Source organism: Phyllopteryx taeniolatus, chromosome 9 (assembly GCF_024500385.1).
Source record: "Phyllopteryx taeniolatus isolate TA_2022b chromosome 9, UOR_Ptae_1.2, whole genome shotgun sequence".
NCBI classification, from domain to species: domain Eukaryota; kingdom Metazoa; phylum Chordata; class Actinopteri; order Syngnathiformes; family Syngnathidae; genus Phyllopteryx; species Phyllopteryx taeniolatus.
The window spans coordinates 28,919,606-29,345,074 of NC_084510.1; the positions used below are offsets into that span (position 1 = coordinate 28,919,606).

Below are 425,469 nucleotides of genomic sequence, written 5' to 3' on the forward strand. Positions count from 1 at the left end.
GTCAGACTCATTTGGATGGGCTCTTTCTTTTAGCTGTAGACACAGTCATCAACACAGAATTAAAAACAATAGCTGTAAAAAAGCTATAATATTATATATAATATTGAATTGCCTGTTTTAATAATGAAACCAAGAACGTATTTAGTCATTTGGGGGCCCAAGGCAAACCCAGTAACTAAATCCATGTAGGTTTAAAAGGTCTTCATTGATAAAGTCCTTGAAATCCGTCTTGAGGCTTGTGATCTAACGAGTGAATCGTTTCAACACATTGAATGTAGTTTACCATTTTGATCTTCCGAAACTCAAGAATGAAAGAAACAAAACAATCACCACTGCAGAATTCATGACAATCCAAGACACGTGACGGGAACATCAATGAATAGACAGACTGAAAGAAACCAGGGAACGAAATACAAGCTAACTGTGATGCGACAACGAGGCACACCTGGACAAGACATGGATGGCTGGAGGGAGCTGATTGGATGACACAAGTAACAGGGCTAATGAGAACAGGTGCAAATGAAAAACTGGTGCAAATGAGCAAGACTGAATGAAACCAACATACAAATAATTCTAATTGGAAGCTGGAGAAGACCTAAAGTTATTCAAGTATTAGCACATTTTGATACAAATATGGTCTTTTGAAGAAAAATAATAAGAAAAGTATAAAAAAATATTTGCACTCCCAAACAGCAATTTTCTTTTCTTTCCATCCATTCTATTTCCGTACCACTTATCCTGACTAGGGTTGCGGGCCCATTTTTTAAAATATACGTAAATAAAACTAAAAACTAAAATAATAATTATTACAAATGTTCAGTGTTTTTTTTTAACAAAAGAATCATCATTCTACAATTAATATTTTGTAATAATAGTAATAATAATAATACAAATAAAAGTAAACAAAGAACAACTAAAATATACTTTGCAAATATTCTAAATACCCAATTAATTGTTTCTTAAAATTAATATTTTGTAATATAATCATCATCATCACCATCAAACTAAACATAAATTTAAAAAAAATGCATTGCAAATATTGTCATTGCCCAATTAAATGTTTATTAAACTATTACTTAAAAACAATATAAATTATGAAAAAATACATTAAAATACTTTATAAATCATCACAAATTTTTAAATATTTTCACTATACAATGATTATTTAATAAAAGACCTGTAAAAATCATGAGTCATTATTGAACGCTCGCATTGCTAATCGAACGATAGTGTTGCTAAAACTAACGAAAAATGAAGATGGAGTATACAGCTTGCATTGGGCAGCAATAATATGTTATAGTAGGGATATTTTTGATTATGTTCTGAGCTGTTATTAAAACGAGCACACCTACAAAAGTGACTGCTTTCACTGTCGACTCAACAGACTGCAGCCTTGTCGAGGCACAAATAGAATTGAGCGTACATGAATATAGCATCGCATTCTTCCCACAGAACGTGCTTTGCCTCGTAGCTGTTCACGCATGCACACGCTCACACGCTTTGGTGGCATTTCACGAGTCTTTATAAGTGTGCTGCTGATACCGAAAAGGCCCTCAGTAGCATATGAGCACCAACTGGTGGGCACTGGCAGCTTCCACGCCCTGCACGCCATGTCCTGTTGTGCTGAACGGGGCCATACGGACGACCGTTTAACAAGTTCCCCTCCCGCTTTTTAAAGGCGCGTTTAAACAAATACGACTCTCCCCCACTTCGCATCCGCCGCCAGGCTCCCTTCGAGCCCAGCCACAGTGTGAAAAGGTGGGCCGAGGCTTTGGTGGTGGAGAGAAAGAGACCGAGAGGGAGAGAGAGAGAGATTACAGTTCAGGGAGGAGTGACGTAGTGATGTATGTGTACGTGTGAGTGTTGACACACTACAGGCTTGGCCTCTAGTAAGTACATGGGATTTCACACAAGGGGGCCGGTGGATGAATGGAGCTGCCTCCCTGGAGAGTAGACGCACCGGGCCTGCGCTCATTTGCCTCCCCGAGTCGAGGCGGGAGAATAAAAGGAGGCCGGGCTTTCCCCTGTGTCGCGGTCACGGGCGTGTGTATCCCTGCTGGGGTCCCAGTGAAATGGAAATGCACTATTTGCCACAATCTGATAAATAGTCACCCCCCCCCGCCCCTCACAGCCAGTATTAGTTTGAAAAAAACTCTTGGCCCCAAAAGCTTCACTTTGGAACAGGATTGGAACAGGGAGGACAAATTCTTCACTTTTATCTATAGACTTAAAACATTTGAGTTGGGCATCAAAATAAGAGATCCCCATTTCAGCCCTGCCCCCCATACATACAGTATACACAGCAAGATGCATTTTTCGTAACCAAAAAACACATTGTTACTGGAGGTGGACAAAAGTCTTGGGACAGATTCCCTTCAAACAGACTCACACAAGACTGAATATTTAATATCAAATCCTTTGCTTGCAATAACTGCATCAGGTCAGTGACCTGACAGCACTAAACTTTTGCGTCCTGGTCATTTTACTTAAACCCTATAGAGCATGCAGTTTGGCTGCTAAAGAGGAGATTGAAGGGAGAAACCCGCTAAAACAAACAACTGAAAGAGGCTTTTTGTACTTGACTCTAAGTCGAATAATAGACTTATATTATATTTTTTCAGCACAGTACAGCGGCTCGTGACCATTTTTTTTGCGCCACACTCTCACTTAAAGGCATATTTAGACGGACATGCATAGAAACAAATAAAAACAAATAATAAAAAATACAGCTCACTATTATGATGAATGTTGTTGTTTTATATAGTGGAACCCAGTGTGTTTTTTTTTTCCTCTTCCGAGAGCCGACTGCTCTCATCTTATGTCATACTATATCATGTCATAAGATGGAACATCGCAGCCAGGCTACTTTTTTTTTTCACATTTCTCAGTTTCTATTTCAAATGTACTTTGATTGTATTTGAGGATAAAATTTGCATGTTTTGCAAGTAACTATTCTACCGTTCTCATTTTTCGTAAAATATTTCCACACGTATGCCATACTGCGAAGTGTCATGACAGTGTCGCAAAGTGTTGTGACGTTGGCGCGTGTTGTGATATGAATAAAGTTCGCATCTCATGAATTATTGGAAATAACATTTTGGCGATGAAGATGTAGCTTCACTTCTCGTCCTCGTTCCCCGCCGCCAGTCTTGCGGTCCCGTCTGTAAATGTTTTAAGACTAGCGGCAATCGGAATAGCCAAAGCTAGCGAGGCTAACCGCTATTCCTATCCACCGCCATCTTATTTTCGTACTCTTGGACCGGCGCATATAATTGAAGCATTTTAAATGCACTGTATCAAACTGTCAACCCATTAGTTACTCTAAACATGAACTATTAACATTTTTAGCTGTAAATACTGCCCCTTTCAAGCAGAAGAAACATAAATCAGATTCAGGCATCTGTTCTTTACTCGAGTAGTTATTTTTTTGATGACTTGATTTTTATGAAAACAGATATCTGTTCTTGCTACTCCTTACTTGTTAAAATAGGCTCTTCTTCAACCTCTGCGGATGACGACGACGTATAAAAGACATAACTAGAGAGCAGTCAGATTGAGCTCTTTGGAGGCTTATGAGGTGGGAATAGGGACAGCAGTGACTTGGAGGAACGTGAGCCCGGGAGCATTCAAAACAACAATGCAACAATTTCGGACAAACTAGAAATTCTCTATGCACGCCTCATTTAAGGGTCGAAGAATGATTTGCGAATGTGTTGTATAGTTTAAGCTTTTGGCGTTCAAAAGTTGTCCATCTAATTTGAAAAAAAAAAAACCAACACATTTGTTTCTTTGTGCCAATGAATCAAAATGTGTTGATTAAAACAATTCTTCTGCTGTACATTTAATGAACTTATTGTATTAAGGCTCCTACACAGTTTTAAAGAGTGTGAACAACCTGTGTGCAACCGAATGAGGCCTTTTTATTTTTTTTGGTCTCTTTTCCTTTCTACATCACGTTAACCAAGACGGACGTGCCTGTGAGTTTCTTCCAGCTCATCTAATTGCGAGCCACTGCATTTGGGAGCTACGGGCCTCCTTTCGCTCGCAGACAGAGCGGCTCTCCTGGACTCCCCTAAACTGGCTTGGCAGCCGGCGTGTGTGCGATGCCAGGCTGGAGGGCGCGTGTTGTTTCTGCACGCTTGAGACTTTTCTTACGAGGATCCCAGACTCTGATGAATCATGCGTTATCTCCTGTTCTTTTTTTTTTTTTAAATATATATATATATATATATATATATATTTTGTTTTGGCACTCATCAGTGTGTGACTTGTGAAAAGCGCCCGAGTGAGGATTGTAAGTGAGCAGGACACCCGTCACAGGTCCGCCCGTGAGACTCAGTGACACCTGTCATCACGGCTTAATCTGAAGACCTGCTACGTACCACCTCCAGCCTCGCCTCCACCATCATTGCACCAGGGAGGCGGACGAGTAGGGGTGGGGGGTGAAGGCGGGAGATTAATAGATCCGCTCTCCTCTCTCTTCCCTACTGCTAGCGAGGTTAGCGGGCACGTTGTGTTCGGAAAAGAGGGAGCGAGGGATGAGGGAAGGCGGCCTGGTTTGTCCTTCAGATGATGCGTTTGAGGCCCTGTGGCTGTGGCTTCCCACATAACTGCGCGCTCGGGACAAACAGACTGTCTGTGTGTGTGTGCTTACGTGTGTGTATACGCGCTGCCAGGATGCTCCACAACCACTTCACTGTTCCGCCGTCACGTCCAGATCCCTTCTTAAGGTTCGTACTACACAACCAAATTCTTGTTCTTCTCTCTTTGCGGGTCAATATTACATAATAATGTTGTTGTTTGATGGCATTAATGCTGGTCACATTATTTTTCTGGCACAGAAAAAAAACAAAAACAAACAAAAGAAAAACATTTTCATACAAGCACATCATCGAATACGTTGAAAATATTGATAACATCCAATAACTTCGAACATACTACAGCAATATTGCAACTGAGTTGCAAAAGTGCTGAGTCAGATCAATACAAATTTTACATCTAGCTCTGCATTCAAGTACTTATTCTAATCGATAAAATGCTAACATGCTAGCAGGTGGTTTGCTCGAAAATAGTCAGATCACAACCTCAGTAGCAAAAGTGCTACGGCAAATAGAACTTTCGGCCAGTATTCATGTAGTAATTCTTTGTAAAATTGATACAATGCTAACATGCTAGCAGTTGTTTTTGTTCAAAAGTAATCCAATCACACCCTCAGTAGGAAAAGTGCTACGACAAATAGAACTTCGCACCTTGCCCAGTATTCAAGTAGTAATTTGTAGTCAAATTTATAAAAACGCTAACATGCTAGCAGTTGGAACGCTAGCATATAGCAGCTTGAGTAGCGAAAGTGCTAAAGCAGATCAAGGATAATTTTACATTGTGATCTATATTCAACTAGTAATGAAGGAATAGACAAAATGCTAATTTGCTAGCAGTTGGTATACTAACAAATAGAAGCCTTGATATTTTAGATTGAAATAAGCACAACTCTTATCTTATTGGCTAATTAAGCAGCTCTGTCTTTGAGGGAAGTAAAAGTATTTATGTAGAGTATATGTAGTTAATGATATTCTCATGATCTGTGTTTTTATTGGCAATGTTTTGATTAGATTTAGTTTGGTTTCATTTTATGACTTTTCTGTTCATTAGGTTTTTACTTCCACCTGTCCTCATCAGCCCTGCTCTTTGTGTCAACCAATCAGCTCCCTCCAGCCACTCTTGTCTTGTCCAGGTGTGCCTCATTGCCTCGTCACTTTGTTGGAGTCACAGCTGGAGGGAGCTGATTGGTTGACACAAGGAACAGGGCTGACGAGAACAAGTGGAAATGACAACCTAACGAGCAGACAAGACATGAACATGGGGAACAAGAAAACAAGACACAACAAGAAACAAAATTACATCTAATAAAAACAAATTCAACCAAAACAGATCATGACAGATACATCCATACACATACATACATACATATTTAGATACGGTATATGTATGCATTTACATGTATTATTATTATTATTATTATTATTATTATTATTATATAGATATTCCATTGAATTTAGCAACATTATAAAGCAGTTTAGGTGCCTAAAAGCACTACATAAGTGAAGGCCATTCACCATTTCATTACCAAAGGTTGTTGGAACTTAGTTTATTAAAACAAAATAACAGTGATCAGCTTTTGTGTTCATTGCGTTTTTAGTCTAGTCGAGGGTTTTTTATTTTTTAATTGTACCGCGGTGATACTTCATATCCAAACAAGGCAGAGCTGATTATTGGCCTGTCGTGAGTCGCCATGCATAAAGTAGCCGAGACAGAAAGAAGGGAGGACGGAATGAGGCCTGTTTGCTTCAGAAAGCATTTAACAACTTCCCCTGGAAATTGAAAGAGGAAATAGTTTTGGGCTGGATTTCAGTAGGGGGCGAATGAAGCCCATATGAGGACCAGATGAAGAGGGAGCGTAGCCAAACTGGGCTGACAGTGGGAGAAAGAGAGGAGGGAACCATAGCGGGTGGGGGGGGACACATGCTTTGATGTCTTTCATTTACATGTACCAACAAGAACAACAAAACATGAAAACACAAAGTGGGATCATTGTGTATTCGTGTACAAGAGTGTGTTTATGAGGGCATTTAGCAAACTTTTCAAACATCCCCCACACTCCTCCACCACCACCTCCCCACTTTAATTCTCAGCTCTGTTCCACACTAATGACTTCCATCCAGTGTGTGTTTTCATTAAACTGTGTGTGTAGGTGTGCGTGTGTGTGCGCGTGAGGCTTGTACGTACTGTAACAAAAGATGCCGACTCCCCCCTCACAATGGGGACAGACACAGTTTTCCTGGCAGATGTCGACCCGCGTCGGAAATTTGGGATTTTGTCGGAATTTGCGTTATTGAATCGTGTTAATGAAATATTACTTTAAGTTCATGTAAGACAAATAGAAAAAGCTGCATGCAGTGTTAATGTAGCAAGATAAAATGGGAACATTATTGAACGAAGATTTATGTCCCAAAAGAACTGTCGTTCATTGATTTTGTTTTAAAAATCACCCAACTACAGAAATGTATTTATTTAAAAATATAGTAGATACTGCACAAAAAGTAACACATTTTATATACAAGTTTCAATAATTCAATTAATACTTTACGAATGTGTCAGAATCATACCTTTTTCCCAGTTATCCCAATAGGTGGCTTTTATAATTATAATTAAAAACATTTTCACTTGTTGAGGCAGCACCTCATACACCCCCCCCCCCCCCCCCCCCCCCCCCCCCCCCACACTACCGTCACCACATTGTCAACTCCAACAAGAAATCTTGTCGGGTTATACAAGAAAAGAAAAATCGCTTTTTTAAATCTGTGCATCCAAGAAAAGGATTTATTTTTTCAAGAATTCAGTTGAAAAATTTAAGACTTTTGCATGTTGCACTTTGAAAGAGTTGCACACAGTGCTTTTGGCTGTCAAATGTATTTAAAAAAGAAATGAAAAATTCAAGAGAATGTTCTTTATCTGTTAAACCTTGTCATGTTTTTTTTTTTAAATGGAGATTTATGGTCTTGGTCTTATCTTAGTCTCGGTCTTGTTCTTGACTCTGTCCCGACCCCCAAATATCTTGGTCTGGTCTTGGTCTCTGTGAGTTTTGGTCTCGGGCAAGTCTTGGTCTCGGTTAGTGTGGTCTTGCGCACAACACCATCCCTAATATCTTCCCCTTTAAAAGTGAAAATGTAATGTCTCTTGGATTTTGTGTTGTGGTGGCAGCAAACAGCTCATCTGACGTCCTGACACATTTTCAACGACGCTCCATCAGGGTGACAGTGATGGACCTCTCCAACCGTCAGGAACTTCAAACTGACGCACTGCAGGTGTGTTCCTCAATGTTAGTACCTGTAATGGCTTTGCAATCAGTTAGGCTGTCATGCGCCCCCCCCCCCCACCGCCGTTCTGCTGTAGTACGCGGCAGTAAATCAGGAAGGCCGCTGGGAAACAGGCCAGAAGGCTTCACGATGAGCAGGAGACTCCTGATGTTTGCATTCCACTGAATGTTTCGGCTAGTTTGGGATGTGTTTGCTTTTGGCTGGCAGACTGGCATCTCGCGCTAGCTCGCGGTAGCGCTCGCACTCTTCGGCCGTCGTCGTGGTACTCTCGGATCAGAGCGTGACTAACGCCTGTGTTGTGACATTTGGTGGAATTTGCATATTCATTTTTGACATTAGGAATTCCTCTCCGACGCCTCGGGTGTAAGAATCCAGTTCCTCTCGTCCCCGCTAAGTGAACTTGACCCGACAGCGGACCCGATAGCGGATCTGAACCGCCCAGTTGGTTATTTCTGTGAGAAAAAAAAGAGAACAGGAGCATTCAGGCAGTCTAGCTCTGACTCAGTCTGTCTTTAATCAGATCAGGTCGGAAAAGCTGTGTTGTCATGCGATGCAGAGTCAAACACTCGCCCTCGGGTTGGCACGCGGGTCAACCGCGGTGCACCCCAGGAGAGAGTAAAGCCTGGTACACGCACAGCGGTTTTTAACATCTTAACTGTTTTTTGTTTTTTAATGTGAGAGACCACTCACATGACAAGGAAATAAAATCTGTGGGTGTGTTCTTATTAACTTCCTTCTCTGTTTACCTGGGAACTACGCATATTCTGGTGGCAAACTCTTCCCTTGGTCATTATTATTTCCATGACTGATTTATACAATCAAAACAACCACTTGCTCCTTTATTTCTGTCCGTGGATCGTCCAAACTCCGTGTTGACGGAACACATAAGGATTTACAATCGTAAATACTGAACAAGTTTAACATTTACGATAATTGGCTACAGGATAGTCGCTCAGACTAATCTTTCGTGACATTCGATAATGGGGCCTTTGCTGACTTTGATCGGAAAAGGGGGAATTTGGTTTAAAATTGGCCCGATTATGTGTGTACGAGGCTTCAGATCCATTTGACCCCTGTTGGACTCCATTCTCATGGAATCCATGTATCCTAGGGCATTCTGATTGGCTTCTAAAAAAAACCACTAAAAAACCCACACAAAAAAACACTAAAGATCCACTTTGAAAAATATTTAATGTTCAATCATCACATACACCATCGCTGAATAAGCAAAAGCATTAAGTATGCTGTACGTAACGTTTCACTCCAGTCCTGCAGGTGGCAGTAATGCTTACTAAAGGAGGAAAAATGAAACGTTTTCCAGTGATATCATTGCTAGTTTTGGAAGTTTGAACGGTGGATATACCAGTGAATTGAATTTGAACAATGAGTGAACTCCTGTTGTTTGCGGGAAATCTGTTCAAAAACCACCTACAATTGGTGAAAATCCAATGATTAGAAAGAGAAAACTTGAATTAAACTTTACATTTAGTTTTAGCACTGCCACACGCTAAAACACACTTTTTAAACACATTGTAAAAGTATTTGAACACATGAAAATTGTAAAACAAATATAGGGAAAATATTGTTGGTGATGTAGTATCTGTGTATAATAATGCATGTGCCTTTAAGAGGCGGGGCATCATGGGTCAGTGTGTGACATTGGCGAAACTGCGTGTGAGTGTCTGGGGGAACCTATCCTCCTGTTATTCACTGAAAAACTCACCGATTCTCTTTTTGCGCTCAGGCCAAAGTCGTGGGTCATTTTGTGGCGTCTGTCGGCAATTACGAAGCTTTTCGGGTGGCTTTTCTTTATCCGAGGCAGGGCGCCACTGTACTCCCACAAGCATCGCGAGAGCTACAGAATCAAACCAAAGCAGCAGGAAGCCGTCCGCCCAATGGCAGGCAAAAGCGTATGAGACAGTCGAGTTAGCGGGTGCCTCGGTTTTCGTGAGGCCTGTTTGTGAAGGCGCCGTTAGTGGTTACGGGTCTGGCCCCGAGCACCGGCGCTGTCACTGGGAATTACAGCGCGGATAAGAGTGTAACCTGCCCTAACGCGGCTCCACGCGGCCCGGAGGGGTCGGAGGGGGCGCGGAATTCGTGTCGGCCGCTCGGCTGCGTGAAGCAAGAAGGAATGCCGGCCTCCGGTCAGCGCACCGCTCCTTAACATTTACCGTCAAACACCTTCCCTCGATGTTGACCACACCCCACACACACACACACACACACACACACACACGCACGAGGATTTGTGATCGTAAATATTATACCTTATACCTGAACTCTTCTGTTACATTGGTTTCTCAAGAACAGTAATAATGCCCCGAGGTCAGGTTCGACACGGGGTGTGTTTAATTATCCACGTGTCAAAAAATAAATAAATAAATAATAATTCCCAATAATTCTTATATCTCATGATGAACAACATTACTAACCATTTCAATGAATATACAGTGTATAGTGCATTACCTTTCACTAATCATGCTTTACTGCATTACATTACAAGACTGACTATGAATGCTACAATTGTTAGCATTATCACTCAGAATCAAACTTACAAAATGCAGTAAAGGTATTTTATTTGTAAACCTGCGAAAGCAACTTAAAAAAAAAAAAAAAACTGCTAAAACACGAACGACGCGCAAAGCGACGGCAGCACTGCCCGCAGGGCCTTGACGTTTGCGTCTGGTAACGCCAACTCAGACATGGCATTTATCAAAGAGGACTTCGCTTGTCAACAGCCTCACTTTGATGACCACAACCGCCAATCCGAGCGCTTCGGCTTCGGCTTGTGGCTGCGCTAATTGTTATCACGCAGAGCCCGCGCGGCCGAGAGCGGCCGGCCCACGATGCCGAGTTGCCTCGGGCTTGTTTGCGGGGGGGGGGGGAAAAATGTCTCAAGCGTCGCCAAAGGCTGGAGTGACATATTCATGTTCACCCTCTTTCACTGAGTTGAACACTACACACGTCTTCACTCAAGAAAAAGCCGTTTTAGGCGTCTAATGAAGACAACACTCCAAACACACATACAGTAATGTACATGAGTGGGAGGAACAAACAAAAGTCAACTGAATACAGCCCATTGTTCAACATTCTCTTAACACAGAATGAAGAAGAATTTCTGAGAGAAAGAGAGCCCCCAAGTGTTGATGGGTGGCACCGCATACACTACTTCCAAGTTTCAACGCTATTTATAGTTCTAAATCTAATAACACAAATGCACTTGTTCAATTCAGCTGTCAAATTCATCAAAGTTCAAAATATAGAGCATAACTTATGCAGCAGACGTAAATACATATTATATTCATTCTTTGGATAAGTATTAGGAAATAACAATGTATTAAATGTATAGTACTGTTCAAAGGTTTTGGGTCACTCACACAATTTCCCGTGAAAACACACTGTTGTGTACATACAGTGTGACTAGAAAACAAAGCATGTATACATTAAAAAACAATACATTTGTATTTGTCAAATACATAATTAAGTAGACACATGCACAGATAACTCAATAACTCAAATGAAACCAAGCGGCATGGAAAATGGACAGGAGGATATACAGATAAAATACAGTATATTGTAGCAAAAACAGGTTTATTCGTGATAAAATAATGACAAAAAATAGATATATGTTGATCTATATCTTGATCTATGTTGACCTTGAAATACTCCTGGAACGATCGCTTACATATTATACATAATAGCTTGTTTAACCAATAAAAACTATACACAAAGACAAAAACATATACAAAATGTTTACTTTTTGAAATATTTGATCAAATTCTGTAATAAGAATGCTATAGCGCACACATGAGAAAGCAACCACAACCTAAAGCAGGCGTGGAATTCCAGGCCTTCTCGGGGTTAAAAGGGGGTCAGGGGAGGAGGTCAAAAGGTTTCTGCAGGTACCCCGACAACACGCAGTTTTTGTGAACCTCTCTTTTGTCATGCACGCCCGGCTCCAATATGCAGACGACAAGCCGGCTTAAGTGACGGGCGTGGCGAGGTCACAAAGATCAGCATCTCTTTTAATGACCCAGGACGTGCACACTGATATTGCAGCTTACCTGTGTGTGTGTGTGTGTGTGTGTGTGCGTGCGCGCCCGTGCGTGCGTGTTAAAAGAGAAACAGGCGTTGGGATTCCATGCTGGTTTAAAAACAATAGCATTCCAAAAACAACCTGGCACGTCTAAAATTCCAACAAATGACGAATTCACCTTGCAAAGCCCAATTTGTGCACTGAAGTCTACCTATTGGGAGACATTTTACCTTTGGCCCAGTGGGCTCTGTGACAACTATTAAAATGGGCAACCCATGCACGCCTAAAGGAACGAGCTTTCAGCAACTACAAGTGGTAACTTAATGACTCTTCTTCTCACCGACTTTCTCTGTCATGGTGCTCGGAGGCAATCGCACATGCTGCTTCGGAGCCGGACCGCATCAGCCTCCAGCTCTACACGTTTTGTCGTGCGCTTCAGTTGCGAGAAAACAAAGCCCCGCTGCAATCTTTCTAGCTCGTATATTACAAATTGGAACAACGGAGCGCATACTGTATGTAACTATATGGAGCATGATTCATGGCTTCAAAGGACAGCCGAGGGTGTTGTGGATCCCCGCATATTTGCGTTTCGGGATTCACAGAGTCACCTTTTCGAACCTATCCCTCGTTATTCGCGGAGATTTACGATATTTTTTCCCGACCCCTATTTTATTCACACTTTTTCAAGGGAGAAAAGATTTTTTGTTTTTTCATGGCAATTATAACGAGCGTCATTTATTCATGGATTTTTTTTTTGCTATTAGGAATAGGAATTATGGAATCATTTGAATTCAATTTCAGAATTCAACTTAAAATTGAATTACAATAAAATGAGGTGTATTTGTCCAGAAATGCAATTAATAAAATCAAATAACAATTGGGCATTTCATGCATTCTGTAAGAGTGATAAAAAAAAATGAATCCAATTGAATTAAATTGAAAAATAAAAATGAATTAAAAAAATAATTCCAAAATAAGGAAAATATTAGTTGGATATGCACAGTAGTGCAGCTGCCTGCAGTCGCTTTATCTTCATCTTCATCGTCATCTTCATGGCAAGTCCTCGTCATTTGGCAAGCATTGCAGTCAAACTTCAAGATACAATCAGAAGTTTTAAAGTACAACATAGACTAAACTATGCACTCACACGTCATATTATTATTATTTTATGAAGTCATCATTTTAAATTAAAAGCCAGTTTTGGGGCGGGGGGGGGGCTTTTGTGCTTGGTCTCCCCCCACCCCTCTTCCAATCAGCTAAGAAATGCACCGTAGCCAGATAAAGCCCCTTTTCAGCTGTTGTTTACCATCAACACTGTGATAGGCATCACACACGAGAGGGCCCCCAGGCAGGAGAGTCAAGGATTAACAAAGAAAGAGTGAGAAACAAAAGTACTTCAAATATAAATTAAGATGAAATGATGTGTTGCATGCAGAGTATATATGTAATGTTAGGCCTTATATGTGTAAATGTAGAGTTAGCATTATTAACGAACGCAAAATGTAATATATGAAGAGGTTTAAAAAAAAAAAAAAAAGAGTTTTTTTTGTTACTGGTTAAAGCTAATGATCTTCATTTGGGGTATTTTAAGTTCATAAAAATTTAAGAGGCCAATTTGGAAAAAAAAAAACTTTTGTTGAAAAAGTCTTTCAAAAAGGTCCTTGATGTCATTCCAAGAAAATAATTTATTTCAAAAACAGTCAACTTGAGAATTTTCACATCACTAAATGGTAATTAACATGCTTTGTGAATAAAAAGAATCCCACGTGAGTGTACTAGAACTACAATCTCGGACCCGATCACTAGCACATCGTTGACTTCAAAAAAGTGAAGTGAACGACGAGAGCGTTCGCAGCGGGAGCATTTGCGACCGACACGTCACTGCACCGATGAGTTTGGTGAAATCTTATAATAATCAAAGTTATGTCGAACAATGCCGTGATTGGCAGTCGGCGAGTCGACGTGGCTCTCTTTCCGTCAAAATGGCGCTTGTCGGCTTTTTGCCTCTGAACTCTTCATATTTCCACTGAGGCCATTGCGTGACTGCTACATGGAAACATTTTGACAAGTTGACTGTTCACTACAGGACAGTTACTATAAGGCAGACTTGTGTGTGGGTCCCATCAGTTGGAGTCGTCTTATCTTTCCGAGTGAGTGGCAGCGCGCCTGAGGCCAAGCAGGCGCAGCAGCAGCAGCAGGTGGAGGAACGCCGGAGATCAAATACATGCGGCTCCACCACATGATGACCATGATTTGTCAGTAGATGAACTCTAAATTGGTGAATGTGCTGCAAGACTCATATTTGTATACTTTATATATTTAGGTCACGGGTTCATGTGGCGTCTGGGTTGGTTGGAAGCTTCGGGACAGGCATCAGTAATGTTTGCAGTTTGTTTAAAAAAAAAAAAAAAAAACTAAATTGTCAGTTTGTTATGTCATCAATAAAACATTCTTGCCAGAATTTAGCAGAAATGTGTACAACACGTACTAAGTCAAATTAGGTGAAAAAATAGTCTGCAGTTGAATACTGGTTGATTTCCAAGTAGAGATGAAACATTATGAAAATTTGATATCACAACTATTGATATTGTAAAATCACATGCAAAAACAAACACATGCCCCAAAAATTGGAACACATTTTATTGTCAATATAAAAATGATAAAATCAGCAATCCTGTGTACCTGTTGAAGAATGTTTGGAGTAGCTCTTGTTCTCAGTAGACGTGCGCAGGTGTACCTAATGAAGTGTCCGGTGAGTGATCTATAGGATATATTCACTAACTTTCTTTTCCACACACATTTACACCCACATTGACATCTAAGGATAAATTCAGAGCAGGGATGTAAAACTATTTTTTTTTTTTTTAGATTTAGATATGACATTTGTATTGAACATTTACATTTATTTTTAAATATATTTAGCATTTGAGACTAAAATGTAACATTTAGGTGTAACATTTCATATTTAGATAGATTTTAGATAGTTGAATTATTGTTGCAATTTTGCAAAAAAGGTGACTCACAAAATTTCATACCCGTTCTTTAAACATTATATAAACAACATAAACAAACACGCTAAATGTGACAATTGTTGCTGTTATTTTCAGTGTGAGCCCCTTTACAAATAACACCTCATACAATAACATAACACAGGTTGAGACATAGTGAAGTAAATTAAAACAAACAAAAAAAAAAGTTCATTGATGTGTGTCAGAGCAGTAGTGCCATCAATCAAAAGCATCTGTGCCGAGACGTTCAGGTGAAGTGAGTTTTTTACCTTCCCTTCGTGAACCCGAGGTGATCACGTGTGTTGTGTGGTTATGATTGCGCTGCATCCAGTTGAATTACGACGGCGGCAGGTCGGAGAGAGCTGAGAGTCGCAGCTGCTGGCAGGACAGTCGAAGGCTCGGCCGGACAATTCCCAGTGAAAACCAGCCGCCGGTGGGGCTGCTGAAAACGCCGGAGAAAACAGAGCAGGGCGGTTAGGATGATGAAAATGATCCAGGCCCTCAGGGGGGGCCTGCTGCCGCCACCGCCGCTGCCGTCTACAGTGACGGATTCCCTCGCAGCCATTGAGCAGGCTGGCGTTGAGCAGCGCGGGGTCGCATTCTTCGTTTCTTAAGTACAGAGACTCCGAGAGCAACACATTGCAACAAGTCCCGACTAGATTGCTTTCCAAAGCAAAAGGAAGCTTTTTTTCCAATCAGGGGCCGTTGAGAGTCTTCCCAAGGCCATAATGACGAGATTATTCAATTAAATAATATATATATATATAATATATATTTTTGCACCAGAAATGCAAGGATGATTGCATGTATGTTGTCACCCATTCTCAACGCATAAAAATACCAATTACTACTTTCCTTTTTTCCTTTTATTACATATCTTTTTGTTAATTTGTGATACATATACTGTATAATCAAATGTTTTAAGTGCATGTAGTACTGTCAAAAAGTTAAACATACTGTATTTGGCTGTCAGGTGACCTCAATTTGAACTTCTCTGCGAGGATATGTCCAACATTCGCCATTTGTTTTAGTGATAAATGTTCACAATACAACATATTTTTGCAAGAATTTAGTAGGAAATTGTACAAAAAGAAAAAAAAAAAAGCCCGATTACGTGAAAAATGGAGCACAATGGGTCATCCAAACGTTATGTATAATGGTTGACTTCCTAGACTGTCACCGTCATAAAAACTGCAGCAATTGTGCAGGCAATGTTTTAAGTAATATTTAATCACCCTTAATTACATTACACAATTACAGTAGTTAGCCGCTGTAATATAGGGTTTGTAAAAAAACACACTCAGTAAAACTACTCAGTACCTGCTTTAAACGTATAGTACATCATCAACAACATGCCTATAATGCAAGGTTTACAATGTTTTTGGGGGTATAACGGATCGTTTTTCCATAACATTCAATTATACTTTTCTACAGTTTGTTACAGTGCACAACATTTGCAAAAATCCCACGAAAAGCTTTCTTTCAATCGTATTTTTTCCCCCCACACCTTCTGCGGGCAACCTGCCATCTCTGGTGGAGTCGAGTTGTGAAACAATCCCTGTGAACAAAGGGCCCCCCGCCACAAATCACGCACGTAGCACCTTTCTTTTGCCTTGACAAGGTCATTGCTTTGCCTCCGAGGCAGTAACGAGTAACCAGCCGCTGAGCTGCTGTCATCGGGCAGCTCGGCGGCACAGGTGAGAATGCGGCGATTATTTCGTTGTTCGTTTGTTTACGAGCGAACTGTTGTAAATCTCGCAGAGCCTTGACAGAAAGCCTGCGAATAACAGTCGTCAACGTCCAGGCCGCGCATGCAAATCACGCATCTGCTTGGAACAGGTGAAAAGTGCTCACCGCTTATTTTGCTTGTGATTGTCTTATTTAGTTTTATGAACAATTTTCTGTTTTGTCAGAGCTATTATGATTAATATAAGTATGAAATGAAACAACCGTGTGAATGTTTCATCCTTCAATTTCTAAAATACGTCTGTGAGCGAGCCGTTCAGAATTTTGCCAATTGCGATGTCATAATTAGCCTGCGGTGGCTTTGAGCAGGCACCATTCATTTGCAGTCCGGACGTAAAGGAATCAACTTCTGCTCGTCAACTGGCAGTCTGAGTCTCCAGACGTTTCTTATAACACCACAAAAAAGTCACTAGATTTGTAGCTTGTTGCTTTTTTGAAAACTAGTCAATATCCAATGGAACTAGTTGAGTGGTTCATTGGTAAATACAAATGTTTTTCCAGTACTGTATTGTTCACTATGTTTGTTCATAGATGATGTTTGGGTCTCTATATAAAAATAAATACCAAGGTCTGAGGACGATGTTTTGTCTCAAAGCTCTTTTAAAAAAATGTTTTTTTTTAAATGACATATCAGCGCAGTGACACGATTAGCGACGGACTCGCTTGTTGAGTGATTTTCTCAGTGTTGACGCTGATTATTCTGCCGGCAGATCACTACGGGCCATCTTTGAAATGTCACTCCGAGTTGAATCTGCTGTGATTCATTTCTCCTTCTCGCTCAGCGCTGCATGATATGGAGCGGGGAAAAATGTCAAAGACGACGGCTTTTTCATAGGACATGCCAGAGTTTTGTCATCACTCTTGAAGATATGATGAACATCAACAGACTTCCGGTAGAGGACAAATTAAATGAAAATGTGAATGAGCAAAGAGCTACTGAATGAGCACTAGTGTTGCTGTGAGTCACAAGGCCTTTTCACCATCTAGGTCATCTAAGCAGACTGTTTCCTGGCTTGCTGTTCCGTGTGTAAGGTACCAATCCATGATCTGGAATTTGAACTCGACCCACAAATTTGCCAATTTAGGACGTAGTATTAGAGGCAGAACAGAGTCAGAACAAAAAGTCACAACGTGGTCAGAGTGGGAAATTTATACTCAGCTCACTGCCCATGCCCCTCTCAATGGGAGTCTTCTCGCCACGCATCTAAACATGCGAGGCCGCAACAGCTGTGTGAAAGCACACTTCACATATTCAATGAGTTTTATCTGAAAGGAACTGGTGAATAAATGGTGTCACTACCCTTACACTTTTGATGTGATTTTTGGAGAACAACATTTGGTTAGGTGTGCCTCAGGACTCTATCTTTGGTCCTCTCTCATTTAATACGGACATACTGTAATTCTTTCAAATCATATGTATGAAATTGCTCTAGCTATGTTAATGTTTTTACGCACCCAAGTCAAGTTGATCAACGTACTTTGCTGTGGAACACTGATGAAGAAACTTTGTTGACAACTGTTAAGGTACAATTGGAGTCCTAAATATGTTAAACTGCAATGACAACCATAGGGATAAGCGAGCATTCTCTCAATTTATTTCATTCATACAACTTTGGTAATGTATTTTACTCACTACGTCACTTAGTCCTCTTCGAATTTTCAAGTTCTCTAGCCAACTAGTCTTCTCAAGTGTAACTTGATGGCTTTTGGTCTCAAGGGCATAACACGCATCTAATTCAAATTAGCATCCCACAGGATAATTAGAGGGCAACGTTTCCAGACAGGCCTGTCGTTGCCTATCATTATTACATGTCACGTTGCTATGTACATTGTCCAAAGGCCTTTGGACGCTGTGTGTATGACTGCACATAGAGTATCAGTCTCATTCTTCCAAAGTAAATTCAAATGACACAATCACTATTTACTCTCATTAACACGCAGTGTTAATGTGACACTTTTAAAGTCGTACGACACCTTCCTGTCATAATATCAGAATGACCAAATTATATACATTCTTTTATATATATATATACACACATCTTTACATTACCAACTATACAGGCAAAACAGGTGACTTTTAAAGGTTAAACATGATCTGTTCTAGGACACAGATTATGTTCAAAGGGGACTCTGCTATTATTGATTATTAATGGATAAATGGTCAATATATTTGGACATATTACACTGAGCAGCCTGGATATAGTTGCATTTGCGTTTCTATCGTCAATTATTTCGCACTTGTATGTGGGTTTGCTCCTTTAGTTGCAAATAACCTAATATCTCATGATATTTCAGCGAGTGTTAGATGACAGGCCGAATAAATATTTCCAACTCCTGTTCTCTTTTAAGTTACCATGACAACACAGGATGCTTCACAGTGGTTTCATACCAATCCATATATCGGCTCTACAGTTATGCTTGGAGTGTAAAAAGCATAGTAGTTGCCAAAGCTCAATGTTACTGGACCTAATAAACTGGCCAACGCATGTATTCAGAGCCACCATTCTGAAAGAACATACTAGTGAAAATCAACCAACTGGATGTTATACGTGGCACTTATTTAGTTTTGGCATATACACGATATGCAAATAAGTATGTGTGTGTGTGTGTGTGTGCGTGTGTGTGTGTTTATTGCTCGACCCAGAGCAGTTGTTGGTGCTAATTAATATTAACAGGTTGGATTTTCCAAACAAGAAGTTAATTAGAGTTGTGAGACTGCAGCAGCAGAACGTTTGACTGCAGCTGTCAGGTGGCTGACGGGAACCTGCAACACACACTCAGTTGGACATTTGAGTGGTAAGAAGTGAATGTCGGAGAAGCTGCTTGTGCGGATGAGTTGTAAGTTTACAATCTTGAGTCTGCGTGCAATCGCCTCAGTCATGTATGCTGCCAAAATCAACACAATTGCTTGCTTTTTCACTTCATCCTGTGATTTTATCTCACTTTTTATTGAAAAGTGCCAGTACCATAGCAACAATATTAAGCCAGAGTGACTGTAGTTGAAAGGTTGGAAGACTACATTTATTATTCTGAGGCAGACATCACTGTACTCTTTTGATAAAAAAGGAAAATCAATGCTCTACACTTGGTGAGAAAAATGGTCCCCTCGCCAAAGTAATGAGGAAAGGGAAATGCACTTTCCATCTCCTGGGGTTAGCATTAGTGGTTAGGATTAGGATCACTGTTAAGGATTTGGGTTATTGGTTAGAGTTGGGGGGTTAGATTGCAATTAGGTGTAGGGTTACAGATTACCGGTTACTGGGTACAGGTTTGAGGTTAGGGTGGGTGATACTACAACTAAGACCGCCCCCGCTAATAATAGTAAAAATTATAGAGCGCTAATTTTGTAAATTGTCAGCAAAACACAGTACCTGATTTGGAGTCACAACACTTGACTCGAGTCAGACTTGAGTCACCAATCTTAGGACTTGCGGCTTGCTTGGTTTAAATTTAGGAAAGACTGTCTTTTGACTTGAACTTGCCGTGCGTGCCACAAACCTGGCAACCGGTATGCTATAAGACAAGTTCTGAGGCCACCTCATTAAGTGAGTATCACCGAGGGAGTTCCAAAGATGATTACATTTCTTTCAAAGTTTTTGGTCTGTAATTCGTAACTAATGAAGTCATTTCTATATGCCAAAGCAAGATCACTATTGCCTTTGAGAGGCATCCAACAACAGATGCTTTGGCTGCTGCGGGCAAAAGACAGAACATATGTGACAGATCCATCGTTACCATTTGTCCAAGACGGTGAGAGTTAGTTATTGTAGTATCTGTAACAAAAAACTAGAGTTTGATTGAGGGTTAGGGACAAGATCGGTTCCTCAGAAAACTTCAACATCAGCATTGTTTAAATTGCCACATTATTGCTTGGGTTGGATAGATACTGTTAAGGTATCCTGACATTAAGCCAATCACCCCCACCCCACCTCCGCCCCCCTTTCCTTCACCACCACTCCGAACTATAACTTCTCTCACATATTCCGCGTCTATCTGTTCAGGCCTCGGGGCTCTCCTCCACTTGCTGCTTTAGTAAGAAAATGTGGCTTATGTGTCTCCAATAAATCTTCCTGAGTAATGACGCCCTAGCCAGGTGATTCACGAGCCGGCTGACAGCTCAAATTGCCGGTGTGAATCTCTGGCACGGCATGAGTCGTTCCCCCCGCCACGCTCGATCTCTCTGTCTGTCTCTCTCCGGCCTCGGGCGTGAAGGGCGGGGCTGGCAGCGGAGGTGAGGGTTGGAGCCAATGCCGGAGTCATAGGTTTAACCCCGTCACCTGCTGTCTGAGCTGCGTAATGACGAAACAAATTGTGTTTGGAGAGACCATCGTGGATTAACGCTTGTCTTGCGAGTACAGTGAATAATACATTATATCAGAGGACTGGTGTGGAGTCAATCCTGAGCAATGGCCCCAGTTGAAACCTTTGTTGGATGATTCACTCAATCCAACACTGTCATGAAATGTTATTTCTCTTGAGCATCCTTTTGGTTTCTATGTGAAGGGCCTGATCTTTCAGAAGAAATTCCAAACTGCAACTGACCTTAACAACCCTCAGAAGAAAAGTTGTAAAAAGATTTGTGCAACGTGAAGTTAATTATAAAGTAATCTGACAGCTATGACTTCTGGCGTTTGATCCCAAACACATTTATGGTCTCTGCAGGATGGTGCGAAAACAACAGAGAAGGCAGGAACAATAGTAGTCGATAGTATTTCACACTTTGTCACGAAGGTACTGGTGTTAAAATATCCATCCAGCCATCCATCCATTTTCTACCGCTTATCCGAGGTCGGGTCGTGGGGGCAGTGGCTTTAGCAGGGACGCCCAGACTTCTCTCTCCCCAGCCACTTCATCCAGCTCTTCTGAGGGGATCCCGAAGCATTCCCAGGTCAGCTGAGAGACTTAGTCTCTCCAGCGTGTCCTGGGTCGTCCCCGGGGTCTTCTCCCAGAGGGACATGCCCGGAACACCTCACCAGGGAGGCGTCCGGGAGGCATCCTAATCAGATGGCCCAGCCACCTCATCTGGCTCCTCTCGATGTGGAGGAGCAGCGGCTCTACTCTGAGCTCCTCCCGGTTGCCCGAGCTTCTCACCCTAACTTTAAGGGAGAGCCCGGACACCCTGCTGAGGAAACTCATTTTGGTCGCTTGTATCCGGGATCTTGTTCTTTCGGTCACGACCCACAGCTCATGACCATAGGTGAGGGTAGGAATGTAGATCGACCGGTAAATTGAGAGCTTCGCTTTTCGGCTGAGCTCCTTCTTTACCACAACGGATTGATATGTAGTCCGCATCACTGCAGACACTGGACCGATCCCCCTGTCGATCTCCCGTTCCATTCTTCCCTCACTCGTGAACAAGACCCCAATATACTTTAACCATTTGGGGCAGGATATTATCCCCGACCCGGAGGGGGCACGCCACCCTTTTCCGACTGAGGACCATAGTCTCAGATTTGGAGGTGCTGATTCTCATCCGAGCCGCTTCACACTCGGCTGCTCCAGTGAGAGTTGGAGATCACGGCTTGATGAAGCCAACAGAACGACATCATTTACAAAATGCAGTGATGCAATACAGAGGCCACCAAACCAGACCCTCTCTATGCCTCGGCTGCGCTTTGAAATTCTGTCCATAAAAGTTATGAACAGAATCGGTGACAAAGGGCTCAAACTCTGACACCGATCGTACAAGGACCAAACAGCCTGTATCAGGGGGTTCGGTACCCCATACTCCCGAAGCACCCCCCACAGGACTCCCCAAGGCACACGGTCGAATCCCTTCTCCAAGTCCACAAAACTCATGTAGACTGTTTGGGCGAACTCCCATGCACCCTCGAGGACCCTGCCGAGGGTGTAGAGCTGGTCCACTGTTCCACAGCCAGGACGAAAACCACACTGCTCCTTCTAAATCTGAGTTTCAACTTCCCGACGGACCCTCCTCTCCAGCACCCCTGAATAGACCTTACCAGGGAGGCTGAGGAGTGTGATCCCCCTGTAGTTGGAACACACACTCCGGTCCCCTTGTTAAAAAGAGGGACCACCACACTAGTCTGCCAATCCAGAGGCACTGTCCCCGATGTCCACGTGATGTTGCTGAGGCGTGTCAACAAGGACAGCTCCACAACATCCAGAGCCTTGAGGAACTCCGGGCGAATCTCATCCACCCCCGGGGCCTTGCCACTGAGGAGCTTTTTAACCACCTCGGTGACCTCAACCCGAGCCCGCCTCAGAGACCCCAGACTCTGCTTCCTCATGTGAAGGCGTGTCGGTGGAATTGAGGAGGTCTTCGAAGTATTCTCCCCACCGACTCACAACGTCCCGAGTCGAGGTCAGCAGTCCCCCAGCCCCACTATACACAGTGTTTGTTGATGGTGCACTGCTTCCCCCTCCTGAGACGCCGTATGGTGGTCCAGAATTTCCTCGAAGCCGTCCGGAAGTCTTTCTCCACGGCCTCACCGAACTCCTCCCATGCCCGGGTTTATGCTTCAGCGACCACCAAAGCTGCATTGCGCTTGGTCAGCCGGTACCCGGTGTTAAAATATTTGTTGTAATTATGTGTGTAAGCCTGTGTGCTCAAAACATGACTGAACCCGCTTTGTAAATAAAAAAAAGCAGAAAAATGTATTGAACAATTAAATCATTATTATTATTGATTGTTTATATAGCCTTTTGCACATTTAATCAAATACAACAATCACTTCCATTTTTTCCTGAAAATATAAAAAAAAAATTTGTGTATAATATTTGAAAGACATGGATTTTTTTTGGGGGGGGAAAATTTCATATTTTGCCTCCTTTTAGCCTCTGTGTCATTGACAGGTCAATATATTTAATATACCATGTAAATCATTAAAAAAACTACAAATTGGATGCAAACGCCAAAAGAAGTTCCATCCATCCATTTTTAAAATATGTTTCAAGAAGCATTGTGTTGTCCTTCTTGGCCTTGTTTTGATCCGATTTAGCTTTGTGTCACGTTTTGTTTTCCACTGCGCCATGTCCATGTCTTGTCTGCTCATTAGGTTTTCATTTCCACCTGTTCTCGTCAGCCCTGTTCCTTGTGTCAGCCAATCATCTCCCATCGCATCTTGTCCAGGTGTGCCTCGTTGTCTCGGCACTTTGTCCGTATTTCGTTCCCTGCTTTTTTTCAGTCTGTATTGCTTCATTGTTGTGGTTGCTTTCATGTAAAATGTCTCTGTAGTTTGTAGTTGTGATTCTTTGTTACTTTAAATCTTTAAATCTATTTTGGACTTTGTTAATTTAGTGTTGAGATTTTTCCACGGGCCTTGTTTTCCTTTTTGTCTTTTGAAATTAAATTTAAATTTTTTTTTTTTTTTTTTTTTTTTAGTATATTCTGCACTCCTGTCTGCTTCTCTGCGTTTGGGTTTACCTTTTGCCACTAAAATCATCTGTAAAAACACCCTCAACCCTGACATTTGGAAACTTATAAGGGTCGATTTTACCCGCTGCAGAACAAAATTATGCATAAAACAAACCAAAGTGATATGATCCATTTCATCATCTTTTCCCCTTGGGAAGCATCAGAGCAATGGTGAGAAACAATTATTTAATTTTAGATGTCATGTAAAAGCTTCATTATGTGGTCGTTATGAACAACAATAATTAAAAAAAAAAAATGCTGATTTGCTTCCTGAAAAGTGGCTTGGGGAAATGAATGAAAGCTTTAATGAAAAAAAATAAAGGCTCTTATTGTTAAAGCCACCATTTCCCCATCATGTTGTTCTAATTTGTGTTTGTCCGGAAGGATTTTGGGCGCGTACTAAAAACACATTTCCACTGTAGTACCACTCCTACCATTCAGCTTTTCTCGACAGTTTGTGCTTGTGTGCTCCCCTTTGACTCTGTGTCTGCATCAAATGTACTCATAACAGCGTTCGGGACGTCAAACACTTCCCCCCCCTGCGGGGTTCTTGTGGTCGGCGTTCCCAGAGACTTGCTGGAACAAATGACAGACTGCAGCAGATGGGCACAGATCAAGCAATTAAGACATTTTGTGGGGCTCAGCATTACCGCCGCAGTGGTGCAGCAACGTGAACCACAACAGCTTCTTACGAGAACTCTCGCTGAAATTCAAACACTGCACGATATTACATACAAACCAGGACTATTTTTCCTGTCAAATGATGGTTGGTGTGCATTTGCGAGATTATCCCTGTGTGCAAACATCCACAAAACAACATCAAAATACCCTAAACAATTACAAATATCCTAGATGTGGTGTAAATAAATTCAATTAAGTAAAATACAACTTTTTGACTAATTATAATGCAGTACAATGGGTCTTCGGTTTACGACTGTGGCTAAATAACAGACGCAATACAAATTATGCTTCATTTCATTGCTCTTTCTTTATCCTATTTTTCTTCCTCTTTTCTTTTCTTTTTTTCTTCATTTTGACGTTTGCAGACTTCTGGGGTCACATCAATACATTTCTACTTACTGGAACGGAAGCAAATCATATTCGTCACAGACCTTTTTTGTATAGTCTAAAGCATAACATTTTTAATCAATACAGTGAATACCCACCTATTCATGGTTTGCTATTACCAAAGTAACTTTTTTTTCCCCCCCTGTGGACTCTATCCTCCTGTATTCCCTAAAAAAACAAAACTTATCTATTGACATATTTCTGTTCCCTTTCTGTCATGCCCTAAGAAGCCACAAAGTAATACCAGGTGAATAGGAAAGTAGTAATTGGTGTCAAGGAAATATTGTTGAAATTTTGGATGTCGGAGAGGACCTTAGCTTAGCCTGAAATCATAGTGGAAATTACGTACAGTCTTCACTACATGTAGATGTAAATTTTTTAAATTTAAATTTTTTATTTTTTAAATGAAATCATCTGTAACTCATTTGTTTTAAGATGAGTTTAAAATGGTATTAAACTGTTTATGAGAGCACAGTTTGTGGTACAGTATATTTAGCAAAGCAAAGCAAATTTATTTATATAGCGCATTTCATACACAAGGTAACGCAATGTGCTTTAGATGATTAAAAACATTTAAAAACAAAGAAAAAAAACAGCTTATAAACATTTAAAACAAAGAGAAAAAGAATAAAAAATACAATTAAAACAGCGTACAGTGCAATAAATATCATTTAAAAGTAGAAATGCTCTAAAAAGCATGGGAAAAAAAGAAGAGTTTTTAACCTGGACTTAAAAACATGCACACTTGACACATGCAAGCCTTCACTCTGGATATGTTCTTCAGATGGTAGAAAGCGGTTTTAGTAATTGATTTGATATGACTGTTGAAAGTGAGGTCGGAATCAATGAGAACACCGAGGTTTTGGACTTGGTCTTTGGTTTTTAAAGAGAGCGATTCCAGGTATTTACTAACAGCAATCCTCTTTTCTTTATTGCCAAAAACAGTCATCTCAGTTTTGTTGTGGTTTAATTGAAGAAAGGTTTGGCTCAGCCAGTTATTTATCTGTTTTAGACAATGTCACAACACCTCAATTGAACTGTCGTCATCTGGAGACACTGCTAGATATGACTGTGTGTCATCTGCATAGCTATGATAGTCAAAATTAAAGTTCTGAAGAATTTGACCCAAGGGTAGCATATACAGGCTGAACAGGAGGGGTCCAAGAACTGACCCTTGAGGGACCCCATAGGTCATTGCCATTCGATGAGATTTAACACAAAATAACTCCTTTCCTCCAGGTAACCGTTTAAGGACTGTTGCATTTAGTCTTACCCACTTTTCCAACCTGTTCAGCAGTATATTACAATCTACCGTATCAAAAGCCGCACTGAGGTCCAACAAGACCAGAATTAACACCTTTCCAGAGTCAGTATTCAACCTTATATCATTTAGCACGTTGATAAGAGCAGATTCTGTACTGCAACGAGTTCGGAAACCTGAGTGAAAAAGTCCATTTAAGTAGAACAAATTGCTGAGTTGATTAAAAATAACTTTCTCAACAATCTTGGCCTACAAAAGGGAGCTTTGAGATGGGTCTATAGCTTGCTCACATGGAAGCGTCCAGCGTTCTATTTTTTTTTAGGGTTTAAATTACTAATCTAGTCGATTTTAAACATTTCTGGCAGTTGCTTGCATTTTATTCCCCCACAAGTCATGGCAGGGCTCGGTCTTCAACCCATGCATCATGTCACAATAGATGTGGTTTTGTACGTCATATTGTATTTTCTCCATACTGTATGTATAAAAAAACATTTGCATAGAGAAAAAGCTGAAGCGAGAGAGGACTGAGACAAAGTACATACAGTTGTCATTTCATTTCAGTCCGCTAATGAAACACAGTCGCTCTGCCCGACTTGACATCTGCTGCTCTCTGATGAGCCAGCGGAGGCTCGGAGACGACACGGGCATCATGGCGTGACGTAAACAGGCTTGCCATCAAAGCATCACGACATCACGCACCCTCATGGTTCCGTTTCGCTCTCGAAACCGGGGTTGGGGGGGGGGGGGGGTGCTGTGACTGCGTTGTCCTGCTTAACAAGTCCATGCTTTGAGATCAGTGTCAGACTAATAAACACCTACGCACATTCCTTTTCACTGCTCTGTATTAATTATAACTGCTGCACTTTAGTGGAGATGTTATCTGGGGCGTTAGACTTTACAGTGACTGTTTGACATAAAAGTGATGCATTTCATAGCTTCACCAGTGATTTTGGGGATATATATATATATATATATATTAGAACTTATTGTTTCTGAATGGTAACCTGACATATAATTCCTTTCATTTACATTTTTGCTGTACATATTCTTTACATCCATGAAAAAGAGTCAGATGAGAACTGTACGAACACATCCCAAAAGTTTTGACTCATTTTTTAAGAAATGACATTTTCACAAATATTGAACAGCTGTACATATGCTTTACATTCATATTGTGCCAGAAAAGAAAACAGTATGAATGCATACATTTCATAATTTATATATGAGACTGTAGAACAGTCATGAATAGAAAATATGACACAAATAGTAAGACAAAAGGAAATAAGACAGAATTGATTTGTCAATTTAAAGGAAATCTCCAGGGGGCCTCCAAAGTCACATGAGCAAAAAGGCACATTTTGAAGAAATGACATTTTGAACATTTTATTCAGTTAAATGACTAAAAACACACCTTCCATTTACAACAATTATGATGCAAAGGTTGGAGATGCACGTAAACGCGATGCAGTAATTCTCCATTACAATTACAATTTAAAACCGTTTCCAGATGCCTAATTAAAGGAAGAAAGCAGGAAAGCCTACTAGAACATCTGACCTTTAAATGGGGTTAATCAGAGGCAGGTGTGTGCCGACTCCCATTTAACATGAGTTTAAATGTAATTGATTAATTCAGAACACAACTGCATCCCCAATTTTAGCAGGGTATGCACATTTGTTTTATTATTTATGTTGTTCTCTTGACTTGGCTGTGTAATTTCACACTTGGTGGGTGGGGAGGCAATTCCAAAAAAAACCCCAGCAATTTATATACAAGTTATTAAAAAATTCAATTTTCCGTAATATCCCTGAGAAAAGCCGCGCAAGCAGAAGAAAATGCAAACTCCACACGGGAAGGCCGGGGCCGAGATTCGAAGCTCAAAACACAGAACTGTGAGGCCGCTTATCCAACTTCTCACAATATTTCCCCCTTTAATACTACTCAATGCTTGGATTCGTTGTGCCCAATTTGTGCCATTGCACAACAGGAACACAAAGAGAACCTGAGAAGCCAATTAGAATGTTACGACTCATGCTATCGGACCACTTCTTGAAGTTTTTTCTTTCTCTTAAGCACTTTTTTTTGGTTGAAAAAATATATGCCATGAGCTGCCAAGATTTATTTTATTATTATTATTATTTTTTTTTTTTTTAAACAAGTGATGCATAGTCAAGAGGTTCTGTGGAGTGCCAAAAATGCAGAAAGACAGGAAGCTGGAGTTACTATACCATTAAGGCAGCTATGCAGGTGGAAGGACAGTCGATGCGGAAAAACGTTTTGAGTTGAGTATGTAAAAAAAAAAAAAAAAAAAGAAAAAATCACGCACATGCGAGGTGAGAGGGTCATGGCAGGATCAACGTGACTTTTAGAGCACACGAATCTCACCATTGAGGTTGTCCTCCGCTTGTGCTCCACTCCCGCCTTCCTTCTGCCCAAAGGCCTTCTGGGTCGGATGGCCCGAGGCACTTCCTGCGGCACACATCTCGTGAAGCAAATGTGCAATGTTGATGTCGTTTATACTAGGGCCTGAACCGACTCATCTTTTATCCCTTTTCAAAATGGATCATAATTGGCCGATAAAAGGCTGATTGATATATTCTTACTTTCTCATGAAGCAGTAGATGCTGTTAAGTGTCGGAGTCGCGCAGAATGATGTCCCCCACGAGCCGTCCCCTGCGCTCTTAGGTCTTTGTCGCTTGTCGGCCTCCTGCTGCCACTTTTTCTGGAGGTTCGCACTTCTTCGAAAAAAAAAACAAACACATCAGCGCATCATTGGTGCACGTGGACACGAACACTCAGTCGGGGTCATGGCTCAGTGAGCATCAATTCGAGTCCCGGTCAAGTGTATACTCACAGCTGTCTTTTTTTTTTTTGCTCACGGGCATCATTTTCCACGTGTCTGGGGACTCCATGCTGACATTTTTTGCGGGATTCCCACCGGATCCCGTAGGTCCCGGGAGTGGGAGTGAATTTTGCTATTGATCACGGAATTGGGAAGGAACGGGAGCGAAAGTCACTGGCAGCGGGCGGGAGCGGGAACTATCACAATAAAGTCACCGGGAGTGCGCGGGAGCAGAAACCATGATGGGAGTCCGCTCCCGGTCACTTTGTTGTGATAGTTCTCGCTCCCGCATGCTCCCAGTGACTTTCGCTCCCTCTCCTGCCCAAAAATATTCATAAAAATGGAGCAGGGATGAGCGGGTGTAAAAAGGGACGTGGGAGGGTTATGACAGGGATCTGTAAAACTTTGCCTCAGGTTTGGGAAGGGGTGGGATCAATCTCTCTGGGAGTGGGAGAAAGAGGGAGTCAAAATCCACTCCCGTGTAAACCTTCAGACTGAAGTCCCTGGACCATCTGGGGGGACTCAGTTACCGCTGAGGGAGTGCAAGATTTGCTAAACTAATACAATAAACACATTTTCAATATATATATTAGTATTATACAATAGCTGTAAAAAATGTGATCATGTGTAGATTTTTGAAAAAACTAATATTATTAGAAGTTCCAATCAAATAGTAGTTTATGAAATAAAATTCAATTTATTATAGTACATGGTGACATGTGGGCAGCACATAAACGAATGAATTTTAAAACAAAATGCTTAGCGTTACGCAAGACAGGTGCATTTTGCGACCGCTTTGATTGTCTGAACTCATGGTAAATGTTGACATCTAGTGGCCACTTTTTGCTGTTACCAAAGAATAGAAAAAACATCACAAAGAAAATCCACTCATCCATCCATCCATTCCTCCACTGATTCACTTATCCACCTATTTTTTCCATACTGGTGAATCCCGTATGAAACACAAACATAACACTTGACTCTCATTCTCATATTTGAATGACCATGGCACTGAGCGACAATAATAATAATGATTAAAAAAAAAAAAAAAAAAAAAAAGGACCATGACCAAGTTGCCCACTTGATGGCAGCATTGTTACAGTCTGTCTCATTTGTTCCCACAAATGAAGCAAATGTCTTGAGAAGCTGTAGAATGAAGTTCGCATCGAAAGATCTGTCTCCACCTTGTGGTGATGAGATAAAATGAACCAATGATATTGTCTTGAGCTGTTTTTTTCTCTCCCATGGCTGTGTTAGAATGTATCACCTTTTAGCAGTCATGGGTGAGTATGTTGTATCTAGTTTCTTTTTTTTTTTTTTTTAAATGTTTGTGTCATGTTAATCACATACATACTGTTTCTGAACTTCTCCAGATGCATAAGAAGATTAAAAAGTCTCCATTGACAAATGCCTAAATGGATGTGCCACCTAATGTGGCTGGTGCACGGCGTCAGAATGTGATGATCTTTTTTCTGGATTCATCATTTATTCATCGTTTGAGGACAAAGATGATTTTGTCCCCCAAACGCACACCTTGGTTTGACTCTCTGCATAAGAGCAGCAACGCAAAGAGAAAACACAAGGCCGCAGTCGGCTGGTTTCACATATTCTTCGTATTTACCGAAACGGTGTCGTAGTTCATCTCTCCGGGGGGGTAAACTGTCAACTCCGCGTTGCGACACCAGCGAGATGGACCGGCGAGAGAACAGGTGGCGCTGTCACGCAAGTGGCGTCTTTTTTGCGAGGGATTCCGCTAAATGTTCCCTTCAGTTAACAAAACGACTCAAACGTTCTCCTCTCAGGTTGATGTCGAGTGATGGTCAGAGCGCATTAAGAGGAAAGTTCTGGATGACGAATGGCAGCCCAAATGGGGAAAATTGTTTTCGTTTGGACATCTAACTTCTTAATTCTCTAGTTTGCAGAGCTAAACAAGGTTGTGGTTGAATCAAATTGCATCTGTAGCCTCCCTTGGTAATGATTTCTTTGATTTAGGGGCTAAAATGTTTTATTATTTTTCACACTTCTTTGTGTAACCACTGTCTCTGCCTTGCGGTTTTTCAGTTTAATTTGCACTATTACAATTTAAATTAATTACCGAGAACTCCTTAAATATTTGTGATTTTTATGTGGCATTAACTTTAAAAAAACAGCTATTTATTTCTACTCATTCATTTCTTATGTAAAGATTGCTGTGGCACATCCGATGGCATCTCGGTGCCAAGTAACTATGTTGGACTGAAGTGAAGACCTTTTTGTTCGCCCATAGCCCTGTCTAATAGAAAAGTGGTGCTTTGCTGCCATCTTGTGGCATCCTGAGGCAATTATAAAACTTTTTTTTGGGCTAGCCTGGGTTAGTTTCCCTTTGCTGGTCGCCAGTTTCAAATTTGCATCCATTCTTATTCAGTGCTGTTTCGCAAAGCTTTGCAGGGACGACGTTTGTTGTCAACCTCACTTTTAAGATTTAGACACACTCGCAAGTTTCCATTTTGACATATTTGCCGTGTCATAAGCTAAGTTTAACCGAGTGCGTCTCGCCAGGACGTTCTCTTGGAACAGGAATGACCCAAATACAAGTTTATCGTCACACTCATTTTCCTTCTTCCCTTCCTGTTGTCCTCACACAGACTTCTATCATAAACAATGTTGGTGGCAATGCTGCGAGCCTAAAAATCCTTAATAAACGGAAAAGAGTCATCCGTCATTCCATCTATCCTTGCTGGCATTTCTCATTCGTTCATTCGGTGGGGAATGAACTCCATTTAGTGGGAGATTTAGCAATCTCTGCAGTGATAGCGCAGTTTCAAAACCCTGCTGAGTGGAGAATCTATTGGGAGCTTTTTACAACGCCTCCAACCACGTTTATTTCGTAGACATTTACTTCCTATACAACGCTGCTAAATAGGTTCTTTCCCCCCGTTGTAACAGAAAGCTCTGCAGCCCTGCGACTGATGCGTCCGGCGAGAGCGATGTTCCCAGATCTCGGAAACAAATCATCCGAGTGAAAAATAGCACACGTCAATTCTCCTGTCGTGTGGCAACCGGAGAACTCTTGTAGGCCATCGCTTGTTCATGCACTCGAACACCTAAGAGAGCTGCACACGAATAGCATGTAAGCTTCTCCTTGAGTCAGGCTGTAAAAGTATAGACTAAATGTCTTTGGAAGACCGCTTGGAAGAATTGGAACATATTACATGCCTTAGCCCCCATATGCCGTACGGCGACGTAACTCGCAGGGGATCATGTTAAAGAAAAGCTGCTGATCCCGTGGTTGAGTCCCCTGACGGGGGAAGACGATGCGCAACGTTTAAGAAGGCTCAGTTGTCACACAAAATGATACAAAACAATCAAAAACGGACGTTGTTTGTGTTAAAATGGTAGAGTTGGAATATGAACCCATTGCACTATATATACTTTAAGTGCAGTTTTGTCTATTTTAATCTCTAGTCATTGTTTTTTTTTTTTTTAAATCACCCCAAATCGCTGATTTGTAATTCGTTTAGCCTAAGAACACTGAACACCACCAGTGAAGGCTGTGCTACTTTACACTAGTCGCAACAAGTGTTTCCTCCCTTGATGTACATAGTTTGGGATCTTGTTCGGTTTATTTTATGCGCGTATACAGTTAGTGTTTTCTTGGTTTGTCCGGGCCTTAAAAGGAAAAGGAGCAAAAACAACAAATGTCTGATAAAACGCGTTTCGATGTCCTGCCAGTTTTGCGTTTTATCACGCTGCCGACGTCGCGTTTCTGTTTAATGTCGTACAGGGGCGGCCTTTCCTGCATCATTCTTCCGTACGTGTGGCCATGAGGTCAATACGCATGCCAATCGGAGCGATTAAGTGACGCCGATTAAAAAACTGCCCGACGACGACCGACGATGCAGGACACGCCGGGCCGACGATTGTTTGACGAGGCGTTTCCTGTGCGATACATTACTGCATTCGTATTACTGCATATCTCCAAAATGCTCATGCTGAAATACAATAAACGAAGCTTAGTGTTTGCGTCTCTGTTTGATCGTGATCGCGGAAACACAAGTGGAACACATCACTGTCATGGCTGCTCAGCACAATATGGCTCAATCAAAATCAAAATCAAAAAGATTGATTTGGCAGATATCAATTCCTATGTTTTTTATCCTCCATCCATCCATTTGTTTGTCCTTATTAGGTCACATGTGAGCTGGAGCCCATCCCGGCTGACTTTGACCTGAGACTTGTTGCCAGCCAATAGCAGAGCACATAAAGACAAACAAGCGTTCATATTCACGCCAATGGTCAATTTAGCTGAGATTCAAACCCAGAAACTGATGACTGCACAGCAGACCAAATAGACACTAGATCACTGTGCTGCCTGTATGTTGTTTTCGATTGGATTTCGTTGTTGTCGGCGGAGTACTTTTCCAGTGAAATCACTCAGAAGTTTCACAGTTCACCGTCCAAGTTCAGTGCCCATTAAACAACCTTTAAAGACTAAAACCATTTCTGCACAGTCGGAAGAACAAACTATAATTCGATCCACTTTAAAACCTCTAAGCTGGTCAGCAGAGCATTGAGGACATGAGGACAGTTGAGGAAGTAAACAAGTCAGCTATTGCTGTGCATTCTATGTGTTTATACAGTGTAGGTCTATAGGAGCAGGTAACGGATGTGAGTACTGTTTACACCAGGGACCCCCATAGGGAGATGCACGTGTCTTGACTTGAATTTGCACATGCAGAGGGCGGACGCAATAGCGGCAAACGCAACGCGCACATCCACGAGTGATTTCCGTTTCCTCGAGAAATAAATGCCGCAGCTTCAGTCGAGAGTGTGAAAAGATGTGCCAGGCTGTCAACTTTATGCAGTGAAACGTTGTGTCTTTTGTCCAGGATAGAACGGCCTGTGGCTGGATGGAGATGGAGGAGGTGGACAAGCGCCTCACTCTGGAGATTCGGGAGGTAAGGGGCTACCCGCTTTCTGACAACACACCAGCGTGTAGGGCTGTTCCATCAACACGAGGAAAATAATGAGCAGGAAGGAACCACCGGAACAACGGCTCATAAGGGAAGGGGCCAACTTGTGAGGTCGGCGAGACAATTTCAATGGCCCGGAAGTTTTTTTTCCCCTCCTGCTGATAAACTCCCACTTAACTATGGCTGCCTCTCGGACCCTTTAATAGTGGCAATAAATGGAGAGCTTCAGTAATAAGTACTTTAAATGTGAAAGTTGGCACACAAACACCAAAGAAATGAAAGTCATGTCACAGTTCTAACACGTCGGCTGGGGCAAACAGTCCAAAGAAACTGGCAGAGGAGAAGCGTTTTGAACTTTTACTTTTAATTAATTTGACAAGCAGCAGTCCAGTTGTATTGGGCATCCAAGACAGTTAAGAGGCTACAGAAACTAAGCAAGTTCGTGCACCTGCTTTGCAGATATATGAAATATTCCATCCATTTTCCGTACCGCTTCTCCTCACTAGGGTCGCGGGCGTGCTCGCACCTAACTCAGCTAACTTTGGGCGAGAGGCGGGGTACACCCTGAACTGGTCGCCAGCCAATCGCAAGGGCACATGGAGAACATGCAAACTCCTCCCGTCCGAAGATAGCTGGGATAGGCTCCTGCACGCCCGCGACCCTCGTGAGGATAAGTGGTAAAGAAAATGGATGGATGGATGGAAAGAGTCGTCGTTAAAGAAGAAATAGAAGAAGCCAAACTTACTGTTGGCTTGCCTGCAGGTAACTACATTGTGGTGGCAAACTCCTTGACATTTTTTTTGTGGTGGATAACTTGGCAACAGTGTCAGCTTCAGGTTATATTTTACGTCACAATCACGGAGTCTGTCGCAGACGTCTTTCGATCGTAAATATTGGACATGTTTAACATATACGATTGTCAGCCCCTTTTCATTGCAGATCGGGTAGGGGGGAAAAAAACAAAAACAGCCTTAACTCATTTCCTGAGCAGGGAACCCCTAGACTGACTGCCAGGCATTTTCGAGCAATTTCATAGATTTTTCAAGCCCCACAGAATCTTATGTACTATGACGATGTAAACAACAAAACCACAAAATGAAAGATCAGATTGTTTCTATCTTATACCGTTCGAACGTCTGCTGGATGCCTCCCCTGTAAGTTTAAAAAAAAATACATACGATTACTAGAGAATACTTTTTATTGAGGGTGTGTTTTTAAAAAAAAAACACACATTACTTTTCTTCGTCGCGGTCGTAAAAGACGTTCGACTCGCGGGTGTTGAATTCGTGCAAGATGGACGAATTGGAAAAATTCACATCAGTACTGGCAACAGACTAGTGGGACTAAATTGTGTTTTTATGTAACAAGGATAGAAGGAGCGTGTTTGCTCACTAAATGTAGCTAACGCGAGCTGCAAACGAGTTACCTTCGTCTTCGCCTTCGTCGGACTTTGTCGATCTTCATCAGGATGACAGCTTGGCTGGCTATCCAAAAGGGACGATTTCGGATCTCATATATACAAATCCTGGTCGGCAGACGATCAGCCGGCAAGCGGCTGAGAGCATCTCGCCATATGTACGGCCCGGCATTTTGCGCGATCGCTTTGCAACAAAAGTCATCGACTCGGTGCGTCATCCTTTATTCCCCCGCATGATCTAAGGCGTCATTCCTGTCGGTCGCAGGAATATTTTTCTTGCCTTGGCGCAATACATTTCTAGTACCGAAAGCTTTCTTCTTTTTTAGATTTTTTTTTTCATTTTGCCTTCTCTGTTTCCCGCCATTATGTTTGTCTCTTCTCATTGTCTGTTGCACCCCCCCCCCCCCTCCTTCTTCTTCTTCCTCTTCTTCAATCGTTCACCTCAAGGCATTTTGCCCTCTACAGGGTGCCATTCCTCATTGCAGTTATCCAGAGGCTGGACGATCACACATAAACTGCACAAGACCCTCCCCCACCCATCCCCGTTAAAAAACGCAATTGACGTCTTTAGATGGCATTGGCAGGGAATAGATGGATTCTTAATGACGTCTTTGGACGGCATTGGCAGGGAATGAGTTAACATGCCCCACATCAAAGGATAATCAGTCAGGATGATCTTTTGGAGACATCCGATGATTGAAACTTTGCTGACTTTGAATGTGGCATCTCGGATCCAGCTCAAAATTGGCCCGATTATCGGCATGTGTGTACCCATCTTAAGAAGACACCAAAACAGCAATAGGGAACTATATAGTGTCCGGTATGTACGTGAGTGAATAATGAATTTGTTACTCTGGCATATCATACTCATCCACCACAATCAATAATATACTGTAGACCTCTCAAGTAGGCGATCATCTTATTACAAGGCAGTGTTCCATACAAGTGTTGCAATGAGTACATATTATTACTTAACATGCTTAAACAGCAAAGATCTTTTCAGGGGCTGAGTGATTTTGCACATGACTGCACTGTGGTGTGCTGCATTATCCTGAACTTTGCAGGTGGACCTAGTGAAGTGGCGTTTAAGTCCAAAGTCATCTAATGAGAGTTTGACAAGGTCGCAGGGGAGACCACTGCAGTGTAAAAAAATTTTAATCATTGACCCTAAGAGAGAGAACCATTGGACCAGAGTAAATCACGTGTTCATGAACCTTGAAATATTATCGTGGCGCTTTTATCTTTCCATAATTGACAAGAGGCGCTTCCTCGAACAGTAACAAACAATTCTCATTCCGTAGCTGCATGTTGGTACTGTAGTGTGTACAGTAATGAAAGCAACAAAACATGATTATGAAGAAAATAAGCATAATCAAATGATGTAAATACACACGCACACAAAGTGGCAGCCTTAATTACTGACAAAGAAGCAAGATGTCATACTCGGACCAGGAAGCTTTAAAGGGGATGTAATATGGAAAAATGATTTTTAATTGCTTGTATGCAAATGATTTGGTCTCTGGAGTGTCTGCCTACACATCACGTGTGAAATTGCAGAACAAAGTCAATTTTTGTTAGCTGCCTATTTCTGAAAATGTGTCTGTAAGTGTCCTGCCATCGGCAGTTTTTACTTCAATACAAGCAGTGTTGGGGAATAACTAATAACACAAGATTACCTAATTTTATTTATATAATATACTTTTAATCCATTACATTACTGGGAGAAAATGTATTTAAATTACAGTTGCTTTTGGAAATTTCCATGATTACAATTTTAGTTAAATTTGGAAAAAATCTCAGATTGTTTTTTTGTATCACTTTTTCCTTCTCAAGCCGACGCTTGTGATTGGCTCACTCTGATCATGTGCCGTTCTGCTATAGTCTCAAACATCACATATTCGTTCAACTTTGCGGTGTAATCTAGTTTGTCTGAGATTTAAAAAAAAAATAAAAAATAATAATAAAGTTTGTTTGGTGACGTGTCCGCTGCATGCACTACATATATGCATCTGCACACTACATTGACAAAAGTTTACTTTGGCGGCTTGGTAGTCAAGTGCCGCCCCCCACGAGTGAAAATAAAATCTGTGCTCAAACCGCTTTTCACACTCGAGGCTGAACTCGTCATGGTAACGAAAAGAGGCTCGTGTTGGCAGGGGCGAGCAATGGCTCATTTGCACGAGACAGGACCGCCTACCCAAAACAGATTGAGTTTAAATCAGCTAAAACAGCGAGTATCATTCTTGATAGTTGGTGTATTTTGACAAAACCACCTGGAAACAACAAAAAGTAGCCCAGCAAATCCTGGTGACTTTGACTTTGTGTTGCTGCATGCAGGACACCACCGTGCCTATCCTTCTCGCTGTGCGCTAATTGATAACCTTGGCGTGTCCCGTTCTCCCAGCCGCTGACTGATCGGCGTAATCGTCGGGCTCATTATTAGCAAGATCCCCAGTTCGTCCACACCCCGCCCCCCCCAACACAACGCTATTCATCACATCAAGACTTAATTGGATTGCTAATTGATGTGTAGAAACCCATGTAATTGCACTAAAAGGCACGTTCTTGTGAGCGGTTAAAAGGGGGCGGCGGGGAACACTCAAGCTGCCAGACGCCGTGTGTCCGGCGTTGTCCTGTATGACCGTGTGAAAAAGGACCAGTAATAGACAGATGATTAAGGAAAATAACTCCTAACTGTATAATATTTGACTTTGTAAATACATGTACAGTAGTATTAACATCATTAAATAGAATGTAAAGAATTAAACAGTTGTACGTCATTGCAGCTCCTTCTGGTATGTGCACCTTGACTGTCAGGGGGGGGAACAAAGAATCATTTCCAAGCTGTGACTCAGTAAGTTGCAGTAATATTAGTCGTTTTTTTTTTTGCAGATTGTAAAGAACAAATGTGAGTATTGTCACATTGTCTGTCTACATGTATTGCTCCTCCGTTTATGTCCACAATATTAACGCGTTATAACGCCGCCACATAGATGCTGCTCGATAGCCCATCTGTCATGTTTCCCAAAGTTATGTTGTTGTTTTAAATACACAACATGTAATTGTCTCTGTTTTATGTTTAAACCAAATGTTCACCAAAAAAAAATGAAACTTCGGGCAGATAACATTTAGGACACACCCCAGTGTGTTTAAAAGAGGGATGCATATGCGCTGGAAAAAAAAAAAAAAAGAAAAACAAAGAAAAGTTCGGCCAGTGTGACATTATGCTCATTTTAAACATTTAAATTTAGTGATTCTTTTGCGTACCAATAGAGGGAGCTTGCATTCCCTGCACTATATTATTTTTACACCTGTATGATCGCTTACAATGTTCAAAAGTTGAAATGAAAATATAAAGACAACACAGGACCAAGTAAAGTCTTGCAATAACACACCACACGCGCACGCACACGCACACACACACACACGCACACACTCACACACTCAGTGAGTCAGTATGTCGTCAACAAACAGCTCATCTGTCTTCATTCACTCTGATTACTAAGCAGATTGTGCACGGTGGTCGGTGAGGGTTAAAAGCAGTAGCATGCAGCTCAAATAAACACGGTCGATGAGCCACGTAATGGACCACAACGAGGAGCCATTCAGGCTAATTCTGAAAGAACGGCAACCCAACAGGAAGACACATAGAAAGCTCTTCTCATTGAGACGAAGAGAAGCTCTTTACTGCATGTCGGTTTTGCCATTCATTTGCATTCACGCACTCATGATCCTCTTCAAGGATCCGTGTGATTCATACGCACTTGTGGAGGAAGTTTCTTTCATTAAGATGGCTCAAGTCATACTCGGGTTCGTGGAAGTAAAATGGTCGTATGTTCCTTGAAGGCTTTTTAATATTTACGTGTTCTGTGTGAGTCTTTAAGACATATTTGTTTTGCGCAACAATACTACACGCAATGCTGTAGGCCTGTGTGTCACCAGTCACACATTTTGTGTTTTTTTTTTTGAATGTCATATTTTTTAGGAAGTTGGAAAAGCACATTTATTGGCTTACGGATGTATAAAGATCTATTAAACAGCAAAGTCATACCAACACATAACATAATACTTGACGAGAAGCGTACACTGATTGGCTTAGGTCAGATATGATTAAAAAGTTATAGGATTATTATTATGAGAAGGCTTTGTGTTTAGCTGACCATTTTTGAAAAATAGTCAGACGCATAAAGTGTACAGAGCACTTTTCCACATTTGATGTTACAGCTGCTGCGTCGACACGACAGGTAAAACATGACATAACTTGAAACAAAAACGAAATCTAATCAAAAGTCAAAGTCAACCGTAGCCATATACAGTACAAGATCAAATAAGATTGAAAATCAATAAGAATATTTTCTTTCAAATGCATGAAAGTAACGGCAAACCCTGAAGGTTTGAAGTTCAGTTGACACATGGAGAGGTCACAATATACAGTAATATAGCGATGTGATTCCCAATCAGTACAGTTCTCGCTATGACAATGATCCCTGAGGCTGTGACGACGAGTGAAAATCACGACCAAGAGAATGATTCCTGTTATCTAATTTCCTGAGAAGCTTCAGGGAAATCCACCGGACGGACACAGCGGAAGAAATCATTTCCCTAGGCCAGTAAAACGCGTCTTTCCCGTTCTTTAGGGAGAAGACGATGGCCAGTCCTGCTGCACAAATGTCAACATCAGCTTCCATCTCCTATCCGGACAAAATCTCATCATCAAATATTTGCTGGGACTGAGGATTTGTGTGTGTGCGCTTGTATGTGCGTGGCGCCTGTCACCCCGTCACACGTCGTCAGCGTCACACTCAAACGGGTGGCCCGAGCGCGCACAGCTAGCGACCTGTCACGTGTGGGACATCAACACCTCATGGGGCAAAAACCTCAACCTGGGCCGACAAGTGCTCATCACCGCGCTGGGGATTGTGACCGCCGTCCCCCGGCGGGCATCTGAGGTGTGTGTGTGTGCGTGTGTGTGTGTGTGTGTGTGTGTGTGTGTGTGTGTGGTCAGCCACCCAAGGACAATGCAGATTCAAATGCAAATTTTGTGAGCCAGTTTTTTTGTTTTTTTTTTATTCTTAACTAAGCAGAGGTGACACATAGACGCACTGATCTTATGAACTTCAGTCACAGCGCCATCTGTCCGCCTATATTCGCGGGGGAAGGACACCCTCCTCTGAATAGCAGGGGGAAAAAAACAAACAAACGCAAACTGACACAAACCCCCCAAAAACATTTATTATTGTCTATACTAAAGGTTTACAGGTCTTTCCATCACTATTTTTCTATCCAATTCTAATAATCTTTGCTGTCCTTTCATCAGGCTTGCATGATACATTTGGTTGAAAATGCCCAAAATGTCCTTTTTCAAGCTATTCTAGTTGTTTTTTTCGGCCTGGCATTTGAGGCGGTTGGATTTCTCATTGTTATGCATCATGTCAATGAGCTCTGCTCTGATTGGATGGCTCATTTCCCCTAATTTAAATTTGAATAAAGTTGTTGCAGATGTCTGTAATATAACATTGCCAGCTCAAAAAGAACATTTCAGATATCCGTAACTACATTATTCTGATCGGCGATTGGTGTTTAAGATATCTGCGACCTCATTTTCCCCAGGACAAATGACGTCACTTTTGCCATTCATGTGTACGGGGTTCGTCATTCCAGATATCTACAATGCCGCTGCAGATATTCGCTGTGCGAATTACAGATATCTGCGATGGAATTGTAGATATCTCTTAACTCCAGTTTGAGATAGCAACAATTTGTTTCTGACTTGTCATCATTCCGCTTCAAGTTATCTTTAAGTCACCTCAATTCAAGGTCCCTGTTCAGATATCTTTAAATATTGTTTTAACTATGTCGATATCTGTCACTGGAATTATGACTCGTCAAAATCCGATTGTAGATAAGTCAAACTAGAGTTACATATATCTGTATATCCGTTGCAGATATCTGTCATTCACTAGCAGATATGGGCTGCTGAATTGTAGATATTTGTAATGACGAAAAATATCCGTCATTCCGTTTTGACTTGGCAAATCTGTCGTTTCAACTAGTCCCAATTCCGTTACAGATACGGTATCTGGAATGAAAAGTTCAACTATTTAATGTAACGTAATCACGGCTAGTCCTAACGGCGTTGTTGAGATCCCGGATAGTCAAATTTAGCTTTTCAAATGTTAAGAAGGCCATAACAGTGACCCACCCGATCCAACAGGTGGCGCTGGTGCAGTCGTTCAAAACGCGATTTGTGGGTGGCCGTCGGCCGCCACTTTGTAATGCGCACTTCCGCCACGTGCACGTTGACGTTATGTCATTCCCGGCCAGCTCACACACAAAGAGCATGATTCACTTTCGCACACAATGGGTGAGCCTGTCCCCTCGCGAGTCCTTTTCCCCCCCTGTCACACACACACACACACACACACACACACACACACTCACTTCTTTTTTTCCGCCCCCCTCCCTCCACCTTTTTCTATTGCAAATGTGACAGCATAGACAATAGGTTGTGGTGCCTTTTACAAGGTTCCACCTAATAATTAGCGAGAGCTCCCTTGAGCTTTTGATCCCGTGTTCCCGTGTTCTGGATGACTTCCTGGTCTTTGAAGGTGGTTCTGACAGAAAAGCTGCTCTCAACTACCCAGAATCCTTTGCCCGCGTGGCTCGGCTTTGCTCGCCGTGGGCCTCTTAGGGAAAAGAGCTGCCCCGGCAATCGTGTGAAGCGCCTGGCAGGAGCGACTTAGAAGCAAGGAATCCTGCAGCGCATTAGCAGAATTTAACGAGCGAATGACGAAACTATATCCTCCCACGCTGGGAACGTGTTTCAAGTCAAGTCTCCAAATTTTGTTGGGAGCGTGTGGCCTGTATGTCCTCAGTGGAGATTTTGGATTAGGGCAAGTGGTAACGGAGTGCTTAAAGCTTGTTAAATTTCACATTTAAAATTAGTTATTGATTTGCACAATCAATCTTAATGCAAAATCAATCTTAATGCACAACAATGTCTACTATGCACTTTTCAAAGTAGTTTCCTGGGTGTCCTACTTTGACTGTGTTCCTGCCGCTTCTCCCTGACCTTTCTCTGCAAAGTTGTGTAGGAAACAGCAGTGTGGGCGTGAGAGTTGTACATTTGCACTCATTTTGTATTTATTTTTTGCTGTTTTTAAAAATGCCATTTGTTCTGTTAATGAACCATGAGTACTTAAACCTCCGACGCGGTGGTTGCACATCTGCCTCACAGTTCTGGGGACCGGGGTTCAAATCCCAGCGCCACCTGTGTGGAGTTTGCATGTTCTCCCCGTGCCTGCGTGGGTTTTCTCCGGGTACTCCGGTTTCCTCCCACATCCCAAAAACATGCGTATTAGGTTGATTGAAGACTCTAAATTGCCCGTAGGTGTGAATGTGAGTGGGAATGGTTGTTTGTTTCTATGTGCCCTGCGATTGGCTGGCGACCGGTTCAGGGTGTACCCCGCCTCCCGCCCGAAGGTAGCTGGGATGGGCTCCAGCATGCCTGCGACCCTAGTGAGGTTTAGCGGTAAAGAAAATGGATGGCTGGATGTACTTAAAACGGAAAATGTTTACTTTGACAGTCAAGAAAATTTTACTTATTTTAAAAATTTAATTAAAAAGAGTATTGTCACTGTTAGGCAGATCAAACTAATTTGGTCTTTACCTACTTGATCTGTTGCTTTTTTAGTAAATTATTAACCAATCTAAAGTGTTGAAAATTGCTTGCTCTTTTTAAAAATACAATGTTAAATAACTCAGAAAATATGGCGTTTTTTTTTTTTTTTTTCTAATTTCCTGAAAAAGAATGATTGTAGAGATGATGATTCCGCCTGACAGCAACAATATATAGTATAAAATAAGAATTCAATTAGATTTAAAAAAAAAAAAGAAATAAGATTACTTTTGTTTTGTTGAATGTTGCTATTGGAATACAAATTTTAAAATAAACATTATCAGCACATCTTTCAGATAACTGGTCTTGGCCCCGTTATTATTATTTTTTTTCCATGTTTGTGACTAGTTTTACAATGAATACATGAATGAATGAAATATTATACGTCCAGCCCACACGGGCTTATAAAACACAAAATAATCAAATAATCCAGTACCAGGATAAAAGTGCAACAAAAAGTCATGTCAAAAACAGTTCCAAAAATGTGCAGTTAGCTAGCTAGCTAACTGCACGCTGTGATGGTAGCGCCGGATAACTGCTTATGCGAACGAAGGCGCTCACGTTCTCATATAGTGACGACTCATGCCCGACGTAGACGTGCGTCGGTGGTCGCCCTTTAAGCCACGCCCAAAACAATCATGACACTGAATAGGTGAAAAGCAGTTTAACGCTAGATCTACTCAAATTCGTACTACACAGGGCTCAGTCTTTACACGTTTTCAGCATTTATTTTCAAACATGTTAAATTTTTTTCAAAACAAATCTCTAAATTGACTTCATCTCCTCAAAGAATGCCGATCGGTTGCCTAATTTTTTGATCACAAGACTTTTGTGATCACGTGGTTTTATTGAGAACAGGCCATCTGGCAAGTTTAACAACGGCCAACTTCCTGACCCCTCAGTTTGCAAGACAGGAAATAGATTGCTGTGAGTTACACTTGTGTATAATATGTTAATGGTTTCTTGAAAATGGGTTTGTGCCAGTTTAATCACTTCATTAGCACAATACACAATTGGATGAATAATTAATGAATGCATTCAGTCCTGTGATATGCCTTGCCGCTAACAAGCGACTGTTGTCCATGACGCATAACGACGTCTCCTAGCGTGAAGGTGGTTGGGGATGGCAGGCAAAACACGCTTGGTTGTGAAGATAGAGAATATTCCATTTTTCAATCCATCCGGCTTGGCTTTCTATATTCCTCTTATCACGCAAGTGCTACACTTCCCCAGGTGCACAGAACGGCACAATGCAGGATAAAAGGCAATGGGTCTTATTCGTTTTTTTTTTTTTTTTTTTCAAAGGCACATTGCGAGCAGAACAAAAGTGTGCCATTTACAAATCATTATACCCAAAGGGAAATCGACTAGCGGATGACATTGAAGCTAAAAGTGCCCAGCAAGTTGAACGCCGGCACCGTCCCAAAAAGCATACATTACATCTAAAAGCGTGACGTCTTCGCGCATGGACTAAGTGGCCAAACACAAAGTAGAAGAAGCATCGGTGGGGATGCAGTGCACATTAGCCCAGCTGGAGAGAATACAGTAGCAGCGCTTCGAATCTGTCCTAAGGACTGTCTCATCCCTCTTGTCAGACAACAGTCTCTCCACACTAAGCTACCGCGAGATAGTGCCGCTCGCAGTCGGCCTCGCATGTTCGGTTCAGTCTGGTGCAGAATCAAAGCAGATTAAGTTCAACAGTCGAGCTCATGTGGATTTGTTAATGTGGAATTTAGTGCGTGTAGTACAGTGTCCCCGACGCGCACTCGGGTTTGTTTTGCGTTTCCAGGCGTGAACCGAGTTAAATCGCCACGACAGTGGAACATGGTGTTTTTGTGCTGAGATGAAATGTTCGAGCCACTACGGCGCCAGATGAGTTCTGTCATTTTACTTGTTTCAGCCTTTTTTGTGACACGGTGTCACCTTGGGTGTCACTTTCCTTTATTGACAACAGTGTTAGACCATTTTTTTGGTGTGTGTAGTCTGTGCTTGCTAATAGTGGTGGTAAACATGCTAAACAGTAAATCATCTAGTCAGTAAAAACACAATATTTTGTGTCTCTTTTGGCTGTTTATCCACTTTAATAATTCATCGTATGACATGCAAGCCCTGACTTGCATAATGCATACTTCTCTTTCCATACCGAGTCATTTGTAGCGGTCGCCATGGCAATAATAGCACATAATTAGGGTTTCATATCCTTCAGCTTCTTCCATAATTGCACTCTCCCGAGTAGAAATCTTCATTTGCATGTTTCTCAATACAAGGAGAAACTCATTAATCCTAGAGAATAAGGATTAGGAATATACTAAATCCAACTGCAATGTGGGAGGTGAAACTCAATAGGGGCTTCTCTGTCTGCTGTGGTTGAGATATGTAGCGCCTTCTCTTTGCAGCTAATTGTAACGAAGAATGGATGAACGTGTAGCTTTACTGCCTCTGTCAATGGAGTGGAACAAATATGTTGCGTGCAGCCATTTCCTAATGTAGGATGTCTCTTTTAAACTTTGACTTTGAACCATTTGGACCGTATCATGCGGCTTGAATCAGGGCTGATGGTGGCTCTGCCATGGTAACCTACGCTAGCGGTCGGCAGTCGCGACCGTTCCGCTATGATGTACAGCACTGCACAGGTGGCAGAAACCGACCCCACCGCCACTAAACAAACCCTTCGATGTCATTTGACAAAGCCAAAGTGACTGAGAAAACATTGATGATGATTGAATTCAAGGATGATTTTAGCCTTCGCTAACACCGTAGTTTAAATGTGTGGAAGTCAGTCATAAAGATGATACGTGAGGTCAATTGCGTGAAAGGGAGACGGAATGCTGGCCGCCACAGTTCCCATTTCAACAGGTGAGGTGATTCAAAAATAGACATTCTGGAAATTCATATTTACATATTTACATTATCATTGATGCATTGGCTAATTAATTGACTTTTTGCTCGGATTAATAGCAAAGGCGAGCTTTTTGAAATGGATAGAGCGCTGTAGTCTGCTACTATGCCAACCGGCAGTCTTGGGAACTTCGCTCTACAACTAAGATTTGTGCACACTGAAGCTGTCCTGGGTCAAATTGAACCTGTGTCTACTAAAATGGATTTGAGATTCGCCAGTGTGTGTTAAGTCAAGGAAAATGGGGGGAATCTTAAAAGTATGAACTGACTTGAAACCTGTTTTCGCACCGCAGGTTCCCGCAGAAAAATGCGCCTTCTCTTTTTGTGAAGTGCGAAATCTGGAAGAGAAAGAGTCCATGTATGCATGTGTATGTGTGCTTTTTTTGTGGGACAGTGAGGATGGTGTTCATGGGGGAGCAACAAACAAATTGCAACAATTTATTTGTACTTTGGTATGCAGATGCGCAAATGTGACGCCAGCGCAAGAGGACGACATGCGTGAAGAACACGCACGTTAGGCTAAAGGGATCGAAAAACAAAACAGACAGACATCGCCAAACAAAGTCCCAGAGGGGAATTCATTCATTATCTTGAGTTATTCTTTGAGAACATTTTTCAAATTAAGTAAGCAGGGCTCTGTTGCTGTGGTGTAAAGTGGGTGAAGGATTAATCAGGCAAAAGTCTATTACCGAGGCTGGAATTAATGTGAGAGGAAGTAGCGGTATGATGAATGGATATTTTAAACATGGGGAGGGGGGGGAAGTAGCACGAGGAGTAAAAAATGCAGACGAGGCCTACGTGCAGTGACAAAGCTAGTCAGCAAATCCCTGTGTGAGCGTCCTCGCGCTCCCTCGGGAGTTCGTCCATCTTCATTTATCTGTCGGCGTGCAGCAAACAACTGCAAGTGAAACGCTGCCTGGGCCTCACCGAATGATAATAAAAGCCGTGATTACATTGGTCAATTCCTTTCTATCACATGGAAGTCCATCACAACCTGCTTACCTTCCATCTTGCTTAGAAGGTTTGTTTGATAGCCAGAGGTCCATGTCACTAAGTCAAGTTTGTGCAATAGAAAGTTGTATATCATTTTATTCTTTTTTTTTTTTACGGGGACTTGAACAAGTTGTAACTTTTTTTTTTTTTGCCACAAGAACGACACTAAAGCACGGTGTGGATGCCATGGTGTTCACCTTGAAACTATTTTGAATCTGGTATGAAATGGACATTTTTAGACATTTTTATTTTCATAACATGCGCAGTATTGAATAGCAGGAAAGCAGTCCTGCTTCTGCATTCATTGAGCGATAGACTGCAGATTGTTCAAACAGATGAAATGGATGAAGGCAATGCGAGTCTGTTCAATTCTTCAAAATCTGAAAAAAACTCAAACTAATAGAAATGATGTTAACATTTGCTCTTTGTGAGTCTCCGAATGAAATATGTGCAGGAGCATCTCTTGTGTGCAAAACAACCTCAAAACTCTGCGACCCATGTGATTTATGTAGCGTTTTGGCCTATTCGTTGACGAAAAAGCACACAAGTTGAATTGAAAATATATCTGTCCTTGGGACGTGTTTATAAACACATTTCTTCTCCAGGGATTTGTTAAAATGGCTGTAGAACATCAACAACAACAAATACGATACACGATGGAGGGTAACGGTGGCACACAATTGAACAGAAGTCTCTGTTTTGTGTTTTTATTCAATCATTCTGATACTTGAAGCTATTTACAGCTTTAAAAAGGACGGATCGTGATGTCCTTGATCGGCCACTCGGGCCATTTTAATCATGTAAGAAGCAACCTTAAGAGAAGCACAAAATGACTGAACCTGTGTTTTTTCTCCCCCCCATGTTTTTATTGGGTGTAAACCCTTCTCACCCTTCTACTCCAGTGCAGGATAGTCCAAAGTAGTTTAGTGAGCTCACACTGCAAAATATTTTAAGATACCTGCCAACAAAAATTGAGAAAAACGCCAAACATTCAATGAAAATAGTTAAAGAGAAAATAATAAGGCAAGAATCCTATTCACTGGAATGGTTTTCGACATTAGATTGATCACGAAGCGACACTATATTGCCAAATGTACTCGCCCACCTGTGTGGACTCGCATATGCGTGTAAGTGGCATCACATGAATCCAAATATATGATATCATATGACGTCAGTCCAAGGTACCGCGTCTTCGGTCTGCCCAAACTTCAATTCAGGCGAGTTCAACACGCGTTGACATTGAACTGAATTGCACTGCACAAGTTTAACCTCAGCAAGTTTTCTCGTTGTTTTTGTGTGTGTGTCACAAAAAAAAAAAAAAAAAAAAGCACATCGTGCGTGCCGCGTACTGTTCTAAAGGGTAACCATATTGCTCTGTCAAAACCGATCAAAGCCTCAGTTTGGAAGCCCAGCAAGACAATACCACCCAAGTTCCTCCCTTTGCAGATACAAATGGCATTTGGTCACAGAGGAATTTTCTGAAGGAATAAAGAGATAGACGTTATTATAACAAATGGTGAGAGAACTGATACAAATAGTATAAATAAAAAGCTGAAAAACATGCTTGTATTCCTGCGAGACCAAATGCAATGGTTTTCAAATAGAAGAAGTGGAGGACTAGGAGTGCATAGAGTCTTAAGTGTAAAAAAAAATCCTCCCGTTAAACCCACCTTTGCTAATCCAAGTTTTTTTACCTCACCGTTTGAGCACGTCAAACTCTTCCACAACCGCCGCTGTGACAGACAGTTGTGAAGCGAAGCGGCAAAACAGGACCTTATTGATCATTCCTGTCGACGCCAGGTGACTGCTGAACTGGAGAAATCCAATGTGCAGTGGATGAGCGAGTCTTGACTGAGCGCCGCAGGTCAAGGAGCGACAACAGTTCAATTTTGGGGGAGAGAAGATACTTCCTCGTGTGGCCTCGCATGAAAGCGAAAACCTGGCAGCTGCTTGTCGTGATTGTCGTGTTTACGTGATCTTTCCTATAGATTATTTTAACTTAATTTGTATTAATTCAATGTTAATGACTAAACCCTAAAGGCTTTTCCGTAGTTTCCGCAGACCGCTTGCACGCGGACCGCAGATGCGCACACGGTTCCACTGATATTACGTTTGATCTGGGTTCCCGTCGGTGCGTGTTGCACGCGTGCGCGTTGGTCGGGCGGAGAAGATACAATGTGCGACCACTGAACACGAAGAAAAAGATGACGGACGAAGAATTCCTCACACTGGTGCGAGAACTGAGAGTTTTGAGCCATATGGCGAGCTTAACATTCCTTTAAATTTGAATTGAATAATACAAATGGAGATACCGGCGGATGTCCTCACACGAGCGCGAGGCGATGCAGCCATTTTGTTGTTGTTGTTGTTGTTGTTGTTGCTCTGGCGCATGCGAGGTCGGCATGATTACATGCGTTCAGTCCGTGTTGGTCACCAAACTTAGGGGCGCATGACGATATTTACCCACGTTAACGATAGCGCCACAAGTAATAGTATCGATCTCATTTTACTGGTAGCAACATTGGTTATGGATATTTGGATTGAGCCGTCTACCACAATTCCTCAAGCATATGCGCTCTCCTCGCCGTCTTGTCAGAGCTGACACACACGCTTTCCTCTGTATGTGTCCTAAAAAAAAAACCCCAAAAATCACACTTGTGGGGAAAAAAAAACCCAACATTTTTTAAATATGCTGTATAATTATTATATCAGACCCCGGTTATCACATTGCACTTTTAATCTCTCAAACTCCCAGGTGTGCACGACACACCGTTTGGGAAATACCGCAAAAGCCGTTGTCTGATTGTCTGACTAAATAAAATTGTGCGAAGAAGAGATGGTTTGAACTTTTCTAATCAAATTTGATGATTCTCTCCGCTGCTGCCAACTGTTGAGAGCAATGAAAAAAAAAAAAATGGATGTCTGTATGCGACAAGCATAGACCATAACACAGCAGCAAAGATTCACGTCATGCAGAATCAGTCCTATTTTCTGCTGACTCAGCTGCAAATGATCACCGCGTTCCAGCACATTCAACGGCATTAAAAAGACAATCACACTTTTGGCGAGTTGTTATCACATCTCGGAGACTGGCTTTTAATCAGGATGTCAAATCCACTTTTTGATAGTACTGGAATATACTCACAATACTACAATACTTGAATATTGAAGATGTAGCGCTTTTGTATTCTACATAGAAACTTGTCTGTTAATAAAAAAATAATAATTAGAGTTTGAAGAATCAGTAATTGAAAAGGATGTTCACCAAAATGATAATAGGCGCTCCCGTGACTAAGCTAACTAACAAACCAAACAACCAACCAAGTGGAAAAAAATACATAATATTTGGCACAGTGGGATTCCTCGAGGGGGCCTGGGGGTGCCAGTGCCCCGTATCACTGGTCTCCCCCCACCCCCTATTGACAAAATAGATATGATGTGACCGGACGAGTCTACAAATACTTTATTTCGAACTCATCTTAAAACACTACCCTTAAAAATAAATAGCTTACAGATGATTTGATGAGCAAAAATGCATCAGAATTTGTGAATCGCAAACTGCAAATAGGTGTTATAGTTTACAAAACTAAATTGGATGGCTAATTTTTGAGCTTCATTTTACTAAGTCTTTATGGTTAAATTTCTGAATGCCAGCATGTACATTTGTGTGTGCGTGTGTGAGTGAGTGACTCGGACAGTTTCATTGGAAGTGAAGCCGCAGTTTATTTTGGGACGCATGAATCTGTCATCAGAGGTTTGTCGAAGTTGGAAAATATTGTTGCCAAGAGCAACACCCCCCCCCCCCCCCCCCCCCAACCACTGCGCTTGTCGGAAATTTGACCGAGTAAATACTGACGGACAGGCTGCCGTTTATCTGATTGCCCTTGTTGGACCACTGGGACTCAGTGTACTGGTTGTTTGTTTGTTTCTTTATTTATTTGCTTTTCCCATATATTGCACTTTCAGTCACTTTTGACATGTTTAATTCCAACTGGACTAAGCAGCACGTTGAACTCCTCCTCAAGGGCATTAGGTCAGCTTTACAGATGGCATGTCTGCAGTTTAGCAGTATTGACGGCCACAATAGTGGTACCACATGTCGGAGTAAATGTATTCACGTCACCTTGTGCGGGGGTTTTCGAACTTTTACAGGGAAGACATTTTTCTCATAATCCTAATGCAATAACCCAACCTCTAAATGCTGTAGGATGCCTATTTTTGAGAAAAGTCAGAGCCTTTACAAGAACAAAAATGTATTTTGACAGGCTAAATAGTCAAAATACTGCTTAAAAGGTAAGACAAAGTGGTACCATTTATGATATATATATATATTTCTGCAATCCCTCTTGAAAAATAGGACTGTATTCCTGTGTCATAACACTAAAATGTCTTTTTTCATGGAATGGCAGATTTATGTGATGATATGCATGATCCTATCAGAACTTTTAATTTGCCTAAAGCTAAGGTAGGGTGGAGTGATTAGTTGATTCTGTTTATGTTGTTGCCGCGCCGATCCCCCGATGTGTGTAAATTATTTTAAAGACCTCCAAGCTACGGCTCGGCGACCCCTGTGGGTCCAGGGACCCCAGTTTGAGAACTTCAGGGCTGAACAAAACATTCTCATACACTTCATTAGGAACAATGGGCAAATCTAATGAATTTCAGTTCAAGTTTTAATTGGCAATGTCACGTTGTAAATGAATAAACAATATGTAGAGATTGTGGGATGTCGCTCCTGTAATGGATCTTATTATCTTTCAGACGTGTGACTAATTTCTGGCCTGGGTTTATTACTCTGATTTATTTCGGAAGATGAATTCCCTTATCATGGCGTAGTTATGCATTTTATTCTTGTAATTGAATAGAAAAAAAGCAATTGGCCAACAACTACACACACACACAAAATCACACACGTACGAATACAACTCCAGCTGGTGTGAAGCTAAAGGAATTTGCTATTGTACAAGATCTTAGCGGTGCATCTTCTAAATATATTTTTGTTCACCTTAACTGGTACCTTAATCATATTTTGCCAAACCTGATTTATTTTTTAGAGTCAGATACAAATTTGAAAATTGACCATGACACATGATCCAAATCAACCCTCCGAGGCACGTGTCCACGTTATTATTGTTTTTTTTTTTTCCTTCGCTGATAAGGAAACTTATAAGTGGGTTTCTTTGCATAAAACAAAGAGAATTACACCTTGTGTATTTAAAACAACCACATAGCTTTGCTTTAGCAAAGTCCTAACCCTCACCCTGCTATACTCACATGCGTATTTTCGTAATCCTACGAGAACGACTAATATTACTGCAGTTTACGGAGGAGTTCTGATAATAATTATAATAATGTCAGTATATCTGTATGAGACTGCCCCCAGGTTGCCAAGGCACCAACACCAGAAGGAGCAGCACAATGTCAAGAAAAATGAACAAAATCAGTGTAATTCTTTACATTCTGTTTAATTACGCCATTACTGTATATTTTTATGAAGTACAATATTATAGTTATTTCTCCTGTTTATAAAACACATTACAATGAACATACGTTTTTTTTCAACAATTTATGATTTTTTTAGTCCGATGAACTTAGGGCACTGATGTCAAACTCAAGGCCCGGGGGCCAGATCTGGCCCGCCACATCTTTTTATGTGGCCCGCCAAAGCAAATCATGTGCGTGAACTTCATGTTTCTTGTTAGAATACCAAAACTGCAAATTTTCTTCAATGTTATTAATGTTGGGATATATATTTTTAACTAAGCCCCCTTTTAAAATGAATAGAATAACAGTTGAACATTTTTTTTTACTGGCCTCTTATTTCAAAAGTTGTTATCAATTTGGTGTGTATATCGTATGTAATAATACAAGACGATCTTACATTTATATGGGTTTTTACAACAATGCGGCCCACGACAAAAACCAGTTTGACACCCCTGGAGGAGGACCTAGTGTTAACAAAAGCTGTAATTTTCTTTTGGAAGAGTGTGAAATCATCACAATCCAATGTCAGGTCGCCTCTGTCGACTAAATCGAGAATCACTTTCCATGAGGACAAAGTAAAAAAAAATTGCTCCATTACAGTGGGTTAATATCGTGGCGGGTGTACGGCTTCAAAAGGGAAGTTTTCAATTCAAAATGGCTTTTGTGTCCTCATTGGCGCAGAAATGTGTCTGATCGTGAGGAGGAGAGTGCGATATCACACTCGGGTTATCGTTTCCTCTCAAGTGTCGGTGCCGGTGAGAACATAATAGCCCTCGTCTCCGCCTCTCCGCCTGATTATGTCAATTTGCTCTTCGCCGCTTGAATCTACAGAGTGCCCTCCTCAGATTTAAGGACCCAATACCCACCGTGCCGCCATCTTGAGATAAATGTCACTCGCCGATTGAATGTCGGGCTCTCTGCCGATCGGGAGGGGGCTTCTTTTTTTAGTGCGAACGCTGTTGCTGCTGATCTTAACTGCTGAAGCCAAGTTTTAATGGCCCATAAAATGTAGTCACTAATTGATGCAGTGTAAAGGGCACGGAGCACTGGCTGCGAAGGGGAACTTCTCATTTATGCAATCATCTCTGGCGAAGAGGCTATTTTACAATATTAAATGTTGTGTCAGAGTAATGAATTACTGGTGCGATAAAGGGCACCCGCTAACTGTATTTACGAAGTGATTATAATGTGCCAATTTACTGGCAATTATCACGCAAATGTTTCAAAAAGCACCACGACTTTTTTTTTTTTTCAGTCCTGAACTAACGAGATTCTAACATGCTTCAAATGAATAAACGGTGCGCAATAATCATTCTGTCATTTGTTTTGGGTTTGTCTTCTCAAGACAGCCTTGCGTGGGTAAAAGGTAACGTCTACGTATTCATTTTCACAGTCATTTTGAGTCGCAATCTTTTTCAAAATGTAGAGCACAGTCATTTTCTCTCAGTGCAAGAATCTTATTCATTTTGGCTATTGTGTTACACAAGATGACTGTAGCAGCTTGTGTATAAAGTCATTTTCAACCGTCCTATTTACAAGTAGTTCCACATTTTCTATAGTAGCCCATTCTAGTCTATTTATATTAGAATTTCTATTTTTATTTCTACCGTCTATGTTTTATGTTGCACCATCAGACTGAGAAAAATTCCCATTTGTGAATCTATCTTTCACCGACAATGGCAATAAAATTCAGATTCTGAAGATAATTGGGTCAGATTAGTAAGAAGAGCGAGTCCACTGAACCTCACCTTAAATGCCAAACGTCCTCATGAATAATCGCCTGGCGTCAAGGTGCTACTCTGACATCCACACTAGACTTCAGACTGCATCAAACTACACTTTTGCCAAATCCTTCTCCAACGGCGCTACATTATGACTTATTAGTTCAAATATAATAACAATTTAAACTGTCAAGTCAAAGTATTTTGTGTGTTTTGTGTGTCCTTGTAATAACTTTCCCCTTTATAACTCTGAAAATCCAATCACGGAAACTTTCAAGGCATCTGACCCACCTTTTTGGAGGAAAACTATTCAATCAGACATCTTTGTTACTGGGGAGAAAGGGTGTAATGACAGTGACATATAGACAGAGATACATCATTTGAAATGATTAATCAAATGAGTCACTCCTTATTTTATTATAATTTTATCTGATGACTGCTCTTCATACATCATCAATTTTCAGGAGCTCTTCAGATGTATAGAGGTTAATTTAAAAAAGATAATAACGGGAACATTTTGTTCTGGAGCGACATTGGGAATTGGGTAAACGGGTGCCACAGACGAGCCAGTATACATGAATTATTAGGGTTTCCAAAACAGTCTCGCGGGCCTTGCCAAACAGTAGATCACGACAGGCTGACATTGAGCCACGACGCTGCCTTGGGGCTATGGCAGGTTAGCCCAATGACAAACGAGGTCTTGTGTAAATTTGTGTGTCAGCCAAAGAGCGATTTGACATTGGTGCTCGTTGTAGCGCCTAATAAATATTCTTATGTGAACAACAGCGCAAGATTTAATGCCCATTAATGAATAGTTTTGTTGTTTGCCCACAAGCCAGACGAGCCTTAACGTCCCTTAGTAGACTACCAAAGGTGGGTTTGGTGTTCAAATAATGAGCTATTCCGTCGACAAAGCATTGTGAATTCAGCCAACTTCTGTTTGAATGTATGGAAAGAGGCCTTGTTTGTCTCGAGCATGCAGCTCCAATCTTTCAAATCCTAGCCTTGTCCATTAACCACCAGCGTTCCCCAAGGTTCTGTCTCGGGCCCCTTCTTTTCATTATCTACTTTATCTTGAGAATTATGTTTTATTGTTAGACGTATATGACACCCAGCTCTACTTCTACCTCATGCTTCTTTACAGCGATATTTGAGGTAGCAGGGGTAGAAGGTAATGATTTTTGTTTCTGGTTGCTTTCTCCATATACCTCCCTACTACAATTTTCCTGACTTCACATTTCCTCAAATTCATCTGCCGTCTGGGATTTGTAGTTCTGCTCAGTCTTGGGATGATGTTATTGAATCAAATAGAGACTAATCTTTAGCAACAGGTGAAGATACTGTTTATTAATGTATAAATATTTGCATGCTAAACAATGCATTCATTATGAGCAGAACGTACTCAGTGCAAAGACAGCATTGTTGTTAGATTTCCCTAACTGTTAATATAGTCTTTCTGCGCAAAGACAAAGTTTGATTGATTGCATCGAAATTTATCTAGTCTCTGCAGTGTGAGTATTTTCTACAATAGCTCAGCGAACCTTCTCTAAGCTTGGCGCAACAATAAAAGCATTTCACGCAAGACACAAAAAATGAAGTGGCCTCTGAATCAGAAAGCTCACTCGATGTAATTTGCGATTTTTTTTTTTTTTTTTTTTGCGGAGGGCTCACAATGTCTGGATCGTTTCTGCTGTCATGGCATTTTCTTTCAACGTGCTGGCATCTTAAGTCTTCCCTTCTAAACTTGTAATGTTCTACATAATCCTGTCTGTGTGTGTCATTATGAAGGCAGCAGTCTTTTGCTAAAGTCCAAACTAGGGCGACGATGTAATTCATAATGTAACATTCTGTCCCAGTGATCCGAGTATAAACATAGCTTCTATATTGTCTGAAATACTTACACCTTAGCTATACAAAATTATGCTGTACATCATCTCTTTGCCTGCGGTGCTGTGGGATTTGTGAGTGCTGGATAACTGTGATGATGCATAGTGCGGCGGTACATAATGGAAACATAAGCTGATTTTATATTGGTTTTCTCCTGATACACCACAGCAAATATTTTGTCTTCTCTCGTCTGTACTGGGCCAGTGGGAAGTGAAATATTGAAACGAGAGAGGCCGCCAGCAACCGGAGGTTTTCGCAATGCGGCTCATGTGATTTTCTGTTGGGTGACATCGCTAGTTAGTTCAGACAACCTTGTATCAACCTAACAACACATTTATAAAAATCGGCTTGGACAATTTTCGTCAGATGATGGCCTTGCTGGGAATCTGATTCTAATCAAAAATGTTTTCTGATTGTGTCCGGAAGAATTTTGACTTGGGGTTATTACTTCTTGTTTTCCGAGACTGTAAAGCATGATTTTTGAAAGCCATATTCAACCATCAACTGCATACTTTCTGCTTACATGGCAATGTTGGGCTTTCATTTTTCCAAAGAATACACTCTCACAACCTGCTTTTCAGTTTCATGCCCCCATGATGATGACTTGTCTTTAGGGCCAGAAAGGCAGTTCACAACCAGGATAACAAGTAAAAGTCTCATCATTGACATAGAGCAATAAAACCATCCCTCTCGGTATTTAGCCTGAACAGGAAATGCAGTGTCCACAGGCCCTTTTCGCAGATTTGGGATGTGTTTGTGCCATAGATCAAATGTTTGTTGATGATGACATAGTCTGTCACCAGTGGCCCATAATGGATCTCTCCATCCCGAAGCAGACTGACTAAAACTGCACCGTCAGCAGAAGCGGGAAGACGCCTGCCAATGTTCTTTCAAAGTGCAGCTCGCAGACACGGTAAAACATGAAACTACCAGCATGAGCTGAGGATTTGAGAGACCAAATTTGCTTCATTGAAATCTCCGGTGTGGATTAAATTTGGTTTCACCATTGATTACAACAATGAGGAAGGGAAAACTTTTGATAGACATTTTACAGTCCCCAAGCGTTGTGTTATTTTATACGACTGTATTGCTGCGTGTATACAATTAGTCAAGGGATGAGTGTGGGTTTGCCATTTGAAAGAGTTCTGTTTAAATAACAGTTAACTTGAAATAAGTAATTTTATTTAGAACACTGCAAAGTGCAGCTGAGTTTTTGTTGACCAGCACAATAAGAATCTCATTTTTAGAGAGATTTTGTTTGTTTTGTTTGTGTCTTTATGCACAAAGCAATACTAAAAACCAATAACTCAGGTACGGACCGTACCGTGGGTTACCTGTACTCATCCTTAGTGCATAGGATCTGTCCAAGGATCTTAAACTGATCATTGTTCAAGGGTGTCACAAATTGACTTTACACCGATCTGATCGGCTGGATCGGTATCGGCCGATAATTAGCATTCCATACTGTTCGCCTTTAATGTCATCATTCGCCTATCCGATCGATGACGTCATTGATCGGATCAGCGAAAGAAATTTACTCCGGGTAGCCATCGTATGCAATATATCTGAATCCAAAAGCTAGTTTATTTATAGCCTTGTCGCGTGTCTTTTGACGTCATTCACTGGGCTTTGTCAAACCAAGCGCGACCGGATGCACTTGTTACCACGGCCACGACAACAACAATGGGGAAAAACGTGCGGTGCTCGGGAGAAGAGCTTTGTCCAAGGATACACTCCTTGAAGTCTCGGCGCCCTTTGCACAATGGCCATTGCACCGGACTATTCCTATATTAGTCATTCAAACTGCTCTAAGTGCTAGAGGACTCGGGCATCTTTTTGCACAATTGTCCAAAAAAAATGTACCGGCATTACCAGATAACTAGTAACCCTTTATTGCTCATTTTTCTCAATGTCTTTATGTCTCTGTCAATTGACTGTCTGTTGTCGAACTAGAGCAGCTCCAACTACCGGAGACAAATTCCTTGTGTGTTTTTTGGACATACTTGGCAAAATAAAGATGATTCTGATTCTGATTGCTTGAGGTATGTGCACATACTTTTAATACGATACGGCTCACATGCAGCCAACAAAACGTTATGTAGCCTAGCAAGCTAGTGCTGGCACTAATGGTTGTACGTAAACATGCCACCGTTATGTTGAATCATGCTCTAAAGTTTTGGAGTGTGTGAAGTAATTTCAGAACAATAAAGTAATTTAATTACAGTAGGTTGGCACCCATTACTTCTGTCATGTTGTAATGTTGGTGTGACCTGACTGGTTAGAATACATGACCTGACAAGAGAATATTTTTGAAGATACACAGTATATAGTACACAAGTATATACAGTAAATGAACAAATCATTTAAATAGACACATTGCTCCATCTTGCGATCGGATCGGTGATCTGTTATCGTTTTTGTTTTTGTTTTTTTTAACTCGCCGATCGGTGATCGATGATCGACCCAAAAAGTCCTGATCGTGTAAAGCCGAGTCACATAACGGTTTGATGAAAATGACATTCTGCTCCAAATACTGCCGGCCCAGGAAGTCAAGCCCATGCGAAAGCACATACAGTATGAGGCTAGTGCTCGAGTGTTCCGTTGTGTTTACCGTTGTGTTTACAACTACTTATCCGTCCTGTGATGAAAGTGCAAATAAATTAAGTACGCATCAGTAATGAGAGAGCTCACTGGTCAGTCACAATGCTAAGGCCAGTGACAGGTTTACTACCGAAACAGAAGCGCAATAACTCTTTTCCTCATGAGACTTTAATGCTTGATTTTTATTGCATCTTTAAAGGAGGGGTGTTAAATTATTTTAATAGTCAATGCAGTGCCTGTAATTTGCGACACTGTTGAAGTGTAGAGGTTTGGGCTCTATTTTGCTGCCATAATTCATGTAAATGGGGTGCAAAAAAATGTCATTAACATTATGTTGGGCCAACTTTAGAAACTTTCTAGTCTAAAAAACAAGACAGAAATCGAGAACAGAGGAAAAGCCAGATGTTTTGCACCCTCTTTTTGCGATGTAATGTTTTTCTTGGGTGCTCGAAATGGTGAGGCAGCAAAGAAAACTAAACGTTAAATGGTGCATTACCTTTTTATTGGCTACCTGCTGCATCAAATTGCAACCTGTTGTGTACATTTTCTCATGGAGGATAATCACAGTCTTGGAGAGCCAAGTCAACTAGGATTTTTTTTTTCCTAGTTGAGGAGAGAAAGATGTAAAAACTTCATTTGTGGACAGGTTATCTTTCCAAGTGGGTCAATCAACTGAACGGTCATCTATGAACGAGGTTTAAATGGATTTCTGCTTGTGCAACAAACAAACAAAATTTTATCCTCAGTTTTTTTTTTGGGTGAATCGGAAACAAACATTCACGGTAATGTCAGCTTTTTCCATGACGCACACTGTATATACATGTATGCACTGCCATTCGGATATCTAAAGGGCACTTATTTTTGAAAGAAAAGCACTCTCTTTTACCACATTCACAATATCTACGCTGTATTTATGATTAATTGAATGTTATCTTCATAGAAAGAAAAAGGAGTTTCTTTCAAAAATAAGTAAGGGACTCCAAACGTGTGACCGGTAGCACAGTATACAGTGGTGCTCCCGTTCAAAAGTGACCCTAAACTTTTCAATGTTAGCATATGTCTACGTTATAGATATAGCGTACATAGAATCCGTATAAAGCCATGTAAGAAAGTATGCAATGCAATAAATAGTTTTTGGCCAATCAAATGTAAACTAGAAACAACTACAGTGCACAATTTGGCACATTAACACTATATAGTCAGCTCATTTTCTAAGCGGGGGGACTAAGGGATTTGGAAAAAACTCCTTCATATATCTGCTAAAATGGTATACTGCATTGTGAGTCAGAGGCCTTGGATAGCTATCCCACATCGAGTGGAAAATGAACTTTAAGTTTTATTCTGGTGTGTATAAAGAGAAGTTGTCTGAGGTCTTTGATAAGTGCTGGATATTGTTCTCCCTTAGTAAAAGCCTGTTCTACCACGAGGGACCCAAAGTACCTCGGCGGGTGCCAAAAACTGTTTCCTTTCAAATGGAAGATGGCTGAAGGTCAACACGTCTCCAGTAGAGGGGTTTGGTGGTGAAGATGTGCAACAAAACGGAGCGAAGACTGAGAGTGGGAGAGTGTAGATCTCCTGCCAGATGCACAAAAGAAAGAATACTTTCTTGTTTGTTCTTGAGGTTACGTTGCCCCCACCCGCACCCCCTTTTTTTTTGGTCAATCCACCAAAGACAACCAGCATGCGGTTGACCCTGGTCTCATTTCTTATCATCTTAATTGCAAGCTGGCTAGCTGTGAGCAACACTGAAGGTGAGCGTTGGGTCACACAAGTAGGAGGACCAGTTATAATTTCTAACTGTAAACTTTGTTACAGTGCTCTCATACATGTTTCTATTTCTACTCTGTATCTCTACCAAGTCAACATTGCGTTTGTGTTGGATTTTATGGATGATTCCGTTGTAACTTCCCCTTTACTACTGTTTCCGTTTGCATGGATTAGCATATATAGTTTATCTTGCATTGTAATGGTACAGCTGGCAACAGATCAATACCTGAAGTAGCAGAATTTACACCCAAAAAATGGCTGCTAATTATCATAATAAATGAAGCGTGTGCTGGTGTTTATTTACTTCATTGCAGATGGCAGCAGATTAAACAACATCTGTAAAACCTCGCCATTCCCGCGGCGGGATAGGTACTGTCCACTACCGCAAATAGCGAAAAAACTGCAAGTCATTGACGCCCTCTCGAAACTATATTCATAGTTTCAACCATAAAGACCAAGAATAATTACCCCAGAACACGTTGATATTGTTTAAATGTCATCTTTCCGCCTCACATGCTGTAAAAAAAGCAATTTTTAAGCACTGATGAGGCCTCCATTATGTGTTATCGTTAGCTCTTTTCAGTCACTAAGAAGGGAAAAGTGCTTCTCTTCACTTCACAAATACACATGTGGCAAAGACTCTCCGTAACTTTTGCTAACAACCCAGGCTAAACTCCTCCGCGATATACAAAGATCATCACTTCAACACACTTCCATTACACCGATTACTGCTTTCCCATTAGTCAGGGCTTTGGCGGCACAAGAGGTTGTATGAAGACATCTGTGTTTGTCCTTGCGATAATTGAATGACCTTTTGTTGAGCCTCAATATTCCCAACCTTTGCACGTGCATGTATCCTCGGCAAAACTCCGACCCTACCCAAAACTCACTCGGCAGCGCCGTAGATATAAGGACAAAAATAAAATTAGCCCCCTACTCCAATTTCATCAATCAACGTGGAATTTGTTCGACATATCGATCATAATGGGACCCACGGACAGGAATTCAGCCATTTTGGTTTGAAGAAGTCATTTTTGGGGGATTTTGCCCAAATGAGCCCCAATCAAAAGCAGGTATCCTGGACCGATGGGTGACACCGAATTGCAAAGCGTTTTAGTCTCCGACATCCGAGGATGGCGTCGAAGTTTGATCATCCATTCCAGGATTCGCCATGAAAACCGATGCGGAGGTCCTGTCCATCGTTACTCACAGCTTTAATGATAATCATTATCTTTAATCCGAGCTTTTATCTAACTTTGTTGGTTCATAAAAGTTTATTGAGCAATATGTGTTTGTTAAATAGTTTTGTTCCGTATAATGGCACAGTTTGCTCAGCAAGTCTATTGATTGGACTCCAGGTGTTTCCTTTCTCGCGCTTTGTCGACTCTGTATTAGCGGTATTTCTTCTCGCTTCTCTCAGGTTAAGCTTTTCATATGAAAGAGTACTGATTTTGTATCGGTCTATGAAAATGTGACCAGCTGGTTTACCGTTGCCGAGAAGGCACAAGGAACGCATATTGTGCTTTGGCAATGTCTCGACTACAACAAGGCACCTTGATTTCGGGGATTTTCAAACTTGGGCTGCGTTCTTGCTCGAGCAATTAAGCCGCATGAAAAGTCAGCCCTCCTCCCAAGTTAATTACTCACCTCTTGAATATGGGAGGGGGAGGATAGTGAGAATGAATGGCCATTGTGAGACAGACAAAACTTGGGTTTTACAGGAAGAAATGTAATTTCTTACATTTTTGCACTGGAATAGGTCAGGAAACAGCCACCCGCACTACTTATTCCTCAGGGAGTTCTTTGTGTTTAATAGTTCTTAGTGTGAACTTCAAGCTCCAACGAAGGTTTTGCAATCCCCCACCTTAAAAAAAACAACAACCACATTTTGCCATATTTGTTAAAACTGTCAATGTAACCTGACAGTAGTGCATGACTGACATGATTTGTTAAATAAACCCAAATGATTACACGAGGCACTTGAGTACCTCAAATGTAACTTGTCCAATATGCTGACGGAAGAAATGAAACAATCTACACGCGTAAATGACGCGTAAATAACAATAACGCCACAAGACTCAATGCTGTGCACTGACAACTTGGAAGTAAACAATAATACATAGGAGTATTAAATGTTTTCCCCCTTTTATAATCCTGGATCATTGCTGATGGAATAATTTTGTAGCATCTATAATAGTAGCGTAATCTCCTTCGTCCACCAACGGCGGTGCATTTGCTGTTCTGGCTTCGTGGCGCAGGTGTGTGTGAGCGACTGTGAGCATTTTTTCACACGTCTCAGACGGAGTGACTAGCAGGCGAGTGCCATTTGCGGGCGGGCGGACGGCGACAGATTTCCTGTCAAGCCTGGCAAGTGTAATTAGCAGAGTCGAGAAGGCAGGCTGAGAGAGAGCAACTAGCACTCGTCGGGGGCTCGCGAGGGTCAATGGTTCAATGACACATTCACCAAGTCGACAGTGCGCCAGTTACTGCGTCACACTGTCGCAGGCCATGCCAGACTTAATTGGCACGTTCAGTTGACTATAAATACATACATATACAATACAATACATACAGCAGCTAGGCGCTCACCAGCGTACGCTGTTTTTGTTTCGCTCACCAGCAAGACCAGCAGTGAAAACAAAACACAAAAACAGCATATGCCGGTGAGCACCTAGCCGCTCGATGCCGTTTTTCTTATGCAGACTCTTTTGCCGTTTTTCCATTTTACAGCGCTTAGCTTTATTTCTGCGCAAATCTCAAGTCCTGTTTTGGAGGAAAATATTTGTTGTTGTGCCCGCCACGGCATCGTGTGTTTGTATGTTGTGTGTTTGTAACATTATTTGCGAGCACAGCGTGGCCGTAAAGATGGAATTTCTCGCCTCCATGTTAATGAAGTTATGACATATTTACACACCTCAACGATTCGACACCTTTCAAAAGACGATTATCGCTTAAGTTCCAGCTGACCTGGAATATTTTTGAGCTTTATTCCTGAAAGGTATATATAATATTATTATCTATAGCACTTCAGTCGAGGTGTGCCCTGCACTGCTCAGCCAATTGCACACACTTCAATATATATTCTGTAAAGAATAGAGTTGTATGATTCACCTAAATAAATGCTAAAAATACACAGGTCGTAAAGGTGAACAATAAATAAAAATCAAAAATCAAACTGAACTGCACTTAGGCAGAGATTCTTTTGCGTACCACTTGAGGAAGCTTGCACACCACCAGTGGTCCGCATACCACACTTTGCGACACACTGAACAAGAAAAAACATTTTTGTTGTTCAATTTTCTTTCAATGCACGGTGTGCGTGCACGCGCACACACACGCACACACAAACACACACCAAACACAACTGGAAGCCGGTCCCTATGAGTCAACAGTCCAGAGTCATGCAGGAGTTTGACCCCGAGGGACTGTGCTCAGTCTGGGGGATGTATTGTGCTCCCCCCACCCCCGTCGCGTCCCCAACCGCAGTCGTCTTGCTCCCAGCCAAGTGTTGCTCAGCTGCGCCAGCGCCTGCTCGCAAACCTCTGCAGCAAAGCGATATTCTTTAAAGGCTGCCGCCGGCAAGGCCACTTAGCATCTATTCGAGTCGACAGGAGAGCCGCCGGCCAAGAGGGCCGATGACCCGCGTGGGGATCCGTTCGCGTGCGAAGACGCATGACAATGAGACACTGCGAGTCTTGTTTAGTGAATGTTTTATTATCACACACGCACACACGGGAGAAAATGGCATTATATGAACAGGAACAACACACATGCGTGATTCTTTGTTGTTGTTGTTGTTGGTGTGTGTTATGTGTGTACACACACAAAAAAAGAGATGTTGAATATCAATATGTCTGTACACCACTTAAGGAAAAGACTCCAGAAATAGCAAGGATTGTGTTTGTTTACACTCATTAATTTAAGACTCGAGTCACAAATCAATAAGCTGACCCTCTAATGCGTTTGTGCCAATTAAAACGCTTCGTATTTGGCTTCCTCTTGAAAAAAGAGACACAAAGCAGCGCACGTTTGTTCAAGCCAATAAGGTGGACACTTTTCATCACTTTTGGTTTGAAAAGAGCCGCTTGCACTTCTTTCCAAATACCTTCATTAGCCACTAAATATGTGTCCCGCGGCCAACTCCATTTCACTTTAATAAGAGGCGTATTCAAGGGGAGGTTTATTACAGGCACCTTCTTGCAAATGTTTTTGTAATTCATTTAAAAAAAACAAAAAAACAAACAAAAAAAAAGTCACTAATTGGATTTCACCTTTCGGTAGTAGTTTTTATTTGGGTTAGCGGCTACAGACGCTCTCCGGCAAACTCCCTTTAACGAGCAACGGCGCTAATTGACAACACTGCCGGCTCGCAAAAATCCAATTATGAGCGCCGTCGTTGGGTTTGGAAGGCATTTCCCAGAGAAACCCAAATTGTAATCCTCTACTTCTTTAAACATGATGAAAAAGTATTTTAATTTCATATATAATACACAGTTGCCTCCGAATGACATTTATGCTCATCAAGATGAGCCATGGGATTCATTAGAATGCATTAGCAGTCTTAATTGTCTGTAATTGAGCTGTGCCTGCGGGCGCCACTACAGAATTTGGGCCTAAGCTCCATCTTACCGTTTAATTATTATCTCGTGCTCGATTTCAACATAAATGAAAGCTGATGTATTTTTGGGGGGTTATTAATTATAATGTCCCGCTTCTGTTAAGTTGGTGCTTGTTAGGCCACCACTGAAATGAAAAGAAATTAATAAGAACATTTGAAAAAAAAAAGAAAAATAAGAAGAAATGAGACAAAACATGTTATGGGAATGACGTTAACGTAGAGTACGATGCAAATAATATTACTAGAAAATACAAAAGTTCAACAATGTATGAGAACAAATTTTCAATTTGACGAGAATTCATGTTGGATTTTTGACATTCGCAGCCAATTTTATTCTCACAATACTGCATATATATATATACATTATATAGTATGTACTCTATATGAATCCTGACTTTGAAATGAGCATAATTATTCCCCTTATTTACAGTATATATATTTTTCTGCTAACAACAGAGGTTTTTTTTTTTTCTCATATTACGACTTTTCGTCCAATCGTGATGTCTCTCACAACATTATGACTTTTTGTCTCGTAATTTTACTTTCATCTTTTCAATTTGATTTTTTCTTTTCTTTTTCAGTATGAGCCTTTTTTTGCTCGGAGCTACTAATTTCACTCAGACAAAAGGTTGCGCGTTCATATTCCATTTTTCCGAAATTGGTGCTTTCTTCTTTCGTAATTTCGCGCGTGACTGTCCACAAATTAAGCCTGATCGTGACAAACTCAAGGAAGTTAAAGAGATGAAATTGACCATTACGAACTGTTACGACTCCTGCGGGATAATCCACTTTTCGTGACCTGCGTGCTGAGTCGGAAGTACTATATTATTTTCAGCCTGTTGCTTCAATTCCCTAGGACGTGTTAAGTAGGAGTGTTTTCATTACGCTTAAGTGTTCGCGGTTCACGCGCTGCCTCAGGTTTCAATTATAACTGGCTTATGTGCTCAATATCAGGGCTTAGCACTGAAACATCACACATTTGAAATAAAAGGAAAGCATTGCTTAAACTATAGAACTGTTATTGTTTTTTTAATCTCTTCAGCGGTAGTTTTTTTTATTTTTTTTTATTTAACAATATACTCTACCGTCAATTCAATTTGGGCTCAAACGTGGGTTAAGATTTACTTTCAATTGTCATGCTTTGCATTTTTCCTCTGCAGCAACTGTTTTTGCTCAACTTAACTAAGTTTTTGTTTTTCTAAACAATGGTGTGGTATTAATATATTTGATATATAAATACAGTGCTTTTAGCCCAACATGCTCCGATACATTTTGTTGAAAAAGATGGAAAGACATCAAGGTCTATTCACAGCAAGGTTTTAGCACTGGCCAATTCGATGCACACTTGTCCTCTCCTGGAAACCTTTTGACAAGTTGTACACTGCAAATAGTTGAAGATGGATAGGCACTGGGTGGCAACCAAAGTGGAGTTTTCTTCTATTAGCTGTCTTTGGAATAAAAGCTGCTCATGCATTCCATGTATTTTATACATCAGATGGCCCAATGTTGGTGCAACAAAAAAAAATATTATTGTTATTGAAGCCACTCGATGGTCCCGTGTGGACTTTTTGGTCAAGTTTGAATTTGGTATTCCAGTGCAACACTTAATATAATAAGCAGTTATAATACGTTCGTACAGCAGGTGCGGCATGGGTTTAGTCGCGCCTTTCCAAAGTTAACTACTGCTGAAAAATGACCTAAAATGTAATTGTTCATCAAGTTGCGCATCTTTTCTTACTTGACATATTTTTGTCTGTTTCACATTAATGTTCCGATTTTTTATTTTTTTTTAAAGTTGCCAGGGAAGCAGTACGCCTTCAAGCAGACGTACGCTTACTTGAGTGCAATTTTTGGCTACTCTACCAAGCTCCGATTGTTTTAATAATGCAAAGGTGTAGAAGGGTCTCACTAAAAAGACAAAACAGTAAAATTACAAGGAAAAAAGTGAATATTTTACAAGAATCATGTGTATTTTGAGAATTAAAAGAAAGATTATTCTTGATTTATTGTTAAGAGTTGAAAACAACAAAATGCAAATGACAAGCAGTTGCTGATCTGCTATATAATAATCGGCTAACAAAATACCTGTGCAAATACAAAATACAAACAATTTGGCGATCGGAAATATGAAACAGATTTACGCCGTTTTCTGAGCAGGTCAAGGACAAAAACAACAGCAACACACCGAAGTGTAATCAGTAAGGGATAATCTTATAGTGACATCTGGAAATCGGACATTTGTAGACTTTGGTTGTCAATCGTGCTTGAGGACGGTACGGCTCATGCGACAACCACGTGAATTTGGATTTCCCCGTACGAAGTTATGACGAACACATTCATTTGTTTTGTAACTACTATCTCATAAAAGCATTGTGGGACTTCAATGTTAAGCTTTTAAAACCACTTTGGATCGCGCAGTGACACATATCAGCCCTACTTCAGCTTTAGAGAAACTCTTTGTATTAACAAAAAAAAAGATAAAAAAAAGGCTTGCTTTTGTCTAAAATATGAAGGTAAACGTTCCTAGAAACGGCTAGAGGAGAAGCGGTGATTGGTTGTGTCTAGGAGCCTCTCAGGCAACAGCGTTTCCAGGAAACCTTGTGCATATAAAAAGGTGCTTTCACAGCTGAAAGCGCTGAAACATCTGAAATGGAGGTAAAACTGATGACCCCCGCTTTAATGATCCTGCCCGGGTCATTCAAATTAGAGAACCCTCAGGATGGTAAATGAGAATGAATTGAGATATAATCCCAAAACACGGCAGACTTCATCAGCAGGACACCAGTGATATATCTCTCTTAAAAGGCGCTTCATGTAGACGGGTGGACGCTTTCTGATGACAAAGCCTGTTATATGTCACTCCTCAAGGTTAAAGCCACGAAAGCCGGCGGAATCAGAATTGTTAAAAAGGCCATTTCTGCATCTGCTTGTTTTTTTTTTTATCATATCCCAAAGGTTATGGATGATCAGCGCCAATATGAATGATGAGGGCTCTTCTTTCGTGATTCAAAGCGGAGGCCCGAGGTGACTTTCAATTCCTCGGCCAGATAGGATCTTCGCGTGGCTTGCACATGCACTGTCGGTGAGACGGACAATGAAAATATGTGAACTGCAGTCAAGGTCTGCTTGAATTGCTTGTTCAGCTAATAAAGGTAGAAAGACCTTTCGCCCTAAAATATCCTGCCAATATCGGGGCGGGGGGAGGTAGCAATGTCATTGTATAACCACCTCGAAAACAAGTAGTCTACTACACAAAAGTCAATTATTTAAAGATCTAATTTTAATACTTTAGATTACAGTACAGGTTTAGGCTTCTTTTATTTTTTTTTCGTGGAATGCACATCTGCGGCAAAGCACAAAAAAAGTCTCCAAGTGCCCACTTCACGACGCAGATCTGTGATCTCCTCCCAAGCCAACTTTAGATCGTCCACCCGAGGAGGTCTCCTTGCAGTTCCGTATAAACGTACTTTGCGCACTTCGAGCTTCCGATTTTCAGGCTAATCAGTTTCTTCTTCCGACACGTCAAAGACTGTCAGTGCGATACTCGCGTGCCACATTTAAAAGGAATGACAAAAGACGCTTTGATTGGACAGGAAAGGATTGAAGTCGGCTGCAATCACGTCCAAAGCAGCGCTGGTCTGCGCTGGTTCACGAAATTACCAACACCAGGTGGCACCTGCCTACGCGCAGAGTTCACTATGCCACATTTACACCAGTCAGGAAAATAGAGCCTCTAATGGTCTTCAAATGATTGACTCCTACTGATTTTGATTAATACGCAACATAGGGTGGCAGCTGTCTGGCAAAGTCAAATCTCTAATCTTTAATCTCTCTAATGTCAGATCTAGACCTGTTGATTTTGAACAAAAGCACAAACCACTATTAGTACCAAGGTCAAAACGTCCTATACTTTATGGCAAAAGATATTTGATAACTTGACATAAAGTAGTTGATGGAGCTGCGGTCGATGCTCATATGTTCCTTTTTAGCGCTCTACTGGATATCGATTACAATTCATTTTCCTCACTCAAATCAGTGATGAATGATTTGACACTAGCATGTGCCACACTGTTGTGGAGTTGTAATCAGAGGTGGGAGAAAGTCATAAGTAAGCCTCAAATCTTAAATCTCAAATTTCAAGCAAGTTCTCGCGGCACGGTGGTAAAAATCAATCAAGTCAAGTGGAGTCCCTGCAAAATTTCAAGTCGAGAGAAGTCATAACAAGTGATACAATCTTGGATATTTCAATTCTGTTGTAAACTAGTGTTAAAGGTAGTTGAATGGAAAATGTGTCACAAAACAATGTCCCGTACTACTGTATATGCGTAGTTGCTATGCACCATTGAACATAACCTCGCCTAAAGCAAAACCCTCAGGAACTGCACAGCGCTGAAACTGATTTGCTTGACGACAGAGTTCGTTATCAATTAGCTTTTGTTTTTCAGTCCACCTGCTTCCTGATCACACAAGTCGACTCCGATGCTTTGAAGCGAGAGGGAATAGCCAACACCTAATTGGATTCCCTTTGCAAGTAGCCACAGGAGAAAATTAAATCAAGACTAATGAGTGCTGAACAACACAAAAAAAGGAAGATAAATGGTTCAATGGCGGACAGACAAGAGAGGATGGCGAACTTTCTGTCTTCCTAATTTTCTCTGCTCAACCGAGCGAGCGCGCCGGAGAAGACGCGCTAATCAAACACATTGCTCTTCCACGTTAAAGGTGCCTTCATTACACTATAAAACAAACACGATTCAGGGCACAGTCATACGTTGTCATGACCAGTCGCGTCTCGGCAAAGCTATAAGTAACGTTTGTGGTTACGAGCGTTCCAATTTGGAGACGTGAAGATCTTTTCTGCTCGTATGACTATATCTACTATCTTGTATTTTACCTGCTCTGTATTATATGTGCCTCTTTAAAAGTCTCCTGTGGACCAGTGTTGACAATTAGCACTCATGCTAAAACGCAGCAATCCATATTTGGTGGTATATTTACAGTTGAAACAATTAACATAGGCAATGGGGGTCAATTACCTGAATTTTTTTCACAAAAGTATGCACGGCGGTGAAGAATCTCCTTAAGGTACAATTCTTTTTTATTATATAAAACAACTATACTCCCCTCTAAAAGCTACCACAAACTAAATTGCAATAAGATCCAACTACAGGGCGGTCCTCGGTTTACGACGGTATTGACGTTTTCGACATTTTGTGGTTACGGATGACGCAGCTGTGGTCGGTTTGCATAAATTTGAGAAAATGTAAAGAATACGTCTTGGTTTATCATTTTGATTATACTCATGGCTAGGATTTTTTTCATGGAAATATTTAGTGTCACTTCTGACTTCTACTGCGTTAGCGTGAACTTGGGGTACAGATGACATGTTTTCCGATTTACGGTATGTACAAAATCGGTTTACGAAAACCATCATAAACCAAAGACAACCAGTCCCCATTTGATATTTGATGTCTCTAATGCTTGACATGAGTGATACTGACAACAAATTCACAAAACTGTCTTTATACGATCATTAGAAAAACAAAAAAAACAATCGCCATTCGGTGCATTAGTTCAGTGAGGACCATCTGAAATTTGTCATGGTAATGTTACATTGGGTCTTGTTTGTTTCGAGTGGCATACAGTCAACATCCGTGGTCCATGCCACTGAATAGCAAACACCAATTACTCCCGATCAAAATCCAATTGTCCGCGCCCAAATCTTGCAGCATTTAATGAATCTCAAATGTTCCCACTTGGGATTTCAGGCCTTTTATCTGATTACTTTGTCCTCACTCAGTGTTCTCCCTCAGTGGGTGGCACAAATGTACAACTACAAAGTTTAGATATTTGAGTGAAGGAGATTAAAGAGTAGCGAGGAAAAGCACATTTTAGATCCTTCGCTTTGTAGCCGACGTTCAATTGGCTCTTTGACATTGTCAGATGCATGGATGGAATATTGCGCAAACAATTTGATTATAAACACATGGGTAGGCAGGCTGTGGCCTCGTAAGTCAGTCTTCTCTAAATCTTTATAAATACAAAAATAAAGCTTCAGCTAAGGGATCATTTATTTGCTTATCGCCATGATTTGCTACATCCAGAAAACAAAACACACCTTGCGTGAATGAATATCTTGTTGTCTGTGTTTTTATGACCATATTTTTTTGATCATAATGACAATAAATAATATTTTAGTCTATGGTCATCCAGTTGTTTCGCAATGTCCAGCTATGTCCTTGGGCGTTTTACTGCACCATAAATTATCCTTTTGGTCCTGTATGTATACATACATATATACATACTATTAATACGACGACAGTTGATAAAAACCATAACAATCGTGGCAAGCACATAACATATATTATATATACTGTTATATGAGCTGTGTCAATTGTTTTTCTGATACCAATTTGTGCTAGGTACGTGCCCAACAAGAAATTGAATGTATGTTTTCTTTGTTTACATGTACTGTTGCTAATTAAAGTATTATTTGCTCACGCTTGTTGGAGAGCAAAATAAGCACACACCAAAAAATTGCTCACAGTTTGTATCTTAAGGAATTTGTGTCACAGGGGAAGCAGAATAGAAACGTAACTACAGCGAATATCTGGTGCACCTGATTTATTACCGGCGGCTGACTGGGTTGCAGGTGCGACTGAAACATGTGCTACTATTTTTGGATGCCCTCAGGCGTATACATACAATCTGAGAGGGTTAAAAATGATATTTTGACTAAGTGTCCTGCATAAGAACGCTTTTAAATCAATTAAAACACATTAAAATTAATTAATTAATTAATTAATTAAAATGCGTCCTTTTTTTTTCAGTGTGTGTGGAATCCATAATCAATCGTACGACCCCGAAGATGCAGCCCTAATAAAATTACAGCTAAAGTTAAAAGTCTGTGCCCGCGTCCATCATTCGCAACAGTTTAAACAAAGACTCCTGTATGTGTTTATTATTATTATTATTATTTACGTTTATTAAATCCAAACAACCACATTCCCCACCTTTGAAGAAGTCATTTCTTTTTAGCCCCGCTGCTTCCCACCGCTGTAACAGCTTGTCGCGCCACTGTTGACGATCCATTTTAGCTTTTTTTTTCCTCATCAGGGACTGACGCCTTGTTTGAACCTTTGCAGACTCTCGCATCCAATCATTCACATTCAAAGCTGCAGTACACTTAACTTTGCACAGGTAACTACTCTGGTCTTTTATCCCACCTGTTTAATAGCTACTACATTATCACTAATGTAGTGTGATTTTACTTGTATTTGCAAATCCTTTCCCGTTTGCGGACTTTCATCTTCCTCCGTCTTCATATTTTCAAATTGAAGAGCTCATTTCGAGTACAGGTAGGTTTATGCCCCTTCTCGATACAACTGAAGCATATTGTTAAAGTGTCACTTGAGAACCGGAGCCTTTATTTCAGTTTTCATCCTTGTACTGGTGTGACCTCTTCTCAGAGGAAAATCGAATGCAATAAAATGACTTTTAAATTAAGCCAATTCATTATGAGTCGATAATTCAGGGCTACCACAATCTATGAGAGATTGTGAATCTCAGTGAAGGGACTGCCGATGAAAACCAGCTAACTCGGCTAACCAGCAATTACATTTACTGAAATCTTAATTAATGTACACTTTCCCTTTTCAAAAATAAAACAAATTTGAATTAGTAGTAGTAGTAGTAGTAGTAGTAATGGTAGTTTGAGGAATAGAAGCTAGGCTAACTGTTCGATTTTGTGGGAACTACATTGTGTTGGAAAACTTCTTTTTACTCATTTTTATTGGGATGGATGACTTGGGAATCATACACAACTAGTTGCTCCTGAAGTTGTGAAGTGTTTAGGTCCCTTCCTAATTAGTTAGCTTTCTGTCTCACGTTACGATCATTGCGTCGGTGCCTCTCGTTGTTGACATCACCCATAAAGATTGATTTCATTGCAAATACTGAAGAGGTTTAACATTTCCGATTGTCGGGCTCGACACATTTCCCAGCAGATCAGGCAGAAAGAAATCACCACAAGATAATCCCTCAGGATAATCTTTTAAAAGACATCACGTGATCGGACTTTGCTGACTGTGATCGGAAAGCAGTCGTCTGGCTGAAAATCAGCACAATTATCTGTATGCGAAGATCGTTTTTGTCAGCTCTCTGGTTGTGCTGTAACGTTCGCACGAGCTATCATTTGCAACAATATTCTTGAATATGAAAACATTGTGCCTGAATGTCAGTCATCCCTTCCTTCTTCTAATGCTTGAACAGATTTCAGAGAGAGGCCTGTTGGTTCTTGTAAATCCTCTTCGTTGGTTAAGGTGAACAGGTCATACACTGGTGGCTGTAATTCCATCCTGGGTTAGTGTACTTGGCCCTGATGTGCACTTTGATACTTTCCCAGATGGGTGGCTTCCATTTTTTTTTCTCCCCCCGCCCCCACCCTTCCCTCCAAGCAGCCGCCGGGCATATTGGAACATCACTGGCTATCTATTTCTCGTGTGTTTGCAAATGTGCTCTGCCCTTTCCAAGCAACTGCATTTTCTTGACTGCACAAAATCTTGACTATATTAGTAAAAGGATGATACCTTTCACCTCTTTCGGCATTAAAGCTCTTTTCTGTCTTGTTCTATTTGTTTATTCTGTTCCACTCAAAACTACATTTTCTTGCTGGAGAAAGTGTCTGGCTCAGTGCATTCATCTGAGCTGTAGTCTACAAGCTTAAACTATTTTACTCTTGAAACTCGTGCACTGGCAGGCCTCCCAGTTAACATGGATATTTGACTTTTACATCCGTCAATGGCAGTGAATGTGACAATTAACAACCAGACAGGAAATGAACTTCAGGGATTCCAGGTTTATTACTGTACAGGGGAGTCCACAAATTGAGGGTACATGGTACCTGACCTGTTTGGTAGATTAGCAGTATTGCTAGACAAGCAGATCGACGGAACATCCAGTATTTAAAATTTGGCTTCACTTTTAATGATGACAAACTGAGTGGCAATTGACCACAGAAGAGATTGAATACTAACAAAGGTGGAAGGTTGCAGTTGCTTCCAAAAGAAGCAAAGGGCCACTCTTTAACCTTCCTGTTAAGTAGACTTCAGACACCAACTTCAATCCCCATCTGAATAGGAGGACATTTTATATTTTGCCATTCACATGTAGTGGGGTGAAGAAGAAAAGTCCTGATTGCTTTGGGACATTACCCTGAAAGCAGATCGCCAGGCTGATTGGGACCAAAGGTGTAATGACAGGTACTGGTGACTGAGCAAGTCCGCCTTCCCGCTCACATTATCAAGGCCATCAAGAGAGGACCGCAATTTCCCAGCCTTTCATTTCATGAGCTATGCATATCAATGTACCATTTATCAAATGATAAAGAGACCTCAAAGCTTCCCTGAAACCCATCCTTCTCCTCACTTTTAGAAACTGTATACGATACCAGGGATTAGCCTGGAAGTGAATTGATAATATATGTATTCTGTACCGCCAAACTTTAATTGATAGAACGCAATCAAAGGTTCCCCCCCCCTATTTCTAGGGTGTCACTTATGAATGCGATTTAGTTCCCGTATTTTAATACCTTTCCTTTCACTCTGAATGATCAATTACACAAGAATGAATGAATAAATAGCCCAAGCAATCTCACCAGATGGAGATTGACAGATTCTAGTAGCCACCGTATTCGCCCATCTTTGTTAACAGTTAAGACTGTCTGCTCTGCAGTCGACGTATTAAAAAAAAAATAAAATAAAAAAATAAAATAAAAAAATAATATATATATATATATATATATATATATATGCTTTGGTTGGGGAAAAGATGGAATGGTGTCCTTCATCTATTTCACGACTGGATAGCCTGACAGGTAGCTAACGTATGATATGATTTATTGCTACTTTGTTAAACAAAGCAATTAAGTCAGAGGGGGGGACCATTAAGCCCTGAAACCCGAATTAAAATGGATGATCGGATAATGTGTCCATGCAGGTTCACGGTAGAGCATGATAAATGTATCAAGGAGTATGTTTATTAACTTTTATGGAGAGATTCTGAAAACCGTCTGTGAGCAAAGTGATTCCCAAGCATTGTGAGTTTCTTTTTACCTAATCAGGCCCGTATTTCCCACTGAGTAAAAAAATGAGACAAGAACATCTTTATTTCAGTAAATGTACTTTTATAACATTTTTGTTTGGTGGCGTGCCATGAGATTTTTGGAAAATATTTGGTCCAACTGGGAGATGATTTCAGAACCAATTCATTTTATCCCACGCAGGCAAATACATTTTCAACTGATCTTAACATTTCTAAAAATACGAATGTGAAGAACAACAATTCCATCCATTTGAAAAGATATTTGGGTGTTAAGCTGCAACTTTCTACCAATTTATTTTCACTGTAAGTCATGAGGATGGCATGTGGGCCATGTGGTTAGCCTGTCTGCCTCACAGTCAGAAGATAGGTTCTGTGTTCAAATCTAGTGTGAAATGTGTTTTTTTTTTTCTTTTTCTCGGCTCCTCGCAGAGTGCTTTGCTGTGAAGTGCCATATTGAACTCCTCCTGGTGACCAGTATGAGAGAACGTGAGAGCGATAACACCACATTCAACACACTTACATCTCATTCACATCTGATAAATTGTAACACTAAATGAGTCTCGTGACAGCGAAAATGGCTCATTAGGCCCAATTTGGTTATTTTCACTTAGGGGTGGACTCACCATTGTTGCCAGTGGTCTGGATATTAAGGGCTGTGTGTTGTTATTTTGCAAAGCAGTAGGAAACTGGATCCGTGGATGACTCCTTGATAGTTTTCTCATTTATATGAACGTAAAAATACATCAATACTGACAGTAGGAACAGAAATAGGCATTCCCAAACGTTCACGATCCAAGCAAAGTGCAAAGGACTGAAGAGAAGCTAAGCAGTTGTGTCAGGACACAAAACAGTGAGTTTAAGAATGAAGAGGTGAGTAGCGCCCCTCCGAAGTGCACAAACAACACCAATTTGTGTTCTTGTCAACGACTACTGAACAATTGCGGTGACAATTAAATCGCTTGAGCCAAACCTTTCAATCAGGAGAAGCTAACCGGAAAACAGGAGTTCAATTTGCCGCGAAAACGGCTCGCACATCTGTAGAATCGCTCAAGTCACACTGTGAATCAACGCTGTTGATGCGTTTCCATTAAGCTGGCGAAAGTGTAGTTTGACCCACTGCAGACGCATCTTCCTTAACAATGACGCGGAGAAAGCCTCCAATGTCAACAGTAAAATACAACAAGTTCCCGCGAAGTTTTCTCACTGACTTCTTGAACCCTCGTAAGGATACAATAGAACTCAAGTGCAATGCTTTCCATATGCTGTTTGACCTGTAGTTTGCTTGTATTTATAAGAAATAGAACGGAAACCTTGTGAGAAATGTTACAATACACGTGATTTTGTCTGGTCGAGTATAGCAATACACTGAGCATAAAACATGGAATTTCCACCCATTCATTTTCTATAGTATCCCTATAGTGGGGTACACCCTGGACTGGTTGCCGGACAACATCCATTCTTACATGAACACCGATGGAAAAATTCAACCCAATGTGGAAGGAAACTGTGCCAAGCAGTACGCCAACGTGTTGCCAACAAGGTTCCGTAACGGACAATTGGGTAAACAAATCAAGCGCGCCTTTTCTATAAATGTTGAGGTGGAGGCGAGGGCAAAAGACAATGGGCAGGGATAGAAGGATATATTTTGATTTTAGGCAGGGGATAAGCCTTCTATTTCAGGCTATTGATGAGAACGGGAAAAGAAAAGGCACTTTCAATAACAACATTGCGTTTTCCAGTTTCTAGCGAAGGTGTGCTCCATCTACCCAGATGTCCAAGTTCACACCCAGTAATTTAGCAATAATTTAGCATTTTGCGTGCAAATTTGATTGATATTCTAGCCACAATGTTGTTCGCCCTTATGTCATGTCTGAAACATCAGCAATCATAAAATGTATCAGTGACTTTAACAGCAGCGAGGATTAGTGTCACCTCACCTCTGCTCTATGCTACGCAATGATTGGCCGATGCACGTCTCGGGGTGTGGCTTCGTTCATGATCAATGAGGGAAATGGCAAACATGTTGGCTGTTTAATATATCATTTTTCTGTCGGTCTGTTATTGTTTGCAAGTGGATTAAGTTATGCCTTGTTCTCTAATTACAACACACACACACACACACACACACAAGACCCCCGTTGGACGTTCGTTTGATAGGCTAACAGTGAGAACCTGCACGTTTGTCCCCGGACACTACTGCAGAGCGTAACACCAGACAGACCTTGTTAGCTTCCCTTGCCAGAGGGTATTGATTCAATATTACGTATGACCAACCTCTCTCTCCTTTCATTCCTCCCTTCCTCCCTCCCTCCCTCCCTCCCTCCATCTTTCTCTGCTCTCTCAGAGAGCGCAAAGCAACTTTGACTACTTGAAACACTCTTCAAAGTGATGAAGAAATTGCGTAATGGAAAGAGTTTAATGAAGGCTCCCAGGCTGCGAATGCCTAGTTAAACAGACGAGGTCATCTCATCTACGCAGACAAAAAGAAATGCCGGCAGACCAAAATGACGGACTGACATGATCACATTTGATTTAGTGTGGTGGAGGAGAATGTCATTTTTTTTTCATAATCATTGGACTTATTATTGGCTTATACGATTATTCTCCCCTTAACGCACTCGGGCTACTTTATTTCATTTATCCTAAAGAGTAAACATGAAGTTGCCCGTTTATACGAGTAATTGCGCTTTCATATTGACTTTGGTGCAGTTGTGGGAGGCAGAGATTACAGGCTTAGCAAGGGTTCGAAACCTTCTGATTTTGAAGCAAAGATGCGTTAAAAAAAATAAACTATCGACACACTTCCCAAAACCACAGGGGGAAAATTTCAACGCAGCTTGCCAGGTTTAATGAATGATACGCACCGCAGAGTGGACGAAATGTGAACATTCTTCTCGCAAACTTTAATCAAGCTGGGATGGTTCAATGGAGGTCAATGCTAATTGCCTCTGGAGCATGAGAACACAAAAACAAAGAATTGAAAAACTGATTAACAGGTTAAAAATCCCAGCTGTTCCTGTGTTTTTTTATTTTTTTATTCCGCTTCACCAACATTGCTGTGTGACTATGCTAATTATTAATCAATAGAAAATAAACAGTAACCGCCATTCACGCATTGAGGAATGGTTTATTTAGAGCAAGGGTAGGGAAACTAAGGCAATTGTAAAACGACCTCGGAGGAACTGTTATGATAAGTGCAAAAACATTCAACTCACAAACGCCCATTACAATATAATAATAAACATTTGGTCATGAATTCAGTATGCCGACTAAGAGGAGGAAAAAAGCTTTCCAACTGCTGATTTAAATGGACAAGCCTGTGGAAAAAAAGACATCTTAAGGATCTTGGACCAAACATCATTAAATATAAGATCGATCCTTGGATTGACTGCCAATGATTCCGAAAGATCTGGTAAAAAAAACAACAACAAGGTTCTTGCTTTTAAGTCAAGACAACTGTACTTCATTGGCCGGACAAATTTCAGGAATCAAATTCAAATTCAGAATCGGTTTATCACCATTGTCAGTGCAACGTGCATTCACAACAAGGCCGTTTTTTGGGGGGGCCTGATGGTGCAAGATGAAAAAGATGGTAATAATAAAAATAAATAGTCAAATATCAATAGACTTAGAAGAAGGAAAATAAACAATGTGCAATGTACAATAAACAAAATCATATCCTGTCTAACTCATTTTACAACATTGCCCTTAAAAATAAACGGTTTACAAATCTCATTTGTGCAAAAAATGCGCAGGGAAGTTCACAAATGTTGTGTGTAGCCTATGTCACTTTTACAAAAAATAAAAAAAATAAACCATAAAAAACAAAAGCAATTACTAAGCAATAGCAAGATCTCCGTTGTTTGTAAGCTTGAAATTTTTAATAGCTGCGGAGCTGAGCAAAAACATTCTCATGCGGCAAAGACACTCCGTAACACTCCGCTGACGAACTGAACTTAGCTAAGATGTGTATTTCAACATACTTCCTTGACACCAAACATTGCTTTCCTATTAGTCAAGGTTTGGCAGCATCATGCGTAGCATCTTACAGCGTCACAGAAAGAGCACACAAGAGGCAAAACGTTTTTCATCTGATAGCTAAGGATACGAACCATGGGAATCTTTGGCGGGTGAAGAGCAAATGGTAAACGTGGACGGTTCACTGTACAAGTAAAAGCCCTTTTGTTTTTATCCTTCCGTTTAACGTTGTTAGAATGCTTTTATTACGATGGACATCATATCCGACTTGCCGCAAATTAACGGGATAGTTGCACGACCGCTTGGGAGTTTCCAATTCGACCGACGATGCCTGACGAGACTTGAACTCAGTTGCCGTTCGTAGGTCGGCGCCGTTTGGCTTGACTGAGACGGAGGATTGTAATGTACAAATGCGCAAAGTGACAACAACAACCCGAGCGCGTCCTTCTTTGGGTTTGAATGCCTCTGACTTGGTAACCTTTTGCTGCTCTCCGCCCACACAGCCTGCGACCAAGGGCCACTGATTCAGACTTTGCCGTTTCATCTCTCACCATGTCCAAAAGCAACATTGTAGGCGGGGGAGACCCCGCACTGTCACAGGGAATATTATGTGAAATAAGAGCAAGGGGAGAGGGCAGACATTGTGCCCTGAGTGCGTGTCTGACGGGAGATGCTTAAAACAGAGGCTTGGCGGAGAAGAAAAAGCATGATAGAAGACAGAGGTTTGTAGTCAAAGACATTAATTGCCTTGGTGGACGACTGCAGCCTCGGTGCGCAAACCTCCTGTTCTTCACCGCCCCCTGCTCTCCCCCCGGAGCGTCGTCCCCCGAGGGTTTGGCCCGGTTCTGGACCTATTACAGCTGAGCAAGGGCTGCGAGCGGCCGCGCTAAAGAGAAGTGACATCGCTCTCTGAGGGCAAGCTTGCGAGCTCAGAGGACAAAGTGGGCGAGAGAACTAGAGCGAGAGTGAGAGCCCGGTGTGAAAGCGGATGGCGTGGACCAAAAAAGAAAAGAAAAATTGGGGTGTTCTAAAACATTTGACCGGTAGTGGATCGGATCAGTTTCTGCCATAAACTAATTCTAGGGAACAGGTAGTTCTGCCTCCAGTTGCACTACATTGTTGATAGCAACGAAGAATAAAAGGAAACTACGACATGTTGCGCTTCACCCACAGGCATGTGTACGAGTAATAATCGCCACCGGACACAATCACACACGAACACACACACGCATACATGTGAGTGTGAGGACTGGTCTCGATCCCCTGTGGAAAATTGCAACCTTTTAGACGTCAGTGAAAAGTGAATTTCATGGTTAGCTGTCTGCCAATCTCACACCTCTTCCCCCTTCACGCTGCGTTCAGGAGTGATTGATGGAAGTCATCTGTCGCGACGCGGCGAGAAAGTCTTAGTCGCTTTCGCCATTAAGCGCGTGCGGGCCAAGGTCGTGCGCGTTTAACGGCGCACGCCTGAAAAAGTCAATTCTGTCAAAATTGCGGAAAGGGTCGCAAAGAATTGTTGTTGAGTCGTTAAGTTGAGGACAAAAACGGCAAAACCATAAAAAGCATGATTTTTTTTTTAATCTGTTTTTTGTACCTAGAAGGTCAAAGTTCAGAAATGTAAAAGTAACAACATTCTGGAAAAAATGCTCCATTAAAATGTCAACTAGTCACAGCAATCGAAGAGTACCTATGACAGAGCCATTCAACATCATCCTTTGACTTGATGATGACTGCTACTGGCATGTATGAAAAATTCTACAAAAACTTGAGCATTTTATCACAATTCAAATGGTTGTGGTTTTGAAAAAAAATTATATTTTGTCATTATTTATTTATTGGGGTAATAATTTTTTTTTCATGAACGAGAGAAAAAACCTTCGAAAGCATGGCAATTTTCAGTTGAATGCATTCTGTAAGCCTTTTACTTTTTAGAATGTTGTAAAACGCGTTTGATATGATATGCAACTTTTTTGGGGATCATTGTTTGTGGCATATTTTCATTTTGAACTATTAATATGTGCAATTTTTATCATTTTCGGGCACCGTCAACTTGTTCTTTCGGCATTCGGTGCGGGGCTCGGTCTCTATTCCCTGTGACTAGCGAGGCTTACGAAACTGCTTCTTTCAAATGATCTTTACAATAATGTCATTAATATGTTTATTAATTAGCGTGCCCTCACACCTCCTTTTTAAAGACTAATCCTCGAAATGATCGTCAAACTTTGACCATCCTCATTAGATGGAATCGGCAAATAAGCTTTGTAATTTAGTGGCGCCCACGCCTCTTGTAAATTTGCTTCCAATTGGTCGTTCGTCAAAGTACGAAATGGTTGCCTCGTGTTTCAGAGCTTCTGGGTTTGAGTCTCTTCGCTGGTCTTCCGGTGCGGAGTTTGCACGTTTTTCCCAAGCTTGCGATTCTTTTCTCCAGGTTCTCCATTTTCCTCCAACATTTCACAAGTTCAGCGAAGACTCTAAATTGCTCATCGGGGTGAATGTCAGCGTGAAGGGTTGCTTGTTTAAATATATGCCCTGCGATTGGCTGACAACCAGTCCACGGTTTACCCAAATTCAGTTGGGCTAGACCCCAAACTTATTTGAAGACTGGAAGTGGTCCATTAGTGTGAATGTGACTGAATGCCTGCCTCTCGCGCCAAAAAGCCAGCTGGGATAGACTCCACACCAGCATGTTAGGCTAATTGAAGACTCAAATGCCCACAGGTGTGAGTGTGAATAGTTGCATGTTTAAATGTAAGCGAGGATGGAGACAAAGTAGACAAGAATGCAGACACGACACCGAGGGAAAATCAAACAGGAGAAAAAAGATCAAAATGATGAGGACAGGGCGTGGTAACCAAATCGGCGCCAGCTCACCTGCGACCGAATGAAAATGGATGCAAGGATAATGGCACCAGCCGCATTTATTGGAGGGGCGGCGTTTAATCGTGATTTATTGAGACACGGCGTCTATTGGAGCGGACAGGACTGCGGCCGTGATTGAAACTTGCAGTGCTGAAGTAGATGAATCGTGCACATTGTTCATAGATATAAAGTGTCCCTTTGCGTCATTTAAAGCTGAAGGCAGCGTACACAAACTGCTGCGGTGGAAACACGCCATCAAAGGTTTTGGGAATGTAATTCTAATTAGCATCTATCGCTCAGGGCGCGCTAATCGCTTTTGACAAGCGTTGCCCGAGTCTGTTGGCCTCGCTCCGCCGCCAACATACCGTGGCAGTAGGTTTCGGGTTTGCGCCTTCATTTGTATCTTGAGCGCGAGGTGCCGAACGGGCTTCAGGTCCATCATCCCGGTCCGTCGATCAGCTCACGAGGAGCCGGGAAACATACCGACACAAATTACCGTCACGCAATCCGCTAAAGATGGACAGCAAGCGCCGTTACTGCTCTCTCACCCAAATCTGGACCGCCCCACCACGCCTGATTGCCTCCAAGCGTGAATTAACATTTTCCATTCGGAGCAGAAAGTGACTGGAGCTGGCTCTGCTGAGGGCTCGCTGAACTCTCATCAACTTGGCAAGCTCTGCAGGCTTCGACGCTGCCGTTTATATTTAGACATCCATACACAGCCCGTGGGAGACAGACAATGTGTTGCCCTTATTATCATCCGGACTGGCGAATTTTAGCACCTTGCCGGCTAACGCGCGTCACTCTTCTAGAAAAGGAATGCCGAAATGTCATTGACTACATCGCTTTAAATCAGTGTTGCCAAACCTTTATGGAGCCCTGGCACATGCTGTGTTTTGCATTACAAAAAAACAAATCAAAATTTGGCAAAAAAAAGTACTCTATACATATTGAACTAATGACGATTTCCTTTTAGTTTACTCACAAATTTACTTTGTGTGAAATCCTTAAATTATCTTCAATTAATAACATCAATCCCACGGATACTCGCGGGTTCATGTGTTAACAAATTCACCTCAGTTGAAGAAGTCAAGGATATTCAATAATTATGAGATCATTGACTGAAATATTAATTCGCAAAGGAGGTCAAAAATCACTTAGAAGACGATGAATTATTTCAAGAGGCCAAAGGGAAATTAAATGTTTTTCTTTCTTCCCCCCCCCCCCCCCCCTCTGTTCCTCTTCACAACAATTTTGTATTTTATTTAAAAATATCTTTGGTCATTTTCAAGAGTTCTGGACAGTCTTTGCAACATGTTTGTGTACACGTTTGTAAGTCATTTTTATTTAAGGGTAATGTAAAATGAGTTTGAAATCATGTGTAACCGATTTACCTATTTGCTGGTAAATTTACAGTTCAAACTAATAATATAGGCAATTACCAGGGTTTTTTTCTCCCCCACTATTTGCTGTGCATTACTGTACAAAAAAAGTAGATTTATTATCATAAAAGGATGAATAAGAATGTACCTACTGCCTTCGAAAGATAGCCAATGTGAGATGCTTGCGGTGGCTGGGGTTGAAAGGTCATTTGGGACGTGTTTGTTTCATTTCTTTGCCAATGCTTCATCGGGAGTCACTTAGCAGGAACAACACACGGTTTATCGCCTCAGTCTACTTTTCTTTCAAGGGAGAATTAATAACACAATATGTGCATATATTGTGCTGTTAATGAGGCAGAGGTCAAGTTGGCGGTGACCTTTTCTGCTGAGCGCTTTGCGTCGTTGCAGAGGCGGCGTTCAACCCCTTACGGCCTCCTCGCGTCGAACTATTTAAATGACACGCTCAATATCGTAAACAATGTCATCAGGAACAAAACAATGGCTGCCTCCCCTGTCAATGATGCGGGAGATAATTGTTGCCCAATTTGCATGAGAAATGTCCAGCAAAAGCTTTTGTTTTGTTTTTTAAACGTCGCTGACAGACAATTAAACGAAATGAGTTATATGACCTTCAAAAATATCAATCGCGATGTTATCGGGCGATCGGAGGCCAAAAGGGAACGCGAGAAAGGACAACATCTTGCGCTGTCGCCATTTTCAAAGATTAATATCGGAGTCTTTTCGGGGTTCACCGACTTTGAATGATGACTCCAACATTCATAGTAAGTTGCAAAATTAACCTTTGCGATGTGTGTTTTTCTTCAACGCCATGCAACTGCAATCCACGATCGCTCATTAGGTCTCGGCGTTCTCGGGTGCAGCGCAGGGTTCGATCAAATTACCCGTGAAAAAGACAACCCGGCACCTTGCTCCCGCCCCGCCTTGAACGCTTTTCAATTTCATGAACTCGCTGTAATTGATTCAGGACTGCTGCCCACCGGCTGGCGTCAATCCATCAGCGCCGCCGCCGCCGCCGCCGCCCGTGCTGCATGTAATCCGCCCCCAACCCTCGCCGAGGCGGAACCTCGTGTCCGTCCCCCTTTCAAAGACGGATTATATTGGCCTCCTCGGAACACACGAAGCCAACAGACCGATATCAACTCGGAGGCTTGTTGCACTTGTAACTTGTAACAGATGGACGCATCCTTCGCTTTTCTCGCCAGCACTTTTTTTGGCTGGATCCATTATTTTTCTTCCTCTACCTTATACTAACTTGACTAAAATTGACAGTGAGCTATACGGTAGTTTTTAATAATAATACAGGCTCTTTTAATAATAATACAAGCTCTAAAATCTACAAAAGTAAAAACTGTCAATATTATACAATACCTGCTTTTATTAATTTGCCTCGTGCACGTACGTAGAAGAAAAAAACTAAAGACTGGAAAAGCTATCGAAATGTGTTTCCTTAGCTTTGCGAATGTGTGTTAATGTTCCCCTGATATCCCAGTTTTTGATGAGCCAAATGAGCCTATTTCGACAAAGTAAGTAGAAGTAAAGCTGTGTTTTCAAATATAAGGAGTAAAAATAGCAAAACAAAATCGACTTAAAAACAGTGGTGAAGCGTGGCGCAATACATTTCCAAGCACGTCAACTTCGGTGCCTTTCTGTGACTCTTCCAGTCTCTCTCTTTTACATTCTTCCGAAGACGCTGCGTTTGAAAATGTGCAGAACGACAACGACACGGCGCATATGCAGCGTGCGCCATATCGTCAATGACAGCGGTCCAATCGGGCAGCCGAAGGATCACTTTTGCTCACCCAATGAACACGCCTCAACGTTCTTGGCTTCCTCTTTGCAGCTTTTTCGTGCGTGTGTGTGCGTGTGCTCCTAACGCCACGCCAGACGTGTCAATCAGAGCTCTGAAGAAAGAGCTCTCATCTCGCAGGAAGATTACATGTCATCGGAGGATGGAGGAACTCGCAAATCTCCTCTTCAGCCCTCCTCTTCTGCGGCTGAGGGCCGGCGGTGTAACCCAATGTCCTCCTCGGTGATTAAAGGCGGAGATTGAGTGTGTTTGCGTCGCGAGCTGAGAGGCTCATTACAATGCGCTCGCATGTCGTTGGAAATAGCCTCGGCCAGGAGCCGTAATCCCGGATGTGCTTAATGAGCGGCCGGCCGGCCTCTTCTCGGGTGCGAGAGGGTCACGTCGGCCCGGAGGGGCCGAGGATTTACAGAAATACATTTCTCCAAACGCCACATCACTCTTCACGATGACAGAAGAATTATGAAGCCTCAGACGACGCTGTGGCCTTTTGCTCTGATGTCAGGGACAAAAGAAAGTCATTTTCTTGTTTTTTTTTGCGATAATGCAGCAATTACAATTATGGCACGCACGCTCTTGAGCTGTTATTATATTGCCGCTAGCGCTATTTAGCAAAAAAAACCGCATGTGATCGAACTTCAGAACCTTGAGAAAAAAAAATACAGAACAATATTGACAAACATGCAATTGGCTGGCGACCAGTTCAGGGTGCACCATATAAATATATGTTAGCTTGCTGGCTATTGTTAGCGTTTAAGGAGGACATGGTCGACTGTCTACTGTTTAACAAATGCATTTCAAATTTCTGAACGATTTTTTATCATCGCTTGATATTTCACGCTAAACAGAGTGGACACGTTCAGCGTGCCAACATCCCACCACAGATATGATATGATGAAAATGATTTCATGACCGGTTGGCCAGCAATGTCAGGGAGCGATGCAAAATGTTCAATAAGATCGCGACTATAGAATACAGATGATCAAAATGACTGATTTTTTTTTTTAATCAAATAACTCTTTGAGGACAATGAAACCATGTTTTTGTTTTTACTTAGTGTCATTTAACCACTCATTACACACCATATTTGCCAGAGCAATTATCATTTTTACAGGCGTGCGCACGACTGGTCACTTTTAATACGTCTGCGGCATTTCATTATTCTGCAACATTTTCCTGATGATTTTCCAGATTCTAATGAGGACACCAAAGGAACTTTATAGCGTCATATCATCCCTTAAGCTAGCTCGAGCAATTTGGATTGATTGTTACTTCGTGAAAATGTGACGTTAACCATTTAACCACCGATTGAATTTTTTCATGTCTTGTTGTTTTTCAATGCGAGAAAATATCAACTGTTTCTGACTACTACTTGTATTGTCATCTCATCCGTGTAGGTTGCAACAGCTGACCTTTATTTGAGTTATACAATAACACGCGTCATAAATGTAAAATCATTCCTTTCAAATAACGATCCACCAAACGGTTTGGCCTCGGTGGAGTTGGATGCTCTGCCGGTGTGCCCTTGTAAAGTTCTCATTTCAACGCCTGTGCTGTCTTGTGACAAAATTCAATTCCCTCCCCCCCTCCCGAGTAAAAATATATTAATAACGACAATATTTGAGGGGCTGCCAGAAAACAAAGCCCAAGTCATTGGAATGCATTCCACATATCTTCCAATGTATGCGTCTAACTATCCGTGGAACAATAACCCGATACCTAATTGAGAGAAAATTCATTTTTCATGGATACATCTTCCCTCAGGAGGACGCACGCTGTTCCCTGAAATCCGCTGGGCTGCCCCCTCCCCCTTTCTTTTAGTGGCTTTTGCAATTAATTTGCTGAATACATTTTCACCCTCCAGCTTCTCGCCGCTCCAAAGGAACTTCATCCTTGTTGCCGGGAGACCACGGGCATTATCACGGTCATTCATCGTCCATCCTGGGCTCTCTGCGGACGCCGCTTGTTGCGCGCTGACATACTGCTTGTCCTTTTGCAGTCCTGCATTAGCCAAACAATTATTCACGTTGAAAACTGGGCAGGGTCTTGGAACTAACCCAGAGAGAAAACAATTAGGACTTGCGAGACAAATCTCTGTTTAAATCTCAAATGAGCAAAGTAAGGGGACGTTTAGGAAAAGATGTTGTTGTTTTGGGCTGCTTTGGTACTTGAGAGTGACAATGAATGAAATGTTTGTTGCGTATGGAATACGTCTGACATCCACCACACGTCAGTGTGCCCCGATCAAGTTCACCAAAATCGCGCTAGAAGTTAGACGTGGTTACAGCAGGCGTAAGTTTAGACTGACTTTCTGCCACAAAATTGTCAAATATGTCAAATATGCTTCCTGTCCCACTAGGGACCGCCCTCCAAGTCGTGTTACGCCCAATTATTTACTGTCGGGTTCTCATTTTACTACGACCGGCGAGGTTTTCATCCACGCTTTGACTGCCATGCCAAATGTTTTGCCAATTTAAACATCTCAATCAAGGCCTGTTACATTTTCCCATCCCGTCTCTGACCATTTTTAAAAATGTTATTTCATTTGTATTTTTTTTTGGGTCTCTATGTACCCTGTGATTTACTTGCGAACAGTTCAGGTAGTACGATGCCTCTTGGCCGAAGTCAGCCGGGATAGGCTTCAGCTCACTCTTAGCAAAACTATGACTGAAAATCATCGAAATTAACCTTTATTTACTGTACAGATGATGATGAAAGTAACTTTTATACAATTATAGGTCATTGTACCATACAAGGAGATGAAAACCAGCCTTGGGTTAAAAAGGATAAAACACTCTAAATAATAATAAATGTAGCATCACTGATCATACATCTCATTTTGAATTTTAATTATTATGCAATAATTTAAGGGCATATTTTTCACCCATATTTTTGTCATACTTATTCAATATTACATCAATATTTGCTTGCCACTTTGTTGGTAAAGGTTAATAATAATGAAATTCTATTTAGTTGTTTTTTTTGCAGGTCCTTCTGGATAATTTCCAAAATTTTGTCTGTAAAACTAATGAACTGCAAAAAAAAAAAAAAAAAAAAAAAAAAAAAAAGGAAAAACAACGTTTCTGTTTTTCTCAAGTTGTTACCATGTAATGTTACCTTTTTATGTTTTTAAAACTTTTGGGAAGGCGTCGGTGTGTTCTCCTCCAAGTTGTCAAGTTTTGTGAGTGGTGAGTGAAAAGTCTTTTGAGAAAACCAATGTGAACATCGTGTCTCCTGCCCCGTTAACCATCGGCTGCCAAACACGGCACCTTGACCGAAGAGCGAAAGTGTGAGTGAAAGTGTCTTTTTGCCGACCAGATTCTCCCGCACAGCCGCAGCAATTTCATTTCCATCATCTTTACACAACTCTGACTTGATGGCCTCAATATTCTCACACTGACTGATTTTTTAATTTTCATTTTTTTAAACAAATTGACATGTTTTTCATTCAGCGGCTCTCCATATTGCACAACATGAAAAGTGCCTTGAGATAAGTGTTGTAGTGATTTAGCGCTATATAAATCAATGAAATGAAAAATTAACTGAATTGAAATTGATTTATATTCCAGAGATAAATTAAAGTGGGTGATACTTAGCCAATGATGCATCGTCCCATTAGAGTCTTTTATTTCCCTCCCAGCTGTGCATCGGTTGCATTTGTCAGCCCCGAATGGCGACTTGAAGCAGGATTGTGTTCCACGACAAAGACAACATGCATCATAATAAGCTGACACCAGTAACAAACAGGCACTTTGCAAGCCTCGGGTCACATGCGCTCTTACAAATGGACAAACTGTCTGATGAAATCAATTATGCAGAGTGACGTGACACTAATATTGTGTTAGACATGTTTTTGGGACGTAATTTTCGACGCTCAATTTGCAAATTTGAACTTGACGTGTTCATTGTGATTTTGTGTGTATTATTATTTTTTTTTTATAAACATTTTACATAATTAGATTTGGATAAAAATAGAATAAAAATCACATTTCCTTGCATTTGACGTAATCAATTTTGCTACATCTGGGCGGAGGTCATTTTTTGCCCATATAATATTACTACTACAACAACAACAGCATGCATAAATAAATAAATACATACATAATTTTCACGTATCTTTTTATGATTGTATTTACATGATTATTTTTAGGTATTATTTTTATAGAAATTTTAAATATATATTGAATACAAATAAAATTGAAATATAATTTCCCAGATTTATAAAAAATAGTCTATTAAGATATAAGTGGGTGGAAGTTCTTTTTTGCCCATATGGTGATACAGCCAATTAAATAAATGAATAGATTAAGTATGTAAGTACTTACATACATAAAAAAGGACATAAATAAATAAATACTTCTACAGAACTTTCCTTTACACAATTATGAACTTAAAAAAAAATCAGGAATATAACATAGTGCAATAATGGTAAAATTGTATGTAAAAATATTTATAAAATGGCTTTTACAAGACAATTGAAAAAACACTTTTATAATAGTTAATTATTTGTAGCTCCTTTGTCAGAGCGCCATTATATTGTGTTTCCGAGCAAATGTGTTTTTCATTTAATAAGCAGTTTATTATTTTTGCTTACATTTTATTTGAATTGTATTTAGATTATATTCCCACGGGTACATTTTGGAATGTTCTTTTCTGTTCATGGACACATTTGATAATAGTTTGCGATAGAGCCTTTACAGCCGAGAAACCCCATTAGCCATCAGCCACTGGGCACGAGTGTAATGCAGCCAACGAGAGAGCGGTCCGCATCACATTGGCAGGAAGAGATAAGAGGTTAGCTCGAGCTAGCGTCTTCTTTACCTGTCGGGATGCTAATTAGCATTGCTACGCTAATGTCAGTGCACCTCGCATCTCCCAGGCGACGTGCGGCGAGGGACGAAGTGGCTCGGGTCGAATTTTCTCGCGCGGTGCGCAGGTGGCTCGCAAGTTCACTCGTCGCGTTTGCGCAACACATCAAATCCCCAACATGCTGAAACACAGCAATAACATCCCGTCAAGCAGAAACTTCCCTCTCGCTGACCCCTTCCGAGACCCATTTCACAGTCTAACAGATTGCTTTTCAGAAATTGACTGGAATTAGCTTTGACCCAGCGAACACGCTGCCGGGGATGAGGTGGACTCGTAGGTGGCCTCGCGCCAGGTGAAGCCCGCCGCGGCCGCCGAGAGAGGCGGAGAGGCCGAGCCAAAGAGCCGTGTTGCAATAAATCACACGCCCAAGACGAATTTTATTCATCTATAAATCTCTTTAGGGACCGAGAAAAATGGTGCGGGATCACCGGAGGCTTCTTGTAGACAAGGAAAAGAGCAAAGTACTACAGTGTGCCGCAATGTTTTTCAACACGCCCTAAGCGTCATTATTTACGATGCGCTTGTGAGTCCAAATTGTAATGTGGAGCTGGTCCTTCTACGAAAACGAGCGAATCACCGGAAAATGGATGGAGATGAGGAAAGTGAGACGAGAGTCAATTAGCATAATTGATAAATTGTTGAAGCTCTAGATTGCTGTTTAAGCCACAGCCTTTAGAAGAAATGCCCTCTTCTTATATATCTCTATATATCTCTTTCTTTTGTCTCTTGTTTTTTTTTCCCGCTGCTGTCTGCAGCCAAGTCGGCATTGCAAAGGAGAATCTGTTCTCACTTGCTTTACCTCAACAAATAAAGTTTAGGTAAAAAAAGACTTAGAAGGAGAACCAGAACTTTAATCTTAGCCAGATGCCATTTTTATTGAGGTTGCCCGCCATGCATACCAACCGGTCGCTCACACGACAGCTTGTTCGGGCCACTCTTCCCTTGGAATGAGACAATCTTTAGGGGGAGGGATGTCAAAAGAAAGATGGCTTCACACCGCTTTCAAACGACGAGTCCTGCCTATCCAGAACGGCTGACTCTGGACCCGAAGAAGCTGCTTGCCGATGTTGTGCCATGCGCTTGTGTAAAGGCTGCTTGGTCTCTCCCATGCAGAGGTCATTGCACTCCTCCCTACACTGCACTCGGAATTTTGTCCTTGGGGGAAAGACTTTTTTTTTTTTTTTTTTTTGCTTTAGCATCATGTTCTGCTAGGACCTTGCGTGACTCAGACCCTTTCAAATTTGGTGGAATTTCAATTTCAGTGCACAAACTTAGCCACTTTGTACTCACTTTGCATTATTTAGCTGTAATCCCACATTCAAAAAAAATGTTTTTTTTTTTAACATTTCAAACCAATCTCCATATTTTCTTGTATTTTTAAAGTTTTCTCAATTTAACGCATAATCAACATTAAGCTTACCGGTTGTTAATGTTTGACCATGGATTGGTTAGCAAAACTGTTAAATTAACGTAGCTCACCTGTCTTTGTCGGTTTTATCGCGACAGCCGAAGTTAGATGTTGTTTTTGTGTTTCTCATTGTTGAGTGGCAAACTTTGCATGTTGCCATTCTTTCCCCCCTGACTTTATCACAAACAACACTTGAATAAACATTCAACAATCATCTTCCGACCTCCTGTCATTCGTAAGGTGACCTCTGCGCTTTTCATCATAGCATACTGCTGGGTTGCCACGTTTGCTTGCACTACACAAAACAATTATTCCAAAACAGCACCAAATGTCACTCTATCTTGTAAACAAAGTCAAATATAAATCGGCAAGACTTGTCATGTCGTTCTAGTTGAGCCTTTCATAGATTTTAGCCAAGAAAAGTCCTAAAACTGGCAACTTAAGTCTAACAGTGAATCCCCCGCCTCTGGCATTTATTTTCTGATATTTTCATCTTGGCTTCACCTTGGATTCCATCCTGATGCCAATTCCAACACGGACCACCTATACATTGGCACTCTGCATTGTAACGCAACAGCTCGTGCGCACTTTACGAGTGTAGTAAACGCGCTGATGTATGCCCGCCGCGGAAGTGGTCACTCGCCAGGCACGCACCAAATACATCATAAAGCAGTCGTGGCATTTGAAAGAAGTGAAATCATGTGGAGGATATCCTCGAATAAAAGACACATCCAGTTTATGGTAATTAGTGGAACACTTCCCAAAAGCCTCTTAGACTCGGAGTAATTCCCCGTGTCAGTTAAAGTCTGTTTAAAGTTTTCTATTTAAATATGGCTTCTTTTTTTTTTTTTCTTCTTTTAAACACTTCTCTCTTCACACGGGAAAGACTAATGACCTGTTTGTCTTTGCCTCATAAGTGCACAGAGAGAATTATTTCACCCGCACTCGTGGGCCGACTCTAATAAAAATTAATGATGTACAAACACACTGGTAATTAATTGCTCGCCATATCGGCTCCCGCGCCGCCGTCCTACTGTATTCAGCGGCGAACAAATTCACCGTGTTCGGACTTCTTTTGGATGATGGGACCGCGATGACGTACTCGTTGTCTGCCGGTGTTAAAGGGTAAAAAAGCTGGAACGTAACAACACGTTGAAGATGGCACGTGACAACCTTGCCAATGGAATGGGCATACATTAGGGGAAAATACACAAATATTTGCAAAAAAATTTACATTTTTAGTAGGAAAATATACGTCACGTAAATAAAACAATATTACCTAAAACCTTTGGTGAATAGAATATAAAACTACATATTATATAATATTAGCCGAAGAATTTAGAAATATTAACAAAATTACACAAACATTTCCAAAAATATTAAAAGATACTGGAAAGAAACCTGCAAGTTTGGGGAAAATATACAGAAAATAAGCAAAAAAAAAAGAATATATGTGACTTGAAAAATGTAGAAATAGTAGAAAATAATGTCAAATATTGGGAGAAAATACTAATTAAAAAATGCAAAAATGCTGGACAGAATACAAGCATATTCAAAAAAATAATAATTTGTCTTAAACTATTGTATTATTATGAAAATTTAAAATCAGGTATATAGAAAACAAAATGTAAAAACATATTAAAAATATATATAGAAATATTACCAAATATATTACCATATTAGACAAAAATATATATTTGACAAAAATGCAAACTTGTGATAAATAAAATAAATAAATACATATTTAAAAAATACCCAAATATTAGAAAACATGCATGATTATTAGATACAAACATTCAATACAAACAGTGAAAAAATAACTAAATATAGATATATTTATAAATCTGTATATATATATATATATATATATATATATATTATGTTATGCTATTTTTGTCATGCTTGGAGAAATCTATTAGAAAATAAAAATAACACAAAAAATAAGCGGAATTAGAAAAAAAAAAAGGAATTATTAGTCAAAATATAAAATAAATACAGAATTGAAAGCACAAAAGTATGATGCACGCAAATGTTTGGCAGCACCATATCGTGCAGCTTCTTCCCTGTCTGAATCACTTTCTCTTTTTGTGTCATTGTTATTTTCTTCTATGTTGACATGTTTCTCCGTTTGTTTGCTGTTGCACCAGATAGAAGAAGCTAAAAGACAACTACTACTATGAGACGCTAAATATGGTATTCACGATAATTACAATTTGAAACGGCAATACTATCCAAACCACCTACGTATATTTTCCAATTTATCTGTAAACCACAATCCTTTTCATCCTCATGTGTACAGTTTGTGTGTGTTTGGCTTGCTTCGACGGCTTGTGCCAGGCTGCCGTGGCGGCGCACACTTAAACACGCAGTAAAACAGCAAAGCCTGCACAGATGAGAACGAGCGCAACCTCGCCACAGGATCTCTGGCCTTCACGTCACCGAGCGAACCACTCGATTGTGAACGCGGCAGCATAGTGGACACAAACCCGGGCAAAGTTGAGGAAACACCTTTTTTTGCTCATTTTATTACATCTGCATGGAGATTTCGCGCAATGGCGCGTGGCTGCAAATATCACAGGAGCCGTCGTCATTGAGCAAGTAATTGGCGTTTTGGGCGTCTTCGCTGTTTCCGCTGAGATTTACAGTGTTGACTCAGGGCATAAGATGGAGAGGGACGATGACTCGGAGGCAGTTTCTACCTTCAGCGCCATCTGTCTGGAAACCCGCTGCGCCACGCCGGAGGGTGCGCTAGTTTTAGTGTGAAACAGGTGGCGATAAAAATCAACATCACGGCAAAAAAGGCGCAGATGGGATCGAAGGAGGATCTTCATCGCAAGATTCATATTTTTGTGACTTTTCCATACAGCTCTTAAAGATTCAAAGCAAATGTGTAAGGAACATTGAAAGTTATTTGGGCAGTGATATTATATATATATATATATATACATATATATATATATACATATATATATATATATATATATATATATATATATATATATAGAGTGATTCTTCACGCACCAGTAGAGGGTGCCCGCGTACCACGAGTTGAGAATAATTGCTCTAATTGATCTCAACTCGTCAAGTTGTTTGTCCTGTCCAGGTTTGCGTAACGTACAGCATTCAAATGGGCTGTAAAGTACAATTAAAGGTGTTTAAAAAAAGAATACACTTTTCTCTGAAGACTTGACAATTGCCGGCGCAAGCAAGAAACACTTAAATGCAATTATTTCAACTGAGCTATAATTCCAATAATTCCTCATTATTTCCTTTCATGAAGTCAATCAGACTCATTGAAAGATTTTCAAAGCGCACGCTGTTGAATCTCATTTTGGCCTCACCTCTCTCATTCTTATTACTGATGGCATTTCTATTCAAATGGTAATGCCAGACAAAGGTCAGCAAAGACTCACATCTGATTGTTCTTGTATTTGTTCCAACTTTGTTCAGGCATCTCAAAATTTGGTTACGTAATTCTCAATCTTGACCCGAAATGTACTTTTAATTAGTCTCGAATAACCTAAAAGAGCGATCCCACGCAAACAGTTCCCAGGTGTTTTGATAACTGGTTTCGATATCGATTATCTCGATGTATTCATTATTCATGCATTATTTATTATTTATTCATAGTTCACTTTACAGCATCACTTTTAAGAACTCAGCCTGTTTTGAGGGATCGGACGTGTCTGACGCAAATGAGCTACGGCTCACACCACCGCCTTCTTGTTCTGCGGTGCGAATGTCGAGTACAATGGTGCCTCGAGAAACGAGTGACCCAACTCAGGCGTCATTCAAGAAACAAGCTGTCATTTGGCAGATTGTTTTTGCTTGGACTTGCAAGTAAAAATATGCGATACGATCGCTGCATGACGGCAGTGAATTCAACTCACTTCACAAACAGCGGCGGTTTGGCAGAGAGTAAACAATTCTTCAAAACAGAGACTTCAAGCTGTTTATTGCCACGCCCAGCTAATGATTACTGTCAAACAAAACATTGAACAAAGAGAATCACATGTCGTGTATTCAAAATAACCACATGACTTTGCCATAATAAAGTCTGCTAGCTTAATGCTAACATTTAATGGGAAACGCAATAGAGTGGCTAACAGGTAGCATCAGTGTCACTTTGTTATAATCCTTTAAGCAATGCAACAAAAACATTGGAGAAAACACGTAGACAGATAGTATAACAATACTCACCGGCATACATTCTTTATCCTCTGCAAAAAACCGACTACCAGCTTATTGCTGAGACCGACCGGCTCCATGTACGGTAAATCAGCATGTTTTGGAATGTTGGAGGTTTCTTCTAACAAGGAAAGAATCAACTATTATTATTATTATTATTATAGATTCTACATTTTTTTTAAATACTTTAGAGCAGTGTCAAGATTGCTTTTATGTATTAAATATCCTAAAACGGCATTTTATTGATTTAAACTTGATTTACTATGAAGAAATATGATTCAGATTTTTAGCAAAATATGGAAAAAATACTGTTTTCTTCTTGATAATAACCACGCGCAATAATATTGACCTCAGTTCAGTTTAAAATCCGTACAAAACGTTCCCATTGGTCAATTAGAGTTGACGGAACCAGTCTGACATTTACATGATGTCCGACAGTATCATGACATGCTTAAATGCTTGAAGGCCAAACAAAAAGTAAGACAATATAAGATGTCATAGTTTTGGCTCATTGCTTTTAATTTGAAAAGGTCGGTCCTGAAACGAAGATCTCTCCGGGGCTTTTCAAAAAAAAAAAAGAAGGGTAGAAGTTATGACAGCAGACGTCAGCTCAGGTGGGAGCTCGTTGCCTCAAGAGAGTACGAGGCTGTTGAATTTTTTTTTTATATATATATTTTTAGACACCTTTAATGTCAGTTTGAAGTGTTTAATCAATTTATTGAGGCTTCTTGTCAATGGAATTGCCAAATACTTACTAACTGCTGTGTTTGACGTGTTCCATGAGGCACCCTCTTTGAGTTATTTTGTTTTTTTACGCTCCTCTTTTGTGTGAAAATACATGCTCTATACTTTTTAAGTCTGGAGATTTACTTAACCAATCGAAAGCTTTCCACTTGTCGCTTTTGTTTGTTTCGACTGTGTATTTTGGGTCATTTATATGTTTATATCTTAAAAAAAACCAAAAAAAAAACCAGTACCAACACTACACAAAATGGGGAGATTGTCTGCTTGCATTTGTGTTATTGTAATACAACAGGATTTATAATTTCAGCCCGAGTTTGGACCGAACGTATGTGTGACCTTTTCACTGTGCAGAAAATGGCATATGACATTATTTTATACGTAGAACACAAATTGATCCCGAAGGTATTTTGAGGTACGTATTTTACCTTCCACTACAGACCGTCACTGCACACTGTCCACTCAAATAGTGCTAAGCCATAGTAAGTGCATGTGCTTTATGGCTTTGTAACAAAAAGCATTTTTTAATGTTACTGTAGTGAAAAAAACAGCATAGATAGTTGTAATAAAAGAATAAAGTTAACTAAAGGTAATCATTAAAAGAAAGTTAACTTACAGTAGTTATTATGATATCATTATTATAATCATTAAGTATACTTCCATATTGTTCCTGGCGGGCGGAAACTTTGTATGACCAAATATGGTCAATATCATATTTCTTCACAAATTGATACTATTGGTCTGTCCTGTCTGTTTTTTGTTTGTTTATTATTTTTTACACATTGTTAACCAACTTAAAATGTTGAAAATAGCTTGAGAACAAATCTTGAACGCTCAGTCGAGAAACTCAACCTCTTCCCTCACTCTGCGGGAGCTGCGCGGCGTTACGTTGCCTCAAGATTCCAAGTCTACATGTTTTTTTTAGACAATTATGAATGAAAATTGTTGGGTTCGATATATTTTATGTAATTTTATGTAAAAATGGGACAGCTGTGTTGCTTCGGTGCAGAAGGAAGCGGTCAGCCGCGAAGGTTTGTGTGCAGATTCATTCCTGGTAATGACACAGTAATATACGTTCAAATTGTTGTGTTTTAATAAGAAATCGGAATGCAGAAAATATGAGCTAAACACACGATGGAAGAGCAGTCATCCTCCTCCTCCTCATTATCATCCTCATCCTCATCGTAAGGCTGAGTGACACGCTCCCTAATTAGAGATGCAGTGGCGTTAGCGGGCGGGGGGGCAAAACTGTCTCATTTTGACAATGATGGGAGACGAATGATAAGCTAGTTTGCGGACAAAATGTGACTAAAAGCGGCCGAATAAGCGCACGAGCGAGGGAGCGCTCGGCTCTTCCTTCCCTCCAGCACGCGCTGACTCATCATCAGTTCTCTGCCCGCTGTTAGTTGCGTCACCTGACCGGAGGTCATGTGATGATGACATTGTCTTTTGCGAGATGCACGCACGCTCCTTGATAGACCGCAAACGTGGGCGCGCGGGCGTGAATCCATGCCAGTGGTGACATTTCCTTGGCTGTTGTGTTGCGCTGAGCTAAAGGTTAATGTTAATTGTCGCTGTTTGGCAGAGACGCAGCAAAGAACACGTGCAACCAAGCGGCAGACATCCGGAAAAGTCGTATAGACAGCAGTGGAAATAACATTGAACTTCATTTGTTCGTCTTTAAAGAAAATATATGCCTTTTGGAGAATTTATCCTTGAAAAATTAAGATCTTGTTTAAAAAAAATAAAAGTGCATTTTTTTAAGCATAGGATTTCAACTGCTCTTGAAAAAGTTTTCTTGTAAAATAACTTTTTTTTTTTTTTACAAAAAAAAACAAAACTTTGACTTTATTCTAACAACAATATGATCTACGTCTCTCAAGTTATTTTTTTTCTTGCAAAAATAATTTTAAACATTCTTATCAGATACAACTTTTGGGAAGTAAACATTTTTATAAAAGAACAAATCCAACTCTGTTCTTTTAAGATTCTTTTTTTCTCAACTTTTTTTTTCTTGAAGAAAGTCTGAAAAAATGTTCTCAACAAAATAGATTTTAAAAAATGTTTTCTCCTGAAAAAAAAGCTTTTTTTTTCTCCCCCCAAAAATAATCATAAAATTACAAAAATAAAATGATGACTTGATTTCTTTGCAATTACTTGTTTTGTTTTTGTGGGAAAACGATGAGCTTTTATTTCGCAAAAACCCCAAAGTTAAAGTTAAAATTTGTTTTTCTCTCTTTTTTTAAATCTTACAATAATCACATTTTTCTTTCTTCATGTAAAATATCATAAGTTTACATTTTGTATTCAAAATATGAATTTGCACTCTTAAGATTACAATTATTTTTGTTGAAAAATATTGCTTTTCTTTTAAAGAAATTACAAATATATTCTTGAAATGTTATTATTATAAGATCGCAACATGCTTTTTCTAAAATATGTATTTTTTTTTGTCAGAGAAGCACAACTTTTTTTTTTTTTTTAATGGGAAAACAGCAGAGGTCAAAAAATGTCAAGAAGGCCCGTTGTTCCTGACAAATGACTTCCAGCCTAACACACATTTAGATGTAATTGCCCGGGCTGCCACTTCTTTTGTTGTTTTGCTCTGAATATGAACACAGGCTAAGCGGCAGATGAGGAAGATGAAAGCGACCTCACGCGTCTCGCCGTCCACCCGTGGCTGCCACAATGGCAGCAGCTTGGCAGGATAATGGCCTAATGGGGGGCTGGGGCGGGGGGGGGATGACAGAAGGGTCTTTGTTTGACTGTGCATGTCAAATGCTCCATTTGTTTCCACCCAGGATTAATCGGCGAGTCCCTCCCCGCTGACAACGCACAAACTGCAGCGGCACAATTGACTCGTAACGCGGGAGACTTCATCGGCGAACGATCGGAAGAAGATCATGCTCAAGAAGCATTGACTTTATCATCCATCCATTTTCTGCAGCGCTTATCGCGGGTGTGCTGGGGCCAATCCCAGCTGACGTCCGGCGAGAGGCGGGGTACACACTTGACTGGTCGTCAGCCAATCACAAGGCACGGACTGTATAGACAAACGTGGACTAACAACCATTCAACAACAACAGTGCAATTGTCGTTTTATGAGAATAAAGGTATTTTCGGGAAGAAAAAGGAAAAGGAAATATATTTTTTAAATATTTTCTCGCAAAATAGACATTTTTAAAAAAGAAACATCATTTATTCAATCGTAATTTTATGAGAAAAGTATTTTATTTATTTTTTTTTTTTTACAGAAAGAAATGTCAACGTGTGTATTTTTTTTTAAATATTACGAGAATAAGATCACGGACTTGAAGTAAAAAAAACAAATAAAAATAAATAAATAAATGCATTATTTTAACAAAAAGAAAGTAATATATTTGTATGAAAATGTATAGTATTTTTTTAAAGCCCTGAATCGTAATTTAATGCAAGAAATTTTATATTTTTTGGGAAAAATAATTGACATGTAATTTTGTAATATTATGAGATTAAAGTCAAGTTATGAGAATACATACTTAATTTTGCAATAATTTTGTACAAAAAAATACTAGTCACTTCTACAAAATTGCCACAGTTGCATTTTTATGAGGTTGAAGTTGTAATTTTTGTAAAGCCAGTCAAAATAGTGATTAAAAAAATATAAAGTTTGAAATAAAGTTGTTATAGTAGAAAAATAATCATATGCACATAAATCCACATAGTAAGATGAGAATAAAAATGTAATTTTACAAGAACAAAGTAATATTTGTCTTGCCAAAGAAAAGTTAGAATCAAGTTCTGACTGCAAAGTTGTAGTATTGCAAAAATAAAGTCAAAGAATTACAGGAATGATTGTGTCAATTTGAAGAAAGAAAAGTCATAGCATTGCGAGAATTGTCACAGCTCAACAAAATCAAAAAGTAGTCATTTTACAAAAGTAAAAATACAAATTTTAATTTTATTACATTAAAGTTGTAATTTTACAAACAACCCATAAATAAAAATGAGAGCCGAAATGTGTGTTGCTAACTTTTGATCAGTTTCTTTTTAAAATGACCTCTATATTATTGAAACATTATACTTTTTTATCATATAATATCATAACGTTATCCTCATAAAATTACGCCTTAGTCCAGTCTGCCCCTACAAAATTTCCATCATAAACATGAGATAAATATATTTATAATACAAATATAATTATAATACAATTTAATGTGTATTTAACAGAGTAAACACAAACAGATGGCATTTATCCCAAAAATTAAATATTTATTTCTTTTTCTCTCTTTATTTCCAAACATTAAGGTCAACATTAATTATAGGTTGTAGGTATAAGGAGGATGTGGCCAGTTCATTCATTATACCTTTTCAACCTCCTTCCCTTCATACAAAGTTAAAACAAGAGCCAAGCAAAGATTTCAGAATACAAAATGAATTTTTTTTTTTTTTTTTTTTTTTTTTTTTACACACACACAAGAGCAAAATTTAGGAAAGAAAATTGGCAATTCCGTGAAGCATTTTGTTTCATTTTGTGCCTTCAGATCAGTTTTGTAGACAAGATGAACAAAAACGAATGAAATCCTTCACGCACAAAAAACACAGCTTCACCAAATGCAAAAAAGCTCAGAACCTTTCCTTTCCATGTCTTTTTTTTTTAACACATAATATGACTCACATCATGTATTTAGTAAAAGAGCACATAGGGGAAAAAAAAAATAAAAATCTACTCCAGCGGCAAACTCACACGTGAGCTGTCATTTTTTTACCTCCAAGTCTCACATTCCGGTGAAAATCGGTGTAAATAAATACATAGAAAATCAAATAAATACATAAATATCATCGCCTGTTTTTGAAAAAAAAATATTGAAGGGTTTCCTTGGCCATCTGCGGCATCCGGTGTGAAAAACAAGAGACTGAGGAACTGTCACCCATCTGGCGGGTGGGCACTGAGAAGAAATAAGTATTGGGACAGCTGAAGTTTTTTTTGTTGTTGTTGTCTGAATGCATACAACATCAGTTACAAAATTAACTCACATTCACAAATTGATGCATGAGCTGGGGCTCAAACCCACGAGCAGCAAAAGTCAGACCGCACGTCCCTATTACAGTAGCTGTGACCGCTTCAGAATAGAATCAAACTTTATTGTCACAGTCATAGGAACAATTATAATGGGTGTCAATTATCCACAGATTTTCAGACCCTATTCCCTGCGAATAGCGGGGCTCCACTGTAGTACTCAGTTGGGGAGCTATAGCATCAAACTCTTTTTCACCATTTCAGTTTTCCTGTTTTGTTTTTTGGGGTGTGGCTAAAACGGCACCACGTGACGCACTTTGGAGTCCTGGCATGAGTCGCCCCTTGCCCGCGATGTAAAAACTTTAGCGCCTTTGTTCTCATCAGAGGTTATCCGGCACAGTTGTGACGTACTGTTAGCTAGTTAGCTATGCCAACACCCCGAATATGCATTTTCCATTAGGATAGTCCCCTGCCGTGGCTGCTTCAGAGCGCCTCGTTGTCAGCCGTGAGTGCGCACGTCATAGTGAGAAGGGGGCTGGATGGGAGTCCGACTTGACGGCCAGCGTGAGGACCCGGGCTTCGCGCTGGCTTGGCCGCTTTAGAGTGCCTCGTTGATATGACATGGAAAAGCCCCGTGACGACCCGGTGGGATCTATTAGAGCCACCGGAGGCTTGAAGCGGAAATATTTTCGCAGCTCGCAGATACTAGCTGTAGTAGCATCACTTTTTAGTCCAGGTTGTAGAAGTGGTATTTGATTGACAGTTGATCAGGGAAGGGTTTCAACACATTCAGCGGACACTGTATTTGTGACCTGAGAGAATAGCTTGACTTTTCACAATTTCGAAGCCTTATTTTATGTAAGCTCCCAGACTTTAGATGGATATGGTTTCCAAAAAATTGTAAGTAGAATGGGAGGTCGAGCCTTTAGCTATCAGGCTCGTCTCCTGTGGAACCAGTCCGAACGACTGAAATTTTCTCTCTCTTCTAGAGTTTCAGTATTAGTCAGGGATGACTGAAGCTTTTCCTGGCTCACCTCTTGTTTATGCTGCCATAGGCCTAGACTGCCACAGGATCCCCCTTGAAGCGCTGAGCTCAGTTTCTGCTTTTCTTTCCTCTCGATCCTTATCACCTTATCACCATCCATGCAGTTACGATACTAAGCTGCTTCTCTTTGTCTCTCCCCTATTATTTGTGCGCTCCGTTTCTGGAGGTGCGCCTTCACATTTATCTGCTTGTTATCGGCGGTGGTGAGGCCAGGGACAGGGGTTTTGGTTGCGTCTTCTTGCTGTCATCGTGGGATATTACTGTTGTTGATACGGCTGTTGTTGTGCCCATTGTTCTTTCGTCCCTCCCCCGGCTGCTCAAATCGCTCGATCCTGTTTTCTCTCTCTAACGACCCTCTTCTTCCTCTACTCTTTCTCGCCATCTCAAGGCAGACGGTTTCCCTACAGAGCCTGGGTTCTGGTCGAAGTTTTTCCATGCCTCTGTCGCCAAGTGCTTGCTCATGTGGGCTTCTGTTGGTTTTATTCTAAGGGTATACATGTACGAGGACTGTGGTTCTTGACATGATCAATGGGTAAAGTGCCTTCAGGTAATTGACGCTATATAAATAAAACTGACTTGAATCTCCTCTAAATGTAAGCGCAAATGGTTGTTTGTCTATATGCGATTGTTTGGCATCAAACCCGAGGTGTACCGTACTTCTCTCGCCAAAAGTCCACTGGGATAAGCTCCAGCTACCCCGCGACACTAGTGAGGATAAACACTATTGAAAATGGATGGATACCACGAGTCCAAACCATGATGGATGAGTCCATTGATGAAAAGGTTTGTCCCAATGCTTCTGTCCATATAGAGAGACACACAGAGATGTTCCCGAACTATGATTTTCCGGAACAGTTGCTCCTGCTTTCTCCTTCAGTTTGACAAATGGCAATTCCGCAAAGCCGAATCCTCCTTTCTCTCACTGCTGTAACACTCAATTTCCTGAATAAAGTCCTTCAGAAAAGCAAAAACCGGGTTGGAGAAACCAAGTGCGATAACGGAGGATTTTCTGCTGTGTGTTTTAGGAGAATACAGGACAAACAAAGAGGACAATATCGAAGAAGTCTCTCCAAGGACGTGACACTCTGCTAGGACCCGTCCTCATCGCGCTTTCCTGGCACGTAATAGCCGGCCAGCTGCCGGAATCGCGGCCCCCAGTCACTGAGGTATGAGAAATCCTGCTCGGAGGTGGTGGACAGTGTGTGGATGGAGCTAAGCGACAGAGCAGGCGAGCTCGTACCCTCAAAGGCGTACGTCTGGAACGAGTCATACGGCGGCACCGACAGATCGGCGTCGGCCTGCTCCACCTTCTTGCGGATGTAGCCTTTGAAGAGGGAGAAGTCGGCGGCCGAACACGACTCCGCCGCCGCCGCCCTGCCCCCTAACCGGTTCGCCTGCAACCACTGCGGCAGCGAGCGGATGTCCGGGCCCGACTCGGCGGCGGCGCTCTTGGCCTCGGGGAAGTCATAGAGGTTCCTGAGGGCGCTCATGTCGTACGCCTGAGTGTCCTGCTCACCGCCGCCCTCGTCGTTGTACTTGATGACGTTGTCCCGCATGTCCTCCTCGTCCTCGGCCATCCGCTGGCCTTTGCGGTGGCGTTTGAGGGTCAGGATGAGCAAGACGAGGACTGAGGGGAAGGGGGGAGAGACACCAGAGTTAGTGGAAGGACGGTCAAAAAAACATTTAGCCACAAGTATGGAGGTTTTAATCATCAACCAATCAGCATCAAACCTTAAACGAAACAAATTATGGACAATTGATGGTTAGTATCACGGTCACATTTGATTGACAGATGGTCCGGAACATTCTTAGATGATGTGTATGTTAGGAATTCCTGCTGGTTGCAACCAATCATCTTTAAATTTTGAATTGCATTGGTAAGGTGAGACGTTTTTTGGATTTGGCTGAAATTCTCAACCCGTCATCTCCAGATTTTCAGGGATTGTTTCTTTCCATCCGAGTAAGAGCCCTACTAAATTTGAACAAAACAAGGCCGGGACCTGTTCCTGGCCACAACATTAAACCAATAATCTTCAAATGATGGGCAATTGTCAATAATCCTACTTCTGCTTAAGCAAAATGTGCCGAAAAGTGCACTTGATGTTTTTCTTGTGACTTTGCTACACTAAAACACATGAACTGTCCGTGCATGATGGATTTTCCAACGAGCGCCTCCGATGTAACTTTGATTTGACTTCTCTGGGCGCAAACACACAGCAGGGAACGAGGGCCTGCGTAAGGGCATTTCATTGTATTGTCAAGTTTTTCATTTGAAATGCATGAGTATTGATTTTGCAGCCTTGTCCCAAAATATGATTTAAGTGACTTCAAACGGGGGAGGGACGAGCTTTATATCAATACTCCTCCAAGCCTGAAGAGAGTAAAACTGTGACGATGAATTAGCACTTTAAATGAGAGGCAAATAACTACAAAGAGCAAAGGGATCACTTGTGATTAAAATGAAAACACATCACAAAGATAAAAACAAGCATTGGAATTTGATTTTGTTTACGCATATTTTGTTTTTTCAAACTATTATTGTTAATGCTGGTCAACGCTGACTTTTATCTTAACTTGCGATTTCTAAACTAGAAAGGTCTTAAAATAAAAAGAAATTAAGAAGCAACATATCAGAAAAAGGAATGTGATTTTAGTTCAGGTTTATTATGGTAAATATTAGAACTATAAATTGTATCATAATTATTCATATTATTATTGCTGGTACCCTATTTTATATTTAATTGTAATTTACAATATAAATCTCAAGCCTAGCAGAACATCTGAACTTTACTTGGGGTTCACCGGAGGCATTTTAAATGGTAGCAAGCGTATGAGTTGGAATGTGTTTAGTTATTAGTTAATAATTCTGAATGCAACCACATACCCAGTTATAAGAGGGTGTGCATAATTGTGCAACCACATTTACTGAGTTGTTTATTTTTACTTCCCCTCTGTGAAATATGTCATTTTTTTCCTTTAGTGGTGTACAGGCTAAAGGTCACATTAAAGGTGGATTTTTTTCAATAATTTATTTTGGTCTCATTTTTATACAAAAACAGGGGTGTGTAGACCTTTTATTTCCATTGTAAATAACTGGAAACAAATACGTATTTGTATTTTATACTTGAAATGTTGGAGTACAGTTGAGGCTTGTTTCACTCTAATATTATTCCAGTGTCCACAATGTGACATGTAAATGCACATTCCTACATAACTTTGTATTTTGTGTCTATGTTGTTTCTTCTTATTGACAGCAGCCACAATGAACCCCTCTGAGTTGACCGGCATCTAGCTGCGTCCTGTATATAGAATAGAGCAATTAAAGGCTGCCAGCAGAAAGAGATCATTACCCGGCGGGCGCCTCTATGCATCTTCAAGAATCAATGCCTGAAATGCTGGCGGAGATAAAACGACAATAAATAACACGGTCGGTTTAGGCCCAGACGGATGCGCAGTGTTTGAGGCTGTGAACCCACCAACGCCAACCATTAACGCAAAGACAAATGCCACACATGCACACGACGCGGCCGTCACGTCGGCCGTCTCCAGCGAATTTCCATACTGGCGTCGTTGGACGGAAATGTGGAAGGTGGGCTTCGTAAGTTCAAATCTTTGCATCGTTTGCCTTCTGTCCCCCGGAGGTGGCCGCCAATCATCCTTGTGCGTTTACGAGTAAAAATACCACAATGTAGCCTAAAGAGAAGGACTAAAAGAAAACAAAATAACACACATAAAATGTCGGGCCATGTGTCGTTAAAATATGAGGAAATAAAGTTGTCATTTCATGATAAAAAGCTGTGAAATGAAACTTACAATAAAAATATTAAAGCAGTGTTTTCACAATTAATCGGTAAAATGACGACTTTATTTTCACAATATTCAAGGCTCACCAATATTTGCATAGTCATTCTGACTATGGAAACATGATGCAATACAATCACAAGAACTGTGATGAGAACTACACTGGATTTTACCATTTAATTTAAGAAAAAATATACAACTTTATTCTCGTAACATTAGAACTTTTCTTCTGGTAACGTACTTTTTTTTTTTTTTTTTTTTTTTAAATTAAGGGACTGGAGCCCATGATATTTGATTGGCATGTCTATTATGAGTAGGCCCACACAAAAAGTCTCAAATAGCAATGGCCATAAATATGCTGTCATGTCTGTAAATATTCTTTTTTTTCCAAGCAGGCAGTTTAGGATCATTTATTCGAACCCATTTCCAGGGGTCCTTTACTAAAGATGAACTTGTCCTAGAGGGATTTCTTTGAAAATTCAGCCTCTGAAGCTACTTTCGCTGAACCACATGACATTTGTTAGGCATGAATATTACGAGTAGACCCACCTAAAATCGTCTCCAGAACCCATGCCCAAAAAGACACACACAGCGTGTTTCAGTTTTTTTAAGTGGCCATTTAAGGATCATTTTGATCATTTCCAGGGCTCCTCCAAAGAACAACTTGTCCCAGAGATTTTGTTTCTGTTCATCTAAAAAAAACCACCACTGCCCTTTGTAATATAATTATCTCAGCTGTTCCCGACGATGACCACTATTTGTGTAAATGGTCTAAAAGGTCGCTTTCCTGCTCACCGAAAGAGCCTCGTGAGACTAGCGGAAGCCCGGCCGATCTCGGAATGTGGACGCCACACACCAGTTCGATAGCGGATAGCATCCAATCACTCTCCTCTCACATTGTTTGCTGGGCTCCACTGGGAGGCCTTGCCTATAACCATTGTGTTTATTGTTCTCTGTCGTGAATGGACCAAAATAATTGCCACGGGGTTTGGGGGAGAACCGGTCGCGTGGTAATTCACGGCGCGCACCTCCTTGCATACGAAAGCGGCCGCGCAAGATTCAGCCCTAATGAGGCGGGCGTCAACGGGGAAAAACTCTCAACTCCATCGTATGTGTGGATGCTCCTGGTGCCAAAAGAGCGGACGCGGCGGATTTAACCTTGTGACGAACGCTCGCTGATAGCACGCCGGCGTCGCTGCCTATTAGCCACACACACACTTGAGCCGACGGCTATCGAAAAGGCATTTAACTCGGAGATTAGCGTGCCTCTCTCAACATTAATGCAACACTTTTCACATGTGTAGCAAGTAGGGGTGCAACATTCTGGGAATTTAGAAACTTTCAATAAAAACCAAGGGGAATTTAACGGAATTAATGGGAATAAACAAGGAATTAATTAAATTGGCTTGGCTCTGAATAGGGAAGTTAAATACTGCGGTGCCTTGAGATATGAGTATAGTTGTTTCCGTGATCATACTTGTAACTCAAAACACTAACATCTCAAATCATATTTCCCCATTCACATGACTGGAAATGTCATCAATCTGTTCCAGCCTCCCCCAAAAATAAATAAATAAATGTATATATATATATATATATATATATATATATATAATGTTCTTTAATATGGAAAATAGATGGCTATAATATTTTAATTTATAAAAACATAATTATTCCCCATTTAAAGAATTAAACAGTTTGTGCGTCATGATTTATTCATTGTGGCTGTTTCTGGTATGTGTGAAACCTGGCCACCAGGGGGCAGTAATAATAGTCATACAGACCCAAACAAAGAAGAGTTTCACAGCTACTGTAAGTGACTCACTAAAGTGTAGCAATATTATTCTTTCTTCGCAAAGAATAAATAATATATGCCTGTGTGTATTGTTATATTTTCTGTCTGCATGTGATGATGCATTGTTTGTGTTCAAATATCCGTTCCTTCAAGCGTTATACAACTGCCACGTAAATGCTATTCCTTGGCCCGTCTATGGCATTTCCTATTATGTGTTGGCATTAAGTTAGCAGACTTTAAAACAAAGTTATGTGGTTGTTATGAATACACAATGTGTAATTTTCTTTGTTTATGTTTACGTTGGCAGTAAACGTCACTTCGGCGTGGCATTAAAATGCTTGAAGCCTCTTTTTGAAGCATTGTTCACTATGAGTCGTGTCACTCGTATCTCAAGGTACCACTATATATATTTGGGGAAAATATATTTTTGCATAATCCTGAATAAAACAACCAGATTTGATGCAAGTGCAGTTGAATATAAAGAATCCATTGCCTGATAAAGTTCAGAAAAAAGTTTGAGGCCAGCCTTGAGAAGCTTGAGGGAAGATTTCTTTTAATTTGCATTTTGAATATAACTTTTTTTGCGGGTTGGGGGGGGGCTTTCCATTTCACATTGTTAATGGCACTGTTGTCATACATGGGTGTGGGGTGGGGTGAACAGGCTAATTGGGAACAGGTGGGTGCCATGATTGGGTATAAAAGGAGCTTCCCTGAATTGCTCAGTCATTCACAAGTAAAGATGGGGCGAGGTTCTCCTCTTTGTGAACAAGTGCGTGATAAAATAGTCGAACAGTTTAAGGACAATGTTCCTCAACGTACAATTGCAAGGAATTTAAGGATTTCACTGAATCAAAAATCGACATCAATGTGTAAAGAATATCACCACATGGGCTCAGGAACACTTCAGAAAACCAATGTCAGTAAATACAGTTCGGCGCTACATCCGTAAGTGCAACTTGAAACTCTACTATGCAAAGCAAAAGCCATTTATCAACAACACCCAGAAACGCCGCCAGCTTCTCTGGGCCAGAGCTCATCTAAGATGGACTGACACGAATTGGAAAAGTGTTCTGCGGTCCGACGAGTCCACATTTCAAATTGTTTTTGGAAATTGTGGACGTCGTGTCCTCCGGCCCAAAGAGGCAAAGAAACATCCGGCCTGTTATAGACGCAAAGTTCAAAAGCCAGCATCTATGATGGCATGGGGCTCTGTTAGTACCAATGGCATGGGTAACTTACACATCTGTGAAGGCACCATTAATGCTGAAAGGTACATACAGGTTTTGGAGAAACATATGCTGCCATCCAAGCAACGTCTTTTTCATGGACGCCCCTGCATATTTCAGCAAGACAATGCCAAACCACATTCTGCACGTGTTACAACAGCGTGGCTTCGTAGTAAAAGAGTGCGGGTACTAGACTGGCCTGTCTGCAGTCCAGACCTGTTTCCCATTGAAAATGTGTAGCGCATTATGAAGCGTAAAATACGACAACGGAGACCCTGGACTGTTGAACAGCTGACGCTGTACATCAAGCAAGAATCGGAAGGAATTCCACCTTCAAAGCTTCAACAATTAGTGTTCAAAACGTTTATTGAATGTTGTTAAAAGAAAAGGTGATGTCACACAGTGGTAAACATGAACCTGTCCCAGCTTTTTTGGAACGTGTTGCAGCCATAAAATTCTAAGTTAATGATTATTTGCTAAAAACAATAAAGTTTATCAGTTTCAACATTAACTGTCTTGTCTTTGTAGTGTATTAAATTAAATATAGGTTGAACATGATTTGCAAATCATTGGATTCTGTTTTTATTTATGTTTAACACAACGTCCCAACTCCATTGGAATTGGGGTTGTACATCTGTTGAAATGTCATGCTTGAATTATTTGGAATGGCTGTCCTCCAACGAAAGAAAATTCATGTTTATGCTTATTATTTCCAACATTTCCCAGCTAACTTCCCAAGGAAATTTACCAGCCATTTCCCACCCCTTTGCAACGGCAGTTGGAACCACGTGGACCTTCCGCACCCCTCCACGCAAAGCTGTTCATTTCACCCTTCCCTCCAAAGCGTGTGTACAGATGTTGCGATAAGCACTCCTGACAAGACGGTTAATTTGCCCCCGGGTTACGCTGCGTGGCCCTATCTGGAAGTTCATCGCCAGCAGATGGGGAGTTAATTGGACTGGAGGCACGCAGATGCTGCAGTGCGGCGGCGTGGATTCATCACACCGGGCCTTTAAATGAACGGACGGAGGGAAGGTTTGTTTGTAAAGTAATTAGAGAGAAATTTGTTTTAATTTTCAGCCGACAATTGATGTAACAGAGGTGGTCCCATCTCGGGAGAGTGAAGATGCTTGCTTTAAGTAGCTGCTGCTGCTGTTGTGTGGATAGACAAGTTACAAACTGCAATCGAGCATATGGACTCAATAATTGATCCATCAATTTTATATTGAGGTTGTCCTCATTAGGAATCCCGGTAACTGGAGCCTGTCCCATGTGACTTTGAGCGAGAGGCCGGTACACACTGCACTGGTCGGCAATCAGCCACCGGGTGGTATCTCAATTTACTTGTATATCCAATCAATTTCCCCCATTGAAGTGAATTGAAATCCCATTAAACCGTTCCATGGACTGAGGCTTCAGGCTGGCGTGGCTGCTTTAGAGTGCCTCATTGTCAGCTGCGAGTGCATGCACGTCACGGAGAGAAGGCGGAAGAGCGAGGAGAAAAAGAAAAAATGTGCTACGTGACAGCCGGCGTGTGGACATGGGCTTTATGCTAGTGTGGCCCCTCGTTGTTGCGGCGTGGAAAAGACCCGCGGCGACCCGGTGGGATATATTCCAGCGACCAGAAGGTTTAAGCAGACATATTTTCATGACTGAAACATATAGTTATGTGTTGAAAGAAGAAAAATGCATGACGAAATACATCCATTTTTTTCATGTCGTAGTACTAGGGGGCGTGGTTTCAGCGCATTCAGTGGACAAGCCCACAGTATGAAAACAGAAACAACGGCTTTTTTTTTTTTTAAACCACATATTTTTAGATATATACACACACACATATATATATATGTGAGCTATGAGGCCCCAGCAATATCCAATACTGATAGCATATGATACCTCAACAAAACCCTACGTGAAGCACAAATACTGCTTCTGTCCTCATGTTGACTCGCCTGTGACTTAGCCCGCTCTAAATTGCTTTGCTAAGACACTCCATTCTATTTACTACCAATCAGTCAACCCAAGTGGCATTGATGTAATGCCAACAAAAGCACCACACTCAGTTAAATGGATCAGTTTATGGAAGGGCATAAAAATCTGCAAATGATAACATTTACATCGGGTACGGTAATGTAATTATCATGGGAAACCATTCTTGAACAGAGTTGAAGTCAGATTGAAGAGCTTTTTGGATATGAGAAATGCTAGAATGGGAGGTGTTTATATAGAAATGTCATCAGCATAAAGGTGGGCAACACGCCTGGAAGGTCATTGATAAAAAGAGAAAAAAAGGAGGGCCTTGAGTAGAGCCTTGTGGGACACCTTTTTCTACAATTAAATCATCTGACACACAGCCTTGAAAAAAAACACACACTGACGTCTATTATTGAGATAAACATGCAACCAAAGCAGAGCCAATGGTAAATAATTTGTCGAGGAGAAGTAGTGATCATATAAAAAGCTTTGGAGAGTTCAATACAGTAAAGATAGCAATGGTGTGTTGGACTTTATCAAATGAAGAAAAAAGATTGTTGGTAAATTTTAAAAGAGCTGTGGTAGAGGAGAAGTTAGGTTTAGAAACCAGACTGAAATGGAGACAGAATACTGTATTGATAAAGTCAGAATAAATAAAAATGTTCTTTATTCATTTGAATCATTTATTTCCTAATAACATGACAAACTTTCTCAAAAAGAAAATATTAAAGTTTTTATAAATGATTAAACATTGTTATATTATTGTAAACATGTTTATTTGTCAATCGTTATTATGGAGAATTTAATGCAAGATCAATTTTAGTCATGTAATAATTTTCTGTTTGCACAAAATATAAGCAGTTTTATGTTTTGCACAGTTAGATTAGATTAGCTCAGGAGTATTTAATAAAGCATCCGGTGAATGTATATTCCCCATTTACTGTATATACTGTTTTGAACAATTGTTTAAGTTGCAGAAACTACTTGTGCGAGCTATTCTAATGTAATGTATTTCTGCTCGTCTTGTGTTGTGCATCTAAAAGGCCTTGAAATGCTTTTCACTTGGTGTCTTTGAGCTTTTGTGGGCCACAATACACAGCGCAAACAAAGTTGTCTTCAATAGCCAGCAGAGGCTGCATCCGACGTACGCTACACGCAACGCGTTTGCGGATGCTTTTAAAAAGATGATGAATAAGTGATGCTCTGCTCCCGATAAGATGTTCTGCTTAATGGAGGCATATTCACAACAAGTCTCATTAGGACGAGCTATTTACAAGACACGGATAGCGGCGTGAGTCACAGTTGCGAGCAGCGGGGTGTCGCGTTATCCATCATTCAGGTGGCGCTGTGCGGTCGCCTCTGCTGTAGAGACTATTCATGAAAATTTCACACAGAACAACGCCAAACCGCTGCAGTCTCTGAGTGAACGCATGTTTGCACTTGTACGAGCGTGTGTAAAGTCTTGTCAATGTCAAGCGGGCTGCTACTTTCACTCAATCTCAATAAGATGGAGAGTGACAAGCCAGCTCTCAATGCAGCAAAGACCTACGCCAAGGCCTCAAAGGACAAAATATTTCATACTGTGCAGTGTGGTGCCTTAACTGGGGAGTCTTGAAATGAATGGAAAGGCCATTACTCTGTTCTAGCACCCCCCCCAATTAAAAAAGAGAACTCTACAGTAGGCTACTTCATGAAAATATATAGCAATACCATAATTAAATACATATAATTTACAAAATTAAACAGTTTATGCATCATGATTTCGTGCATCAATGCCCATTCTCTCTCATGCTCATTCTGGTGCATGAAGCTTGGCCACCAGGGGGCAGTATAAAGCTTACATAAGTACATGAAGAAGACGGTCTCTTCTTAGCTTCGTAAGCAGCAGCAATATTAGTGGTTTTTCTGCACAGGATAAATAATATATGCCTGTGAGTAGTTATATTGTCTGTATACATGGATTGCTGCACTGTTTGTTTTCAAATATTTATTGCTTAAAGTACTATTGTCAAACTAACGGCCTGGGGGCCAGATCAGGCCCGCCACATCACTTTATGTGGCCCGCGAAAGCAATTATGCGTCGACTTCACGTCTCCTGCTAAAATAGCAAACTGCAGATTGAGATATTGCAAGCATTTCTTCGTTACCAATCCCCCTTTTAAAATACATAAAAAAATGTATTACTTCATGATTCACTCTTGAGCACTCACCGATACCGCTAGTACTTTTGATACATACATTTTCAATTATCACAATATCAGACAATTGTGAACAAAGCTCTTTCTTTCTGACTCGCATGATGATTTGCCGATGTAGCGCCAACTACTGATGAGGAGGACTTAGTCAATGTCAGATTTTTTTTGCTTTAAGTATTGATGACTGGTATCGGCAGCCTTCCAGAGTACCCTATACCTTGAAATAAGGCCGGTATACCGATACCTGGTAACGATACTCGCCCATCCCTAAAAATGAGTAAGAACTCCCTTAACCGATTTCCCCCCCCCTCATGTTTTTGGGTGTCAAATATCGGTGTGTGTGTGTGTGTGTGTAGCTCAACCCTCTTACTGGTACAGCCTCCTGATCAAATCCACTGCTCCTGGTGGTCCTCCCTGAGTTGTTGACCTGACCGCCCCTCCCAGGCTCATATTAATAAAGTGTGCTTAGCCATCCATCATCACCCGCCCATGTATCCCCTAATACAGCCATACATTCATGAGTACCTCTGTCCGATCTTCCATTCATCCACGTACCTATAAGGATGAGCATGCACACCAGCAGTGCAATAAGCGCCCCCGGGCTGAGAGCTGCGCTCATTACATACGCTGTAGCGTCGCAGGACTGGATGGCTCCCTCTATAAAAGAAAGGAAAATAAATAATAATCACATTACATAGAAGCAACAGCATTAGTCAGTCCAGTGGACACTGATTAAAGCCATCCAGGGTGGAATAGTCAAGTTTGTATTAGAGCTTCACCTTCCTTTGTGGCCTTGGGGGTTTATAAGCTGCTAACAAATTGGGTGCAAAAAGCAAAAGCAAAACAACACGGATGACCTTTCAGTGCTGCTGATGCTGATTGCTGCTAATGGCGCTCACCTGTGTCGCAGCCGCAGATGTGAATGGTCAGGGTGCCCGTGGAGCTGTGGGACGGGAGGGCGCTGTCAACCACTTGAATGGGCAGGAAGTAGACGTTCTGCTCGTGGCGTTTGAAGCCCGAGCGCTCCGTTCGGATGCCGGCGGTGGTGTCTGGGTTGGGTTGAGTGGTAAAAGGAGACATATATTGCATTTTCTAATCACATGCTTTCGTCAAATTCGTCACAGTGTTTGTGTGGCGAAATGCCAATGTCAACTAAATGTAAAAAAAATAGATAATTATAACAACAACATTTATCTGCACCAAAATTGAAAAGGGGATACACTCAGATTGCTAACACTATTAAAACTGATTGAATCTACTGAAGCTAACGGCTTCAACTAACTTTTGTGCAACATTTGTTGCCGTAAGCGGCGCGTGAGGAAACGGCCGAGTTGGTCGTGCTGATGTTTGCTTTCCCTGACGTCCTCTGACAACATTAAAAGTGTTCATCAGCAAGATGACGGCGGTGGGTGTTGGTGATGGGTAGGCGGGGGGCGGGCGGGTTTCGTTTCTTCTCTTCACCATGTTGTGTGCGGAGGCCGGCAGACGGCATGAGGAGAAGACGAACAAGATGCGACAGATTGAAAGTGACAGGTTGACAAATGTGTCCACCAGCGGAGACACGGGAGAGCCCAGTAACGAGAACGGGTGGGAGGATTACAAAGTCTGCGTGTGGGTTTGTTTTTTGTTTTTTCTTCCCCCCACTTAGGTATACAAAGCTCGCTACTGTGGTGTGGATATTTTTGATTACCTGCCGCAGCCAACCTTATATAGAAAGTAAACAAAAACACATGCGCTCTGTCAACGCTATGTGACCTTTACATATACTTAATCACATACACAGCGTGTCACGCTAGCAGCGAGGAAATTACACGTGCTGAGGGATGCGTGTGTGTGCGTGTGCGTGCGTGTGTGTGCATATACACAGCTGGAGGAAGCATCTTCCTGCGCATTTGTGCGTGCCTGCAAGTTTACGCTCAGGCCGCGGCGGGCCTCGCTCGCTGACATTTCACCATTGCTCAGGCTGCTCCCGTGACATTTACCCGGTGTCACATCAATCTTGATTTTGTTGCGTGTCACGGTGGCTTAAGTCCGCACCTCTAATCGAGGATCTGCCCGCGTTTTTTTTTTTTTTTTTTTTTGGACAACACGAACCAGGCAAAGAGATTTGCGGCGATAAACGGCATCTCCTCTGAAGTTGCTGAAAAGTCAGTCACGGGATATCACGCTCGGGGTGTTTATTTAGTGGCGGTGCCAATCATATTTATTAGAGGGAATCATTGTTGTCATTTTGGATGTGCTTTACATACTTTTACACGCAGGAACCTGGGGAACTAGGTCATTATGGCTCCAATGAGAACAACAAACCTGACGGGGACATATTATGTAAAATTGACTCTCTGATGTCTTGGAGAAAAATAGTTGGACCTCAAGTGTAAAATCGAAGCGTTCAAACGCAAAAGTCGCCAAGCGCCATTTAGACCAAAATAGAGCCACGCATACTAGCAGACTGCCAATAACGGGTTCGGCGGTGCATTTCCTAACCCTGCAAAACCAAACAACTGATGTAAAATATGTCGAAAAGCAAGGGTTTTATTGCCAAAACCATCTCCATCAAAGGCAATTACGAGCCCATATGTTACAAAATCCAGATCACCGGCCGCCATTTTGTTTCCATTGCACTCTGCCGGATTTCCCGAACTTGAACTTAGCGGAGGGCCACCAAAATCACATTTTCTCATTGTTAGATTACGTTGTTGGGAAATCTCTTTACCACCTCGTTTTTTTCCATTTTCAATTCAAAGAACATTTTCTGTGGTTCTGCCAAAGATAAAAATCTTCCTCAATTTCGACTGCTTTGAAAAACCTTTTGAATATAAGTTAGATTTGATTGCTTTAGTAATCCATCCATCCACTTTCTGTACCACTTATCCTCACTAGGGTCGCGGGCGTGCTTCGGGCGAGAGGCGGGGTACACCCTGAACTGTACCCCAGCCAATCGCAGGGCGCATATATACAAACAACCATTCGCACTCACACCTACGAGCAATTTAGAGTCTTCAATCAACCTACCGCGCATGTTCTTGGGATGTGGGAGGAAACCGGAGTGCCCGGAGAAAACCCACGCAGGCACGGGGAGAACATGCAAACTCCACCCAGGCGAGGCTGGGATTTCAACCCATCTTGGTGCCAAGGAACTATGTTAAAGTGCGTTGAGGCACTTCATATAGACAGGCTATTGCCCGGTCTAATATAAAAGCTGTGCTTTGCCGCCATCTTGTGGCATCTATAGGCAATTAAAACCATTTGAGGGGCCGTCAATTACTCGCATATTTTTGCGACAAGTGGGGGAATTCTGCATTTCTTAGAAAGTGTCTGTTGGCGAGCTAGTGCTTGAAAAACTTTCTTTTCTAGCCACTCTTGGTGCAAGGATCAGGCTCCGCTTTGGAGTGACTCATTTCAGCGAGAGAAGAAATACGATGAGCCAAGTGCAAGCATTTTTAATTGCGAAAAAAAAAAAAATATATCCAGTATATCCCCTCAAGCCTGATGTGTGTCCTTGACTGCAATTGATTTGTGTCTGGTTTGACCATAAATTATGCAAATATTATTATTGCCTTCCCTCAAAATGTATAATGCAAATTTCATTATGACCCTCGTGCAGAACAATCTAAGTTGGCGCTCAGAGGGGAGAGACCAAGAAAATGCAATGCATTAATTATACAATGAAGGCACATTATTCAAACAAAGAAAATGACATTTGTGTTATAGTTTTTATATATCGGACGATTTAGCTAATTTTTGGTTGTTTTTCTACACAACGATGTTTTTTTTTTTGTGTGTGTTTTGGATTAAACAAAAAAAAACAAATCACAAAATGGTTTTCACTGGCAATGACAGGACAATACATGCATCCCCCCTAAAAAAAATATTAATAAATAAAATTAAGTGGTCAGTGTGATCTCCAAAAAACTTTCCTAAAAAGAAAATATTTAAGATGTTATGCGTTATTTAATATTTTTTTTTTTAGCTTGCATTATTCATTTTCCTAAAAAAGATGACAAAGTATTGATGTTGCACTTTCGTAAAAACATCTGTCAATAGGATTAAATATTTGAATGATTTTTTTTTTTTTTTTTTAATATTATTTTGCTTAATTGAGAAGCTTTCATTTATCGGAGAATTTATATGAAAAAAAGTTGTGATTTGTGAGGGTTTTGGGAGAGTTGGTGTTTATCCAAAAGTGACGAAAGCTCATTATAACAGTAATACAAAATATATACAATATAATATACAATACAGCGTGTTTTGGATCAACTTTTTCCAAAGCATTTGGTAGAGTGCTTCCAACATCTGTTACTTGTTCTTGTAGGTAAAGTAGTGCCTTGAGATACGAGTGGGCAAGTTTACGAGTCATCATATGAGCCGGCACGGTGAGTGACTGGTTAGCACGTCTGCCTCACAGTTCTGAGGACCGGGGTTCAAATCCCGGCCCCGCCTGTGTGGAGTTTGCATGTTCTCCCCGTGCCTGCGTGGATTTTCTCCGGGCACTCCGGTTTCCTCCCACATCCCAAAAAACATGCGTGGTAGGTTGATTGGAGACTCTAAATTGCATGTAGGTGTGAATGTGAGTGCGAATGGTTGTTTGTTTCTATGTGCCCTGCGATTAGCTGGCGACCGGTTCAGGGTGTGTTATTGTTACTAACTAGCTGAAGTTTACTGTGAAACTAAACATACAACAAAGAGAATTAAATGTTGTGTTTAAAACAACCACACAGCTGTGCCTTAGAAAAGTCAGTTCAGCAAAATGCCAACAAACAATGCAAAACGCCATTGACGGGCGAACAAATGGCACTGGTCTTGCAACAGATATTTGAAGACAAACAGTAGGGCAAGACATTTAGACTAGTGGCTGACATTTTTGCGGGATCCCAAAATCTTGGCACTCTCACCTTTGACGTCCCACAGGTTAAAGTGTCGATTGCCGGAGGCTCCAGGGGCCAGCGTGAAGTAGAAGTGATGGCCGGTCTGCGGCTCGTCTTTGTCCACCACACTGATGGTGTGAATTATCTAAGAAGAGGGACAAGTGGAAGAGCAAATTATGTTTGAGAAAGGTTACAGCCACACAACGGTTGGATCCACAAAGAGAAAACAAAGCCACCGCATTTTCGAGACGACCCCGAAGAGCGAGAACGGATGCCCAACGGCTCTTAGTGAAAATGCAGCCGAGCGGGTCTCAAGTCAGAAACGGATTTCTGAAGAAATCTGCATTATAAAAAAAAGATACTTAAAAGGCTTCCCCGGAACATAAAGCGACAGAAATCTTCACTCGGGCTGCCGTATTCACTTTAGGAAAATGCAAGTGGAATGTAAAAGGAAGGCACAAAACTCAGTCAGGGTGTCATCCAGCAATCTTCCATATGCAGAGTGATCCACATTCAAAGAAAAAAGTCAACTGTGATCCAATTTGGAGAACTCTGCGTGGACACAATGAGGTGAGCTACAATTGGCGGTGAGCTGAGCAGACATCAAAACATCCCCCGGGGAGGCTCGCTGACAATTCATCCCGCTTCTCTGCAGAAGACATCCAATCCTCTGCAGGCTTACAGCACAATCGGACACAAGCTGCTCGTTGCAATGTCCTCCATGTGCCAAAATGAAGAAACAATGGTCGGGTGCATTGCTTTCACTTGAAAAGTATGCACACACGCGCACACAAATAACTGTACATCAATTATTTTTTATTTGCATTTGCAACCAATTTTCCAACTGCAGGTGGTGGACCGCTGGATGTATTGAAGTTGAGAGTCTTTTAAGTTGTTTACAGACAGCCCAAACATTTTTTTTGTGTGTGTGTGTGTTTTAGAAAATATTTGTTTTGTGCCAGAATGGAAAACATTAATTGAGTTATTAATTTAATAAGTAGTCCCTTAATTGATTCAATTGTGAACAATAGTTTTGAATAACTGCATTGGGTGTGCAATTGATACAGTATATTTACTTATAGTGCAAAAGCCTACCATTTTCCGCCATCTTTAATAATAACATGGCTGAAATGGAACAGTTAGTTGGTTAGAATAAAAGCATTTTAAAATGTCCCTTAATACAACCACTTCACTGTTAATAAAGGAATAATTCAATTTGCCTTTTTTTTTTGCACATGGGAAAACAGTGTTGGAATGCAAGCAAACTGAAGGGTGACCGCTGTCTCGCTATCCCAAGATGCAGTGCATTGTACCGTTGGCATCATTTTTTATTTTTTTTTTCCTATCTGAACTTGCCAAGTTGGGTGATTCCCGCACCAAGCCTCAGTGAAATATACTGTCTGACGTTCCATGAAGCTGCATCCTGTCCCAGTAGACTGGACTGATTGGCATTTAACCACAGGGCAAGTGCGATTGATGATTTCATGGCAATTGATCCCACGCCAGCTGTGTTAAAAACCAGTTTCGCGAACCACTACGCAGTCAACGACCATTCTCTCAGGAAGACATTTGAAAAATAACAGCGCGCTCCTTTAATGAACGCACAAGTCCCTCAATGCAAGGCAATATTTTTTGTGTAATCTCTCGCAGACAAACAACAAACTCCTCTGTGATCCATACAAGCAAAGACGTCCCTGCCAAAACAGACCTGAGCTCATCTTCTCTTCATTCTCCAAAGCCCTTTCAGGTTCCTGCAATTTTAAAGAAGTCAGAAAGTGGGGGAAGAGGGTGAGCAGCATAAGCAGGACTGTTGTCTCCAACCGAGGGATGACTGCTCGAATATCTTTGAAGAAATGTAACAAATGAGCCTCGATCTGTGTTCGGCGGCAGAGCCCTCAGCAGGGGCGCGCCTCTTAAGGCGGCGTCCGCGGGTCGAGCAAAACATCCTCTGAGCAAAACCAGCACCGTTCTGAGCGAGGTTGCAAACAAATCTGAATGAGCTTCGTTAAAAACTGAAGGATTTAAACAAAATATGAGGTGACAACTCAACCTGTCAGTTTGTTGTTGATCAATTGACATGTACTGTACGGTTAGGCCCACAAGTATTTGGACAATGACACATTTGGTTCGATCAGTCTTCTTCTGCAAGCTACAGAAGGAGAATGAAGGAAGAGGAGGACAGTGTGGGAGTTTATCGAGCGGCTCGCGTAGCTCCCTCAAGCACAATCACCGAATTAGATTTCTATCCGCCGCTCCCCTTTCTTGACCCCCTTAAATCTCCTCGTTCGGCTGGAAAGCTAGAGGGGGAGACTTTCCCAAATGTGCAGCCTGTCTGCTCGAGACCTTTCTGACCGCTCAAGGTTGCGAGGAAGAGGAAGGTAAGGAGTTTCCATTTCAGGGGAGCCACAGGAGGTAGTCAATAAATATATACAAAGACATCACATGATATAGGGGACGTTCACCTCTCGGGGTTTTTGTCAATGCAATCTCTTGTGGCAGGGTTAAATAAAAACATTCCAAAGGCTAAAAAGTAAGCTACAGAAGTTTTTTTTAAATGGCATCCTAACAGCAGAAAAGAGCCAGTCAGTGGTGGGAAGTAACTAAGTACGAATACTTTGTGACTGCACTTAAGTAGATTTTTCAGGTATCTGTGCTTGACTTGACTGTTACATTTTTTTTTTTACTTGCACTACTTCATCATCCATCCATCCATCCATCCATCTTCTGCTTAACCAGGATCAGGTCGCAGGGGCAGCTGCTTAGGCAGGGAAGCCCAGACGTCGTCCAGCTTTTCCGGGCAGGATCCCGAACCGTTCCCAGGCAAGCCGGAAGACGTCGTCTCTGGTTTGTGTATACAGTGTATATGTTTTTGTAAAATCATTAGAATGCACTTTGCACTTTGGATTCATATTGGTTTCACTAAGAGGAGCTTAGCTAATTAGACCAGTATTGATCTGAAAGTGTTTCTGATAGCCAGAGAGCCAAGGTAGCTGCGGTGGAAGCTAACATCAGTAAGAACCTGAATGTTCCATGTCAGCACATTTTTAATGGATTGATTGGAATTATTCTATTCAAATTGAAATATGGCAACTGAAACACTCCATCAATTTGTCTTGAGCTTATTGTCACCTCTCTTTTATGACAAAATTCCCATTCATCTTTAAAGGAGACATACATTAGTTGTCACAATTTGAAACAATAGTTTACAAACCTCTTCCATGCCTACCTGTTGAAAAACATACGTGACGAATATATTGACGAATACTAATGTCCACGCCAGTGATTTGAGTTAATATGCCCCCTTTATATAGTTATCAGGTTAAAAAAAATGAGAATCAAAGTGTCTCCTTTTGCCAGGTTCTGGCACTGTCGGTCGAACGTTTTTAAGCGTTTCTTGGCTTCGCTCCATTCACGGCCAATTCGCTCATTTTGCCGATTAAGCTTCTCACATATGCACCGATGTGATGAGCGCGTTTCAGACATGCGTAACATTTATGTTGTTTTTTTTCCACACTGAGCCCTCCGTTGGATGCTGCCGACACTGCGGTCAAACCGAGGCGATGTGTCGCCGCGATCCCCTCGGCTCGGCTGTGAGACGGCAGCGCCGAGCTGACAGGTTGCCGTTGCCTCGGGTCACACTTACTGTTTGGCTTGCCACCCGGGCCTCTTTTCTGCACACGGGCACGCTGTATGATATCTGTCCCTCCACATCCCAGTCAAGCAAATACCAAGAAGTGGGCGAGGAGTGCTACATTTCTGGATATGTAGGATGCCGATGTAAAAGAGACGGGGAACATGCTAACTCCACGTTGGATGGATGGATGGAAGATAATGTCTGATTGCATTGGGCAGTGTCCTGCCACATGTGGCCAATGGAGTCAAGGTGATGAAAAAGCTTGTTGTGTGTGCCAGTTGTAATGAACATTAAAACTTAAATTACTTTTAGGCATAAAGCTCAAAATTCCACTGGGAAGGAAAAGCTGACTGAGAAAAGATGACTTTTTCAGTAGTTAAGGACTTGGCCTGCATTGCCTTCAGCTTGAAAAATATTATTGCTCAACTGAGAAAAATGTCATAGTATCGAGAGAAAAATGTTTTCCTTGCATTCATCAAAAACATGCCAGGGATGGACACAATGAACATCTATCTGTGAGGCTGAAATTTTGCACTTGAAAAGCTTTTCAGGTAAAGCTAACTCACTTGACTAATCTGTAAAAGTTGAACCGAGAACTCAACTTTTCTTTTTTTTTTTTAATAGAAGCCTTTTCATTTTTAATCCAAAAGGCTTCTTCAGTTCTAAATTTTGAGGTGTGGAGTCTCCTTATTTATGCCTTTGGTGGGTGTGTCCAACACGGTACCGTCCTGCATATCAAGTGGTTGTTCTCTCCCTCTTCCTGTAGAATGAGACAATCTTGACGGGAGAGATATGTGGAACTTATAGCAACCTCCTGATATCTCTCCCCCGAAACATTGTCTCTCACACGTAACAATTTAGACCTGAAGAAGCCTTTTTGGATTGAAGTTAAAACGTCTTCAACAACAAGGAAATTCCTTCGCTGATTACCATGACCCGGAGGACCGAGAGTCTACACAGACATTCTCGCTCGACTCCCAAAGCCTTGCATGAACACTGACGAGGAGCCCATAGAATAATCAGCCTACAAGACTGCAGATACCGTCTATGAAGACGTGCAATAAATCTGCGCCACGCATAACGGCGAAGCCATGTGCTGCACTCCAGGAGGGAGTCTCGGGCCATTTGCAGTGACATCATGGACGGCAGAAGCAGCCTTCTGTAAAAAAGTTTGCAAACCCAATGTAGGCAATTTGACAGTTGATTTGGTTTGAGTTGATGTGAAATATAGCAGGTGTTGTGTGGGCTCTAATACATTCTGCCAGCGTCTCAGGCCTCAGACATTCGGCACTCAACAAAAGCAGTGTAAACGCTTTTTTCTTTTTTTTGCTTTTCACAGTAGCCAGATGGAATGGAGGGAAGTGAACATTTTCAGGGCGCGTGAGACAAGCAGGAGAAGCTCATCAGAATTATTTGACTTCTACTTGAAGAAAATATTTTCTTCATTTATGCCAGTTTCAATAAGATGTTGACCTTTGCCATTCAAAGAATGCTGGCAGATTGCTATACTTCTTGTTTTGGTAGCTTATTTCAAATGAAAAATTAAATACAGTAGAACCACTAAGGTTGAACACAACGATTCAGAAACAACTTTTCCCTAAGAAATAATGGAAAGTAATAATGTGCCATCATAAACGAGTAATTGTAATAGGAATGTTTGATATTCATTTTATAGGTTTATATAGGTTTTAGTAGTCCATCCATTTTTCTATACGTTTATCCTCCTTAGGGTTGCACGTGACCTGGAGCCAATCACAGAAGACTTTGAGGGAGAGGCGGGGTACACCCTTGACTGTGCGTCAGCCAATCACACAGCTTATATAAACAAACAAAAATGAAAACATTCACACTCCCTTTCCCCCCTATTGCCAATTTAAAGTCTTCAATGAAGCTAACAGACAAGTTTATGCAATGCCGGAGTACCCAGAGAAAACACACGCAAGCGCAAAGATTCTTAAACGTCATAAAAGTGAAGAACAGAAGTGGACCGCTATGACATAACGGAATCAAATGACATCAAACGACATATCCTTTGCTGACATATGACAGAGACACATCTTATAAGGAAATGAAAAAGGAGGCTTTTTGACATGCTTATCTATCATAACGTAAAAATACGTTTACGACGGATTTCCGTGACGACGGCGGTGTCATAATCTGGATTTGTACGTACATTGGAACGAGCTGTGGTTTATCATTCGCTAATCTATGCTAACACCGTAGTAAAGTCATAATTACAAGAAATATTTGTATGAAAAACAATCCTCAGCCAAAAATATAAAACAACCACATGAAACAGGGTAACTATGGCGGTAACTAAGCGTGCCACATAACGACGTATTCTCACGCCGCTGCGCAAGTAGAGCATTGTGTAACATCGAAACGTCATATGTTGTTTCCGTTGTATACCTACGACCCCCTGAATTATATATACTAGATTACTCCTTAGGAGTCCATTTTTACATGCAATACATTGTTTCTTGTAAAAAAAATGTGCAGTTATTGCTGTAATGTATTGTTATTGTCAACGTATTGTTGACCTATTGTACTGAGCAACCAGGGACACAGACAAGCATTCCGCTTTCTATTGTCGCAATGCTACATGTTAAATTTCCAGTTGTATTTTCAGCATCAATCAAAACTTCTCTCATCACCATCAGTTGCACGGTAGGGTAAATATTGGGTTCACTCAAAAGCACAATATTCGGATTAAATTACATTTACTGTAGAGTATTCATTTAATAGAGAACCCACGAACACATGCGCCTTCAAAGTAGCCTGTTAGACGAGGCGTGCTCACGTCTCACTGGATCCGCTAAGGGGGTTAATTTCCCATTTAAAGCATATTTTCCTAATGGATTTCTATGGCAATCACGTGTCTCGGGGAAACTCCGCTTGCCAGGTATTCAAGCCTCCCCGAGACTTCAGTGAGTCACGCCTCAGAGCGGTTGCGCACATATTCGCACAGGGTTTGCAAGAAGTCCCATACGAGAGGATCGGGCAAACTTGATAGCACGCAAGCCAGGCGCCTAAAAAGATTTACGCACGAACAGTAGAATATGGCACTTAATGTGGGGGGGGGGTTTGAAATAAATAATTGAATTTAATTGAATAGCAGCATTTTTTTTCTTCCCAGCTTTGAACCATTTTTTTCGCAGGAATCCCTGCAAGCTGTGGCGACGCAACTGGCGCCTCGCCCTATATCATGCAACGTTCCTGTTGGACCCCCATTACCTATGAAAATAATAGGGATGGGGAAAATGTATTGTTTTCCCTCAGGCCCCAGCTTGTAAATTCCCCAGAGTCTGAAAATGAGCGCCGGAAAGCCTTTCGCCAAAGGCAAACACATTTCCATTCAATCCCAGCAGCAGCCATCTCCACAACACGATAAAAAGCCAGAACAGACAAGTAAAAATTGATGCGAATAACCTTTCATATGCACTCCATCTCTCCATCTCCCCTCACATGTGCCTACAGTTGCTAGGTAGGCATTTCCATGTATTTATATGAATAGCTTGCACAATGCTTGTGGGCTAGAAGTGATCTTATGGTGCAGGATGTCTCATCAACGCTGTGATTAGGAGCTGAAGGTTAATGCAGGCTTCCTTTCGTGGGGGAGAGAAGGATGTGGAAGAAAAAAAAACAGTGGAGGGTGACGGTGCGAGTTAGGAAATGGAAGCATTTAAAGCCCTGTGGATCAAGAAGAGGTCAGACCTGAGCCTCATTACACATGTAAATACAGCATCCAGCATGGAGGCCGCACCATTTTTTAAGCCTTGTTTTATTTAATTACCCCTTTGTTTTGAACATGTAATTGGGTCCAACGTAGCCCAGGGCATTTTGAGTGTGTGTGTGTGTGTAGCATAAAACACCCGAATAACCCTTTGAATTTTTTATATTTCTCAGCGAAAACAGCAAGCACCCATCAAAGGGGAAATGGTCTCACCTGTGGCCGTGACTTTTCACGCGGTTTAATGCCCCAAAACAAAACATTATCATCAATTATTATTTCTATCGGTTACACCACCTGCTCTGCTTTGGTGTCTCTGTTTAATACATTTATAGCCACACTTTCACATACAACACCAAGCCAGACTAAAATAGTAATTGAAAGCAGGGTACACATATACTGTTTGTTTGTTTATCATCTTAAACAATTTTGGAAATATTGATAATGAGGGGAAAAAACAAATGTTTTATTATTCTTACGACCTGATTTAAAACAGGTGGTCGATCCATGATTGAACAAACAAACTTCCTGGTTCAATTAGACTAAAAATGCTCTTCATCGTGTTGTTCACATTTTGACATCATGAAACCAAGACAACACCTAACAACTGAACAACACTACCTCACCACTGCAAGCCTTTCAAACAGTGACCACCAAGGAGCTTAGAGGGTCACGGTGTCTTCAGCAGGTTGCAACAGAGACAGAGAGAGACTGGAAGAGTCACAGAAAGGCAGAGAAGAAGAAGTACTCAAACATTGAACAGGTGGACGTGCACCTGTAAATGTTACAGTACATTTTAGGTTCATACGGAAATTTCACCTGCGAGCCAAATATCCCTAACCTTTTTGGGAGTAGTGTGGATGTATGCCTGTAAACATCCTCATTAATCCAGGTCATTTCATTCTCAGGGCATTGCATCGACCACAACTGGACTGGTTTGGTTGTTCTTGAAGACGTTTGTCCTCTGTGGGACAAGATGAACTTTTTACAAACAATTAGCTGTGGGTAACCACGACTTTTAAAGGCCTCCTTCAGTTGCCTGTCCTCTTTCTCTTTGGCCTGGTGGCAACATAATCAGCTCTGTGTTTTTGGGTTCTGATGCCACCCAGTTTATAGAGTAGATATCCTGTAGTAGAATAATTTGTAGTGCACATATAGTAGAAAATCGCAAAATATATAAATAAATAAATTACCTTGCCGGCCTCGGCGTTTTCACATATGAAGGCTTCGTAGGGTGTGGCGAGCTCAGGAGGATTGTCGTTCACATCCAGTATCCGAATGCTCAGAGCTGAGTGCGACGCCATGGTGTGGTTATCTGCACAGGAAGCAGAAAGAGCAGCAATCCGTTGAGAGTCCCCTTCTGGTTTGCGAGCCTTGCATACGTGACATCTCTGTTGGCCTTGCACTTGAATCAATGCGGCTCTCTGCAAAGGGTTATTTGATTTCACAAGTTAGTCAGCGACGGTGTGGAGCTGCAGCACTTTGGCGGTTACACACTGTCAAGACGCTGACGTTGACAAAGGAGTGCAGAGGTGCCAGCGTGCTGACTTTACAACACGGCGCCCGGCGTAGACAATAATGCCGTAATATCAAACGCTGACTGTACGGAAGCCGTTTGTGCGCTTCAGGCGGCGACAACCGCTGGCGCTTGTAAGAAAATAAGTCAAAGCGTGAGCAAAACAAGCTCACAGATTTATTTTATTAAAGCAGCTGTTTTGCTCTGTCAAGAAAGCAGAAGTAAAACACGCACACGGAATCAAACGAGTCTTTGCAGATGGAAGAAAACAGTTGGCTTGGCCTTGTGGTTCACTTCTGAAGGGTTTACTGGCAAGGCCTCCTCCATCTTCACACAAAAACACCTTCTGGCATCTGTGAGCGGTGTGGGGAGGAACGCAGTGATAGTCATTCAGGCGTTTTCAAGTTAATCATTCTAAATTTGAGAATCATGGGTGTCCCGAAAACTGTACTCACCGACTGCCAATTGCTTGCCTTTCATTTTGATCTGGGTGTTTATTGACATACTGTACATACAAGTCAAATGAGTTAAAAGCAATAGCATTCAATTTTGGATAATCTAATGGCAGAATAGAAAACATAAGTCTAAACTTATGGTGTAAACTTTATCTTTGGCTAATAAGAAACAAATTGTTTGATTGAGTAATTACTGTTTATTTATAGCCAGATGTTGAATGGACAGAAAGAGAAAGCTGCTGTTTTGGTGTTGTTTTCTTGTTAGATAGCCTAAAAATTATTTAACACCAATAATTAAAATTTTTGCATCCAGTACTTCGCTAATTTGCCGATCTTATGAGGAACACGTAGGGACAAAGGCGTTTGTTTTATTCATTAGGACATTTAAGATAGATTAGTGCAGGAGCAAGAACGCCTGCACTCGGGCAAACGCTTTTAATAGGCTAAAATGTCAACGTGGGAGGGGTGAGGATGATACAATTAGCACAATCAAAAGCTACTTCAAATTACTGTGACATATCCTTCTCTTCATTTGTCCAATTTCCTCACAAAACATTATGTACAGTACAGGTCTGAGGATGCCAAGTCTATAATACAGAATATACATTTGTGAGTGTGTGCGTGTGTGTGAGACAATTCCTGGATGGAGATGGAAAGATAATGAGAGGACATCAAGCTAAATGAGAGCTGTGTTTGCATCAGGTGTTGGCCTGATATCCTGTTCGAATAGAGAACATTTTTAAATGACTAAATCGGCAGTCAGCACTCGGCGCACGAATCTGAGTGTCATCCATTAAAAAAAAAAAAAAAAAAAAAAAAAAAACTTCTGCCAACAAGCCAGTGACAAGAAAAAAACCCAACAACTATTGCAGTAGAAAATCACTCGGTGCATCGATGTCAAATGATTTAATTGCACAAATATGGTAACAATTAGGTGCCCTCACTCTAAACAAAAGCCTCTTTCATATGGCGGAGGACGAGTGCATTTATACACTTATCATTCAAATCGAACAAAAAATTACGTACTAACAGACTAACAAGCTAACTAACAACCACCCACTCACCTAGCAACCTTTCACAATTGTTACTGCCCTACATCACTAGCATGCTCCCTACCTAGCTACCTCACTAGCTATCTAATTGGTTATCTTGCAAACTACATAACGATAAGGTGCTACCTACCTGATTTATAAGCTCATTTAGATATTGCACACCTACATACCTGCCTTGCTCACTAACTAGGTACCTAATCAACTACCCGCACATCTACCAGCCAGTTTCTAAGTCTATCCCAAACTAGCACACTACCTACCTAACTACCTAGCTAAACAGTGCACTACTTATCTAACTGGCTTTGATGATACCTAACTAGCTAACTTCCATATGAACTGACTTACAAATTAACTTGTTACCTACTAACCCACCGACTAACCTTGCTCACTAAGTACTGGCTAATGTGTTATGTACAGTGTATCTACCTACCTACCTAGCTGAGCAATAAACTAACTAATTAACTGCCCACTCACCCACCAACCTTGTTTACTAACTACATACAGTATCTACCTAACTAGCAAGCTACCTACCCACATAGCTAACTGGCAGAGGTGCTACCTGCCTGCCTGCCTACCTGACTAATAAGCTAATTAACTACCCACCCACATACCAGCTTTGCTCACTTACTACAGACCTATCAAACTAGCTGTGAATCTACGTATCCCTGGATAACTTGCTAATTACATACCTAACTGTCTAAGGTGCTACCTACCTATCTACCTGACTTACGTGATAACAAATTGATTACCCACCCTGCCTACCAATCTGCATGCCTAGCTATCTAAATTTATAACCACACCCACCCACCTAACAACCTTCCTCACACATCAACTGGCTAAAGTGCTACCTACTTTTCTACCTACTTAACAGACTAACAAACACACGGACGGACAAACTAACAATCTAACTCACTAACTAGCCAATACGCTAACTGTGAAGCTAATTGAATGGCTTAATATCTAACTAATTCTCTACCCACCCACCTATTACCTTGCTAACTACCTACCGCTCTACCTAACTAACAAAACATAACCACTCATCTCAACTTTCAGTAAGATGCAGTGTCCTTCTGCAACACTGCAAACCGCAATAATCATCATCATCATAAAAATAGCACAGTAACAGAGCCATAATATATATTTTGTTGTAAATGTAGAATTATGGCTACAGCTCTTGCATGGGACGCAGTGGCTGTGCGAAAAATATAATGGACATCGTAGCGACATTGTGCAGCTCTCTGGTGCAATCTCTGCACAAACAGCATCGGGCCCAGTAGTGTCCGGGCAGCTGATGAGAACACTGGCCGCTGCTAATAGTATAATCCTCACATCAATGCAGCCTTTTAAAAAAAAAAATAATTTTTAAATGGCTCCGCATTGTGATGGAGCGGGAACGAGAACACAACGACGGGAAGAGCTGCGCCGTCACGAGATATCATTTCTGTTCTGCTAATTTCGTCTCCTCATTATGTCGCTGTCCCTGTTGAGCCCCAGTGAAAAGCAGCAATCATCCCATGTTACACATTATACATTTCAATTTCCAGAATTGAAAACAGATGAAACAATGGAAGAAATTTCCCATCCTTTTCCAGCTCAAGCCGCCTCTCTGTGGCGGAAGAGGAGGGGGACGCTATCAAGTGAGACAGATTCATTCATGTGGACCAAGTGGTGCTGTTCTAAATGTGTCTGCTGATGGACAAGAAGAAGAAAGAGACTGTGTTGTGAAGATTGGTGGCATCTTTTGTGGCACTCACCAGCTGTTGTGCATGTTCCTGGGACTCACTGTGCTGCACAGTGGCGCTAAATTATTCTGACACAACTTTGGAGAAAGAACAAAAACATTTTTCATACATTACTCGGACGGGTGGACGCGCGTCTGGTCTGCAGAGCAGTGTTTCCCGACTTTTATTAATTATCAATGGCCGAAACGCAAAACCTCCTGAAAAAAAGAACTTTTTTTTAAAAGAAAAGAAAAGAATTCTTGCACAATGCTATTTGTCAAGGTGAACTCAACCAATTAGGAAATTGAAGGTTTAACATTTCGACCATCGCTATTTTACATTAGGCAACTCTCAAAAATGTCACAAAAAGTATATATCTTGAAATAATGATGATCAATTTACTCACAGACTTACTTAAATCTGTGCGTATTTAGTTGAATACGCAAATATTCTGTCGCATGAAAGGCAACCGGTGGATACACTACACGTTAATTGTACCTGAATGAGCCAGAACTGAGAGGGTCAACCACACCCCTCTCTCGGTCGTATAAGACCACAGGTTCGGCACTGGCAAATTCCTGCTCAGGTCCAACCCATGTCGATTATAAAAAATTGTTTTAGCTCCATCTGGTGGCATCTTTGTGGCAAGCAATTTTGTCAAGCCATAGCCTTGTCTAATAGAAAAACAATTGATTTGCTGCCATCTTGTGATAGCTTTTGGCAATCACATCCCTTTTTGGGTGGACATCCATTTCTGATGGATTTTCGCTTCGGGGTCTACTGTAATAACCATGTGTCCCAATACTTTTGTTCATACAGGGTCCTTGGTTTTGTTCCGTACCTATGGCGTCAAAGTTGGAACATGCCATATTCTTTTACTAAGCTACTCTAATGCTTTAGTAAAGCCATAATTATAGCGACTACTTATTTGAAAAACACTTGACGTCATAAATATTTTACCAAAGACCCCCTGTACACAGTGAAGCGCCAAGTGGGGCCCTTAATTTTAATGCTTTGACATAGGTGTAATAACTGGGAAAAAACAAAAACATCCATGACAAATAAAAAAAACACCACAGCAAAGTTCCTTTCTCATACCAAGAAGGACCAAAATTATAATACAAACTTTGCCATTTCGCACAACGGCAGAACATTTGCACAAACACTATGCTACCCAGTTCTATGAATGCCTGAACAGAAGCGAGACTAAAGAAAAAAAAAAAAAAAAACTCTCTTTCCATGACATTTTTCAGACAAGAACTAGGTGTAAAATCCTTTTCTCCCTATCAAGATTGAACAACAGGGAACAAGAATGTATCTCCTGACATCCTCTTACTGCTCTTCTTCTTAACATGTTTGGCCGTGAGGAGTTTTAAAGGTGTGTTTCGCCAAACTAAATCAGAAATATATGTGATGAAGAATCTTGGTGTCTACTGCTCGGCAAGACCTCAGGGGATTCAATTCCAGTGTCAGCAACACTGCGACTGTTTCTGTGCCTGAGAATTTTTTTTTTTTTATCATGGGCTTAATTTTGTCTAAATTGGAAAAAATGCCAGTGAATGAATTCAGCAAATCCTCAACTGCAACTGTACCAAAGTGGAGGATTGCGAACCTTCCAATTGGTCACTTGGACACCAACAGTTTCTTTTTTTTTTTACCTCGTGAAAGGAAATCTTACAACAAAACACTGCTGATTTCCACAAAAGGGGTACTATGTTCATACAACACAGAATTTGGGCATGACATTTTCCCCATTGCATCACAGCAATCTACCACTGTGCACAGTATGAACACACAAATGTCACATAACTGATGCATACAAGTCTCAACTGGACTGGTCACGTATCATTTTTGGAGTGTGTCAAGAGTACTTTTCTTTTCCCACCTTCCAGACATCTCTATTAGAGACTAACTTGTTGTCAGAGTGGAAGAGTACAACATGATTGAGTCCTTGCTGGCCTTTCCAGGAGCATCACAGCGGAGAATTGTCTATTTCATCCCGCAGCCAAGACCTCTTGATTGAATTTGTCACGGGGACAAGTTGTGAAGCATTAAGGCACGCGGGTAACCTTTGCGGCACAAGCACTCGCTGATTTTTCTCCTTGTTCTTCCGTGACATCCAGTATTTGAAAAAAAAAAAAAAAAAAAGGGGGTTTGTGGGAATACAAATTACAATGGGAACAATGACCGTCACCTAGAGAGTGACATTATTATTCCTCTCCTTGAAAAGTAATGTGTGACTAAAAAAAAATCATCAAATGCCATTTAAAGGTGTGCAATTTGAAATTTGACCAACATTTCCAGGAAAAACAAACATGCCTGTAAAGTTGTTCAACTCTGTGTTGAAACAGCAAGGTCTCAATTCTAATTAAATTGAACTGAATTGAACACTGAATTATTCACCTATGTAAATATCAATTTTATGTCAACACTCATATGATGATAAATGCAAACGATGTACATGCACAAAGTAAATTATATTTATCAATGTGGAAAATGCATACACTGTGTATAGGAAATGTTTTTTTTTTTTATTCAAAAGTTGGTGCAAGAAAAGTTTTATAAGTATGTTTTTTGATTTTCCATTTCAGGGCTATGTGCTTGGGACACATGCTGTTTTGTTATTCACTCTCATATAGTATTTTGATGACACACATACACTAACACACAGTGCTTATGCGTATCAGATATTTAAAGATGATTCACTTTTTGATGCTATAAAAATCAAACTGTGCACATTTATTTGCCAGACAGACAATTTAGGCTGCACTGAATCTACTTTTCCCTTCAACACTGCAAGAGATAAAGACTTTCCAACTACACCTGTATCTATCTATCTATCCTCAGGGTGAACCAACCTGTCTGGGTGAGAAGAAAAAAAAAAAAACATTTCACCGACGTGATATCATACTTGCTATCAGAAAATTATATGTCAGTCTAACTTAGCCTGATGTGTTAGGGAAAGTGTTAAAAATAAGGGTTAGGCTAGGAGAACTTTTAATTGGATGAATGTGAAGATGGAGTACATTTGTGTTAGTCCGAGTATAACGAGCTCACGGTAATGCACTTGTGTGCCCGCTGACATTTAGTGTGCATCTTGCACTTTCGTAGTCCGGGTTAATCCCGGGGCTCAGACAGCCGACCGCGGTCGCAAAGCTCTTGTCACTTGTCCAATAACGGCGATACAATAGTTCAAAGGTGGCTAAAGGACGTACGGCGTAATTAAAGGTCGTGTCGCGTGGCTCCGGTTTTAACGAAGTCCTCGGACAAGTTGACCCCCGTGGGATCTGCAGCCTTAATGGAGACATTTTATGGAAAACAGACTTTTTAGCGACTTGTATGCAGTAGTTTGGTGTCGCGAGTGGCTGTCAACCCACTGAGTGTTGAATTAAACAAACAAGTAAATCTTTGAATAAATGTCTGATTCCAAAAATGCGTGAGACAAGGTCAACCTCTCAAAACCGGTTCATTTCAGCAAGACAAACGCTACGGTTTCAAGTAGGGATGCACGATTATGGCCAAAATAGTAATCCCGATTATTTTGATCAATACTGTAATGACGAGCATTAATCACGATTATTCCTCATCTTTATTTTTATTGCACTACTTTTCAACAAACAATATGTAACACTGTTTAATTCAAAATGATTCTTTAACTAAGAATCAATGACAGACAATAATAATTTAAAAAAACGTACCCTCTGTTTTTTTTTTTTTTTTTAAATTTGTTTTTTTGTTTGTTTTTAATGCATATGTTTCATTTAATGAGCAGAGAGGCTTAAATAGGGAGAAAAAAATCAAGAACAAAGAAGAATTTGTAAGCTCGGAAGCAACGACCAAGAAAAAATGTCAAATTTGACACCGTCTGTCCTGATGCTTTCATGAACGAACGTTTCCATGTACAGATGTTTTATCAAACGAATGCAGGCATGTGTTTATATGGCTGAAAAATGAATTCAATTAGCATTAAAATGGGATGAAATTTTAAATACAGAGAAGGAAAAGCAAAGAAGACACCAAATTGCTTTGTGAGTTACAACGCAAAGTGTCTTATTGTGTCGTAGTGTGCTGCCATTGATTATTGGAATAATCATTATTTGACAAAAACCTTCAAGAAAAATACACATTTAAAGTTGAAAAAAAAACAGAGCAATTGAAGCGCTTCACATAAAAAAAAAATTATATACAGCATATGTTGTGAGCATCTAAAGGGTCCATTTATGCCCAGCCAAGTCAATAATAATAAGAAGAAAAAAATAAATAATCGAAGAATGCAAAATGAGCTTACGTTTAGTCTTTTATGTGACGAGACACCTGATTATTCTTCAAAGTTATGGACCATTACTGAACTTCTTCTATGACAGGAATGCTAAGCGGCAACACTCCCCTCTCCGGCATTTTCATCAAGGTTAAGCTTGAGAAGACATTTTGTCTTTATGTTCTACTTTAAAGTTATTCATGTCTTTTTACACTTGTACAAATGTTTTACTATGGGAAAATGTGATTGTGGTCAGCCTTCAAAGTTCCAATGGAAGGATTACTTTCCAAATCAGAATTTTCTCTTTAGTACAACCACACCAAAGCTATTAGCGAATAAAGGTCATCTTTCTATTGGTTTGTTAAAGAGCTTTAGTATATCCTGGAATGATGGAGAGATTTCGAGACTGCCTGTTACTCGCCGTCGGTTCGAGTGGGAGTCTGCAAGTGTCAATGACTTTTTTTTTTTCTGTTCGTCGAGCGGACGAGACGTGCCAATCATCGCAGCAATTCTAACTTTCAGACAGCATTATTTGCTTCAATTTGCAGTTTTGATGAGACCGGCAGAGTGCATTTATTTAAAGATGCAGTTGAATGATTTGCTCTTGACTCTGTTACACTGCTTTTGCGTCGACTTAATTAAAAACACAAAATAGAATGGAATTGGGGTGTAGAGACAAGACGTCAAGTTTTATTTACAATGACCTGCCCTTTTCAAAATCGTGTCTTTCGTCATATGTCTGTGTAGATCCAGGTCATGGTAATCCTCAAATGTTAAATTGAGGCAACTGGACTCTTGTTTGTTGAATTTGTTGCTTTCCAAAAATATTCCAAAAGGTCTTAGGCAATACTGACGGAATGTAGATGGTAATAGCCTCTTTGATGCTCAAGTCATTGTTTTTACTTACTGTCACAATATCAATAATAAAAGAAAAAAAACACCAATCTTCTTTCACCAAATAGTTGTTTCTTCATGTCTGTGTACATTTTTAAGTTACCCAGGTAAGGTAATCCACAAAGGTTGAATTAAGGCAACTGGACGATTGACTAATTCAAATGTCGGTGGACACGCCCACTGATTCATGCCAAATTCTGCAAGAGTCAACATTGTTTACAACCATCTTTCTCCACTTCTAAGCCATATACATACAGTACTGCACTGTAAGGCTCATCGCAGCAGGGCAGTGACATTTGTTTTTAACAGTCTCAGGTGTTGTCAAATTTCACACTTTGGTTGTGCTTCCCTGGCTTCCCCTTGCGCACCGCTGGTGTTCCTCCTCCGTTGCGCATATGATTCTACTTTCAAAGCTGACTTCAACACCCCCATCCCACATCGATATGAATATAAATGTAATGTCCCAGCCATATGTCATGGGATGCAAATATTGTGAAAGGAGCCCGAGGAAGCGTACCTGCTTCCACTGCCATCACGGTGATATTGTGCCAGCCTGCTGTCTCACGGTCCAAAATCTTGTCCAGCGTGATGGCGCCCGAGTCAGGTTGTATGTGGAAAATCATGTCCTGGTCTGTGCTGCGATCGATGGAAAACCTGTCGCAAACAAACACAATTTGTTTCTTTTTTTTCTATATACGTACATGTTTGAAGATAATAGCTGAAAACCTGTTCAAAGACTGAGAACTTTGAAGTCATCAATTGTGTAGCTATAGTGTGAAATTGTTTTTCACCCTTTCAGTGGCTAAAACGGGTCCCAGCGATGCACCTCGGCCCCGTCGCGAGTCCCCCCCTTCTTCCACCAACAAAGAACTTGAGCGCCTTCATTTGCATCAGCGGTTATCCGGTGCAATTGCGATGTGCAGTTAGCTAGCTTGCAATGTTGTTAACAAAACCCTTGTTTGTGGTGTGTCAAATTTAGAAGACAACATTATTTTCGCTGTCCAGGGACGTTACGTCTTTTTTTTATTTTTTTTATGTGTGTATTATTTCACTGAGTCAATTTGACAGGGCTGAAGTCATGACAGGTGCTGAAGCTGCCAAGCCGAAAGTCAGCTATGTGAAGCGCTACACTACCAATAACTTTTCTTGCAACCAACCCAACAAAACTTTTTCTCGTTTTTGCCTAAAACTGAATATCTATTTTGTGGATTCGCAGTGCAGAAACAACAATCCTTTCCTTATATAAATCTCTTGTTCCTTTGGATGAAAGCGTATTTCTTTTAATCCGCTGAGCTGAAACACAAAACTGTGAACTTGACCGACGTGCGCCTACCCCCCATCCATAAATAAGGATTTATGTTCCTAAAATGTGACAGGACTCTCTTTTTCCATACTTGTTGTCTATCCGGGATCATCTTTTGACAGGTGCAGGTGTCTGCCAGCTGTTTGATTTACCTGCTGGAATATGTGCGATGCTTTTAGCTGCAGTCATTTGAAGCTTGTGGCAAAGCATCCGGGAAGCATTGCAATAAATTCTGACACTGTGTGTTTCTTTTCCCGTTAACTAAAACTCGTTGCTCAGGCTGCATTAATATGCAGGTCTTAAAGAGTGTGTGTGTTACTGAAGCACCAGAGGCCACGAGCTTGCCAACTTAGCCCAGTTGGTGGCTTTTGGCCAGCGTCCCCCCTCCTCCCATCCACTTTATCACCCATTCATTTGCTCATGCGCACACATAAACACACAGGCGCACATGTAGCACACAGACTCACACACACACACACACAGCCTCGTAGCTCCCGGCTGCCTGTGAACGACAACGCTGCCAGTGTGTTGTACTTTATTACACCTGGAACCTGGGAGCCTCATGCATTTTTAATGGAGGTAATTTGCACAGGCCCCGCAAGTGTCAGCGTTACACCCCGTCAGCGACACTGTCTTAGCCCTTATCTACTTCCCCCCGCCCGTCGCGCCAGCAATTGCTCTTCCGAGGATGCGTAAACCCAAGACCTTGCTACAGGAGATTACTCGGCGATATTGTCTCTTATCATGCACCGCGATCGTAGAGGAGAAAAAAAAAAAAAGAGACAGACGACGAAGCGCTATCCATTGTACGGTTTGAGATGAAATCAGCTGCCTGTGTATGCTACCCTGCTGGTGAATTATGGGTCTTTTTAAGCCCATTTTTCATGACATCAATTTGCTTCCAATAAAAATTGTATTTGCAGCGGTTAAGCCCGAAGAAAGACAGAACAATTGAGTTGCTTTTACCGTATTGTCGTTATATTCAGCGGCGGGGATCCCCTTTGTGATGCATACTGACGTCAGTGCTGACCTTTTCTCTTTTCTTTTCTTGCATACACTTAATACACCAAAAGTACATCAAATGAAGCTTATTTAGTCCAATTACACCAAACACAATTATAGGCCTGAGTATTCTCAGGCATATTTGGTACTGTAAAGAGGCATTCCTACACAGAACATGTTAGGTAGCCACATCTAAATGCTAAAACCGTGTTAAGTGACATTTACAATTGCATACTGTATGTCTAAACGCAATTATTGTCTTAAGCCATCGACAATATTTTATGTTTCGATCGACATATTTCGCAGTTCAATGGCCACCTGATTTTAACCTACATGACTCGGCAGTTCACAAAAATATACATGTTGGAAGAATGGCAAAGAATGACTTGCCAGTCAATTGCAGGGCACACGAACCACTGTTCACCAAGCAGCCCACTTTTCATACCTGACCGGTTTATTTTTCACATCGGGGTCTCGAGCAGTGACGACGCCGACCAGCGCTCCCACTTTGGCGTCCTCCTGCACCTCCATGACGGCGCCATCCGCAGGCTGAAAGAGCGGCGGCTCGTCCACGTCCGACACGCTGACGCGGACTATGGTCTGGTCCCGGAAGGAGCCCAGGTCCACAAAGCGAGGGTCCACATGCTTGTTTACAGCCTCAACCACTACGTTGTGGGTGCGCTTGCTCTCAAAGTCCAGTGGCTGGGGTCAAAAAAGGAAAAATAAAAACAAAAAAGGTATGTTTTGCCTCAGTTCTGGCTGTCAGACACCCTCTGTAAGAAGTTTGTTGCCCAAACTAATTCAGGCTGCTGTCACTTTATTATTAAGGAACAGCAACAAATAAGTCACATAATTGTGCATATTTCCAACCAAGAATATTGTATCACCCTAAATAGAGCGAGGACGATATCATCCACATTTTCTGGGCAAGTTTGTAGAAAAAAGGTAGTGGTGTGGCGCATTAGAATGGAATGTTCTAAAAGTCAAACACTCGAAAGATGTCATTTACATGTGGCTCAAACTCCACATATATACACATACACAATTTCTTTTCAATTTAACTTCATTTTAATTCAATTTAACTTGGTTTTACTTTACTTTGGTTTTATTCCGTTGGTCACTTAAAACATTCAAACCAATAACACTACTGCTTTATCACCATCTTGTGGCATCTTAATGCTAAGGAACTATGTTGAACTGAAGTGAAGCGTTTCATTTAAACATAAATAGTGCTTTCTGCCATCTTGTAGCATCTATAGGCAATTCTAACCCATTTTGAGGGGCATCAGTTACTCGCGATTTGGGGTGGGGGGAATTGGGAGGGGTCGTTGTACTGTTTTTTTTTGTTTTTTTTTTCACATACCTTCTTGATAGAGACGACAGCTTCTTGGCTCATGGCGTCGGTGGTCACCTTGAAGAGCTCCCCCCCTTCCTGGATCAGGTAGCTCATGTCCGTGTTCTCCCCCATGTCTGCGTCCGTGGCGATGACGCGTCCCACCGGCGTCCCCACCGCCGCGCCTTCCGACACCGTGAACTGGTACATCTCTAGCGGACGTAACAAAAAGGAGGAACAAATTACAACGATAAGGAATAAAGGGATTCAATTGCAAAGGACATTGTTTGTAGCAGTTCATTCAGGACATACACTGCACGGACTACCTGTAGTAATGTTTCATTGGATGTATTGAAACAGGTTTAAAATGTCAAGACACTCATAAAATCTGTCAAGACAAAACAGTTTAGAAGAGAGGAATTATGAGAAAACACTGAATTTCTTTACCCACACTCACGTTTTCCCCTTTTTATCATGAAGGACTAAATTCCGCGTCTATCGGAGCGGTGAAATCATTACCCTTGCGAGGTTTAGCCCTTCGACTGCACAAACACGATATGGCGAGATGTAAAAGTTATGAATACAGAAATAAGAAAAGACATATGAGGCATATCAAGTTCAATCCACGTCAGAAAAGAAAGAAGAAGAAAAAAAAAAAGAATGATTAGTCTGTTAGCAGTAGCATTTGTCTGTTAGCGGTCACAGTTGTCTTCGAGCTGAAAAAAGGAGGTACTGTTTCTCTTTGTTAGGTGATATATTTTGTCTTATATTGGAGCTGCGCTGTACAAAAACAGGTGGATTCACTACTTATAAATAAAGCAGCCTAGAGCGGCTGCCGTATTGACAAAGCTCATCAATAGAACTGTCTGCTTTTTCAGTGTTTCAGTCACTACACATTGTTTGCTATCACAGATAAACTGAACCCCCGCTGCCCGCACCAAAGTCAGGCGGGTGTACCACTACACCATCAGCGACGACAGGTGGAATCGTTATCTTTATTTATATTCTTTGGACGTATTAATTGCCTATGGGACTCAACGTGCCCGTTATCCTGGGGAAAATGAGTGTATTTGAGGGGTACCAAACACGACGCCCCATAATTGATAAAAAAAAAAACAATATCTAATGGAGGCGAGCATTGTTTCAGTGTTTGATGCTCACTATGAAAAAGGGGGTGCAAACCTTGACCTATTTGTGAAAGCCAAATTAATGATTGTGAAGTTGATTATATGACATGAATCACTCGAAGATCACAGGAAACTAATCAACCATGAATTTTCTTTTAACATTCTCTGCAACAATGTGGAATAATGAACAATTGACTGTACTTCATGCTTTTTAGCATGACTGCACCAGCATTGCTACAAAAAACAAAAAAACATACACATTGCTTGATCAGTGTCTTGTTCATCACTAGTCGCAGCTTTAATTGCGATTATTATTGTTTGGTTTAATGAAAAGATTATCATGAAAAGAAGAAAATTGGGACATATTCTACCTTTTTGAAAACCAAAAATATCGTCACACTAGGTAAGAGTACCATAACGTTTTCGAGTCACATTGCTCAGGAATATGTCACATTTTCACAGTGAGATCATTTTGGACTTTGAATGTCTTTCTTTATCTCAGTCAGTCGGAGAACGTGTCGGAAGCTCACTCTGCGGGAAGCGTGGCGGGTTGTCATTAACGTCCGTGATCACGATGGTCACTGTGGTGGAGCCGGAGAGACCGCCCATTTGTCCTGCCATGTCGGTTGCCTTGACGACCAGCTCGTAACGATCCTGCGTCTCGCGGTCCAGATCTGCCACGGCTGTCATTATGATCCCTAATGTTTGCCGGATGGGCAGCGAGAAGAAAAAAAAAAGGAAAAAGAGAGAGAGAGGAAGTTGGAGTCGAATGGAAACGCTACTACTTAGCACCTGTAGCTAATATGACTCCCCCCACTGCCACAAATGTCAACACTGTTTCTTAAGTTAAATGACATCTACGAAAGCTCAACTTTGTCCAGATGAACGTTATGCTCTATTTCACGAAGCACAACATACGGCACTGTCTGTACGTTATTGGAGAGGGATGTGACCTCAATAGTTGGAGTCACATGCTAATGATTACATGGACAAACAGAGAAAAATCTGACGTTTTACAAAGTGTAATGGATGTTATGTTCTGGCCTTGGCCGAGGTGAGCTGAATTCTATTCAGAAACATTCTCGCAACGTGCTCTTTATATATTTAATCTCGGATATGTTTTTTTTGTTGTTGTTGTTCATGAGGTAGCGCCCGGAGGATATTGGGTACACCAGGTGTCGCCGAGTGTGCATGACTTTAAAACCCTGGGAAAGACTTTCTCAAGCCGGCTACACACGTACTGACAACACTGACAATTTGAAAAAAAATGTTGTGTTGAGTTATATTCTTATGCTGATTAAAACTAAAATTGGCATGCTGATTCCAAAATTTCAGTCAGTTTTTTTCGAGCACGTCAAGTTTTTTCTCCACAGCTTCCCGTCCAGATAGGCAAAATTACACTGATTAGCTGTAGTAAGACTTGCCAGCTTATTACAATTAGACTCATCTACAGCTACGTGGCAACTTGTTTGTGCAGTCACAATTGAGACAGTGTGGTGAGAGCTGTGCGCAGCTCCCAATATGTCAGTACCATCAATATCTGCGAGCACAAAGCTAGCATAGTAGGAATTAAGAGGATTTGTGCTGGCTTTTCTCTTAACCTTGTAACCATGGGCATAGCGTTGTAAGTTCTATTTTGTTTTAGGCTTTTTTTTTTTTTAGTTTTCAAAGCTTTTAACTGTTCAATCTTAGTGTTTTATTTACATAGGTATATATTTCCTTTGTTCCGCTTTGTTCTCACTTTCTTCAAAAACTTGACGTGAAATAGAAAAACTGAGATCAATTTTGGATTCCGCACCCAAAAATGATTTAAAAACAGCTGTCAGACCTAACTCAACAAAAATTGTGTTCCCCAGTGTTTAGTCCAATTTTGAGCCTCATTAACTCCTTCTGACCCTAAACCAAGATAGGTCAGATTATCACATTTGACGTGATTTTCCTGTGGTTTGGGGTGTGTTAAGAGTGACTTTTCCTCGCCAAACTGCTCAGTAAACGGTCGGGGCAGACATTCGTAAAAGTTAAACCTGTTCAATATTTACGCAAATCCTTTCTGAGTTTGGCCCATCCATGAACACTGTAATTGTATGAAATCTAAAAGTAAAGCGTGTGTACCAGGCTTTAAGGATTGTTCTTGTCCTTCATACTTTTCTCATTTCCATCCAATTTTAAACTTCTGTAAAAAAAAAAAAAAAAAAAAAAAGTCAAATTTGAACTTTCAGAGCTGTAGAAGCAAGCGCGTTCTCCTTCTTGGTAGAAAAGGGACCTTCTCCTCTCTGGCCCTACAGCATGAGTGTCTAGCTGCTTTACTTTGCACTCGTAATCTAATTCCTCTCCTCGCCTGGGGATTATCCACATCAGAATCTATTGATGCATTTCCCTGGTTTAGTGCCGTCTCGCTCCCCAAGGGCCGCCGCGCTATGTTGGGAATGCAACTCAATGATTCAAGTCACAGTTAGCCCTTGACCGTGTCCTATGAGCAGCCAAAAATGCAACACATGCAGCGATGCAGTTAAGGAGATGACATGTGCCCCCCCACTCCCCCAAATTCATCAAATGCCAGAGGGGATGCCTCGAAATCTGGACGGGATCGAAGTTGAAGCCCTTATCAACATAATGGCGAGGCTTCATGTAGATGAGGCTTTTATTCATGGAAGCAGTCAGTTTAGCAATGTGTGAGCTACATCTCAATGCGTGCTGCGCCGCTGCAATATTCCCCCAATTTTACCGGCTGTGACCGCGCACACCAACTGTGAAATAAAGCACCAGTATGCATAATATTAATTTAATTTAAAAGACACGGAAGACATTCTAATCATTTTTTTTTGTTCTTCTCCCTTTCCGCTCACTAGACAAAGGAAATGGGAGTCTGACTTGGGTTTGGAAAATCACCTACTCAATATTTAAGATTGCATACTGTTTAAAATACTGCAGGTGAAAGCAAGGGGTGTCCAACATACGGCTCATGAGACATCTGAGGCTCTTTGGCTGCCCTGACGTGTCTTGTGTATCAAGTCAATCGATTACAGTCGGTCCTTGCTTTACGATGGCACCAACATATGACATTTCGAGGTTATGAACAGCACGCAATGAACATCTCTGCAGCGGCATAATAATATGTTGTCATGTGGCACAAGAAGGCACAGACTCAGTTACTACCGTAATGGATTGCTATAAGAAGCGTTTTTCATACAAATATTGACTGTAATTAAGACTTTACTACTGTGCTAGCCTAGCATACCGATAGACTTCTAGTATTCTGAGTTCTGGTTACGCCACCCCTGTAGGAATGGAACTCAGTCTTAAACCAAGGACCGCTTGAGCGATATTAATGAAGTGGCTTGCGCAATCTTCGTTTTGCCCTCCTTCACTCGCGCCTATTAGGCCCGCCGTAGCGACAATGAAATGCAAAGAGGGTCGGGCGGAGAGAACTGAGGTCGCGAGACAGGCGAATGGAATGAACCATCCAGTTGAGGGAACGGTCCCACCGAGGCAGAACCATTTATCATCCAGGCGCTCAGGTTGGCCAAATCAAACCGGTGGAGGTCGAAAAGGGAATCATTAAAACTTTAGTGCTTTCCCCTGAGGAGGGACGGGGCGCACTCCAAGGCACCGCCGCCAATGCTAAGCTTCTCCAGGCGGTCAGCTTGTTATGTTCCTACAACACCTAAACCTTGAGGGAAATAAGGGAAACTGCGAGGACCTGGGGATATTCTTGATATTGAAAATCTAGATCTGGTGGATTTTGACAAAACTGGTGAGGTCATATTTTCTATTGTTAGACACATTTGCACAAGTCGAGCAAAAATGTTATTCAATAACTTTGGGTTAGCTGCAAGGATTGAAATAACCTACTATTTCGTATCAATTGCCTGAACGGGTAATTAATAGACAAGCAATTCCACGGAATCGGCCTGATTTTAAACGAACAATCAATATTTACTAAGCTTAATCTTTGCAGAAGAAAATTGGCCTTTTTAGGAGTAGACTATATTGCGATTGCAAGACTACAGTACTTGCACAAATCATTTTAATCGTTTTGTCTAAAATTGACTGATAACATTACAGTTATCAGTCAAGTGTAGCTAATGAAATACCACAACATGAGACATTTTCAGGATGAAAATGATCATTGTAGTAGGAGTAGTATATTATCAATATTGCTATTGAGACTGTCTTGTTACACCCACATCTGATATTGATAACCATCACTGCTTGATTTCATTTTTATAAATGTGTTTAATATACCTCACAAGAAGGGCAGATACCTATTTTTCATAAACCTAGTGTTGGACAACCTTGGAAAATTGACACAATGCTACCAATCATGCTGACTTTAATGTCAAATAAGTCAATGCATGGATCATAAACTAACGGTTTAAACATATATATATATATATATATATATATATATATATATATAAAACAATCTTAAAGGGTAACTGTACATTTAATTGTTGAGTTATCTTTTTTTTTTTTTTTTTGACTGTCAGTTCCACAACTATAGTTCAATGCTGTGGCCAATATTTTCTATTATGGTAATAAACAGTGGGAAACAGCAGAAGTATTACTTTTCTTGTGTTGCATGCACGGAAGAGGAGAATTTTGACAGAGCCGCCGGCAGGGGTGAGCGGCACTTAAAGGAGACAAAGTGATCGTGACATATAATTTGTTAACAGTTACAGCGAGCGTTGCATGTAGGAATAGCCTCGGTTGATGGCCCGCATGCTATTTCACCAAGTCTAAAGACAAACACACTTTTATCTCCTCACATGCAGCAGTCTCTTCTGGAAAATGTCCATACAATCAGTATACTACAGTTATTCTTGATCTATGCTTCTTATTTTTTTCCTCAACGGTAATACCCACGTGGAATAAGAGCCTTAGATGGTATTGTCGCCACCGAGAAACCGTTGCTACTTCACAGAGTGGCTGTAACTTGTGAGCTACCCAGCTCCCATGATGCTTTGCACTGGCTTGTTAATGGCTCCGGGGCAAGAAATCAATGATATTCAACTTGTTTACTCGAATGAAGGAAAGTCATTGGGTGAAACTTTAAAGGGTGACTTGTTTTGATCAATTGCTTTTATGTTTTTAGCCACAAAAAGTGATTGGTTGAGGGAATTGCAGCCGCTGATCTTAAGGTGGTTTCAGGTATACACGGCATCATTACTGACCTGTGTGTCTGCCCACGGTGAAGAACTTTTCTCCATCCAGGACGCTGTAGACAACTCTGGCACTGCTGCCGTAAGACGGGTCGTCGGCGTCCGACGCTGTGATGTTGAGAACAGACGTTCCTGTCAAATGAACCATTTCAGTCAGTTTCACCTTGGACAGAAAGTTTCTTCAAAGGTTACGATTAGACTCTCCGCGTTAATGTGATTTTTAAGGGCTACAAGGCACAGAAGTAGCGTGTTTCATCACTATGCAGAAACATTTGCTGATGATTAAAATGATTGTTGGCCGCTCGGCTGCCTTGCTCCAAATTGTTTTCTCATCAGCACAAGCGCAGCTCCTCACGATGAACGAGAACATAAAAGTCAATATCAACCTATAGTCAAAACGTACCAAATCCGTAGAAATCCAAACGGCCTGGTGGTAAGACATTTATACCAACCCATGTGCCCCAGTGGCCTAATGGATAAGGCACTGGCCTCCTAAGCCAGGGATTGTGGGTTCAAGTCCCATCTGGGGTGATTATCTTTCTTCAATTTGTTGTAGCTTTTACAATGACGAAGAAATACATCCTTTTTTTTGGCAACGTTTTTACACCGGATACCCTTCCCAACACAAGCCATACATTTTTTGTTCCAGGCTTGGGACGGGCATTGGCCAGGAATCGAACCCACGCTAAGGCAGCACTGCATGTGCTGTTACACTACCAGTGCTTTTTGCAGCGACATTATTACGAATCATTATTTACATGCAGTGTTACATCAAATCGTTTAGTCACGGTTTAGCGAAAGCTCAGCCCGAGGCCGTCGTAATTTCAAGGTTCTTTAACACAGGCTGAGAAACAATACCGCTTAATAATGCATATGTTTTTGTTTTGGGACTAAATCCACACAAAAAAAAAATTAAAAGGGGGAGGATAAGACTCCTCAAGGACAAAGAGTCGGCCACTGTCTCTGTCAATGTGGGTAATTACTGACAGCTGGTGGTGTCCACCAAAGGTCACCGCAGTAGCCTTTTTCAGAGCCCTGTCGCGCTACAGCTCAGCCGCCGAATGGCTGTATGCTAATGGTGCTAATTAGCGGCGAGTGTCAGAGTGCTGTTCACTCTTCAGCCTCTGAAGCTCAGAAGGCGAACTTGATTGCGGTGGTGGTGGGTGGAAGGAGCCAGATCAGCTGCTGGCTATTGCATCTTTTTTTTATTCCTATACATTGGTACCTTGATTTGCGAGTTTAATTCATTCTGGCCAATTAATCTGATGCAGCCCCCCCCGACCCCCCAAAAAAAAAAATATTTTTTTTTTGGTTACATTTTTAAAGAATGAAAAACTGCACTGTTAAATATAAAAACATAGCAAAAGAAACAGAGAATGTGAAGAAATAAACTGGTTTCATAAAGTGCAATTGAGCCAAATGTCACACAAGTTATTGTGAGGTAACGAAAAGTCGTTTTTTTTGCCCTTTCATGTCACCTCAGTGTCTCCTTGGAGGCTCCCACTTTCACCAGCACATAAAAAGCTATGATAGCTAGATGCAAGTAGGAAAAGCTACGCGAGGCTTTCGCTCAGATGTCCTCGCGTCAGTTGAGCAAATCGACTGCAAATCTTTCCCGATGCAGCTCGGTGACAAATTGACTAGAAGGTAAATTGTCCGTTGTTTCCGTTATCGCCTAACATATTCTCAATTCTCTCAAAGTCCTGCGACGGAAGGAGATAAAGATAAGAGTTAATACCAGTTAGGGGCAGGTGAGTGAGATAGTCTTACCGTCTTGAAAACATTTTCGGGAGAGACATTTTTGTTATTATTATTAATGGCAACAGACAGAAGGAGAGACTTAGTCGGTGCCTTCGTTGTTAAACTACTTGGCCCAACTGCAGTTGAGTCCAATAAAGGAATTTCTATCCACTGGATTACTCTCTTATCTTAATTTTCCCCAGGTAACAACGCTGGTTCGGGCTACTGGCTGCTTGCACTGTCAGATGGCTTGGAAGAACTATATAAATGCAAATGATTCTTTATTGTGTTTGTATTAAAAGGCAGAAGTCAGGCAGCAGGTTTGGCACTTGGGTTATTATTGAAGCCAGATATTTTACATACTTAGCGTTTGCTGGCGTAATATCGATGCAGATTCTACTGCTGACAGGGAGGCCATTACATTAAAAATTACACATACAAACTTTATTTACTGATAGCATCTAATGGTACAGTATTAAGAATGAGTGTTGTGCTCTGAGCCGCTCATATGACCATTTTCTCTGCCAAATTAATTTTAATTATTAACAATGTATTTTTTTTGTCATATTAGTGTTCTATATTCAGGCCAAAATATTCTGTATAATTTGTATTTTATTCTATTTTGTGCATATTGTAAATATGGCTCAATGCCAACTTTTAATCATAATATATATATATATATTCCCTCGCTATATAGCACTGCAGGGCAGGTTTTTGTCCCCCAGATTCAAATCTTGGATTATTATTAATATTATTTTGAGTGTATGCTGAATTTTTATGGTGGTAAAATAAACGCTGCCTAGCCTAAAACATTAAAATTGTAGAAAAAAAAGGGGAAAAATTCATCAAAATATATTACAATGAATAAAATAGTGTTTATATATACAGTACTACTATTGTACAGTACTACTGTGCATTGCTGTATGTTTAAGAGTTTAAAAGGTGTTTAAGAATACAGAAAGTGTTCCTAGGAGTATGGCAGAGCTTAATAGGAGTGTCCGGAAGATTAGTAAGAGTCTAGGGAGGTTCATACAGCTTTAAAATATGAATAAATAATTTTAAAAAATGTGGTCACTACTTCGCGGCTTTCACCTCTTGCAGGGGTGGTCCGGAACGTAACCCCTGCGATAAACGAGGGATTACTGTACTTAAATAAAGTACAAACATCTGAAAAAGTACAGAAAGGAATTATTTGTGCTTCCCAGCAAGCGTGTGTCTTTTTGACATGTGACTTGGCTCTAATGTTAGCTTGGCCACACCTTTTCAGATCTATGAGAGCGATGGTTTAATCCGCTGCAAAAGCGCGCGAGACGCAGGACTGACAGCTATTTAAGAGGCGGTCTCGTAAAAGAGATTTGTGCCCACCTCAGCCGAGCGCAATGCAGGCGAGGGGGTCTAACGGCCGCGTGTCGTGCGCTGGACTACTGACTGCTCCCCGCCTTGCATTATGGATCATTTAGTAAAGTCGTAAAAGCTGAGGTGTTTTCACATGAAAAGTTATTTCATCACCACTTCCGCCGTGATTCATTCGACCCCCCACCCCCGTCCACACAAACGCCTCGGGAGCGAGACAGGATGAGGAATAAAGGAGGGGGGGAAAGTTGGCGTGTCATAAAAGCCAATGAGCTGCGTACATTGATCCTTTTTGAGATCTCGACGAGGATTTAGGGAGATGTTTCATCCCTCCTGACAGAAGTTGTAAATCCAATTTTGTTTAGCCTTTGAACTCACGACATAATAGATAATAGCAGTATATTACAGTCTATTTGTTTGCCTGACAATATTTTGCAGCGCTGAGATAAATCCAATGTCTGGTGTAAAAGGAGAAGCTTTGTCCAAGTGTAGAGTTATATAAAAAAGTATCAGCTCTTACTCATAATAAATATTGTTAAAGAATTACTTCAAAGGTTTGGACATTTTAAATAGGTGTGTAGCTACAGTAAATGGCACTGTGGTCTGTCTGTCTGTGTGGAGCTTTAATGTTTGCTGGAGTACCCGGCGAAAACCCACGCAAACACGGGGACCCGATAAAAAACATCCATCCATCCATTTTCTGAGCCGCTTATCCTCACAAGGGTCCCGGAGCCTATCCCAGCCATCATCGGGCAGGAGGCGGGGGTACACCCTGAAGTGGTTGCCAGCCAATCGCAGGGCACATACAAACAAACAACCGTTTGCACTCACATTCACACCAACGGGCAATTTAGAGTTGTCAATTAACCTACCATGCATGTGTTTGGGATGTGGGAGGAAACCGGAGTGCCCGGAGAAAACCCACACAGGCACGGGGAGAACATGCAAACTCCACACAGGCGGGGCCGGGATTTGAAACCTAGTCGTCAGAACTGTGAGGTTAGGGTTAGGCTCTAACTAGTGAGACACCGTGCCGCGATAAAAAAACAGATTAAACAAATATTGGTGGTTTTGAGGGGCTAGAACGGATTCATTGCATTTCCAATCATTTCAAAGGGGAACATTTCTTTTAGTTACAAGCATGGTTATGGAATTAATTCAACTTGTATCTCAAGGCACTACTGTATTATAAGGGTTCCCAACAGTGCCCCCTTGAAAGAAACCAGTTTCATTAATTGCATCCAAAATTTGGTGCACGTGTCTAGCACGAAAAAGTCTGTTGGACCCACGCACCCAAATTAACAAGACGTTGGCTATTTTGCTTTGAAGTCGGCATTTTGGCCGCAATCCTAGGCTTTTACTTCGACAGACTCAAACAAGCTAACTCACCCAAATGAGGCCCAAGAGGAAGCAGGTCTACTGGACAGATGGCTGACGCTAAATTGCAAAGCTTTTTTTTGGCTACGTCAAAGAATGTGGGCGAAGCACGGTGTCAAACTTTGACAATTACTTGGCGTATTCACCATGAAAAGATTTCATTTATAATCATAACAATGATTTAATTATTTCAATTTGGCTCAAGACCACTTTAATTCCATCCTAATTCAATGACCTTCTTCAGACTTCTTTGTCAAAAGATGAAAAAAAGTTCACCCCAAAAAAATCATTCAATTTGGCACAGTACCAAATTTCTGCACATCTCTTTTATATTCTGTGCCACAAGGCAGAACAATGCACAACAAACTATAGTCCACACTTTCTTGCATGATTGCACCAGCATTGCTGAAAAATAATCACATGACTTCGTCGGTGCCTCCGTTGCCCCCGTTGCACTAAATCACACATTCTGTCAGATCGGTGCTCTTCCCTCGCTAACGTAAGCACTGATTCATACACGAGGCCACGATCACTTACGGCAAAGCATCGCGGTTGAACGCATCGCGTGGACGTCACCGGTCGTCCGTGGACGTCACCGGTCGTCCGCATAAGGACGCCTGGCAGAGACTATCGATTGTAAGTCATCCGTCGTTAGCATGACAGACCCGAGCCATGCTAATGTGGACGGCGGCAGTTTGCAGGGGGTTATCTCACTGTAGCAGAGCGACAGAGGTGCGATCAGCCCTTTCATTCATTCACGTGACATAGCAAAAGCGTGAATGCAGCTTTCATGTTGACAAAGTGAAGGAGGAGCTCGGATTCCATCAGCGGCTTTGACGACACTGTGAAGTTATTTACTCAGGAGATTTTCAGGATCAGCACTGAGGAGAAGTCGATGAAAATTGCAACAGCTAAAAGTTCTGGAAAAATTCCACCGATTATTCAACTTCACCAACTTCTTGCATAAAACACTAATGCCTGAAATGTTTAAGAATGACATTTAGAGAGCTATAATTTTAACAAATTGTGAACATCAAATGTAGATATTTTGCGACTCGTAGAAAGCTTAGAAAGAATATATATATATATATATTTTATTAAACAGGGCTTCCTCATCTGCCTTGCTCTGGAAATACACCCCAAAATCAATCTTGTATTTCTGAAGTATTAGGAGACTTGAAGTATGCGTTATGGTATGTAATAAAGATTTATGAACGCTTGCTACATATGATCAGTTACTGATGTCTCTGTCTTTAGACTTGGTGAAGCAGCATGTGGTTTACTAGCCAAAGTTATTTAGCCTTCCCCATTCCAAGTGACTAATCCGGTTAACAATCCGGTATATGCTCAACCTACTCCCGCATTAACACAAGATGTCACAAAAGAGCCGCCAAAGACGACAATATCCGATGTTTCGGCTTCGTTCGTGTTTACATATATCACATCATATTTGTGTACATAACTTCTCTCTCTTAACTCTTCTCTTCCTTAGATATCCATTACAGCGTTGGTGGATTAAATTTGAACTCAAATTTAGGTTTAGGATTAGAAATTAGGGTTTAGGATCTGGGGTTATGGTTAGACGACCGCCAATGTCATGCCCTGACACTTTCCATTGAAACCATATCAAACAAGTAAAAAATATATATATTTTTTTTTTAAATCTTTGCATGTTTTAATACATCATTAAGATGTGCACTGCAAGTACATCATCTCCCGCCAGGATCTGGACTAGACATTGAGGGGAAAAGCTCAAACATTCTAATGCGTAAAAAGTACATGATTCGCGGCAATATACCAGTTTGGCATTACTTAAAGCTCCGGGTTTTTTAAACCCCCAAGAGGCCTCGCTCAAGCTGCATAAATATTTGACCATTTACTATTGATAGGGAAGAGCAGAGGGAGAAAGAGCTGGCTCCTGTTCAAATATTAATGATGCTTTCCAAAACATAAACATTAAGATGGAATTCCAATGTAAGCCACCTGCTACTAAGCACTGTGTAAAAAGCTGCTGTTGATACAGATCTTTGGAGAGCACGGCTCATAAAAAAACATACTGTTTGAGGCAACAAAAAGCACTTTATGCCGCCGCGGCTGTCTCGTTTCCCCGTATAAATACGATATTTAGCAAATCTCAACTGAAGGAATGCAAAAACAAATTGGACAACAAAACAATCTGCAGGAAACCACAGAAAAGTAGAGGATGTCGATTGAGGACCAGGATGGGTTCTTCCATCCATCCATTTTCTGAGCCTCTTCTCCTCACTAGGGTCACGGGCGTGCTGGAGCCTATCCCAGCCATCATCGGGCAGGAGGTGGGGTACACCCTGAACTGGTTGCCAGCCAATCGCAGGGCACATACAAACAAACAACCATTCGCACTCACATTCACACCTACGGGCAATTTAGAGTTGTCTATTAACCTACCATGCATGTTTTTGGGATGTGGGAGGAAACCGGAGTGCCCGGAGAAAACCCACGCAGACACGGGAAGAACATGCAAACTCCACACAGGCGGGGCTGGGGATTGAAAGTCGTCACCGTGCCGGCAGAATGGGTTCATGGTACCTTTAACTCAATATTGAACTCTAACTTTTTTTTTTCTATTGTGACGTTGGATTTACACTATAGAGTCTTGCAAATCTGTAAAAAGTATTTATTGGACAGATTCGACAGAACCTGTCAATGAGTGTCTGTCTGAACCACATGGCAAATAAACAAACAACCGTGGGAAAACAAAACTACAGGCAGGATATCAAACATTAAATGGGATCTATGATGGTACATTGGCTACAGTCAGTCCTTTTCAATACTGCTTACCTCATTTGGGTCGCGGGTGAGCTAGAGCCTATCCCAGTTGACAGTAGGTAGTGTACACCCTGGGACTGGTCCACTAGCCAATTGCCCAAGCACATATAGCCCAAGAAACATTCACACCTATAGTAGGGACAATTTAGAATCTTCAATTAACCCAACATGCATTCTTTGGGGAACGTGCGATGAAACCCAAACGAGCATGGGGAGAACTTGCAAACTTCACGTAGGAAGGCTATAACCGAATGAAGCCATTCAGAACCGTGAGCCTGGCTGCTAACCACTTACACTTATTTATTTTTACCAAAACTCAGCTGGGATAAGCTTCAGCTCACTTGGGACCGTAATGACAACAGAAAATGGATGGATGGACAGGTGGCTGGATGAATTTATTCGTGTTTAATTCTGTTGGTATCCAATATTGACACACGTGTAATCGTTTATCCTGATCCATGTGTTCAGTAGATCTAAATGTAGTGATATCGGATATGGGTCACTGGAAAATATAACGGACATGGATCGTCACAAAAAATTTATTGGAGTTGGACACTTAGACCTGCTTTGCCAATCCACACCGAAGTGCTGATAAGTACCAGTTGGAGGCCGATCTAAGTTACATTTCTTTGATTTTTCCCTGAAACTGTTTAATAGCAGATTGGTAGTGACTCATTGTGGCTTTTTCCAAAGATTAGTTCCTACCAATGAGGCAAGGGTGTGCGATAATTACATATCATGCATCCATTTTCGAAAGCGTTTGTCCTCAGACAGACAGACAAATATCACCGAACCCAAGCGATTTTCCACGAATGAGCTCAAAGACTGCGCCTGGCTGTTGTAACCATATTTGGGAATGCCTCCCTATTCTACCTTTTCGAGTGTTTATCTGAGGACACAGCCGCCGGTGCCCACCCATGCAGACTGACTTCATGCGCACCCCTGCCCACTCCTTTTTGTCCTATCATAAAGACATGCACACTTCTCAGCAAAATTCAATCAAGCATGAACGGCAAATTTGATTTAGGGCTGCAATTTCATTAGCCGCATATTTTTCAACAAAACAACACCCGGCTGAGTCCCTCACACTTCATCAAAATCATCGCCACTCCTGTTTTATTTGCCCTCTCCTTTTTTTTCGGGGGACTCAACCAACCTTGAAAAACAAACACACTATGTACACAAGTGTTAGTTTGGTTTGAAGGCGTAGAGAAGTAAATGAAGCTGTAGGATGCAAATCTCTGGCAAAGCACAAATCGTAAGTATAACTGAATATGCCGCAGGTAGCTACTGATTACATCCTAAATATTACTGGCTGCTGTTCTCCAAAGTTATTTGCTCCAAAGTTATTACTTGCTCGCGTCACCAAAATAAAAGCTCACATAAGTCATACAAGCAACCCACAAAAGCTATCAGAATTTAACATTTTATTAATCAAATGTTACAAACTTTGCTTATCGTAAATCGAAGAGTAGACATTGATAAAAGTTAATACAGTGGAACCTCAATAAAACGGACTCCGATATAACAACGATGGGATAGAACAGACCGTCAAGACTGAACAATGTGTCCACAATTAAGTTTCCATTTGTCACTTAAACTTCCAAAAGACGCGCCTCCCGTGCCTATGTTGGCGGCCATGTTGAATGTGGAGCACTGATGTGGCGTCCATCTCATGATGGATCCTGTAGATCTATTGTCTATTGTACATAGACTCGCAGCACACACAGAGAGAGAGAGCGGCATAGTGGCAGTGTTTACTCTGAGGAATACAAAATACAAGTCTTTGGAGTCTGGAACATGCTATTATTGGTATAGTAACAGTTTATTTTCAAGCCGTTTGCCTTTGGCAACAGATTTGGAACTAGGAAGCACACTAATTCCTCCCGGCTCATGAAAGCGACTCGCCTATGATGAGTACTGTACATCAACAGTGTCAACATGACCAAGCACACCGGCGTGGTAAGTTTGGATAAAATGTGAAACTTTCAAACATTTTCAAGCTTGATTTATATTTATTTACAATAACTTTGTACTGTACTGGATGTCTTAGGCCACAAAAAAGCCTACAAAACAATAAATTGTACTGTACAGTAATATGGGTGCATAAGACCTGAAAAAAAAGTGCTTCAATGTAACGGACAATCAGCTTTTTAATTAATTTGTTGTTGACCAGTGTGATTGGTGTGCTGTATGCGTTGTATGTTGTATATAATGTAATAAATGGTACGTGTCACTCTGTGTTATATTATTTATTTAAGTTACTCCTATACCTCTTTCTGGAACTTAAATGCAAATTAACTATGCTAAAATGCTGTCATACAACAGTATAATCTCCTATAAAAAAATCATGGAAAGTGCCATTTTTGATCCCACATTTATCTTCAACAAGAGCAATGCATTGTGGGATATTTTCCCACCAGAGAGCACAGCTATTTCCCCATTCAAAGCATGCAGCAAATATTTCACAGCTTTTACTGTTTGCTGCAGGATGCCTCGCTACTGAAGTGATAACCTTGCGCCGCTACTGATGTTGAATAATGGTGTTTATGCGTGTATGTGTGTGTGTGCGTGTGTGCGTGTGCGTGTGTGTGCATGTGCCTCTGTGTGTCATCCACGTCTCCCGAGAAAGATTGTGTTCAACATCTGAGGTTCCACAACTGTCTTATTCATGTGAATGGGACTTTATTGCTGATATTCTAGAGGGGGGAAAAAAAGCTAGCAACAGATCACGGGGGAACAGAAGAAAAACCTCCATTTGGTTTCAAACAGCAGTGTATGCACAAAAGGACGGTTGGCATCACGCTGAGGAAGCTGGAAGAAATTCCAAAAGGACGGAGATGTTCCTTTAGTGCAGTGGTGTGGAATAACAAAGTACAAATACTTTGTATTCTGTACTGAAGTACATTTTTCAGGTATTTGTCCTTAACTTGACTATTTAGTTTTCTGGTGACCTTTTACTCCCTGCATTTGAAAACACGTACACTGTACTTTCTACTCTTTACCTTTGTCAAAATGGGCTTGCTGTTTTCTTCTTCTTCAAATTTGATACTTTGAATATACAGCATATGATTAGTTTTGCACTTTATTATGTCATTAATACTTTACATGGACCTACCAGTTTAAGAGTCGTAGAATATAATATACTATATAATCAGCTTCCTAAATCATTACTATTATGCTAGTCAGGTATGTTTGCAGAATTAGGGGTAGGTCCTGAGAAGTTTTTTTTTACTTCTTCCTACTCCTGTTGAACAAACACATTGTACATTCCTTAGTTTATTATTGCTTTTGTTTGTTTGTTTTGTTTTTCCATTTGTCACAAGTTTATCTTCTGTTGATTGTTTTGTTTTCTGCATATTTTCAGTAAATACAATAAAAAGAATACTTCCACAGATGATGACACAGCTGGGGTTGCAATCTTGATCGTTTGATTGATTGGGTATTGTATATAATTGACAGTAAAACATGATTTCAATATTTTACTTCTGCCCTTAAGTCCATTTCCGACTGTAATTTTTTCTTTTTACTTAAAGATTTGAGCCCTTACTTATACCTTTACCAGTCTTTTTCTACACAAGTGTTTGTACTGCTTCTGAAGTGCATTTTGTGGTAAACTATGTCCATCCTCTCACTGATACTTCCAATAAATAATTGTCTCATATCGGTGTCTGAGTAATTCTTCATTGGAACACTTGCGTAGTCCCACATGCGCTGCTCCTATTTCCACCTGTAATCATTTCCCTCCTTAAGATTGTGCCGGAACACGGTCAAACCGACGGCTCATCGGGGAGTAATGCAATCATAAACGTCTCCCTCCTCCCCCGTTTGACTCGTAGCGGCGGGCGATAACTGATGTTGTTGTCATCCGTTAGCTCACCTCCACCCGATTTTCGTGAAACATCTGCTACACGTTTGTTCCTATGTCCCTCCCATCAACAGGAGAGAGTTTTAGCATATTGCCTTTCTTGGCACTTTTCAGAGTACAAACCATTATTGTAGAACCTACTTTAGGACTTTGAGGCTGTAAGACTTATGCCTTGCTTGCCTAAGGAAATCACTTGACGACTTGACGACAAGTCAAGTGGCGACTCCACTTGACTTGCTTGATTTTTGCCGCGGTAACTCGATTGAAACTTGAAACTTAAGACTTGAGACTTACGTATGACTTACTACCACTTCCGTGTTGTTGTTTTCCCCCGTAGAAAATAATGTAAGGTGAATCAATTTCAGACTCATACTGTGGCCCTCATAAAAACCTTACGATGTTTTTAAGAAGTTAGATGGTAGGCTGCCTGACAGTAACTTAATGTAACGTTTTTTTTTTTTTTTTTTTTAGGTACTGCTGGAATCAATACCTGCTATTTGTCAGCAGGTAGCATAAGCAGACAGTTTCTTCTTATTTTGATGACATTTTGGTACTTTCATGTTACGGAATAGCAAAAACACCTATTTTCAGTGCGGTACAAATGTTGCTCTGTTCGTTTCCACAGTCGCCGTTATCCATTATGCTAGCGGCATCTGCTTGTTAAAATAAAACTGTGTGTGTTTTTTTTATTTTTTTTAAGAAATGTAGCGCTCATTGTTGTACTGAGCAGCCAGACCCTTTCCTAGGTTGCAGTGACTTCTATTCGCCAAATCAAACCACATTTGCGGAGTTATTCCTTAAGAGTTACCAAACTTGGTAGTTATTGTTGGGCAATTTTAATGGTGAAACTACGCACAGTAAATGTTTAATCGCTAAGGCTGTAACAGTATGCCACAAATGATGGGCCAGTATTTACATACCTTGGTTATATGTTCACAGTTGGTTGTTCATTGCGGTCTTACCTATAGGAGACAGTTCGGCCACGCTGCCGATGTAAGGCCCCTCCAAGAACTTGGGCTCGCTGTCGTTGATGTCCTGGACCTTGATGACGAACTCCGACTCCGGTTCCAGCGGGTCGTCGCTGAGCCGATCGCGGGCCTGCGCTCGCAGCGTGTAGAAGGCCTTCTCCTCGCGGTCCAGCCTCTCCGTGGCGTGGATATCGCCTGTTAGCTCGTCGATGATGAAGATGGTGCCCGCCCCTTCTCCGGAGATGGTGTACTTGATGCTACCCTCGCCTTCGTCGGAGTCCGTGTGGATCTGGAAGTGAATGACGGAATACACGCGGGTTGTCACGCATCTGGAAGTAAGTTACCTAAGAAAATTGGTTGGTTTGCCAGCTCAAAATACACATGAGGGAAAAAAAAGTCCTGCACTGTCAAAACAAGACACAATCAACAGCAAATTAGGAAAACCTGGTCTCCTGTACTGGGTTTTCGGTTTATGATGGCCAAGAAGGTATTGCGCAGTTGCTGCCATACTGACTGTTTTCATTTGCTTGATTTCTATTCACGGACAAAAGCATTTAGTCAACTGTATTATGTAGGTTAGTGATAGTCTACACTGCATTACAAATTGGGGTTACGTTGCCATCATAGAAAGCTCTCCCGCGACCTGAATGCGCTATAGAAATTGGATGGATGGACTTTTCTAAATAGCTTTCTTTCGGTTGAACTACCACAAACTGACCAAAGAGCAGTAACGGTAATACATACGACGATTAAAGTGCCAAACCAGGAAGCCAAAAGAAAAAAAAAAAGAAAAGAATAAAAAATGAGCAAAATGAAACCCTTGAAAGACCTTCAAAAGTACTTGTATCAAGTATCAAACTCTATCTAGGTTACAATTCAATGGCTGAAAGTTAGACCAAGTTGACCGATTCTCCCGCCCAATTCTCGTCATCCTAATTGCAATCACAATCTAATTTCATCCGCCAGATTGGAACACCAGTCATCATTTAGGATTTGACAAAAGACTTTGCGCTTGTGGTGGTAATTTACACCTTTACTGCAATGGACGGCTCTCCCAAATGAGGTGTTCAAAGTCATGCCGGTAGTTGTTAAAGGTAGATGAAATGAGAACTTAAAAGAATCATTATAAATCAGACCGATAGTTCCCCCCTTAATGTGATTGGATGTTCAGAAGCTCCCCAGGCGACAATACTGGGACACTGTGCGGCTCCTAAACTCAACTTAACAAGAACCTTCCCCAATTGCTCTGCATATATGGGCATCAATTTTGTAACCTGAACTGCATGACGGTCATATTGGGAATAAGAGACTTTCTTTTAAACAGCATCTGAAGATAGACTGGAGCAGTATGGAAAGTAACAAATGGGTAAAGATGTTGAGCATCTGGATCTTTATGTCATTATTGTAGGCATGTAGTGATAGCATTGCTAAATTAATCTAAAGAAATACAGTGTGTTTGAAGACAATAAAACATTTTGAAGCTAAAAAAAAACAGTACCGCATCATGACCAACATTTAACATACAGTAGCATAGTAGGTCTTAGTGTTCATTAAAAACAAGGAAAAGGTTTTAATCCCAAATAAGTACATTTAATATCACTGTAAGCCACTGGAACATTAGGGACAGTTTGAACATTAACACTGCATTTAAATATAGGAAAATTAAAAAAAAATGTAACTGTATTGTAATAAAATGTTAAATACAACCGCACTATATTTCGGCTTTGATTATTTTGCGTAGCACGAGCGAGAACCCACATCCCACTAGTGGTACTGTTACTGCAGTTTGACATTGGCTGGTCTAGAAAACCAAAATATATACATTTTTAATTCTGAAATAGGTGAAGCTCTCTTGAGTCTTTCATCCAAACTCGATTTAAAATCTCTGGAAAGAGATCAAACATGCAGCCGATAATACACCATCTTCCCAAAATAGAACTTCCATTATGGATTATTGCGCTTTTCCTTTCAGTTTTTGCCTCGAGTCAGGCAAAAATATTCAAGCAGGTGTTTGACCCTCGACGTAAAACCTTAACTCCTTTTGTCGATAAAAGTATTCGTCCATGTGGGGCACTCAATACGCCTCCCCAGCTTCTCTCGACAACGTTGCATTTCCAAATGAGATCGCACCGAGCACAATGTACGTGAAATGTTGTCACCGTGCGTTAATTCAATTGCACGAAGGCTGGCACCAACTTTCTACCGACTGCACATGCGCACACCACAAAAGAGTTCACTATTCTGCAGGCATGATGCAATTCCCCCCCACCCCTCGGGCTGGATATATCCATCCGTCTGTCAGCCTATCATTGCTGGAGTGATTCGAGTTGGCGGCTTGAACAGAAACACACACACTCACACACACACACACACACACACACACACTTAACTAAATGTTACTCCGCAATCTGAAGGTCAAAGTCAAGACATGATTTAGCAGAAACAAAGGAGGCGGCCAGCCGGTTTTCATCAAGCTCTTTTCATTTTCATACCGAAGGAAAAAGTAGGAAAAAAAAAAAAAACGATAGCAAGCAAGCAATTTTCTGCAATGTGAAGGCAAAAAATAAATAAATAAATAAAAATGGTGTCATAACCGAAACAGACACCCTACATTTGCCCATCAAACTCTTGCAGCTTAAGAAGTGGCTTCCTCTTTCCACAAAAGCAAACAATAGTTTTCTTCCAACGGTGTCCCACTTTTACAAAGCCATCAAAATGCCAACTGACATCATTGCAGCCTTGTGCCCTCACAGTTGCGAAAAATAATACACAAAAAATATTGGAAAGACAACTTTCCGTATGATGTGGGGGCAGTTCCACACCACTGCAATCGCCGCAAACAATATTAACCCTTAAGAGGTCCTTCAAAAAGACTGCTGTAAAAATAATCGTTTTTTTGTTTGTTTGGTTTTTTTCACTTTTAAATGAGTCAGTCTTTTACAAGTATTCAGCCTGAAATATACATGTCAAATATTAATTGGATTTCTGGTTATTTTAAAGGCCATTATATTTACATAACTCCACAGTTTTTTATTGGAAAAATACCACCAAGAATTTCCATAAAATATATTTGGAGTAGGTCATTTTATTATCCCAATTTTTTTTTTAAATCACTATTACTATTCTTTTTCTTTGCAGTGTAAAAGTGTGTCGTGTGCTCATCTCAAAAAAGCCCATTAATGCAATCCAATCATTTTAAATTAGGGCTTCAACTTGGGCTACTGGTTTTCCATTTGTATTTGGTAACACATTTATCCAACAGATGGCAACACCTTTTTCCGATTCAAAGCATGCAGCAAAATTTTACACTTTTTACAATTTCAGGCAAGGGTGCGTTGCTCCTAAATTGATAACCATGTGTCAGTACTGATGTTGAATAAGGGTGACTATGTCAACAGAATGTGGGATTGTATGTGTGAGGGTATGTTTTGTCTGAGAAGTCCACATTCTGCGCTATGGTCTAATACAGTAATGAAGCTGACTTTGGGTGGGGGGGGGGGGGCGGGGTACACCCTGAACAGGTCACCAGCCAATCGCAGGGCACATGTTTACTCACACTTACGGGCAATTTACAGTTTTCAATTAACCTACCATGCCAGTTTATGGAATGTGGGAGGAAACCGGAGTACCCGGAGAAAACTCACTCAGGCACGGGAAGAACATTGCAGACCCAACACAGGAAGGCCCGGATTTGAAACCAGAACCTCTGAACTGTGAGGCGGATGTGCTAACCAGTCGCGCTAAAGACTAGAGTCTCCTTAATTGCGCTAACATTTGTCACGCATGACGACGCAACCAAACGTGATAATTGTGACTACAGCAAAGCATGCTGGGTAATGCTCCTTCCTCCAACTCCCTAACATGCCACAATAGCTTGTAAATGGTGCGATGTGAAGCGCTGAAGACACAGAAACTACAAATCCCATAATGCAGTGCCGGAGCTGACATTTACAGTTGATTTACTCTTGACAAATATTCCAGCCTAGCCGTTCTGATTCAGATTAATATTCAAAAACATTTAGTTTGAGTCTGTTCACTAAATCCTGTTCAGCCCATGACTTCATGTGTGCTTTGAATTTTGCGTTTGACACCCCTGCTTTAAACCCATAATGAAACACACACACATATATATACATATCCGAGTGCGGCTTTAGGAGTTGATGCGATTTGTCTCGGTTTAAATTCAACTTCATGCACAGAATATAAGGGACAGACGCCCGAGGCTTTATAGTGGCACACTACAGGGTGACTCGGGGGAGAGGGAAGCTATCACTTTCCCCTTTGGGTGATGGCAATGAGCCGTGCAGCCACACAGCAATCATCGGGAAAAAGAAGAAGGTTGCCTTTTCATTGTTTGCTGGTGAGCGAGATGACGCAACAACGACCTGACCAATTTACACTTTGTGGAGGTGCAGTGCATGGGCCAAACTCAAGAAGCCTTTTAAATTAAAGGTGAAACGTCTTCACCATACAACAACAGTCCAGGTGCCTCGAATCAACCTTCGCGAACGGAATGACAATATTGTTGCGTCTGCCTGCACATCTTTTCCTTCTTGTCCACCTTGCTCTTGCCCCTTCTAGAATTAGATCCAGTTTAAACTTTGATTATTAAGCCTTGGCCTGTGCTTCCAACGTTGGGAAAACAGTTTGAGTAAAAACACTTTCCTATAGAGGCGTGCTTGGACGTGCTTGGTGTGGAAGATCTTCACCTCGACACACATCAGACACCTTTAGGATGCACTCGAGCTCTACTCCGGTGCCAACGTCACCTCGCAAATTTCACAGACATATACTAGAAAGCCTTCCCAAGGCTGTGATAGCTGTTATACCTGCTTACATGTTTCATTCCACGTTCACTCCCTGTTGTTGAAAATTGAAACTATATTTGGAGGAATTCTGAGCGGAGGTGGCCGGGGCTCGATCCCCTCCGCCTGTTTGGTTTATGGAGGGCGTCAAAGCGGCAACAAGTTGGCTGTCTCATATTTAAGTCTGTGTAATCATGAGGAGGCCCTGCCACATTTGGCTGCAGCTTGTCAGTCCCTCAGATCTCTGCTTCAAAGTGTTAACAAGGTGACTATACGATGCAGCAGCAGAGGTGGAAGCCGCTGCAGGGAGGCAACCAGACAGGAAAAAGAGAGAGACGGAGAGAGTGAGAGTCATTGGTGGCAAAGTGAGCGGAAGGCTTAAAAAATGTCAACGTAATAGTGTGAAGAGAATCTGTTGATCAGACGTAGACCTGGGATGAAGTCAAGAACAAAAGATGACACAAACGACTCGTCGGATATAATCATTAGCCTTGGAGCGAGCGGAATGTTTAATGTCACAATGTACACCATCTGATTTGTCAGTGATGCCCCAGGCATAGTCACGATTCTGTATTTGCAAATGTTCCAATGTAGTCTACTCTGCCATTAATCATTATTATGAGCAAATACCAAAAAGTGAGTTGAATTATTTATACCTGTTTAATGAGCTAGTGTGCATATTTGTTTGCCCATGTGTGATATCATGTGCCAGTGTATTAATTAGGCTAGTAAGCTAGCTAAATACTATTGATGAACCTCATGTGACAGTGGTTTGTTTGCGTCGAATAATTGACAACCGTGTCGTCTATGTAACATGGGTTCATGATTGTGTACATGCTAGATGCATCTTGTTGATGCCTCGCTGATTATTTTGTTGGGCTGGGTTGGTACAGACCACAGTAAATATAACAGTTTAAATAGAAAACCAGTTTTTGTTGCTTAGCTGCCATCTTGTAGTATCTATAGGCAATTACAAATCCCTCGGATATTTGCTGTTAGCGGCAGGCATCGTTTCCTATGCATACAAGCGTAGAAAAGTAAGCTAGCTATTGGTAAAACAATAACATAATCAACTTTACCGCCACTATTAACTGTGTAAGTTAGTTAACCGCTCTACTCTTCTCTGTTGAGGCTAGTCCTTCTTTTGGAATACATGTCAGCTACAAAATGCCAGAGAAAAAGTTGATTAAATAACTGAACTGAGGGAGCACGTAACTTCAACAGCGGCGATTATCAGGATTATCCTGAGTGAAAGATTTTTACAACATTTGTCAATGTTCAATATTTAGGATCACAATTCATGTATCCCGCGTAACACGATCAAACTTGCATTCCCTTTCTGCTTGAGAAAGACGACAAAAATGTGTCACTTTTCTTCTTCCCTGAAACGGCCGGCCGTTTAGAAGCAGCCATATTTCACTCATTCGAATGCTCGTGTCATCTGCTAGCACTAAAAAAAAAAAAAAGCACATTTTGAAAAGGAAATATAATGGCTTTCGGATCGCTCAACTCCGCGAGGATTCATTATCTAAATGTACTGATCCAAGCTGCCAGTTTAATGTGACGTGAGTGGCCTTTTTATGGGTAAATCAGATTTCATTAGCGGAGTAGCCATGGTGTTAGACAGCGTGAGCTTGGCAAGTCTGCTGACTTGGCTGAAGTAATATTAATAGAGAAAAAAAACAAACTAAAAACATGTCACAATTATGCAGGCGAGAGGCACTCGGCTCAGGCTTAATCCTCCGTGACACTAAAAGTGTCGATTGCCGACATCCAGCTGAGTCCGTACATTTTCATGAGAAGCGGTGACATGCATCAAACATACGCACTGTCACGTTCTGTATGTGTTCATAGAAAAGACAGATGATGCAATAATTGGCTTGCAAGCGAGCATGTGTCTATCATGCGTCAAACTTCCCAAAGCGCCAGCACTTTTTGTCTCTATAGTATAACTAGATAAGTATTCACTCTATAATTGTGGGATTGTAATTGCTATACTGAAAGGATGTACCTTTAAGCAACAAAAGGAACTAATTTTTACCTTAAATAACATGTTTGAATAGTACACTGCCTTTTAAATAATGAGATCAAACACAGTTACAGTATCAGTAATGTCGGTGGACCTCCAATTCTATTCAGCATGTCGGACTCTTGGCATCCACTATCAGAAAAACAGTATATGGACATACAGTACATAAATATATAGCATAATTTCTGGGAACTAAACGGACATTTTTTTACTCGAGCTAATCTATAACAGGTCCCTAAATGTGGGTTAAAAAATAAAATAAAAAATTAAAAAAATTCTGCAGAATCGACCACATTTCATAAAAATCGAGAACATCTTGTAGAATTTGTGTGCAAACAAATCTGAATTTGAGAAAACAAAATATTTGCTCGTAGGTATTGCTAGCAGTTCATTTCCAATCATTTCCAACTTTGTTTAATGTTTCCAAAATGATCCTGCTAAATTTCCAATAGAAAGCTTTTGTATGTTTTGTCGTAATTTACATACATCCCTTTGAACCCTGCTAACCAGCACCTGTGCTAACATTGCTAGTTCTAGTAAGCATTCAGCACAGTTACCCGACTGTATTTCCTGTCTTAAGAAATGCATGCTGTATATTTGTTACTTTTACAAGGGCTTTCAAAATGTATATTACACTACACAACTACAAGGGTATCTATCCCTGGTACTAAAGTTCCATGAACAAACAGTGCAGCTCAGCTAGCTCATTGAAAGCTTCATGCAAACTTGAACACCACAGCAACATACAGTAGGACCAACTATTGATGTTGCACTTACCCAAACAAGAAAAGATTTAAGATATTATGAATCATTACATATTTACTGTATTGGATTGTGTACTGCCGCAAACAGGGACAATTCAAGAGTAATTGACGCCTCTCAAAAGGCTTATAATTGCTATAGGTGCCACAAGTTTGCGGCAAAGCACCACTTTTCTATTGGACACGGCTATGGCAAAAGATTAGAGAAGTATTTTTACATTTTGTGATTTATTTCTTGACCTTAAAACCAGGCTACACACCATTTCTTTGGGGGGGTGGGGGTGGCATTGCACCCCCTAATGGACAGCTTTCTGGGCACTCAAGGGAAATATTGAAATAAGCAAGACAATCATCACATGAAAGCACCTCAAGAGAAACACATTTTGTAAATGTGTTTGACAAAACAGACGTCTTACCTTTCCAACGTAGAGCGGTTCCGTGCCCGTGTACTCCTCCACCACAAAGAACTGGTTCCACACCCATCCTCTCTTCACCCGTTCCACGGACGAGGCCCCTTGCTCCCCCCTGCTGGAACCAATAGTCCTCGACGCTTCACACCAGCAGCTAAGAAAACTCGATGCGGCCAGCAACGTCCACGCGCTGACTTTCCCCAGAGGAGCCATGTCCAATTATAGGAAATAGAAACAACTAAGAGAAAAGTCCAGCTGGGGTAGACATGTAATAAAAACTAAAAAAAAAAAATAATAAATAAAAAAAAAAAAGGAAAAAAAAAAAGACGGGAATAATGTCCACGTTGCAAAGAGGTGAATGTTAATCCATGGGATCAAAAATGTTCAGTTATATACTAGATGCAGGTTTATAGGTCAGTTTCGATTCCTTTGTCCTGCCAAGAGTTGTATTGTAACATGGTCACTCACTCGGATTCCATCTCTGACCCACTTGCCCGATAGTTTCACATGACATAACAGCACTTTTCAACGAGAACGTTCCAAACAAGAGATGAGCTCTCTTCTTCTTCTTCGAAAAAAAAAAAAAAAAAAAAAGCTTTTGAGATTATTTCCCCCCTTTTTCACAGCCAGCTCATCCAGCAATGTTCAATGCCTTTGATATTTCCTCCTCCTGTGTTCTTGGTGCTTTCGTGGTGAGCTGTCCAAAAAGTATACTTCCTTGTAGGCCAACTGGGAAGGTTTTCAGATATTGTAGTTTTTGCTTGATCATCAACAACAGTAGTCAGTCTTGCACTGAAAAGGACAAACCTGTGGGGCAGTAAAGATCACTGGTTAGTAGGGCTGCAACGTTTATTCGAATAATTCGATTACAAAAAAAAAAAAAAAAAAAAGTTTGCAGGGATTATTTTGATTCATTTGCTTATTTCTATATTCCATGTAGAATTGTAAGAAAACAAATATAAATAATAAAAAAAACAATACAAACAACAATAAAAACAAATATATATATAATAAACACATTTATTCACGAGCTGTTGATGGCCACAAGTCACGGCAAGTCAACATAACATGCAGATTGGCTAACAGGTTAGCCAGTTATCAGCCAGCCAACACTACACTCTTATTCGCTGGCAACAACTTAACTCACCAGGCTAAACCCCGCCTTTTAAAGCCATACACTCAAATCACAGAAACGCCAGTAGAATATAAGGATTGTGACCTCGAGTGGAAAAAAAACCCAATAACAATGCAAAATCAATTTTTATCCGATTACTCAAATAATCATTAGAATACACGAGTCTGAAAATATTCTTTTCGTGCTTCCCTGAGAACCTACAATGTGTGTTTCGTTGGGATTATCTGTCATTTATTGTTTTCTGAAGTGTTCCTGAGCCCATGTGGTGATATCCTTTACACATCGATGTCGGTTTTTGATGCAGTGCCGCCTGAGGGATCGAAGGTCACGGGCGTTCAATGTTGGTTTTCGGCCTCGCCGCTTACATGCGGTGATTTCTCCAGATTTTCTGAACCTTTTGATGATATTATGGACCGTAGATGATGAAATCCCCTCAATTCCTTGCAATTGTACATTGAGGAACATTGTCCTTAAACTGTTCGACTATTTTCTCACTCACTTGTTCACAAAGAGGAGAACCTCGCCCCATCTTTGCTTGTGAATGACTGAGCAATTCAGGGAAGCTCCTTTTCTACCCAATCATGGCACCCACCTGTTCCCAATTAGCCTGTTCACCTGTGGGATGTTCCAAACAGGTGTTTGATGAGCATTCCTCAACTTTCTCAGTCTTTTTTGCCACCTGTCCCAGTGTTGCAGCCATAAAATTCTAAATTAATGACATTAAACATTAAAGTTTATCAGTTTGAACATTAAATAACTTTTCTTTGTAGTGTATTCAATTAAATATAGGTGGAACATGATCTGCAAATCATTGTATTCTGTTTTTATTTATGTTTAACACAACGTCTCAACTTCATTGGAATTGGTGTATTTTTAACAATGGGCTTCGAGCTCGAGATCACAGTTCGACTCTTTGCGTATGTCTGCCTTTTCGTCAGACTGACAGAGCGACCCGCTGACCTCAGGCAGCTGATTAATTGCATGAGGAAGCACTAATTGGATAAAAGTATTCATCAATTAATTAAATCCAATGAGGCAACAAGCGCCTAATACCTCAGACAAACACTGGAGAGCAGCGGGGGCTCGTGGGGGTGGGGTCTACGTCCTTTGTGGTTCAGCAGACCCGAGGCGAGAAGGAACGGAAATAGTCAGAAATGAAAGTTCCGAAGGAACGGAAATAGTCCGAAATGAAAGTCCCGAAGCGGAAATGAGAGGTTGACGTGTTACGTGTGGCCTGAGAGTGATTAATGGCTTTAAAAACAAATATTTGAAACATCACAAACTAAACTAAAAGTTTTCTTTGGCCTTACAATCCCAAGAGAAGGCGATGCCAAGAAGAACTCTGCAGGGCCGAGAGATGGTTTAACCTATTGTATGTGTCCTGTGGAGAGAACTTCTATAATCACACTCTCTTCCTGCCTGGACTTGCAGCTTCCGGAAATAATTCCTTCTCAGGCTGTTGGTGGAGGCAATGTCCGTGTTATTGGAAAGCAACTTTGCGGCGGTGTCAAATCCCCTGCGGCAAACAACCTCGAGAGCAAGTCAAACAGCTCGCTTCTCTTTGCTCACCTGCTCGGACGATGCTTTTTAACGTGTGTCCAAGACGTTAATGCACTTTTGGTAGGATTTGTGTGCAGCAGACATTGTTGTGATACATTGGCATCAAAATGGCTTGACACTGGTAGCTTGGATATTTGACTTTTACAGCTCGACTTCCCTACCTGGCAACTGGGAGGGGGTATGAGAACTTAGATTTTTCCAAGTATCCGATAATAACCTTTGTGATTTGACTCCTAGAAGTCTCAAAGATTGCTGTTTGTCCAACCCTATCCTATCACCAGTGAAGAAAAACAGACCAAAGCTAGCTCTTCAATTTTTAAAGACCTTGGAAAGTGAATTTAGAAATGTGTTTCTTAATATACATTTAAGATAATCGCACAAAGTATGTGCAAAAGACTAAGAACTATTTAGCACTAAATTGTGGATTTACAGCTGTTTCTCACCATTTCAATTTTCCTGATTTTTTTGGGTGTGGCGCCACGTGACGCACTTTGTAGTCTGGCATGAGTCGCTCATCCCCCACTAATATAAGAGCTTGAGCAACTTCTTTTGCATCAGTGGTTATCTGGCGCCCTTGCGACATGCAGTTAGCTAGCTAGAGCGCTAAATTCCATTTTTCATTCGAATAGACCGCTGGCGTGACGATTTAGAGCGCCTCGTTGTCATGCCATGGAAAAGCGCCACGACGACCCGGTGAGAGATACCCCAGTATGTGTAGGCACAAGAAAGATGCTAGACAAAGTAGCATCTGATTTTCCAGGTCCTAATACAGGTATTTGTTTGACAGTTGACAGTCGAGCAGGGTGCGGTTTTGGGGAACACCGCTTGGATTTTGGCTCTGACTGCAGTGAAAGCGGGGGAATGTGACCCGCGTTGCTCCCTGTGCTACAACACCGCCGAGAGCCACGCCGCGCTGCAGAGATGACAGACAGTCATCATCATCATCGTCATCGTCCTCTACCGTGGCGGAACAGCATCCCCTCTGCAACGTCGAGGCTCCCCCCCCAATTGTGATGTTAACGAGTAAAGTCCAATACGAGCGACTCCTTTCACTCGCTTGCTTTGCTTAAATTGATCCCAAATACTTCCTTTCAAGTTTCCAATTAGGAATGCTCCAGCCATGAAGTGGAAACTTCAAAGCCATAAAACATACGCTGTCGTGTTTATTCCTCGGTGCCTCTGAGGCAAACGGCGTCAGGATGAAATTAATTCATTTTGCCTATCTGCTGCTCTTTATACTTTTTTTTTTTTTTTTTTTTTTTTTTTACAGTAGATGACTTAACAGGGGCGGCAGGCACTTTCAATGTGTTTAATTAGACAGCATTTGTATCAAACATATTTTCACATGCACCAGTGGCCCATAAGTTGATTTGCAAAGCGAAACATTTGTTGAACAGCCGAGTGCTCGCTATCTAAAAACAAAAATCCTCCAATGGCTCTCTCCCTTGTTCTGTTCTGCCTCCCCAATTAGGGAATTTCATTAAGTGTGTACACATTTACTCATAATTAGGCCTGGAAGTAGGAAACGCTAATGAGGAAGCTGGAGACGTACGTGTTCTGGTTTTCCCTCAAATTTGGCCACCGCCACGCCGGTTTGTCGCCAGCCCACGCAGGCTAATTAGCAGCATGTCAATTAGCGCCCGTTTCTTTTCTCGCCATGGACAGCAAAACGTAGGTTTGATGATGCAAAATGGCTGCCATACTGCTCTCTCTCTCTCTCTCTGTCTTTCCTCTATCGTTTACTCGGATCCAAGGCATTTTGGGAAGCATTGCGCAGCCATTCGTGACCTATTAAGAGTGCTGGATTGATTGGCGAGCGTGCGCGGGACGTCTCATCGGCGGGCATGACCAGAACGGGCCCTTTGACAGCCGGCAGCAGACACATGACAGCCAGGCAAGACTGATCACTGCAGGCTGAGAGGCAGGGGGCCAATACCCCCCTTCATCCCGTAACGGTTACGAAGCGTGACCCGCCATCCGTTTTTTTGTGGCCTGTGGCGCATACTAAAATTAACAATTGACACGGCCAGTGTGGTTAGCCTGATTTGTACAACTTGCTTTCTACGTTGGGTGGCAAGCCAGGAGAAGTGAAAAAGAAGAAATGTGTTCTTGTCTCTCATTTTCTTGTCTTCCACCAATCGCACATCATTTGGTAAGAAACGCCTCGGAATCAAGATTGTTTGATCTTCTTTCTGCTCTGTGTCGAGGTCATCTTAGTGCAGATTGCCCTTGCTACTGTTCTAAATATTAAAGAGATGTGATTTGTCTGCTATTTCAGAACAGGGGCGAATATTTTTTCACTAGGATACAGGGCTACAAGTGGCCATTGCATCTTCAAATTTTTTTTATGTGGCCTTTGGAGAAAAAGTTTGGACCCCCCCCCCCCCAGTTGTAACACATACCTCTGACAACATATCCTCGCGGATTTTCTGCTACCCAATTGGAAATTGTGAAAACTATGCCGCATTGAACGCACCGGTGGGAACCACTAGTAGTTATATTCATTGTTTGCTAACCTTAATTGAGCCAAGGCCCATATTTTACATTACAAAAATATACTGTGGATAGATATAGATAGATGAAGAAAGATACTTTTGTCGTAAAAAAAAAAAAAAGAAAAAAAAAGTTGTGCAAACCTAACCTTATACACAACATAGACTTTGCTCAAATACAATCACACACACACACACACACACACACCCACGTCTCAGCCAAGCAAGTAACACTTCTTTAATATTCCAAACATTTCTTTGGCCCTCTGCCTTTGTCTGGCTCTGCGCTTCTCACCCACTTCTAAAAACATATTGCTTTCCAGCCTTCCACCTTCTTCTTTTCTCTGCGTTTATTCATTTGCTTTTTCAACTTTATATTCTCTCGTCTTTTTCTTTTTCTGTCACCTTGTCTCCTCACCTTTTCATGCCCGGTGGTATTTTCCCACAACCGGCAGCTCAATAACAAAACTGTTGCTGAGTCTAGGCGGCACGGTGAGCGAATGGTTAGAGCGTCTGCCTCGCAGTTCTGAGGACCGAGGTTCAATCCCCGGCCCAGCCTGTGTGGAGTTTGCATGTTCTCCCCGTGCCTGCGTGGGTTTTCTCCGGGCGCTCCGGTTTCATCCCACATCCCCAAAACATGCATGGTAGGTTAATTGACAACTCTAAATTGCCCATAGGTGTGAATGTGAGTGCGAATGGTTGTTTGTTTGTATGTTTGGATGATAGCTGGGATAGGCTCCGGCACGCCCACTATCGGTGTGAGGAGAAGCGGCTCAGAAAATGGATGGATGGATGGATGGATGGCTGAGTCTAAAGAACCTGCAATTCAAGTCATTTCAATCAATTTCTTTTTACATTCTGATTTTTTTTCAGTTTTCAGCTTTCTTAGTAACATGTATGTTAAAAATACCGTCCAATGCACACCAATCAGTCGTTCACTCGTCTTGTGGCAAAACAGCTTGTTAGGTCCACGCTTCCTGTTGAATGAGGAGATCTTAAGCATATTGTTCTGATGCCTAAAACCCCCTCCTCTATTTAAAGACGTTTTTTCTAGTTTGACACTGTACATGGCTTTTTCCACCTCTTTCCTTCCTATCCGGAATTTTGATGATGTTGTCATCGAAGGAATGTCCCTTCTCCAGATGCAAACGAACCGCTGATTCTGGACAAGATGAAGCCACTCGCCAATGCTGCGCCATGCGTCTGTGCAGCGGCTGCTTAGTCTCTCCAATGTAGAGGTCATTGCACTCCTCATTGTACTGCACTGCATAACCGACATTGCCGAGTTTGCTTCCCGGGATTTTGTCCTTGGATTAAAGGTGAAACGACTTCAGAAAACAAGAACAGTCCAGTTGCCTTGATTCAAACTTTGCGGATTACCACGACCTGGATGAATGAGAATTTACACAGACATGTACACCATAGTTTTTTAGTTAACTTCTTGTATGGTTTCCTACTAAATTGTGTTGAGGGCGTGTCGTCTCAGTACACATTGGAGCTAAAGCTGTGTGCCGTGTAAACCTCCCTTTTACCGTGTACATATTTACCCCCGACTTTGGAATTTGGAATCAGCCTGTCACGAGGCGCTGATCCGGCGCATTGACACGCAACGATAAAGGGGAAGGTGAACTAAAACCTCCTCCGAAGTGCTCTTGAACTGTTTATTCCTCAGAATATATTAAACGGATTAGCGCGTGTACGTAACGTGATTACGAACAACGCGTCGGGAGTGTGAACAGGTGGAAAGTCAACACTTACGTAGCTACACCAGGCGAGGGAAAAGGTGAGGGATAAACTGAAATTATCAGACGGATTAAGAGATTATGTTCAAACTGATATTTTTTTATATATATAACTAAAGGAAAATATTACTGAGAGAAACTGGACGGAACTTCATTGTAAGAAATTTTGAATGTATCTAATGACAGTGGAACTAGCAATTTGAGCAATACATTTGGGCGCACAGAACTTCAGAATTGGAGGCGCTGTTCAGGAGGAGATGAGAGCTCAGTTGAGGAAGCATCAAGGAATTAAGGGGAAAATATTATGGAACATTGATTTTTGAATTGAGTCTTTGTTTTTGCCTGCCCACCCATCAAGTGTGAAATGAAAGAACCAAATAAATCTTTGTTATCTGTCTATTTCTAAAAAAATGTGTCTCAGCGAGCCATCCTGCACTTTCACCCAACTGTTGCATAACGTTGGGGCTAATTTATATTACGGTACCTAAAGTACATATGGGGACCGGAGCGCCAATAAAACATAGCAATTACTCCTGCCTATTTTATCTTTGGACCATTTAAAAGGATATCATATACTGTAAATCTGGCTTCGCTGCATGTGTGCAGCACTTCTAGCATTCTCACACACTTCTCTTGAGTTGTACAGGTGAGGCAAGGCAACCCCAGCAAAATATTTGCGGCTTTTAAGTACATACCTCGAGTTATAGGTTTCCAACGTGGTAATAAATGACAGGTTTTGTAATGTGTAATATTTGTGTTTGTCTTTTTGCCATAATCATCACAATTGAAACAAATAGAGGCTTGAAATATTTCACTTTGTGTGTGGTGAACTAATATAACATACAAGTTACACTTTCTGTATATGCTCAGACTTTGTACTGAAAGCTTTCTGATGTATTTCCAGTCCTCGCAGCTCTCGACAGCAGTTTTCACGCAAAACGTTGTTAATGCCAAAGCATCCTGAGGCTAGTGCCTAACTGTATGGAGGTCCCAGTGTGTTAAAACGCAAATATCCATTTCGCTTCCCCCGATGGTAAAAAAAAAAAACACAAAAAACCCAACCCTGCCAGATATGCTCGGACTTTGTTGTGCTCATCCGTGTAGGTGGGCCCGGCAGGGTCCCCGCAGGGTCCTGATGTTGAGGATCCGGCCGGTGCTGAGTGTTGACAGACACCAGCGCTCCTCTTGTCCGTCATCTAGCTACCCGAGTGTATGGACAGCTGTCAGCAATGTTGGACATCATCCATCACATTCAAGCAGACACGTACGCAGAGATGCACAGAGTAGGAAGAGGCGTTTGGCTGTTTTTTGTTTTGTTTTGTTTTGTTTTGTTGGCCATTTCTTCATGCTTAACATGACCTCTCACCTTGTCTCTCTCTGCAGGCTGAAGCTGTGAATTTAGAGCGCCAGTGACGCGTGAGCCGAGGGATTTGGTAATAGTGCAGACTGGTGGCGCGTTTCTGGGCAGCACCAGTGGACGCTCGCCTCTGCATATACAGAAAAAGTCCGATGCGAGGGAGAGAGAATGAGAATGAGACGAGTTTATCTCAAATCATCTTTCCCCATTCAAATGAATGGAAATGCCATTAATCAGTTCCAGTTTTTTTTTTGTTAATGAAAATAACGCTCTATAATAATGTGCTTTGTAAAACCATAGTATTAATATAATTACAAATAATGTAAAGAAAAAAACACTTTGTGCATCATGATTCATTTATTGGCGCTTCTTCTGGTGTGTGTGAATTGGCCACCGGGTGGCAATATAATACATTCATGTGGACAAATGTAGAAGAGTTGCACTCAACTACTGTGACTCAGTAATCTGCAGTAATATTTTTCACAGATAAAGCCGATAGAGAATATACGCATGTACAGTTATTATGTGTCGCTGCACCATTTGTGTTCAAATATCTGTTTCTTCAAAACGTTATAACGACACCACATGGATGCTATTCCATGGCCTTAAAAGAATAGTGGAGGACTTTTAACATGTAAATCACTGTAATTTTGTGATTCACACTGTTATCATACACGGTATTATAGCTATAAAATCAGTAAGACAAAATAAAAGAATAAGAATTTTGTAGTATTTTGTACTAACAGGAAAGTATTTGTCTATAAATCGGAAAATGGTACTTTCATATGGCATTTTTTTTTATGGCTCTAACCTTCATTTACCTTGAATTTTTTTTAAAAGAAAAAAAATTGCAAACACCGAAAATGATGCTCTACAATTGTAAACAAATGAGAAAAGGTCAATTTTTGAATTATGATTGTTGTTGTTGTCGAAATTCATAAATGATTAGATCCTAACCTCCAACTGCCTTGAAGTGTCAATAGCGCATATTCAACCAAACTTTAGTGGTCATTAGTGAAAAATGTCGATTTTTTTTAAGAGGGCTGGAGGCATTGCTACAAGCGGTAGTTGCGGGCGTAATGTTTGTAGATTCCGCATGAGCGACCGTATACCTGGTGGGTGTCGGTGGGGTAAGGAAATGAAATTGTGATGCAGTGCAGAGCTGGCTATGCTGCAATTAGTGTAATCACAAGGGCGACTTTAGCACGGCACTGACAATATGTCACCTCCCATTAGGGGCCGTAAGCAAACCCAGGAGCCTAATGCGACGCAGCGCCCGTTCCCCTGCACAGTTCCCGGTGTCGATGCGCATCTTGCTCTCCTCGGTCACGCTCGGACTGGCTCGGATTGACTCGCCAATACCACACAGGGCGCGGGGCGCAGAATACAAAGTCCGGTGGAGAGAGTGCAAGAGAGAGAGAGAGAGAGAGAGAGAGGCAAACAATGGCAAGGTCCAATTGCTGCTGCTGGGCTGGATGGGATTCTTGGCAGGCAAACCGTAAAGCTTGTGGCTCCCTGTCAAACTGCGGGGATAGGGAGTGATTCAGATGGATGAAATGGGTCAGATGTTTCTGCAGCGGTGCCTTGGGTCGAACACTGTATACTGTGGCCAAGCGGAATTCAAATTTGGACCAGCGTGGTGCTGGAACATGATCAGCAAACTCGACTTTACGAGGGACTGTGTAGTAGTTTGCATTCATTACAGAGCAGTGAGTGATTCAATGCTGAGTTTCTGTCATTCAAACGTTGTAGCGAGTGTGACTGGCATATGTCAATTTTTGGCATCTTCCATACGGCAGTTATGGTGGAGCCCGACATACTCTGCCTAGCAACAACTGCAGTTTTTTAACGCAATCGGGCCAAAGAAGTCCAGAAGAATTAATAGCATTGTTGGGAACAAAAATACATTTTTTCAGTAATATTTTTAAACTTGCCTAATTTTCTCTTAAAATATCCATGGACCATGGAAGATTAGCAAACTGCTAGGGCACAAGCTAATGGGGATCCTTTTAAATAAACAAACAAAGAAACAAATAACAAACCACAGTTATGTTTTGTCCGGTGCCCTTAAGTATAGACAAAGGCGCTTATTACTGAATTATTGTTTGTTATATGTGCCAAATCATGCTTGTAAAAAAAACATTTTTGCATTACAAAACATTTTAATGAAGTGAAAAATAATACATTCATACTCCAAGGTACCTTAAAATTGATAAAACACAATTTGTAGAATTTTCTAGGATTTTGACAAAGACATTCACCCCAAAATCAGTATGACCATGTCTTATTGTGCCTCTAAATAATTGTAAAGACATTTTAAAAATAATTATTTATTCATTGGAAAAGAAATATATATATATTTCTAATTTTCTTCAATTTTTTTAAAATGTGAAAATAATAAACATTTCCCATAAAATTGCTTGAATTGTGAATTTTTAGATTTTATAAGGATATAGGAGATTTTTTTTTCAACCAAATATGAATTACCTTGGAAAAATATATCTACAAATTGTTTTTGTAATGTTTTCAAATGAATGTTGTGAAAATAATAACATACACCAGGAAATCCCTTGAAATTGCTAAAACAAAAGTGATCGTACTGCAACTGAAATAAAAAAAATATATATATATACTCAGAGATACCTTTCCTCCAAAGTACAGCTTTGGTCTAGAAACCGTATTAAAAAAAAAAAAAAAAAAAAGTCATTTGACTATATATTCAAAGTCTGACTTTTGCTGCTGTGTCAACACTTGACAGGGGCTGACTGTTTTATATACAGTATGTTTATGTCTGAGTCACTCCTCGGTGAGTTGGCGTGGGTGGGGCTCGCGGAGCCAAATGACTGGAACAAATTGGGATTGGAAATGACAAAATAGGCGGTTTAATAAGCACGGCGGAAGGGATTGGACTCTGGCATCGGGTTCACTTCGCTGAACAGACTGCGTGAACTCCTCCTGGGCCCGGCTTTGATGGCAACTTTCATCCGTCTGATGGGGAGATTCTGCCAAGGCGAGACGGAGCCGGGTCTCTCTGTTTGTACGCGCGTGTGTGTGCGTGTGGATTTAAGAAATGCATAATCAGTGCTCACATCAATCAGACATAGTGCGCTTGTGTCAATGTGGCCATGGTTCAAAACCTCAGGCTATGAAGTTACGCATACATTTTCCCCTTGTGATGGTAATCTAGTGACGGCTCTGCTGATTTCTATTTTATTTTCTTTCATTCCCGAATGAAAGCAGCCCCAACTTTGTGTGCGGCTTGCGCAACCTTTAATGCATGTGTGCAGAAAACATGGGAGGAGATCAAATGTGCAATGTTAGTGTTTTTCCACGGTGGGAATCCTTTTGTGAATGCAATGGTGACGAAAATGCGCGTTTCTAAAGAGCACAACATAGGAAAGGCTATGATGTTGTTTAATATTATTATAAAATGCCCACAACCCTAACTGACGTTGAACGCAGTGCTTGACAAATTTATTAGATTGCCTGTCATAAAAAGGAGAAGAGACCAACCAGTATCACGACGTGCTATAATAATGACTCTGTCGTTTTACCATTTGGAACGGGAAGCAGGGCTTTCAAAGTGAATTCACCTCTTTATACCCAAATTGAAGTCTAATTAGAAATGAGTAAATTTAGACTTAAGCGTCGAAAGGAATATTATGTCTATTGTGAAACAAGAAGCAGCCTCTATTATGTTTTAAAATGGTGATGATTTTCAAAATCTAAAATCTGCGCAGGGTACGATGAAATTTCAAAACTATCAAGGCATTCTTATTGTACTTCAGAAAATGTAGAGCAATGAAGTAATCAGAATGTAAATGGAGAAAGCAATTTTTGCCACATTTATTTACATCAATTCAATAGACATGGTGGTTCTCCCTCTGGTGTGCATAACTTGGCCACTTGGGGGCAGTATAATACAGAAATACGGATATAAAGGAGATGGTCTCAGCTCAGTAAACCACAATAATATTGGTCGGTCTTCGCAGAGGATAAAGAATACTTGCCTGTGAATATTATTATATTGTCAGTCCATTTGTGTTGTCCCATCATTTCTTTTCAAACATACGTTGCTTAAAGGGTTCTAACACCGCGGCACCAATGCTATTCATCAGCCCGTCTCTGGCATTTCCCATCATGTGCTAGCATTTAGCTAGCGGTGGTCTTAAAATTATGCGGTTGTTTTAAATACACAATGTGTAATTTTCTTTGTTTTATGTTTAGTTTGACAGTAAACTTCAACTGGGATTGTCATTGAACAGCTTGAAGCCTTTTTTTTTCTTCTTCAATTGTTCACTCCACTCCCTGCCAAACTGCTACTTGTGAAGTGAGGAGTTCACTGCCACCATAAAGGGCTTGGATCTTAAACTACTACATTTTTGCTTGCAAGTCAAAGCATCCATCCATCCATTCTCTTTCCCGCTTCTCCTCACTGGGGTCGAGGGCTGCTGGAGCCCATCCCAGCTATCATCGGGCGGGAGGCTGAACCGGTCGCCAGCCAATCGCAGGGCACTTAGAAACAAACAACCATTTGCACTCACATTCACGCTTAAGGTCCCCAGATCTGCGAGGCAGATGTGCTAACCAGTCGTACACCGTGCCGGCAAGTCAAAGCAAACAATTTCAATATATATATATATATATATCTATGAAAAAAAATCTAAAAAAAATAAATAAAAATCTAAAAGTAAATCGTAACTCAGGTCACTCGTATCTAAGGGCACCTCTGTAATACTGCTAAGCAACAAAATATAAAATATCTAATTTCCATTTATTATTTTCCAGTGTGCTTTCATTTCTCATTACTTTTGTCAGTTTAAAGTTATTTCTGGACATGGACATTTTTCCACCTCCAGCACCTCAATCAATCCCTCGCTTTTCATTTTCTTTGTCTGCTTTTTGCTTTTGTCGCTTGACTGTCTTGACTCTGTGCCAGTTGGCGCGTTCAGCCGTGAGATTCCCATTAAACCTGAGAGAGGAGCAGCCCTGACTCCATGTTTCTCCTCAGCTTCATCAACATCGTGACGGTTAGATTGTGTGCTTGCCAAATTGCGCGTGAAGACCTCCCCTTCCGTACAAATGTCTCTCGTCTGTGTTTCATCTGTTGACCGCACGTCCTTCGTCTTCGCATCACATCACCGGAGTTCACGCAACGTTCAGGCCAGGCGGGATGCCACGAGTGCCACCATGTTGGAAGCGCACAACAGGAAATGACATGCACGTTTGCACGTTGAGGGAAGCGCGCATGTTATTTGCAGAAAGGTCAAGCTTACAAGCCCGAGGACAGGTTGTATAAGTGTGGTAATTAGTATGTAGCTACACGGGAATAAGAAGGAGCTACATGTCAAATGTCAAAACCCTGCACTCTGAGGCTACAAGAGTCCTTTTGGAAATGTCAGCGTTGGGGGGTGTCTGCAACTATTGGAAAGTAATTCTTGTTCTCAATTGTCATTACTGCCCTTAAAAGAGTGAAGGGATTCCTTATAGCCAGCTTAATAACAAAGTGTGCTCCTCTTCTTTACACTCACACTAAAAAGGTCAATCCTAATGATGTTCTTCGTTAACCTCCTGAATGAGGCCTGGATTAGATGCGAGCGCATCTTTTAAGCATCAATGCTGACGTCGCAGACATGTTTGTTTGTTGTTTGACATAGCCATAGGGGAAAGGATCATATCCATTCGTTTTCTATACTGCTTGTCCTCATTAGGGTTGCAAGGGAGCTGGATCCTATCCCACCCTGGACTGGTTATAAATCAATCATCCGGCACATTCCTGTATCCACAAGCAACCATTCACATGCTCATTAACACCTTTGGACAATTTAGAGTCATCAAAGTGTCTGTGCAAGGATTTATAATGGCCACAATTTGGCTTCCAATATTTCTTTTAGGGACCTAAATCTCAACAGGATCCAGCTTCCTGGAATGAAAAGTTCAACTGTGTTCGCTAAACATCAATTCCCGGTAACAGGTCGTGTTTTTAGAGACGTCTATAGGTGGCTGAATTGATATCTTTTTTTTTTCTACTTGGTGAGCTTTAGATAGATATTTTACAGGTGGATATTTGGTAGTTAGAAGTTGTTTTTTGTTATTTTTTTCACGTGTTGACGAACCCGTTTGTTTTCTGTGAGAAGACGGGCGCGATTAACACTGAGCGTCTCTCGCCGCAGCTTGTAATTAACATTACAGCTACTACTTTCCAAAGAAAGTTTCTTCTTCACACAACCTTTCTTTAAAGAAAGTCAATGAAAATGGGGCAACAAAAAAAAAGAAAAGAAACAAAATTAACCTAGAGCATTTGCTACTGGGAGGAATTGCTATGGATTTTGCTGCAAACCCTGTTTAGGTTCTGCTAAGTGATGGGGATGCTGTTGTCAAGTGAATGGGAAAGAAAATACAACATAGCCCCTTCAAATAGCAAGAGGCTCTTAAGCAGGGTACACCTTCTCCTTATCATCATTTCACCAAACGCTTTTTATTTTTTTAGCCAAAATCAATAGTTGGCTGAATATGTGCATCTTCTTCGATTGTGCACACGTAAAGAACTTTTTAAAAAAACGGTCCAGGAAACGATTGGATGCATTAAAAGGTGTGGCGATACAGGCGGGGTGAGGCTCACCGTTTGTAGTAAACAAACATAACACAACATGCGTGGCCTGCTTGGGTTAGCAAAGAGACCATTCTGTTGGCTTAACAACCAAATAAAAGTAAAATATTTGAAAAATAAAATGTATTTTTAAGATGCAATACAGATCACTGTACATCAGTTTTGTGATACAAACACTTACAAAATACTTCAAATGAATCTCCGTCACGAGGTGACCCCTTTACCTTTGGGATAATTCAAATGAGTCACGTAATAGAACGAACATCCAGTGCAAATCAACTGATTATACCCACTTGTGGGTCTATTAGAGGATACGCCGCGCATCGTGGGCCTCTCTAGTTGGGAAGGAGAGCTCCTTCTTTTCAGTATAATTAAACACGCTTCAGGTAGCTGCGGTCATAGGAAGCCCTCGCCGGGCATACAGATTTGGGTGTTAGAATGGAAACGTCAATATTGCTATGCACGTAAACCGAGTTAGAGTTTGCACTGTGGTAAGTGAAGCAATGACTGATGATGAGACAAAAATGCCCCAGCGTGACCCGAGGTATCCCAAGCATCCTTCATCAAAAAGGAGCTTCAAAAATTCAAAAGAATAAAAAGTGTGAGGCCTGTCAGAAAGGTTCCAGGACTGGTGGCACAAAAGATACCGTATTTCAAATCCAAACCTCAAACAGCAGGTTTTTGCCCTCGGAAGTAATCCCCCTGGAGTCCCACTGGAAGGTCTCTTCTGGGACTCTCTATATCTCTGTCGTCACAGCCATCTTGCTCGTGTCCAAGTCTTCGAAATGGGTCCCTTTTGCTAACTTTTGAGCTTGGAAAGAGGAAAAAAGATCACATGGAGCCAGGTCTGGTCAGCAGGGAGGTTGCTCCAACACAGCAATCTTCTTCTTGGCCTGGAACTGTCAGATGCTCATGGGATTCAACGGGACATTGACTTTGGATTTCGATTGTCTTGGCAACATCACACTCTTCCACCGAAGGCTCTGGCGTTTGGTCTCCCGTTTGTACTCGAAGATCCATGAGTCATCACCGGTGATGATTCAACCAAGCAAGTGTGGTGTAAAACATTAAAGGGGAGAACTTTTTACTTTTTAAGTTTGGGTTTGAAACACCAGTCCTGGAACCTTTCTCACACACCTCGTATTCCTGGTTTTGATGAACTAATGAACCTGAACCTCTGAAGAAAACAGGTTAAAACGTGACGGGAAGAAACTTACTTAGTTTACTTAGAACTTAGTTCAAGAAAAAGAATCCACCCAACCATCAATCATTTTATATATATATATATATATATATATATATACAGTTCTCGTCCTCATCAGGGTCATGAGAGCTGAAGCCTATCCCAGCTGACTTTGGGCACAAAGGGGATTAACCCGCTGGTCTGGTTGGTGGTCAATCACAGGGCACATAGAAACAGATAACCATTCGCACTCATGTTAACATTGCCACTGAGAATAACAATCCAGACAGTAAAACTGTGGAAAATGAAGCATGGTGCAACGCTTCGGAGGCACGCATTTAACAGTTTGGACAAACCTTCTCTTTCTAAACTAACTGTTTTTTTGTTTGGGTTTTTTTAACCTCCCCCTCCACTTTAATTTCCTCACGGGTAATCCTGCTCCCTGGGCTTTTTTCTGTGTCAGACTCTGCATGACTGGCAGGCTCATTAGCCTATCCCCATTATGATATTGCTGGATCAATCTATTCCTCCCGCAATAGGTCGTCTTTATGATATATTCTAGACTTGCCCCAAACTAAAAAAAACGGTCCAGTGACACGACTTGGCTATACGCCGGATTTCCACTTCAAAGCCATGGGAATCTGCAAAACTCAAGGAAATTATCCAAGTTTGCTGAATTGAAATTGTCTGAAAATTATTTATTCATCAATCTACGCCAGTGTCTTCTAGAAACAGGTAGACATTTTTATTTGCTGCTGTGCCCTGAGATTTTTATAATGTAATATTTGTGCCTTGGCTCCATAAAGTTTGGGAAAGACTGTTGTCGTCCAACCAGAAAAGACATATATGTATGTATGCAAAGTTTAAGGGGAATTAGAGGGAGTTTAAAGTTTACATTTATTTTAGTGTCATCAGGGGTGCTGCCATTGTTGTGCGACACCAGACTGCATCTGCGTGAAGTCGGGCCATGTCAATTTGAAGTAGGACCTTTCAGTCTGAGTGGTGTTGAAATACATTTTTCCAGGTAGTAAAATTTCAGATTTCTTTTCTCTCTGGCAACACAGCATCATCTGCATGGACATGACCAGGAAATTATAACTGAGATTATGTTTCCAGAGCTTTCATTTGCAGGTCTAAACTGATCCAGGTTAAAGCCTTGCTTTTATCCTGCGGCAGTATGAAAGAAAGCAGAAGTTGGCCTATAGGAGGAATGTTCAGGATCTCACTGGGAGGTAAATCATACCTTTGCAATCAACTTTCTCGTTCCCCTGCTGTGGTCTCACGCAAACTATCAACACGGCGTTGGGAGAGCGTGTTCCAAGCGTTACCAGCCCCGCCATTAAGTGAGCGTCGAATTATGAAGCACATCAGAACTCCATCAGAAACCCATAGGAATCTCAGCATGTGCAGTTTTGGATGCCTCTAGCTTGACTGTGATAGTAAAAATACCTCATACTGTCAGGTTTCATACTGTATGGAAAAGTACTCTTTGGATCACGGGCTTGCTCGTTCCTTCCTTTTAACAGCCAGTGTTGCCCTTTGCTCAGCAGCGAAAATTAACCAAACACAAAAGGGATGAGATCACATTAAGAAGAGGGAACGCGCCAAAGTAAAAGAACATAATTGCCAAAGCTGAACAGAACGGCAACTGACACACGGTCGCCCATTTTGAGGACAAACATCATTTACTGTATGAGTGCACAGAATAAGTGGAGAAGTGTTTGAATTACACAAAAGGTGCACTTGCCAGACTTAATGGGCTTGCAACTTGACACCATTTGAACATTAATAAGCACAAAGTGTTTCCAATCAATGGTTAAAAAAAAAAAAAGAAAAAAAGGTTCAATTCCATATTCAAGCTTTTCAAAACAGTCACTTTATTATACTGCATCATATGGTGAGAAATTCTGGTATTCTGCTTTAATTAGTCAAGCGCAAATGTACTTATTTTGTACTTCTTTGCATTCTAAATTATTGGACAACACGACAGCTCAATAAAGATAAATAAAGCCCATGAGACAATACGAGATAGTGTATCAGTAAAATGTTTACAATAATCACAAACTCCATTTAGCATCGTTTGCTGCTGTAATACGCCGGACTCAATTTAAATCTCAACAACTAATTAAAGGCTCCATGCAGATGGCAGCAGAGAGGTTCTACTCAAATGCTTGTTAACTCAAACTCGACACTCATTTTCAAATGGACAATTCAAGTTTGTTTTTTGTCGATTTTAATTATTATTACCACAGCCAAACTCTTATAAATGACATAAAGAGGGTCAATTTGCTCACTCGTGTCATGAGCGGCAGCCCGAGAGACGTCAATTTCTTTCTTGTAAACGTCTGGCGACATTGCTGAATCATTTTGTATTCTACCAAATGTGCTCATATTCATATGTTCTCTGGGATTCATAGATTCAAGGCCTGTGTTGTTTGAGGTGATGAACATCATTTAGATTGTTGCAGTCACATTTTTTTTTGCCAGCCACACTTTTAAACCACATCTTTTTTTAAACGAGGTAAGAATCCTACTGATCATCGGATACGAGATTGCTCCATCACAGATCAAACGTGTCAACCAAGGACTTGGTTTTAACAGAGCCTCTTTCAACTTCCTCGTACTCTCATTGAGTTGTATCGAGTTAAGTGTGTTTTTCAACAAAACAGGCCCGAACCCATGCTCCTCTCCTCACGCATTCAAGAAAAACGCCACAGGCGCAAGCACGGAACCTCGAAACCTGAACAGACAAGACAACAAGACTCCTCCGTACAAGACACTGTACTACATCAAAAGGAACGAATGAAGTAAGTTCAATGTCACAGTAAAGTTATGTTGAAAGTAACTTCTTAAAATCGTCAGCTGCAGTCAGTGGACTATATGTGACCTACGATCCTAAGCGTGGAGGGCTAATGAGACTTGAATTAAGGGCAGGCTCTTGCCCTTCGCCGTAGTCTCACGTCAAGGGGACGACAATTACGATGTACGTCCGTATCACCTTTCAGTCTCCTTGGATTGTTCTTAATTACGGGCTGAGCGTCCTCCTCTCATCATTAGAGAATTCGCTGGGCGCTGATTGATGCGAACGAGATGGCAGAAGGACAGCGCCAATGAAGCGACTGGGATACTGCGGTATTACCGACAGAGATTGTCTTTACGCTTAGTGAGTCCAGACCAACACGTCTGACAGCCAAATGACTTGATATTCTGGCTTTTGACGGGCAAACCACTCTTCGCTTGCGAATTTAAAGGGATGCTTGGGAATTATGAATGTTAGTGGGTTATCTCCCCTTGCCAGATGCTCCACTCATTGTGGGAGAATGTCTTTATATTGGTGCTCAGCCATTGTTTTCGATGAGTAATGTAAACAGTATGGAGCGGCATTGAGAGATGAATGGCAATGCGCCCCCACGCTGTGAACATTCGTGCAAAAACATCGCCTTTGAAATAATTAATATGCGCACTGTCTGCTGTGTCCCATTAGCAGACAAAAGATATTGGAGGCAATCAAGCCAGCTCATATGAAGACAATGAATCAGGAGGCGAAAATGACTATTTTAGTTGATCACTGTTTCCCGTCCCCAAAATAAAAAGCTTTATCATCTCAAAAACCCACAGAGACGCTCACTGTTTTCACCAATTTGGAGACAGCGTGTTAAGTCCAAAGCCCCTGGAAATTGTTCACCATGTCTGCATTTCTCATCTCCTCTCTTGTCTTTAAGACTTCCTTTGTTTCTCCCCTCTCTCACTCCCTCTTTCTACTTCCAACCGCTTCCCCAAACTATTCAGCGTGATGGTTATTCCCAAGTCATTATCTTATTTGTGCGTATCTGCTCAGCTGTGAGTCCTCAAGGTATTCCTCTCTGTTCTCCATTAGCTCGGCTGCAGTCAGGCCTCTACTGCCAATCACACTGCATTGGCAAAGGAGAGAAGGGGTGAAGAGACAAGATAAGGAGAGATTGAAGTGGAAGCTGGGGAGACGGCGACAGAGAAATACGAAATAGCTGTGAAACAGACAGCGATAGAAGACGGAAGAAATGATACAGGGGAACTTGGAGATAAAGAGAGAGCTTTAGGGGCTAATAGGGGCTATGTGAGAGTCCAAAACGGGGGTCAGGGACTTCACTTGCCAGCTGCCATGGAAACGACTCGCAAGGCAAAGAACTATTCCATCCTCTTTATTGTCTGCATTTCTGTGGCAAAACATTCCGATTTAAAGAGTCAGCAAAACTCAAAAGCGAAGAATGTTTAAATGCTGATTGCATTTTGGGTAAAAACAAGCAGAATGCCTGAGAGGATGCAGACTAACCTCGAGACTGTGTGTGGGTTCGCTGTTTGCACTGGAGATACACAAAGGAGCAGTCTGCCTTGCTGCTTTGGAGGGAATCTGCAGTAGGATCTTTTTCATTCATGACAGCTGATACTGATATTTGCATACGTGTCAACATGTTGTCATACCCATTTTTCCACTACTCTTATACTGTTGTGAGACAAACTCAATTGCAGAATTGAACACGGCACGTGTGCAGAATAATATAGCTTTGATGCAGCCATCCAAGCCTGAATTTTTCAGGTTAGCATGCTTGCACAGCTTCCTTTTTCAGATTCTACACAGTTGCCTCTGTTTCTAAAAAAAAAAAAAAACACATCTATGTTAGGTTAAATGATGACACTCAAGTTGTCCGGATATATGCATGTGACTATTAAGTCTCATGTGACACTTTAGCACGTTTCAAACTGCCTCTCAAAGTCCTTTTCCCCACTGCTTTTACCGTTTTGCTAATTTGTGTAAGAGGTATTGACACGGAAATGGTTAGTATGCCACACCTCGCTGGGTTCAGTGGGAATGGCACAGGCTGATAAAAGCTGGGTCTGATGTGACAGTTATGCAGAAAATGAGTGTGAAACAGGCCTTTGTGTCAGTCCTTTGATTTGCAGCTGATCTGTTCCGGATAGAACCGCTTAGTCAGCTAAAATAGGCTCAATGTGGCCTTGCTGACACCCTGTAAGGTTGTATAGAAAATGGATGGAAGGATCCATACTAACACAAAGGCACAATTGTTAATGAACACAGGCATTAAACAATCTCAAAACGTGCCTTTTCACTTCTTATACCATTCTATTCAAATTTCAAGAAACAAAACAAGACTTGTGAGACTTGGTTGCTGTTTCCTAGTTTCCTAGAAATGTTGCAGAAGCCCAATTCGGGGAACCTCTGCTCTCACTGCCAACAGCATTACTAAATTTAGCCAACAGATTAGTACCGTTGAGTGACAACCTACATAAATGCAGAGTGTGGTCCACTTTTGGGGAAGGCATCACCTTTTCAATGGGAAATGCTCCCAGCATGTTGTTCAGGTCAATTATATATTACTCATGCGCTCACTGTAGAAGTCTCGCCACGCTGCACTATTTGCATATCTGTTGTTGACCAATACTGGCCACTCATGCCAGAGTAGCATCTGCACCACTTGCACACTGACTGAGGAGTAACTGCAACATTTGGACAATCAACATTGTCCCAGATTATCGCGCTACTAGTCACTTTAAATTTGCATACATTCCTTGCACTGTTGCACAAGTGCTAGGACTCTGCATCTTTTTGCACAATTGTTTAAAAAAAATAAAACCTTTGTACCGGCATTACCAGATAACTAGCAACCCTTTATTGCTCAGTGACTGTTTTTCTCAATGTCTTTATGTCTCCAAAGTATTCTCTGTCAATTGACTGTCTGTTGTCGTACTAGAGCGGCTCCAACTACCGGAGACAAATTCCTTGTGTGTTTTTTGGACATACTTGGCAAATAAAGATGATTCTGATTCTGAAAAGCAAAGGCGGATCCGAGGAATCCGTCAAGACTCCCGCGTGAAAAATCTGGTCAACTTCAGAACATTAAACGTGGAAAGTTTTCATCATAGTTTTCTTCCCGAATCAATGCCATTTTGGTTTTTCCTTCACTTTCCAGCTGCAGATTTATGGTTCTGGTTGGGCTATATATTGGTGCTCAGCCAGCCATTGTGTGTACTACTAACAGTCTTTAATTCACCCATTATCATTCAACTGTAAGCACCCTATTGATCCTCAACGATAGCTGTAAGTGACAAGACGATTTACAAGGTAGCCGATAGTCAAAGGAGAAATCAATACATTTTCCTTGATACACTTTGACTGGTGCTCACTTTTAATCTTCAAACTTTCCTGGATTATTTACCTATATCGATAGATATCCCATCCAACATGATTGAGAGGGCACATGGCAAAGATCATGTTGGTATGGTTACAGTGTCCTGATAGGCGCACTAATGGCTTGGTGTATGAGTGTCAGCAGAGAAAAATGTGCGTGATTTGCTGTTGGTCATCTGAAGTACGCCACACACTATAAAAGCAGGAAAAACAGACCTGCTGATCTTTTCCCTCGTGTGGGGTGTGTTAGATTTTAAAAATCAGTACATACGTACCCCACTTAGGCGCTAGAAAAATTGGATGGAGAGAGATACAGTAGAGGCAGAGGGCTAACAAATACAGGCAACATTTGAAGCCCAACAATTCCTTCGAGAACAATAATAATATATACTGGACAACTTATATAAAGCTTTTCAAGACAATTGCACACATTATTCATTCAGACCACAAACACACACTAGTGGTGGTAAGCTACTTGTGGGGCCACAGCTGCTCTAGGGCAGTCTGACAGAAGTGTGGCTGCCATTCTGCGCCTACGGCCCGCCGACCACCACCGAACATCCAACCACATTTTCATTCATTGGCAAGGACACACAACTGTATAGTGACCAGCTCTTTTCTCAGACAAAAGATTCTCCAAATGTTTTTTTTTTCTTTTCATTTCAATCTTTCTCATCTAGCTGAAGGTATGCACTCCAGGAAATGAAAAGTGTGAAAAAGTGTGGTTGATGGTTGAAAGGGATGTTTGGAAAGTGACAGTGAACCCCTCGCAAATTTGGCATTGACAAACTCACCCATGCGTGATTTTGTTTTTGTTTTTACTGTAAACAAACAACCAACATTTGATTAGGTTCTTCTTCAGCACATTTTGTAACATTTTGTTTTGATTAATTTTGTGTCACCCTGCAAACAAACAGCAACAAATATTACCACTTTTGCTGGCTCTAGAATTTGTAGGAATATCTGTTTCCATTTGAGCAGCGTTAGAAATAATCAAATTTAATATATTCATCGGCATGTCTCCCGATGCGACACGGGGTGAAGTCCAAACTGCTCTGCTCTGCCTGCATCTTCTTGTTTGTTCTGTTCCTCTACTTCAAGATTGGTAAACACCAGCCATGTCTGTGTATATTTTCTGTGGCACAGCGGTAAACGTCTTAAAGGTGGAGCTGGACAGTGTCCCGAGAACTATCTAAGTTTCAACCACATTTGCACAAGTTTCGGCAGGAACATGGTCTCTGAAGGGTCGGAGTCCAAGTCGTGTACATGTGTGTTTTTGGCACAATCTGGACGATGTACATGGGGGTGGGGTTAAAATAGTTTCCAGAACTGTATGTGTTACCACCACAATTGCACAGGGTCCCTCAGAACATGCCTCTGGTGGTTTTATGTGGGAATCATGAAACTGAAAGAGAAAAATGGCATAGTGATCATACATACTAAATACTAAACCTATTTTATTCATTGTAAAACATCCAATACACTTTCGCTTTGCTTGATTAATCATCCATTTAATAATGTAAGAGAGGTTATTAATACATTTTTGAAAAGAAAATCTGTAGTAGACATTTAAATAATGAGGATATTATTGGCCCGGGTCAAAATTGATCCGGAACGTTCTATGTTTGCATGGAAAAGTCACAGTATGCACAGTCCCGTTAACCGCGGGACGTTATCGCTGCACCGCAAACACTTTTGCTCTGTCACCTTCTCTGTCACACATGTGAATTCGCCAATCAACCTCGTCGAAGCCTTAACGAGAGCATTAGCGTGGAGGACACAAGCAATCAGTGTCCTCCAAGTTTGCCATGCCCTATTGCCAAAACAGAGCGTTAGGCCTCATCTGCTCCCATTTTGCAGAAATGCCCGGCAGCGATGCTAACAGTGTGCGTAAAGCCTCAAGAATGAATATTTTAAACATGATTGGATAAAGGCCTCGCTGTTTATCTGGTGGGACCTCTGTTGCGTTCCTACGAATGCTAACAGTGTTGATATCCTGCTAGGGCAAAGTTGTTAGCCGCTCCTGGAAATTGAAAATCTCCTCTCAGGTTTCAAGGGGGCTTTTGTTTTCTTTTTGCAATAAGCAGTAAAGCGAAGGCATATCACCCAGGGATAAGGCCTGCGTTGTTATTCAAATGAGACTGGTATTTGTTTAATGGTTTATTGTTAGATGGGTAAGAAAAAAAGTAGAATACAAAAATAAAAAGGATCAATTGGTCGCAAAAACTCATATTGAGCCGGTTGGACCCTTGAGGTGTTTTGTGCAAATGTCAAGAGAGTGGACCGCACTTGAGGGCGCAGCTCTCATTACCATTTGCGTACTTGCAAACATTGGATTTCTTCTAATAATAACATCAGCAAAGCGATTATCTGCTGTAACTGAATCACCTCTTATTAGAGACTTCATATTTATACATTAGCCACTTCTAGGCATATGCTAGACACATTTCGACACACATACTGCAGACGTGGCAAAACGGCGGCGGTATTTATTGACCGGTGCCTTTCAGACAGAACTCACTGAAGCCGCTGCGGCTTCGAGCATTGAGATAACAACACAGTGGAGCGATTGGACGTGACTGTCAAAGATCATCTTTCATATTGTGCGGCGGACTCGTTAACAGAAACATTTAAATTGTGTTTATTATGTGCTTTGATGCTGCTGTTTTGATTTACAACAGAGTTCAAATGGGCCCAGCAATTTAAGGGGGACAATTTGCAACAGATATGATTGAGGACCCTATTTTCGTAAACGGCATTAAACGGTGCAACAGGGGCAGGTTAAGGTTAGGTCTTGGTAATTTCGTAGATCAGTGTAGCCTGGCGTACCCGAGAGTGGGCGGGCTGTACCGCTGTGAGTGTGTTTACAGCCGACTTCATACACCGCCAATCAAAGCGGTTTGTTTTTCTTTAATTGCCAACTCCACCTTCAACTTTTTAAAGTTTCTAGTGTCTATGAACTTAGATGATTTACTGACTTTTGTTTTCCTGTTGGAAAAAAACAAGGTGTTAATTTTTTAAGTATGTCATGTACTCCAGGTGTATATACATATAAATTGGACATTATTAGCGGGACTATGGTATGTTATTGTTTTATTTTTCCGATTGTGCTGAGAGTCACGCCACCAGTTGCTTGGCATGAGCTTTACAGCTTATGAATGTTATTCTTACTATCATTACAATATATTCTTGTTTTGTTTTGTTATACCATGTGTATGTTTGGATATAGCCACTGAGAGAGCGAATGGGAGTGTACTCGACTTGTGAGTCCACATTGTGTGTGCACGCACATGACGGGGTAATATTGTTTCATCTCTGCTGTCTGCTTTGCTGATGTTTTATTCTACTGTTAGTGTGACTTATTGCATTTCTTTGGCCTAATACTGCTTTCTGATGGTCTAGAAAGCGACACAAATATTGCATGACAAGGTCTTCTGCTTTTTTTATTTTGCTATGTTAAAAAAAAATCTATTTGTTGGTACAGGCTGCAGCGTCCATCACGTTCAACCATGCCAACAAGAAGACAGAAGTATGAAAAACCACACAGAAAAACGCTGAATAAAACATGGACTTGGTACAGATAATGATCGTTGACGATTCCTCACCCGCTTTTTATAATTAAATTCAGGCAAATAAAACAAATGGCTTCAGGGAAGGGGATTCAAAATATTTACTTTTACAGTCACATAAAGTATGTTTATGGTAACACACATTGTCTGTTCACTGAAGAGAGATTGTTGGGCAAGTTACTTCCAAAATGTAATCCATTACACATTAGTAGTGACAGGTATTAGAAAATAAGAGACCTGGCTTTGCGACGCTGTACCCGATGGCGCCGTTATGCTTCCCGGTTTCCACATTCATCGAGCGGACCGCGACATGGAATCATCGGGGAAAACAAAGGGGCGGCGGGATATGCCTCTATATCAACGAAAAATGGTGTACGGACGTCACGGTGCTCAGCACACACTGCAGCCCGCATTTGGAGTCGCTATTTTTAAACTGTAAACCATTCTACTCGCCACGGGAGTTCGCATCATTCATCCTGGCTGCAGCCTACATCCCGCCTCAAGCTAACACGAACGCCGCACTGCTAACGCTCGCCGAACAAGTCAACGAAATTGAAAAAAACACTCTGACTCACCCCTCATTATTCTCGGGGACTTTAACAAAGCTAAACTCAACTACGAACTCCCGAAATACAAGCAGCACATCGACTGTCCTACCAGGTAAAATAATACTTTAGACCACTGCTACACTACGGTAAAAAACGCATACCGTGCTATTCCTCGTGCAGCCCCGGGCTCGTCTGATCACTGCTTAATTCACTTCATACCGACGTACAGGCAAGAACTTAAATGCGCGAAGCCTACAGTGAAAACAGTGAAAAAGTGGACAAATGAAGCCAAGATGGAACTTCAAAGCTGTTTAGACTGCACAGACTGGAGTGTCTTTGAAAATTCAGCTGGCAACCTGGATGAATATACGGACACTGTCACATCCTGTGTACCAACAAAATCTTTTCGCACATTCAACAACAACCAGCCGTGGTTCACTGCTAAACTTAAGCAGCTTCGCCAAGCTAAGGAGGACGCATGTCAGAGCGGGGACAGGGCCCTGTATAATCGAGCTAGAAACCAGCTGACTAAAGAAATTAACATTGCAAAAAGAAACTATGCAGCAAAGTTGGAAAAACAGTTTAGCGCAAACGACTCTAAATCAGTCTGGCATGCATTCCAATCGCTGACTAATTACAAGCGACGATCCCCCCAAGCTGAGAACAATAGCACACTAGCCAACGACTTGAATACCTTCTACTGCAGATTTGAAAAGGACACTTTCACACCACACACCCACCCGGCCGCACCCGTGACCACAATCACACCTCTGACTTCTGCGTTAACCATTCATGAACAGGATGTGGGACGCATCTTCAAACAACAAAAGATTAACAAAGCGGCAGGGCCGGACCATGTGTCCCCATCCTGCCTCAAAGTCTGCGCTTACCAGCTCGCTCCATTCTTCACTCAGATTCAGATTCTTCAATAGATCTCTGGAACTGTGCGAAGATCCATCCTGTTTCAAACGCTCCACCATCATTCCAGTCCCCAAGAAACGTGCAATCTCGGGTCTGAATGACTACAGGCCTGTCGCTTTGACATCTGTGGTCATGAAGTCCTTTGTCACAGGTCCCCTGCTGGACCCCCTGCAGTTTGCCTACCAAGCGAACAGGTCTGCGGATGATGCAGTCAACATGGGACTGCACTTCATCCTAGAACACCTCGACAGTGCAGGGACCCACGCGAGGATCCTGTTCGTGGACTTCAGCTCAGCGTTCAACACCATCATCCCTGAACTCCTTTCATCCAAGCTTCTCCAGCTCAGCGTCTCACCTGCCATCTGCCAGTGGATTTACAGCTTTCTGACGGGCAGGACACAGCAGGTCAGGCTGGGGGAGGCCACCTCATCCACACGCAGCATCAGCACTGGGGCGCCCCAAGGTTGTGTCCTCTCTCCGCTGCTCTTCTCTCTCTACACGAACGACTGCACCTCAGCGAACCCGACTGTCAAACTCCTGAACTTTGCAGATGACACCACTGTCATCGGCCTCATCAAAGACGGTGACGAGTCTGCATATCGACAGGAAGCGGAGCGGCTGGAGCTGTGGTGCGGCCGACACAATCTGGAGCTGAACACGCTCAAGACTGTAGAGATGATCGTGGACTTCAGGAGGCATCCTTCGCCACAGCTGCCCCTCACGTTGTCCAGCTGCCTCGTGTCAACCGTCGAGACCTTCAAGTTCCTGGGAATTACAATCTCTCAGGACCTGAAGTGGGCGACTAACATCAACTCCATCCTCAAAAAGGCCCAGTAGAGGATGTACTTCTTGCGGCTTCTGAGAAAGCACGGCCTGCCACCGGAGCTGCTGAAACAGTTCTACACAGCGGTAATCGAATCAGTCCTGTGTTCTTCCATCACAGTCTGGTTTGGTGCTGCTACAAAAAAGGACAAACTCCAACTGCAACGGACAATCAAAACTGCTGAAAGGATTGTCGGTACCCCCCTACCCACCATTGAGGACTTGCACGCTGCCAGAACTAAGACAAGGGCGTGCAAAATCCTCTCGGACCCTCCGCACCCCGGTCACCAGCTCCTCCAGCTCCTTCCCTCAGGTAGGCGCTACCGATCAATGCAAACTAGAACTAGTAGACATTCCAACAACTTCTTCCCTCTTGCGATCAACTTCTTAAACACCTAACCTATAATTCCATTACAACAAGCTGGCAATTTTTTTGACTTGAGTTCGTTGTCACATTTCTGTGGGGCCAATTATGTATTACTCGTGCACTCACTGTAGTTGTCTCGCCATGCTGCACTATTTGCATATACTGGCCACTCATGCCAGAGTAGCATCTGCTCCATTTGCACACTGATTGAGGAGTATCTGTAACATTTGCACAACCAACATTGTCCCAGATTATCGCACTACTCGTCACTTTAAACCGCATACACTACTTGAAGTCTCAGCGCCCCTTGCACAATGGTCATTGCACCGGTCTATTGCAATATTAGTCATTCGAACTGCTCTAAGTGCTAGAGGACTTTGCATCTTTTTGCACAATTGTTTTTTGTCAATGTCTTTGTCTCCAAAGTGTTCTGTAAATTGACTGTCTGTTGTACTAGAGCGGCTCCAACTACCGGAGACAAATTTCTTGTGTGTTTTGGACATACTTGGCAAATAAAGATGATTCTGATTCTGATAATGGACTGTATTACGTTATTTTCCGAATTGTACTACATTATAGTCCTTTCTCCAATACTTTTGAAAATTCTGAAGCGTAACGTTTCATTTTAACACATTGATGATCTCTAACAAGACGACAGACACATTTGGGTTCGGATCTTCGACAGTAATTGACAAGTGTAAAGGCCAATTCATGCTTTCCGCATTGCATGTCCGCAGACCGTTCCGCCGCATTGAGAGGAGCCACATGAGGTGGCTCGGGCATCTGTTTCAGACGCTTCCTGAACGCCTCCCTGGCGAGTTGTTCCGGGCACGACCCGGGACACGCTGGACAGAGCCCCGAAGAACTGCACAAAGTGGCTGGGGAGAGGGAAGACGGACGGGGCTGCTGTCCCCACGACTGACCCCGGATAAGCGGATGATGATGGATGGATGGATGGATGGATGGATGGATGGATGGATACTGGCTTTATGCGCCTCGCTCCGTCGCAACACCCTCGCTCCCCAGTCCCCATCGTCACGGTAACAAAAGCAGTTCTCTGAGTTGGCCCTGCAGTAAATGGGGGCAGGGTGAGCAGTGGTTCAATTGCATGAGACAGGACTGCCCCCTCAAATCAGACTAAACTGAGTGAGCCTCATAAAAGGTCATTAGAAGGTGTGTTATATATGTTGATGGTTGGGGTACATTGAGGAAAGCATGTTAGCACACCTGGAAACTGCCTTAATGTATAAAAAAAAAAAAAAGTGTCTTTTTGCAGCCAGATTAAAATAAAATTCAAAGTAAGACTTATTGATTGCACCGATATGCTTTCTGAAGATCAGTAGTGCTGCTATAATGGGTATTATATCCAATGTATCAGTAATTATGTTATATTACTATTTTAAAGCAAAAATGTAGAACTTCTTTCATGTTGTTGTTGTCGTGACACTACACATGCCTTCCATCTAAACTCCTGCCTTGTCAGTTGTTTCATGCGAGTTTCTGCTGCTTTATTCCGACCACTAAAACAACTAAAACATTTGATCACGTCAGAGTGCTTAAATGACATGATAACATTTAGTCTGTACTTCAATATAAATGTGTTATTTGTGTCTAAAAACATATGTAGTTTAAAAAAAAAAAAAGTCATCTGACACCATCAATACATCAGTTCCAGCAATGAAGTGTCTAAACACAACGTTGGTCCTTCTGGGTCCAGCACGCCATTTCATTTCAAGGTTGCACATTTATCAGCATGCCACGGGAGGCTCCGGTGGTATAACAACAAAATTGTTCACATCAATGCTGGATGTCACACGAGGAAAAGATTAATAATCACGTTTTTGCAAATGCACAGGCAAGACTATCCACATTCAATACGCCCGCACACACATAAACGTACGTAAACACACGCAGGCAAAGCTGTAGGCCGAGGTAACAGGAGAAAAACAAACATCCCCAGCCGTTAGCCATATAATGACATCCCATTGGGTTACACTGACAGTAATAGCCCTCCAAGCAGCAGTGGGATATTATGGCGCGACATCCAATGCAATCACCGGAGGAATGTTGCACAATCACATGGCGCGTTGAAATATTTGAATTTAAATCTTGTTCTAAAATGTATTTGGAATTGGGTATATAGACCTGCAGTTGAAATTTTTTTTGGACATTTCAATCAAATCTAATGGAAAAATTAATGGAAGAGTACATATCGAGTCAATAATGTAGACACAAACAGGAAAATAAATCCTTCTCGCTGATAAAACTCGGATTAAAATATAACCTTGGAAGAGAAAATTATTACCAGTGATTGGACACTCTTGTATAAGAGACTTTTAATCTTGATGTTGTTTATTTGTTTTTGTTTTTTTGGGCTAAATAAATGTTAAATACAAATATGATGAAATAAACGGTAGTCTTAATTATCTGTGCATCAAGTGGAGCTTCTATCGTGACGTGCATAATGTACAATAAATACGTTGGCAAGTATTGTATTCACAAAAGCTAATAAAAAAAACTGCAAAATGAAACTTTTTTTGGGGGGCATAAGGACAAAGAAAATAACATTAAATACACCATACAACAAAATCATTCTATTTAGTTTCCCCAGACACACTTTATTTTTAGCTTCCCAAGTTGTCATTTTATTCCTTTGTCGAGGGAAAAAAAATAAAAATCAACTAACCACAAAAAAATCCATCTTGGAGAGGGCCATTCAGCACTTCCACTTTTGTGTGCAGCCTCTGGAGAAATAACAGAGGCGCTCTTCTTTCTCCTGACACAAAACGGTCGCTCCAAAAGCCACTTGATGAGTATGGTAAAATGATGGCGGCTCCAAAAAAAACAAAAAAAAATGCCAAACCTCATTTGATGACGGGAGGTGTAGACAGAAATAAATAAGGCTTGTTTAATGAGAATCGAAGCCAGGTTGAGTTTACACACACACACATACCTGATGGAGCAATACACGTCGCCCCCTGCTGGGATTACACATTGTGCAGTGCGCCAAACACCACCATTCACTTTTGATGGTTACAAATCTCGCTCCGTCTTTAAGCCGCACACTCCGCGTCGGACGGTTTCTCGCCGACACGGCTGGACGTCAACCGGTGGAGAGCACAACTACATCACAGCAGCATTCTGAAGCTCAAGACGGCGGATGATGCGAGTCAGTGATGCTGCAGTCAAACACAAGCACTCACGTCGCTTAGTAAGACTTCGGCTGTAATGTCTGCAGGGGAACACACGACACAACTAAAACATGGCAGGACTTTCCTGCGCAACAAGGTCCTGAAAAGAAAAGGAAATGATTGACCTCCGATGAGCAATCACTGACGGCGACATCTCCTTTAAAACGAATAGGTTTCTTAACGACAATTGGCATTGAGAGATGTGATGACGGTGTTGAATATGCCTTCATTTCTACGCTGCCATTTTGGGTCAGCTCATGAAATCCGTGGGATTCTTAATTGAACAAAGAACAATTTTCACTGCACGGCAGTAAAAAGAACACTTGGTGTTGACACCAGTGGAGAGAGAGACAACGGTGAAGATTACTTATGACCTTAGTTACCCGACAGAGATGGTTCAGGTTCGCTTAAAAAATAAATACGGGGGTTGCTTTGGTCTAGAGCAGTTATGTATAAGTCTGTGTCTTAGGCAAAGAACCAGTAAAAGACACTAAAATGATGTTGGACATTGGTACCAGTGTAGAGAACCAATAGGAAGGAAGACAGTATCAGATATCATTGAAAATAAATGGGTTCTTGACTTGACGGATTTGTACTCTTAACTGAATCGCTGCCAGCCATTTGTTTCTAGCTTTTTCTGTTCTTTAGTAATCAGCAGTAGAACATGGCTTGGTTTAACCAAAAACACCAGTTTCCGAACACAAAAGGGGGGCGGGGGGTGGGGCGGGGAAACCAAGGTTTTTGTGAAACGCGTAAAGCAGAAAAGTGACTTTGACATACTGTGTTTGCACCATACATATACGTAGTCTGGTCAAGAGTCAGGCGCCTAAGCTCGCCCGACTTCCATTGTTTTTGCATTTTTCTCCTTCATAATGGACGCGACAAGCCGAGATTCACCGCATGATCTTTATTTTCAAAGACAAAGACATGAGGCAATGGGCAAGGAAAATTAATTCATTTGTGTTGGCGAGCCAGATACTACGGTAATAAATAATGGGGAATAATGGGGAATGCCAACAGTTTTGGAGAAATTACGTGGAGCAGACATCGAATGCAGTATACGACGTCTTCTGGCTAGCGAGCCGGGTGCAGTCACACACGAGCCACCTCAAGATCACGCTTTCGTAATGGTTCGGCTACTTGGTATCGTGCATCCACAGATAACTTTGGGCAAGGAGCCACATTCTGCTTCACCAGCTTGGAAGTCAAACAGATTACAGGGGGTCCTCGGTTCACGAATGGTGCCGACATACGACTTTCCAAGGTTACGAATGGCGCGTGATGAACTAATGTACGCAGCAGTGTAAGTAACGGGGACAGTTACCATCTTACATTTTTTTCATGTGATTTGTTTTATATTAATGGCCTACAAGTGTTTTCTGTTCAAATATTTATCACTGCTATTATCACTTTACTACTGTGCTAGCATAGATTAGTGGTAGACTACATTACATTTGGATTTATACACACACAAAAAAAAAAACACTGTCCTTGACTAAGGTGCCAATCCACCATGCACCAGCAGTCAGACTAGGTGGAAAATATGACAAAAGTTCACACACTGAGGGAAAATTATGATATGAAGGGCATTTTTCATTAGTCTGGAGACAAAAAGTGGGGGAATGAGGCAGTGAGAGACACAAAGAAAGCAAAAACAGACGAGGGCATGGAAAAGAAGCTGCCGAGCCTTGGGTTTAACGATTGTTGCCGACTCATCCTTCAGCGGCGGTGGCACAGGACTCAATCAAACTCTCCTCTTTCCTGACCACGCATTAGCAAGCAGGGTCTCTTGTTTGGCTTGCTCAATTAAATGCCCACCCGCACATAATTAACAACTGTTTCGTCCACAGATCAATAAAAGCCCTGTTCATTAAGTCCCTTTGCTCCCTCGCTTTTGCTGCATCTGAGGAGGTGGCAAAGCCTGGCAGTTTGCATTCCGTATTCACGTCTGTGGGTTGTGTTTTTTTTTTTCTTCTCTCTCTCAGCTAGTGTAAGATAGAGAGACGGAAGTCAAAGGAAATGGAAGCTCAGAGGATTTGGGAAAGCTTTTGAGAAGGAGTGAATAGACTCGTGGCAACGTGGAAGCCCCGACGTGAGAGTAACACGCGCTTGGCTGTTCATCTTCACCGATACGCCGCGTGAATAATGCTTAAATGACTCGACTTTGTCGCAGCGCATCCATCGGCTCGGATCCGGGGCAGCACGTTAAACTTCTGCGCGTCTGCCTCACACGTCCGAGGTTGAGGGTTTGAATTCCATCTCCGGCCTTCCTCTGTGGAGTTTCAATGGTGCTTGCAATGTTTGAATGGAACAAACAGTCAAACCACACAAATACAAAATGAAAACACTCACAAGGAGCATGGCAGAAAAGCCTTTTTTTATTGTGTTATTATCGTTTTGTATTAACATTTTACAATACAGTTTTCTTTATTAAAAACGTAACAAAAAAAAAAATCATGTTTTTCTTGGGGGCTGGAATTGATTAACACATTTTAATTGAGTTAATTAAGTTATGAACCAAGGTATCACTATAAATAAGAATTTCAGACAAATGAAGTGAAATTGGAATATTGACTGTGGCAAACCTGATCTCGCACATCACATGAGCAATGGTTGGGAATCACTGCTTTAAAAAAACAAAACAGAGAAATAAGGAAAAAAAAGAACATTGCACAGGCTGCTCCATTAAACCCTGTAACTACTATCCATGTTCTGAAGTGAAAAGACAACACAAAAGCACTTGTTACCACTTTCCAACCATTAGATCGATATAGACAACAGTTGCTGGCTTCAACGGGGAGCGCGCCTGGCTGCCAACCACCTGCCACGGCTCACACGCCAAACGATTAGAGGGCCGCTTGCTTCAATCTCGCTGCGGCGCACAGACGCACTTGAGCAGCGGGGAGTAACACGCGTTCCCATCTGCTGTGCGAGCGCGGCATCTTCGCGAGATACACTTTAAAGCTCGAAGCCAGGCGTCTTTCTTTTTATTATGTTTATTGTGTTTGTAGGAGCCTCCATCGCGATGTTCGATGCGCTTTACAGCAATTGTCACAAGTTGGCGGCTTCGTATCTACAGAGGTAACAGTGTTATGGTTGCAGTCCCTAATACTGTTAAAGGGCAGCCAGAGAATATCCTTGGAAGACAAACATACATTTAAATAGCTATCTTCTACTTCATCTCCGGCGTTGGTCTTCCTTTATGAATTTGATCCCTTTTCAATTGGTAGTCCAGTTTTGAGGATTTTTTTATGGTTAGAGGGTAACCCAAAACGATCACAATAGATTCAACATTTGACGTGTTTTTAAGCACGTACATTAAGACTCAAGCAATAATAATTGCTTTCAATCGAAAAAAAAAAACTTGCCTGTGGTTGCCTCAAGGTAAGTCCTCCTTTGTGAGACAGAATACTGTCTGCCTTATGTTTCGCTCTAGCTGTTATTTCATGCTTTCAACAAAACTCAATAAGTAACAGACATCTATTAAATATATTGGCCAGACTAAGAATCAAAAGAGTGCAGTGTCTGAAAACATATTGAAGATGTGAAGAGAGACAAACAGGCACTGGCCAATTACAAGCCAATTCAACCCAGTTCGTGAGGTATTGCGCAATCTGAATTCAGGTGAGGCTGCTCACTGCCGCGCTTCTCGTCTGGCCCTTGTATTTGAACAGGAAACACACAAATTCAGCAATTCGGACTAGGAAATCATGGACATTATTGGATTCAAAAATCAAATCAAAATGCAGCACAGACCAGAGAACTAAAATTGGAAAGAATTGTATTTAATCATTAGTTGTTTGTTTTGTGGCGGCACGGTGGGCGACTGGTTAGAGCGTCTGCCTCACAGTTCTGAGGACCCGGTCCCGCCTGTGTGGAGTTTGCATGTTCTCCCCCGTGCCTGCGTGGGTTTTCTCCGGGCACTCCGGTTTCCTCCCACATTCCAAAAACATGCATGGTAGGTTAATTGAAGACTCTAAATTGCCATTAGGGGTGAATGTGAGTGCGAATGGTTGTTTGTTTATATGTGCCCTGCGATTGGCTGGCAACCAGTTCAGGGTGTACCCCGCCTCCTGCCCGATGATAGCTGGGATAGGCTCCAGCACTCCCGCGATCCTTGTGAGGATAAGCGGCTCAGAAAAAGGATGGATGGATGTTTGTTTTGTATTCTCGATGACGCAGGTGAGGCTCAGTGTCCACTGCCTCCCCTGACCACACGTTCTTGTTTAAAGGGGTTAAGGTTAGGGTTTGAATATGTGAATTATTATTTGTCTATCCCAGATTAGAACTAACTAATCCTAAAGGGGATAAGCGTTACAGAAAATGAATGGTTGGGTAATTTTCAGTTTGGGGGTAAGGGTTACACACATTTGGTCAATATTATGTATTAAATTGAAAATGTGTCTCATCTCATTGTGAATGGACAAAACTATTGGAATTCTAAGCTCCAGTTCTGCGTCATTTCAACGTAAACGTCTTCCTCTGCATATACCAAGGATTTATGACAGCGGATTAGAGACATACTTGATCGAGATGGACAACGATCAAAAAAAGCCATACGTTCTTCAAAGATTAAATCCAGGACCAAAACTAATTGCGATTTCTCTGGCCGGTGGCTGAACTTTCCAGCACACGTGATTGAAATCTGCCTCTCACGAAGCGTCCAATAGAAAAAAGCTGACTACATGGTCAGGAAAGAGGAACCGACATGCATTTTCCCCCCCCCCCATTTTATTCATCCACATTTGAATGGGAGCACCAAATTTTCTTTTTTCTTAGCGAGCCAATTTAGAATCATTGCATCCTTGGTCAGCCTTGCTGAAGACGGATTCCCTTGTGTAGCATCTGGCGGTCTCTAGGCAGCGCTCATCCCTCCTTTCACTCCCTTGCTGGTAAGCTGGTGTAAAATTGGCCCCTTTGAATCTCCGCCATAGCGGCTTTCTCATCCAGAACGAACACGCGCATATTCAACCCCCCTCAATTGCTCACCTTTTAGCCTGTGTAATATGCTAAACCACTAAGTCTCAAAGTGTGGTACGCATACCTCCAGCAGTACGAAAAATGACTACCCAAGTACTTCTGCGTTTAATCTTTAAGAATGGTTTGTTTTAAATATTTATGGAGGTGCAATTTTTATTCGACTTTTATTTGCAATACATTTTAATTGAAACATTAGTTAGGTACATTTTCCTATATTTAAGCGCAGTATTAATGGCCAAACTGTGCATGATATTCAAAATACCATAAAATTCAACCTCCATCTGATCTTTTTTCTCTCCCCCTGCTTTTCTGGTTAGAAACCAGTGTTTTTGGTAAAACCAACCCATGCTCTACTGATGATTGCTGAAGAATGGGAAAAGTTTAAAACAAACTTGTTTTTTCTTTTGTTAGGCTCCGTGTGTATATTGTCACAGAACAAAGTCTTGAAAGATCAATCATACTGCTTTGAAAATGGCCGTCAGTGAATGACTTAATGTTGGTCATGATGGTGGTACTTGGAGATATAAGTATTTTTTATTTAGGCGACGCTTCGTGTAAAACAATTGAGAACCACTGTGCTGCACACAGTAACCTCTCTCAGTCTATTTATTTGGATGGATGAATGAGGCAGGATGCTTCCCAATCCCCCCAAGATCTCCGCGCTGCGGTCGGTGCCAAGCCTGATGGATTAAGGGACAAATGGAGAGCACAAACATGAGGAAAATGGAGACAAACTCTGTGGACGCTCATAAACAGTGTGGCAAATGGCGTCTTTGTGAAGGCTACTTAGATAGGCTAGCACTAATTGCCAGAACAGCATTAATGCACTCCTCCGGATTGACGGAATGCTGTTTTACTAACGTTTGATCATTAGCTACACTTCATTAGGTACACCTGCACAATCTCGTCTGTCTGGCAGTGTTATTATTATTTTCAATGCACTGTTGCACATGTGTTAGCGACGTAGTCCAGCGTTGTGTAGGAAAAGTATTACAACAGTCGAGATTTTGGTGTATATTTTCTGATTTTCTTGTATTGGAGTTTTTTTTTGTCTGGTGGAATCTATGGTGGGTTGTTGGTGCCAAAATTGGTGCCTGTGTGCAGTTTGCATGTTCTCCCCGTGCCTGGGTGGCTTTTCTCCAGGCACTCCGGTTTCCTCCCACATCCCAAAAACATGCATGGTAGGTTGATTGAAGAAATTCTAAATTGCCCTTAGGTGTGATTGTGAGTGCGAACTTCTCAAACACAAGAGTGGCCAGTATTGGTCAACAACAGATATCCAAATCATGCAGAGTGGCGAGACAACTACAGTGTGTGCACAAATAATGTATAATTGGCCCGACAGAGATGCGACAACCATCTCAAGATAAAAATTGGCAGCATGCTACAATGGAGTTGTAAATTAACTGTTTAAGAAGTTAATGGCAAGAGGGAAGAAGCTGTTGGAATGTCTGCTAGTTTTAGTTTGTATTGTTCGATAGCGCCTACCTGAGGGAAGGAGCTGACTTTATATAAAATATGTGTCGACTGATGCAATAATGATGAAAAACATGAATGGGGTGTCGATGAGTTTTCTTGGAATATTATAACAGAACGGCTGTTTTGTCATGCCATTGTAGCACTGGGTTGGAATTTGTATTATTCCACTCTGCAGACTTCATTAAAATATTAGTTTTTATGAGCCACCATAAAAACAAATTGGGACATATGTGCAAACCTGTAATGATTCGAATTATTAAAACAGTGTGCTTAATGGCTTGGCGATAAACATTGTTCAATGCATTCATTCCCTTTGCTGGTAATCATAATATTGACGTCTCTGCACGCCATATGCATTCAGGCGATTCCTTTAATTCTCCACCCAAGCTCTCATAGAAACACACTCTAAATTTTAACACGGTTTGGTTTAAGCCTGTGCATTAAAAAAAAAAACTGGACTGAACTGTGAGTATTGGAGATTTGTAAAAGCCTCTCAAAAGCCTCTAAACAAGACATGACGGGGGTCATTTTTTTATTTTTTTTTTTATTTGAACTTAACCCAAATCAACTCCTTGCATCACAGTCATCCAAAGAGTGTTGACTCAAGCAATATTTGAATATGAGCATACTGAGAATAAAAGGGCCATTAAAAATGTACTTATTCGTCAAATAAAAGTGTTACGATTTATTGGATGGTGTGGCATTTATATGGGATGATTTAATTAGCGCATATTGACCACATTTATAGGACCAACAAAGCTGGAACTTTTCTTTTTTCTTTTTTTCTAAATAAAAAGATGAGAGAAGGCCGTAGTTAAAATGGAGCGCTGGAAAAATGAGACGAGCACGCAGGACGCCGACTACCATCTGCACGGTGAGGAGCAACACAAAGGTCACAGCAACTCTGGTTGTTGCTCAAGTTTTTGGTCAAACAAGGCTTGGATGTGTATTTTGCGTGCGTGTGCTTTTATGTGTGTGTTGCAACGGTTGCTTTTGATCAGTGCTGGAGGATTTAAGAGAAGTAATGCCTCATCCTGGCTGCGCACCAGTGACATGCCTGTGACCATAGTCTCCCTCTGCCAACCACAGAAGCCGTTTGCTAGATTTAGCAAGTTCTTGTTTAATATTTATGATTTTTGTTTTTGTGGTAACTACCAAAACCCAAACCATTTCCATACTGAATCAAATCTACCCTATAATGTCATGTCCTATAATCATCGTATTGTATTCAGACATAACATGCAATATTGTACACTAGCGTAATCTATAGTTTTCTTTTCACTTTTTTTAGTAAAGTCTGTGACTAAACCATAATTATATCTGAAAAAATGTACATGACACAACATGCTAGCTGATTTCATTCCAATTCAAACATTTAACACTGGTGCCGTCTGATCAGCTGAAACGTTTCCGAGCGGAAAAAAAAAGTGAGCTACAATTTAATACATTAAAAATGAGGACCGATAATGAAAGTAGTATGCCGGTATTAAGAGGTAGAAGTTAAGAACTGTTCCACGTATCCCACGAGTGTATATCTCTATGCAGGCTGAGCACTCAGAGCCCAGTCGGGAAGAGGCGGGAGGGATTAGGTGGAACAAACCATTTTTGAGGCAAGAGCGGTGCTGTATTTTTGTGACGTTAAAAACAAGTACCATTTGCTTAGGCCATTCTCTAGCTTATATTAAAAGGACATACAGTTAAAAAAAAAAAGAAAAATCTGTAACATTCTATGAGTGCTGGGATTCAATTACCCCACAAAATGGGCTACAAACGCTCCGCCTATATCCTAAAGTATTGTAATGCAATGCAAATATGTATAACACATACCATACCATATCCTATCATGCCTTATCATACAGTAATGTAACCCACCATATTTTGTGATCCTATAGTATTTTACTGCAACGTACCATATCATATTGTGCCATAGCGATTAGCATATCTTATTGTTTATTGTGTCCTAAAAGTATATATTGCATCATACCGTATCATATTGTGCTGTATTGTATACCAGCATGTCTTACTGTAGGGTATTGCACACTAGCATATTTGATCTTATTATTGTATTGTATTCTACTGTGTCAGAATGTGCTGCATCTTACAGCATTGTATCTTATCCCGTCGTATCACACTGGATTGCATCATAATGAGACCCAATTCATTCAGTCAACTACGATGACCTGAATAAATATATTATATATATTATAATATAATCCTCTTTGTAAAGCCACATTTTTTTTATATATAGAAGCACATCTGCAATTGTGTGATTTTCCCTGGCAAATGGTATACAATAAAGTATACGTTAATTGATTCTAGGGATGCTATTGTGGTCGGGCAGTATCACGATGTGCTGTGTCAGTAATTGACCAAAAAAAAAAAAAAAAAAAAAAAGTCACAAGAAAGGACTACCATCACATATAGATATGCATACTGCATATACTGTACAGTAGGTTAAACAAACATAATGTACACCATAAGGAGAAAAACAAAAAGAAAACATCATAAATATTAAATAAGGTTGTTTTAACATATGGTTTCTGGTACAGAATCTTCAGTAAGTACAGCCCTGCCCATTTTGTATTTATTTTTCTATGCGTATTATTATTGTTGCTTTTCCATGCAGTATAATACTCTTATTAGGATGAGAGGCATTGTATCACCTTCATCAAGTGCAGAGGTTATTGGCATAACAATTTCAGTGGGTACGATTAATCCCTGCAAGACTTTTCTTTTTTGATTTGAGCTGAATGGGCGACACACACACACACACTCACACAATACGTACACAGACATATCAAATTATAGCATGCAGCACATTCAATTATATCACATGGCAGATGGCGTAAACAAAATCAAACACACATAATCTCAATGATTGGATCCCCCCAAGTTTGATATTAACCCTGATATCCGAGGACGCGACAAAGGACGAGACTTATTAAGACTCGGGGAGACCCGAGCTGATGACTCTGCACTTTTTGGATGCGCGGTAATCCGCAGATTTGGAGGTAAACAAACACACATACAGACACCCGCGCACGCACTCAGGGAAAAGTAGAGCAATTGCAAAAAGTCTGTCGCTGTTCAAATGATATTTTTGTGAATGGTTATTGTTGTAATCAAGCGTGAACTAAAACATTTCTCCAAATGTATTTCGGTTATCGCATGGTGTGCTACAGTGTCGTATCATATTGTTTTGTAATGTACTAACGAATTGCATCGTATTGTCTTACATCACAACATATAACAAATTATAATGCATCGTAAGGTAAAATACTGTATTGTAATATATTGTAACACATCCTAGAGTATCATCATACCATATTATATTGGGCTGGACCGTACACGATTGTATTCTATCGTATCATATTATAGCGTGCAACTTTGCATTACACTGTCTCTCACATTGTATCTCATCATGATTTTGTACACGAGTGCATGATGCTCAAGAGTTATGTATCGCATCATTCCCATTGTACAATATTTCGTCCTGTACCGTGTACCTAGTGCAGTAATTTCCAACCTTTATGGAGCGAAGGCACATATTCTACAATTGGAAAATCTCAAATAAGCAGAGGGAGTATTTCAAACTCCCCCTGTTGCACAGCAAAACTCTTCCAGCACAAAGGCATACAGATGCACAATTCTGCAAGGCCATGCAGCTGAACAGGACAGCTTTAAAAGAAAAAAAGAAAATACAATTTGAAAAGATACCACAAACATTTGAAAGTCAAATAAAGTCAAGACTGTGAACTTTGTCCCCAGCTGTCTGCAAGCATCTTGTAATGGATGTAATTTAAAATCCTTAATGCCCTTGCTTGGGATATCGAAGAAAAAAAAGAATCTGTAAAGTTCAAAGGTGTTTGGTCAAGATACGTGAGCAGCAGAGCGTTAACAAGAAACACGGCGGTCCAAGGTCAAAGCTGGTGACCTGTAAAGCATCTTGTTCTTTTTTTTCCCTATACAACTCTCCAGAAGATGGATGGGATTATTTTATCTCGGCGCGTACACACATGACATCAGAACACCGTCGGACAAAATCAGCGGTGTGCTGGTCAAGCAGAACTTCGCAGCCGGCGGGATTACACAAATAAAAAGACTCACCATCCCTCAGCCCAATGACCTCACTGCCACGCTTGAGAGACGACTCTCCGGTTCACAGTCGACGCTCTGGCTTCTGCAATGTCAAAAAGAGACCCCGGAGGGGAGGTGATTGTTTTTCCCGGTTTTTAAATGAATACAGTCCCCTGTTAGCTTTCTAATGGAGGAGTTAGTGGGCACTCAGGGAGGGGAGATGCACACTTTGGCAATTTGCTAATGGAACATGGAAGGGGAAAATGGCCCGTATGAAAGAGGTGGTGGTGGTGGTTGCTCTGTGCGGAGAGAGCCAGACTGAGCTATGGAATATAAAAGCTGAAGTGCTTTAAAATAATAAAATCATTAACTGTCATCTTCATCTCGGGCGTGAGGATGAGGAGGTGCTGTATTAGCCCTGGAGATCCTTCAACAGCCTGCAATCTTCGTTTAATTACTCGCTGTGCATCTCCAAGCCTCTTCTACCTCTCTTAACTCTCGCAATGTCAGGGATTGCAGTGTGAGCTATTTAACGCAGGTAATTGCCGGCCCACTCGAGTCTCATCGAGTAAACCTTAATCCAACGATGACGTCAACATCGAAAAAAACTCCTAAAAACCTTGTCGCTGTGAACCCAGATTACAAACCAAAGACTCTGTCAGCAAGACGAAGCTTTAGGATTTAGTCCGCTTAATTCAGTGGAACATTATTTACAATCTCGCTCCACGGGAATGGAGGTCACGTAAGCGGGGCAGATGTGTAGTTGGCACACGCTAACGTAAAGAACGCGCAGTTTATTTCGTAGCAGTGACATTTACGAAGCAGATGTTTCCCATCTCGTCAGAGATGTCTCACTGGTCATTAAAGTAGCCGTATATTATGGGATTTACAACCCCAATTCCAATGAATTTGGGACGTTGTGTTAAACATAAATAAAAACAGAATACAATGATTTGCAAATCATGTTCGACCTATATTTAACTGAATACACTACAAAGACACGATATTTAATGTTCAAACTGATCAACGTGATTGTTTTTAGCCAATAATCATTAACTTGGAATTTTATGGCTGCAACACGTTCCACAAATGATGGGACAGGTGGCAAAAGAGAGTGAGAAAGTTGAGGAATGCTCATCAAACACCTGTTTGGAACATCCCACAGGTGAACAGCTTAATTGAGAACAGGTGGGTACCATGATTGGCTGTAAAAGGAGCTTCCCTGAATTGCTCAGTCATTCACAAGCAAAGATGGGGCGAGGTTCACCTCTTTGTGAACAAGTACGTGAGAAAATAGTCCAACAGTTTAAGGACAATGTTCCTCAACTTCATTGGAATTGGGGTTGTATGTAGGTAATCATTTGCACCACCTTTATCTGATCAGCCTAATTGTTTTCATGGGAATTCAATTTAAGAACCCAACTCGATCCCGATCGCAAACATATATGTACATATTCTTTCGGGCAGTTCCTTGGAACAGAGTGTGTGACAGTAACAACCTTATACAATAAGCCACATCCCACTTTTCCAAATCCAAAGACAAAAATAGACATTACCTGCTCACATATAGCATGCGCTTCTGGTAAAATTCCATCACGACAAGCTTAGCTAAAACAAAATAGCCGTAAAACAAATGATGATGTTCTCCTTGGAGGAGGTAGTAAGTATCCAATAGAGGACTGCTGCACTTCACCTCCAAGTACAGTAAATATCTTTTATCCCGACCACAATGTAACAAGCTCTTCCATAACTTGTGTCTTGGGGTGGCAGGAGTGGTCATCTCCCAATCCGAAGGTCTCAATAGTTTTCTGATAAAGTATAATCCATTTCTAATTGTACAAAGTTCTGCTCAATTCCCTTAATGTCGGGCTGTTTGCAAAGGCCTCACAGTTTTCTTCGCTGAGGTCTTTATCTACTGTATATACACTATTTCCGTGCGGTCTATTCTCCAGCCGCCCGTTTTAGCTCTTAATGAGACAACATTTGATCGCGCACGAGTAAACGCCCGCACAACAAAGGATTAAGTGCGTGTACCGAGTCGACCGCCAACGGCGCCATGAAGAGCACATAAGATGGCATCACACGGGTGGTTAGCCTTCTAATAGCGTACCGTGTGGTCTTGCTCGGGTTTGGATGTTGCAACGAGTGGCAGGGATCGATAAAAATCAACCGCAGGCACTTGTTGGTTAACAGTGATGACCCAAAAACTTGTTACAGTTATAGTGGTGCGAAAAAAAAAAAAGATAATTGTTTCCTGTTCATTTTCCGCCAAGGATTCTTGAGACATTTTCTCCAAGCCAGCTCCGTGTTGAAACTGGTTTCAAGGGCCAAATTTTTGTCACTTTCCGGGGTTTGCTAGTGAGTCAATTCTGGGGAGATTATAAACTCAATTTTCTAACAATTTTTCATCGCACATCTGTCTGTGTCAAATTTAGTGGCAGTTGCAGAAAATCTCTAAACCAGTTTGTCCTAAGGAAACCCTGAAAATGGTCAAAATGACCCAAATATGTCCGCGTCCAACCAAAATGGCCGACTTCCTGTGTTTTTTTTTTGGGTATGGCTTTTTGAAAATTTTTCATTGGTCTACTCGTGATGCACATGCCTATCAAATGTCATATTGCTCCGTGAAACTGGCTGCAGGGGCTGATGTTTTTTGTTTAGTTTACTTTTTTTAGAAAATCAGGAAAGGGAACCACAACCCAAACCCAAACCCTACTGTTGAAGGGGATGTACTGTTTACCAAATCTCAGGTTCATATGGCAAAATCATTCTCAGGGTGGTATCGAGCCAATTTCTGGGGTATCATGTCCACAACCACGAACAAACATTTTCAGCAGGATGAACAGTTTCGGTGTTTGAGTTTGGCAGAGCACTGTCTGAAAAACAAATGGGATGATCTCGGCCACTTTTCTTGCAGTATTTTCATTGCATATTTATGAGGAGACCACTTTACAACTCTGAAACATAGTCCCAAATTGCATAAGAGAGCTGATGTTGAAGATTAAAGGAGTCAGCAGGCCAAATATTCAACAGATTTTCAGGATTGTAGGAAAGGTTGCTGTAGATGAAGTCAAGAAACATTTGGATTTTCTTTGCCGCAAATCAGCACTGCTTGTTAACTGCTTAACATTATTGCATCCTAACTTAAGTCATAAACTGATACTAATTAACCCGTTCCACTGTCAGCGGGACACGTCGAAAAAGAGGAAATATCTTTCACATCTTTCATCTTTAGCACCCTTTAGATATTTCCTTTGTTGAAATAATCATCCGGGAGCCTCTGAGAGAACATCACACGCGGTCTCTCCACGTTCCACGGTGGAGATTGTTTTTGTAGAAGCGCGAGCTCAGACGGACTCTGAGCGCAATTCCCAGTGGGCAGAGTTTCTTTATTTAAATACTGTGTGGCTGTAACCAGAGGGGGCAATAGTACTCATACTCTGTTCTTTAGTGGAAGTGGAGATGAAAAAAGTAACGAACCAAAGTGAGGTGAGGAGTACAAAGTAGAGATGGGCCCTTCCACACAATCAGTGCCATTTGTGTCCCCGGAATATGAAATGAACTGTAAAATAAAAAAAATTCTTGAATAAGCAAAGTGTCCTGCACATTGATCTGATTGCATATTTAATACATACAATTTGAAAAATGTATTTAAACTACCCTGAACTCTGGAAAAATTGCATTTGTTGCCCGTCCCCACTTTCTAAAAGTAGATTTTACCATGAAATATAATTTCAATCCTTCAGAATGTTGCATTTTCTACATATTTGTGTTATTCTTCACCCTTGCTTACTTTAAACATACTATTTTTATTTTGAATCACTGTCAACATGCTATTGACATAAATTCACCGTGGCTACATTTCAAGCATTTGTGAATGTTTTGCTAAAAAACGTCAATCCTGTTACTTTTAGTCTTGTTACTCAAACGAGGAGTTTTAGTACAATAAAACGATGACAGGAAAAATAAATAATAATAAGTATATATAAATAATAATAATAACGTTTATTGAATGTTGCTAAAAGAAAAGGTGATGTCACACAGTGGTAAACATGACCCTGTCCCAACTTTTTGGGAACGTGTTGCAGCCATAAAATTTGAAGTTCATGATTATATGCTAAAAACAATCAAGTTGATCAGTTTGAACATGAAATATCTTGTCTTTGTAGTAGATTCAATTCAATAAAGTTTGAACATGATTTGCAAATCATTATATTCTGTTTTTATTTGTTTAACACAACGTCCCAACGTTGTGTACAAAGAATCGTAAAAATGTACGAATTTAATGTTCAAAATGCATTTCCAAAGAATGTTTTATTTTGTGAGGTTTCAATAAAAACACATTTACCAGATTTTGTGTTGCGTGAAATAAATTGGGGTGGGGGGTTGGCGGGGGGTGAGCGCAAAAAGAATGTATTTTAGACCAATTACAGAAATTTGCGTTGGACTGATGTGAATCAATTTAGGCCACTTAGTGCACTTATTTTACTTTGGCTGTATTTGCTGAAACTGGGTTTTGCTGACTCAATCATATCAAATTACACGGAACTACTAAATTCGAGTTGGAGTTCCACAAATAAAATGGATGGAAAACCTGCCCAAAATGTATTTGTGTTCATCCAATGACAAACTTTTCTGGATGTAACCCTTCCCCCCAGACACATGACGGTCCAAAGGTTTTATTTCCTCTACGTTAACTTCATGTCTGCGGCCGACTCGGGGCAGTGGATAAGGCCTGTAGAGATATGATATGAAGCGTACGAGCCCTCGCACGGGAATCCCCCCCTCACCTCCCCTCCAATCCCCCCCGTGTATGTTGTGTGTATTAACAGCTCAGCGGCGGCCACCCTGCTTTAGAAGTCTTTTCCTGAGGTAGCGCTTCACAAGGCGGCTGCAGAGGAGGATAAACGCGCAGAAATCCCGCAGGCCAAGCGCCTCCTCAGCTCCACTCGGCTCGCTCTCCGCACCGCACCACCTCCACTCTTCTCGCTTATCCCCCACTTTCCTTTCCATCACTCATTATCCGACCCCCTCTTCCCTCGGCATCACATGCTTTCTCTCCGATCCGGCCCCTCCTTCCCTCTCGCCCTCTGTATAATTCTGCTTTTCTGTGCCTTCTTATCCCGTTCCCCTCCCACTTCATGTCTCTTCGTCCTCCCGTCTTAGTAGTTCTTTTTTCTTCTTCTTCGGCAATGCACAAGGCTCGCGGCCTGCCTTCTCAATGCTCGAGTGGAAGGAAATGACGGCTATATGCGCTGTCGCCCCACTTTGGCGGAGTGAGCCACATATTGGGAAAGGGAAAGTCAGAGGTCCGTTACGTAACTGGTGATTTGACTACTCAGAAAATGAAGAACGAAAGAAAAAAAACACACACGCACAATTGGAGAGAGGGGGGGAATAACTGCCTGTGAAGCTTTACAAGCACTCATACTATTGCGCTGTGCTTTTAGTTTGTGTTTCTCCCATCTTGAACGCCTCGCGCCCGTGTGTGCAACCATCCATTTATCATACATAATACATAAATATACATACAATACATAAAGTACTGAATAAATATTATTCCCATTAGTGTGCCTCCAATCCATTTTCACTCGACTGGTCCGAACATTATCATTTATGTACTACAAATGATGAAAAATATTCTCTATACCACTGACATATAGTGACAGGCAGAACAGTTAAATGATCTTCCACGAGAGAATATATGTCAAACTCCAGCCCGGGGGCCAAATTTGGCCCACGATGAAATTGTATTTGGCCCGCAAGACCATATCAAATGTGTATTAGAGCTGGCCCGCCAGTACATAGCACATGCGCCGTTAATATTACAAATCCCAGAATGCTTTGCTAGTGTGTCGGCCCATCAGTCTCGACCGGCGAGCGCCCCTTCCCTTTCTGTTGCAGTCGTTAGCAACTATGCTACCAGTCTCCTCGAGCAAACTTACACTTCCCCTTCCCAAAAATGGCCAAATGAAAGATGGAAAACAGTTAGCTGCCAAGACAGGTGGGAGGCAGATTATCTGTTCACTAAAGTAAAAGACAGACTCCATCCAGTCAGTTTCTGAGCCGCTTCTCCTCACAAGGGTCGCGGGAGTGCCGGAGCCTATGCCTGCTATCATTGGGCAGGAGGCGGGGTACACCCCTGAACCGGTTGCCAGCCAATCGCAGGGCACATACAAACAAACAACCATTCGCACTCACACTCACGTAATTTAGAGACTTCAATTAACCTAGCACGCATGTTTTTGGGATGTGCGAGGAAACCGGAGTGAAAACCCACGCAGGCACGGGGAGAACGTGCAAACTCCACACAGGCGGGGCCGGGGATTGAACCCCGGTCCTCAGAAGTGTGAGGCAGACGCTCTAACCAGTCGTCCACCGTGCCGCCCTGTAACAAAGAATATAACATAATTAAATTCATGTTTTTTTTCTAGTTTGAGGTTAGGATTTTTATTGTAGGACATTCTTATTTTTTGGGGGGTTGCTTTGTTGTTGGCCTTTGAAAAAAATTTACATCAAAAAGAAAGGTAGCTGGAGGTAGATAAATAGAAGATCGAGAGAATTCATGTTATCTATTTAAATACAAAACAACCAACAAACACCACTGATGTCTTTTATCGCAAATTTGATTTCTCGCGTTTATAATATTAAAGTTTGTTTGTTTATTCCAAATTCAGTGTTCAAGCAAAATTTAAGTTTGTTGTCAAAACTTTGACAAACTTTAACGCTACATTTCTGCAGAAAAGGGAAACATGCACGTCGCAGTGATTTTTCATTAAATATTTGAGTTTGGCCCACGTTGTTGTCCCAATTTTTAATTTTGGCCCACTGTGAATTTGAGTTTGACACCCCTGCACTAGAGGCTGAACATACAATTTACCCGTTGCCTTTCAAACAACAAAATCATAGCTTTGTGTTCAACAAAACAGGGCCAGATTTCACACTGCGTCAGTAAATTTGTGTGTAATTTGGTTCAAAATGCTGCTTTTCACCTCCTAACTGGAACGTGGAAGAGGCAGCACATAATTGCTACTCCGGCCTCCCTCCACTGGCTGCCGGTACACCATCCAGTTCCTTTTAAGATTGTGCTATTTGTCTTCAAATTTCTAAATGGCCTCTCCCCTGCTTACCTCTCGGAGCTGCTCAATCCCTACGGTCAGCTGATCAGCTGGTCTTGGACGTACCGAAGTCGAAGCACAAGCTTAGAGGGGATAGAGCGATTCCTATTGCTGCTGCTGAACTATGGAACAACCTCCTGGTGCACATTAGACAAGCGCCCTCTTATCTATTTTTTAAATCCACCTTAAAACACATTCTTAACCCTTTGCTTTCAACACAGCTTGACACGCTGCAGCTTCAGCTAATTTACATAATATTGCGCCCCCCCCCCCCCACCAAGTTTCTCTGCCCGTGATTGGGCAGCTAGGCTCACAGATCAGCCAATGCACAGTGGCAGCAGGAGTTCAGCCGCTAGCAAAGCCCAAGCCAAAGAAAAAGTAGAGCTGCAGTGTTAGCACAAAATAGCATTAGCATTGAATTCTGATAACAAGATACGTGAATGTTCAGCTAAGTTGTCAACGTGGGTGTGGGTGGTATTTGTGTTTTGCAATACACTAATTGACAAAGTGTGATTGGTGATGAAGTGCTGCCTCAGCGAGGGAAAACACTATCAAATCTTTATAGCGGGAAAATATTGTTTTTGCAAAGTGATCTGTAGAGACGTAAGAAACGAAAGTTGTGAAGCTGGTGACACCGAGTCCTCGCTCAATTCATCACGTCCGTGGTTCACCCCTTGTTGTCATAGTTACAAAAACCTTGCTTGGCATTTGCAAGAGAAAAAACAGCCTCCACACAACTGAGTATTTCCAAGCAGAGTATGACAGTTGGATCTTAAGTGTGTTAAATTTCTTGACAATAAATAATGTAACATGTTTTAAGATGAACACATTCACTTATTTTCACACGAGCTAAATAATTCGGAATGTTCAAATGTCTGTTCAGTCAGCAGAGGCTTTATGATGGTGACAGTCTGACAGTAGAAGGTATAATATCCCGTGGCAAAATTTGTTCTCTATTCCAAGCAATTTTTTTTCAGAAGTCATTGAGATGCCAAAATATACAAAGTGCTTGATTGTGATTTGTCAGTAAATGGAGCAAAAATATTTCCTCTAACAGATGAGATGCTAATTCTGGGAATAGGCACATTATTTCCTATCAATCGCTGGAGGAGTGCATGTAATTCCAAACTGCACAAGTCAATATATTGCATTGACACGTGGGCTATAAATAAAGAGAGCGACTTCATTAACGGTGTTTACAAAAGGGAAAAACACGCTTCTGGTTGCAAAACAGCTTCAAATATACAAATCTGCTCATTAGTGGAGTAAAGATGCTTTATGTCATTCGCCAAGCAAAACAATTGAGCTGGGGAAAGAAAAAGCTAAAAATGGATAGAAGCAGAACGTTTCAGCCTGTAGCGTTTTTGTTTGTTTGTTTCCTTCCTAAGACAGGCAACGTGTTAAAATGAGGTGATTCCAATAAAACGGGCAAAACATCGTGCCATTTAGGCAGACAGAGTGACAGACACACATGCAGACATATTGAAAGGCAGATCAGGGGAGGGGCAAAAGCGGGCTGAATCCAAATTAAGCTGATCAGAGCTCACAGTGACTTAATCTAGTTATGTGGATAAAGGATTTCCCTGTGGCTAAAAACACTGCAAGTTATGACTCAGTGCACGTGCGTGCGTGTGTTTAGCTACTGCAATTGTTTCCCAGTGTGCACTGTCGCGAGCTGCTCATCTAAATATGAGCCTCAAAAGTCAAAACAGAATGGGTTTTTTTTCATCTTCTCGCCTTGTACCAACGTTTGTGTTCGCAACATTGAGCACAAACTACTTGTCGGACTCTGTGGATACAGTATCGGCTCCAGCAGAATTGTACCACAGATACGCAAATTAGTAATACCGCACAGTGGTGCCTGACCAGGCGAGTCAATTTAACCTATTTGACGACCGACATGGAAGCGAATCAAAACAAATGATTCCATATCTACAGCACAGGTGTTAAACTCAAGGCCCAGGGGCCATAACTGGCCCGCCTCATGATTGTATGTGATCCCCAAAAGCGTTTGTTTATGTCCGAAATTCTTGCTCAAATCTGTTCCAAAATTTCTGTTATAATAATGTAATAATAATAATGTTAATAATAATGTACTAAATATAAACCTTGAGATACTGAAAGCATTTTTTGTTACCAAACACCTTTTTAATCAACTATTGTTACTTGAACAATAGTTGCACAAACTATTATCCTTGACTTCTGATTTCAAAACGAGTTATCCATCAGTTTTTTGTATACATGTACTAATATGATGAGGCGATCAAACATTAATGTGGTTTCACAGTCATAACAGTCCTCTGAGGGAAACCTTAACTGCAATGTGGCCCATGACAAAAAAATTATTTGACTCCCTTGATCTACAGTAACTTTTATTTATTTATTTATTTTGTCCTGTTCGGCTGTTAGGTCGAGCAGAATGGAAAATCTGTATCCCTTTTATGCCGGAAATTTTTTACAGTGTCACAGTGGATATTGAGGTTTATTGAGAATCAGACTTGATCAGTCGAACAGAACAAAGTTTCTAGAAGGGGGAGAGAAACAAAGTACAAAAGACAAAGCACTAATTGTAAACAGGATGAGAGAAGTAAACCATTACATTATCTCCAACAATGAAACATTAATATGAGTGTTGCATGGCGCTGTAGTGCTACACCCTGTGAGGGAAGGACAGGACAAGATAGAACAGGACAAGGACAGGAGAAGAAGCATGCAGGACAAGGGTCGTGAACCCGGCTGTGCAACTGAAGTGTGGTGGGATTAATTATGTAAATGATAAAAGTCTACAGGACGAGAGTATAAGTGAGGGGATACACAAGCGATTTGCATATTCATGAGTTATTTGTCGCAGTAAAAGCCTCTACGTACTCCCGCGGTCGCGCGGCCGACAACGCCCGCATTGCATCACATGACCGCCGAATTGCGCCGCACACAGGAGAACTGCAGCACACTTTCAAAAGCGCGCGCGTGGGTTGCGCTCGAGTAAAAAGGCAAACTCGGCGAGGGACACCCGCAGTGACGTCAGCGCGGTCGCCGTCCACGCGAGTATAATGAAGCCTTAATTGCGTGACGCCACACCCAGTGAGAGAGTCCTAGCGGTGTGTGCGTGCGGACACATGCAAGTGAATTGACACCGTTTTACATGCACAAAGACTGTTTGGGTTTAGTTTTTTTTTTTCAGATTGGCAGAGGGTTGCTGAAGCGTCTGAACAACACTACACACGGCGATTACACGGCAAAAACAAATAAGTGCGTCAACGAGCTACCTTTTGCTTCATCTTACAGTCCTCTGAGACAAAAAGACATCAAAGGTAAATGATTCCAGAGATAATTGTCAGCCACCAGTTATTCATTCCCTACCGACACATTTTATGAAATTAATTTCAAAGAAAAGAAAGAGTGTGGGTACAGTGCTCACAGCTTCATCAAACAGAATGAAGACACGGGTGGCGATGAAGCCCAGAGATTTACGTTTGAAACGCTTCAGCTTCAAAAGTACTAGCGCTGAGCTCCAAAATCCACGCAATGAAAAAGCATTATTCAATTTATCGAATAAATAATGGCAAAGTGCTGTGGTAGAGGGGTCTTTCTACATTGGCACAAAAGCAAATAAATGAAACATGGAAGTGAGAGAAGATAATACGGGCAATGGTCTGGCACTGGTAGGAATGCAAACCCACGTTCGCTTCATAAAAGGATCAGGAGACAAAAGGTGGAAAAGGGTGGCACGACCAAGACCAGAGGCTAGATGTGAACAAAGTGTTAAGAAACTAGTTAAGAATTTTTTTTTTTTTTTTCTGTTTTTAACATTTTTTTTTTTCATGATCTTTTGTCGTTTTTATTCAACTTATTTGATTACAGTGAACCCCCACCTATTTGTGGCTCGCTGTTCACAAACTTTTTGTTTCTGTGGTATCTAGTCGCTGGAAAAAATCACCGGTTCGTGGTTGTTATGCATTTGCAAAGCTAGCCGAGGATTGAAAACAAAGTCTGGGCAGTGACGTGCACTGGCGGCGCCATGTTGTCAGCTTGAAATTAACGGGCCCTATTTTCGTGAACAGCATGGCGGGTGGTGCAACTATGCGCCAGAGACGCGTTAGACCGGTTTTGGTAATTTCATAGACAAGCGCAAGCTGGCGGATCTGAGAGTGGGCGGGCTGCACCACTGTGGGAGTGTTTACAGCCAACGTGAGTCACCGCCAATCAAAGCGGCTCCTGTCATTCCCTCGAAATGTGGCGCAACCGACGAGTTCGACGGAGGCATGGCACCATTCTCTTGCACGAAAATTAGGATCTGCCGACATTTGCGCCCCACCGCAGATGCTCTTTACTCGAAAATAGAACCCAAGGTCACTGTGCAATGCGATGCAATTGAACTATTGCCAAAGCTCACCATATGTAAGGGATATTTTCCACAGAAAGCTCACTATCTAAATGTCATCAAACGTTCAACAATTGTTCAATAAATGATTTTTTCGGCATGGAAAATCTAGCTGAAGCAGAAGCTCTTTCATGAAGACCTGAAGCAAACAGTATTGTACTTTGACTCCAGCTTGGGAAGCAAGACATTGTATAGATCTTGCGTCATACATTTGTACATTTTGGTGATTTGAAAGTCATTCTTCAGTTTCTTTATTCATCTCACCAGTGCCTTTGCTGCTGTCCATATTTCTACAAATTCTGACAGGTGGCACTTCCATTGTTGATAAATTCAGAAATATGGCTCTCCACGGAAAACAATTCTGCCATGACTTATAAGAAAAAAAAAAATTAACAAAAAGAACAGTAGGTGTTCAAATGAAGGCATTGACTAATTGTCCACTAAGAGTTGCTCATTAGCTTTGCAGCTGAGAGAAAGTGTGTCCCCTGTTGAGAAATATCTGCATAGATTTGATTGAAAATGTTGACTTTATTTTCTCTTTGTGAAGGGAAAATATACCTTTTTAAAGAAACATCATTTTTCTTTCATTCTTTTCAAATTGCTTCTCTTAGGACAATGTGGCTCGAAGCTCAGTGGGATAAATGAAAGAAAATAAAAAAAATCAGTCGTTTGCCCTCTGTCATGTCTATTGCAGTATCGCGTAACTCCCCAATATGAATAGTTCATTATGCGTATCGGCGTCCCCTCTTTACATAAAATGTCCTACATTCTAGGAAAGTAATACACATGAAAGGCGAGGAATAGACGTATCGAGCCGTCGGCAATAAAACGGCCTTTTAATTAAGCAACCAGCGTTTACTGACAGAAATGAATTAGAGGAAGCAAAAATAATTTTCCATGGAAATGGTTGCTTTCACTTCTCATAGTAATTCACGCTCTTCATAGCGAGGCATCTAGAATTTGTGCTATATTGTCAACAAACGCCAGAATCCAGAATTTGAAAGGATGATTCAATCCAGGGCGGCACGGTGGACGACTGGTTAGAGCGTCTGCCTCAACGCTCTGAGGACCGGGTGGTTTACATGGATTCAAAATAAACACACACACACACACACGTACAGGTTTGAAAATAATCGGAATGATCTAAGAGCCTGAGTATGTAATCATGACTGTACTACTGCATTCGGACAGGTTAGTGGTAGGCTGCAACACGCTCTGACTTCAGCACAAATTCGTGCCCCTGTATTAAGTTACCAATGTAAACTGTACTAGTTTGGTTTGGCAGCTGTAATGCTAGACAGCACGTGAAAACTAACAAAGTTGAAGTGCTGTCGTACGTGGTTGAATGTTTTGGTACTAAAAAGTCCAATTCAAGTCTTAAAATAATCATGAAGCCAGTGTCCTTTTTTTGAAGGGCAAATTGTTGGTTTTACATTCAGTGCTGCTGAGGAAACAAGAATGGTTCAAGTCATCGGCCAATGATGCGCAAGGAAAAAGTGTCCTCTTGAAAGCTTGTCGGGTCAGACAAAAAAAGGGAAGCTGCGCACGAAAAGTGTTTTCCCTTTGATGGTCAGAACGTCTAAAGCTGTCCATCTTCCCGCCGAAAACTGAAGATGGCCGAGCAAAGGCGGCCGCAAACCACTTTGTGAAAACGTCGGACTGACAATGGGCGGGCAAGTGTAGGGCCGGCGAAAACCACTTGGCCATTCCAAATGCCTCACCCATCGACGTTATTGATTTCCCATTCTGCCAGCAACCTTCCAAGCAGGAGAAGCGTCCTCGTCGGTGTTGGTCAGCAACGTCACTTTGAAATAGTTACAGAGCACAGCGGGGCACACCCCGCAGCATACAAACACATGCACACAAACCACGGCTAAAATAGTAGCCTCACACAGCAGTGACCAGAAGTCAGGCGGCATAAAAAGCGCTGCACTTCACCCTTGCGGCTTCCACAGGCTCCGACCCCGTTTGCTCCTCCAAAGAACAAATCTCCCTCACTTTGATGGGTAACGCTTGCTCATTAGTTACCGAGCATCACCAGCATCATTCCGGCGCCATTCCGTGGCACTTTTAAGTCGAAATGGACCCAGAAGGCCAGTAAAAAAACATCATTTCTCCCAGCCAATCAGCAAAGATTGATTGTGATCACCACCGTTCCGTGCCACTTTTGGAATTGGGCTGCACAGTGGGACTGAGCAAAAATCCAAATAATCTAAAAGCCATTTATTTACAAGGGCAGAGAGCACATGAAAGTGAATAGCAAAAAAAAATAAAAATAAAATAACAGCTGAATGAAACAGCGCTGTTTAGAGTTGGGCTGTCACGGTCGAATCTTTTTAGAATCGATTATCCAATAGATAATTCGTCTAGTACTTGCGTAATCGCCGCCGCCCCTGCCAAAAAAAAATATATATATATATTTTTTTTTTTCCATTTTTTTACCAACATGCATTTTACTCTCATTTCTGAAGGGTGGACTTCTATCCTTAAACTGCATATGTTCATACTGAGTGTATGGTATAAACTCCGAACAGAATTTCAGACAACAAAGTCAGCCTTTGCTAAACGGTTAGCATTTGCGATTAGCATTATCCCGCCAGCGATTACCATTATAGGTAAAAAAAAAAAAAAAAAAAAAAAAAACGATAACTACCATTCAGCTCACACATACATCATGTTATATGTCCATTACTGAATTGTCCGTGTGAAACATTGGTTCTGGCGGCGCAAATATGGTTCCTGGTGGAACTTTTTTTTCTTCTTTTGTTTTCGGTCCCGGCAGAAATTCTGCATCAACCTATTTTTGGAGTCGACTTAGCCAAGTTATTCGATTTTTTCTTTTTTTCTTTGCCCCACGGCCCGAGTTTAGAGCGGCTGATAGTGTGGTATAATGAGAATCAGAATCAGAAACAGATCAGGTTTCCTTAAAGAAAAAAAAACAAAGGATCCAACACAATGAGGTGATTTAATCATCTGGAAATGGCATTAGTAACACAACTTAAGGACAAGCACACAAAAAATGCATTGTTCTCCATTCAAGGTCTCCTGCATCTGTCAGAGTACATTCAGTGCAAACGACTTGATTACTGGCATGATGGCACCTGGCAGTGCATCAAAACAGCAGCTGCGTGAACACGGCATTCGGGTCCCAAAATGCAGAGAGTTGGCAGCTGCCCGCGACTTCATATTCTTCCCTGAAAAAAAAAGGTTCCCTCTCGTTTTGACACGAGTTCGGAGTCCTTGCATATGGTGCTTGATGCTTACGAAGGACACACTTTCCAAAAAGCCTTCTAAGTGTTACGTGAGCGCTGGGAGTGCCCAAATGTTAAATATTTGAAAAAGAACACCTCTTTGCTTTGATTGCGCGAGGACAAGCGTTTGCTTTACAAGCGCTTTAACAGGATTAGTTTGTGACTCGGGATGAACTGCAAACAAATACAGTATATTTTACCAAGTAATCGGAAAACAAATACAAGACGCGTTTTGTATTGACCCAGTTATGGTTGCTGGTGGTTGACTACGGTTGAGTTATGGTATTAGCTACCTATCAGTAGATCGATCGATCAACAAACGTAGGTAGATAGATTCCAAATTCGGCTTCCAAATTGTTTCTGCACTGATTCTTTCCTGAAATTTCGATGTGAAACTCCAAGTGGACCAACTTGCGTTTGCAAGAACAGCACGCCGAGGAAGACAGAATGAGCGTCAGGCTGGCAACAGGTCTGACTCATCTCAAAAAGACTTCCAGCCTGACTCACAACAGACGTGAGCCAGTCTCACCTCCGTCATGCAGTAACTCTATTAATTCTGATGAAAGGAGTCTTGTGGGTCTTTTTACTTTTCCTCTACCTGAACATAAATGCTCTGAAAGCCTTTGATATGAATGAAACCATTGCTCAGCAGCACTCCTGAAAAAATAAATAATAGTAATAATAAAAAGCATAAGTCGCTGTGCCTGCTGTCGCTTCCACAGATCACAGAAATTGATTTTCGAATTTCTAATTTTCAAAGTCAGGTCAGTGAGCTATTACACTGTCAGCGACTGTGAAATCTAAATTTTAAAAAAATTATTTGAATGGCATGAAGATTAGATGCACACAACATTTGGGAGTGATCAGAATCTAGCGGAATGCCAACCAGTCGGCCACCGTGCCGCCTAGCGGAATGCCAATTGTTGTTAAATGTAAAATTGTCTTTAAATCACCCAGGGGACTCGTTTCGGGTAAGACTCCACACTTCACTTATTGGGAAAGACGTTATGGTTAGCAAAATAGTTCGAAATTGACATGGTAGTGTACAATTTTAATGTTTGTGTGTAGGCGATAGCCTCTATAAACAGAAACCCTTACAGTTACTAGTTTTTTGTTTGTTTGTTTCTTTTTGAGCAGCGAATTCATCCAATTCCATCTTATTGGTCTGAAAATGATTTATTTACGACAAATAATTTATCTTTCTTCATCTGTCCATGCATGCAATGTTTTATGACAGGAAGAACAAATGAATGGTAGAAGGAACAATTAAATCCACCACATTCATACAACAGAATTGTTGATTTGTGTGCAACTGAACAGGCAGTCAGTCAACTGAGAAGAGATCGTCATTATTTTAGCACCTCGTCTATACTTTTTGTGAATTTTTTGGTGTGGTGTGCAGTGAGGGTTTTGTCATGTAAAATAGTGTAACTTTTTCTTTTTCATTTTATTTTTGATGGACACTTTTTGCAATGAAATGACATGAAAGAAAACATTTTTGAATAATAATTGGAATGTTCTCCCAATTAGTCTCTTAATTGCTTAATTTATATTAACAAAGAAAATCTAAATAAAAAGTATTACCTGGAAACAAATGTATTTATTTTTTTAAATCCTTCAAAAAAAAAAATCAAAAAAAAAAAACCTTGGCAAAGAGACTGTCATCCTTAGAAATATGATTGTATGTTGTACAATCCCCGTTTGTAGTGTAACAGTGAAATATGGCCTGGCGCGACCCCGGAGAGGTGACCTGCTAATGTAATGTACTCCCCTCCCCTTAACCTCGCTGTAAGCCTTTCTCACCTGTCAAATTACTCCTGGGATGTTGATTCGAAGTGTGCATGCGTTGTTGTGTGCATTCGCCTTTGTGTTTTTCTGAGGTTTTGAGATACAACCCGGTCTTAACATTTTTGGGAAGGTCCCCCAAAACCCCAAGAGGGAGAATGTGAATCATACAATATGTACAAGTGAGGCTTTAGTTGAGCCTTTTTCAAACAAGCATTTCATCCTGTCCATCCTAAAAAGTAATGGACTCGAGTCTGGGCTTCATTTTGTCACAATTATTTACGTTTACAGAATGTCTTAAGAGTAAGTACACCTTTTCTAGATAGACGAGTGTACAGTACTTAACAAATGTACTAGATGAGCAACCAATTTAAGGTTTATGCAAGGGTTAGCCTGAATGAACAGTGTTTGCGTGCTTCCTTCTATTCATCTGTGAAAATGAAAATAAACATATAACCCTTGTCAATGTCGCAAAGTCACTTAAATGAGGCATTACATGATTATTCGTGCTATCTTACGCACCTTTGCAGCCATTGCGAAGCTTTTGAGAGCACAATTATAGCAAATGATGTCGCCTCCTCCATGAATGAACAGCGATCTGAAAAGCGTAATCCTCGGACTGATATATAGAGTACTCGCACACGACATACCCGGTGTCATTCAACGTGTCTGAAACATTTAATCAGACACAGAAAATGCAATGTCCTCGACGTCGTCCGCTGTCTGGCTAAGCTGCCACTAACCCTCCGCAAATTCAATCAATCGGCCTGCTCAACTAAATCAGAAGAATCAAATTGATATTTACAATGTAGCGGGACGTTATTTGAACAGAGGGGCCAGGAAGACGAAATTGATGGCCGTCGCTTTGGGACAAAGTTCAGTTCAGCGCGAAGGTCAACACAGGAGCTTGTTTAAATTGTCAGTCATCTGCCGGTAATGCTAAACTTTATATAAACTCATTGGACGCACTTCTGAATGAATAGAAAACAAGAAAAAATCTCCCACAGATACATTCCATAATGTTGGAGAAAGTATGATGGCAATGTGTCCCACGTTTATCAGGAGCCTTTATTTTTTGGATTAACATTACAATATAGAATAATAATCTAGATGTATATTAAGTACTTCTTCAGCCTGAAATATACATCAAATCTGAAATATTTAACCTTTGTGTTGTATGGTTTGAATGGGGTAAAACGTAGTCGCATCATCTGCTGGACAAATAGAAAGATTAAATAATAAAAGCCTGTCGTCCAAAGGTGTTTGAACATGAAGGGCTGCATTAGTTTTAAATGAGTGTGCATTAGTGGCCTGTTTTACTTATTGCTGCATACTTTCAATGGTGGACAGAAAATAGTTGTATTATCTGCTTGAGAAATATAAAAAGGATAAATGGTAAGCCAGGCATCCAAATATGTTTGAACATAAAGGATTTCATTACATTTAGACAAATGTTGGCTCAATAGTGGCATTTTTTTAGTTGTTGCATGCTTTGAATGGAGGGTGATATGATTCTGTGAGCTTTGGATGGGGGGGGGGGGGGGGAGTGGGATCATCATTTGCTGGATAAATATAAAAATAATGAAAGCCATTTGTCTAAATATGTTTAAATATAAAGGATTTCATTTGTTTTCCACAAATTTAGCATCAACCTTTTTTTTTTTTTTTTTTTTAACTTGTTGCTGCATGCTTTAAATGAGTTAAAAGTACTTAAAACAGCTGGTGGACAAATATACAATGAAACTTTAGTCCAGTAGTACAAATTGGAAAAGGATTGCATTCATTTAGGTTGAGATAAGCATGGATCAAAAAAAAAAACGGCATTTTTTTATATCCTGCTGCATGCTTTGAATGGGTATAAAGTAGTAAAGCATTCTGGTGGATGTAATATGAAACTGAAACAATGACTCCCAGTAGTCCAAATGAGTTTATGTTTGACCTAAGGTAAAAGTTGCATTTTGTGACTCTAAAGTGGAAGAAATATTCATGGGAAGGTGACAATGTTTTAAAGGACCTCTTTTAACAATCACAAATTAGTGCATTTGTAAGTTGTATCATATGAGATCATCACTCTTCATAGCAATCTCTAATGGAACAAACAGCATCTGGGAAATGTTGGGCCCATAAAACATGAATAACTGCGAGCATGCGTTGCTCGAACGCAAAGCCGAGCTGGCTGAACCTGCAAAAGTCTGCGCATGACTTAATAAAGGGAGCGGCCTATGAGAAGAAAGGCCACTTCTTAATCAAGTGGTAATGCTAAGCGTTTCAAGTAAGACGCTTACAAAGCTGCTTGGAGCTCTGAGGTGTTTTTCAGGAAGGCCGCCAGCACCGCCGAGATTTGGGTTTCGCTATTTTGAAAGCTAATTAGCTAAATGTATTTGCGCCGTTCCCTCGACTGTGTCACGCGTCGGGAAAATATTTGATCATTTCGGTCATTATTTCTGTTCAAAGGCTCGGAACTAAACGTCGTTTGTCGTTTGGTGTCGGCGCGTCGCAGAAAACACCAGAAGACACAACGGTGGAAGGTTGTACCGTTGTCAACGAGACATAAAGAAACCCACTCAGTGTGTTCAGAAACCAGTAAACACTGTGGCACTTTTGTGGCCACTCGTCAAGAGCAATTAAGGAGAATAGCATTAAACTGCAAAAACACTTTTGATACAAATTAACCACAGGAGAGTCCAGCTTTCCATTTGGACTCATACACACACGTTGTGCCAAAGCCTGACATTAGATCCGTTGTTTTTAGCAATTCCACTGCACAATGAGCATATAGAACTGGAATAGAACGATTTTCATTGATACCTTGTGCTAAATTAAAAAAATAAATAGGGTAGATGGGTAGATGACTAGTAGTCATACGTCATTGTGGAGCACAAATACAGTAACCCCACCCCTCCCTCTCGCGCTCGTCATTTCCAGCTCGGTTGCCGAACTGTTGCGTTCGCCCGCCACGCCGCGTGCCGCTGCGTAATTTACTCACAAGCCTCGCCTCTCGTGACAGCGCTCTGGCTTTGAGTAGCTATTAATGTCCTTTCCCGCTCGCTGCTTTGTCACATCCGTTAATCTGGGACTTGGGAATAATGGATGGGAAGCGGCAGAGAGGGAAGACAAGACAAAAAGAGGCCGATCAAAACTCGACTATATGTGTCAATATGATTATTTCATGGCCGTCATACATAATGGACTTTTATTAGTAGAACTAAAAAACTGCAATTACTACTCCGAATTTAATTTCTTTCAGCCCAAGTGAGATATTATGAATGGAAATTGTTTTGTAAGCAGCCGTGAGTTTATATTGGAAATGCCATCATTCCGTTTCAGGCCTTGTGCTCCTTCTGGTGTGCTGACCATAACCACCAGGGGGCAGTATAACACAGATAATGACATCGAGACACACTAAAATTAGTCATTTTTCTCAGATGATAAAGAATATATCCCTATGAGTGCTTCACTGTTTGTGTTCAAATATCCTTTTCTTAAATGGTTATAACACAACAACTATTTGCTCGCCAGTCTATGGCGTTTTTCATTGTGTGTCAGCATTAAGCTAGCGGAGATGACTTTTGTGGATGGGAACGGCAATAAAAAGCTTGGAGCCACTGTTATTTTTAAAGAATTGTTTACCTCCAAACGGCTTCTTGTTGTGAGGTGAGTTGAGTTTGCCGCCACCATCCAGCGCTCGTGCCTCGACTTTTAACCTTAATCATCTTCATGACAACCTATTTGCTCACTAATTTGAAATTGAAGCAAAATATTGCATGAGTCCGAATTTTTCAAAAATGTATTCATTGATTTTATTTTGGTCTTGCAGAACAGATGATATTGTGCTTCACTTTTGCTGTCCTTATAAAATAAATTCACATTTAAATACATATTTCTAAAAAAATGTAGAAATATTTCACAACAAAATAATCATAAATTAACAGCATGACATTATTTCTGTAAAATAAGCATGTGTAGAACAAGAAAAATAATAAAGAAATAACTTTTCTTGGGCTTTAACCTATAAAGCCGCTAAATGTCATGAAAAATGAACCATCAACTTATTTTTGTCAAAAAAGCATGTGTAAAAAAAGAAAAATAATAATAAAGAAATAATAGCTTTTCTCAGGCTTTAACCAATAATGCCATTAAAAATAAAGAAAACTGACTAAATGCATCAGTTATTTAAGACATAACATAAATGACGCTGGTGTTTTTACAACGGACAAGGGGGCTCTTTGACTTTCGGGGACGTGGACGTGTGTCACGTGGGTCACTCAGTGTTTAGTTCCAATAAATTCCCCAAACTCCTCAGTTGTGGCATTTCCCGAGATTTATATAATTACCCCCTAATAAATATCCACAAACTAGCCAGTTAATGACTTGACCAGACGTTATCAAAGCGTATTTTATTCCGAGGTTAATTACTTACTGAAGGTTGTTACAAAATCCCTAAAGACGACGACAAGAATGTTTGCGCGACAAAGATCCTCTCTGTTCTTACTGTGGTTTATTTTGCGTGATTCGAAGTCATCCCGGCGAATGCGATTCGTCCCCTCGTTGTGGCCGTTTGGCGCTCGGCTCCGGTACAATGTCACCTTCTGAGTGACAAAGCGAGCAGCAAAGCAATGACACAGACCAAAGGTTGCCAGGAGCGGGATGATTTTTCTCCCCATCGCCTCTCACGGACGGCTTGCTGCTGTCACAAATACACTAAGTTCCTTTTAATGATGTCATTACCAGAGATGGGGGTCAGCCACATATGTGAAAGTCAAGAGTAAATCTCAAGTCTTTAATCTTCAAGTTTCAAGCAAGTCCCAAGTTACTGTGGCAAAAATCAACAAGGTCGAGTCGGAAATTTGGTGACTTAAGTCTGACTCCAGTCAAATATAACAAAGATGCAATATAACAAAGATGAAAAATTTAAGGGGGTCTGAATACTTTCAGTTCCCACTCTAAACTAGAAATCAAATGACAATATGTACTAGGGAGTATGGACAGAAAAGTACCAGCGTTCTAATTGTTCGTTGGGCATTTTCAGTTCAATCAGCACATCTGCACATGCCATTAAAGAGAGAGGTGCGATTTCTAAAGTTGGTCTGAAGTTTATTTCAGGTTAATTGAGTATATAATTGCATATATATATATATATATATATATATATATATATATATATATATATATATATATACTGGGGTAGATAGGAGAAAAGGGTTGAAAATAGTGAAAGAAGCAAGGAGCACCGTGTAGACTTTCAAACAGGTTCCAGTGGCCTGAAGAAGGGGGGGGGGGGGGGGGGGGGGGGTGTCATTCCCTGTCTTTTTCAAGCCCATCGTCCCCTCTGCGCTTTTCCTTTCTGATCTGCGCCTTTACCAGAGGCTCTCACATACCTGGCCGGGGGCATTCAACTTACTGATCCTATTTGATTCTGGCAGGTCGTGTGTCGGCGTTGGCTACAAGACCACAGGGAACCATGAATAATGGATCCATGGCAGGGCTTGGTCCCACTCCTTGGACTGCCGGCTGCCCCACCGACCCGCTCCCCGCCTCCGCCTCCGCTCACTGCAGCTGTGAGTGGAATAGTCAACCAATAGTCATAAAAGTCCACTCCGCCATGAGACAATTAACGGGGTATGTGAAAGAAAGCCGGAGGATGAGGAGAGTGAAACATGAGGTTCAGTTTGGATTCATGAATACAACAAGGCAAAGATGGATTGCACTGATGAGCTTTGAAGCTACAGGTGGTGTGTTGAATCCGAATCAGAATCATCTTTATTTTGCCACGTAAGTGTGAATGTGAGTGCGAACGGTTGTTTGTTTGTATGTGCCCTGCGATTGGCTGGCGACGAGTTCAGTGTGTACCCCGCCGGGGAACGTTATCGCAGCGACGGACAGCAACCCAAACAAAGCTTCGCCGCCACCATTGGCTTCTTGCCTTGCCCGGGGGGGGGGGGGGGGGGGTGAGTAAATTCAAAGGACGGTGAGAGGCGCACGCACAGACATCATAAAGACGCAGGTGGACGTAAGCGGTGTACGCACACAATGGCAGAATGTTGCACAGAGACTGAAGAGGCCATTAGTGACACGTTGCATAATGTCTAACGACTCAAAAGCGAGAATATGTAGCTTCCAAAACTGAACACAAATGGGTGACATGAGATGTTTCGAAGTCTGAATAAAAGCGTGATTTATTATGGGTTGGCGGATCCATCCAAATAACAATCAATACCAACGTTCTTATCATTGACAATGATCGATTCCCTTGGCATAAGATGGATACTTTAGTTTCAGTTTCTATGAAATATGCAATATTCAATATAGGCCAATATTTTATTAACTAAATGCTCTGGCGGCTGTTGACCTATTTACACTTTATTGTATGTTAACTCATGGTTGTTCATTTTAAATGTTTTTTTTCAATGCTATCAAACGTGCACTGTTTGTGTTTTTGTATTGTATTGCCTCCACACTAACTGTAGTTGTTGAATTTTATGCTTTGTTAAGTGTTAATTTTGTATAATTCATTTATTTAAAAACTGAAAAAAAAACAAAGGAATTACATTTCACACGATTTTTCTATTGGTTCGTTTGAGTAATATTTTTGTATTTTTATTTTTAGCACAAATCCAGACAGAAAATGGATGACAATTTTTTTTTTCCCCTGAAGAAAAAGGTTCTTTTTATAAACATTGGCAAAAAAAATTCCTGAGTTGTAATGCAGTGACGTGCGGTGAGGTTCACGGCTGCTGACAAAGTTAGCTTTACAAATTCATGAGTGAAAAAAAAACCAAAAAAAAAGTAATTGTATCTATTGCTACTGGCTCGATAACAAATATATATTTTTAAATGCGTTTGCTGAAGGTTACACTGGTGAAGTTTACTAATAATAAGCAGCCATTGAGGCTACTGGTACTGTGGTGGAAAAAAATATATATATATATATATATATATAAGAAAAAAGAAAAAAATACATGTTTAAAAAGTTCTTTCTTAGATGTTGAAACACTAAGAAAATGCCGCAGGGAGACGCAAAGACTTTGGTCCTGTCAAAATCAACTTTTGACAGACGGGGTGAAAATGTCAGCTGCCAAATCCAATGTGTGTTGTTGTCTAATTCCCCAAATGGGCTGTGACACGACGGCGTGCCAGTAAAGGAGAAAAGCGAAGAATCTCTGCAGCTGTTTGAATGAATAGCAAATGGAGTGATCTTGCGATGTGTTTTGGGGGGAATTTTGACTCAAAATAAGAGAGGTGGCAATAACAGTAGAAAAGTTGAGCAATAAATATGAATAAAGACATGCGGAATACATACAAATCAATGCATACTCATCGGGTTCATTTTTTATTTTACCTAAATTATTATTTATTTTTATGGTACCTAAATAACTGCTTGTAGAGTGAAAAATGTAGCACGTTTATGACAGTAATGTTAAAGTTTTACTTAAAAATGTGCTTGTATCATTAATAAAAGGTTTAATGATGGTGACGGTTGAACTTAAAACGGATTATTTCCATTATTTAATTTTATTTTGTACACTTGTATGACACTTAAGAATCTTAAAACATTTTACCTAAAATTGCTTATACAGTCAAAGGTTTTATGTTAGTGATATTTTGACCTGAGAATGGATTGTCATTCAAATTAGCGGGTTTTATTTCGCTTCCATGAAAGCTAAAATTGTGAAATTGGCACATATTATTAACAGTTTGTTTATGCAGTTGTATGACATTTAAAAATGTGAAAATGTTCTTTTGAATAAGTTTCCCTTATTAAAGGTTTTATGATGGCTGAAGTTTTACCCAAAAAGTAATTATTTATTTCCATTATTTTATGTTTTTTTTTATTTTAAATTTTTATTTACACTTGTGTAGTTGTTAAAATGTTAAAAGTGTAACTTACAAATGCTTATGTACTGTATTTAAAGCTTTTATGATGGTGATGTTTGACCTTGACATTTCTAGCATTTTGTCTTTAAAAAAAAAAAAAAAAAAAACACTTAAAAATGCGTATATAGTTGATCAATGTTTAAAATATGACAGACCCGTCAATGGGTTATTTCCATAACTTTTTTTGTTTCCACTTTTATAACATTTAATAATGTGAACCTATTACCTTAAAATTGCTTGTATCGTTAATAAAGGTCATAAAGAACACAGTGTGACCCTGGGATGATTATATCCATTATTTTAGACAATTTATATAATAATATATATATATATATATTTTTTTTTTTTGGGGGGGGGACTTGGTTATCTCACCATTTCTTCTTAAACGCTGACAAAATTGCAAAAGGGACATGGGCAATTATTTCCAACGGCGTGTCGCTGCGGGTTCATCGCCGTATGAGCAAACAACGAGACAGACGCTTTGACTTGCAGCGCGGCAAGAAAAGCAGCTAATTATGGGTATCGCTGCAGGCCCAAAGAAACAAAGTTGAAGTGAACTCTGAAAAATGGTGATTGCAAAAAAAAAAAACGCATTCTATATTATGGAACGCAAACAAAATGCCGACAGCTAACTATGTACAACACATACAGAACATGAGGCTGCCTGTTGCTCACAGCTTCCTCGCTCTAAAAATAGAAAGAACTCTGTCACTCGAATAAGAAGCAAATAAGGAATAATTACTCATTTGACGAGCTTTTCTTAGAACCCTACTTGCAAAGCTCTGGTTAAGATCACAAAAAGACAATTTCCAAACGAGAGTTAGCGCATGATTTGACTTCCAAATTGTTCCCATAAGAAATAATGGAAATAAAGATAAGCTGGGTACAAATGTGGACAACTAACTGACATTCATGGTTTTTGTCCAGCTTCCTCGCACCTTGCAAAAACATTCATGCTGGGTTAATTGAACCCTCGGAATTGTCCATAGGTGTAAATGTGAATGCGTTCGGTTGGTTGTCTGTATTTGCCCTCAATTGGCCGGTGAGCAGTCCAGGTGTGCGCCACCTCTTTTGCCAAAAGTCAGCCGGGATGGGCTCCAGGGACCGTAATGACGACATTCGCTATAGAAAATGGACGGATGGATTCTTTTTGTCAACATGAATAGATCAGATTGTTATTATCATCAGGCTGGTTAGTCCCATATGGAAATGTAATTTTCTCCTCTGGGTTTTATCAGCAAGAATCTGCTTGTTGTGATTTGGCCCGATGTACAAATTAAATAAATATAAAAAAAAGAAACTGTGCCAAACTGCATGATGATAAGCAATATCCTGCGTCTTCAACTCCTCCGCATTGCAGAGAGTCTTTCGATGGAGAACTTCAAATACAGTAAGGCTACGCGCACACACACGCACACACACACACACACACACACACAACCCCCGCAGACCTTTTTTATGCAATCTTTATGATAATGACTTTTCCGTATTTACTATCCCGAGTTCTGACACTCCCTTTCACAGCCACAGTAAAATTGATGAAGTGTTTCTTCTGTTTTTTTTTTTTTGGGAGGGGGGGAGTCACTAAGTCAACCGCCACAAATCCTTGTGTGCTCAGCATGAATACCTCCGCCAAGCACAAAGAGGTATTGCTTTGATTGGCATTAGTTTATTAGTTATCAGAATTAAACACACCTCAGTACTTTTCACTTTCCGAAGCATTGCCCTCTCCCTGTCCCAAAATCCACACAGTCTTGTCATTGAATACAAAGGCTAGTATTGAACGACAGACTCACGATGGAAATGCGCCCCCCCCCCCCCCACCGCAGAATCAGAAAACGGCACGGTCGCAGTCATCCTATATGCCGTTGATAAACTAGGAAGTTTCGTGCCAGTATGTGGGCAAACAAACAACTGCCCACCTCCAAAAGGATCAAACATGGTACGGCCGCATCATTGTGTGTGAACCAGGAAGTAGCTGGCTAACACAAATGGAAATCACGATGGAACCGCTAACATTTGCCCCAGAATAAAATAATGGTACAGCCCAAATACCATGACAAAAAAACAAAAAAACAAATTGCCTTCCCTGGAATTAAAAGTGGTACAGTCCAATCCTCTTGCGCCATTACGATCGGGAACCAGAAAGTTCACTGCTAACACATAGACATACAAACCCCTACCCAAGAATTAGAAATGGTACAGTCCCATCATCGAACCAGGAAATAACCACAAAAGACAACACCCACCCCAGAATCAAAAATGGGGCTCAATAGGGCTTTTAGGAGTTTGTCAACATGAAATTCAGCCAAAATGGCTGCTTCAAGCCATATTGTCTAACGTCCTATTGAAACTGGGACATGGGTCCTTGAGACTTATTTATAAGTCCCGTCACGATAGACATGACTACCCATATCCGTGTCGATTACTTAAATTGGCCTTGGCACTGTCTGGTGCTCTGGTCCCCAAAAAAATGAAAGCGATGAGACGATAAATCGAAGAGGCCCCACCCGCCTGTGATTAATATCACATGCAGACAAATCTGCCGGTTTCACTGCTTTTGCAACCAGCGCCAACCGGGACGGCCTCGCAATCCCCCCCCCCCCGGCTCACGCGTACTGTTACGTCTCCCGGGTATTATCTTACAAAGCCCCTTAAACTACAGAAACAACGAGGAAATAGAGAGGGAGCGATCCAGGCCTGTAATTGTACTAACACACACATGCATAGAAAGAAGTTTAATCTTAGTAAAGATATGTATTATCAGTATAAATCCTAGCATGTCCCGGATTACTCAAATGTGCATGCGCAGCCGTGGCCCGTTAAAAACTGGTGTGGCAAGCTCATATCATACATTTTTACAGGAAGATAATGCAACAAAATGAGCCATGTGTAAACAAATAAAAACACCAGTGATGATGCTGTTTGCTTTTTCTTTTTTTATTATTATTTCCCCCCCCCGTGCACGCTCGCCAAGAGCCAGCTGGGTTAGGGTCCGGCTCACTCACGACCTGAATGAGGACAACCACTCGAGAAGATGAATGGATGGAAAAAAATACTTGATTTGATCATTTACATCGGTTGCACATAATTAAAATGTAGTGAAATGACGTCGCTCTTATCCTCAAAAGTAATAGAATAGAATAATAATGTTAGTTTACCACATTTTAATCATATGCAACAGATGTACATGTTCAAAATAAGTCAATTCAAATTTTTCTTGCGTGGGTGGTTGTTGGTCTATGCTGTATGTCAGGGGCCTTTTTTCAAGGCATCTGGTAATCGTAAAGGCTGCCGATACCAGCCACGGATACTTAAAGGCAAACAAATCGGACATTGAGTAAGTCCTCCAGTAGTTGGCGTCACCCGGCGATCAACGTGCAGTTTGACGATCAACGTGCATCAGAAAGAAACGCGTTTCTTTGTACTCAAAAATACCTGCGAGTGAATCCGCCAACTGCTATCGGTCTGGAAAAAAAAGTGGTATCGGACATCTCTACCGACGACCCTACAGTAATGTGCACAAGCGCGACAGAAAATAGTTACAGTATATGGATTGATTTTGATCAACAATTAGATAAATGTCAAATTTAGAACCAATTTTAGAAAAACAAAATGATGCTTTTTCTTTGGTTTTTACTTGTACACTCATGGAAATAAGGTCATGCTGGGCAATTCCATGTCCTGGGGTGAGCTGCGAGATAATGAGCTGTATCGCTTCAAGCTATTTTGCTATCTGGTGTCAAGATGCGATCAGCACAGAGATTCGTTTTTTTCCTCGCCTCTTATATTGAGCTGTTCCTATGTTTCGAAAAACATTTTTACACACTTCCCCGCAGTGGTGCGTTCATGGTGCCTATCAAGTGGCTGTCTTTGTGAGATTGAAAAGAGGAAGGAACACACTTGTTGGGTGCGTCGTCCCGTAGATGAGCCAATCGGACTCCCGATATTGTCCTCTCCTTCCCCCAAAAGCGTTTTAGGTGAGAACTGATGCACACTTGCCACTTGTAGGTTCAGGTAGTATCTCAAACTGCATGCACTTGGTACTGTTAAAAAATAATAATAATATTTTTTTTTTTTTTTTAAATGTACAACCTTTTCCAAGACTATCTTCTCAACTTAAAAGAATATTCCAGATGTTTTTCTCGTAACTTTTTTTCTCCTGATACGACACTTTTTTTTGGAACATTACGATTTTATTCTTGATTTTATTAACTCATTCTGGTGAGATTATGACAAATTTGTTTGAAAAATACTATTTTCGATGAAAACCTCTTATAGTACAACTATTTACAATTCATTCTAAAAGTTTTCCTCAATATTTGTTTTGTAACATTATTTTATTATATGACCGTTGTGAGGATAAGCGGCTCAGAAAATGGATGGCTGGATGGATTTATTTGTGTACTTAATTCTCATAAGGTTACAATATTTTTTAATAAAAAGGAAAAAAAAAATAAAAAGCCTTCTCATAACTGTGACTTTTTCTCCTAACGCTACAACAGTTTTCTTTACTATTGCAACTATTTTCAAATAATATTACGACCGTAAATTGATTTCAAACTACGTTATTCATGGAAGATTACGACATTTTCCCCTTGTATCTTTTTTATTTTTGTCTTTCTACAAAGTTCCATCCATCCATCCATTTTCTACCGCTGATCCGAGGTCAGTAGCTCGGTGGGACGTGCCCGGAACACCTCACCAGGGAGGCGTCCGAGAGGCATCCGATGGTAATGGTAAAAAGGGGGACCACCAGCCCAGTCTGCCAATCCAGAGGCACTGTCCCCGATGTCCACGCAATGTTGCAGAGGCGTGTCAACCAGGACAGCCCCACAACATCCAGAGCCTTTAGGAACTCAGGGCGAATATCATCCATCTCAAGAGGGGTTGGACTCCCTCTTGAGAGGACTGGTACCGGAGCCCAAGCCGTGTGTGGAGGCGAGCCCGACTATATCTAGTCGGAACTTCTCGACCTCACACACCAGCTTGGGCTCCTTCAATGCCAGAGAGGTGACATTCCACGTCCCTAGAGCCAGCTTCTGTAGTGGCCGAAGTCGGGTACCTTGGCAATCCGATCCCCGACTGCGGCCACTGCCCAGTTCGCACTGCACCCGACCCCTGTGGCCCCTCCCACAGGTGGTGAGTCCATGGGAGGAGGGACCCACTTTACCCTTTCGTGCTGTGCCCGGCCGGGCCCCATGGGTGCAGGCCCGGCCACCAGGCGCTCGTCTTCGAGCCCCACCTCCAGGCCTGGCTCCAGGCCTGGCTGAATGTATAATTCACCACACACAACAAACAAGCAACTGTCGACTTTTTGGTGTCTGTACAGCCCAGCACACTTTTATACAAGTTCATATCACAAACCCATACCTGGATTAAAAGTCACAAAATCATAAGGAGCTCATTTTTTACGATGACAATTTTCCTGTCCGTCTTTTGTTTGACGAAACTCCCGCCGAGTCTGTTAAGAGTCAGAGGAAGCGTCCATATCCTAGTGCAGACACACTTGTGGAAGCTCTCATTTTAAGTCACAACCGCCACTGCCGCTCTGTTCTCCTGCTCTTGGGCAAAAGAAACTACCAACGTTATCCTTCACATTTGAGATTTGGAGAAAGCGAGGAGGCTATATTGAGATACCAAGTGCTCTATTATACAAGGCCATTTTACCCCAGTGGTTCATCAACTTCAAGTGTAAAAACACTGCCAGAGAGAGCGAGAATAATAAAGAGAACCAAGCACTTGTCGTCAGTTGCTAGGCTGCATTGTGGCGCACCTAAACAAAAGCTTAATTTTTGACAAACATGCAATGTGCCTTGTCTCATGCTGGAGAGACTGTACACACAACAACAATACAAAAGCCTTTTGATACGTTGCCAGGAAGCAAAACTGCTTACTTCAACTCACGCACATTTTGTATCTGTAAATATGCAATACATGTATTTTAATTGATGCATTTTGTCCCAGCAGGAACTGTAAGGCTAGATTTAGACATTGTGGGTTCAAGTGACTCATTCATTAATTCATTCACTGCGGTGGACCTTTATACTGGTCAACTAGAATCCAACCGTTTACTGCCGTCGACGGATATATTCGCCAATTCCATTTTTTTTAACAGGCAGGCATGGAGGAGGGTCTTGCCCAGCTTGTCTGTGAAATTCCTGTTTGTAAACCACTGTAATTACTAACAACGCCCTGCAAATGGTAGCATTGTATCACTTTGGATTTGAGATTAGCACAGCTTCTGAGTAGAAGATAAATATTAGAGGATGAATTTCAGCTCATCATATCATTTATGAGGGGATGAGGGGGAGAAATACCAAGATGTTTGAAGGTGAAGTTTACACACCTCACACTCAAACAGAATATGTATATGTATGGTATAAACATAGTATGTGTTGCAATAACGAGAAAAGGTGACGCATTTCATGGAATGAATGAGGAACACCAAGTAAAAAGGCCACTGAGCCATGCGGCGAGTCAGCCTCGCACATGGCCCATTTCATAGTTGTATGTCTTTTAATAAATTATTTTCCCATCAAAAGCCCTTTCTCTGTCTTGTTTTTGTTGTTTTATAGTTTGAGGTGTCACAAACACAAACAAAATATTAGCGTCAAAGTCACTGTTCTGGGTGAGATGATTCTTTTCACAAAAAGCTGTTTTTCTTCACTTTTAGTCATAAACTAGTGTTTCTGGCAAAACCAATTCTTGTCCTACTGCTGATTACTAAACAATGAAAATTGTTCGAAACAAACTTTATTTTGGTCGGTTCTGTGCTTACATTTTTACAGAGCACAATATTCTGCATGTCTTGAAAGATCAGTCAAAACGCTGTAAAATGTCTGGCGATATGGGCAACTCTGCTGTGAACACAGTTGGAATGAAATGAATTAAATCAGCAAAATAATTGTCGAGGGCAGCCAGTGGAGTAATGTGGGGCTTATCCTCATCTAAATCAATAGGGAAAAGGGTCATCCCAGGCCAAATAAATGCTACTTCATGTTTTGTACAAGGTATTATTTTTAGAGCCATTTGTTGATGCTTACTATTTTACTTAAAATATACACACAAATCCGATAAATCCATGAGACCGGAATTGGGCCCTTGAAACTACACGTCTTCATTCAATCCCCCAAAAACTAAATAAGCAAATATTAAAGGGGACATATTATGGGAAATTGACTTTGTAATTGCTTGAACAAATAGTTGTTGTCCACAGTGTGAAATTAAACAACCAGGTAAACCTCTTCGGTACCGTACCCCTGCTTGGACAGAGGTACACTGGCCGGCTATTGTTGCACTTCAAATTGTAACACATCCATTGTTAACTAATTGCAGCAAATCTTGACATAGCTGTCCCGCTTTTGTTCCTTATACTCTCCTACCAAACGGCAAGCTTTGGAAAGTCAAGAGCTAGAATGAACGACAGACCTAATCGCTTCACTCCGCGGGAAGCACGGACCGAACCACTTTTCCCTTTGCGCTAACAGCGGCTGCGCACCCGAGAGAGATGTGGTCAACTCGGAGAGCGTTTTTACAGCCTCATTTGAGCGCACTCGTATACTAGACGGCGAGATATTTTCCATTAAGGCCGTACAAGAGCGCATCTCGAAGTGTGTGACAGTGACAGGCCTCATCATAAATCTCATTTCAGGGACACTCTTTATGAACGAGCCTCTTCACTCGGCAAAATGTCACCTCGCGCCGCCAGTAGATAATCACAGATGAGACGAGGCAGCAAGGAAGAGGCAGCAAAATCTCGAGCTTCTCTGTCAAATTGAGTGAAACTCATATTCATGGGTGTTAAAGCGCCCATTGGCAAGCAGTGATCACATTTACTAGCATGGCGCACAGAGTGTTTGCTTATTAAAGTAAAGCCTGCTCGCTGCCTGAGACGCATGCAGAACATCTGATAAGAGCCAAGCCACTAATATCATAATCACCTTCTTCTCACCTTCCTTTAATCGCTTTATTTCAATTCCTTGCACACCAAAAATCCCTTTACAGTGACTGTGTAGTCACGCTGACGCTAAATTTGTGTTACCTTCGATCTTAGAGCAACAGAATGAAAAATTGGACTGTCAAATATTCATCGATTAATCCATTTTCTATGCAGTACTCCCCCACCTGATGTGATTTTTGAGTGATCGTTTTATTCATGTTTTTTTACAGGATTCACACAAGTCTGAATTTAGAGTTGTGTGCCACGTTGTGCCGCAACATGCCAGGCAGCACTGAGGTCTACTGCGAGAGATGAAGTGGAATTAGAGGCAGAGAAGGCCCCCAACTAAGCTACAGAGTGTTGTTCCCACAGTGCAGAGAGAAAAAAAAATGCCTGTGAGTGCTGTATTGCTGCTTTGTGTGTGTTAACGTATCAGTTGTAGATGGTTTCTAATTACTGTAACATCAATGCTAACTTATGTTAGCCCATCTATGTCGTTTTCCATTATATGTTAGCATTAAGCTAGCGGTATTTCATGGTTTGGTTGAATACTTGGATGTTTAAATATCCATCCATCCATCCATTTTCTGAGCCGCTTCTCCTCACTAGGGTCGCGGGCGTGCTGGAGCCTATCCCAGCTGTCATCGGGCAGGGGGCGGGGTACACCCTGAACTGGTTGCCAGCCAATCGCAGGACACATAGAAACAAACAACCATTCGCACTCACAGTCATGCCTACGGGAAATTTAGAGTCTCCAATTAATGCATGTTTTTGGGATGTGGGAGGAAACCGGAGTGCCCGGAGAAAACCCACGCAGGCACGGGGAGAACATGCAAACTCCACACAGGCGGGGATGGGGATTGAACCCCGCACCTCAGAACTGTGAGGCTGACGCTCTAACCAGTCGGCCACCGTGCCGCCATGTTTAAATATGCAATGTTCAATTCTCTTTGGTTTTATGTGTCAGTTTTATAATCAATTTCAACTTTGAATACTTGAATACTTTAAAGTGTGTTTCAATAGGTTTAAGTGTGTTGTAATACGTTTTGATGTGTTTGCTGCATGTGGGAGGTGGTACAACAATAAAATCTTTTAATGTGGTGTCTTTAAAATTGCAAATTTCCACCTATTGCTGGCGGCCATCTATCCATTTTCCATGACACTTCACGGGGGTCGCGGGTATGCTGGAGCCTTTGCCAGCTGTCTTTTGGGCAAGAGGCAGGGTACACCCTAAACTTGTCGCCATCTAATCACAGGGCACATACCAACAAGCATTTCATTTGATTAACCTACCATACAAGTATTTGGGAAGAAGCCGAAGTACCCAGACAACATGCGAACTCCACAGAGGAAACCCAGAGCCGAGATTCAAACCCCGAAATGTGAGGCAGACATTCTAAACACTCAAACACCGTGCTGCCAAATAATGGCTTCAAACTCATGATCATAGTGAAGTCACAGATGTTGTCGTCGCCACGGTAACCACAAGTGACATAGCGTACTATGATATGAGCAGAGCAGCCAGGACACTTCTTGTGTGGTGTTTCATTATTCTTGCCAATTGTGTGTTGCAGCCTGTAAACACATCGCAGCACATTAAAATAATTTGCCTCGCGTTGGCATGTTAGCATGTACATGAATTACGCGTTTCTCGCGTCTGACCGTGCATGTGCCACCTCCACTTCCCTCAACTCACCACCAGTTCGATGTTAGATATGCAACTGACATCAGCTACAGAGTTAGTTATTCATGAATGAAATACTAATGTGCAGTTCTTTGCACGTTGTCCGAAAATGATTAAACACACAGGTCAGTGGATTTTTTTGGTACACAAAACGTACAATTTAAGATGGCGCTATTTTTTGTATTTTTAATTTTTTTTTTCTCATAATTGTAAACACTTTCCAAAAGTTTTGATAACATTCCTGGAGGACTGTCACTCACTAATATTTTTAAAATCAATTATTCCATCAAATCAGATAAACATTTAGTTTGCTTTTTTTTTTCTCCAATTATCTGTCAATTGACTGTCTGCTGTTGTACTAGAGCGGCTCCAACTACCGGAGACAAATTCCTTGTGTTTTTTGGACATACTTGGCAAATAAAGATGATTCTGATTCTGATTCTGATTCTGATTCTGATGGATGCGTCACCAAAAACAACGCCGCGTCGACAACTTCACCAAGCAAACCAATATGTCACTTATCAGAAGCTAATGTTGTATGTAAAATAACGCTAATCTGCGCATCAAAGAAAACAAATTGCAGCTCCGCTTACCTGTTGGCTTTGACATCACGAGGGTGGCTGTTTTTGCATAATAGTGATTCAGACAGTGTAGTCCGGCTGTCACTCGAAAGGGGCGATGGATATTTGCTCATCCTCGCTGAAAACTCAGTGCGGATTATGTTTATTTTGTAAATTATGTTTAATTTTACACTTGACAGGTTGGCATGCAGTCCAGAGCGCCTACTATTTGTATAAAAGCCATGAAAAAGTCAATTTCCCATAATATGAAATTACACTGAATATCTGCAGGGGAGCACAGGAAGAGGAAAAAATGTTTAACTGTTGCTTTAAAAAATGGTTATGACCTGCCCCACCTTGGCAGCCATCACACCTTCCGAGACGGCAACTATGCAGAGATTCAGTGTGCTGTAACATGAAGTTATGGTGGAGTTACGGTAGACCTCCCCATGGGAGGATGACGAGACTCTGCGAACCGTGACGTCCGGGTGAACAAGTGCCTGTTTACAAAGCAGTTGGTCTTCCGTGTCCAGTGCAGGAAGGTCTAAAACCGAGCCGCGTGCAGCCGACCAGGCAGCACAGGCCGAATATGGGAGCTCATCCCGAGAGACGTGCATTTCCTGCAGTGGTTCCCGCCTCCAGGAAATGTACATTCGCGCAAAGGCAGACAAAGGAAATAAGTGAGAATGGAGCGTAAAATGAGTTAGAGTAGCAATCAATAAGCTCAAAGTTATGCTCGGCTGAGTATTTCTTCAAAAGCCGCTAGTATACATTATTAAAATCATTAAAATATCATCCAGACCGTCTCCCTATAAGGATGCACTGGACCCACTGAACTCCGACAGCTCGTCTTGTCACAAAACTGTTGCTAATTTCATCACAACCGTCTTCTTGAGTTTTTCCGCCCATGATGTGATGAGCTAGGCTCGGTGAAGATCCAGATCCACTTTCAAGTGACAGCTAGAGTCTGCCAGCCGGACTACTGTCTAAAAAAAGAATTTGCATCCAGAGCAGGCACGTGCACAGACATTTTAGAAGGCAGGTGCTCAAGCCAAAAAACGTTTTAAAAATTGTTCATACAATAAAAAAAAAAAAATCATTTATTTAATGCAATTAATACAGTCAATAATACAACTAATACCGAAGGAGGTGCAGTGGATATAAAACATATTTTTTCTTTGTTTTTAAATGCTTTTAATCATGTAAAGCACATTGAGTTACCTTGGGTATGAAATGTGCTATATAAATAAATTTGCTTTGTTTTTCTACACACCCGTGTTCAAATGGCAGTTTTTTGTGATATACAAAAATGAGACCAAGGTAAATTATTTTAAAACTTTTCCCACTATTAGTTAACCTATAACCTGTAAAAAAAACAAAAAAATAGCGAGGGGGTAAGTAAAAATAAACAACTGAGACTGTGTTCAGTATTAAGCAATCACATTTCAACTCATGTTAAATGGGAGTCAGCACACAGCTGCCAGCATTTAAAGTACCTCTGATTAACCCCAAATAAATGAAGGTGGAGGCATACCTACAATTCTCCCAAGGACTCGAAAAAAATCTCCCTCAAATTTTAAGACACTTCGGGCAGAATTGATGACATAAAAAAAAAAATATTGACAAATTAAGAAAAAAAAGGGCACTTTTTTTCATCCAGGGCAAAAAATTTGGTGCTTGAGCACCAATTGGGGTCAACGTGTACATGTGCCAGATGCAGGGCCACTATCGTCCAGAAACACCCACCTCTCTCAACAGGTTCTGATTTATGCCCAACAACTACATTTGTGTTTCAATTCATTTTACCAGGATATATTACAGTAAGGCACGGTGGCCGACTGGTTAGAGCGTCAGCCTCACAGTTCTGAGGACCCGGGTTCAATCCCCGGCCCCGCCTGTGTGGAGTTTGCATGTTCTCCCCGTGCCTGCGTGGGTTTTCTCCGGGTACTCCGGTTTCCTCCCACATCCCAAAAACATGCATGAATTGGAGACTCTAAATTGCCCGTAGGCATGAATGTGAGTGCGAATGGTTGTTTGTTCCTATGTGCCCTGCGATTGGCTGGCAACCAGTTCAGGGTGTACCCCGCCTCCTGCCCGATGACAGCTGGGATAGGCTCCAGCACGCCCGCGACCCTAGTGAGGAGAAGCGGCTCAGAAAATGGATGGATGGATATTACAGTAATTTATGAGATTTTCCTCATGTAAAATATGCACGTTGGCTCGATAAAAGTTGGCAAACACAGCAGCAAGGGAACAAAATGCAAAACATACAACTGCTTTTCCTGTATGATTGAACATTTAAAATGAAGCCAGCACCTACCGAGGAATGAATGCGAAACATTGTAAAAAGGGATATAATAAGAAATCAGAGAGCCGCTCACGAAGTACTCTCTTGAATGAAATGGCCCTTGGATGATTTAATTGATGGCTCAAAGCGCTCGCTCCGATTGCGTGTACTGCGACCTCTGCGGCGAGGGCGGAAGCCTGACACGAGCGAGCGCTTAGCAAGAGAATCCGCGGCATCAGACACGGGACAGATGGACTCGGCATCTGTCTCATTCTTGTCGCTAGCGCGTCTTGTTGTTCTTTTCGTCGTTGTCGGCATCGTCGGAATTACACGACAGTGTCACTCACGCGCTTTACGATTGTCCACCGGGGCGGAACTTCAAATGCATCACACTCAAGTGGAAAGCTTTAAAGCTGCTTTGAAAATGCTAATGTATTATTATGTCATTATGGTTATATCAAAGCCAGATTGCAACGTCAGCGATGACTACGAGGCATATGGTGGGAAATTGTTATTCTTTACATGCACATCTCCCTGAGCATTGTGCAAACACGAGGGCCTCGAAATTAACCCGTTTGAAGCTTCTGAATCACCTCTACTTTTGCCACGCTACTTGCTATTTTCACTATTTAACTCAGACGTACGGCCCGTGGGCCAAAAGCGGCCAGTTAGAGGGTACAATCTGGCCCGCAGGATGAATTTGAAAAGTGTGTATGGGGGGGCACAAGACCTTATGCTGGTGGAGAATAAGGTTCATTTTGAGAATTATTATGCTGATGTAGAAAATGGAATGGTAATAATTCCTCACTGTGACTTCAAATTTTGTGCCTTAAAATACAATCTCTGTGATCAGTTATTATGCACACGTGTACATGACAAACTGTAGCAACATTTTCCCAAGTGTTGTTTTGTACAATAATAATAACATCTCCATTCGTGTCAACCTTTTGTCTTCGTCACTTTCCATTAGCTGTCATAATTTTTGTTCCTCACGTTTTCATGCTATTTTGGTTAAATAAACCGTTCAATTAAAAAGCATCCCATACCATACAGGTGTGAATGTCCTTTGATTGACTATAGCGACCGGTCCGGCACGTAGCCCCCCTCTCACCCCCCCAAAGTCAGCTGGCAAAGTCTCCAGCTCACCTAAGCGCTTTAGAAAAATGGATGGATGGACTTCATTCTTCCATTCGGCTCCGTTCATACCAAATGGCGAATACGGCAGCTGTTACAGGGAGCGTCAAAGAGGCTCCTGCTGCTTGACTCTTGTAATCAATGGAGGAGGACCGACCATGGCGCCCGCCGGCAGCCCCGGGCTGTCCATCTCTCCCCTTGCGAGTGATTCCATCCCAGGGCTGGAGAGTTAATAGGGCTGACGCAGTAGGTGTCCTGAGGGGGGCATTGGGGGGTGGGGGGATAATGAAGTGACTGAGGGCTGACCGTCCCTGACCGCCAACAAGCCCTCTGAAGAGCACACGCCAGTACTCGAAGCTCCCTCCAGCGTGAACTGGCCACCCGCCAGTCCGCCAGATCAATTAGCGGGCTTAATCAGGTGGGTGGGACGGATGGGTGGGGGGCTTGCAAGAGTCCCACCTGGTTTACCTCTGTATCAGTCATCTTTACTGCCACGCCACCGTCGTCTCTCAGTGGCCTCCTCGCTGCCTCTCCTTCTACTACCCCCGCCCCTCGGCCCCCACCTCTCCTTTAACACAGCATTGATGTTGCAGCTCGGTAAACGGTAATCAATGTCTTCACAACTGTGGTCCGCTTTAAATGATTTTCCGCCCCCCTCCCTCCCTTCCTCTCGTTCTCTCTGAGGAGAGTCGCGTCTGCTTGTATTACCGGCGAGGACATAAAACTGTCGCCTTGTTGTGTGCAGGCTCGCAAAGTACATTGAGTTAAACCTGTGGACTCGTAGCTTAACGCTATCATAAGAGCTATAGGAAAGTGAGATTCCTCCTGCCTGCGTGTGTCTGTGATTTGTGGGCAAGTGTGAAAACTGCCTGGCTTTCAGAAGTGCTTTTTTTAAAAAAAATAATAATAATAAATTTTTGCAACATAAATCACAATGACCATTTCTGCCATCTGAGTTACTGCCACATGGCCCTCTTATAATGTACACATTCCTTAAACCATCAGTCCAGTAAAGCAAGACTTGATTGTATTCATCTGTGTGCTGGATGACATTTACTGTATATGCTGCACTCATTCCAATCTGCTTCACATTGACGGTTATGACTTGTGACCTTGGCAGGGTTAGTAAGTGCATTTCTCTCTGTGAGCGGAAACGTCGCACTATCTATCCTTTCATGCAGACAGACGAGAATGTCAGAAAAAAGCCACATCAATAAGACCGCAAAGTCAGTATTGGATCATAAACATTGTGGCAACAATGCGTTCAAGCTAAAGGAATCTTTACAACTTTACATGCATGTACACCCGTGTCCCTGGTGACGTGACCTTCTGTATATAGTAGGAAATAGTAAATCGAAAATATAAGCACTGTAGGCTCTTAACTGGACTTTTTCTATTCATATGAGCATAATTGCACAAGGGACAGCAGCCACTAACATGGATATACTGTGTTAAAAATGACATAATATTTTTAAAAAAACAACATCATTTTATGGTGGTTGGGGTTAATGTTACAAATGCTTTTTTTTTTTTTTTTTTTACTTTTTTTGGAGGCAATTGAGCAATCAATTTGTCCCCCAAAACAAAGGTTCAACAAAAGGCCACCGAGATCCAGCCCCCTTTGACGGATTCCCACACATAATTGGAGACTTACAGCCATCGATCGACTTCATGTGGGGACATTTCTCTCACTTTTTTTCCCCCTGAATTGCACTTAGCTCCGTTTAAGTAGAGAGCACACACACAAAGTGCACATGACCCGGTCAAGAGTGCGTACACCCCAGAGGAGTAGTTGAACATTTGTAACCTCTGCCAAGGTCACAAGTCATAACCATCAATATGAAGCAGATTGGGAAGGAGTGCACCGTATACAGTAAATGTCATCCAGCACACAGATGAATACAATCAACGGAAGCAACTCCATGTAGGATGAGTAAAATCCAAAGAGAGCCAGTCACGATTGCTGCCAAAATACTCCCCCCCGCCCTTTCCTAATCAAACATGACATTAAATGCACATTAAATGGCAACACGTGACTAATTACGGCTGCAAATGTGTGCGCAGCATGCAGCGCAGCAACGTGACAGCTTTGCTTTCCTGTTCATTTTCCGCAAGGGCGATGTTTAATGAAAGAGCAGCCAGTTGCACGCTAATGCGCGCACTTTTCCAGCTTGTCGCCATTTGTTGCGCGGCTTTTGGCCGCTGGAGTAGGATGGAGGAAGCGCTGGGTGGCACGCGTCCAAGTTGCCCGAGCAAAACGCATCCTGTTTGGCGCATCAAGTGGCAGCAACACACACTCAAAGCACACGCTGTGTCTGTGTGCGAGGGAAATAGAAGAGAAGCTCTGTGCGGCATGTCAGTGCATGTGCAAGAGTTGTGTAGCCGTGCATAGATTTCACATCCTTTGCACTGTAGTCTCACTTCATCTAAACGCACACAAGCTGCAGTTAAGCCCAAGTGGCAACAAGTTACAAACATGTTCCGCCCGCGCACCAAATCGTCCTTACGCACACACGCACGCCAAAGTGCTTGCTTACCTTTGCGCCCGACTCGAAAGAGAGACGATGCGGTGTGCCTCTCTTCTGCGAGGAGGTTTTAAATGTGTAGGAAATCCCGTGTGGTGCTGCTGCTGCTGCTGCTGCTACTGGTCGGACTTGAGAGACCCCCGCGTGCGTCCCTCCCTCCTGGCTTTGCATCCACGCCGCGCGTCTGGCGCAGGACGAGGCAAGCCACTCTCGGCGCAGCGAGATTATACAGAAAAGCCCCTGGTGGTGATGGAGGGAAGGTACAAAAGACGGGGGGAGAGAGAGAGAGAGAGAGTAGAGAGAGAGAGAGAGAGAGAGAGAGAGAGTAGAGCGAGAGGGAGAGAGAGAGAGAGAGTAGAGAGATTATTATCCATCCATCCATCCATTATCTGAGCCGCTTCTCCTCACTAGGGTCGCGGGCGTGCTGGAGCCTATCCCAGCTGTCATCGGGCAGGAGGCGGGGTACACCCTGAACTGGTTGCCAGCCAATCGCAGGGCACATAGAAACAAACAACCATTCGCACTCACAGTCATGCCTACGGGCAATTTAGAGTCTCCAATTAATGCATGTTTTTGGGATGTGGGAGGAAACCGGAGTGCCCGGAGAAAACCCACGCAGGCACGGGGAGAACATGCAAACTTCACACAGGCGGGGACGGGGATTGAACCCCGCACCTCAGAACTGTGAGGCTGACGCTCTAACCAGTCGGCCACCGTGCCGCCGAGATTATTATTATTATTACTTATTATTATTACCATCGCACGTGTGAAGTGTCAATCACTAAGGTGGCATTTGCAGTTTAAATCAATAAATAAATACATACATAAATAAATAACTATGTGAAACCTGTCTGTATGACCTGACAGAAGAATATAATTAAAATGTACTTTTGGAAAATCATTACGTTATTCCTTTAATTTAATTTGAATTGGTTCGTTAAAACTTGTCCCGCCGTGACAGGAACAGCCTATCAGAGGCTGTAGAGACAGAAGGCGTGGCCGGAGAGTGAGTCACAAACCACAGCATCGCTGTCGGTACAACTAGCAGCCTCGCGTAAACTTTCTTTCTTTCTTTTTTTTTTATTCGGACCTCTAGTTAGCAAAAAAAAAATAAAAAATTATTAAAATGACGAAAATCGACAGCTCTCCAAAAGAAAAAAAAAAAAAAAAAAACAAGGGTAAACGTTCGTGTAAATTATAACTAATATTCTGTCGTATCCATGTGTTGGGTTTGTGCCTTTAAGGGGTGTGGCCTCGTGAGTGAAATCAGTAGATTTAGTTCCGGTGTGGTGGTTATATTATCATTAGAGGTCTAGTGTATTCATTTATTTATTCGTATTGTGCGTTACTACAATTTCTCGGCTGGACGAGATCGTCGGACGCAATTTACAATGCATCATTTTGTGTGTCATCACTTGAGTTTGATTCGATTTTTTTTAAAAAGGGAACGTGACAATTGTTGTCATTTTTATTTTTCATTAAAGAAACTCGAACGAGTGCGCGGCAACACAACGGTGGCGGTTCGCTAACACGTCCATGAGCACACCGGACTGTGTGGACCACATGGTTGCTTTTTTTTTTTTTTTTTTTTTTCAAGTGTGGGAGAAGGTGAAGTGTGTCGAGAGCTCCTGTTGCTATGAAGTGGATCCAGTGTTAATCAACGTGTGTGTGTGTGTGCGTGTGTGTGGGTGTGTGCGCGCGCACAGGTGAAAACGTGTCAGAAGTTGAGAGCGACACAAAAGGCAGCGTAGTTTGTGCCGCGCCATCACAAGCAGCGCCAATCTCTCCGAAGATTCAGTCAGAGGGTTGAAGGCTGCAAAAAAAAAAAAAAAAAAAAAAAAAAAAAAAAAAAGTGATGCCGTAGTAGAAATTTTAAAGTGGAGGACTGTTACGACGAATTGACTTTTTATTGGCTTCTAATGTATTCACATACCGTATGTGGGTCTTTGGGTGCACCTGTTCACCTAGCAAGTACACAACCAAGTACAGTGTTACCTTGACTTATGAGGTGACTGCTACATGACCATGCTCTCAACTCAAATCCCTCGCATTTGCAAATCAACATTCCTTATTGAAATGAATGGAAATACCATCCATCCATCCATCCATCCATTTTCTGTACCGCTCTATCCTCGCACGGACCGCGAGCGTGCCGGAGCCTATCTCAGCTATTTTCAGGCGAGAGGCGGGGTACACCCTGAATTGGTCGCCAGCCAATCGCAGGGCACACATAAACAAACAACCATTCGTGCACATATTCACACCTAAGTGCAATTGAGAGTCTTCAGTCAACCGACCATGCATGTTTTTGGGATGTGGGAGGAAACCGGAGTACCCGGAGAAAACCCAAGTAGAACATGCAAATTCCACACAGACGGGGCCGGGACTTGAACCCCGGTCCTCAGAACTGTGTGGCAGATGTGCTAACCAGTCGTGAACCGTGCCGCCAATGGAAATACCATTTTAAAAATCTTTTTGGAAATGTAACGTAATCTTTAATGAAACCAGCAATGTACATTTTTGTACTGTACAAAAACATTAATGAGATCATAAAATACAAAAGAAATAAACTGTTTCCCCTAATTGCTTAATAACTTTTCACTGAAAAGAATTTATTATCTGTTGAGCAGCTTCTCCATCTTTTCATGGACAGCTTAGAAATTATTTTAACACCCCCGGCTGGTGTTAAAGCCTTTATCGCATGATGTCAAACTCAAGGCCCAGGGGCCAGAGCCAGCCCGTCACATGATTTTACGTGGCCCGCGAATGCAAATGAATTGTGTCAACTTCCTTGATTCTAGCTAAAATCTGTACTAAACTTTCAAATTGTCATATGTAATAAATGTGGAAATATTGCCAAAGTATTTGAATTAATTTACCAAACTCCTTTTTACTTTAAGTTGAACACACGGGCACATGTTATCCTTGACATCTGATTTCAAAGATGAGATGTATCACTTCAACATATTTCCTTGCACCATTTACGTTCCTATTTTAAACAGGCCTTTGGCGCCAACTTGTGGCATTGTAGAGCATTTTAGAAAAAAAGAGCACAAACAGAAGAGAATATTCTAGCCTAAATCAACATGACATGAGTGCATATCACACAGAGTGGCGAGGACATTTTGTAATTGCGACATAACGACGGCGGCAATTTTTGTGGCCGCTTGCCCGAAAACACTTAGCACAACCAGTCCCAGCGAGTATAGACCATAAAAAAAACAAAAAAAAACAAACAAAAATGATCTTAAATCAGCAACAAGGACATCTCATTTGCAAACAGCCGTGCTTTAACCTCAAACCTTAAATCAGCGACACCGCTTAACTGCCGGCAACACCGAGCTGATTCGGAAGCGGTGCCACGGACAGCTGCTCGTTTACAGCCTGACAACATGGAAAATGGTTCCCAAAGATAATCTCGCAATCAATAACATGAACAATATAAGTTACTGATGAGACTTCAAAATGCCAATTTCTTTCCCTCGCATAGCAAGGTTCAGTTTGCTGCGATAACAGTGAATTGCTTGAACATCATCAAGTCAATACATGACATTCAAGCCACATTCACAAAATGTATTGAAAGCCCTTTCCACAGAAAAGTACTCACTTAGATAGAAAGAGATTTCAAAGAAACGTCAGGCTGTAATTCTGAAAAATCTGTTTCAGAAGTGTTATCCTTTCACCGTGATACTACGCAATCTCGAACTCCTCTTAATATGCCGCTGTTCATAAGTGATGGTCTTTATTAACATATCTGTATTTTATTAAATGTTCATACTTGGTGAAGTCTCTGTAAGCATATGTTGTACTTCTACAGCACTAGCAGGTACAATATAAACGCAAAATGGTTGCGTTACAAGATTCAACATCAAACACTTGATAATACAATAAAGGACGTGAATTGTTGGGTTTTTATTTGCTCCCTCGACTGGCGACAACTTAAATTTACCTTTAAACTGCTGTGGCCAGCTGTTCAAGTGGTCCACGGTCCAAAGCTAGACACGTCAGGTCAATGTACGGCACATATGGAAAGTAATCAGAGCGCTTTACTTTTTCCGCGATCATTTTTAATTCGAAGATTTCTGATTCGAAGAACCTATGATAATGAATTGGCTCAAATGAGCTCCAATCGGAAGCAGCTATCCTTGACAGATGTGCAACGCTTAATTTACCATTTGATGTTGGCGGAGCCTTACGTCAAAGTGTTAAGAACATTTTGACCATTCGCCATGAAAAATGGGATGCGAGGCACAATGGAAAGATGGCGGAAGAAAACTGGCATGGTTGCCTTTTCCAATTATTTTGTCACGTTTTGATCGTGTTAGTAGCATGACTGCAGTAGAGGAGGGGAGATCTTTTCAGCACTTTTGGGATGTTGAGTAGCTTGAAAAGTTAGGAAAAACCTGCTTTCAGGTGAGGTCAGCAGTCATTCATCAACAAAACCAATCAGCCAAGAAAAACGGTCCCTGTGTCTTTTTGTAGTCTTTTTTGCTTTTGAAGTATTTTCAGTCTCGCCGTATCAGCGTGTTCATCATGGTTCTGCACACGGCAAAAAAAAAAAAAAAGTTTCTGATAATCAGCGTGAGTCCCGTAGCCTGGAGCAGGATCACAGTCCCCCAGCAGGGAAGGCAAAGCGCCGCGACTTGATAATCTCCGCTGATGTGATGGAGTCTTCTTTCAAGGCGCTTGCGATCTCCTTCAAAGACGAGCTGTCAGTTGAAACTACGCGCAGACTCCCTGCCACCGCACATCTATTCATTCATTACAACATCCTGGATCGAAAACTATGTCTGGTCCCCTAGTAAGAGGAGATCAGAGGAGATTGTGAAGCCGTTGGGGGGAAAAAAATGGAATAACACAAATGTGAGATATGAAGCAAAAGTTCCCTCATTGGATTTGGTCAAAGTTTGCAAATGTAATGTAACACTAGACTACATGAATGCATTTCAGCACCACTAGGAGATCTCATTCGAAGGCTGTTGGTATAATATAATGAAGGGACAGTATTACATTGCGGGATTATGGTACGCAAGTACAAATACTCCTGGAATCAACACCAATCCATTTGCCCTTTCATACCACCATTTTGTCCACCAGTGTATCCATCACCTGTCGATTCATCAATCCTTGCACCGATCTTTTCTTGTCTCTCAGTCCATCTTTTCCACAAACATCTCTATTACTAACTAATCAAATCAATCACTGATCCATCCATCCACCCAACTTCTTGTCCGCCAATCTATCCATCCAACTTGTCGACCAACATGTCCTTCTCTAATGCGTCCATCGCCAATGCAACCAGTCCAGTCAGTCCTTCAATGTATCCACCAAGCTGCCCTTCTTGTCCATAAGCCATCCATCTCATCCGCCAATATGTCCATCATCAACCCACATATCCAGCATTATTTCCAGCACCAATCCATCCATTTCATCCATCGATCCATTGATGAAGATGATTTCTCCAAACCATCAGTTCATCTTTAACCTCCACCAACCATCAACCATCCATCCATACACACGAGCTCTTCACCAGTATTTCCAATATGTCAGCTCATCATGGCATCAGTTTGTCGACCAAGCCGATCAATCCATCGTGTCCAACTAATATCTTTAACAGCCATTCATCCATTCACTCATTAGAGGCCTTCATCCATCCTCTTTCATCTATCGTGTACACAAATACATCTACGAACCCATTCATCTGTCAGTCATCCATCAATCGATCTGATTCACCCATAAAACCATCAACATTCATTTTTTTTTCTCTTGAGAAGAGAGAAAGAGGAGCTAATGCACGCGTTTGTCTCCAGTCGCACTGAGTACTGCAACACTCCTTTTTTTGATCTTCCTAAGAAGGTTTTCGGGGCCCTGCATTGGCTCGCTGTGTGTTTCAGGATCGATTTGAAGGTTCTTTTATTCATTTATAAAACCCTTAATGGTCTTGGCCCCTCTTATCTAACGACCAGATATTCTTTTACCTCATCAACCCTTACAGACCATCAGTTCCGTCGGTACCGGCCATTTGGTAAGACTTAAGTTTTATATATATACAGGGCGATTGAAAAGTAACTCCCTATTTTAAAACACTTATAATTCATTCATATGTTGTAATATTTTTCTCAAATTGTTTTTCTGTATGTTCCACGATTAAAGGACCAAGTCTATTCTACCAAACCAAGGACTTCGGAAGAACTTGAAGGGCGAATACCAAAAGTTATGTCTTCCATCTCACAAGAGTTCCTCGTGAAATCAGTTAATGCGGTTTCCAGGCGGCTCGAGAAACTGGTGGCTCATGCTGGCGCCCATATCCAATTTTAAAGAAAACTCCATGCAATACACTTTCTTCTCGTGTACTTAAAAATAGGGAATTATTTGTCAGTCTCTTATGTTGTCTGTTTTGTGAAGCACTTTTCATTGCTTCTTAAGAATGAAAGGTGCTATAAAAACAAAGGTTTAATGGATTAATTGATTGAATTGATTGGGGTTGATGTGGCTACTCAGGTGGTATCATTCACTTGCAGCTAGAAAACCCCACAGCAAGTTAATGTAATGCCCAACGCATCCAAAATGTAATTTTTGAAAACGGAACAAAGCCAAGATTTTCTGTTTAAAAAGCGTTTTGAGTCCAGGTCAAAGGCATTCCGTTATGATTTTAAATGTGATGGTTGGGACAGAGATGCTAGAGTTGACAAATTGTGCGTGACTGAGTAATTGTGATGATGTGCAGCCGTGAAAAATGGAAGGATTTGTAAACTCACCATTCAATAGCACAAGGTCAGGGCTTTTTAGCGTCAATCTGCAAAATGTTGCTGAATCTCTACTGTGTCAAACATAGCAGAAGAAGAGCTCACATAGCACATCAGCTTGACCCAGAATGGTGGTCTTCTATTCAGGCAGTTATGTCGGTAATTTTAATAGGATCAGCCGACACGCTAAAATAGCAGTGACGTGCCATTATGTGTGCATGAAATGTGAACAATGGCCAAACAGATGATTGAGTGAGATGTACGTTAAGTGTGGAGCCATTTTTTTTTTTTGTCTTGAAATAGTGGTGCAGCAGCTGAGAAATATCCCACCTGACCTCACACAGTCGATGTCACGCGGCCCCTTAGACCGGACGCAAGGTCACAACGAGCGGTGGATTGACAAGCACGCTGGCGCTCTCCACCTTGACGCAACTCAGACGGCAATCAGTCATTCCCAAGTTGGCTGCCGCGCTCTGACAGATGCCGGCAAACCGTGACGGATTGACCGAAGGGGAGATGGAGAGCTTTTTATTAAAAATAATGTACCGCACTGACTCAACCGATATACTGCAGAGATGTCAGCAATGACACGTTGGCAATACTTAGGACTTGCCCCCTGATGGGTGGCCGTAATTACTTTAATTTGTATTCTAATTCCAACAAGTATGCTTACATAGCGTTGATGCAGTTTTATCAGAACTGGACAACTTGCCTTCACGGGTTTCCAACTTTTTTTTGCAAACACAACACAGTTGGAACATATTGGAGGTGGCAAAAGTACTCATAATGGAGCCCACTTAAGTACCAGTACAAATTCTTCAACTCCTCTACTTAGTAAAGGTAAAAAAGTATCAACTGAAAAGCACTTTTGTAGGTCAGGGGTCATCAACCTTTATGAAACTGAGAGTAATGGGTAATGTTTAGCACACTTGTGAAATAAGAAATGTGCTCAAATTACCTTTAGTTATTTTTTTTTTAAAAAACATACATTTATGTGAAGACAATAGTCATGTTAATGACTCACAATAAATATCAACAGTGATTTAAAAAGGTAGGAAACGAATAGGCAACACTTTATCTTTCAATTCTTCAAGTGTTTACATTTTCAAATGATCACTTCTACAACATTCCGAGGAAATCGCATTTTCCCTTAGGTGAGCTATTTTTATAACAGGCACACGAAGGGAGTGATTCTTGGATCAGAGCTATCGGGGTGCTGGGATTTATTTTAGGTGTGCTTCAGCACCCACAAAAATGGGCTAGAAACACCTATGCCAGTCATTAACTATTCAGTAGCACCTTGACTTTAATATCATATGTATGACACAGCAACTAACTTCACGCAACAAATAACATTTCGCAATCCAATTCGAATGGAGAACAATGTGTCGGTAAAGAGCTCAGAGCTCAGTTGGGGAGATTGGGTGGAGCAAACCATGGTTAGGGTATGGGGGGGCACTTTATTTGTGTTGTTAAAATATTACGTTACAACCAAAGTACTATAGTTTTACACTTTACTAGGTTGTTTAATAATAACATACAGTTATTATAGACATTACATTTGTTGTAATGTTTTTTTTGGACACATTTTAGGGATGCTGCAATTAATTTTAGAGTAAAATAGTTGGATTTGAAATTAATAATCAATTTGAATTCCGGTTCATCCCCATTGGCCCATGACCTGGGGGACGGGAACATCTGATGTAGAGAAAATTATATTTCTGTGGTGTGTACGGGAGCCATCACTACAAGCTACGAGGTGTGTATAATACGGTCAAATACTTGCATACGATGTAAGATTTCTTACCTTTCTCAATGTATGTGATGCTTAATGCTCCTCAGGCAGTGGCCACCTCGTATCTTGAATTAAAAAAAGTAGCATAAAAAGTCATTACACAAACTGAGCCCTTACTCTCCCCCCCCCCCCCCCCCCCCAGAAAATTTGCATGAAATCACATACGAGGGGGGTTTGGGGTAAAAGTGATGGCGAGGCACTTTTCACATCTCACCAGCGACGCGTCATGCATCAGTATTATACAACAATTACAGCCACGGCTCACCTCTATTGGCTTCGCTGTTAACTGTAATTCTCTCGGCGTTGTGATTAATTTGATTTCCGGAGACTTTAAACCGAGTCTCGGCTCCATAACACATTTAAGAAAAGAAAATGGACTTCAAAGGCGGCGAAGGGATGCCAGTGGCCTGATTTTCTTTTTCTTTTTTTTTTTTTTTTTTTGTTAATAATCAGTGTGACACTCATGTCCAACAAAACAATAAGCACTTGATAAGTAAACATTTTAGTACAAATACAAGGACATATGCGCAAGTATTCATATATGCAAAAGTGGCTGCTAGCGTATGCAGATTACGTATGGAAAGTAGTTGTAAGTGTTTTATTAAAGTTGTTCGTGGCGCCATTAAGGGCCCCTCTCTAAAACTGGCATGTTATGGCATTAATGTTGATGGAGGTGATTCGCAATCTGCTGACTGGGCGGGATGAGGGGCAGATCAATAGGGAGCGCACGTTGTGTAAGTAAATGCACTCATTCCAGTTAGATGTCTGGAACAATGTCTTAGCAACAATAGCATCCCTCGTTTTCAGTGCTGGCAAGTAATGCAGGTACAAATGCTTTGTTAGTGTACTTAGTAGGTTTTTTTCCCACGTACCTGTACTTTGAGTATTTATTTTTCTGAAGGATTTTTACGACTGTACAGTACTTTTTACTTCTACTTTGTCACGCCGCAACAACGAGGCGTTAGCGCTAAAGCAGCAAAAATATAGCGTCATGTCGGATGTTAAAAAAAATATATAATTTAATGTAATAAGGAGTCCTAGGGGTGTGTGTCTGCGGATACATGCAAGTGAATTGATACTGTTTTACATGCACAAAGACTGGCAGAAGTGTCCTGTAATTGCTGTGGCCGCACCGCGGCGGCTGAGGACCCCACCCAATCAATCGAGGGGCGGGATCAGGCCCAGGGGTCCAAAAAGTCCCGCCCCCACAGACTCTGGAACAGCAAACACAGGGACAAGAGGAGAAGATCCCCACAGTATGCATGTGTCTTTTCACCATGCAAACCAATCTAAAATGCGTGAAAATCAAAATAAATAAATAGAATAAAACAACAACCTCGACAACAAAGGAATATACGTGCGATGAGATTTAGCCATTGATAGCTTGTTTGTTTTTCCAGTTTAATAGAATTGTTTTCTAACGCGACAAGTAATGATTGTGAATATTTATTAGGGAAGTCAATTATGCTTAAGTCGCCAAGTATGCACAATCTTGGGGAAAGTGGAATCCTGCAGTTCTAAAATATACCAGAGTTTTTGTATAACCGGAGACCAAAAGCATTGAATTGGTGTACATTCCCATATCGCATGAAAATAGCTGTCTGGGATATTTGTGGTGCATTGCACGCATATATTAGACGGAGAGAAGCCCATTTTATGCGTAGTGTACTGAGTAAAGTGTGTTCTACGGAGCACATTATATTGTATAAGCTGTAGATTTGTGTTTTTTGTCATTCTAAACGTATTGTTACAAATCTGTATCCAGTAGCTACGGTCAGCAGACATGGAGAGGTCTTCTTCCCATTTGGAGACTGGTAAGTGTATTGATTTAGTACATGAAATTAATTTTTGCTTGACAAACTCCGGCAGTTCGAGGGTGCTTTGGAGTGTTGGTATTCTTTTTTTTTTTATTATTGCTGCATTTAATTTATTGTATTGAAGAAAGTTTCCATTTATTCCTTCCTGAAGCAGGATTTCAAGAAGCCACTACGACTTTGCAATTAGTGGATGCAGCTTCTTTGAAATGCTTTCAAAAGCAGATACTACAGTATATACAACTTAATGGTCACTTGCAGTACACACTGCATGTGCCAGAAAGAGATCACAGGTTTTTTTTCATGTTCTTTCATTAGTACTTTCTGAAGTCTTGAGGGGTGCGGCGGCCACATAAAGACAATCTTGATCAAGCGCATAAATGGTCTCCTGTACACACGCACGCTCGATACTGTAATAACGACTGCACGCAAAGATTAATGTCCTGCTGTAAAAAAAAAAAAAAAAAAAAAAAAACTTTTAGCCAACGCACAATGTATGTTGATTCTTTTTCACGGACTCTATGGTCGTAAATCAACCCTCAGTGAACAAACGCCGGCATGTAAAAACAACGAGTCGTCATTAAAGCAGGACCGATTTCAGCCGAGGCGTAGAAAAAAGGGTGATGAAAATTCAGTAGCTAATCAGCCTACAAGCCTTATTAATTCCCCTTCAGCCAGACTCATATCCTTAAAGAAAATGAATTCTGCTAACTGATTTTCTTTTGTAATAGCCCGATAGTATGCCATAGCCATGCTCGCTCAGCTTGAACTGGAAGAGACGAAATTATCGATTGCGGGCTCGTCATCATGTGGCTAAAGATGGATTTGAATGCCATAACATAGTTTATCATAGTCTCACAAACTTCTCGCTGATTACAACCCAAACCTTATACCTAACCATCAACATAGTAATATTTCAAAGACGATATAGCCATGAATAAAGTACAATGTAGATGTATGAAACGTTAACGTTCATCAAGATGTCATTATGTGGATTTGAATAATATTTTCACATTTCTTACCGCTAATTCAAGAATATTATGAATACAGAACTCTGTCTACTTCACAGAAACTCTTTAGTTTTTCACCAAATTAAATAAAGAAAATAAGGAGCATATGAGTAAAGAAAAACCAACAAATGTTCAAGATTTTCTGTGTTTCTGTGTGGTGAAGCGGAAAAAACACCTGGTTGAATCCAAAGTTAACTGAAAGTGGGTGTGAAATTTTTTGAAAGATTGACTTTTCATTTTTTTGTGGTCTTTCTACGTAACATGAAACAAAAGGTTTTTCATCGCAACACAGCTTTTAAACTTGACTGTTTGGTTGGTGTCCCAGAAGGCTCTACTCTCAGTCCTCTTTTATTTATACAGAATACACTCCATCCATCCATCCATTTTCTGTCCCGCTTTTACTCACCAGGGTGCCTTCAAAATTATTGAAACAAGCACAAATATGATTGCATCACATTTTCATAATGGGCACTGTCTGTGTCAGATAAATATTTTATTTTTCTGGAATAAAGCAGCTCTGATGAATAATGGAGGGAAAAGGGCAACCAAACCATGTTGTCCTTTTGTGATGAACTATGAGTGTGACATTTCACCGCACTGCTCTTTGTAGCCGCAACATGATGCCTGTATGTTTTCAGCAGGACTGGCATTGCGCTTATTTCAATGCAAGATGGAGGGGACAATTTAATAGCGAGCGCTAGCAATTTGTCAAACGCCCACACACACGGCCAGAGTCCTAAAACAGGCCCCGCAATCACACATCCAGTGAACAAATGCGACGCATTAAAGGAACCTATGACTATTATTGTGCTCTTAAGTTTAAACTGACAAACAATTATTTTCTAGGTGAACTGAAAAGGGCATGAGGGGTTAGAAGAGGAGGGGGAAAGGAAGGTTGGAAGAATTGTTTATAAAGTAATTCAATGCTTACTTACTCACTGTTTGCTGTATAACCGCAAACGGTCTCGTCACAGCAGGAAGCAACATGCTTGGTATGAAGTCATCAATGGCTTTCTTCTAAATGGCGGATCAATGAGTACTAATCAATGTGCATGTGGTGGCAGCGAGTAATGAAACTGCACACGACGAGATAATCACTTCACTCACTTGTCGCACAAAAATGTGCAGAAGTGGCAAGAGTACTCACACTCTGTACTGAAAGGGGACGTTAAGCAATCTTAAAAAAAAGTGGAAAAAAAAAAGTTATCTATGTTTTTCCCCACATTCGACGACCACCAAGATCTCAATGAATTAGTCCATCAAGATAGAAAGTACAGATAATGGTTTTAAAATGTAGGAAGTAAAAAGTTGTCAGAAAAGGAAATACTCAAGTTAAGTACAGATAGATAAAAAAAAAAAAAAAAAAAACAACGATTTTTACTTCCCGCCAGTGCAAATGTGTCTTGATTTTCCTAACGCAACACTATAAGTACACATTGTTTTATCTGTAACTAAAGGTTCATTTGGGCTTTTACTCTGATCTTGAAGGAAGACAGCTGGACCCGAGCAGAGGAGGATAACAATGAAGTTTATTAAAGCCCACAAAAACACAAAAATCAATAACCGGATGCAAATAAAGCACTGGCAGAAAGCTGGAGAGGGTGAAAATAAAAAGCTGACAAAGCAGCTAGGCGGGTTCACAAGACGTGAGTGAGAATTTAATACCAAAACAAGAGCCAGGTGGCAGGCAGGGAGCCAATTTGCTGGTGATGTAGCAGGAAGAAGAAGGGGGCAGCGACCATGAGACACAGGTGATAAAAGATAAACAGGCTAGGAGAAGAGAGGATGCTGCGTTAAAGATCACAAATGAAAACATTAATCAAATAATATACACATCACCGCGGTCTTACAGCCGTGTGAAGTCCAAACTTGAGTAGATGTAACTACTGTGACTACTGTGACATCCTGTTTGACAGAGTGAGTTTACTCTCCGATTGAAAATCCTGGCCTTCTCTCCTTAAAATAAATGCATTCCCCTAAAATGAAAAAAAATAATAATAATTAACTAGTAATTTTACACAATGCCATATTAGTCTTTTAACAAACCAACCCATGAGAACTTGATTAAAAATCACTTGACCCTAAAAGTGAATTCAGAAATGTGTTTCCAAATACATTAGACATGATCTTGTGTGTTTTTTGGACATACTTGGCAAATAAAGATGATTCTGATTCTGATCAAAGATAATTACTAAAAACGTGCAAAGGCTGAAAACTACTGTATGTAATAAATAATTGTAGCGATATAGTGTTGACATCAGTTCAGTTTTCCAGATTTTTGAGGCATGGCTTAAACAATGATGCACTTTGGCGTTCCGCATGAGTCACCCTTCCCCCCACTATATAACGTAAGAACTTGAACACCTTTCACATCGGCAGTTATCCTACACAATCACGATGGGCAGTTAGGAAGCTAGCTATGCCTTAACCCGAAAAACTCATCTTGACTCACTCACAGCGCTTGAGTGAAGCGAACGGCTTTATTGTTCATGATTATGAAGCCTCCTTTTTTTCTTTTTTATTTCATCATTCAAAATTTGGGAGGGTTGTTATCAACACTCTTCTTTTTGATGCGTCAAATTTAGAAGATATTTCCACTTTACCGTGCCTTCAAGTATTAAAACATATGTCAACAAAATATACTAGGACATGGTTTTACAGTTGTGCAGCAAGTGATAATGTGAATAGAAAACTCAAACTCCCAACAAAAGAACGTCAAACAGCCTTCAGCTCACCGTGACCTTCTTGTTACGTTCATTATGTCTAAGACATCACTGTACCCAACTTGACTTCAATTCATCCAGCATGAAAGGATGAAAGGCTTCTTTATACTCACGCGGGCGCTGACGTCACTGCGGCTATCCCGCACGCAGTTTGCCTGTATACTCGACCACAACCCACGCACGCAGTTTCGAACATGTACTGCAGTTCACCTCCAAGTCGCTACGGCTGGTATTGGCTAGGACACCACAGGATGACGTTTCCTCTGCATAGTTGGCCATTTCCGGTAGCCGTTTTTCCTTTCCTTTCCGTAAGAAGGAACAAATCAACAACAATGGCGACCATGGGACAGTGTATGCTAGAACAAAAGGACCGAGATGATGAAATGATACGTTTAATTATGCTGCAAAATCGATCAAGAAGGCGGTGGCGTAGACGGTATGTAGAACCAAGGGGCACGGCGTGTACGTCATCACAGCATGTGACTAAAATGGACCAATCAGGAGAGATGTTCTCTGTGGCATTCTACGCGCAGCAACAATTTTTGCCGTGCGCGCATCAAGGGGCCGCGCAGGCCAATTCGGCGGTCACATGATGCAATGCGGGCGTTGTCGGCCGCACGAGCGCGGGAGTATAAAGAGGGCTTAACTTGCATGTTTTGCCCAACTGAGTTTTTTTTTTTACGCAATGAAGCAGCCAATAAAATAATGAGGGGAAAAAAACGAAATAAATGGGATGAAGAAAGAGATCAACAAGATTTATATTTTGTTCAGGTTTGCTGAGGATCCCGTGTGGCCATGCTGGTGCTTCCCAAAGTTCAGCAGTCAGCGCGTATCTAGAGGGGAGAAGTATTCAAGAAATCCCTTTGATTCACTGTTTTGAGCTGTTTGTAAATCCTGCGCATGTATGACACATTTACGACATTCTCAAGTGTACTAAGAGTTTGTTTACTCCCCAAACTCTCCTCCGCGCTCCCTGAGCTCAAATATTTAGACTGCGAGCCTCAGATGTGTTGCTTCTGAATTGGACTAATTGCTTTTCGTTTGAATTTCCTTTGCCTGTACATGTCTTGCTTGTCTCTGAGTACGTGTCGCGCTTTATCACTATCCCCACTCTATAGAGCCATATGAAAGTGTCACTCCACTCCCTCTTTTTCTTCTTTTCTCATTTAATGCACCGATCCTGAGTGTCACTTGTAGGCAGCTATTAATGAGAAACTCTTATTAAACCGTAATGGCTGGATGGATGCCAATAAGAGTCTGGCTCAGCCAATCGTCAGTACAGAGAATGTCTAATCCACACTGTGTGTGTGGGGGGGGGGGAGTAGAATCCCCACTGCCAGAATAGATTCCTCTGTGATCTTCCATCTGAAGTCTGACGTGGGAAAAAAAGGGCAATTTTGAGTCAAATGAAGTGTTTGGCTGCGGTCGAGAGACAACCTTGTGAAGTTTACCTTCTCGTATTTGCATTTTAGCATTTGGATGACATACGAGGACAGACTTTAAAGGTCACACAGATGCTTTCACCCCGTCCGAGTTGGCAAAACCATGTTTTGGTCTGCTCGAGGGCGGAGAAAAGAGGTAGTGATGTGCAGGTTTGTGAATAAAAAGTCCAAGGCCGCGGGTCAAAATGAAGCTCGATTCCTCTATGCCTTAAAAGGACACAACCTTTGGAATCTTACTCAAAAGTTGTGAAAATCAATCTAATTACACTGCATGTGAGAACGTGCACTGAGTGAAGACTGCTATGCTCGCTACTTGCCCGAGCCGCTTGCTAGAGCGGCTAGCTGCTACATGCTATGTGAGTGTTTTATTGTTTTACATTACATTAGTAGTCAGTTCCATTTCACACAAAGTTCAGAAATGACCAAATTCAACGCCTCAGAGCTCTGACTGGTCTTGGAGCAAAATATATTCAAGACCTTTTCGTTCCCAACCCCTCCGGTTGTCCGGTGCAGGCTTTTTTAGTGTTTCCAGAACCACAACTCTTCGGTTTCTTTGCTCCTCAACTGTGCAACAAACTTCTTGAAAACCTCAGATCTGCTCAAGCTGTCAGAACATTTAGATCTTGCCTGAAAACGTTCTTCACTGCTTTGTACAAAATGTCTTATTTTCACCATCTTGCTTTTATTTTGTGACTATGACTTGATAATTGAAAATGTTTTGTAATCTTACTGCTTTGATTTATATTTTCATTTATCCTGCTTGATTTTAATTTTCAGCTTTTCATTTAATTTTTTTTTTTAATCATAGATTTGCCTTGTGTATGAATGGTGCAATACAAATAAACTCGCCTTGCCTCAGAATGCGTCCCTGACTATTATGAATATTATGAGGGGTTTATGAAACTTGTGTGTAAATGTTACTAAATGTTGCTTGCAAACAAAGGTTCCATGATGACCCTGAAAAGGATGAATTCACTTTACACAAAGTATAGTAGGTTTTCCAAAACCACCTACACAGGCCAAAATAATCTACCCCTGATGTCACAGGCAATAGGCAATAGCATGAAAAGACTATCGTGAATGTAGATGTTTAACCAACTATATAAACCATATGTGTCTGTATTTAACCAACACAAACAGACGCAGCTTTCATGTACCCCATGTCTAGCAATAATGTATATGCATCATCAGGTTGTAAAGTGTGACATATTAGTGGTGATGAATGTTCCCCAGGAGCACTGTTCTCTCATTCTCTCATTCAATATTCAAACTCCACACAGGAAGCCGGGATTCGAATTTTACTTATCTTAATTTGCATAATTTGTCTTGTATAACTTACCCCCCCCCCCCCCCCGCCCCCTCTCCAAAATAAAAATGCAACAAGACAAGCGAGTATTTTACTGTACATAGAAATAAGGAAAATGGAGACGAAGAAAACAAATTATAACATTGTATGAGCGTATACCAGTACCAAGGGTTTGTGAAAAAGGTGTACTTTCATTCCAATGTAATGTCTAATGTTACAAATTCATATTTAATAGGGTAGATTTTCACTTCACACCGAGGGTGCGTTCGGAAATTCTATGACGCCCTCTACTCTAAGACTGTGCGTTCCGCACATTCCAACAACGTTTTGAGTTTCCGAACGGTCCGTAGAATAAGCAGGAAAGCACCGGAGGACATTTCCGAACGCAACCCCGAGAATCATGATGGCGTCGCGGCCGGACGCAATCTTGCTATCTGTTATCATATCTGTTGCTTTTAGTGTCCTCGGCAGATATATTTCTTGTACGGCCACTTCACAGAGCAGATCTCTGAACTTTAAAAATGTCGAGTAAAGGACGGGCAAGTTACCTCTGCTGCTTTTAAGAAGAAATTTGCATATCTGTTTGCATACTGGCCACTACCTGCACCATTTGCACAATTATCACTGTTCCAGATTATCACTCTCTCTATTAGTTATTTCAAATTGCTCTACATTGCTAGAGGACTCTGCAGGAAACCGGAGTGCCCGGAGAAAACCCACGCAGGCACGGGGAGAACATGCAAACTCCTATTATACATAGGTACAAGGGTTTTCCTGATTTTTTTGGGATGGATTTTGCGTGTGCGTATTGTGCTTGAGACCGAATAATACAGAAATTACAGCAAATACATTTTTCTCAAGTAAAGAGTAGTTTAGAATGGAAGCAAGAGCTGAGCGAGCATCTGCTATATGTCAACATAGCGGGGAGGTGTGTGTGTTGAAGGCAAGTTGGGGTTTACCTAATGACAGAAGCACAGAGTATGATTCATCTGTGACCTTTCTGTGTGTCTCAGATTAAAACGAATGAACACTGAGGCAGAGGCAAAAAAAAAAAAAAAAAAAAAGCATGTCACCTTTATTTGGTTATGTCGTAGTCTGTTTAAAACAATAACATGTAGCATGTCAAATCTATGTCCACAGGATTAGCACTAGCTGCTTTCCATCATCGCCATGCTGATATTGTGCAGTGTTGTTCTCGAACTGCAACCACACACACACACACACAAATAACCTTGCTGTAGTAATACCTCTCTGACAGCTTCAATCAAAACTGAACCAAATTATTTTAGCCCATCTCTTTTGAATGAAACTCATCAGAATAAGGAAAAATTCAACTGTTCATCAGATCATTGTAAAGGGAATATTTTAAAAGTTGTTGTTTTTTCATGTATTAGGAATGAAATCCATCTCATTAATTAATATTCCACGAGATTTATACCATACTGAATTCTTGAACTCCCATGTCAGGATGATGCCGCTTGTCTGGCCTTTTTTGGGCAAGGGATGATGGGTAACCATGGTATTAAGCGGGTGTGCTTCTGACTTGGAGAAAAACAACCAAGTTTCATTAATGGAACGATCTGCACAAAGTTAGTAGTGATGCTGCACATTATTTAAGAATGTTTCATTTTCAACTGAAAATGGTTCCCGATTGGCACAAAAAAAACTACGTGTAAGAACATTTCTCAGACTGGCAAATACCAGGTGTTCTACCACTCAAACTGTGCGGTTTGGACAACAGAGGCATTCGGAGGTTCATTCTGAAAGCCTGGAAGAAATCTTTCTTTAAAAAATTGTTTTATTGTCACAAGGGCAGACTGGTTCAGTCATGTAATATTAGCCTTGTGTGCTTTTTGACAAGCACACAAAAGAATATGTCCATGGTCCAACTGCATCTCCTCTATGGGGCAGGAAGAAGGTTAAAATCAATTTGAGTTTCAACTGTTTCCTTCCATTTCTGCCATAACAATCGTTGTTTGTGGGAAAAAAATATTTTTCCGCCAATCAGTGGACCAACCACCTCATTGTAATTACGAGCTGAAGGTTAATGTGAGTTCTTGCAGATGGGGGAAGGAGCAATGGAGATGCCAATGTTCCCAGGGTTTATCGGCAGAGGAGCTAAAGTAGTAGTTAGAGTAGTTCAGATGGATAGAACATGATGGATGGAACTACCTGAAGTAATTCTGCGTCCCACCAGCTTTAACTTTGGCCGCAACCATCATAATTGAACCCTTGTTTAATTATTCATCGGTCCTGAGAGAGCTAGGGGGTACATCATTCAGTCCATCACCATATATTGGATTTGTCTTTGAGGATTCACATAAACCAGGCTGTGTGAGCGCTTCCTTCAGTATGACTTCATACATTGGCCAGGTTGGATTTCCACAGTGGCAAATAACTATAGCAAAAATCCCTTTGACTGTGTAGCTGTTGATTACTTTGCATTGTCGTATTGTGGTCTCGGCTGAGGGCAGGTTGTGCGGAGTAGGGGTTTCAGCAAACCCCCCCTAAAAAAGGCATGTTTCAGGGAGAGTAAGATAATGGGTTACATTGAGAAACAAAAGGATGAGTAGGGAGTGTACTGTGTGAATGTCTCCAGCCTCCAGGCTCTCTGGGTGTAATGGTTGCCTACTGAGACAGACGTGGGTTTGTAGCTGGACACTCAAGATTCGCTTTCCCTGCCCTGTTGTGTTGTGTTGTGAAAGCAATTACTGTAGGATGCTGTGTTGTTGTGTGAAATAGCGTCAGCACCCTACTTTGCTGTGTTTCGTGAAAAAAAAAAAAAAACGCAAAGGAGGATACCGTCGAGTAATCGTGAGAGAAGCTTCTTTTTTGTTGAACTCAAAATGTGACTATTGAGTGATGCACAATCAACAGACTGAAGTTTGTCTCGCTGAACTACTGGAGATGGTACCCATGCTCTGTTAGCTACGCTTACGGAAACACGCAGAGCCTTTTATCTGCAATCTGCTTTCATTTCGTCCAGATGTCTGTCTGTCGTCGGGAAGCTTGGACAACATGTTGCAGGACCAACTGGAGACCGCGGGAGCAGTGTAGCAACTGAAAGCTAATCATTTCTGGAAATGGCAGATACTAATTTTTAATAAAATGTCAAGGTGTCAAGCCGCCTCACAGACCATTGCTGCCTCCAATTTTCCTTCTTTTTGGTAAGAACATTATTAAAACCACCACCACCATCAACATGTTTTCTTTTTCATTGTTGGGGATTCAGAGCAGCACCGTGTGACAGATTAATTGCCTTAAGTGGTTTAGTAGGGTCAAAACCTTTGCAGGTGGAAAACCAAATTGGATGCAAAAGCAAGGTTTTCAAAGTCTATAAATGAAACAGCAAGTAGAAGTAACACCCGTTGCAAGTACCAAATAGCACTCAAGCTCCAGCAGGATCCACGAGGCTGCAACCCTTGTGGATACAACTTTGCACCTGTGTAGCATTCCGCTGTCCTTCTTGGCTCTAGTGCAACCACAGCAGTGTGAACCCAAGTGGAGCAAAGCGTCTCGCAGTGCTCACCGCTGACATCAACCCCTGAAGCGAAACAATAGTCTCTGCCAGCCACAACATGACGATCGTTCTCACGCGGTGAGTCAGCTGAAAGAAAGCGTCCATATGCTCCTCTGACAGGCGTGCGCTTAGAGTGGGAGTACGAAATCAGACTGTAGCCAACCGAGAGACTGTCAAAGCGCGACGGCTTTTATGACGCACAATAGACACTATGGTTGGTTACATCTTTTCCTGAGACTGATTAAAATCTATTACCCGAGAGAGCTGTATAACAAACTCTGTCTTTACAAGGGATGATGCGCAGTTTTGATTGACACTGTCAGAGATTTTGTCCATTCATTTTTATACCGCTTGTGCTTGCCGGTGAGCTGGAGCTTCTCAGCCGAGAGCTGAAGTATACACCCGGTTCAGATCACCAGTCAATTGCAAGGTAGATACAGACAATTACCAATCACGCTCACAGCTATAGGTTATTTGGAGTTTTCCATTAAACTGACATTCATGTTTTTGGAATGCGGTAGGAAGCCGGGGTAGCCAGAGAGAACCCACGTAAGCACAGGGAGAAACAAACAACACAGGAAGCCAAGATTTCAACCCAGAACACTGAACCTTGAGGCAGACGTGTTTACCACTTGATCACCATGCTCAAGTTTATTCAATTAGGCTAACCCTTAATCGCAAAACAGTCTTAAAGGGTTTCACAAGCCGAATCTTCGCAGGGATCCACGACATTCTCTGAACTAAATGCCCCATCCAGGCAAGGAGAAACTCATTTCGGAAAAAAGGAAGAAACCTTGAGAAGGGATCACAGATGGAAGGATCCCAGTTCCGGGATGACCAGAGTGCAATGGATGCTGAGTGGGCAACATTAATCAAATGATATGATGAACAGATGCTGTGCAATGTTAATTTGAACAGCATTAAAGTTCATTTGATGAAATTAAGCACCGCAGGTAGACGCCTCCGAGGAAGTGGCCCTCCTTTGGTCCTGTCGCGGTCGGTCGATGCAGAATCCTCCACAGTCAGGTCGGGTGAGAGACTAGTTGCACAGTAAGTGTACTTTAACCAAATGCAAGAGTGTGGATTTAAGTCTTAGGTGGCGGTTCAAACATTTCTACATAGGTAGCTGCTCTATTCGCTGCTGGTTGGACATTCCAGAGTACTGGAACACCAATAGAGAATGCTCTAGAACCTGCTGACTTCTTTTGAGCTCTTGGAGACACCAAAAGACCAACATGTTGTGGGCGTAGGGCTCGAGATGGAATATAAGGTACCGCTAAGTAAGCAACATAGGAAGGTGCTAAGCTAATATTTTGTGAGTAAGGAGCAAATCCTTCGACCAGGAGCCAGTGCAAAGTGGCCAGTATAATAATCAAACTTTCTAGGCCTAGTCAAGAGTCTTCCTGCAACATTTTGTACTAATTGCAGGCTTTTAATACTAGATCAGAAAGCAACACATTACAATAGTCAAGGCGAGATGTAACAAATGCATAATAGAATGGCCAATATTGCGAATATAAAACACAGTTCCAGTAATGTTCATTAGTGTAACAATAGGTTTATTACTGTGGTTGAAGCTGCTTGGGGTGATGTAGAACTGCACTGCATCAATCATACTGAGAGCCTTTTGCAACAAATAAATACTTTTTTTTGACACATCCCATTATTTGGTCAGAACACAGTTTGGCACCCCAATGATTTTCCTGAGCCTGCAATCATGCCAGTGCCGCAGTACAATACCCTTACCTGTACCAACACCAGAATATGTAATCACTACAAAAATAGGGAGGGGAAAAAAAGCCAGAAAAAAGGCCCATTGTGAGTTCGCTGAAGCGTCTGGTATGAGTCAGGTTTGGCGTTTAAGTACCGGGCGCTGCGGCCAGCCTTTCATGTGGCATTCAAGGTCTCATTGAATTCATGACCCTAGACGAAATGAGCAGTGGAAAGAGCCAGAAAACAAACACTTCTCTAGACTTTCACAGTGTGATGCCCTCCTTCTAATGGGACTTCTGTCTGGACTCTAACGAGGTTATCAGCGCTTCAGAACAATTGAAAGAATGAGCTCCAGTCCATTCCGTGCATACTGTACATTTTCTGCTACACTCAACCAGCCTTAACATTACTTACGTCTGCACAATCTACTGAGATTTCTTTTAACAATACAGTGTTCCCTCGCCACTTTGCGCTTCCCGTTTTGCGGCTTCAGTGCTTTTTCCAAAATAACATAAAAACAAAACCAAAAAAATACAGCCATATCGGCAGCCATATTGCGGAAAGACGCGTTGTTTCATGTTGATGGTTTCCCTGCATGCCAAACAAAGACTCAGAGGCTTTGTACATGCCTGTATTGTACTGTACTGTACTGTACATGCCACCGGCACTCATACAAGGCACGTGATTGGTTCCCGGCGCGACATCAACCAATGAGAGCACGAGTGGATTTATCCCGTGAGCTGGTTTTATTCTATGCTGTTCTCCGGTTCTCTTACTGCTCGTCAAGCGTTTTGTCGCTCTTGACATTGTGCTCATAATGTAAATATTATATAATGATGTTAATATTGATTTTCATACGTGAGCAGCATGACTGTGCACATTTTGAGCATTTTCATTATCACGGAGATTATTTGTTGTGAATATTTTTCCAGTGATCAGGAGGCTCAAAGCACATTAAAGGGATCGCCTAAGGCTGAGATGGTGAGAAATTGTGCAGGATGTCAGGGCATTGACCCCCTTGCTGTTAGGGGAAGGAAAGGCGAGAGACTATTAAGCCACAACATCACGGGCCAAATGTTAGCTGAATGATAAGATCTGCTGGCCCCGGGAATTGGAAATTTTAATGTGATACCAGCAGATTTTCCCCGCCTTGCTTCAACCTGGACATCACCTTTGTCCTTCGCACCGAATCGCTAACATTACATCCCACATTGACAAATATCAAGGACGCTTTTATCAGGAGGGGAAAGTGCAAATTATCCACGGAGGTGTTAGAAGACAGGAGGTCGGATAGAAAGGAGGAGGAAACGTTGGAAAAGGCAGCTTTCGGGAACCAATGAGGCCGTGCTGTTGTCTCATGCAAAAGCACCGGTCTTTTATCTAGGTCTCAATTATTCAAGAAGAAAGCAGCCCCCCCTATGAGAAGAAAGCAGATATTGGACTCTACATTACCTTTCGACAAGGGAATATCGGAACTGCAGTACATTCCACCTGAGAGCCCGTTGCGGGACCCGGCGCCGGCTGCACCCCTAACGACATCATCCATTTCTCGGGGCCTGCTGGAACACGATCATGGTGATTTACAATTTATTCACATCTGTTGTTGTGCTGAATTTCTTCGCAGCCCCTTCAGAGCAGCGTGATCTACTTTGTCTGGGCAAGCATCGACGCGGTACACGGCATATTGGAACAGCATCTAAGGCTACGTCCATATGTGCACAGCTATTTTGAAATATTTATATTTACATTCCACCCGTCCTGCGGTAAAAAGCAATCTCTCATGACACCAATTGTGATTTAAAGATAAATCTCTCACTACATTAAATGTGTGTGGAAGCTGAGGTGTGTGCGTCGACGCAACAGGTGGTCACCAAAGTGCCAGTTTAGCCAATCAGAAGACGGAAGAAAGCAATTCACGGAAAAGACAACATAAGTTAAATAAGTCATGGAACAATAGTCAAAGTACGATCTCTCTAATATGGCTAACTTTTGCTGTAAAATGTTTGCTTTTTTTATATAATAAAATGGGAAACAATTTCCAGAAAACATGTCAGGAAAAAAAAGAAAACGAAAAAAAATAGGACAATGGTTTCACGTCACTTCAGTTCATAATTTTTTTTTTGTTGATTAGCGAGAAGATAAATACCACAGGTTGCAGTACTACGGTTAATAATTGAGATAATGTGTATTCAAACAATTTCGAATATGGACAAATCAACCTACTTGAGATTCATTCATAAAAACACACTGAACTACTGTCTCCCTGATGATACAATGAAGGAAAGGTAACACACAAAAAAAAGTCACACAAATTATTATGGAATGTAAAACTATAATATACTGTAAACCGGTATTTATGGCCCCTCGCTACGAAAACAGATACATAGCACATCAGGAAGTGTAACAAACCGCCGACGTAAATTCAAATAGCAGCAGATGGCCAATTTCCTGAGACTCTTCTCCTGTAGGCAATTTCAATATACTGGACAGTAAATCATATTATATGAGCTCTGGCTTCTGTAGAGATTATATAGATCATGTTGTTGCTGCCAGCTGTTTGAGTCACCTTGATTGACCTTTCCTGCACGCTTGACAAAACTCAAGAACATGCGCAATAAATCCCCACATCCCTCATACGTGCTATACGCACGACGCGCACATCACACCGAGTTGCCGGGCCTGCCGACGTCGTCTGCTTCATCTCGCGCTGCCGAGAAGGATGGGCGAGGGGTGACTAAGACTGTTGCAGAATCAATTTCAATGTTCACATTTTCAGGACCGTCAGCATGAACGCTGCCTGGAGTGCACGTACAGGATGAGTGTAAGGAGGATTGCCTCGAGCTATGATCCCCTGTAACACTGTCATGGAATTTACAGTATGGCGAGAGGCCAATAAGATAGCCTTGTTCATATCACGCTGAAAAATGTAGAATTTCTTTACTCTCTTTCAATACTATAGAGATTGCACTCTATAATAGCATTTTTGGATGATGGTGAGGCAACTGGACTATGGCTCGACGCCTCATTTTTGAAGAATCGTTCACTATCCGCTAAACTGCCGCTTGTTTTGAAGGGAGTTGTGCTGCGTGGACTGCCACCGTACAGCGCCGTTATCTCAAATTTTAACTCAATAGTCAAAGCAAAAAAATTGGCCGAACGACGGCTCGCCAATCTTGGAAAATTCTGAAAGCTGGAGTTTGCAGTTAAAAAAAACCAAAACATTTTGTCTTATATGTTAAAACTCACTATGTCCTGACAACATAATATTGAAATGATCTTTTTAAAAACCATCCTTCTCTGGCCCCATCTAACGTCTCTAATTTAATTTTATTTATTATTTTAAAACTAATTCGGTGCGACGAGAACTAGTCAATCAGCGAGTGCAGAGACAGGAAGCGTGACAGAAAAGAGGTCAATCATTTGCACATGCGCACCTCATACTCAAAGGAGACTATTGTAGTTTCTTGGCCAGATTATTTATCACGGGTTAGCAACTAAAGTTAAAAAGAAGGAATTGTACCGCTTTCTACTTCAAATCAAAGGTGAAAATCTACAACGCCGGATGATGTCCGACACGCAGACAGCTGCATGGCTTAGCTTGGAAAACCACCATGTACGGTATGTCAAGTCACTGTTCTCACCAAGTCGTCGGGAAAGTTGATCACCTCTCTTATACTTCAATTGATTTTCCCATTCCAAAATATACAACATCAAACCGGGAACATTTCGTCTAACGCGTGCTCTTGAAGTACTCTGAGGCGGCCGCAGGGAAGCACGACGAGCCACTGTCTTCCAGCTTCTTTTTCGTTGACTTAGCGAGATTCAAATCTTGCTTGCATTTTGAAACCTTCAAATTGAGGGGGGGGGGGTGTCGTTGTGTCAGCTCACAAAATGGCACAAAATCAAAGAAGACGCCGTGTTTTTTTTTTCTTATTTTTTGGCCAACCACTTTGGCAGAGGTTGCGATTCCTATCCTTCCTCTCCCTCTCTCGCCATCCGCCATCCCTCTTCAAAGCACCGCCATCAGCGTTCAAATCAAAGAACATAGATTATCTCCGACGCTTGTCCCATGGTCTTTTCCTAGGGCCCTCAGAGCGTCTAGAAACACCCCTGGGTTACAGATAGCGGTGGTGGTGAACACAGCACCCGGCCGCCACTGATTTCTAACTGTTTGAGGATTCGTTTCCTTCACTACTGCGTTTGCTGCCGTTGGATTTCTTTAATGTGATACAGCTGCCTTGAAATAACCCTTTTTTTTATATATATACAAACAACATTGATTTGAATTGAAATTAGTCCAAAGGCCACAAAATTAGTCAGCCAGCACATTTTTAAAGGTCATTAATCAAGTTTTGGCACACAAGTCGCTGTTTTGTTCGTCATCAGCAGCAGTCGCTACAGGTGGCTGCAGTAACTGACACACACACACACTCATGCACCCACACACACACACACACACAAGTCAGCCAATGCAAATTTCATGAAATTCCCAAGTGTGTGTTTTTTTTTTTGTAATCTAGTTTTGTAATTTCCAATTTCAGTTCTTTAAAAATATCAATATTTTACTGTTTACATGAAATCATACCTTTTTCGCGGCCACTTTGATCAATTGAAAACTACATTTTGGTATTGCATTGTGATTTACAGGACCGAATTATACAATTTGGGTAGAATGGCTTTCATCCATCCATCCATCCATCCATCCATCCATTTTCTGAGCCGCTTCTCCTCAGTAGGGTCGCGGGCGTGCTGGAGCCTATCCCAGCTGTCATCGGGCAGGAGGCGGTGTACACCCTGAACTGGTTGCACACACGCACAATGTACGGATATAAAGTAGATGCATTTCTTTCTTTAAGGAAAACTTTCCTTCATTAATGTCCCCATTATGTGCTGCTCGGCAAGAAGTGCTAAAAGCCGCTGAAAATAGGTTTGGGGGGAAAATACAACTTATAATTGATGTCTTTTCAGTTTTGATTATGCCTCAGGCTATATGGCCGTTAGACTGAAACGTCGTTGACATAAAAGGACGTTCATGTAATATGTTAGGAAACAAAATTAAATCTGAATGAAATGTTTGTTCAAATCTCTGCCATAATATGGTTATTAATGTTGACCATCTCGCTGTCTCTCTTTTTTATGTTATCCCACCATCCATCCATTTTCTGAGCCGCTTCTCCTCACAAGGGTCGCGGGAGTGCTGGAGCCTATCCCAGCTATCATCGGGCAGGAGGCGGGGCACACCCTGAACCGGTTGCCAGCCAATCGCAGGGCACATAGAAACAAACAACCATTTGCATTCACATTCACACCTACGGGCAATTTAGAGTCTTCAATTAACCTACCACGCATGTTTTGGGGATGTGGGAGGAAAACCGGAGTGCCCGGAGAAAACCCACGCAGGCACGGGGAGAACACGCAAACTCCACACAGGCGGGGCCGGGGATTGAACCCGGTCCTCAGAACTGTGAGGCAAACGTTCTAACCAGTCGACCACCGTGCACACTTTTTTGTGTTAATGCAAATTTCATGAAATTCCCAAGTGTGTGTTTTTTTTTTTGTAATCTAGTTTTGTAATTTCCAATTTCAGTTCTTTAAAAATATCAATATTTTACTGTTTACATGAAATCATACCTTTTTCGCGGCCACTTTGATCAATTGAAAACTACATTTTGGTATTGCATTGTGATTTACAGGACCGAATTATACAATTTGGGTAGAATGGCTTTCATCCATCCATCCATCCATCCATCCATCCATTTTCTGAGCCGCTTCTCCTCAGTAGGGTCGCGGGCGTGCTGGAGCCTATCCCAGCTGTCATCGGGCAGGAGGCGGTGTACACCCTGAACTGGTTGCACACACGCACAATGTACGGATATAAAGTAGATGCATTTCTTTCTTTAAGGAAAACTTTCCTTCATTAATGTCCCCATTATGTGCTGCTCGGCAAGAAGTGCTAAAAGCCGCTGAAAATAGGTTTGGGGGGAAAATACAACTTATAATTGATGTCTTTTCAGTTTTGATTATGCCTCAGGCTACATGGCCGTTAGACTGAAACGTCGTTAACATAAAAGGACGTTCATGTAATATGTTAGGAAACAAAATTAAATCTGAATGAAATGTTTGTTCAAATCTCTGCCATAATATGGTTATTAATGTTGACCATCTCGCTGTCTCTCTTTTTTATGTTATCCCACCATCCATCCATTTTCTGAGCCGCTTCTCCTCACAAGGGTCGCGGGAGTGCTGGAGCCTATCCCAGCTATCATCGGGCAGGAGGCGGGGCACACCCTGAACCGGTTGCCAGCCAATCGCAGGGCACATAGAAACAAACAACCATTTGCATTCACATTCACACCTACGGGCAATTTAGAGTCTTCAATTAACCTACCACGCATGTTTTGGGGATGTGGGAGGCAAAACCGGAGTGCCCGGAGAAAACCCACGCAGGCACGGGGAGAACACGCAAACTCCACACAGGCGGGGCCGGGGATTGAACCCGGTCCTCAGAACTGTGAGGCAAACGTTCTAACCAGTCGACCACCGTGCACACTTTTTTGTGTTAATGCAAATTTCATGAAATTCCCAAGTGTGTGTTTTTTTTTTTGTAATCTAGTTTTGTAATTTCCAATTTCAGTTCTTTAAAAATATCAATATTTTACTGTTTACATGAAATCATACCTTTTTCGCGGCCACTTTGATCAATTGAAAACTACATTTTGTTAATGCATTGTGATTTACAGGACCGAATTATACAATTTGGGTAGAATGGCTTTCATCCATCCATCCATCCATCCATCCATCCATTTTCTGAGCCGCTTCTCCTCACTAGGGTCGCGGGCGTGCTGGAGCCTATCCCAGCTGTCATCGGGCAGGAGGCGGGGTACACCCTGAACTGGTTGCCAGCCAATCGCAGGGCACATACAAACAAACAACCATTCGCACTCACAGTCATGCCTACGGGCAATTTAGAGTCTCCAATTCATGCATGTTTTTGGGATGTGGGAGGAAACCGGAGTGCCCGGAGAAAAACCCCGCATGCACGGGGAGAACATGTAAACTCCACACAGGCGGGGCCGGGGATTGAACCCGTAATCCCCAGAACTGTGAGGCTGACGCTCTAACCAGTCGTCCACCGTGCCGCTAGAATGGCTTTCATTCAAGTTTTTTTTTAAAATATTTTCCACTAGACGTTTGGAAAAGGGAGCAATTTCATGTAATATTTGTAGTTTCCAAAAAAATGGCTTACTTCACTCAAGAGCAAATGAATGAGGACATTTTGAGAAGTGGAGATGGAGTAATAGAATTCATTTTTTTGATATGGGGATATATAATTCATTTTTGAGATTGTTTCCCAACTGGTGTATTGTGCGAAAACAAAACAAAAGCAAAAACAAAAATGAAATTTGAAGGGTTTAAACATAAAAATGAATGTATATATTTTTTTACTAATGGTAAGACCTGAAGTTAGTTGAAAAACTCTTTGGAGTTGAAGAAGCAAAAATAATAAAAAAAACAAATCCTAAATATGAAAGACTTTGTACATGGCAAAGAATTACCCCTCCCAGTAACAACAAGTTTAAATGACCTCTAACGTGACTTCATATCAATTCAGACTCAAAGACAACGTCAACAAGGTCAGAGTGCGCAAGCGAGGTGGAAGCGCTGATGAGGTTCCTAACGAAAGGGAAACGAGTACATTACAAATTTTATCCCTGGGAGGACTTAGCGATGAAATTGCATGGCGCAGACTACTGCGCTCCGAGGGACTTAAAAGGGCCGGCTAATGACCACTTGAGAAACATTTACTTCAGGTCATGAGGTTCATTCCTATTCGATAACGATTTGTACACGTTCCTATGCAGCGGTGACTCACGTGTTGACATTTCTCTCCCTCAAAATCGACATGACGAGCGGAGATGCCCCCGCCCCGTAATATGTATCTTCTACACAAAAGCTGCGCTGATCTCAAATCCAAAGCAATGCAACGCCGCCAACTACAGGGACCTGTAAGTCATTACAGTGGTTTACAAACCAGAATAAGTTCAAGACCCTCTTCTGCTCCTACCCGCTCACAAACGTACTTTACGAAAATATTTGTCGTTGACAGTAAAAGGTTGGATTCCAGTTGACGAACAGAAACGTCCACGAGAGTGAATGAACTCATAATGCATCACGTCAAACTGATTATTAGTGTTCCTGAGAAATTCCTGGTCTTAAGCCTCTGTGGTGTTTTGTGGCACCAGTAGTGTTAGTACTGCAAATGAAGACCATACGGCAGTGTAAAAGTGAGTAGACCACGCGCTATTGATTAAAGACCACCGTTATAACGATAAAAAACAGAATGAAATTCTCTTGACAAAAGGTCTGGAGGAAGAGAAGATGAAGACGATCAATAAACAACGATGGCGCACATGAGAAGCCTGCGCGCCGTCTTCCTTTCTGAAGAAACAAGACGGAAATTCATACTGTACATATGTTTACTCCGGGGTACAATGCCAATTCATGAATATATTCAAGAATGTCGTCTCACCGCAGAGAATGTCACGGTGGCATAATGGAGGATGATCGCGCAGCTATGAGGACAAAGCTCCATCTTTGGAATGTTTCAATGACTTTTGTGTGCTGCAGGAGTGCTGTGTTTGCCAGAGGCGAGTGATAAACATGCGCGGCGTCGTGGGAAAGGAAAGGTCAGACAGCCAGCCTGAATCACATCTCATTTCCATTTTCTACAATTCCAACTTGTGGCTGACTTCCTCGGTAAGTGGATTCTGTTCTGTCCTGTCTGGCCTGTTCAAGAACACACGTTTGTTTGGTTTTTTTTAATAGACAGAACGACAGTAATTGTCATCTTTCAGTCCCATGTCACTGGCTGGTAGCCTTGAATGTCACACATTTCCGTTTCTCAGTTAAAGTGTTTTGAAATGTTTTCACAGCAAGCAAAGCATGACAATACCTCAGATGAGCAGAGCACAGAAGAAAAAAAAAAGGGATTTGTGCTCTCACAGCAATTCATTTCAGCATAAGAGTTATGAGGACATGTGATTCGGTTTCTTTGGCGTGCGCCAGAAAGTTTGGTCTCAAGTGTGCAAGGAACAAAAACCCACCGGCTTATTTTTGTTCAACCATCCTCTTATATTCTGGGTCACGCTGACCAGTTTTAAAGTTGAAAATAAAATAAAAAATAAATGCCTAAAAATGATTTTTTTTTTAAGTCTAAATTTGTCAAACAGGCACTTTTGCACTTATTATTTTTTTTTTTATCAAATATTATTCGTTTATTAGCAAATATTTTACACCTATTTCCAAAGCCTCTGACCTTTAACTTGGGCTAAAATATCACTGCACACCACCAAACAAAAATGTCACAAAACGTATGCGTACTAAAATAATGATGGTCACAGTTTACTCAAAAATGTATTTATTTGGGCTTGTTCAATCACTGTAATTATAAGTGCATTTACAGTGGGTACGGAAAGTTTTCAGAAACCCCTTATATTTTTCCCTCTTTGTTATATTGCTGCCATTTGTTAAAATCATTTAAGTGAATTTGTTTCCTCATTAATGTACGCACGGCACCCCATATTGCCAGAACAAAAACGGAATTGTTAAATTTAAAGTTTTGCATGCCAAACCGGAAAATATGAGAGGGTTCACTATAGTGCAGTCACACTTTCCATTTTTGTTGTCTAAAATGAACTTATTCACTGAAACAACACGGCAAAATATGAACTAAAGCCATTTGGCGTCTGTATTTCTCCATAGGCGCTTGGTGGTTGGAGTCATCAGCAAAGTCATTGGCATGCGCCAGCGTGCTTGTCAGGGAGCAGTTTCATTTGCGGAGGTAATTCACTTCTTTCCCTGAGTGGTTGTGGGAGTGAATGACTGTGATCGCAGCGCTGCAAATGAGCTGACATATATTTGTAAAGCGGCACTGAGCTACTACTCGCAGGCCCGCGTCAAGGTTCAACGTTAAGGAAAGGAACACTGCTTCAGACTTTTTCATAATGTTTTTCAACAATAGGCCGCAGGGTACTACCACTGACTTGAACTAAAAATGTTGAGAGGAAAATTGCGTTTGGGGTTGCGCCACCAGATACACACCAAAACAATTTGCTTTAAAAAAAAAAAAAAGAAAAAGATGTGCAGAGAAGATCACACAACTGCTTGGTGGTGGTGAAGCCACTTCGAGAGGGACAGGCTGGGAATCAAACCTCCATAATCAGGTTGGTGGAAGAGAATATTTTCTCCCAGGTATAAAAATTTTGGTCGGGTTGTGTGAGTAACTTAGCGAAGCATAATGGCTAGCCTGCCAGCTAACGTCAGCTCTCCAAGGTGCCATTCTTTTCACTAGCTGTCAAAAGAGCACATCTGTGCCATTCATCGGAGCAACACAAAAGTCAACTAATAAGCCAGTCCCTCAATTATCATGTTTACGATGTCTGTTTCCACCACGTTTCTTTTCCAATCAACGTGTTGAAATGTAAATTATAGCCGGCATGACATCTCTCTTCCAAGCAATCTATCTCACGTGACATCTTTTCAAATATTCAAACTGTGACAGAAGAGAAGGCGGCTAAAATTGTTTCTTTTTTTTCCTTTTTTTTGCAACCTGCCTTGGTCAAAAGGCAAGTAAAGTGTTTGTTTATTATTTCTGCCAATGGAGATATTGCCTCCCAGATGCACGTGTGACGTCATGGTAAAAAGGTCTAAAAACTTATTTTTTTAAATTACTGATATTTTTAAACCCATACACATTGTAGTCATGTAATGGGTCTAGCAGAACGGATCTAAGCATTCAGAAATATATTGCTCTCAGATCTTTCAGAAACCCTGAGCAATCATGGCCACCAATATTAACAGCTTTCATGGATTTCTGCATGCTGCCATTCTGTGAGAGGGTGATTGCATACAGTCACATAAGATCCTGACTCATCCTTTGACAGATTGCAGATGAAAGGGTGAAGAGGGGGAAAAAATACAATAAAAAAAGTCTCCTGTTTCTTGTTGCTATGCATTGTATCACCTTAGGTCTGTAGTACATGTGTCATGCGCAACGTGCGTCAGAGTCATTCGGAATTGTACTGTTGTTTGAACTTGACACACCACATAGGCTCCCGTATTGATATACCACATTATTGTGGGCACGAGGGGTTTTAGAGACTAGTCCACTATACTAGTCTGCACAGTGACTTTTAGAGCGTGACGTCGACGTTTTTGGCTTAGGAGGAGGCAGAGCTGCTCGCAGCCACAGCCAGCATGCTTTTATTTTTAAGACCTTTCTTGACAGGATTTTTACATATATGATGCCCAAGTGTTGCCGAGCGGACCGGGAGGATTGTTGTTGCCTGTGGTTGTGAATAAAAGCTTGCAAAATGGATCACGCGTTGCCATCTGTTCGAAGCCCTTGGTACACAGTATTACACACACTGTCAATTTGGAAAGAGAGCGGGGAATTATTCCACTGCACATGAAGAGGTCTGTCAGTATTCTCTGCTGTGGTTTGGCTCAGAATAAGGACAAGTTTCTCCGTTTGGCCAAGTTGTGCAAATGTTAGCTGGCTGTCCCAGGGGCAAGCACACCGAGCAAGAGTGAATATACATTACTGAAAAACATTGTTTTATTTTAATTATAGTACTGTACTGTAAAAATATAAATGACATCGTCAACGACTAGTCAATGTCCACTTGACTTTCATTACATAAGTGTCGACTTTAAAAAAAAGTCGACACTTTACTCATGTGAAAAAGATGCAGGGCTTTTGAGAGTTCCTGATTTATTTTTAGAATTGCCCACTCTTTCATCATTGACGCAGTTATGTGGGAAAGGTACCATGACAGAATGGGGAGGGCAAAGGTGACCCACCATTTTTTTGTAGTATGAGTGGCGCAACAGAGGCCAACAGTGGCTGTGTGAACGGGAGTAGCGGAAAGATAGAACCGAGGTGTTAAGTTTAACACCCGAGGCTCGCTTCTACTGTCCTTTTGTGGGGAAAGCATTGTAGCTTTGTGACACCGGACAAACACTGCGGAAACTCTGCGTGAAAGGGGCTAGAGGACTTAACAGAGGGAATAGTGTGAAAGGGAAAAGCCACAAGTTGGAACAGGAATGTTAAGTTGTTCCAAGTTGTTGAGTACCAGTCGACTCTCCATTAAAAATGTTATAGTTAGTTCTCTATTTTGGTGTACAGTATCCCGTCAGCTTCTAATCTCTTTCTCGCGACCTTCAATCATCTCTGAGGAACATAACTGTCATATCTCAGCATTGCTCCAAAAAGGGGTGAACCCGAGTCTGTATTGCCAATTGATTTCACAGTGAGTGTAATCCTCTTGGTTCCGGGTGACATTCCACAGCAGCGTTCCCAAGAGTGGGACAGCGACAGACGTAATCCAACACCGCCTCATGGAAGGCCTCCAATCATCAGACGCTGCATAGTCACAAGCGGATCTTGTTATAGTCGCCCCATTAGCGCCCTGGGCCTGGCGGAGTCCCCCTGCCGATCGGGACCCCAATGAGGGGTGCTGGATCTGCTGGGAGGTTTCAAAGGTTGGACGATTCCATGAGTTTCTCTTATCAAGCTAAAGACGAAAAAAAATGGCATGTCATGGTTTCGTCCAGTGGGGTTTGTCATAGTTGGTTTTGAGTCACCTTATAACAGTAAGTCTTCTGCAAATGCGGCAGCTGTGACTCACTTGGTAGAGCGGGTCGTCCACTGTCCGAACGGCTGGCCAACTGTCCGCTGTTGAAGTGTCCGTCCACGAAACTGAACCCTAAATTGCCTCCAGGTCTGCATCGTAAATGAGAAACTGTTCTTAATTGGCTTACCTTATAAAACAAACCATTTTTTTTTTTTTAAGCCTACAAAGTCGATTTTATCTTTTCGCTTGTATTCGGTGTCTGTAGCATAACCCTAGCGATTTCAAAAATGGTCCTAATTTTCACACTTTCTGCTGAAACTCAATTGGAGGAGGGTTTAACAACATGAACAAGCTGCTCCTGCTCGCTCTTCTCCCTGCAGATTCCTGTGTACACTCACAAACACAAACAAACACACACGCAGGGCTCCGGGGGGCGATGCATGGCCCCTACAGTGATTTTTACACTGTGACCGTGCCATATGGCGCGTGCATGCGAGTCGGCCGATGGCCCTCGCCGTGTGTAGCCATGCCAGTCGACACACAGCAGGCAGGGCTGCTTCCTGCCTGATAGTCTGACGGCTTCACTGGGCTCGACCTTCCTCTTGTTCACTCCAATTTAAGAAGCAGAACGCGGCACGCGCCCGTAGCCGTGGGCTTGGCGGAAGGAAAAAAATAATATTTAAAAAAAAAAAAAAAAAAAAATGGAGTTTGAGTGAAAACAAACATCGTACTACTTCACTTTTGTTTTTTTTAAGCAAGGGGAAAGTGTAAAAATAACTGCATCCTTTTATTTGTGAGTTCAATTGCCTTTTATTCCAACTCGACAACAAAATTACAGACAATCACAAAGACAGACGGGTTGCATTCGAACAAAATATAGTAAGCTGACACCTTCCTAATTCGGCAGGGGACCTTGTTGCTTTTTGTGTACCGGTAATTTTTTTAAAAGCCATCATTCTAGTCCACACAGCCAGGCGAGGTACAACAGCGGGAGGAATAAATATAATGGCTTCTTTTTGTGCAGCCTGCCTTCTGTCGTTTCTTACCGCCATCATACCCAGTGATGTTTTTAACATGATCAAAATGTACAATTGCCTAAAGTGTTTGATATGGAATGTAAAGAATAAAACCACTTTTGCCACAGTTTTTGCTTCTGTAGTGTCTTTAATAATAAAAATAGCACTCTATAATATTGTACTTTTTAATGACATACAGTAATGATATGATAAAATAGAAAGTAAAGAATACAACTTTTTGCCACATTTTTTGCTTCAATTTAATGAACATTGTACTCCTCCTTCTGGTGCGTGCGCATTGGCCAGGCTGAATGTAATACACTCCGAGACACATATGAAGAAGAGTTTCACAACTGAAACAACTGACTCAATAACTCAGCTCATTATAATAATAATCAGAAAAGGATCCAGAATATATTACTGTGAGTATTGTTATAATGTTGGGCTATGGTTGTTCCGCTGTTTTTGCAGCTAAAGTGTTTGAACAACAAAGGATGCTATTCATTAGTCTCTCTATCGCGGTTTGCTATGTTAGTCACCATTAAATCGACAGTATGGAAAAATCTTTTGTTTAAAAAAATTTAAAAAATCCTTTTCACCCAAGCCACTATGAGAGATAACACAATGCTTATTAAGCCCTCATCCTCCTAACATCTTGCTGTATTTTTCAGTATTTTATTTGTTTTAGGCGGCACGGTGGGCGACTGGTTAGCACATCTGCCTCAGAGTTCTGACGACTGGGGTTCAAATCCCGGCCCTGCCTGCGAGGAGTTTGCATGTTGTCCCCGTGTCTGTGTGGGTTTTCTCCAGAAAACTGTAAATTGCCCGTAGGTGTGGACGTGAGTGCGAATGGTTGGTTGTTTCTATGTGCCCTGCGATTGGCTGGCCCGCGATTTGCAGCCCGCGACCCTAGTGAGGATAAGCGGTCCAGAAAATGGATGGATGACTTGTTTTATATATAACATTATTTTACATTTCTGTAACAGAAACTCATACGGTAGTTACTGTGCAAATGAAAACAATAATAATAATTGCAGAGAACGAATAAAACCTCTTTCTGAAGCTTAGATGCCCGACAAGGTGTCTTATGTAAAATACACACAATGAACAATGCATGCACAAACGCAGCAATAATAATGACTCACTCTGTCTGTACTGTTCCGCCTGGGACATTTCTGTCTGATGGCTTCATCACAAACGCAGACAGGCTTCGATGTGTAAAGAAAACAATCTTTTTGCTGCCCACCCGAACCCATCTGGGCCCGGGAATCCAACCACCCCACCCTTTGCAAGCCACTGCTAATTATTAGCGTTTTTAGCACTAGCAATTCACGCAGTCGTCTTCTCGATTCGTTTTGAGAATCGCAGGAAATTACCTAGTACCCTTTGTACACTTCTAAAATGGTGCAGGTTATGCCCAGCTTAACTTGGCACATTTGAACCTACAGGCGAACACGGTGGAGGGCTTCATTAGCACGCCTGGAGTGGATCAAGGAGACGGCGAATCAGTCACACAAGGACTGAGGCGAATATTAGGAAAGATTAAGTTCAGGAACCGGTGCATTCTACAGAGCGCAAAATTCTTAGACACCAAGAACCCAATTGAATGACAAGTGGAATATGACGGCAGGATGTTTTTAGGGTTTCTTTTTTTAAATCCCCCCCCTCATTGAGATTCAGAGCGCACAAGTGGAGCTGTAAGCAGGTGCGTCTGTTGCCTGAGGCGGCTGCCTACGTACAGTCATTTTCTGGTGTGATCACAGAGGTCTCAGTGGGGCATCATTTTGCGCCCTTTGACCTGGTAAACACCACACATACATAATGCAGACGGTGGATTTATGGTGCGGGAGAAAGAAGCAGAGCAGGTGCTTCACAACTGCTTCTCCTTGTCTCGGAAGTTCATGTTTTCGTTCTTGTCTTTGCTTTCAATTGACTTGTATCTGTGTTTCATGGTGCTGTGCTAAAATGTCTTTGGAGATCCAATTCACTCTACGATTTACTTTCTGCTGGCCATATATTTGTTGACGATACAGTGGATATAAAAAGTCCACACACCCCTGTTCATTTGACAGGTTTTTGTGATATAGAAAAAAAAATTACACCAAGATAAATAATCTCCGAACTTTCTACACCAATAATGTGAACTTTACCTTGCAAAAGTGTGGGGGGGGGGGGGGGGGGGGGGGGAATCTTTGAGAGGGGAATTAAAATACAACAGCGATAACATTGCACAAGTGCGGACACCCTCATATAACTGGGGATATAGCTGTGTTCAGAAGTAAGCAATCACAGTCAAACTTGCATTAAAGGGAAGACTGCAGTGCCTCTTATTAACCCCAAGTAAAGTTCTGATCTTCTAGTATGCTTTTCCTGACATTTTTGTAATCACATCAATCAATCGCAAGCCATGATTGCTCATAGGTCAAAAGTCATGAGAAGGGTACAGAAAACATTTCTAAGTCATTAAGTATACCACTGAACAAAGTGAAGAACTTCATCATCAAGTGGAGAAAATATGACACAACACTGATATTGTCAAGAACTGGACATCACTCCAAAATCTAAGAAGAGACGAGAATAAAACTGGTCTAATAAAAATGCACCAAAAAAAATCAAACACGACGGAAGGTGACCTTCTGGAAACAGTTCCTGAATTCTACACGCAGATCGTAGAAGCTTAAATATCGTTTGTTCACAGAACGGGCGGTGGAATTTAAGATTACGGCAGGGGCACGACGTGAACTTTAGACCCCCTTCAGGCTGTCTGTGAATGTGAGATGATAAAGAATATTTTGTCACGTTTGTCAAACGTGCTTTGTCTGCACCACAGGCCGCAAATACTCTATTTGTGAGAGTGTGTGTGCATTTTGAGTGAGTTGTGCGCTTGTCAGTTTTCCTTTTCACTAAGAATGCTCTGCTTGTCTTTATGAATTTTTGCGTCGGATCTTGGCACCTTCACAGATCATTTGATGCTATAAAACAAAGAAAGAGAGCGCTTAAATCATTAATGGCGCAGACACGCTTGCCTGCGATTGCTTCAACGCTTCATATATCGACGTGTGAGAGCGACAAGAGCGTGTCCTACTTGGAGTGATGCGAGATGTAAGATAAAAACAAATAAAAATAGTTAACAAAAACAACAATCGGTTGAGGAACTGATTGTTGTTTTTGTTATCCCCCTGATCACTTTTCATTGTTAACAAAAGGACCATTGTCTGTTCCTGGAGGGGAGCAACAGGGACAAATGTCACAGTTTAGTCTGCTCACTGGCAGATCTGGAACATTTTTATTTTATTTTCTATTTCTTTGCCTTCTGTGCTGCTGCTTCACCCCACTCACGCTTTCCCTCTCTGGCTGCTGCTTCGCCTGTTTGCTGCTGCATTATTTAGGCACTGGGGACTAGAGATTTATATGTAGTAGACAGCAGATATTAGCCTTAGTCTCCAGCAGACCAGATGGCCAATCAATATATCTCAAGCCATTAATGGCGAGCGAAGGAGGGAGATCTGTTATTTAAAAATGAGGCAGCAATACGATTGTATATAAAAATGGCAGACAGGAGAGTGGACCAGTAATGGTCATATTTTTCCCACTTTTATCTCCCCCCCCCCTATCCACACACCCCTACTGACTGCTTCTATCTGCCTTCTTCTTCTTCGTGTTTTTCATCCTTTTGCTGCCTCTCGGATATAATCGGCCTCATCTGCAGCAGATAAATTTCTCTCCCTCAGCAGGAATAGCCCGAGAACCCCAACAAGCTAAAATTTAACCCTTAAAAACATTACATTCACCTGGCAACCAATCGCCTGAGGTATGACTGGTGTATGGTTGGTTGGAGTGCTAAGAAGGGGCCATTTTGGGATTTTTCTGCCTCCGTCAGAGTGCTAGAAACCAATCCATCAAGTCTATTTTTTATGGGACTAAAGAGTTCCAACAGTAAAGGGGGGGGGCAATTTGAAGGGCTTTTTTTTAAGAGGTTTTTCACCTCGTGACTAGATTTGGATGGCCTGCAGCTACGTGTAAATGTCGGCAAATCCCATTTCCTCACCAAAATGTGACGACGTACAAGTAGATCAGCCTCCAACTGCAACGTTGTCGCACCATCTGCTATGATAGGTGCTGTATTTCAGGTATCCAGACACTAAAGACATGAAGGCAACAATATGTACATTATTTTAGTTATAACTAGGCATGTTCCATACCACTTTTTTTTTTCAGACCAAAACCAGTATGAGGATTCACTCTTGAGTAGTCACCGATACCAATACACAGTACCGATACCCTTGATATGTTCAATTTCAATGAATACAATGACAGATCATTGTGAACAAAGACCTTTCTTTCTGACACACATTATGATTAGGTAATGGATCAAACCGCCACAGTGTAGCGCCAACTACTGGCGAGGCGGAGTTACTCGATGTCAGATTATTTTTGCCTATTTGTATCGGTGGCTGGTATCGGCAGCCTTCACTAGTACCCGATACTTTGAAATAAGACCGTTATCAGCCCGATACAGACACCTGGTATACGTACTCACCAATCCCTAGTTTCATTTAAACGCCTGGTTTATAACATGGGCCACATACAGCTCATTCCGTTATTTAATTCCCCAGTCTTGTCATGTTTGTTGTCATGTTATTGCAGCCAACACACAGTGCCACCAGAAAGTATTCACACCCCCTTCACATTTTCCACATTTTCCTGTTACAGACTTATTCTAAAGCTGATTTGAGTAGTGTTTTTTAATATCCATAAACTATCCCATAGGGAGAAAGTAAGAAAATATTTTTACTTTTTCATATATATATATTTTTTTTTTAATGCAAACTCAAAGGCTGTTTAGGACTTTACTGATTCCTCAGTAGCCAATTAGTGTTAATGTGCGCTCTGTAACGACCCACTTGAAAGCACGTTTCTAGGCCCTGCGAGTAAGGCCTTGAAGCTGTGCAGCTAAATAAACACCACACAGATATTGAAATCTTAAAAAGGCATTTTGCGTTCTTCTCCTGGTTTTGTACCGACGCTCCACGGCAACTCCGCTTTTGTCACGTTTGTCGGCACGCACGGCGTGGCAACACCGCGAATGCAACAACGAGCACAAAGTGCACTATGAGATGGGGCAGTTATTTGAATATGTAAAGTGTGGCGCGTGCAGCTGTTAAACTATAGATTTTCATGCAATAATTACCATAAAAGCAGTCAGCAGTATGCAGGTATAAGATGAACAATAAAATCATTTCGATCATCATCATACACATATAAACAACAAATTTATAATCAGCTTTACAGATGCCGTCTCTGTTATGCAGGTTGTGTGTGTGTTGTGGTAAATGTGTTTGGGTGTCTATGGGGGGTGAAAAAAAGTACGTAGGTGTCCATTTGAGGGAGAGAGCTTATTAACTGGATGAGTCACCTGACGATAATGTGTGGCCGGGGGTCTGTTGGAGAAGAGGCAACTATACGAGTATATACAATATGATATATCCATGTTAAAGGTCGGCCATCCAACTTTTTTTCTACCATGATGCGGTTTAAAAGAATGGTCGTGTTAAAAGTCGAAAGACAGGATGACTATAATCTAGTGCTTAAATGAGCATTATCCAAGAAGACTGAATGATGGGGAAAAAATATAAGGATACAAAAAAAACAGTAAAACAGTGTCGGAACACGGTTGCCAAGCTACACATCCACATCAGTCCCTGCCTTAAGCCATTCCCCTGGCTGTCATTGACAAGTGCAGAATAATTTACATTTTAACTGTTCCTGAAAGACACGGGGCCCATTTAGAGGCCTGCAGGACGAGCTGCCTGCAGTTTTTAGACTCTTCCAGAAGGGTTTTTATTCGGCGTGCATGGCTGCATGCGCCAGATAGCGCCCGTGAGGACAGTTCAGCACGTAAATAAAAAAAACCCAGAATGGTAATTAATGCAACCAAACAACATTATATCATGGCATGCAGTCATAAAATTAAGCATTCTCTCACAGGAAACAAACTATTTGCTCATGTAGTGTCGTCAAGCAGCAGTCCGGAACATATGGAGTCCTAAATCTGTGACATCAGTTGCATTTGGTCATGTTGTTGTCAGATATTGGACAATTAACATATTAAAGTCAGTTCTGAATCCCCCCAGGAGGAAGGACGTGCAGCCAAAAAGAAGTCCCTTGTACCTTCAAGCTGTCAGCTTTTGATTAAGTTGTCTCTTTCGGACCTGCTTTTCTCTACGCTCTCTCTTTATTCCATTGTCAAAGAATGAAGCCAAAGTCAATCCTTTCTACTTTGTACAGCTCTCATGGGGCTTGAAAGACGATTGAGTGCATGTCTCGAGATGTTACTCCAGAAAAAAGCCAGTGGCGGAGATGAAACGAACCAAAAAAAAAATAATTAAGTCCTACAATTGTTTTTTTTTTGTCTTCCATTCTGAAAAGCAGGGCAACTGGTGACATATTAAATAGCTGAGAAATGTATCAAGAATCTACCCAAAGAACTAAACCCTCTGAATACCGTTTTAATGACTTATTATTTTATTCTAATCAATCCATTTTACATACACGTTGGAAGTATTTATTTCTACCTCATCCACAATGACCTGGTCCATCTGTCTCTTTTAAAAATCAAATGACTACAAAGGTTTGCCCACTCCCGCTTTGGGCGGTCATCTGTCACAATAAGTGCAGAACTGGAGTCAGTAGTGTGCAGACCTCCACCAAGGCCAAACTAAACGATCAGTGATTCTGGAATTTTACTAGCCAGAATCAAAAGGGTTCTTCCTTGGCCTATTCCCCACTGTTACGCAAAACGACAAACTATTGTCTCAATTAGTTTAGCACAAAACTGATGATTACGACTCATTATGTGAATTAACCACCATGTGGAGAAATGGCCGCTTGTTACATAAAACACACCCTTTGACCCCAGCTACCTAAAGTATTTTCAATTAAATGTTGTATTGTTTGAAATACAAGCACCTGTAATAGATCATATCCCTACTTATCTGACTATTAACCACTTCTATTTTGGCTGTTATGATTGTAATTGAAACTCAGGTTTTTTTTTGTTTTTTTTTTTTGGGGACAAATAACATTCTCTGAAAACATGTTACTGGTATACAGATGAAAGTAACGTATACTCATTTCTCTTTTGACCTTGTATGTCTTGTGTTGGATATGCTTCAAAATGAATGTGGGGCAATCACCTTTGAAAGTTTGAAGAATGTCTCTTTGAGACCGGTAGAAGCTTGAATGCAATTCCTTTGGAGTGCTTGTATAATCCTTAATATTCAATGAAAAGCCAATATCTCAAATGTAAATTGTCATGGAAATGCATCGTTTTATCTGCAACACACTGAGAGGAACATAAACGACTTATCGGAATATGACAAATTCATCATTTCAGAGCATTAAACATACATAGATCTCTGTTTGTAGTGAAAATAAAAATCTTTCTAACAACAGTTGATTGTGGTGCTGTAATGAAATATATCAGTGTATTGTGTACAGGCATTGAAAGCATTAGCATTCGAAAGGTTCTCTTTTATGGTTTCTATGGTTAGTTTTGTGGTTTGGATCATTGGGTTTTGCCGTCTCTCACAGGTCCTGTACAAGGAAATTCGAGGACCATTTTAACAGCGCTTTAACTTACCTTTGACATTTGGGTGTTATAGTTACAGTTAGTATATAGGTTAAATATGAGACTATCAGCTTGGTGAGCACCTTTGCAAAGTTGCGCTGCGTAAATCATCCGGCATCATCCAAGGACGCGTCACCCTATCAGCGGCAAATTAAAAGTTGTTGCCTCTGTTTTGGACGGACCTCTATACTTTATATTTTCTGTTGCGCTTCGTGATAGCTGCGGGCAGGATGCCAATACTTACCAGTTTACAAAGGCATGGAAGGCTGAATAGATATGAGCAAGGGGAAAATATATATCATATCACACTATGATTATATACTATCATATCTAACCTGATACACATTGATGGACGAGGCAATTGGGGACATGCTGTCAGTACGACACCCTTTGTCCTCATGTCCTCATCTTTGAAGGATGTAATCGGTCACATTCAATTTTGAAGCCCAAATTTCCTTCCGTGTTACTTTGATACGAACTCCAAATGTCCTCTGAGGTGCAGTGCAAAAAAACATGCGCAGTGGAGATCCACAACAAGGAAAGGTGGTTATTTTCAGGAAGAGTCAGCCGGCACATTAACACCGTATGAATGTAAAAAGGTAGAAAAACAGTCCCTCTGTCTAGTCAGCAGAGAGTTAGCAGAGTGCTATGGAGGGCAATACAAGTGACTCTTTGTTTTATAGCCACAACAGCTCGCCATCCATATAGCGCACAGGTTAGCGACTTTAACATTATGCACATTCTGTTTGTGCCCTTGACCACGATTCAGGCTAAAAGCATAATTATCCATAACTCTGACTACTAACTTGATACAAACAACAAACCCAGACAAGTAACAAATCTTTGATACCATTTGCCATAGTAATTCAAGCCAAAAACCTACTACATCGAGATGTTCAACCCCATTATAAGGCAACAACCATAAACCAAGCCACCACAATTTACAGTAAAAAAACAACAACTTTATCTTACCCACAAAGTTCTAAAGCAGAACAGAGCTACCCATTCTGGGTAAATGGGATTTTGCTTATATCGCGCTTTTCCAACTTCATGGTACTCTGACACTCTCTCGTCATTCACCTACTGATGACACAGCATCAGGTGCAACTGGGGGTTCAGTATCTTGCTGTAGAACACTTTGGCATGGTCACAGGGACTGAGGATTGGAACCCACAACCTTCTGGTTGTGAGACAACCACTCTGCACCTGAGCCATGCAACCCCGATTGTTCATGCCAAAAGTCAGCTCTATAGACTAATAATTTCATCCTAAAACCAGGCCAACAAACAAACTTTTTCCTGGTGACGGAAGAGAGTCAACCTTTTCCTGTGGTCGGTTTCACCCTTCTATTGTCAAAAGAACAGAATAATATGAAAGACCAACTCCCCATCGTACAAAGTTGTCCCTCAGTCAAGATGTATCGCTTCAACATGCTTCCTAAACACCAATCTATACTACTTTACCATTTACTATACTACCTTTCATACTACTATACTACTTTACCATTTAGGTAAAGTAGTATAGTAGCATCTCAGGGCATTTAAAAAAAAAAAAAAAAGCACCAATAGGTGACCTTTTTTTGAGCGAATAGCTGAGGGTAGGTTACAACTCAGCAAATTGCAAATATATGACTTTCGTATCGTGAACAACAAATAAGCGGGCGACTACTGTAGATGAATTATTGCAGAGAAGGGCCCAATGCAGCCAAACACCACGGAAATTACTCAGAGGACAACATCAGGGATTTCAAATGGATTTTTACACATGCACGCGACCTCTCCTGAGGTACACACACACACACACACACACACGAGAGATGTCTACTACTTTAAGAAGTTGTGAATAAATTCAGCTAAGCGGAAAAAAGCGTTTGATGTCAAGTCCAAAGAGAGGGTGGCGGTTTGTCATTATGTCAAGGCTTGTAAAAATGTGCGGGAGGAATTCCACGGAATTAAAAATGTTATTTGGCACCGGACCCTCACACGAACGTAGGGAATGAGTCATTCGACTGCATCCATCCTCCCAAATGTGCCTTTTATGATCTCATATAGCCGCAACACACACTCGATAAGCTCAGTCCATTCGGTACAGAGATGAGACAGGGAGCCGCTGGATAGGATAAATGATGGGAGGAAAGAGATGGAGATGTTGAAAGAAAGATAGATAGAAAGAAAGAAAGAAAGAGGCATGCGGAGGGAATGACAATACATCGGTCGTCACTGGCTTCTGGTTAAACTTTTTTTGTGAGGTGTTTAAAAGTGTGCAGATTAGGCCTTACTCCTTTGCAAATGTAAATCAGCAAGTGGGGGGATCAAACGCTTTTGTTCATTTAGCCCTTCGGTCCACTTCCAATCAGAATAGAAATTGCCACAGTTCTCGCTGGGTAAACCCTCGGAGGATAAAAAGTAGACTTTTGCCGAGCCCGGGAGCTCGGAAGGGCCCGTGCTAAACTTTCTTCTTCTCATCCCCAGATAAACCGTGTCCTCAGCTTCAGAGCAATATGCTGAGAGTTTACAGAGTCAAAGATATCAAACCTGTTTTGACTGAATATCTTATTTTCCCTTTCAGACACTTTCCACGGTGCTTCCTCGCTCACAAATTTCAGAATTGAATACTGCTACGGAAGTAGTGTCTGTGTTGAAATAGGCTTGAATTGAAAAATGTACCTAACTGTTATTTCGAAACTGACAAATATCCTTTTCCACAAAGCAGCATAGCAAAAAAATTAATAAATGAATAAAATGCAACGCGCATGTGACAGAGAACCAGACATTGCGAGTATGATGTCATCGTTACTCAGTGAATGACATATACACACGTAGAAATGGGCAATAAATTGGAAACGGGAACCGTGAATCGAGCCATAGTCTGTGGTGCCCCAAAAAGGGGAAGTCTCCCTTTGACTGCCCATTATCACATGTACCGGTAAATAGATCTAAAAGACGTCCAATTAACTTTTGAAGAAAGAAAAGTTGTCATGAACTGTTATGGGAAGCACAAATGTGCAAAGACAATTTATAAGCCAGTTTCACAGGACCAACTCGAGGTAAACGTCAATAGCTTTGTGCCGCAAAAGAAATTGGAAGTCTCGCACTTCCCAATGAAATATTCCACAATGTTGTCGAATACATTGACACGCCTTAGCAGCAGAGTTTGGAAAATGGTGGAAACCACTTTGAACATTTGCAAAATTGCAGGAATGAGTAAACTAGGTGGAGACGACTAATATGTTTTTTTTTTTATCCCATTAAATTATATTTAATATAAGGTTAATGTATTTCATCTAACACATAAGACTTGCACGAATGTCAATAAACACCCGAATCAAAACAAAATATACGAGCAATGGCCAGTCAAAGAGTGAGTTAATATTTTGGGGACACTGGAGGCAGCTCTACTTTTTATGTCTGTTTCTCTATTCTCACCAAATAGAATATATTAATTCCAGGTATCAAAGCTTTCATCAGTCTAAAATATTTAACATTTCGTCATTGTTAATTAACTTTACCTTTGAGCAAGTCAGTCCCATCTTCAGCTGCCGCATTGATCACCAACGCTGTTTTTTTTGTGCTTATCATTGATAAGACCCTTGTGAATGGTTAAATAAAATACATTTTTGATTAAATGTTGAAAGACGACTGGAATCCTCCCCCCACCCACCACACACACACACAAATTGTCTGTTCCAGGATGGATAAACAATCATGGATGCATTTGGGGTTTTATAGTCAGTGGTCAGGCACCTGATGTCTACTGCATGTTAGTGTATAAATCACGATGGCACCTCTGCCAACGTAAGCTGAAGTGGGGCTCTAATGGGTGCGACTCTTGCTGAAAAATGGATGTTTGTGGGCCCTCTTCAATTATAGAATCCACTTTGGGGCAAATGTTGTGCTACATCCACTCCGCGTCACGTCTTCACGCTCTGTGGCTTTTCTAACAAAGACCCGGAGCTGTTCATATCGACACGGGCTATTTTGTTGAATCCGAAAATGTCTTTTGTCAATAATTGAATGTACTGCGTCTGCACATTGTGAAGACTCCGGATTGCTCTAAATTGTCTGTTATAAAGTGTGAAAACACCTGCAAGTGCTAAAAGGACTAATGGTACAAGCTTTGTGGGGAGGTGAAGTACATCTAAAAGTTCTGAGGATGGTGCAAGTATTGTGATTCTTGACCACCTAACGAAATGATAACTTATGAGAACTCTGCTTGCATTTTATGCAGACACAAAAAGGCACATTGTTTACAATTAGTTTTTGTCCTCAACATGGATGTGGACTGTGGTTGAAGAGCTGATCTGACTGCTAAGAATGAATTACTTTCTTGCTCACCCCTACACTCAGGAAAGACGCCGGTTTCATAACATCACATCTTAAAATAAACAACATCATTAAATATAGCCATTTTGAACTCATTTTACAGGAGCTGCACACAAGTGAACAGAAGCGTCAGCGCTGACACAAAAACGAAACAAATGAAATCCCAATTGGAATAAGCTAGCGGCACACCATACTTCACATTGCAAAGTGGATTTCGTCAACTATTTCAGTGAAACTGAAAGTGAAGCTCTTCATTTAAAGTCGCTTACATTCATGTGCACAAAAAGCGGTACAAGAAGTGTTAAAAAGAAAATTAAGATTGAAGGGGAGGCAGCACTGTGCTGTAGTGATTAGCAGGTCTGCCTCACAGTCAAGAGGTTGCGGGTTTGAATCCGCAGCTTACCTTCATTTCCAAATTTGGCGAGTTGGCATTTGCAATTCACCTATTCATAGATGATTTTTTTTTCCCCTTTTTTGTGGGGGACCTTTTCTCCATTATTCACTGAAAAACAAAAAAAATGTAAAATGAATGCTTTGTTGCCAAAGGACCATGTGGAAATGAGATGAAGAGATTCACTTAGGGCATTATTAATTATTATTATTGATATATAATGGGGGGGGTGTCTGCTAGTTTGGATTAAACCATAAATTTTGGGCAAAAATCCAGGCTTCCAACTACAGTACTGATTCAAATGAGCCCCAATCGGAAGCAGATATACTAGACATATGCATGGGCAAAGCTAAATTGCAAAGCCTTTGTCTATGCCATCTAATGTGAGCAAAGCATGGTGTCAAAATTTGATAATTATTTGGAGGATTCATCAAAAGCTAATTGATTAATTTAGTTGTATATTTTTTTAGGAAACTTTACAATGTATCATCATAACATTGGTATATAAATATAAGTTCATGATAATGGCTGCAACCGATTCAGTTGAATGAATTTAACAAACAAACAAATCAAAAAGTAATTTTCCAAGAAAACGTGCTCGAGCTCAATACACAATAAAAGAAATGAGTTTTTTTTTTTTTCTAATTATTCAAGCCGTATTTGGGTAACATATGCTTGATATGCATGTATAATCAACTGGTGGAAATTATTTTTTTTCTGCCCAAATAAATGCCATTTGAAAAAAAGTCTCGACAAGGACGGAATGGGTGCATGAAAGACTTATTAGGTCAGATTTACCCAGCAATGGCCCAGGGTGCGGAATGTTGAATTTTGACACGGTGGGGAAAGTCAACACAATCTCCTCGGCAGTTTTTGTTTTCAATTACAATCCTCTTAACACTTGCTCATGACAGCTTTGTCCTTGCAGAAATGTTTTTTTGCACGTATGTATGATACATGTTGGAATTGTGCGTGGCAACGAAGTGAAAAGACTAGCGGGACCTCAGCCAATCTCGTGAGATTCTCAGTGAGCATTTAAAAAAAATTAACCCCCACAAAGTCTCTTTTGCATTGACTTGTGGTCGCGGTTGGCGGCGCTGAGACCTCATTTGGTCTTTTGCGAGGCAAAAAAAAAAAACATATCTTCCCTCTCCGCTTTGGACAGGTTCATGTATGTACTATGGGTGGCCTACAGTACTGGCTTCCTTGCTTGCAATTTATTTTTTAAAGGGAACATTTCACTCTAAATTTGAAGAAATCTGAGGAAGGAATGGATGCTATTCAGTCTTCCAGGTTGCACTGTACTGGATTAGTATTCTAAGGACTATTTAGTACAGTGGTACCTTGACTTAAGTCTGGTACAGACAAGGATTCTTCAAATCATGAAATATTGTTTATCTATTACAGACCCCACACATGATGATAAAAAAATCTGGCATTTAACAGCGTTGGTCCTAAAGTGTCGTGTGTGCTCCGATAATCTCAACACAGTACACGCACGAGATTCTGTGCCGCCACCGATCTAGAATCCAGTCCTCCAAGACAGAAATCACGTGATCAAACGTGATCTAACAAAAAGGTAGAACAAGAAACACTACCGGATATGCTGAGCCGATGTTTTTTCCCCGAGTGTTGCCGAAGGGACCGGAGGTAGGAATGTCGTAGGATTGTGATGTGCTCAACAAAGACATTCGTTCATTCATCTTCCGTTCCGTTGCTGGAGCCCATCCCAGCTATCTTTGGGCAAAAGGCGGGGTACACCCTGAACTGGTCGCCAGCCATTCACAGGGCACATAGAAACAAACAACCATTCGCACTCACAGTTAGAGGATAATATTATAAAACAAGATAGTCTGGCATTTGTCATCCTTCGTCGGGAAGGGAATGTCCTCAGTCACGAATAAATTACACTTGTATGTCAAGCCACCACTGCAATGTATTTTCCTTAGCAACAACCATGTACCAGTAGCTCAACAGTGGTTTCCATGGAATCCTTGTTGGTCTCATAACCAGCTGCTCGAAGCATGGAAGTGCAGTAAATAATATTAAAGCATCCCTTGATTTCTGCACTCCAGGATTATTCTGCATTGAAGGCCCGTGCAGTGGATTTATCTAGATAATAATAATGTCCCACTTTACCTTGAAAAGTGGCCAGCGTACATATATTGGCGTCGTAAAATGTAAATAGGCTGCCACTGCAAGACACAGCTATCGTTTATTTACATTTCCTAAATCTCAGCGGTAAAATACTGAGTTTCCTTGTGGCGTTGCAACGAGCAAATTAGCCACACACACACAAGAAAAAAGAAATCAGCCTTATGAAAATTCATTGCAGCCCACCCCCTTAGAGGCGTCAATAATGAATGATACTTCCTTTCCGAACCTCACTCATGGGTCAAGGGTTGATGTATGGGAGCCCGGAGGGGACGTCGTGGACACATTAGCGAGGCTTGGGTCTGTGCAAATGGGAAGTGAGTGATAGCGGAGAATGTTGAAATTCTTTGACATGTCAGACTACATCGGCACGTCATTGTTGACTGCAGACAGAGTAAGTTCATGCTGAAAAACCAGGAACACCCAAGACTGTTTAACACTTTTTTTGCGCGCAATCGCTCATCAACCTCTTTAGGATCGATTTCCTGTTAAACAAAACCTGCTTTGCATAACAATGGCCAATTAATCCAACTTGACTCCTTTCCCTTAAAGTGTCTATGCAATTAATTGGATTGTAGCTAAAGCTAGTTGGACGCTGTTAGTGGAGTGGGTGAAATACATTTGTGTACAGCGGTGGCCCAGACAGGTTCAAACAATTGCAAACGCCACAACAAATGCAAACAACACGACATTAAAAACACCACACGAGGACATTAACGCATAACGGAAATGCTAACGCCACAGCATAGCGACATTAATTTACAACACGGTGACATTAGGCACTTCTGTTCCCTCTGACTGTGTAATTCATCCGGGTTACCGGGGAACTCATATTGCAGACGGACCAAGTGACTAAATCGGAACGGGTTACAAGTTTTAATGAAAAAAGTTGGAATATTAATGATTTAGTACAATCGGAAAGTGCTTACTTTCCAAAATAGCTCAGAAATAGCTTACTTTCACGTACTTTTCCGACTTGGTTCATTAAAACCTGAGCAACTGCCTGCCTCAGTCACTTTTTTTCCTCTCAACTTTATTAATCAAAGTCATTACAAAGATAGCTTAATATTTTGAAATGTGTTTCCTTTACTTTTGGTGATATGGATAGAATTTGATATTTAGCTCTCATCCCGACTTTAATTTTATTAGTCATCATCTTTTAACAGATAGAAAGGGAAGCCCATTGGTCCATCTGTAATATGAGTCCCCGGTAACCTGGACGAATTATACAGTTCCGGTGTGCTTAATGTCACTACGTTGTAAATGTCGTTATGTTGTGGCGTTTGCATTTCTGTTGCGTGGTAATGTGGCGATTTGGATTTGTTTGACCTGCCTCAGCCGCCATAGTTTACACCTTAAATCCCAAAGAACCAGAGGGATGTTAAAACCATTTTGAGGTGAAGAAAATGGGAAAACATTAAACATCGTCCTGGTATTCTTGCGGATAGCAACGATTGGTAGCTACATGACCGCATGGAGGTTAAATGTAAAAGGGGAAATTTGCTAATTTTCAAAAAAAAATGGCTTTTTGTCTTAAAGTAGTAGATTGGTTAAAAGATCTCCTCCCCTGTCTTTCACCTCTATTTGGATTTTTAAGAAGCCACCATGCCTGAGGAAAAAACACAATCACACACGTCGGCGGCTTTGCGCTGTTACGATGTTACTGTACGTTGGGCTTGAGAAGCTTTGCTGAAACTATGGAAGCAGCTTTAAAAAAAAATTCGCAGACTTCCTGTGTCTTTTCGGTCATAGGTTTTTGACTTTTCTTGCGGGTCTACTCATGAAAATTCATGTAGTTAAGTGAACCTGGGTTCAAGGGCTAAATTTGAAACATTTATTAGGAATTGCAACGGGGCAAAAGCTGATTTATTTGGCCTAAGAAAACTAAAGCAATTTTCAAAATAGTATTAAAAAGCCTTGTAGTGTACCATCATAATTTTCTGGGGTCAAAATGTTGAATTCCAAAGTGCTTCAGTGGTTGTCCTGAAAAAGGATTAACTAAGTAAAACATGGACTTTTATACACCACATGCTTCTTTATCCTTTAACTGGATCATGTCCTAATTCCACATCAACAAAACACCATCTCCTGTAAACTCCATCCCACGAAAGGCCACTGCCCTCAGAATTGCAAAGCAGCTCCAAAGTGCTTCATAAATCCAGAGACAAAAGGCAAAACTGAGTGGACAATTTAGCGCGAGTTGCTTTTAAAAGGTCTCGCGGCCCACACGCCATTATTCAGGGCAGCGACACACAAGCCAGAATTGCGCTCATCGAGCATCAGCCACTCCACATGTACTTCAACGTGAGGATAATAATAACAAAGACCGGGCTTTACATGAAAACAAAATAAATCTAAAGTATGGTGGCTAAAAATTTAGCAATGAAATTCCAATCTGTCAAGAAAGCTGGTGGTCCAGGTGGTTGGGGACAGATCCATAAAATAACTTTCACAACCTTGGGGAAACAGGTGTGACCTCACCAGCATGGGAGAAATGTTAAATGCAAATTGCTCACATCTTTGTCCTCCGGTTGGTTAACGTGTCTAAGGTGAGCATTTTAGGCGGCTTGAATATCTGCATCACCCCTTTATTACAATTTTTACTTTTGAGCGTAATGTCAGTCTCCGTCATCACTGTAATAAACAAAAGGAAATGCCGAGAATTGAACGTACCCGGTCTTCTGATTATCAGTACAGCATGAGGAGAAAATTTGTTTACAGTTCAAGAGAGCGTAAGAATAGCCTAGGATAATGAGTCATATGCTCATGTTTACAGACAATCATTTCATCTGAACAAGACAAAGGCACTAATTTCCATCTTCTGCTCATATGGTCACTTATAGATCATGCGGTAGCATGTACACTAGCCCACTATGGTTCATTTCTACTACGCTGTTAATAGCTTGTAAGCAAACAACCAATGAGATATGCTGCACTTGTCTTCACTATTGATGTTGCACCTTAATACAATTTAGTCTGAAGCTAATTTGCATGTTTTTGGATTGTGGGAGGAAGCCGGAGTACTCTCCGTGGGGACAAAGCCTCAGCAGAGATTCGAACCCAGAACCTCAGAAATGTGAGGCAGACGCGCTAACCACTCGGCTGCCATGTTATTAGAACTATTTGTCTTAATTAGAATTTACTGGTTGCAGTTTTTAATTAAACAAAACAAACAGTTTAAAGTTTTGCATTTGTCACACCGACGAAGCCAAATGTGACTGTAGTGAACCATCGTGAAAAAAAATTACAGTTTACAACTCTTCGCCGCGAACCAAGCGGTTGAGCTCTGCACAGCTACCGGAGGTCGCTGCAAAGGAAAATATATATATCGGGTTTTCAGGCTCTCCATACAATATATTGGGCTGCATTTTTATTTTATTTTTTTATTGAACCACAGAAACATGGCAGGATCACCAAAAAGAAATTTATTGCCACAACAACTGTAAACAGGTGAGCATAAAGGAGAGAATATATACTATAGAGTTTAAAATATCTTCTCAAAGCAAAATGTTGTATTATGTGTGGTATATTGGGGACAGGTGACTAATCGAGATTCATAAAAATTCCAAAGTATAAAAAGTGAATTTTTAAAAAAAAAACACTTGTTTGACAGCCCTAAGATATATATACACACAAAAATTTCAAATCGCAGCAGAACCACTTTAGTGGTCCACCCATTAAAACTAGTGGACGAAACTAAAATAAAACTAAAATAGATACCGATGTGTGAATTTAAAACCAAGGTACGTTCCAATACCTGATTTTTGCCGCAGCACAAGACCCCTAGATGTGTATTGACTCTTTGATGTTTCCCCATAGTCGCTTGTTTCCTTCCTAAGTCTCTGCTCTTCCTCACTTGCCAGCTCCTTCAGCCGACCAACATCAAGTCAACAGCACATTAACAACAATCAGCGATGCGCCATTTCATGCTTTATTACTCACATCCCTCCTTCACTCTTTAATATCTCATTAAACAAGGCGACGATGTGACTCGGGTACGTCAGGCTCCTCAATTATGCGATGCAAAGCGCGGAGAATAATTAAACCTACAATCAGCGGTAACGCGTCATCTCACAGGCAGTCGTAAATTAGAGGCTGATTGCCGAGTTCAAGCCTGTCATGGTGGCGCGTAATTATTGTCGAGGAGGTGTGCTGAAGTTGGGCTGGCACCATATCTACAAATTAGACCAAAGAAACTTAAGGAGCTGATCGGTGTCGGGACATTGATGTGCACGGTTTGCTTCTCATTTGGAACTACATTGCCTGTTTGCACTCATTTTAACACTTTATCAGGCAAGGAAACATGTTAGTAACTTAAGTGTGAAAAAAAATTAACCCAACAAGTATCTATTTAAAAAAATATTTTTTTTTTTAAAGTGTGTTAACCATTTTGGATGGAATTTGCAGACAAAATGGTAGTAGCCCCGCCCACCCCCACAAAAAAAAGAAAAAAGAAAAACCTTTTAGGTAGAAATACCATAAGACGTCAACAAACATCTATTTAATTATTTTTAACACACTGTCACTTCCACATGTCGGCGGCTCACTGCGTGTCACCTTCATCACCTTCCCCACTTCCTGTTGCCATTTGGAGAAACAACTGTTTTCGCCTTAGCGTTTAGCTTCAGAAGGAAGGATTTTATTGAAAATCAAATGCAAAAAAATGAATGTAACAAGATGGCACACTTTTTATTTGAAATTTTATTTTTTATGAAAAAAGTATATCACATGATTTTATCTAAAATTGTTTAGAAAATACACAGTTTTATATATAGTAAGTATATACAATTTTTATATATATATATCTTTTTTTTTTTTTTTCTGATTATTTCATTTACCATCAAATCATCTGTCGACCATTTATTTTTAGGGATAAGTTTGCAATTGTATTAAACGGTTTAACAATCATAGTTTGTATTATATACTGAATTTATGGTTACTGGTTATGTTAAACTATTAATATAGGCGATTGTATACATTTTATATACTTTTACATTGAATATCCCGCAAAAACGTGGGGTTTATTCTATTAGGTTTGTTAACTGGCTTAAGACAATGTACATTTTCGTTCTTTCTTCACATCTTTCTTCACATCCACTCCGCGACCCTTGTGAGGAGAAGTGGCTCAGTAAATGGATGGATGGATGGATGGATGGGTTCAACAACATAGTGCAAGACGGTGGGGGAAGTTTCAACGAGCCATTCTTCATTTGCGTCACTCGGCTGACACGACAGCGGTGGCTGCCGAACACTAAAATCAAAGCGAGGTTGGCGGCCTCCTCCCCGGAGACGCCGCTCGCCTCTGCAAGTGCAGCGAGAAGCCGAGCCGTGGACTTTATTCATTGATAACGCCCACCGTGGTAAAGAGCTTCAAATGGGCGGAATTACAGGATCAATAGTGTGATTAGCGGAGGCCTTGTAGCTGTAGCCTGTTGTTGGCAATCCTTTGTAGTTTGTGCTATCCAACTAGGCCCAGGAGACAGAAGAGGTGGTGCTGCTCCCTTTGTGCATGAGATACTGTAGATAGATGATTCGATACGAGATTGTCCTTTTGCAGTGGACCACATTCGTATACATATATTTGAAGCAATTATGTGCATTCTCACATAAACGATGCAGGTAATAATAATAATAAAACTAGGATAAAGTAAAACCACTCGTCTGATAGCCGCACCCGTGTACATGTGGGCGTAGCATTAGGGATGTGATTAAGGGCTTTTCCAATCGACTACACACCTGCATTCAGAAGTGCGGTCCACTAGTTGAATGCCATTACAGGAGCAAACTGGCGAGCGGCCCCCGGGACGAGAGGGACAATCAATGTCGCCGGTATCTTCGCCCTTCTAATCTGTCGCCTGGGCCAGCTCTGCTATCTGTAATAGATCTGAGGGGATTAAGGGATCCCTTCTGGAGACACTTCCCTCTCGTCGCTGAAGACCGCTGGGGTGCCAGTCGCGCGGAACCGGGGCCGAGCTGGCGGGACAGGGAGAGCGGGACATTAGAAGCCTGGCAATGTGGCTCTGGGGGGAGAAAAGATGTGGGGAGGAAAGGGCAAAGAAGGGGGGACACGGCGTGATGGGGAAGTCAACGGGGATGCAGGTAGGGGACGCGAGGAGGGGGAGGACGGAGGAGAGATGAACCGAGACGAGGATAAGCACCCGACCAGCCGGGGGAAAGCCGAGAGCCCATGTAATTTCTGATTTCTCTAATCCTTCTGGCATTTATACTTTCAGCTGACGGATAATGAAAATGAAAAATGAAATGAAAAAGTTCCACTCACCGAACGCCGGCCATGGGATTTTCATCTTCTTCTTTTTTCTCGCTCTCTTTTGTAATGCCTCGTTGAGCCCAAGCTCTGAGCCAGCAAAACTAGAAATAGAAAATAACATTAGATAGATAGATAGATAGATAGATAGATAGATAGATAGATAGATAGATAGATAGATAGATAGATAGATAGATAGATAGATAGATAGATAGATAGAACCAAAATTTCCAAGTCTCACAAAACTTTGGCATTGTTTTTCTTTGTTCTTTTGTTGCAATTCTTATTCCAAAGGAAGGAGTAGCAAAAACAAAGGGGGGGGGGGGGGGGGTTAAGAGGACAAAAACGTGAGTAGTGAGAAAAAGGGAAAATCTCTATTTTAGACAGCTGAAGATACAATGCTCTTCAGTCTGTTGCGAGCATATCGCAATTAAGCTCAACTCGTAGCGAGGTCATCAGGTCTTCCGCCGCTCTCGGCAACGCACCCGCCCGGGCAGGAACGCACATCAACATCAAAGGGCGGCTTGAGCCCCTGCCCTTTTTCTTCCTGAAGAAAAAGTGCCCTCTTTCTCTGTTTTTATTTATTTTATTATTATTTTTTTTTTCAATAAATGAATTTCTCTCTCTCGTATATAAACATCTAAATTCCTTCCCTTGTTTTTCCTTAACCTATGCTGCCCCGGGCCGGACAAATGTGTGAACTTAGCCTCGGGCGAGCAAACGGTAGAAGCAGGAGAGACGCGCACACAGAAGCAGAATTAGCATGCAGCTCTGGTATGAGGCTCCCTTCAGTGATGGGCATCTTCATAAGGAAGGAAGGAGGCATTTTAATCATTGCCTTCCTAACCTGATCTGCAGCTCTACTAGCTCCACAATCACATTGTTGTCAAAGACAGTAGTTATAGTCAATGACAAGACTGACCTGTGAGAGGCAGCATTGCCATAAAATACAAAGCCGAAGAAAGAGTAGGACTGATGGAAGAAGGGAAGCTAACTGTAAGCTTGTCTTGGAACTACATTGGGATTGCAAACTGTTCTTGTCATCGCGGTGAATGACTAATGAGACAGTTTATACAAACACGCAACACAACGAGTTGCTTCTCTATTTGTGTCCGGCAACAGATCGCTTCACATTTGGCTATCATATGTCACAATCGGGCGGCACGGTGGCCGACTGGTTAGAGCGTCAGCCTCACGGTTCTGAGGACCCGGGTTCAATCCCCGGCCCCGCCTGTGTGGAGTTTGCATGTTCTCCCCGTGCCTGCGTGGGTTTTCTCCGGGCACTCCGGTTTCCTCCCACATCCCAAAAACATGCATGAATTGGAGACTCTAAATTGCCCGTAGGTATGACTGTGAGTGCGAATGGTTGTTTGTTCCTATGTGCCCTGCAATTGGCTGGCAACCAGTTCAGGGTGTACCCCGCCTCCTGCCCGATGACAGCTGGGATAGGCTCCAGCACGCCCGCGACCCTAGTGAGGAGAAGCGGCTCAGAAAATGGATGGATGGATGGATGTCACAATCGCGGAGTCCATGGCTCGGCCCATCTCAGTACTGACCGCAGTTTGCGATCGTTAATATTGAACAGGGTACAATTGGGTACAGGTCCAGACAAAGGTATTGATCGAAGAATGATTTGGGGCTTTTTGTAATCCAATTGCATTAGTTCCAATTGAGACGGGGATAAAAAAATATATAATCATAATAATCTTGTTATGCGTGGCATCTGTCACCACTTTGTAATATGCCGTACCGCCACTTACAGGATCGGAGGGTAAAAGCATAACATTTTTTCAAAGATTATAGGAATTATCAAATGAAGGGCAATTATCTGGCCATCAACTATCATCCATCCTGATAGTATGACAGTAATTTTAATTAAGGCCGCTGAAACACAGAGGCTCGACCCTCAGCTAGAACTGGTACCGCCTCCTTGTTCTGCAGCACCCAATCAAAACAACGTGACAAAACAAATGGCCGACACGGGCTTGGACACATTCGGCTGTTGGCGCGGCTGAACATTGTTTGTTTTTACCGACTGCCACAGTCCATTCGATTTTTCTTTGATGGAGGGATCCCGTAATACATATTTATGATAATCATACACGGATGCTAATGGGAATAAAACACCTTTGTCACAGCATCCAGGCAGGGGGAGAGCAAAATGGATTAGCCTGCAGTGTTGTTTCCCCCTTTGCTGGCCATATTTCACCGTGAGCCAAAGCTGGTTCCCTATTATGCATAAAAAACGCATATGGCGTCGTATTAAAAAAAAAAAAAAAAATTTGAGGAGGGGGGTAAATCCAGAGTTATGAAGCAGGAGCAAAGCCTGGCGGCCCGCTGCAGCAAAACAACTTAATGTCAGCAGCTAATCTAGTTGCAGGTGTTCGTGGGAGCGAAAGAACATTTCACACGCATTTATTCAAATGAGCTGAGAATCAAGCACTCAAAACCTAATTACACGGGCGGGGATCTACAAGGGACAGAAGCTGAAAAACATCCATGTAAACCTGTGAAAAAGTTTTTCTTATTGTGAATATACCTCGGCCACCGTGCCACCATACATCACAATATTCTCTGATTCTGATTCTGAATATTGATATTTTACCCCACACACCCCTTGAAAATACACACATACTTGTATGTGTGTATTTTATATTTTTTTTGTATTATCATTGTGGGGATCTTAAAATAAAGAAGCACGATTAGTCATTTTTAGCACCTCTGGATATTCACCCAGTCTAGCTTCCAGGTCATGGGAGGAGAAACTTGGTGTGGTGGTTGTTGCGTCAACAGTCCGGCAAAATTCCAATCGCTAGCTTGCTAACAGACACATTTTCGGCACGAGGCAGCTCACACTTATTTTTACATTTGATGGAAGCATCCTGACCTTGGATATCAAATAAAGTGGGAATTGCTAAGAAAGCCAACTTGCAGAAGAAAGTTTTTTTTTTTTTTAAATATTCAATATGAACAAAGGCCTTGGCAAAATTTCAATAAAATGATCTTTCTTTACTGGTGGGGATTCTTGCTTCATTTCCTGTCTTGATCCAGCCATCGCTTTAGATTTCCCACGCTGTCAACGGCCTTTCACTCACTCGTGGCGCCGTGTTTGGGTCATCCTTCAACCCTCATGCTGAGCCTGTCTTTGTCTGGCCGCCTGCTGTCTTTTAAATATCAAGGCTGTGATAACAAGCTGCCTCCTTGACCTATTCTTGGCCACAATATCGGGTACAATCTGATGAAATACAACCTGGGGAATCTGTCGACGATTGCAGTGAATCCCTCTGGTAATAATTCAGGGTGAAATGTGTGCTGGTCTTGTTCTTTTACCTTCATAAGTTTTGTATATATATATATATATATATATATATATATATATATATATTAGTTTTTTTTAACTCATTCACTGCTGTGAACGTTTATATGCGTCAAGTGGAATCCAAAGGTGTACTGCAACTGATTAAATTGGAATATATTTATAAGGCTTTACACTATCAGGATTTTTGGGGCTGATCATCGATCACCGATCAGAGAGTTTGAAAAAACGCTAACCGATCACCGATCCGATCACAAGATGGAGGAATGTCTATTTAAATGACCTGTTCATTTACTGTATTTACTTTTTTCAATCAATAATGTATCTTTGTTCCTCTATTTATGCCAGCGATGCATAGTAACAGACAGAACAAATGAATGGTCTTCAATTAGATGGCAGGAAGTAAATACAGTAATTAATGTATCCACTTTTGGTGACATTTTTGTTTGTTGGTGTGCCGTGAGATTTTTCAATTGTAAAATATCTTCCTTGCCTCCATAAAGGTTGGAAATCACTGCTCTAGTCAGATCATGTATTCTAATCATCTCAATAAATTGTGAAGGAGTTAAATGTCAACCAGTTCAGGGTGTACCCCGCCTCCTGCCCGATGATAGCTGGGATAGGCTCCAGCAGGCCCGCGACCCTCGTGAGGAGAAGCGGCTCAGAAAATGGATGGCTGGATGAGTTAAATGTATTGAAGCAGCAATGACACAGAGTGGGTGCAGAAATGCCTCATTAATAAATGTTTTTTGTTGTAAATATCATACTCATTTCCATTATATTACAACGCTATTAAACATCCAAACATGGACGCGTGTTTCAGCTCCAATTTTCATTTCATCATGGTAAAAAGCTGCTAATGTCAAAATCAAAAATGTCAAATCAATGTTTTTATCACTGTGTTCCTCCAATATTTACAAATAAATATATGTTCATGAAAAATTACTCTCATCACAATAATATTGACACATGAACATTTTTGGTGTACTACAGAAACCAACCTAACAGGAGGCTTAAGGCAGAGTTACGACCTTGCAATTGATAACATAATTTACATGAATGTGTGCAAATTGAAGTAAACATACAATGTTTAGGCCCATGTTACGAATCAACATACCAAATGTTAAACTGTCCATGCCATCTAATGAAAGAGCATTTAACTGTTGTATATTTCACTAGATGTCGATGGCATAGCTCGGTAAACAAAGACACAATATTTTGCAGTAAATTAATAAAAAAAAATTGTGAAAATTAAAAAGAGGTCAAACTGATTAATCTCCTAGCCCACATCCAATGATCTCTCACGGGCACACTGGTTGGGAATCACTGGCTTAGGGGATCTGTGTATAGGGCGCATGCAGTGGACACAGTAAATGCAAATACCCTCCAGCATTTACCAGACACTAACACTACAAAGCTGGCGCTAATCAGTGCGTCCAACAAACTCAATGCAACTCTCCTGCTTAGCTTGAAAGTAGGATCTTCACCCAGCCTAGCTACCTAGCGTGGGTGAACAAACTGGGTGTGGGGGCTGTTATTATGTCAGTTAGCCAAATTGTGACATCACAGTTTAGCCGAGGGCTGTCACAGTCGAATCATTTTCGAATCGATTCTCCTATTGATTATTGGTCATCGAATAATCGAATAATAATAACCCCCTCCCAAACACACACACACACACAGTTTATTTTAACAACTAACATGCATTTTATTCTTATTTATGAGGGATGGACTTCAATCCTTAAACTGCATATGTTTGTACTGTCTATGGTATATAAATGGTATAAATTTGGTGTACGGAATTTGAGAGAGTAAAACGCTAAATGGTTAGCAACCACGATTAGCATTAGCACACTAGCATATTACCATTTTAGGTTAAAAAAAACAACACTACCATTCAACTCACTCATAAATCATGTCATATGTACATTACACATCTAGCAGTGTCTTAAAAATAACTTACAGACCCTCCTCTGTCGTTTTTGACAAAGTGGCCCAAAACTGCGTCCGTCTGCAACACATGTGCGTGTGAAACATTACCTTTTTTTTTTTTTTTTTTTTTTTTTAGCCGAGTTATATGACAAAAGATTTACTTTGATGTTTAATTTTGCACTTGATGGGTGGGCAGTCTCTCCAGACAAAATTTCCACAACATATATATATACTAAATTGACTAAATGTATACATTGTTGATTGTACATATTAATCTGGCACACTGTTTCCACTTTTCCGAAGCGAACAGTGTGTGTGTGTGTGTCGCACCGTACAACTAGTTGCAACTCCAGCAATAATATGTGTCGAGACCATCCGACATGATCGACGAGACCGTCCGCCTCGTAGGATATTGCCATTTTTCCAAAAGACTCCCACCATCTCTCGGGCATCTCTCAGGCCACCGCTTAAAGTCTATAAATACTGAAGAGACTGACATCCCCTTTAACGTTTGCTCAATTTGAACACTTGTCCTGTGACAGCAAATTGTGTTGCTCCTGCAAATACTACCATTTTTGTATTCAAGTTTTTTTTTTGTTTTTTTATGACAGAGGCACATCTATCATGGGGTAAAGTGGCACAAAAAAAAAAGAGGAAAAATGCAAGTCTGTGAGGAGACGCAGTTTTTTCAGCATATAGCAGCTTTGCTATAGCGTACGCCATTTATTATTGGCAACATACTGTAGATGATCATTTTAAAGGACTACTCTAACTTTAAAGGACTGTGTGTGAAATAACCTGGAAAATTGAACCACGCGTAAGTTTAAAAAGCTCGAGCAATATCGGATATTTATTATATATATTAATATAATTAATATATAGATAATTGGGGGCACGGTGGATGGTGAAGCACATCTACTTCAAAGTTCTGAGGACCAGGGTTCAAATCCCGGCCCCGCCTGTGTGGAGTTTGCATGTTCTCCCCGTGCTTGCGTGGGTTTTCTCCGGGCGCTCCGGTTTCCTCCCACATCCCAAAAACGTGCATTAATTGAAGACTCTAAATTGCCCGTATGTGTGAATGTGAGCGCGAATGGTTATTTGTTTCTATGTGCCCTGCGATTGGCTGGCGACTAGTTCAGGGTGTACCCCACCTCTCGCCCGAAGGTAGCTGGGGTGGGCTCCGGCACGCCCGCGACCCTAGTGAGGATAAGTGGAATGGAAGATGAATGAATGAATATGATAATTATAAATATCACTTTTTTAATTTGTAAAAAGCGCTCATATGTACTCATAAAGTAAAAAAATGTTTTGTAAAATTCTCATTGGTTTTTCCAATATTCACAAAATAATTACACACTAATTGACATTTTTGGCTTCTTTTTATTTACTACTTTGATGACCATACATGGACCCATGTGCATTTTTGGTGTCGCAAAGACATAGCAAACACAGCAGAGGAGTTGAAACGGTTACAACAATACCATAAAAGCAACACAATTTACAACAACAGAGTGCCACTTTTGTTTTATGCATGCCACTTTATTGTACTACGTAACGTGGTTAGAGCGTCTCAGTCAAAAGCTTTCGTGTTCGAATCTCAGCTCGAGCCGTCTTCTGTGGAGAGTACCTCGCTTTCTCACAATAAGTCAGCTTGAATCGACTCCACAAATCCATGTTAGGTTAATTGAAGACTTCTATCGTCCCAAAATTACTTAAATTAATAAATTCCGCAGGTCTGTGTACAAATCGTGAATCGCCATTCAGCTCACCTACTTATTTTTCTATTGAATGCATAATACATAACAGAAACCTTTTTCTGAAAAGGGCACCTATCAATGCCAATTTGCTTATTATTGTGTTTTTTTTCCCCTGCTCCTTGTAAGGTGCCATGTTAGCAGTGGAATCGCTAGCGTTTACCACCAGCTAGCCAGCCGGCTCGAAAACATTCAGCATGAAAGTTCCAATAGAGATCAGACCGGCAGGCGAGGCTCTGCTTGAGAAAGCAGTCCGGTAAACCTCTCAAAATGATGCAGAAAAAGGTCTCACTGTGTTGCCGGTTAATAGCTGATCAGCTTGTAACAACGCACTACACAGCAACAGGTACGAGCAATAAAGAGTTGTTTGTGGTATATTTAAAGCATGAGAGTACGAATCACGTCAAAGGTTGATCCCGCCCCTAACCCATGCAAATGGCGAAGGTTCACTGTAGTTTAGGAATTGGAAGAAAAAAATACTTGATGGTAAAGTAAAAAATTAAAATATAAAATAGCATGTAAGCCTAGTCTAGGTAAAGATCTCCGAAGTTAATGAGGTTGTTGGCTTCGGACCAAGCACCGTACTGTGCCCCGTCCATCACCGACGCAACTGTGTTGCCGCTGGCCAGCATGTGGTTGCCCCCGCCAATGATGGCATCGCAATCGGTGCAGCGTCGAGCCTCCATAGCCCCACCGCACTCAGTAATAACATAGACGTGGCCATTGGGGCATTGATACCAGTGTCCAGACCGCATCTTCATGGCCGAAACGATCATCTTTCTCTCTTCGTCGCTGATCCCCAAACCTGTGACGGGGACCTTTTGCTTCATCACGTTCAAGGCCTCGTTCACTCCTTGTTCGTCCTGCTCGGTGAATTGGCCGTGCTTTCCCAATGCCTCATCCACTATCTGTTTCTCAGTTTCAATATTGTTACTTTTCCTTAGTTTCACTGCCGTGCTGCAAAGGGCGATGAATTCCGCCCAGAGCATGAGCTTCTGCACCTCTCTTTGCAAATCAAATATCTGCTGCTCAGTGAATTTCTGGTGGAAGTTATTGACCCACAACAGGAAGATGTCTATCGTGTTCCTGAACTTGTTAACTTCAGCGTTTGTCTCATCCCGTACAACCTTCAGTAATTTCTGAATCTTCAACAGGAAGTTCATCTTGTTCTCCAGGACCCATATGTCATTTACCGTGACGTGGTTGCTTGTCAGAATGCGTTCCATATGCAAGTATTGGTCTTCCCCAAGGATACCTTGGCCAGATAGACCCAGCAAAGAAATCTTAAGCTCCCCACTGCGCTTCTTCGTGTCAACCTGATCCCCATTTATCTTTTTCTTCACCATCTCAATCGCTGTCAGACTTCTGTTGATCTGAGATCCGTAACGTAGGTTCTTGCGGATCGGAGTTCGACACTTTGGACAGTCCTTCAGCTTTATGGCCACCTGCCCTTCTTTATTCGTGTGGTTCTTGTCATCCATGTATGAGTCCATGGACGTGTGTTCGATGATGTGGCCGCAGTCTTCCAGCTGGATGAAGCGAGCCTCAGGGTCATCCTCCATTCCAAAGAAAATATCTGTGACTTCATCTTCGTGACAGATACGACATTTGTTCGGACATTTGTCCCCACACAGTCCGATGCACGGGTGGCCGCAACCCAAGGTCTGGGCACAGGGCTGGGTGCATGGCGGCCGATCGCACGGCTCATGGCAAAGCTTGCTGCAGCTTTGGTGAGGGCACTGACAAGCGCAAGGCTCATTGCACGGAGTGCAGGGCTCCCCACACATCTTCATGCACTTGCTGTGGACGCAACAGTTCTCACATGGCTTCTGACAGGGGGGGCAGTCACGGGTACAGGGCCCTGTGCACTTGTGGGAACATATCAGAAGACGGTCGCATTGATGAAAACAGGGGAAGTGGAAGCGACCATTGTAACACTGGCCACACGTTCCGCGACAGGCATGGCCACATATTAGCTGCTGCTCACACGGGGTCTTACACGGAGGCTCATCTTCTTGAGTTTGGTAGAAACAAGCGCCCTCCTGGCTGTGGCCGCACCTCAGTTGTAGCATGACGTTGACCATGCACCTGCTGGTGCACGGCAGTCCACACCACAAGCCACAGCGATGTCCACACTGGAGCGTACTCTGGCAAGGAATTTTGCACACGAAGGTGTCTGGGTCCTGATGACAGGGAACCATCTGTTTGTGCTGACACTTAGGTATGATCTTTTCAACCCTGACTGGACATTCTTTTGGACACTGTGCATGGCAAACAAGTGTACACGTGTGTCCCAAAAGGCATATAATTTTTGTACAGTCCTTGACGCATTTGTAGTTTTTGTGGTCCTGGTCATAGGGGTGGCAGACAATTGTGCACACATGACCGCAGTTCAAACGGAACTCACAGGGTTGGGTGCAGCCTCCTTCGGGAGCCTGATTGAAATCATCAGCACAAGAGGCTTGGACTTGCCGCTCCGGATGATTCTGACAGCACAGGGTCAGGGAACCCCCGACCTGATCCTTCTCCCTCAAGGTGCTGAAGATGTCGCTCCACAGCTTGACCTGTCCCAGCATCTCACTGTTGCCGATGCAGTAGAGAGCTTTCTTGGCCCGAGACAAGGCGACGCAAACGCGATTGGAGATGTTCAAGAAGCCGACTTTACCCTGCATGTTGCTGCGCACCAAAGACAACAAAACAATGTCATTCTCTTCTCCTTGATATTTATCCACAACATGGACTCTGACGCCTGAGAATTGGCTGGCTGGCATAAGTCGGCGCAGACATTGGAGCTGGGCTGTGTAGGTTGTTAGGATGGTAATTTGCTCTGGTTTATACTCTTGAAGGAGAAGATAACGGCAAAGAGCAACTACAAACGTGGCCTCGTGTAGGTTCTGATGGCTTTTCGCCTCCTTGAACTGTTTTTCAAGTTGGTTGTGCTCCACAAAGAACAAATTGGTTTTCAGGCCCTGTAAGAGAGAATTTAAATACAAATAATTATTGTGTTCTCACAAGAAAACCTACAATTTTGAAAATATGCTCCAAACGCCAAACTAAAATGCTTCCTCACAAGTGTTTTTGTTTTCATTTGCTTTTTTTGTGTGTATACCCATTCCAAAGTGCATCATAAGGACCATATGTACAGCATTTAAAATTGTATTGGTTTTATTTTTAAAAACTTCAAGGAGCTTCCTGGAATACATTTTGATTGAGTTCCAAAGGGGGCAGCACGGTAACCTAGTGATTAACACGTCTGCCCCACAGCTCTGAGGTCCAGAGTTTGAATTTGAAAATCTGCCCTTCTTATGTGGAGTTTCCATGCTTGTATGGATTTTCCTTGGGTTTTCTTTGCGTATTCTGACGTTCTCCCACATCCCAAAAACATCTACGTTAGGTCGATTGAGGACTTTAAATTCCGAATGTGAGAGGCTATTTTTTGTTTATTTGTTTTGATGTGCCCTGCAATTAGCTGGCAACCAGTCAAGGGTTTGCCCAAAGTCAGCTGGGAAGCACTATAGAAAATGATGAATGGGTTTGTTGTTAAAACTCCCAAAATATCCCGGTAATTTTTGTATCCACGAAACAGGCATCACTGGTACGAAAAGGACTACTAATGCGGCAAAGGAAACAATACAGACCTTAATGTTTTCAAAGTTCAACACAGAGGGATGGTTTTCCAGATCTTTATAAATGTGTGGAGTCAGCAGGCGGGCGATTTCTGGGCGCATGCGATGCTGAAATGTAAACGGTGTAATGAATCTGCTCTCCTTCTAAATATAGCAAAGTTACTCCATACAGCACACAATTAAAAACATATTGCAACCTGTTGGTTGAGTCTGACAAAAGGAAGTCCCATATTGACCAGCCTCTCAAACATGGACACCCCCATTTTGTAGTTCCTTTCCAGGTCATACTCTGTGGAACTGGGGCGCAACTGTGGAAAGAATAATACATGTTTAGTAATAATTTAGGACATTTTAAGAGCAACACTGTGACCTTGGCCTTAGCATGCCTGCCTCACAGTTTTGAGGTTCTCTGTTCAAATCTCAGGTTGGGCTTTCCTCCAACATTCCCAAAACATGCACGGTAGATTGAAGACTAGATTGAATGATTGTTTGTCTGTATGTGCCGTGTGAGTTTGGCAACCAGTCCTGGGTGTACCTCGCTTATCTCACTAAAATCAGCTGGGAAAGGCTACCGCTAACCCATGACTCATATGGGGACAAGCGTTATGGAAAATGGATGGCTGGATGTACAGTGTGCTGATTGCTTACGCCACAGATGGGCATTTGATGGGCAAAATTTCAGTCAGTTCATTGACTTATTTTTCTTTTGTCTTTTTAAATCATGCATGGCCATTTCTATGATCTATTAACAGTCAATAGTTTTTTTTTCCGGCTGCGTTGGACAGCAAACAAGTGAAAACTGAATCAACAGTGCCATCTTCTGGTTTCTGTACTCCATTCGTTTTAAGTCATGGCTGCCTGCACAAGATGGTTTTAACAATTCCAGAAATGCAAGATTACTATTACGAGCGTGTGTGAAACGGTGAGTATAAGTGTGGATGTAAAGAAAAGTGTGTTAAACTCCATTTAACAGGACCTAACCCAAATATCATCTTTTTTTTTAAAAAACCACAAGGAATTGACCCCCCCACCCAAAAAAAACTATTGATGAGTGCATATATTAATAGTTTACACTGTAAGTGAGCCATTCTACTGAATCAGTGTCATTTGTGTGATGAGGAAATTAAATGTATTAATACATGATACTCTTTATCCCATCTATATTTTAATTTTATTTTCTTTAGAAACCTAACAAGCAAGACAAAAATGTGAACATGGGTCACAAGAACACAACCCATAACATGAAACAAAACTACACACAAGATAACAAGTGCTTTATGTAATGAGCACAAAAAATAGATAAATTAGCGACGAGGCAGAGGTTCACTGTATTGATTTGCTGTGCGGCTTCTTACCTGTTGGTGGTCTCCGATGAGAATGAGGTGCTCACACGCGTCACTCAGTGCGGTGATGATGTGGGCCTCGAGAACCTCTGCCGCCTCTTCTACAATCACCACAGGCGGGCGCAGCTCCTGTAGGACCTTCCGGAACTTGGCCGCCCCTGTCGTAGTCATGCCGATGACCTTATGACAGCAGAAAGAACAATTAAGATTATTTGGCTCAAAGACGTCGCCTTAAAGTTGTGAATTTTACTTTGCTATTCATGCTTGGATCAGACAACGAGGCAAATTTGATCTCTCACGATGGCACTATGTCCGACTACTGCCATAAAATCCTGCCGTGTCTCGGTCAGGACACTGGCAACACTACACGACACATATTACGATATCACCGTATACCGTCTTTTACGATCATTGGGCTAATCTTCAAATCAAGATGCCGGGGGAGGCGGGACCGGAAAACGTGTCAACGCTACTGGATATAACTATTAACATAGCGGCAACAACAACAATCATAGAGGAAGAGGCGCTAGTTCTGATGTTTTGAGTTGGAAAAAAAAAAAGGACAAAAAGAAGAAAATTGTGTGTGCTGTCATCCCTGGGTGCTCTGGAGAGTACGGTTTGGGCTGGGCATTCTTCACGGAGAGCTTGAGGTCATGTTCATGTGCTTTTGATACCGCTAGCAAGCCGGCAACATAATGTTTTTTAGCCACCTAGCTAAATGTTGACAACGACTACTGCGGTAGCCATTGCAAGACGCAGTCCTATTGGCCGACGTCAAGATGCTATGTAGGAGTGTTCTTGGAAGATATAAAAAAAATAATAATAAATAAATTTTAAAAAATCAAACACTCGACTTTTCATTTTTCCAAATCGTTGATCGTAGATTATGTCACACTGCAAGGAGTTTTGTCATTCTACACAAAATACACGTCAGGCCTGATCTACAACATTGTGATAGCAAATCAAGCCAATTACGGGGCTAAAATCTTGACTTCTGAGCCATACACACTGGAAACAGCCATTTTAGGTGAATTCAGCCATTTTAGGTGAATTCCAATACTTGTTCTTGACAAACTCCTATTAAGGAATTTTCTTAAATTGGTAGCCAAATAGCATAATTTCCAAAGTATTTTTTTAACTATCATAATATCAATAATAAAATATCAATGTGCTTGGCAAAAAAAAAAATAGTTATTTTTCTTCATGTCTGTGTACAACCCCAATTCCAATGAAGTCGGGTGTTAAACATAAATAAAAACAGAATACAATGATTTGCAAATCATGTTCAACCTATATTTAATCCAATACACTACAAAGACAATATATTTAATGTTAAAACTGATAAGCTTTAACGTTTTTAGCCAATAATCATTAACTTTGTATTTTATGGCTGCAACACGTTCCAAAGCAGGCCTGGGAGAGGTGGCAAAAAAGAGTAAGTTGAGGAATGAAGAACTTATCAACAACGCCCAGAAACGCCACCGGCTTCTGTGGGCCCGAGCTCATCTAAGATGGAGTGACGCAAAGTGGAAAAGTGTTCTATGGTTCGACGAGTCCACATTTCAAATTGTTTTTGGAAATTGAGGACGTCGTGTCCTCCGGGCCAAAGAGGAAAAGAACCATCCGGACGGTTATGGATGCAAAGTTCAAAAGCCAGCATCTGTGATGGTATGGAGCTGTGTTAGTGCCAATGGCATGGGTAACTTACACATCTGTGAAGGCACCATTAATTCTGAAAGGTACATACAGGTTTTGGAGAAACATATGCTGCCATCCAAGCAAAGTCTTTTTCATGGAGGCCCCTGCTTATTTCAGCAAGACAATACCAAACCACATTCTGCACGTGTTACAACAGCGTGGGTTCGTAGTAAAAGAGTGTGGGTACTAGACTGGCCTGCCTGCAGTCCAGACCTGTCTCCCATTGAAAATGTGTGGCGCGTCATGAAGCGTAAAATACGACAACGGACACCCCGGACTGTTGAACAGCTGAAGCGGCACATCAAGCAAGAATGGGAAAGAATTTCACCTACAAAGCTTCAACAATTAGTGTCCTCAGTTCCCAAACATTTGTTGAATCTTGTTAAAAGAAAAGGTGATGTAACACAGTGGTAAACATGACCCTGTCCCCGCTTTTTTGGAACGTGTTACAGCCATAAAATTCTAAGTTTATGATGATTTGAGGCCAATAGAGGCCCCCCACGTACCACATGTTACTAGCCTACACCTTCTAATGTGGGTAGAGCATGGCATCAAAGTTTGATCGTTTTGAGGATTCACCATACAAAGGGGGTTCATTGTTGTTTTTGTGTGTTTTTGTTGTTTGTTTTTGTCTTGGTGTCAAAGGTTGAATAAAGAAAAGTGCCGTGTGTGCGTGCGTGTTAAATGTCATATTTTAGAAATTTGCTGTTGTTTTTGGTGCGAGTGATTCAAAGATACCTAATTAAAAGACTGGCAATACATTTTGAGAGGTAACTTGCCAAACGCTGATTTTGAGAGACTACCATTACTGGCTTTGTCGTATGTACCTTGGCCATCTGAAGAATTGTGAAAGTCTCGTCGCGTTTGATTTCAGCGTATCGGTCCGCTGCCTCCTGGTATTGCTCTTCGTAGATTACCGCGTCCTTACGGATATCGGCTCTGAAGCGTACCATCCACAACCTGCAGGCGTACAAGAAGGCCATTTGTTATTGATTTGTGCCAATTCATTAGATACACCTGTCTTGAAACCGCCATCCAGGGTGAGCTGGTGCCTAATAGAGTCAATCTCAGGGCACATATAGATAAAACACTCAGACTCACATTCACACCAGTGGAAAATTGAGTTTTCAATTAAGCTAACCTGCATGTTTTTAGACAGTGGTGGTATTCAGAGGTGCATTACAAGTCTTCACTCAAGATCTTCTTCTTCTTCTTTTCCTTTCGGCTTGTCCCGTTAGGGGTCGCCACAGCGCGTCATCCTTTTCCATGAGAGCCTATCTCCTGCATCTTCCTCTCGAACACCAACTGCCATCATGTCTTCCCTCACGACATCCATCAACCTTCTCTTTGGTCTTCCTCTAGCTCTCTTGCCTGGCAGCTCCATCCTCATCATCCTTCTACCAATATACTCACTCTCTCTCCTCTGGACGTGTCCAAACCATTGAAGTCTGCTCTCTCTAACTTTGTCTCCAAAACATCGAACCTTGGCTGTCCCTCTGATGAGCTCATTTCTAATTTTATCCAACCTGGTCACTCCGAGAGCGAACCTCAACATCTTCATTTCCGACACCTCCAGCTCTGCTTCCTGTTTTCTCTTCAGTGCCACTGTCTCTAATCCATACATCATGGCTGGCCTCACCACTGTTTTATAAACTTTGCCCTTCATCCTAGCAGAGACTCTTCTGTCACATAACACACCTGACACCTTCCTCCACCCGTTCCAACCTGCTTGGACCCGTTTCTTCACTTCCTGACCACACTCACCATTGCTCTGGACGGTTGACCCCAAGTATTTAAAGTCCTCTACCCTTGCCATCTCTTCTCCCTGTAGCCTCATTCTTCCCCCACCACCCCTCTCATTCATGCACATATATTCTGTTTTACTTCGGCTAATCTTCATTCCTCTTCTTTCCAGTGCATGCCTCCATCTTTCTAACTGTTCCTCCAGCTGCTCCCTGCTTTCACTGCAGATCACAATGTCATCTGCAAACATCATGGTCCACGGGGATTCCAGTCTAACCTCATCTGTCAGCCTATCCATCACCACTGCAAAAAGGAAGGGGCTCAGGGCTGATCCCTGATGCAGTCCCACGTCCACCTTAAATTCTTCTGTCACACCGACAGCACACCTCACCGCTGTTCTGCTGCCCTCGTACATGTCCTGTATTATTCTAACATACTTCTCTGCCACTCCAGACTTCCGCATGCAGTACCACAGTTCCTCTCTGGGTACTCTGTCGTAGGCTTTCTCTAGATCTACAAAGACACAATGTAGCTCCTTCTGACCTTCTCTGTACTTTTCCATCAACATCCTCAAGGCAAATAATGCATCTGTGGTACACTTTCTAGGCATGAAACCATACTGTTGCTCGCAAATACTCACTTCTGTCCTGAGTCGAGCATCCACTACTCTTTCCCATAACTTCATTGTGTGGCTCATCAACTTTATTCCTCTATAGTTGCCACAGCTCTGCACATCACCTTTGTTCTTAAAAATGGGCACCAGTACACTTTTCCTCCATTCCTCAGGCATCTTCTCACGCACTAGAATTCTATTGAACAAGCTGGTCAAAAACTCCACAGCCACCTCTCCTAGATGCTTCCATACCTCCACAGGAATGTCATCAGGACCAACTGCCTTTCCATTTTTCATTCTCTTTAATGCCTTTCTAACTTCCCCCTTACTAATCATTGCCACTTCCCGGTCCACCACACTTGCCTCTTCTACTCTCCCTTCTCTATCATTTTCCTCATTCATCAACTCCTCGAAGTATTCTTTCCATCTACCTAGCACACTGCTGGCACTAGTCAACATATTTCCATCTCTATCCTTAATCACCCTAACCTGCTGCACATCATTCCCATCTCTATCCCTCTGTCTGGCCAGCCTGTATAGATCCTTTTCTCCTTCTTTAGTGTCCAACCTGCCATACATGTCATCATATGCCTCTTGTTTTGCCTTTGCCACCTCTACCTTTGCCCTGTGTCGCATCTCAATGTATTCCTTTCGCCTCTCCTCGGTCCTCTCAGTGTCCCACTTCTTCTTAGCTAACCGTTTTCCTTGTATGATTTCCTGTACTGTGAGGTTCCACCACCAAGTCTCCTTCTCTCCTTTCCTGCCAGAAGATACACCAAGTACTGTCCTGCCTGCTTCTCTGATCACCTTGGCTGCAGTGGTCCAGTGTTCTGGAAGCTCTTCCCGTCCACCGAGAGCCTGTATCACCTCTTCCCGAAAAGCTGCACAACACTCGTCCTGTCTCAGCTTCCACCACATGGTTCTCTTCTCTGCCTTTGTCTTCCTAATTTTCCTCCCCACCACCAGAGTCATCTTACACACCACCATCCTATGCTGTCTAGCCACACTCTCCCCTACCACTACCTTACAGTTGGTAACCTCCTTCAGATTACATCGTCTGCACAAGATGTAATCCACCTGTGTGCTTCTACCTCCGCTCTTGTAGGTCACCCTATGTTCGTGCCTCTTCTGGAAAAAAGTGTTCACTACAGCCATTTGCATCCTTGTTGCAAAGTCTACCACCATCTGTCCCTCCAAGTTCCTTTCCTGGATACCGTACTTACCCATCACTTCTTCATCACCCTTATTACCTTCACCAACATGTCCATTACAATCTGCACCAATTACGACTCTCTCTCTCTGTCTGGGATGCTCAGAACTACATCATCTAGCTCCTTCCAGAATTTCTCTTTCACCTCTAGGTCACATCCTACCTGTGGGGCATAGCCTCTAATCACATTACACATAACACCCTCAATTTCAAATTTCAGCCTCATCACTCGATCTGATACTCTTTTCACCTCCAAGACATTCTTAGCCAACTCTTCTTTTAAAATAACCCCGACTCCATTTCTCTTCCCATCTACACCATGGTAAAATAATTTAAACCCTGCCCCTAAACTTCTAGCCTTACTGCCTTTCCACCTGGTCTCCTGGACACACAATATATCAACCTTTCTCCTAATCATCATGTCAACCAACTCCCGAGATTTTCCTGTCATAGTCCCAACATTCAAAGTCCCCACATTCAGTTCTAGGCTCTGTGTTTTCCTCTTGTCTTTCTGCCGAAGAACCCGCTTTCCACCTCTTCTTCTTCTTCTTCTTTGACTTCGACTTCGACCCACAGTAGCTGAATTTCCAACAGCGCCCTGCAGGTTGACGGCGCCGGTGGCGGACGTTGTTAACCCGGGCCACGACCGATCCGGTATGGAATTCTTTGGATGAACGCTCATATTTGTTTGGCAAGGTTTTAAGCCGGATGCCCTTCCTGACGCAACCCTCTGCATTTATCCGGGCTTGGGACCGGCCTACAGTTTGCACTGACTTGTGCCCCCCATAGGGCTGCATTACAAGTCTTCACTCAAGATGCAGGTGCCAAATGTTCGGCCCGCCACTGGGCCTTCGATCACGAAGGGTTGCCCAATCGAGATGTAAATGATATGCCCCAACCCTAATCCTTGTATATGTTTGGAAATGTATGTGAAAAATCACATAGAAAGCTACAAGTGTATCAAATCATCCCTCTTTACGATTTAAGATCAAAATGATCAGTTTTGAGTTTGTAGTTAGTAGTTGTGATCAACGCCATTTCAACATAAATATGCAGCTTAGGTAACTGATTAGAAACAGCTGTCAGTGCAGTTCTACACTATCGCATACGACAAGCACCATGGCAAGTGGGTGTCAATGAAGACTGACCGATAGAGTCTCCATCGGTCTGCCATGCTGAGGGCCCAAATATCCAGGATTCTCCTTTCCTCTGCTTCACTCATAGCGGTCTCATTGCCCAGCTCTCTTGTGATTTTGCGCTTCATCTTCCGTTTCTGGTCCCGTTGAAACTAAAGAGAGAAGGAAGGTGGGGCAGACACATTTTTTAACCTTGAACTTGTTGGTTATCAATGGGATTGAAGCGATTGGAACAGAGAGTTTACCGTCCATTCTTGCTCTGTCTCCTCAGGCTTTTTGTCATCCTGATCCAAGCTCATCGCCAGCATAGATTTCTGCATTGTTTTGAGGGCCATCGCCTCCATGAGATGTTCCTTTTTGGCGTCATACCTGCGTTTAGTGTCAATGTTGTCCTCAATGATGCGTTCCGCCTGGATCAGATCGGCCTCCTCTGTGACTTCAATGAGTTGCACCTGTTCTGACTCTGTCACGACCTCATCTGCAGCACCAGGGACGGATTTTTCACAAGTCTTAAACACCAAATTCTAATTTTGTGCCTATTAAGGATGTTTAAAAAAAAATTATACGCATCAATTTATCGCCATAGTTATCTATGATGCGGTGGCATATGAGAAACTGAAGAATCACAATTTGTCACTTTAAACATCCTCAACAAGACATGCACTGAGACTGACAACATTCTGGATGTGTCAAGCAAGATGGCATCTTAATTGTAGTTAATCACCTCTAAATTTCAATGAGTTGCTTTGTAGTCGGAGTAAATTGTATCATAATTACAGTTAATTGTATTTTATAGGAATTGTACTAATTCATATTTTAATTGGATTGATTTGTATTGTCTCGCATCTTTTCGTAGTTGGAGGGAATAGCATCATAAGTTAGTTGGAACGAATCGTATAATCGGAGTTAAATGTTCCATGATTCAAGTGAGTCACATTTTATTGCAGTGACTCGCATCATGCTAGTTGACATAAATCGTATCATAATTGTTAACCGTTAACCGTTTCATAATTCCGGTGAGACGCATTGTAGTGTATGTAGAAAACTTCTAGGCCAGAAATAATTCATTTTTAAAAGTTTGTTTCAAATTGGCATAGATCTGATTCCTATCTGTTTTGGTTTTTTTTTAGTCCTCATATGATCGTGGCCTGATCCCGATCTGAGAAAATCCAATTCTATGCATTTCTTTCTGCTATCTCTATCTGTCTATAACTTGCACACACCACTGTTGAGGCAACAACCTCTTCTCGCTCACCTTCATCCATATTTGTGTCCTCTGTCTCCATCTGGAGGATGCCTCCGGGACCCAACCCTAACCACTCCGTTATTAAACTGGACCTGCCGTTCCATATTCCGAGATCCTGCATTGACAAAGTTTGTTTTTTATTTTTTTTATACCAAGTTCATCCATTTACATGAACACACACACACACGCACTTTAATTGTGGGGCGCTCTATTTTTGCCAATAATATTCATTATTGATCATTCCTAAACATATACAATTATTACGACAGTGTTGAACTACAAGAAATGACTGGTGTTGATATACACAACATTTCAAGCGATAAAGCATTAAGTATCGGCCTAGCAACAGTAACAAAAATAAAACAGTATACTATGCATTTATTGTAAAAATGACATCTGATTTTTGGTCTTAAAAAAATGCAACAGCAACGTGCAGAATAATTTGTAGTGCAAGAACAACAAATAAACTCACTTATTTAAGCTATATACAAAAACAGAGGATTGAATAAAATAAACCATAAAATGTCTAGCAAAGACAAAAAAACAAATTATTATTATTTTTTTTTAAAACACGTATCAAGTGGAATGATTAGGTCTTAATGCATAAATGTAAAATGTGCAAAAAATATTATTTATAAAAAAAAAAAAAAAAAAAAAGAAAAGAAAAAAAAAATTACCTCAACCCAAACATTTTACTTTTTAAAAAATAAAATACAATTGTACTCCAGGCCCTGTTAACCTCTAATTGTTCTCAGGTGCCAAAGCAAGTGCTCTGTTGTCTTACGCCTTGTGCGGGCTCTATGTATACGGTACATTCTACATACTCACAAGTGGTTGGTGCAGACTGCTCCAGTGTTTTTCCATTATGAATTTCTCGAGGATTTTCTCTTGCAGGATACCGGTTCGAGAACAATGAAGTTGGCGGCCGTGTTTCTTAATCTCATCCTCCAAAGCATGCAACTCCAAGTGAACCTTTTCAACACATATGTAAAGACAACAATCAACTTCAAGACTAAGATTCACACTTAATTAAGTTGATTTTGTTGAACATTGTTTGCAACCGATTATATTTAGGATGAACAGCTGATTGCGGTTATGAGCGGCACACAATGAAATATGTTGTCACGCTGCACGAGGCACGCTCAATTACGGCCGCGCTTTTTCATTTTTGTTTTATATTTTCGACCCGAATGTGTTTTTCATACAAAATATATCGTAATCATGACTTTACTACTGCGTTGGCAAGTGGTCGATGCATCTCGACTCACGAAGAAATTTGGGTTATGTACGTCGCCGGCATAGGAACGGAACTCTGCCATCAAGCTCACCTCTTTGAATGCATGGCGCAGGTAAGACGGCTGTCGCTGTTTGAACATGAGTGAAAGAGCCACTTCTCTCAGGTTGAAACTCTTCAGGAGCTCACTGTTGCTGCGGCCCCCCACTCGCACGATGCCCCTGGGCATAAACTTATAGATCCCTTTAATACAGAAGTAAATACATGGTGAATCATTCAATAAAAGTCTATCATTGTCAATGTAAAACATTTTATTTCCTTTCATTCTTGCCGCCATATCAATTCTCATTCAACCATATGCTGAGATTGATAAACAGGAATAGGGCAGTGGAATACAGTAAACACATTACAGGTGCATGTTACATATTTAACACAGGGTGGGTAAAGACCCATTTTAACTTTTTTTGGTTGTATTTACCTTGTCAATGAATGACCTGTCCATTTTAAAATCAAATGTGACCCATTGCTGATTGTACATCAGATTCAACTGCCCTCACAGCTTACCCTCAAGGAACTGATCCAACGCATGGTTGGTGTAACACACTACCAGCATCTGAGAATTTCTCCCTGTGTTTTTCCAAAGACTGTCATTATCCAAGAGAGCCTGTGCTATCTTTAAGCCGACATGGGTTTTTCCTAAAGAAAATCACATACAGGAAGAAAAATATTGTCTGCAGCGCCGCAAAAACTTGTGACTTGATAAATGTTCATGAAAGGAATTCAGATTACCAGTGCCGGGGGGTCCCTGTATAATGGCCAGCTCCTTGGTGAGAGCCAGTTCGAGGGCACTCATCTGGGAATCATCCAAGCTAAACACCTCCTTCTTAGGCCAGGCATCTACATTCAGGCTGTGAAAGGGTCGGATGCGCTCCTTGTAGTTAGCTTCAGCGATGGATGACAGGTCATAAATGTCGCTTCCTGGCAGATATGCTGGGGGCTGCACATCTTTGCTACACTCCACGATATACCTGGAATGTGAGACATCATGAAATCATTTACCAGTTGTGTGATGAAAAGGACACAGCTACATCAATCAGATGTGGTGAAAAAGTACAGCTGGCTATAATAATAAAGGAATTGTAAATTCACAAAAATAAGTAGACAAAAACAAGAAAACAAGGGGTCCCAAGACAGAGCCCTGAAGGACCCCCAGGGTAACAGGATGTTAGATACACAGATCATCATAAACATGTAAAGGATAAATTAATTTGCTGTTTATTGAAAGATTGAAGCCAGCATACACTAAGAAAGAATACACTTCGGAAAAGAAAAGAAACGCAACCAGGTGGCTCGTACGTCAACGCCGATGCAATCTTTTTAATTCGAGTAACTGCATCTATGTTACTTTAAAATCCTGCATTGCAATTCAGAATTATGATGAGAACATGGAAGGATAGCGATGAACCATCAATGTCCAGAAATAGATGTTGACCGAAGTGCATATATGCTGTATCTATACTGTAGATTGGACTCTGCATCCAGGAAAAGGTGATGAGTCGAGGGCGTACACTGTAGGGGCAGTGTTGTAATGTGAGCTTATCAAATTCAACAAACCAAAAGATGTGGTCGTCTGACTGCCTGAATTTGCTGAATAAACAGTTTTTCCCATTAATTGATGTTTTCCCTCACTTATCACAGGTTTTTCCTTCGGCAATTCCTGGGTTCATGGGCGCAAACACAGTCTAGATCTTGAGCCCTTTGACTATAGAGGTGGTCAGTTCCTGGATCAGCCAGGTTAAGGATTCTAATCTTCGATCTGAATGAGAAAACAAATGTCTGAGGTCTCCCTTAACCTGGATCAGGCTAGTTGTCGCCAAGTAAACAAGGCAAACTAGCAGATGATTTGGTCCATGAACTGGAGTCAGCGTACTCAGACAATTCTGTTGACTTGGGGTGTGGGGGACAACAACAACACCGACTCAAGAGAACTAGATCTCTTTAGCGAGTGACTCAGAAATGCCCGAGTCTATAAATTGAACCAAATTTATCAACACTACTTGTGACTTTCTGTGATGTGCTGGAAAAGACTTTACACCATAGGTGTCAAACTCAAGGCCCGGGGGCCAGATGCAGCCCGCCACATCTTATTTTATGTGGCCCGCGAAAGCAAATCATGCTCGTCAACTTCTGTGATTTTTGCTAAAATCTGTACCCAAATTCCAAATTGTCATAATAATATTTTTTCTGTTACCAAACACTTCTTCTACAGTAACTTAAACAATACTTGAACAAACCATTATCCTTGTCTTCTGATTTCAAAACTAGTTATCCCTCAATTTGTTGTGTAATGGTAATAATATGTTTTGGTGATTAAACATTTATATAGTTCCACTGTTCTAACGGCCCTCTGAGGGAAATCATAACTACAATGCGGTCCAAGAGACAAAAAAAAAAAGAGTTTGACACCCCTGCTTTACACAGTTGTAGATAAGAGCTTGGCCAAACATGAACCAAACTCCATGAGGAAATAAATGGAACAAAGTCATTTTTTAGATGATTGCTTTTGCTTACCATACTCACCTGAGTTCCTCATTATGATATCTCATGTATGATTACTGCTGCCATTACTTGACTTCTCTACTCTTCACCAGTTTCTTTTTTTTTTTTCTTTTTGCGAGTTCAGAATACCCCTGCACAACACTTGGGACAGGACAATGTTTTTCAATGACGAAATGTTATGCTGTTGTACACATTTGTAATTTTGCCCACCTTTGAAAGGGAAGTAAATCCTCATCTTGTTCTTGCAGGCCTTCCAGAACATACCGATAGGCCTCAAAGTAGGCGGGGGTCTCAACCATCAAAAACACTTGCTCTTTCTGATGGATTAAATATGATTAGTCTCTTCGGACAGCCTTTGTTTTGGTGACACCAGTCGACCAAACCAACGTGCTGCCTACCTCCATTCTGGCCAGCTTGAATCTGCTGTCGTCCGTGAACATAATGGTGACCTTCCCCTCGTTAAGGCTCTTGGGATCCCGGTCTGCCACCGTGGCATACAGGAAGCTCTCGAAATTATCACAAGAGAGGCAGACCAGGGAGCCGTAGAGCAATCTCCTTGAGTTCTCCCAGCGCAAAAACTGAAGAGGGACAATTGGGGGGAGGGAGAATGATTAAGCACACAGTAATATTTCACTCAATTAAGTGTGTTCTTCTTGTGTCATCTCACTTTAAGTCAACAAGTAACTGGTTCAGAAAATGGATGGATTTATGGATGGATGGATAGAAGTACAATACTCAAAACAGTTAAGCATATTTCAAGATGAACCTAAAATGCTAAATAAATTGCTAAACGTTTTAATGCAAATATCCAACTCTTTAATGTTTCAGTACTTTTTGAACAACTTGCTTTTCTCTAACAAGAAGCTGATTGGAAAAAATCACAACAGGTGTTTGATGCAACAAATCGACCATTTTTTCAAGGACGTCCGCTCTGTATCTCTGTTGCAACCTGCTGATGGCATTCTGGGAGTCTAATCTCAGTGGCCACTTCTCTCTTAGAACATCCTCTTTGAGCTGTACTTAGTTTTTCAATATCTATTTGCTCTTTTGTTTTGAAATGCTTTTAAAGGTTGTACTATATAAATAAAGCTGCCTTGCCTTGAAGCCTCGCAACGGCAAGGTACTGTGATCTATGTAGACCTAACAATTGATGAACAGTGTTCATCGACATTTGTTCATCAATTGTTAGGTGCCATTTCATAATGTCAAAATGTTCAATAATCATTTCAATTGAATCAGAAAATGTATTGGTCAATTCATGGATCAAACACCTGTTGTGAATGGTTAGAGGACAGCAAGTTGTGGACAAAGTACTGAAACAGAGAACAGTTGTACATTTGCACTGAAACGTTTAGAGAAGGTCCAATTAAGTACACCTGTAAAAGTCATCGCGTGATTTAGATTCATCCAGAAATTTGGCCCAAAATCCCAATATCCCAAATTTGTGGATGTCCGAGCTAACCTTGAATGGTTCGACATCAAACTGGACAACATAGGCAAGACCAGTCAGCATGTACTTTTGCGCTTCCAGTTTCACATCAAAATAGACAAGGATGTCGTCAAAGTGCTTTTTCTTCAGCTCCGCATTGTTTGCCTGCAATTGCATCTGCCGTAACTGCTGGATCCCTTCGCGGAGTCGCCGCACCAAGTCCTCCCTCATGAGCCTGAAGTGTGTGTCCAGGTAGATGAGGGTGTTTGTGTATCGCTGCGAAGTGATGTTTGGTCTGAGGAAGGGCCTGTGGTCTTGGACGAACTCCTCAGGAGTTGGGTAGATGGGCATGGTCCTGAAAACCGGGGCCTCGTCCTCTTCACCTGGGTTTGTAGCAAAGGTAGTCATTGTCACAACTACCAAAACCTCTTAAACACAAGTGTCTAAACTGTATCCAACTGGAAGAGATCCACCACTGCAATGAGCAGCAGTGGGATCACATGTCTACATTTGGTCACAAAACAAGATCAAGCTGATGATCAATGTTTACTTGAGGATCATTAATGTTATATGTTGACAAATGGGACCTTGACACGGAGCACAAAGTGGAGCAAACCGTTTTTGCTTCTGATACTGAATTATCTTTATTCACGGTGGCATTCCAAAAAGAAACTATGCTAGTTATTATTCGCTTCTCTGCATCTTAACCAATAGCTAGAAAAGATCGATGTAAAATCCATTTGTTAATATTAGTAGGCGTCACACTCATGGGCTGGTTTTTGAAAAGCCCTGTTATAAGAGCTACACCTTCATTACCTGACAAACCAAACGGAAGAAGACCATAGGTGTCCCTGCTCTTGTGGAGAGTTCCTTCCCGAGACCTCTCCTGGAGGTGCTTGACCAGATCCTCAAGCCTCTGCACTTTCTCCACCAACTCAGCTGATACATTAACTCCTGCTGTCCTCAGTTCGTCCGTGGAGGCTCGGAGCAGCGTCAGTAGCAAGCTGACAGCTTCGGTGGAGCTAGCGGGGAAGTTGGTGAGGACCTAAAGAGCGAGTATATGGGACGGTTACTCAGTGCGAATGTTTTAGTTGGTTAGCAGGATGAGCTGAAAATAACAGAGTACAGATTTTCCAGGCAACTTTGCAGAGTTCACTCATACCAGTCGATCCACTATCATTATTACAGAGGTCTGTGCATGACTAAGTGCTAGTCTGTTTTTTTTTTTCTCCTTAAATTGATCCGTCCGTCAGTACACTATGAACATAAATTCTGTTTCGCATCCTGAAAGAGAGGCTCGGCTCCGATCCTCCTGTGTGGAGTTTGCATGTTCACCCTGTAATTGCCTGTGTTTTTTCGGAGCACTCCCACATTCGGAATACACGTCGTTAGGTTAAGTGACGACTCAAAATGTCTATTTAAATTGGAACGTGTCACGGAAGTGTGTTGAAGTGATAGGCCTACATCTCGACTGGGAAACAAGCTTTGTACATCAGGGAGAAGCTAAGTTTAGTTTGGGCTGTTAGAGAAAGTTATGGAGAGTCTTCAGCGTGAATAGGCAATTAAGTCATACAGTGAGATCTTGACAATAACAACAATCATACAGTGTACGACATTAATATGTAAGATTTGAAATCCAGGAAACTCAATTTTAGCTCCCCTGGATCGGCTTACCTGTGTAAGAATCAGCACAATGTTTTCTATGTGCAAAGGGTATTGTCTTCTGCGGTCCGGCCTGGACTCTGACCTCATGCCTGCCAGGTAGTGGGGCAGGGTGGTGCGAAAGAAGCCAGAGTCTTTTAAGATGCTAGCCAGGCGCTGCAGAGTGACTCGGTTGGAGTGCGACTTGAAGGCTTTGCTGAGCACCAGGCAGAGGAGTTCCACAAGGTCCTGCCTCATGTCGGTCTCCAGTAGCATACCCGGCAGAGCCGGGTGAGAGCACAGGGTAAAGGCCACGACGGACGGCTCCTTTTCGGAAAGCTCCTGGAGGGATTTAAAGCCCAGTCGAGGACCCTGCGGCACACCGTCTCTGCATGCGGCGCTCCCTCGGTTCTGACTCTGGCTGTCACCGGTGTCATCTCTTCTTCCGTCGCGCCACGTCTGACGTCCTTGTCTTTCCCTGTCTCCTTGATGTCCTCTCCCGCGTGTCCATCGAGGACCTTGCGGCACACCATCTCTGCTTGTGGAACTCTCTTTGTTACGACTCTGACTATTACCTGTGCCGTCTCTTCTTCCGTCTCCTCCCGTACGACATGCTTGTCTTTCCCCGCCCTCTTGACGTCTTGCCCTGCTAGCACCTCGAGGACCCTGCGGGGTTGCGTCTCTGCTTGTGGAAGCCGATCCCCCCCTGTTACAACGCTGTCTTTCACCAGCGCCGTCTCTTCTTCCATTGGACCCTGTACGATATCTTTGCCTTTCCCCGCCCCCTTGACATCCACTCCCGCCGGCTCCTCCCCCTCTCTGAGCTCCTTTCCCTCCATATTCAAATACCATCCAATTCTTTTGGTATTTCTCGCCGAGCGCTCCTTCGCTCCCTAGCCACAAATTCCCCCCTCCTCCAGCCATCTCCTCATTACGTTTAAGTGCTCCACTACCTCCTCCCTTCGCATCTACCACCTCTGGTTGGCCGAGTCTCATCAGGCGGCCTCTATTGCTTCTGTCGTGTGTGCCTCCATGTCTACTTCCTCTTCCTTCATCAGTGCGTTGTCCGATATCTGCATATGTCGGGGGAATGTCACATGTAAGAAAACCTTAAAAAAGGTCAAAGGAAAGTACAACGAAACACAGATTAGTGCCTCCCATTTAAAAAAAAAAAAAAAGGTTTCTCACTGTGGTTCATGCCGTCTTTTTGTCCTCTTCTCCACATTTACGAGGTATTCTTGCTTGTTCAGTTTTACAAAGCTGGATCACTGGAAATGGGAAGAAAATAAGAATAATTTGAGCTGAGTAATTGGAGAGACCTTGGCACTTGGAGTTAAATTGGGACACGGGAAATGATGTTTACAGAGCCCCAGACCTGACATGAGGTTAAAAAAAAAAATAATAATAAAGAATTTAAAAAGTAACTGTGAGGACAATATAGATATAGCATGCACACAAAACGCTCATTTGTTGCCACGAAATAGGTACTAACGTGCACACTTTCTTTTTTTATACAAGAAATCTGAGGTAGTTCTTAAAGTTTTGTTAAAGGTTAGTTCATGGAACAAAAGATTTTCCTGGATGTACTTGTATTGATTTGCATTAAAACAAAGGGGAAAGCACATATGTATTGTTATTGACAGTAATTATGCTATGATTTTCAAGGTCTGGCCCATTTGTCGTCTGATTAGGCTCTGTGGCCCTAAAAGCGAGTTTTCCTTTCCTTCTCCTGCAGTTTCACTTTCGTTTCGTTGTGCAAAAGTGCGCTCTCTGTAGGCTGAATGAGAGAACTGCACGTGATCATCAGTTTCTTTTCAACAGAAAAGGGATGAGCGAGTAACAGAATACGTCAACTCACCATTATATTCGACAAAAACGATGGTTTCCCAACAGCACAACCGTTCACTCGTATATTCTGATTACATTCTCTAATATATACTTGAAAGTGGACAAACATTCTCTAATATATACTTGAAAGTGGACAAACTACTTCATTTGCTCACGTACATTTTCCCCTCTTCTCCTCGAAAATAGAATAATACACGGTACCATCCGATTAATGTTTGAATTAAGTCAATTCGAAGCCCTTTTTCACTGTATTGTCATATTTGGTATTCGTGTGTGAGTAATCCACAGCGTGATTACGATGTTAGAAACACAAGTAATGTAAATATTATTGTTAAGCTCCATCTCATCTCATTTGTCCAGTAAGTGTAACGCGTGCGTACATGGATTCTGATAACATAACTGCGCAATTACAAAGCAAGTAAGTATTTGTACGCTAGTGTGAATTCAAAAATGACAGGACAATGAATTTCAAATGGAAAATAATAATAATAATAATAATAATAATAATAATAATAATAAATTCACAACTTACATGGCGTGACATCCGTCTGCCTGAAGCTGTGCTGCAAGTTGAATGCGGAAGCTCGCCTCATGCGCACTTTATTTATAGGCGAGCTGAGTTGCGGTTTCCGCCTCTTGACTTTCGTTTTCCCGACGTCGGAAGAGACGCACAAGCACGCGCACGCCTAGCTGTGAGCTCCAGCGTCCGCGTGCACGCCATTCTTTCGTCGAAAACAGGAATCGCGTGCATGGCTCATTCCGGAATTGAAGGACCATTTAGGCGCCAGCATTTTTGTAAAACGACCCATTCCTTTTTTAGAATTGTTATGTTTTAAAGGAAAACACGAGGTAAACCGTCATGTCATTTCGTTTGTCCGGCTCAACGGTACAGTGACATACATGACATATAAATGATATTTTATTTCTCATAGATCACAAAGCAGATAGTCATCTAATATTATTTCAAAAAGATTGCTGAATACATCCTTTGCATTTAAATAAAGACAGTTGTATTCCATTTGCGTAATCATTTAAGTTTAGTATTACTACATTGCAAGTAACAGGGTAATACATCCATCCATCCATTTTCTAGGTCGGGTCGCGGGAGCAGTAGCTTTAGCAGGGACGCCCAGACTTCCCTCTGCCCAGCCACTCCATCCAGCTCTTCCGGGGGGATCCCGAGGCGTTCCCAGGCCAGCCGAGAGAGATAGTTTCTCCAGCGTGTCTTGCGTCGTCCCCGGGGTCTCCTCCCAGTGGGACGTGCCCGGAACACCTCAACGGGGAGGCATCCGAATCATGTGCTCCTCTCGATGTGGACGAGCAGCGGCTCTACTCTGAGATCCTCCCGGATGACCGAGCTTCTCACCCTATCTCTAAGGGAGAGCCCGGACACCCTGCGGAGGAAACTCATTTCGGCCGCTCGTATCCGGGATCTTGTTCTTTCGGTCACGACCCGCAGCTCGTGACCATAGGTGAGGGGAGGAACGGAGATCGACCGGTAAATCGAGAGCTTCGCCTTTCGGCTTAGCTCCTTCTTCACCACGACGGACCGATACAAAGTCCGCATCACTGCAGACGCTGCACCGATCCGCCTGTCGATCTCCCGTTCCATTCTTCCCTCACTCGTGAACAAGACCCCAAGATACTTGAACTCCTCCACTTGGGGCAGGATCTCATCCCCGAGCTGGAGAGGGCACGCCACCCTTTTCCGACTGAGGACCACGGTCTCAGATTTGGAGGTTCCGATTCTCATCCCAGCCGCTTCGCACTCGTGGCTGCGAACCGCTCCAGTGAGAGTTGGAGGTCATGGCTTGATGAAGCCAACAAAACCACATCATCTGCAAAAAGCAGAGATGCAATAGGGAGGCCACCAAACCGGACCCCTTAGACACCTCGGCTGCGCCGAGAAATTCTGTCCATAAAAGTTATGAACAGAATCGGTGACAAAGGGCAGCCTTAGCGGAATCCAACCCTCACCGGAAATGAGTCCGACTTACTGCCGGATATGCGGACCAAACTCTGACTCCGGTCGTACAGGGACGAACAGCCCGTGCTTATACATCTTCTGATAAAGACCAGTAAAGACTTCCGACGTTCCGCCGCCATGTGCTTTACGGAGACTTGGCTTTGTGACGCTGTACCCGATGGCGCCGTCGTGCTTTCCGGCTTCCGTCTTCACAGGGCAGACCGCGACATGGCATCATCGGGGAAAACAAAAGGCGGCGGGATATGCTTTTATATCAACGAAAACTGGTGTACGGACGTCACGGAGCTCAGCTCGCACTGCAGCCCCCATTTGGAGTCGCTGTTTTTGAACTGGAAGCCATTCTACTCGCTGTTTAGACTGCACAGACTGGAGTGTCTTTGAAAATTCATCTGGCAGCCTGGATGAATATACGGACACTGTCACATCCTATATCAGTTTCTGTGAAGAGGTTTGTGTACCAACAAAGTCATTTCGCACTTTCAACAACAACAAGCCGTGGTTCACTGCCAAACTTAAGCAGCTTCGCCAAGCTAAGGAGGACGCTTATCAAAGCGGGGACAGGGCGCTGTATAATCGAGCTAGAAACCAGCTGACTAAAGAAATTAACATTGCAAAGAGGAACTATGCAACAAAGTTGGAAAAACAGTTTAGCGCTAACAACTCTGAATCAGTCTGGCATGCATTACAATCACTGACCAATTACAAGTGACGATCCCCCCAAGCTGAGAACAATAGCACACTAGCCAACGACTTCAATACCTTTTACTGCAGATTTGAAAAGGACACTTTCACACCCCACACCCACCCGGCCCCACCACCGACCACCATCACACCACCGACTTCCGAGAACAGGATGTGAGACGCATCTTCAAACAACAAAACATTAACAAAGTGGCAGGCCCAGACAATGTGTCCCCATCCTGCCTCAAAGTCTGCGCGGACCAGCTCGCTCCAGTCTTCACTCAGATCTTCAATAGATCTCTGGAACTGTGGGAAGTACCATCCTGTTTCAAACGCTTCACCATCATTCCAGTCCCCAAGAAAACTACAATCTCAGGTCTGAATGACTACAGGCCTGTCGGCTTGACATCTGTGGTCATGAAGTCCTTTGAACGTCTCATGCTGGACCACCTCAAGAGCGTCATAGGTCCGCTGCTTGACCCCCTGCAGTTTGCCTACCGAGCAAACAGGTCTGCGGATGATGCAGTCAACATGGGACTGCACTTCATCCTAGATCACCTCGACAGTGCAGGGACCTACGCGAGGATCCTGTCCGTGGACTTCAGATCAGCGTTCAACACCATCATCCCTGAACTCCTTTTGTCCAAGCTTCTCCAGCTCAGTGTCTCGCCTGCCATCTGCTAGTGGATTTACAGCTTCCTGACGGGCAGGGCACAGCAGGTCAGGCTGGTAGAGACCACCTCATCCACACGCAGCATCAGCACTGGGGCGCCCCAAGCTTGTGCCCTCTTTCCGCTGCTCTTCTCTCTCTACACGAACGACTGCACCTCAACGCACCCGGCTGTCAAACTCCTGAAGTTTGCAGATGACACCACTGTCATCGGCCTCATCAAGGACGGTGACGAGTCTGCATATCGACAGGAAGCGGAGCGGCCGGAGCTGCGATGCGGCCGACACGACCTGGAGCTGAACACGCTCAAGACTGCAGAGATGATCGTGGACTTCAGGAGGTATCATTCGCCACAGCTGCCCCTCACGCTGTCCAGCTGCCTTGTGTCAACCGTCGAGACCTTCAAGTTCCTGGGAATTACAGTTTCTCAGGACCTGAAGTGGGTGATCAAATCAATTATACATTACTCGTGCACTCACTGTAGTAGTCTCGCCACGCTGCACTATTTGCATATCTGCTGTTGACCAATACTGGCCCCTCATGCCAGAGTAGCATCTGCTCCATTTGCACACTGACTGAGGAGTGTCTGCAACATTTGCACAATCAACATTGTCCCAGATTATCGTACTACTCGTCACTTTAAACTGCATATACTCGCTTGAAGTCTCGGCGCCCTTTGCACGATGGTCATTGCTCCGGACTATTGCAATATTAGTCTTTCGAACCGCTCTAAGTGCTAGAGGCCTCTGCATCTTTTTGCACAATTGTCAAAAATTAATAATAATAATTGTACCGGCATTACTAGATAACTAGCAACCCTTTATTGCTCAGTGACTGTTTTTTCTCAATGTCTTTATGTCTCAAAAGTGTTCTCTGTCAACTGTCTGTCTGTTGTCGTACTGGAGCGGCTCCAACTACCGGAGACAAATTCCTTGTGTGTTTTTTGGACATACTTGGCAAATAAAGATGATTCTGATTCTGATTCTTTTTAATAGTCTTTTTTTTATTACAGATTTCTGCTTGTTATGGAGTGAGTCGAGTTGAGTTCACCGCCACCATTTTGCGCATATCTGGAATTTTTGCTCACAAGTCAAAGGGGAAAAAATAAATAAATCAGCCGAGCGATGGCTCGTATCTCAAAAAACTAAGTTGTCACTTGTAAGTCAAGGCATCACTGTGTATAGAACATTTTATGATGCAACTTTTGAATCACCAAATCTGTGACTATAGACAGTTTTTTGTACCTTCTGTGGGCATTATTTTTTTTTAAATAACAAATTGACTTTGACAATTGCACTGTACATAACAGATACACGAGACTATAATCCGCTTTCTGTCAAATGTTGTGATTATTGATCTTAAAAGACTGTCACCTTTTTTTCTTTACTCAAGTTACATTTATCCTTGCAGCCCTGCATTGAGGATTCCATTGCGTTCCTCTCGCTGTGTTCACAACACCATTCCTGACACGACATGTTACAATGTGTGTGGATGTTGCGTGGTGTTTGTGTATTGCTGACTAATACTCTCAGTCACAAGATGCACCGCCCGATACTGTTAATCATTGCGGTTGTCCACACCCTCTTCTCTCCGTCACACCATTTTGTGATGTTATGTCATGATGTGTCATCATATAGCAGGGCTCATACAAACAAACAACCATCCGCACTCACATTCACACCTACGGGCAATTTAAAGTCTTCAATTAACCTAACGCGCATGTTTTTGGGTTGTGAGAAGAAACCGGAGTGCCCGGAGAAAACCCAAGCAGGCATGGGGAGAACATGCAAACTCCACACAGGCGGGGTCAGGGATTGAGTCAGAACTGTGAGGCATTAGAGTCTACCAGTTTAATCTAATGCCAGCTGTCTGGGAAGCCCTCGGTGGTTAAAAATACCTAATTTAATACGTTGAATTAAAATTGATTTTTTTTTAAAAGGTAGTTGGTATTTGCTCTTACTTGCATAACCACTATTAATCTATTTATTTTTGTCATCTTTTATTTATTTCCAATCTTTAAATGTATTTACTACATTCAATTATTGTGAATCAATGCAGGATATTGCGAATTAATCAATATTTATCAATGTATTTTCGATGCTATTTCTTTATCGCATCTGTCACTGCTCTCATGTGCGTTGTATTCACTGGTACAAATTAAGTACAAAATACTTCACTACTGTACTTAGGTCGAATTTTCAGGTGTATGTACTTTCCCTCAGAATTTCTTTTTCTGACAAACTTTTACTTTTTGTCCCTACATTTGAATACAAATAGAGTGAGATAAAGCTAACCGTGGTTGAGAATTTGATTGGTCGAGATCTTGGGGACATATATGGCAGGAAAAAAAAGGGGAACAGCAGTGACATGGAGAAACGTAAACAAGGAGCATTAACAATGACGATGCAACAGATTTGGAGAGGCAAGATATTCCCCATTCACCTCCTTGTAGAATTGAGGATGTTGACTCAAAGAATGATTTGAAGCAAATGCATTTTGCCAGCCTAAAAAACACCAGTGCTCAAGACTCTTATCTAAATCTGGGAAAAAAAACACAACAACAACACACATACATGCATGGCATATTTTTCCAGTTGTTATGATTAGTTCATTTAGCATTTTTGGTTTGTCAGTTCACAACATTAGGCAAGGCACATTTATTTATATGGCACATTTCATACACAAGGTTAATCAATGTACTCTACATGATTACAAGCAAGAGCAAAATACATTTAAAAACAAAGTACAGAAAGTTAAACGACTCAATTACTAAAATTATTAATAATTATTATTATAACGTACAATACAAGAAAGATTTTGCTAAACCATTTAGTGACTTGTAGATCAGTAGCAGAACTTTGACGTCTATTCTATATCTGACTCAGTTCTTCTACTCTTCACTTTTGAAAAACGTATCTTTACTTCTACTTAATTCCAGTATTTCTTTTTTAAGTATTGGGAAAAAAAACAATCCACCTCTCCCGACTGTCTGCGCATGCGCGAAGGCTATCCTTTTTTTTTTTTTAATCTTAATTTCTGTGACGTATCAGTCCGCCACCGGTCGCCCCTATCCTCCACAACAAACATGTAACGTCACCGGTGTCACCACGCCACCAACCGCTCAGCTGTCCGACTAATGATGGCCACGATGGGGAGACGTTTATGTCGGAGGCGCCGCGGCGAGGCAGCTAAATAAACGACGACGACCACAGTGGGACTGCCCGTGCTAGCCTAATAGGCTTGCCGTGCTAACTGAGCAGATGGCAGCGGAGGAAGATTAAGTCTAGCACTTGGCCTCAAAGGTCAACGTGGGCAAATATGTCAGTCTGAAAAAACAAAACAAAACAAAATAAAAAACCCAAACGGGGGACACTTAACAACAAGAGGAGGAAACATGAAGACATCCAGAATTGTCACCTCCTCGTCACTGGCGAATGGAAACCAAAGTGACGGTAAGTGAGACGCGAGTTAGACCCCTTTCATCGTGGAGAGCCTTGTTTTTATTTTGGATTTCTTACAATAATAATAATAGCGTTGAATAGTTAATTGTTTAGGTTCTCGTTTGCCAACTGCGCATGTGCGAACACAGACGAGCTTGCCGTTTTTAAGGCTTTTATGACCATCAGGTGACTGTGTATCTCACGTGACATAGTAACTGACGTCATCATCGTGCGCTGTCACAAGGCTAAAGTTATGTATGGAAATTCAAATTCGCCTACAGTTTTTGTGTTGTTTGTGCTCTTTTATGAAAAACGCCACAAAAGCCGTGTCTAAATTGGAAAGTAGTAAATTACCTTAAGTACATCAAACAAGTGTGTAGACGTCATCTCAACTGAGAGACAATTTTATGTTCGGGGAAGAGCTAAGTTTAGCATGGGTTGTTCGTGGAAGTTTTCGCCACATGCCTACGTGCACTTTTGAAAAATAAAACAATCTTTTGGCCATTTATTGCGAAGGGTAATGTAAAATGAGTATGAAGGGAAATTAAACTGTTTTGGGATCATATTGTGTGGTATATTTATGGTTTTAAACTATTAATATCGTCCGGGCTCAGTTCGTAAACCACGTAAAATGTAAAAGTGTCATACAATTCAGTTTTGTGGCGTACGGCACTGTACATCTTCTATTATTGTTGTCGAGGTAGCCATGTTGTACTGAGCAGCCTGGACAGTCTGGCAAGATTCCCACAATGATTGGTTGAGCTCCCGAATTTTATTCAATTTTGTGTGGGGCGGCAGACGGGACAGAGGTGTGGCCATGAGTTCATGTTTTGTCTTTATGCTCGTCATTATGTTTCTCCTCTTTGCCGGCACCCTTCTGTGGTTGGGTTACAGAAACGGCAACAAAAGACAAAGAAAAAGACAAACAGGCATGATGACAGTTTGAGCTCAGATTATAATCCTAATCCAAAGGGGCTTTTGGAAATCAAAACGGTGCCACTGGGGGTAATTGCGTGCCTTGTTTTATCAGAGCGGCGGCAGAGGAAGATGGCCGACATCGCTCAGGCCCTGCAGGCGAGTCCGGCGGACGTGGCGGCCCTCAGGAGGATGGCCATCAGCGAGGGGGGCCTGCTGACGGACGAGATACGCTGTCAGGTGTGGCCGCGACTCCTCAACGTCCCGCCCAACATTTTGGAGCAGGAGCCAGGTAACGGGCATGTCCTCCATAACGTCGCTAGCGTTTAGTTGACATTACGGTGAACCCCAGCTAATAGCCAAAAACAGCGAGTCATTGACGGCCCAGCCTAAAAATGGTTTTAATTTCCTATATTAATTTCTTTTACATGTACACCACAAACTATGATCCCAAAATATCATTTCTAGACATGCAACAAATAATGGGTTAATTCACATAATAGATTAGCAATTTAAACTATTTTGATAATTGATTAATCGTAGAGCCCTTGTTTGACTTAAAATTGTGCAAATACTCAGAATTTCAGCCTCTCAACAGTAAATATGGTCAGATTTCTGTAGTCCTCCATGAAATAGATGGGTTTAGAAATGTTATTGGCGTCGTGGTGACAGATGGTGGAGAAACACGTCGACATAATATAACAATACTCACAGGCGTATATTCTTTATCCTCTGTGAAGAACGAGTAATATTACTGCATCTTACTGAGCAATTTGGACTCCATTTATATCCGTGTGTCTCCATTATACGACCTCCGAGGTGGCCATGGTGCGCAAACTAGACGGAGCAGCACAATGTCCATTGAATTGAAGCAAAAACAAAAAAAGTATATTCTTTTTATTCTAAAGGAAATTAGCCTCGCTATTAGCATATTTATAAACCTTCAAACCACTGCTACTTAATAACACACACGGCGCAGCAATGTCCTTGATGGAATTTTTGCCAGATTTATCGCTCGCTCTTTCCTTGCAGAGACCGTGGAGCGGGACAACAACAAGGACTACAACCAGGTGCTACTGGATGTTCAACGGTCACTGCGAAGGTTCCCTCCTGGCGAGTACCGCCCGAAACACAATCACTTGTTAATGTTCGCAGGGGTTAACCTGGATCCTGGTTGTGTACTTGTCCAGGTATGCCAGATGAGCAGCGCGAGGGTCTCCAAGAGGAGCTCATTGACATCATCCTCCGCGTCCTGAAGCGTAATCCTCAATTGCACTACTACCAAGGTTACCACGATATCGTCGTCACCTTCCTCCTGGTCGTGGGCGAGCGCTTGGCGACGGCCCTCGTGGAAAAGCTCTCCACACATCACCTCAGGTACGCCGTCAACAACGTGTCATTTTGACACCGGTCCTCCTCTCAGACGAGCGGGGGGTGTTTTTTTTATGGTGCTCTCCGTTGCGTAAACCTGCATGAAACAAGACGAGGGATGAAGTGGAATGCAAATTTCATATCATGGTTATAGCAACCACAATGTTCACAGTATTATCACGATATTGCAAAAAAATAAAATAAATAGTGATTTGCTAATGGGTGTGGGAAAAAAATATTAGGTACATTCACACAACCTAATGAGAGCCAAAGCATTAATGCTCAAAATACTGAAAAAAATATCAAAAATAATTTGGCGGTGACAAAAATACAGAAAGGTTGAAATAAAATAATTCTCTCTCCTCCTTCTCACTCACTTATTCTCCCACTCTCTAAAATTAGGAAATATTAGAAAATAAGAAAAATATTAGACCAGAAAACAGAAGATGAAAAATACATTTGTTTTGAAAACGGAAGCAAATATTTAATGGAAAATTCTAATTACTACAAAATGTCTTTAGTGATTATTTGTATTTAATATTGGATGGAAAATGCATAATATCTGGGGGAAAAAATTAAAATGTAAGAATACTATTTAGAAAAATGGCAAATACTAGATCTGGCCTGGCCAACCCGCGGCTCGCGAGCCTCATGCGGCTCTTTAACTAGTTTCATGCGGCTCTTCAGGAGCTGTCACATGACATGCGTCAAAAATGCTTGGCTGGCGCTGTCATTCACTCCCCCTACAGCTAGATGGCACACTGACCATGTAAGCCTGTTTGAGTGACGTCAAACGAGCGACGAGAGAATCTTTGGTGTGACATCATTTGTGTTGTAAACAATTTCCGTCAAGTTACCTCTTGAAATGGCAGGGAAAAAAAGCACAGCCAAACGAAAATATGAAGAAGAACACAGGATGTTTTTGCCAGAGTGGGAGAGTTTATATTTTTTTTGTTAAACGTAATGGCAAGCCGATCTGCCTTATATGTCACGCAGCATTAGCGCATTTCAAAGCTTCAAATCTTTAGCGTCACTTCAGCTCACTCCACCCTAACATCGAACAGGAATTTCCAAAAGGGACTGAACTTCGGAAGAACAAGTTGGTCGCTTTGAAAAGCAAGGCAGAAAAGCAGGTGCAGTTTTTCAAAAAAATTACAAAACACTCAGAGACCGTAACGCTTGCATCATATCAGCTGGCTTGGAAGCCAGACTGTTTGAAAGCCCCGCTCGTCACAGATGAGGCTGCGGCTGAGTTGGAGATGATCGACCTTTGTGAGGAGGATCAACTGAAAACTGTTTTAAGGGAAGGGACCGTTGAGTTCTGGAAAAGTGTGCCAATTGTAAAATACCCCAACATCAAACGAGCTGCGCTTAAGATACTGTGCATGTTTGGGTCAACGTACGTCTGCGAGTCTGTGTTTTCTACCCTGAAACATGTGAAATCAAAGCATCGATCTGTTCTGACTGACACTCATTTGAAAGAATTGCTTAGAGTGGCAACAACAGAATACAAGCCAGATTTGAAGAGGATTGTTCAAGATAAGGAATGCCAGAAGTCTCACTAAGCAGCATAGTAAGAGAAAGATGTTATTGAAAATTATTCTATTATTGTTTGTGGACTTGCTTGAACTGAGAGTTTGTGTGTGAGAGACAGTGCACACAATGTTAACTGTTGAAAATTACTGATATTATCATGTTGGTGTGGTTATTTTCATTAGATCTGGCTGAGCAGAGGTCTGTGTATGCGTGCATACATGATTAAAAGATGATGTTCATGTGTACCCGTGTATGTGGCTCTTTGCAGTAACACAGAAAAAAAAGTGGCTCTTAGTCTCTGACTAGTTGGCCACCCCTGTACTAGATGAAAAATTTATAAACTTAACAAAGATGAAAAAATAATCCAAAGACACTTACAAAAACTTTAGAAAATATTACAAAATATTAGACAAAAAAATACCCAAGTATTGAATGAAAAATGCATAAATTGAAGAAATTCTGTTAGGCCAAAATGTAAGAATACAATTTTTGAAAAAAAACCAATGCAAAGATTACACACAAAAATTGAAGACTTTAACAAAAAAAAAATAATATAAATCGATTATCCCAAAAACAATGGATTAGAAAATATTACAAAATATTCAACGCTTACATTTGTCCCCTATAACGAGCGGGGGTGTTTTTTTTTTTTTAAGGCGCTCTCCTTTGTGTCTTCTTCCCCAGGGACTTCATGGATCCCACCATGGACAACACCAAACACATCCTCAACTACCTGATGCCCATCATCGAGAGGGTCAACCCTGAGGTGCATGATTTCATGCAACAGTAAGGGAAGACTCATCCTTTACAACGTTTTAACCACATTTCACACCTATCACACACCTCATGATAACTAGCCATCCATCCGTTTTCTATCACGCATTGTCCTCCATAGGTTCATGGGTGAGCTAAAGCCGATGCCGGCTGAATTTGGGTGAGAGGTGGGGTACACCCAGGGCTGGTCGTCAGTCAATCGCAGGGCACACGTAGTTGACACTTATATTCACGCTGATGGACTATTTAAAGTCTTCAATGACGCTAACCTTCACGTTTTTGGAATGTGTGAGGAAGTCTGAGAAAACCCACCCATGCATGCTCCACGCAGGAAGGCCGATGTTGAAATTCAAACGCTGAATCGCAGAACTGTGAGGCAGATGGGCTAACTGTTACTCAGAACTGCATCTATTTTTTGGATTTTGTTTTGTTTTAATTTATGACTGGCCAGTTAAAGGTCACAGCTTTCGGTAACAATGTACATGACAAGAGCCACACAAATGCAACTGGACTGGACCCCCCGCATACTTGCAGTTCAGCACCCGCGGATTCACTTCTCCGTAGATTTTTTTTTTATCCCCCAAATGTTTTTCCTTTTTTTCAATTCTCTCTTGTTTTTTTCTTTTTTGGGGATGAACCAACCCCGAAAACATTTATTGGCTGGTTATCCCCGCTTATTCAAGATTTATTTGGGTTCAAAAAAAAAAGAAAAACTACATTTTTCTCCCCAAATGTACTTATAATGACCCTGAATTATCTCCACTCCAGTTTGCCATTTGGTAAAGCCACCCCCTCTACTGTGTTAACGAAATTGGCTAAGCAGTTATTCAACATTCCTGCACACTGACAAAGTAATGACACTATAACCTTAAGTTCCTATTGTTTGAAAATAATAAAGTTGGGTAAACAAACACGACAGCCGAATGACACGTAACGTTGCGATTACCAGGGCGGAGGTGGGAACCGTGTTCGCGCTCAGCTGGCTGATCACCTGGTTCGGCCACGTCCTGTCAGACTTCCGCCACGTGGTCCGGTTGTACGACTTCTTCCTCGCCTGCCATCCGCTGATGCCCATCTACTTCGCAGCCGTGGTGAGTCCTGCCATTTCCAGGACTTGAATGAAGCGCACCTGTTACTTCCAGCAAACGTGCATTGGGGGATGAAGCGGTGTGGAAATTTCATATCATGACTTGTAGTCACCACGATGATCACAGTTATCAATATTATCAAGATATTGCTCAAAGAAATATGTCAGGGATTTGCTATTGGTAATAGCAAGTCAAATTTTCATTAGGAACAATTGAACGAGAGCCAAAGCATTCATGGACAAAATAGTACAAAAGTATCTAAAAACAGAAAAGAATATGAGAAAAAGTACTTTAGTTTTAGGGAGAAAAAAATACAAAATAATTGAAAAATATTAGTACAAAAACATTTTAAAAATGCACAAATAATTGAAAGAATACAAAATATTAGACAAAGACAAAAGCTATTAGAAAAAAAGAAATAGGTGGGAAAAAAATCCCAAATACAAAATATTGGACAAAAATCTAAAAATATTGGATGAAAAATACGCAAATAATTGAAAAAACATACACATGACAAGAAAAAAGTTGGGGGCACTCGTGGGACAAGGTACCAGTGTACCAACCTGAAAAGTTATCACAGGTACCAAGGTAACATGCGTGTGTGCTGCAGATCGTACTGCACAGAGAAGAGGAGGTGCTGGAGTGCGAGTGCGACATGGCCATGGTCCATCACCTGCTGTCTCAGATCCCTCAGGATCTTCCCTACGAGACCCTCATCAGCCGAGCGGGAGACCTGTTTGTCCAGTTCCCCCCGTCCGAACTGGCCAGAGAGGCCGCCACGCACGACTGGTACGTCGCCGCCACCCGTTGAAAAGTAGGGATGTTCGATACCACTTGTTTTTAGATTGACACCAGTATGAGTATTCACTCCTAAGTACTCACCGATATCGAGTACCGATACCACAAGTACTTCTGATTATAAAATTTCAATTAAGACAGTTACAGATAATTGTGAAAAACCTTCCTTTTTTTTTACGACGCACATAATTATTCGGCGATGACTCAACGCAGTGTAGCATCAAATATTGGCAAGGAGGGATTTACCCAATGTCAGAATTTGTTCTTGGGTATCGGCAGCCTTCACAATTACCTGATACATTGAAATGAGGCAGGTATCGGCACGATACCGATACCTTGGCTACTCACCCATCCTGATACATAAATTTTTTTTTAAAGTCTTATTCCCGTAACGGCTCTTATTCCCTCTCCACCTCCCAAGCATGGCGACCACCACCTTTAAGGACTTTGACCTGGCCTCGACGCAGCAGCGCCCCGACTCGGTGCTCCGTCGACGGCGGAAGCAGCTACAGCAGCAGCGGGAGGCGCTGGAGCGCTCGGCGGTGGCCCGGCCGTCCATGACGCGCCGCTTCGTTCGCTTGGCGGTGATGGGCCTGACGGTGGCTTTAGGGGCGGCGGCGCTCGCTGTGGTCAACACCGCCCTGGAGTGGGCCCCCAAGCTGGACCTCTTTCCATGAACTCCCTCACACCTGAGCCAGGAGTAACCAGCACCAGTCACCTCTCCTCTCCTCTCTGAACCACCCCCATAAAAAAGCACTACGTTTGTTGAAATGAAACCCCTCAACTCACTTCAATATAGTTTCTTGGCACCAAGATGCCACAAGATGGCAGTGAAGCACTCCTTTTGTCGAAATTAAGCGCCTCGACTCACTTCAACATTGTTAATTTGCACCAAGATGGTACCAAAGAGAGTTTTTTTTTTTGCGAACCCCGAGCTCATCGTTTTCATCGAATAACGGAGGCTAGGTTCAGCCAGAAATCAGCGAAAAGGTGAATATCTGAATGGCGAATATGGGGCGGGTTCACTGTACAGTGGTACCATGACTTTGGAGTTTAAATCATTCTGTGACCGAGCTTGTGAGTCAGTTTACTCCACTGTATTCATAGTTTCAACTGTAAATATACCACAAACTGATCCAGAAACACTTAATTTTAATTTCAAACTCATCTTACAATATGTCACTTAAATATCAACAGCTTGCAAATGATTTGATTTTGAAAAATGCACCAGAAATTTATTTAGTACATGTAAACACTTCGACATACTTCCTTGACACCAATTACTGTACTCGCTGGGCTTTGGCGCCATCTTGTGGCATTTAAGGGTTGTTTCAGAAAGCGCACAAAAAAACGTATGTTATTTTTCAGCGGACAGTTTCCTCTGGGGGAGGGGGGGCAGAATCGGTGAATTTGTTAATAGTGAACCGCGGATATGCGGAGCTTACTGTATACCAGAACTGACAGTTTCTCAGTCTACTTGTTATTTTGGGTTAGGACGACTGAGTAATTCTAATAGAAATAGATGATTGTGGCCTTTGCTGCCAATTAGACACATGTCGAGTGTGTGTTATTTGCATTTTTAAGGTATTTCATATCAGGACAGAGACCAAATGACGGATTGTTAGAGTCCTCTTCTATTCACAAGTTTCTCGTAGTAAGCTGTAAAGAACTGGTACACAGATATATCATTTCACCTAAATTTCTGCTACTTCACCGTCCGCCTCTTCTGTACAGTTGTACTTTTCACATTCCTCCAGCTATCGGTGACTAGCTCATTTACTTTTAATTTGCTGAGATGGTTTTGGTAAAAGCAGAACAGGTTCTCGAGCCATCGGCAAAACCAAACATGTCTCAACTAGTCTAAGACTAATTTGGTCCAGCATGTAAAAATATACTCATGATTGGCAATATCTCCTCAGTGTAAGACTGGATGTCAAACTTTTTATACCAAGTACCACCTAAAAAAAAAAAATATACTCTCCCAAGTTCCATCATGACCAACATTAAAATGTAAAAAGAAAAATAGTTGTAAAGGAATTAAAAAAAAAAAAAAAAAAAGTCCTTTTAAAAATGTTGATAACATTCACTTCTTGAGATTAGATGCAAATGTATTGAACTTTAAAGATCCAGTGAATATAACTGAACTACACTTAGGCATTCTTTCATACTTTGAGAATCGCTGTAAGGTATCTGGTGCGTCACTGCCAGTCAAATCCATTCAAATTTTTTTTTGTCACCACCGCTGGAAGGAGCACACATTATTAGCCTACAAGTAAACTGGTGCTGACCTTCTCTAATTTTGCACACGTCATTTATTTATTTATTATTTTTTTGTTATTTCCTATGGGAAGTATGAAGTTCGACACTACATCGTAGGTGTTTAGGCACATTGAAGTAACTTGCGGGATTGCGTCCACGCAAGGGTTTCTTTTTAACTTCTACACCTCGAAACACTGGACAGCCTGGCAGCCGACGAACTGAAAACGTTGAATTTTTTGGGAGGAATTACTTGTCGCGATGATATTTCCCAGGATGGTCTGAAGTGTTTGCTGTCTTTATTCATGTTGCACTAGATTTTTCTGCCTTTTTTAAATTTTATTTAACAAATATATCCTACTAAAGTAAATTTGTACTCTACAAGAGAATGCTAATAAACCATGAAAGGAGGCATATTAAGCATTTGCCGGTATTTTCCATAATTCAGTGTTCCTAGGTCAGCATGTCACAGACTTGTTATTGTCTATAATATGTGCGCTTGCCAACAGGGTGGATGGTTTTGGCTAACGTTAGCATTTTATGCGCACTTGGTGTACCGTCACTTAGCAACATGATTCCCTTCGCAAACTAACGGGGTACTGTTTAACAAATAGATTTCTGAAAAGTTTCATATCAATCGTTATTTCACAATGACAGGGTGGACATGTTGAGCTTGAATAAATCCCAACTGCACACATAATATGAAAATGACTAAACGAGGTGCAAATACTTATTCTGCAACCATCAAGTGGTTTAGCCTCTATTCAAGAAAGACAAAATATCACTGAAAATGGCAGGTTTTCTTTCTTACTCCATAATGCCAGTGATATATTGACCCTCATATAATGTTTTTCTTTTTTAACAGTCGAATAAAAACAAAGGTAAAATACAGGGGGAAAAGTGCATAGTTAATACAATACCGTAAATTGCTCCATCATAGTTATATATATATAAATAAGAGCGTATTCCCTGAATAGTTGGTTTGCGTATGCCATAGTTGGCGATATAAGGTAGTAGTAGTTTCTCGAAAATAGGTCCCTTTTTAATGTCTGTGGCATTTTGAGGTACATGTAGCCGTCATGTTTAATTGCCATTAGGATAATAAGGGTGTCCTTGTACTTTCTCCCCTGTAAGGGCTCCCAGGACCCAAAAAGTTGGAGAACCCCTGACGTAACAGCACAAGCGCGTCAGTGGCAGTTGACGCAGTTGGGATGGCACCGCTGATTATTCACTCGGCATTTACAGCCTCCGGATGTGTCTCCCCTTCCCTGTTGGAACAAAAAAAAAAAAACATATAATATATAGCGACATTCCCTCTTATTTGTGTGCCGTTTCTGTGTTTTTACGTTGGGTCCCCAGCGAGCTTGTTTGGTCACCCAGCAGATTTCCGTCCTGCACACAGAGCAGTGGAGCCAATCGCAGCCGTCTCTCTTCTGGAAGACTATGTTGCACTTCGGACAATTCATGGCCTTGCCGCTCTGTAGCAAGAGCTACAAAATAAAAATAAACAAATGCATACATAAATAAGACTAAACTAATGGAGACAAAAGTATTGGGACAGATCAACAAGGCCATATGCTTGCTTTGAATGGGAAAACTACTACAGTTAATATCCACCCATCCGTTTTCTATAGGATGTGTTCTCATCCGGGTTTTTGGTGTGCTGGAGTATCGCAGCTGACTTTGGTTAAGAATCACGCAAGGTAAACCTTGAGCTAGTCGCCAGCCAATCGCAAGCACATATAGACAAAAAAAAAAAAAAAAAGCATTCAAACTGGAAGACAATTTAGACTAGTCTTGAATGAACTTAACGTGGGAGGAAGCCAGAGTACAGTGGTGCCTTGAGGTACGAGTGACCCAGCTTAAAGGTCGTTCGAAATACGAGCCGTCATTTGGCCTTTTTTTATTTTTTTTGCTTTGCCTTGTGAGCGCAATCTTGAGATATGATGTATGATGGCAGTTAACTCAGCTCCCTTGACAATAGACATCACTTCGAGTAAACAGTTCTTAAAAAAAACAAGTAGGCGTCAAGCTGGTAAATGCCACTCCCTGTTAAAGTTTCCTGTCACACTAAACATATAACAAAGACAATACAAATGGTGTATTTAAAACAACCAAACAACTGGCCAAAGAAAGTCTCCGCATTCTTAAAACTCATAACAGTGGAAAATGCCATTGACCTGCTAGCGATTAATATCGATTGTCATATTTGGGGTGGAGGCAGTTACGGATGAATGGCATTTCCATTCGTTTAAAAAAAGGAAGTATTTGAGTATTTTGAGCTATGGGCGTGGTGACGGAACAAATTAAACCTGTATCTTAAGGCACCACTTACTCAGAAAAAAGCCCACGGGAAGAACTCCAAACAACAAGACCTGAGCCAAGATTCTAACCCAAACCCCAGAACTGTGACGGAGACTGGTAGCCACTCCATCCACCGTACTGCCTGTCAGTTGAACCATTCAGTGTACAGTGAATGGTACACACTTTGGCACCTGCGGATTCGCCTTTTGGCTGATATTTTTTCACTTATTTATTTCATTTATTTTGTATTATTATTAGATTTTTTTTCCATAACTCTTCTTTTTTTTTTTTTTTTTAGGGGGAGAACCAACCCCCGAAAATGCTTATTGTCAGTTTATCCCTGCTTATTCAAGCATTTTTGGGGTTAAATAAATAAATAATACATTACTTTAGATTTATATATATATTTTCAATGCAATTATAGTGGGCATCAATCACTGGCGATTTTTGCTATGTGCGGTCCGGTCCCTATCCCCCGCGAATAGCGGGGGGCCCGCTGTATTTTGAATCCAGCCTATTGCAGATTACATTATCTGGCACGTTACCTTCAGCAGCTGTTGCGTCTTCTGCGCCGGCTCATCATTTTCCGCCCGGATGCGGAGCTCCTCTTGATACTCCTTACAATTCATGTCCTCATGAATAGCCTGCAAACAAACATCCAACTTGGGTTACTTCCCCCCCACGATGGCAACGAAAACACTAAACCGTTAAAAACAGCTACCCTGCAGATAATGCAGCTGACTTGGCCGCAGAGCTGACAGTGGAATTGGTTGACTCCGTCCTCATAGATGCACCTACGGAAAGTCGTTTGAGCATTTACTTTATGTGATATTGTTGGTATCTGTGTAGTAGTTCACTCTTTCTCCTCACTCGTAAGACAATTCACTGTACTACAATCAGAATTGTGTATTTTAAACAACCAAACAACTGCCTAAAGAAAGGCTTCGCGAGCTTAATGCTGAGATACGATGGAAACCGCCATTGACATGCAAGCAATTCGGTTCGATGCTTCGGTCTTCTTACCCTGTGAGCAATGTGTGTCTCCAGTACAGTATATCTGTATTATACTGCCCCCAGGTGGCCAAGGTGTGCACACCAGAATGAGCAGCACAAAGTGCATTGAAGGAGAAAGTTATGTCAGAGAGAATTGTGTCATTACTGTATGTTTTTATAAAGTATAATATAGAATGCTATTTTTCTCATTAAGAAGCACGTTACAAATAATTTTGTATTTTTTTTTTTTGGGGGGGGGGGGGGCAGGGCTGGAATGGATGAATGGCATTTCCATTCATTTCGATGGGGAAAGATGATTTAAGTGGAAAAACTAAACGTTACTAATAAGACACAGTTGTTTACTAGTGCGGCGAGTTGTCTTATTGGTGAGGACAAAGAGCATACGAGCTGGCTATCAAGGACATCCAATAAAAATGCTCCAGCGGCTTTCTGTACGAACCAGCCTCGACAGTTGGGCGTGCGACAGTGGAAGGTGTGCTCAAGGCGTCTCTCGGCGACAAGCAGACGTCGTTCCAGAAAACGCTCGTGCTCCTGCTCCGTGAGAAGCTGCAATGTCGGGAAAAAGGATGGAGCACTTATATTTCCGTGCTTATATTGACAGCAATCCGGTACCGAGCCAATACAGTAATGCGTATCAGACATGAAATGTCACATACACAAGTGATTTTTACAGATTTGTTCGAGTATTATTGAAATTCAAAGCGGCAAATATACTTTTTAGGATTTATTCTTGAAATTAAGTAATTGGCTTACAACAGTTAACCAAACAGGGACTTACCCCTACTGCAATGGGTGAAAAAAAAACAAAAAAACTGCATCTATTAATAGTTCGAAACCCTAAATATACCAGGGACTGATCCCAAAACATTTCAAACTCATCTTGGATATTATTCTTACAAATGAATGGCTTACAGATGATTTGATTTCGTTTAGCTTGTCTCTCAGTCGACATGTATCGCTTCAACATACTTCCTTGAGACCAATACTTATTTAGACTGGGCTTTGGTGCCATCTTTTGGCATTTTAGAACAAACCCAAAGAGCACAATAACTGCAGCGAACATGTTTTTTTTAGACAAAGTTAGAGATTGCATAGTTTTATTTTGACATTAACGGTAGACAGTAGCGTTCCCAAATTTTGTCAGCTGAGCCCACACTCACCGCTTTGATCTCTCGATCGACGAGCTTCATATCGCACTGCTCGGGACAGGACACCTCAGCATCCTGACAGTTCATGATGGTCCCCCGCAAACATTCCCTGAAAGAGATGACGCAAACGTTGAGAACATGCAGCACAAAACGGTGCATGATGGGATGCGTTCCACAGACTCCGTCCTGGGTCTGACCTGCAGAAGGTGTGCAGACACTCCCTGAGCACCACGCCCGTGCCTGGCTCCAGAGCACAGAAGCAGATGGGACAGTTAGTCTCTGAGGTAGTGGGAACGATGTTCAGATCGTCGGTCTGCAGCAATTGCAAGTAGTTGAGCCGTCGCTTTGATTTCTGAACCTTTAAGCGCTGTGCCCCACACACCCCCCAAAAAAAACAAAACACAAAAAATCAAATCAGGACACCAAAGAGGAAATCAAAATGGGGAAGACAGTTGAGGAGGATGAATGTCTTCAGAATTTGGTCAAGCGCCGACCCTGTGGAGTTAAGTTATTACAGCTTTGTGTTGTTTAACAGTAGTCATCAAACTTCACCGCTGACACGCAATTACGAGAACTCTTGTCATGTACACCAAATTCTCATTTGGTAGCAGTCAGACAAAATTCGAGGACAAGTTCATCTCAAGCTCAAGTTCATCTTCAAACCAAAATGGCAGAATTTTCAGGCATGGCTTCTTGAGACTTTTTTTGTGTCTCTACTCATGATAGACATCGCCACTAATATTTCATGTGCCGAGGTGAAACTGGTTGCAAGGGTTCAATTTTCAAAGGAAACATCTTGAGGATGAGTTTTTCGTTGAAGGACCCCTGGAGGTGGCCAAACTGACCCCCAAAAAGGTGGCTTCAAACCAAAATGGCTGTCTTTACGGGCATAGCTTCTTGGGACTTTGTTGCGGGCTACTCACGATAGACATGCCTACCAAACTTCATGTTCAGTTCAACTGGCAGCAGAGGCCGCGCGGTTCACCTTTTCTAAAAGGAACAGGGCCTGCATCTCCCTCTGAAGCCGCTTAGCCTCGTCCCCGACCGGTTTGTGGCCTTCAGGGACGTGGTAATCCTCTGGCCTCTCCTCGCTGCACATCTGACATCCGGGACGAGTTGGCTTGTTGACGAATGTACAACGAGGACACGCCCAGCCCGGCTGAGAAAGACGACGGACGTGTACAATTTGGTACGGCCAAGAGGTGGTCATGCATGCGCCGGATCAAATACTAACCTGATGCGGGCGAGGTTTAACTCGAGGAGGAGGAAGGGGAGGAGGAAGAGGAGGAGGAGGAGGAGGAGGACGACGACGAGGAAGAAGATGAAGAAGAGGAGGAGGACGAGGAAGAGGAGGAGGAGGAGGAGCAGGAGCAGGAAGGGGAGGAGGAGGAAGAGGTGGCAACACCGCTGAAGGAGACTTCTCCCCATCATTCCCTTTGGGAATCGCTTCAATCGTCTCTTCCGTGATGCCTGAAAAGAGATTGCAATCAATTGTCTCCACTCTACTGATTACAATAGAAGGATAATTGGGGAATGTGTCCCTCGCTTGTTGCTAAATAAACGGTACTCATAATATGAGGGCGTGCTTCGCACCGAGCGACGCGGCCGAACGTGACTCAACTGTCACGCAGTGTGCCGGGTTATGCAGCTCATTTGAATAAGCAGTCAACCGTCAGATCACATAATTCGACGTGCCTTTGACGAAAAAGCAAAGCGTGGAGAGTCTCTGTTGGCGAAATGTACAAGTGCAGTCACTGAATGGGGGGGCGATGATGTTCAACAGCCTCTTAAATATCCACATGCTTTCACAGCTTTATATTATATTATAGCTACAACGGCCAGGCCAATCCGCTTCTTCCTTGACAGTTGCGCCTTGTTTGTGGTTCAAAAGAAAAATAATCACAATCCCAAAAGTCACGATACACTTCCTTTTTTCCATTTTGTTTCAGGTATCATTCGGACAGTCGTGAGGCTATCATCGTTTGACATATTTGTTTTTGTAATCTTCACCATGGCTCGACAGTTTACATTGGAGCAGCGTTGCAAAATTGTCACCCGGCAGCATTTTTTTCCCCACAACACAACACCTCACATCTGTCTGAATGATATCTGAAAGTGAATTTAAAGAAAATGGACTGCAGGCTACTGTATTATTTTCTTTTGAACCACAAAAATGCACACTTGAACTGTATATTGTATGTGGCACCTCCTTACATTGTTTCCCGATATGAACACAAGGGGTTGCATTTTTTTTTTTTTTTTTTTTTTTTGTAGCGGCAAGTTTGTATGGGAGTTTGTATGGGAGCGCCAGGTGTGCGGGTGTGAGTGGCAAATTTTTATTTGTTTGCGATTGTCCAGAGTAGCGTTCGGCCGCGTCGCTTGATGTGAAGTGTTCCTTACTTGCGACGAGAGCTGACACGATTGAATCTCTTTAGAATCGATTATCCTATAGATATTTTGCCAAGTACTCGAGTAATCGTCCCCCCCTCAAAAAAAAAAAAATTAATATTAGCATGTTAGCGCTGACCATTTTAGGTAAAAAAAAAAAAGTAGAAATGCTAACCGCCGTTCAAGTCACTCATACATCATGTACAACCCCAATTCCAATGAAGTTGGGACGTTGTGTTAAACATAAATAAAAACAGAATACAATGATTTGCAAATCATGTTTAACCTATATTTAATTGAATACACTACAAAGACAAGATATTTAATGTTCAAACAGATACACTTTATTGTTTTCAGCAAATAATCATTAATGTAGCATTTTATGGCTGCAACACGTTCCAAAAAAGCTGAGACAGGTGGCAAAAAAGACTGAGAAAGTTGAGGAATGCTCATCAAACACCTGTTTGGAACATCCCACAGGTGAACAGGCTAATTGGGAACAGGTGGGTGCCATGATTGGCTAGAAAAGGAGATCCCTGAATTGCTTGTGAACAAGTGCGTGAGAAAATAGTCGAACAGTTTAAGGTCAATGTTCCTCAATGTACAATTGCAAGGAATTTAGGGATTTCATCATCTACGGTCCATAATATCATCAAAAGGTTCAGAGAATCTGGAGAAATCACTGCATGTAAGCGGCGAGGCCGAAAACCGACATTGAATGCCCGTGACCTTGGATCCCTCAGGCGGCACTGCATCAAAAACCGACATCGATGTGTAAAGGATATCACCACATGGGCTCAGGAACAAGTCACAAAACCAATGTCAGTAAATAAAGTTCCAAAGCAAAAGCCATTCATCAACAATGCCGCCGGCTTCTCTGGGCCCGAGCTCATCTAAGATGGACTGACGCAAAGTGGAAAAGTGTTCTGTGGTCCTACGAGTCCACATTTCAAATTGTATTTGGAAATTGAGGATGTCGTGTCCTCCGGGCCAAAGAGGAGAAGAACCATCCGGACTGTTATGAACGCAAATTTCAAAAGCCAGCATCTGTGATGGTATGGGGCTGTGTTAGTGCCAATGGCATGGGTAACTTACACATCTGTGAAGGCACCATTAATGCTGAAAGGTACATACAGGTTTCGGAGAAACATATGCTGCCATCCAAGCAACGTGTTTTTCATGGACGCCCCTGCATATTTCAGCAAGACAATGCCCGACCACATTCTGCACGTGTTACAACAGCGTGGCTTCATAGTAAAACAGTGCGGGTACTAGACTGGCCTGTCTGCATTCCAGACCGGTTTCGTATTGAAAATGTGCGGTGCATTATGAAGCGTAAAATACGACAACGGAGACCCCGGACTGTTGAACAGCAGAAGCTGTACATCAAGCAAGAATGGGAAAGAATTCCACCTACAAAGCGTCAACAATTAGCGTCCTAAGTTCCCAAATGTTTATTGAATGTTGTTAAAAGAAAAGGTGACGTAACACAGTGGTAAACATGACCCTTCCCCAACTTTTTTGGAACGTGTTGCAGCCATAAAATTCCAAGTTAATGATTATTTGCTAAAAAAAAAATCAAGTTTATCAGTTTGAACATTAAATATATTGTCTTTGTAGTGTATTCAATTAAATATAGGTCGAACATGATTTGCAAATCATTGTATTCTGTTTTTATTTATGTTTAACACAATGTCCCAACTTCATTGGAATTGGGGTGGTAATGTGTACATTACACATCTAATAGTGTCTTCAAATCACTTACAGACGATCCTCTGTCATTTTTGGCAAAATTTATCAGTGGCCCAACACTGTCTCCATCTGCAATAAGTGTCCGTGTGAAACATTAGTTCTGGCAGGGCAAACAGGGTTCCCGGCGGAATCTTTCTTTCTTTTTTTTTTTGTCAATGGTCTCGGCGGAGCTTGAAGGCTGAAATTCCGCGTTGAAATATTTTTTAACTCAATTTAGCCGGGTTATTCCCCTCCCTCTTGGCCTACTTGTAACTTACTTCCACCTCTGGTCTTGTGTGCATGAGTATCCGCGGTACTTGCCCTCAAGGCGACGCTGCTGTTCGTTCACATGGTGCCGCTGCCACGTGAGATGAGAAGCGTGGACAGACAAGATAAACAGGAAAGCCGAGTCGCCGTCGCTGCGAATGCCGTGACTGTACAGCGTCTCGTGGTCGCGTGCCAAGCGCTTCCCGATCACCCAGCGCTGCAGCGTCGGGTGGAAGCCATATATCTGGTTGAACTAGCCAGGCAAATAGCACGATGACACGTTTAGTACCATAAACCGTTACCTGCTCTATGCTGCCAATACAGCTAATAGCGGGGATTTACTGCACCTCGTCTTTGAGTTGGGAGATGGTCATTCCGCACGTAACCATCACAGTCACCAACACTGCGGCGTTGGACTGTGCGTCTTCCACACCCACCGCCAACCTGGGAAAGTGACATGGTAAACTGCAGAGCACCACGATTACCATTACCTCTCCCTTGAGCAAGGCACCATTCTACACGCTATTGCACTAAAGGGTCGACTGTCCGAGTTCGAGACTCACTGTCGACCAAAAGCATAAGGTTCAAATATGGAAAACAGGACAGGTTGCTGGAAGACTTGATTGGACAGTGGACCAAGTGGCAAAGCCCCATAAGCAAGGCACCGATACCACATCACAGCATCGAACTATCATAGGTTTGACGCTAACTGCAGATTTTGACTTGTTGCTGGGAAAACAAGCTTTGCCAATGTGCCCTTGAGCACCACAGCGGAACGAGAACATCACTAGAAACGCACATTTTCTTGAGCTATTCTGCAATCCGTGAAAAGAAAACGTAGGAATTCCGTCGCACCTGATGGCGTCCGCAGGGTAGACCAGGCTGCTAATGCTGACGCACACCGGCAGAGAAAGTCGGCACAACTTCAGGCTCAGTGTGACCGCCTCCTCTTCATTCCCAATGCTCAGAGCTTCACTCAGATGTTTTGTCAGCTCCTCCGCTGCGAGCAAAAAAAAAAAGAAAAAAGAAAAACGGTGTAGACACGATGCTAGACACCAGATGCTCCCGTATTATCATGAAAGAAATGACGTTCCGTGTTGCCGATTTTCTTTTTTTTGCTTCACTTGCAAGTATAAATTTGAGATCCGAGCGCCGTACGGTGGCAGTGAACTCAACCCCCTTCACAAAACGCAGCTGTTTGGCAGATGGTGAACAATTCTTCAAAGCAGTGAACAAAAATGAGACTTCCGAGGTGTTTATTGCCACTCCCAAGTGCAGTTTACTGTCAAACTGAGAATAAAACTCAAAGAATTACATGTTGCACATGTACTGTAAAACAACCACGTAACAGTGCCTGAAAGCCCGCTAGCTTAATGCTAACACACAATAGGAAATTCCATAGGTGGGCTAACGAAGAGCCTCTGCGTTGCAGCATTATAACCCTTTATACGTAGAAAGCGCTATTTGAACACAAACAGTGGAGTAACAAACGTAGACAAATTATAACGATAACAATACTCACAGACATATATTCTTTATCCTCTCCAAAGAACAACGACTATTACTGCGGCTTACTGAGGAGCTGAGACCCTCTCCATGTACAGTATACTGTATCCGTTTGTCTGGATTATACTGCCACCAGGTGGTCAAGGTGCGTACACCAGAAGGAGCAGCACAAACAACACAAATATTTAATAAATGCAAAAATGTGGCAAAAACTCTTTAATTTCTTTACATATTATTCAATTAAGTAATTACGGTATGTTTCCATAAAGTATCATATTACACAGTACTATTTTTCTTATTTAAAACAGCATTGGCTCGGCAAGACAAAGATCTGCCATTTGCCTCACTGTCTGAAACACATCACGTTAAAATCAAAGGGTAAGCAGCGGTGCAATACATTTTGTTTGATGCACATTTTAGCAAACGGTTAGCTTTTACTGTAAGTAACAAATACTTGATCTCGTAACAAAGAAAAACAACAACTTTCCATTGGCCCAGCAGTAAATGGGGCAGGGTATACACTTACATGAAACGTGGCCAAACCCTAAAAATTGAATCGTTTCAGCCAGATGTGAAAAAGGGTGTGTAAAGTATAATCACAGTTATTGATCCTAATTTTATTTTGACGACAGAAATGTTATTAAATCTCCTGCGAAGTGTTTTAAAAATGCAGTTGCCTTCGAAGCTGCACTTGGGAACTACACACCATTGTTATTAACGTAAACAAAAAAATAATAATAATAAAAATAGAGCTGTGTCACATAAGATGGACAACGCATAAAATACAGGTTCCGAAGCAAATAAATAAAAAGTACATACCGTCGTTTAAAGTGGCATTCGACGCCACGCGAGTGGCCATTTCATCTGGAACTGCAGGTAACACAAATCACCGATGAGTTAGTTGCCGTCGTCCATGAGCGCCTTATTGTCACGTACGTCGCAAGAAACAAAAGCAAAAGTAAAAAGTGGTGAATTGACTCCTCCGGGAAGAGGAGACTGCGGAAAGGTGGAATTGAAATTTAAACGTGAAAAATCCTACTGTTTCAATGCAGCCGAATTGATAACCGAAGTCTACTTAGGCTATGTCACGATCACTATGTGACACTTCGAAGTCCGAAAAGGGTGTTTTTATTGCGGTACGCGTACAAATATGTGATTTTGTTATGGTACACTCGTCTCGGAACATTCAACGGTTCGTATCTTAAATCAAAGTACGGCTACATGGCTAAAATCCATTTAAGACTTGTCTAGCGAGCAATGGTCATTCGCCGATGCAAAAGTTTACGAGTAGTACTTTTTTTGTTTGTTTTGTTTTGTTTTTGTCCAGCAGGTGGCCGTGTTTGCCAAAAGTTGGCGAGCTGATGGGTTTCACGGCGTCAGTGAACGCATCGCTCAGGGAAATGAAAGTACGGTAACTAGCTAATGTAGCACGGTGCCCTTCTTATAATTGCTCTACAAGTCGCTGTGAAGACTTTTATTCAGTTCCAACGCAGCCGAATTCACAACAGAAGTCGACTTTGGCTCTGTCGCTATCGTATTGTGACAGTAATACTCCGAATAGGTGTTTCTTATAGCGGTGCGTGTACAACCTCTTATTTTTCCAATCATACAGTAGTGTCACAAAATTAACGGCGACAAAGCTTTTTTTTATTTATTTATTATTATTATTTTTTAATTAAAACAACATTCGGCTGTGGATGTATCTTAAAAGTATAAGTAGGAAGTTAACAGTCATTGACACCTACTACTTGGATTGTCTAACCAGGCAACTTGTCCCACTGGGTGTCAAACCTCAGATTTCCTGTCAGTGAACGCATCATAACTCACAAACGTACACCGTGGATTTATTTTTTCATTGTAATTTTTTTGTATTAATATAAATAGTTTACTATTGTTATGATATTTTATGATATACGTTTTTGAATAATACGAAAAATTGTTACTTTCAAATTGTAAAATGCAAGGTTACTCCCAACTCAAGCCAGCCAATCGCAACTGCTCCAGCAGGGGCCGCTCGCGCTTAAAAGTAGCATCTCACCTGCGCACCTGACACAAAACCTGACAAAACGTCGACCGCATCCACAGCATCCAGACCCCGAGGAGATTGTTCCTTTAGAGAGAAAAGCATGTTAGCCTGCACGGAAATGATCACCATGTGTCTGCAGTCGGCCAAGCGCAAACATGTTTGGACTCAACATCATCAGCAGCAGCAGGAGCAGCAGAACAGCAGCGGTCGAGGGCTCAGCATCCTTCATGACGTGAGTGCAGCATCCATCACAATTGTTACTTTTTATTGTGGTTTCGGGATGGGACCACAAGAGGACTGCTTTAAATCTTGACTGGCGGTAGACTTGCTTCTGTGATAATGCAGTGACAAAGGGGATGGACAGTTTTGCATTGTATGCCGTTTAAGTGCATGCGTTTGTGCGTGTGTGTGTGTGTGTTCGAGATGCCCATGTCTCTTGTGTGGACATTTTGGCTGCATGGTCAACAGAGGAAAAAGTGTGTGTGTGTGCGTGTGTGTGTGTGTGTGTGTGCACGCACGTGTGAGCCTGTGAATATTCTCGTTCATCCAGGTCATTTCGTTCGCAGGGTACTGAATCATTCACAACTGGACTGTTCTGGTTCAGTTCTTTATGCTCTATTAGGAAAAGCCCCTGCGTCTTAGAAGAGGTTTCACCTCTCATCTGAGCTGGCTTCATCAGTTCATGCACATAGGATCAATAGGACAGCTCTGTCCTGAGTGTTGGTGTGGAAACCAGACTAAATAGTTTAGGCTATTTAGCCTATGTGCATAAATGGAAGGAAGGCAAAACATGTTCTTAGACAACCAAAACAGTCCAGTTGCAATTGATTCACTGTGCTTAGAAAGTGTGTGTGGGGCACTAGGTATTGACATTCTCAGAGAGGTATTCATTGGTTTATGATAATGTATTAGTGTCGAACTGCACGAAAGAGCTGTTGCTAATATTTTGTCCATGTCTTGTAGCTAAATAAGGTAAGTGCAAAAGAAAGTACTGTGAACCCTGCCTATTTGCACATCTGTGAAGGCAACATTAACGTTGAAAGGTACATAGAGGTTTTGAAGCGACATACAGTATGCTGCCATCCAAGCAAAATCTTTTTTCAAGGACGTCCCTGCAAAATATGACAACAGAGACCCCAGACTGTTGGGCAACTGCAGTTGTAGTCAAGCAAGAATGGGAACGAATTCCAACAACAAAGCCTCAACAATTTGTGTCCTCAGTTCCCAAACAACTTTTGAGTGTTGTTATAAGGAAAAGCGTTGTACCACAGTGGTAAAGATGCCCCTCTCCTGCTTTTTTTGGGAACATGTTGCCGGCATCAAATTCAAAATGAGTGTATATTTGCAAAAAAAACAAAAACAAAAAACAATAAGGTCTATCAGTTTGAACATTACATATCTTGTCTTTGTAGTGTTCAATTGAAAATAGGTTGAAACGGATTTGCAAATAATGTATTCTGTTTTTATTTATGTCTTACACAGCATCCCACCTTGATTGGTATTGGGCTTAACAATTACTACTTTTCTATTAGTGCTTTGTTGTCATCTTGTCACATCCTACGGCATTGCACAAGGAGAACAAAATTATGCAAATACTGGTGAATATATGAATAGTAAAGTGAGGGCTCTTTGTCTTTTTTAGGCATGTGATGTCCATTGCAACTGAATTTACAAAACGTTGTCCGTATAAATGGCTTTGAGTGTTCAACGCACCCATGCTATCAGCAACTCGGAATACAAAATAAGAAGCCTACTGCGCCCGCTGACTTGACATCTGCCACCGCGCTACGAGAGGGTATGCGGCACTCTGCGATGCAGCGCTGACCTTTTCGCGTCACGCCTGTATAAAGCCGCATTATCATCCTCTGACCCAGGCGGCGACGAGCCTGTACATCTGCCTGCTTTCTCCTCCGTCGGCTGAGAAAGAGAGAAAAAGGTCGATTTACAGTACTGCGCGGCCTCAAAAGGAGAGTGGAGCTTTCATTTGATATCGCTTGGCTTGTGAGCGAAGCCGTCGAGAAGCGCTTTGGCAAGAGAGGGCAAAAGGGACAGCCTTGGCATTGTAGGGAGAGAAAATGAAAGCAGCATCCATCTTATTATTTACCTGACAGTCTCCCAAAGAGGCAAAATTGACGCGTTCAATCAGAATTAGCCACCACGCCCTTGCAAAATTCTTTTGTGTCCATGAAAGTCTCTCCCGGTGGACGGCGGCGGGCGGATCAATCCAAATATCGATATCGATACCAACGTTGGTATTGAGATTGATGCTTACGTATGTCCCATATAATGACTGCTTGAAAAGTTGGGATCAACCCCGAATTCACCACGATGTACAAATCTGACCCATCGTAAATGTAAAACTGCTACTAAAAGATTATATACGCTTTATTCATCTGTATTTATTCTTTACATCAAAGTTTTGTGTTCAATGATAGCCATTTATTTGCTTTCGTTCTTCGAGTTGAGGTCGAGTCGGGTTATTTTATACTTCCCAGCGTCCAATCGGAGTGCTCTGAGGTCATCCCCCCCCCCCCCCCCCCCGTCGAGTTGCCACGATATGCTTTTACGCATGACGTAGACATCCATCCATTTTGACTTTTCAAAGTATGAAAAAATGTGATTTGGCTGTGAGTGCACGTTAGAGAGTCGGAGTGACTGAAAGCAACAGTATTTCTTTGAACGTGAGTCACCGCTGCGTGTCGAGGTCGTTTTTCTTCAAAAGGCCTTGGACATGAAAATATTGCCGTCTTTTTCTTCCCTTTCGCCCGCAAAGAAAAAAAAAAAAAATTAATCACTGCTCACAACGAAGAACTACTGCGTGACCATAGTTTTGAAAAACAGTAATAATATGCACGCACTTGTTCAGTTGAATGCTTAAGCGATGCTCGGCTTTGATGAATTCTGTCTTTTCTCTTGCTTTTAGATATTTCGCCGGGCAGACAAAAATGGTGAGTGAGCATTTGATGTTGAATGAATAACAATTTGTCCTGACACTTGTGTGTCCTTCCCCCACACTCTTGCTTTATTAATATGATTTAAAACTGCTTTGAGTGGAAGATAAAATGAACTCCTTCACGCTCTGCGAGTTTTAATAGCCCTCCCACTGACACAGGTTGTAATTCACGCTTTAAAGTGAAAAATAGGACTTCTAAATTTGATACACCATAGAGAAGATGAGTGTTGTTAACAAGCCTGACAAATTTGAATGATTAAAAAAAAAAAATAAGTGTATAAAATGAGGCTTCAAAATCGTGACAAATCCAACCATTGTCACTTATTTTTATCGTTTCTCGCAAACTCTAATCACATTGAAAGTGATTCAAACACGCAAATAAATAGATACATTGCCAATCAGCATAATTGTTAGGTTGATTGTTTTCCCGGCACCTTTGGCTGGGCGAAGTTCGTACGGCTCCACGGTAAAAATCGGACAGATACAAGTACTGAAAGAGTGAAGCTAATGCATTTATGTTTTCTGTCAATCAAAAGAGGAATTGTTTTAGTGTCTTTCTTTTGTTGTTTTCCTTGGTCTACCCATTGGACATCTGTTACTTAGTACACCAAGTGGTTTGTTTGTTTGTCAGGGCATTCAAAAATGGCTGTATTGGCCTTGGCCCATGTACATGTGCAATGGCTTTACTTTTTTTCTTTTTTTTTTGGCTTGTTTTTCCCACTGATGGACAGTTTTCTGGTTGATGATGTTGGTTACACCTCCAACAGTGTCAGTGTAGTCTTCACAGGAAAAACCCAATGACAGTCAGCGCTATTTATTAAATAATCAGTGTCAAATACAATAAGAGTTGAAAAATTTCACCAAAAAAAAAAAAAAAAAAACGTATTTAAATGATGTCGACAGCCACAAGCTGCCAACAACCCAGTTCATTGTCAGCCTCATCCATAACGTACTGCTTAAAATAATCCTCCTCTGTGTAATGAAATTGCCTGAAAGTGTAATAACGTGCTTTTCCTCTGCCTCTTTGCACCGGCTGCACACGCCCTGCTCTATTTATTTTCTGTCTGGCTCAAATAAGGTGCCAAAACAAATCAAGTCACGGCGGTCGTCGACAGGGACGTTGTTACATTTCTAGGCCATGTCATCCGTACGCTTAAAAAATGCAATTACTGCCATGAGTCTAACGGATTGTTACTAGCGGAGCTCGCAGTCGATTGTGCACTCATGAAGATGTTTTTATTTTAATGGAGTCGGCTGTCACGGCACACTAGTAAACCGTGATATGCTACATCTGAAAGCGCATCAGAATCATAACAGCTCTCTTTGTTTATCTATCTATCTATCTATCTATCTATCTATCTATCTATCTATCTATCTATCTATCTATCTATGCCATCGACATACAGGGATTGGCAGAACAATTAAATGCTCTTCAGGGACCCCGAAAATACCTACAAGATACACGTGCTTGCAAAAACAATTGAATTTTTGGACAGGCGGTTTATTTATCCGAAGAATAATAAACAATATAATAATCTGCTCTGATTTATTGGCTGAAGTATAGGAATTATACTGTAAAACAAATAATTAATGGGAATTTATAGACCACTTTGGGCAATCTGCAGTGGGAATAACCTTTTCCAAAGTGTGGCCTACATTGTGTCCTATTTTCAAAGCTTTATCATTTGGCTCTTGTCTGTATTGATCCCTTACAAACTTTGTGGACTTTTTCCTTTTAGCATAATGGAGAAGAAGAAGAGTTATGGAGCTGTCTTCATCCACTCATGCACAGCCGGGTTTCTCATGCATGATTCATTTTCAGACCTGGAATAGATTGCGGCCGATAGCAATAAGGAACGGTTCTTTTTGTTGTTGTTGTTGTTGTTGGTTGTCCCCCCCCCCCACCGTCTCTCATTCTGATTACCCCTGGGATTGTTGCCGGCAAATTCGTTCTCAGCATTCCGAGTGCGCTGGGGCCATTTATCTTGGTGAAATAAAAGCCTGCAGAGCTGTGAAATGAAATGGATGCACATTGCATCAAATTTAGCATCCCACTGTCCCTCACCCAGAGAGCCTTAAAAAGCCTCCAAATGAAAAAAACAAACAAACAAACAAAGGCAAGTGTTGACGAAGCACTGACGTGTGCGTCATCCGCTAACAAACAAGCTAATCCTCCACCTGGCGACGCATCGGAATTCTGCCTCTGCTCGCGTTGCCGTCTTTTGATACCATCTGCCCGCATCCGTCAGAGGATCCCGCGGGTTTAAGAGCGCCCTTTGCTGCGGAGAACTGTCGTTGGTGTGTTCTTAATTCTGTCGTTGCGCCTATCTATTCTGTCTGGGGAAAACGTGAAAAAATACTCCGAAGTTGCACCATAATTTGAACCTGCAAAAGTCGAATCGACGCAACTGGACTCTTCTTGGTTTTCGAAGACGTTTCGCCTTTAAACCAATATTCAGTTCCACATTTTAGCTGTGAAGTCCTTCGATTGATGTCCCTGGCGGGTGTGTCCCGAGCTGGCAGTGGTTATTGAGGGTTGTTCGTGGCCACTGTTCCCAAAGAGTGAGACAATCTTTGGGGCATAGGCCTTGTTGTAAGCAGACAATAAATACATAATCGATTAGTCATGCGTGCGCAGTGGTCAACAGTGGAGGCAGAACACGGCCACGTTTGGGCATTTGAAATACATGTATGGCATTGTAGAAAAAAGATGAATGGACAGACACTGGAAATTATTCCACAGAAAAATTAAATGCAGCCACTGAAGTCTTCAGATTTCTCATCCTTTGGGTGGTTTCCATGAGGACGGGCGTCTGGCGTAAAAACTGTGACAAACATATCATGTCAGTGACTCATCGTGGCGAGCCAGAAGTCACTTCTCCTTCCTCTTATCTGATCCATCCATCCATCCATCCATTTTCTGAGCCGCTTCTCCTCACTAGGGTCGCGGGCGTGCTGGAGCCTATCCCAGCTGTCATCGGGCAGGAGGCGGGGTACACCCTGAACTGGTTGCCAGCCAATCGCAGGGCACATAGGAACAAACAACCATTCGCACTCACAGTCATGCCTACGGGCAATTTAGAGTCTCCAATTCATGCATGTTTTTGGGATGTGGGAGGAAACCGGAGTACCCGGAGAAAACCCACGGAGGCACGGGGAGAACATGCAAACTCCACACAGGCGGGGACGGGGATTGAACCCCGCACCTCAGAACTGTGAGGCTGACGCTCTAACCAGTCGGCCACCGTGCCGCCTTATCTGATCCTTTTAATGTAATTTTATGAAATCTTCAACTCATCACCTTCTTTAGTCTTTGCTTTTTTTTTATCTTTGTTTGAATTTGAGGTGTCGAAATTGTCTTGTCCTTCTGCTTGTTCACGTCCACTCTAACCCGCTGGCGACGACATTGTGGCCTCCCGCGTGTGTTTGCATTTATTCATTCGCACGAGCGCGTTGTTTTGCTGTAATCAATTATGCCGCGTTTAAATGCAAATTGGAAGTTAAAATATTCAGAGGTGGTGTCGCAATCATGAACCGGTGAAGCCTTCATCAAAACAATACATAAAAAAAAAAAATACTTTCTTCTAAAAGACTGCAACAAGCTACTTGCTAATCCTCTTTCTACAGAGAGTCATGTATTTACATATAAAAGTAAATAAAACGTGCAGGTGCTGATGGAATGCCATGACCAAAAAAAAAAAAAAAGACCTTTATTAACTATACAGACAACGATATCAGCCATATTGTAACAGTCCTGCTGTAACAAATGCCATACAAGTATCAAAAGTCAGTCTCTGTGTAATAAAACTAGAGTAAAGTCAAAGTACTATCCGTCTGACGAAGCATAACGGCCGGAACGGTGAGCGCACCAAAGATGCGTAACATCGAACGGGGGCCGAAGCGGTGCGTCGGGTCACCGCCTCGGTGCCGAGTTAATTACGAGTGTTTTCAGTGCGTCTTCAGCTGAACAGATGGCGCCCTTGAGCCTTCTGCCTCGCCGAATCAGTCGATCGGAACTTCATGACAGGGTCGTTATGAGGGCAGACGTCTCGATGGGTTGGGAGCAGAAGTGCTGCGAAGCCAAATGAAAAAACAAGCAATGATGCCCCTGGCTGCATTTTTTTTTTGTTTTTTTTTTGCCTGTCAGTCTGTATCCGACTAGATACCTCCTGGGCTCATTTGTTTTCATCACATCACTTTATTAAAAGTGAATGACTAACCAGCTCCCTCAAATTGCGTTCCAGCTTCTGGCGTTTAATCTGCAAGAGAGAGACAGATTGTTGGTGGGCACGGAAGGCTTCCTTGCAGATAACAAGCCGAGCTATTGATCTTATTACTGCTGAAGCATCGGCTCGTTTTCTGTCACAGCAAGCTGGATTCACAGTTGAGCTGAGTTGAGAGGATAATTGGGAGCTTTCCTGTCCAAAATTTGCTAACAGCAGGCAAAGCAACGGAACCCTGTCAATCACCGGCAAAATATTGGACTCACAAGGTTGATCGTGGACAGAAACGTAACGATTCGGTATTTTCTCACTGTCAGATGATAATGAACGCTTCTTACTCTTTGTTTCCTTGCTATAATCTGTTCGTCTTGACAGCCGCAAGGAGGCATACATTCAAATTATTTGTGAATCGAGATGATATGCAGTGATGGCCATTTTTCTAAATGTCTAGATGTCTCCCAGTTTTTTGTTTTTTTTTTGCGTTGTGTTCTTAGATGACGGCAAGTTGTCATTTGAAGAGTTCAACGCTTACTTTGCTGACGGTGTTTTGACAACGGCACAGCTACAGGAGCTTTTCTACTCCATCGACGGGCGGCAGAATAAGTGAGTTTATTTTATTGGCTGATACACCCTGACAAGGGTGCATTGTAACAAGGACACACCCTAACAAGGATACATCCTTACGAGGATGCATTCTTATAAGGCAGGGGTGTCAAACTCATTTTTGTCACGGGCCGCATCATAGTTATCCCTTCTTTTGGAAGGCCGCTACGACTGTGAACCCATATCAATGAATTATCACCTCATATAATTACATACAGTACACGCAACTCATTGACGAATAACCAGTTTTGAAATCAGAAGCCTATAAGAACATGGTTTTCAACTATTACATTTCTTTTATTCTGGCAAATAAAGATGATTCTGATTCTGCTAAATGCCAATAATCCCCCCATTCCCAAAAAAGAAAAGAAAAATTATTTAAAAACATTGGGAAGAAAAAAAATCCACAAATAGGTAAATCTGCAGGTGCTGAACTTCAAGTTGGTGGGAATCCACTGAACATCACCAAATAGATGGATAAAAGGATACAGTGTTGAAAATGATACACCCTAACAAGGATGCACTAAAACAAGGATATATTGAAGCAAGGACACATTCTAATAGGATTCACCCTCAGAAAGATGCATCCTAACAACGATACATTGTAACAAAGATATAAATTTAACAGCAATACAGCATAACAAGAATACATCCCTAAAAAGATGGATTAAAAAGATATATTAGTAAAACAGGCTAAACCCTTGCAAGGATACATCATAACCAGGATGCATTTAAACAAGTGATTGTTGTTGTTTTTTTTTAACTGCTTTAGAAGTTGAGTTGAGAAGGATACATTCTAATTATGACTACCGTAATTTCTCGTGTATAATGCGCAGCCATGTATAATACGTACCCCAAGGTTGACCTCAAAATTCTGGAAAACCCTTCTACCTATGTATAATGCATTTTTACAATGCATGATTTTGCTTCTTTCCATATGATCAAATCATGAAGGACTATCTGTATTTTGTTAGTTTTTTTCAAGTAATTACTCTGAAGTTAAGGACTTTATTTGAACACGTAATATTTTATTTTTATTTAATTGCTCTTATTATTGAAATTAACAGCCCTACTTTGATTTAGTAAATGAGAAAACACACCGTTGTGCTCATATGTTTGATTACCCGGGCAGAATTTGTAAGATGGGTACAATTCTTTAAAGAAAACCAGTCGAAACACATTTAGTTTTGTTGTAATAGGATTCAAATTAAACTGTCAAGCATTTCAGAAAAGCATTATCGTCAAACATAACCATAAAGAAATTAATGATGGTTGTTGTTCAGTCATCAGTCGTATTTATATAAAAAAAAAAAAAAAAAAAAAACATTTCACAAATTCTGCCAGGATATGTAAACTTAGGATCACAACTGTACATATGCAGTCATACGTACCCCTGTCATATTGGAATGAAAGTGTAGGCTACACCTTTGTCATAGCCTCTAGGTGGCGCTGGCATATTAGAATGAAAGTGTACACCTTTCTCATAACCTCTAGGTGGAGGCGGCATATTGAAATGAACATGTACCGCTTTTTCATAACCTCGAGATGGCGGCATACATTTATAAAATAGGAGCGTCCCCCCCCCCCCACATTTCCCCCTATACCTATGTATAATGCACACCATCGATTTTTGACATTTTTTGGAGGGAAAAAAATGCGCATTATACACGAGAAATTATGGTAACCCTAACAAGCATGCACCCTTACAAGTATGTTTCTAACAAGGATACATCCTAATAATATGCGTTTGAGTAATTTTTTTGCATCTGATCTCCTTTCCTGCCCTGCAGCAATCTGGACACTGACAAGCTATCAGGTTGGTTGGTGCCCTTTGTGTTGACACTCGTCCATCTCCATTCGGTGCACATATTTGTTAGCAATATAATGTGTGTGCGGGGGGGGGGGGGGGGGGGGGGGTGGCCTGGATAAAGCCGGATGAAGTAGGACGCATGCTTGAAAGTATCGGTAGCACCCACAATAAAACGGCTGCATTATTCATCGAACGGCGACGCTTCCATTGTGACGTCAACGCGTGTTGGCTGTTACGCTAATATTAGTTTGCGTCATGTCTTCCAAACTTGCGCCATCAACTAAATGCCATTCATGTCATTCATGAATACATCCGTTTTAATACATGACTCTCTGGCCACAACATTGAGTACGCCTGCTGATGAGTTCCAATGCAAAAACACGTTGTGACACTCGTTTCCTGTGCGTAGATTATTTTTCTCAACACCTCGGGGAGTACGTGAACGTCCTCTCAGCTCTGGAGAAGCTCAATGTGGCCATTTTAAAGGCCATGTATAAAACTAAAGAGGTAAGATTTCATTCAGAGTTACATCGTTACCTTCGGGTTATGGTCACTGTGCTGTATATTAGGGCTGTCAATTGACTCATTTTTAAAAATCAGATTAATCACACTTTTGAACTTTAATGAATCGCGATGAATCACAGGCACCAAATATACCACATTTTGCTTTGAGATGGTATTTTAAACTTGTTGTGTTTCAAAAAAGTGAGTTCAGCGCTGCAGTATATGCAAATTACCGTTGCTTTTTTTATTTTTTTTCCAAAAGTCCCATCGGGGTGACTTTTGAAACAAAATTAATACTTTATACAATAATAATAATGTTAATAATATACAGTACCTGTAAACTATAATTTTATTTTGTCATATTTGATTTAAAACTTTTTCATCATTAGTATTACCTTTCCTTCCTTCTTGGCACTTGGTTTCGATTTTCCAAATGTTGTTAGCCTAATAGCATAGTTGCCTAAGTCATATTTGACAGTTTTTGGAAACCAAGAAAAAAAAAAGATTTTTAGTAAGTGCAATGTTTTTTTAATATCGATTTGGTAATAGTAAGTTAAAAATAACTTGGGCAATTATGCTATGAGGCTAACGATATGGGTCCTTGTTCACTGTTTAGGAAATCAAGTGCTTTGATTGCCCCAAAAAAAAAACAAGTCCCTTTCCTCCAATGTTTGCAGAAGTGAAACAAAAATTTCTTAGCAACATTCATCCAGATCCTCCCCAAATTAATGGCTTCTTCCACAGCCAAAGACCTCACACAATGACCTCAGTACAGTTTGAGCCGTGAACCGTGAGTCAAGTTTGCTCATTAGAGGAGACAAGTGGAGCGAGAATGTGCGCTGCGTAATTACGCAAGCCGCCTTAATTAGCTCACCTTCCTTCTGTTTAAAAGCAGCCCCAGTTGTGAGAAAAATCCTCTGAGGGTCCGGAGCTGCTGCGCTGTTGCAAAACGTGTCAGCAGCATTTTTTTTTTTTAAGCAAGAGTGCAATGAAGTTTGTGTTGAGGGACGGGAGCAGCAATTAGCGGCACTATTAAAAGCCCGTCTGAAACGGATGAATTTATGAGTCATTTGTGCTGAGAAAATTAAATGTAGGGTTTATACCTTGTGTTATATAGTAAAAGTACTAAAACTCCGTACTTAAGTCGGAGTACAGATACTTGTTTGAAAAAAGACTGATTACTTAAACTGATTACTTTTGAACATAATTGCAGAAAACGTGCAAAGACAAACAACTAACTACCTGTATGTTGTATTCAATTGTAGAGTATTCACTTGAGAGATTGTGTTAAACTGTTTTTCACCATTTCCAGGCAACGGAGGCTTTGATCACATATAATTGACTTCATGTAGTGACTAAAACTTAAAACAAGGCAACAAAGTGCAGATACGTATTTGTATTTTGTTACTGGCTTGTTGACCACTGGGAATCGGGATGAGTGTGGGCGACGTTCCTGTTGTGTACCGTCACCCAGTTGCTGTGTGCGTCCATTTTCAGGAGTACCAGGACTCTAGCGTCCTGGGCCAGTTCGTGACCCGCTTCCTGCTGCGACAGACGTCCGCTCAGCTGCTGTCGCTTCAGAGGTCGCTGCAATGCGCCAAGGAGGCCGTGGACGAGGAGAGCGTCTCCGCTCTGTCAGTACCAGCGCTATCGTGATTCCATTTATTATTATTATTATTTTTTAATACCACTTGTCAAGTTTAGTAAAACCGGAAAGTTGAAGGTCATAAAAAGTATTTTGTGTTTGAAACTTTACAAAACAACGATCTAGAGTTGTAAACAAAAAAATCTTCTAAAGTTTAAAGAGAAAAAAAAATCCCAATTCACAGATCTGCATGGACCTGCAAAAAAACTGTAAAATACCTACGCGTTGTAAAAAAGTTGTTAATGCGGTTATAGAACAGCTGGGTGCCTAATTTCCTACTTTGTGCTGGATCTCATTTAATTCTTAAGGTTTTGGCTAATTGATGTGTTCTGCATCTACTGCATCTGTATCTAAATCCAAAGCACGCTTAAGGACGCTAAAGAAGTATACAGTATATACAGAAGGTTACTATATAGACAGTATGGAAAAGAAGCCCACCCCTGCCATGACAGAGACGTCAGTTAAGATGGCGCCGGGCGCAAGCAGCGAGGAGCCTCGGCTAATGATTTCCACCTCCGACAGCTTTTCTTTCAACTTATGTCGCCTCGGAATGGCGGAATGTGCACAATTCCAGTTCAAACAGATGTCTCGCTAATAGGCCGGACGCTATAGGCTGGATTTTGTGGTGTGTGTGTGTGGTCTTGGAATTCGGTATGACTCATTTCTGCTGCACTTTTTATTGGAACAGCTCTCTGCACACTATTAAAAATAATTCAAGGCCATTATGGTGTTATGGCTATAACACTACTAGTAATTCCAATAGAATGTTTTTAATGGAGAAAATTCTGGAATTTTGCAACCCCCCCCCCCCACCCCTTTTTCCCTCCATCTTGACAGGAGAAAGTTGGATACGAGTAGCCGAAGCTGCGGTCACAGGATCCCTAACAACGTCTCAAACAACGTCCCCCCACGCGCCCGAAACACAAGTAAGCGGAATATGCAAGAGACCATCTTTCGCCTACGTAATCCATACTGTACGCTCTCCATTTTAATCTTCATCTAGAAAGATTTTCTCGAGACTGCCAATATATGTTGATAAGTAGAAATCAAAATGATTGAGTGCCTTTCCACCTCAAGACAACTGCGGCTTCAAAAAGTAAATATTCCAAAACGGGTCATGCAAATAAATGTGTCATGATTAATGCCACCTTGCACAATAGAAATAAATATGACCACTAGAAATAATCCAGTTACAAAATTGTCCACAGCACTCTCGCTCACACACAGGCACATCACCGGTTTTTCATGACAACACCAACCTTACACAAAAGAAAAAGAGGAAAATGTAATATATGTATGATTTGGAGAATTATAGTTTACAGCAAGCGAACCCCACAAATTTTGCTACAATATTACATAAGAAACAATGACGATGATTTGCAGTGTAGAAATTAGGCAGGAATTTGCCCTCTGAAAAGTATTCTTCCAAGTATTTAATAAATCTATATAATGTCTAAGTACTGAAATAAATTCATTGTGAGATGTACCTGTAATCAAGTGGAATCAGAAAAATATTCACTTGCAAACACATGCGCAATGCACGTGCCATTACTAATGCTGTTGCAATACAAAATAATCCACAGAGTCCAAAAGTAGTCCACGGCCCTGGCGATAATGACCGTGCAACTATTCGCACTCACTGTGATCGCATGGCTTGTCGTTGTGTGTCCCTAGACGAGGAGGCGGAGTCGAACTCGCAGATTGCCCGGCTGCAGCAGCTGCTCGATCAACTGGAGTGTCAGGTGTGAAACCTTCCTGAGCCGTCCTTGCGTTCCAATGCACCAGCACCTCCGCTTTCTGCCACTGTTTCATTCTCTCAGCGGGGATCCACAATGCAAGATCCAATTCATAAACTGTGTGCCCGCGTGCACACACACACACACACACACACACACCGTCTGTCCATTTCACTGCCTGTCAAGTGTCGCACAGTGTGGTCTCGCGCACACTTTTCTTTCATCTACCTGAATTTGATGTTCCAGCTGGTTGGACATCGAAGGTCCACTTCTTGATTACTCATACGTGTCACTCATGTCCTGGATCTTCTAAATTAGATTTAAAAAATAACATCCTTATTATTATTATTATTATATGTCATTATTTATTGTTATTCTCCTTTTTTAGGGTCCCAAGTTGGAGCCTGTGAAGTTGGACACTCCCACATCCACAGCCGTAAGTCAAAAAAGTAACATAAGAAGTCAATGATACTATGAGATTGATCAATTTCTTGATCAGCTTTTAAAAAATGCTGACATGCTTATAATGCAATGTTTCCTCAGCTACTTGAGGGCTTAAGGATAAGGGCTGTTTCACACCGTAGAGAAAAGGATGAGGAGAGTGGTAGGAATGTACCGGGACGACAAAAAAAAACCCAAACAAACAAAAAAAAATCAATTGACTGAAATTGCTTTTAAGGGCCGTTTGTGGCACTGTAAGCATTTAAGAGGTGTACTTTACGTCTGTACATATTCCTTTCGCAACTGACTCACTCTATGACGGTGCGTCATCTGGTGTGTCACTTGCCTGAGATTGAGATGATTTTTCTCCTCTGCTTTTTATTGGGCTCGTTTGATCAACACGGAGAAGTGCATCAAACAAACAATTCATGAAACGTTCCCAATTGATATGAGTCAATTTAAAGCGTTCAAAGAGGCTGGAGAGGCGAAATTAGAAAGATAAATTTAAAAAAACAAACAAAAAAAAAACAGTCATGCCGATAAGTGAATCCATTGTCAGAGGTAACCGTGGCGACCGTTACATTCACGCAATCACAACAGAAATGCACAAGTGGATGTTTTTTTGATTTTTGCATGTTTCCGCGCTGAATGGAAGCTTAGAAATGTTCCAAACGCAGCCCGCAGTCTGAGTCACTTTGTGACGTTCAAGGCCGCAACATCCCTGAAATCTTTTGATGCGTCGTCGGGTTGCCAACAGAACATTCTGCTGCTCCAGAGGAAAATGGCTGTGAACCACAGCGACGCGGACAACTTCCGGAATGTTCTCAAGAGCTACGTCGATGCCACGGCAGCCCACTCGGACAACCTGCAGTCAGTATCCTGTTTTTTCTGTGTGTGTTTGTTTTTAATCCTGGTTTTGACATATTCTCCAAAATATCACATAGGGGTACATAATAATAAGGAATATGTTTTAATCAAATACGGTTGGACCGTGATGCTTAAACCCGATTAATTCCGGTAGGCTTTTTTTCAACCTTTGAATCCATTTTCCCCATCGATAATAATGGAAATAGAAATACTCCACTCCATTCCAACACAATCCATTCCGTGACACTCAGTAGATTTCCGTATATGCCCCGTTACGCCGTGTCACGTTTAGTTGCGTTTACCCCCCTTGTACTTTGGCCAACTTGGTTTCTCATCCGCGCCACGACAAAACTGTCGTACACGATGGAGGAGAACTTAACCGCTGTCCAATCGAACAAAATCAAAGTAAAATACAACTCCCGCTTTAAAGATGATGCATAATGGTGGGTTATGTTGTCACCTAGTGGCGCGTTATAGGTAGTGCGAGAATGTTTAATACAAAGGAGTTTATGTAATTGATATTCCATTCAATGTTTTTATACCTTAGCTGCTCGAGATTTGCTGACATCACATTTTATTGGTAATTTGAGGTTTTGCTTGACTTATGAAACAATGTGTCGTTAAGGGTTGAAATTTCCAAATTCCTTTCCCCAATTTACGGTCACTCATAGTCAAGTTTGTACGACTGAGAGCAGTCGGCCGTGTGTGTGTTACTTAAAAGTTTGACTTATCTCGCAGGAATTTGACGTTTTGTATCTGTTGATGTTCTTCGTTGCCATCAGCGTATCCATTCAGAAGGTTCCGGAAAAGTCCTCTTATGTGATTTATGAGTTCTGGCGAGACCGCGCCTCCTGGATGAGGTCAGTATTGGCGCTCGGTGCTTTTGTGGAACAACAGCTATGTGGGATGTTGTTTGTATTTCATTTCAAGCAATTCCAAATGTCACATTTTTCAAAAACCAATACCTAATTAATTTCCCAAGACATCTTTTGACATTTTTCGCTTTACAGCTACCTGCAGTCCAGCAGCAGCAAAGACTTCCAGCGCTGCGTCATCAACATGATGGAGGACACTGAGGTGGTATCCACGATGTTGCTCCCAGGTGCGTCCAGTCCGTACTGAACGTGTTTCTGTGATTGAAATTTGGTAACAATCAGACAAACAACTGGAAATGGCTTTAAACCAAAAAGGCAGACTTCCTCTGTCATTTCAGGTATGGGTTATTGAGACATTTTGAAGGGTTTACTCGTGATTGAAGGACCTACCAAATTTCATGTTGCCGAGTGAAAATGGCTTCTGGGGCTGAATTAACAAAACAAAACCAAAAAAATCCCTTGAACAAGTTTGTTTTTGAAGCCTAAAATGTCCGCTTGAAATCAAACTGGCAGACATTCTCTCTCTTTGCTGGTATGGGTTCTTGAGACTTTTTTTTTTTGTGGTCTTCTCATGTCAAACATTTCAACCAAATTTCATGCTGAACCAGGCTGCAGTGGCTGAATTTAAAAATAACAATAATAAAAAAAATCCAGGGGGGTCAAGCCAATTTACGACCTCCAGTTTTCTACTGGATGAACACGGCTGGAAAATGTTGTGTTTCTTAATAGGGGGAATTACTCAAAATGGCGATTTAAGTCACCTAAGAATAGCAACAATGAATTTATGGTGGGAGTGAAAGCGGCGGTGTTGTTTTTTTTTTTCTTTTGGTCCCTGCAGCTTCCTGGTGGATTATGACTAACAACTGAATCCAGACGTGTCATGGACGCTGGAGCGACAAACGACCCACCCACCCGCATGGCTACACGCAGACAAACACACGCACGCATGCACACACAGAGGCAAGGAGGCAAGGAGGATTCCAAAAGCATTCATGTGTTTGAAGGCCGTGTCGCCACCCTGCCTGCTCCGGGAGCTCGTTGTCATCTTCAGCTGCTCATTGTTCCGCTTCGAGATGCTACACAGTGTACATACTGTATAATTATGTCGGTTGTTGAAAAAGTTTCTCCGGCAAATATGCATGACGATACTAATAATAATGACAGTACTAGTATATCATCTGTATGTACATTATATTGCGGGAAACGGCGGTTCGGATTTAAGTCGCCATTTTTAGGACTTGGCTAAAACGTATGTACAGTAAGATTCAAGTTGACTTGAACGCATGAGACTTGACTTCACGCACAGTGCTGTAAACTTAAACGACAACACATGACACCTTTCCTGTTTACTTTCGAAAGTCAGCCAGGTGCTGCTTTTAATGGAGTTGAGAAAAGGAGAATGGCAACGTGCACGGTTTGAGACGCACCAACTACGACATCGACTTCATCTGTCACTGAAACCCACAAGGACAGGCGAGTTACATTATCGTCACATTTGACGCGAACCGATAGCTGGTCGAACATGAACTTAGCGTCGTGCCATTTATGTTGATTAGTTGTGAAGACAAAAGAAATAGATAATACCGAGACTTGTTTCGGAAGAATTTAAAAACAACGCGATTGTGTGATTTTTTTTAGCACAACAAATAACTTCAGTTCCGACGCTGAGTGCGAAGGGGTTAATGGGCCCGTTATATATAAGATTGTATGACTTTTGACTTATGACTGTTGTGTTCCGGTTCAGAAAATGGCCCAAACTTGTAAGCAAACTAAAGAGTCTATTGAATAAAAAAATCATTCAAGTGTGTGTGTAAGAGTGACTAAAGTTGACCTGCTTGATTATCATGAAACCTATTTCATTATTATTATTATTATTATTATTATTGGGCTGTTTCCTCGCTCAAACGTGTACTTGTATCTGTTGGTATAAGAACAAAAGGGCGTCAGAAAGTGGACAAGCAGCAGGGCAAAAAAGGTGGCCGACGACATCTGCTCTCCTCTTTTCTTCCTTCTTCCATCTGGCACACTTTTACATGCAGAGGGAGGAAATTACAGCTTGGAAAATAGGATACGTGCCAAATCGGAGCAAAATATGTCCTGTTTCCATTGTTTTTTTTTTGTTGGCTTTTTTTCGGTCTGTGACTTACATAAACCCCTTTGTGGTACAAACACATTTTATGTAGCCACAAATAGGGCGCTCTAAAAAAAAAAGGCGCTTCTTTACAGACACTGCGGTTTTATTATCCTAAAAAAATCTAATTATAATGAATCATGTTATCTAATTCGAATTATTTAACAATTATATATTGGTTTTATGTTTTTTACATAATCAAAGGGGCTTTGAAGGAAGTCAATCATTTTTGGAATTATTTTTAAATATGTACTAAAATATGAACATAAACATACATATTAAAAAATCAAATAACTTTTCTTAAGTTATTCCTTTGTTTTGGTTATATATATATATATATATTTTTTTTTTTTCAAATTGTTGTTCCTGTGTCAAGCCATGGAAAGCAGAGGTGCTGCAGCACCCTCTAGAGGACGGTGGGTGAACATGCGCATTCACTATTATAACCAAATTCATCATTAAAGATGGTCAGCTGTCACAACTGTGAACAATAATAATATAAAATAGAAATTTGGCAATGCATATTTGAAACCCAAACCAGCGCTTGAAACACCGAACTTGAAGCCGTAGCCCTGGTTTGAAACCCTAAACACAGGCTTAAGAATTTAATATCGAAACGAAATAAATTGAAACCCTAATAGATAGATAGATGGATAGATGGATAGATGGATAGATAGATAATCTGTGTGTATTCTCGCAATTAAAGCTGTACAGTGCCACATCGCGGCTCTTTTAATGAATGCTGTTTCTTCACGTTGCCAGTAGATGTCACTGTTTACCAAACAATTTGCGCTGGCCAATAGTTGAGCTTCAGTACAATACTGTACTGTAGTAAATGGAAGATTTGTTTCATTTTTATTTATACATATGACAATTTAATGCATTAATTTTGGTTATCTAATACGCTATTGTGCCGTATAGGATATGGACAGCCGTCCATATCATTTAGTCATTTTCTGTATTGAAATAAGACTACACGCATAAATACATTGAATTGAGCATGTCAATGGGTTTAATAAAAATAAAAAAATAGGGAACATTTATTGTTTAAAATTGATCACCTAGAAGTGTTTTCATCTCAATATTTACGGCAATTCGGATGTTAGTGACACACTACGGCCGATTCTATTTACGTACAAATTCTTACGACGCCGTTAGCCGAGGACGCCCGCGCTAGGCTTACAATCATCATGTAATAACAGCATGCGGACACAAGGGGGTGCAACAGCATAATTTTTAGGTTTTTGCCCAAATTATGCCGCAAACTCCAGGAGAACGATGATTTTTATCCACACCGTAAAATACAACTTGAACGCTACATTTCAGTACGTACAGTCTTTACTGTTCTGACAATAAAAAGACCCTTGCAAGACAACTCCATCCATCCATGTTTTCTCCAGCACAGGTGTCAAATTGGTGGCCCGGGAGCCAAATCCGGCCCACCACATTATTTTATGTGGCCCGCGAAAGCAAATCAAAATTGCTAATAGTGTTCCAATGTAATAATGTTGAGATATTGCAAGCCGTTTTTGTTACCAGTCCCGCTTTGAAAAGAAATGTAGTAGTTAAAAACATGTTTTTAGAGGCTTCTGATATTACAACTAGTTATTCATCAATTTGAGGGGAAAATTCCTTCCTACGACTTCACAGTCAGGGAAGTCATAACTACTGTGTGGCCTGTGACAAAAAATTACTTTGAGCCTATCCCAGCTGACCTGGCAAGAGGCGGGGTACACCCCTAGCGCTACTCACCTGTCAATCACATGACACATGTAGACAAACAACTGTTCACACTCCCTCCATCCATCCATTTTCTGAGCCGCTTCTCCTCACTAGGGTCGCGGTCGTGCTGGAGCCTATCCCAGCTGTCATCGGACAGGAGGCGGGGTACACCCTGAACTGGTTGCTAGCCAATCGCAGGTCACATACAAACAAACAACCACTCGCACTCACAGTCATGCCTACGGGCAATTTAGAGTCTCCAATTAATGCATGTTTTTGGGATGTGGGAGGAAACCGGAGTGCCCGGAGAAAACCCACGCAGGCACGGGGAGAACATGCAAACTCCACACAGGCGGGGCCGGGGATTGAACCCGGGTCCTCAGAACTGTGAGGCTGACGCTCTAACCAGTCGGCCACCGTGCCGCCACTGTTCACACTCATATACTTATATTCATACCTATGAACAATTCAGCTTCTTCAATAAAGCCCGAATGCATGTTTTCTGGACGTGGATGTGAAACTCCAGACCGGAGTCTCTAAGATGGACTGACACAAAGTGGAAAAGTGTTCTGCGGTCCGACAAGTCCACATTTCAAATTGTTTTTGTAAATTGTGGATGTCGTGTCCTCCAGGCCAAAGAGGAAAAGAACCACCTGGACTGTTATGGACGCAAAGTTCAAAAGCCATCTGTGATGGTCTGGGGCTGTGTTAGCGCCAATGGCATGGGTAACTTACACATCTGTGAAGGCACCATTAATCCTGAAAGGTGCATACAGGTTTTGGAGAAACATACGCTGCCATCCAAGCAACGTCTTTTTCATGGACACCCTTGCTTATTTCAGCGAGACAATGCCAAACCACATTCTGCACGTGTTACAACAGCGTGGCTTCGTAGTAAAAGAGTACGGTTCCGAGACTGGCCTCCCTGCAGTCCTGACCTGTCTCCCATTGAAAATGTGTGGCGCGTTATGAAGCGTAAAATACGACAACGGAGACCTCGGACTGTTGAACGGCTGAAGCTTTACATCGAGCAAGAATGGGAAAGAATTCCACCTACAAAGCTTCAACAATTAGTGTCCTCAGTTCCCAAACGTTTATTGAATGTTGTTAAAAGAAAAGGTGATGTAACACAGTTGTAAACATGATCCTGTCACAGCTTTTTTGGAACGTGTTGCAGCCATAAAATTCTAAGTTAATGATTATTTGCTAAAAACAATAAAGTTTATCAGTTTGAACATGAAATATCTTGTCTTTGTAGTGTATTCAATTAAATATAGATCGAACATGATTTGCAAATCATTTTATTCTGTTTTTATTTTTGTTTAACACAACTTGCCAACTTTATTTGAATTGGGATTGTAATACAAATTGACCCATGACCTATTTTAGGTGTGTGTGTGGGGGGGGGGGAAACCCCAGTAATTGACCAACTTCCCCCACTAGACGAAACAACTCCACTTGAGCTTTCGTTCACTTGTATATTTAAAAAAAAAAACGTCCAGCAGGAAAGGTAGTGCTGCTCTGAAATCACACATTATCTTACATTTTGATGACACAGTAAAGGTAAAAAGTTCAACCAATGTTATCGTTATAACCAATAAAAGAGCTGATAATGAGCACAATAAAATCTGGTCTGGCAGGTGTAAAGAGGACATCGGATGTAAACTTAGCAGGCCTTTCCTCTTCACGAGAGGAGTGAAGCGGGGGTTATTGTTGCTCTGGAAAATGTATTGGTCAAGTTGTAAAAACAGCCCGCCCTCCCCTCCAAAAAAAAAAAAAAAAAAAAGAGGAGAAAGAAAATTTAGGGGTGAGGGGAACCGGAGCTGTGGCCTGCGGATGAACCCATCGGGGACTTTGCTTGGCGGGGTCATTCCAAGTTCAGGTCTTTCCCTCGCTGACTCTGCGAGAGCGGAGGAGCTGTCCATGGCTGAAGGGGCCTGCTCTTGACGGCCTCCAGCCCCTGCTGCCAGCCCCCCCGGGGGCCCTGTAACACAAACCCATTTCCAGCAGGAGTTCTGGTGAGTGTGAGGAGTGCGCTGGTGGTGGCGGTGCTGAGGGGTGGGGGCCATAGGTAAACGCAGGTCATTCCGAGGGTGGGAGGGTGTAGGAGAGCCACCTCCGCCAATAAATATTCCCTGGCAGCAACATGAAATTATGAAATTATATTTTTGGGTTGCCGTTGTTTGCTCCTCAAACTGGGGTCCACGAGCCGTAGCCTGAGTCTCCACAAAATATTTAGCAAAATATTATGTTGTATCATTTAAAAGACTGTATATCAACAAACCAGTTACTCCTGCCCACTTATTTATTATTCACTTTGAGATTTTTTTTTTTTTTTGAGATTTGTTTCCAATATGGTTGAAAATAATTGCTCAAAACTGAGCAAAGACTGAGAACTATGTAGTACTCAATTGTCGAGCTATATGGCGGTGCAACTGTGGGGCAGAGGCAGGTTAGACCGATGTTCCTAATTTCGTAGACAAGCGCGGCTCGGCGGATCTAAAGGTGGGCGGACTGTGTCACTCTGGGAGCGTTTACAGCCGACTTCAATTTGTTGCTAAAATAGATCTTTCCTTCGGGTAGGTCGCTGGCGTCGCCGCTTTAGAGCGCCTCATGGTCAGCCACGAGTGCGTGCACGTCAAGCAGAGAAAGACGAAAGAGCGGGGTGGGGGAGTGGGGGGGGGGGTCTTGACTTGACAGCCAGTGTGTGGGCAGGGCTTTGTGCTGGCGTGACCTCTTTAGAGTGCCTCGTTGTCACGATGTGGAAAAAATTACTGTGTAATATTTCCATTTTTTGCTGTTTAAAACAATAATGAAAAGTACGCAATAAACAGAAGAAAAGAATAAAAACAATCACTACCACTGTGTACAACCAGAATGAACACAGGCAAAATATATGTAAACAACGTTATACACAAATCTCAACATCCGGCAGTAAGAACCTAGAAATAAACTATATATTATAGAATATAATAATAGAAATATTAAACATTACATAGGACTTAGCTGGCCTGAGTTGACTATTTTCCCCTTTGGTTTAAGTGAATTTAATTACCCGGCATTTATTTAATGGTCTGTGCCTCTCTAATGTACCATGTTTACACAATATTTCATAGGCTATACTTTCGCTGTTGTTTTGAAGTGTTTCTTTTTTATGTATGCACGACAGAACATTATTTGTGTTAATTGCGTAAATGTGCATGTTATCAATCACCGTATTTTGGTGACATCAGGCCGGAACAAAAAGATAGAAGTGTGTCATAAATCACAGAGAGAGGAGTAATGCATGCCCACTGAGTGAATGTAAATGCGGAGACACCAAAAGCCGGGCGTAAATCGTGTAAAACTAAGTAATTGCTGCCTCCCAGAAATGTTTAGAATTGCTTATATTAATTGTTTACCACATGCCATGACACCAAAGCCGTCTAATATAATTTCAAAATCATCTTACAAATTAGACGCTAAAATCAAGTTAGCTCACCGATTTGATTTCAGCGGAACAAAACTGGCAACCCAGGCTAAACTGAGCTCCTCCCCCGCCATACCTGTCTCTCAGTCGAGACGTATCACTTCAACACATACTTCCTTGAGACCAATTGCTGCATTACTTTAGTATTTAGACAGGGTTCTTCATGTTAGGGTGTTTCTGAAACGACAAAAAAAAAGAAAGAAAGCGAATGAGTTGGTTTACAGTGTGTAAAAATGTGAGCATGTGGCTAGCTCCAAGCATTTGGAATAACCCCCAAAAATGTCAAATGAGCCCATCTCTCACTTGACAGTCACAGAGCAAACAGCAAGTCCGGGGTGGCCAACTCATCAGGCAATTTGCACAGTTCGCCCAGCATGGGGCCTTTGAGTGGATAAGTGGTCCCTCCCATAATGTCAAGCGTCAGCCTGAGTGAGAAGTTGGCGGGGAGTTAATGACACGCCAACTGGTGGGGTTTGAAGCCCCCGTGACATTTTTGCTTTACAGTCGGGGAGGTATTTGTTTATTGGGGGCGCCAATCTGCAGTGACGCCGGACTCATTTGAGTTGATATTCCTGATGAGTCATTAAGCTCAGTTTTACTCATCCAAACAGAGCGTCTTCCAACGACAAGGCTGGAATAATAAACCCTTCCAAATCAGAGAGGAACGTGATGAAATGATCCATGACTCATTGAAGGGGGAAAAAAACGGCAATGTTACCCAAGGAAGAGCTCAACAACATCCTGACTTTTTAATGACAACCTTTATGATTCATTAACAACAGTTGCTGCTGTATGTGACCGATCGTGTCCTGGACTTGTTGGACTGTGGATTATCATATCGCTTATTTCTATTGTGCAAGGTGCTGGTTAGCATGAATAACTGACAAAGAACTGTTCGTATTAAAGTAATTGTAGAACACACTGGGTGTCCAATTATTGTTTTGTGGACTTTTTATGACTCTGTAGATTATTTCTAGTCATCATGTTTATTTCCACTGTGCTTGGTGGCGGTTATCATGAATAACTTTTCAAGGAACCGTCCGATAATAGCAATTGTAGGTCACACACTGTGTCCGCATGTGACTGTTCATGCCAGTAACTGTTTTGCATGTGGATGATTTCTAGTCATTTTACTGATTTCCATTGGGCAAGGCAGCAATTACGATGAATAACTGCGTGATGATGGAGTTTATTAATTCCGAGAACGATTGTGTTGTGGACTCATTTTTTTTTTCACTCCGTGGATTATCTCTAGTCATTTTGTTTCTATTTCTATTTTTGCAAGGCGGCAGTTACTGTGAATAACTGGCATGAAAATGTCCGATTACAGTAACTGCACGACACCCATCATGTCAATATGTGACTGCTCCTTCTGGAAACTTTTTGGGCTGTGGATTACTTTTAGTCATATACGTTATCACTAGCGGGCAAGGTGATGACTTATTTCCATTACAGAACATGACTGAGCTTGCCATAAACACTTTCTGGACTATTTCTACTGTGCAAGGTGATTGTGATGTTGCGGTTGCGATTGTGAAGAGCAATTGCCACATTGGATATCTGCGCGGTGCTGATCGTGCCATTGAGATTTTCAACTGTGGATTCTTTCTGTTAATTTCTAATGTGCAAGGTGGCACTCACAGGAGCACTCACACTAGCCAAATGTACAGAACGCCAGGTGTAATTGGGCCCACGGCACAGCTTGGGTTGCCTAGTGTTGAAGCAAACCATAACCCTAACCCCCTCATGTTGGTAGACCAACCAAAGACTTTTGTGGAAGTTAATTGCAAGATCGAGTGGTGCTTGGGAGTAAAACAAAAACAAAAAGAAAACAACAACTACGGTAAACATTTTCTATACTTCTTCATTCAAGTGGCATCTGAGCTGGAGCTGATAGGCAGGGTACACCCTTGGACTGTTCGCCAGCCAATAGCAGGGCACATACTGCCGAGGCAAACAACCATTCTCACTCATCGACCGACAGTCTTCAATGAAGCTACTGTGCATGTTTTTTGGTATGTGCGAGGAAGTCGGAGTACCCAGAGAAAACCAACTGCAGCCGCAAACTCCACACTCGAATGCCGAGATTCGAACCCTGAACCTGAGAACTGTGGGACAGACGAGCGAACCATTCAATCACTGTGCTGCTGCTGCTTGAATCCATTTAACTGATAAGCTCTTACATTTTGGGGCTCTTTTCTGAGTCAGCGATTTTATTTCCCTTGATTTCAAAAGATTCCATCTTAATGAGAATTGTTTTCATGTGTGTGCGTGAAGGAAAACAACCTAGTCATTTCCAAGAGCCCGATAAGCATGTTAGGGACGTCTGGAATTTCAAGACGCTTTGTCTGTACGTTGGCGGGCAGATGCCAGCAGACAGAGTGTCTTGTTGACAAGAGTGTGATAGAAATGGAGAGCGAGGAGGAGAAAGCAGGAGGGGCAGGCGAAGTAAACAGCATAAAGGGAGAGGTTGAGAGAAGTTGAGAGGAGAGAGGGAGGGTGCGAGGGGGCACAATGGGGGCGGAGGCGGCAGGCAGAAGGGGCGGGGGACGTGGTGGTGGTGGTGGGGGCTTTGTGAGCTTGGTTTCTGTTCATGAGTGGAGGACCTCCCCATGAACTGTGCAGTCGCGAGCCGGGTCATTGGGGCGAGGTTGTCAGAGCGTGCCTGAAACAGTACACCCAGGGGTTCAGCCAGAGTTCACACACTCGGCGTGCAAGATCCATGTCCCTCTGCCATGCAGCACACACACACACACACACACACACACACACACACACGCATAAACTCTGTCCTCTCGTGTGTGTGTGTGTGTGTGTGTGTGTGAGTGTATCACAAATAATCAACAAGCATGAGAGAAACCTGCCTCAGGCCTTTTGGGGTTTGAGCAAATGTGCATATGGTATGAGTGACGTCTTGTTTTCACACCAGCGCCTGCAAAGTTTATACAGAGGAGACACGTTCAATGTAAATACGCACGCGGGGAAGCAAGGGGGTCACGGCGGTGGAACACATGTAACCGAGCGATACTGCGGCCGGCGACGCCGTCCACGGCACGTTTTTGCGCAAAACGCAGCGAGAGAGATTTTCTTTAATTCCGCTCAGTGTGGTTTTAAATAGGAGAGGCCACTAAGCCAGATTCCCCTCTGAGTGACTGAGCTCTTTGTGGGAAAGCTGTCTGCTTTATTCCCATTGAAGACGGCTTGGCCCATTGTCAAACCCAGAGCTTGACCCGGCGTTGAACCCAATTGTCAAACTTGCCGTGGCGCTTGGGACTTTGGCGGTGGAAGGGGGGGGGGGGGGGGGAGTTCTTTCGGCTGGCTCAGGTTAAAGTGTTTGTCATTTTGAAAAGTGTCGTGACTTCATAATCCACAGCTCAGCTAATTTTGTTTGAAAAAGGTGGAGTTTCCTGTCTGAGTGTCTTTTATAAGGCCTTTTTGATGATGGCCACCTTCCCCTCTCTCTCGCACGGATTATGTGTCATTCGAAGGTTTTTGACGGACAGGCCCAGCTGTGGCAGTCAGGCGCCAGAGCACCACGCCCTCCAAGTCCAAGGCAGACACAAGGCCCGGACCCAGAACAATCCTGCCTTTGTGGATGTACTGGAAATCATCAGCGGCATCCAAATGACCGTAAGCTGCAGATACAAGCCAGATGTTGGAATTCCTCGACTATGAGTTCAATCTCAGTCCAGTCTGGCTCATCCAAGCCCGGCAGCGCGGCAGTGGTAGAGCGGTGGGCGGGTCTTCGGGATTATTCTGTTACATGAAACCCGCTCTCGTCGAATGCTCGCTTCAGTCTTTGGAGGAGGAGTGGGGAGCTTGATTTTGCCACTAAAAACAACTTTAAAAGACTCGCGACCTCCAGCAGGACACAATGATAAACCGCGAGGACAACAGTCATGAACTTATCAGGTTTATCAGGAAATTGCTTTGTTTAGAGGCCAAATAAATCCGAGTTTTGAGTGAGTTCCCATATTGAAAAACCACGTTTAGTAGGCGTCACAGGTGTAAACTTGACTTGGGAAGTTGTGAAAATTCAGCTCCCGCAGCCAGTTTCATTTAGCCGGATGAAAGCTGGTAGACATTTCGTTCAAAAAAATCAGAAAAGACACGGGGAGTTTTCCATTTTGGTGCATATCGGCCATTTTTGGGCCATTTTGATCGTTTTTGGGGGTCCTTCTAAGACAAATGAATCGTCGAGATTTGATCAGATTTATGTCTAATTTGAACCACGTATATCACACAGATGGGCAACGCTAAATGGCGAAAGATCTGAATCGTCATCGCATGTGGTAGCATGGTTGCATAGTTTAACGACTGGTCATAAAACACAAAACTCTTGATAACTCATTCCATAAGGTCGGAACTGGACTAAACGTGTGTGCTGAAGTTCCCACCTGAAGAGATCCAGAAACACCCACTTACTGGCAGAAATGGCATTTTGCTTCCAACTCCGTGAACCTTTTGTTTCCCAGTACACAAAGCGAGCTCCAAGAAGGCACGCAAGAAGGACTTCGGTGCGGAAGAACAAGCCCATCAAACACTTTTGGGATGAGTTCGAACGACGATTGGTGGAAAGCAAGAAAACCCTCAATCAGGTCCAGCACTGGTAAAATCCGACGTACAAATGGAACAAAATTCAACTCCAGCATCTTGTAGAACGTCTTAGCAGAAGAGTTGAAATTGTTATAGTCGCAAAAAGATATGCTAACTTAGCTGTGGATACATGTCCCAATATTTTTGGGACTTCATTTGTCCATTTGTAGGTTAATTACATGCATTTTTTTGTTGCATGCGTTTTTATTCCAGGCCCAGTCCGAGGCTTTTCCTATTATGGGGTATGCTGTCAATTGACCACACAGAAGCAACATGCTGACGCGTAAAAGCTACTATGGAACAAAACAACCAAAACTATGCACATAATGAGGCCTCCACATGTCTCGGACCGCCGCGTTAACTGAAGTGAAGCTCCAGAAAACAAGGAGAAAAGTGCCCGGCGTGAGGTTTTGGCGTATGACATCAACAAGTCAGACCCCTGCTGACTGGAGCGTTACAGGAAAAAAAAAAAGAAAAAGAAAAAGGGGGCTTTAAGGCTCTCCTGTGAACCCACATCCTCTCCGCAGAAGGCCTAAGTGACGGCCCTCCAGAGGGATGCTTTCATCCTGACGCACACACGATGTGTTTGGTCTGTTTCCATTTAGCTAAAAGTTCAGGTGTAGTTCACCGAGGCCGCCCGCCTGCCCACGTGACCCGCATCTCGGCGCCGGGCTCGGGCCCGGGAGGACTCCGTTTGTGTAATAGAGCTCTGCGATCTCTCCGCAGCTCCTGTGTCAAGAGAACCCGAGAGTGACGTCCGTGAAGCTTGTCATTCATCCAGCTCACGGCTGCCCACGGAGGTTGAAGTGATGGCACTCCTAAGAAGTGGAGCTCTGAAGATGTCCCCGCTCGCCTGTTTTTGACCTCCGTGTCCGTGAGTGCATGAAAGCGGATGGGAGTAAGTCAGGTATGCGCAACTCATGGTAAGTCGCGTGACTTAACCGTCAAGTTTCCAGCAAGTTACTGTGGCAAAAATCAAGCGAGACAAGTTGTCCTCCGCAAAATTACAAGCAAGTCAAGGTCATCACTTGCGTGAAAACATTTCTAAAATATTTCCACATCAGCCACTTTTCACTCATTATATCTACCTAGCTATACTAACATTAACAATCACATATTTTTAATGGTTCCAAAACCAGTCTCGATAATGGCTAGTACTTCATTGTCTTGTCAAATAAACACATAACGGACATGAAGCAAACATAGTCGACATACTTTATTACGGTTGAGCAGATACCGGTGAGCTAAACTGTGACGTTAGTGAGCGTTGAAGCTAGCTGTAGTAGTTGTTGTGTCTCTTACTTTTGAGTTGTAAACCTTTCATGTTGCCATTCTTTTTTTCCAGATTTCATCAAAAACATAATTCTTGAATCCAAATGTAACCGTCTACATAGTTGCCTCCATGATACTCGCTTCATGTGCCTCCGCGCACCGCGTCCTAGCATACTGGAGGGTTGCTACATGAAAATGGCACTTTTTTTGGGGGGGGGGGGGGGGGGGGGGGGAAACAGGCAAGACTCTTCAAGTCTTGTACACTAGTTCAAGTCAAGTGGTCTCGTAAATGCCAAGTCAACGTCAAATAGTCTTTCATAAGTTTTAGCTAAGCAAGTCCCAAATTTGTCAACTTCAGTCTGACTTCAGTTCAGTCCTCCACCCCTGAAGCACTGACAATGACAATGACAACATTAAAAAAAAAACCCAAAACAAAACATCCAATTCCCTCGCTCAAGCGTAACAAAGACAACACTGATTTTTATTCCAGAAAGTGTCGCTCAGTGTGCTCAGATGCATCGCTTGGAAGGTCACTGATTTAATTGGGAGGACGCAGCTCATCTCAAACACGCCACCGGGGGGAGGCACAAAAAAAAAACAAAAAAAACAAAAAAAACACTAAAAATCAAAGCCATAGAGCAACCAAATACAAAAGGCGGACCGCTCAGTGAAGGTTTCATTCGATTCTCAAAATTTAAAAAGTCCAACTGAGAACCCAACCAATTTATTTAACTTGTTGTCTCATCTGTTTGAATACTACATGACAAGGAAAATGTGATGTATGACAACAACGAAACGACTCAGACTGAAGAAACCAGGCAACTAATGACGAACAAACTGACGAGTGGCTGGAGGGAGCTGACTGGTTGACACAAGGAACAGGGCTGACGAGAACAGGTGGACACAAAAACTTTACAAACAGATGACATGAAAATGACATAACATTATACAAATCTAATATCCAATCAAAAAACACAAATAGAGTGGGCCAAAGCAAGATTTGGCACTGGATGTTATATGAGCTCATTGTTCAGTCATTGTTCCAAGTGCGGTATGCAAGCCTGGCGAGAGCGACGGCGTCCACCGCGTGACCCACCACGGATTCACCTTGAACAAGACCAGCTCGCAGGCAAAAAACAAAACAAAAACAACAACGGCGGGTCGCAGAGTTCACTCACAGCTGTGACACTTTTGCATAATCGTAATAAATAAGCCGGGCCCGTGTGGGAATGAAGACTTTTCAGGAGCGCTCTCCCGCTCCGGTGCCCGGTGGGCTTTCCAAATGCGACTATTGCGGCAATGTGAACTTTGGTTCACCCTCCCACGCCCTTCCCCTGCGAGTTTTGTTGCCTTCTGAAAAGCAGCCTTCACTTGGCTTTGTTTGTCCCTAAGCGCTCGCCTCCCACTTTCGCGCCGCTAACTGTCGGCGCTGCAAAGCACATGTGAAACACAGCCCAGTGACCCGGAGGGGTTCTTTTTTTTTAATGGGCCCTCAGGAGGAAGAAATGGCTCTCTCTTCTTCTTTTGTCAAATCTTCAGGTGGCGCGCAAAATTGAACTGGGAGTCATCGATTTGAGTTCAGAGCTGCCATTTTGGGTAGATTTCAGGGCTCGAGCTTTGACGATCTACTACAAAGTAATTCATCCAAATGAACCCCAACCAGACGCAGACGGGCAAGCCAAAATTGCCGAGCTTTTTATTTGCCATCTGATGGGATCCAAATTTGAAGATCAAGAAAGGAATCAGCTTTCTGGGGACATCAACAGTCCCGAAAAAAGCAGTTTAACCAAGCGACACAACATTGGGAAGACATGTTATATATATATATATATATATATAATATTATTCTTATGCTGCTCAAATTTTTTAATTGTATCTGGAGGTGGCTCGGAACTGCTGCGATGTAACTGCCAGTGTTCCAGCCCCCAATTCAGTGGATATTATGCCCGGGCGACATTTCTCAACCTTTACCAGAGAATTGCAATGTTTTTGTTTTTTTTGGGCTGTAATCTTTATTGCGGCCGCAGCTCGCTGAGCTGCGGCCGTTCTTATCTTTTTTGCCTTGATACGATGTCCTTAATGAGCCCGAGACGTTGCGTGTACCGTTAAAGATCAGGATTTCTTTTCGAACAAACGTGATTTGCCCGCCTCGCACTGGAATGTATTCAACGTGCATTCTTACTTCACATACCGCTGCCCTCCTTCCTTTTATGGATTCGCGTGACTTTACTACATTTATCTACTGTGCTTGTGTATGTGTTTTGACTGACACCCTCTGGGCTTGTTGCGCCCCTCGACCTTTAACACCACTGTGTACAATAAATCTGGCCGCTTGACAGGTCAACTGAGGCGTCACGGCTGGCCCCTTGCCGTGGGTTAGGCCCGGCTCTTTTTGTCACGCCAGTCGCCCCGTGACGGATGAACCCCCGAGTGCCGAGCGGCCCGGCGGCGGGTAGAGAGGTGGATAAGGTGTCGACACAAATGCCACTTCGCCGTGTTGCCTCCGGGGTCGCCTTGGCGCGACCGTCGGCTCGGGGCGATGCCCGCAAGTCCGTGTGCTTTATTGCAGGTGATAGTCCACATCTAAGCGCCGTCTGGTAGTGCCTGTTGAGGCTCATCCAAATGAACGGGCGAGCCAGCGACAACCGATCAGGCCCAAATATGACTTTTAGGCTTTTTATATACAGCTCTGAAAAAATGAGACACTTGCTATTTATAAGTACAGTACATATACTGTATGTTTGGGAAAAGTGAATATTTTTGTTTTATTCTGTGAACAACACACCTCCCAAATACAAATATTGTCATTTAGAACATTTACTTTATATGATATGGATATGAAAAATGGCCAAAATACAGAAAATGTTCAGTGTTTTCAGATCTCCCCCCCCCCCAAAGAAATTGCATCATTCCTTTTATTTTTGCATTAAGCCCTCAACTTTGAACACACATTTCACATTGCTGTGCACAAAGGCAAACAAACTCCCGATTTGCCATCTATTAATAAGAATACAACCTTTCCTCTCCATTAAAAGTTGTCCTGTGAAAATATATAACCAAATATTACCAAAAAATGTGAGGGGTGTACTTAATCTAGATAATATAAAATAGCAGATCTGACATTTAAGGCTGTCAACACAAAGGTTTCGCTTTGTAAACTGACTTTTTTTTTTTTTTTTTTAACAGCTGGAAAAGGCTCGATTATTTTTGAGTGCAATAATCAGCGCTGTGTGCTCAATTAGTGTTTGATTTGTGAATGTACTCGATCGAGGGCTGCCTGTGTAGCGCTTTTTAAAATGAGAAACAGTGGAGCGGACAAAAATGCGCACTGACTTGCCGTCACGTGTGTGCAGGCGGGCTGAATAAAAGTGAAATGCCAAAGCATAAACATTGCGGCGTTTGGTCACAGTTGAGACAGCAATGCGTAACCCCTCGATTCTCAAAAAAAAAAAAAAAAAAAAAGCAGCTTCCACCTGCGTTAGGTCAGTCACCCTGGCGCTGAAGGCCTTCAGCGGGGAAAAGGGCCTTCCAAGCCCTCTTTGATTTATTCAGTATTTGGCTAACCTTGCACTGAACTTGCCCCGGGAGATTTCAAAACCATTATAGACCTCCTCTTCCAGCATACGTGAGCGACGTGCCTCCCCGACCTCTTCCCATCCCGAGGAGCGGCTCCGACCCGCTCGGCTTTCGCAACGGCTCGGCCTGACGAAGAGAAACAGGCTTCCCCCGAGGCCGAGCTTCCTCAGCCGGGTGGTCACCGGCTGATCGCAATGTGCGCGCGGGCTGGGTTGGAACTGTTCATTACACTCGTCTGGATGCGAGAGGGCAGTTCGAGATTACGCACACGCACACAAAACTGTAGACCAGGGGTGGGCAAAATATGGCCCGTGGGCCACATAATGACACACTTTGTTCTGTAATCTGGCCCACCGAAGATTACATTATCAAGAGTCCTGTAAATCCATCCAACCGTCCATTTTCTTCACTGCTTCTCCTCCCGCGGGTCACGGGCTGCTGGAGCCTATCCCAGCTATCTCCGGGCGGGAGGCGGGATACACCCTGAACCGGTCGCCAGCCAATCACAGGGCACATAGAAACAAACAACCATTCACATTCACACCTATGGGCAATTTAGAGTTGTCAATTAACCTACCATGCCTGTTTTTGGGATGTGCCCGGAGAAAACCCACGCAGGCACGGGGAGAACATGCAAACTCCACACAGGCCGGGCCAGGATTTGAACCCCGGTCCTCAGAACTGTGAGGCAGACGCTCTAAAATAATTTCAGGCACAAAAGTTCACCCACCCTGCTGTAGCACTTTTCAAACTGGCCTTCTATGATGGCTTTTTTTGGGGGGGGGGGGTTAGGGAGGTTCAAAGAGGCAGAACACCGTCAGTGTCTAAGAGGATAGAATGTGAAGTTTAACACCCAAGACTCAACTGTCTTGGTACCGACACTGCATCAAATGATTGTAATGTGCCGAGCCGTGTGAACATACGCCACAGACACGGCAATGTCCCACTTTGGCAAATTCTGTCTGACAGACACAGACCAATCGATGTTTTCAATCATGACTCCAAATTTGCTGGGGAGGCAGCATGTAAGAGGCTTCTGGAAATTCTGGTGCATGATTTAAACATGAGCCCAGGGGTAATCTAGGCTCAAATAACCCCCTTTCACACAACCTGTGAAAGGCAACTTTGTCATGTCTCGCTGTTCTGTAAAAATAGCTGTAGTGGGAGGATGAAGTCGGCCCTGCAATTACACAGCTGCAGGTAACATCAGAGCCCCAAAATGTCGTTCCCTGAGGATAAACTGGTTCTATCGGGGGTGGTTTCTGATGGCCGCATTCACCCCCCCCCCCCGTTGACGATTGGCCTGGGGTGCACAATCGACGTTCGGTGCACACTTTGAACTGCTATTTAGAAGAAAAACAATCACTCGTATTTGGAACATCTTTTTAAATAATAATAAAAAAAAGAAATCGTTGATGAAACAGAAGTTGCTAATCCTGATCATGAATGGAAACAAGGCATTAGGTCTTACGTTGGACATAGAAATTGCGGAATAACGGGCGACTCGATTTCCTCAGAAGCAGAAGGTCCTATCTCCAATATTAACTTTGAATATCGCTGAGCCTACAAAGACTTTAATCATGGTTACAGTATATTAAGCTATCTGCCACAGCCAATAATTAATTACTCCACACAGAAGATTAAGCATAACTGTCAAAACATGAGCGATCTGACCGATCTGGTCCATTCTTGCAGCTCGGTTTTCTCCAAATGAGAAATTGACACAGAACGAGTATATTCTCAGCGAATGAGATGTCACGAGATGTCTCATATCGTGACCGCAAGACCAGTATGTCAACTTCATCATCCATCAGGACCACACCAGCTACAAACTGGACATATTACAGTAAACACTCTTTTGAATCTGTATGGAATCAAAAAGTGCACTGTCATGATATGAAACAAGTGAAAGCATCGCGCTGATGCTGACTCACAGGTAGTCGGTTTAATGCGTGACATTGACTTTTCGCCCCCCGATAAAAGAGCTTTAATGGCCGTTTTATGTGGTGCACGAGATGGAGGTCAGACGTGGACGCAGAAGACCACACCGAGTCCGAACACGCCTTAGATCATCCGAGGCGGGTAAAGGCAAGGTCCTGACCGACGTGCTCATCGCGTTCCGGGTGAATTTCCCCCGAGTTCGACAGCAGATAATACCGCCAATTCCTTGTTTTATATCTTTGAAAATTCCCTCTGTCACAGTCACTGAACACGCGCCTGACATAAATCGAACAAGTGCTACTACACTGCTACAGGCATCGAAATCCAGACACGAAATGCTTGAATTGTGCACAAAAGAAAGTCATCTCTAGAACTGCATTTTATTGTCGTGATTTTATGCAAATAAAAATAAAAACAAGTTCAAAAAAAAAATCTGACTAAAACAAGTGTCACAGGTACAAACCTATACATGGCTTCTGAGAAAGCATCTCTGTACAGTATATACAAACACGTGCAGAAACGCATTCCCTGACATTCAAACAGGGTGAACCCTCAGTCCTTTATCACAATTATTTCACCCTGCAGATGCAAAAAGCTTGCAAATATCCCCTCGGCGATGACGTCTTCCCCAACTCCAAGTACATGTAGGTCCATTGTCCCCTATTTTAATTCTCGGAGGTGGCGAGGGCGGCCGAAGCTCATGTCCGTCCTTTGAATGTGTTCATGCAGGTATAACTCCCCGTAAACTTGTGGATTTCTTCAAGTGCAACTTGCGGCATGAAGCTGGAAGAGTCACAAAGAACAGGGGTAGAATATTAGCAAGTTGAAAAAAGGCGGAACGTAACCACGCTCACCTTTTAAGAACGACAAGCGCGTGCATGGTCCAAGGCAGGTAGAGAAAAGCCACATCCGCTCGGACCGCATCCACAGTCTTTTGGGCGACCACCTCGGGCTTGAGAGGTGGAAACAGCTGAGGGAATCTAGGACATAAACGACAAGGGCGTTAGGAAAACGAGGCGATCACGATGTGGGGCTTGAGCTCATTTTTCACTTTCAGAGTCTGGGTGTCTCTGCTCAGACGAGCTCCTCAGATACAATATATTTTGGGATTCTTTACAATGGAAACACTGACAAATGCGTACTGTAACAAAGTGAACTGACCTGTTTGGTGGAAACGGGGCTTAAGTCAACGTGAAGTGGTGGATAATTACAATGAGCGCTAAAGCACAGTTATACTAGCTACAGCGTTTCTTTAAAACTACAATTATTGCACAGGAAGCAGTCGCCGCATGAGCTCGTGATTGCGACTGGCAACTAAACTAAACTAATGTCCTGAAAACTGGATCAGTTTTGGTAGGATGTTTTGTGTAGAAGCAGGCTTCAGTCAATACGAAACTACTTTTGGAATACTATGTTCTCGTCCAATGCCAAACGGAATTGAGGAGCGCCAGCAAATACAGAGAAGGTTGAAAAGCGTCATTAACTAAACAGTGTTTAATGAAAAGGAGCGCTGTTCCCACCTGACTCTCATGCCCTGGAACATTTCGGTATTGGTGTGAAAGGGGAGGACCGTGGTGCAGCCAACGCCGGGACAGTCCAGCAGGCCCAGCGTCAAGCTCTCCATGAAGGCCAGAGACGAGGCCTTGGATGTACAGTAGTCAATGGCCCCAGGGATCGGCGACTGGGACAGGATGGAGTTGATGCACACGACGTGGCCGTGCTGAAGCTCCAGCATCCGAGGCAGAAAGGCCTTTGTGGTCTGAAAGAAGAATGGAGGAAGAGTAACAGATGTTATGAAACAAAGGGAATGAAATATAGTCAAGAACTGGCCTAGTGTCAAACCACAGATTATTTCCCCATTTCCATTTAGGGGATAATTGAATTTCCATCTGCATATTTCAGTCTTCTGATCTCCATTTAAAGTAATGATGCTATGACTTCCACATGCCCTCTCTGAATGTTTTGGGAAATGAGGCCTTCAGAAAAATTCCACTTAACCTGAACCTCCAAACTTATCAGGCTTGACAAGTTGGAAGGTTCTTTCAAAGGAATTTGGAAAGTCCCATGTTAAGCCTTTCGTCGACTTCCAATCTAGGTTTTTCTCATTTAAAATTTAATATCTTTAGCGGCATGACATTTGCAAGGAAAAGTAATTACCGTACTACTAACACACGGGACTTATTCATTTCATTTGAACTTTAAGCACGCCTTTCCTGCAGATGTCCTTGCTTCTAACTTAAGCACAATAAAAGCAGTTAGCAAATCTAGCAAAAAGAAAAAAGAAAAAAAAGGCATACTGCTCGCCGTCATCTAATGTTTCTAATTGTATACTCTATAACGTAAGCTACGCTGCTGCTAATAATGCTAATACTGCTGTTGACGCTGCTGATAGCGCTAATGCTATGCTTCCTAATATTTCTACTACTACTAATGTTACTGCTCTGAAAAAAAATACTGCTAAGACTACTAATAGTGTTATTGCTCCTTCTGCTACAACTACTACTTCAGTACATTTACTGATACTCCTCGTACTGCTTTTGCCATTACGACGACCACGACTAGGTGGCTTTGGTTTAAATGCGACATCATGCTAGTTCGGGTTAGCTGGGCTGCTAGCCAAGTACGGAGGATGTTTGCAACTCGGAGGTCAACGTCAAATGTTCAGACGGTCGCACAGTTGAACAAGAATCCTAAACCCGAACAAGATGAGACAAGGTAGCTCACTATTAGCTGATCTCTGTTTTTGTTATTTGTTTATAACAAGCGTATCAAGGATAATAAACCAGAGAGGAAAATTAAAATGACGATAGAAACTTAACACAAGTGATCAGTTTCACGAATTTAAAATGTTACCTGTACATTGTTTAAACATTAAATGGAGAAATGTTGAACCCTTGAACGCATTAATTTGATTGTAGTTATTTATAATTGGGAGAATTCTTTGAACACCCTCCAGAAACGTATTGTTGAAGTTCCACGGATACTATAGCGGTATTTCCCAACCTTTATTGAGCCGAGGCACATATTTTAACATGAGGAAAATCCCACAGCACAGCACCAAACGAAAATGTCACAAAAACTTAAAACCCAAATCTATTATTCTGTTGTATGTTTGGCAACAGGATACACAGGTAAATTGTAGCTTCTGCTATCTAAAAGCATTTCATTGTCATGCCTGCCACTATTTGCTGATGGCATACTGTAGATGCATTATTTGTAATTAAAAATAAAAAAAAGGAAATTTTTGGACCAATTAAGTGAAATTGGACCATTTTGCACTGCAGCACGGTGGCTGGGAATCACAAGACAAAAGACATGAGAAGAAATGACTCGCTTATATAACCCCGCTTACCCAAAACTGTCCCATGGTGTTGATGTGCTGCGATTTCAGTAGGGCATCGTCGTCGCTGTCCATCAGACTCTTGCCGTGAACCACAGCCGCGTTGTTCACTAATATCGTAACATCTCCCACCTGAGAGCAGAACACGAAGAGAGAAAAAGACAGAAACATTGGCAAAAGCACTGCCTGTCTGCTTCCATGAGATAATGCACTTTGCTGCACCAGAGCTGTCATCAACATTCTGCGCTCTTATTCCGAGATTTCAGTTGAAGTATAAATCTATACGCCAGATGGGAGAGACGGAGAAGCCCTGAGCCAACATGCGTGCTCGGAGGCCGGGAAGGAGGAATCGCAGCGAAACATTGCGCCGACTTTCACCAGTGTGCAGTACCTTTTCACGAACGACCTTGGCTTGCTTGTAAACCTCCTCCCGATTGGCCACGTCGCACAGGAAGTAGTGGCACTCCGTTCCCGCCAGGGAGATCTCTTCAGCCGTCTCTTTGAGGCACTTCTCCGTGCGGCCCCACAGGATCACCTGTGGCAAAAGTCGGTGGTTTAAAGCAAAAAAAAAAAAAAGCATGGAGATAATGGAGATACTGTACCACACAAGATGAAGAAAAAAAAAAAACAACAGGTTTGAAATCTTCAAACCAAACTAATTCGTAGTAGTTAGTTCATGCCAAAATAATTTGAATCACCGGTCAGCCCAGCGCCTTCTACTACGGGACCAATAAGAGTCGAACTTTTGTTATCATCATGACCAGGGGGGCGGCGCCAGGGAGTTGCCAAGAAGAAGAATATCAATAAAAGCATGGATTGTGTTTTCACTCATGGAGGCAGCAGTCACTTCACTATGTCACCGTCGTCAAGTCGAGCAGCAGATCTACTCATGTGCGACACTACAACATTTTAGCCAATCAGACGCACAAAGTCATTTCCGGAAAAGGCACTGTGCAAACTAAAGACGGCGCTCCGCCGTGGCCTATAAAAGTGGTGACTTCCGGATTCAAACGGACGGGAAGATGTTAAGGTTCGCGCAAGTCTGTCGGTACAGCCTTTTAAATCCCAGCGTTGGTGTGAAAAACAAACGCAAACACGTGTCATGCAAGGCTCGCCCAGGGCCAACAAAATAGTGTGCATGCCTTGCACAATATTTCTGGCAGTGAGACCGCGTTGGGCTGCGCAGAGGAGCAACACTCTTCATTGAGAGAACAGAGAGGCCATTTTCACTCTGACAAATAGTTTTGAGCCAGATTAAAGGCTTGCGTGTTTGTGGCGGGGGTGGGTGGCTTTTTATGGCGTATGAATGAATTGTCTCTTCATCCAGCGCAGGACCGAATGAAGGCCCAGTCATCCAAGCAGGGTCCATGGAGTGGGGTAGGGTAAGGTGGGACGTGGTGGGGGTGCCGTACTAGTGATTGGGCAATTAGATCTGTCAGTCTCCGGGGTCAGGGAAAGGTAATGAAATCAGGGGGTGAGCCCTCCTCATCTCTCCGAGCACAAATTCTCGAAGAGATTACACGGCCTTTTGAGCAGATGAGCGCCGTCATCTCTGCTCAGGAAGTCTGCGAACGTGCGCGAAGTGCTGAGGGCACAAGTGTGCGATTTGGCCGCTGGCCCGCGACTCGGGCTAATATCTGGAGAGGGAAAGTGCTGTGGGAAGTCAGCGCTAGTGGCTGAGACCACGCTGGCCCACTGATCAGCTCGTCTGGAGTTTCAATTAGGTGTGGGCATTTCAGTTTGAATTGCTATTTTCGCACTCTCCCTTTGATGGCAAATGAGTTGAAATCTAAAAGTTGAAATCTCGACTTATGTCGATACTCTCGCATTTGTCTAAACCGCACCAAGTATGCAACTTGTCTCCTGACCTGCCTCACCCCCTGACACCTGGAGTTTGGTCTGTTTTAGTGCCACTTCTCCTAAAAAGACGTCCCAGCATCCCAGAATCAATTGTGTACTTCTATTTAAGAAGGTCAACAGTAACTTAGTATTTATACTGTATTGGCTTTCAAGAGACCCAAGGATGCTTTACAAACAATAATGAGAGTACTGTATATCGTATGCTTTGGTAAACAGGTGGCGTGTAAGGTGTTGTTCCAATGTGTCCAGTGAAGAGGCAGTGCGGCGTGGGCCTTTGCGTCTTTGCGTGGCTAACCATAACTGTTGCTGTGTTTGTCAATGGCCTACAGTCAGAGGCTAAGCAAACACGGAAATTTGACACCAGGTGCTATGAGCCTCTGCTAACTTATTACAGTTGATTGTTTTTTTTGTTTGTTTTGTTTGCCAGGCCAGGAGAGATAAGCGCACAGCGAGACAGGTCCTGATGAATAAGCGAGAGCTTTTAATAGGATCGGAGTCTCGCAAACAAAGCTGACAAAAGAACCCTTCACACCCCCTCCCAAAAAAAAAATCTCATTAAATGTCAGCCCTCACCTGTTCAAAAGCACATTCATTAAGGTTTATCAGCCGTCAGGACACACAATAAGCTCAGAGCAAACAAGGATTAGCAAAATTGAAAGGAAACAGTAAGAAAGCAGTTTTAATTAACCCCCCTGTGACAGCCGCCACTCAATCAGTCGATGGGAATTCGACTTTTTGAGTTAATTGAGTCCGACAGACGCAAATGAAGTCTGACTCAAACCCAAGCCGATGGGATCTGTGCAACATCTGCCACTAACCAAATCCTACGACGCCATACTTGCAGTTTTCCGGGACCGAGCTCATTTACATATTCCGTGATGGGATTGGACAAGCCAGAACTAAGAGTCTCATGGGGAAATACTTTGGCCATTAAATCATTATTTACTTCCCTTACGGCAACGACCAAGTAAAATGAGTTGTTTCTTGTAAAACTTTTCCCTTTGTAAAAATGGTGTCACTTCTCAACTGCTTGGCGTACTGGGTTTCATCATCTTCAGGAAAAAAACATCTTCAGCATACATATGACTTCAGAACTGAATGTTTGTTAGAAATTTGACTGCATTGGCCATGCACTACTCATACAAAGATATGGATATTTGGCTTTGGCTTGAAATTTTACGTACTATTGATGATATAACCTTTACTGGTGAACTGAATTTCAGCTTCTCTGAATTTCAATGTCCATCTGTTCAGTGTTTCAGGATTTTTCGGTACAATTTGCTGTTCTCCAACACAAAATTCACAACAGGTGTTTGACCCATAATAATATATATAATGTCCACTTCTATGCCTTACTGTGACTCTTCCAGTCTTTCTATATCTCCGTTGTAACCTTCTGGTGACACTGAGAGACTTTAAGCTCAGTGGCCACTTCGCTCTTGAAGCCTCGCACTAATGACAAATTCTAAAGCGTCGTTTGTTCTCATATCAAAATGTGAACATCGTGATGAAGAAAACAGTGTGAATATTAATTCAAAGTGAACCAGGAAACGTATTGGTCGATTCATGGATCAAACACACAAAAACACTGCATTTAGAGAAGGTCAAAATTAAGTTCAACTGTAACGGTTACAGAAAGTTTTAGGTTCATCTTGAAATGTCGAATATCTCCAACGCTTTGTGAGAAGCGCGTTAGTGTTGGAGTAAATGTTTACTTGCTGCATTTTCACTTTCAAGCCGTTGTGTGTGAACCCCCTCGCCATTTTCGTGGTCGATCCGTAAGAGTTTAGCTCCACTAACTTGCGCTTAACAAACAATTGTTCGGACAAGCGGAAGCATCATCGTGCCAATGAAACAAAAAATTCAAGGGAGCGCCGTTCGCCTTAGCCGCAACCCGACGGCGGTCACGTGTTCCACTCCGATGTCTGACTCCCTCCTCCCCCCCCCTTTTTTTTTTAAATTTTATTTTATTTTTATTTTTTTTTATTTCACGCCCGCCACTCTGAAGGGCTCCAGAGGCGGCGCACACAGAGGGGGCAGCGGGAGTTCAGGAGGCAGTCGCCTGCCGCTGTCTAATTACTGCAGAGACAGCAAGGTCAGTCGCAGGGCAATACCCAGCTGGGAGTGGTGTGCTTCCCGCCTCCGGGACAAAACACACACACACACACACAGACACACACAAAGCTGTTGTCAGCACTGTGGCTTTCAAATCCACATTTTTAGGCATTGGTACTTCATTACTGTACTAAGTAGTTGTTTGCATCTTACTTGACTATACATTTTTCTGACAACGTTTTACTTTTAGTCCATCAATTTGAAAACAGATATTTTTTACATTCTTTGTCAGAATTGGCTGATGTAAAAAAAAAAAAAAAAAAAAAAAAAAAAAAAAACATAAATAGAGCAAGGTAAATTCAACCGCGGTTCGGATCTTGATTGATTTGTGATCTTGGGGTCTTTTAAGGTGTAAAAAAAAACCCCCAAAAAATACATCAGCGGTATGGAGAAATGAGAACCAAGGCAGCATTGAAGGCGATGACTCAACATATTGTTAAGATATAAGATATTCCTCATTCTCGGGCCTTATTGAAGAGAATCGCTTGATGTTGTCAACTGTTTATTTTTCATTTACTTCCCCTTTATTTTTCCAGTTACGGCAATTGAGAACAGATAATGTCTCATTTCCAATGCTGACCTGTTTGCAGGCAGCAGAGTAAAACAAAGCAAATACACATCCAACAAACTGTACAAATGTGACATAGGCTAAAAGAGTGATTGGTGGCAAATACGTTGTGTCTTGTGACAACCTAACGTTCCCCTCGCCACCACCACATTCTGGCATTCTAAGATCTAAATTTGTCTTTTTTTTTTGGGGGGGGGGGGGGGGGGGGGGTCAGTCAGTTTACAATGATAGCAAGGCTATGGGAAAATGTTTTGCTAGCATGAAAAAATAAATGAGCCAACGCTAGCTAGCGCTTAACAACATGCAACGTGTTTTCTTCTGTTTTCATTGCGCCAACCTATCAAGAAAGGTATTGTAGCGTATATAAGTGACCCTAAAAAAACAATTTGTTACTTTCAGTAACTTTTCAGTGTCTCTACTTTTTTTCTTAAGGTACACGAGTTGAATTAGTACTTCTACTTACACCAGTTTCCCCCCCCACCCCCCTTTTACTTACTTCAACTTAAGTAAGTATTAGGAGTACTTTTGACACCTCTCCTGAGAGGCGTCATTTTTTTTTTGGGTTGCCGTCCCGAAGAATTCTTCGGTTTATTGTTTCGGAGCGTCGTTCCGCAACGGTTCTCCGCTCTCCTCCTCGAGTCCCATCGCCGAGGATTCATTCATCAACTCTGCAGTTTGCCTTTCATGCGGCGCGGAAGTCCGCGCAGAGGAAAAAGGAAATTCTGGCCTGACAATCACAAAGGAGAGACGGTAGGGGTGGGTGGCGCCGGTTCACGTCAGAGGTTAGCCTCATTCAAAATGGCCCCACTGTTTGCGCTTAGCATCGACGCAGGCAGGAGGTAGTTCGTCGCGCACATTAGCGCAGGTGTTGTTTTCAATGGCTTCACACGTAGGGGGCAGCCCGACAATGAGGTGCTAAAAAGCAGGACAACATCTTTTGCTGGGCAGCTGCATTCTGAAAAAGACTTCTCTCCTTTTTTTGGGAATCATCGATAAATTGCCACCCAAGGCAGAGGTGTCCAAATGTTTTCCCCCCCGAGGGCCGGATACGGAAAAATCCGAGGTTGCAAGGGCCACTTTGAAATGAATATTCTCTGGTTTCCTCGCAAACTTTCTGGCCTACTCTGTATAAGCCCAGCGGACACTTCATTAGGTACACCTGCACAAACCAAAGCAGGATTCTCCCCACAGTTTTAAGCACCAACTCCAACTAAAAAATGCAGTTCCTCAAAACAAAAACTTTCTTCAAACTTTAAACAAAATATGTCATGTATTGAGATCGACACGGCTATATTATATATGAAAAATGATAGCCGATAGAGGAAACTGTTCCAACTATTCTGCCATTAAAGCACATTGTTCAATCAAAGGTAGAAAATTGTATTATTTTACAGTATGTGGATTAAATCTCGAGTACTGCTACCACGAATACTTTTGATACATAAAATTTCAATGAACACAATGACAGATGATCGTGACCAACAACCTTTTTTTTCCCCCCCTCTCTTTTTCTGACGCACATGATGATTCGCCTATGTGTCAAACTACCGCAGTGGAGCGCCAACTACTGGCGAGGATGATTTACCTTTTGCCTCAAGTATCGGTGGTTGGTATCATCAGCCTTCACGAGTACTGTATGAAATTCTTACACTCTTATTTATTATTATTATTTAGAGACTCTTAATAATCTTCCCCACTCTCCTATTAACCTCTACCATATTCTTAAAACACTTTCTATACCTTTAAACATACAGTACAACAATGCAGAGTAATACTGTATGTACACTTTGTATATTGTATTCCCTGTAATGTGTTTTAATCATTATTATTTATTTTTTAATTTTTTGCAGTTTTAACACATTCACTGCCATTGACGGGTTTAGAAGTCAAATATCCATGTTAGCTGAGAAGGCTGGCAGTGAATGAGTTTTGTTTTAGGTAAGCAAAAGTGTTTATTTTACCCCCCCAAAAAAAAAAATTTCCACAATCCAACGAGGTGAATAATAATAATGCAAAATAATGAGGAAAGACTGTACAGCAAACAGAATGTGGATTTATTCCAGGTGCAAATCCAGCTAATCTGATCGAGAGCTGTGTAGCGCCTTTACAAAAACAGCAAAACTGAGTTGTGATTGGCAACTGTCAGTTCGGGTTTCATTTTTCCCCCCACGTTATTTTTTGCAGTCGTAGCTTGCACGAGAGCTTATTTTTCCATGAGAGGAAAAGAAAACAGTGTCAATCAAAAGTGGATTAGTGGGCCCCTATTTTTCATGCAGCTCTTGTATGGGATGATGAGGCAGGTGTCCCTAATTAAATGTCCCGCGGGTGCCTTTTTCACACTACACCTCGTCGACATGTCAAATTGTCAATCCCACCCTCAGGTTGTGGCACAAAGCGCGTCATGCACGTCAACTCTTCTTCTGCTGCTGCTGCTGCTGCTGCTCACCAGCAGTCGGCCATAAAACCTCTGCGTGACCCCCCGGCTGTTGTGTAACACTCCCAAATCGCACACAACAACAACAACAAGGTGTTTCTTTGCGTTACCTTCCGAGCGCCTTGCTTGGCAAACTCTTTGGCCAGGTGGCGTCCGATGCCGCGTCCCCCTCCGGTGATCAGCACCACCTCGTCGCCCAGCTGCTTGCGTCCGCTCGGCGTCAGCCACGACAGCGCCGAGCGCAGCGCGCACAAGAGCATTTGGACCGGGAAGAGGAGCACCCGACACGCGCTCCTCAGCTCCATGGCGAGAGAAGAAGAAGAAAAAAAAAAAAAAAAAAAAAAAAGGTCTCACCTGCAGCCTCGCTCATGCGCACCTCGAGGAGCGTGTTGGCGCGCACCCAAATAAACCAAAGGCGTCGGAACTCGCTGCTTCGCTCGCCCAACTCGCTCTTGTGCGCTCCGCGAGCCGCCGCGCGCCGCTTTTATACGCCCGAACGCGCGGAGGAGCGTGGAGCCCAGCGAGAGGGCAGGCTGCAAAGGAGCAGGAGGAGGAAGAGGGCGGGGGTGGCATGCGGCCTGATTGACACGCGCCACCCCGCTGAGCTCCAGGTGGGCGCCCACTGCCCACTGCCCACGCCCCCTCCACCCCCCCCAAAAAGAAATCCAATTGTCCACTTCACCTTCGTTGTGACGATTAACAAACTCATTAAAAGTTGTTGTTGTTCAAATCAAAACAAGCAAAACAAACAGGAAAGCAACTGGTCACTTCATTAGGTACACCCAAGAGCTGCGTCATTGGGCAACGTTTACGTTGTTAAATGTCTTTATTTGCCAGCTAAATTGTGCATTACTCAAATGGTAACGTATCCCCCCCCCCCTAATACAACAACATACCCGCATGAACTGCGTTGCTCACGCCAAAGTGGATGACTCACATGCGCGACATGATTTATCTTGCCCTACTTCTTCAAAATCATCCTCATGTCCTAATGTTTCCGTTTACGTTACCAATTATCATTGCATACAACAACACAAAATAGCGTAAATATAGCAACAAAGGTGGTCACGTGCACGTCGAATCTAAAATGTTGAGTCGTATACAGTATGGAATGAAAAATACTGACTATTAATACTATTAATGCGTTGTAGCTTGATTTAGTATTTCATATTTTACTTTTTGTGGTGCAGTCAGTCACCCTGATGCAGATGCTTCTCTTCATGATGTACATTTCAGACAGCATAATAAATACATAAAACAGCATAATATTTGAGAGGAGGCATTTGCTAAAAATAAAATAGAAAATAAAATAAAATAACAACCAGCATGGAAAGCGTGCAAATCCACCATCATTCAGTTTTCTTATGAATACATACATATGCTATCACTGCCATCTACAGATCACATGGGAAAGTTCAGAAAAGCCTCCCAACCCAAACCCTCTCTCTCTCTCTCTCTCTCTCACTTTTTAAAAAATTTTTTTGGGTAGGGGAAAAATGGTATACTGAGATTTAAAAAAAGAACAATTGAAAATTGTAAAAATTATATGACAATATATGAATTCACTTTGGTGGCACAGTGACCGACTGGTTAGCGCATCCGCCTCACAGTTCAGAGGTCGTGGCTTCAAAATCCGGGCCTTCCTTCCTTCCTTCCTTCCTTCCTTCCTACCGTGTACATCAAATTATGTGCTGGTTTGTTTTTATTTGATTATTCACAGAGACTCAATTAACCAATCATTTGCTGAGATAAATGAATACATTTATTGGTTAATTTGAGACTCCCCATGCAGGACCCTTCAAAGACCGACAGGTGCATCTTTCTATGGGAACCTGTGCAAATGTGGTGGGAACACAGACAGTTCCGTGAACTGTTTCGAGTTCCTTCTTGAACACCGTTACCTCGGACCTATAAAATCCACGTGCATTTACGACATGTACACTTTCACAGCTTCAAAATTGCCACTATTAGCACGTTTTTCCTTGATTGTTAACACATACTAAAAGTCCATTTCATTCGACAAAGTCCAAACTTGTGATTCGGAACAGTCTCAATGTACACAAACTTTGTAGCATTTGTAAAATAACAAATCATCAAATATTGTAGTCTTTGTGCATTTTGGCTCACTTTAGGAAAAGTCGTCACATACATTTCAGGGTGAAGTAATGACATTCGGTGTATTATTAATTGCTGTCAAATGTGAAAATCGCTCAAATTAGACCCAATCCAGATGGAAGGGTTAAGGATCATCCGTTCATCCATCATATCCAGGTTATTTTAAATATTGTCCTCCACTCCCAGCTACAGGTGGATAAACATCGTGATGGTCAGACAAGGTCACAAAAAGACTTTGGCTTAATGATGGAACATGAACAACAGAATAAATAAAAAAAAAAGAATAATTGGCCAGGGCTTCTGTTGTTCCGTCAGCTAATTGGACTCATGAACCCGCGCTAATTCCGACGTCCCTGACGGGCGTATGAGTGCGGCAGAGCTAGCAAAATGTTTGTTTGTTGCCTTGGCGGCTGCGATGGATCATCGACAGTGTCACCTTAATTAACGCCGCTTGTTAGATGAGACGCTTTGTTTCTTTTGATCACTTTTTTTTGTCTTTTCACATTAAATCCACTTGTCAGATTATGTGCGCCTGCATGCGCCATGGATATATTCTGTCTATATTTATTTCACTCAGAACAAGGTCAAAAGTCAATTTGCTACAAACCAGATGGATTCATACCTCAAATGAAAGCTAGTAATGATTTACAAATATGTAAATATGCGGTTGTTATGTTTAATTGGCATAAGGATTACAAAAGGTTTTGAGAAAAGCTGATGAAAAATCCACAATTGTCACTGAAACAACTCAAAAATGACAAGAAAAAAAAAAGAAATGTACTGTATAATTGCACGCATAAACTTAACAAATAAAAATGTGTGATGAAAAAAGTAAAAAAGAAGTTTGAGGAACGTGCAGCGAGAGACAAGGTCAGGTTTTTCTTTAACGTCTTCAAAGTGAAACGCGGCTTCTTGCGAGGAATAACTCTCACTTTGACTTTGACCATCAAGCACCTGTTTGTTTGTTTTTATTTTTAGCAGGCTTCTGCTTGTCTGAACCTGTCGTTCGCCTCCTATAGATTTTTTTTAAATCACTTTTTTCAACTAAATTCTTTGAGAATCAGCATTGCCTTTGATTTTGCTGTTACTGCTTTGTGTTTAATATAAAAAAAAACAAAAAAAAAACATTTCAATATAGCTTAGTTTGATAGAATTGATGACTGAGTCCACTAAATCAATCATCTGTCTGGGTTTGTAATCCTACTTGATTCATTCGAGAGCTCTAGCAAAGTCTCTGTTTCCTCCGTTAGCTCTTTGACAAACTGGAGTGGAGGTCGATTGCTTATTTTGTCAGCTCGATAGCAACACATGCATCAAACTGTCTCGGTGTTTCCTCTCACGGGGTACTAATTGGCCCCTGAGTGCCGTGCCCGGGCTGGCATGGAAACCGCTGCGTTGCCACTTCCTGTCTGGGGCTTACTGGCAGAATTTGGGCTTGACATTTCGCCGAGTGTCATGAGGAATAAAACAACACTGAACTGGACACCTTAATCCAAAGTAAGTAGATGCATTTTATTGAGGAAGTAAAGGTGTACGATTGAAATAGTCAAGAGGGATTTACCAACCCGGTCTTTGTTGGTTTACGCTGCCGTCGTATTTCAGAATCAAGAGACGTCCTTGTTTTTGCACCTGAGAACCTCCTTCGGGAATTAGTTATTGGACCCGAGAATGTCCTGGTGACAAACCGAGAATCGATTTTTGCCGTACCTCTACCAGTTTTGTAATTGTGGGTGGAATTCATGGACAGGTTTACTTACCTTGAAAGTGACATTCAATTTTCAGTTGCTCATGATGTCAAGAGCTCTAAAAAAAATGTAATCAAAAAGAAAGGCTTGTTACATTTGTTATCCTACTGAGTGCCTTGATCTGGATTTTTTCCCCCTACCTTTTCTTTCTGGGTTGAGCATGTTTAGACCTTTTAGACTCCTGGTGTCTCTGGAATGGCTTCATGGCTGCAAGGATCAGTGACTTCAGACTTGGACTGGACTCCTTTGGTACCCAGTTCACGAGGAAAATCCTTGGATCCCGATGGAAAGATCGTCACAACAATCGGCTTCTTCAAAAGTATCTGCAAATCTGCCTTCACAACATCCATAAATCTCCTCTTTACTTTTCCTCTGTTCCTCCTTCCCGGTGGATCCATTTCCACTTCTACACGTCCAAACCATCTCAGTATAGCTTTGTCTCCAAACCTTCCGATGTGGGCTGATTGTTTTTTTGTTTTTTTTGACTCCTTCCTGTTCATGCCCATCGTCGTCAGGCCGCGTGGATCTCAGACAACCATCGGCTTCTTGAGGAGAACCACACTGGATTTGTAACTTGCATCATTTGCGAACCACAAATAAGACACAACAGCCACGTGTGGTGCTTTCTAGGGAATGATCCTTGCAAGTTGTTTGTCGTTTTGGGACACTTGATGGGTGGTCAGGACCCAGAACATCAGGCAGATTACATGAAATCCATTGGAGGAGGGGTTCCATGTTGGCTTCGGTCAGATGATCGATGCGGCGCTTTTCTTGTTCTTGCTCAATGCCCATTCTGAACCCGGAGACTGATGGCAGCAAGGAGAAGCTTCTCGCCTTGTATCATCACAAGTTACTGTAAAATACGATTATGAATCTGTTTGACCAAGCAGCGAGCAGCAATGGTTCACCCGATAGACCAGATCTTGGAAATAGTACCAAGTCGTACCTGCACGCCAATGTAAACAGTGTCAATAGCAAGTACAAGCTCGCTAGGTAAATGCAGTCGGGGCACATGCCTGATTGTCTAATGGCTTAAAATGTTCCATTTCGATTTTCTTTTCTCACAAAACTTCAGCGGACACATCTGGGAAAGTAGCCTGAGGACACAATTTGTGGGCTAAGTGTTTATCAATGTGTACTGCATTTATTTACGGAAAGTGCTGTACATGCTGCGCTCTGTAATCAAAGCTTCTGCCTGTCTTGCTTTTTCTGTTTACTGGAACGATACGCCTCAGTTCTCCCTTCCGCCACCTGTGTCACAATGAGGCCGAGCAAGACCGGCGCGCTCGCGTTCGGTCTGTTTGAGTAGCTAACCGCGTCGCAGTGCATCGGGTAGAAAAAGAGCTGAGTAAATAGAAGTGAATATAGAGCCTCCAGTCAGTGAGCAAAACAAGGCGCTGCCAGGTGACTTCAGGTTGGTGTCTCGTCTTGTTCTCTGCTGTTGCGTTAGCATGGCGGAACATTTGCTGAAGGCGGCATAATTTAAGCAAACAAAAGCACAGGTGCGGCCGAGAACGCGTGCCGGCCGGCGCCGAACGCCCGATAGCGACCGATTGGCTTTCACATCATGAGACGCTTTCTTTAACCATTCTTTTAATCAAGTGAAATTATACCCATTTCTCATAAATTGTCTGAAAATGATTATCTATTAATTACAAACTTTGTTCCTCTATCTATGCCGGCAACATATAATGACAGGCTGAACAATTAAAGGCTCTTCCATTAGATGGCAGAAGGTTCACTTGAGCTGTGTATCCACCTGTTGCCTTTTATACAATAATATAGAATAAGTCGTGGCTTCCTGCGAGTATATCAGCTTTGCGCCCAGACTTCACACTGAGTAACTCAGTTTGTGAGAAAATTGAGACGAGATCATCATTAGTTCAGTGTTCATACTTTTTGCGACATTTTTGTTTGGTGGTGTGCCATCAGATTTGATTGATTTTTTTTTTAATGTAAAATGGGTGTTCTTGGTTCAATGAAGGTCGACAATAACTGCTTCGGGGCGCTGATGGACTTATGGTGATCGTATTCAGCATGATATTATTGTTTTATAACCTTCCTGTTATGTTGTTTCTCAGGAACCGTTGAGACCTTCAAGTTCCTGGGAATTACAATCTCTCAGGACCTGAAGTGGGCGACCAACATCAACTCCGTCCTCAAAAAGGCCCAGCAGAGGATGTACTTCCTGCGGCTTCTGAGAAAGCACGGCCTGCCACCGGAGCTGTTGAGGCAGTTCTACACAGCGGTCATCAAATCAGTCCTGTGTTCTTCCATCACAGTCTGGTTTGGTGCTGCTACAAAAAAGGACAAACTCCGACTGCAACGGACAATCAAAACTGCTGAAAGGATTGTCGGTACCCCCCTACCCACCATTGAGGACTTGCACGCTGCCAGAACTAAGACAAGGGCGTGCAAAATCCTCTCGGACCCTCCGCCCCCGGTCACCAGCTCTTCCAGCTCCTTCCCTCAGGTAGGCGCTACCGATCAATGCAAACTAGAACTAGTAGACATTCCAACAGCTTCTTCCCTCTTGCGATCAACTTCTTAAACACCTAACCTATAATTCCATTACAACAAGCTGGCAATTTTTTGATTTGAGTTCGTTGTCACATTTCTGTGGGGCCAATTATGTATTACTCGTGCACTCACTGTAGTTGTCTCGCCATGCTGCACTATTTGCATATACTGGCCACTCATGCCAGAGTAGCATCTGCTCCATTTGCACACTGATTGAGGAGTATCTGTAACATTTGCACAACCAACATTGTCCCAGATTATCGCACTACTCGTCACTTTAAACCGCATACACTCCTTGAAGTCTCAGCGCAACCTTGCACAATGGTCATTGCACCGTACTATTGCAATATTAGTCATTCGAACTGCTCTAAGTGCTAGAGGACTCTGCACCTTTTTGCACAATTGTTTTTTGTCAATGTCTTTATGTCTCCAAAGTGTTCTGTAAATTGACTGTCTGTTGTACTAGAGCGGCTCCAACTACCGGAGACAAATTCCTTGTGTGTTTTGGACATACTTGGCAAATAAAGATGATTCTGATTCTGATTCTGAGGAACAGCAGCTAATTATGTTCCTGCGTCACTTTTGATTATCCATAAGTTTCAGAAATGAAATGTGTTCCAATGAACGGATGAACCCAACTTGCAAATACGTCACATTAACAGTGAGCAACGTATATGTCAACTACACGTAAGCTAAGCAGAAGTTTCATACTCAAAAACTACTTACATTCTTTAATCTTTAAAATGGCTTTAGATATTCATTTCTCGGTCGATATTTAGTTGTCGTACTTCCTTGACACCGACTACTAACTTCCTATTATACAGGGCTTTGGTCTTTTGGCATATCAGGAAGAGCACAAAAAAACACAAACAGGCGAATTCATATAAAAATTAACAGCAAATCTACGGGGATTCATGGTTGCTAGCCAAGGAGCTAAGTGATGTCCTACCTATAAGAAATGACGATACGTCTGAACGCTGTTGGTAGATTATTACAGATCTATAGCAAAGCGAGTAGGCAGCATCCATCGTGCTACATCAGCACTGCCTGATATGAGGAAGACTTATTGCCTTGATGTGGAGGTTCCGCTACATGCAACGATCAGGATCTGAACGTAAAATGACTGAAGAACTGTGGAAGAGTGAAGATCAATAGTGACTAATCCGTGCGCTTGGCACGTCGATCCGTCCCGGCCCCCCCGCCATCACTTCACTGTGCCGTTTGAGTGTTTATTCTGTTTGACACAGTTCAGTTGAAACCTAACGACAGCCCACAGCAGTGGCCACCCGGCCTGACCCGCCCCACCGGGACTTCCAGCCAGACGTGTTTGAGACCAGAGCTGCCCTGCTGCGCGCCTTCAGCCTTTAACTCCTTCAAGGCTTTAACGCCGCTTGAGTGGATGTCACCAGACGGCAAGTCAGGCTTTTAATCCCGGCGTTACACTGATGGCCAAGATAGAAGTCATTAGCAGAACAAATTTCTGGAGTATGTGTCAAACCATCCCTTCTAACGGGCAATTAAAGGCCGGTTTGCGGGCACCACATAGCGAGCCTCTCGAAGTGTATTATGAAAGAAGAGGTCATGCACTTGAACTATATTAAGACAACATGTGACTTCCAGACAGCTTGACATGAGCTCCTTTCACACTGCCTGTCAAATGTATTAGAACCCCAACCTATGTAACTTTATGCCAGAGTCGCCCTAAAATTAACACCACTGGTAATTACCAATAAAAAATGTTTTTGTTGTTTCTGTAAAATGTGTATGCTCTTTAGCCGAGATTATATTTTTCAATATATAATTATTAGTATCATCCATGAATTTTCAAATGTACAGTTTTACAAATTGTAAAGCACGCTCTTATTTTTTTGATGAAGATGTCTAATTATAGTTGTTTACTTGCATTCCTGAACGGAATTTTAGTCAAAATGGTAAAACACTGTGCGCTCACCGAAATGGAAAATACTGAAGTCTGCATCAAAGAACAAGCGGTCGAATGCACAATACACAATGGATGGGAGGGAGGTGGTTCTGCAATTGGTGCTGGTCAACAAGCCCCTAAGCCTAACCCTAACCCTGCTTTGGGGACTTTGGCAAATAAGTGCCAACTCAGCTGTTACAAAAAGAAAAGGGGGCTATTGAGTCGGCCGGACCGGATCGGAGTTTAAACGGCCATGCGAGAGCAAGCCAAACATTATTTTACATGAGGAATTAAATATTAAACCAGCCGTACCCCAGGGAGGAGCAAAACACACCTAGGGGTTGTATATTTTGGATGCACGCAGCAGTTAGGCTCGTGAACAGTGACAAGTGGGTCCACCCAGATGCACATTTTATTGTTGCGGAGAAGTTAATGTCTGCGGCGACTTCCTTTATGGCCCTTCCAACCAAACATTGTTTGCTCCAAAGGAGCAGTCACGCCAAGAGTTGCAACATCCCGGGAATTTTCCAAGGCGCAACTCCTTGGAATGTATGGGAATTTTCAGCAATTAATGCGACTAAAAATGCTAATTGCTTCAATGGCTTTGAAACATTTAAGAGGGAATATGTTAATTTTAAGAACAAAAATAAACAAAATGATTAAAGTACTATTCACAAATACACTAAAGTTAAACAAAAAAAAACAAAAAATAAAAAACTTTTTAGAGCAGAGGAAAAAAAATCCCTTAAAAAAAAAGTCACCAACTTCATTTAGTCTGTCTGGTCTTTGTATAGTTTTCACATGATTTGCTTTTCGATTGTATTTTCTATTATTTTGTTGCATTAGCACCAAACAATGACATTGAAGGCGTTCTACTCTACCTGTGCACATCACACGGTTCTTTGGGGAAGATACAAGTGCAATTCTGCAGTAAGCATGCCAGGTCAGAAGTTCAAACTGATAAACTTGATTGTTTTTAGCAAATAATCATGAACTTTGAATTTTATGGCTGCAAAACGTTCCAAAAAAGCTGGGACAGGTGGCAAAAAAGAATGTTGAGGAATCCTCATCAAACACCTGTTTGGAACATCCCACAGGTGAACAGGCTAATTGGGTGGGTGCCATGATTGGGTATTAAAGGAGCTTACCTGAATTGCTCAGTCATTCATAAGCAAAGATGGGGCGAGGTTCGCCTCTTTGTGAACAAGTGCGTGAGAAAATAGCCGAACAGTTTAAGGACAATGTTCCTCAACGTACAATTGCAAGGAATTTAGGGATTTCGTCATCTATGGTCCATAATAAATTCAATGGCCAATGGCATGGGTAACTTACACATCTGTGAAGGCACCATTAATGCTGAAAGGTACATAGAGGTTTTGGAGAAACATATGCTGCCATCCAAGCAACGTCTTTTTAATGGGCCCCTGCTTATTTCAGCAAGACAATGCCAAACCACATTCTGCACGTGCTACAACAGCGTGGCTTTGTAGTAAAAGTGTACATGTACTAGACTGGCCTGCCTGCAGTTCAGACCTGTCTCCCTGTCTTGAAAATGTGTGGTGCATTACGAAGCGCAATATACGACAACGGAGACCCTGGCCTGTAGAACAGCTGAAGCTGTACATCAAGCAAGAATGGGAAATAATTCCACCTACAAAGCATCAACAATTAGCGTCCTCAGTTCCCAAACGTTTATTGACTGTTGTTAAAAGAAAAGGTGATGTAACACAGTGGTAAACATGACCCTGTCGCAGCTTTTTTGGAACGTGTTGCAGCCATAAAATTTCATGATTGCGTTAATGATTATTTGCTAAAAACAATAAAGTTTAGTAGTTTCAACATTAAATATCTTGTCTTTGTAGTATATTCAATTAAATATAGGTTGAACATGATTTGCAAATCATTGTATTCTGTTATTTATGTTTAACACACCGTCTCAATTTCATTGGAATTGGGGTCGTAGACTAACACGGATCTGCGTATGCTTCATTAACCCAGTGAGAACAAGTTTAAAGACGGCCCCAGGCATGTTACTGTTTACCTTGCGTCACATGTATGTCATCTGTTGATTCAAACGCTACACTATGTTGAACTTTTAACAGCAATGAACATGCTCCCTTTTCATGTTGTGTTTCTATCCAGTTGCTTCAGATCTTCTCGGTTTCTACATCACGTGCATTTCAGAGTGAATGTGGAACCAGAAGGCAGGGGCATAAATTATGTCGACGCTTTCAGAAGATAATGACATGCAAATTCCTCCACTCTCAAACGCAGCATTCTATTACTTTTCCCTGAGATCTTGCACAGAAATAATAATAGTAAAAGGAAAAAAAACAAACACGTGTTGATGCCGTAGCTGACCCGAATCTTGAGCAGTGATTGGTAGGAACGCATTACATTTACCCAAGTAACATTTTGAATAAATTATACTTGTCAGAGTAGTTTTAGTTTTAAAGCATACGGTAGTTTTACTCGGTTACGATAATCGACATGCCGTTCGCTACTTTCATTTATCATTAATTGCGTGCGCGATCCATTTTTCGACTTTTGTTTTCGGCTTCCGCATCGTTTGACTCAAGTTCACCAATCAAACGACACAAGAAAGTCACGTGTCCGCACACAAAGTCTTCTATTGGGCTTCGCCGTCCAATCAAAGTGAGTCGTGACACCCGCGCGCGACTTGTGTGTACATTACAGACGACGAAAAACGAACAGCTTTAACGTGCAGCATGGTTTTGTCACTGCCCAAACTTGGGATATTTCAGCCCACTTTTAACTTGAGAAAACACCCTGCGGATGTTTTGGCTGTTGCTGTTTTTGGCTGTGCATATGGCAACATTAGCCCTATTTTATGGTCACAGTAACTGTTAAACATGCATCGCTCTCTCACTTTACCCGTAAGTCTGGTCAGCAAACAGCTTCTTCATTCAGTCGTTTTGTGGTTAAAGCAAATAATGTTTTTGTAAGGACCTATACATGTGTTGTTGTTTTTTTCCCACTTGAAAATTGAAATGTTGGCAGGTGTGTTTGGACTGCCGTTGAACATGAGTTTGAATGTGATCCATTACATCTGAACACAGCCACATGCCAGTTATAAGAGGGAGTGAAACTTTGTGCATTTTTTATACATTTTATTTGAACTTTATTTAGGCATGTAAAGGAGCAGTTAAAACAGAACATCTTTTTTTCTGCAATGGTGACCTGGCCAAGAAGGCAACAAGTTAAACGTCGAGTACAAGTCAATCACATTGCAGTTTATTTCAGTTGTTTATTTTCACCTCCCCTCTCAAAAAGTTACAAAAAATAAATCAGTAGAGTTGTACAAATTTTAGGTCACATTCCTGGTGGAAAAGTATGAAAATGATGTGGTCAAAATTCTTTTGCAACTCAAAAACCTGGCATTTTTAAACAGGGGTGTATATACTTTTTCTATCCGCAGCAGCCTTGTTCCTGTTTTTGTAATCTGCCTGGTGAGCCAACACCATTGTGCTGTTTAACCAGTGGAAACAATATAGTATAAGACCACTTCTTGGAACTGAATTTGCCTTCATTCGTTATTTTACAAAGATTTTTATGTTTTTATGTTTTAGATGAAGTGATATTGTCCAGCAAATTCCAAATTTGCACATTTATATTTAATTGAGTTATTCTTATTTTATTTGACGTTCATGCTCTGATTTGAAAAACAAATCAGAAGTTACTCACTAGTTACTCAGTACTTGAGTAGTTTCGTACTGTTACTCAAGTAATTATTTGCAGGACTACTTTTGACTTGAGTCATATTATTCGAAAGTAGCAGTACTCTTACTTGGGTGCAATATTTGGCTCCTCTACCCACCTCTGGTCATGAGTCATCCAAGGAGACGTCTGCAGGGATGCCTGTAGCTGCCATCCCATTAGGGGCTTAATTACATGGAATCAAAGTGTTTAATTAGGAAGAATCAAAGACGCTTATGTTTGACGGTCAACCATCTGCCTGCAACCGGTGGCAGCCCAGTCGCTCGGCTGTGCTGCTGCCGCCGCTCTCCTGTGTCCCACGGATGATGTTGCGGCAACCTGTCAAGCTGCAAAGCACTGTTCTATTTGCTGCCGCAGCCGCACGGTGGTGCTATCGCAGCACATCTCTCCAGGGATGCTGACAGTGGTTTAACGAGCCCCCCAGTCATGAATATACATACACATCTTATTTCTTCCATAATGACCCACACTGCAATGTATAGCACATGCACAGACTGACAAGTTTGTATGTCTTAAAGATGCGTCGAGGACAACAGACTTACCACAAAGAAAAACTCTTGTCACACATTCTGGCCACCAAAGGAGAGCGAGCCCGGCTGTGACAGATGCTTTCAGACGCTTGCATCGCTGCCTGACACCTCCATTTACATGCTGTTGTATTTGCACAGCGGTTGTAGATAATTGCATCGTGTCCAGGTCACTGTGCCAGTTATATATGTGCCCCGTGTACCACAAGCTCAGTGATGGATTGTGGCCGTGTTGCCTCATTTGTATAATGTATACAACTTACTGCAACACTTACTCATGAGCGGTATCCGGAGCTAGAAGCTGAAATGATGTAAAAGTCACTTAATGGCAAGGCGGAGCAGCAAATCTAAGGGAGGAAAGTGTTTGCGAGGCAGCACATCCTAAGCAAACAGCAGTCAGACGGCCATTAGGGCGCTAAGGTTTTACATTTATGGTCAGAGACTGCTAATAAAGGGACGGTATTTGCAATAAAATGAAAGCCACATCGTTGTTGTGTTTTGCATGTTTGCGAGGAAATCATGCACAAAGCAATCACTTCAACCCAATAACTCCTTTATGCAGAAATGAACATGTAGAACAGCACACCTACTTTTAGGACTTACTTTTGAAATTCTTACTGTTTCAGTGTGAGACGGATATATTTGACCAAGGTCTAAAACTTAGGGTAACCTCAAAGCTAGCTATGGCCATGGTCAAAAAGCAAGCTGATGGAGAACTTGTGTGTGCTTGCAGGCAGAATGTTATCATCATTCTAAACTACTACTACACGCTGGTCTGCCGAGGGCTCTCATCGGGGAGCGACAGTACAAAGGGGAAAAGCAGGCCCTTGGCTCCAGAGGGGACGCTCAAATCATCGTCAGAGAAAGCTGGAGCGATCTCATCGGCCTCAAACCTCAAGGTGAAGTGACGGCTGACACAATAGACGACGTCGTCCATCGCCACGCACTGGAACGCGGGACAGTGGCGGAGGCGTTTGGTTCCGCACTCGTACCACAGTCGGGCCACGGTGTGGTAGCGATATACGCTGACCCCCAGTAGAGGGTTGACCTCAAAGCGATACAGAAAGGGTCCCACGGCCACGATGTCTGCCGTCCTGTCTTTGACGCCCATCATCAGACTCCCCCTCCAGGTGTCGCTCTTGGGGCTGTAGCGCAGAAGCATGTAGCGGAGACTACCGCCGGACACAAACAGCTCGCCGTTGCACACGGTCACGTGATGAGCCACGGCGAACGTATCGTTAGGCAGAGGCGCCACAAAGGCCCATCTGTCTGATCGCGGGTCGTAGCGCTCCACCGAGGTGAGGCACTCCCCACCAATGGCGTAGATGTAGCCATCCAGTGCGGCAAGTTTGCAACGGGGCCTGGCTTCATTCATGGGGCTGATCTCCTTCCAAATGGCTGTGAGAGGATTGTAGCAAAACACTCGCTTGGAAGGTGTCATTTCACTCTCGGTGCTTTGGCAGCCCACGGCAACAAAAAGGTAGTTATCCATCGTGCACATGGCACAGGCTTTGCTGATGACTTCCTGTGGAATAGAGCAAAGTTTGTGCCAGGTGTTTCCATAGTCGTCATAGTAGTACACAGCACTCAAGTTTCTTTTCAACATCTTGCTGTTCCTCGACCAGTCTTGGGGGTCCATATCTGCCGCCGTGATGAATCTTCTCCCTCTTGTTCTCTGCCTCCTGATTAGTTCCCGCTCGGCATCAGTAAGCCGCCCATAAAGGTCAGGATCCAGTAGTACCTGCAGGTAGTTGTCGGACATAACTTCAATGGCTGCTTGCACTACTGACCTGTGGTCGTGTTTTTTGGCCAAAAACAGTGCCTCTAAACAGTTCCCCAGATCCAGTTGACTTTTGAGGCTTTCCAAATCTGAACGGTACACCAGACCACTCCCTACTACAGCTTCTAGATCAGACCGTTTGCTCACATTGTGGCATTTATTGTTTGTAGAAGGACTGATCAACAGTGGACCAGCGTTGGTTGAGCTAATAGAGGGAGGAACTGGATTTGGCAGCTCCGACTGTGCTGCAGCAGCTAGATAGCTCTGTTTGCGTAGAGGTCCACATGTCGTGGAGGGCCTCAGATTTGTGTTCCCGAGGAAGGAGGGTTCCTTAGTAATGTCAGGGTCCACAGAAACAGGGGAATCTGTGAGGGTGCTGCTACGGCTTCCGATCTCTGCTCGTTGCGACTCAGATATGCTTTCATTCTGATCCAACACTGTGTTTGGGTCTCTGGTAAAGTGAGAAGAGGTTTCCACATAGCATTCATATATTTTTCCTTGCACTACCTGGTCTCCTGAACGGTACATCGTCAGTTTAGCGTCCTCCACCTTAATCTCTGCCTTGGAGAGGAAGCTGGAGTAGACACCATGTCGCTCCAAGTCCTGCCTTAGCTCCCTGCCCACGCCCAAACCGCCCTCCAACTTCTTTAAAAAGCAAGGAGAGCGTCGGGCTTTTGTACTTGCTAGCCCAGTCGTTACTGGTTCAGGAAGGTCAAGAGTATTGTCACTGGATGAAGATATTATTGCTTCTTCGCCAAAATATTGATCACTGTGTGACAGGCTACATGCCTCCTGGGCTGGATTAGCTTCTATTGGTGTTTCCTTGCCGTTGTCAGATGATGGATCATAAGTGAGCAAAGGTCCAAGTAGATTATCATCAGTGCCATCAGCCAGCAGGGTCGTCTTGCATCTTTGGCAAGTCTGCGGTTCTTCGTGATGCTGGACTGGAATTTCCTGCGTGCCCCTAGAATTGTAGAACCTGTAGGCCAGTGACACCAGAAGCACTGTCACCACAGAAAGACTAATTTTGAGCAGCAGCTGCATGTCGAATTGGACTCCTAGAAGGTCTGCGATAGCCATGGCAGCAGCATCAGCAGGAGCGATGGCGGCAATGAGCGGTTGACTGATCCTTTTGTTAACCTCTCTCAGCTGACAACTGCATATCGGCTGGTTTTCATTGCAAACGAGCGCCCATGATCCAATGACTGCTGCTCTTTGCCTCCGGGTGTAAAATGAAACCTGTTGAGGTTCATTTGCATCTTTTTGTAGGCGGAGCTCGGGCCACACAAAAACCTGTGGTGAGTCAGATGCTAATTCAACACATCGAAGCACACGCTCAATAGCGATCAATGTGGTTGAGCCATTCTCTCACTACCTAATTTTTTTCTCCATAAAATGTCATCCGAGACTTTAAGACCTAGGTACCATTTTTGTTTGCAAGTTTTAGTTGCTGCATAATCATTTCATGTTTTATTACACACTGACTCAGTCGACCTGCACAGCTTGAGCTGCAGGTGGAAAGCAGGGTTTAAATAAGGGGTGGGGAAGAACAATAGTTTTATCAAATACTTAACAACCAGGATACAACTGTTTGCACAGATAGGTCACGGTTCAGAACCTTTCCCTTCCATAGTGAGCTCTGTCAGACAAAGTAGAAATGGCATAACAATCCTGCAGAAATTGGCAGAAAGTTGATGGAGTGAGCGTCCAGAGAGAAAACTGACAGCTTCATTCATTTCCATAAGCTGTACATATAGTTCAGCCAAAGTAAGGCTGCCATGTGTCCCGCTGATGCACTCGAGCGAGGTTGTAGTCCAAAGGCAAACGCTTGAGTTTAACTTTGACTCTGTGGGAGGCTGTGGCCTCTTGTAGGGCTCCCAATAAAATAGTTGGAAATTGAAGCCTTTGACTTTTGAAAGGAAGTAGCTTGGTCTGTTACCGGAAGGGTCAGGGCTAACAAAATATGGAAATTGAGAAGAGTAGCTCAAGAAAGAGAATTTTTCTATGCAGACTTTCTGGGAGAAATTGAACTGCTCAACTTCTTGCTTATACCATTGTTAACTACTTCCTTAAGGGGCGGTACGCGACACAGTTTTTAGTTGGAAACTAAACTCATTTATGTTGTTTGTTTACAAGAAAGTGTTTTGGGAGCAACTCCTATTGCAAGCATACATTACTTTCATACGCCGACAAAGGGTACATTCATTCATAATTGACAGTGAAGCTGCTGACTACTGGCCTGGCACGCCTATTACTCGGTTTGCAATTGTTTTGTAGGTGTATGTGTTAGGGAGATAGTAACATCAGAACCTATCAAAAAAAGTTGTTCAGTCATGTACACGTACCCCAAGTCACCAAATATGCTTTCTAAGGAATTGGATAGGAAAAGGAAGTGTCAGCAATTCCAGATGGTCACCGTTTTCTCATGTGATAGCTTCCAGATAAGCACATGAAGGAAACCAAACTCTTCAAGGCAGGTTTGACTCGTGAATTATTCACAGGTGGGCCTCTGTGACATTCTGCTGATTGTCTTGAGCTTTGCTCCTAGCTCGGTTGAGCAGTTCAGACCACGATGAGCATGACATGATTGTCTACTTGCAGTGATTTTTTAGCTCACTTTTAGTTTGCCGCAAGAGAAAAGGTTAAAGCAAACCTACGCCATTGCAAAATAAATAAATAAATACAAATAAAAAATTGGATCAGCACTTCCTGCATCTGTCTGAATGTTGGCTAAAGACAAATTCCGCAACTCACACTTTCCAACTCTACAAATATGTTTTCTTTCTTACCATGCCCTTACCGTATAGATATCGGTTTTGTAGTTTTAATACCCTCAGACAAAAAATAATGGTGGACGTAACTAAGGTAGCAATGTCGCTCAAACCTTCATTTAGACTTAATTTTCTCTCCACGTACATGGGTGTGTGATTGTTATGCCATCTTCAGCATTAAAATGACTCCCATAACTTTGTCACCAATCGCCTTGACATAGATTTGAGTGACTTATTGACTGCACGTGATTGTTATGCCACACATGTATTAACATAACTCACATCATTTCATTTTGCTAGAGCTAACTTTAATATCCCACATAGAGCCTTGATATAGCTTTGAGAGGGATCTTTTGACTGTGGTTGTTATGCCAAACAGGTATTAACATAACTCACATAACCTCATTATGCTACAGCTAACTTTCATACCACACATATTGCCTTGTGATGTTTTCACTGCACGTGATTGTTATGCCACACATGTATTAACATAACTCACATAACCTCAATATAATACAGCTAACTTTATTACCCCACACAAAGTCTTGACATACTGTAGCTTTGAGTGACCTTTTGACTGCACCTTATTGTTATGCCACATGTATTAACATAGCTCACATAACCTCTTAATGGTACATGTAACTTGACACACATAGCCTTGACATAGCTTTTTGACTCCACAAGTGCATGATTGTTATGTCACAATAGCTTTAATATGACTCAAGTAACCTTAATACTTGTTAAATTTCCCTTTTCTATGCTACCTTTTCATTGCTTTGAGGGTGACTTTTTGACTACACGAGCATGTTATTGTTAGGCCAAACATAGCTTTAAAGAGGCTCTAAGCAGATATGCGGGTTTTGTTTCCAAATACATTAAATATGTTTGAAGAGCTGAAAACATATGCAAAGACAAACTACAGTGCTGAATTGTTGAGATATAGCTTAAGCATCTTTTTCACCGTTTGAATTTTCCTGATTTTGTGGGCAGGCCTAAAACACAGCCCCGTAATGGGGGCGTATACTTTCTAGTGCAAAGTCCCTCCTCCACTATATAAGTACAAAATAATTTTGTCATTTTGTTGTGGCTATGCTGCACAGTTGTGAGTTAGCTGTGTTCAGCTTCCATAACAAGGCCCATTTGCCAATCCAGCATGCAGTTAGCAAGCTAACGATGGCTACACCCTGAAAATGCGTCGTTTTTTTTAAGCACCCAAAAAATGAGGAAATAAAAAAAGCGATGGGTTGACTCACGCGGACGGCGAGCTGAACATCAACACCACCAGTCGACTCTGCAGTGCACATTTTACGATGGATAGTTTTGTAAACTTTCACCGGACACAACATGGCTTCGTGGGTAACTTGATACTAGTGAACGGGGCAGTGCCGACTGTCTAGCCACCTCGGCTTTTTCCTACTGTGCCAGTCGTCAGGTGCCGTGTTCGGCTGTGGCATTATGTCACCGACAACGAGGGTAAGTTGACTTGTGTGCTTATTTTTATGATTATAGTCCACACGAACCAGTCAACTTTTGAAGTTAAGCCTCCTTATGTGATTTTACATCGTATCAGCTATCACGCCCTCAGTATGTTTGATTCCTTATGACACATCCATTCGACACGCCCACCGCGTCTGAAAGTTGAGAGCTGGGCTAACTATTCACGTTTTGAAACCTAATTTTACATCCTTTGCGATTTTTTCTTTTATTATTCATTCAAATTTGGCAGGCTTGTTAACATTACTCTTCTCTGTGCTGTTTTTTGAATTCACATGCCATTTTTTGGGTCTGTTTAGTGCCTCTTTACATGAATGTAAATTTAATATGTTGCAAATAGCCTGATAGTGACTTTTTCATGAAACAAGCATGTTATTGTTATGCCACATAGCCTCACCATGCCATGCAACGCCACCCAACAGGGGTGTAATTTGTTGCTAAATGTTAATTTGTTAATTTGATGTTAAATTGTTGCCTGTGAACCAGAGTTTTACCTCACTTGGTGTTGAGCTTTGTGTCATCTAGCTGGCGATTATTTTTCTCCACTGGAGAAATTCCACTTCAACATTCATCAGGTTCTGTGCAGCTTTGATCAAATGTATTAGGTCACCAGATGCGGACATACAAACGAACAGTACCCATTTCCATTCGCCCGAGACTGGATAACACAAGATAAACAATTTTCACATCTGCCAATGCAATCCGGAATGCATCAACCTATTTTTATTTTTATAAAGCAGGAAAAAGTGCCTCTTGAATTCAAATGGAAATGACAAGTTTTGATGAGATGCAGCCGGTGCACTCCACTTCCCTCACGAAGCTCAGGTCCTCTTAATATTGTTGTAATTATGTTGGAAAGCAGCTCTCCACCCCGAGGGGCCGTTTTGCAGCGTCGTACTGTCGCGAGGGGAGCGAGCGTCGAGT

General features: G+C 41.8%; 7 protein-coding genes, 4 long non-coding RNA genes and 1 other non-coding gene across 15 annotated transcripts; 4 read left to right on the forward strand and 8 right to left on the reverse strand.

Moving 5' to 3' along the window:
• The first annotated feature begins 7,290 nt into the window (after positions 1 to 7,290).
• On the forward strand, positions 7,291 to 99,881 carry LOC133483887 (uncharacterized). The gene is made up of 3 exons (XR_009790228.1): positions 7,291 to 7,862; positions 34,080 to 34,148; positions 99,380 to 99,881. It is a non-coding gene; the product is annotated as an uncharacterized LOC133483887 (long non-coding RNA).
• LOC133483886 (uncharacterized) lies at positions 7,859 to 29,527 on the reverse strand. Its single transcript, XR_009790227.1, has 5 exons — positions 29,224 to 29,527; positions 28,973 to 29,107; positions 28,755 to 28,838; positions 15,188 to 15,360; positions 7,859 to 8,326 (listed from the first exon to the last, which is right to left on the reverse strand). It is a non-coding gene; the product is annotated as an uncharacterized LOC133483886 (long non-coding RNA).
• A 924-nt stretch (positions 99,882 to 100,805) lies between the features above and the next one.
• Positions 100,806 to 166,044, reverse strand: LOC133483885 (cadherin-22-like). Its single transcript, XM_061785723.1, has 12 exons — positions 165,791 to 166,044; positions 157,774 to 158,068; positions 145,678 to 145,797; positions 141,034 to 141,201; positions 139,407 to 139,588; positions 138,489 to 138,745; positions 136,256 to 136,392; positions 127,036 to 127,157; positions 118,506 to 118,623; positions 114,513 to 114,662; positions 114,169 to 114,270; positions 100,806 to 104,249 (listed from the first exon to the last, which is right to left on the reverse strand). Exons 1-12 carry the CDS (start codon positions 165,995 to 165,997, stop codon positions 103,711 to 103,713), a joined length of 2,397 nt encoding a protein of 798 aa, XP_061641707.1. The 5' UTR covers positions 165,998 to 166,044; the 3' UTR covers positions 100,806 to 103,710.
• Positions 146,124 to 146,196, forward strand: trnar-ccu (transfer RNA arginine (anticodon CCU)). The gene has a single exon. It is a non-coding gene; the product is annotated as a tRNA-Arg (tRNA).
• Positions 166,045 to 166,120: 76 nt separating the features above from the next.
• LOC133484233 (uncharacterized) lies at positions 166,121 to 248,745 on the reverse strand. Its single transcript, XR_009790327.1, has 3 exons — positions 248,556 to 248,745; positions 208,032 to 208,104; positions 166,121 to 166,591 (listed from the first exon to the last, which is right to left on the reverse strand). It is a non-coding gene; the product is annotated as an uncharacterized LOC133484233 (long non-coding RNA).
• A 62,888-nt stretch (positions 248,746 to 311,633) lies between these two features.
• znfx1 (zinc finger, NFX1-type containing 1) lies at positions 311,634 to 334,006 on the reverse strand. The gene is made up of 19 exons (XM_061784560.1): positions 333,886 to 334,006; positions 332,694 to 332,773; positions 331,539 to 332,578; positions 330,681 to 330,909; positions 329,898 to 330,247; positions 328,834 to 329,013; positions 328,646 to 328,752; positions 326,666 to 326,904; positions 326,441 to 326,572; positions 325,971 to 326,119; positions 325,471 to 325,614; positions 324,652 to 324,757; positions 323,642 to 323,874; positions 323,409 to 323,548; positions 319,522 to 319,654; positions 317,009 to 317,176; positions 315,851 to 315,961; positions 315,666 to 315,761; positions 311,634 to 314,996 (listed from the first exon to the last, which is right to left on the reverse strand). Exons 2-19 carry the CDS (start codon positions 332,728 to 332,730, stop codon positions 312,552 to 312,554), a joined length of 6,039 nt encoding a protein of 2,012 aa, XP_061640544.1. The 5' UTR covers positions 332,731 to 332,773; positions 333,886 to 334,006; the 3' UTR covers positions 311,634 to 312,551.
• A 5,698-nt stretch (positions 334,007 to 339,704) lies between these two features.
• tbc1d20 (TBC1 domain family, member 20) lies at positions 339,705 to 349,289 on the forward strand. Its single transcript, XM_061784310.1, has 8 exons — positions 339,705 to 340,143; positions 341,162 to 341,338; positions 342,079 to 342,159; positions 342,237 to 342,423; positions 344,638 to 344,739; positions 345,677 to 345,818; positions 346,426 to 346,604; positions 347,035 to 349,289. The coding sequence occupies exons 1-8, from the start codon at positions 340,086 to 340,088 to the stop codon at positions 347,288 to 347,290; spliced, it is 1,182 nt and encodes a 393-aa protein (XP_061640294.1). The 5' UTR covers positions 339,705 to 340,085; the 3' UTR covers positions 347,291 to 349,289.
• Positions 347,746 to 360,445, reverse strand: rbck1 (RanBP-type and C3HC4-type zinc finger containing 1). Of its 3 annotated transcripts, XM_061784306.1 has the most exons (13): positions 360,047 to 360,443; positions 358,577 to 358,721; positions 358,069 to 358,165; positions 357,776 to 357,974; positions 354,570 to 354,805; positions 354,321 to 354,494; positions 353,533 to 353,702; positions 353,348 to 353,444; positions 352,627 to 352,733; positions 351,895 to 351,967; positions 351,719 to 351,817; positions 350,216 to 350,359; positions 347,746 to 350,137 (listed from the first exon to the last, which is right to left on the reverse strand). In XM_061784306.1, the coding sequence occupies exons 1-13, from the start codon at positions 360,084 to 360,086 to the stop codon at positions 350,057 to 350,059; spliced, it is 1,662 nt and encodes a 553-aa protein (XP_061640290.1). In that variant the 5' UTR covers positions 360,087 to 360,443; the 3' UTR covers positions 347,746 to 350,056. The 3 variants fall into 3 exon arrangements, with proteins under 3 accessions (XP_061640290.1, XP_061640291.1, XP_061640292.1); XM_061784307.1 differs by lacking the exon at positions 354,321 to 354,494 and having other exon boundaries at positions 360,047 to 360,445; XM_061784308.1 differs by lacking the exon at positions 358,577 to 358,721 and having other exon boundaries at positions 360,047 to 360,437.
• necab3 (N-terminal EF-hand calcium binding protein 3) lies at positions 358,754 to 379,290 on the forward strand. Its single transcript, XM_061784309.1, has 14 exons — positions 358,754 to 359,372; positions 361,313 to 361,485; positions 364,177 to 364,201; positions 368,924 to 369,032; positions 370,823 to 370,848; positions 371,252 to 371,349; positions 372,844 to 372,980; positions 373,829 to 373,917; positions 374,666 to 374,733; positions 375,116 to 375,163; positions 375,926 to 376,038; positions 376,818 to 376,895; positions 377,046 to 377,137; positions 377,749 to 379,290. Exons 1-14 carry the CDS (start codon positions 359,318 to 359,320, stop codon positions 377,775 to 377,777), a joined length of 1,140 nt encoding a protein of 379 aa, XP_061640293.1. The 5' UTR covers positions 358,754 to 359,317; the 3' UTR covers positions 377,778 to 379,290.
• Positions 367,614 to 374,650, reverse strand: LOC133483297 (uncharacterized). Its single transcript, XR_009790080.1, has 3 exons — positions 374,479 to 374,650; positions 368,373 to 368,465; positions 367,614 to 368,278 (listed from the first exon to the last, which is right to left on the reverse strand). It is a non-coding gene; the product is annotated as an uncharacterized LOC133483297 (long non-coding RNA).
• A 16,693-nt stretch (positions 379,291 to 395,983) lies between the features above and the next one.
• On the reverse strand, positions 395,984 to 406,282 carry dhrs3b (dehydrogenase/reductase (SDR family) member 3b). Of its 2 annotated transcripts, none has more exons than XM_061785758.1 (6): positions 406,045 to 406,282; positions 399,349 to 399,492; positions 398,970 to 399,089; positions 397,138 to 397,376; positions 396,472 to 396,597; positions 395,984 to 396,400 (listed from the first exon to the last, which is right to left on the reverse strand). In XM_061785758.1, exons 1-6 carry the CDS (start codon positions 406,237 to 406,239, stop codon positions 396,316 to 396,318), a joined length of 909 nt encoding a protein of 302 aa, XP_061641742.1. In that variant the 5' UTR covers positions 406,240 to 406,282; the 3' UTR covers positions 395,984 to 396,315. The 2 variants fall into 2 exon arrangements, with proteins under 2 accessions (XP_061641742.1, XP_061641741.1); XM_061785757.1 differs by having other exon boundaries at positions 398,970 to 399,143.
• A 12,833-nt stretch (positions 406,283 to 419,115) lies between these two features.
• Positions 419,116 to 421,603, reverse strand: klhdc7a (kelch domain containing 7A). The gene has a single exon (XM_061784950.1). It carries the CDS (start codon positions 421,358 to 421,360, stop codon positions 419,264 to 419,266), a length of 2,097 nt encoding a protein of 698 aa, XP_061640934.1. The 5' UTR covers positions 421,361 to 421,603; the 3' UTR covers positions 419,116 to 419,263.
• Positions 421,604 to 425,469: the final 3,866 nt, after the last annotated feature.

Bases quoted from the DNA above. Each gene is read 5' to 3' on its own strand.
- LOC133483885 (XM_061785723.1), bottom strand. From the start codon at position 165,997: ATGGCTCCTCTGGGGAAAGTCAGCGCGTGGACGTTGCTGGCCGCATCG. The intron at 158,069-165,790 runs GTAAGACGTCTG...ATTCACTTCCAG, and splicing joins AACCGCTCTACGTTGGAAAG to ATCCACACGGACTCCGACGA. The intron at 127,158-136,255 runs GTACGCTTCCTC...CTTCCTGTGCAG, and splicing joins CGTGATGGCAGTGGAAGCAG to ATAACCACACCATGGCGTCG.
- znfx1 (XM_061784560.1), bottom strand. From the start codon at position 332,730: ATGTGGAGAAGAGGACAAAAAGACGGCATGAACCACA. The intron at 324,758-325,470 runs GTGAGTATGTAG...TTGTCAATGCAG, and splicing joins GCAGTCTGCACCAACCACTT to GATCTCGGAATATGGAACGG. The intron at 315,962-317,008 runs GTAAGAAGCCGC...TTCTTTCCACAG, and splicing joins TCATCGGAGACCACCAACAG to TTGCGCCCCAGTTCCACAGA.
- tbc1d20 (XM_061784310.1), top strand. From the start codon at position 340,086: ATGAAGACATCCAGAATTGTCACCTCCTCGTCACTGGCGAATGGAAAC. The intron at 344,740-345,676 runs GTAAGGGAAGAC...TGCGATTACCAG, and splicing joins GTGCATGATTTCATGCAACA to GGCGGAGGTGGGAACCGTGT. The intron at 345,819-346,425 runs GTGAGTCCTGCC...TGTGTGCTGCAG, and splicing joins CCATCTACTTCGCAGCCGTG to ATCGTACTGCACAGAGAAGA.
- necab3 (XM_061784309.1), top strand. From the start codon at position 359,318: ATGTACAGTATACTGTATCCGTTTGTCTGGATTATACTGCCACCAGGT. The intron at 359,373-361,312 runs GTGCGTACACCA...CCGCATCCACAG, and splicing joins ACTGCCACCAGGTGGTCAAG to CATCCAGACCCCGAGGAGAT. The intron at 372,981-373,828 runs GTCAGTACCAGC...CCATCTTGACAG, and splicing joins GAGGAGAGCGTCTCCGCTCT to GAGAAAGTTGGATACGAGTA.
- rbck1 (XM_061784306.1), bottom strand. From the start codon at position 360,086: ATGGCCACTCGCGTGGCGTCGAATGCCACTTTAAACGACG. The intron at 358,166-358,576 runs GTGCGACGGAAT...TCACTTTCCCAG, and splicing joins TACCCTGCGGACGCCATCAG to GTTGGCGGTGGGTGTGGAAG. The intron at 350,360-351,718 runs GTAACGTGCCAG...TTTATTTTGTAG, and splicing joins AGACGCAACAGCTGCTGAAG to CTCTTGCTACAGAGCGGCAA.
- dhrs3b (XM_061785757.1), bottom strand. From the start codon at position 406,239: ATGGAGCTGAGGAGCGCGTGTCGGGTGCTCCTCTTCCCGGTCCAAATG. The intron at 397,377-398,969 runs GTAAGCGGGGTT...TTCTTCTTTCAG, and splicing joins ACACCATGGGACAGTTTTGG to ACCACAAAGGCCTTTCTGCC. The intron at 396,598-397,137 runs GTGGGAACAGCG...TTTATGTCCTAG, and splicing joins TTCCAGGGCATGAGAGTCAG to ATTCCCTCAGCTGTTTCCAC.
- klhdc7a (XM_061784950.1), bottom strand. From the start codon at position 421,360: ATGGCTATCGCAGACCTTCTAGGAGTCCAATTCGACATGCAGCTGCTG.